This window comes from Phyllostomus discolor, chromosome 5 (assembly GCF_004126475.2).
Source record: "Phyllostomus discolor isolate MPI-MPIP mPhyDis1 chromosome 5, mPhyDis1.pri.v3, whole genome shotgun sequence".
Lineage (NCBI taxonomy): Eukaryota > Metazoa > Chordata > Mammalia > Chiroptera > Phyllostomidae > Phyllostomus > Phyllostomus discolor.
The window spans coordinates 80544111-81120826 of NC_040907.2; the positions used below are offsets into that span (position 1 = coordinate 80544111).

The 576716-nt window shown below is 41.0% G+C and overlaps 2 protein-coding genes and 1 pseudogene across 3 annotated transcripts; 2 read left to right on the forward strand and 1 right to left on the reverse strand.

The window, feature by feature from the left end:
* The first annotated feature begins 12021 nt into the window (after positions 1-12021).
* On the forward strand, positions 12022-196532 carry DTNBP1 (dystrobrevin binding protein 1). 2 transcript variants are annotated; one of them, XM_028511673.2, is made up of 10 exons: positions 12022-12255; positions 21590-21643; positions 31271-31321; positions 41297-41357; positions 59487-59619; positions 71838-71970; positions 97634-97656; positions 181739-181894; positions 192549-192692; positions 194087-196532. In XM_028511673.2, exons 1-10 carry the CDS (start codon positions 12200-12202, stop codon positions 194302-194304), a joined length of 1029 nt encoding a protein of 342 aa, XP_028367474.1. In that variant the 5' UTR covers positions 12022-12199; the 3' UTR covers positions 194305-196532. The 2 variants fall into 2 exon arrangements, with proteins under 2 accessions (XP_028367474.1, XP_035882376.1); XM_036026483.1 differs by lacking the exons at positions 12022-12255; positions 41297-41357 and having other exon boundaries at positions 194087-196223.
* JARID2 (jumonji and AT-rich interaction domain containing 2) lies at positions 195976-450172 on the reverse strand. Its single transcript, XM_028511671.2, is given in 19 exon segments — positions 195976-197232; positions 201402-201509; positions 204117-204300; positions 205363-205493; positions 205959-206141; positions 207047-207152; positions 210038-210152; positions 210981-211051; positions 211138-211256; positions 214106-214198; positions 217123-217625; positions 220929-221697; positions 221699-221971; positions 229949-230184; positions 246241-246417; positions 257436-257605; positions 292524-292665; positions 327749-327884; positions 449559-450172. Coding segments are annotated over 19 exon segments (3744 nt in total). The 5' UTR covers positions 449604-450172; the 3' UTR covers positions 195976-197049.
* Positions 450173-493551: 43379 nt separating this feature from the next.
* LOC114498266 lies at positions 493552-493651 on the forward strand (annotated as a pseudogene).
* The last annotated feature ends 83065 nt before the right edge of the window (positions 493652-576716 follow it).

Consider the following 576716-nt stretch of genomic DNA (forward strand, 5'->3'; position numbering starts at 1 on the left):
AGAAAGGCAGCAATTAGCCAACTGGGGATAGTTTGCCCAGCCATTGCCAATCAATCAATATCACCATGATTCAAATCCCATTGGAATATATCTAATGGGAGAAGGATAATTCCTCCAGATGAGTGCCTTTGCCCAAAGAAAGTTCAAGGGTGGTGGACCTCCCAAGGTAACATGTATCTACTATAAAAGTCAGTAATAGATATATGCAAAAGCAGTAATACCAGTAGCGAAATGAAGGGTCCTGCCTCTGCAGGTAGAATAGTCAGGCATGTGGATGGGGAGGGGGCTGCATTGCTAGACAAACCAGAAGTGACTTGTTTTGCTCCAAAAAGCAAAGAGAAGTTGAGAAAGAGGGATACTTACCATCTGAGACAACCCTTGGGAATAATAGGTCTATTATTATTTTGTATCCCATTTGATCCTCCAAACTCCTGTAGCCAGATGACATACCAAACACAGAAACATCGTTTTTCAAAGACCTAAGCACTTATAGAAAGGAAAGGGCTACTAGTAAATCAAACGTTAGTTTGAACTAATTCGTTCTGTTTGTTTTCCTGTTAATCCCAGTGAGGGATCGGGGTTGGAGGAAAGAGGTGGAAAAGGAAGATGGTGATTTGGGCGCTCTAGCAAAGTCAGGGCTGACCTAGGTGAAGTGCAAGAGCTTAGGGTATATGAAGGATCAGGCGCTTGGAGAAATGGAGGTCGGCAGTGGGGAAAGGCAATCAGGGTGGCCGTGGACCCTGAAAAGTGAGAGTAGAGCTTCTTCCTTTTACTCTCCGCTAAAAATTTAGTGGTTCCCCAGTCTTAGTGTAGAACTCAGGCCCCTATTGTCATTCGGGCACATTAGGGGTCAAACTGGCTTCCTTCTGTAGAAGATGCCTTGCTACCAAATCACCATTTATATCCCTGTGGTTTGAGAGGAAAGCATCTTGGGTTTCTAAACATTGACTTATAAACTTTTGGAGCATGGCTTTTACATAAATTGGGCACTGTCTATAATGTATCATTTATACTCTGTTATTTTGTTGGTAGGATTTATTCTGAGTGATCTGGCCTGGGGGAGTTTCGTCATCAAGCAAACATTCATCTCTTACACATGTAATTTGGTTAAAGCCCCAATGATGCACAATGGTTTTTATCATGTCTGCTTCTGTCTTTATTTAGTCTCACTGATTAACTGGCTCAAATCCTGTTGGGGTACAGATAAACAAGCGTTTAACAAATTCAAGGGTACCTCACATTCTCCCTAGGGACAATGAGAAACCCAGGAGCTCTCTAAGGTTCCTAGGAACCAGAGGGTAAGTGGGAAGGAGAGGAGTCAGGCTACCCAGGTCAGAACACTGTGGAGGGTACGGGGAGGGCAGGTGGCGGGAGGTTGGGGGAAACCTCAGGGCCCTCTGCAGAGGATTGTATCTGTGCCCAGTTAAGTAAGACATCTTTCCCCTTTCCCTTAGCCTGTCCTGCTCCCTGCCTACCCAGGACAACCTAAAACCAGAAGAGGAAAGAACAAAAGTGAAAGCACAGACCAGCCCTCTTTGGTCCTCTTCTTCCTAGAGGGCCCAACCAGCTAGCCCAGGCCTGCACCTTTGCAGGGAAGGAGTGAAGAATGGAACTTTAAGCTGGACTGGAGTGTGTGTGTGTGTGTGTGTTTTGAAAGTCTTGAGAAAGCCATGCCCATGGCCATTTTACAATGTAAAAAAATGAAACTACATGACTTTTTCAGTTAATTTATCTTGTTCTATTAAAAAATAAAAGTTAAGAATATATGGGGTTTTGATCTTAAATCATCAATATGGCTAATCAGGAAGTTTTTAAAAAACAGTAAAATCAGATGGCTCTTGGGAATTAAGCCACATATTACTATGGTTTTGCAGATCGAGAATTTTGAAACACCCAATTATGACCTTAAATGTCATAATTGTACCTCTGTTTTCTGTATTGGCAAACACAGAAGATTTTGAAGGTAAAGTCAAAATGAAGAGCTCTTTTTTAGCTGGCATCTGTGCAATATCCTCACCTGTGAAATGGGAGAATGGTATTCATCTCTACATGTAATTGTAGCTTTGAACTCCAAAAAACTTAATGCCGCTTAAAAGCATGAGATTTTCAAAATTCCAGTCTCTAGGCTAAGAGAGCAAATGCACCATGGGCTTATCATCTTGTGTTAGTGTGACTCAGATCATGAGAAACTATGCAGGTTGTATGTTGTTTAACGACTCAATGACTGCTAACAGTGGAGTTCTTTCTCTGGAGTCATTTACGTGTCAGATGAATACATAAGCCAAAATCACAACCAAGAACTGTGCACTGAACACAGACCATCTGGAAAGAAATAACCTAATTTTACTGCTGGGCAAATAAAAGGCATAGAACTAAAATATCAGTAGGTAGCAATAAACTAAGTAATCCAGACCCCTTTGCCCCATTAAGTCCGAATTACAAGACTTACTTAATTACAGGAAGTTCATTGCCACCTGCTTCTTGCTCAGTTTCTCTAAATAATGTGTCTGAATGCGTGTGTGTGTGTGTGTGTGTGTGTGTGTAGTTTAAGAGTGCTGGAACGTTCACTTTTGTGAAAAATGAACAAAAGACTTAGATGTGCTATTTTAATGGCTGGATCTTAAGATTTCACATCAATAGAATATATTCAGCATAGCATTGTAGTTTTGTATTTCTGCTAAAAATTGATAAGACACATTGTACTGGGTTTGTTGGCAGTAAGCCTATAATTAATAGTTTTATATTTTCCAAAAATAATTTCCACAAAAAATTTTGCATAAGGTCCAATTTCCGAAGAAAAATTGGCCAATTTTCCAAAACACTGGAAAGGGTGAATACTGCCCCATTGAGGTTTTGCTATCTAGTGTTCATTAATGTGGGTTACTTCTGGTTAAGAAGAGCAGTAATATGTCTGCATCCACGGGGCAGATGTGAAGGCAGAGCACAGGCAGGACAAGGGGGATTTACTGGCATCGAACACCAGGGGTTTCCGATGATTGACACCACAGCTGACACCCATCTTCACTTCCACTCCCATTTCAGCCCCTAACTATTTTCAGGGCAAAGAACTCTTTAGGCTTTACATCAGAGGTTAAATTTAGTGGTAGATGTGAAATGGGGAGTTAATGGAAACTCTCTTCCCACTCAAAACACATCATCAGGTTTGGGAGAAATGCACTTGCCTCAAATGCATAAAGAACGCAAAGAAATGACAGTGAGGAGAGAAAAGAGGACCACTTTACAGGCTGGATCTAATCTTTGGCTAAATTCCATTAGGACTGTGTGGTAAGCTCCCAGATCTAACTTGAGTTAGGGCTGCAACAGTGAAAATGCTTTAAGGTATTACAAACATTCAGTGGCAATGTTCTGTATTAAAAGATGAAGGCAGGATGGTTTATAGTTCTCTAAACATAGACAAGACACTTCAAAAATAAAAAATAGTCAGGGTATGCTGTGTTTCCTGGATGGCACCCTGCAGGTATACAAGCATGGGGAAATATGGACAGTAACATGTCCACCCTCTCAAGGCTAAATGCCAACATGTGAGAAAATCCTCCTTCACTAGTGTGAAGTGAAATCGTTATTCATATCAGTCTTCAACTCACCAATGATTAGAATGGCTTTTTCTCTTTGCAGGAGTCCTTGCATAATAAATGGAAGAACTCAGAGATTGTCCTAGTTCACAGACTTGCTTTCTCTTGCCTGGAGTCAAAACTTGGGTTCGCCCTATGAGGCTAGAGGAAAACTATGACTAGAAATGTGTTGTTCCATACTGAAATCGTTCTGGGTTCCCATGTTTGGTGACTCAGGTCTCTGTTTACATATACACACAACCATTTTCTACCCACACTCTTCCACAATTATCACTGTGCCCAAAGTAGCCCTTCCCTAATAGAATCAAGACCATGCAGTGGGCCCAGGTGACCAGTACCAACCTCTCTTCCCCTCTTCCTCCCTAACCCTTTGCACCGGATGAGTTTCCCTATGGGTCCCTCTAGTCTGATGTCTGCCTGTCACCTGTCCTCAGTGAGATCACTTTGGCCTCTTCAATATGTTTTGTAGTATTGGATGACTTCAGAAGGGAAATGGTTAGGGTTTCTATGTCTACTATTTTAAGAGGCTCCTTGGACTTTATGCAAATTTTCCTACCTCTTCACTACAACCTTTACGATCCACCTATCAAAATGTTATATTGTACTGTTCTTTGGAGCAATGGATGTCCATTTGCATTTATCTGCTGCACAGGTCTAAGAGACCATACAGATGACTCTTCCCAGAAGGCTATCCTTACCCTTTGGACCCTGCTATATTCTCCTCCTAGTAAGGCGAATACAGACCCTCAAGAAGGGTGACCAACTCCTTCCAAAAATCCTTCCTCAGAGACTGTGAACTGGATAAAAGTCAGATGGTGCTTTGGGACCATGTCTTGAGGCTGAGTGCTCCAGGATGTTTGCTGATGCAGACAAACATCGTCAGGCTCCATGACGCCCTGCTCAGAATCTGACACCATGTAGGTGACTCACCATGCTGGTTGTCCTTCTGCAGTCACATGGGTAGTGCCTTAGTCTTCTGAGTTTGAAGAATAGAGACTATAATGGTCTGAGGGCTAGCAATGAACCCTCTGTGACCTAAGGCAGAAGCAGGGCATTTCCATTTTAGCTACAAGGTGGACAGATTCTTCCTCAGCCTGGGCCTAGCTCCTCTCCATCTTCATCCCAGAGTCAGGGTTCAGTACCCACCCACCCAGATCTCTGATTCACATTCACATGGAAAGCATCTTGTTCCCATTAAGGGGAGTCTCCTTCCTATCTGAGTCCCTGGAAGGGACTCTCCCACTCCTTTGACTCCAGGCAGAGTACAAGAGTGCCTGGCATGGGAATGCTCCTTTCTCCTGCTCTGCTCCTAACTCTGGTGGCCTTCCTTTCTTCTCTATTTTCTCCTCCAGTGTCTTGCCGTGGGTAACCAGCCCAGCACTAGACAGGCTCAGCTCCCTTCCAGGGGAGCTTTAGCTTCCATGTAACCAGGTGCCATTTACCTGCAGCTAGCTCTGGGAGGATGTGCCAAATGCCCAACCTCACCGACCAATCACATGTACCTTCCAGGAGTTTATGCTGAAAAGCCTGAATTTAAATTTTCCAGGTAAGTCCCAACAATGAGCTCCCTTTTGGGACTGTTTCTTCCAAAGCAATGTCAAGATTAGTCACCCTTCATCTGGGCTGTCATGGCCTCATTTCAAACACTAGCTGCCTCACCTCTAGATTAGATGCTCTTCAAGGGCTGGTAGATGCTTTACTGTGCCTTATTTTTTCATCTGTATAATGGGGGAAATAATACATGTAGAGTCCTTAGAAGTCTGGTACAAGTGAGCTCGGTGAACAACAACCATCATCATCATGACAATAATAGCTTAAGATAATATTAATGCAATTGTTACGTCCCTGCCACCAATCATATGTAGGGCCTCAAAAATTGGTTGTTGAGTAGCGATGTTATGGAAAACCCTGAGGACACAAGGTTTGCTGGACTGGGGGAAGTATTTTAGGAAACAATGGGAAAGCAGCAGATGGAGTGTGCTCCTGGACCCCTCTTCCCAGTCCCCGTTTTACTCTGTGTGACAGCTCAGTGTTTCCCCATCACTGCAGCCTCCAGGAGGGGAAGACTGAGGTTCCTGTTTTGTGACATTTCCACTATTTTAAAAAAGTTGAGTTTTCAGGAAAAGTCCATCATTGACTGGCTCATTCTTTCACGGTGCTGTGTTCCCTCACTAGGTACCACCAGGTAATGAGTGGCAGCAAAGGAGGATTGCGTAGGTGCAGTAATTAGACTCATTTCAGGAACAGAGCTCTGATAATGGAAAAACAGACAATTCAATATCTGCCAAGCTTTTCATGAGCACATACATGGTTTATTAAGACAATTAATACATCTGTTCACTTCCATTTCTGGGTATAAACAGAAAATACACTAGTTAAAGAGGGACCCAGCATTTTTATACGTAAGAACTATACCCCCACCCCTTGTTGAAATTCTCAGCACGTCATAAAAGCAACATTTGAAAATTTACCATTTACTGTATATAAACCTCTGTCTTGAAGAGACAAGCAAAAACATTACCAGATATACACTGGGTACATTGGCTCTAATTTAGTTATTGCAGGTTTATTTTCCCCTTGCATAGCTCTAAGGAAAAGTACCTCATAATCCACTTTTGGGAGGAAACAAAAATGCCAGATGCAATTCTTGATCATGTTTTGTATTGGTTGACCCTGCAACCTAGGCATGCAAGACTGAGGTAGGGACTGGAACTCGGCCTATAGGCAGACACATATAGAATGAGGTGGTCTGGTACAAGAACCTTGCTATCTGAAGCATTCTCTGTTAAAAGAGGGCTGGGATAGCCTTCTTCTGGTCACTCAGGGAAGGGCACAGTTGGTAGCAATGGTGGAAACCAAGACACATAAAAAGAGAAGGTGTTGAGCTAAAGCCATGTTGTTATATGGTGGAGCAGAAATTGGACTATCAAGTAAAAGCAGAGGGAGTCAGAGACAGAGAGTTAAACAGGACTGGAAAGTCACCAGGAGAAGGAACAAGGGACTTTTTTCCCCTGAAATGACAGCTACTAGAGTTTATCAGGCCCATGCACAACATGTTACAAAGTAACATGAGGAGTAATGACGAGTAATGAGGAAGTAATGAGGAGAAAGGTGGGGATAAACTGTATGTAGTCCAGAATCCTGAAGTCAGAGAGGGTTTGCTGGATTCTGAGTTACTGTTCTAACAAGGGCCTCTGCTGCCTTTCCCTGCCAGCAGCTCAGTGGTTCATGGCACGGATTGTACACTAGAGTCACCCGGGAAGCTCTTCAAACGGCTCAAATGAAGAAGGGTATTCTCAGGCCAATTAAATCAGAGTCTCCAGAGATTGTGTCCAGGCATTGGCATTTTTTAAGTGCTCCTCAAGTGGTTCTAAATTGCAACCAAGGCTGAGAACCAACAACTTAACTTTATTTAAAGGATTGTTTCTAGTTTCCTACTAGACACTCCCAGTATCAATTTCCACTGATGTGGGCAATTCCTGTGGACAGAGAGGAACTCTTAGGGCACTGAGACCTAATAGATACAGGGTCTGGCACAAGTAACACCTGCTTGGGTGTGGTTAGTAGGGTGACAATATGAGTGTAAGAATTTATAGTTTTACTTTGAACATTTCACCAAAAATGTCATATGGTGTACTTGAGTTTGATATTGTTATTTTACAGAATTACATGTTTATGGTTTTGTAATAAAAGAGTTTGTAATAAAAAGGGGCATTATTTGTGCTGGACCCTGTATTTGCCATTCTCCTCAATCTTTTTCAATTACTAGAACTTTCTTCCTGACTATATTAACATGACAGCTACATACAGGTAATAGTTCTCCCTCTCTCTTCCTCTCTCTCTTTCCCTTGCTACTAATTTTTATTAGAAAGTTACAGTTTGTTATTAAGCTCTCCTACTTGAGGTTTCCATAGTGGTTCAGAAGATAAAATTTCTCAGATATACTTTCTCTAGGAAAAGCCATCTACTTGTAGGAATTACAGAATGTGGTCTCCTTTACTCATGTAGAGTCCCTCTACTTTGATAAATGGAGTCACTCCTTTCTTTCCTTATGAATATTTCATAGGTCATATAGATCAAAACATAGATCAGCAAAAAAGGGGTTCCCTCCTCTAATGCACTGAATATATCTTTCTTTTCTTCGTCTAGGCAAAAGACGAGGTGAGGTACCTGATTATATTTTATTGTGCAGGCACCCCTTGTTTATCTGCACTTCTCTTTATTGCACTTCACAGGTGTTGCATCTTTCATAAATTGAAGGCCAGACCCTCCACCAGCCAAAAGATTAAGACTGATTTTAAAGTAGAGACAGACTCATAGATAGAGAGCAGGCTGACAGCTATGGAGAGGGGAGGTTAGGGGGTGGACGGATCAATAAAAAGGAGAAAGGGCTCATGGATATGGACAACAGTGTGGTGATTGAGAGCGGGTGGGGAAGAAGGGTATAAGGTGGATAAATGATAATGGAAAAAATACAATAAAAGTATTTTTTTAAAAAGACTTGCTTTATTGTGATACTTGCGTCATTACCATGGTCTGGAACCAAACACGCAATATCCCCAAGGTATGCCTGTAGTGTAATAAAATCTCAAAACACAGATAGACACAGCTGAGCTGCCTCTTACTGTTCTTTCAGTCTGGTTCATGTTGAAATACTCTTTCCCAGCTTTGCTGTCCTGAGTGTCACTCTAGACACTGCTTGCCTTCTTGGTTTATTAGCTCCTGTCTTCAGACGTCGATGTCCTTCCACACCCCCTTCTTTTATGTTCTTCCTCTACTGGGCCCTAATCTTTGCTCCTGCATGTTAGAATTCCCCTTCTCACTTTTCTGGTTCCTGTTTCTGTTTTCCTTTTCTTAATGCCACGCTGACATCACCTTTCCAGCTTTATATAGCTTACGTTATTCTTACAGCTATTCATTTATAGCTTTTAAATGATTTCTTCTGGGAATTTTAAACTCCTAAATTAAAGATAACAGAAATATTTACATCTTGGCTTTTAAAATTTGTATAAAAAATAATATGCTGTAGATACCTTTGCAAAACTAAGTTAGATTCCTATAACTCAAAGGTCAATAGTGCCTTTCCAGTTACTCTAAAAAAACCTCTGCCAGTGAAATAGTGTGACACCTTCTGGGTTCTACAACTTCTTTCATAGGATCTTTCTCTTTGGTTCAGTTCCACTAAATCTTCATTTATCACATTGTGTACTGTAAGAATCTGTTGTGATAAGGAACCCCTTTTTCTCAGCGAGTGTCCTAGAACAGTGGATGTCTCACACATTATATGAATATGAATCTCCTGAGGATGTTTGGAAAATTAAGATTTTGATTCTACAGGTCTGAGTGGAGCCTAAGATTCTGAATTTACAACCAGCTCTCAGGTGCTGCTGATACTGTTGGTCCAGGGAAGCACATAGGGGGCTTCTTGGCAGTTTTGGTGTTTTCACCAAATGTTTTATCAAGAAAACTTTCTCTGCGCTTGCTAATATGTTTTCAAATTAACTCTCAACCAATTGCTAAATTAAGATTAGGCCAACAGCCTCCATTACTGATGTTGGTTCTCTAACCGTACTTAAAAATTTTGTTGTTTCATTTTGTCAATCAGTCTTTCTAGTTTCTGGCTGATAATTCAACTCTTGGTCCTTAACCATTCCTATAGAACAATTCATGTACAACAGTGGCCATGTTTATTTCATTTTTTAAATATTTTCTTTTCTTTGTAATACATTGTGTTCTTTTAGTGCCTTTAAACTTTCCCTGTTTTTGGATTTATCAGACATGATGGAAGTATGAGTGTTTATAAAACACCCCAAAACAAAGCTCTATATCAAAGACTTAAAAAACAAGTGGTCAAGATGAAAATGCACACAAGTGAAACTATTTTTTAGTGATAGGAAGGGTCCTTTTGCTCTGATTTTGTGATTTGTTGGAATGTATACAATTTAGTAAATTGAAAGCTTATCAGTGGAGGAGTTTATTTCATTGAATAAAATAAAGATTTCTTCTTTCCCAGTACCAGAGGCACCTGTGTCTGTAAATTTGGTCATTTAATCACTCACCAGGTTGTTTCTGGGAGGGAGAGGAAGGCTCAATAAACAGTACCCCTCTCTTTCACTTGTCTGCATCAACTGAGAGGTAAGACAATAGCATCACCATAAAATGGCTGAAATGTAACTTTCATTTCTGGTAAGGACGATGACACACATGGCTTGTATTCATGGGTGAGCAGAACTCCTACTCCTGAAACTTAGTTTAAGACTTGCCCACCTACTCACAGAAAGCACTGGCAGCCTCCTCCCCTGGCAGCCTAACTTTATAGTGAGTACTCTTTGTTGGAAGTTTGCATCCAAGGAAAAGAAGAGAGTATGGACCCTTATTCCCTAGCTCACTAATCAGCAGTCACCTGTCCTTCACCGGGAAAAGCCCAGAGTATTAGACTAGTGGAGGAGCCTCACCCACATGGAGAAAATATCCAGAGTGGGGAGAAGAGGTGTCCTTCTTAACCATAAACTGGGTAGTCTATCTTACTTAGTTCCAGACAAACCAATCAACAGTGGTATGTAAGTTTCTACTATACACCATTCACTGTTTTAGGTGCTGGGGACACAGAGTTCAATAAAACAGAGTTAAATCTTGACAGACAGCGCCGTTTACCCTAGTGTCTGTACTTGTGCAGCCTACATTCCTCACCTCATCTAGTTCTAGTTCTGTCAAATCCCATCTTTACTTAAAATTTTGATATTTTGTCCTTCACAGATTTTGCAACTGAGATGAATGCCTTAACCTGCCTTACCCTAGTCCTAACACTGGATTTAAAATAAATGTGTGAATAAACAAATAACTTTCAAAATTAAACAACTATTAAATAAGTTATCAGATAGTGGTGTATACCAAGTTGAGAAACAGGGTATGTGATAGGAAGTGATTGGGTGGGTAACTTGCATGGTCAGGGAAGACTATCTAGGGAGATGGTATTTAAACTCAGACCTGAATGCTGTAAACAAACCAGCCATGAGACAGTTTGGAAAAAGGCTTGTGAAAATGTCTCAAAATAAAAGTGAACCTGGAATTTGCAAGGAACACACAACCACACACACAAGGTTAGTGTGGCTTAAACATCAAGGACCCAATAGGTGAAGAGTACTTGCTTTGGATGGAATATCAGGAAAAGTTCCAATTTTAGGGCTTCGTAAGTCAAATAAGGAGTTTGAATTTTATGCTAAGCACACAGAAAGCAGCTGAAGGATTTTAAGGAGGATAGCAACATGACCTGATTACTCTTTTAAATCATTTTATTTCGCCGCTGTGTCAAAGGTGGATTACAGGTGTGTGGGTGGCAAAAGAGTAGAATCGAGGGAGCTGTCAATGTTCCTGGTGAAAGATGGTGGTGCCTTGGACTACCTTGATGATAGTGAAGATGGAGAAAGGGAAAAGGGTTCCAGCATTACTTCAGAATTAAGGTTGATTAGACTTGATGGATTAATACAGAGGATGAGGAAAGGAGAGGAAGTAGGGGTGACTTCAGGTGGCTAAAGTTGAGCATAGTGGTGGTATTTACCAAAATGGAAAAGACTGGGGGATGTGCAGTGTAGGAGGTGAGTATGCCATCAAATTTTCAATTCTGGGTATGTTGGGTTTGAGATGCTTATTGGATACATGAGTAAACAACTGGTATGAATTGAAGGAGGGGAGGGAGGACAAGGATGAAGATGGAGATTTGGGTGTCACCCATGCATTGATATAAATTACAGAATAATCCAGACAGAGAGCATAGGTGGAGATGAGCAGCTGCTGAAATAGGAGTAGAGATGAAGGAAGAGTGGAAGTATGGTGTTCTTGATGTCAAGAGAGGATGAGTCTTAAAAATAGGGCAAGGAACTGCGGTGAAAGCCACTTCACAGTCAACCAAAGAAATCGGGGCAGATAAGCAGCAAACGGTATAGGCACATGGTGGTCACTAGTGGCCAGACAAGGCAACCTCCTTTGGTGTGAAATGCACAAAAGCCTGATGGGGTAGGCTGCAGAGAGAATGGAAAGTAAGGATGTAGAAACAGTTGATTCTTACTGCCACTTTATGAATGAAGAAACTGAGGCTCTGATGCTTAACTATCTCATCCAAGATCAAAGCCTGTGGAGTAAGACCTTTGACCCAGAGCCCACGAAACAATTTCCTTCAAGGAGGCGTACCCTTTGCAAGGATTTATCTAGCTCTCTCCTCCAAACCATAAAAACCAGCGTTGCACTCAAAGGAGCCCTCGACTTAAAACAATCTATCTCGGTACCACTTCCATTCTAAAAGGAAAAACGAGCTAGCCCAGATGGGGCTATAGAACTGCAACGAGCCTCTAGCTTCTGCGGGGAGGGAAGAGAAAACCCTTATCCGCAGTCTTAGCGGGCGCCGCCGACTGCGGCTGCGCGGGCCGGGTTGGGGCGGGGCGAGAACGCGAGAGCCCGGACGAAACGCGGAAGGGGCTGCGGCGCGGGGACCTCGGCCGGGCCGGGGGCGGGGCGGTCGGCGGGAGCGTGGAGCTCTTGGGTGACAGGTGCGCGGAGCCGAGGCAGCGGCGGAGGTGTGTGACCCGACGGGAGGAGACACGGTGGCGGCGATGCTGGAGACCCTGCGGGAGCGGCTGCTGAGTGTGCAGCAGGATTTCACCTCCGGGTGGGTAGACGGTGGGGACCGAAAGGAGCCCGAGGGGAGGCGGGGCGGGCGCTTGGGCCGGGCGGAGGAGCTGGGCGACAGCTCAGGACGCCGCCTCCCTCCCCTCCCGCACCCAGATCCAGTCCTCTCCCGCGCTTCCCATACCCGCCTCGCGGAGGAAAGTAACGAACTTTCCGGCGTTGGCCTGGCAGCACAAAGTAACTGAGGTCCCAACCGGCTGGCTTTGACTCGCGCCCCAGGGGCTGGGGTGGTCTGCAGCGGCCCGGCGTGCGCTAGGCACAGGCTGTACCCCTTGCCGGCGGCATCCGCGGGCCGGAGGAGGGGCGTAACGTGAGAGGGAGCGTGCCTCCTCCCCTCCCCCCGAGACTGTGACCCCGCGCCCTCTCTGCTCTCTCGAACTCCTGCGGGACACCTGCCCTCGAGGGCCCCACCGGGAGTGGGACCGCCGCCCCTTCCCCTGGTCACCGGCCCCACAGCCTTTCCGGTCACGGCCGAGCAGTCTGCGTCCAGTCTCAGCTTGCGCCATTAACCCTGGGCAAATCTTGTTGCCTCTTCCCCTTTTGCTTTCTCTCTTTACCTTTGCCCCGATTTCAGCGCCGCAGCGAAGAAACTCGAGGGCAAGATAAACAACAGAACTACAGCAATACTATCAATGCCTAATGGTTAAGAGCAAAAATCAAGCGCTTCTCAAACTTTGCTTAGAATCACCTGGGCACCTTCAACAATCGTGATGCCTGGGTCGCAGCTCATACCAATTAAATTAGACGGGGAATGGAGTTTTAAAGACCACTCTACACCCCACACCCCGCCGGTGATTCCAGTGTGTGGCTAAGTCTGTGAACCACAGGTTTTCATCTACCACTTAAGCAAACTTGTGCAAGTTACTTGAATTGCCTCAGTTTCCACGACCATACAGTGGAGTTATTGTGGGGATTTATGAATTAACATGTAAGATCTATGTCACTATTGTTACTCTGTGTCCTTTATTAAAGATTGGTCATCTTTAGCTCACAGATCCTTTGGAGAATGCTGTAAATGTGAGGGCATCTTGAAAATGCTGTATTAAATTTCTCATCAGAAAGATGTTAGTTAAAATTTTATTGAACAAAAATGTTTATATTGTTTACCATTTGGGTGCTGAGTAGTGATAACCTGGCAAATTGCTGAGCACTTACCTATAAAGCTTCTTTGGTCGTTTTGGTATTCTTGATAACATTAATTATAGATCCTCTAGGAGTCATTTATCGATGGTGTGTTTGCATCCCCCCCCCCTTTTAAATAGTAACTTATTTTCATAGTGTAAATTGTTACATTGAAAAATTTTGGTGTGATGCTAGAATGGTCTACTTGTAACATGAGCATAGTACAGCCCTGTCAGCATTACTTCAAGGAATTCCTTGAGAGAATAACAGTCCATCTTCTGGTAGTTACTGTAACTTTCCGGGTGGTGCGGTTGGTTGCCTCAGAACCCATTCTCACACCTGACCTTTGCTTAGAAAGTTAAACTTAGCTAGGAATATGGACTCTGAACCAAAACCATCCTGGGAGGGCTGGATAACCTGACTTTAGGGAGAGGGTTGAGGGGTTCTGATTAGAACTGTATGGAAAGTGACTTCATGAAAGATGCCATAGAGTGGGGTTAGTTTGGGATTAGACATCCTGAGAGGGCTTTCATTCCATTTAGGTCCCTTGTTGGCTTTCTCGTTACACAGGTCACTCTCAGCTGACAAACCACTGGACTGCCAGTGTGTGCCTGTTACCTGGCAGAGAAATAAGTCATTTCCAAGTGACAGCTGTCTTCTGGTTGACTAGAAACTCTAAACTCTGTTCACGTTTGTCAGGTTCTCAAATTCCTATGCAATTCTTACTAAGAAAAAAACCCACTTAATTTATTTAATAAACACTTACATATATAGCTTGAGATTAACCTATTTTATGCAATTGAATATTTTGCCTTGCTGAGAAAAGATGAGCTTAAACACAGCACGTGCATATTGTGTGAAGACACTAAGGGATTCAAAGATAAAAGTGACATGGCTCTCACTTCCCTGAATTATCACACTGGACCTGGCATTCTTTCAGAACACTTGGTGGTGATGCCTGTAGAAGCCAGAGCAGCTCAAATAATTGGAAACTTCAACTGTTCAAGTTGGCCCCAGGAATCAGTCCGTTAGAAGTGGAAGGTCTTGTCCTTTCCTGAGCTGTTGCAGTGTGGCCAGCATTGCTTCACTGTCACAGAACATCCTCATGTTGATGCTCATTTTCAGTTTTTGAAAATTTATACAACTTGAGCTTAACTGTAGGAAAATTTTCTTTTTTTAAGTAAAATAAGATTATTCTTTATTGTTCTCACAGGAGAATGTCACATTAGTGATTAAACCTTATTCTATGAATACCATGAATTTCTGCCTTCCATTCAAACTAAGGATTCTTGTAAAGATCATTGGTTAAGGACAGTATAGAGATTGCTGGTGGCCTGTGGAGGACTGTAGGCTCTCCATGGACTTGTGGCCTTTTTTGTAACTTTTATTCATAATAACATTATGTCAAAATTGAGATAAACCTAGAAGTTATGTCCTTTTCTGACATAAGTGGGTACGTAACTGTCCCAAAGGCCACAGGATTGAGGGGATTGGTTGTGGGCCTCACTCTTCCCCTCACTTGAGTCCTGGTTAGATTTAACCCGCTCAGAACTCGGGGAGTCTTTTGGAGAGTGCATGTAGAACACCTGCTTTTACGGGACTGGCTGAAGCTCTGAGGGAAACTTTTAGATAGCTACACTGAAGCACATACTTCACATCTACCCTGGGCTTCAATTTTTACCTTTGGAGTAAAGACCAAAGGCCTTAGGATTGAAGTATTCAGGCATGACAAACCCTTCAGGAAACTGAAAATCAGATTTATTTACATTTACAGCTTCCTGGCACCGGCTGACATTTCCTGTTTATAATGCTATGGGTTCTTGTGGCTAGGGATAGAGAATGTGATATTACTAGTTGCAACCAAGACAGTGGGTGTTCACCTCTCAAAGCCCCCTCTACCGAGACCTCTACCCAGTATGCTCATTCTCTCTTCCTCTCCTGTAGTATCAGAACCTGCTCAAAGGAGAGGATCTATTAGTCTAATTTGCAGTGTGGTAAAGTGGTGAGGTTTTTCCTGAAATGTTGACTCTTCCAGAACTATTCACCTTTTTAATAAGCAGAAAGCTATCTCAGTTTTCAACTTGATCTAGTAGATGGTTACTGAGTTCCTACCAAGTGCCAGACACTAGAAGAGGCACCCAAACTGTCCTGTCTCATAGATGCTTTTTTCATTTTATTAAAAAAAGAAAGATTGAAGAGGTCACATGCTCAGTTTTACACAGCCTTTGCTAAGCAGTGTCTATAGATTGAACTACATCTTGGGGCTGCAAAATTGACTAAAAGGTTTCTGCCCGCTGTATGCCCTAGACTTGTGGTGTTACAAAGCAAAGGAGAGGGAACTGAATGTTAAAGGTACAAGAGATGTGGTATGTGAGCCCACAAGAAAGAGTCATTAAGTCAGGTGCATTTGCAGAAGGCTTCAAGGAGGAGGTGTCTTCTAAACTGAGCCTTGTTAAATAAAGAGGGATTGTGATACATTTAGTTAAGGGTCTTTCAGAGGTGGAAGGTAAAGCTGGAAAGAAAGTTTAGTGACTGATAATAGAAGATTTTTAATGCTTTGCTAAGTTAATACATTAGCAAATATTGATTGACCACTGTCTCTGTGACAGGTACTATTCTAGGAGCTAGGGATATAGCAGAGAACACACCAGACAGCAAATAACATCCCTGCTCTCATTCTAGTGGCAGGAGACAAGTATCTAGAAGGTCATATGTACTGTTACTAAAAATAAAACAGGTTAAGGGGGATTGAGAATGGGGTGATTGCTTTATATAGGATGGTCCTGGCTTATTTTTAGGTTGACTGAATCTTTTGAAGGCTTTTGTGAAGTGGAGCAACATGAGCCTGTCTAGATTTCTGGAAGGATAATTTGGGAGGCAGTATGATGGAGGGCTGGGTATGAGGAACAGAGAGGTCATTGAGGAAGATGTCACTGAAGGTCAGGTGAGAGGGGGTAGGACGCAGGACTCGTAGGAATGTAAAGAAGGAATGGACCTGACAAGCTCCTGTCAGATTTGTAAACAGTGAGAGGCAGGAAGTGAGAATGGTGGGGAAAGTGGGGATGGTAATTTTGGAGTTTCTTAAATGATGTCATTTACCAGCATGAAAGAATTTAAGAATAGTTTTAAGAGAGAAGGAGCAGTTGACAGTAAATTTGTTGTGCATTAATTTAACAGCTTGACCTCCAAAAGTTAGTTAAAAATTTAAGAAACACTCAGCAGAGAGGTCAGAATTCAAATGGTGTATTTGGGATTAATTAGGATGTAGTCTGAATTTCTCTCCCTTTCCTGAATCTGTGCAGCTTTTGTGTGAATCCCTCAGGGTTCAGAGATTAAGGGGTTATGTGTACTTTTAAGTGTGATTGATGCTTTTGTGTTTCCCTGATGTGTTTTTAGAAAAAAAATTGAACATTAATGGGAAAATACAGTAGATTGGATTTATACTCATAAAGAGAATTTAAAGTCAGAGTAGTGGAGACATGAACATGATGGGAGGGATTGAACCTAGATGACAAAATATGCTAACTAATATATTTTGTGGTGTTTCAAAGCAATCATCCTTATCTTTTATAATAGCCGATGAAGTCATATGAGTAGGAAATTGAGGTGCAAATAAATAGATTGCCGTCAGGGTCACTCCATGACTTTGAATCAGCAGAGAAAGCACATTTTCTGTTCTTCAGTCATTGTAGTGCTCTCCCTATCATTCTGTTTATCTCCTTTTTTAATTTTTTTTTGTTTAAGCAGTTTTGCTCATCACCTCCATTTCTTAGTAAGATGCCTCCATGTTAGTATTTTCCACAAAGCTTGAAGAAATAAATGTGCTGATGTCAAATTAAGGTTGAGTCTTTAGGACAGTCTAAAAATAAATTATTGAAGTGCTATGATACTCTGATGAATTTGAGGTTTAGTGCTTTGAACTCAAAAAGGTGCATTAGTTGATTTTGGTAGAAAATAACTGTCAGGTGGCTCACTTAAGTCTGTATATTAATATCCTCACACAGCGGCACTTACGTCTTCCTGGGGGTATATGGTAATAGGAAGTTTCGGAACGGTGAAGAAGCCTCGTATAGGAACTGGTGCATGGGGGGACCTCCTCTTTCTTTCATGCCGGCCCTGTAATGTTAATAGCTTCTTACCTTTCTTGATGGTGATACTTTTTATTTGAATTAGCTCTATAGTTTACAGAATGCTACAAAAAGCATATTTGGAATTTTATTTAATTCTTGTGGCAAATCATTATGGTCAGTATAACACTACCATTTTATGTTTGAGGAAGCTGGGGTGTTTACACCCAGATCAGTATTTCCTTCTCAGCGTGTCATAAGACTGTGGTAGATTAGATAGACTTTATTGGTGGGTTATTTCCAGCATAGGGCCACTGTAAGAAACTTAACTAGAGTTATGCCAAAACAAAAATATTAAGCTATTTTCAGTTGAATTCTTGCTGTAGAATGTATTTTAGAATCTTTTTGCTTTTTTGTCACTTGTTAAATATATCTGACCTCATATATTTTTCAACTTAAAATAAGAATCATTTCAACCTTTTTTTCTCTCCTGAGTTTTATTGACTGTTTCTCATTTCCTTCTAGATAACTTTGTTTTCTCTAACAGTTTCTATTCTGAATTTCGACACATTGCCAATTTATATGCAAAAGATGTAATGAGAAAAAAGAATATCTAAAAGACTGTTTTGGTTTAAAAAATTTTTTATGAAGTTTCAAGCATACACAAAAACAAAATAACACAGTGACCCCCCCCATCTCCATTATTCAGATTCAGCAATTGTCAACTATTGCCACAGTTGCTTTGGCTCTCCCCTTACTTGTAAAGTAAATCTCAGGCTTGTCTTTTATTATCTCTTACACATCAGTTTGCATCTCTAAAAAATATAGATATGACATAAATGTAACACCAGTTATCATACCTAATAAAATGAACACTAATTCTTTGACACTATCAGTTATCCAGTCCATAGTCAGAGTTCCTGGTTCTTAGAAAGTTTTTTTACAGTTTATTTATTCAAATCCAGATCAGATAAGTTCTACACATACATTTAGCTAAAGACCAATTTTTAAAGCAGATAGCTGTTAAGGAAGCACATGGGGAAGCTCTCATTGATTCCTTCAACAATTTTATTTTGAGCTCCGTGTAATATTCCCTCTTTCTCTGTTACTCCCAAACTAATTTGTTTTCTTTTGAGGGGTTGGTGGGGGGAAAGGAGGAGAATCCCAAAGTTGATATATTATAGATGAGAAATTAAAAAGTTTATTTTATTTTTAGGGTGATCTTTATTGAATCCTAACATTACATAATAATCCAAAGTTCTGCACTTTTAAAGATATCTAGAACATTAACATGACTGGGACTAATGGTTAACGTTGTGCAACAAATGGAATAATAATGCAATATAAGCAATTTATACAAGTGAAGAAAAGATGTGACATTCAATATGAATTACTTTGATTGATTAAATAATACCATGCTCAGTTTGTAGGAAATGATTTGAGTTTAATATGACCAAAAGTGAAAGAAATAGCAATGGCAGTGATGATTATTTCTCATTTCTTCATGCAGTATTCACACTTGGAGAAAACGTGGTTTGTTTTCTCCTCTCTTTTATTATAGGTATAGGTGTATAGATAGCTAGAGATATTTTATTTTGTACTGCCAAAGTAGCCAGTCTGCTTAACTTTTCCCACCACATTCTTATGTTTTACCTAACAGACTGGCACTACTTTATTATTTTTTTTATTAGAGTATAAATGTTATACAATAGTTTTAGTTTCAGGTATACAGCATAGTGATTTATCATCTATGAATCTTATGATGTGCTCACCACACTTAAGTTTAGTATTTATCTGTCTAGTAATCAACTGTGTAAAGTTATCACACTATTATTAACTATATTCCCTTTCACTTTCTTCACCCATCCCCTTCCCCTCTGGCAACCATCAGTTCTTTGTTCCTCTGTTTTTGTTTCAATTTGTTTCTTTGTTTTTACCTTTTTAATTCCACATGTAAGTGAAATCATGAGGTATTTGTCATTCTCTGACTTAGTGCTAAAAGTTTATTTTAGAAATAAATATTTGAAATACCAACCTAGGTATATGTGAGATCACATAAGAATGGCCAAAAGAGGATCTTAGCAGTTCCCTTTCAATATCCTTGTAACAGCTAACCATACACAACTTTCCTGAATCACTAAAAATAATACCAAAATAATTTTGAGTGTAATTCACTGTTGTGTAGACTGTCTAGGTTAATCCTATGTCAGATGTCAAAACTAAGTTCTTTTCTCAAACTTTGGAGTAGAAATGGTAGAACATAGCTATCAAAATACCTCTCTCTTGTTGCCTAATCTACCTTAAACCAGATTTACTTGTTTCTCCAGGACAGGCTAGACCTTTAATACAATTTCCTAGACTCATCTGGAGAAATATACAAATTAATTTGTATCAAATTAAGGGATTTGTAGTCTTTTCAACATTGTAGAGCTATCAGTCTTATCAATATTTTAATTTTTGAAAAAGTACATTGAGTGACATAAAAATCTTTGTATGAAATTGGCATTCTGATTGGCTGAAGTCATTTGATCAGACGTTCCCTCCTGGTGTTTAGCCAGGAATTACTGACAAAAAAGATGGAACCCTGTGTCAGGGTTTGCATGAATAATTGGGCAGATCATACACTGTACAACACAGGGTTGGTACATTCATATGAGAGTCGCCTTCTGGATGAGCACAGTTTCTGGATGATGGCAGTAAGGTGTCTTGAGGAAGAAGCACTTATTTCTGTTCTTACAAAGGCTGTTAGGGGCTGGCAGTAGTACCATGGCTTATGCTTCAGACTTTATTTACAAATGAACATTTGTTGAAGTGATCAAGAAGAGCACATACAGCCCTGGCTGGCGTAGCTCAGTGGATTGAGTGCGGGCTGGGAACCAAAGTGTCCCAGGTTCGATTCCCAGCCAGGGTACATTCCTGGGTTGCAGGCCATAACCCCCAGCAACTGCACATTGATGTTTCTCTCTATCTCTCCCTCCCTCCCTCCCTCTCTCTCTCTCTCTCTCTCTCTCTCTCTCCCCTCCCTAAAAATAAATAAATAAAATCTTTTTTTTAAAAAAAAAGAAGAGCACATACAGCAATATCTCATATGAGATTATATCATAATCTAGCACTTACTTTTTGGCAACGTCAATTATATAGTACAAAGTCCACAGCCAAAAGAAGGTAAGAGTGGACCACTGAAGTGAAATAAATTATACAAAGTTTATGAACTTAATTATTTTATACATAGAAAGGTATTTCATTATATGTATCCATTCTGGCCCATTTATGTTTTCTAGCATATATTTTCCATTTATATGTTTTCCCTTTCTACTTGCTTTAAAAAACCAAATAGAAGGGAAAGAAGAGGTATAGATGAGTAGCTCGAAGAAGCAGTAAATGATAGCTGATAAACAGATGGCCAGTGGTGGAAATGGAAAATTTAAATTAGAAAAAAATAGATGCAGGATTCCCAAACAAGCTAAAAAAACTGGTGTAGATTGGTATCAAGCTGGAAAATGAAGAGGCATTCCTAGCTTGGAAACATGTGAGGACAGTACTATTTTGCCACAAAAATGCAGTCAGTGGTAGTCATAAATTATGACCTGGAGATTATGAAAATGTTAGACTATGCCACATCCTCTTTAATGAGAGAGGTTTGTAATACATTTTAAAAAGCTCTTTATAAGTAGCTAAAATTTCACCAAATGTTGGTACTTACAGATTTGAGTATCTGGCATAGTATTTACTTAATAAAATATGCTGCTTAGTTAGCTTTGTTAAACCTGCCAAATTCACTAGTCTGACTGCATTTAGGAATTGTTTCTAAAAAAAAAGAATTTGGGACAAGAAAAATTATAGAAAGTTTTGCTACAAATTTTCCATTTGTAGTATTTCACATACAGTAAAGAGTAAGACTGCTTGTTTTTACTATGTACTACTTATAATGTTTGCTACAGATTTTTTATCTGGGATAGCTAACAAATAGTAAACACTATATGTTTTTACAAATAATTTTTCTGTAGAAATGCTTAATTCTTGCTAAAAAATTTAGCTCATCTGACCCAAATATGAACAGCTGTGAAATTTACTGTTGAATATTTTCTTGAGCTCTAAGAATATTTTATACTTGTTGAATTATAGGTTGAAGACTTTAAGTGACAAGTCAAGAGAAGCTAAAGTAAAGAGCAAACCAAGGTAAGTGTGGGATAAGATTTAATTTATTGTGACTTAAATTTCATCCAGCTTTTGGTTGTAGTCATAATAGTATAGTTACCTCAGTGGGTTTTAGTCTCTTGAGTGTATCTGATTACAAAACAATTTATTGATTCTTTCTAAATTTTGTAACACTGGAAAAATTTTTGATAAAATTGTAAAATGGTTGAAAAAATTATGTAAAAATGTGTAGTTGTTTCACTCTGACAATCAGTGGTTGTTGTTCAATCACAATCAATCACTTTTATTTGTACACTAAGAAAAAGCAAATTAAAAATCCTGCATTATTAAGAAGCAAATTAGTAATGGAACATATTTGACAAGCAAACTTCATTAGCCCTGCTACCTGTTTTGTATGAAAACTCTGCTGTCATTGTTTTAAAATAATGTTTCATTGTTTATGCTGTTACAGTTGTCCCAATTTTTACCCCCTTGGCCCCCTCCACTCAGCCCCCTCCCACTTCTATAGTGTATACCAAAACTGTTGTCCATTTCCATGGGTCCTTCATATATGTTCTTTGACTAATCCCTTCACCCTCTTTCAAAGAGTCCCCAGTTCCCTCCTCACCTCTTATGAGTCAGTCTGTTCCATGTTCTATACCTCTGGCTCTCTTGCTAATTGTTTTGTTTGGTTTATTAGATTCCTCTTATAAGTGAGATCATATATTTGTCTTTTACTGACTGGCTTATTTCACTTAGCATAATACTCTCCAGGTCCATCCATGCTGACACAAAAGGTAGGATCCTTCTTTTTTTCTGCTGTGTAGTATTCCATTATGTAAGGGTACTGAAGTTTTTTAATCCACTCATCTACTGATGGGCACTTAGGCTGTTTCCAACTTTTGACTATTGTGAATAGCAGCGCTATGAACATAGAGGTACATAAATTCTTTTGAATTGGTGTTTTGGGATTCTTAGGGTATAGTTCTAGCAGTGGAATCACTGGGTCAAAAGGCAGCTCCATTTTTAATTTTTTGAGGAAATTCCATACTGTTTTCCATAGTGGCTGCACCAGTCTGCATTCCCACCAGCAGTGCACTAGAATAGAGTTCCCTTTTCTCTACATCCTCACCAGCAATTGTTTGTGGATTTATTAATTATAGCCATTTTGGCAGGTGCGAAATCATATCTCATTGTAGTTTTAATTTCCAGCTCTCTGATGGCTAGTGATGTTAGCAATTTTTCACATGCCTATGGTCCATCTGCATGTCCTCCTTGGAGAAGTGTCTATTCAGGTCCTTTGCCCATTTTTTAATTGGATTGTTTGTCTTCCTGGTGTTGAGTTGTATCAGATTTTTATATATTTTGGAGATTAAACCTTTGTTCGATGTATCATTGGCAAATATATTCTCCCATGAAGTTAGTTCCCTTGTATTTTGATGATGGTTACTTTAGCCATGCAGAAGCTTTTTGATTTGATGTAGTTCCATTTGTTTATTTTTCCCTTAACTTCCCTTGCCCTAGGAGACGTATCAGCAAAAATATCACTATGTGGGATATCTGATATTTTACTTCCTATGTTTTCTGCTAGGATTTGTATGGTATCATAGCTTATATTTTATAAATCTTTTAGCCATTTTGTATTTATTGTGGTGTATGATGTAAGCTGGTGGTCTAGTTTCATTTTTTTGCATGGACCAGTCCAGTTCTCCCAACACCATTTATTGAAGAGGCTATTTTTACACCATTGTATGCTTGTGCCCCCTTTGTCAAATATTAATTGACCACAGAGACTTGGGTTTATTTCTGTGCTCTCTATTCTGTTCCATTGATCAATGTGTCTGTTCTTATGCCAGTACCAGACTGTTTTGATTACTGTGGCCTTGTAGTATAGTTTGATATCAGGTATTGTAACCCCTCCAACTTTGTTCTTTCTGAAGATTGCTCAGGCTGTTCAGGGTTTTTAATTTTTTTGGTTCCATGTAAATTTTTGGAATATTTGTTGTATGAAATATGCCATTGACATTTTAGTAGGAATTGTGTTGAATCTATAGATTACTTAGGGCAGTATGCACATTTTAATGATGTTAATTCTTCCATCCAAGAACAGGGCATAAGTTTCCATTTACTTATATCTTTCTCAGTTTCTCTCTTCAGTGTTCTATAGTTTTTTAAGTATAGGTCTTTTACCTCTGTTTAAATTTATTCCTAGGTATTTTATTTTTGTTGTTGTTGTTGTTGCTGTAATATGTGGGATTTTTCCCCTTGTTTTCTCTTTTTAATAGTTCATTATTGGTGTACAAAAATGCCATCAATTTCTGAATATTGACTTTGTGTTCCCATACTCTACTGAATTTACTAATTAAATCAAATCGTTTTTTGTGTAGCGTGTAGGGTGTTTTATGTCCACTATTGTGTCATCTGTGAATAAGGACTGTTTTACTTATTCCTTTTCAGTTTGGATGCCTTTTATTTCTTCTTGTCTGATTGCTGTGGCTAGAACTGGAATCTTTTTGTTTCTAGTACTATGTTGAATAAAAGCATGAAAGTGGACACCCTTGTCTTGTTCCTGATCTTAATGGAAACACTTCTAGTTTTTGCCCATTGAGTGTGATGTTGACAGTAGATTTTTCATATATGGCCCAATTATGTTCAGGTATGTTCCCTCTATTCCCACTTTGCAGAGTGTGTTTATCATAAATGGGTGCTGGATTTTATCAAATGCTTTTTCAACATCTATTGATAAGCTGATGTAATTTTTGTCTTTCATTTTGTTTCTGTAATATATTATGTTTATTGATTTGCGAATATTGTGCCATCCTTGCATCCGTGGAATAAATCTCACTTGGTTATGGTGTATGATCTTTTTAATATATTGCTGGATCTGGTTTGCTAATATTTTGTTGAGCATTTTAGCATCTATGTTTATGAGAAATATTGGCCTGTAATTTTCCTTGTTGAGTTTTTACCTGGTTTTGGAATTAGGATAATACTGGTCTCATAAAAAGAGTTCGGGAGTCTTCCCTCTTCTTAAATTTTTTGGAATAGTACGAGAAAGAGAGGTGGGAGTGTTTGGTAAAATTTGCCTGTGAAGCCATCTGGTCCAGGGCTTTTGTGTGTCAGGAGTTTTTTTTTATTATTGCTTCAGTTTCATTAGATGTTATTGGTCTATTCAGTTTTCTACTTCGACCTGATTCAGTTTTGGAATGTTGTATTTTTCCAGGAATACAAATTATCCATTTCACCTAGGTTGTTCAGTTTCTTGGCATATAGTTGTTTATAGTAATTTCTTACAATCCTTTGTATTTCTGTGGTATCAGTTGTTCTTTTCTTTCATTTCTGATTTTATTTATTTTGGTCCTTTTCTTGATGAGTCTGGTTAAGGGTTTGTCTATTTTCATTTATCTTTTCAAAGAACCAGCTCCTGGATTCATTGATATTTTGAATTGTTCTTTTAGTCTCCGTGTCATTTAATTCTTCTCCAATCTTGATTATTTCCTTTCTTCTACTCACTGGGGCTTTGTTTATTGTTGTTCCTCTAGTTCTTTTAGATGTAGGGTTAGGTTGTTCATTTGAGATTTTTCTATCTTCTTCAGGTAGGCCTGTGTTGCTATGAATTTCCCTCTCAGGACTGCCTTCACTGTGTCCCATAGGTTTTGGATTATTGTGAGTTCATTTTCATTTGTTTCCAGATCCTTTTTTATTTCTTCCTTGATCTCAGTGTTAACCCATTCATTGTTTAATAACTTGCTCACCCGCCATGTATTTGAATGTTTGAGTTTTTCATTGAGGTTGATTTCTAGTTTCAAGCCATTATGATCTGAGAAAATGCTTGATATGATTTCAATTTTCTTGAATTTGTTAAGGTTTGTTTTGTGTCCTACCATGTGGTCTCTCTTTGAAAATGATGTGGGTGGGTTTAAAAAGAGTGTTTATTTTTCTTCTTTGGGGTGAAATGTTCTGTAAATGTCAGTTAAGTCCGTTTGTGCTAGAGTGTCATTTAATGCCCCAATATCCTTGATTTTTTGTTTGGAAGAGTTATCCATTGTTGGCAGTATGATGTTAAAATCCCCTACAATGACTGTGTATTGCTGTCAACCTCTTTCTTAAAGTCCTCCAAGATTTTCTTTATAATGTAGGTGCTCCTATATTGGGTGCATATATGTTTACAGGGGTTATATCCTTTTGTTGGACTACTTTCTTAAGCATTGTGTAGTGACCTTTTTGTCTCTTGTTATGGCATTTTTTAAGTCTATTTTGTCTGATATAAGTATTGCTACCCCAGCCTTTTTTCATGTCCCTTTGCACGGAATATTTCTTTCCATCTCTTCACTTTCAGCCTTTGGAAATCTTTTGTTCTGAGGTGGATCTCTTGTAGACAGCATATATGTAAGTTGTGTTTTCTTATCCATTCAGCTACTCTCTGTCTTTTGATGGGAGCATTTAATCCATTTACATTTAAGGTGAATATTGATAGGTTGCCATTGATTCATTGCCATTGATTGGTTGCCATTTTATCCCTTCCTACCTGTGTTCCTCTGTCTCTCCATTTCTTCTTAAAGCAGTTTCTTTAGCATCTCTTCCAATGCTAGTGTAGTGGAGATGTACTCTTAGCCTTTTTCTTTAATGTGGCAAGTGCTTTATTTTGCCTTCCATTTTAAATGAGAGCCTTGCTGGATAAAGCAGTCTGGGTTTCAGGTCCTTGCTTTTCATTAGTTGGTATATTTTGTGCTAGTCTCTTCTGGCTAGTGTTTCTGCTGAGAAAACAGCTGATAGCCTTATTGAAGCTTCCTTGGATGTTACTACCTATTTCTCCCTGCTGCCTTTAAGATTCTCTCTTTGGCTTTAAATTTTGCTCTTTAAATTGTGATGTGTCTTGGAGTGGGCCCCTTTGGGTTCATCTTGCTTGGGACTCTCTGTGCTTCCTGAACTTTTTTCTTCACCAATGTAGGGGAGGTTTTTTCATTATTTTTCAATAGGTTTTCTGTCACTTGCTGTCTCTTTTTTCCTTCTGGTGTCCCCATGGTGAAAATATTGTCATATTTTATATTGTCTCAAAGCTCTCTTAAACTGTCCTAGTTCTTTTTGAATAATTTTTTTGTTTTGTCGCTCTGAGTGTTTTTTTCTACCTTCTTTCCTCTGCTTCTTCTAACCTGTATTCCTAGTGTATTCTTCATTTCGGATGTTGCATTCTTCATTTTTACCTGGTTCTTTGTCTTTTGGTATATTTTACTGATTATGCTATTGCTAGTGTCCCATTTGTTTCTTCACTTCATCCTCCTCCACCTGGTACTCCCCATTCTCTCCAGCATTCCCCTCTGTCATTAGTTCATATCCATGTGTTGTACATATAAGATTTTTGTCTTCTCTGTTTCCTGTACTATTCTTAACCTCCCTTGTCTATTTTGTACCTACCAGTTATGCTTCTTGTTCCTTGTACGTTTTCTCCCATTCTTCCCCATCTCCCTCTCTGCTGATAACTCTCCATGTGATCTCCATTTCTGTGATTTTTGTTCCTGTTCTAGTTGTTTGCTTAGTTTGTTTTTATTTTTGTTTGTTTTTTTAGGTTCAGTTTTTGATAGTTTGTTGTCACTTTACTGTTCATAGTTTTGATCTTCTTTTTCTTAGATAAGTCTCTTTAGCATTTCATATAATAAGGGCTTGGTGATGATGAACTGCTTTAACTTGACCTTCTCTGGGAAGCATTCTATCCGCTCTTACATTTTAAATGATAGCTTTGCTGGATAGAGTCATCTTGGATGTAGATCCTTGCTTTTCATGACTTTGAATACTTCTTTCCAGCCCCTTCTTACCTGTAAGGTTTCTTTTGAGAAATCAGCTGATAGTCTTATGGGGACTCCTTTGTAAGTAACTGTCTCCTTTTCTCTTGCAGCTTTTAAGATTCTGTCCTTATCTTTAATCTTGGGTAATTTAATTATGATGAGCCTTGGTGTGTGCTTCCTTGGGTCCAGCTTCTTTGGGACTCTCTGGGCTTCCTGGACTTGTATGTGTATTACCTTCACCAGATTGGGGAAGTTTTCTTTCAGTATTTTTTCAAATAAGTTTTTCATTTCTTGCTGTTTCTCGTCTCCTTCTGGCACCCCTATGCTTCAGATGTCGCAATGTTTAAAGTTGTCCCAGAGGTTCCTAAGCCTCTCCTCACTTTTTTTTTTGAATTCTTGTTTCTTCATTCTGTTCCAGTTAAATGTTTATTTCTTCCTTCTGTTCCATATTGTTGATTTGAGTCTTGGTTTCCTTCCCCTCACTGTTGCTTCCCTGTATATTTTTCTTTATTTTACTTTGCATAGCCTTCACTTCTTCCTCTCCTTTGCATCTGTACTCAACCTTTTCTGTGAGCATCCTGATTCCTAGTGTTTTGAAGTCTGCATGTGATAGGTTGGCTATGTCCTTGTCACTTAATTCTTTCTCTGGAGTTTTGATCTGTTCTTTCATTTGGGTCATATTTCTTTGATTGGATACATTTGTTACATTGTAAGGGGCAGAGTCTTAGGTATTTGCCAGGTCAGAGCAACTCACTTCACAGCATTGTGGTGCTATATGTGGCAGAGTGGTCAGAGAGGGAACAATGCTACTTGCTCAGCTCTCGCTTCACTTTCAGTCACTTGCCTGCTCTACCTACAAGTGAATTGTGCTTTTCTGGTGCTGATTCCCAGGTGGGTGGGTTTGTGTACATTCTAGGACACCATGGAGTTCTCCAGTGGACTCTCCTGTGAGACTGGCAGTTTTTCTCACCACCACAATCCCAACAGGTTTTTATAACAAGAGGTTCTGAGGCTTTCTTTTCCCACATCAAACCCTGGGTTGTGGGTTTGCCTTGCTCCCCAGTAACAGCTGGTTTATCTCCAGTTTCTTCTGGTCTATCCATAGACGAATATGGGACAACCCAGTCTGCCAGCCACTGCCTTGCCCACCCAGTATGCCAGCTGCAACCTTGCTGCGGGTTCTTTCTGCCCTGGCTGCCTGTTTGCCCCTCCTACCAGTCCGGATGAATGTTTCTTCTTTAACTCCTTGGTTGTCTGACTTCTATACAATTCTATTTTCTGGCAGTTCTGGTTGATTTTTGTTTTAAAATTGTTTATTATCCCTCCTTTGGTTGTGTGAGGAGGTGAAGGGTATCTACTGACACCTACATCTTTGTGGCAAGCTCCCTACCTGGTTCTTAATAATAGTTTCTATGTCCTTTTTCACACTGTTATAGTTCTCACTAAGATCTTTGTAACCCTAATAAGTTCCTTACAAGTTCTCACTAAGTTCCTTTAGCATCCTTACAACCACTTTTTTAAACCTCTGTGTCTTTAAATTGCTTGCTTCAATTTCACTTAGCTCCTTTTCTAGGGATACCTCCCTTCCTTTCAGTTGGGGGTTGTTTCTTTGTTTCTCTGTTTTGGGTGACTTTTTTTGTTTGTTTCTATGTATTAAATTGATCTGGTTTGACTCCCTGACTTCATGGGGTGGCCTTCTATGGTAGGAGTCCTGTGAAACTCTGTGGTTCATTCTCCTTGATCTCGTGAGCTGGATGCTCTAGGGATGCCCTTTATGCAGTTTACGTGAGCTCTTTTATTGTTTTCGGGTTTTGGTTGTTGTAGGCTCATGTGTTTGTGGGTCTTCCCCTTTGGCTGGCTGACAGAGTCTCAACTCCTGATGTCTTCTGTGCTGTCATAGAGGTGCATAAAGGTGGAAAGAGACTAAGAATGTTACAAGAAAGAAAAAATGAGTATGAGATGACTAAAGGAAAGAAAAGTGATTTTTAGAGGATAGAGGGAGGAGAAACAGTAAGAGTAATGAATAGAAACAAGAAGAAGGGGAAAAGATATTTACAACAAAAATAAGAAAGAGGAGAAAGAAGACAAAATGGTGTAAGAAAAGGAAAGAGTAAAATATGAGATTTGTAATAAAAAATAGTGAAAAAATAGGAAAAATATGAAGAAAAATGTTAAAAACATATGCAAAAGAAAAAAGGCATATAATGAAAAAGACTGAGGTAGTGTTTGTCTCAGCAGAGTTTGGTGCTTGTCTGCTGGTTTCTCCTTTTGGATACGCCTCTGGTTTTCTGAAGCTAGTGTAAGCTGATGTCAGATGTTTTCCCCATGTAGCTCTAGGCAGCCTGTTTGGAGCTAAAAGCGATTCACATTCTGTGGTTGTCTCCTCCATGCTTGGCTGCATCCAGGGTGGTCCTCACTGCACTGTGTTGCTGGCTGTTTATCTGCGCTATGCACAGGGTTGGATCCACTAACCGCAGAAAGCAGCATAGTTACCTCTTCCACTGGTTCCTGCCTGCTGTCCTTCCTTTAGTGTAGCTGCTGCCCTGTCTGTTTCTGAGAGGGCTTCTGGTCAAATTGGGAGAGCAGGACCCCTGGATCTCCTGTGGAAGGTGCCATTGAGACTTCAGGGAAGATGGTGGATGTGTTCACACATCTGAGTCTGTCCCAGATTATTTCTCTGAATTCTGCAGGGTGAAGCCCCTAATAGGGTAGCAGGTGGGGCCTCCAGAGCCAAGAATTTGGGTCTGATGGTGCTCCTAGGCTTTCCTGTGAGGGGGAAGTGTTGTTGTCTTCTTGGCAGGGGATAAGGTGCAGGTTGGGGGAAAGTAAGAAAGATACTGGCTGCAGCAAGCAGGATTTGAACGGGTGTGGCAAGGGGAATCCCAGATTGGGTTAAGTGGCTTACAGAGGCTGGGGCAAGTGGGTTTTCCCACAGGATGGGGTAATTGTTTTTACCCTGGGAGGGGCTTGTTCTTCTCAAGAAAAATGGCTGCTACAGTATGGTGTTTTATCCCAGCACCAGGAACCCAGCAGCAGGTCCCCTATGGCTCTCCCCCACCTGCCCACTCCTGATTCTCCTTGCCCCACTGTAGACAGTGCTGCCCTCCCTTTACCTGAGCCAAAGGTGAGTGGCCAGGAATGTGAGTCCTGTGTGTTAGCCCCTTATAACAAAAGAAAGGGAAAAAAGGAAAAAAAGGTGGCTTTCTCTCCAGTGGGATCCATCTTTCTCTGTTAGGCAAAAGAAATCCATGGCCTTTCATCACTAGGTGCTTCATGGGTGGGTGATCCCAACACTGGTGCTCATACTTGGGAGACAGGTCTGAGGTCCAAGCCTCACTCCTCTCTGGGGGAAGCTCCCTCAGATGTGCGGCTGCCTCAGCCACCACCTGTAATATTGGTGCCGGCCGCTGCCTGTAAAAGCAGTGCCAGCCCCTTTCGAGTCCCTACCTTGGTTAAGTACCTCAGTTGTTTATTTTGGGTGGATAGTCCCCTCTTTATTTTTATTTTCAGCTTGGTTCTGGGAGGCACTGTGAGATAAACTCTCCTACTCCACTGCCATCTTGCCACCAGCTGGTGTCATTTTTTAATAAAGTAAAGCATATGACCAAATTTCACTTTAAACATAGAAATCATGAACTTTTTTAAAAAAAATATTATTTTGTCCTACATTAAAGTATTTATTATATTATTAATTCTGAAAATAATCTAGAGGGCAAAGTGATGGTTGATAGAGATATTATGGTATATGAACTTTCAAATAAAGCAATACATTTTTCTAAAAGTTTAGGTAAGTTGTCATTTTAAATATTTCACATTACAATTGACGATGTCAAAATCCATGTATGTAACTTTTTTTCCTATGTAAAATAAGTGTTTCTTTTGGCAGGACTGTTTCCTCTTTGCCAAAATACTCTGCTGGACTAGAACTACTTAGCAGGTAAGTATTTTCATTTAAATAAGAAGATTATGCTTCTGACTATTTTATTGTCTAAAAATATTTTATAATCTGGCAGGTAGAAACCTTAAAACAACTAAATTTTATCTGAACATGATGATTGGGAATATTTATTTCTCTGAGGGGCTTTTACTTTTCATGGGTTAGTACAAAGGCCATTAAGACTTTGAGCAGATTGATCAGTATTGTACTTACTAGTCAATACTTGATTACAGGTACTTATTATGCTCATAGTTTCTTTTTCACAAGAAAGTCTTTTCTCTTTAGAACTAATATTGAGTTAAAGAAAAACCATTTTAAATAGCAGATCTCTAAATTGTATTTTTTAATAATAAAAATTGTGATAAAATACACATAACATTTACCATCTTAGCCATTTTTAAGTGTACAATTCAATAGTGTTAAGTACATTCACACTGTTGTGCACCCAATCTCCAAAACTCTTTTTATCTTGCAAAACTGAAAGTCTGCTTGTTAAACAACAACTCCCCATTGTCCTCTTCCTTTTCCTTCCCTTCCCACTCACTCATCTAGAGCAATTTCCAGTCCTGCAAGCTCTGTACACAGTAAGTGCCCTGTTTAGGTCTACCATTTTTATCTTTTATACCATATTTTTAGTGTACTTTTTCTATGTTTAGATGCACAAACACAATTGCTTTACAGTTGCCTATAGTAATTAGTATAATAACATTCTGTACAGGTTTGTGTAGCCTAGGAGGAATAGGCTATATCATATAGTCTAGGTGTGCAGTGGACTATAACATCGAGGTGTGTGTAAGTACACACCTGTTAGCATGATGACAGAATCGCCAGTGACACATTTCTCAGAATACATCTCCATTGTTATGTGACGCCTGACTGTATACCATATTGTTCCTGTGCGTTCATCCTTTACTGGCCACTTGGGTGGCTTCCACCTTTGGCTATTGTGAATAATGCTGCTGTGCATACGGGTGCACAAATACTCCTCCAGACCTGCTTTTAGTTTTTTTGGGTATTTACCAGAAGTGAAATTACTGCATCATATGTTAATTCTATTTTTAATTTTGTAAAGAACTACTACACTATTTAACATAACAGCTGTTACTATTTTACATTCCCATAGCAGTGCACAACAGTGCCCTTTTCTCCACATCCTTACCAAAACTTATTTCTTCAGTTTTTTTATTTATTTCTTTGTAGATATTATGATTGGTGTTAGGTAGTATCTCATTGTGGTTTTGATTTGTGTTTTCCTAATGATTGAGGATGATGATCATCATCTTTTCCTGTGCTTATTGGCCATTTGTGTATTTTTAGAAAAATGTATATTCAGGTCTTTTGCCCATTTTTAGATAGGGTGGTTGTTTCTATTGTTGAGTTTTAGGAGTTCTTTACATATTCTGGATATTGATCTTTTATCAGATACATGATTTGCAAATATCCTCCCCCTTCTGTGAATTGCCTTTTTATTCTGTTGATTGTGTACTTTGGTGCACAAGTTTTTAATTTTGATGGATGGTCTAATTTATTTAATTTTTTCTGTTGCTGTTGCCTCTGCCTTTGATATTATAACCACGAAATCACTGGCAAATACAATGACATTAATCTTTCCCTCATGTTTTCCTCCAAGAGGTTTATAGTTTTAGTTCTTATATTTGTACTTTTGATCCATTCTTAGTTGATTTTTGTATATAGTTTTAAGTGAGGGTCCAGCTTCATTCTTTTGCCATGGATATCCAGCATTTCAAGCACCATTTGTTAAAAAGACTGTCCTTTCCTTATTGAATAGTCTGTGTACCCTTGTCAAAAATTTTATGACTGTATATGTGAGGATTTATTTCTGGGCTCTCCATTTTATTGATCTGTATGTCTGTTTTTATACCAGTACCATACTGATTTGATTACTATAACTTTGTAGTAATTTCTGAAATCAGGAAGTGTGCGTTGTTCAACTTTGTTCTTTTTTTCAAGATTGTTTTTGTTGTTTAGGGTTTCTTGAGATTTCATACAAATTTTTGAATGGATTTCTTTCTACAACAAAGAATGTCATTGGAAGTTTGATAGGGATTGCACTGGAATTGTAGATCACTTTGGGTATTAATGACAGCATTTTAAGAATATCAAGTCTTTCTATCCATGAACATGGGATATTTTCCATTATTTTGTCTTCTTTCTTTCATCAGTGTTTTGTACTTTTTATCATTATAGTCTTTTACTTGTTTCATTAATTCCTAAATTCTTTTTTGATGCTCTTTTAAGTGGAATTGTTTTCTTTGTTTCTTTTTTTTGGATTGTTCATTGTTACTATATAAAAATGTGGCTTAGTTTGTGTGTTGATATTTCTAGTCTGCTTTGCTGAATTCATTTATTAGTTTTAACAGGATTTGTTTTTATGGAACCTTTAGGGTTTTCTACATATAAGATAATATTGTCTGCGAACATTTAAAAACAAAAAACAACCAGAACTTCCAGAAATATCAAACTTTACAGAAGTCTGTCAACCAAGGAATTGAAGAAGAAACATTCATCCAGACTGGTAGGAGGGACAGAGATGAGTAGCCAGGGAGGACAGGATATGTGGTAGGCAGCACCTGGAGGACTAGGTGGGCCAGACTTTGGCAAGTGGACAAGGGCAGGCAAGGCAGCACGAGGCAAACCAGGAGGTCCCACATTTGTGTACAGATAAACCGGGAGGAACAACTGGGGAGAGAGACAGACCGTGCAACCCAGGGTTCTAGCACAGGAAAATAAAACCTCAAAACCTATGGCTTTAAAAACTTGTGGGGTTTCAGTAGCAGGAGAAACTCCCAGACTCACAGGAGAGCTTACGGGAGAGACCCATGGGGTCCTAGAATGTACGCAAACCCACCCACCCAGGAATCAGCACCAGAAGGGCCCAATTTGTTTGTGGGTAACGGGAGAAATGACTGAAAGCCAGCCAAGAGCTGAGCAAGCAGCATTTATTCCCTCTCTGACCCGTCCCCCATAGACAGCGCCACAGTGCAGCAACATGGGTTGCCCCATCCTGGTGAGTACCTAAGGCTCTGCCCCTTACAATGTCACAGGTGTGCCAAGAACAAAAAATATATGGCCCAAATGAAAGAACAGATCAAAGTTCCAAAAACAGAACTAAGCAATGAAGGGATAGCCAACCTATCAGGTACAGGGTTCAAAACACTGGTGATCAGGATGCTCACAGAATTGGTTGAGTATGGTCACACACACACAAAGAAGAGAAAAATTGAAGGCTAGGCAAAGTGAAATAAAGAAAAATATACAGAGAACCATCAATGAAGGGAAGGAAACCAGGACTCACATGAATGATTTGTACCAGAAGAAAGAAATAAACATTCAACCAGAACAAAATGAAGAATCAAGAATTCAAGAAAATGAGGAGAGGCTTGGGAACCTCCAGGGCAACTTTAAACATTCCAACATCTGAATCATAGGGGTGCCAGAAGCAGAAGAAGAGCAAGAAATTGAAGACTTATCTGAAAAAATAAAGAAAGAGAACTTCCCCAGTCTGGCAAAGGAAACAGACTTCCAGGAAGTCCAGGAAGCTCAGAGAGTCCCAAAGAAGTTGGACCCAAGGAGCACACACCAAGGCACATCATAATTAAGTTACCCAAGATTAAGGATAAGGAGAGATTCTTAAAAGCAGCAAGAGAAAAAGAGTTACCTACAAAGGAGTCCCCATAAGACTATCAGCTGATTTCTCAAAAGAAACCTTACAGGTAAGAGGGGGCTGGAAAGAAGTATTCAAAGTCATGAAAAGCAAGGATCTACATCCAAGATGACTCTATCCAGCAAAGCTTTCATTTAGAATGGAAGGGCAGATAAAGGGCTTCCCAGGTGACGTCAACTTCAAGAAGTTTATCATCTCCAAGCCCTTATTATACGAAATGTTAAAGGGACTTATCTAAGATAAAGACACAGATCAAAATTATGAATAGTAAAATGACAACAAACTCACAACTATCAACAGCTGAACCTAAAACAAAAACAAAAATGAACTAAGCAAACAACTATAATAGGAACAGAATCCCAGAACTGGAGATCACATGGAGGGTTATCAATGGGGAGGGGAGAAGAGAGGAGAGAGAATGGGGGAGAATGTACAGAGCGTAAGAAGCATAAGTGGTTAGTACAAAATAGATAGGGAGATGTTAAGAATAGTATAGGAAATGGAGAAGCCAAAGAACTTATATATTTGGCCCAGGGACATGAACTAAGGGGTGGGAGGATGCTGGTGGGGGGGGGGCAGTGTGCAGGGCAGAGGAGAATAAAGGGAGAAAGAAATGGGACAACTGTAATAGCATAATCAATAAAATATACTTAAAAAGAAAAAAAGTATTGTCTGCGAACAGATACAATTTTACTTCTTCCCTTTCAGTTTGGAAGCCTTTTGTTTCTTTTTCTTGCCTAATTGCTTTGGCTAGATCTTTTAGCACTATGTTGAACAGAAGTAGCAAAACTGGGCATCTTTTTCTGATTTTGGAGAAGTGTTTGATCTTTCTCCATTGAGTATGATGCTAGCTGTGATTTTTTTTTCATATATTATTTTTATTATGTTGAGGTAGTTTCTGTTGCTACTTTTTTTTTTCAGTTTTTAACCATGAATGGTTATTAACTTTTGTTAAATGCTTTTTTAGCATCAAGTGAGATTATCATGTTTTTTCCCCTTCATTTGGCGGTTGGGTGGGAACCAGTTGTTCATGATGTATAATCCTTTTAATATGCTGCTGAATTCAATTTGCTAGAATTTTTGCATTAGTGTTTATAAGAGATATGTGTCTGTGGTTTTCTTGTGTCTCTGTCTGGCTTAGGTATTAGGGAAATGCTGCCCTTATAGATTAATTAAGAAGTGTTCAGTTTTTTGGAAGAGTTTGAGAAGGTTTAGTATTAGTTTTTTATACGTATGGTAATATCCATGAAGCCATCAGGTCCAGAGCTTATTTAGGGGAGATATTTAAAAGTTTTTTTTCAGTTTTATTGAGATATAATTGAGATACTTCATTGTATAAATTTAAGGTGCACAGCATAGTGGTATGACTTATATCTATTGTGAAATGATTACCACAATAATTAAGTTAGAATCCATTATCTTATACAATAAAAAGAAAAAGGAAAAAAAAATTTTTGTGATGAGAACTCTTAAATCCTAACAACTTGCATATAAATCATACTGTAATATTAACTATAGTTATCATGTTGTATATTACATCCCTAGCACTCATCTTATAACTGGAGGTTTGTACCTTTCTATTACCTTCCTCCAATTTCCCTTCCTCCTATCCCCTCACTGGTGGTAACCACAAGTCTGATTTTTTTCTCTGTAGGTTTTTTTTTTTCCTATTTCACATATAAGTGATATCATACAGTATTTGTATTTCTCTATCTTACTTCATTTTGCATAATGCCCCCCGGCCATCCATGTTATTATAAATGGCAGATTTCCTCATTTTTTATGGCTGAATAATATTCCATTGTATATCTGTACCACAGCTTATTTGCCCATTTATCTGTTAGTAGATACTTAGGTTTTTCCCATATCTTGGCTATTGTAAATAATGCTGCTTTGAACATAGGGGTTCAGATATCTTTTTTGAGTTACTGTTTTATTTTCTTTTGTAATATTCCTAGAAGTGGAATTGCTTGGTTATATGGTAGTTCTAGTTTTAATTTTTTGAGCATCTTCCATACTGTTTTTAATAGTGGCTGAAGCAGTTTATAATCCCACCAACAGTGCACAGGTTTCCCTTTTCTCCATGTCCTCACCAGCATTTTCTGTCTTATCTTTTTGTTGATGGCCATTCTAACAGGCAAGGTAATATCTTAATGTGATTTTGATTTTCATTTCCCTGATTTTCAGTGATGTTGAGCATCTTTCCATGTGCCTGTTCACCATTTGTACAATATTATCTTCTTTCGAAAAATGTCTGTTCAGGTCTTTCGCACATTTTAAAATTGCATTATTTGTTTTTTTTTGCTATTGAGTAGTGTGAGTTCCTTATATAATTTGGATATTAACATCTTATCAGATATATGGTTGGCATATATTTTTCCTGATTTTGTGGGCCTTTTACTTCATTGTTTCTTTTGCTGTGCAGAAATATTTTTAGTTTGATGTAATCCTAGTTGTTTATTTTCTGTTTTGTTGTTCATGCTTTAGGTGTCATATCCAAAAAATCATTGCCAAGATCCATATTAAGGAGCTTCTTTTTTATGTTTTCTTCAAGCTTCATGGTTTCATGTCTTATATTTAAGTCTTTAATACATTTTCAGTTAATGTTTGTGAGTAGTGTAAGATAGGGGTATAGTTTCATTCTTTTCCATATGGCTATCCAGTTTTCCCAACATCATTTATTGAAGAGACTATCTTTTGTCCACTGAGTATGTTTGGCTTCCTTGTCAAATATTAGTTGACCATATAATCTTAGGTTTATTTCTGGCCTATCAATTCTGTGCCATTGATCTGTTTGTCTGTTTTTATGTGAATACTGTATTGTTTTGATTATGATAGCTTTATGACACAGGTGGCAAACACAAGGCCCATGGGCCAAATCCAGCCCTCCACCTCATTTTATCTGGCCAGCACCTTGTTTCTACATGGTGGCAGTGTTGAGCTCCTTGCCCCTAGTTAAGGAGTAGTTACATTTATACAGTCCTCAAATTACATTTGGCCCTTTGAAGGCAACTGCAAGGCTGACATGGCCCCTGGTGAAGATGAGTTTGACACCCCTGCTTTATGATATAGCTTTGCATTAGCAAGTATGATGTCTCCTCCTTTTTCTTCTTTCTCAGGATTGCTTTGACTATTTAGGGTCTTTTGTGATTCCTTATAAATTTTAGGATTCTCTTTTCTACTTCTGTGAAAAATGCCATCGGAATCTTATGGGGATGACATTGATTCTATAGATGACTTTTGGTAGCATTGGCATTTTAACAATATTAATTCTTTCAGTACATGAACACAGGATATATTCTATTTTTTGTTTTCTTTGATTTCTTAAATCATTGACTTGTTGTTTTCAGAGTAGAGATCTTCCACCTCTTTGGTTAAGTTTATTCCTCAGTTTTTTATTGTTTTTAATGCTATTGTAAATGGGATTATTTTCTTTATTTTTTTCAGGTAATTTGTTGTTAGTGCATAGAAACACTGCTGATTTTTCTATGTTAATTTTTTATCCTGCAACTCTACTGAATTTATTGGTTAGGTCTAGTACTTTCTGGTGGAGTCTTCAGGATTTTCTATATATAAAACATCATATGCAAATGGAGACAATTTTATTTTTTCATTTATGTTTCTTATGCTTTTTATTTCTTGCCTGATGACTCTGGCAAGGAATTCTGGTATTAAGTTGGTTAGGAAAGGTGAGAATGTGTACCTTTGTCTTATTTGTGATCTGAAAGGAAAAACTTTCAACTTTCATCATTGAATATAATGTTAGCTGTGGCCTTTATTATTTTAACATACATTCCTTCTATACCTAATTTATTAAGAGTTTTGTAATAAACAGATGTTGGATTTTATCAGATGCTTATGTCTATTAAGATGATCATATGATTTTTTTTCTTCTGTGAATGTGATATATCACACTAATTGATATGTGGATGTTGAGCCACCCATGCATCTGTGGTATAAATCCCACTTGATAATGGAGAGTTTCTTTTGATGTGCAGCTGAATTTGTTTTGTTAATATTTTATTGAGAATTCTTGCATCTATCAATATATTCAGGGATATTGGTCTGTAATTTTCTTTTCTGATGGTGTCCTTTTTTTTGCCTTTGGTATGAGGGTAATGCTGGGATCATAAAACTAGTTTGAGACTGGTACTCCTTTTTGATATTTTTTGGAACAGTTTGAGAAGGTCTTACATTAACTCTTTTTTAAAATGCTTGATGAAATTCACTAGTGAAGCCATCAGATCCTAGACTTGTCTTCATTGGGACATTTTTGATTATTGATTCAACCTTCTAACTAGTAATTGGTCTGTTCAGACTTTCTGTTTCTTCCTGACTAAGTCTTGATAGTTGGTATGTTTCTAAGCATTTTTTTTTAGGTTGTCCAGTTTGTCGGCATATAGTTGTTCATACCAGCTTCCTTTGTATTTCTGGGGTGTTGGTTGAAATATATTCTTTTTCATTTATAATTTTGTTGATTTGAGTCCACTCATTTTTTAAAAGATTTTATTTTTTTATTTCTAGAGAGAGGGGAAGGAAGGGGAAAAAAGAGGGAGAGAAACATTGATGTGCAAGAGTAACATAGATTGGTTACCTCTTGTATGCCCCCAACTGGGGACCTTGCATGGAACCCAGGCATGTGCCTTGACTGGGAATCAAACTGGCAGCCCTCTGGTTTGCAGGCAGTGTTCAGTCTTCTGAGCCACACCAGCCAGGGTGTGTCCTCTCTTTTTCTTCCTTGGCAAGTTGAGCTAAAGGTGTCATTTTTCTTTATTTTTTCAAAGAAACAGCTTATAGTTTGGTTAATCTTCTCTGTTGTTTTTCTGTTCTCTGTTTCTTTTATTTATGCTTTGATTTTTATTATTATTTTTCCTTCTGCTAGCTTCAGTTTTGTTCTTTTACTAGTTCTTTAAAGCATAGCATTAGGTTGTTTTGGGGGGTCATTCCTTTTTAATGTGGGTGCTTATTGCTACAAATTTGCCTCTTAGAATTGCTTTAACTGCATACTTTTTGGTATGTTGTGTTCCCATATTTTTGTTTCACTGTAACTTTTTTTGTCTTTTAATTTCTTTTTGATGGTTCTATTCATATTTTCTGTTGGTTTGGCTTTCAGTCTTGGTAGGTTTTGTGTTTCTAGGAATTTGTTCATTTCATCTAGTTTGTCTAATTTGTTGGCATGCAGTTATCTACAGTACTCTCATAATTCTTCTTACTTCTGTAGAATTAATAGCAATGCCTCTCTTTTTCTTTCTAAAGTTACTTGTCTTATTTTCTTAGTCTAGCCAAAGGTTTCATTTTGTTAATCTTTTGAAGAATCAATTTTTGATTTTGTTGATTTTCTTTATTATTTTTTTAATTAGTTACTTAAGTCATGATCTCATGGATGTTTAATTTTTTTAATTTTAAAACTTTTTTTAAAAATTGTGTTTATTTTTGGAGAGGGGAAGGAAGGGAGAAAGAGAGGGAGAGAAACATCAATGTATGGTTGCTTCTTGCACCCCCTACTGGGGACCTGGCCCACAACCCAGGCATGAGCCCTAGACTGGGTATTGAACTGGCAACCCTTTGGTTCACAGGCTGACACTCAGTCCACTGAGCCACACCAGCCAGTGCTAATATTTTTAATTTTATTTATTTAGTTTTAGAGAGAGAGAGGGGAAGGGAGGGAGAAAGAGAGGGAAACATCAATATGAGAGAGAAACATTGATTGGTTGCCCTCCACATGCACCCCAACCAGGGACTGAACCTGCAGTCCAGGCATGTGCCCTGACTGGGATTTCAACAGGTGACCTTTTGGTTTGAGAGAAGATACCCAGTCGAGCCACACCAGCCAGGGCTGTTTGTTTAATTTTTGAGTTATAACCCATTACTATCATTTATTGTAGTGTTCAAGTTTTCCTCAACTTAGCCATTGGAAGCCCCTTCAAGTTGATTTCTGTGTCCTTGCAACATATCCCCATTATATTTTGAGCTCTTTGTTTTTGGACACCATAGGATGTTCCAGGTTCATCTTTAGATAGTTTTTTAAATATTTTAAAGCATGAAAGCCCTGACTGGCGTAGCTCAGTGGATTGAGCATGGGCTGCAAACCAAAGTGTCACAGGTTTGATTCCCAGTCAGGGTACATGCCTGGGTTGCAGGCCATGACCCCCAGCAACCACACATTGATGTTTCTCTCTCTCTCTCTTTCTCCCTCTCTTCCCACTCTAAAAATAAATAAATAAAATCTTTTTAAAAAGCATGAAATTTTACTTTTTTTTGCATTTTGAATTACTTTTTTCTATTCTTAGGTATGAAGATACATGGGCTGCACTTCACAGGAGAGCCAAGGAATGTGCAAGTGCTGGAGAGGTAAAGAATTATTAGCTAATCTTATACTTGTGGAATATGCTAGTTTTTAGGAAATTAAATTTGTAATTGTATTAAAATGTTTTTGCAGAATAACTGAAATTGAATTTAGCAATTGATTATGAAACTTTCTAAATAAGGTACATTTTTCTATCAAGTAGCTTAGTTAGGCTTAGGAAGTTATGACTTTTATTCTCAAGTCACAAGTGAATACTTGGGTTATCTAAGTATAATGTTTTGAATTTGAGTCTGATGCCTTTGCATATGTAAGTAAATTATAAGGTGTAATTCTTTTTACACACTATTTAATATTTTGGTACCCTGGCCTCACTTGGCTGTAACATTGTGTCATACACAAAAAGGTTTGCAGGTTTTATTCCCACTGAGGGCACAGTCTTAAGTTGCAGGTGCAATCCCTGATTGGGGAATGTATAGGAGGCAACCCATCAATGTTCCTCTTTCACATCGATGTCTGTCTGTCTGTCTGTCTGTCTCTTACTCTCTTCCTTTCTCTCTCTTTAAAATCAATAAACATATCCTTGAGTGAGGATTTTAAAAAAGAATTTCTTATTATTTGGCCAAAAGCTTAACTTTGCTCAATCTATCTAAAATCACTGATTTCCTGGATTGGGCCAAGATGGTGGAGGAGTGAGTGGAAGCTACACTAACCTCCTCCCAGGACCAAACATAATTACAACTAAATTATAGAAAAATCATCCTGAATAACCAGCTGAACACTAGCTGGAATTCTTTTTAGAAGCCTTATAATCACAGACAGAAGGAGCCACTTCACCACAGTGAGATAGGCAGGGAGTGTGGAGGAGGTGTGAGAGGGCTGGCTGAGCTCCCACAGGCAGCAGCTGAAGTTCTGGAGGGATATTTCAGCAGCTAGGGGGTTCTCCCTGAGAAGTGTAGGTCTAAATCCCAAGCTGGAATCCCCAGCCTATGGCACCAGAACCAGGAAAGGAACCCAAATAACATAAAGCTGTGAAAAGCAACAGGGTTTCTGTCCACCAGGGAGAGATAGCTGGAGATTCAGAGAGTCTCTTAAATGGCCAATGCACAAAATTCCATTTGCAGTCACTTACCCTGGACTCCAACAGAGGGAAGATAGAGTGGACTAGAGATGTTTGAGGAGAGTCTGGGGGTGTTGGCTCTGGGAAGAGAGCCCAAGGAATAGCCACCAGGATCTCTGTGCTAAGTCATTCCCCATACTGCAGGTGCTATCTTCCCCAGGTAGAGCACTCCTCTATGAATGGCGTCAGCCTGAGGCGAAGCAATAGTCCCACCCACAGGAATTACTCTGCTCCAACCTATGGAGCTTAAGCCCTGCTGCTGAAGAGTATAGCTGGAAAACATTCACTAATTAACCTTATAGAAATCCTATAGGCAGAGACAGATTCTTCGGATTCTGAGACTTTAGACCCTCCCTCTGGCCTGGTGCTTGTAAGAGCTACCCTTGCCACACAGCCTGGTTCTTTCTGCCCAGGCCCAACAGAGGGAGCCACATGCTGTGGATCACTGATAACTACAAACAGGTTGCCCAGGGCCAGTCACAGGCAGAGTTGCTATGTAATAGGTAGACCAAAGTCTTCCTAATCTACCTATTCCATAGAATAAAAACAAAGAGGCAGCCAAAATGGGAAAACCAAGAAAGAGGCCCCAAATGAAAGAACTAGAGAATTCTCCAAAAGAACTGGATGAAATAGAGGCAAGTGATTTATCAGATAAAGAGTTTAGAGTAATGACTATAAGGATACTCAGCAGCATGAAAAAAGACAGGAACCATAAAAAAGGACTAGTGAGAAATAAAGAATGCAACATCTGAAATAAATAATCACTGGAAGGAATAAACAGTAGGTTAAATGAAACAGAGGACTGAATCAATGGTTAGGAAGATAAGGTAAAAAAAACACAAACAAAGCAGTAAAAAGAAAAAAGAATTTTAAAAAATGAGGACAATGTAAGAAACCTTTGGGAAAACATGAGGCATAACAACATCTTCATCATGGGAATACCAGAAGGAGAAGAGAGTAAGCAAGGGACTGAGAACCTATTTGAAGAAATAATGACTGAAAACTTCCTAACCTAGTGAAGGAAAAAGACACACAAGTCCAGGAAGCTCAGAGAGTCCCAAAGAAGTTGAACCCAAAGAGACCTGTGCCAAGACATATGATAATTAAAATGGCAAGGCCTAAAGACAAGGAGAGAATCCTAAAAGCTGCAAGAGAAAGGCAAGTAGTTACATACAAGGGAGGACCAGTTAGACTGTTTTATGATTTCTCAGCAGAAACGTTTCAGGCCAGAAAGGAGTGCCATGAAATATTCAAGGTGTTGAAAGCAAGGTCCTACAACCAAGCTACTTCACTCAGCAAGACTACCATTTAAAATTGAAGGAGAAATAGAGATTCCCAGACAAGAAAAAATTAACCCCACACCAGTACTGCAACAAATGTTAAAGGGCTTGCTTTAAGAAGAAGGAAAAAAAAAAGAGAAAGAAAAAAGAGAAAAAATAGTTTAACAATAAAATGGCACTTAATACTATATTTTGCCGTGTATAATGCACACCCACGCTTTTGGCCCAAACTTTAGGGGGAAAAAACTTTGGTTTAATTTTTTAATTCAGCTATTTATTTATATTTAGATACTTGTTATTTTTAATTATAAAGGAATTTTAGCATTCATTTTTTGAAATATGGTACAAGAAATTTTATGTAACAGATAATTACAAAACACAAGAATAGCTACAAGGTGAAAGAAATTTTATGTGCAGGTAACTAATACCCATGTATAATGCACATCCTTATTTTTCTCTCAAAATTTGGGCAAAAAGGTGCACATTGTTATACGGCAAAATACAGTACATATCTATCAATAATCACCTTAAATGTAAAAGGCTTAAATGCCCCAACCAAAAGACATGTGGTAGCTGAATGGATAAGGAAACAAAACCCATTATATATGCTGCCTCCAACAGACCTCAGATTAAAAGATACACACAGACTAAAAGTAAAGGAATGGAAAAAGATATTTCATGCTAATGGAAAGGAAATAAAGCAGGGGTAGCAATATGTATATCCAAATAGATAAAATAGACTTTAAAACCAAGTTCATAGTAACAAAGAAGGATACTACGTAATGATAAAGGGAACAATCCAACAAGAGGACATAACTCTAGTAAACATTTATGCAGCAACATAGGAGCACTTAAATATGTAAAGCAAATTTTGATGGACACAAAGGGAGAGATTGACAGAAATACAGTCATAGTCATTGATTTTAACACCCTTTTGACTTCAATGGATAGATAAACCTTCCAGACAGAAAATCAACCAGGAGACAACGGCTTTAAACAACACACTAGTTCAGCCCCGGCTGGTATAGCTCAGTGGATTGGGCCTGTGAAGGGAAGGGTCGCAGGCTTGATTCCCAGTCAGGGCACATGCCTGAGTTGCAGGCAAGGTCCCCAGTAGGGGGTGTGCAAGGGGCAACCACACATTGATGTTTCTCATTTCTCACCCTCTCTTTCCCTTCCCCTCTCTCTAATAACAAAATAAATAAAATCTTTTTAAAAAACACACTAGGTCAAATGGATCAAAAACATCAATTTTTTTCAGAGCATTTCACCCTAAAGCAATTGAATATACATAATTTTCAAATGTACATGGAATATTTTCTACAATAGACCGCATGTTAGGACACAAAACAAATTTTAATAAATTGAGGAAGATTGAAATCATATCAGATATCTTCTCTGACCACAATGCTATGAAACTAGAAATCAATCACAAGAAGAACACTGAAAAATACACAAAGACATGGAAGCTAAGTAATATGTTATTAAACAATGAATGGGTCAACAAAGAGATCAAAAAAGAAATCAAAGATACCTTAAAACAAATGAAAATGGAAATATAGCAATCCAAAATCGGTGAAACACAGGGAAAGCAGTCCTAAGAGGGAAATTCGCAGCATTACAGGCCCATCTTAAAAAATAAGAAAAAGCTCAAATAAACAATCTCACTTTACACTTAAAGGAACTTAAAAACAACAACAACAACAACAATAAAACAAAGCCCAGGTGAGTAGAAGGAAGGCAGTAATGAAGATCAGAGCAAAAATAAATGAAATAGTCTTAAGAAAACACACAAAAGACAAATGAATTCAAGTGCTGGTTCTTTGAAAAGATAAGCAAGATTGACAAACCTTTAATGAGACTCATCAGGAGAAAAAGAGAGGAACCAAATAAATAAAGTCAGAAATTAAAAAGGAGAAATAACAACTGACACCAAACAAATGCACAGGATTGTAAGAAAATATTATGAACAACTATATGCCAAGAAACTGGACTACCTGGATGAAATGGATAAATTCCTAGAAACATACAATCTTCCAAAACTAAATCAGGAAGAATCCAAGAATCTGAATAGATAAATTACTCCTAGTGAAATTAAAGCAGTAATCAAAAAACTCCCAACAAACAAAAGCGCTACAGATGGTTTCACAGGTTTCAAAAAATTCCAGAGAAGGGGAGGCTCTCAAGCTCATTTTACAAGGCCAGCATTATCCTAATACTAAAACCAGATAAAGTTACAACAACAACAAAAAAGAAAATTGTAGGTCAACATCCCAATGAATATAGATGCTGAAATCCTCAACAAAATAATAGCAAACCGAATACAGCAATGTGTCAAAAAGAACATACACTATGATCAAGGGGGATTTATTGCAGGAATGCAGTCTTGGTACAACATTCACAAATCATTAAATATGATTCACCACGTAAATGAAATGAAGGATAAAAAACACATAATTATATCAATAGATGCAATCCAGCATCTATCTTTTTATAAAGCATTTTATCCAGCATTTTTCCCCCAGCATTTATCTTTTGATAAAATCTAGCACCCACTTCTGATAAAAACTCAGCAAAGTCGGAATAGAAGGAACATACCTAAACATAATAAAGGCCAAAAATACAAATCCACTGCTAGCATCATACTCAGTGGGCAAAAACTACAAGCATTCCCCTTAAGACAGGGAATAAGACAGTGATGTCCATTTTCACCTCTTATTTAGTGTAGTACCAGAAGTGCTAACCACAACACTCAGACAAGAAGAAATAAAAGGCATCCAAATTGGAAAGGAAGAAATACAACTGTCTTTATTTGCAGATGGCTTGATAATGTACATAGAGAATCCAAAAGATTCCACCAAGAAACTACTAGAACTGATAAATGAATTCAGCAAAGTAGCAGGATACTAAATTAACATCCAGAATTGCATTTTTATACGCCAGTACAAGCTAACAGGGAAATTGAGAAATAATCCCATTTACAATTGCTTCAAAAAGAATAAAATACCTAGGAATAAGCCTAACCATGGATGTAAAAGACCTGTACTCGGAAAATTATAAGACACTGAAGAAAGAAATTGAAGGAGATACAAATAAGTGGAAGGACATACCATGTTAATAGGTAGGAAGAATTAACATCATTAAAATGTCCATACTACCCAAATCAATGTGTAGATTCAATGCAATTCCTATCAAGATTCCAGTGACATATTTCACAGAACTAGAACAAATTTTCAAAAATTTATGTGAAAACACAAAGAGCTTTGCATAGCAACAGAGATCCTGACAAAGAACAATAAAGTTGGACGAATCACCTTACCTAGTTTCAAACTATAGTATGAGGCCATAGTCAAAACAGCATGGTAGTGGCATAAAAGCATAGCTCAGTGAAACAGAATAAAAGCACAGATATAAACCCATATCTTTATAATCAATTAATATTCGATGGGAAGCAAGCACATACAGTGGGCTAAAAACAGTTTATTCAATAAATGGTGTTGGGAAAACTGGACAGATACATGCAGAAAAATGAAACTAGACCACCTTTTTGCACTACTCGCAAGAATAAATTCAAAATGGATTAAAGACTGAAATGTTAGACTTGAAACCATAAAAGTCCTAGAAGGAAATATAGGCAGCAAAATCTTAGACTTACCTTGTAGCAACATTTTATCAGATATTTCCCCCAGGCAAGGGAAACAAATGAATACAAAGTAAATGAATGGGACTTCATCAAACAAAAGCTTTTGCAAAGGAAAGGAAATCAACAAAATAAAAATAAAACCCACAGAATGGTAGAACATATTTGCCAATACATCTGATAAGGGGTTAATATCGGTCTATGAAGAACTTATAAAACTTAACACCAAAAAAAACCCCAGTCAATATAATTAGTAAATGGGCAAAGGATCTGAATAGACACATGCAGCTGGCCAATAAACATGAAAAGATGTTCAAAGTCACTAATCATCACAGAAATGCAAGTTAAAATCACAATGAGATATTATCTCATACCTGCCAGAATGACTATCATCAATAAATCAGCAACCATCAAGTGCTGGCGAGGGTGTGGAGAGGGGAGAACCCTTTTGCACTGTTGCAAATTGGTGCAGCCACTGAGGACAGCAGTATGGAGATACCTCAAAAAATTAAAAATGGGTCTGCCTTTCAACCCAGCAGTCCCACTTCTGGGAACATAAGAAGGAACCCAAAACACTAATTCACCCCTATGTGCTTATTGCAGTGCTTATGTTATAAAAGAACATAAGCACCCCTATGTCTATTGCAGTGTTACTTACAATTGTCAAAATAACGGAAGCAGCCCAAGTGTCCATCAGTAGATGAGTGGATAAAACAACTATGGGGCATTTACACAATGGAATACTATTTGGTCATAAAAAAAAAGAAAAGAAAATTTTATCCTTTGCGACAGCATGGATAGACCTGGACAACCTTATGCTAAGTGAAATAAGCCAGTCAGAGAAAGACAAATACCATGATTTCACTCATGTGGAATCTGATGAACAAACTGAATGAACAAACAAAATAGAGACGGACTCATAGATCAAGAGCAGATGATAGCTGGGACAGGGGGTCAGGGATAGAGGATGGAGGGGTTGAGCAAAAGGGAAAAAGGACACATGGACATGGACAACAGTGTGATTGTGAGGTTGGGAGGGTGATATAAGGGGACTAAATGGTAATGAAAAAATACAATTAAAAACTTGAAAAGACATTAAAAAACTAGGTTTGGAAGGTTCTTATGGGATACTATTATTTAAAAAAATAAAACATTTTTTAAAATTACTAATTTCCTTAGTAAATAAGGAATTTAAATTCCTTAAATAAATAAGGAATAAATAAGTAAAAAATTTCAGAGGCTCATTCTTAATTCACTTAGAAGAAAAATTATTTTCTAGCCCTGTGTATAGAGTGTATAATGAATAAAAGGGATTTGTAATTAAATTACTAGCTTTGTTAGCCAAGATCAAGTACTCTGTGCTATTGATGTCAGTCAAACTTTACATCTTTCTAAAAACACTTGTGATTCTAACTTTAAATTAATTTAGACTGACTTTCTTTACCCTTTACCTAAATTAGTGAAGCTGTAATAATTGTAACAGAACAGAGTAAGACATGAAATTTTAGACATTAGTGTTTCTGTGAGAAATTATTGGAAAGTGGGAAACGTAGGTTTTTGGCCAAAAGGTAGACTAGGTACTTTGAAAAGCTCTATGGATATAAAACACTTAAATGATAGAGAGATTTTTAAAAATTTGTAATGTAGTAAGCTTACAAAAGTTAAGGGAGGTCCTAAAGTGCCAAAAAAATGAAAAGGGAACTCAAGTCAGAATGGCTAAAAAACAAACATGGAAACTGGGGTCAAGTACTAAATCAAAAGCTTTAGAGACTTTACGGGGATGTGAGACCTTGTCTTTGGGGAGCTGAATCTGACTCTTGCAGAGAGCTCTTAGGTCTTTGAAACGGCTGCTTCCCTCAGTGAAAGGTTATGCTAGGAAAAAAAAAAAAACCTGTTGGCCAAAGGAGGTGATAAGGAAACCTGTCTTTATGACTACTTGGAATAAATGTAGTCTCCTTTTTGGATTTGTTACCATAGTCTTGGCCTCACATAAGTGTGGGGCTCTAATTTACACTTCCTGCATGATTAGGGAACTAGTCACTACATTAAAAAATTAAAGGCCCACAGATGACTGTGTTCCTTGACACCCATCAGATACAAACAGAAATTCTACATGGATAAAACTTGGTAAACCTAGGCCTGTCAAGATTACTACAAGTTAATTTCTTACCACCACCTCCAAAAAAATTAGCAAACACAAATATATTACCAAAAGTTTGAGAATCGCTAGAATCAGAGTAAGATTTAGAGCTATGGAGGACTTTAGATATTGCACTGTTAGATATAGACTAATAAATGGATATATACAAAGTTTTTTATTTTTATTAATATATTTAATTCCTCACTGTTACTAACAGAATAAACCCAAATGTTTTAGTATGATAACTGTTTCTTTTTGTTGTTGTTGTTACAATTGTCCCGCCCTTTTCCTGTTGCTCTCCCCCGCCCTTCCCACTCCCACAGCCAATCCCCGCCTTCCTTTGTCTATGCGTGAGTCTTCTATTCATGTTCCTTGAGTTGCCCCTTCCCCTTCTTTCTCCCTTATGCTTCTCCCCTCTGGTCACTGTCAAATTGTTCTTTATTTCCATGTCTCTGGTTCTATTCTCATTTGTTTTGTTGATTGGGTTCCCCTTATAGGTGAGATCTTATGATATTTATCTTTCACTGCCTGGCTTATTTCATTAGCATAATACTCTCCAGTTCCGTCCATGCTGTCATGAAGGGTAAGAGCTCCTTCTTTCTTCCTTCTGCATAGAATTCCATTGTGTAAATGTACCACGATTTTTTGGTCCACTCATTTAGTGATGGGCTCTGAGGCTGTTTCTAGCACCTAACTGTTATAAATAACACTGCTATGAACATTGGGGTGCATAGATTCTTTTGAATTGATGATTCAGGATTCTTAGGGTACAGTCCCAGCAGTGGAATCTCTGGGTCAAAAGGCAGTTCCATCTTTAGTTTTTTTGAGGAAATTCTATACTGTTTTCCACAGTGGCTGCACCAGTCTGCATTCCCACCAACAGTGCACTAGGGTGCCCTTTTCTCCACAACCTCACCCACACTTGTTTGTTGATTTGTTAATCATGGCCATTCTGATTGGTGTGAGGTGGTATCTCATTGTGGTTTTAATTTGTAACTCTCTGATGGCTAATGATGTTGAGCATTTTTCATGGGTTGGAGAAGTGGCTGTTCAGGTTCTTTGCCCATTTTTCAATTGGATTGTTTGTTTTCCCGGTGTGTAGTCATGTGAGCTCTTCATATATTTTGGAGATCAAACCCTTATCTGAGGTATCATTGGCAAATCTGCTCTCCATACAGTCAGTACCCTTTTCATTTTGTTGATGTTTTCTTTAGCCATGCAGAAGCTTTTTAATTTGATGTAGTCCCTTTTGTGTTTTAAAGAGAGAAAAGAGGAATTAAACCTGAATAAAGAATAAGACTATGAAACATGACTTTAAAAAGTTATTAAAATTAAAAACCTGAAGGATGTGGTTAACAGCAGTTATTTATGGTTGAAGAAAGAATATAGTGAGGTAGAAGATAAAGTCAGTTAAAAAGCATCCTCAAGATAAGAAATTGGAATGTATGAAAGAGGAGTTAATAGAGAAGGTCTTTAGGTTGAATCAGGTGAGGTCATAAATATTGGACTAGTATTTATCTGTAAAATTACAGTTTCATATGGGCCATCTTTTTTTTTAAAGATTTTATTTATTTTTAGAGAGGGAAGGGAGGGAGATAGAGAGAGAGAAACATCAATGTGCGGTTGCTGGGGGTTATGGCCTGCAACCCAGGCATGTACCCTGGCTGGGAATCGAACCTGCGACACTTTGGTTCGCAGCCCGCTGCCACCGTCCCCAGCAACTGCACATTGATATTTCTCTCTCTCTCCCTCCCTTCCCTCTCTAAAAATAAATAAATAAAATCTATATAAAAAAGAGAAACTTCTAAAGAATGTATTTTAGGATAAATTAAAATGATTTTGGAAGCTAGCTCTGAGATATAGGAAGGAGTAGTGAACAAAGGAAATGGAAAACCAAAAATAAATATAACCAGATGACTGTATCAGTTATCTAATTGGTGGGATTAAAAATGATAGAACAAAAGTACTGGATAACAATAGCATGTAACCTGGTAGGCATGTTATCAGAGTTAAAGGATTCTAAGTCCTTGCATCATTTACAGAGAATGTATAGATATTGGCTAACCTCATATTTAAAGTTAAATATGCAGGGCAGAATTTCAAGGGTAATCTATGAAGAACAAAAATAGCATCATCTGTCATTTAACTTCAATAATCAATTTCTGAAACTCAGATGTTCTGTGCAAACACTAACCAGGAACCTATTTCTTATCTTTTAAATTTGATAAGTTACAGTATGTTACATGTCAACCCGAAACTGTCAAGCAACCTTCTTATGTATATTTAAAACTAGCAATATGTCTCCAGTCTATGAGTAGTGGGTAGCAATCTGTTAGGATGCAAGATGCTTAAAACTTTTCTGATTACCAAACTCTTGATCCAGTTATTAACAAACAGTTGCTTTGTGGACAGTAGTGTGGTCTCTCAACACTAGCAGCACGCAAGGTGTGTGTGTCCTTTATGGGTATACTTGTCATACTGTTGTGTGATTATGGTGTTCTAACAGTTGTATTTGAAACATAATTTGAGAATCTTCTCACACATTGCTTTGAAATGTGTATCAAGCTGCCCACAGATGCTCAGTTGGTTGCACCGTCTTTCTGTTCAAAGGTTGTGTGTGTCGTAGGTTGGATTCCTGGTCAGGGCATATACCTAGGTTGTGGGTTTGATCCCACCAATGGATGTTTCTCTGTCTGTGTTTCTCTCTAAAATCAGTAAACATGTTCTTGGGTGAGGAATAAAAAATGATAAAATAAAATGTGTATCAAGCTTAAATTTAAAGTTTTCCTATATGAATAATAGCTAAAACTTTGTATTGATTTGTATGTGTTCTGTGGATGCCAGTTGAAAAACCATAGGCATTCTGCCTCAGACACATTCTTCATTGTATGGCAGTATTGGCAAAAAAAATTCAGCAATGCCTTACAAAAAAAACCCCAAATATACCGGATTTATGTCAGGATTAAAAGGTTGGTTTGGCATTAGAAAATCTTTTAAATGCAATTGACCATGTTAACACATTAAAGAAGAAAAATATGTGATCAGCAGATGCAGAAAATACATTTAGTAAAATTAAATATCTATTCAGAGTAAAACATTTAGCAAGGTTTTAATAGAAGATAACATCTTTATCCTGATATCTACAAAAACCTGACATTTTTGACTTCCTAAATATTTAATGTGTTGCTAAATCTGCTTGTTCTTATAATTTGTGTTTGCAGGCAGTAATTCTTTTGTGTAGATAGTAGGTTTTGTTTCTTCCCTTCCAATGTATACAACTTTCATTTCTTCTTAACTTTTTACACTGAGTAGAACCGCCACTATAATGTTGAATAAAAGTAATTGAAAACCTTAGTTCAGGTTTTAGTTCCATCATACTTAAATGTAAGAGGGAAAACTATACCTATTTTAGAAAATAATAGAAGACCTCAGGGTAGAGAAATGTCTTAAGACATAAAAGCACCAACCAGGAATACAAATATGTATAATTTTTATCAAAGCTTCTATTTATCAGACAACACCATGAAAATATAAAGCAATTCACAGAAGAGAGGACAGGTGTTCAGAATATATGAACAACCCCTACAAAACCAGTAAAAACAAGACAGTAACCCAATAGAAAGGCAAGCAAAAGATAGGGCCTGGCATTTTACAGAAGAAAACATATTCAAACTTGATTAGTAATCAAGGAAATACAAATTAAAACCACAGATTTATGCTCCTTAGATTATCAGAAATTTAAGCCTTGAGTTTCTGTGCAGACAATTACTATTTCCAGAAGACAGTTTTGTTTCTTCCCTTGGAAGATATGTGATGAACAACTAGAACTAGGGAGTGTAAATCTATTGGCACAATCACATTAGAAAAAATGAGTTGGCAAGAAGTAGAAGTTGAAGTCTCACATATCTTTCAAACAATTCCCCTTCCTAGGGATTTTTCCAGAGTATTGTGTCCTAATTCTTCCCCTGATAATATTGGTATGGTGTACAATTTTGCTGGTAATGTTGGCATGATAGCATGTATTTACTATGTAATATATAGATGAGGCTACTTACAGTCAGATGATTAGGCTGGGGAAAATCTAGTTACCCCAAGTCCTGTAGAGCCACTCTGGGAAAGGAGAGTGATACCTTGGCCAGATCTCTAACTCTCATGTGAAACTTCACGTTTGTACCAGGATCTGTACAAAGATGTAGATTTGTACAAGATGTTGTAGCAGGTTCTATTGAAACTTAAGACAGTCCCAAAGTCCACCTACAGAATAATTCAGAATATTCTTTGTAAAATCAAATACCATACAGCCATGAAAATTAGTGAACTACCACACCTACATTTATCAACATGGATGAATCCCTCAAACAGTGTTCAATGAAGACTATATGCTGTAGAGGATCTCTAATAAAAACTATTCTTTTGGTTGAAAGAAGTATTTCATAATAAAATAAGTAAGGAGAAAGAATTTCCTGTAAGATCTGTTGTTGAATTTATGCTCTTTGGAGAAATTTTTTTCATAGTTGAGTACTTGGTTATTTTAAGATCCACATCTAATTAAAAAGTACCTCTGTGGATCTCCAGAAATTTAGTACTGGACTTTAAAAATGAAAAAGATTAAAGCCCTCTAATATACTGTTGAGACATATGTAAATATTTAAAATGTCTGTCTTTAAACTTCCAGCCAAGATGGAGGCATAGGAGACACACTGTGCTTCCTTGCACAACCAAAATAAGAACAACAAAAATTAGTAACAAAAAAAAACAACCAGAACTGACAGAAAATTGAATTGTATGGAAGTCCAACAACCAAGGAGTTAGACACATTCATCCAGTCTGGTAAGAAGGGCGGAGTTGGACCACCAGGTGGAGTCGGGTGCCAGGGGTTGTGGGGGGAGAGGGATCACAGCAAAAAAAAAAAAAGTGGTGGCTTGCGGACCCTGGCGCACAAGGCAGTGGCTGACAGACCCCATGTGTGGGTTGGCAGTGGGCAGACCCAGTGAAGTGCGCAGGGCGGCTAGCTGACCAAGCAGTCCCACATTTGCACACAGACAAACCAGGTGAAGCTGGGGAGCAAGACAGACCTCGAAACCCAGGGCTCCAGCACAGGGAAATAAAGCCTCAAAACACCAATTGAAAACACCTGTGGAGGCTGAGGTGCAGGGAGAGACTCCCTGCAGCCTCACAGGAGAGTTTATTGGAGAGATCCACAGGGTCCTAGAATATACACAAGCCCACCCACAAGGGAATCAGCACCAAATGGGCCCAGTTTACTTATGGGAACTGACGGAAGGGACTGAAATCTGAGAGAGAGTGAAGCAAGCAGCATTGTTCCCTCTCAGACCCCTTCCCCACATACTGCGTCACAACCCAGCAACTGGGTTGCCCCACCCCGGTGAACACCTAAGACTCTGCTCCTCACTACATAACAGGTGTGACAAGACAAAAAAAAATGGCCCTAATGGAAGAACAGATCAAAGTCCCAGAACAAATACTTTTAGGTGATGAAGAGGTAGCCAACCTATCAGATGCACAGTTCAAAGCACTGGTGATCAGGATGCTCACATAATTGGTTGATTTTGGTTGCAAATTAGATGAAAAAATGAAGTCTATGCTAAGTGAAATGAAGGAAAATGCACAGAGAACCAATAGTGATGGGAAGAAAACTTGGACTCAAATCAATGGAGTGGACCAGAAGGAAGAAAAACAATCAAACAGAAAAGAATGAAGAAATAAGAATTCAAAAAAAATGAGGAGAGGTTTAGGAACCTCCAGGACATCTTTAAACATTCTAACATCTGAATTATAGGGGTACCAGAAGGGGAAGAGGAAGAGCAACAAGTGAAAAAGTTATTTGAACAAATAATAAAGGAGAACTTTCCCGAATCTGGCAAAGGAAATAGACTTCCAGGAAATCCAGGAAGCTCAGAGAGTCCCAAAGAAGTTGGATCCAAGGAGGAACACACCAAGGCACATCATCATTACATCACCCAAGATTAAAATGAAGGAGAGAATTCTAGAAGCAGCAAGAGAATCAGAAGACAGTCCCATCAGACTGTCAGCTGATTTCTCCAAAGAGACCTTACAGGCAAGAAGGGGCTGTAAAGAAGTATTCCAAGTCATGAAAGGCAAGGACCTACATCCAAGATTGCTCTATCCAGCAGAGCTTTCATTTAGAATAGAAGGGCAGATAAAGTGCTTCTCAGATAAGGTCAAGTTCAAGGAGTACATCATCACCAAGCCCTTATTATATGAAATGTTAAAGGGACTTATCTAAGAGAAGATAAAAAACATGTATAGTAAAATGACAGCAAATTCATAATTATAAACACCACACCTAAAACAAAAACAAAAACAATCTAAGCAAACAACTAGAACAGAAACAGAACCACAGAAATGGAGATTACATGGAGGGTTAGCAATGGGAGTGGGAGGAGGAGAGAGGGGGAAAAAAGGTACAGAGAATAAGTAGCATTAGATGGTAGACAGAAAATAGACAGGGGAAGGGTAAAAATAGTATGGGAAATGTAGAAGCTAAAGAACTTATGACACATGGACATGAACTAAAGTGGGGGAATGTGGGTGGGAAGGGGTATGCAGGGTAGAGGGGAACGAAGGGGGGAAAATGGGACAGCTGTAACAGCATAATCAATAAATAAAAGAAACATTGAAAAAATAAAAAATAAAATAAAATATCTGTCTTTAATAAAATTGTATTAAACCTAACATGTGTTTATTTTGTCAGACCATGCTCATGTGTCTTTGGTAGCCTTTAGCCAGTTCAAGCCTACCAGGGCAAACACACTTACAGGCAGTTCAGTCTTGTTTGGCAAATTATTTTATACTTACCTAATTTAAAGCTAAGTCTTACTATATAGTCTTAAAATTCAGAACAGTATCTTAGAAAACAAACAGCTATGGTCAATGGTAACTTTGATGTCTAGGGGTTTTTTTTTTCTACAAGTGTTTTTTTTGGTTTTTACAAGTTCTGTTTTTTTCTCCTATAGCAATGTACAAATGAATAAATAGTTAATATTGACTTTGGGGTTAGACTCTGAAGGCAAGTTTTTAAAGTTAGATGTAACAGTGCACTATTTGCTTGTAATTTCTATTGTGAAATGCTTGCCTTCAAATTCAACTCTTACGGTAAAGATTACCTTTTTGTTTAACAATTGGATGTGCACACTGGTTAAGATACACATGCTTCACTCTGTGCTCCAGCATGGCCCTCTTCTGCCTGTCGTGAAAGGTGACTTGAACTAGGTGTTAGAAATTTAGTTTCTGTACTAATACATTTTGACTTTGGTCATGTAAATTAGTCTCTCTCTTTTAGTAACCACCTCTGTACAATGGTATACCACCACTTACCCTGCTAACCACACAAATCAGTGTGGAAATCAAATGAAGTAACGTTCTCCCCAAAGTCTGAACTGTCGAGTTTTATATACAGTAAGGTTCTGGCTATTTTGTAAATCATTAGCATTCCCTGCTTCATTTATTTATTTTATTTCTTCTAACTTCAATGTCCGCCAGAAGGAATTTTGGGATGAAGCACTACAGGTTTGTCTTCCTCCTTAAACTTAATTTCCTGGTATTAAATCTGGATTTATTCAGAAATGTTGACTTGGGCCACGTAGAAACCTTGGCTTTCTAGAGATAGCTTATTTCTTAATATTTAGTAAATTTTAAGTACAGTTTTGCAGAAACCTTTCTTTTGCTAGTTTCTCATTTTTCTTCTTCCTTGTACCCTTAGAGCAAAACCCCCAGAATATTGATTTAAGGGTATGGGCTTAAGTGTCAGAGTCCCTGGGATTGAATCTAGTTCCACTGTGGCCCTTGGGAAAGTGGTTTAGCTTCATTGTGCCTCAGTTCCTTCATTTGTAAAATGAAGATGGTAATAATACTTAGTTTACAAGGTTGTTATGTGGTTTAAATGGGATAATACATGTAAATTCCTTAGCACGGGGCCTGGAACATAGAAAATGCTCAAAATGTTTTAGTATTATTACATAATTATTAATAATGATTTCTGAAAAACCATTCAACCTCCCACTCTTTTAAGTGAAAGTAATATTTTAGTGTAGTCTGATATATTCTTTCTATTTACACTTCTTATACTCTATGTTTAGGATATAATTTTTAATTTTGTGGAAGACTTGAACTAGACTATAGTTTTAATATTTATATGTCATGTTTTAATTTTCAGTAAGAAATGGCTAATATCTAAAAATTGTTTATTTTAGGTTTTTCAACTCATTAACCTAATGAACCAGAGTAACTAAGATTTAACAGACTTTTTACAAGATATGCCATGTACCAGGACATATGTATTATTTATTCTCAAATCAGCCCTGTAATATAGGAATTATTTTAGAGTTTCATACTGAAGCTAGAGAATCTGTGAGACCTGATACCAGAAGATAAGCACCAAGAGGGCAGGATTTTTTTCCCCTGCTTGGTTCACCATTGTATCTCTATTGCCTAAAACGGTGCCTGTCAGAGAGCGGATGGTCTGTAGAAGTTCATTGACTATTTTAAATCAATTTTATTAATACAGATCCCTGTTTCAAGTCTTAGTTTCCTGATGATTGCATCACAGTCTGTCTGTGAAGACTGCTCAGTATTTTTAAAACTACTCTTAGGGATCATTTTAAAACCGGTAGGCAATAGGTTTTCTTAAGTATACAAAATTAATGAGAAACGCAACTTGAATAAAGCTTGGTGTCACCTCACCAGCTCAGTTGAGGGTTGTATGTGGAACCACGATGGTTTTCCCTCCATCGTGTACTGAAAAACTATGGGGAGGTGTGGGAAATGGGGACGAAGTGAGGAAGGCAGCTTCCTGACCTCTTAATTGTAGTTTAGCTTTTTTATTTCAGTCTTGTGAATTTCCTAGAATATTAAAATGTAGAAACAGTTTAGCACTATATAAAACTAATTTCACAGATTATTTTGATATTTTTATTCCTCTGAAGTTCTCTTTTTAGTGAGATTCAGTGAGAATCACTTGTGTTCATGTTTCAACTTGTAAAGACTCTTAATCTTTCTTAATCTTGGGATGTGTAAGTTATCTTTTTTATTATAACTAAACTGTAAAATCTGATTTAAATATACATTCAAATGCATTTTTCCTGTTATATAATGAATTTTTCCATCTTTGTATTTATTGTATAATGTGTGGTATCTTTCACAGTCTTCCTTATCATTGGTAATGTTTTCAAAAGATGATCTCTCCTTGCTCCTTCTGAATTTTATTCTAGGCTTTTCCCCCTCCCACCATGTTAAGACCAAAACAAAATTGTCTGGGAGAAACAGATGTCTGTCATTTTCTTTACAATCTTCAGGAAAAGAAGTTAGAATTATTTTAGGCTAATCTGGTATCTCACCATCCTGCTATTAGGAATCCTTTACATCTGAATTACTTCGTTGTCAACATAAATACTTTTACCTTTTTCTGGAATTGATCAGTTGCCTCAATAATTTCTTCATATACAAGTACCATTTACTTTATGAAATAAGTGTTCCTGTTAAATGTAAATTGAATCATAGTATAATCTAAATGCAGTAGGGGGGACTCTTTTGTTCAAAGAAATCCTTTTGTAAAGCAAATAATTACCCAGTAATTATGTTTTGGGTTGTTTTTGTTTGTTTTCTTTTCAATTGTTAGTGGTAGTTTTTTGTTTTTCTACATTTGGATTTTCAAATACAGGGTTTACTTAAAAACAGGGTATACTTAGAAGTGATTTCTAAGGTCATTTCTGAACTCTCTCTGCTCTGGGTTAAGATGCACTGAGACAAGCCGTAATTTGAGGTTTTCTGTACTGAATATTAAGTTAGTTGTTTGGTAAGAAAGAAAACATCCACAGTCTTCTTTTGAGTGTCCTGTTGCTTATAGTCAACAGAGGGGTTTTTTAAGATAACATTGACTAGCTCTCATTACGCTGACTGTGATTTCTTTGTGTGTCAAGTCTGGTTTTACTGTACCCTTCGTCTTCTGTGTTGCAGCTGGTGGACAGTGAGGTGGTTATGCTTTCAGCACACTGGGAAAAAAAGAAGACAAGCCTGGTAGAGTTACAGGAGCAGCTTCAGCAGCTTCCAGGATTGATAGCGGATTTAGAGTCCATGACAGCAAATCTGAGTAAGTTTTATGTTCGTGTCTGTGCATTACCTTTAGGAATGAAAATAATTTGGACTGGACTTGGTGTAATTTTAAAGCTTTCTAAGAATACGTTATTGATTAATAGGGTTTTTTTGGAAAGTAGTAAATTTGAGTTAATTTCATAATTCTGTTTCATGATTAGACAGAAAATGATTTAAAATCTAGGCATGATTTCTAAAATATCCCAATAACTTTTTCTGGCTCAGTTCAGCTCAGGAAACACAATTATTTTTTTTATTCTTAAAGTGACTTAGGGTAGTCTTTGTGACATTTAATCTCGATTTAAAAGTATACATATAGAAAATAAAAGGGATTAAGGTGATTTTGTCCTCACTCTAGTACAAGCTGGAAGTTTTTGCTTTTAAAACTAGTATGCTTTTTTTCTCTTCAAACTGAAAAGAGATGAAACAAATCCAGTTAAATGTAGGTACCTGTTTGGCTAAATTTAAACCTTGTAGAAGTTTATAAATTTTGGGTGTTTTTTTAATTGTGATGAATTATGCTGATATTCTTTATTTCTTGTGTTTGCATTTAGAAAATTAACTTCTGTGTTTGTCAGTGCCACATCTTAGAATAATATTATGGTTTATTATTTTCTAACGAAGTTTGAGGTCTTAGTGAAGTAAGGGTTAGGAGCTACCTGCATAGGAAATAAACTCAAACTAATAACCTGATCCAATCCTATGGGTAAGAAGGTAAGAATACCCTATCATCTCTTCCTGTGTTTCAGTATCACTTTTTTAAAAACGTGAAACAAAAATAATTTACAAAACAAGAAATTAGCAAATCCTAAAGCAGTTTTTTTCTGTGTGAATAAAGTTACCTGAATGGTATTTAGAATGCTGTTGTTGATAACAGTAGTTAATATTATAATACCTACTATGTGTCAGGGATCATTATGTGCTTTACAAACATTATTTTAATCTTCCTAAGAATCCTACAAAGTAGTTTTATTATTCCACTTCACAGGTAAGGAAAGTAAAGCTTGGAAGAGGTTGTGACTTGTTCTAGGTCACATTAAGGTACGGATCCAGGATCTTAACCCCAATGATGATGTCCCAGTGGGAATGACAGCTGTCAGTAGGTCTCAGAAACTACCCATTAAGCCCTGGCTGTTGCAATTTTTTCTTTTGTTAGTGATTTGTTGTTTCTGAAAGTGAGGCATGGAGAAGATATTGTGGGTCTTAAGAGAAATGTGAAATCCCTGTGGTTGTCATCTGTATCTTTTTCCCTCGTGTGGGTATAGGCATGATCCTTCTCAGTCAAGACTTTGAGAAGGCTTGATGGAAAAATTGCTTCCATGATCCTTTGAATTTTCTTTTCATCCACTTTTTTTAAGCTTATGTTTCTTGCTTTTGAGTTGCTTGCTTTTCATTGATTGTATATTTCTTTGAAGAGCTGTTCTTCTACGATAAACCCCCCCTTTTTTTTTTGCCAGGTTAGAATAAATTCTGTTTAGAGATGTTCTTTGTTTGATACCACTCTTTTGATTAAGTGAAGTGTGACATGATTCTAATTATTTTCATAGTTATTTCTGCTTAGGAAATGCAGTTTATATACTTCTTTCTTAAAATAGAACATAATCTATTTTCATTTTCAATTACGATTCTAATGTCCTGGCAAAGTTTGATATTTAGACACAAAGACAGTGATATGTGTCTTTCCTTTTTAGAAACTAAAATGAAGGGGTTGGGCTTCCCAAATGCTCACTTGAATTCTCTTTGTTAATCTGAGGACATCAACCACCAGTGGCAAATTAAAGCTAAAGGATTCTCTAAACCACCATTATGGACAGATAATCACTCCTAAGTAATTTAGGTCATTTTTTTCTAGTCTTGTTCATCAGTTAAATCTAGGTGGTTGGTTTTTATATTTATAGCCAATCTGAATATCATTAGCATTTGAAATACTTGATACCTTTGTGTTTTAATCTATTGCTGTTATTTGCCGGATACTTATTTAGTAATGACTGACTCACTGTAGAAGATAGCAAGTCAGAACTGGAATTCAAGAGTCCTAGTATTTGTTGACCTAGAATAAGCTCATAGGGAGGTGTTTTGAAAATGTGACTTTTAGATAAGCAACTTATGCATCTTAAAATTAGTGCTGATATTCTTTATAGGAGGAAAATATTTTGAAGCCAAATTTGGTGGGACAGGTTGTATATCCATATCATTAATGTATTTTATTAATTCATTTTAGTGAATTTATACATCATTCTTAGGTATTAGAAGCATTTAGTGTTTTAAATATTCACTCAAATACTAAATTAATTTCTTTTGTGTTTTTGTAGCCTCAGAAATATCTCTTATCATCACCTGAATACCTTGATATATCACAAGGCTTAAAGAGTCAAGCAATAATAATAATAAAAATAAAAATAATAATAATTAGGAGAAAATAGTAACTGACCTATATTTAGTCACAGGATTCCCTTAATTTTGAACTTTTTACCTTTTCACTGTTGTATCTAATATTATATCAAGTCAGTCCCTTTATTTGCTAGGCTACTTAACTCATTTATTCTTGTTCTGTTTTCTAGAGGGTCTGCACTTATTAAAGAGTAAAGGCTTTGTATGATGTGAGCAGTTGGAACCTTTGATGATGCTTAGCTGCATTATCCTGTGGCTTAGTATAACACCTGATTACTTAATTCCCTAGGAATTAAGGATGGATAATCCATTCATGTCGTTTTTTTATTAATGGGATGTGGTCCATCCAGCTTACAAAAGCCTGTGTAATAGATAATTGCTGGTAAATCTTATCATTTTTTTAAAAAAGATGAAGGTGTGCTGGGAAGTGGAAAATAAGGGCTATGAACTACTAACTCACAGATCTGGATTTGGACCCTAGCTCCACAACTTCCTTTCTGCGAGAGGCCCTGCAGGTTTTTTACCTGCACCAAGCTTTAGGTTGTTCATCTGCAGAATGAGGATGAGAGTACCTGCCTCGTAGGGTATTTGTGGGGTTAAATGACAGATGTAAAGCACTCAGCTCAGTGCCCAGTACATATCAGGTGTCTTTTGGGTGCCATGTGCTGTTTGTAGGCTCTGGGGATATAGCAGTGAGTAAAACCCAGACTGCCACCAGGATGCTGACTTTCTAGGGGGAGTTTATCTAAGTTTTACAAATTTACAAATCCATTGTTCTTTGGCAGACGACTTGTTTGAATGTTATGCAATTTAGCTTGCTCTGCAAAATAGTTTAGAATGCAAAACCACAGCGTGAAATGTGATGAGATGAATGATGTAGTCCTGTGCTCATTGAAAGGCAGTGCATAAGAGTAAATGGAATGTTGTCATCCAGATTCTGTATACTTTCTCAATCTTTGTAATTACCATGGTGTGTGTTTCACCATAAAACTACTAAAATGTTTGAAAAGTATTTATTGAATTCTCTTAAACTTCCACTAGAGGGTAGTCTAATCCTATTCCTTTATTGAAGTTAAAATATCAAGGGCTTGTCTGAATTTTCTCTATTGCTTAGTTTATTTTTTTGTGACCTACTTTAAACAGACTATTATCTTCATCTAGAACAGAAGATTCTGTTGGTTCTTAGATAACAAAGTGCTGCAAGAAAATGACAGCCAGCCTTGGCCAGTGTGACTTGGTTGGGTGTTGTTCTGCAGACTGAAAGGTCGAAAGTTCGATTCCCAGTCAGGGCACATGCCTGGGTTGTGGGTTTGGTTCCCAGTTGGAGCATGTGCAGGAGGCAGTTGATTGATGTTTCTCCCCCTCTCTTCCTCCCTCCCTCCCCAGCTCTGGAATCAATAAAAGAAAAAAAACCCCAAAATTTAAAAAAAAAGAAAATGACATATACTAAATTTGTAGCATTTAAAAAAATATGACCTAACCTGATATCTTGTTGTTTTGCTTTTGTCTATACAGACTTTGAGAGAGCATCCAGCAGGGAGGCTGTCACTCACAGCTCTCAGTGTTTCATGAATGAGATTATTTTATTATCCAGGTTCCTTTTTGAGACTAGACCTTTCAAGAAGCTCTTTAGATATCTTATGGTATACTAAATGATTTAATTTGTTTTGTAATGGCTTTGCAAGTTAATTCACTTATTATCATATCATCCTTACTGTATTACCTTATTAGGTAAAGAAGTGATGTCAGCATTTAAAGAATCCTGTGGTCTTTTTTTTTTAAGATTTTATTTATTTATTTCTTAGAGAGGGAAGGGAGAGAGAAAGAGAGAGAGAGAGACATCAATGTGTGGTTGCTGGGGGTCATGGCCTGCAACCCAGGCATGTACCCTGACTGGGAATCGAACCTTCGACACTTTGGTTCACAGCCTGCACTCAATCCACTGAGCTACACCAGCCAGGGCTAGAATCCTGTGGTGTTTTAGTACCTGGCTTCTGTGACCTATGGGTTTGTAGTCAAGGAAGATTCTTTGCTTTTTGAGGCTAATTATTTTTGTTAGAAAAACACTCATTATGTGTGAAATTATTAGTTTTAGGGTGCTCCTTCATTTTCATATGTCAGTGGTTTCACTACATATGATATGTATTTGAAACAAATGGCACAAAGTAAAATTCCAAACAGAATCACCCTTCCTCTGGGACAGTCTTCTCACAAAGATTTGTGAAGCTCTTTCCTGCACAGCTGTCAGGCATTCCCAAATGGCTTTTCATGATAAAACTCCACCGATCTTTTCCACTGATCACTAAATGAGACATATGCTGTTGTTACAGTGAGCAAAATGGTGAAATCTGAGCTTCTTGTAAAGGTGTATTTGTGTCCATGGAGGTCTGCTAGTGTTTTATGTACCTGCATTCTAAGTTAGGTTACCAAATTCACTCATACATGCATCTTGTTTTGTAATAGGTAATGAGCAGGTTATGACAGGGAAATTAGATTTATGATCATTAAATTAAAATTCAATATAAAATATTCAGGATATATTGCACATATGTGCTTATAATTATTATTTAAAGAACAATTTTAAAGTTTTTAGTGTGTAAAGGGAAGAAAATTTGCTTTTGTCAATACAGTTCTATATTTTATTACTGATTTCAAGCCTGTTAAGAGTTAAAATGGAAAATTCCCATTGCTTCTCTTGTTTTAACTAACTGATAATGGGGTCTGGTTTGATACACTAACAACAAAATGTTACAGAACACGCACACGTACAGGGCCAAGGGGGGTTACAGTGTACTATTACCGAAAGGACTCCTTACCAGATTCGATTGTCTGCCGCCTTAGGAAAGATGCCAGAGATTTGTGAAAAGGAAAGGAAATGTTTATTTAAAGCTATACAGACTTAAAGTAGGGACCTAATGTCTTCATGAAATATCAAAGTCCTTTTTGAATACCCACAGATGCCCACAGTGCTTCCTTCTCCCCCTGCCCTAATTTGGGGTACTATATCTCAGGAAAAGAAGCAAACATCCATGATTCAGGCTCCTGACACCATCAGCTGTGTTGCCGTCCAGGCAGGATCTCCAGTTAATCCAAAGTCATGTGGCACCTTCTCATGGCCTACTAGCAAGAGTTCTTTCACCCTTTTTCCAGGCAAAGTCTCTCCTGCTTCCCAGGCCACGTGGCCAAAGGGAGCATCTCAAAGCCACGTGGTCCTCTTCTACCAAAGCTGCAGGGGTCCCCACTCTGGCCAAAACCTCATGGTTCTCTCTCAGCAAAGCTGTGGGGAGGGTCGGATTGCTACTCTGCCAAAGCCGAGTGGTGGTTCTCTGCTAAAGCCGCATGGTGATTCCTCACTTTGGCAAAGCTGCATGGTTCCCTTTTCACCTAAGCTGCAGGGGTCTGCACTCTGGAGAAACTGCGTGGATCTCCCTTTACTGGCTGCCCCGTCTGGGTTTTTTCCTCAAGCCAATCTTCCTCTGCAGCCCCATTTCCGACTCCTCCCATAATCGGCTACACTTGCCAGCACTCTCATATCTTGCTAGCTTTACTGGGCTGCCGTAGCCGTAGTGAGTCTGGGCAGGTGTGGCCCCATGTCATGGAGCCAATCTTCAAGCTTTCACGCACGCGCTATAACCAGGGGGAGCTGCCCCCTAGTTACATCTTGGGTGGAAGTCACTTCCACACCCCTGGCTCAAGCATGGCCACAGCTATTTAATATATCTGTGCAACCAGTTAAAGGTTATAGATTTGTTAAATGACCATGCCAGAGGTTAGCTGCAAAGCTGTTGCTGTACAAAACAGCTCTGCATGTTCCTGCTCCTGTGCCCTGCTCCTGCTTCCCCCAATTCATACCTGTGGGGGGAAGGGGTGAGGACATCCTAATATTTCCTGGACACCTTGAGTTCTGGACCCATTCCAAATCCTTATTTGGGGCCCCCCTATAGGCTGCACCCTGTTACAAAACTATTATCATATTGTTTAATGTTTTTGAAGTTCTCTGTACATGCTTAATTTTTTCTTTTACAAAATTTAGCTTAACCTCCTAATATTTAAATTAGATGAACATGAATCATAGATTTGCTCTCTTGGTTATTATTTTACATTTTTAATCTTTTAAAATTTATTTCTTGTTGTATTTTTCCTATTACCATTTATCTCCCTTATACCCTCTTCTACCTCTACCAACCCCCCTCACCCCCAAATCACTAAACTGTTGTTTATGTACATGAGTCCTGCTCCTTTTTTGTTTGATCCCTCCCCTCCAACCCCACCACACCAGAACTGTCAGCTGGATCTCTATTTATGAATCTGTTTCTATTTTGCTTTTTAGTTCAGTTTGTTTATTAGATTCCACATATGAGTGAAATCATACAGTATTTGTCTTTCTCTGGCTGGCTTATTTTACTTAGCATAATGCTGTCACAGAGGATAAAATTTTCTTTTTTATGGCTAAGTAGTATTCCATTGTATCAATGTACCATAGTTGTTTTATCCACTCACCTACTGATAGGCTCTTGGGCTGCTTCCATATCTTAGCTCTTGTAAATAACACTGCAGTGAACATAGGGATACATATATTCTTTCAAATTAGCATTTTGGTTTTCTTCAGGTAAATTCCCAGAAGTGGAATTGCTGGATCATAAGGTAGTTCCATTTTTAATTTTTTGAGGTAACTCCACACTGCTTTCCACAGTGGCCGCACCAGTCTGCATTCCCACCAACAGTATGAAAGAGTTTCCCTTTCTCCACATCCTCGTTTGTTGATTTGTTAGTGATGACCATTCTGACAGGTGTGACATAATATCTCTTTGTGGTTTTAATGTGCATCTCTCTGATGATTGGTGATGTTGAGCATCTTTTCATATGTTTATTGGCCATCTGCATGTCCTCTTTGGAGAAGTGTCTATTCAGATTTTTTGCCCATTTTTTAATTGGATTGCTTATTTTTTTTAGTGTTGAGTTTTAGAAGTTCTTTATAAATTTTGGATATTAACCTATTATCAGATGTATCGGTGATTATCTTCACCCATTAAATGAGTTGTCTTTTCATTTTGTTGATTGTTTCCTTTGCTCTGCAAAGGAAAGATATGTATGTAGTCCCATTATAGTTTGATATAGTCCCATTTGTTTATTTTTTTCTTTTATTTCTCTTGCCTAAGGGGATATATCAGAAAAAATACTGCTATGAGCAATGCCCGAGATTTTATTGCCTGTTTTCTTCTAGGATGTGTATGGCTTTGGGTCTAACATTTAAGTCTTTATTTTAGTTTGAATTCATTCTTGTGTGTCACACTACCTAATATCAAACTACACTCTAAGGCCACAGTAATCAAAACAGCATGGTGTACTGGCATAAAAACAGACACATAGATCAGTGGAACAGAATAGAGAGCCCAGAAATAAATCCACACCTTAATAGTCAATTAATATTTGATAGAGGAAGCAAGCACATGAAATGGGCTAAAGATAGTTGATTCAATAAACAGTGTTCAGAAAATTGAACAGATGCCTGCAGAAAAATGAATCTAGATCATCTTCTTATTTTATATTTCAGAGTGATAGACTCATTCTGTCACCAGAAATCATTGTTCATTGAATTCAGCAGACTGGGCATTAGGGGATACAAAGATGCAAAAATGCAGTTGTTACCCTTAAGGCTCTTCCTGATTCCTGAGACAGATGATAGTATACAGATAGTTGTATAATGTCAGTTAGAATGTAAGCCTACATCAGGTTGAAAGCAGAGAAGAGAAAAAGAGCTTTGAGGACTGGAGGAAGGGATAGCACTGACCAGAGCCTGAAAAGGGAGCTTGGGTTCGGCAACGGAGGCAAGCTGGGGCATCTTACAGACAAGCGGAGGCAAGGAGACTGGAGCATGAGGACTCTTCTTGGAATGAGTCCTGAGGCCAAGTAATTGTAAGATTGGAAAAATAGGTTGTGGCCAGGGGGTGACAGGTCCCTGAATGCTTCATTAAGGAGTTAAACTAGATTCGTGTAGTACTTGTGAACCTTTGAAACTTTTTAAAGGGGAGAACACAAATATGAATTTGGTGGTAGCAGTGAAATGACCAGTGACTGTCCCTGGGATTTTAATCTAAATTCAACACAAGAAATGACGCTGTTGGCCTATTCAGAAGGACATGTAGTTTGTTTCTTTCTTGTTAGTAATTCCAGGTTGGTACTAAACCATTCATATGTTTTCACCTGATCCCTATTTCTATTTTATTAACAGAAGTGAACTAGGCTGGCAAGTTCAATTTGTATCTAGAACATGAGAAATTAATTGGCCTGCCAAGGGATCAACGTATTCAACTTCCTGGCCTCGTTAACTCTGTAGTCAACCAACAGAGGTAGACTCTAAATGGAAATTGCCATCTGTCCAAATAAAAAAATAAAATAGGTAAAAAGGATATATTAATTTTCAAATATAAGTTACTCCATTACATATTTTCTTTTTAGAAAAATCATTTGAAACATACCCCTTCTCACTTATAAGGATAAGGGATTTTAAGTCTCAGAACATAGCCTTGAGTATAATTTATAAGTATATATAAGTTTGCTAGAAAAAAATGAAAATATTATTGATATTTTGGTGTGTTAGATGCATAGGTATTTACAACATGACCATACTGGTCTCAAATTTATTACTTTTAAATGACTTTTACAAAATTTAGTTAATTTTTATAAAAAGTTTGCTTTGCATTTTTTATCATCAGCCATTGACTATTTACTTACTGCCAAGTGCTAAGTTAGTTACTTTACACAGTTTGCCTCATTGAACCCTTTGACCGCTTCACAAGATGTGTATTGTTGGCCCTCTTTGGACTGATGAGGTATTATCTCATCTCATCTGTAGGGGGCAGAGCTGATTTCTAAGCTTGTGTTTCAAACCCTACTTTTAACGCATCCTCTATATTCTAAGGACAATGTGCAAGGTGGCTAAGGATAGCATGGAGGCACTGTGTAGCTTAGAGTTGAATGGATTCCATATTAAATTTAATTGTTCTGGTTCTTATCACTATCAAAGTAAAGTAACTTTTTTGATAACCTGCTAGCTAGGATCTTTTAAGACCCTGTCAAACCTATGTTGACAGAATGAGCTGAATATTGCTTCCTTAGGGCCAGTGGGACTACCTTCCAGGCTCAATCTCAGTCCTTTTAACATAAAAAAAAACCCTTAGTAGCAACTAGTACAATCACATAATTTCGCTTGTCCCCCTGCCCCCATGGTAAACTTGTTACATACTTGTTACATGGTAAACTTGTTACATTCATGACATTGTTAAAAATCTTAGTTACATGTTTTAGTAGATTATAATGTAGGTTTTTTTTAAGATTTTCTTTATTTTTAGAGAGGGAAGGGGGGAGAGAGAGAGAGAGAGAGAGAGAGAGAGAGAGAGAGAGAGAGAAACAAACATCAATGTGTGGTTGCTGGGGGTTCTGGCCTGCAACCCAGGAATGTACCCTGGCTGGGAATCGAACCTGGGACACTCAATGTAGATTTTGCAAATTTTTTTAGGTTAGGCTTGCTATAATAAAATGTTTAGCTGTTTTATGTGACCCCTGAAGATATATTCAGAACTGTTATGAACTACATTATTATTAGCCTTTTGCAGACTTACCAGTGGTTTACAGTGATGCATCAGTATGATCAAAGTCAGTACCTAGTGTCTTTGAAGAAGAGTGTTAAACTATTTGTCATCACATTTTGCTTTTCAGGAAAATATTATGCTCCCCCCCCCCCCAAAAAAAAAATCTGTGTCTTTAGGCTCTACCAGAGATGCCCAACCTTTTGGCATCTCTGGGCCACACTGGAAAAAGAAGAGTTGTCTTGGGCCACACATTAAATACACAAAGACTAATGAAAACTGATGAGGAAAAAAAAAGGTTTTAAGTAGATTTATGATTTTGTATTGGGCCACATTCATAGCCATCCTGGGTTGTGGGTTGGGCACCCCTGCATCTAGACCCCACCATATATAAGAGGGAGTTTTATAAACATAGATATTTAGTAGAGTTAAAAATTTAAGATATTAGGATATGTGAATGTTTCTAGATTTAATCAACCTTTTGGGCAAACAAAGGTTAATTAAAAAGAGGCTTAGTTGGTTAGAGTTTTGTCTCATGCATCAAATGGTTGCAGTTTGATCCCTGATTAGGGCATATATGTGGGTTGTGGGTTCAAGCCCCAGTTGGGGCACTTACGGCAGACAACCAATTAATCTCTACCCCCTACCCCCCCCACCCCACCTCGTCCTCTCTAAAATCAGTAAACATATCCTCAGGTGAGGATTTTAAAAATTTTAAAGAAAGAAAAAGCAGGCCAGAATTTGTATCTTACTAAAATTTCAAGTTAAAATTTGAGGAGTTTTCTTGTAATCTAGATGCTACAAAAGCTAATTTAGAAAGTCATATGAAAATCCAATGGATAAATGAAAGAATTCGACACACTGTACTTGTATTGCAGCTGCTTAAGTGGAACTGAGACTAGAAAGCTGCACAGCCAACTTCTTGATGGCTGCCCCTTTCCCCCTCTGGATGTCTGTGCCTTCCAGACTTAGGAGTCGAATCTCATGTTGAGCCTCTTCCTCTTCCTCCCTCATCTGTGTGAGATGTAGCTCCTTGAGTTCCCACAGCACCTCATGCCTAGGTCTTTCTAACTGTGTTGTCACTGATATATGCATCCCCTCTACTTGAAGCTCTTCAGACCAAGGCTGTTTTTCTCATCTTTTTATCCCAGTTTCTGCACATGGTGAGTGTTGTTAGGTAAATAGCCGTGATGCTGTATGAATTCTAAAAGCTTTGACCTCTAAAATTTTTCTGTTGCCTAAGAAAACCAGTCCTCTCCCCTATAACTGTGAAGTCTTGGTTTACTTAGCACCCTGTCAACTGGAAATCAATGTAGTATAGTGTAAGAGGGACTCAGTTTTGATTTCTGACTGCCTTTTACTTGCTCAGTGACCTTGGAAAAGGCACTGAATTAATTTCTGCCAGCTTTGGTCTTGAATCTTTTAAGTGAAGGCTTTGACTAAATGATCTCCATGTTCCAGTACAGCTGCAAAGATCTGTGGCCTAAAGGCAAAGTAGAGTACCAAAAGACTAGTTGATTGGTGGGCAGAGCTGTTTTCCTACCAACCACTGACTATGCTTACTGAGTCGTACATCTCTACAGTTGCTTGAAGATTTGTGTATAACAGGGGTGTCAAACTCATTTTCACCAGAGGTCACATCAGCCTTGCAGTTGCCTTCAAAGGGCCAAATATAATTTTAGGACTGTATAAATGTAACTACTCCTTAACAGTTAGGGAGCTGAAATTACATTCAGGCCTTTGAAGGTAACCACAAGGCTGATGTGGCCCCTGGTGAAAATGAGTTTGACACCCCTGGTATATATGTGCTAGGACAAAACAAATGCTAAAGTAACTTAAAATTTCAAATATTAAATTATGTTCAATATAATTTGTGTTAATTATATTTTATTGTATTCTCATTTGAAATGGATTATTCATGTGTAGTATGTGGGGTCATTAAGTTACAGTGTTAGATTAATCAAGATACTGTTTCTCATCATGCTGGATAATGAAGTGTTATGGAAAGTTACATCTTGAAAATATTTAAAATATAGAAATATACTCCAAAAAGATAATTTGAAGTATGTTTTCATGTTGGTCAGTGTATTTTATTTTGCTTCCAGAAAGTTTAATAAAGAATATTAAATAAGTGCAAAACAATATCAACAGTTTAAACTTTAAACTTTTGGATTTTTCTTCTTGATCAAGGATTCTGATTTTTGATGTTTGTTCTTTTGATCTTATATACTTTCAGCGCATTTAGAAACTAGCTTTGAGGAGGTAGAAAATCACCTGCTAAATCTGGAGGATTTATGTGCACAGTGTGAATTAGAAAGACACAAACATACACAGTCCCAACAACTGGAAAATTACAAGAAAAATAAGAGGTAAGTTTGAAAAGTTGGCCACAATATTAATTTTTAATTTCTGAGTTTTTTGCAGTACTTTACATGCTGTTATTTGTAAGTTTGGATTTACAAATAAAAGACAAATGATTCAAATGTAGAGCTTATTAATAAATTTTCCAAAGCATAATATATATTTTTTTGTCCTATTCATTATCTGTTGCCATTTTATGAAGATGGGTTCTAAAAACTAAGGATAGAGTAAAAAGTGGAGGAGAGCAGAGTAGTAGGCAAAACTTTCCCAGAACATAGTTGCCTTGATTTTGTTTTCTCCAAGTTTCAAATGCCTGAGTTGCTTTTCCCCTTTTCTGTCTTTTTTCCTTTTTTATTACCAGAGCAGGAAGAAAAGGAACCTGAGCCTAGGCTGTGGAAAGGGGTTAGCTAGATGGATTTGAATCTCAATCGTGTCACACGCCGGCTGTGAGGCCATAGGCAAACTTATTTAATCTGTTTTAGCTTCAGTGTCTCCAGCTATACTGAAGGTAATAATGTACCCACCTCACAGAGTTGTTGTGGGGATTAAATGAGATCATTGTTATCCAATGCAAGTAAGAGTTCTATATGTGTTAAGTGATTACAGAGATTATCATCACTAGGCTGGCGTGAACTGGGAAAGGAAGAGAGGTCTGAGAGTAATGGCCCGCTAAACTGCCTGTGGCATGCCAACTTGTGCAGTGACATCTTGGGCAGGGCTGGAAGGTGCAGGGTGGTCCTCTGAAGTCTATGGGGAGGTCCACAGAAGCTGGTGAGAGCACCTGAGACTGTCAGCTGGGCAAGCAGGAAACAGAAGGCAGTTGCTAGATGAAAGAAAACAAGTCTTGCGATTAGGGTCTGGTGGAGGCTGGAGAGCTGATTTGGTGGGAGAGGAAGAGGGTATGTTTGGCAGAGTATGCTTTCGATTTCAAGGTGACTGATAAATTGAGTAGTTCTGGATCTAGAGTGTGACAACAGGAGGAGTGGATTGCTGACAGGAAGTTCTGGGCACTGATGCATAGGAGGTAAAAAAGTGAAATTAAAATGTAGGTATTGTACTTATCACAATGATAAAGTTTTCTAGAATAATGCCAGGGGGGAAGAGATGAAAACTGAGTATTCTGAAGTTCTCAGTCAAGTCCATGTGTCCCTAGGGATGGGTCTTAAATGTTAATGAGACATAAGAATCACCTGGGAAGAATGTTTCAAATGTGAAGTCCTGGTATTCATCATTGGAGAGTTAATACTTACTCATAGCATCTTTATAAAATAAATATTTATCAGTAAATGCCAAAGTATTTTGCATCCAGTTATCTAGTAAGATATGAGACTTGTGATTTAAATTGAAGTAATTTATATCCTGACATGCTTATTACTGATTTAATTCAAAATTAACAGAAATACATGTGTTTTGGTTATTGTTAGAAGTCTTTGCAGCTCTAAGCTTGAATTGCTTCTCAGCCATTTGCTACCTATGTGACCTTTTGCAAATGACCTATCTTTGGCTTTCTTATCTGGAAAACAGAGATAATGAGACTTTCTTGCAAGGTTATGGAAGATAAGAGACAGGCTTTATTTATTTGTTTTCTTTTTAAGGGCCAAATAAAAGCAGACCCATTTAGCTCACAGAGTCACTGGTAATTCTCAATTCTAGTTTGCCTTTCTAAATACAAATAGTAGAAATACTGAATATGAAAACATTGCTTAATACCATTTATAAGCTATAATTTTTTCTGAAACTCTTAACCTATTTTATTCAGCATGTAAAAGGATGAAGTATCTTTTTCAAAAATACTTTTGGAAGCAATTTATTTAGTCAAGCTACACATATGTGTGAATACATATATATGGCTGATTGATAATTGGTTGTAGTAGAAATAATCTGAGTTGACAGCACTGAGAAAGTAGAGCAGTTTTATTTAGTCAAGTGTAGATTGATCAAAAAGTATGTTTTAAATAATGTCATGTAAAACTTTGACTGAATTTACTATTCAAAGATGTCTTATTTACATTATGAGTTCTTTCTTGGTTATTTCTGCTCAATCTTGAAGTATCAAAACTGGGAATATGGTGAAGGTTAGTGTAATGGCACCAAATTTTTTTTAAGATTTTATTTATTTATTTTTAGAGAGGGAAGGGAAGGAGAAAGAGAGAGAGAGAGAGAGAAACATCAATGTGCGGTTGCTGGGGGTCATGGCCTACAACCCAGGCATGTACCCTGACTGGGAATCGAACCTGCAACACTTTGGTTCGCAGCCCACACTCAATCCACTGAGCAACGCCAGCCAGGGCGACACCAAATTTTGATTAATAGAAAACTTTCCTTTAACACGGTGGATTGAACACAGTCATTTATCTTCACTGAAGCCCTACTGAAGTTGTAATAAAGAACTTTTAAAAAGTTATAATTCACACCCTGACTAGTGTGGCTCAGTTGTTTGGAATGTCATCCCGCAAACCAAAAGGTCACAGGTTCAATTCCCAGACAGGGCATATGGGGTTGCAGGTTCAGTCCCCATTGGGGGGGGGGGCGGGGTGTGAGAGGCAACTGATCAATGTTTCTCTCTTGCATCAGGGAGTGTTTTTCTCCCTCTCTCTCCCCCTCCCTTCCCCTGTTTCTAAAATCAATAGCATGTCCTTTAGAGAAAGCAGAAGAGAAGTACCTAAACCCATCTAGATCAACAAAGCAATTACAATATTTAAAAAATAATTTATAATTTGCAAGAACAAAAAGACTAGAAGAGTAAATACCATCAACATTTTGTAACAGAGAAGGTGGGCGATGAGTGGTAGCTGACAGCAGAGCAGAGGAGGCTGCAGTCTAAGCTGAGACTCAGGTGCCTGTAGTGGGACCAGGACGTGCAGCATGCTGACGTATGCTAGAAAGGTTCAGGATTTGAAAGCACCATGAACTTGAAAAGGTAAAGGGTGTTAAAAGTATATGCATGGAGAGAACATACATGGAGAAATTAGACCTCCTGACCTATGTTCAGCCACATCATTACACCAAGCCCTAGCTCATTAAGTGACATTAGGTTGCACCCAAGAGGCACCAGACTTGAAGAGTCTGGACACATTTGAGAGAAGTTAGAGCTACCACTGTGTTGAAAACAAAGGAATTAGTGAAAGGCACATATCAAACAGCAAGGCTCTGTAGGCCTCTTTCTTCACTGGCTCCCAGAACTTTGGCAACCAAACTTACATCCCTGTGTAGAATTTTGGAGGGTTCTTCTGAGAAATTGACCAGCCCAAGAGAAAATACCAGCAAGTATGGATATTTGTAGAGTTCTCTGATGAAACAGCTGGGTCTGCATCTTAACACCTTCTGATGATGAGTGCCCCCCCGCCCCCCACATCTGCACATGACTTCTAATCAACTTTTTGGTGCCTCACTCTTAAATATGAATGGACAGCTAAGGAAGAATATCCAGTTAAGGGAATCTTCTAACATGAAAGAGACCAAAATAAATAGAAAATAATCTAATAATAATATATATATTTCAACCCACAGAGAAATGAAAAACTATGAGGAGAGCAAATGAAAACTTACATTTTTAAATTATTAATAGCCTCAGATACATGAGGCCATCTTGCATTTATGAGGCGTGGACAGAATTCTATAGAAAAAGAATAATTAGCAAGAAAGAGCTCTTAGAAATAAACTATGTGATAGCAGAAGTAGAGAAAACTTCAACTGGAACACTGGAAGATAGTGTTAAGTATTTATATAAGAGAACAAAAAGATTGAGAAAAGCTAAGTTAGAAAATTAGATAATTAATTCTTAAGTCCCTTATCTGACTACTAGGAGTTCAGAAAGAAAGAGAAAAAGAGACAAATTCATTAAAGAGATAATACAGGCAAATTGTTCAGAACAGAAGAATATGAAAAATTGTGAAAGGACCTACCAAGTACTTTGTCAATACATATTTTTGTAAATTTTACTACACTGGGAATAAAGATTTAAAAAAGCATTTAGAAAGGTCTTACATTAAAATTAGAAATCAAAAGAACTTCAACTTTTCAGCAACACTGGAAGTAGAAAATGGTATTCACTTTATTTTACTTTATGTATACTTAACAAAGTTTTCATCAAGTGTGAGGAAGTAGCTGTTTCCAGGCATACAGGGCTCAAGTTTAGCTTATATGCACACTTTCAGGAAACCACTGGAGGATATGCCTTACAAACAAGGAGGAGGAAAGACAAAAACACAGAAGAGAGATGAATTGGTCTAAGAGGGTCAGTCCATTTTAGAAAAGAAACAAAGGGAATTTCCAGAATGATGGTGGAGAGAAATTTCAGCAGTCCTGGAGAGCAGTCAGACTGAAAACAGGGAGACTTCTGGAAAATTCTGTGAGCAGTGTTTCTAAGGAGAAAAAAAATGAAGCTAATAAATTGTCTGATATGCTTGACCATATTGAGAGGAGTTTTATAAGCTCTGATGGACAGTTTTATGGTGAATTAGTGATAGGTATGTTTTTTAAAAAGTAAGAAAACCAGGCAACTGTTAACATGAAGGGAAAACTCAGGTTTATAAGAAAAGAAATATACTACATGGTTCAGTTGAAAACAATATTTATGTAATTATAATAATTAAATGCAGAATGTGGATTTAAGCCAGAACTGTAATATAACTTATTGGGAAGATAGGGGAAAGGAAGCCTGTTTGTACTGAGGGGTAGGCAGAGCCGCATCTCTCACAGCAAGAAGTCTGTGACTAATATTTAAAATTAAAAAGTGAATATTAGTGTTGGCATGTTATTTAGAAATAATGGAGGTAAATATCAGAAGAAATAATTGAAAGAATTGAATATGGCTGCTTGTGAAGGGACAGAAAAGGTGGAGAGATCTAGGGAAGAGACTAATTATAAATAAACCCGTGTGAGTACTATTTGCTTAAGGAATGTATATGCATTATTTTGATGAACATAAAATTGAATTTAAAAACTTTTTTAAAAATCTGCAATATTCCCTGAAGTGTTTTATGTGGACTGCTAGACTGAGAAGATAGCCACTGATAAAACATTTCCATGATCAATTAAGTTTCAGAAATACTTTCCCCCTATATTTGCCTCTTGGAGGCAGTGCATGTCAGTGTATTAAGGGTTCCAAGAATTTCTGTAAAGAAATTTGTTTGACTCAGCATTTCACAAATTACTTGCCTAAAGAATCAATTCTCATGTAATACATATTAAAATTCTGTGACTAGGTATTTTATATAATTGTACCCAAAATTAAACATTTTGTTATCTGATCCACAAGAGAAGAGTTGCTTAAAAATAAACCTCCTTCATTTTTAACAAGATGCCCTGCAAACTAAATGAATGATTTTCCTTTTCTTGCTCTGAGAAGATAACATGTGAACAAAATGTTGGCTATATATGGTGAGGGGTGGGGTGGGGGAATGCTGTTTGTAATGTCTGCATGCTCTGTAGCTTTCCAGAAAATCTGGGCAGACAATAGGATGGGGATGGAGAGAACAGGGGAACAAAGGATAATTTCTCACACACCTTCAGTGTAGTCTCTACTATAGGTTCCAGTGCATTTTCTCATTCAGCTCCCACTGGAGCCTGGGGAGTGGGCAGGGTAGCAATTATTGGAGTTGAGGAGGCAATTGAGTTACATGAAATAATCTGGTTGTTTAGAGGCCAGCATCAGAGCCAAATTTTTAGACCCTTACCCTCTGTGCCTACCTGCAAACTTGTCTTCTTTTGACTTTTGAGTGGAAACAAACTGAATCAGTCCTAGATTTTTTAAAAATATATTTTATCAATTATGCTATTACAATTGTCCCATTTTTTTTCCTCTTTGCACCCCTCCACCTGATATCCCTCTTCCCTCCAGCAATCCTCCCTTTAGTTCACATGCATGGGTCATGCAGATAAGTTATTTGGCTTCTCCATTTCCTTTACTATTTTTAACATCTCCCCTATCTATTATGTACCTCCAATTATGTTTCTTAATCCCTGCACCATTTCCCCCATCCTTCCTTCTCCTTCCCCTTCCCCTTCCCCTTCCCAGATGGTAACCCTCCAAATGATCTCCATATCTAGGATTCTATGGTTCTGTTCCTGTTCTGGTTGTTTGCTAGTTTGTTTTATTACATTTCAGTTGCTGATAGTTGTGAATTTGTTGCCATTTTAATGTTCCTAGTTTTCATCTTCTTTTTCTTAGATAAGTCCCTTTAACATTTCATGTAAAAATGACTTGGTGATGATGAACTCCTTTAACTTTACCTTGTCTGGGGAGCACTTTATCTGCCCTTCCATTCTAAATGATAGCTTTGCTGGATAGAGTAATCTTGGATGTAGGTCCTTGTTTTTCATGACTTGGAATACTTCTTGCCAGTCCCTTCTTGCCTGCAAAGTTTCTTTTGAGAAATCTGCTGGTAGTCTTATGGGAACTCCTTTGTAGGTAACTGCCTCCTTTTCTCTTAATGCTTTGAAGATTCTCTCTTTATCTTTAAACTTTGGCATTTTAATTGTGATGTGTCTTGCTGTTTTGTTCTTTGGGTCCAACTTGTTTGGGACTTTCTATGCTTCCTGAACTTGTATGTCTATTTTCTTTGCCAAATTAGGGAAGTTTCTTTCATTTTCTTTTCCAATAAGTTTTTAATTTCTTGCTCTTCCTCATCTCTTTCTGCCATTCCTATGATTCAGATATTGGTATATTTTGAGATGTTCTGTAGGCTTCTTGTACTATCCTTGTTTTTTTGAATTCTTGTTCCTTCTTGTCATTCTGGTTGAATGCCTATCTCTTCCTCGTGTTCCAAACTGTTGATTTGAATCCTGGCTTCCTCCCCTTCACTGTTGATTACCTGTAGATTTTTCTTTATTTCAATTAGTGTGGCCTTCATTTCTTCCTTTATGTTGTTGTTGTACTCAAGGAGTTCTTTGAGCATCTGATCACCAGTGTTTTGAACTATGCATGTGATAGGTTGACTGTTTCTGTTTAGCTTAGTTTTTTTTCTGGGGTTTTGTTCTGTTCTTTCATTTGGGCCATATTTCTTTGTCTCCTCATTTTGGCAGCCTCCCAGTGTTTGTTTCTATGTATTAGGTAGAGCTACTTTGACTCCCTGTCTTAGTAGTGTGGCCTATTATAGAAAGGGCACCTTTAAATTGTGTGGGGTGGAGCCTTAGGTAATGGCCAGGGAGGGGCAACCTGTTTCCCCACTTCGTGGCTCTGTGTGGGGGGAGGTTTCAGAGAGGGTACAGTGCCACTGTCTGGTTTCTGGAGGTTTGCCTGGCACTCACTTGTTTCCAGTCACTTCACTCACTCCCCGTATGCTATTCCTTCCAGCTATTGCCCTGGTGGTGAATCCCAGAGTGGGTGGGTTTGTGTATGTTCTAAGACTGTGAAGGCCCTGTAAGTGGAGTCTCTTGAAAATCCAGCAGTCTCTTTTGCTGCCCCAAACCCTACTAGTTTTTATAACCAGAAGTTATGGAAGTTTATCTTCCCAGTGCTAGAAGCTTGGGCTGTGTGATATGACCTAGGGCTTGGACTGCTTGCTCCCAAGGTATCCCTCCCAATTTTTATCCCCCACACATGAATGTGGGAATACCCATTCAGCTGCCACCACCACTGCCTCTTTTTGCCACACCATATCTCCTCGCCTCTCCACCCCTTCTACCTGTCTGGATGAATGTTGCTTCTTTAAATCCTTCCATACAGCTTGATTTTCTGACAATTCTGGCTATTTTATTTTGAGGTTTGGTTGTAATACTCTCTGTGGTTGTGTGAGGAGCCAACCCATGTCTACCTACACCTCTATCTTGACTGGAAGCCTAATGCCTATTTTCTTAAATGCACATTTTGGTATGGTTGCCTCAGAGACCTGCTCAGGGAAACAGCTCTTCTAAGTCACAAGTGAGGCAGGGCAGTAAATGACAGTGAGAAGAAGGTTTAAATGACAGAGGCTGGCCTCCTCAGAGCGGGCCCAGATATTGATATCAGTGCATCTTTAGTTGTTGAACAGAGATATGATATTTTATAATACATCCGTAGGGGGGATATGACCCATTCCCAACAGTAATGGTGACTTGTAATGATTCAAATCACTTGGCAGTGATTCTCATTTATATTCTTAGAGAAAAGTCTGATAGCACTACCTACCTTTGAAAAACATTTGAATAAATGGTTTAAACCATCTGCATTAAGGGCATCCTTCTTCAGCTGGTTATCTAATGAAAGTGACATATAAACTTCCAGCCAAGTTTTGACTGTGCCTCCTCACACAACCAAAAGAAAGACAACAATTTAAAAACAAAATCAGCCAGTACCGATGGAAAATTGAACTGTATGGAAGTCCGACAACCAAGGAGTTAAAGAAGACACATTCATTCAGACCAGTAGGAGGGGCAGAGTCAGGCAACCAGGACGGAAGTGACTCGCTCACAAAGCAGTGGCTGGCGGACCTAGCGAGGCAGAGAATTGTGGAGCCCAGTGTGGTGTGCATGGTGGCAGGCGATCCCACATTCGTGCACAGATAAACCACATGAAACTGGGGAGTGAGACAGACCTAGAAACCCAGGGTCCAAGCACGAGAAAATATAGCCTCAAAAAAGTGATTGAAAACACCTGTGGGGGTTGAGGTGCCAGGAGAAACTCCCAGCCTCACAGGAGAGTTTGTGGGAAACCCACTGGGTCATAGAACATACACAAACCCATCCACACAGGAATCAGCATCAGAAGGGCCCAATTTGCTTGTGAGAAGCAGGGGAAGTGACTGATATCCGGCAGAGAGCAGAGCAAGTGCCATTGTTCCCTCTCTGACCCCTGGCCCACATACAGTGTCACAACCCAGTGACTGGGTTGACCTGTCCTGGTAAACACCTAAGGCTCCACCCCTCACTACATAACAGGCGCACCAAGACAAAAAAAAATGGCCCAAACAAAAAGAAAAGATCAAAGCCTCAGAAAAAATACAACTAAGTGATGAAGAGATAGCCAACCTATCAGATGCACAGTTCAAAACACTGGTAATCAGGATGCTCACAGAATTGGTTGAGTTTGGTCGCAAACTAGATGAAAAAATGAAGGCCATGCTCAGTGAAGTAAAGGAAAATGTACAGGGAACCAATAGTGATGGGAAGGAAACTGGGACTCAAATCAATGGAGTGGACCAGAAGGGAGAAATAACCAACCAATCAGACAAGAATGAAGAAATAAGAATTCAAAAAAATGAGAGGCTTAGGAACCTCCAGGACATCTTTAAATGTTCCAACATCTGAATTATAGGGGTACCTGAAGGGGAAGAGGAAGAGCAACAAGTAGAAAAGTTATTTGAACAAATAATAAAGGAGAACTTCCCCATTCTAGCAAAGGAAACAGACTTCCAGGAAGCTCAGAGAGTCCCAAAGAAGTTGGACCCAAGGAGGAACACACCAAGGCACATCATAATTACATTAGCCAAGATTAAAAATAAGGAGAGAATCTTATAAGCAGCAAGAGAAAAGGAGGCAGTTACCTACAAAGGAGTTCCCATCAGACTGTCAGCTGATTTTTCAAAAGAGACCTTGCAGGCAAGAAGGGGTTGGAAAGAAGTTTCCAAGTCATGAAAAACAAGGACCTACATCCAAGATTGCTCTATCCAGCAAAGCTTTCATTTAGAATGGAAGGGCAGATAAAGTGCTTCTCAGATAAGGTCAAGTTAAAGGAGTTCATCATCACCAAGCCCTTATTATATGAAATGTTAAAGGGACTTATCTAAGAAAAATAAGACAAAAAACATGTACAGTAAAATGACAGCAAACTCACAATTATTAACAACCACACCTAAAGCAAAAACAAAACAAACTAAGCAAAGTACTAGAACAGGGACAGAACCACAGAAATGAAGATCACATGGAGGGTTAGCAACAGGGGAGTGGGAGGGAGAGACAGGGGGAAAAGATACAGAGAATAAGTAGCATAGATGGTAGGTAGAAAATAGAGGGAGGGTAAAAATAGTAAGAGAAATGGAGAAGCCAAAGAACTTATAAGTATGACACATAGACATGAACTAAAAGGGGGGAAATGTGGGTGGGAGGGGGTGTGAAGGGTGGAGGGAAGTGAAGGGGGGAAAATGGGACAACTGTAATAGCATAATAAATAAAATATATTTAAAAAACAAAAAATGTCATATTAAACTGTATGGTTGTAGGGGGAAAGTACCTATAAATAGCTTTTCTAAAAACTCTTGTACATATAAAGTGACATTGCTATTACCAATACCTTTTGTGGACAGGAATAGATACTGCCTTGATAAAAAGTAAAACAAAATAGTGGATAGAATATAGCTATAGGCAGAAAACAAGTACTGATGCCAGTGGCTAAGTTGTCAGATAGTTCAGAAGATGATTAACCATCCAAGGCTGACTCAAGGATCCCTTCAGTAGGCTTCTACAAGCAGCAGGAAGTACAGTTTTCATCAAGTAGGAAAGTTAATATTTAGAATATGAACCAAAATTAAGAACCTAAAACCATTTACATGGGTTTGCCTAGTTAGCAGTTAGAAATATGGACTTGAGATTTGGGTGTTAGCTCTCATTTTTAGTCACAGGGTGTGAGAGAAAATAGATGATGAAATATATAATTTACAAAGGATAAGTTGAGATAATTATATAGACTTTGAAGAAAATAAAGTGGGATAATGGTGTAGTGGTGTGGTGTGGGGAGGGCTGCTTTGACTAGGGTGAGCAGGAAAAGCCCTTCTGAGAAAATGCATGAGAACTAAGACCTGGACAAGAAGACAGCCATATAAGGATCTAGGATTATACACTTCCAAGCAGAAGGAACATTAGGTGCAAAGACCCTGAATCATAAAAAAAACAGATAAATTTAGGAGAATGAAGTAGAACTAAAAAGAAATATAGAGTCTCAGACTTCTAAATTTTCATCTTTCTGGTACCATCATAATATTACTTAGAATGCTTACTGAAATTCTCTCACAGTAATTATATTGTACTTAAAATCAGACATAAATATATAATTTAATGAAAATATTTCTTATTTTGAAACTTCTGGATCCTTTGTTTTTTCCTTTCATATGCAACTTGTTATCAGAATTTTTCTGAAAATAGTTGTATTTTGTACAATGTAATTTTAGTAGTTCTGCTTAATTATAACTTAGAAACTCTCTAGCAAGTGGGGTCACTGCATGTACTAATGAGATTTAGTGCTCATGCATAATTGGAGAAAAAATTTTTTTGCTTTATGTATTACAGCTAATGCTAAGGAACTGAGCTCTTTCTGTTTGTGTTTGCTTTTACTTATTTATTTATTTTGGTCACATGAGGATTATATACTAAGTTTAGACAGGACTTCACCCAAGATGGAGGTATAGGTAGATACACTTTGTCTCCTCGTACAACCAAAAGAGGACAACATTTTTAACAACAAAAAACAACGGGAACTGCCAGAAAATCAAACTGTATGGGAGTCCAACAACCAAGAAGTTAAAGAAGAAACATTCATTCAGACTGGTAGGAGGGACAAAGATAGGCAGCCAGGGTGGCAAGGACTTGCTACAAGGTGGTGGCTGGTAGAACAGGCAGTTGCACATTTGCATGCAGACAAACTGGGAGGAACAACTGGGGAGTGAGACAGACTGCACAACCTAGGGTTCCAGTGTGAGAAAAGAAAGCCTCAGAACCTCTAGCTGTAAAACTCTTTGGGGGTTGCGGATGCTGGGGAGACTCCCAGCCTCACAGGAGAGTTCATTGGAGAGACCCACAGGATCCTAGAACATACACAAACCTACCCGCCCACCTAGGAATCAGCACCAGAAGTGCCCAATATGCTTGTGGGTAGCAGGGGGGTGACTGAAAGCTGGCCAAGAGCTGAACAAACAGCATTGTTCCCTCTTGGACCCCTCCCTCACATGCAGCACCACAATGAAGTGACCTGGGTTGCCCTACCATAGCAAATACCTAAGGTTCCATCCCATACAACCTAACAGGCATGCCTAAACAAAGAAATATGACCCAAATGAAAGAACAGATCAAAGCTCCAAAAACAGAACTAAGTGGTGAGGAGATAGCTAACCTATCAGATGCACAGTTCAAAACACTGGTAGTCCAGATGCTCACAGAAATGGTTAAGTATGGTGGAAAAATAGAGGAAAAAGTAAAGACTATGCAAAGTGAAATAAAGAAAAGTACACAGGAAACCAATAGTGAAGAGGAAACCAGGACTCAAATTGATGATTTGGAGCAAAAGGAAGAAGTACACATTCAATCAGAACAGAATGAAGAAACAATTCAAAAAATGAGGAGAGGCTTAGGAATGTCTGGGACAGCTTTAAACATTCTAACATCTGAATCACAGGGGTGTCAGAAGGAGGAGAGGAAGTGCAAGAAATTTAAAACTTATTTAAAAAACAATGAAAGAGAACTTCTTCAATCTGCTTAAGGAAATAGACTTTTAGAAAGTCTAGGAAGCCCAGAGAGTCCCAAAGAAGTTGGACCCAAGGAAGCACACACCAAGGCACATTATAATTATATTACCTAAGACTAAAGATAAGGAGAGAATCTTAAAAGCAGCGAGAAAAAAGGAGACAGTTACCTACAAAGGAGTCCCCATAAGACTATTGGCTGATTTCTCAAAAGAAACCTTGTAGGCAAGAAGAGACTGGAAAGAAGTATTCCAAGTCATGAAAAACAAGGACCTACAGCTTAGATTACTCTATCCAGCAAAACTATCATTTAGAATGGAAAGACAGATAAAGTGCTTCTCAGATAAGGTCAAGTTAAAGGAGTCCATCATCACCAAGCCCTCGTTATATAAAATATTAAAGGAACTTATCTAAGAAAAAGAAGATGATCAAAAATATGAACAGTAAAGTGACAACAAAATCACAACTATCAACAAGTGAACCTAAAAGAAAAACAAAAAGAAACTAAGGAAACAACTAAAACAGGAAAAGAATCACAGAAGTGGAGATCACATGGGGGGTTATCAGCAGGGAGTGGGAGTGGGAAAAGGTACAGGGAATAAGATGCATAAATGGTAGGTAGAAAATAGACAGGGGCAGGTTAAGAATAGTATAGGAAATGGAGAAGCCGAAGAACTTGTATGTATGACCCATGGACATGAGGTAGAGGAATGCTGGTGGAAGGCCTGGTGCAAGGAGGAGGGGAATAAAGGGGGAAAAAATGGGACAACTGTAATAGCATAATCAATAAAATACATTTAAAATAACGTAAGTTTAGAAAACCTTTTAATGAAAAGTGTAACAGATTTGAGATCTTGTAGTATATTTTTAGTAGTATAAGTTTGTATTTTAGAGAATAGCTTGCTAAACTCCTGAACTTCAATAAATGACTATCTGAGCTAATCTAGACAAGTATTGTACTTCATTTCAGAAAATTGGGTATGGTGGTTCTAGGATGGCTTAGCTGGAGTGTGGCATATAGGCCTGACTTGAACAGAAGTAATCAATGGCTTTCTGCATAGTAGAAATGGCCTTGGATCCAAAAGATGGGTCCCCAAACTCCCCTAACAAGGGGAGTAATGGAAAAGCAGTAAGTAGGTTCTGCAGTGGAGGTTCATTTGGATGCTGAATGCAAAGTGGAACAGGAGAACTTTTCCTCTGGCGGTGCTTCCCCAGAAAGGGAGTGTGGACTTCTGTGTCTGCCCAGGATGGAGTAACAGGGACTAGGTTTATTCTCCCACCTGACACAACCAAAAACCAGACAAAAATAACTGAAATAACAATTTTTAAGACATTGGACATCAAGCAAAGTAGACAAGTGAGCCTTGATAGATAGGAAACAAATGAAGTGAGCACTGTGATTATCCCAATATTCTGCCTTGATAAACTTTCCTGGCAACATTGTAGGGAGGAAGGGAACCCAGGAAGACCCTGGTAGGCTCTCTGAGTTGAAGAGACAGAGTTGAGAGAGTCTGGTGAGGCCCAGACAGTTAGAGGCCACAAAACACAGTACCAGAGAGGAGAGAGTTGTACAGAGAGAATCCCATAAATCTGCAGAGGGTTTCCCTTGAGTGATAATATATGTGAAGCTATCTGAGGCAGGAGGAAGAACATCCAAAAGGATTAGTTAATGGTGTGCGGTGCCTCCCCAGTGCCTATTCCCAAAAACCAGACTGGAAAAACATAATGCACAGGACATTGGGAAGAACACTTAGGAAGGTCCCTCAGTAGTGGGTATAATGAGGCTTGATCCTGACCTGCTTAACAAATCATAAAAGCAAACCTCAAAAAAGTTATCCTTTGAATTATTTTCATATACTTTAATTATCCTAAAACAAAGCTCAAGAATATTTGTAGGAATACAAAAATATCTAGCACCCAACAAGATAAATACAATGTCTGGCATTAAGTCAAAGATTACTAGGCAAACATTGAGGAGATAATCAATCAAAGCCGATTCAGAACTGACACAGACATTTGAATTAGCAGACAAGGACATTAAAAACCAGTTATTGAAACTATTCTATAAGTTCAAAAAATTAAGTAGAAAAACATCAAAAGATTTTTCTTCAAAGCACAATTTTGTGTCTTTTCCATTTTCTTCTTTTATTGCTTCCTTGATTAGATGCTTGATTTTATATGGTTCCCAGGTGTTTCATTGATAGCAAATTATATTTATTACAATACAGTAATCACACTAGGTTGCCGACCTTTTGATAAGAGACTGCAAATTTGTCAGTTTCATGAATGTGTAATCACATCTCACATTGTCTTTCAAAGTGAAACCTAAGCTTATGAGTTGACAAGGAATTGGACTAACAAAGTTCTTATTCCAAAATATCTGTTGGAGAATATCTGAAATCTTGACAGTTTCAGACTTTATTTGTAGCTATGAGAATAAATGTAGCTAGAATATTTAACAGATTATTGGTTGACAGTAAATATAGTTAAGGACTGATATTTAAGGTCTTCCAGCTTTATTTTGAACAATGAGTATCTGTTTGCCATCAATATTAAAAACCATGTCCTGACTTAATTCTTTAAAAGTGATACATATTATCCTGACAGGTATTGCTCATTTGGTTGGGCATGATCCCACAAAGCAAAGGGTTGCCAATTGATTCCCAGTCAGGGCATATGTATGCCTGGGCTGCAGGCATGTATGGGTGGTTACTGATTGATGTTTCTCCCTCACACTGATGTTCCTCTGTCTTTTTCCCTCCTTTCCTCTCTGTCTAACAATAAATTAATAAAACCTTTTAAAAAAGAAATAATAAGTGTTTCTTTAATTGGCTTACCATACTCTTTTCCTGAATTTTTCCTCACAGTTGTGTAAATGCCATTCTATTTATTGGGATTCATAAAGGTTTTTGTTTTTAATAGACAATAAAAACTGAAGTGTATATTTGAAGTTGAAAGTTGTCAAGACTCAAGAAAGTTTTATTGAAATTCAAAACATAATTATGATTATCTTGGGTTTTAAAAAATGGTAATCTTAAGCCCTGGCTGGCGTAGCTCAGTGGCTTCAACACGGGCTGTGAACCAAAGCATCGCAGGTTCGATTCCCAGTCAGGGCACATGCCTGGGTTGCAGGCCACGGCCCCCAGCAACCGCACATTGATGTTTTGTGCTCGCTCTCTCTTTCTCCCTCCCTTCCCTCTCTAAAAATAAATAAATACAATCTTTTAAAAAATACTACTTTAAAAAAATAAATAAAGGTAATCTTTTTTTTCTGAAGATAGATTGGTGATAGCTTGTGCATTTTAATTTACAGACTATGTAATACTTTTTATGTCTTAGAATCAGTTTATTAAATTTAGAATAATATTCTGTGTCATATATGATCCAGTACCATTTTGGAGTTTGTGTTTCCTCACTGGCTACTGTTTTTTCAGAGATATTTTCGGAACTTGGAAATCAGTATTTTAGTCTTCAGGTGAGCATAGTTAAAACCATGGCATGACCTTTTGCTTTTCTCTCTTTCCTGGTATTGTTGAAGGAGTCTAGAAATGGGACGGACAGAGGCATGCTTAGCAGTCTGCCCTACCTGCTCTGACATTAGTGGCAGGAAAAATTAGATGCTGCTCCTCTCTGTGGCAGCCCCTTCCTCTTGCCCTTAGGGGCTGTGTTCTACCAAGGTTATATTCACCTAGTTTTACTGTGGCTAATAAATGGTGTCTAGAATGGTGTCCTTGCCTACCTTCTACCATTTCTAGTCTTTAGTTCTGGGTCAGAAAATGGTACTTAATTGTTTCAAAGGGCATGCACTCTTTGCTACTGGGGAGGTTTGGTACTGGATTTCGAAGAGGGATGTTGTTCCCCAGAAAAAGCAACTTTTTTTTTTCTCTCTGGAAGTTGCATGTCATGTTTTGCTTATGACTAATTCTTATCCATATACTAATTTCAAAGAAATGCATTATTGTCATATAAAATAACATTACTTCTTTGAGGAAGAGGAAATAGAAGTTGATATACAGCTATGTAGGATTAATTACATGGAGAATTTATCAGTAGATATCAATATTTTGTGCCTTTACATGGATTTTTAAAAGTATCATTTAAAATTATTTAAACAAATGGACTATGTTAAGGAAAGTTAGAACACTATTTATTATACTTCATAAATGAACTTTAAGAACAAATCCTTGCCCAAGTATATGTTTTTGATTTGAGAGAGAGAGACAGACATTGATGTGAGAGAAACATTGATTGGTTGCCTCTTGTATGTACCCCAACAGGGGACCACACCTATAACTTAGGTATGTTCCCTGGCCAGAGATCAAACTCACAACCTTTCAGTGCATGGGATGATGCTCCAGCCAGCTGAGGTACCTGGACAAGGCACTTCATAAATGAACTTTTAAAAAGATTTATTAATTCAAATGAACAGATGGCACACTAAAGTTAAAATAATGTTTTTTTTAAAAGATTTATTTATTTTTAGAGAGAAGGGAAGGGAGAAAGAAAGAGAGGGAAAGAAACATCAATAGGTTGCCTCTTGCATGCTCCCAACTGAGGACCTGGCCCACAACTGAGGCATGTGCCCTGACTGGTAATCAAACCAACATCCCTTTGTTTCACAGGCCAGTCAGTGCTCAGTCCACTGAGCTGCACCAGCCAGGGCTAAAGTTAAAGTATTATTAATAGAAAAGATTGTTACAAAGGTTGTGTAATATGAAGATGTTGATAAAGAGCAAATCTGTGATATACTTTAAATATTTAATCTATATTTTTTATTAGCTTTTAGATAGCAAAGTCCATTGACAAATCAATCTTTATTTACCTGACCTCTTGAAACTGTCCATTCTTGACTAGTCTCCTAAATTTTCTTCTCTACCTTAGGTTAATTTTTATTTTCCATTATAGATTATTTGCCATTGGTATTCTCTTGGATTCTATTGTTGGTTATCACACCCTCCCATCTACACACTGTCTCTGGGTGAGCTCTTCCATGACCTTGGCTCACCTACCACCCAGATGATGACTGTTACCAAATCACTGTCTTCATTTTGGGTCCCTCTCTCTCTTTCTCTACCTTCAGAACCAGTTGCCACCTGGATGTCTCTACTTGGGTATGCCAACAGACGTCTCAAGAGCAGCATGCCCCAAATTATCTTCCATGGCAAAATGTGACCTTTTTTTGTCTCAAGGCATCACCACACAGATTCACCCACAGACATGGGAGTCATTGTCATCTCTTTCTCCCTCTCTCCTATGTCTACTCAGTTCCTAGTCCAGTTCATTATTTGAGTCTGTTCTTTTTTTTTCTGTCTTCGCTGGTCATTTCCTAAGTTCAAGCCCACATCTTTGTAGCCTCAATTATAGTGGCAGCTTCCTAATTAGTCTTTTTGTCTATGATCTTGTTCTCAAACCATTTATATTACTGTGAGAGTGTTCATTTGTTCCTAATACACAGATATGATTAAGTCTTCTCATCATCTTCAAGATAAAAATAAGTTGTGATGATGATGTTGTAAACTAGATAACAGTAGCATTTACTGAGCACTGACCATGTAACAGGTACTGTGCTTAAAAATCTTAGTCTAAATTAACTTATAGAATTTTCATAATCACCACTTGAGTCACCATTTGAGTTTATGTACTTTTCTTTCTTTTTTCAATCCTCACCCAATGATATGTTTATTGATTTTAGAGAGAGGGGCAGGAGGGGCAGAAAGAGAGAGACATCAATCAGTTGCCTTTGGTACGCATCCCACCAGGAGATCAAACCCGCTCTCCAGGTACATGCACTGACCAGGGATCAAACCTGCAACCCCTTGGTGCACAGATGATGCTCCAAACAACTGAGCCACCTGGCCAGAGCATGTATACTTTGCTTTGTACCAAAAAGAAAAATGAGACAACAGGAGATTAATTTACCAGGAGTTGCAGAGCCGAGATATGGCAGAGTCACGATAGACCAATGATTTTCTGACTTAAAAGTCTGTTCATACCCTTTATATTGTCTCCACACAAAGCTATCCATATTCTGGGTTTGGATTCTGTGAAGTATGGAAAAGATCTTGCTTCTCTCAGAGCATTGACCACTTTAGCTTTTGTGACTCCTAATTGTAAAAAATGAGCAAGCAAGATTTTTAGTAATGGTACCAATGGATCAGGAATACATTTGGATGTGAAATGCATGACTTTTTTTAATCCACAATACACCCTATCCACAAAAAAACTCACCACATCTGTAAAGAGACACATTTTCATGTGGCACGGCATGACTGTAGAATGCTGAGGAACAAACCACTGCTTGGGTAATAATAAATGATAGGGTGCTTGGTTTTTTATTTTTGTTTTTAAAAGCTGGCTAGCCAATTAAAAATTTGAATTTAAAAAATTAGTAACACAAAGGCATTAGAATTATTTTAATAATTTTTAATAAAAAATGTAACTAATTAGTTGCCATGGGCCAGTCACTGAACACTTTTTAGTACATCAGTGAGAATAAAGGTGTTTAACAGACCTCTTTTTGAAAATCCCAAAATATCTTCTAGGGCATGTTGGGGTATCAGTGATGATGGCTTTCAGCTTTCAATAGTTTCCTAAAAAGAATGTAGTTTCACAGAGCTGGTTGGATGCAGATGTTGCCCAGAAATTTTGTGATAGCTCTGAGTTTTATATACATGACTCTGGTATTCAGGTCACTTGATGTTCTAGTTAGGTAACTTCCTGGTACAGCTAAAATGTCTCAAGTAGACCACACTTGCATTCAGATAGGCTGCATTTGGCCCATGAGCTGAATTCTTGCTAGTAAAGATTGTACACACGTGGCATCAAAGAGAAGTTTGACTTGTATTACCAGTCCTATGATTTATTACCTGTGTGGCCTTTCATTCTCAGACCTCAGTTTCCTCATGTATTAAATGAGGATGATGGTGCCTACAATAGAGTATTGTGAGTTATAGGGGATAATGTATGTAAGGTGCTTTGTACAGTGTGTGGGATACAGTAAGAATATTAGTAAACATTCCGTATCCCTGTCTCAGCCTTCTTTGCTTATGCAAGTAGTCACAGTGATAGATTCTGTCCATCACCCATAATGAAGAACTCTTTTGCAAGTATATTCTATATAAAAAGTATTGCTGATCATACTTTAAAAGAATTTTTTTCCTAAATGTTTTCAAGTGTTAAAGAAAGAATAAATGAATGGGACTATATCAAATTAAAAAGCTTCAGCATGGCTAAAGAAAAGATCAGAAAAATAAAAAGGGAACCAGCCATATGGGAAAACATATTGGCCAATGAATGATACCTTGGACAAGGGTCTGATCTCCAAAATATAGAAAGAACTCACACAACTCCACACAAGGGAAATAAACAATCCAATTAAAACATCGGCAAAGGACCTGAACAGACACTTCTCCGAGGCGGACATACAGAGGGCCTATAGACATATAAAAAGGATGCTTAACATTGCTAGCCATCAGAGGAATGCAAATTAGAACCACAGTGAGATACCACTTCACAGGGGTCAGAATAGCCATCATTAACAAATCAACAAACAAGTGCTGGTAATGATGTGGAGAAAAGAGAACCCTAGTGCACTGTTGGTGGGAATGCAGACTGGTGCAGCCACTGTGGAAAACAGTTTGGAATTTCCTCAAAAAGACTAAAGATGGAACTGCCTTTTGACCCAGCAATTCCACTGCTGGGATTATATAATAAGAACCCTGAATCACCAATTCAAAAGAACCTATGCACCCCAGTGTTCATAGCAGCACAATTTACAATAGTCAGGTGCTGGAAGCAACCTAAGTGCTCATCGGTAAATGAGTGGATCAAAAAACTGTGGTATGTTTACACAATGGAATACTATGCAGCAATGCAGCAGAAAGAAAGAAGAAACTCCTACCCTTCAAGACAGCATAGATGGAACTGGAGAGCATTATGCTAAGTGAAATAAGCCAGGCAGTGAAAGACAAATGCTATCTGACCTTACCTATAAGTAGAACCTAATCGACAAAACAAACAAAAGAGCAAAAAAGAACCAGAGACATGGAAATAAAGAACAAACTGACAGGGACCAGAGGGGAAGAGGGTGGGGATAATGGAGGAATGAAGGGGAACATGTACAAAGGGCCCCTGGGCAGGAACACTGGGAAGGGATTGTCTTTCGGAGTGGGGGGTGGACAGGGCAGGGGAGAGCAATGGGGGGAAATGGGGACAACTATAACTGAACAACAATGAAAAAAGCTAAAAAATGAGTTGATTTTGCAGTTGGCATTTTGAATGTGGTATTTTGCCCTATAGAATCATTATGTTAGCTTTTTCTCATGGATTTGTCCTAAGGAAAGTTTAGTATGTAGAGAAAGTGTGCTTCCATCCATGAGATGATTGTGTATATGGAGATATTTATCCAGTGGTTCCAATCTGTCAAGTTCACAGCTTTATATCTGATTTAGTTGATTTCTATACACATACAGATTTAATATACCTTTTGTAACATTCCATAGATTTATTTATTATTGTGATGCTTTTTTGTTTTTATTCTGCCCTCATAACTCAACCCCTGTAGCAAAAATGATTAAACAAGCAGTTTCACCCTTTATAAATATGATTAGACTTTATGTCTGATGCTATTTGTTAATGCATTAGTTTCAGGGTTTATTATTCTAAATTTTATAAAGGCGAAAAGAAAACATTCTTGCCCTGGCTGATGTAGCTCAGTGGATTGAGCACGTGCCTGTGAACCAAGGGCTGCCTGTTTGATTTCCCATCAGGGCACATGCCTGGGTTGCGGGCCAGGTCCCCCATGGGGGGCACATGAGAGGCAACCACACACTGATGTTTCTCTCCCTCTCTTTCTCTCTCCCTTCCCTCTCTCTATAAATAAATAAATAAATAAAATCTTTAAAAAAATAAATTTTGTAAAGGCATTTGCTGAATTGAGTAAAATCTAAAGGCATTTCAGTTCTTTCTACTTAATTGATCTCTGAAAATACTATTAAACTATGAAAAATAAAAGACTCCATTTTTTAAAAAATGCAAGTGACAAATAAGTTATCAAATGAGATTCTATGTAACCAATTTTTTTTTGTAAGAATAAAGTTCTCCATGGTTACAGCAAGGGCTTCTTGGAAAAGCAGATATTCTTATTCATTCAGCAATCAGAGTACTTGATAATCATGACTTGCTGAGTGTCGGGTCTGACTCTGGACACACATATGAACAGGGCAGATGAGTCATGATCTGCACACTTCAGGCGCTCTACAGTATAATTGTACAGTTGACACCTGTATGAAACAACTGTATTACATACATGAAGTATGCATGAAGCATACATGAAGTAGGCAGTGCATGAAGTGTTATAACACTGATAGAATTAAGTATAGTGTGAGTTTCAATAAGGGAAGATGGCCAGATCATCAGTCAAGGACGTCTTCATGGAAAAGATGAAGATCGTTTCACACTGATTATTGTCATTTCCATTTCCAATAGAATTTGGAGAGCAACCAACCAGAACTTAAAACTCCTGGTTTACCAATGCTTTTTCATTTGGTTAACTGAGAGTATGACATAATGGATAAGAGTAAAATATCTGCTGCAAAAACTCCTCGCTCCTCCAAGAAGCCTTACTCTTTCTCTTTATTCCTAAAGAATTGTCAGCTTGTCATTATCAGAGCATTAATTTGTGATATCAGTTTCAAATTGTTGCTTTACTTCTCTCTCTCACTGAAGTTCCTTGAGGCAATGGAACGTGTATATCCCAAACCTAGCATTATTCCTACTACTATTCTTTACATTATCCCCAGTGTCTAAGACTCAATAAATTTTTGTTGAACGAATGATTGAACTCAAAGATTACATTCAATATGAGCAAAATGGATGTTTATACAAGGTTGATAACAGTGATGATAGAGATAATTGGATAAACTCAGAATATGTTTTGAGATCCAATTTATAGGATTTATTGAGGGATTTGGATGTGGAGAATGAGGGAGATGGATAAACGAAAGCTTGAAAAATTTGGTAATGCCAGTAATTGAAATAGGAGACTGGAGGAAGAATAGCCTGTTTTGCAGATGTTGTTTGAGAAGCCTACTGCACTTTTGAGTAGAGTTATTAAATGGGCTGTTGCTTATGAATCTGGAGCTCAAAGAAGAGATCAAGACAAAAATATAAATCAGAAAGTCAGTTGCACATAGATGGTATTTAAGGCTACCTAGCAGGATGAAACTACCTTATGAGAAAGTGTAAGTTAAAGAGAGAAGAGGACCCAGAACAAAACTTGCAGTGCTCCAGCATTTAGTGGTCTGGAAGAGATGGAGAAGCTAAGAAGAAGGAAAAGAAAAAAGAAAAACTGAGGAAGCAGGAGAAAAACCAGAGGAAATTTTCTCAGGGAATTACCAGTTGGGTCATATGCTGCCTAAGGGATTAGGATGAAAAGTAAGAAGTGGTCATTGCATTTGGCAACCGGATAATTGTTGCTGACCTTGATTGTGCAGTCATGGGACCTGGAAACCAAACTGGAATAGGTTCAAGACTGAATAGGAAGTGAGGGAGTAGAAATCTCTAGAAGCTAAATCCTTCCTTGAGTAGACTGTAGGGATAGAAATTGTCAGATTATTTCATCAAGTCCCAAAATGAACTCATGATGCACTTGCCTTCCAAAGTCTGCTCTTCTTCCTGAGTTTTCTATTATTCATGAATTCACCTTCCTTCCAGTGATCCAGACCAGACTCCCCATGGTTCATGTAGTCATTTCCTTCCTCCACTTATCCCCTTGTAATTAGTTGCCAGGGACTGTTGCATCTTCACAGCATTTTTCGAATTGGACTCCTCCTTTTCATTGCCATTGTCACTGCTACCGAAGTTGCTCTTGCCAGGCCCTAATTAGCTCTTCTTCAAACTCCTCTAATAGTTTCCAAAGTACTCCCTGCTTTTATCCTCTCCCTTGTCAATACATCTGTCCATCACAGCTAGAATGTTCTTCTTAAAACACAATTTTGCTCATGTTATTCTGCGAAAACTAAAACCGGACCCTTTTAAGGCCTGGCAGTCAACCCTCTTCTTTTTTTAACCTTGTCTCCCACGACCTCCTCTTCATTCAGTCCGCTCCTCTGAAGTATTTGCTGTTTCTTTTTTTTAAATATATTTTATTGATTTTGCTATTATAGTGGTCCCAATTTTTCCCCTTTGCCCCCCCCCTTCCTGGTACCCCATATCCCTCCACCATTCCCCTCCCTTAGTTCATATCCATGGGTCATTCATATAAGTTCTTTGGCTTCCCCATTTCCTGTACTGTTTCTTAAATATAACCAACATTGTTGGGCCTCCACACCTTCAGTTTCACCTCTACTTGCATGCCATCCCCTCCCTTCTTTTACCTCTCCTGTATTTCCAAATGCTTACTACCTTTATCGAATGGGAAATCTTCCCTAAATATTAGGAAATTTCAAGGCTTTCAGTGCTACTGCTTTACTTTATCGGTTCTTTAAAGATTTCATAATACTGATTTTTACTTTAAACCATAGTTATCTGTACCACCACTACCTCAACCAATCTTCATTTTTAGGAAATGGGGAAGTTTCTTGTAAATTTCCAAAGAGTTGTGGGTAATAATTTCTGTAAATAGAGGATGTCTAGGAAGAGTCCTTTGCTACACTTCTCTTTTCTCAGTAGCTATTGATTTTGATGAGGCAGCCAGAAGGTGGAAAGGTGAGCACAATAACTTCAAATGGAACATAGCTTTCCGCAATTGGGCAATTACTCATTCATACTATACACTGGGTTCTTTGTTTTATGCTTGTTGGCGTTTTATGCTTGTTTGGGGCAAGAAAAGTGTCTGAAATTATTACTCTGAGTTTTAGCTTTTTAAAATGAGAGGTGCCTTTTAGAAATTTTGCTCACTGCTATCTATTCTAAGAAAAGGAAAGCAGAGGCTCTCTAAAGATTATAATCATAGAAGAAAGAATTATTCAACCTGAATAAAGAATATCAACTGAGTGATCTATCATCTTTTACATCTGTCAGTGACCTTAGAGAATTGCTACTAAGAAGCAAACTGAAGGTATCTTTTCAAGATGTTCTCTTGTGATGCATGTTGCCTTACTGTTAGGCATTTCAGCTTTCATCCCATTGTTGGAATATAAAATAGGTTTAGGCATGTTTATTTTATACCTAATCTTTTAAGAATTAAGTTGGACTATTAGCTAAAGGGAAACAATTGCACATGTTTTTGAAAAGATGGGATTGAAGATAGCATTCTGTTTCTTAGTTAATGAACTGTGATGCTGGAGCATTATTATGAAGAGTCAGTATTTTTAGAAAAAGAGGAGTGAGATGATCATCTGATTTAAGAACCTCCACTCGGCTGTTAACAAGAATATTTTGTTTGGCCTTTGAGTAGGCAGCTTGCCAGTCCTCTCTGCCAGCTGTTAATTGTAGTTAACTATTTTGGAACATGAAGGTAATTAGTAGTGTGGAATACTGATTCGGGAATTCAGAATATCTCTAGATTTTTAGTAAATTCTAGAGTGCAAATAAAAGATAAATGTTTCATATTTTCAGGGGGATAACAAGCCCTTATAAGTAAATTTACCTCCTCAAATTAACCTTTTATTAGTATAATAATAAGAAAAATAGAATTAAAAAGTTATGAAGGAAAACCTGAAAATAACTTCCTTCAACTACTTTGTCAAAAATGTTTTGTTTTATGTTTGTTCATCTGCTTTCTCTCCCTTTACATTTCCGCAGGAGACTTTGTATTTCAGCCTCCTTAACTGACACTGACAAAACTGCCAACCATGGCATTTCCTGGAGCCTTGGCCCTTTTCTGTCAGGATGAGCTATGGACCTCAGTCTTTTGATATGTGCTTCTCCTTTTATTTGAAAGGGAAAATAACTGCCCCTGTCCTGGCTAATTTTTAATTAAATATCTTAAACCTCTATTATTTAAAATTTATCACAGGAAGGAAAATTAAATGCTTTTATAAACTGATAATACTGGTTATTATATATATACAAGATGGTTCATAACTGGCATTAAAATGCTTTGTATTTTACTGTAGGTGTTTCAGTATCTTAATAGTTTAAATTTTGGTAGAATTTTTTTTGAGCCATTAATAGGGTAATAGAAAAACTAAAAATGTAAAGGCTAATTGTATTCGTAATGACAGTGAAGCATTGATATATGAGCATCCAAATATATTACTCTGGGCATTTAAAATACATAAATTTTTATTATAATCTAAGAGCATTTTCCATTGGAAAGAGATTATTTTAAATTTACATTTTCTTTTTCTTTCTACAGGAAGGAACTTGAAGCCTTCAAAGGTAATTTTGTGTTTAATTCTTCACTTTAAAGTAGATGAGAGTTAATTGATGTCAGATGTTCTTTCTTAATGATGAAAGAACTCATTCCTTTTTCTTTAAATCAGTTTACATCAAAAAAGTTTGCTTAATATTGTTTTGTTGGTTTTATTTAATCACAAGTGGTTTTGATATTCTCTTTTAGCTATAACATATGTACCAAGTGAGAGTTTCTACTGATGACCATTATGACTCATATGTTAGGATGGCACAGCGCTAACTTTGAGATTGTTGAGAATCATAATTTTAAAAGATTCTGCTTTCTGTTGTGTGAACTCTGGACCACAGGACAGGGTGTGGTGGTAAAGGCAGAGCTGTAACCCTGCAGTTGACCCCACAGTTACTTAAACCTGCTGAGAGGTGTTCAGTGCTGAGTCCTGCCCTGCCCCTATCTGGAAACATAGGAGATAAGTCTCTTACATTTTTCAGGCTCAGTTTTTCGAGCTGTAAAATTAGAAACTCTGATGAACTATATTCTGAGATACTAAAAGCATCCAGCATTGCTTTTTAATTTTAAGATACTCCTGAAGGGAGAGCACTGAAGAATTCTTGGTTGTGTTGACCCTTACTAGTTGTGGAGAAACATAGTGAAAAATAGGGAAAACCATACACTTTCTAAGCAGCTCAAAGCCCTTCCAAGTTGTTGTTTTTCAGTTACTCTTTAGCTAATCACTGTTCTCAGAGAGACTCATTTCAATTATATTTGAATATAAACTAGTATTGATCTTTAGATTTACTGAATCATTAAAGATTTTCCAGTATATCATATATAGTTGAATTTGTTTATTTAAAGTACATTTTATTGATTATGCTATTACAGTTGTCCCATTTCTTCCTTTCATCCCACCAGCATTCCCTTCCACTTAGTTGATGTCCATGGGTCATACATATAAGTTCTTTGGCTTCTCCATTTCCTACACTATTCTTAAACTCCCCCTGTCTATTTGGTACCTACCATTTATACTGCTTATTCCTTGTACCTTTTCCCCCATTCTCCTCTCCCCCACAGTGGTAACCTTCCATGTGATCTCCATTTCTGTGATTCCGTTCCTGTTCTAGTTGTTTGCTTAGTTTGTTTTAGTTTTTGTTTTTTAGGTTTGGTTGTTGATAGTTGTGAGTTCGTTGTCATTTTACTATTCATAGTTTTGATCTTCTTCTTTTTCTTAGGTAAATCCTTTTAACATTTCATATAATAAGGGCTTGGTGATGATAAACTCCTTTAACTCAACCTTATCTGGGAAGCACTCTATCTGCCCTTCCATTCTAAATGAAAGTTTTGCTGGATAGAGCAATCTTGGATGTAGGTCCTTGCCTTTCATGACTTGGAATACTTCTTTCCAGCCCCTTCTTGCATGCAAGGTTTCTTTTGAGAAATCAGCTGACAGTCTGATGGGAATTCCTTTGTAGGTAACTGCCTCCTTTTCTCTTGCTGCTTCTAAGATTCTCTCCTTGTTTTTAACCTTGGGTAATGTAATTATGATGTGCCTTGGTGTGTTCCTCCTTGGGTCCAACTTCTTTGGGACTCTCTGGACTTCTAGACTTCCTGGAAGTCTATTTCCTTCACCAGATTGGGGAGGTTCTCCATTATTTTTTCAAATAAGTTTTCATTTTCTTGCTCCTCCTCTTCTCCTTCTGGAACCCCTATGAATCAAATGTTAGAACATTTAAAGTTGCCCTGGAGGATCCTAAGCCTCTCCTTATGTTTTTGCATTCTTGTTTCTTAGTTCTGTTCTGGTTGAATATTTATTTCTTCCATCTCCTCCAAATCATTGATTTGAGTCTTGGTTTCCTTCCTCTCACTGTTGCTTCCCTGTATATTTTTCTTTATTTCACTTTGCATAGCCACCATTTTTCCTCTATTTTGACCATACTCCACTATTTCTGTGGGCATCCTGATACAAGTGTTTTGAACTCTGCTGAGCAAGTGGCATTGTTCCCTTTCTGACCCTGCCCCCCCACATACAGCTCCACAGTACAGCAAGGTGGGTTGCCCCACCCTGGTGAATACCTAAGGCTTTGTTCCTTACTATGTAACCGGCCCACCAAGCCAAAAAAAAAAAATGGCCCAAACAACTAAGTGACGAAGAGATAGCAAGCCTATCAGATGCAGAGTTCAAAACACTGGTAATATAGTTGAATTGTTTATGTATGTAATCTGTTTGGGTGTTTTAGAAAGAATAACTAACATTCAAGATAAAAGGTACAAAGGCTTATTTCTGCTCTAATATTGGACAGACTTGCTTTGGCTAGATTTGATTTAACTGACTGTAGTTATAGTACATGATTAAGTTCATGTCCAGTTTGTTGAGGAAGTGTTAAGTGATCATGTGATATAATATATTATCATGGCTGTCCTTATTCTTAATCAATTTATGAACCATGACTCATGTACATTATTTTTTATCAGTGATTTGAAATCCTCATAAAATGATCTTTTCCCACCCATTCTTTCCTTTACTCATCTAGCATCTTATATTACATTAGAAGAAGAAAAAAAATCAAGTTAATATTAAAAGATAGGTTGGGACACTGATTATGCAAAAATGTCAGCTTGCATCTCAGTACTCAGGTGTTTTTGGTTTTGTTTTTGTATGACAGTATTCAGAGAAAAAGAAGAGACCAGCAGTTTGCGAAAGGTTAGGTAGTGTTACCTATTACCCAGTAGAATAATTCAATTTATGCTGATATATCTTGTTTATACATACATTCTTTGTTATGTACATCATTTAACAATACATCCAACCCACTCATAGGCAATTAAAAGTTTCCAGTTTGAACAAACTGTAAATTGATTGTTGTATCATACCAAGGTTTTTTAATTATCAGTATTCATTAAAATTCTTTCCTCTTGAATGTTATACTAATGTTTTAAAAGCATGTAATAAAGAAGAACTGGAACTGCTTTTCTAAGACTTTATGTAGAAAAAAAGAAAAAAATTCATTCAAACAAATTGTAACAATTTCTTTCTGTATGTCATTGTCTTTACCATTATTTTTCTTTATAACATTGCAGGAAAACAAAAGGCACTACTTTCTCAAATTGTTTTATTTAATTTGTAGTTTTACTTGTAAGATCTTTTCTAAGTTGGTGAAAAATTAACTTTTGGAGACAAAAATACAAAATTAGTAACCTTCAAATTTAGTAATATAGGTCAGTATCATCCAACAAGTTCTGGATTCTTCCTTCTATCTGCCATTGAAGATAATTAGTTAAGTTTATCTTTCACTCGTGGCACATTGTAGCAGATCTCTATAATATTATTGAAACTAGTTATTACTTGTTTGGTTAATACTTGTAGCAGAAGGGTTTTCTATGTTTTCAAGACACTGCATTCTTTTAAACTTTCTACTGATAGTCACTTGAATAATAGACAATATAAAAAGGAGGGTAGGCTCTTTAAAGTCTTAATTTTTATTTTCAATAAGGAAGGAATTCCATTATTATAAGGATATGTAGAATAAATACAGGCTTACCTCATTTTATTGCTCTTCACTTTATGGCTCTTAGAAGATAATCCATTTTTTACAGATTGAAGGTTTGTGACAACCTTGTATTGAACACGTCTACTGGAACCATTTTTTCAACATTTGCTCATTTTGTATCTGTCACATTTTGTAATTCTCACAGTATTTCAAGCTTTTTCATTATTATTCTATTTGTTATGATGATCAATCAGCAGTGATCAATATTGAGGCAAGACATCAGCAAAATGATTACAACTTGCTGAAGGCTTAGATGATGGTTAACACTTTTTTCAGCAATAAAGTATTTTTAAAATAAGATAGGTACATTATTTTCTTAGACATATGTAATTGCACACTTAATAGACTACGCTATAATGAACATAGCTTTTATATGCACTGGGAAGCTAAAGAATTGTGACTTGCTTTATTGCAATATTCACTTTCTTGCAGTGGCCTGGAATTGAGCCCACAATACCCCTGAGGTATGCCTGTAAGTTTTTCACACTCCTTAAAGACATGGAAAATTGGCCATGAATAGACATGTCTGTTGTTTAGGGATTGTCCATCATTTTTCCACTTTTATTTTTAAAATAGATTGCCCACGTATAAATCTTAAAATCACTCTTAAGATTGTCATTGTAAGTGTAGAAATACTGTACAACTGAAAAGAGGTGGAGGTAAGGAGATCTAAGATTGGATATTTTTCTTACCTCTGTAAGATTTCTGACTTAAACATGATTTTAATATGAAGACTTGCTCTTTACTCTTCACTTAAATGCCTTACCAAATTTAACTGTCATTCTCCATTTCTCTATAAAACATACTGACAGCCCTAACATGCTGAATGCTTATGGCTCCTAGGCTACTCATGTGTACATCTAAATATTTTTTGTTTCCACCAGCTGCATTGAATGCTTAGTTGCTCCCGAACTCATTTACACTTGTTATTGTTGTATAGTTTAATTAAGTATTAGATATAATGATGAAACCTCAGTATTAAGGAGAACTATAAGAAAAACTAAGTTGACTTCTTTGGAAGATTTAATATAAGTAGCTTTAAAAATTGATGTAAATAGTATAATTAAAAATTAGAAAATATTTGGGGAAAATAAAAATCCTAAGTCTGTACATAGATCATTTCACATCTTAAATTCCTGCTCTGCTTTTAAAAAATAGACTGGAAATTTTATCCACTGCACTATGGGTTGCTTATGCAAGAATTTTCAAAATCAGTAGGCCTGTACTTAAAGAATTAATGAATAACATGGTTATACTTTAAAGTATTTTAATGGATTTCTATATTAACTTTTTAAAAAATTAGATGAGCAACATGAGATCCAGTGGGATCATATAAGGGAATGTCCACTGTAATCTCATTAATATAAAAACAGCCAGCCATGTCAGAAATGTAACTTGCTGGGGTGAAAACATGCTAGGATTTAAGAATTATCACTGTCATCGCAAGTTGATCATCATGGGAATGAGCAGGAAAAGGCAGCTATGCCCATTCTGGTAACAGTGTGATCACATTTAAGGCTGAGCTCTAAAAAGCAGTGCCAATGAGGGAGACAGGGCAAGATTGGTCAGAGACAAAGGAAAAAAAAAAAAAAGACAATTTAGTGACAAGGAAATCCAGAGAGGAGAAAGATTAAAGGACAGGTGGTTACCAATGATATAAGTAATGCCAAGAAGTTGAGCAGAGTGGGGACATCCCATTGGATTTGACAATGAATAGGTAATTGGTGATTTGAAAGAGCTGCTTGTAGGGAAAACTCAGATTGAAAATCAGAAGTACTTGAGAAGTTAGAAAACAAAGGTGAGACTTCTGGTCAAGATGGTGACATAGGTAAGCATGGCTTGCCTCCTTGCACAACTGCATCAAAATTACAATTAAAATATAGAACAACCATTACTCAGAACTGTCAGAAATCGAGTTGAATGGAAATTTGGCAACTATGGAATTGAAGAAAACATATCCATCCAAACCGGTAGGAGGGGTGAAGACATGGAATTTGCTGGTCTCACATCCACATGTGGTAGATAAAAATTCAGGAGGGATATTTCAGGAGCAAGGAGTCCCAGCCCCACACCAGGCCCCCAGTCCAAGGTTCCAGTGCCAGAAAGATAAGTCCACATAACTTCTGGCTGCAAAAACAATCAGGGATTGAGTAAGTAGAAGAAACTTCTGGAGTCCCAAGCAGTTTCCCTTAAAGAACGCACAAATGGAATTGCTCAGATTCACTCCCTCTGAGCTCCAGCACTAGGGTGGCAGCTTAGAGGGAAGCCTTGGAAGGTACCAGTGGCATACAGGGAGGAACTGAGGGGGACAGTTTTCTCTCAGCAAGGCAGGCAGAGGCCATTGTCCCTTTCTGAGCACCCCCGCCCCTGCAAAGAGCCACAGAGCTGGTGTGTTGGTGCCATATGTGAGACTCCACCAACCTGGCTAACACTGTTTTCCCTGCCCTAGAGATCCTCTGGAACTCTGTCTCACCCAAATTATGGGCCCACCCAAATTGTTAACCATGACTTTTCCATATGAATATCTGGTCTTGGCTCATGATTCACAACTTCCTGAACCCTACCAAATAAGCAACAGCTGGCCTCAGTGAGCCCCCAGACCCTTTACCTCTTGCAAAGTGGCCCCAGGCCCCGCACTAGCAGTGGCCATGCTAAATTCAGTTTGGCTTTTCCTGGGAATCTCCAAGCCCAGCACAAGTAGCAGACATCTCAGACTGCTTTTGTGTCAGATAGGGAGACCACAGGTTGGGGCTGACCTTGACCTGCACCACCTGGGGAATCCCAGAGCCTGCATACCCAGTGGACAGCTATAGAACATGTTAGAGCACCTTCACAGCACCTGCCCCTGCATAGCTGATCCTCCATGGAAGGCAGAGGTTAGTGGTGGTCAGTTGTCACAGGGAGTAACTGCAGCTCATTGGCTTGGGTAAATCCCTCCCATTGACCTGCCAATGGCAGTCAAAGCTCAACTACAAGAGGAGGGTGTAATCCGCCTACACAAAAGGCACACATTGATTACCCAGCTTGGGTGATAGGGGAAGCTGTGCCTCTGGACCCTACAGGACACCTACTCCATTAGGCCACACCACCAAGAACAGGGAGTCATAGCAGTTCTACCTAGTACATAGAAAGAAACAGGGTAGCTACCAAAGTGAGGAGATGAAGAAACATGGCCCAAATGAAAGAAAAGATCAAAACTCCAGAAAAAGAAGTAAACAAAATGGAGATAAGCAATCTCTCAGATGCAGAGTTCAAAACACTGGTTATAAGGATGCTCACAGAACTTAGTGAAGACCTCAACAGCATAAAACAGATCTATTCAGAAACAAAGGATACACTAATTGAAATAAAGAACAATTTACAAGGAAACAACAGTAGAATGGGTAAAACCAAGAATCAAATCAATGTTTTGGAACATAAGGAAGCCAAAAACAACCAATCAGAATAAGAAGAAGAAAAATTCCTAGAAATATGAGGATAGTGTAAGCAGCCTGTGGGACAACTTCAAGTGTTACAGCATTCACATCATTGGGGTGCCAGAAAGAGGAGAGAAAGAGCAATAAATTAGAAATCTATTTGAAAAAATAATGAAACTTCCTTAACTTGGTGAAGGAAATAGACATGCAAGTGCAGGAAACACAGAGAATTCCAAACAAAATGGATGCAGAGAGACCCACTCCAAGTCACATCATAATTAAAATGCTAAAGGTTAAAGATAAAGACGGAATCTTAAATGCAGCAAGAGAAAAGCAGTTAGTTACGTACAGGGGCATCCCCATAAGACTGTCAACTGATATCTCAAAAGAAACTTTGCAGGCTAGAAGAGATTGGCAAGGAATATTCAAAGTCATGAAAAGCAGGGACTTACAGCCAAGATTACTCTACCCAGCAAAGCTATCCTTTAGAATTGAAGGGCAGATAAAGTGCTTCCCAGACAAGAAAAAACTAAAGGAGTTCATCATCACTAAACCTTTATTATATGAAATGTTAAAGGGACTTATTTAAGAAAAAGAAGATAAAAATTATGAACAACAAAATGGCAAAAAATACATATCTATCAACAATAGAATCTAAAAAACAAACTAAGCAAACAAGAGCAGAGAATCATGGATTCAGAGAGCATTTTGATGGTTGCCAGGTCAGAGTGGGGTGTTGGGGAATGGGTGAAGAGGTGAGGGGATTAAGAAGTTCAGATATGTAGTTACAGAAGCTTTGGGGGGTGTAAAGTACAGAATAGGACATGGAGTAGCCAAAGAACTTAAGCAAATGAGCCATGGACATGGGAACAGTAGTGTGGGAGTTGTCTGAGGGAACAGGGTATTGGGTGGAGGGGGCTAAGGGGGAAAAATTGGAACAATTGTAATAGCATAATCAATAAAAAATAATTTAAAAAATAAAAAAGATAAAAAGATTAATGTGATCATCACACACACACAAACACACACAAAGAAAGGTAACATGAACTGTTTTTGATGAGTGAAAAAAAATGAAAAGGTAACTCGAGACAGAATCAGGGTCAGGATTGGGGAGAAGGTTAAAACAAGGATTTAAGGAGTTGAAATCCTAGAGAGAATGGAAAGAAATGATATTTATATAGGTTATCCTTAGATAGGACATCTCTTTCCCTGAGACCTAAGGAAAGGAAAGGATGATTGGTAATATGGGGAAAAATTGACATGGAGGGAGTAAATAATTTTTTGAGAACCCATGTAAGTAAAGGTAATCTGAATTTGCAGATCTTGGCTTAGAAGTAGAAATAACAACCAAAAAAAGAGTATGCTTTGGTCGACACAGAATTGGGGATGGGGATAGTGCATATGATAGATTAGCGGAGCATGGTCATCTTGGAGGCTGATGAGAGCAGGATTAAAATGATTGGCCATGGAATTGAGGCTGGAGAGGAGAGGCCTGACTAGACCAGTAAAATAAGCAAGATGTGAGGTACTGGGGTTGGTGTACACCACAAAGATGAACACTTAAATAGTTGTGGTAGATCTCGTCGTCAAAAAAGGAATTTTAGTTTGAGATCTTACAGGTGGAGCAGTTCCCAGTGATGATGACTAAATTTAAGTAACATAGAAGTTGTAAGACTGAAGAGGATGCCTAAATCGGAGCATTCTGAAACCATGAGGAATCTTACTTGTTAGAATGACTCTTGGGTATGGATTATGCATACTGCAGGCTTGGCAGCCCTTAGCATGTTACAAGTCTGTACATGATGGTATGTGGTAAATTTGGTAGAGTTTATTGGTTTAATTCAAGAGTTAGCTTAACATGTAAGGCAAAATTGTGCAGCCAGTATTTGGCAATATTTAAGTAATGGAGATTCAGGTTGCATAACATAAATGTCCTCTGTCCTCAAGGATCTAAGGCACTATGGCAAAGCTTATAGGACAGAAAGGCAAATGTATAATTTCAATACAATGTAAAAATATTGTAAGAGAAATAAGCACACAAAGGTGGGAAAATTGACTATTTAGAGAAAGGCAATGGCACTTGAGCTGGATCTGCTCACAGTCTGAAAAGGGTAATAAGGATGTTCCAGGAAGAGGCAAGAACAATTGCAAAGATGCAGAGATGTTTATTTCAAGAGTACACAGTAAATTTTAACTTCTTGTTCAATGAGAGAACTATAGGTAATTTGGTGAGGCTAAAACATACATTATATGGGGTGAAGTAGTGAGGGATGAAATTGAGATATAGGTGGGGAACAAAAGATACAGTCTTTTAAGTCGTGCAAAGGATTGTGGACTTTTTCCTTTGGGCCAGTAGTCTCCAAAGAGGGATGTGAGTATGCAAAATAATAGGAATAGAGAGGCAAACCGGAACTTCTATTAGTTTCTTTTCTATGTTATCCTTTTAAATTTCAATTTTTGTGTATATTATAAACTAATAAGAAATTCATGCATGTATATGATATATACACACACACATATATGTATATACATACATGAATATATACATGCATATGTGTGTGTGTACACACACACATACATATACACATTTGGGGTACACGTTAAAAGTTTTTGCTCATGGTGGGGGTGCATGGTCACAAGGGCTTAAAAATTACTATTGTTGCCCATAGAGACAGGGTAGAAGCGAGAGAACCCAAAAGGTTTTAATTAGTGTATCAGGATTATATTTGCAGTTAAGAACAAGTTTTCTGGGATCATTCAGAAGATAGATTGAAAAGAGCAGGTCTAGAGTAAGAGAGATTAGTTGGGAAACTATTAAAAAGATTTGAATTAAAGCAATGATAGAATGGAGAGAAAGACACAGATTCAAGAAACTAAGTAAGTAGAATAAAAAGAATTTCTGTTTCTGATAACTGTTGCGAGGAGTGTAGAATGACCCCTAGAATTCTGGCTATGGTAGTTTTTTCGTTGATCAGGGCATATCTGTTACAAGTAAAGAAGACAACTCAGGATAGAATGGTAGTGAATTCTGCTAGGTTTTTAGGAGGAGGTAAAAGCGTTGGTTTATTCATAACTGCAGGCAGGTTCCCAATAATTCCACAAAATTTCACAACTTTTTGTTATTAGCTAGATTGAGAAATGCTTTTTTAAAACAGTATTATTGAGGTGTAATTTATGTGCCACAAGACTCATTCCTATTAAGTGTACAATTCAATGATTTTTAGTAAATTTATAGTGTTACCATTACCACAATCCAGTTTTAGAACATTTTTATCACCCACAGAGATTCTTTTCTGTCCATTTGCATGCAGTGCCCACTTGCAATCAATAATCAGTTCTCTCTCATAAATTTGCTTTTTATGGACATTTCATAAAAAGCAGTCATATAATAAATATATAGCCTTTTTGTATCTGACTTCTTTTACTTAGTGTTAAAATTTGAGGTTATTCATGTTGTGGCATATATCAGTGGATTGTTCTTTTTTGTTGCTGAATTAATATTCCATTGTATGAGTGTACTACATTTTGTTCATCCATTCACCAGTTGATAACATTTTGGATTGCTTCCAGTTTTTGGCTATTGTGAATAATTTTGCTGTAAACTTTCATAAGCAAGCCTTTTTGTGGATATATGTTTCCATTTCTCTTGGACAGCTATGACTAGAATTTCTGGATTATATAATAAGTTTATGTTTAACTTTCTAAGAGACAGCTAAACTGATTTCCAAAGTGGCTGTGCCATTTTGCATTCCCACCAACAATGTATGAACGATACAGTTTCTCCTCATCCTTGCCAGCATTTGTTATTGTTAACTCTTACATCTAGATATATGATCCATTTTTTAATGATCCATTTTGAGTTCCTGTGATATAAATCTTGTCTTTTTTTTGCATAGTGAATATGTAATTGTCTTAGAACTAATTTTTTCTTTGAATTCTCCTACAAATACTGTGTTAATTGACTCAACCACTGATCTGCAGTGACCATGGAATGCTGCGGATGGCTCGTTGAAACACGAGAAAAACATACACAGAGACAACTGGGTCCTGTGGGGAAATAGGGATGGAATGGCCACTCTCTCTAGTGGGGAGTGCCTCGGCCACCCTCCCTAGGGGAGAGCACCCCATTCTCCCACCCAAGAAGGCTTTTATTGGGTTTGTTTACACAGGAACTCAGATAAAGCTCATTAATCATTGCCAGGAAGTAAGGATCAAACAATAGATAATAAAGAACTCTGAGGGCCTATTTTGAGTCAGGGTCAGATAGCTAAAGAGCTGTAAAACTTTGAGGAACCAACTTACTTCTTCTTTGGACCCTTATCAGTTAATTGAGAGCATTCTAAACAAAGCAGGTTTCACAGGATTTTACATATTCTTTCTTAGGCCTGATCACCCAGGAAACCCACCCTCTCCAGCACAGGGCTGCACCACCCTGTCATTGTTTCAGGCTTAGGCGGAGCAAGGGGAGTAAGCCAGCCAAGAGATTAGGAGATTTTCTTGCAGACAATGAGGACTCAGGCTTTGTCAAAGCTGAGGGGTGGGGATCCATCACCCTCTTTTGCTGTAGCCCCCAAAGTCCTTCCTTGGGGGCCTCCCACGTGACTGTGCCTGTCTTAGGTTGTTCCCCCCTTGGGCAGTCTTACCCATCATTGGCTAACCGACCAAGCATTGGGGGCCAGGCAGGATGAAATAAAAGGAGCAGAAGCAGCGCTCCTGCCAGGGAGATAAGCTTTTGTCTCCTTGCTGGCTTACGGTCCAAGGTCATTCCCTCAGCCTTAGCCTTGGCGAGGGTTACAGCTTCTGATACCAGGCAGGGCGGTTCCCAACAGTTAATTATATCCCACAGGTTTTATATGTTGTATATTTCTTTTTTCTTTTTTCTTAATTACAGTTTACATTGAATATTATTTCTTTTTAGTTTCAAATATACAGTATAGTGGCTAGACAATCATATCCTTTACAAAGTGGCCCCAATGTTTCCAATATCCAGCTGGCACCATACATAGTTATTATAATATTATTGACTATATTCCTTGTGCTGTACTTTACATCCTGTAACTATGTTGTAATTACCAATCTGTACTTCCCAATCACTTCACCCTTTTTAACCAGTCCCCTAGCCCCAGTTGCCCTTGGCAATCACGCCTGTTCTCTGTACCTACGAGTCTCTTTCTGTTTTGTTTGTTCATTTCTGTTGTTCAGAACTATTTTGAAAAGACTGTCTTTTCCCACACTGACTTGCTTTAGCATCTTTGCAGGAAACCAATGGCCATGAATGTAAGAGTTTTTTTCTGGACTCTTGATTTTGTTTCTTACGGCCAGTAGCTTAACTACTGTAGCTTTGTAATAAGTTTTAAAATTGGCAAGTGTTAAGTCCTCCAACTTTGTTCTTTTTCTAAATCATTTGTTTGCCTATTTTAGGTTCTTTGCATTTCTGTATAAATTTTAGAATTGTTTTCTTTTAATTTCTACAGAAAAAAGCATGCTGGGATTTTGATAGGCTTTGTGTTGAATCTGTAGATCAGTTTGGGAGAATTGCTATCTTAACAGTTTGTATCTTCCAATCCATAAACGTGGAATATGTCTCTATTTATTTAGATACTTGATAATTTTCAGCAATTCTTTGCTGGATTTATTTTTGTTTATTTTTAAATTTTTGTATTTGAGGTTTAATTGACACACAACATTATGTTAGTTTCAAGTGTACAACATAGTGATTTGATATTTGTATACATTTCAAAATAATCATCACAATATGTCTTGTCAACATCCATCACCACACAGTTACAAAAATTTTTTGTGTAATGAAAACTTAAGATTTACTCTCTTAGCAAGTTTCATATATGCAATATAATATTATTAACTATAGTCACCATCACCATGCTGTACATTATATTCCTATGGCTTACTTATTTTATAACGTGAAGTTTGTACCTTTTGACCCCCTTCACCTATTTTTCCCATCCCCTATCACCACCCCTGGCAAGCACCAGTCTGTTCTCTGTATCAAGTGAGCTTGTCCTCCCCCTTTTAAATTTAGATTCCACATATAAGTGAGATCATATAGTATTTATTTTTTTCTGTCTGACTTCTATTACTTAGCAAAATGCCCTCAGGGCCTATCCATGTTGTCACAAGTGGCACGATTTCATTATTTTTTAAGGCTGAGTAATATCCATTGTGTGTATATACCACATATTCTTTATCCATTCATCCATATGTTTCCATATCTTGGCTATAGAAAAGAATACTGCAGTGAACACTGGAGTGCAGATATCTTTTCAAGTTAGTGTTTCATTTTCCTTGTGTATATACCCAGGAACAGAATTGCTGGATCATATGGTAGTTCTATTTTTAATTTTAAAAGAACCTCCATACTGTTTTCCATATGGCTGCACCAGTTTACATTTCACCAACAGTGCCCAAGGGTTCTCTTTCCTCCAATCCTTGCAACACAAGTTAATTCTCATCAGGGTTTTTATTTTTAATCTTTACCTGGGGACATGCCCATTAACTTTATTTTTTTTAGAACAGCTAAAATATTTTTTATTTTATTATTTTTAAAATTTTTATTGTTTCTGCTCTTACAGTTGTCCTAAATTTTCCCCCTTTGCCTAACTCCTTCTAGCTGCCCCCCTTCCCATAGTCTATCCCCACACCATTGTTTATGTCCATGGTGATGCATATATGTTTTTTGTCTAGTCCCTTCGCCTTCTTTCAACCAGTCCCCACCACCCTCTTCCCTCTTACAGCTGTCATTTTGTTCCTTGTTTCTGTGCCTCTGATTCTATTTTGCTTATTATTTTATTTTGTTCCTTAGATTCTAGTTATAAGTGATATCATATAGTATTTGTCTTTTATTTCCTGGCTTATTTCACTAAGTATAACAGTCTCCAGTTCCATCCATGCTGTCACAAAAGGTAAGAATTCCTTCTTTTTTACTGCTGTGTAGTAGTCCATTGTGTAAATGTACCACAGCTCTTTTATCTACTCATCTACTGATGGGCACTTAGCCTGTTTCCAAATCTTGGCTATTGTAAATAATGCTGCTATGAACATAGGGATGCATATATTCTTTTGAATTGTTGTTTTGGGATTCTTTGGCTATATTCCAGAAGTGGAATTGCTGAGTCAAAAGGCAGATCTTTTTTTTTTTTTTTTTAAAGGAAATTCCATACTGTTTTCCACAGTGGCTGCACCAGTCTGAATTCCCAACAGCAATGCACTAGGGTTCCCTTTTCTCCACATCCTTGCCAGCACTTGTTTGTTGATCTGTTAATGGTGGCTATTCTGACCTGTATGAAATGGTATCTCATTGTGGTTTTAATTTGCATCTATCTGATGGCTAGTGATGTTGAGCATTCTTTCATATGTGTATGGGCCATCTGTATGTTCTCCTTGGAGAAGTATCTATTCAGGTCCTTTACATACTTAATTGGATTGCTTGTCTTCCTGGTGTTGAGTCATATGAGTTCTTTATATACTTTGGAGATTAAACTCTTGTCTTATGTATCATTGGAAATATGTTCTCCCATACAGTGGGTTTCCTTTTCATTGTGTTGATGGTTTCTTTAGCTGAACAAAGCTTTATAATTTGATGTCCCATTTGTTTATCTTTTCCTTAATTTCCCTTGCCCTAAGAGATATATTAACAAAAATATTTCTCTGTGAGATATCTGAAATTTTGCTGCCTATGTTTTACAGTAGGATTTTTATGGTATCATGACTTATATTAATTCATTATGAATTTATTGTGGTGTATGATGTAAAATGGTGGTCTAATATCATTTTTTCCCATGTACTGTTCCAATTCTCCCAACACCATTTATTAAAGAGACTATCTTTACTCCATGTATGCTCTTGCTTCATTTGTGAAATATTAATTGACTGTAAAGGTGTGGGTTTATTTCTGGGTTCTCGATTCTGTTCTGTTCATCTATGTTCCTACTCTTATGCCAGTACCAGACTGTTCTGATTACAGTGGCCTTATAGTATAGTTTGATACCAGGTATTGTGATCTCTCCAACTTTGTTCTTCTTTCTCAAAATTGCTGAGGCTATCCAGGGTCTTTTTTGGTTCTGTATAAGTTTTTGGAATATTTGTTCTAGATCTGTGTAATATGTCATTAGTATCTTAAAGGAATTGTGTTGAATCTATAGATTGTTTTGGGTGGTATAGACATTTTAATGATTTAATCCTCCCAATCCATGAACACGATATGTGCTTCCACTTACTCGTATCTTCCTCAGTTGTTTTCTCCAGTGTCTGTCCTAAAGTTCAGGTCTTTTACCTCCTTGGTTAAGTTTATTCCTAGGTACTTTATTTTTTTGTTGTTGTAGTAGTAAATGGAATTCTTTTCTTAGTTTCTGTTTCTGATAGTTCATTATTAGTATATAAAAATGCCATCAACTTCTGAATAGTGACTACATATTCAGCTATCTTCCCAAGTTTATATTAGATCAAGTAGTGTTTTGGTGAGCATATAGGATTTTCCATGTAAAATATTATGTCATCTGCAAATAGTGGTGGTTTTACTTCCTTCTTTCCAATTTGGATGCCTTTTATTTCTTCTTGTCTGACTGCTATGACTAGGATTTCCGCAACCATGCTGAATAAGAGAGGTGAAAGTGGACACCCCTGTCTTGTTCCTGATTTTAAGGGAAACACTTTTAGGTTTTGCCCATCGAGTATGATGTTGGCAGTAGGCTTTTTGTATATGGACTTTATTATGTTGAGGTATACTCCCTGTATTCCCACATTGCTGAGTGTTTTATCATACATGGGTGCTGGATTTTATTAAATGCTTTTTCTACACCTATTGACATGACCATGTGGTTTTTGTCTTTCATTTTGTTTGTGATGTATCAGATTTATTGATTTGCAAGTGTGCTGTCCTTGCATCCCTGGAATAAATTACACTTATCATGGTGTATAATCTTTTAAATGTGTTGCTGGATCCTGTTTGCTAATATTTTATTGGGGATTTTAGTATCTATGTACATCAGAAATATTAGCCTGCAATTTTCTTTCTTTGTTTTGTCTTTACCTGGTTTTGAAATTAGGATGATACTGGCCTGATAAAAAAAGTTAGGAAATTTTCCCTCTTCTTGAATTTTTTGGAATAGTTTGAGAAGAATAGGTGTTAGTTCTTTTTTGAATGATTGGTAAAATTTGCCTGTGAACCCATCTGCTCCAGGACGTTTTGTTTGCTGGGAGTTTTTAAATTATGCTTCAGTTTCACTAGTTGTTATCAATCTGTCCAGGTGTTCTGCTTCTTCCTGATTTAGTCTTGGGAGATTGTGTGATTTTAGAAACTTGTCCATTTTGCCCAGGTTGTCCAATTTCTTGGCACATATTTGTTCATAGTATTTTCTTACAATCCTTTGTATTTCTGTGGTATACATTGTTATTTCTCTTCTTTCATTTCTGATTTTACTTATTTGGGTCCTCTCTCTTTTTTCACGATGACCCTCAGTAAAGGTTCATCAGTTTTGTTTATCTTTTCAAAGAAACATCTGCTGGATCCATTGATCTTTTGAATTGTTTTATTTTTTAAATCTGTATCTCATTTATTTCTGTGCTGATCTTGATTATTTCCTTCCTTCTACTTACTTTGACCTTTGTTTGTTGTTGTTTTTCTAGTTCTTTTAAGCATAGGGTTAGATAATTTATTTGAGATTTTTCTATCTTTTTGAGGTATACCTCTAATGCTACAGACTTCCCTCTCTGGACTGCTTTCGCTGTATCCCATAGGTTTTGGGTTGTTTTGTATTCATTTTCATTTGTTTCCAGATACTTTTTTATTTCTTTCTTGATTTCATCAATGACCCATTCATTATTTAATAACATGCTATTTAAATGTATTTGCATGATTTTGAGGTGTTTTTTAAACTGAGGTTGATTTCTAGTTTTATGTCATTGTGATCCAAGAAAATCTTTGATATGATTTCAGTTTTCTTGAATTTGTTAAGACTTATTTTGTGTCCTACCATGTGGTGTCTCTCATTGGGAATGATCCATGTGCACTAGAGAAGAATGTGTAATCTGATGCTTTGGGCTAAAATATTCTGTAAATATGAATTAAATCCATTTGATGTAGTGTGTCATTTAAGGCTGCTGTTTTGTGTTGATTTTTTGTCAGGAAGATCTATCCAGTGGTGTCATTTGGTTGTTAAAAATCTCCAAGGACTGTGTTGCTGCTGATCTCCTTAAAGTCCACCAAGATTTTCTTTATATATTTAGGTACCCCAGTATTGTGTGTGTGTATGTTTATAAGGGTTCTGTCCTCTTGTTGGGCTGTTTCCTTTAGTATTATGTAATGAACTTGTTTGTCTCTTTTCATGGTCTTTGTTTTGAAGTCTATTTTTTCAGTTATAAGTTTTGCTACCCCAGCTTTTTCATTTTTTATCTCCTTTTGCATGGAATATTTTTCCCATCCCTTCACTTTCAGTCTGTGTAAATCTTTTGTTCTGAGGTGGGTCTCTTGTAGACATATGAATATGGGTCATGTTTTCTTTTTTTAATATATTTTATTGATTATGCTATTACATTTGTCCCATTTCCCTCCTTTCATTCCCCTCCACCCTGCACACCCTCTCCCACCGACATTCCCCCACTTTAGTTCATATCCATGTGTCATAAGTTCTTTAGCTTCTACATTTCCCATACTATTCTTACCCTCCCCCTGTCTATTTTCTACCTACTATCTGTGCTATTCATTCTCTGTACCTTTTCCCCCTCTCTCCCACTCCCCTGTTGCTAACCCTCCATGTGATCTCTATTTCTGTGTTCTGTTCCTGTTCTAGTTGTTTGCTTAGCTTGTTTTTGTTTTTTTATGTTCAATTGATAGTTGTGAGTTTGTTGTCATTTTACTGTTCATGTTTTTTCTCTTTTTCTTAGCTTAGTCCCTTTAACATTTCATATAGTAAGGGCTTGGTGATGATGAACTCCTTTAACTTGACCTTATCTGAGAAGCACTTTGTCTGCCCTTCCATTCTAAATGAAAGCTTTGCTGGTTAGAGCAATCTTGGATGTAGGTCCTTGCCTTTCATGACCTGGAATACTTCTTTCCAGCCCCTTCTTGCCTGTAAGGTCTTTTTTTTTTTTTTTTTTTTTTGAGAAATCAGCTGACAGTCTGATGGGAATTCCTTTGTAGGTGACTGTCCCCTTATCTCTTGCTGCTTCAAGAATTCTTTCCTTCATTTTAATCTTGGGTGATGTAATTATGATGTGCCTTGGTGTGTTCCTCCTGGGATCCAACTTCTTTGGGATTCTCTGAGCTTCCTGGACTTCCTGGAAGTCTATTTCCTTTACCAGATTAGGAAAAGTTCTCCTTTATTGTTTGTTCAAATAACTTTCCCACTTGTTGCTCTTCCTCTTCCCCTTCAGGTACCCCTATAATTCGGATGTTGGAATGTTTAAAGATGTCCTGGAGGATCCTAAGCCTCTCCTCATTTTTTTGAATTCTTGCTTCTTCATTCTTTTCTGTTTGGTTATTTCTTTCTTCCTTCTGGTCCACTCCATTGATTTGAGTCCCAGTTTTCTTCCTATCACTACTGGTTCCCTGTGCATTTTCCCTCATTTCATTTAGCATAGCCTTCATTGTTTTCATCTAATTTGTGACCAAATTCAACCAATTCTTTGAGCTTCCTGATCACCAGTGCTTTGAACTGTGCATCTGGTATGTTGGCTATCTCTTTGTCACTTAGTTGTATTTGCTCTGGAGCCTTGATTTGTTTTTCTGCTTGGGCCATTTTTTTTTGTCTTGTCTCGCCTGTTATGTATGAGGAGTGGAGCCTTAGGTGTTCACCAGGACAGGTCAACCCAGTCACTGAGTTGTGACACTGTATGTGGGGGTGGGGTCCGAGAGGGAACAAAGGCACTTTCTCAGCTCTCTTCTGGATTTCAGTCCCTTCTACCTTTTTCTCCAAGAAAACTGGGCCCTTATGGTACTGATTCCCAGATGGGTGGGCTGGTATATGTTCTAGGACCCCATGGGTCTCTCCACGAACTCTCCTGTGAGGCTGGGAGTTTCTCCACGCACCTCAACCCTCACAGGTGTTTTCAATTGGTGTTTTGAGGCTTTATTCCCCTGTGCTGGGACCCTGGGTTGTGCAGTCTGTCTCGTTTTCTGGTTTCACCTGGTTTATCTGTGCATGAATGTGGGACTGCCTGGTCAGCCAGCCACCTTGTGTGCCATGCTGGCTTCACAATCACCACCTCACTGGGTCTGCCCATTGCTACACCGCTCCCAGGGTCTGCCAGCCACTGCCTGTGTGCCCAGGGTCCACCAGCTGCCGTCTTGCGCTCCTGGGGTTTGTCAGCTGCTGCCTTGCTCGCCCGGTGCCACTGCTTTTTTTGCCGCAACCCCTCTCCAATCAGCCATCTGACTCCGCCCCTCCTACCAGTCTGGATGAATGTGTCTGTTTTAACTCCTTGGTTGTTGGACTTCCATACAGTTCAATTTTCTGTCAGTTCTGGTTGTTATTTTGTTTCTAAATTATTGTTGTCCTAATTTTGGCTGTGTGAGGAGGCACAGTGTGTCTACCTATGCTTCCATCTTGGCTGGAGGGGATCATGTTTTCTTATTCATTCAGCTACTCTATGTCTTTTGATTAGCACATTTGAAGTTATTGATAGGTACTCATTTTATAACTCTATACCTATGTTGTCTCTCTCTCTCTATTACTTCTTAGAGTAGTCCCTTTAACATCTTTTGCAATGCTGGCTTGGTGTTAATAAATTCCTTTAGCCTTTTTTTTTTGTCTGGGAAATTTTTTATTTCACTTCATAATGATTCAATTTTTGATGCAGACACTGGCCTGCAGTGTCTACGATGTCATGGATGAGACATGAGATAAATTCACACGGACTACCGAGTCCTGTGGAGGAAAAGGGATGGCACAGTTACTCTCTCAAAGGAGAGTGCCCTGATCCTTCCCTTCACAGGGTTTTTATTGGCTTTTAAATTGCACAGGAATACAGGTAAAGTTCATTAATCATTGTCAGGCAGTAAGGATCAAATGAATAGATAATGTTCAAAGAGCTAAAAGGGCTCACACTGACTCAGGGTCTATCACCTAAAAAATTATAAAACTTAAGGGACTAAACTCATTTCCTTCCCAGGCCTTTATAAGCTAATTAAGAGCATCCTCAGCAAAGTAGGTACAGGATTTTACAAATCCTTTCTCAGGCCTAATCACCCCAGGAAGCCCTCAGTCCCCAGAGCAGGGTTGCACTGCCTCTTGTCATTGTTTCAGGCTTGAGGCAGCCAGAGGAGACAAGGCAGCCGAGAGATTTGAGATTTATCACAGGCAGAATGAGGACTCAGGCTTTGTCAAAGCCAAGGGGCGAGGGTTGATCACCTCCTTTTTCCATAGCCCCCCAAGTCCTTTCCTGGGGTCTCCATGTGATCACACCTGTCTTAGTTGGTTCCCCCCTTGGGGAATCTTACCCGTCATTGGCTAACTGATCAAGTATTGGGGGCCAGGCAAGGAGCAGAAGCAGCATTCCTGCCAGGGAGATAAGCTTATCTCCTTAGTGGCTTCTGGTCTGGAGATCTCTCACTCAGTCTTAGCCATGGGGGGGGGGGGGGGGGGGGGGGGGGGCGCTTACAGCTCCTGAAATCAGGCAGGGCAGTTCCCAACAAATTTTAATTGATAGCCTTGTTGGATAGAGTAGTCTTGTTTGCAGATCCTTGCTTTTCATTACTTTGAGTATTCCATGCCAATCCCTTCTGGCCTGAAGGGTTTTTGTTGAGAAATAATCTGACAGTCTTATTGGAGCTCCCATGTAGGTAACTTAACTGTTGCTCTCTTGCTGCTTTTAAGATTCTGTCTGTGTCTTTAAACCGTACCATTTCTGTTGTGATGTGCCTTGGTGTGGGTCTCTTTGGGTTCCTCTTGATTGGGACTCGATACTTCCTGAACTTGTGTCATTTTTCCTTTACCAGGTTAGGAAAGTTTTCTGTCATTATTTGTTCAAACAGGTTTTCTAGCCCTTGCTCACTTCTTCTTCTGGTATCCCTATAATGCAGATATTGTTATGTTTCATGTTGTCCCAAAATTCCCTTAAACCATCCCTGTTCTTTTTAAATCTTTTTTCTTTTTGTTTCTGTATTGGGTGTTTTTTTCTACCTCGTCTTCCAAATTACTAATTCAGTCCTCTGCTTCATCTAGCCTGCTTTTAATTCCTTCTGGTGTATTCTTCATTTGAGATATTGCATTCTTCATTTCTAACTGGTTCTTATTCATGATTTCTAAAACGTTTTTCATGAAGATATAGTTCCCACTGAACTTAGTGAGCATGTTATAACCATTACTTTGAACTTTATGTCTGATAAATTGCTTTCTGGGAATTTAAATTAACTCTTTCTGGGAATTTCTCCTTTTCATTCATTTGGAGGTTGTTTCTTTGTCCCCCAATTTTAGCTTCTCTTTTTTGTTTGTTTCTACATATTAAATAGATCTGATTTGACTCCCTATCTTTGTGGGGGGCCTTATGTGATAGGAGTCCTATGGGAATTAGTAGTGCAGTCTTCTTGATCTCCTGAGCTGGATGCTCTAGGAATGCCCCTTGTGTGGTTTATGTGGGCTCTCCTGTTGTATTTGGGTCTTGATTGTTGTTGGCCCATTTGTTGGTGGATCCTCGCCTTCAGCTAGCTGACTGAGAAGCTTAACCCCAATGATGTCTTGTACGCTGTTGTACAGTGCTGACAGAACAAAGCAAAACAACACAGAAAAAGCAAACCACACAAGCAAAAAAGAAATCCACAAAATACCCAACAACAGCAAAATCAATGATGAAAGAGCAAAGAATAATAAAAGTGGAAGGAGAAATAAAATATTATAAGTAAAACAAAAATATCATAAGACCAAAGGAAAGAAAAATGATTATGAGAAAAGAAACCATAAGAGTAAGAAATAGAATCAGGGAATTGCCACAAAAGAACAAAGAAAAGAGGAAAAAAATTTTTTAAAAAATAGGAAAAAGGAGGAAGAAGGCAAAATGGAGTAAGTAAAGGGAAGAGAAAAACATGAGATTTGAAAGAAAAAATAAGAAAAATTAAAGAAAAGGGCAAAAAAATGGTAAGCTCTGCAAAGGCAAAAAATAACAAAAAGAATGAAAAAGAACGAAGTGGAATTTGTCCCAGAAAATTTCTGTGCTTGCCTGCCTAGTTCTCCCTCTGGATACAACTGTGATATTGTCCAAAGCTGGTGCAAGCCAATGTCAGATGCTGTCCACGTCCAGCTCTAGGTAGCCCATTCAGAGCTACAAATAGTCCAGTCTGTGGTTTATTCCTATGGGCTTGACTGCATTCAGGATGGGCCTTTCTTCTCTCTAAGGCTGGCTTGTTAATAGCACGTGGCTAGGGGTGGGTCAACTAATGACCAAAAGCACTGCAGTAACTTCTTCCACCTGCCTCTGCTTGCAATCCTGCCATCAGTCTTAGTCTAGCCACTGATCTGTCTTTTTCTCATAGGACATCTGGTGTAATTAGGTGGATGGGGCCGCTGGATCTTCTGTGGGAGGAGCTGTTCACACTTCAGGGGAGATGGTGGGTGTGTTCCCCCATCTCCACACCACCCATCTAAGTCTGTCCCAGATTATTTCCCTGACTTCGACAGGGAAAAGCCCCTAGTAGGATGGCAGGTGGGACCTCCAGAGCCCAGGGTGTGTCGGCTGGAAACTGAGGGCATTCCTAGGCTCTCCCGAGAGGGGAAAGCACCAGTCTGGTTCCTGAGAAAATGTATGGAGTGGCGGTTCCCTAAAGCCAGTCTCTAGCACCCTGAGTCTGCTTATGTTGCTGTCTCTTCAGCAAGAAATAAGATGCAGGTGGAAGGGAGGGAGGGAGGAGAAGGAAGGGAGGAAGGAAAACTTTTTAAATGCGTATGGGTGGGACATACAGGACTCCAGAGAATACAGGTAGGAGGCTTACCGAAGCTGGGGCGAGAGGTTTTGCACAGCGTGTGGTAATTGTTTTTCCCCTGAGAGAGCCTTGTTCTTCTTAAGAAAAATGGCTGCTGCCATGTGGTTTTACCTCCTAGCACCAGGAACCCAGCATCCATTCCCCACACTTCTCCCACAAACCTCCCTACACCAGACTCTTGCACAACTCTAGACCATACTGCCCTCCCTTCACCCAAGCTCCAGGCAAGTGGCTGAGAACACAAAACCTTTGTGTTAGCCCCTTAGAACAAAAGGAAGGAAAAAAGAAAAGAAAAAAGGTGGCTTTCTCTCCAGGGGGCTCTGTTTCTCTCCAGTGGAGAAAAACCCGTGGTCTTCCTCCACTGAATGCTGTGTGGGCAGGTGATCCCAGCTCTGGTGCTCTGTGCTTAGGAGCCCAGTCTGAAGTCAAGGCTTCACTCCTCTCCCAGGAAAGCTCGAACAGCCCTGTGGCAACCTCAGCCCACCAACCATGAAAGCAGTGTTCGTCCCTTTTGCATCCCTGCCCTTTCTACCAGTCTTGAGGTGACTTCTGCCTGTCATTTGCTTAAGTAGCTCCTCTTCAGGTAGTCTTCAGTTGTTTATTTCAGGTGGAGGTTCCCCTTTTAGTTTTATTTTCAGCTTAGTTCTGGAAGACAGTGAGAGATAAATTCTCCTGTTCCACTGCCATCTTGCCGTTCCTTCATGCCCATTGACTTTAGGGAGAGGAGAAGGAAGGGAGAGGGAGGGAGGGAGAAAAATATCAATCCGTAGCCTCCCACAGGAGCCTGAACAAGCAACCAAGACATGTGCCCTGACTGGGAATTGAACCTGCAAACTTTGGTTCAGGCTCAAAGTTTGCCTGATGATGCTCACATCCTGAGCCACAGAGGCCAGGGATATTTTTTTTCTTTTCTTTATAGTATATTGATTATGCTATTAAAGTTGTCTCATTTCTTTTCTCCCTTTATCCCTCCTGCTCTGTATCTCTCCTCCCACCAGCATTCCCCCAATTTAGTGCATATCCATGGGTTGTACATGTAACTTCCTTGGCTTCTCCATTTGCTATACTATTCTTAACCTCCTCCTGTCTGTTTTGTACCTACCATTTATGCTGCTCATTCCCTGTACCTTTTCCTCCATTCTTCCCTGTCCCCTTCCCTGATGATAACCCTCAATGAGATCTCCATTTCTGTGATTCTGTTCCTGTTCTAGTTGTTTGCTTAGTTTGTTTTTGGGGTTTTTTTTATGTTCAATTGTTGATAGTTGTGAGTTTGTTGTCATTTTACTGTTCATGTTTTTTCTCTTTTTCTTAGCTCAGTCCCTTTAACATTTCATATAGTAAGGGCTTGGTGATGATGTACTCCTTTAACTTGACCTTATCTGAGAAGCACTTTATCTGCCCTTCCATTCTAAATGAAAGCTTTGCTGGATAGAGCAATCTTGGATGTAGGTCCTTGCCTTTCATGACTTGGAATACTTCTTTCCAGCCCCTTCTTACCTGTAAGGTTTCTTTTGAGAAATCAGCTGATAGTCTTATGGGAACTTCTTTGTAGGTAACTGTCTCCTTTTTTCTTGCTGCTTTTAAGATTCTCTTTTTCTCTTTAATCTTGGGTAATGTAATTATGATGTGCCTTGGTGTATGCTTCCTTGGGTCCAACCTCTTTGGGACTCTCTGGGCTTCCTGGACTTCCTAGAAATCGATTTCTTTAAGCAGATTGAAGAAGTTCTCCTTCATTATTCATTCAAATAAGTTTTCATTTTCTTGCTCTTCCTGTTCTCCTTCTGGAACCCTATGATTCAAATGTTAGAACATTTAACGTTGTCCTGGAGGATGCTAAACCTCTCCTCATTTTTTTGCATTCTTGTTTCTTAGTTTTGTTCTGGTTGAATGTTTATTTCTTCCATCTTCTCCAAATCATTGATTTGAGTCCCGGTTTCCTTCCCTTCACTGTTGTTTCCCTGTATATTTTTCTTTAAAATTCACTTTGCCTGGCTTTTGCTTTTTCTCTGTTTTTGACCATACTCAACCATTTATTCTGTGAGCATCTTGATTACCAGTGTTTTGAATTGTGTATCTGATGGATTGGCTATCTCTTCATCAGTTAGTTCTGTTTTTGGAGCTTTGATCTGTTCTTTCATTTGGGCCATATTTCTTTGTCTCAGTACACCTGTTACATTTTAGGGAATGGAGCCTTAGGTATTCGCCAGAGCAGGGCAACCTGTGGTGCTGCGTTGTGGTGCTGTATGTGGGGGAGGGGTCCAAGAGGGAGCAATACTGCTTGTTCAGCTTTCAGTCACTTCCCTTGCTACCCACAAGCAAATTGGGCCCTTTTGGTGCAGATTCTCCAGGTTGATGGGTTTATGTACATTCTAGGACCCTATGGGTCTTTCCAATGTACTCTTCTGTGAAACTGGGAGTCTCTCCTGCTGCCACAACCCCTGCAGGTTTATTTCAGCCAGAGGTTTTGAGGCTGGAACCCTGGGTTGCACAGTCTGTTTCACTCCCTAGTTGTTCCTCCTGGTTTATCCACACAAAAATGTGAGGCCCACCAGGTCTGCCAGCCACTGCCTTGCTGCGTGTCTTCCCTGCCCCTACTACCAGTCTGAATGAATGTGTCTTCTTTCACTCCTTCGTTGCCAGAGTTTTATAATGTTCGATTTTCTGGTATTTCTGGTTGTTTCTTGTTTTTAAATTTGTTGTTGCCCTTCTTTTGGCTGTGCAGGGAGGCAAAGTGTATCTATCTATGCCTCCATCTTGGCCAGAAGTCTTTCTTGTTTTTCATAATAGCCATTCTAGCGGGTGTGAGTTCATATCTTATGTGGTTTTAATTTGCATTTCCTCAGTGAAGTTAAGCATCTCTTTATGGATCTGTTGGCCATCTATATGTCTTCTTTGGAAAAATATCTATTCAGGGCCTTTGCCCATTTTTTAATCAGATTGTTTGATTTTTTTTGTTGATTTGTATGAAGTCTTTTTATGTTTTTGCATGTTAACCCCTTATTATATATATGATCTGCAAATATTTCTTTTCATTTGGTGGGTTGCCTTTGCATTTTGTTGTTTCTTTTGCTGTGCAGAAGTTTTTTAGTTTGATGTAGTCCCACTTCTTTATTTTTGCTTTTGTTGCCTTTTCTTTTGGTATTAAATTCAAAATATCACTGCCAAGGCTGATGCGAAGAGATTACCACATATGTTTTCTTGTTTTAGGTGTTACTTTCAAGTCTTTAATCCACTTTGAGTAAATTTTTGTGTATGGTGTAAGATCTTAGTGTAGTTTTATTCTTTTGCATGTAGATGTTTCATTTTTCTAACACATTTGTTGAAGAGTATTCTTTTCTCATTATATATTCTTGTCTTCTTTGTCATAAATTAATTGACCATATATGCCTGGCTTGATTTCTGTGCTTTCTATTCTGTTAGTTTATGTGTCTGGTTTTATGCTGATAACATACCGTTTTGATTACTATAACTTTGTAATATGGTTTGAAATTAAGGCATGTGATACCTCTAGCTTTTTTTTTCCCCTCAAGATTGCCTTTTTTTGGCTATTTATTTATTTTAACTGAGTTAGAATTGACACATAACATTCTGTTAGTTTCAGCAGCTGTACAACATAGTGATTTGGTATTTGTATACACTGCATAATGATCATAACAATAAGTCTAATGACTATCCATCACTGCACATAGTTATAAAATCTAAGATTGCTTTGTCTTTGGGATTTTTTTGTGGTTCTATACAAATTTTAGGATTGTTCTATTTCTGTGAAAAAGACCATTGAAATTTTGATAGGCATTACATTGAATCTTTAGATTGCTTTGGATAATATGTACATTTTAACTATAGTTATTTTTTCTAGTACATGAGCATTCAGCATCTTTCTATTTGTTTCATTTTTCTTTTGTTAATGCACAGCTTTCATTGAATAGATCTTTTCACCTCCTTAGTTAAATTCATTCCTAGATATTTTTGATACCATTATAAATGGGACTGTTTTCTTAATTTCTCTTTCTGATAGTTTTTTATTAGTGTGTAAAAATGTAACAGATTTTATATATTAATTTTGTATCCTGCAACTTTACTGAATTCATTTGTGAGTTCTAATGACAGTTTTGGGGTGGAGTCTTTAGGATTTTTCCCCAATATTTTTTTCTTGCTAGAGTGAATTCTGTTATGAGCACATTTAATTGAAGGTGTCTGAGACATTATAGGTAGAAGTGTCCAATGGGCTGTTGGACCTCAGGAGAAAGATCTGAGCTAGACTTGGGAGAAGTCGGCACATAGGTGGGATGAAGGTGTTATGGAGAGCAAGCAGAGTAAAAAAGATGACGATGGATAGAAATCTAGGAATCACTAACACTCACTGGACAGGCATAAGGAGAGAACTCATTGCTTACAATGGAGGAGGCTGAGAACAGTCAGCGATAGAGTATAGAGGTAAGGGAGGAGTGTGGTGTCACTAAGCCTACATCATTTCAAGGAAATGTCAGAGAAGCATGTCATATTGTTGTGGAGAGGGCAAAATGAAATATAGTCTGAGAAAAGTCATTTCATTTGCCAGTTACAAACTAATTGGTAATGTTACTGGGAATAGTTTTAGCAGCTTGGGTGTGTATATGTGGAGGTGGGGTAGAAACCATGTGGAAAGAGGATTAGGGAACTACTGGAATATTCAGTTTTATTTGCCACTGTGACCCTGGGGACTTGGCACTTAGATACTTAGTAAATATTTGAATGAATGAAGAAGCAGAGACAGTGCTTCCAAAAGCCAAGGCTTTGGGGAAGGTAAGAAGTTAAAGGATACAGGTTACCTTGAAGAGGGCAATTCTTAATTTGTGAGAAACTTGCATACTTTCGTATGAAAAGGAAAAGAGATGGTAGAAAGGGAGAAGCTGAATATGAGTGAGGGTGGCTAATTGATTTAAGCTGTGGTTCGGAACAGACCAGAGGGACTGGAATTTAGAGCATATTATTGTGAAACAGGAAAAGACTCCTGACAGGTGCTCATAACTGTTGGAATTGTGATGATTTAAGATACTTATTAAAAATATATAGCACATTCCAAACCACTGGTTAGTGTTGCTAAATTTGAAGGAATCTTCTGACTAAAGCTACATTGAAAATGAAATGGGGGAAATTTAAAGATACCTATGTGTTTTGAAGTGAACTATATCCTTAATCTTTATTAGTTCCAGATAGCAAGGCTTCTTCTCTCTTTTGGTATGTTACTGATACATCTTTGTGCCTGGATGACAAGTTCAGATGGGTTTAGTCTATTTTCAGTCTTCCCCCTGCTTTGAGCAGCATTTGGTATGGCCCAGATCTGTGCATACATCTTTGCACACCAGAGCCCTCAGAGCTTGCATTTGGCTTTTATAGAGGCAGTAGATTCTGATATTTGTCTGTTCAAGCCATCGGCAGAAAACTAACAGGCTTAATACAATTTATCTGGAAAAACCTGCTTCTGGTCTCAGCCTCACTTCCTTTGTTCTACATCCCAGAAGATGCACATCAGGGGAGCTGCCTAATTACTGGAGGTTCCACTTGACCAGCACTGAGCTTCTGTTTACTTGTTCAGTTCTCATATCCATGTCATCTCCAGGACTCAGCGAAAATAGTCAGAGGAATGCCTGTAGGTGGAACTTTATGTTTTTTCTTCACTGCATTTCTTTAAAATTTTTATATCCATGCTTGGGTACATTGCAGTATTTGCATGGTATGCAGATGATACATTATTAAAAAGCAGAAATTAAATTGTAACTTGATTTGAACCTACACAGAGCACATTTTAATGACAGCATTATTAGTTTTGTTTATTACCAAGAAGTAATACTTACTAAATTAATACCCAAAACAATAAGAAAAAATGTTGCATGGAAATCTAGGACTTTTGCTTTTATAACAATATGTCTTATCACATTTTGGGTAAAATTCACCAGACATTCATTTTATGAGGCAGCATTTATATTAAAAGATAAATATGAAATACCAGGAAAGTAATGCCAGCTATTAGAATAATAAGTGCAGTTCTTATGCTCCATAATATTAATTCAGCATTCCTTTCTGCTAGTATATTTATTTTCTGAGAAACAGTTAATATACTTAAATATGTGGGTCATACTCAATAACAGTGTAAAGTTAAAATTTATTCAGTGCTACCATATGGGTTTATCTAAAATGGCTGATTTTCCAAGTGGATTTTGAAAATGTCACAATGCCTCTTAGAGATTAAAAATACATACTCTTCCTAATTATACAGAACTTCAGTGCACCCTATCAGCTGTTGGCTAGAGGTTGTAGTTGTAGTGATGTCAATATGTGGCATTTTTATATATAAGGATATTGAACTTATAAAACTTACTGCAGAGAATTATTCTTTAAAAGTTAATTGGTGGCTTTTTATTGTCAAGTAATTTATTATTCTACCCATGGGGTAGAGTTAATTTTAAATAATTAATGAATTTTTTAAAAACTCTAGGTTATATCTTTAAAGTGGAACATGTTATGACATAGTGTGTATCATGCTCTGTCAGCATAGAAACCCATTTGTGTTCCAAAAAAAAAAAAGAATACCTGTTGTCCCTAATCTCTTACTCTATCATGATATTTTATTTTTTAGATTACAAACTAGAATAAGGTACATCAAACTTGAATTAAAGAGAAAGTTTCTTTTTTCTCTCCCTCTCTCATATTCTCATCTTGTGTACAGTAGAGCAAAACCCTTCAAGTTCTTTAAGCTCAGGTAGACATATTAACTGAAGCAAAAGATAACTCAAGAATTCATTATAACATCCTGGCATTAATGGAATGAAATTCTAATGAGATATTACCACATTCTTATTCATTATTTTTGTGTTCATGAGTGAACTAATAATGGAGGAAGTGAGATCTTTAGTGTTTATTTTTAAAATATTTATAAGAAATATATAATAACACTTTTCTTTCTGTCATTCTGTCTTAATATAGTGCTTCTAATAGTAAAAATTTGAATATAGCTATAAACTGGTATTAAATTTTACAGTTTTAAATTATTCATTTAGGAAATTACTCCCTGAAAATTTTGATTTGTTTGTGACTACTGGCAAGGTTTTTTAAAACTATTTACTCTTTTTTTTTCACATCACTATGTGTATGTTCCTTTTTAAAAAACTGATTTACCAAGTATATGGTGACAGAACATGATTTGACTGGGTTATGGGCACACAATGCAGTATACAGATCATGTATAAAAGAATTGTACACCTGAAACCTATATGATCTTATTAACCAACGTCACCCAATAAGTTTAATTTTAAAAAATTCAAAGCTGATTTATATTATATAACTCAGTATTTAAATAGTCAGTATCTATGTCCTGTAATAGAAAAATATTTATATCCTGTTAATTTTTGCCCTAAGTTTATTTTTTAAGAGCTAGTTGATTCTTCACTCTAATATGCTATCATCAGATGTCATACTGTGTCATGACCTAGAATTCTCTGAGGTTATGTTTTATACTAAAGGGAAATTGGAATTGTAAAAGCTTGTTGAGCTATTAAACTACACCAAAGGAGAGCCTTGAGATTGGGGTCATGATGCCTAAATGTTACTTTTCTGTGATTTCTTCATAATACTCTATTATATAATCAAGAACTGTGGCAGTAAAGTGTTTTAGAAATGTATCAGGGCAACTCTTTGTTGTGTATCGTGTGTTTGCCATCATGAATAAATACAGGTGTTCTGTTTCATTACTTCTTTGCTTGACAGCAAAAATTATACCTTTCAGAAAACAAAATTCTTGTACCATGAAAAGGAGAGTTTTATGAAAATTTTACCTGTCAGGGTCAAAAAAAGATTTTACCTGTTAAGTTCATGTGGAGCTTTATGATTTTGTCTCAGTTTTTTGGAGGTTTGTTCTGGAAAATAACCTATGGGGTGTTGTGGCTCAGCTGATTCAACTGTGTAGGGCAGGTGATGGAGTTTACACCTTCTCTGAAGACTGGTAGTTCGTTGCCTAATGAATTTTACAGACTTTGAGGGCAAAGGATCAGAGAAGCGGCCAGCTGTGCCCTAAACTGTCTCTTCTACTTAAACTTGCATCTGGCTTTCCTTGTAGAGGCATGCCCATACCACAAAAAAAAGTATATATGAGAAATTTGGTTAATTTGTCTGTAGTTGAGGAATAAAACATTATTTACCCTAAAATAAGGGAAATAACTTAGGAAACATTGGAACAATGCCAAAGTGTTTAATTCACTTTTCTGTGTTTTTTTTCCCTGAAGGACTATTTAAAGTATTTGTATAAGGCAACAAAGATTAGTATAGGATACTAATATGCTGTTCACTTTCAAGTTTCTAATTACAGTTTTGAAAACTTATGAAAGTAGTATGGTAGGTGTAAATAAGATGGAATTGAATAGTCAGAAACCTACGAGAATAACTCATCAGTTCTAGTTATGTTTATTTTTAATTGAAAGTAAAAATATTTGTAACAAGAATTGTCATAGTAATTTCAATGATGCAATCAAAAATTAAATAATATTTGAATACACAAATTTGCCATCAGGGCTATTTTTTCCACTGAGTAAAATTAGCGTGGTATAGAATATTAGTTGTTCCATACCAGAATATGAACATAATCCTGCTGTTGCTATTAAAATTATAATAAATTAGAGAAAAGGAAACTACCACTTATTAAGCATCTACAATATTCCAGCTATGTTCTTTGCATATAATAGTTAGCACCACAGTGTTTCAATTAGTGTGCAACCACCTTGTGAGATGAAAAAAATGGACACCTAGGAAGAGAAACAATTCACCCAACCAGGGAGCATTTGAACAGGGATTTAAACCCAGAAATGTCTGCCCTCAAAACCTGTATGTTTCTCACTTCACCACAGTGATTCCTGGGAAGTGCTGAAAAGTAAACAAATGAAATTTAGACTCTTTCTGTTTCTGTAGTTTGTTTTCTCTATGTATTACATTCTCCCATTCTCTTTACTAGCCGAGTAGCTCATTGAGATTTCATCTTTACCACCATTTAAACTGCTCACTGGCCTTGGTTTATAGCTTTCTCTCAGTTATACCTCACTATTTTAAAGACAAATACAAACCAAGCACCAGTGTAAAAAACTGCAAGTTGATTGATGTTAGAGAACCCAGGAAAGATTCCTCTGAATTTGGGATATGAGTTGAGGCTCAAAACAGGACTGAAAGAGACTCTTGCAGCCTCTAGATGCCTTCTTCATACGGTGCCTGCATCTGACATGAAATATTTACTGTTCTTAAAATAGTCTTTTTTACTCAGATACTGGTTTCTGCAAAGCAGTTTTAAAAGGATTTTAGACAATGTCCCCTTTTTTTACTTCTAGAATCATGTCTTAGGAAAACCTTTTAATCATATAATGCAGTGTCCTAGCCTATAGAGAGTCCCTTTATGGACAATTCTGAAGGGTGTTTATCCTTATTCTTTGTTCATCTCCCTAAATTTCAGTCTTAGTTCCCTCAGCCATGTTTTTCATAATATCTGGTTGGAGGTGCTTTATTCTTCTGGGCACCCTTATCTGGACACATTCTAGTTTTCCAATACCCCATATAAAAATGGTGTTTGGAATTGCACTCCTCCAGAAATAGTGACCAGCACCACAGCTTCTCAGTCAGCTTTTCCCCTGGTTAGCTCATGTTTAACCACTGTGCTGAGGTCTTTTTAACACAGAAGCACCCCTAGTGTTATTCTTTGAAATGACTATACAAGCAGTCTGTCCCCATTGTAGGCAATTAGGAAGATACAAAAACTATCAAGAAAAAAAAATGGAATCACAAGTCAGAAATAATCTAATAAAATCTTGGTATATACACACATACACACACATTTATAGAGACACATCATCCAAAGTTGGAAGAGCATATAAATAATTTTGTTCCCTGTTTTTTTCACATTATGAGTATTGCCTCATGCCATTAATGAATTTTTGGAAAAATACTGTTTTCCTATTGTTGGAAATTTAGATAGTTGTCAGTTTTATGCTAATCATAAGTTATACTGTAATGCCCTGGCTGGTGTGGCTCAGAGGATTGAGTTCTGGACTGCCACCCAAAGGGTCACCAGTTTAATTCCCAGTCAGGGCACATGCCTGGGTTGTAGGCCAGGTCCCCAGTAGGGGACGCATGCGAGGCAACTGCACATTGGTGTTTCTTTCTCTGTCTCCCTCCCTTTCCCTCACTAAAAATGAATAAATAAAATCTTTAGAAAAATTATGCTATAATAAGCATCTCTATGCATACATATTTTAGTGTCATTTTTTTATGGTCTAAGGGTATTATATTTTTTCTTTATTTTTATTTTTATTTTTGGCACTATTACAGATGTCCCCATTTCACCCCCACCTTTTCCATCTCCACCCAGCCCCTGCCCCCCTCCCCTCTAGCCATCACCACACTGTTGTCTGTGTCCATGGTTATGCATGTATGGTTCTTGGTGTGTATTGACCATTAGCTCTCTAGAAAGGTTATTCTAGTTTAAACTTTCACCAGCAGTATATGTGACTGTATCTATTTCACATACCTTCACTTTAGAATTTCTTGTCTTTACTAATAATATAAAAATATTTATTATTGTTTGAGGTGTAGTCATGAGATGAAATTTGATTTATTAGCTTTTTGTTGTGAACTGTTTTGTTCATGCTTCTGGCCACTTTTAAGTGGAGTTTTTAGTATACTTACTGATTTAAATGAGGTAGTTACATATTAAAGGTATCAAAACATTGTCATATTTACTGCAGCTATTTTTCTCAACTGGTTACTTGCCTTTTAATTTTGTTTGCTTTTTTAATTACACAGAGATGTTTAATATTTTTATGCATTCAAATCAATATTCAAATGAGTATTTTTAATGATACCTTCTGTCACTTTTATGTCTAAAAAGTTATTTCCCAATCCTAGGAAATGCTAATTTGTAATTTCTTCCAGTTTTTATTCTTGCTGAATTTTAATTCACTGATTTTACTCTAATTCAAGTAAAACTTATTTTGATATAAATATGAAATGAGCACTCAATTTTTTGTTATGTAGGTAATTAATTTTTCTAATACCCTGCCTTTTCAGTTCTCTACCTCTGTCGTTGGCAAAATTTAATGGGTTAAATTAAATTCTCTGCCTGTGTGGTACCTGAACCTGAGCAGCTGGAAAAAACACAGACTTTTTCTGTAGACTCACCTTAAACTTTGTCTGCTAGAGAGCCTTAGCACAGACTGGTAATCCCGTTGCATTTTACTTCTCAAACTCCCAGCATCCCATCCTTATTTCTCATCCTTAATTGATTTCTCCTGATTTCACTGAGGATGTAGAAGCAATCAGAAGAGAACCTGAATGTGTTCCTTACACTAAGTCTCCCTGCTGTCAGTGTCTCCTTGCTGTCCGGCTTCCTCCCTGATACTATGGAACTGTCCCTGTTCTCAAGCTCCCCTCTGTTTAGTGCATTGCTTCCCATCTGTTCTCTCCTGCTTCAGGACTTCACTCTACCCATTTTGTCCTCTCTCTTCCTATATCATCAGTTAATACCTCTCTGCTGAATTGTTCCCAGCAGTTATTTTGATTTTTCCCATAGTTCTCCTTTCTTATTCTCAGTCTTCTTTGCCTCATCATCCTTTCTACTCCCCACCCTTCCTCCATTCGAGATGGTAAAATGCGTCTATGCTCCTTCCTTGGACCAGACCTCACTCTAAGGTCTCATCTGTTTCCAAGGCTTTAAATACATTCTGATGGTGAGGACTCCCAAGTTAAACAGCTCCTATCTTGACCTCTCTTCTAAACTACACTGGTATATCCAGCTCCCAACTCAAGATCTGTGCAGCTGTGCTTACAGGTACCTTAAACATCACATGTCAAATGCTGAAGTCTTTGGTTCCCATCCTCCTACCTTCCTGGCCTCTCAGTCTCCCCATTTAATTAACTTACACTACCATTCATCCCACAGCTTAGACCAAAACAAACAACAAAAAAATGAAATGCTGCACGATTCCTCTTTTGCTGTCATATCTCACATCCAATTGATCAGTAAATCCATTTCCCAAATCTCACCATTTCTTACTGTCTCTTCCTCTACCATCTAGACCTGGCAGCCCTAAGTTCTCATTTTGACAGCTGCAGTGGCCTCCCCATTGAGTCCCTGCTTCTACGCTCAACCCTCATTCTCTCACAACACTCTTGTGGATTCCAATTATGCTTAGAATACCATCTCAGTCCTTCTCATGGCTTGCAAGGTCCTTTGTAACCCAGCCCTGTGCTTCCTCTTTGACCTCATCTCCTATTCTCTTGCTGGCTCCTTATTCCTCCCTCTAGCAGGCCCAGAATGCTCTGCCATTGGAGTCTCTTCCCTCTGCCTGCATTTTCCTGAAGATAGTGGCCTGGTTCCTTATTCCTGGATCCTTATTCCTTCCTGCTGCCTTCTCAAAGTTACCCACATTTTAAATTGTACATCATTTTCTCTATCTTCCTTTACCTGGCTTTATTGTATTTATGACATATATTTGTTTTGCTCTAATATACAACTCTGACATACATTTCTCTGTGTTTTCTCTGATGTATCCAGTGTGTCCAGAGCAGTGATTGGCATAGTACTCAACTAATGTTCATTGGATTGGTGGAGTACTATAACAGTATCCTACCTCGTTGCTTTCTGGCTTGGTCTTTCTTCTGTCTTCCAAATGTTGTCAGAGCCATCTACCTAAAAATTCAGATCTGATATGTCACCAAACTTTGGAGTGGCTCCCTAATTCTTACAGCAATGTTTCCTATACATCAGTCACTTGAGCTTCACTTTCACAATTTTTGTCATAATTCATTTACAATCTATACTGTTTTTAACTGATTTTCCTTAAATCAACTTGTTTTAAGAATGTTTCCAAAAATACACTTATTATAAATGGAAAACTGGTGTTACTTGACGTGAATAGAAACTAATTACAAAACTAAATGCATACTTATTAAAAGTGTCTGACCCTGGCCAGTGTGGCTCAGTTAGTTGGAGTATGATTCCAATGCACCAAAAGGTTGAGGGCTCGATTCCTGGTCAGGGCATATGCCTAGGTTTTGGATTCAATCCTCACAGATGGGGTGTGTATGGGAGGCAACTGATTGATGTTTCTCTTTCACACTGATTTTCCTAAAAAAAGATTTAAATTGTACCACCCCAAATTATCTTGCCTACTCTACTTCAGAAAACTGATCTTCAGGATTAAATCCAAGCCTTTTAACATGATAGACAAAAATCTTCTTAAAAGCCCATGCTTGCCTCTCTAGCTTTATCATTTGCTCTGTGTCTTGTACTTCATGATTCACAAACACTTGCTCACTTTCTGGCTTCCACTGTCATTCATGCCGGCTCTTCTCCTTGGACTCCATCTCTTCACCCTCATGCCCTCATTTGGCGATTACCTACTTATCTCTGAGGACTGCTCCGTTGCCACCTCCTCTACAAGGCCCTGCTTGACTCTCAGAAGCAAGTTATGTGCCCTTCTTTTCTGCTTCCACAGCACCCTTAGGTGCCTCTCATATAATTCATCATATTAAATACAGTTCTCTACACAGTGTTTTTTCCTCCTTGAGTAGACTCTGAGGTACTTAGGGGCAAGGATCCTGTCATTTCCATCTGTGTAGGCCTTGCACTGAAGCCAGGGTTTGTCAAAGAATAAATCATAGGCAGACAGATAAACCCTGCCCTGATGCGTGAGGTGTGAATGCAACTATGGAGAATGGTAGGGCTTTTGGTTCACAGTTACTGAAGTAAAATTGGCCCCTGTCAGAAGATCCTTAAGATGTTTTACCCAGTGGGTGGGGGCAGGGAAGGAAGGCAGGGTTCAGGAGGCATTCTGAAGGGTTCTAGCAGGGTTCTGCAGGGTTCTAGCAACTTGTGATGTAGTTGCTAGAAAGAAGTGGTAGGGAAGGTGGGTGAGCTGTGTTTGTAGTGCCTTTGTCCATTGCCATTGCTAACTTTATTTCTACAGACATTGTGTCTTAAGGTGAGGGGCATGTGAAGCTTCAAGTCAGAGACTAGTAAACTCACAGAAATGGGGCATGTTAAATAGAGAAAAGGGTTGGGAAAGCATGTACAAAATCTTCCTGAATGTAAGGAGAGGAAAATGTAGGGGCAAACATCAGATTTGAGCATGGAATGTGTTGAGGAGATAGAAAAAGGGGAGATGGAGGAGGACAGAAGAATTCAAAGAGACAGAGTAGAGGTGGTATGGAACTGGCCACTTGTGTGTGTGTTACATGACCAAGTTGAAAATACCTTGTCTTTTGCATTGAAGTTTTTGGATCTATTTTGAAAGTTTCTGCTGCTTGCAGGACTCGAGGGTTAAAAAATAAAAAGCATGACATGAACCCATTTATAGGGCTTTCTGGATCTAAGAGAAGAGTACTGCTGGAAAAAAATTTTGTACTAAATACTTCAAGAAAATATCATTTGGCAGAATGGTATTATCAAAAGTTAACAAACAATACGTGTTGGTGAGAAGGCAGAGAAAAAGGAGCCCTTGTGCACTGTTGGTGGGAATGCACATTGGTGCAGCCACTGTGGACAGCAGTAAGGTGATGCCTCAAGAAACTAAAGAGAGATCTTCTGTACAACACAGCAATTCCACTTCTGGGTATTTATCCAAAGAAAATGAAAACACTAATTCAGCCCTGGCTGGTGTGACTCAGTGGATTGAGTGCTAGCCTACAAAGCACAGGGTTGCCAATTTGATTCCCAGCTGGGGCACATGCCTGGGTTGCAGGACAGGTCCCTGGTGGGGGGGTGGCACACAAAAGGCAACCACACATTGATGTTTCTCTTCCTCTCTTTCTCCCTCCCTTTCCCTTTGTCTAAAAATAAGATAAATAAAATATTTTTTAAAGAAAACAGTAATTCAAAAAGATATAAGCACTCCTGTGTTCATTGCAGCATTATTTACAAAAGCCAAGATATGGAAGCAACCATGGTGTCCATTGATAGATGAATAAAGATGTGGTATATATACACAATGGAATATTATGCAGCAATAAAAATAACAAAGTCTTGCCATTTGTGACAACATGCATGGACCTAGAGGGTATTATGGTAAATGAAATAAGTCAAAGAAAGACAAATGCCTTATTTCTCTTACATGTAGAATCTAAAAAAATGAAACAACAAAATCAGACTTATAGAAACAGAGACCAAAAGGATAGTTGCCAAAGGGTAGTGGGGAGGGAAGGAAGGGTAGATGAAAAAGGTGAAAGGGAATAGAAGCCATAATATTGTGGTAAGTTTTCACAGTGACAGATGATTGCTAGAGTTAGTGCTGTGATTACACTGTAAGATCTAAAAAAGTCAAATTACTGTATTGTGCACCTGAAAGTAATATAAATAATATTGTATATCAATTATACTTAAAAAGGAAAAATAGCTTAAGTATGATTGTAGGAATACAAAAATATTAATCACCTGACATAAATAGAAAAACAATCATGAAATTCATATAGAACCATGAAAGACCTCAAACAGCTAAAGCAGTCTTAAGAAAAAAAGAACAAAACTTGAGGCATCATAGTTCCTGATTTCAAAATACAGGACTGGGCAAAAGTAGGTTTACAGTTCATATGGCAAATACTACAATAATCAATAATAATACAGAAATAAACTGTGTTTCATGTACTCATAACTGCAGACCTACTTTTGCCCCTCTCTGTAATATTACAAAGCTACAGTGATTAAGAGTATGGTATTTGAAATCTATGAGCACAAATAGTTTAAAAGTAAAGGTATGGAAGACCATATATCATGCAAATGTTAATCAAAAGAATACCCAGTCACATTTCTAGAAACAGGAGAATGGTGGTGGCCAGGGGCTAGGAGGAGGGAGGAATGGGGGGAGTGTTGTTTAATGGGCACAGAGTTTCAGTTTTTTAAGATAAAAGAGCTATGGAAATGAGTGATTGTGGTTGTACAACATTATGAATGTATTTAATACCTTTAAAGTATACACTTAAAAGTAGGTAAGATGGTTAATTTTATGTTATGTGTATTTTACCACAGTTAGAAAGGGGCAGGGAATATATATCATTTGGGTTTATCTTGAACCAGTTTTTCTCACTGACCTATAATAAGTTCAAAAACACTTAAACACACACACACATCACACTGAAAGCTGTTTTGCCAACAGGTCCCACAGTCTTAATAGCTGCTTCTTTTCCTTCCTTTGCAGGGGCACTTTTTTAGCAGTGACATTTTCACTGCTATTGCCAGTTCCACTGTTTATGCCTTTCTGAAACTAAATACCAAAATGTCGATGACAACTGGAAATATTACCATGAAATTAGAAGTTGTTCTGTGGTCTCTTGCCCATACAGGTGACATTGGAGAGTAGCGGCAATGTTGTAGGGGTTGAGTGGGTTCTTTGGTTTGCTTTGTTACTGTTTCATTTCTCTTGTAGTCAGTCTCTTCTCAGATTGCCTTGTTCAGCATCAATGATTACTACCTTCTGATGACTTTGTATTGTATTATATTCTGACGAACAAATGTTTTGTTTTCTCAGAACTGCAGTAAGAGGGTTTATATTACATGGACGTTTTTTTTTTTAATTTAACTCTGGAGTGGCCCAAAGAAGTGTTTTTTTAAAAGTATCTATGAAAGTCAGTTGAAGATATGCCTTTAAATGGCTGATTTGGTTTGTGCAGAATAAAGAGTGAACACTTTACTGTTTCCTGGAATAAGACAGTTGTACTAGTTTGGCAAGATCATGTGCATCATATTCAAAGAACATATAAGAGAAAACTGTGATTATGTTAATGGAATAAATCTGTTTTCAGTTCTCTGTTTAGAAAAGTTAGTACTCATAGCCCCATGGTAGAAAGCATTCAGCTGGGGTCGGAACCCTCTCAGCCCTGTTTGAGGGTTGTATTGAATAGTATTAGAAAATTTGATGTCACTCCATTTTGATCAAGAGAAATATTAGGAGGGTTTTATCGCTAACTGATAAATAGATTTGTGTTTTTCATGCCCAAGTAATTCCAGAGGCACTCTCCCTTTTGATGGTTAGATCCTCCACTACCCTTCTCCTCCTCCCCACAAACAGTTTTTGAGCATTTGGGTGGAACAGCTTTCTGAGGGCAGCACTCTGTGTGCTGGAGGATGTTTATTTCCATATGCACTGGGGAGCGCTACAGTAGATTCACTTCTAATAATTTTTGGTGAAAACGGTATGCTCAAAGTGGACTGAAATTAATGTATACCAGATATCCAGCATTGTGGGGATGATATATCTGAGTCTTCCCTTTAGGCCTCAGAACCTCGACAGCTGCTGCATGTGTTAGCACATCCTTCTCTTTGGAGTGTTGGGCTCAGCTTCAGTTACTTAATTTTCTCTAAGGGAGCCTTATTTCCCTGAAATAACCCCCTCACGGCTGACATGCTGTTGATTCATTTAGTAAACACCTGTGTTCACTATTCTTGCAGCAGATCTACTCTGTCTGATGCTAGGAGGTAAAGATGACTAAGGAAGAGTTCACTCTAGTGTTTGCATCTCTAGCAGCTGTTGCACAGTATGGCATACAGTAGGCCCTTGCTCAGAGTTTGTGGAAGGGAGAGAGGCAATAAGTTATCCATTTATGCTATGTCTACATTTTCTTCTCGTAACATTTTTTAAATTGGTGAAGATGCAGAGCATGTACATGGGGTTCTGATTTTGTGTATGTGCTCAGATTCTGGAGATGTGGGCATCGTCAGAGGCAGGATACCTTTAAAGTACTTAATCATCTGGGTTTATTGCCTTTCTGTTAAAAATCTTTAGCACTAGAGACAGGGACTCTCCTTTATATTTTAAAATAGTACTGAGAATTTATATTAACTGCATACAGCAATAGAAAATGTTTATAGAGTAACCATTCTTTGTTTTTAATTTTTAAAAATTTTCCAAAGTAGATTCTTCTGTTGTGATTTGTATAAGCTCATTAGAGATGACTAGCCCCAGAAATTTTATTGATTGGATAAATCAAATTCTTGAGTTTATAAAATGACTTTTGCTTTAGTTTTTTTCTTAATATATACCATGTATCAAAAGTTTCCTCCATGATATAAAGGTGGAATATATCAATGTCTACTTTTATAAATTAATGTTGATCATTATAATTGTGCTAATCTTGACATTAAAGACTAGACTACAAATACAGCTGACGAAAACAATACAGCTGGCTCCAAACTAGGAGTGCCAAATCCTAGCTTGGGCCTGTTATATAACCTTGCTGGGCCTCAGTTTTCTCTCTGAAAAATGAAGCTGGTAATAGGACCTACATCCTCGAATTACTGTGAGAATTCATTTAATTAATATTCATAAAGGATTTACAGCAGTGCCTGGCATTTACATAAAAAATTCTGTACATAAGGGTGAACTAGCTCTGGCCAGGTAATTCATTTGGTTGCACTGTTGTCTCTACACCAAAAGGTTGCAGGTTTGATTCCTGGTCAGGGCACATATCTAGGTTGCAGGTTCAATGCCCCAGCAGGGGCATGTGGAGGAGACAGCTGATTGATGTGTGTGTGTGTGTATATGGGTGTCTGTCTCTCTTTCTTTCTCTCTCCCTCTCCCCCTTCATTTTGTCTCCCCCACTCTCCTCTTCTTGCTCTCTCTCCCTTCCTCTTTTTCTAATATCAATAAACATATCCATGGATGAGGATTAAGGAGAGAGAGAGTTAGCTACTATTACTACAGAGACAAGGTGAACAGGGACTTGTTTTCCACTTCCTGTTTTCTCCATCTTGCATCACATAAAGATACAGGAACAACAGAAAAATTAAGTCTAAACTTCCCTAGGTTACAGAGCTGAGATTCCAATGGGGGGGGGGTGGCATGGGGTGCTGTTGTCTGCTACAGCAGAGATTAGAATAATATCAGCAGTTTAGCACACAAGCTGGGTTTGAGTTGCTGCCTCCATTGCTTGCATCTATATATCCTTGGGCAAGTGCCTTAACCTCTAAGTCTATTTGCTTTTCTATAACGTGGGAGTAGTTGGTAGTACCTACTTCATACAAATCATATGGTGATCTCATTAGATGCATAAAAAGCATTTGAAAAATTTTAACATCCATTTATGATAAAAACTATCAATAAAGTGGGAATAGAGGGAGCATATCCTGACATAATAAAGGTCAATATATGGCAAGTACACAGTTACCATCACACTCAGTGGTTTCCTCTAAGATCAGAAATAAGACAAGGATGCCCACGCTCTCCTCTTTTGCTCTGCATAGTATTGGAAGCCTTAGCCAGAGCAATTGGGCAAGAAAAAAAATAAGAGGCATCCAAATCAGAGGAAACCATCAACAACATGAAAAGGCAACCTACTGAACAAAATAAAATGTTTGCAAATTATAGATTTGATAAGGGGTTGATAGGCAAAATATATGACAAACTCATGCAACTCAACAACAACAACAACAACAACAAAAGCAAACAACCAGACTGAAAAATGGGCAGAGGATCTGAATAGACATTTTTCATTTGGAGATATACAGATGGCCAACAGGTACTTGAAGAGGTACTCAGCGTCTCTATCAATCAGGGAAATGCAAATCAAAATCACGATGAGATAACCTCTTCACCTTGTTAGAATGGCTATTATCAAAAGACAACAAGTGTCAGTGATTATGTGGAGAAAAGGGAACCTTTGTGCACTCTTGGTGGGAATGTAAATTGGTAAAGACAGTATGGAAAATGGTATAGAGGGTCCTCAAGAAATTAAAAGTAGAACTATATGATCCAGAATTCCAGCAATTCCACTTCTAGGTATTTATGCAAAGAAAATGAAAACATTAATTCAAAAAGATAGTTGTCAGAGGTAGGGGTGGGTAAAATGGATGAAGGGTGTCAAAAGTTAAAAGAAAAAAGATCATCCCCTTAAATTGCCTATTTAGCCTTGTGTGTAAGTTAGATTTCCACCTATAATTCTATTGTAAAGAACTGGTGTTTTCTTAAGTTCCCCACATTCTTCAAGTATATTCAAATATAAAAATGCGAGTGGGTGTACCTCTTTATTAGGAGATGTTATCCATGTGATGTTTGAGAATGTGTGGAAATTCACATATGAAATCCCATTAGTATTTATTACTCTGAAGTAAGAAAATTTGAGTTCAAACAAATACAGTTACTGTTTTAAAAAGTGTAAAAAATAAATTAAGAGGTTCACAGTGCAGCTGGGAGACATTCAGTGGTTCTAGTACCAGTAGACTAAAGGTTACCAGGGCCTTGTTTAGGGTTCCAGTGCCTTGCCTGCTGGGTCTAGAAGGTTGCCTAGAGGAAGGTTGTCAGGCATTCTTACAGTCACATGTCACTAAACCTGTGGAATTCTGTGCACCTGTCTTGTGAGTATACAAGAATCTTGATAAAGATCCCATATGGCTATTGAAAGCACAGGAGTAGTGGTTACAGTGAAATGGAAAGAGACGGGGAAACAGGGAGGGAGAATTCTTTACTTATCAGTGATTTACAGACTTTTAAGTTATTAAGGTGAGGTTTAATGTGACAGGTAATATGCTTTTTCAGTCTTTTAATTTAGATTGGCAGTTCTTTAAATAAATATAAACTATGACTAGCTGAAATCTTTTCTTTGATCAAATAGACAGTTAAAATTATTATGGTTCTCTCTTTTTGCTACAGAAGTTTTCAAACTTGTAGAAAAATGGAATGTAATGAAACTCCATGTCCCCATCACCCAGCTTCAGCAATCAACAGATGGCCAGTCTCTTTTCATCTCTACTTCTGCCCTTCCCCCACCATTGTTTTAAAGCAAATTCCATATGTGATATCATTTATTCTGTATCTCAGTGTATATATATATAAAAAATATGATTTTTAACTTAACCACAATTCCATTATTACACCTAAGATAATATTATAATTATACTTCCTTAATATCATTAAGATAGAAGAGTATAATGGTAGGTTTCTTAGATTAATGAATAAAATAGGTGTTAAGCCATATATTATATTTCTGTAATACCTGGTTTATTAATTTCTAGTTTACTAAGAGTATGGTTTTAAATTACTTTTTCTTTTCATATTGTAAGGGTGGAAAAATATTTCTTCCCTTGTAGGGTCTTTAACTAATCTATTAATTAAGTTGACATAGGACATATTAACAAGAGAAAAACAAATTTAATTTTGTACATACCAGAACCCCATAAAAATTTGAGACCAAAAGGCAGTCACACAATTAAGGCTTATATATCATCCTGAGCTAAGGAATGTGATAAGGGCTTGGGGTTTTAAAGGGGAGGAGGATGAGCCACAGGAAGATAATAAGAAAAGCAAGTGTTTGATAACCACACATTTGCCTCTGCCATGTAAGTCTCTCACATAAAAAATGTTTTATTTCTGATAATAGTTCTCTTTTTGGGCCAAGTGCCCTATCTAAATTCTTTTAGGGAGTTAATGGTTAGGTAAAAATTTTCCTCAGTCTGCTTGGGTCTTGAGCTCAAAATAATCCCCATGCCAAAGTAGCACATTTTGGGGTGGCATATTTTGCTCCCCTTCAATATTGTCTAGTATTCAGTCAACAAACTGCCTTACTGCACACTCAGATGTTCTTATTTTATCAGAAACTTTCACCTTCTCTCTCTCTTTTTTTTTTAAAGATTTTATTTATTTATTTTTAGAGAGGGAAGGGAGGGAGATAGAGAGAGAGAAACATCAATGTGTGGTTGCTGGGGGCCGTGGCCTGCAACCCAGGCATGTGCCCTGACTGGGAACCGAACTTGTGACACTTTGGTTCGCAGCCCGCGCTCAATCCACTGAGCTACACCAGCCAGGGCTTCACCTTCTCTTTTTATTGTTGTTCAGTTACAGTTGTCCCGCCTTTTTCCCAATTGCTCTCCCCTATCCGGTCCTCCCCCACCACTTCCACAGTCAGTCCCTGCCGTTGTCCATGCCCCTGAGTCCTCTATTCATGTTCCTTTTTTGCCCCTCCCCCTACTTTCCATTACCTCTCTCCCTCCTCCCCTCTTGTCACGGTCAGTTCTTTACTTCCAAATCTCTGGTTCTATATTGTTCACTTGTTTTGTTGACTAGGTTCCACTTACAGATGAGATCATACGGTATTTGTCTTTCACAGCGTGGCTTATTTTGCTTAGCACAATGCTTTCCAGTTCCATCCATGCTATTGTGAAAGGTAGGAGCTCCTTCTTTCCTTCTGTGCGTAGTATTACATTGTGTAAATGTACCATAGTTTTTGATCCACTCATTCACTGATGGGCACTTAGGCTGTTTCCAGCACTTGGCTATTGTAACTTGTGCTGCTGTGAACATTGGGGTGCATAGGTTCTTTTGAATTGTTGATTCAGGATTCTCACTGTATAATCCCAGTAGTGGAATTGCTGGGTCAAAAGGCAGTTCCATCTTTAGTCTTTTTGAGGAAATTCCATACTGTTGTCCACAGTGGCTGCACCAGTCTGCATTCCCACCAACAGTGCACTAGGGTTCCCTTTTCTCCACAACCTCACCAGCACTTGTTTGTTGATTTGTTGTTTTGTTAACGATGGCCATTCTGACCAATGTGAAGTGGTATGCCTTTGCAGTTTTAATGTGCATCTCTCTGATGGCTAGTGATATTGAGCATCTTTTCATATGTCTCTGGGCCCTCCCTATATCCTCCTTGGAGAAGTGTCTATTCAGGTCCTTTGTCCATTTTTTAATTGAGTTGTTTATCTTCCTGGTGTGGAGTCATGTGAGTTCTTTATATGTTTTGGAGATCAAACCATTGTCCAAGGTACCATTGGCAAACATGTTTTTCCATACAGTTGTTTCCCTTTTCATTTTGCTGATGTTTTCTTTAGCCATGCAGAGCTTTTTAATTTGATGTAGTCCCATTTGTTTATTCTTCCCTTTATATCCCTTGCCCTAGGGGATATATCAGTGAAAATATTGCTGCATGGGATATCTGAAATTTTCCTGCCTATATTTTCCTCTAGGACTGTTAGGTTGTCACAACTTATATGTAAGTCTTTTATCCATCTTGAGTTTATTTTGGTGTATGGTATAAGCTGGTGGTCTAGTTTTATTTTTTTGCATGTACTTGTCCAGATTGCCCAAAACCGTTTATTGAAGCATCTGTTTTTACACCATTGTATGCTTGTGCCCCCTTTGTCAAATATTAATTGACCATATTGACATGGGTTTATTTCTAGGCTCTCTATTCTGCTCCATTGGTCTGTGCGTCTGTTCTTAGGCCAGTACCAGGCTGTTTGGATTATAGTGGCCTTGTAATATAGTTTGATATCAGGTATTGTGACCCCTTTTACTTTGTTCTTCTTTCTCAAAATTGCTGATGCTGTTTGGGGTAATTTATGGTTCCATATACATTTTTGAAATTCTTGTTCTGTATCTGTGAAATATGTCATTGGTGTTTTGATAGGGGTCGCATTGAATCTGTAGATCGCTTTGGGTAGTATGCACATTTTAATGATGTTAATTCTTCCAGTCCATGAATATAGTATATGCTTTCATTTATTTATGTCTTCCTTAATTTCTTTTTGCAGTGTTGTGTAGTTTTCTGAGTACAGGTCTTTTGCCTCCTTGGTTAAGTTTATTCCTAAGTATTTTATTTTTCTTGTTGTTATAGTAAAAGGTATTTTTTCCTAATTTCTGTTTCTGATATTTCATTGGTGGTATACAAGAATGCCTTCCATTTCTGAATGTTGACTTGTATCCTGCCATTTTGCCAAATTCATTTATTAAGCCAAGTAGTTTTTTGGTGCAGCCTAGGATTTTCTATGCACACTATCATGTCATCTGCAAACAGTGACAGCTTTATTTCCTCCTTTCCAATTTGGATGCCTTTATTTCTTTTTCTGGTCTGATCACTGTGGCTAGAACTTCTAATACTATGTTGAATAGAAGTGGTGAAAGTGGACATGCTTGTTTTGTGCTTTATCTTAGGGGGAAGCCTTTTAGTTTGCCTGCTGATTTTGACGTTGGCTGCAGGTTTCTTGTGTATGGTCTTTATTATGTTGAAGTATGCTCCCTCTATTCCCATTTTGCTGGGTTTTTTTTCATAAATCGGTACTATAATTTATCAAATGGTTTTTCAGCATCTATTGATATGATCATGTGGTTTTGTCTTTCATATTGTTTATGTGATGTATTATATTTATTGATTTGTGTATATTGCACTATCCTTGCATCCCTGGGATGAATCCCACTTGATTATGACATATGATTTTTTTAATGAATTGCTGTATCTGGTTTGCCAATATTGTGTTGAGGATTTTAGCACTATCACAATATTTAGTAAACTATCAGAATAGTTTTCTTTCTTTGTTATGTCTTTATCTAGTTTTGGAATTAGGATAATACTTTCCTCATAAAAAGAGCTTTGGAGTCTTCCTTCTTCTTGGATTTTTTGGAATAGTTTGAGAAGACTTGGGGTTAGCTCTTCTCTAAATGTTTGGTAAAATTCTCACATGAATCGATCTGGCCTAGGGCTTTTGTGTGCTGCGAGTTTTTTGATTACTGCTTCAATTTCACTAGGTGATGTCAGTCTATTCAGGCAGAAACTCTCACTTTCTTTAAGTGGACATTTATTTACCAAAAGCCAGGAGTGTGGTTGGCTTATTTAAAGCACTGCCAGGAAGGATAAAGTACTAACTTTAGGGAGTACTCTCTAGACAGAATCAGCAAGTCTTAGGGATCTGCTGGAAGGGGAAACAATTTAATTTATTTGCCAGTGAGTACCTTGGTTTAGAAGGTGGAGTTGCTGGTGCTTGCCCTGAAGGGAGGAAGTGGGCAGGTGCAAAAATGGGGAGGGCATCATGGTCCTTATACAAGCTGATAAGATAACAGCCAATTTTCGGGTTCCTCTCTTTATCCTTGTGTTCTGTTGAGCATCAAAGTTTGGCTAAGGAGTGTTACCAAAGTCAGGGCTTTGCTCTCCAGCACCAGAGAGAAGCCAAAGTCAGAGAACATAATTTTTCTGCAAAGGGGTTTATTTGTAGGGCAGCCAAACAAGGAGCCTGGAGACAGGGCTCAGATAAGTCTGAAGCAAATTAAAGAATAAGGGTAAGTTTCTGCTAAGATGATTTTATTCTAATTGCAATGCTATTATTGTGACTCTTTCTGCGAAGGGTGTAGGATGGAAACAAAATGGTTTAGAAAGTTGTATTTCTCAGACTAATATACCTAGGACATTTGCAAGAGGAAGAAAGTGACTTTTGAAATTTGCATTTACACTTAAACTGGAAGAATTAGGTTGCTCTTAAAAAGGAATTAGTTCAGAAAGTTTGTTAAACATCCTCATTTCAGCAGCATTGTGGAGTAAAATCTGAAACTGCCTTTTTTTCTTGTACATAAATGTTTCTTAGGGCTTAAAACTTTATGAAATCTTGTAATGTTAATACTGTGTAAATTGATTTAAGAGAAAGGGATATTTTGATTAATAATTCATTCAATATATGAAAGAAAAGACATGAAACAGCCCAAAGAAAGAATTCTGTACATCACAATATGTTTTTGGATAGAACCAGTTTTTTGCAGAAAAGTGATATAAATTTTAGATCTTTTGTTAAGTCTTTATATGAAAATACAAAATCCATTTTTATGGGAGTATCATTTGGCAGGGTGTGAGTGGGGGTGGGTTTTTTTTTTTTTACATCTTCTGTATCACATTCAATTTTAGTTTATTCCAAGAAATTATTTTAGTGAATCAGGAATTGTTTTAGTCATTTTCTGGACCAGAGTAGAGAATAATACTAAAACGTGTTTTGATAAAAATATGGAGCTAGTATAGCCATGAATGTTTTCTTTTCAGATTTTTTAATTAAAAAATTAGTTGGATATTAATGACATATATGTTGTAAGTGTTTTATGGAAAGCGAAAGTAAGCTCGTTGGAGATGATGTAGGGATTTGGCTTTCTGTTTCTCATTAAATGCTTATTTAAAGTATTAAAGTAAAAGCAGATCATTTGCATATTGGTATCTATAAAGGTTGTCCAAATAAAAATCAGGTTTTCAAAAAATTACTTTCTGCCATAGTCAGTGTTTGTTGATGCAACAAACATTTCTGCCTGTTTCTTTGTTAAGCATTGAGAATTCAAAGTTGAAAAGATTCTTACCTTCCAACGAGCTGATAATCCACTAAGAAGAGATAGAAACATAAGAGACAATTACTTTAATAAAAGTATATACAGTCGTATTTGGAACAGAAAGGAGTCTCTAGGTTGTCTTGGTACTGTTGGGAAAGGTGCTTGGGAGACTTTGGGTTAATGGTTTCATTCAGTAAACCTTAACAGAAGGTAAATAACCTAATCAACAGAATAACCAAACAAGCAAAATATAACCAGAGACATTGAAATTATGAACAATCTGACAGTAACCAGAGGGGAGATGGAAGGGGACAATGGGAGGAAGGGGGAAAGGGTTTTCAGGGACAACTATAAAGGACACATGGACAAAACCAAGGGGGGATGGATGCAGGGGAGGGAGGTGGGGATGGCTGGGGTTGGGGAGAGTAGAGGGGGATAAATGCAGACAAAAAGAAAGAAAGTAAAAGAATTCATTTGTTGATTGCTTACTATGTGCCAGGGAGTCTGCCAGTTAGTAGGCATACCTGTATGTAACAGGTACATATTTATACAGTAGGTTTACATGCACATGTATGCTGTATGTATACACATACACACATCTGCACATGTACAGACATATATATGGGGGGGCATAAGAGAACTCTCATGGAGTTTGGTCTAGTAGGAAAAGATAGGCAGTTTACAAGCAATAATTACCATGGACACAGTTTAGATTGGTGAAGGGGGTAGGAAAAATAGAGACTATGTGAGGTGTAGAGACTGTTACATCCTAGCCTGAAGGATGAGAAGGAGAAAACCAATATGAATAAAGGGGGAAGAAATTTCTAAGTGGCAGGAACAATGTGTTTATAGGCTCTAAGGAAAAAATGAACTTGTCAAGTTGAAGTAACTGAAAGGCACCTGTGTGGCCAGAATGTGGTGAAGCTGAGACACTGGCAGGAGCCAGATCCTAAAGGGCCATATAGGGAATCATAAAGAGTTTGGGTTTTGTTTTTATTGCAATGGAAGGCCAACAAGGGATTTTAAGTAGTATATGGGAAAGGGTAACATCTAATTTATAATTTGAAAAGATCACTTTTCTTGGGCCTGATGAAAATGGGCTGTCTTTGTCTTGTTAGTTATGTGGAAAATGGATAACAGTATGGGCTAGTAGAAGCAGAGAGACAAATTAGAAGTATTATAGGGAAGGGGGCTAGGATGGAGGCAGTAGTGATAGAGGGAGGTAAAAATGGAATCAAGAGACTTTGGAAGCAGAATTGACAAGCTTTGGAGCAATTAGATATTGGAAAGAGTGGTCCACTTCTCAGTAATGTGAAGGTTGAAGTACGTCCATTGGTTTTGGCAACATGTGAACCATTGGTGATGGTGAGCAGAGCAGCTTCAGGGGGACACAGGGGACATAGGCTGTATTGTATGTATCATCTTATCAACCCTCACAGCAACCATAGTAGTCTTGTCCCTGTTTTATTGAATTTGAGAGATTTTTAAGTAACTTTCTAAAATTACCCAGCTAGTAAGTGGTGAAGCAGGTGTTTGAATGTTATCTTTTTTATTTCAGAGCTAGGGCACTTTCCTCTACATGAGGCTGCTTTTTGTAAAAGAAGCCAAGTGCTTAATATAGAGGACTCTTTATTTCTACTGAGTGCCTGGTATGATGGACACTCCTGATTAAGTGCTGTAGAGGACCAGCATGTTCACATTTGTTTTCTTAGCTGCTATGTAGAGGTATAATTCATACACCATAAAATTTGCCCATTTTAAGTATATAATTTATTAGTAAATAAATTTAGTAAATTTATAGTTCCTGACTTTATGGATTTGTCTCTTAAATGAACATTTTGTAAGAAGGGAATCATAACAATATGTGTAGTCTTTTATATTTATCTTCTTTCATTTAACATATAATGTGTTGGAGGTTCATCTGTGTTGTAGCATGGATCAGTACTTGGTTCCTTTTTGTTACCGAACAGCTTTCTATTGTATGAATATACCACATTTTGTTTATCCACACCCCAGTTGGCTGACTTTTGGATTGTTTTTGTTTAGGGTTATTATGAATAATACTTGTATAAACATCTATGTGCAAGTCTTTTGTGGATATATGTTTTTATTGGGAAGATTCCTAGGAGTGAAATTGCTGAGTGATATGATGAATTTATATTTAAGTTTTTAAAGAAATCGCAAAACTGTTTTCATAGTGGCTTTGTATATTCCTACCAGCAGTGTATGAAAGTTCCAGTTTTTCTTCATTGATGACAGCACATGCTATTGTTTGTCTGCTTTAATATCACCATTGTAGTAGAAGTAAAGTGGTATCTTGTGTGGTTTTTATTTGGATTTGTCCTTTGACTATTGATGTTGAGTGTGTTTTCATGTGTTTATTAGTTACTTATATATCTTTTGTTAAAAAGCTATTGAAATATTTTGCCCATTTCTTAATTGGGTTGTCTTACTATTGAGTTGAAAGAGTTCTTTATATGTATTGGTACAACTTCTTTTCAGATATATGATTTGCCAATATTCTCTTTCAGTGTGTGGTTTTTCTTTTTTAATTTTAAAAAAATTTATAAATTATGGTTTATATTTAATACTATTTTGTATTTTGTATGAGTTTCAGTTGTACAGTATAGTGGTTAGCCAACCATATACTTCAAAAAATGTTCCCCCTGATATTTCCAGTACCCAGCAGGTACCATACATAGTTATTACAGTATTATTGACTATATTTTTGATGTTGTACTTTATATACCCGTGACTATTTCTGATTTCCAATTTTTACTTCTCAATCTTTTCAACCAGTCCCTCAACCTCCACTCTAGCAACCATCAGTCTGTTATCTGTATCTACTAGTCCATTTCTGATTTTGTTTGTTTTTTTATATTGTTCTTTTATATTGTTCTTTTTTATTGTTGTTCAATTACAGTTGTCTGTATTTTCTCCCCACCCCTCCCGTCCACCCCCTCCAAACCCACCTATATTGTTCTTTAGATTTTACATATAAATGAAATCATCTGGTATTTGTCTTTCTCTGACTGACATATTTCACTTAGAATAATAACCCAAGGTCTATCCGTGCTGTCACAAATGGTAAGATGCCATTCTTTTTAATGGCCAAGTAATATTCCATTGTAAATATATACCACAGCTTTTTATATACTTGTCATTGATGGACACTTGAGTTGCTTCCATAGCTTGGCTATTGTAAATAATGCAGGAATGAACATAGGGTGCAAATATTCTTTTGAATTAGTATTTTGGAGTCCTTCTGATATATACCTAGAAGCAAGAAAGCTGGGTCATAAGGCAGTTCCATTTTTAATTCCTTGAGGAACCTCCATAGTGTTTTCCACAGTGGCTGCACCAATTTGCACTCCCACTAACAATGCAAAAGGGTTCCCTTTTCTCTATATCTTCTCCTAAACTTGTTGTTGTTGATTTATTGATGATAATCATTCTGACAGGTGTGAGGTGATATCTCATTGTGGTTTCAACTTGCATTTCTCTGATGATTAGTGACTTTGAGCATCTTTTCATATGTTTATTGGCCAGCTGAATGTCCTCTTTGGAGAAGTGTCTATTCAGGTCTTCTGCATGTTTTTTAATTGGAGTGTTTGTTTCTTTGGTGTTGAATTGTATGCGTTCTTTTTTTTTTTTTTAAAGAACTTGTGTTTTTTTTTTAAGATTTTATTTATTTTTTTAGAGAGGGAAGGGGGGAAAGAGAGAGAGAAAGAGAGAGAGAGAGAGAGAGAAACACATCAATGTGCGGTTGCTGGGGGTTCTGGCCTGCAACCCAGGAATGTACCCTGGCTGGGAATCGAACCTGGGACACTTTGGTTCCCAGCCCGCGCTCAATCCCCTGAGCTACACCAGCCAGGGCTGTATGCGTTCTTTATAAATTTTTTATATTAACCCTTCATCAGATGTATCATTGGCAGATATGTTTTCCCATTAGTGGGTTGTCTTTTCATTTCGTTGATAGTTTCCTTTGCTGTGCAAAACCTTTTTAGTTTGATGTGGTCCCATTTATTTTTTTTCATTTGTTCCTCTTGCTATAGGAGATAAAAAAAAATAGTCCTACAAGAAATGTCTGAGATTTTACTGCCTGTGTTTTCTTTCATCCTTTTTATGGTATCAAGTCTTACATTTAACTCTTTAATCTATTTTGCATTTATTCTTGTATATGGTGTAAGAAAGTGGTCTAGTTTCATTTTTTACATGTATTTGTCCAATTTTTCCAACAGCAGTCTGTTTATAAACAGTCTTATTTATTGAACGGACTGTCTTTACCTCATTGCATGATCTTGCCTCCTTTGTCAAATATTAATTGACTATATAGGTGTGTGATTATTTCTGGGCTCTATATTCTTTTTCATTGATTTAAATGTCTGTTTCTATGCCAGTACCATGTGCTGTTCTGACTACTGTGGTTTGTAGTATAATTTGATGTCAGGTAGCGTGATTCCTCCAACTTTGTTGTTCTTTCTCAAGATTGCTGTGGTTATTCAGGGTCTTTAGTGGTTTCATATAAATTTTTGGATTATTTGTTATAGTTCAGTGTCATGGGACATTGGTATTTCGATAGGAATTGTGTTGAATCTACAGATTGTTTTGGGCAGTATGAACATTTTAACAATGTTCATTCTTCCTATCCATGAACAGTATATGCTTCCATTTATTTGTATCTTCTTCAGTTTCTTTCTTTAATGTCTTATAATTTTCTGAGTACAGGTATTTTACCTCCTTTGTTAAAATATATTCTTAGGTATTTTATTTTTTTTTCAAAGGTTTTATGTATTTATTTTTTAGAGAGGGAAGGGAGGGAGGGGAAGAGAGAGAGAGAAAGAGAGAGAGAGAGAGAGAGAAACATCAATGTGCGGTTGCTGGGGGTCATGGCCTGCAACCCAGGCATGTACCCTGACTGGGAATCAAACCTGTGACATTTTGGTTTGCAGCCCACACTCAATCCGCTGAGCTATGCCGGCCAGGCAGTATTTTATTTTTTGATGCAATTGTAAATGGGATTGTTATCTTACTTTTCTTTCTGATAATTCATTATGGTATATGCAAGTACAGCTGTTTTCTGGAGATTTATTTTGTATCCTGATACCTTAGTGAATTTTTTCATCAGCTCCAGTAGTTTTTTGGTGGAATCCTTGTGGTTCTCTATATACAGTATCATGTCATCTGCAACTAATGATAGTTTTACCTCTTCTTTTCCAGTTTGGTTGCCTTTTATTTTTTTATTCTTGTCCAATTGCTGAGGCTAGAACTTTCAGTACTGAAAGTAGTACTCAGGCCTCATAAAATGAGCTTGGGAGTCCTCTGTCCTCTCAAATTTTTTGGAATAGCTTGATAAGGATAGGTGTTAGTTCTTATTTTAATATTTGCTAATATTCCTCTGGGAAGCCATTAAGTCCAGGACTTTTGTTTGTTGGAAGTTTTTTTTATTACTTTCAATTTCATTAGTAGTAATCAGTCTGTTCAGATTTTCTGTTGCTTCTTGATTCCATTTGGGGAGATTGTATGTTTCTAGGAATTTATCCCTTTCTTCCAGGTTGTCCAATTTGTTAGTATATAGTTATTACTACTGTTACCTTATAATCCCTTGTATTTCTGTCATGCCAGACGTTACTTCTCCTTCACTTCTGATTTTATTTGGGTCCTCTCTCCTTTTTCTTGATGAGCCTGGTTAAAGGTTTGTCAATCTTGTTTCTTTTCTCAGACAACTACCTCTTGGATTCATTGATCTTTTATGTTTTTTTGGACTCTGTCTCTGCTCTGATCTTTATTATTTCTTTCCTTCTCACTTTGGGCTTTTTTTTTTCTTTTCTAGTTCTTTTAGTAAGGTTAGGTAATTTTTGAGATTTCTATTTTTTGTTGACACAGGCCTGTAATGCTATGAATTTCCCTCTTAGGGCTGCTTTCACTGTATTATATAGATTTTGGGCTGCTGTGTTCTCATTTGCATTTGTTTCAAGTTATCTTTTGATTTCTTCCTTGATCTCATTGTTAACCCAGTCATTACTTAGTAACATGTTATTTAGCCTTCATGTGTTTGTATGTTATTCAGTTTTTTTTTTCTTGTGATCAATTCCTAGTTTCATACGATTATGGTCAGAGAAGATGCTTGATAAAATTTCAGCCTTCCTAAATTTATTGAGATTTATTTTGTGTCCTAACATGTGGTCTATCCTAGATGTTCCATGTGCACTTGAAAAGAATGCGTATTTTACTTCTATGGGGTGAAATAATCTGAAAATATTAATTAAATCTATCTGATCTAGTATGTCAATTTAGGCCTCTGTTTACCTGCTGATTTTCTGTCTAAAGATCTATCCATTGATGTCAGTGGGGTGTTAAAGTTCCCTACTATGACTATATTACTGTCAATCAATCTCTTTACGTCCTTCAAAATTTTCTTTATATATTTAGGTGCTCTTATATTAGGTGCATAAATGTTTTCAAAGGTTATATCTTCTTTTTGGATTGCTCCCTTTTAACATTATGTAATGTCCTATTTTGTTTCTTACTATAGGCTTTGTTTTGAAGTTGATTTTGTCAGATATAACTGTTGCCTGTCCGGCTTTATTTTTCATTCCATTTCATTCCATATCTTTTTCTGTCCCTATACTTTAGTTTTTGTGTGTCTTTCTTTCTGAGGTAGGTGTCAAGAGCATATATATGGGTCTTGTTTTCTTATCAATTCAGCTACACTATGTCTTTTGATTGGAGCATTAACCCATTTACATTTATAGCAATTAATGATAGGTACATATTTATTGCCATTTTATTTTTTATAACTATATTCCTCCTTTTTTTCTTTTTTCTTCTTAAAGAAGTCCCTTTAACATTTCCTGTACTACTGGTTTGGTGATAATTAACTTCTTTAGCTTTTCCTCTTTTTTTTTTTTTCTGGTATAGAAAGCTCTTTATTTCTCCTTTAATTTTAAATGATAGTTTTGCTGGGTAAAGTAGTGTTGGTTGTATGTTCTTGCTTTTTATCACTTAAAAATTTCACGCCAGTATCTTCTGGCCTGAAATTTTCTTGTTGAGAAATCAGCTGACACTTTTGTGGGAGTTCCCTTGTAGGTAACTAACTGTGTTTCTCTTGCTGCTATTAAGATTTTATCTTTGTCTTTAACCTTTGGGATTTTAATTATGATGTGTCTTGGTGTGGACCTCTCTGGGTGTATCTTGTTTGGGACTCTGCACTTTCTGGACTTGTTTGTCATTTTTCTTTACCAGGTTAGGGAAGTTTTCAGTCATTATTTCTTCAAATAGGTTCTCAATCTCTTGTTCTATGTCTTCTTTTTCTGGTACCCCTATGATGTGAATTTTGTTGCAGTTCATGTTGTCCCAAGGTCCCTTAAATCATACTCATTTTTTAAAACTTTTATCTATTTGCAGCTCTGATTACATGTTTTCTACTACCTTGTCTTCCAAGTCACTGATTGGATCTTCTGCTTCATCTGACCTACTGTTTATTCCTTCTAGTATAGTCTTCATTTCAGATATTTTATTCTTTGTTTCCATCTGGTTCTTATTTATAGTTTCTATGTCCTTTTTCATACTGTTGAAGTTCTCACTAAATTTCTTAAGCATCCTTACAACCATTTTTTTGAACTCTATATCTGATGGATTGCCTCCATTTCACTTAGTTCTTTCTATGGAGATTTCTGTTGTTCTTTGGTTTGGGGCATGTTTCTTTGTCTCCCCATTTTGGCTGCCTCTCTATGTCTGTTTTTGTATATTCAGTAGATCTGCTATGTCTCTCAGTCTTGCTAGGGTGGCCTTATGTAGTAGATGTCCTGTGGGACCCACTTGCTAAGTCTCCTTGATCACCTGAGCTGTGTGCTCCAGGAATGTCCTTTGCATGGGTTATGTGAGCCCTCTTTATTGCCAATAGCTCTTTCATGTGTCAGGTGGACTTTCAAGCTGGTGGACTGTGAAATTGACCCTGACTACGGTGTGGGTTCTGCTGTGCAGGTGCTGACCACACAAAGCAGGATTTGCCTCAGCCAGGTCTGAGATCTCCCTTGTGTATCTAATTGGATCCTTCTCTGATGTTATTTGAAGCTCCCCACTGGGTATGTTAGTTCTGGGGCCTCTTGGAGGAACTCTGCTGCAGAGCAATATCAGGTACTGCCTGTGACTGACCTTGGCCAACCTGTTAGGTGCTAAAAAGAAATCCACAGTTTATGGCTGCCTCTGCTGGGTCTGGGAATGCATGGAAAGGACCAAACTGCACACCAAGTCCAGCTTCCACCAGCACTGAGCCCAGGTGAAAGCTACCTAAAGGCTCAAGGCACGCCAAGTTCTGCCTCCCCCTACTTTTGCCTGCCAGTTGCCAGTTAGGCTCAGTCACTGAAAGAGCCTCTGGTGGTACTTGAGTTGCAAGAAGTAGTTTCTCAGTGAATCACCAGGTACTGGCAAGTGGTATTCACCAGATTGATATAGGTTCAAACTTGATGACAGTGCTGGGTTTGAGGCCACTCAGCAAAAGTCCCAGGGCACCCCAAGGCTAGCTGCCACTTGCCAGGTATCTACAGACCTTTGTGGTGGGGCAGGGTGTCAGGGAGTCATGAAGTAAGGCCAGCAGAGTTTATCAGTCTCAAACAGACTGATACTTGACAGTGTGAAGGAAGGGCTTTGCACTGATGAAGTGTCTCTCCATCCTAGAGCCACACAACTCAGTCTGTGCCAGATAATGCCTGACCTTTTGGAGAGCTTGAGCTCAGCAGGACAGGGGCTCAGGGAATTTGGAGGGTGTGGCTAGTGGATCTCTTATGGGGGATGGGGGTCAGGCTCTTGGGAAGGTTGTGAGTATGGCCCCCATCCCAGAGCCACAAAACTTAATCTGTCCTGATTCTGCCTAGACCTCCTCAAGCGCCAAAGCTTGGTAGGGTGGGGCCACCAAAAGTTAGAAGGGTGGGGCTAATTAATCTTCTTGAGGGGGAGATGCCACTCACAGCAACAGGGTAGTGGGGGGAATGGCCCCCACCCCAGGGCCACACAGTTCAGTCACTGACACCTTCTGAGTCAGCCTGGACCTCTATACCCTGGGCGCAGGCAGCTGACTTATCTGCAGGGCATGAGCTACACAGGGTGGGGCTTTTGCATTCCCCCAGCCTAAAGTCATATGGAAGGAAATGTTCCACCCAAGGAAGATAATGTCTGCAGTGTGACAAGGACTGTGAAAGCTGTTCTGTTTAGCTTTATCCCAGGAGCCACACATCCCAGTCTCTCTTCACACAACTCTAGCCTCCTCCATCTTCCCTCCTCAGGAGAGGCCAGGGCAAGTGGCTACAAAGGAGATTTCATGCATTGACCCTTTAAGAAGGCTCTTGGGTCTCTCTTTGATGGTCAGAATCCTTGCTGATTCTCACAGCCAGATGTCATGTGGGCACCTCTTCTCAGCTTTGGTGCTCTGGGCTGGGAGCCTGTCATGAGGTTGAGATCCCATGCAGCTCAGGGGGGAACCTTTGCAGCTGAGATGTCACCTTCAGATTCTCAAATGCTGCACATGGGGACAGGGCCAGCCCTTTCCTCATCTCTCCACTTCCTTCCAGTCTCAGCGTGGTTTGTTCTGTAAATCCTTGGGTATAAGACTGCTGTTCAGCTAGTCTTCATTTGGTCATTCAAGCTGATTGTTTTATATTTTAGTTGTAATTCCAGTTTGGTCCTGGGAGGAGGCAAGTGTAATTTCTACCTACTACCATCTAGGATCTCCTCTCATTTTCTTAATTGTATATTTTGAAACACAAAAGTTTTTAATTTTGGTGAAGCCCCTTTTATCAAAATTGTTTTATGGAATTGTGCTTTTGCTGCCATATCCAATATCCCTTTACTTAACCCACAGCTATGAAGATTTTCTCCTAGAAGTTTCCTATGGGGTTTTATAATAGGTTGGGTTTCACTTAATCTTGGAGGTGATAGAATTCTGTGAGGAAGTGGTACTTAAGTTGTAATTGGGATTCTTGAGACCCAATTTCCAATGTGTGTATGTGGAGTCTTCTGTACACCAACGAACAGTTCGCTGGCAACAGCAGGGTATATCCAAGAATTTAACACAATTCTGACACTATCTATTAGGAAATAGAATCAAATTATACAGGTAAAGGGCTCAGTCCTACAAGACTTCTTCCCCCATGCCGTCACCCCCTTCAGATGCCAGTGACAAGCCCAAGTTGTCACCTGTGCTTCTGACCCACTGGCTACAGAATGGCAGTTCCAAGGACCTCCTTCAACTCAGGATGCCAGTCATGACTTCAGGTAGTTACCTGTACTTCTGACTGGATATACATAAATCAGAGGTTTTTATGACACCTCCTCGGTCTGATTAATTTGCTAGGCCTATTTACTCACTAGATTACTGATTTATTACAAAGGATATTAAAAGATAAAAATCAAGACTCAAATGAAGAGGTACATAAGGTGAGGATTTGAACGAAGATACTTCCATCCTTGTGGAGCTTGGGGCCTGGCACGGTAGCACGTGGAGGTGTTCTGGTTTTCTGATATGGAAGCTCTCCAAAAAAGAAGAAACAAGCTATCCTTTTGAGTTTTAATGGAGGTTTCCTTATATAATCATGATCGACTGAGTCATTGACCATTGTCAGTTGGTTCAGCCTCAAGCCCCTTCTCCCTTTCCCAGAAGCCAGGGAGTAGGACTGAAAGTTCCAATCCTTTCACCACTTTGCTAGCTCTTCTGGCAACCAACCCTCACCCTTGAGTAGGGGTCCAAAATTTACCGCATTAGCATAAGAGACCATTGTTCTCATCACTTAAGAAATTCTAAAGTGTTTGGGAGCTGTGAGTCAGGAACCCTGGACGAAGACTAATTTTTTCTGAGAAGTATTTTGGTCATCGGAATGAGCAAATATACATATTTCTTGTAAATCACAGTATCACAAGCTAATATCTGAAAGTTGAATAGGAGCTGAGAGGGGAAGGAAGAGATTTCAGTTAGAGGGGGCAGTGTGTGCCAAGCTCAAGGCTGATTATGTCAAATTTGTTGAGGTAGGAGGAGACCTTTAGAGCTGAGTGGATTGAGTGTAGGTCGAGGTACACAGTGAGACTGGAGAGGTGATAGGATCATGTAGGCCACAGGTGGCAAACAAGGCCCTTGGGCCAAATCCGGCCCTCCACCTTGTTTTGTCCGGTCCAGCACCTTGTTTCTACCCGGCGGCAGTGCCAAGCTCCTTGCATCTAGTTAAGGAGTAGTTACGTTTATACAGTCCTACAATTACATTCAGCCCTTTGAAGGCAACCTCAAGGCTGATGTGGCCCCCAGTGAAAATGACTTTGACATCCCTGTTTTGGGCCCTGTGAAGCAATCCTAGGAGCAATAGAGTCAGGAAGGGGTTTTATTAAGTGGGAGTGACATGATCAGATTTGTTTTTCAGAAAAAAATCAATCTGCCTGCTGTGTAGAAATGGATTGGAAGAGGGCCGTTATGGATTTGGGTTGACCAAGTAAGAGGCTATTGACCAGTTAGTGAGAGATAATGGCACCTTGGACTCAGGGGAAATGTGAAAATAGAGAATATTAAGGACACTGAGAGCCTGCCTGCCTTGAATTCTGAATGGCTAAGCTTTCCAACCAGGAAATTACAGTAAGGGTGAGTAAACTGGTATCTCCAGCTTCCACTCCATTACCTAGAACATACTTGTTTTTTGTTCTGCTCACTGAGCTGTTTTTAACCAGGAGGTAATGTCCAGATGGCTTGTATCCAGCAGTTTAGTTTAAACATCTTCAGTGACCCCCTCCTCCTTCATAAAACTTTGGGAAAAAATTGAAAGCAAGCTATCTGTTCATTCATATGTTTATTTCATTTTTTAACTAGCAAATATTAATATGCCGAGCACTGTGCTGCACATAGAAAACCAAGTCCCATTGATGTGGGAAGGAAACTCTTTAGATAAAAGTAGCTTATATTTTAGGGTTAAGTAGCCTGAGATTGTTTAACCTACCTGTTCTGTGGATTCTGGAGGTTACCAGGAGAAATGTAACTGTGGGGGAGGAAAAAAATTTATCTGTCCTTGTAGGTTCTTCCAGCTGGTCTAATACTTAAGTCAACATGAGACAGATTAACAAGGGAAAGTAGCTGCTTTTAACTACACATGTACTTATGTGAACCCTACATATATGAGAGGCTCAGAGGCAGAAAGGTAAAGTGAGATATATATGACATTCCGCGCTAAGGATGAGGTAAGGCACCTTGGGGCTTCAGAGGGGGAGAGGGTCGCTGCAGGATAGTAGGAGCAGAAGTTCAATAATTAGATACTTGCTCTGCTCTATAGATAGGTCATAAAACATTATTTCTAGTGATAACTCTTATTATGGGCAAGGCTCCAGTTGAGACTCTTCTAGGTAGTTAAGACAGGACAGAATTTCTCCTGAGCCCACAGAGCCTTGATTGCCTTCAGCTCAGAGTAATCCACATGCCAAAGTAGCACATCTTCGGGAGGCCTGTTCTGAACTCCTTCATAATTGAGCCTAGTGAATACAAGAGAACAATGAAAATGACACAGGCTGTGAGCTCTAATGCACAAGCTCATCAAAAGATGATTTTAAGACATTTTCAAGGACTGCAGTATCCACTTTCAGCTCCAAGCTTTTTAGTTCTGAAAGATGAAATGTGGAAGATCTTTTCTATGATATTCTCAGTGTCCTTTAATTGACTCAGTGAATTAATAGAAGCAAATTACTATTTCTCAAAGGGCTCACAATAAATCTAATTCATTTTATCTTTCAAAATACAACAGAAAGCACTGGGATTTCTAGACTAATGGTGAGAATTGTCTTTTCAGAAAACATGTATTATTTTTACTGAGTGCTTTCCATTCTGTCTGTGAAATTAAAATGATACCTGGCAACATATTTCCTTTTTACAATTTTCTGAAGTACACACAGAGAATCAGAGGTTTCTCTTGATGTAAGTTATAGAGAAAGAGAAGTAATGAAATGTTGCTATAAAGAAAGAAAAATAGAACATGATGTTGAAATCACTTTAGCTTTTTAATGTCCTAAGTGGCAAATCTAGGACCTTTTGACTATCAAAAGGTAGTCTAGTAAAGAGTAAAGGAGATTCTAGTAAATTGGAAATATTTCATCTCTTGGGTATGTGTCCATGATCATAAATGGAAGGAATTCAGTTTAGGAAAGAAAAGAGGCAAAAAATGAAAAGATGTAAAAATTAACTATCAGACACTTGGGCTTTTTTGTAAGAGATTCTTATGGGTTTTTATATGTGAATTTGAGAAATGGCAAAACTTTCTGAGCCAAAAAGACAAAGGTCACCTGTTGCCAAGATCATTTCCATCAGTTCCTTTGAGCATGAAGAATAAATGAAGTTGTTTTCTGCATATGAGGAAGGGTAGAGATAAAGAACATTCAAAAGCCTGAAACAATGTATGCCAAAATGCTAATCAAATCACCTCTCTGGAATACTGTGTGGTTCTAGCTTACTTTAATTAATAAAAGAATATGTATGTTGTATGGTGCCATCTTATATAATACGAAGTTTGTGCTTTTAAGTATTTAACAAGCTTGTATCTTTAACCAGGGCCTTCATTTACATACTAACATATTTAAAGAACAGGTGATTGTCCTGATACATTACAAACCATCTCATAGAGAAACTAGATGTTTCACTGGATTTTTAAGCAAACATTTTCATAAGATGGCAAGAGTTTGGGAGTTTGGGGTCTCTCTCTCTTTCTCTCTCTCTCTCTCTCTCTCTATATATATATATATATATACACACACACAAAGACAAAGTGATGAAATGAAAATAATTATGTTTTGGCTTAACCTGCACATTTTTCCTGAGTGCCTGTTTCCTGAATACTGTGCCTTCTCACTCCTATCTCATCAGTCAACAATATGCTCATTTCACAGTTACTTTTGAGTTCCTACTTTGTGCTTAGAACAGTGGAAGACTCCTTAATAAGAAAACTTACATTTACAAGCCTTTGTTTTAAGGAATAGTGACATCTGATGAGTTCATAAAAAGGACACTGATATATCACAGTTTTCAAAACACTGTGGATCTTATTTTAGCTCAGCTTGTAAGTTATACTCTTCTTAAAACTAAATAGGTTTCTTATATATGAATTACTATCATTTTAATTGAGTACATATAAGGGAACTCTCATAATCTCTTGCATGTATTGTAATTTTTACAGGATGGATAAGCATCCTTACAGGTTTATGCTATTCTGCATAAACCTTCCATACTCAGTTTCTCTGGCTGCTTTCAGTTGTCAACCCCAAGGAAAGTTTCACTGCATCATTTTGTAAATATGAATTTTGAGGCATGATTCAGAGGCTATATTTTGTTGATCATTTGGGAATGGTTAATTATTTTTGGAGCACTGTTATTTTAATGCTTTATAGCTTTCTTGGCCAACTTTTCCATAGTCCTTGGGTAATGGCATTTTGTACAAAAATGAATCCTATTAAGCTCAGGTGTTTTTGGACATAATGTGTACTGTGCTGGTTATACAGACCCATTTGACATCATTATCCACTGCCAGTCTCTGAAAGCCAGTTGCAGTCACTTCCTACTCCCACTTTCAGCCTTGATGGTTGTACATGTTTGTTCTCAGCCCATGTACTGGAATGCTAGGGTTTCCTGTGAGCCGCACTGCTGTTTCCTGAGCTGCCTGTGCTGCTTACCTTCTGCACCGCTGCATCTTGAACATCTGGCCGCCTGTGACTGCCATGTGCAGCTGGTGGTCCCCTGCTCCTGCATGTTTGTATTTACTGCGCAGCCTCCATTTTGTGGTTGTTAACCAGGTCTTCACTCATCAGACTTGTGCTGAACATGTTACAGGCATTAAGGCCAAGTTGAAAGGGTAGGGAAGGAAGGGCTTTCTCCTCTGCTTCTTAGATTTAGTGTGTAAGGCCCTGAAATTAAACTAACAAAAGACAGATTAACAGGAGATAAAGCATACACATTTGATTCAGTGTTAATATTTTACTTTTTACATGCACACAGAGGCCTTTACAGAAAAGAAGACCCAAAGCAGCAATTAGATGCAGGGATGTACATACCATTTTAACAAAGGATGCTAAGTTGTGGAGAAGTAACTAGACAAAGGGAGTGGGGTGGTGGGACTTCTAGGGGTGTTAAATATCTGGGGGAAATAATGGAAGAGAAGGGTAATTTAGAGATTTGTCACGCAGACTCGAGTTTGATGCATTCTGCATTGCTGAATCATCCCCAATGACTGTCATCATCCTCTCCCTGCAATAAGAGAGGGAGACACCTTTAACTGGTGGAAATTTGTATTTACTTTACAAAGGGAAATGCATACCCTGATTTTAGACAAAAAAAGGAAGGGCAAAGTGCTTTTCCTATACCTGCTGTTTGTGAGTTGCCTTCAGCTAAAATTATCCTAAAGTCAAAGAAGCATATTTTGGGGTGGCATATCCTAGTCCCTTTTAAAAGACATAGTGTCTGCCCTGAAATTTAGTGTCTGGTTGAATGACAGAGGGCAAGCGTGTGGCCACAGTGAAGATGTATGTGTTACAGTGGGAGCATGGAGGAAAGATGCAGTAAGTTTTATTACTGCATCTGTCAGAGGAGGGGGAGCAGTTGAGCTGAGACCTGGAGGATGCACAGAAGTTTGCTGAGTGCAGGTCTCTGAGCAAAGGGCAAGAGCATTCACAGTCAGGGCATGGAGAGGGAGCTTGGTTTGTTTAGGATACCATAGGATGCTGATTCTCCCTTGTAACTGGGAAAGCAGTTTCTTAGGGAACCTTTCTGAATAGTGGTTTAGTTTCTAAGCTGATCTTTCAAAAATCTTCACTGCTTGTAATGTAGTTGAAGAGCCAAGAGAAAATAGTAAGAGCAGAGAGTTAAAAAAAATCTATGGACATACCTTGGCTGTTGTGGCTCTGTGGATTGAGTGTGGACCTACAGGTTTGATTCCCATTAAGGTCACATGCCTGGGTTTTGGACCAGGTCCCCAGTGGTGGGGTGCATGAGAGTCAACCACACATTGATGTTTCTCTCTCTCTCTTTCTACTTCCCTTCTCTCTAAAATTAAACAAAATCTTTAAAAATGTATATGGACACAAGTTTGAATCAGGAAAACTCTGATATTTTCTCTTGTCCTTTATTACTTTCTGGTTCCCTTTTTCTGCCAGGCATGCTACCTTCACGGCCAGAATCCTTGCTGAGACCACACCACAGCTACCCTCTCCCTTCCCATTGCTGCTTTCTTCAAAAACATCTGTCTTCCTACCCACTGCTCCCTAGCAGTTAATCTGAGAGAATTATTAGGGAGAAAGCAAACATAATAAACTAATTCACATTATTTTGAATGTGAAAATTTTCTCAAAGCTCCTAAATACAACATTCTACTTGCTTAAAAAAGACATGTTAAAACTTATAAATCTCTAACTGGTGAAATTTCAGGAAGTAGTACAAAGTGAAGGGAGAACTTCCAGGCTACTCAGCATGCTGCCCTGCACTTTGACATTCCCCTGCTAGTCCTTTTTTAATGCAACCCCTTTGTCTGCTTCTGGACTGGCAGATCTACTCAGGGGTTGGCTTCTGACATCCCTTCCGGCTGAGCACCCACCTGCCTGGGAAAGAGGGTCCGTACTCATCCCCATCTCATTAGCTGGATGTGAGGAGGGATGTTCGGTGGAGGGAGGGAGGGGACCAATGCAGCCATTTATAATATTAATTTATTCATAAGCTACTCATTCATAATCTTTCAACAGGTTGTAACTGAAAGTGATAAATCCCCATTTCTGAAATGTTTTCTGGAAATAATGAGGTTTCCAACAGATATGACCCAATTTCAAGCATGATGAGATTTGACTGTCCCTGCGTATTTGAAACAGTGGCTCCAACTTTTGGCATGAGGACGTTCATAGAGAGGCGCTTGCATCCAAAAGCATGTTTAGCTTTGTGTCTTAATACGATAAAGAAATATTCTGTATTTCAAATACATGCAATAGTCTGTTTTAAAGATGTGTAAATGTTGTGGGAGATAAACTTCAGAGGCATTTAAAAAGTGCAACTGAATTCATTATAGATTTTTGTTGCCATATATACTTTTTTAGTAAATTGTCAGTAATAGTGCACCCACTCTTAAACTTGAACAGGTTTGAAACCATTGTTTTAGATTGCAGTTTTCAACTACTTAATTTGAAATAACAGCAGCAAAAGTAAAAAAACATTGCTAAAGGTGATTGTTTTGAATATTACTGAATGTTCTTAAGTGATGCTTAAATTCTAAAGAAATCTAACATCTGAAATTATTTTATCATCATTGAGAATCATACCCAGGCTGGGCGGGTGGAGTGTTGTCATGCACACCAAAAAAATGTATGGGACCAAATCTATGGGTTGTAGATTTGGGCCCTCGTGAGGGCATGTGCAGGAGGCTGCCAATTGATGTTTCTGTCTCTCACTTGCTCACCCTACCTTCCTCTGTCTCTGCAATCAGTAAACATATCTTCAGGTGAATATTTGAGAAAGTGTTTAAAAGTTGAGAATCATTATGGTAATGTATAATCTTAAATAAAACATGATTTTGATTTCCCGATGTTCCACTGAGGGATCATGGGGAACTGCCTGCCTAGGTAGTTAGATTCTTTCACCCTCAGACAGGAACAGTTCTGTCTTAGGTAGAAACAGAATTGACAAAATCCCATTTTGAGCCCCTACCCAAACTTGAAAGGCATTTGGATTCTGTAGTGTCCTAATAAAATGCAGTGTCTGCAAAACACAGAATCTTGGCTCTGAATAGCTGAAAGGATCTTATCCTGTAAAAACTTTTCATAATGCTTAGTAGATAGCTACCTGAGTAAAATGCTAGGGCCCGGGAAGGGGGGAGGGCAGGAAGAAATGCCACCTACTGAGGATAGGACAATTAGCTCCAAAATAAGAGTCCCAGGGTAGGCTTAGGGGCCAGAGGGGAGCAGGTGGGCTGAGAGGACAACTCCAGCCCCTCTCGTAGCCCACACTCAACGCATGTTTTTATATTTCAGCTCCCTTTTAAAAAGAAAAGAATCATTTTTATTCAGGTATAAACACTCAAATCATAGTCTCTTAGATACAGTCCTTCAACACACTGTTTGGGGTCAAACATAAAATTGTATGTGGGTTGTTGCTGACTGCATTTTATTTTTGATCTGGCTCATGAGAAAGCAGCCAGAGCTTATTCCCGGTTCTGACAGTGAGAGTCATCTGAGGGCATGGCTGTCAAAATCAGTTTGCATTTGTCAAATGCTTGCTTGTTCCTGAGTAAGATACAGAAATATAAATTTATAGTAACTAATGAAAATTTAAACAGTATCTGTGTTTTTCTCATGATTAAAAAAATTAACCCACACTATATATGTACAGCACCAGGCCCAATCACTACCAGTTTTCAGCTTTTTTAAATATATATACATTGCCTCATTTTTTTAGGTGTTACATCTTATTGACTTTTTTCTTCCCCCTTGCTCTCTCCCACTCCTTCAACTCTCTAGAAATGCAAATGAGTTTAGTTTTTGGAGACTTCTCAAGATTCTTTTATAAAATACAAGTCAGTCTAAGTCACTGTTGTCATAGATACAAAAATCATCTTACTGAGAAAATTCCATTGACACCACTTTTGTACTGAATTCCATGTGTTAGGCGCAAGGAGATGCTTTGATTTTTGTGTCCTTAAGTTTTCTGTTGACAAAAAAAGACATTCCTTCCAAATGTTAGAAATTGGAAGGACTTGTTTCTTAAGTTTAGAATTTAAAAGTAGAAAATATTGACATGAAATCTAGGGGTGATCTGTCTTCACCCATGAACAGATGATTTAATGGCCTTGAATCCAAAGCAGGAGAGCTATTCTAAAACTTTTAAATATATGATTATTCAGTTTGCATAACAAGCTTGCCAGGTTTTTAAGGTTGGGGAGTGTCTGGTTAAATCCAACCTTTTGTCTGTTGATACTTAGTCTGTCAAAGATTACCATTTCAAAGTAGTAGAATGTCTTATGAAAGTTTCTAATAATTCAGAAAGGTCCTTAAAAGCTTTTAATGCCTTAGATCATCTTTGTGATTAACTACTTATACTAATGAAGCTCAAAATTTTTAATTAATAGAAGTTTCTGGTTGTAAAAATTCCAATTAGCCCTAGATTTTACTGTAACATTGCCACATTATAGTATTTTAAATTGTGAACAGTTAAGCTATAAGGAGTTATAGGCACATAGTAAGCCTGCTTATTAAATGTATTGAATAAATTAAATGCATGAATGATATCACATAAGAATAAATGAATAAAGAAATATGTTCATACATTGAATATTTTTAAGTAAGGAATTATTTAAGTTTGTAACATCACCAGAAACAGTAAAGCATTGGATATGTCAAAATACATATTGTGCTTATTGGGGAATATTTTATGTATTTATAGAATCTTGTGCTTATTTGAATTTTTAATTCTAAAGCTATATGATAACATTATAAAAAGGTTATACTGTTGAGGGCAGGCCACCATCCACTATGTCACTGTATTAATGAAACTGTTTTCAGGAGTGCTTATTAGTTCTTCTTCATATGGGTTATACATATTTGTCTTTTTATTCTTTTTTCACTTAATGTCTTATAAATATCTTGGCCATATTTATTGATGGCTACATGATGGTCCATCAAGTAGATGTCATTTAAAGCAGAAATTAGCTTCTGTATGTAGATGACTCTTTTCTTCTCTTGGGTTATGTTATTAGCATATATCTTCAGAAGAGGTAGCATTAGGGGAAAGTATATGGATTTTTATGGGTTTTGATACATGATATCAAATTGCTGCCAACAATTTGTACTATCATTAATAATGAGAGTATCTTACCTATTCTTGTTAGTATTGCTTATATATTGGCCCATATATAACTGGCCAAAAATATTACTTCATCTTTTATAATGTATGGGACTGAGAATTGTTTCTCTTCTGTGAATTGTCTGCTTTTTTCTATGGTAAAGATTTTATTATGGTCTTAATTTTTTCTAAAAGTTTGTTTCATTTTTTTACTTTAGTAAAAATAATGGTCTTTTGCCATTTATGGAAATTATTTTTCTTCACTTGGTCTTTCCCATTTTATTGTATTTTTTTAGGCATGCAAGAATATTTAGTATTTGTATTACATAAGATCTGTTTATCTTTGATAACCTCTTTAATAGTGTAGGAGATCCCTCCATTAGTAATTTTAAAGATTTAATTTTTTTTTAATTTTTCATATTATATTTTGATGTTCAATTATTTAATTCATCTGGTATGCCTTTAAATTGATTTTTTAATTGGCTGACTAGTTTTTACAACACTATTTATTACAAATTATTTGACTTCCTCATTTTTCTGATGGTTCCTTTTGGTTTAATATGTGATTGAGTCTGTTCGGGAGATACTCCATTTTTGTGATCTCTCCATCTCTTTTTGTTTCCATGATGTTTTAATTATTTTATGAAGTGTTTTAACATCTGGTAAGCCTCACTCACCCTCTCCTCTACTTTCTAAAAAATATGTGACCAAAATTATGATATCAGAATTACTGGGAAAAAATCCACAAGACAGCTTTTCATCCTTTCCCATAGCCCAAGATCTTTGAAAAATTGAAAAAATTTTAGTTTCTCCATCAGATATTTATATTTAACAATTTCATTTCTTTGTTAATTTCTCTATTATTTATAATTTTGAATCAAATTATGCATTTCATTGACATTTCAAGTGTGTCAGTATCTATATGGGCGAAGTTTTCCTCAGTGCTTTTAGGGTCCCTGACTGAGTATGAAAATTAAACTGACAAAGACAAATTAACAGGAGAAAAGCATACATATTTATTTAATGTAAGTTAGGTGTGACATGGGGCCCTCGTAAGGAAATAAGACCTGAAGACACAGTGAGACTTGTGCATTGCTCCACGAGAGTGGATGGGCAGTGCACAGTAGCGGAGGATGTGGCAGGTGAAAGGAGTACGGGGCGAGTGTAGAAAACTGGGGGAGACTTCACAAGGCCTGTGTGCTCGCATCCTTCTCAGAGCCCCTCTGAGTTGGGGTAAGGTTACTCTTTTCCTCTTGGTGTATGGAGGGCAGGGCGCCTCTCACATGAGGGTCCCTGTTTCAAGGAAGAAAAGGAGTTAGGAAGGCCAGAGTGACCTTGTTTTTGCCATTTTCTTAAATTCCTTCAGTTTAAAATATTCAGTATGCCAAGGTGCCATATTTTGGGGTAGTGTGTGCTGAACTTAACCACATGTTTTTATATCTCTTCTACATCTGTGTTGTTACACCCTCTCTCATATCTCACTTTGGGTATGTTTACTTTTTTCCTCTTAGTTTTTATTTCTCAGAGTTTTGTTTACATGAATGTCTAAATGAAAATGATTGGAAAATCTCTTCAAGTTGATTCTGAAAAGGGAGAGGATGAGAACATGCCCTTGGGTAGGTCTGGAGTTTGGAACAAAGAATAGATCTGGTCACCTCCTTTCTGTCTCCTGTATGAAGCTACCAGCCACTGAGCAGGGACTGATGAGGTGTTCCACAGACTGGAAGGGGGTTGCTCTGGAGGGAACCCACCCTGAGGTGAGGGCACTTGTGTTTCATCGGTGACGATGACCAGAGGTCAGTGTTTGTTTGTGACGCATTTTGGTTGTTGCTGAAGATTTTCCTTTTTAGATGATTTTGTAGACATTCTTAACAAAGATAAGGAGAGGATGTTTCTGTCATTTTCATGAATTGTGCCAGCTTCTCTTTCTTATATTCCTTTTTTTTCATTTTGTAAATATTTGTGCAAAGTAAAAATTGGAATGAAGTGGGCACACAGATAATAGTTCACCTCGAGCAGTGGTTCTTAAAGTCTGGTCCTTGGACCCTGCAGTATCAGCATCACCTGGGAATTGGTTAGAGAATGCAGATTCTCAGGCTCTACCAATTACTGAACCAGAAACTCTGGGCATGGGGCCCTGCAGCCTGTGTTCATCAGCCCTTGAGGTGATTTTGAGACTAAAAGTTGAGAGCCACTGGCCTAATTTCTCTTTTTTTGCTCTTAAGATTTTATTTGTTTATTTTTCAAGAGAGGGGACGGGAAGGAGAGAAACATCGATCAGTTGCCTCCCATATATGCCCTATCATGGCATACCAGGGACAAATCTGAAATCCAGGCATGTGCCCTGACTGGGAATTGAACCAGCAACTTCTTGCTTTGTGGGACGATGTCCAGCCAACTGAGCCACTCTGGTGAGGGCCCTACTTTCTTTATAACCCCTTTGAATGAGTTCTTTAATAGCAAGTTTATACTTGTTTTCCAGAGTCTCCCATGCAGTAATAAAGAACTCTACAGGAGTTCAAAAGGACTCCTGTAGAGATCTAAACCTCTTCCCTTCACCCCTCCTAAATAATTGTTATTGAGTAGATCAAGTACCCTAAATAAAATTCAGGAAAGTTATGTGTAACTTAAAAGTTCTTTGAAATTGGCTGTTGTCTAAATATCCATAACAGAGCATGTAGCCTGGAAATTTTTAGTCTTGTAAGAAAAAAATGGAAACTACCCCAAAAATGGGATAACATGAAACATGCTTCATATTTTATACAGCATTTTTATGTATTGTTTCTGTAAAAAGTATCTTTTGTCACTCTTATCACAGAATAGCACTTTCAAGTGGAGTTGAACCATTCCTAGAAACTGTGACTCATTCTGTTTATCGGTTGACCCCCTGCATAGAGTACAGCGGTCTTGATGCTGCCTGAACTCGTTTCAGGCCACTGAGCTCTGCTGTCAACCTCCCACCTTTAGCCTTGAATAGGTCAGTAAATCATGAAGCCTCTGACCACAGATTGAATACATTTCTCACTTATCCATTAATCTTAAGTTTTTGGTTCTAACCATTCTTTAAGCAATAAAATGAGCTGGAAGATGAATACAAAATACCTTCAAGTTTTCATTAATAAATTACATTTAGTTTTTTTTTAAATATCACTAATTCAAAAGGTCCTAAATCCTTTTTAAGTGTATTTTATTGATTATGCTATTACAGTTATCCCATTTTTTTCTCCTCTTTACCCCCTTCTCCCCTGCATACCCCTCCCACCAGCATTCCCCCACCTTAGTTCATGTCCACAGGTTGTACATATAAATTTTTTGGCTTCTCCATTTCCCATACTGTTCTTAACCTCCCCCTGTCTATTTTGTACCTACCAATTTATGCTACTTATTCTCTGTACCATTTTCCCCCTTCTCCCCCTCCCTGCTGATAACCCTCTATGCGATCTCCACTTCTGTGATTCTCTTCCTGTTCTAGTTGTTTGCTTAGTTTCTTTTTGTTTTAGGTTCAATCGTTGATAGTTGTAAGCTTGTTGTCATTTTAATGTTCATATTTTTTATCATCTTTTTCTTAGATAAGTCCCTTTAACATTTCATATAATAAGGGCTTGGTGGTGATGAACTCCTTTAACTTGGCGTTGTCTGGGAAGCACTTTATCTTTCCTTCCATTCTAAATGATACCTTTGCTGGATAGAGTCATCTTGGATGTAGGTCCTTGCCTTTCATGACTTGGAATACTTCTTTCCAGGCCCTTCTTGCCTGCAAAATTTCTTTTGAAAAAATGGATAGTCTTATGGGAACTCCTTTGTAGGTAACTCTTTTTTTCCCTTGCTGCTTTTATGATTCTCTCCTTATCTTTAATCTTGGGTGATGTACTTATAATGTGTCTTGGTGTGTTCCTCTTTGGGTCCAATTTCTTTGGGACTCTCTGGGCTTCTTAGACTTCCTGGAAGTCTATTTCCTTCCCCATATTGGGGAAGTTTTCCTTCATTACTTTTTCAAATAAGTTTTTAATTTCTTGCTCTTCTTCTTCTCCTTCACGCACTCCTGTGATTCAGATGTCAGAGCATTTCAAGTTGTCCCAGAGGTTCCTAAGCCTCTCCTCATTTTTTTGCATTCTTTTTTCTTCATTCTGTTCTGATTGAGTGTTTATTTCTTCTTTCTGCTCCAAATTGTTGACTTGAGTTCCAGTTTCCTTCCGTCACTGTTGTTTTCCTGAATATTTTTCTTTATTTTACTTTGCATAGCCTTCACTTCTTCCTCTCTTTTGGGTCTGTACTCATTCATTTCTGTGAGTATCCTGATCACCAGTATTTTGAACTATGCATCTGATAGGTTGTCTTTTTCCTCATCACATAGTTTTTTTTCTGGAGTTTTGATCTGTACTTTCATTTGGGCCATATTTCTTTGTCTCTGTGCTCCTGTTAATATTGTAGGGGTAGAGCCTTAGATATTCGTCAGGGTGGGGCAGTCTAGATGAATGTTTCTTCTTTAACTCCTTGGTTGTTGAACTTCTATACAGTTCGATTTTCTAGCAGCTCTGGTTTTTTGGTTGTTGTTTTTTTTAAGTTTTATTTATTTATTTTTAGAGAGGGGAAGGGAGAGAGAAAGAGAGGGAGAGAAATATCAATGTGTGGTTGCTTCTCGTGTGCCCCCTACTGGGGACCTGGCCTGCAACCCAGGCATGTGCCCTGACTGGGAATCAAACAGTGACCATTTGGTTTGTAGTCCAGTACTCAATCCACTGAGCCACATCAACCAGGGCTGTTTTTTGTTTTTAAATTAGTTGTTGTCCTTCTTTTGATTGTGCAAGGAAGCAAAGCGCATCTAATTATACCTCCATCTTGGCCAGAAGTCAAGCTCCTAAATTTCTTACTGCTGATCTGATTTTGATATATTTTTTCCAAAAAATAGACAGGAATTGGGATTACCTATTCAATCCCCAATGAAAGTTAATAAAAATACAAACTTGGTATTTAAGCATTTGAAGTGACCAAGAACTGGAAGTGACCTTCTTATGCATATCCAGCCCCCAACACCCCACCTTCAAATTGATGCGAGGCCTGCAGGGTGAATGGTGTGGCTCAGAGACCTGGAGCTACACCAGGTCATCGAGGCTTCCTTGCCCTTCCCAGAAAAGATAAGGTCCAATTGAGCATTTCTGTCTTATATTTTTTCAGCAAACCTGGTACACATTGTGTTTCTGCAGTATCCATTTTGCTAATATTCTAGATAGTGGCCATTTCCTTCAGGGTAATTGATAGAAATTTTAGGTGCTCCACAAGTTGAGATGCTACAATAGTGTTTGTTTCCTGTGACGTGGGTTTAGGAAACAGCTGGTCAGTAGTGGCTCAGAAGGACTGAACTTTGTGAAGTCTCTTGAGGAGTTGCCATGAGTCCTTTGTTGTCTAAAAGTTATTTATTCTGACTGTTTCCAAAGCCTGCCGTTATTCTAAACCACCATATTTTAGGTAAGGACCATCCTTTCTTAGTTGCATGTAAAAGAAATTAAATAATACCATTTGGTTTATTGATAAATGAGTGTAAGTTGTGTGTATGTGTGTTGGAGGGAGAGTGAAGAAAAGTCTTGTGAAAAGTCATTTCACTTTTTAAAAATGTGCTAACTTTAGTATGCATGGGAGAATTAGTTTTTGAAATACCAATTCTGAGGAATAAGGGCTCTGTAATATAGAATACTCATAGATATAATAATATGGTATAAAATAATTTTAAGTCTTAAAAACTAATTATTCCTCAAAGCTAAACAGAAAACTTTTAAAAACTGTAGAAACAGGCAGGGCAGGGGAGTATAATGGGGACAAAGGGAACTGTAATTGAACAACAATAAAATTTTTTAAAAATAAACTGTAGAAACATAGGGCAGAGAAGTTGACATTTTAAAAATCTATGTATAAAATCCCCAATTCTAAAAAAATATTTTAAGGTGCCTGTTTGCATCTGATCTGAGATAGTTTGTATTTATTTTTCAAGGTGGAGGCAGGAGGTTAGAGAGACTTTAAAAATGGTCCAGTTTGTCTTCTTTTGAAAACTAAGGTAGAAATAAAATAGCTGTTAACTAGTAAAAGTACAGAACTGGTAGGTTTGAAAACTGGAAGGAAATCTTATATATTTTGTCACTGTCTGCAAGTCCTCAGTTCCTGAATAGATTTTTCTTTTAAATTACATGTGTTAACACAGCCTGATGTAAAGTAGGGGGAAAAAATATCTCGAGGAAGTCCAAGTACCTTTAGAAAGAAGTAATTAAAATATTTGAGAGGAAGTTGAAAGTTGTTTTTAAGAGACATATACTCTGAGGAAAAGGAGGAGGACAGGAAACAGATTCCCTGCATTACAGTTAGTAGGTCTCCCCAAAGGCTGGTGAGGATGTGGAGGAGGAATGGAGTCACCCAGACATGCTTTAGTGATGGGGATAGAAAAGGGATAGCCACTCCAAAACAGATTGTGGCAGTTCCTTTGCAAACTAAACGGTGCACTTACCATGTGACCCACAATTGCATCCTTACACATTTACCTCAGAAATGACTTACTTTCATGCAGGAACTGGCACACAAATGTTTGTAGCAGCTTTATTAATAATAGCCAATAGTGAACGAATGAATGAATTCAGTGGGTGAATGGTTAAACAAACTGTTGTACCATGAAATTCTACCCAGCAAGAAAAAAGAACAAATTATTAGTACTTGTAACAACTTGGATGAACCTTAAGGAAATTTTGCTAAGTGAAAAAAAAAAAAAAAAGCCAATCTCAAAAGGGCATAGACTTCATGGTTCCGTTTATGTAAAATTTGTGAAATAACATAATTACAGATTTGGAGAATAGGCTTTTGGTTGGGCAAGGGAGGGTGTGGTTACAAGAAGGTGACGTGGGGCAGCCTTGTGGTGATAGTACAAGTGAATGTCTTGATAGTGTTTGTTACACAAGACATAAGACTGCATAGAGCTCCCCTGCACCCCCCAGCACACGCTTACACAAGTGCACGTGTGACTGGTGAAGTCTGAATAAGCTCTGGAGGGCACCAGTGTCAGTTCCTTGGGTTTTGATATTGTACCAGTACTCAGATGCTAGCATGGGGGAAGTTCAGGGTGGATGCATAAGACCACACTGTGCATTTCTGGACAACATCCTGTAAACCTATAACTGTTTCCAAGGAAAAAGTTAAAAACAACAATTCTTCTAGTGGTACCCTCCTCCCAAAGAAAGACTGAATACAGTGAGTTCATATAGTTCAAGGAGAGAAGAAAACCTGATGCATTTATACCCAAATGTTAGTTGTGGTCATCTGTTTTTGGTGATTTCAGAAGGATTATTAAAAATGCTGTCACACTGACAGATTTTTAGTGTTGTCTTTTAGTGGTCCTGTAGTTTGACAGCTGATTGGCAGCTAAGTGTTTATCAAAAACAGTTTGGAAAGATATTTGTTTACTATTTGTATTTAGAAATTCGCTTAGAAATTTATAGAGATTTCATATTTCTCCCTTGATCATGGCACATGTATTTTAGTATCATAAAATTCATACTCTCCAACAATATAAAAACATCTGAATTATAAACATTTAAACCATAGGTTTTAAATTTATTCTTAGTCTTGGTTATTTATCTTGAATGAAAAATTATCATAAATTTTAATATTATGTAAAGATTAGGAGAATTGTTCTTAATTTATATTCAAATTATATTATTTCTCTTTTAACATGAGATTTTCATTAACTCTTGCATTAACTCTTTTACCGAAGAGGTCATCCTGGTTTTCCTCACACGATCCATTCCTTTCCTCCTGGCAGCTGTGGGGCCATACCCAGTCCCAGCCCCTCACTGCCTTTTAGTACTTAGCAGCTGTGTTAAAGGCTTAGTTGCAGAATTGGTTAAAATGGTTCCTAAAATGAGCTTGATGGACGTTTAGAAATATTTTATATATCCCGTGGAACCCATATGCCCCATTAAAACATATACTTGAGAATTGATTATGCCATCTTAACTGGTAATGGGATTTTTTGTTGTTTTGAGTAATTTATCCATTTGAAATTGGCAGTGGTGTCTAACGTGGCAGTTGTAGTTAGATAGAACTTGAGCGATGATCTGGAGTTGAAATAAAGGAAACACAGACCTGGGTTGATAATGGTGTAAAATTATTACTCCTGGCTCCTGGTAGGAAAAAACTTCTTTCGTGGATTCATCTTTTTAATCTTAAGGCTGTGTTCTGAAGTTCTATAATCTTTATATTTGTCTTGCTTTCCCCGTATACTAAATGACATCTTAACTGTGGAAAAAAGTGTCATTTTTTCTTGTAGAAAATGATCCATACTTTATTTTTTCCATAGTCATTCTAAAATTCACATGTTATTAAACCTCTAGACTTGAAATATTCCCTCAGATGTCCTTCTGTCACTTCACCATTCCCAAATATGGTTGTTTCCTGGCAAAAACTGAGCTGATGATTCCAGGACAAACAGCAGAATTAGGACATTGCACCCAGGCGTGTAGCCGAGAGTGAATCTTCTCAGCCACTGCACAGGACAGTTATTTTAATGGGTGCCCTATGCTTTTTCACCCTTGCCCTAAGTGCAGGGCTGGTGTAGTGGGACTGTGCTCACTTTCCGGAGATACTGGGGGCCAGCCCTGACCTGAGACAGGACAGGGGCTCGGAAACAGTGTGAGCCCGTGCAGGGCAGCTGGGAATATTTCAAACCAGTGTGTAACATGTTTTTAAAATTAAAGTTATTTTTTTCCTTTAAGTCATTTAAAATTCCTAATCCAAACCTCCCACTCTGTAAAAGTTGAGACAGGAACAGATTTCATTCCAATACAGAAAACCTAAGCTAAAAAACTATAGGACTTAAAGTGAGAAACCTGAGAGAATTGAACTCTTGAAGCAGAAGTCTTGAGAAGAGTGACAGTTTTCAAGTTACATGACTGTATCTCTCTATATAGGTGATCTTAATTCAGTTAAAACATCATCTTCTTTAATGGAAACCCCCTTGGTGATTTCTACCTAGATCTTTGTTTTTGAGCTGCTTATTCTGGAATTATTTTTTTTTCAAGATTAATTGAACTTTGTTGAAGTGTTTGAAGTGTACTTAATCTATTTTAGGGTTGACTTATCCCAATGCACTTGGCAACCATGGAGCCCTCGAACAGATAGGTTGATTGATGGCTGAAGTGAAACAAATGACAAGACATCCTCTTCAGTTCTCTTTTTTCTGCTCTTATGAGCACACTCTAAATTCTTTGCAGATTTATTAAAGGCACTGAAATGTGACTAATTCTGAAATGTCTGAGTGGGGCCAGGTTAGGACGATTCTCAACACTGTATTCATCCTGGTTTGTGGTAATATTTCGTATCATTTCCTTTGCAAGAATTTGCTGTTTTAACTAATGCTGGCGTTCATATTAGCCATTGGCTGTTGGTCACTGCTGTGTGTCTGATGATTGACATGTCACCTCCCATGATTCTGCCAACAGCCTTATGAAATATGTCTTTTTTTGTACAGAGGAGGAAGTTGAGACACAAAGAGATTAGGTTAGTTATAGCTAGTAATAGATACTCTGGCTTGGGTTTCTCTGAAGCAAAGACCAATATGAGGATTTTGCTGCAGGAAGTTTGCTTTGGAGGTGATCCCAGGAAGCAGGACTGGCAGAGCAGAGAGAGTGAGCAGAAGAGGAAGTCAATAAAGGGACGGATTGGTCCAGTGGCTGCCATAGCCAAGGGTCTACATCTCCACCAGGATCTCTGAAAAGTGTTCAGAATGCCTCCTAGAATCGCCCATCCAAAGGGTAGGAGGGAGACTGGGGCTCTGGTGCACTGACTTCTGTCACCCAGTGATGGAAGGCTGCCTCAATTCCCCAGAACTTTCCAGTCATGCTGGCTTACAGGTTCCAGGATTCAGTGAATACTCTGACCAGAAAAACAGAGATGCACAGGCATGGCCTTGAGGTGAGGCCTTGTGGGCATACAAAGGAGATCACAAAGAGCTGCCTGCCAGCACTACAGCTGAAATCAGAGGTGCGCCAAAGGGATGTGGCATGAAGCACCAAAAGCATCTGCTAAAAGGGGTAGGACCGCAGCCCGGATTGATTGATTCCAGAACCTGGGCTTTCAGGTCACATCTCCCAGTAAACAAAGATTAGGGTGATATGGAAATATAGGGAATGCACATAGGGATTATAACAGCATGAATAGAATACATGTCATCAATATTATACATAGAATTGTTGTACTCAGGAAGATTTACTTTCCTGTTTGTGTTTCTTTGATTAATATTTATTTGTATTTCTTACATACGAGCTCCAGAAAGTATCCAGCCATGTACTATGAAAACTAGAGACATTTATTGAAAAAGATACAATATACAAGAAACATTGTACACAGGACAATGACGCCTCAGTCCCCTTCAAAGTAGGCACCTTGGGACCTCACACCGTTCTCCCAGTAGCCATCAGCTGTCCTCTTGTATTTTCCTGAATCTCACTGATGCTCTGAAATCTTTTCCCTTTCAAAGATTTTAGTTTTGGGAAAAACAAGAAGTCATAGGGCACCAAATCTGGGCTGAGTCACCTGGGTGATTTGATGTTTTCCCGAAAAACTCTGCTCAAGATGTGATACATGAGCAGGCATGTTGTCAGGATGAATCTGCCAATCACCAGTTGCCCACAGCTGCGGCCTACTGAATCATCAGAATAGTTTCCAAGGAGGAATGTTCAACCTTAATGCAAAATTTAATGCAGATTTTGAATGTGACAGCCACACAGTACACATGCTCACTCAGTAATGTCTACCACCCCCACTGACTAGCATAGAGAAGTTGTCATTGTTCACACACACACATTCTAGTCCACTCTCCTTGGCTGCCCGGTTACATCAAGGTCGAGCAAGCCATTCTTGTTATATTAACAACAGCTGGACTTCCTCCAGTTAGGCCTTCATATATGTAGATTAGGATGGAAGAAGAATGTCCAGAATAGTCTAAGTACTGGAGACTGTAACCAGTTTGGAATAAAAATATACTCCCATTATTGAGTTTTTATGATACATCGCCTACAGGATTATGTAGAACTTGAGATTTGTGAAATGTGGGGTTGGGTTTTGTGGATGTAGAGGAATGGCTAAGCCATACCAGTCACATGGGGCTTGTAGACATCGTTCAGTGTTAGTACGGCTGTGGCAGCGGTGGTGGTTTTCCCGCTCCTCACCCTAGGGTATGTTCACTGATTTTAGGGAGGCGGGGAGGAAGGAAGATAAGCATCGATGTAAGGGAGAAAAGTCGGCCATCTCTGGTACGGATCCTGGCTGGGGATTAAACCTGCACCTGAGGTTTGCATCCTGACCAGAAATCCCACCTGCAGCCTTTTGGTGCGCCGGATGATACTCCAACCAACTGAGCCGCCCAGCCAGGCAACTGTGGTTGTTTGTCGTTGTTGTTGTTGTTAAAAATATCTCGGTAACATCCCAAAGAATTTTTAATTGAAATATAATTGGCATATAACGTTGTGTAAGTTTACGGCATACAACATGTTAATTTGATACATTTATGTATTACAATATGAATACCACTGTAGAGTTATCTAACACCTCCCACTTCAGATACTTATTTCTTCTTTGTGGTGAGAACAGTTAAGATCTAGTCTCTTAGAAATTTTGAAGTGAGTAATACAATATTGTTGACTATAATCACAGTGCCGTGCATTAGATCTCCAGAACTTCGTCATCTTCTAACTGCAAGTGTGTACCTTTGATCTAGATCTCCACAGTTCCCACCACCCAGCCCCTGGCAACCACCATTCTACCATCTGTCCTATGAGCTTGGTTTTTATAAGTGATGTCACACAATATTTGTCTTTCTGTCTGGCTGATCTCAGTATAATGCCCTCAAGGCCCATCCATGTTGTCTCAGAGGACAGGATTTTCCTCTTTCTCGTGGCTGGGTGATACTCCGTTGTGGTTACACACATCTTCGTCGTCCACTCATCCACTGACAGACACTCGGGCCATTTCCTTACCTTGGCTGTTGTGACTAGCGCTGCAGTGAATGTGGGCTGCAGGTATCTTTTTAATGTCCCGTCCTCATTTCCTTTGGCTAAATACCCAGGCTGGATCATGTGATAGTTCTACCTTTGATTTTTTGAGGAAATGTCACATTGTTTTCCACAGTGGCTGCACCAGTTCACAGCACCGCTGAAAATGCACACACATTTCCTTTTTCCCACCTCCTTGGCAACTTGTTTGTCTGTCTTGATAACAAAACCACTCTCACAGGTGTGCGATGATATTTCATGTTTTTGATCTGCATTTTCCTGATGATCAGTGATGTTGAGCATCTTTTCATGTACCTATTGGTCATTTGTATGTCTTCTTTGGGAAAATGTCTATTAAGATCCTCTGTGCATTTTTTAAATTAGATTTTTTTGGGGTTTCTTTGAGTTGTATGAGTTTTAATATCCCAAAGTTGTCAACACTCCCCAGAGGTGAACCAGAGAGAACAGTGCCTTGGTGACATTTTTCAGTGTTTTGGGCCCTATGTTTATGCCAGGACAGTAGGTAGCTGAAATTCGGTTCTCCTGCCAAACTCACCCAAGCATGGTACCTGCCACAGGGTAGGTGTTGCAACATACTTGTTTAAGGCAAAGAATTCAAGTGGTTATTTTTTCAATTCTTCAGCTAGTCAGATTTGGGCAGGAGCTGGAATTCATGTAGACAGCTTATTTGGAGTATTCTGTATTGCTGCACAATAGATCACTACAAACTGAATGGCACAGACAACACAAATTAGCTCATGGCCAGAAGTCCAGGCCTGGCCTGAAGATGGGGCTGACTGCTTGGGGTCCCAAGGCTGCAATCAGGGTGTCAGCCAGGCCAACGTCTCTGTGTTCTTACTTCCTCAGCTCGACCTTGAAGGATCACTGCTCATTTTAATTATAAAGCTCTTTCATGTCATTTCATTTAAGTTTAACATTTAATATTGGGTTAATATTTGTCCCAAATTTTTAGATGAGTAATGTAAGGCTCAGAAAGGTTAACTGACTTAGCCTGATTGTGCAGTTAATAAACAACAAAGCCCAGACAGTTTTCTACTAGATCACAATGGCTACATTCTTGCGTTTTAAGAAACATTTAGGACTTCTGGCCAAGATGGAGGCATAGGTGGACGCACCGTCCGTACCTCCACGCACAACCAAGATTGGAACAACAGCAATTTAGAGGCAGAATAACATCCAGAACTGACAGAAAATTGATCTGAATGGAAGTCGGGCAGTCAAGAGGTTGAATTAGACCCATGCATCCAGACCGGTAGAAGGGGCGGAGTCTAGCAGCCAGGCGTGGGTCGAGGTGCGGAGAACAGAGAGAGTTGGGCACATAAAGCATCTGGGGCATGCAAGATCACAAAAAGTGGACCCTGAGGCGCACAGAGAGACACCCAGCCTCACAGGAGAGGTCCTTGGAAGGTCCCACGGCATGCACAGGACCACCCACACAGGAATTGGCACCACAGGGGCCCAGTTTGCTTGGGGGAAGCAGCAGAAGGGACTGAGGTCTTACGGAGAACAGCAACCACCATCCTTCCCTCTCAACCCTGCCCCCACATACAATGTCACAATCCAGCGACTGGGGTGCCCAAAAGCTGGTGAACACCTAAGGCTTTGCTCCTCACCATAACAGGTGCGACCAGACTGAGAGAGAAAGAGAGAAAGAGAGAAAGAGAGATGGCTCAAAGAGAAGAACAAATCAAAGCCCCAGAACTCATCCTTTTAAGTGACCGAGAGATAGCCAACCTATCAGATGCAGAGTTCAAAACACTGGTGATCAGGAAGCTCACAGAATTGGTTGACTTTGTTTGCAAATTAGATGAACAAATGCAGGCTACAATAAGAGAAATGAAGGAAAATGCACAGGGAACCAATGGTGATGGGAAGGAAACTGGGACTCAAAACAATAGAGTGGACCTGAAGGAAGAAAGAGTCAACCAAACAGTAAAAAATGGAGAAATAAGAATTCAAAAAAAAAAAACGAGGAGAAGCTTAGGAACCTCCGGGACATCTTTAAACGTTCCAACATCCGAATTACAGGGGTACCAGAAGGAGAAGAGGAAGAGCAACAGATTGAAAACTTAGTTGAACAAATAATAAAGGAGAACTTCCCCATTCTGGCAAAGGAAATAGATTTCCAGGAAGTCCAGGAAGCTCAGAGAGTCCCGGACAGTAACCTACAAAGGAGTTCCCATCAGATTGTCAGCTGACTTCTCAAAAGAGACCTTGCAGGCAAGAAGGGTCTGGAAAGAAGTATTCCAAGTCATGAAAGGCAAGGGCCTACATACCAGATTGCTCTATCCAGCAAAGCTTTCATTTAGAATGGAAGGGCAGATAAAGTGCTTCTCAGATAAGGTCAAGTTAAAGGAGTTCATCATCACCAAGCCCTTATTTTATGAAATGTTAAAGGGACTTATCTAAGAAAAGATTAAAAAATGTATAGTAAAATGACAGCAAACTCACAATTATTAACAACCACATCTAAAACAAAACCAAAAGAAACTAAGCAAACAACTAGAACAGGAGCAGAACCACAGAAATGGAGATCACATGGAGGGATAGCAACAGGGGAGTGGGAGGAGGAAAGAGGGGGAAAAGGTACAGAGAATAAGTAGCATAGATAGTAGGTAGAACATAGACAGGGGGAGGGCAAGAATAGTATGAGAAATGTAGAAGCTAAAGAACTTATAAGTATGACACATGGACATGAACTAAAAGGGGGGAATGTGGGTGGGAGAGGGTGTACAGGGTGGAGGGGAGTGAAGGGGGGAAATGGGACAACTGTAATAGCATAATCAATAAAATATATTTAAAAAAAAGAAACAAAGAAAAAAAATATTTATTGAGTCTTTACTTTGTGCCAGGCTCTGAGCTGGGTGATATTAAAGTGATAACATATGGCCACAGTCCTCCAGGAAGTCCAAGCCTTTACCTGTTGTATGTAATGCATAAACCAGCTGTGAAAGTTTGAGCACACTGTTATACCTCAGGATGGAGTAGCAAATTCTACTAGAGTTGAGCGATTAACTGGGAAGTCGGTGTTGAAAGACAGGCATCTCTGCCGTGAAGAGTGGGAGAGGTGGGGGAAGGCTGTTCCAGCAGGGGAACTGCCTGAGCAAAGGTGGCAGGAACAAGTGCAGCCAGTTAGGGGAGAGGAGGTGGTTGTATTGCAGTGGAGGCACCCACCAGAGTTTAACACTGGCAGCTTGGAGGGAAGCTATGAGTAGGTGTTTATACCCATTTCATATTTCAGTTTCTTTTCAAACCTGACCCACATCATTCTGTTTCCTTAGCTGAACTAGATGCAGAGCACGCCCGGAAGGTCCTGGAGATGGAGCATACCCAGCAAATGAAGCTGAGAGAGCGGCAGAAGTTTTTTGAAGAAGCCTTCCAGCAGGACATGGAGCAGTACCTTTCCACAGGTTACCTGCAGATAGCGGAGAGGCGAGGCAAGTGACAGGTTGTGGGGATGGCTTCTTGGGTGTGTGGAGATGGTGTCAGCTGCCCCCCCCCAGGTGGAACATAGGATAAAGTCCCCCCCAAATCATAGCATCTGCCTCATATTTGTCTTGCCATTGTTTTTGTCTCTTTCTATAGATCTGGGCTTTAGTTGAAGATATTTAGAAAACATGAAATATGCTAAGGGGAAAAAAGACAAAAGAAACATTGCCAATAATTCTGCCACACAGAACAATCCTTAGTACTATGTTAGAGTGGTTCTTTCCAGTCTTGTGTGTGTGAGAGAGTCTGTTTATATAATTGGTGTCAAACTGTATATATATCTGGCTTTATATGTACCTTTTCTTAATACTCTGTGGGACCTTCCCCCTTATATTATTAAAAATTCTTTGAAAGGGTATGTTTAAAACCTGTATCTTCATTGTCAGAATGGATCCTAGTTGAACATTTAGATCCTTTACCTCTGTGAAGGGTGCTGTGATGGACATATAAATGTATAAATGTTAGGTGCCTCTCTGATAGTTCCAAAGGGCAAACTGAGTAGCAGAGAAAAAAGGTACCAGTTCCTTCATCAGCCTCTCCTTTCCAAGACCTGGGTGCCTCAGGGGGGTGGTGGGGGCGGCAGGGGCAGCCTGCATTGTTCTCTCAGGCAGCACTGAGAGGGAGGGCAGGAGCAGCCTCCTGTCACAGACAGTGTGGCGAGGTGCCCCGAGCTCTCCCATGCACTTGCCTTTCTGTCTGGGGCATCTCACCTCCTGGAAACCCCCTCTCCATCCCAAATGTCACTGTACTCAGAGTCCATACTCTTCTGAGGCTTGCCCAGTGCTGGACTTTGTCCTCTATACCCTGACCCTCACTGCAGTCCCCACCTTATCTGCTGCCTTCAGTCTGTTTCATAGAACGAGTCAGTCAGTTCTATGTCCACCCCAAAGAGAGGTTATAGAAATCAAAGAGTGAGGAAAGAAAGTAATGTAGGAAAAACAAATGAGTAGTGATATGTGAATGCCTCAGAATGCACTGAAGAATGCATTATGTGAATAATGCTTTTTAAACTCACATTGCACAGTAGAGAGTTGAAATTTAACCTCTTTATCTCCAGATTCAGCTCTCCCTATGTTCCACTGATCTAGAGTCTTCATCTAGGAAAGTCACCCTGCCTGTTTCCTCAGAGTATGTCCAGTGTTCAGTTTTTTCAGTGTTTGGTTCTGGTTCACAGGACAGCTATCCCTGTTTGCTCCAGGGATGTGTGTCCTGTCATGGGCAGGAGCTGAGAAGGATGTCATCTTGATCAACTTAGGCTACCATAACAAAATACCACAGACTGGATGTGGCGGGAGCAATGCAAGTTTATTTCTTGTGGTTCTGGGGACTGGAAGTCCTAGAACAAGGTGCTGGCTGATTTGGCTCCCTGTTGGGGCTATCTTCCCGGCTCACTGTGTCCTTACGTGATGGGGAGAGAGCATCTCTCTGGTGCCTCTTCTCAGGAGGGAACTGATCCCATTGCTAGGGCCCCACCCTCATGACCTCTTTTAAACCTAATGTCCCAAAGGCCCTATCTCCAAATATCATCACAAGGTGGGTTAGGGATTCAACATACGAATTGGGAGGGACACAAACATTCAGCCCATAACAGACATATATACCCTCACAAATTTTTTTTAATTTTATTTTTTATTTTAGAGAGAGGGGAAGGGAGGGAGAAAGAGAGAGAGAAATACCGATGTGAGAGAGAAATACCAATCAGTTGTCTTCTGTACACACCCCGACCGGGTACCAAAACTGCACCCCAGGCACATGCCCCACAACTCAGGCATGTGGCCCAACTGGGAATCGAACAGGGAGCCTTTCAGTTTGCAGGATGATGCCGGACCAACTGAGCCACACTAGCCAGGTCCATACCCTGGCAAATTTGACCCACAAATTTGAGCATAATTACACCATGAGGACATGGAGGAGGTAGGACAATGAAGAGAACAGTAACAGAAATTCTTATTGCCAAATGCTTTGATGATGCTCCCCTCATTAGGTTTAGTGTGGCCGACACTTCCTGAGCACATGCTGAGTGTTCACTGCACTCCTAGGCCCAGAGGAGGCAAAGAAAAAATGGAAGTGCCTCTTAAGCTGCCATTCTTGGGGAGACCCATGAACACCTGGAATGGGATGATAAAGTTATAGAAACACCTATTTCTGTTGGCAGTGAGCCCCTGACTCAGGAACTAGCTGTGACACAGAGTCCTCCAGGGCCAGCACAATGCAGTGCTGGGCAGAGAGCAGTGCTCAGCCAACACTTGTTGATCAGATATCAGTTAAACATTAAATAATAATTTTTTTGTTTTGAGCACTTAAAAAAGAATTTTCTTCAAGTTTCAAAAAAGCATTGGGCTCATTTTTTTTAGGTAAAAAAAGGGTCAGGCATGTGTTGCCAATGTGTGTTGTTTCAAAAGCATTAAAGAAGAAAATTGGAGGATGTGGGCTTTTTAGCTTTCTGCTCCAGCTAGAGCTGAGAAGACAGTCAACAAACTGGCATGTCTCCACAGCCTGGTCAGAGCCGTCTGTCCCTTAGATTTCCCAGCCTGGTGAGTCACACATCTCTTTCCTACCTTGTATTCATCTCCAAGGGTGAACGTGGGGGGTGTTTAATTTAGAAGAATCAATCAACATGAAAAATCTCTACAGCGAACATGGCATTTTGGACTCATTCCACTAAACCAGAAATAGCTGTCTGAATTTTTTCTCGTTTTCCAAAGCATCATTTTTTAGTTAAGACAAAATCATGGAAAGTTTTATTCAGAAATGATCAGAGTAAAGGGGGAAGGTGGTGAGGCTGGAGGACCCACAGAGTAGGGAATCTCTTCTGCTTGGAGAGGTAACCCTGAAAATGTTCTCCATCTGTGAAATCTGTTTATGTTCTGCTTGTTCAATGGGTTTTTTAGATGCAATTGGTGATAGAGATGTATTTATTGACATTTCGTCCATATTTTTTCTTCTTCTTAAAGAAAACCCTTTAACATTTCATATAATATGGGTTTGTTGGTGATAAACTCCTTTAGCTTTTATTTATTTATTTTTTTGCCTGGGAAGCTCTTTATCTGTCCTTCAATTCTAAATGGTAGGTTTGCTGGGTAAAGTAATCTTGGTTGCAGGTGCTTGCTTTTCATCACTTGGCATGTTTCTTGCCAATCTCTTCTGGCCTGCAAAATTTCTGTTGAGAAATCAGCTGACAGTCTTAGGGAAGCTGCCTTGTGAGTAACTAACTGCATTTCTCTTGCTATTTTAAGATTCCCTCTTTGTCTTTTACCTTTGGCATTTTCCTTATGATGTATCTTGGACTGGACCTCCTTCAATTTGTCTTGCTTGGGGCTCTCTGTGCTCCCTGGACTTGCATGTCTATTTCACCAAATCAGTGAAGATTTCTGTCATTATTTTTTCAGAAAGGTTTCCAATTTCTTGCTCTTTCTCCTCCCAGAACCCCATGATGTGAATGTCGGTGTGATTGAAGTAGTTGTCCCAGAGGCTCCAGCTCTTTCCTTACAGTCCTTTTTGTGGGTGTGAATTCTTTTTTCTCTTTGCTGTTCTGATTATGTGTTATCTGCTTCCTTATCTTCCCAATCTCTGATTGGATCCTGTGCTTCATCCACTCCACTGCTGATGCCTGTAACACACAGGTGGCAAACACAAGGCCCGCAGGCTGAATCCAGCCTTCCACTTTGTTTTATCTGGCCCAGCACCTTGTTTCTTGTTTCTACACTGCGGCAGTGCTGAGCTCTCACTTAACACTTAAGGAGTACTTACATTCATACAGTCCTAAAATTACATTCAGCCCTTTGAAGGCAACCTCAAGGCTAGTGTGGCCCCCAGTGAAAATGAGCTTGACACCCCTGCTGTAATGTATTCATTTCAATTAATATATTCTTCAAGTCTGACTGGTTCCTTTTTATGTTTTCTAGTTCCGCTTTTATGTTTAAGTTCCTTGAGCATCCTTATAACCAATGTTTTGAACTCTGCATCTAGCTGATTGCTTGTCTCCATCTTATTTAGTTCTTTTCTGGAGTTTCGTTCTGTTCTTTCACTTGGAACATGTTTCTGTCTTCATTTTGGTTGCTTCTGTTTGTATGTATTAGGTAGTGTTGCTACATCTTGCAGGCTTGCTAAAATGGCCTTATGTAATAGGTGTCCTGTAGAGTCCAGTGGCACAGACTCTCCAATCACCTAAACTGGGTATTTGTGGTACACCCTCCTGTTGTAGTTGAGCCTTGATTGCTAGTGGCATGTGAATGGAGGAATTTACCACTAGGCCGACTGGCTGCAGCCACTGACCACCAACATCCGACCACCATGGAGGATCAGCTGTGCAGGGGCTCTGGTGCCTGCTGAGCCCACTCCTTCAGTGTGTTGCTCATGGAATGGTTGAGAGCCCATGCTTCAACGTGGTCCAGGGCTGTACACTGGATGCTCAGGTTCTGGTGCCTCCAGGGAGGTACAGGCCAAGGTCAGCCACCACCTGTGTTCTCTCTGGAGCCACTCAGCATGAGCTACAAAGCTATCTGAAGATGGCTGCTACTTGTGCAGAGCTTGGAGGTGCCCAGGCAAGGCCAAGCTGTGAACTGAGGCTGGCTGCTGCTAGTGCCAGTGCCAGGTCTGCGGCCACTTATGGAAAGGTACAAGGCATGCTGAGGCCAGATGCTGCTTGTGTTGAGATTTTAGGAAAATCTGAAGCATGAGCCAACAGGCCATTTGTATGGAAAAGCCACTGGAAACAGCTTGTGTGGGCCTGAAAGTTGGGTGGGGTAAGGCCTCAGGGAATCACCAAGGCAGGGTGAACGGTGTAAGCCTTGTTGATGGAGTCTCAGATATGGCACCCACCGGCTGGCTCTGTGGGAGAATGGCTTATGAAGGAAATGGCCTCTGCTAGCACTTCTGTCTGGAAGAAAGCTGTCCCTCCAGCTCTCACTCTGATACTGACTTCCCATGTCTGTGGTGCCTTTCAAGCTGCTGCCCTAGGGCTGGAGCTCAGAGAGAGTCTGAGTAATTGTGTGTGTGGGCCCTGTAGGAAGCACCTTGGATTTCAGAAGCCCTCCATCTCACTCAGCCTCAATACCCACTGGTTTTTGCAGCGAGAGTCATGGGGACTTCTCTTCCTGTCACTGGTACCCACGGCTTGGGGGACTTGGTGTGCAGTTGAGACCCCTCGCTCCTCGGGGGGACCTCCGCAGGTGAGATATCCTCCCAGTTTTTAACAGCCACACATGGGTGTGGGACCAGCCCATTCTGTATCTCTGCCCTTCCCACCAGTCTTGATGTGGCTTCTGCCTTAATCCCTAGTTGTAGGACTTCCAGTCAGCTAGATTTCCAGTGGTTCTGAGTGGTGGCTGTTCTGTATAGTTTAGCTGTAATTTTGATGTGGTTGTGGCAGAATGTTGGTACTGCATTTACCTATGCTGCCATCTTGATTAGAAGCCTTTGAGATTAGACACACACACACACACACACACACACGCACGCACACACCTAGTCAAGACTTATATCATGGTCCATTACAGAGAATTTCCCTACATGTTTCATGTGTGCTGGAGAACGAGATTCTAAGTGATAGGCGTGGGTTCTGTATGTGTCCATTTAACCAAGCCCATTAGCTGGGCTGTTCAGATGTCCCCTATTACTAATTTTCACATTGCTTAATTATCAATTTTCAGAAACGTACATTTAACCTTCCTATGGTAATGAATGTTACCACTTTTTTCATTCTACCAGTTTTATACTCGTATAGTACTTGTGAATTATCTTCCTGGAGAAGTGAACCTTTAAAAAAATCATTGAGTACAACTCTTGAGTCCAGTATTGCTTTTGTTTCCTCTTATGTCTGTTGTTTGATATTAATGTAGCTCTGTCACCATTCTTCCCAAGGTCTTTACCTGCTTTCCACTTCTTAAAACAATGCCAGTGTTTGTGTCTTTGTTTTACTAGTGTCTCCTGTTAACTGAGTATTGCTGAATTTTATCACTTTAATTGGTTTTGTAATCTGTTAACTGGCAAATTTGGTTCATTTACGTTTATTGTGAATGCTGATATACCTAGCTTCAGTAACACCATATTTGTTGCTATTTTTCTGAAATTTTTTCCTTTTTAGTCTATTTTGTTTCCTCTCCTTTAAGTTACACTCCTGACCTTCTTAAGAAGACAGCACAAACAGAAAAGGGAGCCTCAGCCCAGCCCTTCCAAAACTGGAATCAAAGCAAGGCCAGAGAAGCCTGAATGCCATGCCGATGGCCTTCATAGCCACACAAGAAAATCTGCCTATCACTCATGTTCTGGCAGCCCAACACCCACAGAAGAGCGCCCCCAAGAACAATTCGAACCACTGTGCCGTCGGGCTCCTCTGACCAGTCAGCCTTAAAGAAGCTCCAGGGTAGCACTGCACTGGTGTGCCCCGTGCGTCTGTCGGGACGCGGTCAGTGCCCCGGTCGGGTCTGGAGCCCCGAAGGCAGACTTTGCCCGGCTCCCTGCTGTGTGGCTCTGCAAGTCGCCACCTCAGTGGGTCATCTGAACTGTAATAAACTTTCCCCAGCTAAAAACTAAATGACATATTCTTTACCATTTATTTTAGCCTGAAATTTAATGATTTTGTGGTGCCGAAAGAGGATCAAATGCTTACCGTCCTACCAAATAAGGATCTTACACTTCAACTCTCATCTCAGTCTTCCTCTCCCATCGCTACTGCTCAGTCCTTTAATTCTGCAAGTGAATTCCCCCACCTGGACACTACGAGTACTGTACTCAAGGTTTTCTATCAACTCACAAATTTACAAGTCTCTCCACTCTTAAAGATGTTTCTTGCATGTCAGACCTTCTGGTATGCATCACCATCTTCCTTTGGTGAGAGCAGGCTCCTGGTAAAGGGTTTTTTGTCTGACAGTACTTGTTATTTTGTATTGATCTTAAATGCTATTTAATGATACATAATTTTAGAGATGACATTTATCTCACCTCTTTGAATGTATTATTGTCTTCTGCCTTCTGTTGTTGAGAAGCTGTCAGTCTAATTAGTCTATCTTTCCTCATCTGCCCTCTTTTGTGGATCAGGATTTCTTTTACTGTCTTGCTTAGAATATACTTTGCTTCCTAAATCTGGGACCCTGGATATTTCAGCGAGTCTGGGAAACAACCAGCTTCTCTGATCAGATGTGGCTGCTCCCCCCACCCCAGTCTCTCCATTCTTTCATTTTAGAGTTCTGTAAACTTTTGCATTTTCCATCTACGTTCTGTCAGATTTCCCTTTTTTTTTTTTTTTTTTTTGCTGCATAATGGAGAATTTGTTCAGTCTGTCTCCTAGTTTACTAATTTTCTCCTTGGCTGTCATGATTAATCTTTACAATTTAACTTGTGCCAACTTACAGCCAAGATGGAGGTGTAGGTAAGGTAGATATTCTTTGTCTCCTCATACAACCAAAAGAAGGGAAAACAACAAATTTAAAAACAAAAAATAACCAGAACTGCCAGACAATAGAACTGTATGGAAGTCCAACAACCAAGTGAAGAAACATTCACCCAAACCAGTAGGAGGGGCAGAGATGGGTAGCCGGAGCGCAGAGGACCTGTAACAAGTCCTCCACCAAGGAGGTGGTTGGAGGACCAGGTGGTCCCACATCTGTGTGTGGATAAGCTGGCAGGAACAACTCGGGAGCAAGACAGACTGCCCAACCCAGGGTTGCAGTGCCTGAAATAAAGTCTCAAAACCTGACTGTAAAAACCTTTGAGGATTGCGGCAGCAGTGGGAAAAACTCCCAGCCTCACAGGACAATTCATTGGGGAGACCCACAGGGTCCCAGAACATACACAAACCTACCCACCCAGGAATCACCACCATAAGGACCACATTTGCTTGTGGGTAGCAGGGGAAGTGACTGAAAGCTGGCAGAGAGCCAACCAAGCAGCACTGTATTCTCTTGGACCCCTCCCCCACATACAGCACCACAACGCAGCGATGTGGGTTCCCCACCCTGGCAAAGAATACTTAAGGCTCCTCCCCTTGTTACTTAACAGTGCACCAAAACAAAAAAAATATGACTCAAATGAAAGAACAGGTCAAAGCTCCAGAAAATGAACTGAGCAACAAGGAGATAGCAAACCTATCAGATGCAGAGTTCAAAACACTGGTAATCAGGATGCTTACGGAAATGGTTGAGTATGGTCACAAAATAAAGGAAAAAGTGAAGGCTCTGCAAAGTGAAATAAAGGAAAATGTACAGGGAACCAACAGTGATGGGAAGGAAACTGGGCTCAAATCAACAATTTGGAGTAGAAGCAAGTAAACATTCAACCAGAACAAAATGAAGAAACAAGAATACAAAAAAATGAGAGGCTTAGGAATCTCCAGAACAACTTTAAATGTTCCAACATCTGAATGATAGGGGTGCCAGAAGGAGAAGAAGAAGGGCAAGAAATTTAAAACTTACTGGAAACATAATGAACTTCCCCATTCTGGCGAAGGAAATAGACTTCCAGGAAGTCCAGGAAGCTCAGAGTCCCAAAGAAGTTGGACCCAGGAAGCACATACCAAGGCACATCATAATTACATTAGCCAAGATTAAAGAGGAGAGAATCTTAAAAGCAGCAAGAGAAAAAGGAGACAGTTACCTACAAAGGAGTTCCCATAAGGCTATCAGCTGATTTCTCAAAAGAGATCTTACAGGCAAGAAGGGGCTGGAAAGTATTTGAAGTCATGAAAGGCAAGGACCTACATCCAAGATGACTCTATCCAGCAAAGCTTTCATTTAGAATGGAAGGGCAGATAAAGTGCTTCTCAGACAAGGTCAAGTTAAAGGAGTTCATCACTACCAAGCCTTTCTTATATGAAATGTTAAAGGGACTTTTCTAAGAAAAAGAGAATATGAACAGTAAGATGACAACAAACTCACAACTATCAACAACTGAACCTAAAAAATAAATAAAAATTTTAAAAAACCTAAGCAAACTAGAAGAGAAAGAGAATCACAGAAATGGAGATCACATGGGGGTGTTATCATTGGGGAGGAGGAGAGGGAGAATAGGGGAAAAGGTACAGGGAATAAGAAGCATAAATGGTAGGTACAAAATAAACAGGTTAGGGAGGTTAACAACAGTATAGGAAATGTAGAAGCCAAAGAACTTATATATATGACCCATGGACATGAACTAAAAGGGAGGGGAATGATGGTGGGAGAGGTGGACAGAGGGGAATATGCAGGAGGAAAAAAAATGGGACAACTGTAATAGCATAATCAATAAAATATTTTAAAAAGTTAAAAAAATTTTCTGTCCAGTTTTAAATTTCAGTGATTAAATTTTTCTAATCTGGAAGTTTTTTCAAATGCCTGCTCTAATTTTTATACTTTGTTAACTTTTTATTCCACCTTTTGATTAAAAAATATTTAGTCATTTAAGCCCTGGCTGGCTTAGCTCAGTGGATTGAGTGCGGGCTGCAAACCAAAATGTCGCAGGTTCGATTCCCAGCCAGGGTACATGCCTGGGTTGCAGGCCATAACCCCCAGCAACCGCACATTGATGTTTCTCTCTCTCCCTCCCTCCGCGTTCCCTCTCTAAAAAAAAATAAAATCTTAAAAAAAAAAATTAGTCATTTAAAATTCTTGGGAAAGGATACTGAGTCTGTTTCTGACTTATTTCCATGAGTGTGCTGTAAATTTGGGATTGGATTGGAATGGATTTTGTGTTTTATATACCTCTGAGACCCAGGGTTCAGGGTGTGTCCCTCCAGAAATAATTGGTATTTGCATCTGCCAGACACCATCATTGCTGGGGCTAAAGAGTGTTCTGGACCACAGAGGCAATTTAAATATGAACTCCAGACCCAGGAGGCATATCTTACTTGGTACCCAGGCTGAGATAGGATCCTTGTAGTCTTAGCTTGTTTTTGTTGGTGGGCTGATTTTTTTCCCTGAGTCTGTGCCTTCACTGCAGAGAGCTCTTGCCAATGCCCTAACATCCTCTGCTGTTAAGACTGAAGAGTAGCCCTGGCTGGTGTAGCTCAGTGGGTTGAGCACAGGCCTGTGAATCAAAGGGTCACCAGTTTGCTTCCCAGTCAGGGTACATGTCAGGGTTGTGGGCCAGCTCCCCAGTAGGGAGCACATGAGAGGCAACCACACATCGATGTTTCTCTCCCTTTTTCCTTCCCTTCCTTTTTCTAAACAAAATTAAAAAAAAAAAAAAAAGTGAAGTGTAGAGAAATGTTACAAAGGCAGTGAAAACTTGGGGCAACTGCAGGCAGAAGGCCAAGGTGTGTCTGACAGGGAGCTTGCAGACCTCAGGCTGCTGCAGGAGTGTCAGCCTCTTTCAGACAGTGCGGTGCTCCCAGCAGCCAGGAACTGCTTCATGCAGAAATGGGTTTCTCTGCAGCAAACAGAAAACCTGCCAGGGAAGGTTTAACAGGTAATAGTAACCGTGGTTAATCTAGGATGGATTTAAGTACCAAACTAGGATGTGTCACTTCATGTATTGCTCCCAATTGTAGTTTTCAAAGTTTGGAGTTGCAGGAGTTATTTTCTACCTAGAAAACATAGTGCAGTTAGCCCAGTGAATTGAAGTTCATTTTTCAAAGTACTGTTGAAGATGAAAAATGTTAATTTCCTCTTTGTGCCAATCTGTTCGCAGAGCCCATGGGCAGCATGTCGTCCATGGAGGTGAACATCGACATGCTGGAGCAGATGGATCTGATGGACATATCTGACCAGGAGGCCCTGGATGTCTTTTTAAGTTCAGGTGGAGAAGACAATGCCGTGCTGTCCCCTGTCTTAGGTAGGAGGTGACAGACTTGCATAAACTTCATCATACTTACATCATTTCCCGTCAGAGGGCAGAGTAATTGTACGAGTCCCTAAGCCACAGTCAACTTTGGGTCCTGCTCACCCGCTTCTGCATTGCGTGCCTGGTCTCACAATAGTGGGCAAACGAAACATCAGCTGTCCAGTCACAGATGTCTCAGATTTTAACTGCTCTACCCAGACACCTTCCAAGAACGGGGGGCCTCCTTAATTTGTGTTTTACCTTCTCTGTCTCAGAATCTTGAGTTTGGCTGGCTGTTTTTTTTTATTTTTTTTTTAATGGACTGGAATTTAGGGGAAGCTGGGAGCTGTCCTGTGTGGCTCACACACCTGGTGCTGGTCTGAGCATATATTCATTGTCTTTAAACTCTTGCCCCTTCATTAAGCAGATGTCTGTCTTTGTTCTGGGCAAGGCCAAGGTGTGTGTTCAGCATTTGGTTTATATTTTAAAAATTTGGTGCAACACTGTGGGAACCTTCATTTAATGCCTCCCTAAACTTTCACATCCCTTCAGCAAACATTCACTGAGACTCCACACCTATACCTGGGCTCACTTCATTTTAAATTCCAGACCAGACCTTCCAGGTCAGTCTTTGTATATGAATGTCTTTATAAAGGCGGCTTTGGGGTTTTTCCACATACGTACAAGGGAGAGGCAAAGCACAGGCCTCCAGCAGCACCGTGACCCCTCTGGCAGCGTAGCCATCACCACAGGTCCCACTTCCTCAGAGGCAAGCCCCTGAGAGGTCTTGCCAGTTTGTCTTGTTTCCAACTTGTCGGCTCCCTTCTCCCAGCAGGTCTGGGAGGGCGTGCTGTCCCAAGGTGGGTGGGACACTGCAGGTGGGAAGGGGAGCTGCCGGCCCCTTTCCCAGAGTTGGGAGATTTTGAAACAGTGACTCCACCATCTGCATATGATTTTGATTCCTTGAAGAACTTACTCCCCATGAAATTGTAGAAATGCTAAAAGATCAGGAGTTTTTCTCTCAGCATTACTTTCTTTCAATTCCTTCAAAGGGATATAAAGAAAATCAGTCTAGATTATGATTATTCCACGGACTGCTCCCCAAAGAAATGCAGTGTGTGTCCCAGGGCCTTCAGCGCAGGGTTCCACGGGATGCAGCGGGAAGGGAGCAGGCGCCTCCCGTCCATCACAGGCGGCAGGTCGTCAGCCCAGGGCCCCACCATGCCTGGGCACGCCCCAGCTTAGCCTGGTCTGGGGGCTGTTCTGCACTTACTGGGCAGCCTACAGCCCCCAGCTCACCACAGCAAAAACCTGACATCCTTTTTATCAGTGTGAGTTCACATCACCATCTCCAGTGGCAGCTTTAATTGTCATACTTTTATCACAGTTTTTCTGCTATTTTTCAGAGCTGGAATCAAGTACTGGTCAGAATGAAATCACTCTTCAGGTTGCAAATCCCTCTGAATTGCGAGCCCAGTCACCTTCCTCATACTCCGCCTGCACTGACCCAGCCACCCAGGACCCTGGTGAAGGTGGGGAGTCCCCTGTCGTTCAGTCTGACGAGGAGGGAGTTGAGGTGGACACGGCCCTTGCCACTTTACACACCGATGACAGTGACTCCTAAACCCGGCACCACATTCTCTGGGCACCTTTGAAGGAAGACTCAGCTGTGCACAGAACCCCTCGGTGAAGGCAGGTGGTTTGATGGAGACTCTTAGTTTTCACACAGTTGCCAGTGATTTGGGAGAAACTGACTGCCAGAAGAGCTAACAATAAAGTTCGAGGACTTTAAACTGAGAGAGTGCATGGCCCGTTTGTTCAGAAAGGCTTCTAAACACACATACCCTCCAGGCTTTAGCATGCAGGAGGGCAGCTCAGTCCACCAGGCCAAGAAATGTAAGGCTTTTCTTCATCTCATCTTCTCACTCCCCTCTCGACTCCCCATCCCGTGTGGGGCAGGGCTGGACCTCAAAGTGTAGCCGCCTCATCAGTTCAACACTGAAGAAAAAGCCCTTCGCAGACAGAAAATTCAGCTTCCTCTAAAACAGAACTGTAGACACACTCAGCTCTAATGAAAGTTGGGTTCTCATCTGATTTTTACAGAATTATTAACAGTTCAAGTAACCCCTACTTTAACTCTGGAACACACATCTGGGCCCAAAGGAAATGAAAATAAGCAAATCAATATGCCCTTCTCACCCCTGACAAGGAACGGCTCCCACAGAGATGGGATTTTCCCTTTCAGCACTCCTCACAGCCCAGCTCCTAGGGGGAGAGGAAAGCCCTACTCACCCAGCCAAGGGGCAGCTACAGGTGGGGAGGTCCCAGCCCAGCTGGCTCTCACAGTGTTACTTCCTGTGGAGAAGGGCCACTAGCTGGACCCCAGTGGGCCCCACAGAAAATAAGAGGGCAAACAGTAGGCATTTTGTTTTGCTTGAAGGGGATTCAAACCACCACATGGAAAGTGAGAAAGATCAAAATGTGTTGTCTGTGCAGCTCCCTGGCTGGGGTGGGGGCGGGGGGCGGTACGTGGAGACTCGCACCCTCTGTCCATACACTGGAAAAGAAATTGCTCATTTCACTCACTCATCTTCCACAGACAGATATCCAAAAAACTTTGTTTTTATTATTAAACCTTGTAGTACAAACCTGAAAAGTAAACAAAAACTGGCAATAAACAACATGAAGTCTTCCCTCCCAAGGGAGGAGTGCAGAGCAGCGCTAATAAATTAAATGTCAAACTGTAAGCCATAGGCAGAAGTTTACTGTCAAAAAGAGGGAAAGTACACAGCAAGGCCATAAAAACCGGACAACCACATTGGAAAACACTTGACTCTGTTTATGTCATTGTTAAATATTCCAAAACAGTTCAGTCTTCTGCAACAACAACCAACAAAGTGGATCACAGGACGCTCCTGACAGTCCCACTGGCAAGCTCAGTGCAATATGGGTAGCTACGGGATCGATGAATCCAATTATGAAACAAAGAACAGCTTGTGAAAACAGTTTCCCTTCTTTATTCCACACATACTGTACACACAACCGGAGAAGGGCAACAGCTACTCCATTATTATTTTTTTGTTGTTGTTCAGTGATGTAAGCAGCACTTATAAATGTTACAAGAAAAACCCTGTAAGCATCCAATCCAACCGATGAAGAAACTGAAATGTAAGGCTTTTCTTCATCTTGTCTCCTCACCCCCCTCCCCACCCCCACTGAGAAAAAGGCTCAAGTATTTAAAACAATTTACAGGCATATGTACAAAAGGATGGGCTTTTTTTTTTCTTTTTTTTTCCTTTTTGTTACAACATGAAGAGAAAAAATAGACAAGATGAGCGCAAATGCATTTTCACATTCAAAAAGAACTGCAGACCTCCTAGTGGCTCTAAATGTGATCATAAACGAAACAAATTTAAAAGAGATTAATGCTGACTTGTGAAGGTGTGAACGACAAGCAGTGAGGTGAAGATGGAATGTTAGAAAGATTGCACGTCTATGACAGAGAAGCACTTACGGCTTCAATCACTTTTATTCCTTTTTTTTCCCCTTAAGGATGCTATTGAAGGGTTTTTTGATAAAGTAGCCAACAGCACCAAAAAATAACAGAATGGATTTCCTAATGAAATCAGGCACAGGTTTCCGCACGTGACCCCTCCAAGGCAGGCAGGCTTTTTCTTCTCTCTCTTCTCCTTTGTCCTTAAACAGATGCATAGTGATGTGCTGGTACAGAGAACCTCGTCACTCAGACCTCCTCACTTTGCCTATGGTTAGGAAACAACGTCCGCCTTCAGCTGCCGCAACCGCCCGAAGAAACAAGATGGGGTTCTCCGGTTTTGAAAATCACAAACTCATCTTGCACATGACAGAAGAAAAGACAGCCAAAGTAAAGCCATTTCTTTTCAAGTTTCGTGTGTGTGTGTGTGTGTGTGTGTGTGTGTGTGTCTCCTATCCCTTTTCCTCTCTAGAAAAATCTGCTCCCATGACTGATGGTTTTAAAATTTGTTCTCCAAACTTCACCCTCTTCAAAAAATGGGTTAAAAAGCCTTTTTTCCCCAACAGTTACAAAGAAAAAATCAAACAAAAAGGCTTTTATCAGCCACAGGGGCGATACAAATTAATACAGCCCCTTAAGGGTTTTAAAACAGTGAATATACGGCAGTTTCAAAAATCTGACTGCAGTATCTAGGTATTCTAAGTACAAAAAAAAGTTCAACAGTTTAATGCTAAAACAAAATTAGTTCTCTAAAACCAGAAGAAAATCTTCTTTAGAGCTAGTGCAAAGACAGCTTGTATCCTACAGCAAGTACTCCAAACTAGAATATAATAATTACAAAAAAATAGATCTCAGTCGACTGTGGTGTTGGCAGCCTCACGACGAGCTCGCAGCACTTCTGGAGGAGCTGCAGGATGAGAGCCGGGAGGGCGGCACGTCCACCGTCGCTCTCTTGCGGGGTCCCCTTTTTGGTGTAGGTTTACTGAGACAGTTCTCAATGCTGCCATTCTTACCAGATACTTTCCCACAGATCTGATTGACCAAGCTGATAATTTGTTCCTGTTTTGGGTTGAAAGGAAGACAAAGAATTAACAAACAAGAAGAGCACAGACCCCAGAACTGCCCCGAGGACCTTGGAGAGCCGAGCTGGTCAGCACGCAGGGCTACCAGCCATCCTCACCAGATCCCAGCAAAACGGAGACTTCTGAGCAGTGCCCGGGGAATGTGTTTCTGGGGAGCTGGGACAGACTTTGGAAATCTCTCTGATTCGACATGAGATGCAGCAGACTTGGGAACAAGTTAGAATACTTCATGAGAACATGGCCCCTAACTGGGCACCTACAGTAAAATGCTGTCCTTCTTAGGGACAAACCACTGCCACCTCTCACCTGAAAGCCAGTGTAGCGCAGGGCGAGGTGCACAGAGAACCTCCCTCATCACAATCTCCTAACCTCCAGTTCCCCATCCAAATGGCCTGGAAGCCTAATAGCTCCTCCTGGTGGCTGCAAGGTTTAGACCAACTAATGAGTTAAGCCCTGAAATACACTGAGTCCTCTAACTACAATTAATTTTGTTTCCTACGAGCTGCATCCCAACCTGAGTCTATTCATTCACCTGAGGTACAAATTCCCTCACTGTGCAGCCAGACACCGACTGCTAGACACATCACTGGGCTGCCCACCAGGAACCTCTGTGAGCGCCCCCGTTGAAAGAGGTCAGCCAGCTGCCACCCTGGGTCCTCACCTACAAAGAGGAGGACTCAGCTCACCGCCTCCACAACGAGCATTTATGAGAAAAGACCCGTGGGCTCCAGGCCTTAGGTCCTCAACGCTCTCAACATGTTTGCAGGCTGACACTCAAGCCCAATTTCACCTGGTCTCACAAATGAGTGGGAACACTTGTCTAGAAATAGTTCCATGACTCCCTCCTCCTCTCTGAAGGGGCGATGGCAGACACAACTTGCATTCCTGCAGTTCACACGAGAGAACCATTTATCTGTTGGTATCAAAAATACATTTATAACTCGGATGTAAGAATTACCCAGTTTTAAAAGAAATCACGGGAAAATATCAAAATGGCACGTAGCTCTGACATAGATTTCATGGAGCCTGCTCTGGGCCCGGGGGGGGGGAGACACCTGAGGGCCAACCAAGCCCCAGGCCTGCTGGAAGCAGCAGCGGGAGGCGCTCATCGTCCAGCACGGGAAGGTGTGAAAGGCTAAGAGTGCAAGGTGTCTGAAAAGAAAGTTAAGGATGCCCCAGGAAGGGGCAGGGCTGTCCATCTGTAAAATACAATCTCTGTGGCTGCTTAAACACTTAACGATGAACATGCAGTAAGAGATAAATACATGAGCTTTTCTAAAACCCAGTTACATGCGACTAAAGCCACCTCAACAGTACGAAGACCTCACTCTGCAGTCAGAAGGGGACATTCTGCTTCACCCATGTGACCCAAGGGCCGGGACATGGGGGGTTTGTTTGCTGGGCACTCTGGGGCTCAGGACAAGCGTGTGCTGCACTCTTGAAGTCATTTCTGAAATCCAAACCAGAGCTAGAAATTCCCCAATTTAAAAGAAAGCACAGTTTAACTCCCGGAATGGACCTGCAGATTTTCATTTACTAAAATAAACCAGGCCACTGGCCAAGCAGGAGGCTTCCGAGCACTGACGGCTAAGCTTCAGACTGACAGACCTACCTACGTATGTGATTCTACTTCCAGGAGTCTGGTCACATCAGAACACCTTGCTACAAAATTGGCAGGAGGCGGAAACAGACCCACATCCTACAGAGCTTCGAAATCACCTTGGAGAGGCTCCAACTGCCGCTGGCTGCACTCTGCCAGTCACCAGGGAGCTGTTCTTACTCAGACACCAGGGGTTATTTTTAACTGTTCTGACATTTGCTGTTAAAGTGAAGGAGGGAGGGCAAAGTGGTTACTGCCTTTGCTGAACATGCTCTTGAAAAAAAAACCAAGGATGCAGAGATCTACTTTCAACTTTCCAATCTTACAACTTAGCCAAAGGCTTACACCAAATCTGACCCACAGCGGCAGCTCCCACATGTGCCCCATCTGCTGCAGAGTCCTGCCTGGGCACCTGGCTGTGTCCCAGCTGGATGTGGTCACCTTCCTCAGGGCTGACCTGGGATCTCACAGTGGAGCAGGAGGGAGGCTCAGGGTGGCACCTGCTGTGGCACAGGTTGTACCCTGCACACAGTTTGCAGCCACTGTAGACACTGGTGGCAAGGACCACGCTTCCGAAGACAGTGGGCAAGGGCCTGTGGAAGGGCCCCAGGCTGCTGTGTGTGCAGCAGTAGGCCAGCCAGGTCAGGTGACCTGGTCCCCGTGGCAGTCTGAGAGGGGATCCCCAAGATGGGTCTGGGTCTGTCAGGAAGTGAAAGGTGTCCTCTGTGGGGTAGGGCCCGTGTTCCAGGAAGCTTCCATTCACATCTAAAAAGGCAACTGCACAGCAGCTTGGAAGCAGAGGGCAAAGAGAGGGCAAACAGAGGGATACACAGTTTGCTGCTCTCAAAGGTAAGAGCCTGGCTGCAGGGGTGTTGCCTGCAGTGCCCTCTGCGCATCCTCGGCTCATCCATGGGGAGACAAGGTCTGTGGAGATCAACCAAGGGGCACAGGAAGGGCCTCAGAGGGGGATCTCAGTAAAGATGCCTGAAGCACCAGAACCAGGAACCAGAGAGGAATGAAGGGAGACACATCCCGAGACTCAGGGGAGGCTCCTTAAATGAGGGCAGAAGCACTGGCAGTGGTGAGAACAGCCTGGGCCTGGGATTTACTCGGAAGTTGGCACCAATGGGATTTAGAGAACTGGATGCTGAATGTGAGTGAGAGGCTCCCTGCTTTAGCTGAGGCCTTCGTGTGAGGGCAGAGAACCTAGTCCCTGCTGGATGCAATTCCCTGCCAGGCGTGAAGCTTGAGGGAGCTTCAAGACCTGCTCCAGCCTCATGTGCCATGACCTTGCTACATGGCCCCGCCTGGAACTTAGCGACTGGCCAGCAGGCCAGCTGATGCCTGCTGCGTGTTTTGAAATTATGTAATGATTCCTGAGAAGATAAAAAACACCAAGGTGCTGTTCGCAGCTTTTCCGTGAGGAGACAGAAGGTGCTGTTTCTGCCAACACACGACCACGCACCCACCCTTGCACCCCGCCTGGCAGAGTGCTGCAGGGTGTAATGGCCATTTTATGTGTGAGGACATGGGTGCCAGGTCAGGTATCACAGCAAGTGTGGACAGGGTGTGAAGGTAGATGGAAGACTCTTTCTCCTCACCAGGAACCTGACCTACAACAGAACTTCGGGGCAGAAACTTGCTTCCAAGTCTTATTAGCTAAATACTCCAGGGAGGTGCACAGATGCGGTCAGCTGTTAGGAGAGATTAGACTGACTCATTACCTCATGTCTGAGATCTGCAGGGCTACAGGCAGGAGGGCTCCTCTGGCCCTGGCCCTGCTGGACTCCCGACAGACCTGGTTTTAAGGCCCTTGAAGCAGCCACAGCTGTGTACTCAGCCCATCCCAAGTCCAGACGGCTCACAACCCAGGGGGAGGAAGGAGAGGCCCTCATTCTCCCTGAATCAGCGTAGGGACCAGTCACCACCAGTCTGGGTTGGTCCTGCAATGGACGTGCACAGGCAGCCCACTGTCACTCTGGACCTGGGCCCTGGCTGTAAAATAAATAACAACACAGTCCCCCATTTTCTCAGCGTGGCCAGACAGCGTGGCCCTGGGGATACCAGCACCAGGTCCTGACAACAAATCCCTCGTAAACTGATGTCCTGGTACCCAGAAATGCTGACTGAGAAGCTTTCAGGGCTCAGAGGCGTACAGAGCTGCAGCCCTACCCACAGAGGGGATGTGGGCAGGGCTCACTTACAGAGCCACGGGAAACAGAGGAGAAAACCAGAATGAAATAAGTTTGTGAAAGTGCATGGGTTTCCCCAGATCAGACTGAGCCTCGCCATTCCCCCACGTTGAGGCACACAGCTCCTTTCCCACAGGCCAGGCTCTGTCTGGCCAAAAAGCACCTGCAGCAGGCTGGATGCACTTGGCCTTTGGCAAGTTTGGACAAGGCCCACTTGTCCCTACAGAAAACGAAGGCAGGTAACACAGCGGGCATCCCGTGCAGAGGCCTGTGCTGCCTGGGCACTCAGAACTCCAGGCCCCAGAGGCTGCACGGAGCAGGGCCCCCTCCCCCGCCCGAGGGCCAGGGACTGACCTCATCATAGCGGTACATCAACTTCAGTCCTCGGCAGGACTTCTGCTTCTCCACGTGGCGCAGAGCGCACTCCAGGCAGAACACCACGTTTTCGTTCTCCTGAACGACCTGCAAGGCAGACACACTCCTGAGGTTCTAATGGTGATCAAAACACAGCTGCCCAGGGAACAGGTCACCGGGAGGGGCAACCAGAGGTCCCAGGACAATGAGGGAAGGCCTGTCCTTGACATCTGTTACCCAAGCTAAGGAGTGCCCATGACTCAAAACTACTGCAACCTAATGAAAACAAAAAAGATCACCTGGAACAAGATCTTCAACTAGAAAATGAATAACTGACTGTCTCCAAATTGCACCTGAGGGTGGCCTCCAGTCCCCTCCAGATTTTGGCAGCATTTCCTGTGGAAGTTTCTAAGTGCTGTTAGGCTGATGAATGTGCGATGAAGTACTGATGCTTGTTTATGAGCTCTCAGGTTCTGAGACTTGTTCAGAAGCTACCCTGGCACAGAAGGGGTTGGAATGGATCCAGAACAGGCAAACACCCAAGACACCTCAGCGGCTCAGTCAGTCCGGCTGGTACTGTGGAAGCTCTGCGTGCAGCCCACTGGGGACGCCTGCCTCTGTCCGAACTCTGCTGCCACCCAGACAGGACCTCCTGCCAGCTCCCCGGAGCCCCTGGCTGCTGTGTGAGCGCATGGGCCTGGCCCCAAGGCCACGCGGACCATGTGCGGGCAGCACAGACAGGCCTGACCCTCCACAGACACTCGGCATGGGCGGAGCCACACTGAGGGGCAGGGAGAAAGGACAGCTGCTTTTGGGGGTTCTCACCCCCCAGCCTGACTTCTGTTCTCATTCTGTGTTTAAAAATTAAAAAAAAGAAAACAAAAAAAAGGAAATGCTTCCTTAGGCCACAAGATGCAAGAGGTTTCCAGGCCTTTACATATTTAGTGGGAAGATCTAGGATTTCTGGCTTCAGTATTTCTAAGTAAGGACAAGAACACAAGCTGAAGAAATAAGGAAGTGACACATTGGCAGAAACACGTCACCTCTTAAAGATACTTGAGGCTAGAGACAGGGATGGACAGAAGTGTGGAACAATAAACATAAATGCTCAAGCTTATTAGGAACCCAAGCAGTGAAAATTGTAAGTATAAATAAAACCTCAACATTACCTGTGCATGTAGGATGTATGCTCTATAAAATAGTGTTCAGGCTGGTAAGAAATGCCCCGTGACAGCTCTCAAGGCACAGCTTTCTAAAAGCCCGCAAATAAGCCTAAGGGGTGTGATGCTCGGAGCCCAGGGGGAGGGACCAGTGCCACCCGCGGAGGTCATGACGGGGTCACTCACACTCACTGAAATAATGCACTCATCGTTATAATCCATGCTGGAGCAGAGGAATGAACACAACTATGCAGGCTTTAGGAGTGATGTTTACAAATCCGGAGAAATGCATATGACTCTTAAAAGACTGCATGGTTCTCAGTTATATCTTAAAAAGTATTTGGGCAAAGAAAGATTAAATAGAAGAGGAGTGGTCGTTATGGACTGAACTGTATCCCACCCTGATCCACAGGTGGACCAGGACTACCTGCCACACGTGCATGCCCACCACAGGTAGACGGGGCCTCGTGAGAGGTGCTTAAGGTAAAATGAGGGCATGCATGTGGTGTCTAGTCCAATGTGACTTGTCCCTGTAGGGAGAGAATAGTGCACACACACGCACAGGGGGAGGACCAGGTGAGAACACCAGGAGACGGCATCTACAAGCCAAGGAGCAGAGAGCCCTCAGAGGAACCAACCCTGCTGATGGCTCGATCCTGGACTTCCAGCCTCTGGCACTGGGATGACATTAAGTGTCACGGTTGGAGCTTGTCTGTGGTATTTGCTATGGCAGCCCCAACAAACAGAGCAGTTTCTCCCCTTCTTTGACTTCTCTGACCTCCCAGGTGTCACAAAAGCACCTCACTCAACCAGGAGTGGCTGAGTGCTCCATCTTCTCCGCAGGGCAGTTGCCCAGTAGGAAGTGAGAGGTGAGCTGAAGAGCAGAGGTGAGGGCCTCACCAGCCCTGCTGTCCAGAGCTGCCCCCTCACCCAGGTTTTCCCAGGGCCTCTGGCCTGGGATGGGGCAGCACACACATGGCCCACAGGTGAGGCTGAGGTGGCGAGCAGCCCGAGGGGCCTAGCTGTGTTAAGCCCCTCAGGGCACTGAGCAGCAAACCAGAAAGAAGGGCAGCCAGAGAGGCAACTCTAAGCAGAGACAGGGAGACAGGAGAGTGTCGCTGAGGAGAAACTTAAGTTTTAACTGAAGGCAGATTTCAGGGCCCTGAGGGACAATGAGATCCAAAGGGAAGCCAAAAGGGAAGAGCCAAGGTCAGAGAGAGCCCCACGTCAACTCAGGCAGTCGTGTGTGGGCAGCCTGCCCCCCCCCCCCCCACACACAGGGGACACCTGGTGACAGGGATGGGTGGGGAGGGAGGCCCACGCCCACCTCCTGTGAACGTGTAGCTGCAATGAGCAGAGACCCTGTGGGGGGAGGGCAGGCAGAGCACAGCCCACCCCACACTGGGTGTCCGCTCTCCGTCTCTGAGACCCAAGTGCTGCGGATGCAGCGCCTGACCTCTGGAGGTCAGAGACCTGGCCAAGGTCTGCAGCAGATCCTCCTGGAGTGGACATTGCCCTCTTCTGGGTGGGGGTGAGGGACAGGCGGCAGGCTCACCATGGACAGGTAGCACAAGTGCTGGCAGATCTGACACCTCCTCTCCGAGGTCTCTAACTGCAGCCACTTTCGAGGCTTTTTCTTCCCATCCGCCACGGCGCTGCTGCTGTCGTGGCTGCCGTAGCGGGCAGAGGAGTGGAGGCCGGCCTCGAACAGCTGCCTCCGCTGCCGCAGCTCCGTATCCCTGTCCAGACACAACACGGGAGCCGCCCTTAGCAGGCTGAGCACAACAGCCTGGCTGGGTCCCCTCACCCTCGCAGGAACATGCCGCGCCCCAGCCAACTACCCCCCAAGCCAAGTGCACTGGCCTATCAGGGGAGGGACAGTGAGACATAGGTGCTCACCTTCCCAAGACCCCCAACTGGGGACTCATGTTCCTTAGTGAAAAGGTCAGGCACCCCCCAACTTCCAAGGCTCCTCTGATGACTGGGCTCTGCCTATGGTTAACGCAAATGCTGAGCACAGCGCACCGGGGGCACGTGGCAAACCCCCTCTCTGCTACCTATGGGGGCCCTGCCCCTTCACTCTGAGCCAAGAATGGACGTAACAAACTATTTGCTGGTATCGTCATCAAAGGTTGGACCAGCACGAGTCGAAATCCGTGTGCTGTGCGTCAGCACTACCGAATCTCTCTCCCGAAGCGACATGGTGGGAAAAGAGAAGAGGGTTACACAGGAAGCCAAGCAAACAATCACACTTCTCCTCAGTTTCTGCCCTCATCTGCTTCAGCCGCAGGAGAGCTCCTTCGGTCACCGCAGGTGGAAGCCGGGTGAGGGCCCCGACCTGGGACCGGCAGCCACACTCAGGCCCTGTCTGCTGCAGCTGATGCGGGCTGCCTGGCGGCGTCTCACATACACAACACAAGCAGGTTGGCGAGAAAACCGCATGGGGGCTCTGTGGGCCTCTCTGTACCCGTCCCCAACCTCTAGAAACGAGGCTGCGGCCACCATCTCTTCCCGGGCAACACACTACTACGATCAGAGGTGCTAAGGTGTCAGAGCCTGCCTCCTGGTCACTCCACAGAGCGATAACCTTTGCATCAGCATGTCAGGAATTCTGATTCCAAACATCAAACTCGAAGACAGGAAGGGAAATTTAAATTAAAAAAAAAAAAAAGAAAGAAAAAGAAACACACAGAGTTTCACCCATCTGGCCAAGCACCAGGGAGGCCCTGCCATTCCAGTCCCCCGCCCCCCAGCAGCCTGCCTCAGCCTCAGCTGCCTCGGGAGTCCAGGGTCTGCATTACCTGAGCTCATCCAGAAGGGCCGAGATGGTGCTGAGAGTGGGGCCGTTTTCCTTTTTTGCTTCTGCTTGTGCAATCTGATAGAGTAACTTCTCCATGGAAAATGGCTTGGCTATATGGCGACGCTTCATCTCCTGAAAGAAGCCATCGTTCCTTCAGGGTAGATTTTCACCCCTAAGCAACTGCCAAAGCTTTTCTTTACTGGGCAGGGGACACTATCTGAGTTTGGTCTCAAAGCAGCTGAAAATCGTACCATGATCTTATCTGCCTGTGAGAAAGGCACCAGCCACCAGCCACAAGGCAGGGGCTGCAACCTGAAAGTGGTGAAGAATTCCACCCATTTGAAGTGTCTTCTGTAGGTGCCACCTGTGCAGTGCGTCCAGTGTCGCAGTGGGTCCACAATGGGACTCAAAATCTTTCTTGATACAAATAAACCCCTAAGAGGTCTTTTCCTAAGAAAACATCTCAGCCACCCCTAGAGGTTTCGAAGGCATTCTTTGAAATTAAACATATCTAAAAGGGGACAGGCACGTGTCTGTGTGTCTGCGTGTGTACATGCATGCCCTGTGGTGGGCAGTACCGAGGGCTTGCCTGCCTACCTTGGCTGTCTCGAAGCCCATGCTTGTCCACTGGGTGGTGGCAAAGTGCACGGTCTCAGAGACGCTATAGCCGCAGCACACTTTGGACACAAAGGATCCTGGGAAGCAGACGACGAACTGGCCGCTCTGCTGCACGGTCCTGTGCACCTTGATGCCCTCTCTGCACAGCACCTCCGGGGAGATCTGGGGAGGCAGGCCAGAGCTGAGACGCACTCCCCGAGGGACTGCGCTCAGCCAGTCTCCCACCCCCACTGCCCCAGCCCTGCTGCCGCAGCCCCTTCTGTGGAGGCCCGAGCGCCAGCCTCGCCCACAGCAGGCGTGTTGTCCTGCACACCTGCCCTCCAGGTGGGCGTCAGGAGTTAAGAAGGCCCTGCTCATGAGAAGACAGATTAGGTTTGTTAGTGAAGATTTTTTTTTGTTTCTCCTTTAAAAAAAGATGTCTAATTCCTAAAACAACAGGAAGGAAGAGCTAAACTGGTATTGGCCCAACAGAGCCCGCAAGATGCCTGGCCACTGTGAGGACACAGCCTTTCACACTACACGGGGGGCCTTCCTGCCCCAGCCCAGCACCACCAGGGGTGGGAGTGGGACAAATTCCCAAATCTGGGAGGGCCACTGGGCTATCTCCAGAGCCAGGCTGAACCACAGGGGTACAAGCCTGGGGCCCTTTGAACCTGCCCCCACCCCCGCCACTGCCCCGAGGGGCTGCTGCTCAGCTTCTCTGAGCCAGACCAGGGGCCCAGCAGACACAGGAGACTCAGGTAGGTGTCAACAATGGCCTGAGCTCAGGCATGAGGGACACAGTTCAAGGCTAGAAAGACTCCCAGGAACTCAAGTTCTGAGAATGGGCTGGGAAGCCTTTGTGCCCAACCCTTAAGGCTAAGGTCCAGTCATCCAGGTGCCCAGCAGGTGGGAATGGCAGCACCAACAGACCCCACCTCGCCAGACACCCCAGTGTCTGTGCACAAAGCGAGCCCTGAAACAGACGCATTTGGGGTTGTCCTCTTTGCCTCCAAAAGGCAGGTCACCCAAGACATGACTGTAAAACAGCTCTGACCCTCCCCATGCCGGGCGGGACCTGTACGTACCATGACGTTGCTCTCCAGCATCTGCAGCCCTGGGGTCCCGTTGGCTTGTAGCAGGGTATGGACCACGTCCTCGAGCTTGCTCTCCTCCTCAGCAGGAATGCAATACCTGAGGGTCAGGAGACAAGGCAGAGACTTGACCAGGACCCTGTGCCTGGGAGGCACGTGCTGGGCCCAGCCTGCACCCTCCCTGGGAGAAATGCCAAACCCAGGCCTGGGAAGCAGCCTCAGGTGCAGCAGAGGAGAGACAAACGTGGAGGAGAGACAAACGTGGAGGAGAGACAAACGTGGAGGAGGGACTCGGCCCTGGCATGGACGAGGCATCCCAGCTCAGCGACCCGTACTGAGGTGCCCAGGCCCAAGTCCACCCCACTCCTAGGGCAACATGGCTGCTTCCGCCCAGAGGAGCCAAACCTCACGCTCATCTTTTATGCAGATCTGACCTATACATGAGCCAAAAAGCCTTCCAACCAAAAACAGATGTTTGAAACCCCATATAAATCAGATCCAGATACATCTGCAGACTCAATTAGCCTCTCGTGAGTGCTCCAAGGCTGTGGTCTCATCACCGCGTACGCATTTGTCAGGGCTCTACAGCAGGAGGTGCCACAAGGCTTGGACTTGGTGCTGGAATGCACGGGGCCCTGGGTCTCTAGCCCAGACCACCGCATGAGGGCCTGGCCCAGCTTGGCCTCCCTGGTCCCAGGGCTGCGGTGACCCACAAAGGTGAAAGAACCCCTCAGTTCAAAGAATAGAGAAAGCTGGGACAGGGAGTCCAGGCAGCACTCAGGCTGACGCTGCTGCTGTGAAGCTAGGAAATGAGAGCGGGGTGCACCCAGGGCGTGCAGGCCTGCTCCACTGAGGCCGCCGCCTGTGCCAGAACCCAGCCAGCCCGTGTCAGCTGGCAAGGCACCCAGGACAGCCAGACCCATGCGGACCTGTGTCAAACAAACTGAATGGCTGATGGGAGCCGGACCGAGGAGGCAGCTGCGGGGTGAGGCTCGACTGTGAGGACCTCTAGCTGGACTAAGGAGCCAACAGGGAAGGCGATGGGGGGAAAGGGTGAAGATACAGACAGAACTTAACTGACAGAAAAATCTGGAGCCTTCCTTCAATCCTGGGGAGTGGGGGAATTATTGCTGATGTGCCAGACAGCTGACCAGGAGGACACATGCAAAGTGGACACTCTGGTGACACCGACCCGACAGGTTCCTGACAGGACTTTGGGATGCCACAGCACAGGAAGCCACTGACCACCGGTGATGACCAGATCGAGGACCGCAGCTCTGGTGGGGTCATGACACTGCACTTCTCTAGTCGCTCCTGACAGCGTGTCTGGCCGTCAGGCCCAGCTCCACGCCTGCACCTCCCCACAGGCCGCCTGCCCGCCTGCGGCCGCACTGAGGTGTCTGTGATGAAATCTTTCACTTGGAGGCCAAGTCCTAGTTTCAGCTGCCGCACTGAAGTGGTTTTTATAATGCTTACGTTATTTCAATGCCAACATATTCTGTTGCTGATTTGTGATTTAAACCTGGGGTTTCTGACCTAAATCACATGTTTTAAGGAAACCCACAACCATAAAGTTCTCTGATCATACCCCAGCCTCCTGTTTATTTGCCATCCACAAGGTGCAGGGATCGGTCCTCAGAAAGCCCGACTCTCTATTTCCCTACCTGTGATTCAACATTATTTCACCTCGGCGCCCTCCTGGCCACAGGCCCATCACACCAGTTTCAGAGGGAGAAACCAAGGCTTGCGGGTCTCACAGATGCTGGAGCAGGCCCCAGGCCTGGTGGGGCTCCATGAGCCCCCACACCACACCCAGCACTGCCACAGGCGCTTCTCCACGGAGAACAGCAAGGAGGGCACAGTGGCTGCAGGAAGGAGGGAGCCACACACTCTCCCCAAGTCCAAGCAGCCACTCTGCCCTGAACAAGAACCAACCACTGTCTTCTCTCGGCTGCACGGTCTGCATGTACTCTGTGCCCCTAGGCCACGGTCCCTCTCAGCCTCCACAGGCCAGCAGCCACTCACAGACCAACCTCGGGGTGCTGACAGCCACCTCCCTCCCCACACAGGCTTCCATCAGGGTCACACAGGTCCTGCCGCTTCAGCGCCAACCACTCCTCATGGGACGGGACGTGGCTGCTGCAGGTGGGGCGGCATAAGGAGGCTGCTGCAGATGCTGGCTCCTCAGAGCACAACTCCTAAGACTTTGTTTATTTTAACAAAGAACACCTAATCACCCCATCAGGACAATACACACAATGTAGGATGAGTGCAAAGCCAGCAGACTGTCAAGAGGACAAGACAGCTGATTATTTACAGTATTTTCCCACCTGCCCCCATCAACAAAGGACCCAAAGAACCAGCCATGGGCCAGGTCTGGCTGGATGGGACGGCTCACAGGTAGGTGCCGTAGCAGAGCGCACCCCACGAAACACACATACGTGTGCAGGGGAGACTAGTGCTGCTGGACACAGCAAGGACCCCATTTCCCACAAAACCTACTGCCCACAACCTTTGGGGGTTGGGAGACACCGCACCCGGCAACTCGTGAGGCCAGAGAGGGCGAGACGGCTGACGGCGTGGTCACCACCACCAGTCACGCCGCAACACCCCTCCTGCTTCTTAGCCCTGATACGGAACAAATGCTTGGAAATCAACAACAAAAAATAATACCCTAGAAGAAAAATTAAATATAAGCAGGCAACTGACCCCCCAAAATAAACAAACAAATAAACAAACAAATAAATAAAAAGCATAAACAGCATATAAGCACATGAAAAGATACTCATCACCAGAGCAAATTATATCTTCTCCGCCACCTCCAAGCCCTCCAGTGAAAGCAGGAAATCCCATGCGGAGGGGCTCCGACAGGGAACCCCGGGACACACTCAGAAAAGCAAGTTGTCAAAGCTGCCAGCCTGTGTGAGACGCTGTGAAGCCCCGGCCACGCCGCACCCCCAGGCACCCCAGGGCGGGCCTACTCACCAAATGCAGTCAGCACCAGTGTGTAAGTAGTCAATGTAGGGAAGGTGGTTTTGGTCTCGAGACCAGCATGAGGTAGAAAAGACCATGCCAATATTTAGCCAGGGAATTGTCACTCCTGAAACAGAGAGAAAGAATATGGCATTCTGAAGCATAGCACCATGTCTCTGAATAACAGCCATCAAAAATTGCTTTCTTCTCCCCAAATAAGAAGAGAAAGAAAGAAATGGGATGCAAAACCAGAGAGACAAAACCCAGTGAAAAGAAGCTACTTGCTCTTTCCTGCTTACTTACTACACACAAGCGAAGCCAGGGCAATGGACATTGTTACAAACAGTAACAGAAAGCATCTTACTTCTTAAGCTGGCAGCAAGGTGCCCCAGGGAACGTGACCATGATGACTGCTGTCAGTACAGCAGCCCTGGGCTGTCCCCCAAGGCTGAGAACAGAGGTGCCAAACCTCCGCTGCTTTGTTGGAGGCAGAAGCACACAGCCTGCGTCTGACCAGGCCAAGAATAACCAACCGCCTCCACCTGGGTGTGCAGGGTCCCAGCCTTCAGTGACCCGGGCCCAAGGATGCCCAGCTTTCCCAAATATCTGCACACAATGTATCATTCAGGAGCTTACAGCAGTCTGAAGGAGTCAGGGCTTCTGATTTGAAAATTTACCAATTTAAAGGTGAGAGGCTGGCCACTAAGCACCTGCCTAGCTTCTAGGTGCTGTGATTTGTTCACCTTTCCACATATTTAGGGAATTCAATTACAATTCTATTTCTCTTTCCTACTAATCAATGCCTTTACTATATCTGCTCTACACCTAATTCCCTATCCCTTTCCAGCCAGTTAAAAGGAACTGCCTGGTTGCAGTCCTGGTGAGGGGACGCTCATTCTTCAACCTGCCTGGGGGGAACCTCTCAGCCCTAAGACAGCAGCCGCGTCAGACTTACCAGGGACAGCACCGAGGTGACGCAGGATGGACCCTGTGTTATTGGGGAGGACGGTGAGGTTCCATCCATGCCTGCCAAGGAAAGAAGAGGGGCGTCACACACTGGCAGGGAGGGATGCCATGCAGCCCCCAGTGTGCACAGCAGAATCCGACTTTACCTTGAAAAGGGTTCTGATTTTCCCACCGGGAACCCGCTGCCATGAGTGTTCGTGTCCACCTTGCCACAGTGCACCGCCACGTGGCAGTCCTTCTCTTCCACTAACCGCCAGTACTCTTGCTGTGGGGAGAGGTGAGGACAGTCAGGCCACTCACTGAACCTGAGCACAAGGCCCAGCTCAACCGAACGGCGTGGGGACGCTAAGGCACTGCACGAGGACACAGCCCTCGCAGAACCTCCTCCAAGAGGGCGTGAGCGGGGCAGAGGCGGCCAAGGCCCTCTGCAGGCGGAGCCAGCCAGCGCTGAGCGCGGGACTCGGGCACCTCGTCCGCACGCCCACAGTCACGGCACCACCATTTACAGCAGCTGAAATTGAACACAGTCGTGTCCATCGAGAGATCAATGGATGAGCCAAAGGTGGAACTGTCCATGCCTCGGCTACCATTCACACTACAACAGGGACGAGCCCTGAAGATGTAGGGCCCTGTGAGATGCGCCAGGCACACGAGGACAAATACTGTACCAGTCCCACTTACGTGAGCAGGAGCAGTACGAGTCACAGACACTGAAGGCAGGGTGGCAGGGGCGGGGGGCACCGGTCGGGGTGCACTGCCGAGGGTGCGGTCTCAGTGGGCAGGGTGAGCGGCATTTTGGAGAGGGAGGGGAGATGCTTGCACCCATCTCACACCACTGAACCGCACAGTTAAAAATGGTTAAGATGGCCAATTTCAAGGTGATCACAATTGAAAAACCATTTACATGAAAAGGGAGTAGAGAATGCAATGGTAAGGAGGAGGCTGAAGATGTGTCACTATGGTCCTTAGAATGGGCTGGATACACCCTCAGCTCCAGCCCCATGACAGACATGTGCCTCGCACACCTCCCCGGACACCCATCCTGACCTCATCGCCAGGCTGGCGGCCCTGGCTGCACGTGAGGACCTTCTGGGGAATAAAATCCACATACAGCCTGCAGCCCACACCACTGAATCAGACGCCCGTTTAAAAACCTTTCCAGGTGGCCTGGTGACTGCATCCTAAACACATACGGGGCAGAGAGTGGGTCAGGAACGCGGCTCCCTAACAGGGAGGTGTGCCCAGCTTACCTTGAGGCAACTCCCCACACACAGAGGCACTGTTTCATTTTGTTCTCGATTATCATTCCAGAAACACAGCTTCACCTTCCCAATCTCAGCAAAGCCCACTGAGCTGGACCCACCTTTCAAGGAAGAAGCCTAACCAAGAACTACTTGGTGTCACCAAGTCCAAGTCTGCCCAGAGAAGTGCCACCGGTGACGGCACACCGGTGCCCACGCTCCCTGTGCCTTCCACAGAGAGGGACCAGCCTGGAGGGCCCAGAGGCCCCGGGCCAAGAATAAACTCAGCATCACTGAAGGCCTGAATGCCTTAAGCAGATTTCCTCGAACGTAAGGAAGCAGCAGTCTGGTAGAGGGGATGTGACAGTCCCAGCCCTGCCACCCGTGCACCAGGCCAACAGCGACCGCTGGCGGACGACAAAGGTGCAAGGAGGAAAGGACACCGGCTGAGGGAGGGCCACCCCGGTGGCTGAGCACTGGCCTCAGGCGAGAGGAAGGCCCTGCCTTCTTTGAAGCACCCAGAAGTTAAGACAGCCTTAGACAAAAAGCTTGGATTTTAGCAAATCTTCCCTTTGTGTTTAAATGTTATGTAACCGCTAAAGCAAAAGCTGGACTCTCAGAGAGAATGAATGCTCGAAGAAGAAACTGAAAACAAGCTAAGCTTTCCTCGTGCTGTGGATGGTGCGAACCCTGCACCCTCAGGGACGCCCGCCAGGATGGGTATTGTGCGACAGAGGCCTCCAAAAAGCCTCGTTCCTTTCTCTGACGCCTCTAACACAGATGCCACGGGCACTCCGGAAGCAGCTGGGACGGTCACACGTGTCCCGGGATCAGGGCTGCCTGACTCCGTGGTTGGTGGAATGTGCCCTCCGCGGGAGACAGGGCAGAGTCAGACCAGCCGCAGTGTGCTGCTCAAAGGCCGCCCCAGAGCACGGAGCCCGGGCAGCAAGCGCGCAGCAGTGGAGACCAGGCCCACAAGGAATGCCAGCAGTGGCGAAGGAGAACGCTGAATTCACCAGTCTGGGAAACTAGGCCCGGAACACCCAGGTGGAACCTGCCGTGCTTCTGACAGTGACAGACTGGCAGTCTCACTTCTGGGGAAACCTGGTCAAATCAGGATGGCTGGGCCCCCTAGTGGTCAACCTGGCCTTTACCCAGAAGAGGTGGCCCCAGCCCCCAGAGGAACACAAGGTGTGGCCTCAGTTAGACACCGGACAGACAGGATGCAGCTGACAGAGCCTGCTCCCCGCCCACAGCTGCCCTCAACCAGCCACAGGAGTTTGCCTTCTCTCCCTGACAGGACCCGGTGCTGCCGAGGGCCTGCCAGTGCCCGCGTCTGCAAGTTTACACACTCGGCTGGGCCCTGGCCAAGCGGAGGTAAATGAAAAGACCTGGTCTCTGTCCTGGAGCGCCTCACACAAAACTCCCCCTAATTGGTCTGGGCACAGAGGCGCTCACTATCTTTCCAACCTCGCACTAACTCCAAGAACAGAGTTGGCAGAAGCATAATAATGGCCATCTGCCAATCCCGCTAATAAAACAGAGCAGGAGAACAGCACCACTACGGTTTCAGGGAATTCCAAACATTCCCCTGCATAACAGACACACAGAGGGCAGCAGAGGCAGCCAGCTGGGGGGACGCCCGGCCCACCCCTGGCCGGTGTCTCTTCGCCTCTGGTCGGGGTAAGTCAGGGACAAACTGGGAGTCTCACTCCCTTCATTCCACTTTTTTTTTTTTTTGACTCTGAAGAAGTTTAGATTAACTGGAGTTAAAACTGCTGGCTGCCCCAGTACACAGAAGAAAGCCAACCCCTCAGGTTTTCTCAGGCGAAGGGGGTGGGGGCACCACTCGGTCAGGACGAGCCCAGCTCACCTCGATTTCAGCCGGTGCGGGCTCCTTGCTGAAGCACATGTTCATGATGTTTCTGGCTGTTCGATAAAACGTTGTTAGAGAAACAGACCTTCCCTGGAAAGAAAACAAAAACAACAGAGTCCAGCACAAGCAACACAGCTGAGCCCTAAGCCCACACCAAGCCAGCCCCAGCCACGGGCTCTGCCGGTGCCCCCCACAGCCGGGCCAGTCTGTGCCCCGAGTTAATACAAGCAGAGAAGGCAGGAGGCTCCTCAGTGCTGACAAAGGGGGTGAGGACACACGGCTGTTGTAGCTACAGGTGCACACAGACTGGCATGTGGAAGACAGGCTGTGTGCTAGGAGGCCATGGCAGAAGCACATTGGAAACAAGAAGTGCACTTACTTCCAGGGTCCTTTTTACAGAGCAGCTTTCCCTTTCTGCAGAAATGGGGACAATGTGGGAAGAGAGGCAGAATCCCTCAGCTCACCCACGGGAGGGGAGGACACAGGGCGTGGGCCAATGAAGCACTAACAACACTAAGATGGACCCAGGAGAGAAGCCTGGAGATCCTTGGAGACAGAAACTTAGGGCGACTTCCACACCCCGGGGGTCCTCACCATGTGAAAACCTCGTGGGTCTGCGGTGACAAAATAACCTGGCGACTCCCTGGCTGTCCCACTCACACCTCCTCAGGGAGGGCCTTTAGATGCCGAGCATCCCACCCCCCCCCCCCTTCCCCAGTGACATTCAAAATGACACGCTCACTCGGCTCACTGCTCTCCTCTGAGATCCCAGGTCAGACCCTGTCTCCCACCTGCTCCACAGAACGCTGTGCTGCGCAGAGACAAGCCTGTAAGATTCAAGCCTTTCACTCTTTTCTGACCTTGATTACGGAAATATGTACTGAGCCACCCGTTGTGTCTCAGGCCTAGTTCAAGGGGCCTTGGAGAGAAAAGCGATGCCCTCTGGCCCTGTGGAGCTTCCACTCTGCCCGAGGAATGCAGTTCTCGACACACAAGGGCACTGGGGAGGCCCCGAGTGCACCACCCCAGGGCAGAGTGACAGGAGTGGCGGGCAGGGCGGCCGGGAAGGTTGCTGATGAGGTGACACTGGAGCAGCCCCATAAAAAGCACCAGCTCTAGAGCACGTGACAGAGTCTTCTCGTCCTTGGAAGGACAGCCGGAGCAGCCAGTGTGAAGGTTCTGGCGTTTGCTTTTCAGCTTTGTTCAGCAACTCTATGGGGTGCCAGCTCAGGGAAAACACCCCTGCTCAATTCCAAACTTCGCCTGCCATCCTGTTTGTTACAAAATGAATACCTAACTACTGGGAGGGATCTAATTCTGCACCAAGGTGCAGTCCACGGCCCCAGGGTGACGCAGGCCCTCGAGTGCCCAGCGGCTCTGACCACGGCACCACAGCCCTACGCTTAGATTTTTGTGATGAAATCTAAAAATACCTTTTACCAAGCGTACTTTCAGAAAAATTCTTGCTTGGATCCAACTCACTCTCATAAAACTCACCTCCTTAAGTAAAAAATATCTTATTTCATGTGCTGGCTATTTAGTGATAGGGTTTGATGAGCAGTTCCAGTCAAGCAGGGCTTCTCGGGCAAACACTCAGCAAACACAACCCAAAGTGCTCCTGAGTTTACAGCCCACGGTCCACCTTCTCCCTTCCCATAAAACTTCTAAAATGTGGAATCGAAGGAGCCACGTCAGCACACTGCAGGCAGCCAGTCCCTACCCCCACCGTCCCTACAAGGTAACACGGGAAGTAGAAACCCTCTGCGGGTCCAATAATAGAAAAAGTTCTAGACAACCTCTTTCTGGACAGGAGGACAGGGGCTACAGCCCGGCAGAAAAGAAGCATGGCAGCGGGAGGTCGGAAGGGGGCTCCCCGGCATGGACTCAGAAAGAGCAGGGGCACAGCTGAGCCGAGTCCCAGGCTCCCTGCGTGTCTGTGGCGGACCTGCCATCACAAGTCCTCATCGGGCTAGTCGGGTGGGCACGGGCCAGGGCCCGACTCCAGGTGGCGATGGGAATTCGGGGAGTATGGCTGGAGGCAGTGATAACCCCAGTACTCGGACTCCTGGGTATGGCCCATGTACCCATCAAAGCCCAGGCAACCTGGCAGAGGTCTCTCTTAGCTCTGCCCTGGGTACCCACTCACCCTGACAGGGTCAGGGGCTGGCAGCCCCAAGCCTGGCTTTAGAACCAGCTGAACAGGAGGCCATGGTCACTGCGGCTGAGCTGAGGCAGGCGGGCTGCCCAGTGTAAAGCCCCCGCGACCGTGCTTTGCTGGACAGAAGATCTGGCAGCACTGGGAAAACGTGGTGCGCTTCTCCGTTTGCCGGCTCTCCCTGCCTCCTGCCTCTGCAGAGCTTTAATGGTGCGATGCACTGAGAGGTGACAGCTCTATCAGGGCTCCACAGAAGGAACTGGCCACACTAAGCTGGGGGGCAGGGGGAGGGGCAGGGGGCTCTGCAGAAAATAAACATGGAGGCAAAGAAAGCCAGCACTCCAGCCCACACAGGGTCTGGTCCACTGCTGTCAGAGAACCCCCCCCCACCCCAGCCTGAATGTGCAGTTCTCATCCTCCAGGCTGAGGTGGGGTGCTCAAAGGGGCAGGCTCAAAATTGTGAGCAGAGGAGAAACTGCATTTCCATCCTAGCCACTGGGTCCCGGGGCACCTGGGCACGCACTCAGCTCATCCAACAGAGAGAAAGTCCAGGCCTGAAGCGGACGAGCCACCCAGCCCACACTCGCGGCTCCCGAAGGGCGAGCAGGGCCCGCCGCACCTGGCCTGGTGCCCCGAGGCCTGGGTCCTGGCCACACGGCCTCCCCACAGGTGGTGGACATTTCTCTTCAACACGTTTCCCAGAGAAAGCGCTCTGGTGGCCTCCGGACACCCGGAGGCCATCCCTGTGGGCGGCCCCCGGACACCCGGAGGCCATCCCTGTGGGCGGCCCCTGCCAGGCCACACCAGGCGTCTGAGGGCCCCACACGGCCTTTCCCTCACAGCCACACAGGGGCCCCACCTTATATATACACTTGTGGAAGTCGCTGAGGACACCCTTGTCCTCCTCCTCTTCTTTCACCACTTCCTTTTCCTGAGCAAAGAGTCGCCGCCGGCCCGTCTTGAGCTGGGCCTGGCCCACCTCCTTGAGCTTGCTGCGAAAGCCATTCCTGTGGGCCACGCCGTTGATGAGCCCGTTCTTGGGCTCGAAGCGGGGCAGGGGGTGGAACTTGTTGTAGTCGTGCTCCGTGTGGCCCTCCAGGGGTCCCTTCCGCTTCTCCAGGATCTCCTTCTCCATCAGCACCTCCTTCTCCAGCCGCCGGTGCTCCTCGGGGGACAGGGAGTCGTAGGACAGCAAGTACTGGCAGTAGGCCTCCTGGAGCTTAGCCAACCGGTCCTGGGCAGTTTTGGGGATACGCAGCATGTCTGCTAGTTTGTTCCATTTTTTGAGGTCAGTCACTTGCTGCATGCCACCCATCTCATTAATCAGCCGGAAAAAGCAGGCCAGGTCGAGCTCACAGCCTCCTGGGATAGTAAGAGGGGGGGAAACACAGGGTCACTCGGCAGAAAGGACCATGATCAAGACCCCCTCCATTCCTCGGACAGTCTGCTGGTGCCCACGTGTACCAGGAAGCTGCTAGGCTCTTGGGTCAGAACAGCAAACAATCCTTTCTGGCTGTCAGAGAGCTCAGTCTCTGTAAGATGGAACTGAGGACAATTCTGGGCCCTACGGGGGCAAATACAGATGACTAAGGGGCTGCGGAGTAACAGGGGCTACCGTCACAGGTGAGGTGGTCAGGAAAGGCACACCAGGAGGTGACATTTAAGAAGAGGCCTATGGAAGCAGAGAGTTGGCCACGCAAATCCATGGGGAGGGAACATTCCAGTGTCTCCTCGTGCACTGGGGTATGCCCTTTGAACACAGCCAGGGGCAGGTGTAATGAGACAAGGAGCAGCCGCCCATCCCTGGTGAGGGAAGGGCAGGACCCAGGTTGTGCCATTTGGCCCTGCTGATGTCCCAGTGTCACCTGGAACAGCTGTGATGTTGGAAATCACACACTCACACAGCATGTTGTTAGTCCCAATTCTCCTCCTACTACCTCCATGCCACACACACACACACACACACACACCATATATACCTAACACGCACGCATACAACATATACATACCTCACACACAACACCCCCCCAACATATACACCTAACACACACCACACACACAACACATACCTAACACGCACAACATATATACACCTAACACACACCCATACATGCCTAACACACACACAACATACACATACCACACACACAGCCAACATATGCACACTAACACACACACTCCCAATGTACATGTACACTTGAGGTTGCTTGTTTTCAATCCCACAGGGTTCCAGGGTGACAGACAATATTCACAAGGGCTCCTGGCAGTCTGCGCTCTAATGCTTCCCACCATGCACTCAGAGGGACCGCTGATCTTGGAAGGATGTGGAGGCTAGTTTTCACTCCCTCCCCTGGTCGAATCACGGGGCTGTGAGGTGCACACCCACTCAGATGTGCTGGAATGTCTGCACAGCGAGGGCACTGACCAGACCAGACCTGGAAAAGCAGCCTCCCTCCGGCCAGTAATGGGGGAAGTCTTCCAGAATAATCATACCCTGGCTTTTAAGAGGTAAACGCACAACAAAACACTAGATGAGCAAATTAAAGAGAAGAAGCTTTAGGTCTTTGGACGGCAGGAGTACATTTACATCTAGTAACCAAAGGAAAAGCAGCAGGGTCCCTGCCCGAGAACACCACCGAGGCCAGAGGTGGGCTGGGTGTCACCGGACCACCAGATGCGTGTGTGGACCACCTCGGGCGACAGGCAGGTGGCCATCTACTCTGCTTGGCGAGACGCTGGGCTTGGTTGTTTATGAAAAGTGTCACAGCCGTGGGGGGGATCTGCCCGACACCAGCAGACTCTGGGCCTCACTCCGGGGCTGGCGGCACAAAGCCCTGGCCTGCAGAGGCCGTGAGTGAAGCGCGCCGCCCCCGTGTGCCACAGCGGCTCGGACCACAGTTCGCACTAGACGGCAGCCCAGCCCATTTGCTTTTTTCTCTAAAATCATTATAATCCAAGAGCAGTTAAAAATTCACAGTTCTTGCAAATCCATTAACGATTCCTCACCCACCATGACCAGCTGGCACAGGGCCGGCAGGCCCCTGACTGGAAAAGCCCCTCCCTCACCTGCGTCCGTGCTGACCCCACTCCCAGCTGCACAGCAGCTTCCCAAGTGCCTGGGGCGCTCACTTGTTTCGGTGAATTCTGGGAGAATGCTTCAAAACTACTAAGTGCCTTGCACTTGGAGGCGCCTGCGCTCAGACCCACACGAAGGCCCCTGTGGCGACGGGCCGGGTAGGCAGCCCCCCAATGGAGAGTGACAGTGCTTCACACACTGAGGCAGAGACAGTGCACACCCACACCAGCACCGCGCCCCCCTGCTTCTGCTGCTGTGGGAAAGAGTCATGGTTAAAGAAACCTACTCTGAACAAAAGGTCACTGCCTGTCATCACGACAGCATCACCTGAGGACTCCACCTGTCCCTAAGGGACCAGGGCTCGGGGTGGGTAGTGGGACTAGGACACTCACAGCTGGGAGGCCCTGGTGCTGCTCCGCGTCGCTGGACACTGTGCTTGCAGGGCACAGCCTGCACCGTTCCGGCCTGCTCCCGCACCCCCGCCCCCGTCTATCACATGCCGTCCCTGACAATAAACCCGGGACCATAAACCCAGAATTCTTTCAAATTAAGTGATTCTCACTCAGGCATTGGCCCTGGCAGGCACCTGCTGAGAGGAATAATGAAGCCTACATCTCACAAGGAATGCCATCTTCCCACCAGCTCCTGACACTTAAATGCCTGCTAGACATCTCCATTCCTCCCAGCCTCCGAACAGTCCGGGACTCCAGAATGGGGGTGGGAGTGTGCTGTTTCTTGGACCTAGAGCTGAAAGGGAAGCGAGTGAACTTACCCAGCCGCCCCAGAAGGAAACCCCACTCCACAGAGCCCACCTGCCCCTGGCAGAGCGCGTGAATCCCAGGAGTGCGGGGTCCACGAGAGGCGGGGACTGGGGAGCTCCAGACGACCTGCACGAGTGGGGCCTAGGGACCCTGGATGCCGGGGTGTGCGCTCACTAGGAGTCACCGAGCTGACCTCTGCAACCATCCCAGCCACGGCTATGCCTGGTCTCGGGAGAAATGTACCCGTTCCCTGACCCATGGGCTCCACAAGGGCCAAGTTGGTCACCACCAAAGACACAGAAGCTCAAGTAAAAATGAGGAGGATGAAAAGACAAAGACGAGACCGTAGAAGAAATGCGCTGAGGTCTCTTAAGAGCTTGCGGGGAGTGGGTCCTACCCCACGTGACTAGAGTCTTTACAACAAAAGGAAGAGACACCAGGGGCACACACACAGAAGAATGGCCGCATAAGGAAACAGGGAGAAGCCATCTACAGGCCAAGGAGAGAGGCCTCTGAGGCGCCATCCCTCCTGGCACCCTGATTTTGAACTTTTAGCTTCCAGAACTGTGAGCCAATAGCTTCCTGCTGTTTCAGCTCCTAACTCTGTGGTACGGAGCTAGGGCAGCCCAGCAGATGAACCCATGGCAGCAGCATCCCATCACCCTAGACACTGCTCTGGCCACTGCGGGCAGTAGGGGACCCACAGACCCGGATACCCACAAACGCCCAGGACCTGGAAGAAAGATGCGTCAGCTTCCTTCTGAGCAGCAAATGAGCCCAGAGAAGCACATGCTACTGTGAAAGGACAGCGGGCAGGGAGGACCTTACCTATGAGTGGGAGCTCATCCATGGTGATGCCCTGAGATCTGAGGTGCTTCTTGATGCAGGCCAGCCGCTGCACATTGGGGCCCCAGCGCCGGCCCAGCTTGTGGATGTGCTGAATCTGCGTGACGAACCGCATCTCATCGTTGAGCTTGCACTCAGGCCGCCAGTCCGGAGGCGGGATGACCCTGCACATGCCGTACTTCTCCACCTGAGCACGCACCGACTCGATGTAGACGAGCGGGTCGTGGAACTCCTTGGCCGACGGCCTGAGCACGGGGATCTCGTCCATGGCCGCCCACCCGGCCCGGCCGGACCCCTTCTCGGGCTTGGCCGCCGCCTCATGCGGCTTGTGCAAGGGCTCCGGTTGCGAGGTAGAACGATTTTCACAGGAGGCGCCATCCGCCCTGCCGTGTGCTTGTCTGCCCAGCGTGCTCCTCCCGGCCGCCGCCCGCTTTGGCCGGTTCCTCTCCAAGCTCCGCTCGGGCACTTCCTTCTTCACATGTCCGTTCAGCGGAGCTCTCTCCACTGGGGCCGGGGATGCCACCGCCACCTTCCTGCCAGAGGCCTCAGCAGAGCCGGCTGCCCCTTTCATCTTCTTGGGGGGCGACTGCGGCTTCTCTGTCTGGTGTGCCTCTTCCAGTCTCCTCTTGGAATTCCGCAGCCCCTCCCGCAGCTGCCGACCCCCCACCTCCTTAGTGCATGACTTTTGGTTCAACCTGCCACTGACCTTGAGGCCATTGACGGCAGGCCCGGTGGACTTGGACGCCCCCCCCGAGGGATAGCACCTGTTTGCGGGTTTTTGCATTGCTACTTTCAGTTTTCCCTGAGATTGTGTGGTTGACAGCTGAACTGGGCTTGTGGTGATTGGGTTTGGTTTCCTTGACCAGTTCTCTCTTGGCTTTGGTGTATGTGACAGTCCCCTTAGTCACCGTTGCAGTGTACTTCACAGTTTTGGACGGTGAAGGTCTGACTTCGCGCATCTTTTTGGCACTGGTTGCACTTGTACCCAGAGATGACATTCGAGTGACTCCGTTTACCTTCGAAACCTGGGAGGCAGCAGGAGAGGCAGAGGTTGAAAAAAGCAGAATTAGTACCTGCCAAGAAGGCAACCTCCACACACTGGTCACTGAACAGAGACATGGGCTGCCTGCAAAGGCAGAGAAAATGCACAGCCCCGAACTCAACTCCGAGGTGCTCTGTGTCAGACACTCGGCATGACTCCACACCCACCCTTCTTTTTCCTGGTGTGCCGAACACGCAGGTTTGTCCCTGGGGCTCTCTCAGGAAACTGGGTGTTTCACAATGAGGCCCTTTCCATGTGCCCGCCAATCACCTGCCACAGGTTAGGTGGCAGGTTAAATGCTGCCATAACATTTATAGCAGCAAGATCCTGCCCATTTGGGGGAGCAAGAGCATGTATATCGCTGGCCCTTGAATAACGCAGGGGACGAGGGGCACCAAACCCTACTCTCTGTGGTTGAAAATGTGTGTACAATTTTTTGACTCCCCAAACACCCTGTCATCTCTCACCATCTGCAGGGAATTAGTTCAAGGACCCCCATGAATACCAAAATCTTCGATTCCCAACCCCTTATATAGAATGGCTTAGAACAAAGCATACAGTCAGCACTCTGCATCCAGAGACTCCCAACAGCAGTTTTAAAATACCATTTCCACTCTGTGGTTGGTTGAATCCGAGGACGTGACAACCAGGGATACAGAGGACCAACCGTGTATTCATTGAAAAGAAGCCACACCCAAGTGGGCTCTCCCAGCTCAAGCCCATGCTGCTAAAGAGTCAACTGTGTGCACGCATGCACCCGTTTTAAAAAGGTACGCTTGCTATTCTGCATGCTCCCTTTAAAGCATGATCTGCCTGCAGAATTTAAAAATCTATATGAAAAAAAAAAAAAAAAAAAAAAGAACAAGAGCAAATCGTGAGGCTCAGCTTTGATGAGGAAGTATGGCTGTCTACCATCAGCCCCTGTCCATCTTGTCTTCTTTGAGACCAAGCCATGCAGCGCCTTGCTGAATAACACTGGGATGCACTTGACCTCTTCAGTGAAGCACAACATGCGCAACCCTCTTCTGCATAGGCAGTTCCTATTTTCCCAGCCTTAGTAAACTTCCAGCTCCACGGGGAATGGGTAAACAAGCAGCCTCTGCAAGGGCCGTCGTACAGCTAGCATACCACAGTGATCCCATGACACAAAGAAGTCACCTCTTTATACAGAGAAACCAGACGATATATATGGGAGGACACCAGAAGTGCATTAATTTCCAAAGAACAAGGAAGGGCCCACCAGAGTGGCTGCTGCTGGGCCGGCTGGTTTAGGATGGACGTGGAGTCACAACTCTGCCTCTCAGTGACCTCTGTCATGTCATTTAACATCTCGGTATCAAACTCATCTGCAACATGAGTTAAAAAAGTACAGAAACTCCAGGGTTGGTTCCATCAGCACCACGACCTCCAAAAGATGTAGACTAAAAAATTACACAATTACTGAGAAACAGTCAGTAGAAACAACAGCCCTCTTTTCCCACCAAGCACCCTTGAGAAGGAGGTGACAGGGTGGAGGGAGCCTGCACTTCCAAGTCAGCAAGGCTGACCAGCTGCAATCATGCAAAAATGTCTCCCTCCTTCCTCATAACTGCTGAGACCAAAAGCAGTTTCTGTCTTTCAACACCACCCTGGGGCTGTGCAGCCGCCTCATCATTAGGAGTCCAGTTTCCAGAATACTGAGCCTGAGGTTTAAGTCACCTCTGCCCTATGCCTAAGCCTAGCCCAGGAATATGCAATTTGCTTAAGAGGGGAAACAAACAGAAACAAAAGTCAAACTTTCCCACTGGTGTCCAAACCAGTGGTTTACCCTGGGCCCCCATCTCCCTAAGTTCCTTACCCAGTAGGTCTGGGATGGGCCCAAGAATCACCTGGGACTGACCCGAGGACATACTTTGAGAATTACTGAAGCAAACTATTAGCAGAAAGTTCCAAAAACAGAAAAAGGCAAGAAGCCACTGAGACCTGTATTTCTTTATATGCCACCAATTTTATACGGTCCTATGAAAGCCTTAAATTTTCAGTATGCAGCTGTGTTCCATGAGCCACTCCCTGATGTGTAGTGAACCAGGTTTCTGGTGAGAGCAGGCCTGGACTTCTGGACTCTGCGGTGCCAGGCCCCGCTGGAAGAGACAGCCCAGGATTCTCCATGCTTGGGACCCTAGAGAGCAGCAGGACTGACAGACTCAGGTGGGAAAGAGAGGGGGTCTAAAACAAAGCGGGGAAAAAAAAAAACCCAACAACAACAAAACCAAACCTAGTATCCTGGCCACATAAATTAAAAATAAAATTTATAAAACAGGGTGGGGGTAGCAAAGACAAATTTCCCATGCTAAGTACTACTAATTTAGAATAGGAAGTATGGTGAGGAATGCAAATATCTCTAATTTTTCTCTTCTTTCAAATCCTTCCATTGACTAAAAACAAAACAAACCACTTATAAACAAAAGCAAACAGTAACATGCAGCTGTGGCTCAGAGATTTTTCCACAGTCAAGACCCTAGAAGGGCTTCAGGGACCCGTGACTTCAGTGCAGAGCTAGCTGCACTTCCCAAGAGCGGAAGACACGCTCTTCAGGCCTCCGTCTTCCAGTAACTCTTCAGAGTCCAACCTGTTCCCACTCTTCCCCCAGTCCGCACTCAGGCTGACTGCACAGTACACCTGAGTCTCTCCTGCAAGCTGAGGAATCACCTGTGAAAATGGCCAACCTGTCCAGTGCTGGGCACCATCGCCCACCAACACACAGTGCAGCTGCCAGTCGTCACATCTTGCAGAGTCAACTTTAGGTTCAGTGGTTCTCAAACCTGGGACCCCAGAGAATCCCTGCAGGAGCCTAAAAACAATCCTGATTCCACAATCTAACCCTCCCTTTCCCCTATTCTGATCTAATCAGCGAGGAGACAGAAAGGGGGCCAGTGTCTGCAAGCTCCAGGATGGCTCAGTGTTCCTGAAAATATTTGGCCCTGCCCTTCCCCCACACCACTGTCCTCCTGTGGGAAGCAGGAAGCCAGAGTTGCACGGTTTTCAGAGTCTGCCTCAAAAGTGAGTTTAGGGCCTGTGGATCCACCCAGTCCAGTTCCTCAGGGACACCTGACCGCTGGCTGGCTAGGTGACAAGGCAGTGCATTTCTGCCGGGTGGAATTCTATGTAAGTATTTCACTATCTTCAACAGCAAAAAGATCACTTTTTGTTTACATATTTCTTTAAACTTAAAAACTGCCTTACTGCCAAGAGGTACAGCCAACTACTCTGCTCTACCAAAAAAATGAGTTACTCCATTCATTTCCATCCTCACCGTTCTAACAGTGCTCATGCAAGTCTTATACACGTAACAAGCTTGAAAACTAAATGTAGCCCTCTCACAACCCACTAGAACAATGAACTTTAATTCAGAAGAAATAAATCATGAAGATAAGAGAGGGCATGTTTCGTTGACTGGAGCCACAGCTCCTACCCACAGCCCAAACTGGATGCCTGCATGCGTGATTGCCCCTGGTGGCATGAAGCTGCTGACAAGCTAACCCAAGCCCCGATCTGCCCCACCAGCTGCGCCATGTGAACTAAAGGAACAAAACAGAACCAATAACCCAAGACTCCCCTGGTCACATACACATGCCTATTCCTTGGCCTTGTACTTATCTCTCAGGGTCCAATGTTTAATCAGTACCAAGGAAAACAGCAGAATGTTAGAAGGCATTGTTCTACTTGCTACTGAGTTCTCCCCACAACACCGCCTTGTCAAATAGAACCAAACACTGGCACCTGGCCAGCTCACCACAGGGGTCTGGTATCACTGCTTGCATCCCAAGGAAGTGCTTACACTGAGCGTATGACAGAGAGGTCATTTTCATTCACTGGAGAATTGACACAAAGGTGGCATACGGCAGAACCCTCCAACATGCAACTTTACTTTTTTTAAAGTGGTTCCTTGTCTCAGCTCTGATATGAATTTCTAACTTTGCATCCTTCTCACCCCAACTCTCACCCAGCTCTGCTGGAATTGGGGTGTCTGTAGCTTGTTCTCCTGGGCCCACCACCACCCATTTGTCACCTGTGGCTCAGGCTACCCCAAGCACACAGCAACCAGTCCTAGTCAAGCCACCCTCACTCAGTTCAACCAGAAATTCAACTGCCAAGCTCTCATTCCCACTAGAGGGAACCATTGAGTCTTGGGTGCCTCTGCCCACTCTTTCAGAAGTGAGAACAGCAGCAAGGGAGCTCAAGAAAAACATGTTAGTTGGGAATAATCCACATGAACTTTAAAACTTGAATTAAAAATGAAGGAGCCTAAAATAAGCAGGAGTCAGGCAGTGAGTTATGGATGAGCAGGAAGGCCTGCTGGAGTGGCAGGCTGCTCAGCTAGAGAAAGGGTCTAAAGACCTAAGTGCGTGAGCAGCAGGACAAGGCAGTCCGTCAGTCCTGCTCTCAGAGAGGAAAATCTGGGTCTGGGGCCGTCCCTTGTCTTCTTGTAACACCTGCTCTCACTATAGGCAACTTAACTGCGTCACAAATACCACTTAACAAAATTGTGCAATTAAAACTATAGTTATAACCTGATGAGGAGCATGGTGAGATCTTAAACATTCTTATAGCAAAGGCATTGTTTCTGACATTGTTCTCTCTGGAAGCTCATGTTTCATTTTTCAGAACTATTTACGAACATTCCCAATTCTTCAGTTTGAACAGAACTGAAACTGCCTTGAATCTTACAAGGCTAAAACGTTGCCGCAACCCATCTATTTTCATGTGAAAACCACTCCTCCACAGGTAGCACAGTTCCCAGGTCCCCCATCCCGGCACATCTACTGGTGGCCCACAGGCCAGCACGGTCTCGGAGCCACAAACAGGGAGGCAGCCATGCTCAGCATAGGGCAGCATCTGCGTCCTGGCCTGCAGACCACACACAGTTCTGCACAAGTAAAAACCTCCGCATGACTCTCTTTGGAAACTAGCATTTGAAAACCCTTCCTAGGTGTGAGCTCATCAGTTTTGCTATCCTAAATGTCTTTTACTGAATTCAAACTGCAGTGCTATTTTAAGGAAACAAAAAATAGTTTTCCCTCCTTTGTTACTACCACACATCCAGATTATAATCCAGGGGAGCCACTGCTGCTGACCAGCACCGGGCTGTTACATCCAATCGCACATCACAGGGCAAGGGGGCGTGTTTGGTGTTACGGAAGGTGAAGGGCTGGCAAGGCCCCTCCCACCAAGATAAAGGCACAGGGGAAGTGCCAGTTCACAGGTCCTAGTCTCAGGGCTGAGGGCCTGTACAAAGCTTAAGAACTAGATGTGGAGCTGTGCCAGGTAGTGGGGGGAAGGGCAAGCATGTAAAAAAAGTGTGAGTTATCAGATAATGCCAGAGCAAACAGGGCAGATTCACTTCTCTGCAGACCCCCCCTAAAAACACTGGCCCCTTCACTCACCCACCCATACTTCCTACAGTCATGTGCATCCCTCTTCTTTGGGCTGACATAAAAAAATAAATCACATTTGAAAACAAAGATCAGAGTATCCTTTGGGCCCCTATCGTTTATTCAGTTGAAAGATGAAGGGTCAGATTCTAATTATTTGCATCAGGTTATTACAAAGGAATCTACAACTTGCTTTTATTGGCCTTATTTTCAGAGTATTTAACTAATGGGATGAGAGTTTCAAAATTATCCTTTTATTTCTCACCACGTTCCTGTGAGAGGAGTGGGCATAATTGGCTCCAAAAGAACAACAGGGCCCAGAAAAGTTGAATATCACATCCCAACTCTCAGAGAAGGCCCTGGACAAACAAAGCCACACTGGAACTGGGAGCCCTGGGCCACCCCTTCTGAGATGAGGGGAGGAGGCGACAGGAGGAAACCCCTCGAATGCCTTGCACGGTCGCTAACCGAGAACAAGAAAAGCAGCAGTCCAGGCCCAGCTCCTGTGCTTGCTCTGACGATGGGAGTGTGCTTTCTAAGGGGTACCTCCTCCAGTTCTGAGGGAGCACCTGAAACAGGCCACTTGCGCACTCCACGGAGCAAGGGGTACCTCCTGCTCCCCTCAAATTTTACCTCCATCGGTGGGAATTCCTCTTGTTCGGTAACAAAGGGAAATCCTGCACTCTAAGGCCGGCGCTAGGAACATTTTACTCAAGCCAGATTCATACATAAAAATGAAAGGTGTGTGTGTGGTTTGATTCCACGAGAACATAAAGTCACGTGTTCACCTTTACAAGCACTTCATTCCTGCCCCACAGATGGGTCCTCACCTTTTCTGGGCCCTGTTTTAATTGTTCTCTTTCATAAGCAAAACATTTGTAGGGCAGTTCTGCACAAGTTGCCTATCAGTCCATAAACTTTGGAAATAGAATGAAGATGATTCATTAACGACACAGAAACCAAGGGCATGGTGCACCCTATTCTTTGTGCTTCTCAATCCTGAAATTGGGGCACCCAGAGCTGGGGAAGGGGGGCAATTCCACTATCACGCTCAGTCATTCTAAGAAAACACGAGGAGCTTTGTACAGGGACAGTACCATAGCTAAGCGGGTGACCCAAGTTTCGATTATTGCTGATTTTTTTAAAAAAAGAACAAGAATGTTTAAAATGTGTGAAAACCACTTGCTTTATCTCAAGATAACACAGTCAAGGATGAAGTGTGGGAACACAAGTGAGGATTCTTGCTTTGTCCACCCCACCCCAAATGAAGAGCTGAGTATTTGAAAGCTATACGTTAATACTAACATCATGTATGTACACACACATTCCTGTGTATGCATATGAATAGTCATGTAAGAGAGAAATTAATCTAACATTATCAAGGATGAGAAAAGACCACAGGTACAGAATAACTCAACAAAAGGAAGAATTCCACTATCTTAACACCACATGACCGTATTTTAGCTGTTCTGGAATACCAACAGCCAAGAAATTTCTTTAGCCCACCCAAACCTTGCCAGGAACCAATCTTGAAAGATGTAGTTTCCCTTTGATTCCAGGGGAAAATTTAACTCGGTGTGGTAAAATTCTCAGTGCAAGCTCATCTATGACCCCATGGGCTCACTGACTTGAAAATGCAGTGAGAGAAGGAGCAGAGGGGTCAATGAAACGCCCCCTGACTGGGTGAGACAGCCCTTCACTGTGTCGCCTCCAGGCACCTGCCTTTATCCCCGCCATCTCCCTCCCAGGCCCTCAGAGATCATTGTCTAAGGACACGAACACTGTGACAGCAACAATGGCTGAGCCCTGAGGCCATTCTTAAGAGTTTCCCCAACAGGATCTCTGTGTGTTTCTTTAGTCTGACTCTGAAATAGGGGGCTGTGAGCCAGGGGGCAGGAGAGCAGTGCTCACTAGCCCTCTACTGATCCCAGGGGCAGGACTGACATGTGCTCAGCTGAGTCAGTTCCCTCGATGCTCGCCGTGTACCCATCATACACAGCAGCTCAGCGATGGAGCACGGGACCACATACCTCTTCTGTTCAGGAGTCCTGGTGGACAGATGCTAACTTGTCACATTAAGATGGGCAGATAAACAACAGACCAGGGTCATCCACTGACAGCAAAGCAGTCTGCAGGCCTGTTTCAAGGCATACTAATGCACTTCTGGCCTTACCAATAACGGCTCCCGGTACTCTGTGACTCATCTGGCACCGAGGGAGTTCCCTTTCCAATCTACTGCGGTACACCAGACGCAGGAACTCACGGCACTTGGCAGGTCCACCACTGGCCCTGCGAGACCAAACTCCACAGGAGAAGAACATGCGCTCACACCCCCATGCAGAGGTGAAGTTTCTCTCTCCCCACCTCACCACTGAACATTATGTTCCTGTTTTTTGAGGCCTTGAAACATAGACTTCCTGAGGCTACTACTCACATTTTTTCCTTCAGTTAACTTGGTGATATGCTGTGATGGCACCTGGAAGGCAGGCAGACAGGCAGGTACCTTTGGGCCAGACTACCATCACGTGTGTGGAAGGGCAGGGCTTTACCTGTTTCCGTAAGTCCTGAGCTGACCGATGCAGAGAGGGGTGGTGGTGGTTAGCAGCGGGCCCCTTGGCGGAGGAGCCCGTGGAGGGGGCCGAGGGGGGGTGGTTCGCTGGAGCCTGCTCCCTCCGGCTGTCAGCCCGGTGATCACTGTGCTTCTCCTTGCCGGGAGTGGCCTCTTTGCTTTTGTGTTTTTGAACAGGTTCTTTCTCCCGCGACGACCTGCTGGAACCATTGAACACTAGAAGGAAAGGAGAACGGAGGAATCAATCACTACACTGAGCATGCTGCCTGCTATGGAACCTGAACTTCCTGAAGTCGAAAAGCATGAGAAAAGGCAAACATTCTGCACGTTAAGTCTCATCACACTAACAAGGGCAGCCCCAAGTCAAAGCACATCAGCACCAGGCTGCAGAGTGAAATTGAAAAATTATAAGCATACCTTAAGAATTATTTGCTTTGGCTGAAATGATTGAAAAATCCACTTTTAAAAATTCCTACCAAGAAACTCCAGCAGCCCTCAGAATGTCAACATAATGCCTTAAAAGACAAAGAGAAATTAAAACATATAAACCAACACCAACAGTCATTCCAAGAACAGGAGCACTTCATGTATAAAGATACAGAGGATCTGGAATAAGATAACACATCCTCAAATTTAAACTTGTCCATTTTGAGGCTGAAGATCTGCCAATGGACATGGGTCAGGAGAGTAGCTGCTTGACCTGACCCATCCGTGACCACAGAGGAGGGTGAGGGGCATGGGGGCCCTGAGCCAGACCCTCTTCTACTGCAGAAGTCGTAACGGCAGTCACAGCTGACATGCGTGCGTGCTTTCCATGAGCCAGGGGAATGATGCCACTGTCATAAAGGGCAGTAAGCCTTTGAATTCAAAGGAATGGGATGTTGTTGCCATGCCCACATCACGGATAAAGCCAACAGGCATGGAAAGGTTGAGCACTTGGCCCAGGCCATGCTGCCTGTCACTAGCACCTCCCCACCCACCCTGCTCGGGCCCCCACGTGGCTCTCAGTGTCAATTCCCAATGCACATACTGGATACCACCCCCTTAGGGGGCCAGAAGAGAATAGTGATACTCAGGGTTTTTACAATACACTTCAATGACATTGCTGTCAAGAGTTTCCTCTACTTTATAGCTAGGACTTGCAAACACAGACAGACTCCTGGGTCTGGCTCCTCTCCAGGAATCATCAACAAGACTTTCCCACTTGTTCCTTTCTCACCCATGGGGCTCCCCTCCCCACAAGCCATCCCAGCAGGCCGGGGAGGAAGGCCTCCCTGTGCCTGGTCTGCTCTGCCTCATGAGCTTCAGGCAGAGCAATGTGGGGAAGCAACAGTGAACCCCTTCAGCTGTCATTTTTAGGAGGCTTCTAGTCCATTTCCTAACAGAAGAAGCCTTAAAAGGTCACCGAGTCTACCCAACCATCGGGTACTTGCAATATTCCAGGTAGAACTCACTACCTGACCAGGCAGCTGTAGAGAGAAAATTCTTCTTCCTTTCAGTTGAAATCTCTTCCTGCCACTTGAAAATGCAGGCGTCAAACTCCCCTCTGCTCCATCACCCACTATGCTTACCAGCCCTTCGAAGAACCCAAACGGCTTCTCTGAGGATGCCCTCCTCCAGACCTATATCCACAGTTCCTTCAGCACTCGCTCTTCCACCCTATCTGTAAGTGTCCTAAATTGCATTTATGCCACATAGGTTGCAATTATCTTATTTGTCATTTGCTTTTCTGTCTCTTGTGCAAAATCTGCTAGCCCATTTTCTTTCTCTGCTTTTATGCCTTCCCACATTTTCAAATGGTAAAGTATTCCTCTAAGTCTCCTCCTAGTTGTTTTTGGATTCAGTTGCTTAGATTTACTTCTTTGGTCCAGTTGTTATTACTTTGTATATCTGGACTCTATATGAACCTTGATCTCTGAAGTTCCTCCTGCTCCCAGTAATGACCCATTCTGAGAATTTCAGTATGAAAGTAAAGGCCATGCCACATCAAAATGTGGTCTGTGACCCTGGGCTGCACAAGGTTCTACCGGACACTCTCAGTTACAGAAAAAATGGAGAACACCAAACGGTTGGCATTTGTTCTAAGTGTAGTTGCACAATACCAAAAATCATCAATCACACCCAAGCTGGCAGTATCTGGTGCTCCCTTTCAAGACAAACTAAAAACATCTGTAAGAAGTCATACTTCAATGTGATTAAAAATCAAGCCCAAGAACAAGAATCTAGGCAATTCTTGACCATTCAACGATTTTCTGAACAATGAACACCGCTCCTTTAGTGGAGCACCACACAAGAAGTTTTGTGTTATTAATCTCAAATATTCTATATTCCTCTGTTCTTTTTTACTACGATATGTATCAAGGTATAGCCTGCTATTAAACAAGTACCAGTTTTATAGAGGGTATCTTGTTCAGTTAAAAAAACATTCTGCCATAGCTGGTGTAGTTCAGTGGGTGGAGCGCCGGCCTGTGAGCCAAAAGGTCACTGGTTCAATTCCCAGTCAGGGCACATGCCTGGGTTGTGGGCCAGGTCCCCAGTAGGGGGCGTGGGAGAGGCAACCACATATTGGTGTTTCTCTCCCTCTCTTTCTCCCTCCCTTCCCTTCTCTCTAAAAAAATAAAGTCTTTTTTAAAATAGGACATTTAATATATATATATATATATATATATATATATATATATATTTTTTTTTTTTTTCCCCCCTCCTATGGGCCTATTCCCTTTTTATGACACTATATGAGCAGTTAAAATTCCCAGCCCTGCTGTTTAACAGCTGGGCAAGTTATTTAAGCCCTCAGTTTTCTCATCTGTAGGCTGGGATACAGATGCTCCTGTGTGGGGAGTTTCAAGCCTAACATCTAGGGCTGAGCAAGCATTTAACCTCTGGGGACAATTGTTACTGTATATTTAAAAGGACCATCTCAGGTTACTACATAATTATACCGTGACAGGGTCTCTTTTTGCCCATGCTCCCTTATAGAGACAGTATAAAGAAGGGCTTCGATACAGACAGATGGCTGGCCTGGGCAGGCCCACCACCACCACCACCACCACCACCTACTTGAACCTGGCTGCCACCCATTGCCTCCCAATGTCCATTTCATGTGGAAAAAGAGGCACTGCTGCCTGCCCAGGCAAGCAGGAGTGCAGTGCTGAAACACACCCCACACTCTGCCAGCTTAATGAGTGACTTGAGTCTTGGGGTCCCAGAGTCCTTTTTCAGGGGTTCCTCTAAATCAAAACTGCTTTCATAATTACCCTAAGACATTATTTGCCTTTTTCACTGGGTTGATATTTCCATGATGGTGATGGCTAAAGGTGGATTAGCTGTCAGGGAAAGGCAAATCAGAAGTACATGAGATACTACTCCACAGCCACTAGGATGGTGACCCACAAAAGACCGAGAATGGAGTGTCGGTGAGGACATGGAGAAACTGTAACCCTCACAGCACTGCAGGTGGGGATGTGAAACAATGTGGCCACACTGGAAAACAGGCTGGGAAGTTCTTCAGAAAGTGAAAGAGTTACCATGTGACCCAGCAATTGCACCCCCAGGTATGTATACAAAAGAAACAAAAAATATGTCCACAGAAAAATATTTGTATATATATGTTCCAGGCAGAATTATTAAAAATAGCTAAAGACTGGGGGGTGCCAAAGGTTGGATGAACCTGGTACTCAGAGACACAAATGGGGTACTACCCATCCACAAATAGTGCCCGAGCACAGGCACATGCCACGGCGCGGACTGGTCTCAGAAACATGACGGTGAGCGAGAGAAGCTCATGACAAAGGTCACATGCTGTATGATTCCATTCATATGAAATGACCAGAGCAGACCAGTACGTACAGATGGAAAGGAGACGTTTGGGGAAAATGAGAGTGACTGCTAAAGGATACAAGGTTTTTCAGGGAGAAGGTCATGAAAATGTAAAGCTGACCATGGTGAAGGTTTCACAACTTTGTGAATATACTAAAAACTACTGAATCATAACATTTTAAATGGGTAAATTTTATGGGAATGTATATTAGATCTCAACGAAACTACATATATTTTTTTTTTTAAAAACAAAAGGTAGGCCAAATGGTTGGTGCCTGAACACAGATCGGTGCAATGGCACCAAATGACACTAACCACAGCAGGTTAGAACAGAGGCAACGAGGCACTACAAAGTGGTACCAGTATTAAATCCTGACCCCTGAGTACACATACTTCCTGTGACAAAATGAGAAGTACAAATAAAGCACTTCTACAGACCAAAATATGATGGCTACTTCCAGGGAAAAGCACTTTGTGAGACTGTTTAAATTGCAAGCTAGCTGCTTTTTTCAGAGAATGCTCCTTTTATTTGAAAGAACCACCAATATGGTTATCAGTTGGCCATTTTCTCAAAAAAATGAATAAAGTAAGCCTGTCAAAGAAAATAACTAATAGTTATGCTACCAATGACAGAATGAAGAGTTTCAAGCAAAAAATTGTAATTTTGAAAAACCTATACCTGCCACCATGAGTCTGACAGCCTCTCAATACTTAGGGGCATTCCTGATGAGGTCAGTGGAGACAGGGGTTCTTCAACACCATAGAATAAAAGGTACCGGCAACTGGAAGACGTGCCTAATTCACTGAACCATTGTTTCCGAACAATCCATACAAGGTGTTACAAACTCGTGCATGGGTTAAGAGCTATTCCAAGTGGAGCACAAGCCAATGGACTTTAATGTAACAGTATAAAAAGTTCTACTTGAACAATGATTAAAATAAACAAACAAACAAATAAATAAGACATCTCAGCAAAAAAAAAAAAAAAAAAAAAGTTCACTGATACAGGTTCAGGTTCCTATAACAAGTGACCTTTAAGAAACTACTACTGGTTGAGTATTGGCAGGATGTCAAAGAATGAAGTAATCTACAAAGCCCCTCCCCTTTCCAACTACATATTTGTCTGAGAATGACTCTCTTCACATACGCCAACCAAAACTGAGCATTGTGAGACTGAATGCAGGAGCAGACAAGAATCTACTTAAGTGTCTTCTACTGAGACAGACATGTAAAGAGATTTGCAAAAATGTAACACAATGCAACCCTCCTCACCTATAATTTCTTGGTTTTGGAATCCAGTTATTCATCATAAAAATGTTGTTTGTGCTAACAGGTAATGGGTTTCTGTTATTTTTAAGTGAGTAGACATTTATAAATTTCCTCAGTTGTAATTTTATCATAAACATCAATAAATACAATCCACATTAATAAAAACCTGAAACTGCTGGCTGGATTACCTTTCCCAAGGTAACTACACTGTGGTTTCTAGAGGCTTCGATGGGCCCTGTACTCATAGCTACACTTGCCAGCCCCACAAAAGTTCAGGCTCCAAGAGAAAGCTTTCTAAATTTGAATCCACAGAAATCATTTGCTATTTGACCTTGAGCTGGTTATCTATCTGAGCCTTAAGTTTCTTCACTTATTATCTATCTCATAGGGTTGTTCTGAGGATTCCATGACAGGATATTCATCTAGAAAGGGCAGGGCACTGAGCAAGCACTGGGTGGGTGTTAGCTTGTTAGCATTACCACGCTGCTTCCAAGGGTGTCAGTGGTGAGGCGTGCAGCGGGCCATTAATAGGAACAGTGCCCCCCAGTCTCACATTCCTCCTTTCCAAATGAAGCAGGGCAAGGCCAGCTGCAAATTAGGACAGCAAGGAAATTCATTAAGAGTGGCACCATGGTTAGCCAGCAATATCTTTCTGAGATCCAGGAAAAAACAAAACAACCAGACCCTTCCTCAGCATTATCTGCATCTAAAACAAAACATACAACTCTGGTTCTGTTCTAATGCCTCGGAAGAGTTCTGCCTACCACAGCACCTGATCGACACTGCAGGAAAACACCCCGGACAGCAGGGTCCAGGCCGTGAGGCACCTCGACAACAGAGAGAAGGGGAGCCAGAAGGGCCAAGAAGACTGTGCTGCCAACATCAGAAACCAAGGTGGCTGCTCCATGAACCACAGCACCATCTTCTACTAAAGACTATTTTCAGCAGATACTGAGAAAAAATACCAAAATTAAAAGCTAAGTAAAATTAACTTTGATTTGAATCTAAACAGTGAGATAGGTTCAAACAAATCTACTTTTTGTAACCATGTTATCTTGCTAGTTTATAAGAGTGATATACCCAAATGGTAAATATAGCCAAAAAGTCAAATCATGTGTTAAATGGGATGGAAGGGGGTGGGGAGGTCTGGGCAAAGATGAGGGAACCAGAGAAAAGGTGTATTTTGTCTGCAACAGCTCATTAATTTTAAGTGTCGTGGGAACCTGCCAGTCTTACCCCTCTAAAGTAATTATCTTTTGTCTTCATTTGTAAGAATCTCAAGAAGGGGAGAGAAGGGAAACAAAAAAATGTTCACCCTCACAGGGAAAGACTAACCCTGTGAACATAAGAAAGAAGGAGACAGAGAAAGTTAGATGTATAGAAGACCTACGCACACTGTCCCTAATTAAAAGGAATAATTGAACACATTTCTTTATGGGAGAGGGAAAAAAGCATTTATCACAGTAAATCATATTAGGGAATTGTACTGTACCCAAATACAAATAGCTCTTGCTATTAATGAACAGAGACAAATATATTGATTTGTATACACATACACTGAAAGTTAAATGGCCTATAGACAAGTGTTTTCAAACCACAGCAAGCAAAATCCTTTAAATTCCGAGGATGATATTTTGATTTAGAATCACTTCACGCCTGAGAAGATAACACTGGCTCCCAATAAGGGATGAAAATGAAATGAGCAAGAGAAGTTACTTCAGAAACACATCACTTCAATCCAACGATCACTTGAATGGCAGCAGCTACATTTTCCAAGGAGGAGCCCGCATTTTACAGCTCCAGGGAGTTTGTACTAAATGATGTCCCCCGCACGAGCTCAGGTCACAGTTAGATGGCATGGGGCTTCCTGGGGGAGACCCACAAGGCAGTCTATGAAAAGCTGGCCACACGGTCTTTAAATCTCTCACTACAGACACAGCCTCTTGGAGGGTCTATTTCTAATTCCCAAATTGCCAAACACCTCAATTCCCTGAATTACAAACCAGGGAACCTCCCTTGATCTGCCATCCCAGAACGTTGAAGTATGTAAAATAAAGTGCTTTGGTTCTTCAGAGAAAGGAGTTATAAATATATAGGAGTTTCTTATTTTTAAAAGTTCTTGCTGCAATGACAGTGAAAAGACCCACTTTTGAAAACAGTAATTCCCTTTAAACAGAACCAACAAGACCAGCACCAACATTTCTGCTGTCTTCCATGACTGCCAACATCCAGGCACACCCCTCCCCCATCTTGCTAATTATTGGTGCTAATGAAGGCACCTCGTCTGAATACCAGAAGATAATCCTGATTTTTTTCTTGAGTAGGGAACAGGAGTCTTGCTTGGCACCTAACAAAAGTTATCTGGTGCCCTGAGATGACTCTGACCTGAGCTAGTGGGGTTCTGAAGCGTTCACCTCCTTGAAGGAGAAATATGGACAAGAGTCACTGCTAAAAGCAGGGCAGACATGTCTGCTAGCAGAGACACAAAGAACAGGAAGAAAAGAATGAACATGAGGCTGGAGGACAGGACTAACCCCAAAATTACAAAAAAATAGGACCTGCTTCCAGACCCACCCCCAAAACAAGCTGAAGGGACAAAAAGAAAATCATTGTAAAAAAGAATGTGTTATAGAAAGGAAAAAGAGAAGCCCGCCAAGTTTCTGATCTCAAGCCAGATATTTAAATGTAAGCTTCATGTCATTACAAGGCATCCTGACTTGGGGAAGACAGACTCCATCAATTGGCTGGCATTAAATCCTTGTTACTGTACAAAAGCTGCACTTGCTCCCTGGAGCCAGTTCAACTTTGAGTCACTATTGTCTGAACACAATGGAATGTCTGCCAACCTGTGCCAGCAGTTCCAAAGGATTTTAATTGTAGCATGTGTGAGTGCTGTAACCCACTCTGCGCTGAGCGGAAACAGCTCTGCTCACGCAGCTACAGCATTCACATGTGAAACCAGGGAAAGCAGTGAGGACAAGGTCAGGGCAGCAGAAGCCCCTTTATGACCTCACAACACAGCTCACCCACTCTGGGCAACAACTTCAAGCCAAAATGCAAGAGACACCATCCACAGCAACTGTGTGCACCTCCAACTCCAGCGTCACATGCCTGTCTTACTGGTTTACGTGGCATTTGTGAAAACCCTCTGAAGTTTCTAAGAAGGGAAATCCTAGCTCTTTGGTTATACATAGAACAGGCAAAAAATCCATTAAAAATATTTTTAAAGCAAAGTGAAATTTTTTATGTACAAACTTAAATTAAGGCTTACATTTTTTAAAATTATGTATTTATTTTCGTCTATTGAATCTATAGAAAGGTGAAGGGAGGGAGAAAGAGAGGGAAAGAAACGTCAATGAGAGAGAAACAACAATCAGTTGCCTCTTGCACACTCCCTGACTAGGTAGCAAACCACAATCCAGGCATATGCCCTGGCTGAGCACTGAACTGGTGAACTTTGAGTTTGTAGGATGGCGTCCAACCAACTAAGCCACACCGCCCTGGCATTGTTGCTGTTGTTGTTGTTGCTGTTGTTGTTGTTCTTTTAATCAAAATTTGGGTGCCACTAACTCCAGGTCAAAAATTGTGAATATGTTATGTGCAATGATATAAAATAACTTTCAGAGTAGGATAGATCTGCCATTTCAGCATGTTTCTTACATATGTTCCTAATAACTTCTGATACTAAAGTTTAAAAGGGCATACGACCTTTATGAGAATATAAAGGTCAGGGCAACAGAAAGATCATAAATCAGGATGAATGGTTTTTATCACTGAAAAATGGTTTCTTGGCCCAGCTGGCCCCCAAAGGAGCTGAGGAGAGGAGGAGACGGATGGCTGGTGTCTAGCCCCACAGCCGGTGCTCACGTCAGTTGGCTCTAAGGCATCTGCAGTCTTCAAAGTGCCAGGAGGAGAAACATCTGGGGAAACAGCCTTTGGGGACGGCAGGCTATGGGCAAAGGGATCTCATGGTTTGTCACTCAAGAAAACAGACGAAGAGCACAGAGCTATGGGTTATATATTGAGAAAGGTACGTGCATTCACTCCTGAAAGACAAGTGAACAAAACGTTCTGCAGTTTGGGGTTTCATCAAGTCTCGTATTCAAGGGCATGAACTCTAAAAGGCCAACCACATCTGAAGAAAATGACTGTAGCCCACCTCTGGATTTGAACAAGGACTGTGTAATGATTCACAGCACACTGGGAGAGAGCGACACCTTGAAAACGTGTTAAATTGGAAGGCACCCCATATATACACGGTCAATTAGACAAGAAGAATTAGTAATTTTCAAAATAAAAGTACTTTACAGAAAAACTAAATACAGAAATATTGCTCTGTGATAAGCACTGTTTTCAAGGTTCTCCAAATATCATCGGTCTACTATTCTATCACATATGCCTCTTCCCACCCTCCAGCCAGGAAACCAATGACTTTCAAAAATTCTATGTGCACATTTTACAGTCTCTGGAAATTACAGACCTTCCCAAGTGACTAAGGATTCCCCTTAAAACAGGCCAGATGAAGTTAGATGAAAATATTAACTACTAAGCAGTTTGGTGAACAGCTCTGCAATTCAACTTACAATGTGCACAATATAAACATATCCCAGCCAACTTTGGACAACAAAATTGATTAAAGGTTCTAGGAATCTAACACTATGATATTAATTTCTTCACAACCACAGGGTATTAACAGATCTTTAGAAGAAAGACTCACAGGCATGAAACCAGCAACCCTCAGGAATTAACCAAGTGCCAGGCAGTGTGCATCTGTCACTCATTTAGTCCTGACAGATTCCTGTTTATCTTTAATAAGCTATAATGCACATATCGTGCAATTCACCCATTTGAAGTGTACTGCCTGATGGACTTCTGCATATACACACAGCTGTCCAACCATTACCATACTATAAACTTAAAACATTTTCATCGCCTCAAAATGTAATGCCGGGGCCATTAGTGGTCACTTCCCATTATCCCCAATCCCCAACTCTAATCCTAACAGAAAAGGCTGGTGTTCTCAGCAGTTTACAAACAGGGAAACTGAAGCATAAAGAGTTAAATAACTGGCCCAATGACACCTGCTTAGAAGTGTATGAGCCAGGAGCCTCTCTTCCACCACCAGGGGCACATCGCTGGGTTCATCACTGGACCAGCATCTCAGCCCAGAAGAAGAGGCTCCCACATTCCTGGGAACAGACGTCCACGCACTGAATCCTGAGGGGCACTGCCGCCCACTGTCGTGTGTGTGTGTGTGTGTGTGTGTGCGCGCGCTAAAGAGCCAGTGTGAACCAGTGGAACAAATGCTTAAGGGAAATGAGAAGAAAAGCGGACAGCATGATTATATGGACGGACAGGTATTCCTAGGGGCCTTCTACCACACTTGACACAGCTCATTCTGCTGAGGTCAATAATGTCACACACTCACAGTGGGACCCATCATCTCGCAGCCCTCACTGTGTGCCAGGCATCTGAACACACTAACCTTCCAGAATTCTTTTATCAATTGTAAGGCTGTTCTAAGCGTCCAGACCTGTTCAGTCACGTGGTGTTAATGATAATAGCCAACGTGGCACTTTCAACGAGCCGTGAACAGTTCAAACATATATTAACTCATTTAGCTCTTACAAAAACCTATAGAAAAGGCTTGTATTATCTCTTCTTAAAAGTAAGAAAATGAAGACAAAGAAAGCTTGCCCAAGGTTGCAGCCACAATGGGAAGACAAGGGCCAGCATCGTGCTCTGAATCACTGTGCCAAGCGGCCCCCTGGGGGAAGTGGTGGACAGTTAGGAACAAATACTTTATAACCTGACTCTTACAAAAACAAACTCCTAGCCTATTATTCCAGCTTTTAAAAATATTCATTCACCTCAAAATGGGGAAAACATGGAACTGCCAGGCATTAAAGAAAGGTCAAGAGGATATTCCATGAAAATGTCAATAGAAGAAAAGCAAGTACTTGTCAGCTGGAGACCGGGAGCATCTCCTCATTGCACACAGCTATGGCAGACCCCAGTCCGACCTGCACACCCAACCCTCCACCGCGTAGACAGAGAGGGGCCTGGATGCACCCCGAAGGCCAACACAGAGCAGAGATGTGGTAAACTCAGTGCAAATGATTGCTTTTTGGCCCTTACACAACATGCCCCTGGTGTGAATCCAAAAGCAATTAAATCATTCCAGCTGGGAGTCCAATGACATGTTGTTTAAAAAGTCTTCTGAGAAATGTCCCTGTTCAGAACGAGATGAGCACACAAAGGAACAATGGTCTCTGCTATTCCTTCCATTTTTCAAATGCAGAAAAGCATTTGAAGAATATACAATATATGGCTAACATGAGCAATGAATTTTCACCAAGTTCTCCCTTGCAACAGATGAAGAACACCTCACCACAAGGACAACGCCAAGGAAAAAGCAAAGCCAAATTCATTCCAAATGAATGTATTAATTCCTCTGGTCTACCTCACTTATCCTACTGGAAAAAAAATAACCAGTTGTAAGAACTTCTCAAAAACTAAGCCATTTCAAATATCAACTTTTAACATAAATAGCCACAGAGCAGTGTTTTGGTTGTGCTGTTTTGTTTCCAAATAGTGATTACCTCCCCTAAGGGCTCCATCATTAGGATCATGTGAGGTTCTGTATATGTAAGAGTATTTCAGAAACTCTGAAGAGCTATTGAAATAGAAGTTGCTGGGGGCATTATTATTATAACCCTTAAGTGTTAACCCAAGGTTAAAAAGCCCATGTGATGCTGTCCATGTCACCTCAGATTATGTATTTTAATAAACAAATCCATTTCTATTAGGGTGCTCAGTGGATTATAAATGAGAACATTAGAGTTCTGTGTAATGTAAAATTCGGCATCTGCCTGGGGACTCCACAATCTCGCAGGAGACCACTGGGGTCAGGGCTCTCACCCCGTGGAAGACGAGTACTGCCACTGGCAGCTCCAATCAGACACCACTGAGCCTGGGTCAGAAGGTGAGCTGGAGGGGCGCTCCCTCTTGGCTCCTGCTCTGAGGGAATCCCTGCTGCTTCACTTAGCTTCTAGTTTTAAAGAGAAACAAGATAAAGTGAAACACCACTGGCAGTTTGGTTTCCAGTTTCTTCAAATTTACACAGACTAAATAAAACTGTTCTCCTGGACATGCAGCCCAATCAGGGTTTCTGCCCAAAGCTGCCCCAGTAATGGTTTTCCATATTTTGTCTTTTGTGCATTTCTTTCCCCACATTTCAGTGAGGGTGATCCACCTGGGGGAGGATCCAGGTGTTGCTAAATTTCCTGGCACAACTCAATATCCCTGCATACAAAATAGAGAAAAGCACTGAGGGAAACACCGCCACAGAGAAGTATGAAAAAATAGCTTGCTCTCCACTGTCTTGTGTGAAAAAAGTCAGCAATTCTGAGGACCTGCTTGACCACACAACTACTATGCCCTTATTCAGGTTATTCTTGTTAATAAAGCTATGTTAACACTCACACATTCTTCACCCAAGTCACAAATCAAAAGGAAATGGAGACAATCTGTCTCTAGGTTTTTACTTTTTGAAAAGAGGCATGGCAGGGAAAGAAGAGCCCTCATCTCATTCATAAACTGTCTGATCTTGTATTTCTGGGCAGGCAGAAAAAGTATTTTAATTTCAAGAATGGTGCCCTCTAAAGTCAGAGAATGGCAGCTGACACACACAGGGCCCTGCATTTGCAACAGTGGCAAGTCCAAATGCTCACCTGCAGGGCTCGGGTGCCCTCTGACACCAGCCCATTGTCTACTGAGAGGCAATTAGGCATCAGCACCTTTGCAAATCTAATCAAGCTTGGAGATCAGCAGGTGCTCTCAGAAACTGAGAAAAGATTCAATTTTCTGAACATGAATAAGGCCTGCTCTGAACCCCAAGAAAGAGTGAAGCTGGTTAGGGTAGGTCCTGGGTAAGCGTGGGTCTAACATGCTCTCATATACATGATCACTTACTATCTATCCACTTTCTTTAAAGATAAAACCACTGTCCCTGGCCAGGTGACTCGGTTGGAGCACCATCCTGTGCACCAAAAGGTTGTGAGTTCAATTCCTGGTCAGAGCACATACCTGGGTTGTCAGTTCCATGCCCGGTCAGAGCACATATGCAAGGCAATCAGTTGATGTTTATCTCTTTCATCTATGTGTCTGTCTCTCTCTCGCCCTCCCTCTCTAAAAATCAATAAACACATCCTAAGGTGAGAATTGAAAAAAAAAAAAAAAAAGAAAAAACCACTGGTCCAACACTAGGTCAGCAGACCAGGGAAACATCTTCTGTACTCCCACCGAAAATCTTCTATCACAAGTGAACCTTCTATAGGAGTACCTGTTTCATTCTGTTGTCATGTATCACATTTAAACAAACACCCCTTTTTACAGCTGATTGGTACCCACTACAAGGAATTTCAAATTCATAAAGAAATGGGTCTTGGCAAAAGCAAAGCAGAAAAGAAAACTTCCAGCTGCCAAGGGAACTGCAATATCCACACACACAGAAGATTGTAATTTCTGACACTGAGAGTTGAATCTATAAGAAAATTATCTACATAACCAATAAGCTCAAACGAGCTGTAAAAGGAAGGAAGCTTAGTACCTAACCACAACTGCCTGAGCACACATGATACTAACTTGCCTGACTAACATGACTGGTGGATTTCCCTATCAACCACAGTACGGAAAGGAAAAGTAACACCACGCACACCCATTCCGATGCAGTACTGACGAACTGTATGACTAACAGATGCGACTCCATCTTCATGTTTTGTTCATATTTACTCTTGATTCATATTGTACCAAAAGTAAAACTGCAAGATTAAATACCTTCTCAAGACATTTTTTTTAATCCCTACTAGCCTCCCTTCTTGTTTCATTCTATCTCAAGGGAGCGCATCCATTCTGACTGCTTCCACCAGCAGCTCCATGACAATAAATTCCCAGCCTATTCTCTGCAGCTCTCCTGTCTTTCACCATCACCACAGGTTCAACAAATAAAGTTCTGAACGACCCCCAGATCACCTCCCTTCCTATTACCTTCAACCATGCCTCTCCAGGCAGTTGTGAAAAGCTGATCATTTTTGCTTCAAAATGCCTCTTGCATTCATCTGAACTGCTGTATGTTCTCAAGTCCAGCCTCTCATCCGCTCTTTCCTGGCTGGAATCTTTGGACTCCCCTCTCATTTCAGATTACACCCTGCCGCTGAAGGAACTATTCTAAATGTGATCTATTTCATCTTACTGCCACATCTAAAATCAGACAGCTCCTTCATCTCTGCATTTGAATTCTTCCTCCTGTCTAGCAGGGCATATGATCTCAGTGCTCCCTGCAATTCCCAGTTTCCCTTAAGTACTACACCCCCTATACTGGTATGTTGATGTGCCAGCATTCCACAGCCACACAATATTCCACATGTCACTGTTTGTGTGGAATTCCATGGCTCATCTCTATACCTGTACCTGTATTCCAGCTCATATGTACAGCTCTTTCAACTATCAAGATTTCCTGATGACTATAGCTGCAGGTAAACTTTTTCCTACAAGGCTAAAAATAAGTGATCATTTCACATTATGTTCTGGAATTATTCATTTCCCCGACTAAACTATAAGATCTTTATCTTTATCATATTTATAGGCTACCTAAAAACTGCCCATCTTTATCATGTCTATAGGCCACCTAAAAACTGCCATAAGCAAGAGGTAGGAAAGATGAGCAATCATTAAACTGACAAAGCAGAAAAGTCCAACCAAAATGGGAGGCAGACACAGATTCCCATCATGTCTAAGCTATGCTTGTCCCGAACCTCTATTTTCCACTGAGTCCAGAAAGACACATAGTAGCTCAGTGTGTGGCTGTGGCATGGGGAGGGAGAGAGAGGGAGGGAAGGAAGGAGGGACGGAGAGACAGATAAAGGAAAGTGGAATTGCCTCAATCACTACTGACAGAACTGACTTTATGCTGATTGTGTGCAGAGGCTCCCTACCTCACAGGGTCTCTTGAGTCCTACACAAACTACAACCTCTAGCAGAGTTCCTGATAGGAGTTCATGAGGAAACAGCCATAATAGCTCCCTACTCCAATGTCACTGGGTCACTCTGCTTTTCTTTCTTTCTTTCCCCCAGCTGATACTAATTCAATTCATTATCAAGTCTTCTTAACACCACCCCTGCCATATTTCTCTGTACCATCTCATTTCTGTGCTGATATCCCTGTTATTTATATTGCCATGACCAACTTTGACCAGGTAATTGCCTACAATTACAGCCTTCCAATGTGTTTCCTTTTCTTCATTTCCCTCTATTTAATCCTCATAATCCATCCCAGCTTAATCTTTTCAGAAGTATCTCCAATTAAGTCACTTCCCTGTTGAAAAACCACTGAGTACTTTCCACTTAAACCAACTTAAATAGTTTCCTCTCTCTGATATCCGATCTCTTATCCTCCTCCTCCTCCTCCTATACCATATATAGCACCCCAGGAAAAAGCCTAGTTCATAATATACATGCATTTACCTGATTTCGTATCCTGAATAAGGGTTTTCTTTCTACACTAGCTCTACCTACTGAAATCATAATAACTTGATCACAAAACTTTCTTCATTAAACCTTTTTAACCAGTCCTGATTTGACAGCATGTCTTTGGATTCCTAGTACCTAGAGCTCTTAGGAAATTTATCATCTCCACAACATAACAATATAATCACCTTGACAATCTATTCATCTAGAATAGATTTGCCTGTGCTGTTATACTAACCTCTTTGCCCTCACAGTGTCCTGCACTTAGGGAAGTACATAGAACTAGCTCTATTACTAACAAGCTATCAGCCATGTCCACCTTCACCACCAACATCACCTTCATCTTCTCCACAGATGATCTGTTCCAGCTCTCTCACCCAAAGCTTTGGATTTTATCTTTTTTTCTTTTAAAGTTAAAAATCAACAATGAGCCCTGGCTGGTGTGGCTCAGTGGACTGAGTACTGGCCTATGAACCAAACTGTCATTGGTTCAATTCCCAGTCAGGGCACATGCCTGGGTTGCAGGCCAGGTCCCCAGTAGGGGGTGCGTGAGAGGCAACTACACACTGATGTTTCTCTCCTTTTCCTCCCTCTCTTCCCCTCTCTCTAAAAATAAGTAAATAAAATCTTTTTTTTTTAATTTAACAATGAACCTACCATGCCCATTGTGAACATGCTTGTGGGTTTTTCCTTTCCTGGGAGTTGACTGGCATGAAGATGAAGTGTTGTTGGTGGCTGTTTTGACATCTTCTGTCTCATCATCTTCCTCCTCAACGTCCTCCTCATCCTGAGAGCTTCCGAAATAGACCATGCTGTTGGGCAGCGCAGGAGAACCTGGGAGGTTTGAGAAAGAGGGCTCATAAGCACAGGTCTGGATGCTTGCCCCTTACAGAAGGAGCCCTACAGACAGAGACATCTCCTAAGTTACAAACCTAAATCCTGACGACTGAGCAGACAGAACAAACTATGACTCTCTGTTGCCATTTCTAATTTATTTTCCAAATACCCACAGAAAATATCCTCCACCTGCATCCCCAGCATGGGCAAGACGTCATTCACCAAATATAACAGCAAGTTTTAAATTTCATCTAAACAGTTCTAGAGGTGAGGGAATAACCACTAAAGACTGAACTGAGCAAGAAAACAAAACAAAAAATACATAAAATAAAAACATCTATCCACAGTGTTAAAGACAAGAGACCATTCTGTGTTACTGCCAGCAACAACTTCAATCTTCCTTCCCATAAAATATTTTGGGGAGAGCTACTGCCATGTAGCAGAAGTAATAAATATGTGAAATTCATTTCTAACCTTGTCCACTTTACTGTGAATGAGCTCCAGTCACATCAATAAAGATATAAGTAACCAATTTGTTCTCTTTCCCAAATGGAAATCTCACACTGCAAAAGTAATGGTCAAAACCATTCCTGTCCAAATTCAGAACGACTTGCTCCAACCAGAAGATGGGAATGAATGAGCAGCAGCAGGAAGCTGAAGTGGCAAACCAAGCACCCGTCTTGTAGAAATGCAACAAAACAGGTACCTCCAGTGCCCTTCCCTTTTGCTGTAGTCATGACCTACCAATATTCGAAACCCCCAAAAGTTATTTGGGTCTCACCACTGGGAGAAGCGAACTTCCAAAGGGATGTATGTGGCAAAAATGAATGAATGAATGAATGAATGAATGAATGAATGAATTGATCCTTGGTGGGTAACAGAATGTGATACAGTCTGACAGAAGCCATTTCCAGTGTTGGGGATTTTTTCTCTCCCCTCTGATCATTTCAATTAGAAGCAGGTTTTCAACAGAAAAAGGTTATTAAAACTGACAGACTTTGGAGGAAGTCACTTAATCAAATAAGAGAGAGGAAGTAAAAAAAAGAAAAGGAAAGGAAGTATCTAGCCATATTTCCACTGGAACGTGTTCATTATTCTTTTCTACGTGGTCTTACAATCAGCAGGAGACTGTGACTAGGAAAGAGGAGCCGCAGCCCACCCCCGCTTCCACGCACGGGGAACACACCAGTGCTGCCAGACCTTCTTCCCTGACTCTAACTGTACAAGGACTTCAGAAAAATCAGGGACCTTTTTTATTCACTCAGAACTCCTTCTGAGTGAGAACAAGAAATTTAACCATAGGCTGCACTCATCCTAGCATGTAACATGACATGAGGATCACATGTTACATGCTGTCAGACAGACACGGTGGGAGCTTCAGCACTTGGAAGTTACAAACTCAGTGGTTAAATTTCCCTATTTGGTAAAATGAGAGGGGATAAGTCACATAATCTCTTCCAATTCCTTCCAGATCAAAATGTCCATGTCTAGTGGGTGAAATCAGAAAACTGGGTCAGTGTCAAAAAGAGCAGGTTTTTGTGCAGACCCTGAAATAACTTGCGGGGCTGACTCTGCCATCTGTTGGAGGGAAGCAGGGTTAAGGCATGCCTTTCAGGAAGTGAGACCTGCACCGCCTCTCCAGCCTCCACTGCAGTCTCCTCAGCAGAAAATGCAATCAACTCTGCAACTGATGCCATTTGGCAGTAATGTGAAAACAGGGGAAAGTGAGACTCATAAAAATAATCTGTTTCAAGAGAATCAGGATCAGGTGAAATTGAAATGGGATGCATGAGAAAGAAACAGGGAAGTAACTACCACCTAAAGAATCTGTTGAGGATATTTTAAAATCTCAAACATTGAGTAAGCAGCATGAAGCAACAATCACATTCCTTACACTTAAGATTTGGAGAGAATGAGAACATTACGTTTATGTTTCCAAGAACTAAAATGGAGAAAATGTCTAGAAGCTCAATTCAGTATCCAAATTTTGTTAATATCCTAAAGAAAGTGCACATGATGATTTCTTCAAAAAAGTAGAAAACAATCAATCTTATAAATGGGTGTGTTTTAACAGCTTCTCAGTAAATATAAATAAACTGAAGTGAGCAGGCAGGTATTCTAAAAGGACAGAGGCTAATATAAGAGAAATATAAAGCAGGAGACAAGCCATGACCAGGTAGGTCAGCTGGTTAGAGAATTGTCCTGATACACGAAGGTTTCAAGGTTCAATCCCCGGTCAAAGCACATACAAGTAACAACCAATGAATGCATAAATAAGCAGAACAACAAATGTCTCTTTTTCCCCCACCCACCTTCCTTTCTTAAAAGCATTAAAGTTTTTTAAAAATCAACAAAATAAAATGAGACAAATAACCAGTAAAAAACAGGAGTTCTGAGGAATTTGCTCTTCAACCTAAATTCTTTGAAGAATATGAAGTCTTTTTGATGGAACTGGTCCCCTAGTCAGAAAGAACACAATTTCTTCTAAGTATGGAGGCACAAGGGACAAAAGCAGATTGCCTGCCACTAAAAGGTAATTTGGGTTCTATTTAGGTGATTGACATGTTGGTCTGGACCTAAAGGTAAAGCACCAACAAAGAAACAGAATGAAGGATTCTTAAAACCAGATGAGGAGTGGAGAGGCTAGTACAATAAAGGGAAGGAAAACTCAGGGTAAGTGGAGGAGAAAGATCACTGCTCAGTAATAAAGAACTTTAGGAGGGGAGCTGAGTTACCTATTAACAGCCCTTAGTTCAAATACTAGGCCAGCACCCATTCTTCCCTTTGGCAGGTGCTACTCACAGAGGAACAACACTCTGCCTAGATAGGTTTTACTCTCCTTCCAGGTTCCATTCAAGAATCCACTGCCCATCTATAATCTGTCTACTAGGAGTAGCCTCATGGACTATTAGCTTCTCTACAGAAGAATAGGCCAGAACTTGAATGAGCTGCTCATACCTGTAGTCAAACTGAAGCAAATAGATCCTACAAATTCTAAAGCTCTGTCACACGTAGCCATTGTAAACCCCTCTGAGCCCACGGAGCATGTGTGTCTGTAGAGTAGTGGAAAGGCTGAGCTAGCAGCCCAGGCCAGGAAGAACCACAGCACTGAAAAAGCGGCTTCTTTCTTTCGCACTGAGACAAAACCGGTAAGATTATCTCTTATTTCACAATCAAGGCAACAGAAAAACGTTGACTGTTATATGCTAGTACCTATAAAATAACTATAAAACAACGTCAAATATATAAAAGAAAACAAAAGACACCTGAGAAGCCAAACCTAGTTACGACATTCATATGGGATGTATTTATTTCTTCCTAGCTTAGATAAAAGCTCAGTCATCTAATTTTTAAGTAAGTTTAAAGGAGGGAGAATCTGCTAGATACACATACGCACAAAGGAAAGGATATTTTGAGACCCTAACAGCATATAGAAGTCTGGACTATTTATCACTGGTGAAAATTACCCCACAGTCCTCATAGAATGGGTGAATGGTAATATTACATAATCGTATTGATGCTAAGTCAACAGAAATTTAAATTAATATTTAGTACCTGAAAATACGAGTGTGTGTTTTTCATTAAAAATAGTTTGCAACTTACAGACGCTGGCACAGAAGAGGTAAACTTCATCTCTAAAAACTTTATTAGGGAAATTTCTTTCTTCCAAATTATCAGATGAGGCAAACATTTGAAAAGCTCATTGTGGGTCCAGCATTCAGGAAAAGGGGAACATAGTCACAGGGATTCAAGTCACTAGCCTTAGGGAGCAGGAAGAGAGGTGATTCACAAACTGAAAATGCTTCCTTAAAGAAACGACCTTCCCTTTCCACCGCAGGGCTCACCTACCACCTGCTGCAAAACACCATCTAAAATGTGAAAATAAGGGGGGTCTCAGAAAGGGTTCAGCAGGTCTCAATCTGAGTCTCACCCTGCTGTTCTCAAGGTAGACTCTCCCTGTTGAGGATGAAACAAGGTACAAGCCTGACTCATGACAGCGAGCAAGGCTGACATCAAGAGTCCCGTGACATGTCTCCTTTACAAATTCTGCAGTTTCAGAGAATTCATTAATGAAAGGTATCTTAAGATGTTTAAAAATGTGTGGGTTAGGAGGAGGGGTAAACCCAATAAATTATAAAAGTGTATCTAGTATACAGCTTTCTATTAAAATTACAGGCAGATTTTCTCTCCTGATTATTCAAGTGCATTAGCAAATGTGGGGGAAAAATCTGAACTTGGATCAGATAAGTGGAATCGGGAGTAGAGAGCACATCTGCGCTTTGCCAAAGCCGTACTTCATTACTTTTCAGAATTAGCTGGCAATGTCTCCACAATATTTACTGAAGTGAAAACCAAATGTTTTCATCTGGACAAAAATCAAACTGTGGTATGTTACAACCACAACAGGAATCATCTTAATCCAAAAGCTTGCTTTCTCTAATTTGGGCTGTGGTTTCTATAAAATTGGATTCTCCTCCATGAATCATGTACAACATACAACCCTCCTTCCCATTATCTTCCCTCCCCCAACCAGTTCTTCACCTCAACAAGCTAAACATAGCTCAGCGCTATTTGGGAAAGGCCCTGAAGGGATTCCCCTCACACTGTCCTTTAGCTGGGGAGTCAAATCCTGTAGCCCGACCTAATAAACTCTGGGCTGGCTCCGGGGTTGGCACTTTCATGGCTGATGTTTAGGACACACAAACAAAATGAAAAGCATTCAGCCCCTACTACCACATTAAACTGAAAAACAGGACTTCCACGTGAACTGGGAGGGACTGTGTCGGAGAAGAAAGGCATAGTTATTTTACTGAGTTCCTAAGTTAGAGGACAGGAAAGCTCCATCCACTGAAACTAGAGTCACAGAAAAAATCAGATGCAACAACGGCCTGAGTTCACTAAACCAACTCTGAGTGTACCGGGCACCCCCTGGGCACCAGTGACCCAAACAGATCAGACATCTCCACTTACCCTGTGCACTCATGCAAACAGAGTGACAGACGTCACACATGGATGGCAATCTCCCAATAGCTCCCAGGCTGGCCTTTACAACTTACAAGAGAAGGATTTACCACAGGTTTCCCCAATTTCATCCACTTCCATACACCCCAAGGTTATCTGCCTTATCCAGATAGTCATGGGCCTTGAGTTTTCTTTAAAGCAATCCCCACTCATGACTTAAGTGACTTCATTCTCTGTTCTAACAGAAAAGTAGTATCACTTGCCTTAAAGAAAAGGTAATAATGAAAATCACAACAAAGAATTTAAAACGTCCAGCTAACGTAATTTCTGGCACCACCAGGAGTACATGCAGCAGGGCTTTGGGGAACAGCCCTCCAGGCCAAAGGCCAAACACAAAGGAAACCCCTATTCTTTGTGGGAAAAGGAGCAGCCCGTGCAGTGAAATGCAACCATCCCGGGTTTGCAACTTCTTTTTCGGCATGTGTGTCAAAAAGTAACACCAATGATTGAAAAGGACTCCACATGGAACCCAAAAATCTAGCAAAAAGTGTCAGCTAGGCAGTCAGGATTCCTTGTCTTTTGGGACTCCATTAACTATGCGTTGAGCAGGCTGTGATGACCCTAAAAGCTGGGAGGCAACATATATGAAAGTACCATGAGCAACTCACACTTAAGTGATATTATTAGGTCATATATGCCTTCAGTGACAAAAACTCAACTCATATTTCTAAATTCAGACTGTCACTTCACACAGCTAAGAAGGGAGGCAAATTGCTTCCTATCTGCCTTCCTAAATGGGAAGGTAAGCAGGCTGATGGCAAGAACCTAGGAGGTATGGAAATACAAAATGAATTCAACAGTTAGAATTTCTGAAACTTGGGAATAAGTGCAGGAGCAATGAGACGGAAGAGTTAGAAACCTTCAGCTGAGTAATCCTTTTTTAAGGAAGAACAAGGAATGAAGTGACAACCACCTCTTCCTCAGTGGCCAGTCTCTTCCTCAGCACTCCTCCTCTCTTCAGTCACAGCCTGCAGCGCAGACCTATGCCCAGGTGCTCCCAGCTGTGTCTACCTGATCCCACATTTAGGAACTTCCCCACATCAGGGCATGGGGTCTACCTCCAAGAGCCCTAACATTACAGACACAGCGATGAGAACAAAGCACCTTCCCTCCCAACCATGTCACCTCCCATGCTGAGCTGGTTAACAGCAATGAGACCAAATATCTTTTAATTAGCAGCTGAATTATCCCTCTTACAATCTTTTCCACATCATTGTCTATACATGTGGCTCACAACATACCCAAACAAGTACACAGCCAATCCAATACAATGGGGTCTGTGGATCTCTTTATCTCAAATGAATACACAAATCATACCACAGAGCATCCTTGAGGGGTTCAACCTATGTGACTTCCACCCTTCAAGTTTAGAAGTGGAATAAGAGGGAAAGTAACTTCATCCAGACCACAGAGTCATTCTCTGAATACCAAACAAAGGCTGTGCTCTCTTCAGCATGGAGAGTGTCCACGAGTCATTGCAGGAACCTAAACACTATGGGAAAGGCCACCTGGCCTTTAGGACAGGGATACCAGTAACTTTAGTGCTGTTACTAAATAAAGTTTATTTAGTGCAGAATAACAATGCCTCAGCAGCCAGCAAGACACTCAGCAAACAGAACAGGACTATCCCTACTTCAAGTTTTGTTACCTCATCTACACTACCTTTTCTACATGGATTTCAGAAAGGACTGAAAAAGCTACTTAGGGAATCTCTATAAAGTAGGGAGAAAGCAAGAGATGACTGGGAGCCTGTGTCAGCGGCCACTGGCAGGAAGGGGGGCTGCTTTATCTCAGGGGAGGGCACAGCCTGGTCAGAGGCCAGCTGGCTGGGACTAGGGCCAGTCATCTGAGCACAATATCTTGGAGCCTTAACAACTCATGAAGGTCACAGAACAATTAAAAGGGATCCATCCTTCCCCTCCTCTGCACTTAAGAATTCCATGGTTTTGAATTTCTTCGCTAGCCTGATAAACTGCCCTGGCAAATAAATCGCTTGCTCAGCCAAACTCAGCCAAGTAACTAACACAAACTCTATTGAAAAACCAAGCACATGAGGAACATAAGGCTGGTTTGATCTGGAGAAAAGGGGGTGGCCACTGAACCCCTCAAGGCGGTGAGAACACCACTGAGTGGTGAGAACACCACTTTGGAGCAAACTTTCACGGTTACCATTCTCAAAAATTAAGATGCAACACCACTCAGAACGATCCATCAAAAAAAGCTGTGTACCACTCTGACCCTGTGCCTTCCTCCCCAAAGAGTTCATATAATAGAATGGATTCCCATTTTGCTCAAGGAAGTTCATTATTAGCACCATAGTGTTCCCTGCAATTGGAGGATTACTTAATTGCTTTCTAGCACGTTAATCCCCTTTCATTTTGTGACCTCTAAATCACCCCAGGCTTTTGCATTTGCCCTACTTAGAATTTATCATCCTCAATACCCGAAGCCAGTACTCTATCAAAATATGTGCTCCTTGCCAACAAAGCCACTCTTTAGAGAAAGCGTCACTCTTCTAGTACATGCAGTCTTTTCAGCTGGCGTTTTAGATCGTTCCTCCTAAACATCAAATCAAACCCTCCTCCTCTCTGCTGTGTGTCTGCCAAAGCACACTGGGCAATAGTAAGTGCACTGGGACGGCCACTGCAGGTGCCATCTGGGCCTGTTTCACACCCATTAGCTTTAGTTTGACTCCACAGCAACTGTGTGGCCAAAGACACTGTCTGCCCATCTTACAAATGGCAAAACTCTTGTCTGCATTCCTACAATAACCCCAGTGAGATGGCCTTCCTGTAGCCTCAACCCATCTTCCACTGAGCTGCCTGATCATCTTACTAAATAAAGGTTATACTGTGTCACCTCTCAGCTGAAGAACCTCTGTCGGGCCCTCACATTTAGCCCAGGGCCCACAGAATCCAACCCACCTAACTTCCTGGTTTTAACTTGGGGCACTCCAAGCCACACACCCCAAGATGAATCCAGGCCTTGTTGGGGTTTCTGTAGAGCTGCTTCCAAGCCCCATTCCCTTTCTACAAAGCCTGCTCAGTGTCACTCCTCTCTGCAGCCACCCCAGGCCTCCCTGAGCTCTGAACCACTTGCTTCCTGCTGCTAAGGTGCACACCTCCACCCTGGCATTTTCCGTTGATTGTTACGGTTTCTTCCACCTACTACACTGATACTGCTCTCCAGTTTCCAATCTGTTTTCTAGGTGTCTAGCATATAAAAAGGATTCAATATGAGCCTGCTGAATTAATTAGCAACTGAATGACAGCTGATCACTGAAGAGTCTCTAAGACTTGCGAACAAAAGGCAGGCAGTCCCCAAACAGAAAAAGCACTGCTTCACAAAGGCTGAAGAACTCAACCCCCTCCTCAAAAAAAACTTTCTCCACCCAGCAATGTGGAACTATAACACCCAAGGTCAGAAGAACGAATTGTGTATGGGTGTGTGCATGTTCCAGAAATCCCCTTTGGGAATCCACCTTGTTTGCAGGGCCCCATAAAAAGAAAAATGTAAATAAAAGAATCATTTAACCTGCCACTGCTCTACTGAATTAAGCTTTTTAATCTGTTAATAAACATAGTCAGAACAAAGAGAAGATGACAGAACTCATTAAGAATAACAAGACTGGTAACAGAAAATAGAGCGATGGTATGAATTTACATGGCACATACCCCCTTCTGCCATTTCTCTCCATGTATCAGTGAAAGATACTAATTATGCCTCTGGCAAGAGACATGTGGACCCCCTTCAAAGCAGCTATTTGAAGATAAATACACTTGCATGCGAACACTTCAGGCCCTGCTGCCCTATTCTTTCCCTTCTCCTTCCCTTTAGAAATTGTAGGTCACGTAAGGAAAGGAGAGAGCCTTGCCAGACTTAGGGAAAAGGTCTCTGATTGCCTTAAAACAGATTTTTTAAATCTCTAAAGCTTTCTAATCCTTGAATGACTGACTGGCTCATGTGTTTACATATCTACACTAATCCCAGTTTTATAAATGGTGCAGGGGGTTTCCCCCCACCCAAGGTTTCGTTGACGATGCTGAATGGAGTTGTGGGAAAAGACATGGTCTTGGGCTAGTCTGATGTCCTCCCCAAAGTCTTTCCCCCTCCTTTCAAGATTTACTCTCTTCCTCATTCCAAATCAGCACCAACATGACTCCGGGTGATAACTGGGGACTGGAGAAAAGAATGATCTGTAATCCTTGGCAACAAATATCACTTCCAGGTCTCTGATTTGATTCCAGACACTTTTTCCTATAAATAGTGAGCTTATTAAAAACTGCCTTCTTTACTCCTAACTGTGCCCACTGTCACCCAAAGGGTGATGAAGTGACTGGACTCCTTCAAGCTAAACATAAAGTTTGGAGCCCTGACAAGCTGTATTTGGTTTGCAATCCACACCAAGAAGGAAAAAGAATAATTAGAATGCAGGTATTATAGTGGTAATCAGATTCCCAACTGCCAACTTCTGTAAAGACTTTGGAGGAGGCAAAGATGTAAATGAAGAGAGATATCATTAGCAGTTGACATCAAAAACTGAGAAATACATCGAAACATAAATACAAAATTAGATAAATGATAAGACATTTGCAAAATGGAACAAGTATTCATGTGATACTGGAAAACCAGAGTACAAAAATTAAAATACAACACAATTCCATTTCAGAGGAGTGACTCGTGAGAAAGACCCCCCAAAACAGAATTTATTTATAAAAAATTGTGTATTTAGTCTCATGTTTAAACTTCAGTCACCTTCACAGTACTCTTCATTTGATGCAATGCACCAAGATGTTTTTTTCTACTGTTCAAAACAGTTTTTTAACAATCAATGTTGATCACTCTTAGTGTTTCTGTCATTTTTAGTTTTACCTCTTCCACAACAGCAAAACATTTCCCTTTGGGGACTTTTTTCATCCATGTAAACAACGACAACAAAAAAAGTGGATCAGTTGAATAGGGAAGGTGGGGCGTGGGGGTCATGCTGTTTTGAGTCAAAAACTGAACACTCAGCACAGCGTGGGCAGGTACACTCGTAAACCACCACCATGAAACAGGCAGACGTGTTCAAAAAGTCTTTAAAAATTTTTTTCAATGAAGCCAAACGCAGCCTCTCACAACAAAGCCAGCGAGTAAGCTGATACAGGTAAGTTCCTAGAACACTTAACTGGTGGGGAAGCCTGGGCTACTAGGGTCCCACCCTCCAAAAGATAATTCTGGGGTTTTTAGGAACACCCCCTCATATATCATTGTGAATGTCCTAATTTTGCTGGTTATAGATTGTCCTTATTCTTAAAATATATATATACTAATGTGTTGAGGAGCAAAGGGAGGTATCTAATGAAAATTTTCTCTCAGTAGTTTAGGAAAAAGTTCTCTGCACTGTACCTAAGTCTTGCTATAACTTACTTCAGATTGTTTAAAAAAAAAAAAGTACATAAACCTGAACCTCAAGCCAATGACTCACCACAAAGAGCATCTCCCTCCTGTTCACCTTCTCTCAACTAAGGAGCCAAAGGAGTTCTCCTCACCAAAGGAACTCTCCAAGCTCATGGCTATCTACAGTTCCTCCCTTTCATTAAGAGGCTCCTCATCTCTCTGCCAATCCTTTTGTGTTCTTCCCTCACAACTGTTAGAAAACTTAGTTCCTGTGGTAAACACTTTCCCAAACACAGACATGTAAATCCAAACCCATCTTTTATTACAAAATTTCATACTCACCTTACACTCTGTTAATTGCTCCTGTTTACATATATCAAATGGTTATTTCCACTATTAACTATATTTAGAAATTAAGAGTGAAATGAAAACATAAGGAGAAATATAAAGACTCAAGCACCCTCTTAGTGGTATTTCTCACTTTAAACTCTACCTCAGGGAACTGAAAGAAGCATGCAGCAGAGATCAGGCTAACATCTATTCCTGTGTGTGGTATGTTCCTTTTTCTTTCAACTAGGCTGTTCCTTCCAAACTGACTGGTAGTACAGTCTTACCTCGAAGGCAGAGAAAGGTAAGAAAATCTTCTGTCTTAGGCTTCCTTTTAGAGAGGTCAGAAATTTGAGTAGCTGGAGGGGGTAGCAATGGCTCCACTATCTTTACTGGAGTTGTGCTGGGACTATTCGGCTGAGATTGAGCAAACTTCCTTTGTGCTTGCAGCCTGGGCCTGTAAAAGCAGAAGAAAATTAAAAACAAATTAAGCAGAGATCAAAGCGTATAGAGCTACATCCAGCAATAAAATTATATAACAAAAGGGGGGAAACACCCTATTTCAAGCAAATTCTCTCTAATTAAGGTTCTATATCTCTATGACAGGCCTGCTTTGAAGGGCAACAAATTGGGTTAAAGGGCCGTGTTTTACACACTGATATAAAATATGCGCCATGAGCACATATGCGCTGGCACATGCCTGTGAACAGACCACTTGTGTGCCTGTGCATTTCAAACACTGTGTGTGGTATTTGATGACATGGGATCACTAGTTTAGGAATAAATTTAGCCCACAGTGATGAGGAAATGCCAATCAACCTGCCACTGTCATACAGCACTCTATTCGCTAACGTGACACTGTCACAAACACACAGTGCCCTCTGTACTGAGTCCTCACACCCAGGACACCGCTGTGTCCACCCATCACTGACCCTGTCTTGTACCCCACTTCTGATCGTTTCTGACTCCAGTCAGCCACATATGTTCACTACAGTAAAGCTTGCAATGCAGAAAAAAGTATGTATCGCCCTAGTCTACCCAAAACTCTTCCATTCCCACCATACTATGGATTGCCCTCTGCCTACACAGGGTAAAACTCAATCCCCTCAGTCAGAAATTCAAAAACCTGGCCTTAACCTGCCTTTCTTTAGGCCTCTTCCTCATTACAAGCCCACCCAGATAATGACTTCCACTGATCCATTCAGTGTCCACAAACCACGGTTTAGAGTTCCTTAACTGACATCTTTCATTTACAAAATTTTTTTTTAAAGATTTTATGTACTTATTTTTAGAGAAAGGGGAAGGGAGGGAAGGAGAGAAACACTGATCAGTTGCCTCTTGCATGCCCCCAACTAGGGAGCTGGTCAGCAACCCAGGGGCCTGCCCTGTCCAGGAATTCAACCAGTGGCCTTTTGGTTTGCAGAACGTCACCCAACCACTGAACCACACCAGTCAGGGCTCACTTACAATATCTTAACATAAAACACATACCTTTCTATCAAGTTGAATACTAATGCGTCTTGGAATGGTTTCTTTCCATTTTTCCTAACACCAAGCTGACATCAGAGCTGATAGCTAATTTCCCTTTCCCTATACATATCCTAACATATTTTTCCTTTATGTATAACTAACCTGACATTTATCATAAATTGTCTCATAATAGCTCTTTCTTTCACCGTAAGGCTCTCAATCCATCAACGGAAGCAGGTACCTCTGAGACCACTTTAAACTGTCTATCAGGCCCTGCTCAAGAAGGGGAGCGGGGGGCACAAAAAGAACCAAGCAGCAGCCCTGCAAGCACAGGGCTTTATCTAGATCTGGTCAGAATCCCCAATCAGACTCAATCGCCATGTGGGACTGCTAACGCCAGCTCAGTTCAAGGTTGCTTTGAATTACTACATAAGAAATAAAAGGAAATCCGATATATTTATAAAGCATAAGCAAGTAAGTTTTCTCTGAACTATTGTTGGGATTAAATATTGTTGTACATTAAACTGCTGACATTCAAAATACTTAAAATTTTAAATTAACTTTCTAGTATTCAATAAAACACTAAACCAAGATATTCTCCTTTGTAAAAAGTAACGCCTTTGAATTTAACCTCCCTTAAATCCTGACCAGTCTCTACTACTCTTGCCATCTCCTACCACCCACCCAAAGCACTCTGGTACAGATCATATTCCCTATGCAAACTGACACTCGATCAAAGGGAGACAGCATGACCACTATGCACTGACTGAGCAACCTTCAGTCCTTAAAATATGCAAACCTCACAGTGTATCAAAAGCACTTCAGAATCCAGGACAACCAAAGTGAAATAGCCACGTTAACAAGGTACAGACAGAAAGCTCAACAAGTTTAACAATTCCTCAAATGTTATAAATGAGAATAAAGAACGAAGAGCTTTTTTTGCAACTGACTGTGTAGGATGGGACAGACCTTCAGGGTGTGCTGAGGAAGCCACTAAGCCCAAAGGTGCTGGGAACCGCCCTGCCTGGTATCAGAAGCTGTAACCCCCACCAAGGCTAAGGCTGAGGGAACGACCTTGGACCATAAGCCAGCAAGGAGACAAAAGCTTATCTCCCTGGCAAGAGCACTGCTTCTGTTCCTTTTACTTCACCCTGCCTGGCCCCCAGTGCTTAGTTGGTTAGCCAATGACGGGTAAGATTCCCCAAGGGGAGAATGACCTAAGACAGGCACGATCACATGGGAGTCCTTCCTCCCCCCAAGGAAGGACTTTGGGGACTACAGCAAAAGGGGGTGATGGACCCTAGCCCCTCCGCTTCGACATAGCCTGAGTCCTCATTGTCTGCGAGAAAATCTCCTAATCTCTTGGCTGCCTTACTTCCCTTGCTCCACCTAAACCTGAAACAATGACAGGTGGTGCCGCCCTGTGCTGGAAAGGGTGGGTTCCCTGGGTGATCAGGCCTAAGAAAGAATATGTAAAATCTTGTGAAACCTGCTTTGTTTAGAATGCTCTCAATTGAATGATAAGGGTCCAAGGAAGAAGTAAGTTCGTTCCTTAAAGTTTTTATACAGCTCTGACCCTGACTCAAAATAGGCCCTCCGAGTTCCTTGTTACCTATTGTTTGATCCTTACTTCCTGGCAATGAGTAATGAGCTTTACCTGAATTCCTGTGTAAACGAACCCAATAAAAGCCTGCTTGGGCAGGAGAACGGTACGCTCCCCACTAGAGAGAATGGCCGTTTCGTCCCTATTTCTCCATAGGACTTGTTCGTCCGTGTGTATGTTTTTCTCATGTTTCGACAAACCACCTGCAGTGTTCCGTGGTCACTGCTGGTCGGTGGTCGAGTCACAAAGGAGTGATCTTCAGAGGCGAGTGATGAAAGTTCAGACTTGGGGGGGAGGCAGGTAGGACTGTGACTTTGGAGTGGTGCTTCTCAAACCACCTGACTTGAGGACCAGTTTTGTGTCAATCTTTCCTTTTTAAATTTCTACCTTTTGCAAATGGATAGTTTTATAATCATTTTTTCAATTCGAGAGAGACTGACGGGCAAGGGGGATGACATTTTCAAAAGATAAATGCAAGCCAAAATTTATTATTACATTCAACAGATCTAAAATCACTGCCAAACGCTTTAAGTCTCTAAAAAGGTCACTCTCAATTTCTGTAGCCCATACCTGGAATGTGATACCCCTTCAGACGAAGCACAAAACTAGAAAACTCAGCTTTGTTTCAACAGCCTCAGCCCTGCAACATGGTACCACTCGCAGGTGGACTGACCCCAACAGAATTGCCTTCCTCCTCCAGCAACGCTCCTCCTCTCCATCAGCCATCCTTCCCAGTTAAAAGAAAACCTGGGTAATTTCATTCTACTAAAAACTTTTTTAATTGGTAATTTTATATCTGTATATCTTCATTTAAATGGACACAGCACACATTCTGAGTGGTGAAGGATTTCACAGAAATCCTGCCTGCATGGGAGCAGGATGTTCTGTGTTTATTACTCTTTCAAAAGTCACCAGCAACAAATGCCACACAGGACGAGAAGACGGCACAGCCATAATAAAAAACAAACACAGTCAAGGCACAGATGACTGAGCAGGACACGGTGAGATATTTTACAGTTTCAGGGCCTCAAAGATAAAGTGCTCTTACCAGTGTTCAAATAAAAGGCATTTTTTACCTGATGACTTTCTCAGTGAGACTACGAAAAACAAGGCAATAACAGATTAAAAAGTGGCAGTAAAATAAATTACCCCTCAGAGTATTAAACCAAGCTCCCAAGTGATTAAGTATTTGTGTGACCCAGATGAAAGCAGGAACAAAAGAACAAGACAAACCAGTATCTTTTCTTAGAGGCCAGAAGAATCCGTACTTCACAAAAAGGGCAGGTCTGCGGTTTGGCTTTTCAACCTGCAGTCCCAGGAGGATTACAGAGGTGCTGACTTTGCTTTGTTGGTCCCGCACAACAAAAGAGTCTGAATGACACAATTTACAGGCCAATTCCATGAAGTAGGCACTTGCAGCCACACAGATATGTTTGAGGGACAGGTGATTCATTCTAAAATGTCTAATACAAGGAAGTGAACGTATGTTATCTTAAATCAGTTTTTTAAAAAAGTGATGGGGTGGAGTGTAGATGTACTGAAGAACCAGAACAGCAGCCTCTGGAGATGCTGGGGGCTGAACTGAGGGGCAGGCAGGCCAGATCAGACATTTACCACAGGCTGAAGAGGGAGGTAGGGCTCTGGGAACCCCTGCAATCAACCTGATCACCTCCAGAAGCAAGTACGCAAGCAAGGTGGTATAGCCACCCACTGCAGGAATTACTGCACTCACCCTCCTTCCATCAGCTGACTGGCATTTTAACCAAAAACACCACCTTCCATTCTGTTACTAGAGTGAAAACATTCTAAAATGAAAATATTGTTTGAACTAAGGAGGTTCAGAGTCATCAGGGGGAAGTACAAGTTCCTGGGGTCAAGCGGAAAACAGCATGTGGGGCCTCCAAAGCCTTTCAGCCTTGAGTTAAGCCAGGGTGGCCACTGGTAGTCACATGCAGAGATGGCGGAACACAGTACAGAGAGTGTTTGTCTCTCGTGCAAATGACAGAAGAATCAACTACAGCACAATTCACTTCCATGTTTGAAGTTTACTGATCAATGAAGAAGTTTCCCCTACAAAAACCCCCTCCATTCTAGGAACTCTCATGTATCCTAGGGTTAATGAAAACAATTAAACTCTCAGCAAGCCAAGTTACAGAGATCAAGTAAACATAAACCAGATGAAGAAATACATGTATTTATGTATAACTATATTGGGGGTAATGCTGTATTTATAGCATTAAAATCTAGGGTTGGGGGCAGTGGAGGTGAGAGACAGAAATGATTTCAGATCAAATCACTAGTGTCACTTACCTTCAATTGTGTAAATGCCTGCATGTGAATTACAGGACTAAAAAATGCAAAGAGCCAGCTCAGAGAATATAGAAACAGTCTGCTATTTCTGTTTGGTGTTTGAGACAAATGTTTAAAAGCAAATGGCCTTCAATTTTGAAGGGATCTTAACATTACCCTTGCTGCACAGATGGAATCAACTCAGAGAAGAGCCATACAGCATGGATGGCAGAACAGGTAAGACCAGCCAAACCTTGGGTCCTCCAGTCAGAGTATTCTCTGCCACACCATGCTGCATCCAAATGGGAGGTGAAGCACACAGCCTTGTCATGGGCAAAACTATCTTGGGTGCCCCTCCTCTAGAAACTCTTGGGTCCAGGAGCCCCATGGCAGTTTAGGCATGACAAAAAAAGAATCAAAGTAAAAAAAATAAAATAAAATAAAAATAAAATAAAATAAAAATAAAATCAGCTATACTGGTGTGAATGCCACTTAAACTACAATGTCCCAGAAGGAAGTAAAAATGTGTTGAAATGAAATCAATTTACTGATCTGATCCCACAGAGTGTCCCTCTAGGTAGAAATAAATGCCCGAAGGTGGAGGCAACAGTCAGAGGGGAACTTGCTTATTCAATACTCCTCTTTGCACCTGGAATGCTCCCCTCCTTTACCTTGCCATGGCTGACTACTTATCATCAGCCAAAAGAGGAATATTTCAGGCTTATTACTTCTTAGAGGTCACTTCTTCTACTTCCCTGTTAAAAAATTCCTATTCTCAGAGACACCAAACCATCCTAAACTAATACGTCCCCCATGACCTACCATTTAACCCCAATTCCATTCCTTACATTCTGTGGTCCCAAAAAGGTAGGCTCTACTACAGTCTCCTCTTTATGACCTATTTCTGCATAGACTTGTTACTGTGTACCAAGGACAAGCCCTCCATAAGCACTGAGAAGGAAGAGCAGGGCACTACACTGCTGTACCATTTATAAACAATACAATTCATCATTCATTCTTTAGGAATTACACAAACACATGAATGTCTCTGAGCAGAGGGATAGACTGAATGACAATCTAGAGGTGCTAGAGAGACCTGGATAAATCTGAAACAGACCCAACAGCAACAGAAGAGGAAAAGGTGTGGTGTTCTGCCCCAGGGAAAGTTACCAGCCATCCCACTGTAAGTCTACCCAAAGGTCAGCTGGCATTCAGTTTCATTAAAAATCAGATTCCCCTGGCCCAGTACGCAGGTACAGGAAAGTCAAGTAAAGAAAAACGTATACAAGTTTGGTAAAAGGGTGGCAGCAGGGACCAGAATCAGGCCCAGCAACTCCAATTTTTTATGTCCTGGTGGTCCAGTAGCTGGAACACCTGGTCCAAAAGCAACCAGGATCCCTATTGAGCCCAAAATTATAGGGACTACCACCCATAGAAAAGGAAGCTCCACTGTGTATAGGCTGGTGGCCCTGCTGAAGAAAGAGGCAGCAGTCATCAACCAGAAGATCAAGGAAAGCTCCCTGAAGGAGGTGATGGCTAAGCTGTACCCTGATTGATGTATTAAGAGTTGGCTGACAAAGGGAGAATTGTACAGCCACCTTGGCTAATGGGATGAGCCTCCAGCTGCCTGTTGAAGAAGTAAGCCCCCTTTGCCCTTCCCTGTGTCTGCCCCAGTTCTGCCTTCCCCAACCCTCCCAAGCTGTGGGCTGAGCTAGATATAGGGGAAGAGAGACTGGAGAGATAATCTCCTGAGGCCAAGCAGAAAGCAGCAAGATGCCCAATACTGAGGACAGGACGTCCAAAGATTACTACTTTTGATTCCTGCACTCTCACTTTGGTATCCGTGAGGAGATGCTAAAAGATGAAGTGTGTGCCCTTGCCTACTGCCACTCCATGTTTCAGCACCGGCACCTCTTAAGGACCTCTTCCACTACCTAAGATACACATAAGAAGGCATTCTTTTTCTCCTGAGCCGTCTCTCATTTAGGGTTAGTTAGCATGGCCAACAGCCAGAAATTATTTTCCTTGATCACTCAAAATCTTTATCCCCAAAAAACCTTCAAATGTTTCATATTGCCCTGGCCAGGTAACTCAGTTGTTTAGAGCATCATCTCAATATACCAAGGTTGTGGATTCAATCTCCGGTCAGAGCACATACAAGCAGCAACCAATGAATACATAACTAAGTGGAACCTCTCCCTCTTCCTCTAAAAATCAATGAAGAAAAATTTCATATTTATTTAGGTTTTTATAAACGTGCAACACCTCTACAGGAACAAAGAAACACACCAAAATAAATACTGGTATTTTGAAAGTTTGCAAGTAAACCGAAAGGCAGTGCTTATAAAGAAACTTCACCGATGAGCTGACAAAGTCCTGTGCCAAATACTTTTGTTTTATAATAATACCCTCTGTGTGCCCCCTCCCCACGCTCCCCAAATCATGCATTTAGAAGCTTCCCTCGCAGACTACCATCAGAAACCTCACCAGAGGGTGGCACTATTCCTCTGGGGTTATCCACAGGATAGAGTTAACCAGCTTATTGCTATCTCTGCACTCAATCTCTAGGGCAGCCCTCAATATGGCACAAAAGCAATTTCTAGGTTAATTAAATTCCATTTCTATCCAGGATTTCTGATAGTTTACAATCTGAATAAGACACAGTGTATGTGTACAATTTGGACGGGGAAAGCAAATTCAAGAGGGACTAGGCGACTTAAAGAAATGCCCAGCTGGTCCCTTGTTAGGACGTGTAAGCCAAAACACCGTTTTATTAACTCAGTTTTCCAATATTAAAACTGTAAGCTGATAAATCCAATTATTTAGATTACATCTAAATTCTAAACAAGGAACAAAAAGAATGGGTGGGAGGACAAGGTCTGTTCATTCAAAAAATAACACATATTGTGTCTGGTAAATGCAAAATGACTGGCAAGGCTGCTCTCTTTGTGCCGGTGTGGGACCAGGCCCTGAAGCTTTGCCAATTTGCTGAAAAGCCTATTCAAAAAAAAAAAAAAAAAAGTCCTGTGTTTCCATCCCCCAAATAATTACCCACTCTATTCCACCCCCAGACACATACACTAAAAACCTGGCAGCTACTAAAAGAAGTAAGAGTATGCCCATGTGCGTGTGTGTGCACGCACGAGCACCCTGGAGATTGTGGGGGGTCGGGCAGGGGATATCCCCTACCCAGGGCAAGCTGCCCACCAAATTCAAATGCAAGTGCAATTGCAGAAAAACCACACAAGATGGTTGTAAACATCCTGTATTGTAAGGACAAAATAAACACATCCTCAAGTGAACTCAGAGGCTAAGCAGAGACCAACTCATACTGAACTCTCCGGCCAGCGGCACTGGCAATGAACTATACCCTGCTCTGTTCAGGCCCCACCCTCCTCCATAGCTATAATAATCTGTTTATCAAGTTTTAAGGATATCACACAATGAATATCACAGAACAGTGAGGTCAGCTGGCTTCATGGGAAGAGTTTTGTGCCACAGAATGCCTGTTACCTGATCTTTCTGGAGATCTCATATCAGTTCAGAGGCCTCATTTCTTGCTTTCTATGTAAACAGATGAAATAGAGTTTATGCTAAAAACTGCAGGATATTAAATATTTGCAGCACTTGTCTGAATTAGATTACATGGACATTTATTTTCAGCAGAAGTTTGTTATTAACAGGATTTACCTAAAAGAACTTTTTTTGGTTCAGTCTCCTCAAGATGAATCCTTATGAAGCTTTGCTTGGTCACAGGGGTAACAAGGAAAAGAACAGTGCATCACAAAACCTGGGCTTTAGTCCAACTAACCTGTACTCTAGGACAAGCCAGGCATCTATTTACTAATTTTTTTCAAAAGAAGTATAGGGGACCATGAAAAGGAGAAAACTACCTCTCCCTCTAGGTCCAATCTTCTCTGACTTCATCTATAAAACCTACACATAGTAATTCTTGTAATAATTCCTTTGGATATACAATTTCATGATTCAAGATGAGACATACTAATCTTTTGCCTGTGCACAGTGGGAAATCAGAACCTTAAATCACCAAAATGTCTGTGTTGCTAAGCTACAGGTTCCCAGAACCAACTTCCTAACTATACCTTGTCAGGCAAAATAACAAATCTGTAACTTTTAGATTCTGTGATGAGTATACTTACTGTCTGGCACTTTAAAAGATGGGGGTGGGAAATTCTTGTAAATCTTCATAAATATTTTTTTAGAAATGGCACAATTCCAAAAGTTGTCCCTTAATTCCCTTAAACTATTAAATAGTAACAATACTCTCTATACCTGGCTTCCTTAAGACTTAATAGTTCTAATTAAGAATAATTCACGTGTCTAGAGAAACATTAACATCCTTCAGAACCCCAAGACATCCTTAGGAACTTTAACCTAACTACTTATAAATATATTCATCAGCTTTATGCATGAAAAACCAGCCCAAAGAGAAGGCTAGCATCTCCTTGGGAAGATGTTCCAATGCTCACAAACACTGCACTACCTTAGAACTCAGGCACTGGAAATTAGGCATCAAAGAGAATAGTGAGCCTTTATTTTTCTTCTATTCAGGGGGGAAAAAATTAAGGGGAGAGAAAGGAGGGAAGAGTATCAAAGTCAATGAGAGCACTTAACAGCTACACTACGTGCAGCTCTAACCAAGCAAAACATTACTGGGGCACATAAATCTCGGGTGGATGGGGAATAAGACACAGGAAGTATAACAAGTAATATGCGGCACAGCTTTTGATTCAATTAATTAAAAATTATGCAATTATGGTTGTTTTTTTCTTTTAGTTTTCTGCAGCATCTTGCAATGTCAAAGAACCAAGGCTGCCTGGAAATCATGACTCTGTCATGATCGAGGAAGTATCTGACATTGACTTCTTTTGTGTTCTAGAAAGCAACCATGTCAAATTTGAGGGGGATCATCATTAATCAACAATTAGAGCTGCAACAAAGCTCTTTTGTTCTGTCAGTCACAAATGTCACACGTGTTTGAGTTTACCACCTATGGAAAGCTGCCTACTCTGCCTCCCCCAGGCAGCATAACCCTCTTCTTATTAGGACTCCAACTGCAAACCCAGGAATGAAGAGCCACAAAAATGTTTTCTCCACACACACTGTCAGTTCCAGGTCGATATTAAGCAAAAACTGTATCTTACAACAAGAAAAGAGCAAAAAAAAAAGGGTAACAAGAGTCAGAAGAACAGCATATGGAAGTTAAGGACCTGGCCAAAGAAATTCCCAATACTCTGTTATAGTTACAAGGTGTGAATAAATTATCTAAAGCACATCAGTTTTAAAGCCTAGAAGAGCCAGTTAAAACGTTAATCTGCCTTTCCACTCTCTCAAGGTAGGATTGCCAATTTTTAAAAAAATATTATTCCAATAAAAACCCAGCAGTTTCTCAACTAGGTTATTCAATATCAATTGTGAACTGCCAGAAATCTCAAATCCTGGCAAAGATGGTGGTTGGATAAGGAGAGTAAATGATTCTGTGAGGCAAGAATCATGTTTTACTTCTTTCTTTCAAAAAAGAAGAAAGAAGAAAAGAAAAAAGAAAAGAAAAGAAAAGAAAAGAAAAGAAAAGAAGAGGGGAGGGGAGGGGAGGGGAGGGGAGGGGAGGGGAGGGGAGGGGAGGGGGAAATTACATCCTACAGTCAATGCTATACCTCTCCCTCATCAGAAAGCAAAACCCAGCACAATCCTAAGGGTGTAACTGAAAGGCCGACCCCGTCCACTTCCCATAAGAAACAGTCTCAATGGAACTGCAAGGTGGGTCAGAGTCTAAGCTCCATCAGTACATGCAAGAGCTAGTCCTGCAATGATATGGAGTAGGCTTTGGCTTCTCGTATCCTCTGCCTCTTAGACAGTAAGTCTGCTAACAGAGATATGCTTGATTTAAAGGGTGACCAACAGAAAAGACATCCTGAACAATTTCCCTGCCCACTAGAAATCCCATGCAGTAGTCAACAAGCATCAGTAGATGGCAATAAAGGGACTTCAGACTCCAGCTCTGGGACTGCCACCGAGGACTTTTGACACTCAAGATTTATGACAAGCCCCAGCATTAACCAATTTTGAGGACCTGTACTGAAATTTGATGCCAGCTAAGAAACCAGTCACTGTTTGTTTATGGAAAGTAGAAAGTAATACATAAACACTATTAGTAACATCTTTTCTTCCCATCAATTCAATTACAACTCAAGTTCCTTGCTTGTATGGAAAATACATAGAAATTCACAATCCAGCATTTGAAACGCTAAAAAATATACCTGGGGCAAAACTCCACAATGTGGTTTTCTGAAATACACCTCCTCCCAAGTGATTTTTACCACCAAGAAAATATAAGAGAAGACAAAATTAAAGTAATACACCACGGTACACATATGTTTTCTTCACTAAGAAGCACAACATACTCATTTTGGGGCTCGGACAGAAATTTATTTAGTGGACTGAAAGACAATCATTTTCAATCTTCAAGTATGGGATGTTACTTATATATCACCAACCAAAATGCTGAGTGAAGCTTATTCTGTAATAAAAGGATTCATTCACTACAATTCACATATTGTCTCTTTCTGAACATTTGTAAAAGAAGTCTAGGTTTTTATGACAATTGCCTAAAAGATGAGGAAACATGATGGTAATTAAAGAATCTGCTAATAGCTAATGAACATAAGAAGAGCAATTATCCTTCTTTTTACTGTTTGTGCTTTGTAATCCTGGAGTAATGGCACAGTCTCCCACTGGAAAAGAGAGCTCATGCAGCACCATCTCAGGCTCCCTGGCCCTGGCGGATCTAGGGAGGCACACCAGTCAGCAGCAAGGAAATTTAAATAAAAATTAAGGAAAATGTATCAATTCAAAGTAGGGAAAAGGCAATCAAGACATGGAAATAACCTTCCTTTCTAAGGATGCTGAGAATATTCTCCAAGCAACGCTGAATTTCTTCTGACCTTCCAAGTTGCACAGGATAACTGTGTGTCAGGCCAGGAAGCAGAAACATCTTTCCAAAGGGCAGTCACTGAATCAAACCAAACCAGGCAACCTCTTGCACTAGACCAACTAGGTGATGGAGGAAGAGGTAAGGGCCAACTCATACCTTCCAACCCGCTCAGGACATTCTACATCATTTACATTTCTTATGTTCTTAATAACCATCCCCCAACCTAAGATGCCTCTACACAGCACAGTAAAAGTCCTCCCAATTCTCCTTCATCAGCCACCAGGCAGGACCAGTCTGACTCTGCGGCACATGGGCCTACAGGCCCTCTACCCAGTGATAGCAGTAGCTGACTCAGTGAACATCTGCAGGACATTCATGTCCACCAAACTCTACATGTCTTAAATGAATCCTCAACAAGGTCTAGGGCCAGAATGTTTTCTGAGTTGACCTCACTCACAGCACAAAATGAAAATTTCTCCAAAAGGGGGAAGTCATGCTCTGTTTGATTCACAAGGGACCTTGTCATCAAATACTTCATCTGTCTTACAGTCATTTAACTAAAACCCTATTAACAAAACCAGTGACTTATTGCTCCTTTCCAGAGTTAAATATCTGTATTTTGCTGGGATGCTACACAAATAGCTCAATGGACTTAAGGATTTGAGCAAAGCTTATAATCAAACTCCCAGAGGTGAGATGGGGGTAGGGAGAAATCCAAACAAGCCTGCACTACACCCAGTGCTATTGCTGAACTATTACCTCTTTCCCTCTGAGCATTGAAGCTCCCTAACAATTTCTGATCCCTATTTAGTTCTGGAAAACAAGGCAGAAGTCCAACCACTATGCAGGCCTCAAGATAAACACCCAAGCTATATGCATCCTTTCAGCAATTGACGAGATGAAAAACTTACTATTCAATTAAGCCCTTTATTAATCCCTACTGTGGAGCCCATTCTCCCTGTCCATACACAGGAAATTATAAGCCACAAAGTCAGCTTCCTTCAGCACAGCTTATACCCTCCAAAAAAGGTCCCGGATCTGTCCTAGGTGCTGTCATAAAGCTCCAATATTGCCTAGCTCCACACATTCCCAAAAGAGGGAAGGAGGACAAAAAGTAGAGAAAACAATGGAACAAACAGGATAGAATCCAAAAGTTCTACATGATCCTAATGAAAGCTGAAAACAACAGGGGTGTTACGGGGGGAGGGGATAGAGATCCATCCAAAAGACATGAACCTTCAAATGTCAACCACAATTATAAGCTAGAAGTTTAGAAAGTGACTAACCACCAAAATATTTTTTAACGAGCCTCAAACCTAGTTTCAGTGTCTCCTTGTAATTAATTTTTGCGATACTTCCTATAGATATGTTTTCCCATGGCCCTATTTTCTCCTGTTACACTGGCTAGCCATAATCATAATAAGCTATTTCAACTGAGTATCTGAAGCAGCCTGTCAAGGGAATTAACTTTTTGGTTCTTTTCAAGCTATGCTGCACCACCACCACCACCACAAGGCAAGCCACCTTTGAAGAAGAAGGAAAATCCAAGGGGCATTTTAAGGGAGGGTGCAATTAGGGACCGCAACAGAGAGGGTGGAACAGTAAGGAAAAACTGTCACATCTTCCCAAATGATCAGAAACAATCATATGCTACAGAATCATGGAAATAAACGACATCTTTCTCCCCTCTGAAAATCACGGATTAACTCAAAGAAACAGAAGCTAAGTAGGTGCAAGCTTCCTCACAGCCAGCTTCAGCAAAACACTATGCCAGCAAACTGAGAAAATCCAAATCATGTTCATAAAGATGTGGGTGGCAGGCACTGGGGGCCAGGGGGTGCGTAACTACTCTCTGTATAATGAGTCTCTCCAATTCCGCCAGCCTAAACATGCCCTAATGGTCTCTGCCTTTGATCAAAGAGGCATCCATCTTTAACTGTGTCAATATGCTGCCAAACACCACACTCCCAGCCACACATCCGTCCTGGAAGTGTTGCTAAGGCTCCACCTCCAGCAATTTGTAAATGAGCCTGGAAGGAGAGAATTTCCAGCTGGACATTTAAAGTTACCTCTCCCCATCTCCATCCCCATCCAAAACACCCTCAGAGAGCAGCTATAATCTCCTCACACACAGAAAAGCCTCCACCACATTTACCCTGGAGGAACCATTGGTTTAAAAAATTATAGTAATTCACTCTCCCAGCACATTCCTTCAACTGCTCTCATCCTCAAGTGTATCTTTGTTTCATCTCATTATTTCACATAATTGCGGGTATCACAGGACACTTCATCTGAGAAGCATACAGTGTACAGTAGTCTAACTTCGCAGGTTTCTCCCCCCAAATCACTGCTTGTTTTCTTTTTTGTTACACAATTTTAAAAGCAGAAAAATACTATAAAATGAGTACTGTAGGTAGAACAGGAGGAATCGTTGGGGCTCTTGGTGCCACCAGGTAAGTGAAATCTTCCTACTCTCAATTTCCATGATGTCTCAGTTCTAGGATTATAAAGACACCAACAAACTTGAGCTGGGAATCAAAGAACAAGACATTACGCAGTGACTGGTCAATAAGCACTGAAAACTGTAAATGCACCTCACAGACGAGCACGGCAATGACTGAACAGGAACTAACTCAGAAAAGTCAGAATATCCATCCTTTCCTCATTCAGTTTCTGCTTCCACAAAGGAGAGGATATGGACAAGCCCAGTAACTATTTCTCTACACCAAGAGAGATCCTGCAAGGCAAGCGAGCACAAGTAAGGGTGCATTTGAAAAAGGAACTGAGGCAGATTCCACAGTATGACAGGGCTAGACAGAAAAGAGACTTTTTCAGAAAACAGGCAAATGAAGCACAGACACATGTGACTTAAAGAGATGCACCTGACTCATTAAGATACCTCACACTGTCTTCCAGGTCCAAAGATGAAACCTTCGGTTTCATGAAGAGCAGTCTAAACCAGTCACAGCAAGACAATGAAATATGACTGAGGCTACACAAGGCAGTGGGTAGGAACTTCAGTTTTTGTCACTCCCTGCCAGCGCCTGAAACAACTTCCCTCTGGGACAGAAATAGGCTTAGGAAGGCAATCATTTACCACCAGAGAACTTTCCAGGAAGAAAGGTATAATTAATTTCTTCCTGACCTCCCCTACTCAAACAGCTACAAGCAAAGATAACCTTACACCCCTTGGGTTTCAATGCTAATCAGCTCAACAATAAAACAATAAAACCACCCAACTGTGGAGAGCAGGGGATGGCAAGTGGCTAGGCTCCCAGTGGGCCTAGAGAGCCTGTGTGGATCCACCAGGAGTTCAAACCCAAAAGCCAGACCTGGAGGCACCACGTACTGGGTAAGAAATCACACGCCAGCTCAAGGGAGGACTAGTTCCCCTTCTCCATGAACTGAGCTCATTTTAAGTGACTGTCAAAACAATGTAAATATCATATAATAAGAAAAACTACATGACAAAAAGCTAAGAAGTGCTGGCAAGAATGTGGAGAGTAGAGAACCCTTATGCACTGTGTGTGGGGATATAAATTGGTACAGCAACTGGGGAACAGTTGGTACAGCACGGAGGTTCCTCAAAAAATTAAAAATAGAATTACCTTATGATCCAGCAATCCTACTTCTGGGTACACAACCAAAGGAAGGGACATCGCCTATCTCAAAGACATACCTGCAACCATGTTCACTGCAGCATTAGTTACAATAATAGCAAAGACATGAAAACAATCTAAGTCTGTCAGGAGATAGATGGCATAAAAAATATGTAAAACAAGATGAAATACCACCATTTACGAAATGGATGTATTTTGAGAATATCATGCTAAGTGAAATAAGAAAGATAAAGTCCAAGAACCATATGATTTTACTCATATGTGAGGTAAAGCAACAAATGGTACAGAGACAAACAAAATCTCACAGACCCAGACAACAGGATGATGGTTATGAGAGGGAAGTGGCGGAAGGGAGTAAAGGGGGTCAAACATACGGTGATGGAAGATGATAGGACTTTGGAACTTTGGGTGGTGGGCACACAACACAATATACAGATTGTGTATCATAGAGCTGTGCACTTGAAACCTATGTAATCTTATTAACCAATGTCATCCCAATAAATTTATAAATACAATGAAATATCATTCAGCCATAAAAAAGAAAATCCTGCCATTTATGACAGACAACATGAATGGACCCTGATGGCATTATGTTTAGTGAAGTCAGTCAGAGAGAGAAAGAAAAATACTCTGTGGTCTCACTTATTTGTAAAATCTTTAAAAACTAAAATAAGCTGAATGCATAGAAACATAAAATAGATTGGTGCCTGCCTCTGTGTGTATATGTGAAGGTGATCAAGGTTCAAAAACTCCCAGTTATAAGACGATTAAGTTCTGGCCTTGACCAATGCAGCTCAGTTGATGTAGCTTTTTGGGTATCACAAAGCAAAAGATTGCAGGTTCAATTCCCAGTCAGGGCACATGCCTGGGTTGCAGGTTCAGTCCCCAACTAAGGCACGGCAACCAATGATGTTTCTCAAATCAATCTTTCTGTCCCTCTCTTTCTCCATCCCTTCCCCCCCTCTCTAAAAATAAATAAAATCTTTTTTTTAATAGAGAAGATAAGTTCTGGGGATATAATGTACAGCCCAGTGACAACATTTAACAATACTAGATTGTACACTTGAAAGGTGCTAAAGAGAATAAATCTTGAAGTCATTCACACCCCCAACACACACACCCCAAGGTAACAACTATATGAGGTGATGGATGTTGTCTTATGGTTGCCATCATTTCACAACATATGTCCACCAGATCATCAGGCTGTACATGTGGACAAAAAGGGGGTTCTATGGAAAGTAACCTCACAGGGCAATCTGATCATAAATCCCTAACTGGGTGGGTCATGGGGGATAGTCAAGCCCCAGGTATGTATAACTTCTTCGGTAAAAGATTTATTTTTTTGCCTTAAGCAAGCCCCATCCACTGCTTCTGTGCATCTAGGTTAACACACCTTTAAAATGCCTCTTTTTCAAAGTAACCACCCTGCAGAGAGCATGATAGTTAATCTTTTTAACTATCCTTCATGCAACCCCACCTTGCCTTCTCTCATTTTCAGGTCACCTTTCTTTCGCTCCTGAATTCCAAATGCATAAAAAAAGGCTGCAAACTGCCATTTTCTGGAGAAATTTGAGATCCTGCTTTCCCAGCCATTGTCATCGGTTTTGGCTCAAATAAACTCATAAAAACTCTCTATAGGTTTAGACATTTCTTTTTTTTTTAAAGATTTTATTTATTTTTAGAGAGGGAAGGGGGGGGGAGAGAGAGAGAGAGAGAGAGAGAGAGAGAGGGAGAGAGAGAGAGAGAGAGAGAAACATCAGTGTGCGGTTGCTGGGGGTTCTGGCCTGCAACCCAGGAATGTACCCTGGCTGAGAATCGAACCTGGGACACATCCCAGCCCAAGCTCAATCCACTAAGCTACACCAGCCAGGGCTAGGTTTCGACATTTCTTACATACATCTTCAACTTTACACAGTGTTATATGTTAATTATATCTCAATAAACCTGGGAAAGGGAGGACTAACATTCAAATGTAACCTAAGACCCAGGAAGTCTAAACCAGCCAGAATTAAAAGATTTTACTTGGTTGTAACTTAAAACATGTTTCTATTACAACAAACGCAAATGTACTTATGAAATAGAAAGCAAAAATGTCATGAATTAAGATACACCACAAGACTTCAAGGAAATGTCCCAACATGGGAAAGCTCTTTCAGAAAGTCAGGGATACTGTTCTATGGAGTCATCCTTTGGTATCTGGGGGAACTGGTTCCAGGACCTTCACAGACACCAAAATCCAAGGACAAACTGTTAGTATTTGTACACAACCTACACACAACCTCCCGTGTGTGTGTGTGTGTGTGTGTGACTACATAGAGATTTATATATAATATATATTCATATAAATTATATTTTATATATAAATATATATATTTTTAAGTTACAGAGAGAAAGGAAGGGAGAGAGAAACATCGATTTGTTGTTCTACTTTAAGTCATATCTAGATTATTCACAATGCAATATAAATGCTAAGTGAGTAGCTATCATGCTATATTGTTTAGGGAATAATAACAAGAGAAAAGTCTTGTTATCACTCCCTAAAAAGACAGAAAAGTCAGTACAGAGTACACATAAGCAACAATGTAACATTTTATCCAAATATTTTCCATGTGCTGTTGGTTGCATTTATGGATGGAGAACCAAAGATATGCAGGGTGACTCGAGTTAAGCATCTTCTCTTAGCCCCTAGAAATGAGGAAACAGCATCTCAAGAAGGATATTTGATGACATGAGCAGAATAACCTACTACTAAATACTATTAAAGAATGTACAATAACATTCTAACAAAATACTTCCTAAAAGTCCATAGAATTCACATAAAGGATTTTTGAAACCCTTGGATGAATGAATGGGTTCATCGTAGGGGCTGGGGGAGCCTTGTTGTCATGACAATGGTATACCAACAAACACAAGTAAGAGCTGACCGTTTTCCCTTACAACAATTTTGTGAAACTCTCCGCATCAGCTCCTAGAAGGAACTGGCTCCATACTGATCTCTGTAGAACACCCTCTGGGAGATACTACCACCCCTAAAAATCCCCATAAGGCCAAAAATACAACAAATTCCACTTAAAAACATAAGCCACAGAGAAAATGTTGATTAGTATATGGAATTGCCCTTCACAACAAACGAGACTATAAGCGTGCACTCCATGCACCAAGCAAGGGACAGCTACAGTGTTATTTAGTGCCATCTCCCCTCCTATGGTCTCAGACAACTTGTTGTATAAATCACAGCAACTGTTACGTACATCGTGAAAGGTGGAGAAAAGACTTACAGAGGTACATGTGTTTTATGAGTAGATTCCCCCACTGGGTATATATTAAATGAAATCTTGTGTAAGTTGGAACCTGTGAAATGGGGGAAAGAAGGAGAGGTGCACTGGCACATACATACATAAATATTCTCAATCCCATTCCATCTCTCTCTCTCTCTCTCTCTCTCTCTCTCTCTCTCTCTCACATACACACACACACACACACACACACACACTCACACTCAGACATACACCCTGGAAAGGGCTGTGGAGAAAACACTTAAGGCCTGGAAGAATCATTAGAAGAGAGATGTGATGGATATTGCATTGTCCAACTGTGAGCCAGAATGCCACCCGTGAATGCTAGGTGTAAGACAAAAGAGGAAATAGCTTCAAATAACTTGCAGGGACATACTATTGTTGTGTACAGGAAAAATGGGGGGGGGGGGTTTAGGGTGCAGAGTTTAGGTGCATCTTCCTGGCCAAAATGGATCACCACCTACTGCTGTTTCCTAGGAGGAGCTGGGAATAATCTTACAGATAGGAAATTAAAGCCAGCCTATGACAGTCCCTTGCAAAGGTAATCCGAGATTAAATCAGGCTGTCTGCTTTGGTTAGTTGTTTGCGGCAGGAAAATACTTCCACTCACATGGTAAGCCCTTGGTAGGGCACACTGCACAGAAGCAACTATCTAAAGTGAAATTACAGCAGAAGAAAAAGGCAAGGAGTGGGGAGGAGGGGGCGTACAGACTATGACTGGTCTATAAATAATTTCAAATAAACCACAAGGGAAGGAAATACATTATTACATTTCTGCTTCTGCACAAGGCAGATGAACAAGCTGAGGAAGGAAACAGAGGAGGCCTATAAAGAAAAAGGTCTCAAAAGGCATGGTCTCAAATACTCGTGAGAATATCTGCTAAGGACTAAACTCAAACATCTATGATGGAAAGAGGAGGTCAGTAATAAAGGAATTTGTACCACACTGAGTGTGAGTAAAGGACTGTACAAAGGAAAACCCAAACCAGAAGACAATAAAATGATCACAGAGCACACCAAAGTAAAGAAAATCAATTGAGCTCATTTAAATCTTTACATGCAGGAGTCACACAAACTATCAAACAGAAATGAGAATATTTCTGTGAGATCAAGCATTTGGGGAGCAAAACTCTATCTGCTAAAGGCTAAATGACCTCAAGAATTCTTAACTACAGGAATAGTCATTGACACAGTGACTACATACAAAATGGGTGTTTATTATTTATTGAAGGATAGTATGATAGGCGCTTCAAATTGTACATACCAGTGGATATCAAGGTGTGATCCTCCAACCAGGAGCATCAGAATCACTTGGAAACTTACTAGAAATGCAAATTCTCAGCCTCACCTCCAATCTACTAAATCACAAACTCTGGAGATGTAGCCACACAAGCTGTTTTAACAAGTACTCCAAGTGATTCTCATGTATGTTCCAGCTGGCGACCAGTGGGTTAGACCCAAATTTATAAAGTATGTATTACACTAACCATTTATCAGACAAAAAAATGGAGGCTCAGAGACTATAAGTAGCTTTTAAGAGCAGAAATGCATAAATGCATGCATGCATACATACATAAAATGGTCAAGCAAAGCAAGGCAAAGCAACTACCTGCCTTATTCCAAACCCTGTGCTCTTTCTATTATACCACACTACAGGGACGTGAAGACTAGTTTAATTGGTCAGGCAGTGTCAAAGATCTTCTTTATATTTAAGTAAAAAGAACAGATGCGGTAATTAAATTAACAACTCTAGATTCATCCTCTCACTTTTTGATGAACTCTACTTCCAAAGCTAGCACCACACCATAAAGGGTGCTCCACTGGTACCTTATGAATTGTAGGCCCCAGTTTGCTTAACCAAAATTTATGGGCACTGCCTAGCAGGGTTAGCCTGCTTACCTAGCCAAGCATGCCTGGGCTTCATCTGGTAAGAGAAGTGTGTCCATTCCCACTGGCATACCGTTAGTGGCCAATGATGTAAGGGGGTTTTAATAGAAGCAGTTTTCAGCTCATCGTTCTGATTCAATGTTCTCAGACTAAGGGTTAACACTGGAGATATAACGTCTTAGGAAAATCCATGTTGTCACAATCAATCTGACATCTGTAAATTTCACTTCTTAAAATGCTCCCTAAAAAATAAAACTACATTGATGGTCTTAAATACTTTCCTTGTATACTAATTTCATTTTTAAAACTATGAACTTAAGAAAAACATTGACCTGCCCATCTGAGGCTTGAATGGAGAAATCTAAATAATGTGGAAAAGCACTTATTTACACCAAAGGCAGTGGCAGTAGAGGTCTGGTGATAATGAAAAGGGGGACACAAAAAGTGACAAGAGCAAGCCTTCGATGCATATGCTGTCATTACTCTTTGTGATCATCAAAATAAATGGGTCTCCAGCAGAAAGGAAAAGCTGTACGTGCCAGGCTATCTTCCCCTTCAAACAGCCCAGACTCCCATGGCTGGAAGGCACCTTTTAGGACACATCCAGGTTTCAGCTGCATGTAAAGGATCAATGTACATTTTGACTCCTAAATCATTTCAAATATGACTAGACATTCTCATCATAAGGACTCACAGTGTCATAGTCTTCTCTAAGCCTTAAGTTTCTCATCTATGAAAAAGGATGATCTCACATTCAGGTGATATATAAGGGCTCTATTTATCCCAGCCTAGTTCAATGAGACTGAACTGTAGGAGGCATGAGTAATGAGAATCAGAAAAGAAATTATGGCCAAGGCAGCTCAAATCCCTAACAAAGGGAACTAAGTACAAGCCCCAGAAAGGCCAAGTGCCAGTCCACATCACACAATGGCATCTGCCAGAACAACAAGCAGATTATAGCCCTGTAACATACCAATAGTCTGCAGGCTGTCACAATGAATGCAAACATATTTCTTGGGGGCAAAATAACAGGCTGCACAAATCTGTAACTATGTTCTAGAGAAAGAATGATTCTGAAAACAACATATATTTTCAAACTGCTAAAATTGCATCCAGCACTGTTACAAGTTGATAGAATTTCTTCCTAAAATGTTGGTGCATATACCACAAAGTACCCCCCCAAGATTGGCCTAAATCATGTTCATGGTTACTTAAGCATCATCGACAAGCCATGCAATCCCCAAGAGTTTGTAGGAGCTAAAGTGGGCTTTACCCTGGAAAGAATGCCCAGTAGTCCACCCTCCCAGAGAAGCAGACACAACATTCTCAATAACCACAGCATAGATTTATATCATTCACATCAAAGCCAATGCTTGCTTATAGTATTTTTTTAAACTATCAGAGAACTTACTTGTTTCAGTAAAGCACCTGATATACCATTCATATACTCAAAAAAAGAGTTCTTCCAATGAAAGAAGCAACATCTTAAAAGGCCTGCAAGTATTTCAAAACTGCCTGAAACCAAGTATGAGTAAGAGGACAAAGGCTCATTTTTAAGAACTGGCTTTCATTTTCCTTTCAAATGTTTTCAGTCTTTCTATACTTTACATACGGCAGGCAACAGGACTTCATGTTAATTCTATATAACTGCAGCTTTCTATAAAGTGGTCCTATATGCCAGTTAAACCTCATAGAAATTTTCTTCCAAAACTAAACTCCAAGAACACAATAAGCAAAAGCTAGGTCTTCTTTTATCTCTGGAAAAAAATATGCGAGAATGAGATAAAGGGGAAAATGCTGGACATGTTCATCACCATCATTATGAAAGAATAAGAGTTATTATCATGTAATTCAATGCTCAGGTTAAATGCTTAAAACTTCTATTAAAGAGGCCAGAAAACCACAGCCAACCTTAAGCTGGCACCTCAGGAAGAACCAGAGAGCCTTCAGGCAAGAAGGCATTTTCCTCCTTCTCATCACTAATTAATGATGGCTGATGGAAATCCAGTGATTTTATACTCCGGTTTGAGGAATTAAGAGTCTGCTGTGGAATTAAAAAAAAAAAAAAAACAGGCACTTCCTTCTACCTTAATCATGTCATGAGAGGAGTAAGTTTACAAGTTATATCTTGGTTCTATATAGAGGGATGTGGATTTCTAGGCCCAGGGAGTATTTATGGAATACCAGATAGAAGAAGAGAGAGGAGGAGGGAAATGGAAAACACGGTTGGGGTGGTGTGGGAATGAGGGGTACATAGTACCACCAAAAACATTTGCTCGCTTCTTTCCAAACCCTTTTAAACAAAACAGTAAGTATGGGTAATACTTCAAAACCACATACAGGGGACAAGCACACATGTATGCATATCCCTACCTTCCAATATGATAAAAAGTATGAAAGATCTGTGAAGTAGGAATATGTGCTTCTCAAACATAATAACTCTTCTAGGAAGACTCCTTTTCCTTACACTTTATTTGGCTACTCTTAGAACTTGTTTACATTCACAAAAACACGCAAACATTTATTGCATGCCAGATACTCCTCCAGCCACTGGGGATACAAGATAAACAAGAACCTCTCATCTCTGAGGGAGCTGAGAGCCAAGTTTTTTGAAAGGTTGAATGACAAGGCATATACCAGGAGTGTCCAACCTGCAGCCCACAGGCCGCACGCAGCCCAGGATAACTATGAATGTGGCCCAACACACAAATGTAAATTTACTTAAAATACTGTGAGATTTCTTTTTGTGATTACATGTCACAATGTATTTAATGTGTGGCCCAAGACAACTCTTCTTCTTCCAGTGTGGCCCAGAGATGTCAAAAGGTTGGGCACCCCAGATGAGTGATGACTGGTCAATTCCCACCCCACTCAAGAAAATCATACACTGATGATGACAACTCTATGCCCACGACTCTGTGCCCTTTCTGTAGATGGACTTTAAGCTAGTGTGACAAAAGTGCCACAGCATTTTATGAACATCACGCTCCTTGAAAGATGTCTTTGCAAATCAAAGCAATTGAGCCTAAAGCAAAAAAGAAAATACTCTTGCCTGATATTTACCTTATTCCAAGAAAAGAAAACCACTTATTATTACAAACTCCTCTTTAAATTTCTAATAGCAGAAGTGAACCAAAATCTCTCCCCTAGCAAGCCATTTAAAAAGCTCACTGCCTTCCCTCCTTAGCCTATCCTTTAGATCCTCTCTAGTGGACCACCCCCCATTCCTACCATAAACATGAAAGGGAGGGAAGGAGAGAGGGAGGAAACAGAAGTGTGGGCTGTGGCAGTAAGAACACTCTACTCCCACTTTTGCTGCTACAGTGTGCACTGCTTTTAATTGAGCTGCTAAGCAGCCAAGTGAGGTAATGACATTAAGGAACATTCTGCATAAGAAGCCCTATCTAACAACCCTGCGCAAGCACTCATGTGAACCACAAGTGACACAAATGGCTGTCACCACCTTCACAAGCAAACGAGGTGACTCCGAACCCTCACAAACCCAGCTTGTCTGGAGAACCAGCATTGTGTGTTTCCATGAGGGTCAGCTACTATTGAAAAGATGAAGGACTTGTCTGCATTGGTCCTTTGTGGGTGTAAAAGGCATGAAGGGCAAAAGGATGTGACAAAGATGTTCATATTTAAAAGACTAGGAAGAACTGTGATGTAGGAAGAACAGAAGAAATTGGTGCCCGGTTTCTGTGGCAACCACAAAGCACGCTAGACCATAATTTGCATGGGGTGGGGGTGGGGGGTACAAGTAATATCCCTGCTATCATCTCCAAGCTAACAAAAAAAGGAAATAGCCTCAGCAGTAATAAAACTGCCTCCAATGAAGTTCTAGTCATTTTCCTGAAACAAATAAATGTGTCAGAAGCCTGTGAGCTTACCAGGAACCTTACAGCAAATTATAGAGCCAATGCTCATTCCCACATGTCTAAAAATTTGTCCTTGGCAACAACTAATGGCCGGTTACATCAAAGGTATTTTGCCAACCTTTCAGCCTGCATAGAGTGCACATGCTACGGGCAGGCTCCACGTTTCCTGTTCTTTCCTTCACACTCAAAACCATGGGCACTGACCTCTTATTACTGTGGTACGTGTTTATGAAGAAGAGGTGAGCATCTGTGAAGACTTCCTAGACAGAATCCCACATCTAGCAGAAAAGCCAGTTTCACTAATGAAAAGCTTGATACACAATTCCAAAGGGTAACATTAATAGTAAACCTTAAAATAAACTGCACACCGCCAAAAAGTGGCCAGGAAAGATACATCTCTCCCTGCTTTACATTCCTATGTAGTGTTACTCCTTATATATCAAATATGCTACCCCGGCCCAAATTATCCAGGCCAGATACATGATGCTGTAACATACACTTAACTTCCATGATAATTTAAAACTTAAGTCAGGAAGAAGCCAGTGTCAATTTATACTAAAAGCCTCTGATCAAAACCAGAAAATAACAGTGATAGCTTTCAGATAGTACAGTCCCCTCGAATCCCTTTTAATTAGCCAAGAATCTCTTATGTTTCAAGTCAACTCCTCCCTTGATATTAAAAAATAGGAAAGAAAGAAACAAAGATTGGGGGTTGTTTTTTAAAACTTAAAAGACAGGGAGGCTCGCCTGTTCCTCCTTATAATGGGAAGTAGCTAATGCTGTCCTTCACTATGCATGCAGTCGACAAACATTCAGTGCCTCTAAGCACACCTTGGCTTAGACTGATTGGGGACCGATGCTAAAGCATACCAGGCTCTAACCTAGTGCTGAGAGGTTATTTCTTTTAATTCTAAAAATCACCTGTGTTGTTGGTAATTGCAAGCCTGTGAACTGGGCTGGTCCAAATTGACGTCTGCCCAGCTCCCAGCCCACCACACAGTCCCTGCAGGCCCTGTCAGTCAATGTGTCCTTTCTGTCACTAGGAAGGGGATGTGAGAGGATATGCAGTATGCCCTGCTCTCACTCCAGGTATCTTCTCAGATCAACTACAAGAATGCTGTGTCAACTCTCAGGCTTCTACAAGACAGATACCTGTACTCAGAACTAATAAACGTGTACCCTTTCTAAATATCGACTAACCCTCTTGTCTCAAGCTCACTATATTGATAAAGAAAAGTTATTAAGTAACTGGTAAGGTCAGGCAGACAAAGTGCTGAAACATACCAGGCCCTCCAGAAGCAGCCTGCACAAAGAGCCACTTCATGTGTCAAGGCTCAGCCTTACCTAAGGATAACCCTGAGGCTTAACATTCCTGCTCTGCAGGTCTCCAGCAGCTGTTGTCTCCTCCTACAGGCAAGGAGCCCGGGCCCCAAGACGCTCATCATCTTATTAATGCAGTTTCATAGCACCCAGCTACCAAGCTGATTGAGCCCCAGGCAAAGCCAGGGTGAAGGGGGACGGGGTGGGGGGGGGGGGGGGGGGGGGCGCACGCGCACCTGTGCCTCTACATTATTTTGGCTGCGAAGCCCAAAGCCCCACAGCTGGCTCCCATCACGCTGTGTCAGGAAGTTACAAGAGGAGCTCTGCCATGGAGTCTAGAGCACAGCAAGAGTCGGAAGAGTCTCCTCCTCCTCCTTTCTATCTACTACTTGGTTTACAATGAAGAAAGTAATTTTGTTTATTTCATCAAAGAAGGAATACAAACACTGGAAGAAAGAGATTTACTAGGTTATATGATCTAAGAAGCCACAAGGCATGTGCACTGCACCAAGGTACTCAGCTGAGGGGGTGAGTGGGGTATGATCCTGCCACATTCAGCTCACTAAGTCAGGTACTGCAGTTTGTCTGTCCAGGAGGTACATGACAAAGGAAGGCCTACATCTGATACCCCTGGTGGAAGGTGACACGGTGTAATGGAAAAGTCTGGCATTGTACATATGAAGACCTGGATTCAAATCCTGCCTTTGCTACTTTTAAGAAATAAAGTCATTTCTTTATTTTGTCATTTTGTCATTTATACATTTTGTCATTTGTAAGGTATTTTGAATATTTGCTGACCCAACTATAAAACAAGCACAATAAAACCTTCCAGATGTTTCATGAAAATTGAGGTAAGATTTAGTAGCCCAATATATTACTGAGAGACAGTTCTTCTTTTAGAGACAGAGGTTTTAGAGGTTCAACCTCAGAGTCTGAAGGATCTCCAAGAGTCACATGCTTTCTTGTAGAGTGAAATTTTCCTTTTTTAGGTAGGGTTTGCTTAAGGCGAGTCACAGTCTTCTCTTTTACTAACAAAATTAAATGAGAGGTTATAACTATGACTACGATGTACTGTGGACACGGAACAGCAGGTCGTCCTTATCTGCAGGGCATACATTCAGTGGCTGCCTGGAACCACAGATAGTACTGAACCCATATATACTATGTTTTTCCTATACATACATACAAACCATTTCACTTAAGGAAACAAACACTTTACAGCTTCTCTTTGGATCCAAATTGCCAGGATCACTACTCTTGCACTTTGGGACCATTATTAAGTAAATAAGGTGTCCTTGAACATAAGCACCCCAATTCCACCACAGTCAATGTGATAGCTGGGATGGCTAAAAAGTGACTTAGCAGGTGGGCATTAATATAGTGTGAACATGCTGGACAAAGGGATGAAGCAAATCCTGGGCAGCATGAAGAAGCACGAATTTCCATCACACTGCTCAGAATAGCACAATTTAAAAATTATAAATTTTGTTTCTGGAATTTTCCATTTAATGTCTGTCCACAGTTCACCATGAGAAACTGAAACCACTTATAAAAGGGGAAGGGGAGATTTCCTGGTGGTGTGTTTTGCTCTCCTTCATTTAGCGTTCAAATAATAGGTAGGAACTTTTGCTTTTAGCTAAGACAGGGTCATAGAAACAAGATTTACTTCCAGTCTGAAAGAACTAAAACTCTATACAAGACAACTGATGTCCCTGTAATCCCAAGAGATGGGAAACAAATGACTGCTCACCTGACTGCCTTGAGAATTTCTGGGCCACTACACAAGGAGGGAAAATTCAAGTAGAGGCTAGAGGAATCCAAGCTGAGGAGAAGGAGGTGAGAGTGAGAGTTTGGAGAGGCCAATGACTGAATGGAATCTGTCAGGCAGAGTACCAGAGAGGAGAGAGTCATGTGGAAAACTCTGGAATCTGCCAACGGTCCTCCTTGAGTACTTGCTGACTACTAGTGAGCACGTGTGTGTGAGGAGACTACCTAAGGGAGAGTAGGACAAGGAAAGGAACAGTCCTCGAATCCCACACAGGGTTAGGAACAGCGTCTGTACCAACTGGCCACAATGGTGAACATCAGGACTCACGGGACATTGAGGAAATGAGAGGAAATGAGCGTTTGAGTTCCACCTCAGTAGTGGGAAAAACTTAACCCTTCCCGAACACTGTTCTGGCCCTACTTAACAAAGCTGAAAACCAAGACCCAGAAGGATCAAACTGCTTCCCAGTAACACAATTGTACCCTAGAGCAGTGCTCAACAACAGGTAGAGAAATACAAATATACCCAGCACCCTATAAAGAAAATTTAGAATGCCAGACATCCAATAAGAAATTATCAGACCACCAAAATAGAAAAAGAAAAAAATACCATATTGAGGAGGTACATTAATCCAAATAAGATTGAACCATTAATGACACAAATTGACAGAATCAGTAGACAAACATAGTAAAGCCTCTATTATAACCGCACTCCCTGTGTTCAAAAAGTAGAGCAAGCCAAAACATATCAACTTATTAGGAAAGACACTGAAGATAATACAGAGATCAAAATCTATCATAAGATAGAAACAACAATCTTTTACATTAAAAAGTGTATGTCCATAGAACTGTGGTGGAAACTACTTAAAATGAAACAGAAAAAACAAAAAGACTGGAACAAAATAAACAGAGCATCGACGAGCTGTGTCAACAAGTTCGACGGCTGTCAGCAAGCCAAACATACGTGCACCTGAAATCCCTAAAGGGGGAAAAAGGAGCACACACAAAAAATATCTGCAGAAATATTGGCTCCAAATATCAAAAAGTGATGAAATCTACAGAACTAAGAAACACAATGAACTCCAACCACAAGAAACATTAAAAAAAACAAAACAAAACCCTATACCAAGGAACACTGAATGAGAGAATAAAAAAAAATCTTAAAGAGATTGGGAAGAATGACACTTCTTGGAAAGAATGACAATAGACTTCCTGTCAAAAACAATGCAAACCAGGAGACAGTAAAGTGAAGTCTTTCTGAAATTACAGCTACATGTGATCCTACAATTCTCATAAAATAAAAAATACTTTAAATAAGGGTGAGACATTCAAAGACCTTTTCTAACATACAAGAGCTAAAAGATTCATCCAATCTCAGTAAACCTATTAGAAATGTTAAACGTCCTTCAGGTAAAAGCAAAAGGAACACGATCCCAGAAAGGCATTTCAATCTATAAAAAGAGAAGTATAGCACCAGAAATGGCAACTATTTAGATAAATAGAAAGCGCAAGTAGGCTGAACACATCTACTTTTATATTTAATTCTACAATTATTGTGGGTGATTACTAAAGTTGCCACATAATATTCTATTCCTCAATTTTCCCCCTTCTTATTTCTTTAAACAGAATATGTTTCAGTCAAGACAGCTCTAGAATTTAAAATTATAACAGCACTAATCCCTACTTTGTAAAATACTCTTCAAGGTGATAACAACAAAATAATTTGCAATAGCATGGTGAGTGAAGGTGTCTTATCCTAAATCCAAAGTTACAAGAGATACATCTAAGCTGTGTATTGCTTGTCTTGCTTTGAATTTTAGCTATAATAGTGTATGCATTTAATATGAAACTACACCACTGATGCATTTTGTTAAAGAGAAATGTAAAAATTATTTACATTCTTAAGGATGTTCACACTGAATAACTCCAATTTCTAACAATGCATGCTGCCAAGCAAGAATCCTAAGTGGAACTATCTTTCTTTTCAAACTTGAGGGTATGAAAGTATTTTATATCAACAAACTAACTCAGAACACAAATAATAAGGAAAACATCTACACTGGCCCTTCACCTGGGTGCGAGGGAGGGGTGGGAGCTGGGAACCGGGAACCCTGTTAAAAGCCTAGGAGAATTCTCATCATCTTCAACATGTATTCATATCCAGAAACTAAACCGCACTAAGTCAATGGCACCTGAACCCTTGCAACAATTCACATCCTAAATCCAGTCTACTGGAACAGGACTGTCTTTGATCTCGGTCAGTCTTATACTGTCAAAGGCCTAAATAAAGTACAGCAGCTCTTTGTTTAACAGAAGGAAACAGTTAGGTCCTTGCAGAGGCACAGTCTATACTTGTTACTTTCTTGGAGTTTGTTTTTGAAAGTGTGTCAGAGACCTTAGCACTAAGTAATGGCAAAATAGGGGATTCCCCAAGGTAAAGCAATGACTAACCTTGTGTATAGACAAGATGGAATCTGCTCACCAACACCTTGTCTTCTCAAACTTCAACCTCACGTCCCTTCTGCCTGCTCCACGCAAGCAAATACCTGCTCTCACCAAGTTTTACAAAGGAAATTTCACATTATACGACCACAAAGATCCTTCCTGTGACTCAGTAACTTCAAAAGAGGGACACGCGCCCACACTTTTCCATCTGCCCACAGATGGTTGTTGACAGTGGTGCCATGGAGGAAAGATAGAAATCACAATTTGTATAAATCAAAATCCCTGTACACCACGTTTGAAAAGCCTCCAATGAACATGCATATTCACATGTAGTAATTCATGTGCCACATACACTGATGACAGCTAATAATATCTAGCACACAATATTTATCATACACTTGAGTGCTTGTCATGCATTGAACTTGTTCAGCAAACAAAACCACCATTAGTGGTTACCATTGTCACAGACCTTGTACAAGTAAGAAAACTGAGGCCCGGGGATGTGACAGAGCCTGCCCAGGAGCATTCAACAAGCAAATGACTGAGCCACATGTCTAGCTCCAGGCCACACTCTTAATCACTGTGCCCCATGCAAAGTCCCCATGACATGTCCTGAAGAACTATCACCGTCTTTACATTTTTCCTATCTATTCCCTCCATGTACCCCAAAACAAAATGCAGTTAATTTGGCTATGTATTTGAGTGCTCGTTCAAATGACCCCTCTGTGGACCTTGCATTTTGGATCTTCCACTGACTTAGACCTAAAAATAGACCATCACCAACTGCTTGGTACCACACCTTCACTTCCATCAGCCAAGCAGATAACCTCTGTCCCCGTAACAACCATTCCAGTGTTTCCCACAGTCAGTACACACCTGACAGACAAAACCTGGTCACTCTGATTTCTAAAAATACTCAAATACTTCTTGCAGAAAATACAAATTTTTACAATAACCAAGTGCAATGGGGTGGGCAATATAAGGCGGGGAGGGAGGTCAGGAAGTAGGCATGGCTACCATCAAATTCAAAAGAAGCCTATTAAAGGCTAAAGGTCTACAGTTTCCATTCTAACCAGTAAAAACTACAATAACATAAAATTTGAAAAATTATTTTAAACTCATCTACCACAATGAGCAAAAGAAAAAGAAAACTAACACTTAGGAGCTCCCTCCAGCACCAAGTCCTTCAGAGCTCCTCAGCTCAGCCCATCAAATAGGGAAAGAGCTTCTAGAGAAAGGGTGTCTTTTCCTTTTATAAGGGATGATTTTAGATTACAACCTTCCGATAGCTAAGTAAAATGATCCCTTTTATTTTTACCTCAGCAGAGAAAAAGAAATCCTATAAATTCTGGATTCTACTGTTTTCTGTGCCAAAAAGCTCCCCAACTTCATTTAAAACCAATGGCATCAAGTATTTTGGGCAAAACACAGATTAGGGGCTTCCTATAGAAAAATAACACTTGGTAAACACATGGGATGTTCTAACTACAGACTTAAAAAACATTTTACAAGCATCAGAAAATAGAATTGCTTCTATTTACAGGTTGAAAGCTTAGAGCAAGGTTGAACTAGTAAGACTGGCATAATCTACACCTCAGGCTTTAATTTTTCTTAAGGAAGTCGAACACATAAAATCCTTTCTTCCCCCTCCCCACCAAGTCAAAAGTCATACTAACTGCTGTGTACAAACATGTACACAGAAAGAAAGAATTAACTGTACAAAGAAAGAAGCCAGCCGTTCATATCATTCCAAAAACAGAGACTGCTTTTTCCAAAGCAAATATATAAATCATGACAATGGATTTTTGTTTTTTACCTAAGTCCTCCTATTTTTTTAAATCCTTACCAAAAGATATGTGTATTGATTTGAGGCAGGGAGTGGGGTGCACGGGAGATGGAGACATCAATGTGAGAAGCGTGGATCAGCTGCCTACCCTACGCACCCCAACAAGGATTGAATCCGTGACCCAGGTATGTGCCATGACCAGGAATTGAACCCACAACCTTTTGGTGTATGGGACAATGCTACAACTAACTAAGCCCCCTGGCCAGGGCATGACCCTGGATTTTTACAATTCAGTGTACAACCTTCTAAATGGCAACAGAGAATGCAAACGGTCAATCATAAAACATGGTCTTCCCATGTACAGATGAGGCTTTTGGAATTTTAGACACAAGGTTAAAAGTAGCATCTAGTCAACAATCTACCCAACACGAAGTAACATTTTGAAATAACCACTTTAAACAGTTACTCTGGACTGGACTTGTCATCAGCAGAGACAGCACACTCTTCACCGTATTTGAAAAAATACAATGTATGTAAAATGAAGAAAAGTGGAACACTGCAGTCTGAACAATACACTGGCGATCTTCAACCTGTGTACTGGTGTGCCATAAGAACTTTTAAAACATGCCATAACTGATTATTAGGTTGGAAACACTGACCCGGGTTAAAAATCCCTAACAAAGTACCCTAACAAAGCCCCAAGAACTCAGGTTCCTGTTCACACATTCTGCCTCAGAAGACAGGGTTCATATCAAAGTATTTATGCTAAATATTCACAATAATTACCAATAAGGGATAAAACAAATGAGCAGGATAGTATTAAAAGTTATTATTTTGTACTTGTTATGTACCCTGCAACATTGCGATATGTATTTCCTAACTACACTACATGTCTATAAATTATACAGCCCTCTACCTATAACACAGGTTACCATAGACCAAGCCCTACATCAGGCCTGACTGGACAACTCTTAATCTACAGTATGTCCCTGATGGGTGTCACTGGTAGAGTGTGATCATAACCGAATGAAATACTGCTATGAGTCTTTTATTAGGAAAACAAGATAGGTAGCACAGTAATAATTAGAGCAGAGTAGCAATGCTGAAATTTGCCTTAAATTCACCCTGAACAAAGTTTGTCTTTTCCAGTGGCCTGGGGAACTAAACCTAAATGACTGGGTTTTTTTGTTTGTTTGTTTGTTTGTTTTAAAGATTTTATTTATTTTATTTTTAGGGAGGGAGATAGAGAGAAACATCAATGTGCGGTTGCTGGGGGTTATGGCCTGCAACCCAGGAATGTACCCTGGCTGGGAATCGAACCTGGGACACTTTGGTTCCCAGCCCGCGCTCAATCCGCTAAATGACTGTTTTGCACGCAGCTGTCACACAGTACCAATGTGTCATACAAAGAGGAAGCCAATCTGAGAAAGGAACTAGGAGCCAAGGACAAAGGGCCATTTCCAAAAGAATGATGCATACTGATCTTCGTCATCACACTCCTACGCTGCCTGGATCTTCCCAGAGGCAGTGACAAACAGCTATACAACACAACTAAGGGACTGGATGCTGTCAAATCCAATCACTCATAGAATTTTGCTCCACAAATGGAAATGAAAGATGATACCAGATAGACGACCACCCACCCATGTTTGGAAGCATGGTTAATATTATACATTCCTATATATTTACTGATGTGGTTCAACACATCCTGAGCCCCCTCTCTTTTGCTGATGCAGTTCTTGAATTGGGGCAGAGTGAATATCTGTTAGAGTATCTGAAAAATAATAGGCTTGTCACTGTGACACTCACCCAAGTGTTCTTAAAAGAGCAGCATACAAAGCCCAGTACACTGGCAGAAATACTTCTTACATATACCTGCTAACTGTGCTAACAACAAATCTACTGATATCCAAGACACAGTGCTGAGGATTAAGAGAAGTAAGTATGGAAGTTAATACAGACTCTGTTATCACAGGGCTTTTTAAACAAAGCCACTGCATGATGGAGAAAAATAAACTAAGACTTATAATGATGCAGCTCAAATTTCAGATCCAAAGTACAGTTCTGTTAAGGATTTCAAATATCTATCAACACATGGCTCATCTTGTCCTTCTTAATTTTCCACCATACTCAGTTCTTCATTAGATATAAACATTCTAGATAGTTTCCAAAAAGTAACTATAACTATGTAGAAAGAGTAAACAAAAAGACCAGACCAGGGGAATTTTTTTTTCCTTTCCCCAACCTCTTAAACTAACAGATTCTAAGAAAACGTCATTAACCTAGTCATCCAGGAAAACATCAAGTATGAGAACGGAAAAGGAACAAAAGGAAATACAAATGTAAGTGGGGAGGGCAGCATGGCACAACACATCAGATATGAAATAAGGCAGATAACTAGCAAAGGGTTTTTAAAACACCCAATTAAAAGTATTATTATATAATGTCACTGCCACTGTTTGACCATGAAACCACAACCTCTTAACTACCATAGCCAACTTCCTTATCAAACTATCTAAAGTTTATTGAAGAAAGTAATCTTGGGGGGGGGGGGGAGACCTGCTAGTAAATTCAAAGCTTGAAGAACTAATTCCATACCTACTAACTTGGTTAAACACTAAGTGGATTTTTGCTTTCCTGATGAGGGGGAAAATTTTCTTCAAAAACACCACATTTAATTCTTCCAATTCATAGAAACATTTCTCCCCAGGAATGGCAAAATACCATCTAATATACTCGAGAAATACTACTGATGAAAATCAATTGAAATAAACAGGACAAGAACTATAACTTGGTGTCTCTTTGGCCAGTTTTCATGGCAGAAGCATGTTTTGTTGGGCCCATACCATTTTTTGTATGGTTACTTTTTACTTTTAGTTATAATTAGTGGACAATATTTAGAAACCAGAACATCTGACAAAAATTCAGAGTTCTGACTCCTCTATGAAAAATCAGGAGACCAGGTGAATGGGCCCAAGTTTGCTCCTTTGTGGCAAAAACTGGCACCTACTTTGTAGTCCCTGGTTTAAGGCACCGATACTTTCAGCCTTGTGTGTACTAACCTTTTCCTCGACGGCCCTTCTTCAAAATCTGAAGAACTAACATCGTTGCTAGTAGAGGACACTTGGGATGCATCATCCTTCTCATTCTCTGACTGTTCTGATGCTGGTCCTAATCCCTTAGACTGGCCATTACCAAGGAGCCCTACAGGTGAGAAAAGGGGACAAACACTTAAATACATGACATCAGGAAGCAGCACTTTACCACAGTTAACCCTACAGAATGGCTAGTGATGGACAGAAAAGAATTTAAAGGCATATATCCCTCTTGAAATGGGGACAAAAGTCATACCTCCCTACGTTGAACCTTTTATAGGAGTGAATGCCTAACAAAGAAACAATTGTAACAGCAAGAAATTCAAACAGAAATTTTTAATCATAATATACTGTACAGTTCTTTTTTAAAGTACATAAACATCTTTGTAGGGCTGGGAATGGAAAGGAAGAAAGGCATCTCAAGTGTTACCAATTCAAACTAGTTATCTTTCAAGGGCTAAATATTTACTCTAGAAATACTGAAGTCCTTTTGGAATTGCCTTCAGCAACCAGTACCTGCCACACACAAAAAAGCATCATTACTTTATAGCCGTATCATAGTTATTAACTAGAAATCCTACTACCCAACTTTCTCTTCAGAGTGATCCATTATATTAGCCAGTCACTGCACCTGTCTTTGACTTTCACAAAGGATCAAGACTGTCTATGACTACATATATGGTACCATTCGAAAGAGGGAGTCTTGGAGGGCCAGGACATGTAACCACATTGGAGAAAGGTCCTAGGGAAGGATTATACCATTTGATATGGAAGTATTTTAATAAGCAATAAGGTCACACAAATGGGTGACGGTTCAATAAAAAGCCTAGCAGATCTTCTAGTACTCAGATGTTCTTGTATCCAGAGTCCTGGATACAACTTAAGTTCTTCCCATGGGAAAGCTGTACCTACACAAGTGTCCAAAGCAGCTGGCACCCAATTTCACTGTCTAGCCACCAGCCTTGGGGGCATAAGCAGGAATGCTAGCACAGTATCTGTAATTTCACAGCCATGTGCTGGCTGTTAAATAAAGCCAAATGTGCCAGGTGATCCCATGATTTCTGTCCTTCCAACCCTTCCACCAATTCTGTAAGCACTTAATTCCCTGTATTAAATCCCTTTGTGGTTGAAAGAGTGGTCCCCATTAGTTGCACCAAACACTACATAAAACACAGTGGTAAAATTTTCTGAAAGAGCACAGTAGACTGTAACCAAACCTTGGGACTTGACCTGTTTATGCATGCATTTCCCCAGTTATCTATTTTTACATCATTTCAGAGTATGTATAATAACATAAGGCTGGAAATCTAATACAGTGCAGTAAATACAATCCCATGGCTGCCACTGAGACGTGGCTTTGAGAGTTATGACTACGATATGGAAATGAAAATACATACAACTTCCCAAAGAGAGAGAAAATGTGGGGAGTCTGCACTGTGAGGCAAAAAGAAGACATAACTGTGTGGCAATCCATGGGTCTAAGGGTAGAGATGTGGCCGACGGTTCAAAGATTAGAGCTGTGCTACTCATTACAGTGACCACTACTGAGCACTGGAAACATGGCTAGCATGGATGAGGAAATAAATCTTTATTTCATTTTAATTAATTTAAAACTGTGTAACAGTTCAATAATAATTTTATATTGATTAATTCTTCAAATATTCTGTATATATTAAGTAAAATATATGAAAATTCGTTTTAGCTGCTTTTTAAAGACTTTTTCAATTATGCTCTAGAAAACTAAAACTACATATGTGGGTTGAAATTATGTCCCTATTTATTAGCACTAAATTAGGGCACTTCACTAATGTCACATTGCTTGGGGACGGGGGAATGTCAGCCCACCAAACAGTATGAACATACAGATAATACCTAGCACAGTTAGGACAGTGGCCCAGGGACATAATAATTCATATTTGAGAAAGAGAGAGAGAAAGAGAGAGAGAGGCAGAGAGAGAGGGAGAGGGAGAGAGAGAGGGAGAGAGAGAGGGAGATGGATGAATTGCCCTACTTGAAAAGAATTGAAAATTCAAAGTAAAACTTCTGTTACAGAACCATATGTAAAATTAATAATTAAAAAAGCAGATATGCATCTTAAAGAAAAGATGTATACTCTTGGTTGAGTCCCAATTTTTAAATAGTACATAAGTACAAAAAGGAGAATAAAGCAGGAAAAGAGGGAGGAAATATAAATTTATCCATTCATTTTCTTAACACCTCCCGTATGCCAGGGATACAGGCATATGAAACAAAATCTGAACACCAGTGAAAGGAGATAGATCAACGAATATACATGGATGTACCAGTTAGTAGTATGTGGTACTTATAGGGCAAGAAAAAGTGATAGAGGAGGGCAATGAACATGAACCAATGGAGCCAGCAAGCAAGCCTGCAATATCAGCACAAGAAGAACAAAGTTAGAATTTGCAATATGCCTAAAAACAAACACAAAACCCAGTGGTGATGGTGGTGATGAAGGAGGAAGAGGAAGAAGAGGTGCTGATTTTGAAAGTGCTTATTTGGAGCAAGGATGAAATAAGGACTACATGATGCTTGGTGAAAAGAGGAAGAAACACTGCTGTACCCTTCCATACCCTTTGGTCCATAGCAAGATCTTAAATATTTCCCAAGTGAGTAAGCAGCAAGTGAATGAGTGATTTAGCAGAGAAAAGCTAAGCTATTCAATGACAGGTATACACTTGTTCTTCTAACAGGTATAACCTCGGTGGATGGTTGCAAATGGTAGTGGTGATTCTCGGGCTTGAGTATGAATCAGAGTCACCTGGAGGGTTTATTCAAACACAGTCCCCTAGGCCTCAACCCCAGTCAATCCTACTCTTAACAAATTCTCAGATGGTGCTGATGCTGATTTTGGTGGGTCCAGGAACCACCTTTTGAGAACCACTATTGTAGGGGAAAGGAAGACTCAAGTCAGTAACAGACCTAGTTGCCCTACAACACTACAAAGCTCTGGGCAAGTGAGAATCAAATACCAGGAAACCAATTATGACTGCACAAACTATGATCATACACTCAGTCCCAAACTTCTGTATGGGCACTCTTCCTCCTTTTACCAATAATTTGTGAAGTGAAAATAAGGCTGCTAACAAAACTTATGGCAAAGCTGTAAAAGCCAGCTAATGACAATGATAGACTTTTAAAAAGTAACATGCTGGGGAAAGTGTTCATGTCTAAGAGGCATCAATGTAGAAAAGAATATAACATTTCTTCCCTCCAAAACACAAACTGTCCAAGCACAAATGCAGGCAAACTGGATTATGAAACTCTAGATGAAAAATGGGGGATTTTAATGGACCGTATGTGAGCTCAATGTGAGGCAAAACAGATGAGGATGCTCTGAAACACTAAGGCAAGACTGTGCCAAATTAAAATGAATAAAAATAGTGGGTCCAGTGACTGGAAGCCTTCACTAATCTCTCCAAAGAGCTCCAAAATTTTCCCCGTTCCATGGATTAACAATTATTGATTGCCTCACCTACAGAGACATGGTTTGCTGACTTTCCAGATTAGAAAAATGGGGCTCATTCATAGGAAATTGATTGCCTGCTATGCAAATGGAAGGCCCCCAGCTTTTCCTAGCCTTTGTAAGGGGTGAGACTGACTTGTTCTGCATATGACTGACTTTTTCAATTTGTGTACTCCCATCCTGTATATGTCAGCACAAAGAAAATTTACATTTATTTTTAGCTAGTCTACATGGTTGGATAAATCTGTGCTTTTTCTTTTTTACATACTCCCCCCATCCCCCCTCCACAACACACACTCCCTTTTCACATCTCCGGTACACTGCCTACCCTCTTTCATTTTGAATGTTTTTATCCAAATCGTACTGCCTGCCCATCCAGAAGAGCCAGGTCAGCAGGATGGAATATGATGCCACAGGGCACAATAGCCATTATTGTAATATTCGACAAGCTAATGGGTGCTGCCTTTTCCTTCCCCTAACAAAGCCCTGCCAAGAATTTTTTCTATTATTTTTTTCAGTCAATGAGAAATGATGAAAAGGCATCCCCTCCTTCAAATACAAATTGGCTTTATTTTTCCAAACCCTTCCCCCAACCTACACAAACCTTTGTTGGGAAGAGGAGGTTAGACCGAGGAATTTCAATGGCCCAAAGAGTTAGTCTCCCCACATTAGCATTCGTTCTCCTTTATTAATATTCAGTAGGTTGAACTTAAATTAAAGCATGTCTATTGTCTTTCACAAAAGCAATAAATATGAGCTGAAAATTCCAAATCACTGCAGTAAAGGCTGCCTGGGGACCTCCTGCAACCATGGCTAGTCACCATCAGCTGACAGGAGCAGCATGTCACAGGGAGACCACACATCCTCCACAGTAGCAGTGCCGGTTCTCACAAGCTAAGAATCCCAAAGAAATCAGATAAAGCAGAACCCTGTCATCAAATTCAGCAGCTTTTCATCCTATCTTCCAAATCAGCAAGAAATGAAAAAGGTCGAAGGCCATACACTAAAACCGTCTTCTTTCTAAGACTGCAATAGCTCAGCAAAGAGAAGTAAGAATTCCTATTCTTGGAGGCTGGAGATACAGGATCTCCCTCTTGCCTTAATGTAAAGGGCGTTGGGAAAACTGAAGCATAAATGAGGCCAAAGATTCCTTTAGCTAAAGGAACTCCAACTAAGCAAATTGATGAGAGCTGCAGATTTCACAACACAAATGCTTACAGATAAGTTAATTCTTTACTAAGTAGCTAAAAAAGAGGCCTAGAATATATGTACAGTCTTTATGATTTTATGGTTTAGACACAAAGAAGTTTCACTAGTGCTCCTATTAGCTATACATACATGACAATACAAAACGGAAGAAAAACCTAATGCCTCTATTTCACAAAAGCAATGCTTAAAGAAGGGTTAAAGAGAAAAGAAAAACAAGGGGACTTTGAAGCTGTCCCCAAGCTTCCAAAACATCTGGAGCACACAAGACGCATATTACCGTATTAGGGAGAGTCAATGTATTTGGCTTTGTCGTAGAAGGGATGCACAAAAGGTAATTCAGTATTATAGAGCCAATGCCCGTCTGTCACCCTGTCACTGTGAGACAAGGTATCACATTACATATTAAACAGTCAAGCATCCAAAGAGAGCTTTCATTTTCAGCAGCTGTGTGTGTGTGTGTGTGCACGCGTGCGCACGCAAAAGCGGGTGTTGGGGGATGGGAGTGACTACAGCACTGAGTTGAGAGAATTATAAAAGCAGCCCCCTTGGTTGAGGTAGAACCCTCTCTGAGGTATTCAAAATGCATAGCTTACTGCCATTACTAGTGAAAAAGAAAGCTTATTCTGAGAGAAAAATTGGATTGTTTGCTTTTTGCGTTTGGATGCCAGAGAAAATCTGGCTCAGGCCAGCTTCTCAGGTTCTATAGGAATATGGAGTTTAAACCCAACTGTACACATTCGGGTCAGCAGCTAAGGGTTTCAATCTATCCTAGAGTCCAGAGAAAAGGGTGAGAAGTGCAGAGATGTAAGCGAAGCCAAGCCCAGGCTGGCCCACTGACATCCTCTCCATATCAAACTGCAGAGAGGGTTGAAAACAAATGACAGTCATGAGGCATGATGTCACTGCACACTCATGGTCAGCGAAGCGCGAACGAAAGAGGTTTAATACCTCAGCTTATGGAAAATAATTATCCCTTTCCCTGAGGAGAACAGCCCCTGAGCAGACCCGGACTCCCTTTTGTCTACTCTCAAATCATCTATGGAAAGATTCCCCATTCCAACCAAGAAAATGCAGTCCAAAAAGAGCCACGGGTCAAGAGTCCCAAGATACAGGGGCAACAAGGGTTTCTGTTACTTTAACACCCAGAAAGTGGATAGGAGGGAAGGAAGGCAGGCAGAGACAGACAGACAGACAGACAGACAATACCATAGAAGCCCTTCACAACCACCAGAATTTCATTTGCCACAAAACCTTCTTGGGGATTCTAAACCTCCTTCACATACTCTTTTTTTTTTTTTTTTTTGAGAAAAAGTGTTAGATAAAAACCTGACACAGTGATAGTTAACATGGAAAAGTTGAGCCACTGGATATGCAAGAAAAGCATCTGACCCTCTCCCCCTTTTTTCCCTATTTCAGAGTCAAGGAAATGGCTAAATTTGGGAGTCAAGCCGCAAGAGACAGACAGAACCCTTGAGACCAAGGGCATTTCTTCACTTTCAGGGACAAAGAAACAAGCCCAACAGACGTGTCACATTTACACACAGGAAGGGCAACCAGATCACTGCTCTAAGAAAACGGCCCTATTCTAGCTGACTAAACCTCAAATGAATGAAGAACATCAAAGACAAAAGATCTTTCCTTCACAAGTCGTTACCAGGAATCACAAGAGGAGAGAAAACACCTGACAAGGAGAGGAGGCTCCAAAACAACAACCCAAAAACCACAGCTGACCTTCATCGTTCCATTAAAAAAGCACCCATGATCTCTAGGACACATTTCTAGACCAGCCAAAAAGCTACTGAAACTCTGATCATCACAATAGTGAGCAAAACGTACTCTGCATTTGGGCACAAGCTCCCTTACTTCTTTGAGGGGAAGGGCTGGCTCTTCCTCCCTCCACATTCTCTCTTCCTTTGCACTCCACTCCTTCAGCCTTAACATGACTTTTACAACAATCAGGAAAGGTAGAGTATCTTGAACAACAATGATTATTAAAACATAAACATCCACAGTGCTCTATAATGAGAAGTTGTACTTTTGCATTCACTCATCATAACTCCTCTACTGCAGGCCAGAACTCCTCTTAGGTCCACACTCATCCCCACACCTTATTAATTTTATGCTGGCAAACCAGTCAAGTGCATGCCTACCAGGCAACCCACTTGTAACTGTCCATCAAAAGCAGGAATCCTTGGAGTCCTCTAGGAAATGCAACTTTGGCTTCCACTCACTAAGTAAAAGGGTTCCACTGTACAGATGGGTCAGTACTGAACACCCTAGAGGTCGAAGACTGCCTTCCACATTTAGAAGAAAAGTGATTAAATGCAATTTGGGCTGGTGCGAAATGAGCTGCAGAACAATGGCATCACTGCAGAGCATGGTAGAGGTAAGCAGGAGGCCTTTTTCAAGAAATTCTGTTAGATAATAAAACCAACATGTTAAATATTTTATGTTTAGATAAGCTAACGTGCCAAAATCCAATTTTACAAATCATAGAATTCGCACTTCTCAAAAGAATATTTCCATATATACAGCATGTTCTCAGCTAGTGACATTCTCAGAGAGCTAGTGCTAATGTACCTTTAAGTAATTACCATGTGTTTGTGTGTGCATATAATTTTTAAGCTTCACATCATCCTTACATTTACCCACACAAAGGTAAGTTACCCAAAGAAATGGGTTCTCAAATACTATTAGCAAGTCTCTACAAAGTTAAGCAAAGCTGGCTTTAACACAAATCAACAAACCCCACCAGGTTACTACTTTGTATACTGGCCTGGGATGACAAATGGGCACAACTCAAAATGCTTTGTGTCCTGATTGACATAATGCGTGGGTAAGGAAACAATCATACCCTCACCTCCAAACCTCTCTGGCTGCCTTTATGCCATAAGACAAAAACAATGGACCCCATAGAAGTTCTAAGTTGTTTTGTCTTAGCATGACTGGCAAGAGCAGAAGTTTCCCTGTACCCTCATCACCTCATTCACATGCAGGCCAATGTATATCATTTTTAGAGGACTATAAGGAAGGATTAAGTGGGCTCTTCAAAGTAAAAAAAATAACAAACAAAACCTCCTACTGACAGCAAACAAGTTCAAAGAGGCCTGCCGCCTCCCAGAGCACCCTTCTTTCCCATTCTGAAATCGAATGGAAGCAGAACAGAAGGCAGGGCTCCAAGCATGTGGCCACAGAATCTGCAAAGATTTGAGGCACCTAAAATAAATGGCTCCTAATATTCATTTGTGTTTTTGTCTATTAATACAAACATGGATTAATGCACGAAATATGGGAGAAAAATCGAGAGCACTGGAAATTGAAAGCCTTAATGTCTAACCTAGAATTATTTAGTATCTATTTACATGCCTCAGTTTCCTCCATCTTTCAAGGAAAGATGTAGAGAAAGTCTGAGGGGAAATAAAAAACCATCACACTGTTTATAAAGGAAACTAAAGCTATGGTGGGGATGAACTAATTAACTTTAAGCAAACATCTATTTTTAAAAGCTGGGAAATGATCATATACATTGGCAATAAAATAAGGGGATCAGCCATAGCTACATGGCATTCAGACCCCAGACAGAAATGTCTCAATTCATACAAGCCTGGCTAAAACTGCAGATTTGGCCAAAATGGTCAACAGAGCAGAATGCTTTAAGAGCGACATTAATTCTCTCTTGTAAATTTCCACAGTGCCTTTGCAGGAGCCACCATTGCCCCTAGGGAGGATACCAAAGCTAAAAGAATGTTAATATTAAGCAAATCACAACACTTTTTACATACTCATATACATAGCACCTTGCCATCCATAATGGATTTAATCAGGACCCCAGCAGGGAAACCCACAAAAGGCCTATTTCTCCAACAAAAGCCATACCAGCCTGAAACAAATCTAGAGCTATTTGGTTTTTATTTTATTTATAGGAACAGACCTTCTATTCCAGGTTCCTCAAGATAAGCCACCAAAAACTGCACCTGACAGACCCGTGGAGCAGCCATCCTCAGAGCCGGATCATTGCAGAGAGACAGAGAGGAAGGAGGACAGAGGGAGGGAGGGAGGAAGGAAGAGCTCGGAGAGGCAGGCTCCAGAGCACTTGTCAACAATCCTCCCTGTACGTAATAAGCAGGCGGCAGTGCAGATTCCGGCAGTGCAGATTCCGCTCAGCAATAGGATGGCCGAGCAGCACGGGGAGGGGGGGGAGACGAGGAGAGAAGGTTATTTATGTGCAAAGGAGGGAATCTAACACCCAAGAGGAGGGGTCTGGGGTTTTTTCCCCCTTTTTGATAAACTGCCATGCAAAAAAAAAAGGAAAGAAAGAAAGAAAAGAGCGACTAGCTTTTCATCCTGTAATTTCCCCAACCTGCAATGCAGACAAATCCTTATTTTAGAATTTTTGACATGGGGTGGGCGGGGGGCGGGGGTGGTGGTGGCCAGGGAGTTGACACCTTTGATGGGGGCAGTCCACACTTCTGTATGCCCAGTCTATCAGACTCTCACCCCCACTCCATGCACACACTCCACCCCCACGGACAGTGGGGGTCCATGGCACATTTTCAATGGCATCTCTTTTTAATATCATAATCTGTGTCATTCAGCACTTGCCTTTTATTTATTTTTATTTGTTTTTTGGCTGGGAAACCTGGGCAGCTCTCCAGACAGACTGCAGAAGTCTCTTTCCACATGCTCCTCCTCGAGCCCCCTCCCCCTCCCTCCAACTCCAGCTAGGAGGGTGCTTCATTACTTATGTGAGGACCGCATGGGCCACAGCTGCCCTCCCCACCCCAACACATGGACAGCCCTCCCCCAGGCACATAATTTCATCTAATCTAATAAAATAGAAGCTGTTTTCCCTCATTTTTTTCTTGAGAATCTTTCACAAAACAGGCTCTGTGGCCTGGCAGCTGCGAGAAGGGTGAAAAAGGCAAGAATCCAACAAAGCTGGCCAGTTCCCTGGCCTCAGATAACTGAAGCTTGCATCTCCTTTCATATGTCATAAAGCTTTTTGGTTTTTAACATCAATTCTTTTGAAGCTTTTGAACTTCAGCTGGCAATTATAATGTCCAAAACACATGTTCTGAACACCATCCCACAGTTTCCTCTTTATGCTTTTCCAGAGGGAAAAAAAGATGGTGCATCACCCTCAAAGAACCCACATGGCATTAAAAGTTTTCCTCCTAGATTCATCCAAGGGAACTGGGAATAGAATGTCCCTTACTGTTATCTTTAGTCTCTTGTTGTTGTTGTTTAACCAACGAATAAGCCCCCTCTGGACTTTATGTGGGTAACTTAGACCTCACCAAAAAAACCCTTAATATGCTCAGGGTTTGCTCAGGGTATCTAGCCAACAAATCACCAGGGTGTATCTACATGCCTCGCTTCTAAACAACAAAATATCCGAACGTAGGTGATGGCCTTCCCTAATCTCTACTTAATATCCACTACTTTAAAATCAGAATTGTAGTCCTGGCCTGGTAGCTCAGCTGGTTAGAGAGTTGACCCGATACACCAAGCTTGCAGGTTCAGTCCCCAGTCGGGGCACATACAAGAATCAACCAGTGAACGCATAAATAAGAAGAACAACTCAAGCAATCAATCTTTCTCTCATCAGTAAGTAATTTTTTAAAAATCAGAATTACAGACAATCTAATACAATCCCCCACTTTATATGGGAGTAAGCTAAGCCATATGCAGGAATGGTTCTTAAACAAGATCACAGAGCCAGTTCCCTTCCTTAGACAGTCTTAACAAACTGAAGACCACTGTGAATCCTGTGGTGTTTGGGGGTAGGGACAAGTCACACACTGGAACAACCTTATGATACAACTCCCTGTGGAATATACAGTTGGAAATTCCCTCTCCTGTCTTTCCACACCTAGTGCAGGCTCCACAAAGCAAACCTTCATCTACTCTCCAGTGCCGATATATTCCTCTCATGTTGAACGACTGTTTGGCAGATGTCCCACGGCAGCATAAGTTATACACAGTCAATTAAAGGGCATTTAAGAGATGACTATTTGGCTGTTTTCCTCTTCTTTCTGCTGGGACCTGTCTGTTGGTCCTTTGCTAATCAAAAGCACCCAAAAGAAAGAACTGGAAAGGAGATAAGAGGCAGACCTTTGGATATACGGTAATTCTGAGGAAAGGTTGTTAAGAAAGGAGAAACCACAAGACATTAACAACTGGCCAGAAATGAAGCTTGAGAATCATCTATGGAAACTTATCCCCAATCATCTGACAAGAGTGTGCACTGGCAACAGAGTTTGTAGCCATCAGCCCTACTCTCCCTGACTTCACTGCTGCTTCCTCTTCCCATCGACTATAAAAGGAACAAGGTATTTAAACTGAAAAAGGTAAGACCTAACAGGATGATGGCCCCGGGCTGCTTTTACTTCCAAAACCATTACCAACATCTGATGGCTCTCAGTATTTCCTAAAATAGATGCGTAGGTAGCTAGCTAAATGTGCCCAACTCTGGCCTGTGATCAGCTGTTGAGTCAGGAAGGAGAGCTGGAAAACTATTTGCCTATGAAAGTCAGAAGGTTTTGGACTGTTTAGATAAAATGCTGGTCTACCAAAGAGGAAATGTATCAACAGTTTCAGGGAGACTAACACCACCCTCTGGGAGACACATGATAAAACTGACAGCTAGGTTCAGTTTAAAGAATAGCAACACAACCCTCACTATTTAAATTCTGAAAAAAGGGGAAGGGTTATGGGTGAGACTGGCAAAGACTATTTCTTTGTTCGAAGTTATTATGAGTACCACCAGCTAAACCTGAATGGTCAAGGATCGGAGCAAGTCCCAATTCTTAAAGACTTCTCAAATATTACCAACTTCAGTCTCCCCAGTTTCGTTTAATTTTTACTAATAAAGAATATCTGCAGCGCTGTCTGCTATGGCTTGGTGAGATGGGCATGGTTCTACAAACCAGAAAGTCTCTGGTTCAATTCCTAATCACAGCGCACACCTGGGTTGCAGGCCAGGTCCCTGGTCAGTGGCATGCAAGAGGCAAACCAATCGATGTTACTCTTCACAGTAATGTTTCATTCTCTTTCTCCCTACCTTCTCCTCTAAAAAGATATAAATTCTTTAAAAAAAGAAAAGGAGACCCACAGCCAAACCCAATTATTAAAACATCACGTATGTGCTTCCCCTTCCTACTTATTTTTTTAGTTACAGCACAAATATGTATACCTAACTAGTATATTATTTCACTGTGCTGGACTATGAACTTCACAAAAAAGGTATCACACCATGTTTAGTCATAGAGGACTTGTTTTTCCCAACTCCTCATTAGTTATACTAAGATCTACCCATGATTTTGCTTAATCTTTGCCCATTCATTTTCACTATTATTTATCATACTCTATAGTATGACTATTGCACAATCTATTTTGATTCTCTTGTTTTGAAGTGTTGCCAGTCTGCTGCTATCACAAACCATGCTGTAAACATTCTTCTGTTTGTGCCCTGGAAAGCAGGCACTAGGCTTATCTGGGATACACACCTAGGAGTAAAATTATTGGAAATTCTTCAGTATACAAATACTCAATTTTACAAGTTAATGGTAAATTGGTTTCCAAAGCAGGTATCAATTTTCACCTGTGCACCAGCAATGTATCATTGTAATCTCTAAATGTTTAAATATAAAGCTCTCCCATTACTCAAGACTCCAGAGAACAAGGCACTCCAATTGCTACTTCGGAAGAGAACAGAATTTCAGGAAGGGTATCTTATCCTAAGAAATGCTGTGTGCCAGCCAAGTACATGGCTGCCATCCCACCTAATTATCACCCGAACAATAGGATATCTGAGGGCATATTTTGCTGGTGAGAGTTTTGGAATCATGAACCTACCTATATGTGCGTAACTCCAGCAGCCCACTGGCTGCACTTCATCTTTTAAAAATATACTACTGGAGCAAACCCCCATCTAAGACTTAAATAAAATGTGAGAGACCAATTCATTTGCACATCTTATTCAAATCTGGATATCTAATAGTACCCTGTGTTGATTAATTAAAGAACCTGCTGCCTCATAAGCATTAAGACTTTGTTTAATACATGTATCAAATCAAGGAATTCAGTGCATATTTAGAGCTAGAACCCATCTCATAAAGGAAAGATAGGCCTTACCGAGTTGGAACAAATCTGCAGCATTCCTGTATCATTCACATCTGCCTCCAAAAGCTCCAATTTCCTACCACCTATACAAGTCACTGCACACAAAGGTGGCACCTTAGCATTTGGGTTGTATGCAACTCAACATTTCCCCTAAAAATGCTTACTATAAAGGAGGGGTAGGGGTGCCGTGGATTTCCCCGTGTGAGAGAAGGGCATAAGATTTTGGAGTCTGAGAATTTCATATAGGAAATAAAGGAATTTTAATGATCATACTGCATTAGTCATGTTTTCATAAAGATATTTGTTATTTGGGCTGCATTATATAGTACTGATCACATCACCTAGGTTGTGATAAGAAGCCAATGCAGAGAAGTAATCCACTCTGCTAATATTTGATTTTCAAAATATTATTGAAGTGTGGGCACTTTACAGCAGCCGTCATAATAATAATAAACATTACTTGTTAGATATTTAAATGAAAGTTAATACACTGGCAATATACCAAGCAGAATTAGGTGCACATGGAGTCTGGGTTGGACTCCTTCCAAGAGGGCTTGGTAATTCCTGAAGCACCAACAGCGCTCAACTAACTGTATAATTCATGTGGTTGGCTCTATAGCCAACTTGACTTCAAGGTCACACTGTACAATTATAAAATAATACCAATAATTACAAATACACAGTAGGGAGATCTAGGCTGGGTGACTGTATATTAACTGGTGAAACAAACTTAGTTTTTAGTCACTAATACCAATGAAATGGCACTATAATTAAACCAGAAAATTCAAATTAGGAAGCTAACAGAAAAAACAATGTTCCATCAGATTTTTTTAATTAAGGAAAAAAAAAAAAACTGGTTCACTCGGTCAGCATCTAGCACTATAAAACACAATGGTTCACAGCACACACCACACAATACAGACAAGGCTGCCTGGTTCTAATTGGAGTTTTACTCAACCATCTGAATTTTAAAGAGAATCACCCAAAGCACTCCATGCCTCAGTTTCCACACCATTCAATGGACATAAGAACAACCATGGTTGGTTTAATTAATGCTGATTATATATATAAAAGGGTCAGTAGTACATAGTAAGTGCTACCTATAGAGAATGCCTTCACAAATTTCGGTGCTAATGAATTGCCCAGAACTTTTGTTCAATGTATTCTTTTAATCATTTGATTATAAAAAGAAACCTAAGATAAATCATATTTTAGCCTTCAACATATTTTTAAATGATTCAGGTAATACATTTGAAAAGGTAAACACAGAAATAATACCGAGTTAAAAAAGATTATCAACACTGAAATTACTCTGAAAACATGAGACATAACAACACAGAGTAAAATTCAATCGGAATCTCACCATTCTCATTTTAGTGACTGAAGAAAAATAAACAGTGGAAAACTATGAGGGGGTATCCCCAAAACTTGGAATTTATTTACAAAAAATTGTGTATTAATTTTTACATGTTTAAACTTCAGTTACCTTCAAAGTTCTCTCCATTTGAGGCAATACTCCCATCGAGACAGTTTTTCCACTGTGTAAAACAGTTTTGAACATGTTGATTTTGATGCCCTTTAGTGCTTCAGCCATTTTTTTTGTTTTACCTCTTCCATGTTGGCAAAACGTTTCCCTGTGAGGACTTTTTTCATCAGAAAATTAAAAAAAAAAGTCGCTCAGGGCCAGATGGGGTAAATAGGAAGGGTGGGACATGGGGTTCGTGCCATTTTTGGCTAAAAACTGCTGAATACTCAACACAGTGTGAGCAGGTGCACTTGTAAATCACCCATCGTGAAAAGGGCAAACACACTGAAGGCCTCTTCAAACACATTCACTGAAGCTGAACACAGCCTCTCACACCACCACCAGCTAGTACACTGCTACAGCTGGGTTCCTAGAACACTCACCTACCAGGGAAAGCCTGTACTACAAGAAGCCCACCCTCCAGAAGATAATTCTGCATTTTTGGGGGGTCCCTCACCCCTTATGTTCAAAAAGTACTAAAATGAAGTGACTCAGGTCACTACTGAAGAGTAGTTGATCACCTTTTCAAACCTCTGCTTCTGATAAAACCTACACTCCCATAAACTGCTAATGTGAAATCCAGTGTTTCACTTCTAGAAAGTAATACTAAGAAATTAATCAGAGAAACAAAGATTTATAAGCAAGGATTTCAACACAATTTAATTATTTGTTGCTTCTTTTACTGGTTTAAATCCTGTGTCTTTAAAAAAAAAAGTCTACGTTAGCTTCCTGAGTCATGCAATAGACTGGCCACTAGTGCTTTGGTTTTCAAACCTGGCTATACCTCATGACACACAGTCCATAAAGGTACTGGGGTAGCTGGCTTGGGTTCTTCATGTATAGCAAATGACACATTCATTCTGTCAAACCTCAGTGCCTCTGCACATGCTGTTCCCTCTTTTAGAATATTTTCTCCTCCCTCTGCCTAGAAATCTCCTGTTCCTCTTTTGGTCAGCCCTCAGTGACACCCACCACCTGCTATGCAGGTGCTACTTCAATACAATACCCACAGTGACAAGCAAACACTGACATGTCATGGTCCACAGCCAAGAGGATTTAGTCTTGCTTATCATAATAACCCTCAAAACCTAGCCCATACCTAAAGAAAATGGCTGAGGCCTAATAAAACTGTTGAAAGAGTAAGTTGCTGCTTAAGGCCATTTCAGGCCTTTGTAAGCCTGAAGCACTCTACCTCAAAGACCCCATTCTACAACTTACCAAGCATTCAAAGGTTCCCCTTTTCTTCCTGGAGAGAAAAATGTTTCCATGAATTATCTCTGTGTTTACAAGTATTTGGCTAGAACAACCCAGGTAATTTATAATAAATTGATCTCTCAGGATTTACTGAACAAAGTTAGAAATTCTTGGGAAATAGCCTCCAAATTTTCAGGTGAAATAAATTAGAATGCTCCTAAACCTAACACTCAAAAATTTCACATTATGTTTTCTAAACATTTAACCCCTTATTAATTTCAATTTTAAAGTTTTCTTTGTTTTGAAGCCAACAATTTCTTTGTCTGTAAAGCTGTTCTGTACCTTCCTCAAAGTACTTAACCTTTTATATCCTGCTTAGATATAAACTCATTTAGTTACTAACATGTTTAAATGACAAAAGACAAAATTAACTATAATTCTCCTACCTTATTTATGAAGTAAGGTCACATCACTCATGTAACTTTGTGTGCATTCTTCCTCATTTACCATACTGAGACTACTACTAAACATGAAACGATTTGTTAAAATTATTACACGGGATGTTTTATAAATATCATTTTCAAAAACTTACAAACATGAGGAAAAGCCAAATGTTTTAAACAGCCGAGATTCTACCGTACAAAACAACTGAATTGGGTTTAAACACTTGTAAGAGTGCAGAAATCAGACCAGAGGAAACAAAACATACTAGCAATTAAAAAACAAAGCAAAACTATATTCTCTCCAGTGGCCATCTTGATAATTTTCTGAAATTACTAAATTATTCTTTATTAAATAAGTTACTTTAAATACACAGTAAAAAAATTGCTTTTGTGGAACTAACAAAATACCTGGGCATAAGTGAGAACAGTAGACAACAAAGACAATTCTGAAGTCAGCAATACATTGCTACACTGAAGTCAAGGATAATATGAATGCCATGACATTGATGCCATAGGCAAAAGTATTCTGAAATTGTCCAAAACACTGAAAGGCATTTGAATAGAAAATTACTGCTCTTTTCACTTTGTTAGCATTGTCTATATAAAATACCATGAGGGTAGTCGGAATGTTTCTGAAATTAAGTACAATGGCTATCTAGAGAGACCTGACAAAAACAACCAAAAAAGAGCGTAAGTACAAAAGAGAACCATGTCACCGCTATGCTCACCCTGACTCTTGAACAAACTATCTAAAATTCTGTAGCCTCTAGTCACTAAAACTAATCAGATCAGCTAGGTATCTAGTCACAAGGTACTGGTGGCCAGTGGCTTCTATAAAAGACAACGCAGCCCTGACTGGTGTGTCTCAGTGGGTCAGACATCATCCCACAAAGTGAAAGGTCACCAGTTTGATTCCCAGTGAAGACACTTGCCTGGGTTGAGGGTGGTCCCCTGTTGGGGTGCACGCGAGAGGAAACCAACCGATGTTTCTTTCTCACAACATTTCTCTCTCCCTTCTACTCTCTAAAAATAAATAAATAAATAAAATATCCTTTAAAAATAAAAGACAACACAGATATAGAACATTTCAATCACTGCAGAAAGGTCCACCTGATAAAGCCAATCTACAGATTTGTATGTATTTAATCTCAAGACTTTGCCGCCAACAGTCTCTCTTGCCTCTCTCATGTCCTCTTAGGAGCTTCAACCCAACAGGGCAAGTCAGACAGCCAGTGATTTCTTTTAAGGAAGCATGGTAAAAAGGAGAGGAGGGGCAAATGGAGCAGAAGCTGCCAAATCCCCTTCAATTCAGAGCAGATGGTTCTCGGGGTAATCAGCCTAGCTTTTAGAAGAGCAGAGAAGGGAAAACAGAGATTGTTGGAACATTTAAAAGCTGGGAGCTTATTAAGAAAACTAAAAACTGTAGAAAAACTTGCTCTTTGTTTGTAAAGCAATTACCCCAAAAGGTGATTTAGATCATAAATGGTTTTAGGTGACCCTGATGTAGCTGGAGAGTGAAAAAGGTCAGCAACCACCAACTAAGTCTCATGAATGAAGTGCCACATGAAATTATTCTACTTACACTCACATTTTGTTACACTCAAGGTTATAGGCAGAAAGAGGTGTATACCCACACTCAGCCTGAGTTCCTGCACACACAGGAAAAATCCAGAGAGAAAGCGTCACCCTGTAGTTCTGTGTGCAGGCAGGACTGGGGGATGTGGATGGGAAAAGTTTACACACACCATAGGAGAGAAACATTTCCTCACTAAACAAAACCCAACTGGGACAGGGATGTGCCAAGTGCCTTCTTTTACATACAGAGGAAATCAGTGAAGAAAGAGAGAACTGCTCACCATGATACCCAGTTATCGATGCAACTAGAATTATAATCCAATGTATCTTTATTCCCCCTGATGCATCGAGTATTGCTTTAAATGGCTGGAATCTACGAATTTTGGTTTAATGATTCAACACTTTGCTATGTGAATGGTTATATAACATAGCCTCTACCACTTCTGAAAAGCTGCTAAAAATATGTAGGCCCTAAGAATTTTCTTTGCTTGACCCAAACCCAAAGTTTCATTGCCATACTTTTAGTCTACGGCCACTTTGTCCTTCAACCTGCCTCAGGTCTCCCTCTCCAACCAGCCAGCACACATCCATCTCCTTTTCCCTCCCATGTGCCAGCTCAGAAAGCCTTCTAGCCTTCTCCCAGGCTCCTCAGAGACTACAGAACCTAGTAGCACCCCACCTACGCAAACATCACTCCTGCCCTTCCCATAGGGCAGGTTTTGCCAACATCATTGAGGACAGACCTACTGGGGGAAACTAAACAGGAATCACTTCCTTCAAGCTCAGTCAGAGCTTCTGCTCCTTAAGTCCCAGGGCACAGGGCAAACCCATTTTAATGCAGTCCAGTAGGGATGCTGTTTTATGACACAGCTATAGCATTTATAGGACGGAGTTAGGTAATATATATCTAGAACTTCAAGTAACAATTGCCCTTGAATGCTAATTTTCAGCCAGGTACTAAGGACTTTAAATAAACCACCTCATTAATCCTAAAAGTATCACCTCGGAGAAAGAAATGATCACTCCATTTTCAGAGCTGAGAAACAAAAGGAGCCAAACAGAATGGCCAAATAGGGTTTGTTAGTTGTTTTCCCCTTGGTGGGATGGTGGGGCCACCCTGTCAGGGTAACAGCATGTTCCTCCCTGCCAATTTCCATCAGCAGAGTCAGAGGGCTCTGGTCTCCTGGCCCAGACCTGGCAGGGGAATGAATGCCCACCATTTCTCTCCAGTAAGCCTCTAGGTCACCTACATTCACAGCTCCAGGGCTGTGAGCTCGGACCACTGCAACTTGGCCTGCTTTTAGTTTCAGCCCGTCCTGGAACATGCAGTCTGGGTGCACATGGGTGCTTTCCTTGAGGATTTACAATGTAGAGATATACTAAACTCCCTGCCTGCCTCCCCCACCCCCCAAAAAACACAGTTAATTCCTCAGACAAAAAGCACTCAAGCTTAATAATTTTTCACAAAGGGGCTAAGTAACTGGAGGAGAATGTGTGTGGAGTGGGCCAGCAGTGGTGGCCAGTATCCTCCTATCCACTACCAAGAGCAGCCACTTGATGGCAATCTTAACCTATTCCCTTGAAATTCTTCCACAGAGAAAGACCCCAGGAGGGCAGGAGCACCAAGAGTGGCCTGGACTGCACAACTGGGACAGTGCTAGTAAAGGCAACTTTGCTTCCCCTGTGTGTGCAGAGGCAGGGGTGTAAAAATATGGATGAAGAAAGGCTCCGTCAACATTCTCCCTTGGGCTACACACTTCCATGTCCACAGACCTCACTGGGGCCAAGATGGAAGTGACCGTACAGGTTTTTCAGTCAGACAGTGCAAGGAAGATGGAAATCTCTCAGGCCCAATGGCACATTCACATTGGGCTTTCCCTCCAAGTGTAAGGCAGACAGATGGTAACAAACAGGATAATAAATCAATGGCAAGCTCATGCGTCTTGTCTCAGCACCTTGTCCCCTGAAACCACAGGAAAAAAAAAGAAACCAAAAATGAAAAAAGGCAACTTTCCTTAGTAGAAGGTACAATACCTGTTGAATAAAACAGCCCAGTACTTTCCATCTTCTCTAAGTTGTAAAAGAGGACAAAGAAATGAAAACTGATGTGCATCTTCCGGAGTAAAGGCTCTCCAGGAAACACAATACACTCTGTAAACTGCATTTATGACGCACTTCTATTTTCAGCAGCAGGGAGATTAGCATAAAAAATTGGAGAGGAATTGGGTGGGGGGAGCAAACAGTATTAACATCAGAAAATGGTAGGTGATCTTAGCCTCAGTCATTACATGTTCTCCCACCCAGTTCAACCCGGCCCCGTGCGATGGCTTCGTAACTCTTGGCTCCTCAATTTATAAGAGTTCAGGCAGAGAGTGGAGAGTTTGCCAATATTTTCCTCTGAGGGATTCAGAAAGTGCCAGCTGAGAGCCTTCCAGCTCACCCTTTAACACTTTCCAACTGAGTAAACTGGAAAGGCCCTTTTCAAACAACTCAAGTAGTCGGAAGTTGGGAAATCTGCTGGGTGAGGACAGGGTAAAGCCACCAGGGTACAGGCTCATCTATTTACAATGTAGATCCCTCTAGAAAGTACCAGGCCTGCTGCAAATGCAAAAAGTAAATATGGAACACTCTCCCATGGGTATGATCGTATCTGAATAGGGTTTGTAGACCTTCTGGAGTGAGGTGCAATTTTTAAACACATGGATTCCAAACTCCAGGGCCAAAGGAAGGAGAGTGTCAGAAAAGAGCTGTCTCCAAAGTAGATACCTTCCTGTGTGAGAAGGCAACATGACCCCTTCAAACTGTAAGGAAACGGACATTTCTGACAGCACCTGAAACTGGCCTGGGGGTCTCTGGCCCCGATGTCTCTGCCTCTCATCAAGGCCAGGGTGCCACCTACTTGCCAAGGGAAATGTGGACCTGGTTAAGGAATAACCCAGAAGACAGTGGTGGGGCAGGTCACACAGGAAGTGGCCTTGTGTGCAGAAAGAGCTGAATCATTAGATCCCAAGTGAAATGAGCCAAGTACACTAATGAAAAGCTAGGGAACAGGGCAGAGAGAGGAGAAACAGGGTCTCAACACAGAGGCATGAGGAGCTTTAAAGTGCAGGGAGGAAAGAGCCTGAAAGTTCTCCTTGGCACAACACAGGGATCGCCTGGCTGACCGGCTAGGCTGACACTACTCTCCTTGATTGGCAGGGCTAAGGTTATAAAACAAGTCACGTTCCTCCATCTCTGTCCCCAAACATGTACTGTTTTATGATCTTTTGGAAAGAACTTATGAAAAAGCTGAATGTGGGACTCTGCAAAAACACCCTGAAGAGTTTAGACAAAGCTAGAAAGCTATGAGATTTGGCAGCAGGGGAGGTTGAGTAACAAGTTGAAACTAGAAACTACAGGATTTATGGACTGTAGGGTAAAGTCCCCAAGCATTTCTGGTTATCACTCTTCTGGCTTTAAAGATACACCATATGGGACTCTAAACATTTCATCTGGTTCACGTGTTAACAGATTATATCCAAAAGCTAAGCAAAATACCCTCTAAATTTGGGGGAAATGGGATCCAAGACATTCACAAGCAAAGGAAAACTGCACTAGTCCATGGTGGCATATCTGATAGTAATTAAAGATCCATAAATACACACACCACAGAATTCAATTCATAAAATGGGTCAGATTGAGAAAACATGAGGCTCTTCTCCAAGTACAAGGAGGTAGGTGACAAGTGTAAACTCCAGGCATGAGGAAGTCGCCTCTGGCAGAGAGTGCGGGCCTATCTAATTACCCTACCACAGGTCTTCCCTTTCCATACATTTTGAGAAATGAAAATGGTTGGAAGGCACTGCTCTAAATTATATTTACAGCATAATATTCAGGCAAGTAAGATGAATTCCCCCAACATCACGTAATCCCATGATTTTTCCCAGAAAAAATCAACAACAGAAACATCCTTCCAGGGCCATCTCAATTGTCACTCCCCTCCCAAATCCTTAAGGACTTTTTTTTAAAAGATTTTATTACCGTATTTATAGGACTATAAGACTCACCAGACCATAAGAGGCACCTAAGTTTTAAAGGAGGAAAATTGTGGGTAGGGGGAATTTTTGAAGCAAAAAATGTGGTAAAATATTTAATAACCTGTGACCCCACCCCACCACTGCCACCCCCCCCCACAGTGAGCCAGGTAAGCCAGGTAAGCTTTGGACTATAAGATGCACCCCCACCCTCCCACAAATTTGGCGGGGGGCGGGGGGGGGGGGGGGAAGAGAGCATCTTATAGTACAAAAAATACGGTAATTTACCTTCAGAGAGAGGGGAAGAAAAGGAGAAAGAGGAAGAGAAACCTCAGTGTCTGGTTGCCCACTCCTCACTCCCAACTGGGGACATGGCCTGCAACCCAGGCATTTGCCCTGACTGGGAATCAAACGAGCAACCCCCTAGTCCACAGGCCAGCACTCAATCCACCAACCACACTAGCCAAAGGCTCCTTACAACCTTTGATTCACACTGTTTGCCCTTTTCTTAGGGGCTCTAGGCCTTCTGTAGCAACAACTTTTGCAAATGAATCATGTTTCGATCCCTACTGACGTATGGCATTGGGGTTAACCCAAGTAGTCTCACAAAAACAGGTATTCAATAAGTAAGTCCACGTTTAATTTCACCCAACTGCAAGGAGCAATAACTTAAAGGTCAAACAGCTCTTGGGGTTTCCTGATGTGATATACCAGTAAATTGTTCTAATATCACTTAAGCACAAAAAGAACCATGTTGTAGATTAACAAGGAAATTAATTTTACCTAAAATCAAAACAAAATAAAATCATCAGCACCTCAAAGTAGTACCAAATTCTAGACCATTATGGACTGAATGTGTCCCCCACCCCCAATTCTGAAGTCTAACACCCAGACTGTGTTACATGAGGTCATTAGGGCAGGGCCCTAATCACTAAGGCTGGTGTCCTCACAAGAAGAGACACCAGTGCACTGCCTCTCATAGCCGTCCAAGGACACAGCCAGGAAACCATCCTTCACCACACACTGAATTGGCTGGCACCCTGGACTATAAACTTCCAGCCTCTGGAATGATTAGCAATAAATGTCTGCTGTTGTCTATGGTATGGCAGCACAAGCTTACTAATATATTGACTTTCACCAGAGCCACACAAAAATGAGCAGAAATTAAGATCTGACCGTACTGCCACGTGCCTCAAGGCCATCAGACAGATGACAGGCTCCTCACTGAAAACACTGTTCATGGAGAAGGGACATGACTTTTGATGCCTCTTCAGCTTTGCCTTTGGGGGAAAGCCAAGTCTCAGACCACAGTTTCAGAATTTCTTGAATTACACATCAAGGCTAGAATTTCTTAATGCTCACAGTCTAAGTAGTGCTGCAAGAGGAAAAAAAAAAGTGCCACAAGAGAAAGGTGACACTGAAGAAGATGCAAACTAAATTTGTTCAAAAGGTCGTCTGTGGTCTGAACTCACATGACAGATCAGAACCAAAACTGTGATGCCAATTTGTCTCCACAAATGACACTATGAGATGATGACTGTCATTCATGCGACTGTCCAACTCTGGGGTTCTTATTTAAACACTGGCTGAGGTCTTCCTACGCTGGGGCCTCTAAGAACTGCTTATTGGACCCACTTGAGCCTATGGCTTTGAGGCACTTGGCAGTCTCTGCAGACACTCCCAGGCACCTGATATTTTCTGGGAAAACACCATAAGCCCATGTGTAATCATAATGGCTTCTAAAAACTGAGAGAAACCCCCAAATGGACACATACTTTAAAGAACTCAAATACACTGGAAGGGATGGGAGGGAACTTTTCTGGAGTGATGGAAAAGTCCTCCATCCATGCTGGAGTGTTTGTCAGAGGGTATAGGTGCATTTATTTGTACACTCATCAAACTGTACACTTACAATATGTAATTTCACAGTGCAAAGTTGTCTTCAATTAAAAAAAAAAAAGATCTGGAGTCAGGACTCCTGGGTTCACAACCAGATTTGCTTAATACCCAAGACTCACTAAACCCACAAAATTATGTTAGTGATAGTATAATTTTTATAATCTAAGAGTTAAAAGCAGTAACATTTTTTTCTTAAAAGCCCAATTTCAACTTAAAATACCAAGCAATGTATCTTGTACCTAAAAAGGCTTTCAACAAATGTAGTTCAGAGAGAAAGGGTAAAAAAATGACCCAAGTCCAAGAATCTCTGTGATAAGACTTATATGACAATTATGAACAAACATGCACTTCAGTGACAGGGAAACAGCATGGGCTATGATAGGAGAGGCCTAGAGTTCAAGATGTAGGTATTTCCCAAGTGAAATCTGCAGTCAGAAGTGGTATGCCCCCACTCCTGAACAGACAGGACCACACCCACACAGCATAGCCGGCGTGCACACTGGTTCACACTGCATAGAGCACCCAGGGATTGTGCACACAGCAGCAGTCAACAAGGACGGAGCTATTCTCTCACGGAACTTAAAATATACCGTGCAAAGAGGGCTTATGATAAACAACATTACAATGTTAAGCCATGAGAATTCTGTGCACAAAAATATTTAAAGGTTGGGAACCAAAGTGTCCCAGGTTCGATTCCCAGCCAGGGTACATTCCTGGGTTGCGGGCCATAACCTCCAGCAACTGCACATTGATGTCTCCCTCTCCCCCTCCCCTCTCCCCCTCCCCTCCCCCCCTCTCTCCCTCCCTCTCCCTCCCTAAAAATAAATAAATAAAATCTTTAAAAAAAATTTAAAGGTAAGAAGCTAAGGGTAACAGATAAAGGCACACTTTTTAATAAGATGCTCAAGGAAAGACTCTTTGATAAGGGCACATTTGAACAGAAACCTGAAATACAGAAAGGGATGAAGTCACAGAGGTAACTAAAAGGAGAGTTCTGGATAGAAAATCAGCAAGTACAAAAATTCTGGGCCAAGAGTATGCTCACTGCATTTGGAACGGCAAGAAGACTAGACTAAGTGGGATGGAGGCAAGAGGGAGGGAGGTAGATGAGACCAAAGGGATACTGGGGCCCACAGCAAGTGGCCATCTTTCGTGGTGAGAGATGGAAGAACCCTGCATTTATAAAGGACTGTGCTGGCTACTGCCTGGAGTGCATAAAAAGGCAGAAGTTAAGACAGCATTATGAGTCCTGGCCCAAACTAGAGGTTGTGGACTAGTGGCAGTGGACAAATTCAGATACGGAAGACATTGGGAATTTAGAATAAACACATTGGCTAACATACAGAAGACAAACCAAGGAAGATACAGAGGTGACAACCCCAATATGTTTGCCAAAACATCTGGTAGAATGAAACTGGCATTTATTGACAATGGGAAGCTGAATAGGGCAGATGCAGATTAAAAAGAATGGAGATAGATAATTATCTTTGGCACACCTCAAGTTCACGAGGTCTATCAAGACATCAAGAAATTGGGCCCTGGCTGGTGTGGCTCAGTGGATGGAGCATCAGCTTATGAATCAAAGGGCTGCAGGTTCGATTCCTAGTCTAGGGCACATGCCTGGACTGTGGGCCAGGTCCCCAGTAGGGGGCAAGCAGAAGGCAACCACACATTAATGTTTCTCTTTCTCCCTCCATTTCCCTCTCTAAAAATAAATAAAATCATTAAAAAAATAAAGACATCAAGAAATCAAAGTACAGAAGGCAGGTGAAGTTCAAGAAAGGTTCAAACATGTCCAATGCTGCCAAATGGACAACTAAAGCCACACTGACTGAAAACCGGATTTAGCAACAAAGGTCATTATTAGTCTTGGTTATTGTCCTGACTCTTGGGGTTCCAAGAGAATGAGTAAGGAGAAGGTATTAACATAAATATAAATAGTAGAGGGAGACACACTGTTTAGACATTTTCTTTCAGAGAAATTAATAGCAGGAGGGAGGTAAGAGATCAATGGAGGGTTGATTTTATTATGGGAGAAATTACATGTTTTGTTTACTGATGGGAATGATCTACTAAAGAAGTAAATGATGATGAAGAAAGGAAGTATGATTTCCAGAGTGATGTTTTCTTGTAGATGTGAGAGAGAGGCTACTTGGTGCACAAACGGAGAATGTGACTAGAGGTGGAACAGCTTTAAGAAACACCCCACACCACAGTGCATTTCCATCCTCTTGTGCACAACCCCCAATGCCAGGTTTCTGTAAGAACTCTGACAAGCAGGAAAGCCCTGCCAGACAATCAAGCTCAGATGTCAGACACACCGCCCCCACCTGCCCCAGCCATCCAACTCCCTCTTCTGGGTGACACTACCTGTGTTGTATGCCCCTCCTGTTAAAGGGGTCCATGATTTGATGAGGAGGAGGATGTAAGCACAGAGCTTACAGAATTGACAGAGACAGGCTCAGAAAACTGGGGGCATGGTACATTGCAAACACAAAGAGAGGGGAAAGAGGAGCATTAGAACACAATGACCTCCACAGTTACCTCCATTCTTAACTGTCCATAAAATCCTCCCATGCAGCCATTCCTACTAAGTCTGGCACCTCACTGTCATTTAAATTGCATTTCTGGTTCTAATCAGTCTTCAGCATGATCCACCCATTCCTTCCAGTTAAGCTGATGATCCAGGCTCAAAATTCCTTATCTGAAAAATGATGAGTCTGACACATACAACTCCAAAGGTCCTTCCTGCTCTAACTACCCAAATTCTGTGGCCAAAGGGTTGCAGTCAGGCTCGCCACTCTCTGGGTGCCAGAGCAGTACAAGTAGACCAGCCACAGAAAACTGTCCAATGTCTATTTGTGGGTTCCCACCTCTGCCCCCATCCCACCGCATCCCAACGTTTTGCCCTTGCACAGAGTCCCATGGCTTTCAAGGCCCGTGGAATGCCACTTTTTTCACAAAGCTTTGCCTGAACGCTCCACATCATCGGCCTCCTGCTAGCCTCCTCACACTAGACCAAACCTAGTCACACACTTCTGATTTTTAAAGCGTTTCTCCTACAGTATTTTGTTCTGCTTCCCTGATTCCAGGCCACATATAGTTTTCTCATGTTGAAACATGCACATCTAAAATTAGAAAGAATCTTATAAATTATGATGGCTTACACTTATAATTGGAAGCATTTTTTCCCTTTCTTACTAAAACATAAAATCATGGTGTATCACTCAATGAAGTTTTAGATGGAATGAAATAAAGTAATCTGACTCCTCCAAAATAAGCACTGGACTTCAGTTTTTCTTACAATACCTCCTATATCCAAAACCTCTCTCAGGTACTGACCAAATGGAAGCTCTACCAAAAAAATGTCCCACGTGTATTACTTAGGCCATAAACTGACTACTACAAGAAAGCACAGTGAAAAAGTTAAACTTTCTCATTTCTACCATTTTCCAGGACAGTGCAGCTTCACTTTTATTCAAAAATAACCTAAGCTGGACACTTCTGGCCAAGATGGAGGCGTAGGTAGACACACTGGGCCTCCTCGCACAGCTAAAATAAGGACAACAAAAATATAGAAACAAAAAAAAACAACCAGAACTGATAGAAAACTAAACTGTAAGGAAGTCCCACAACCAAGGAGTTAAAGTAAACACATTCATTCAGACCAGTAGGAGAGGCGGAGTTGGGCAGCTGGGTGGAGAGGGGTTGGGGCAAAAAAAAAAAAAAGTGGTGGCTTGCAGACCCTGGGTGCGCAGGCAGCAGCTGACCACTCCAGGCGCGGGGTGGTAGCAGACAGACCCAGCAAGGCAGCAGATTGTGGATGGGCACAAGAGAGCAAGGCGGCTGGCTGACCAGAAGGTCCCACATTCACATGCAGATAAACCAGGCGAAACTGGGGAATGAGACAGATCACACAACCCAGGGCCCCAGTTCAGGGAAATGAGGCCTTAAAACACCAATTCAAAACACCTGTGAGGGCTGAGGTGCCGGGAGAGACTCCCAGCCTCACAGGAGAGTTGACTGGAGAGACCCACGGGGTCCTAGAATGTACACAAGCCCACCCACACGGGAGTCAGCACCAGAATGGCCCAGTTTGCTTCGGGGAAGTGGTGGAAGGGACTGAAATCCAACAGAGAGCTGAGAAAGCGCAATTGTTCCCTCTCAGACCCCTCCCCCACACACAGCATCACAACCCAGTCACAGCCCAGCAACCGAATTGACCTGCCCTGGTGAACATCTAAGGCTCCGCCCCTCTTACGTAAAAGGTGCATCAAGACAAAAAAAAAAAGAAAAAGGGGGGGGAGGGGGGGTGCCCAAATGGAAGAACAGATCAAAGCCCCAGAACAAATACAACTAAGCGATGGAGAGATAGCCAACCTATCAGGATGCACAGTTCAAAGCACTGGTGATCATCATGCTCACAGAATTGGTTGAATTTGGTCACAAATTAGATGAAAAAATGAAGGCTCTGCTAAGTGTAATATAGGAAAACGTACAAGGAACCAATAGTGAGGGGAAGAAAACTGGGACTCAAATCAATGGAGTGGACCAGAAGGAAGAAAGAAATAACCAAACAGAAAAGAAGGAAGAAACAAGAATTCAAAAAAATGGGAAGAGGCTTCGGAACCTCCAGGACATCTTTAAACAAACGTTCCAACATCCGAATTATAGGGGTACCAGAAAGGGAAAAGGAAGAGCAACAAGTGGAAAAGTTATCTGAACAAATAATAAAGGAGAACTTCCCCATTTTGGCAAAGGAAATAGACTTCCAGGAAGTCTAAGAAGCTCAGAAAGTCCCAAAGAAGTTGGGCCCAAGGAGGAACACACCAAGGCACATCATAATTACATTAGCCAAGGTAAAAATGAAGAAGAGAATCCTAGAAGCAGCAAAAGATAAGGAGACAGTTACCTACAAAGGAGTTCCCATCAGACTGTCAGCTGATTTCTCAAAAGAGACCTTACAGGCAAGAAGGGGCTGGAAAGAAGTATTCCAAGTCATGAAAGGCAAGGACCTACATCCAAGATTGCTCTATCCAGCAAAGCTTTCATTTAGAATGGAAGGACAAAGAAAGTGCTTCTCAGATAAGGTCAAGTTAAATGGACTTATCTAAGAAAAAGAAGATAAAAAACATGTATAGTAAAATGACAGCAAACTCACAATTATTTTTTTAAAGATTTTATTTATTTATTTTTAGAGAGGGAAGGGAGGGAGATACAGAGAGAGAAACATCAATGTGCGGTTGCTGGGGGTTATGGCCTGCAACCCAGGCATGTACCCTGGCTGGGAATCGAACCTGGGGCACTTTGGTTCCCAGCCCGCGCTCAATCCACTGAGCTATGCCAGCCAGGTCAAACTCACAATTATTAACAACTACACCTAAAACAAAATCTAAGCAAACAACTAGAACAGGAACAGAACCACAGAAATGGAGGTCACATGGAGGGTTACCAACAGGGGAGTGGGAGGAGGAGAGAAGGGGAAAAGGTATGGAGAATAAGTAGCACAGATGGTGGGTAGAAAAGAGGGGAGGGCAAGAATAGTATGGGAAATGTAGAAGCTAAAGAACTTATGATACATGGACATGAACTAAAGGGGGGAAAGGTGGGTGGGAGAGGGTGTACAGTGTGAAAGGGAATGAAGGGGGGAATGGGACAACTGTAATAGCATAATCAATAAAATATATTATAAAAATAAAAATAAATCTAAGCTGTTTCTAACGACAGGTATTTTACCCTCACTTCACCCAGCTGTTTTGCACATGGCATGTTGACTCACAGGTCAGGGACACAGGTAAGAAAAGTCTCAGACTGGCATAGTAAGAGAAACTTAAAAGTCAACCTGCAGCATCTTCTCTGAACTCTATGTTCCTTACAGCTTACAGAAGACACCGGCACTTACACACCAGTGGTTCAAGGTGAACAAAGTACAAGGTAAGCCAATTTCAAGGTTGGTGTTAGGGAGGAGTCCTCCCTGTAGAATCTGAAAGCTTCAGGCTAAGGGAAATCAACCCCCAAGATATTCATTTCAAATATGACTCCATATATAAACTTCTGTTCATCAGGTGAGGTGCCTAATTTTTATAATTTTGACTTACAAGCCATTTTTATTTTATGCTGTGAACAATGAATTTGTAGGACTTGGGTCCATGTTACAATCCACAAACATCAGGAATCTTCAGGAAGATTTTGAAGTCCTAAATTCTACTCCTTAAAAACAATGAGAGGGTGGGGAGGCCCAGGGGTAATCTCCCTACATCTACACTTCCAACTTCGGGCCTTGACTACAAATTGGCAGTTGTGGTCGGAAAGGCTGCTGCCCTTTCTCACCACTGCAACTCGATGGCTGACAGTCATCTGATTGCCAGCCTGCTGGTTCGATAATCCCTTATCTCTAGGTGAAGAAACAGAAAGAAATGAATGCATGTTTGTGCCTGTGGCTGAAGTAGGAAGGGTAACCATCAAAAGGAGTATAATTTTTTATTCTCTCTATTTAAGCACAAGGTCTAAGAAAGCCCAGAAACATGCTCCCTCATTCAAAAGAAAAAGTCCTCCTACAAATTCCTATTTTTAGGATCTTACCTTTAAGGGGGATTCCAGAGTCTTTTGTTTATTTGGGCAGTGGCTAAAAGCAAGGGAACTCTAGTACAAAAGTCAGGGGTTAAATCCTGGCTCTGCCCCATTCTGGTTGTGTTGGAAACTTGCTAATCCACTCTAGTGTATTGTTTGCTTATCAATGAAATGGTTTGTTCTGAAGATTAAGTAAAATATGGGTAAAGTGCTAGGACAGTAACGGGCAAATAGCACGCACTCAACAGAGGTTGGTTTTTATAACCGGTGCCCACAGGAAGATTCCAAGAAAAGGATCCAGCTTCTCTTATATCTTGTCAAGTTTCTTCAGCTGGACAGAGGACTTGCTGGATCTCAAATGACATTTACAGGAAGCAAATTAAATTCAAATACAGCTAATAGCTCCCCTCTCTTACTGTGTAATTATGTGTACTCATTATTTTGTGTAGCATGTTATTTAAATGTCCCTAATTTCAGTCCCAGTGGGCTAAGGGTCCTCAAAGAGCGACCGTGGCCTTAGCCTTTGCCAGCTTTTTCTTAAGCTTTTGTCAATTTATTACAGGCAGGAAAAGTGGCATTACCTATAGCAGGAAGTAGACAAAGTAGACAGAAGGTTCACAATCAGCAAAAATCTCAGCACTGCCTCCTAAGCCTGGCTATATAACCAATGAGCTGTAATGATGGTTCAGTTCCTACACAGACAATCCACGAGACCATTCACGGCTCTCATGCTCTACCTCTAGAAGGACAAAAAAATCCATTCCCTGTCGCTTTAAAACCACAAAAGCAAGATTGATGGCAAACATGGATTTTACTATCTTATATGTGCTTGTGTTATTACTGCTACAGTAGACCTGCAGAAATGGGCAGCTGAGCTCAGCCACTCAGATACAAACTGCCACTGTTTGCACACTGTTAACAGATACCAGACCCCCAACCCATCTCACACAAGAGGGAAGTGCAAGAGGCTGCTTGTTCAGCATCCTAGCATGAGAATGACTTAGTGGAGGTGATGTCAGTTCAAATCAGACACAAAATATGTCAACCCCTTTCTACTGTCTATGCCAAATACTATTTTAAAATTGAATTTCCCCAGGAAACTCTGGTAGGATCAATCACCCAGAATCGTCTTTGTTTAAAAGTTGATGAGAGAAAAAAAATAAAACACCTTGTTTTCAATACCACTGTTACAAAGATATGTTGCCATTCTCATCCAGTATATCTTCTAAATTAAATACTGGATTCAAAGTTACACAACCTGAACTGTAATTCCAATTCTGCTACTTATATTAAATAACCAAGTGAGAGTTAGGAAAGCCACTACACACATAACACAAAGCCCAGAAGCACGGTTATTAAGCTTACAGGTGAAAACCGCAAGGTGAACACAGTCAGAGGTGATGTCACTACCCAAGGTCCCCAAGTGAGAAATCATGGGTGTGGGCGGCTGCAGAAGTACCCCCTCCCCCACCTGGGAAGAGGCACATGCTCTGATCCACGTGCTGTCCAGTTTCATGCCCCACCTTCCAGCAAAAGCTTTGTACTGGACAGTTTCAAAACTTTACCACCAGACAAATCTCTGCCTTAATCAAAACTGGACCAATAAGGCCCTGATCAGTGTGGCTCAGTTGGGTGGAACATCATCCTGTAACTGAAAGACTGCAGGTTCAATTCCTGGTCAGGGCACATACCTGGGTTGCAGGTTCAATCTCCTGTCTGGGTGCATACAGGAAGCAACCAATCAATGCTTCTCTCTCCAAAAAGCAATGAAAAGAATGTCCTCAGGTAAGGATTAAAAAAAAAACTAGACCAATAGAATTATTTCAACTTTTAAAAAGGAACCTTGAGAGGCTGGGGGACTAACAATAACAAAAAATAAATAAATAAAAGAAAACAAGTACCTTGCATGACTTAAAACCACTCCCCCTCCACTATCTTGCTGTCTTTACTTGCCCCACAACGAAGAGCCCCAAGATTGTATGCTGTGATGTACAGCTTAAGACAGGGTCACTCCCCATTGTAAACTATATAAATGATGCTTTATTATCAAGCATCCATTCAAGCTCAAGTGATACACACATAAGCACACACATACACACGTTCAGAAAAGCACACTACCAGCAATTATCCCTACTCTCAACCTCATTCAGCCAAAAGACTCTTACAATGATCCCTGCTATGTCAGCTCTCTCTGGATACCACCCTCCTAGGGAGCACACCTAAGATTCTGGGACCTACAGAGGAGTTATTCCCATGGTAATGATTCTGCTTTCCTGTGCTTTCCAGTGGTCTCAAACAGGAAAGCACATTTTAACATATTAGCCAGCTTTAAGAAAATTCTTAAAACAAATGTAAGTTCTGAAACAAGGAGATTCTTGTTTACTTAGAACTGTTATTGAAATGCAATATACAGGATAACGAAATGGGGGCCTTGGGATGCTGCCTGCACAAACACCAACAGAAACCAGAAAAGGGCATATTCACTGCAATTTCACAACCAAAATGAAAATTGTGGAAGGAAGGAAGGAAGGGAGGGAGGGAGGGAGGAAGGGAAGGAGGGAAAAAGACAAGTCAGTCTTTATCAGGGTGAAAGGCAAACTAACACAACAAAAAGAACCTTTTCTTTATGAAGTTGTTACAAGAATTATTTAAAGCCTTCAGTGATCCCAACAGAGATGTCTTTGACAACTTTTCTTAGAATTCTTTCCTAAGCCCTTGACAATGCAAACAAAAAAATAAAAAATAAAAACAAACAAAAAACCCACGAGGGCTACATTTAACCAAACTAGCTGGCAGTGCTCGTTGCTTCTTGAATGACTTACTTTAATTGTTCTTTGACCCAAATTCCACTTTTATTCAATCCTGGACACCTGGCTAAGCTTTTATCCTAAAAGCTGGTTTTTCCCATTTAATTTGTTTTTTTAATTGAGATTCCAAGAGCAGTAAAGCATTATCACTCATGAATAGCAAAATGAGAGACAGCATTCTTATCACAACACTGAGACCTAAACCCATACACAGCCACTGCTGTACTCTAACCCCAGGATTCAATGATATTCTCCTTATTGCCCTCTTCAAAAACTTAAATCAAGCCAAACGCTGCTCCTCAACTTATTTCATTGAGGTTACATCCAAATAAGATATTTTTAGTTTTCCCTGACTGGTATGGCTTACTGGGTTGAGCACTGTCCTGCAAAGGAAAAGGTCACTGGCTCAATTCCTGGTCAGAGCAGGTGCCTGGGTTGCAGGTTCATTCCCCAGTAGGGATGCATACAGGAGGCAATGGATCAATGTTTCTCTCTCATCAGTGTTTCTCTCCCTCTTCTTTCCTACTTTTCCTCCTCTATAAAAATAAATAAATAAAATCCTTGTTTTAAAAAGATATTTTCAGTTTACAATGGGTTTAAGTAGAAAATGCACTCAATACACCTAACGTAACATCGCTTAGCCCAGCCTATCTTAGATGTGCTCAGAACTCTTTTAAGCCTTGCAGGGGTGTTCAATGCATGGCCCACAGGCCACATGTGGCCTAGGGTGGCTATGAATGTGACCCAATACAAAACTGTAAATTTACTTAAAACCATTTTTTTGCTCATCAATTTTCACTAGTATTTGTATATTTAGTGTGTGGACCAAGACAACTCTTCTCTTCCAGTGTGGCCCAGAGACGCCAAAAGATGGGAACCCCTGTGAATTTGGCAAAATGTTCTAACAAAGTCTGGTTTTTAATAGCATGTTGAATATCTCATATAGAGTATTATGTGCATCACTGTGACACCATCGTTATGTTGAAAAATTAATTCGAACCATCTTAAGTCAGGGGACCACTTGCATTTAATGTGAAGCAATGACAAGAACTATCACATCAAATGTTCTCTAAACAGACAGACACAGGGCACACAGTTTACTGTATTACAGGCACCCAAAGAGCAGATGGCGTCTCTGTCAGTGATTCATGAGAGTCCAAATTGAGTACTTATGGCAAAAGATTCCACTACCTACCATACTTTTGCAAACGTGGAAGAAATCTTAAAAGGGTCTTTCCCATTACACGTTGGCTCAGAATTTAGGTGTTTTTGTGTCAAACCACACAATACAAGAAGAGAGGGAAAGAACTTGGGTGGATGGCAGGGAGGTCACCTCACAAAATCCAGCCACAGCCCTGTGGCAGCAAAGCAAGAAGGTCCTGTCTGTAAGCACTATGTCCAACGAGAGGCTTTGGGACAGCTCAACTTACAACCAAGCAGGCTGGAAAGAAACCGGAAGCCCCAAGTGAACCTGTCACTCTGTACCCTGGAAGGCTGGCAAGTAAGTACCCACATGTGATGACTGTTTCCCCATGACCAAGAGCAAAGATTCGAAGAAAAAACAATCTCCTCTTCTTCATCTCCCTGCTCCAAGCAAGTATAAAGCAGAACATGGTCAATTCACAATATCTATATAATCCTAAGAGATTAGTAAGTAAAAGACTGTGGAATGCCACCACAGCCACATAAACTGAAAAACCAAATGTTCTGAAATGGTTTTTGCCTGATGATTTCAGCTGAATCATACTAAACCCCATTAAAAAGAGACATCAGAATACATTCACATAGCAAGTTTCCCTGCAGACTTCAAGGGTCCTTTAGATAACCACACAGGAAGAGGTACACTTCTGGATGCACAGACATTCCATGCTACTGCACACTTGCTGCGAGTAGCAGCCTGCCCATTGGGATCAACCTACAAGGAAGTGGGCACTCGGGAGGATGCTGTGCCAGAGAGTAGGGAGGGCAGTAGGCACACTGTAGATTTAGGCTGCTTCCTTTACAAATGGGATAAAAACCAAAGGCTGCACACTACAGGAAGATCGTCAAAGACTTCTGCTGTTGTACAGAAAAATACACCAGATATCCACAGAAAAAAAACTATGAAACAGGCTCCACAGTCAACCCAGGACCTAATAAGAAATAAGATTTGTATAGGGAATGGACTAACTAAGACACCTTGCCAATTTATTGTGCAGCACATAAAGACACATGAAAATGAACCTATAAATCCATCGGGATGTCCAGAATTACTGACAGTTAAGGACCTAGCTTAAAAAGCACACGCTACAAAAAATACATCCCACACAGAAACAGTACAGAGATTCCAACAGATCGTTAACTCACCATTCACTGTTTTCAGGCTCCCAGAAATGCCTTCACCGTGCTGCCTCTTCTGGGCATTCTTGAACTCCTTCAGAGACAAATAAAGGACTTTACGTACCACCCTTTCTTCTGACCATGGAATCCCATCACTGTCATCCTGGAGAAACAGAAAGAAAGAAAAAGGGAGTTACTTAAAAGAAAGCAAGTAAGATATTAAGAATCTAAATAAATTTTTTAAAAACTTTTCAAACAAGTACTATGTGATTAAGACACGGTTCTGAAGCTCAGTATTACATCCTATGGCAAAGGAACAGCACTGGCCCTTCCAACAACTGGAAAGGCCCCAAGCAGAACGCTAACCGACACACTGTACGAGGGACTGAAATAAAGACAAAACCACCTCACTTCCTTGAGGTACGCACACCCAAAGACCTTCATTAATGGGTAATACTGAAGTTTTCTATTCCTGGCAAAATTCACAAAAAGCAGTTACTACACTCACAACCAGGTAATTAACCGTTATGTTAGAGTTTCATAAAGTAAGTAATGCCAGAATGTAGACTGCCTTACAAATACGTGCTCCACTCTTTTGGAAATTTTTGTGGTTGTCGTTGGGGGTTGGTGCTACCTTCAAGAAAATTTATAATTCAGTTAGAAGAAATGAAATTGGATCAGCAATAGCCTCTTAAGGAAATGAGTCACAAATGAACGAGAAAAAGAGAGGAAGAGAAAAACTGATCACTGTGGAAAAGGGCAATGGATTGAGGTGGGAGAGTTAGACTAAAAAAATACACAGGTTAGTAACAGGTCTTGGAAGATCTATTTTTAAAAGTGTGGTTCCCTTATGCCTATTGGATCCAATGCAATGCAAGTTCTTCAGAGAAGACTGAAAAAAATGCAGCTGGGTTGGAAGGCTGGGGTGGGGGAATCAAAGAACTAGCAGCCAGCCCAGAAACCATTCCAGTAATAAAAATATAAAGGAAGATTAGAATTGAAGAAGCACTAAGGGGAGAGGGGAGCAAGTGTGGGGATACACACCAGCAGGAAACTGAGACAGAATAAGAGCCAGACCTGGAAGATGCAGATAGCAAATATCAGTGACTGAACTGAGATAACTGTTGTAGGGAACCAACAATCAGGATTTTGCAGTTTAAAGGGTAGACTCAAATGGCTGGGGACATTTATAGGTTCTTCTGTGAATATCTGTGCAAGGTTTGCTTAAGAAGCCCTCACATTCACATACCCACATCAAGACCGCATTTATACCAGTTCAATTTACACATGGAAGTATTTGATCTTCTCAGATATTTTGGGACTTAAGAAAATAGGGAAAACATAATACCTTAGGTAAAAACAGGATTTAGGATACTCACGTTCCTTTTGTTCAAACAGGGACCCATATACCTCAGAGTAAGACTAGTGCTATTATACTGGATGGATGGCCAAAGGAATCTGAGGTCTTTTCCAGAGTTAAAATTCCTAAACTCTGCATAAACACAAACTACATCTTAGAAATCCAACCACATAGAAACTCTAGGCCCTAAATAAATTAAGCTGCACTCTTGTTAAGCTTCCAGGATTTCCTAGGACGAGAGTAATTCTCAGTCTTCTATAATAAGGGGAAGCGACACTCTGGGAAAGAAGGAAGCTGGGATTTCCAGCTTCCTGTCCATACCCTTCCCTCCTGTAGACAGGCAAGCTGAGAGTTCTGCTACCTGTGGAGGAAGAAGGCACTTCCTGGTCACTCTCCTGAGAGCCAAGACGTCTACTAAACAGGGTGGTGGCTAAGATTCAAACATGAAGGCTAAAAGCAGCCAGCAAATGTTGCCTCAGCCTGTCAGGCAGAACCCGTCACTTGGTATAAGTCACTGGAGATCTTCCAATCACGTGGCTAAAAACCAGAAAAATGAAGCACTCTGATCAGACTCATCTGAGCAGCCTGAATAACTAACCTGTGTCTAAGGCAGATTGATTTAGCTACACAACACATACAGAAAAGCATATCACAGTTGAATTCACACTTATAGCAACTTTCTTGAGTTTTCATGAAAGCTTCACCAGCACAGTCACTGCAACCAAATGACAGTCGTAAATCTAGGAGGAATTAATGTTTATTAGGCTGAAACCCACCTTTTCAGCTTCCAAACTCTATGCCATAAAGGCCATGCAGCTAAGTTTTCTTCATCACAGCCAAGTTCCTACTCTCATCATTTGCATCTCCACAACAGTGATGTGATTATTAACTATTATTTCCTGCAGTGTAAAAATTACAATGCCTCAAAAATAGCTTTCAATGTAAAATTCCTGGGGTGATTTTTCTGCATCCTGTTCAGGCTGGTACCTTCATTCTGACTTCGTAAGAGAGACTTACACCCCTACTAATAATGTCTAATTAAAACATAAACCATGTGAGATGAAAACTCCTGCAAAGGAAGATGCATTTAAGGTTCACTTACTGGCACAAGAACAGCTTCATTACACCTATAAAAAGTACTTTAAATACAGGAGAAGCAAATCCATGACACAGAGTATGGGTTTTCAAATCCTAAACATTAAAAATCAAACTTTTTTTTAAAGAAACACAAGTGCTCTTTTATAATCTGGAGTGCTGGTCAAGACTTGTCACCTCCCTCAAAAGGGTGACATAAGTAGGAAATAATCTGACTCTGTTCTGTTTCCAAAAGCTCAATGGGTATGCAATAATTCAGAAATTAAAAATTAAACTGCCTTTCACAGCTGCAGAGTCATAATGAACCACCCTACACTCAGCTTACAGACCAGGGTGGTGGAACCCCTCCCTCATGGAATGCCAGGTGCAGAATCAAAGGTGTGCACACGTCCATGAGGCAACACAGAGCCCTCCAAGGTGGGTATCATGGAAGGACAGAAAGAAGATGCCTCTAACACTCTGCTGTTGAGAACAGCCAAGCACTGAGTGCTCTAAAAAACAGTCTCGACATAACTATCATTAAAGGTCAGGCAACTCAGAACACAACACCTCTCTCTTGAAGAGTTTATATGACCTCTAATTATAGGGGCTTCCTTTTTATTTTCCCTTTTACAACAGCTGTCTTATTTAATCAGCCATTTAAACAATGTCTGCATGGGGTCAGGAAATTGTTTCTCCTATTCACCATGTTATCTCAGCACCTAAAACATACCTGATAGCGTATGAACTCAATAAATATTTCTGGGAACAATATTAACTCTAGCTCAATCTCACTGCTCTCACCTACATTCACCCATGCTCGGCCTGCCAGTGCATAACCTTACTATTATGCAGGATGTTTTAAGTGAAGTACCTGAAATCACTACAATTTTTTTTTGGACAAATCACTGCTACCCCCTTAAAACACTCCATATAGTGGCAAACCCCAAAGGGCCGGGCTACGCCTCTCATCTCCAGTAGTAAGTTTGTCAACTTACTACAATATTGGCAGCACCACCCCTTCCTCAACCACCTAATTCCCTACCAAAAAAAAACACCCACAGCACCCACCTAAAAGCCCACATGGTCTTATAGGGCCCAAATCTAATGGCTCTCTCACGGTCTCTTAGCTTCAGCTAAATACGGACCAACTCCTTCACAAAATGCCTCCCTGTTCCTCTCCCTACTCACCACATCTGTGCAGGCTCCTTTTTCCTCTGCATCTCCCAGTATTCTCTCTTTATACCCTCCCCTACTCTCTTATATTCAATTATTCATTCCCAAATCACTACTTTCAAATCAATCGTGCCCCACGAGTGCCTCAATATTCAAAACTCCTAATTATCCCCTTTGACCTTGCTAGACCTGGCTCTCCCTTTCTCAGGTGGGCATCATCAGGATTTGACAGTACAGCACTGAACAGAGAAAGATCTGTTTTGGCTTCCTCCAGATTGCTCCCACAAAACCAAGCACCTTGTCCATTCTGGTTTACTGGTCAGCCTAATAAAGGACAACACAGGAAAAGTTGTAGTCATTGATACCAGAGTCCAGCAACTTCATTACGATGTAAATTCGCTTGTCCAGAGTGAATGCCAATTCTTATTAATTTCATTCAAGATTAAAAACAGCTATTGTACCTTTGAGGTTTCAGTTAAGACCTTCAGGTTAACAGAGCATCAAAAACCAGGGGTGCACAATTCAAGCTCCCAGACAATGCACCACCTTTCTGCATTCCTACCCCCAACCTCTTATCCATAGTTCCCTACCTCGAAGCAAATGCTTCGCAAACACCAGTATAAATAAAAAATATCTGGTTCTGTTGACAGGAGTGCGGGGAAAGTCACACAGATCTAGGTTTACTTTGCTATTGACTGCTAAAAATCACTTCCTTTGGCTAATGGAAGACTGAGTAAGAAAGCCTTTAAAAGTGACAGGGTTTTCTTTTCATCTGCAAAAGATTTACTGCTCTTTGTAATAACTGGAGAATTTCTTATCAAAAGTGGCAACTGGTCAGAATTTAAACTTGAATGCTTATGGTACTAATCTTTTTTATTAAAAGAAAAAAACAGCACAACAAAACTCTAGCTATTCAAACTTACAAGACGCGTAAGAAAAAGAAGCACCAGAAGCAGGCACATGAAGACACTGCGCTCCTTGGGACAGGCAGCCCCACGTAACCATTCTTCAAAATTCAAACTCCAGATTAGAGATTAAACAGCCTTCAACAACCTCCTTTCATATCTTTGTGACTCCAAGAGAGGTCCACAGACCGCCAGAACCTTAATCACTTGGCATCTTGTTAGAAATGCAGACTTCTGGACCCCACCCAGACCTACTTAATCAGAATCTGCCTTTTAAGATGATCGCCAGGTGACTCCCATGCATATTCAAGTTTCAGAAGCTCTGCAGCACACACTTGTTCTCTACTCCATGCCTATTTCATATCACCTTCTAATTCCAATCAAAACAGGCAAAAGTAAAGATGAGTGAAACCTCAATACGCATACTTCTAATATCCATCTACTACTGCTGCCTCCTCTCCTGCCAGATATAAGAAGTCTATATTGGTAAACCCTGAAAAATCTTTACTTTGACGTCTCGTCACAGAGCTAAAACAACTGATCAAACGGCACAGGTGAAAACAACAAAAAAGGCAAGACACTGAGAAATGTCAAGTTTGTGTGCTGTGTCATGTAGTTACTAGACTTACTGGGGTAATCACTTGGTAACGTATATAAATGTCTAATCACTCTGTTCCACACATGAAATATAATACTGTATGTCAACTGTAATTGTGAAATAAATTAGGTAAAAAAATTTTAATTAAAAAAGAAAAAAGAAATGCTAGTTTTTAGAATCATTTTTTTATGCAACATGGTCTCCCCAACACTTATCCTCTGATTACCAACATTGGGCCAACTTCCCTCTAAAACGTGACACCCAGAATTAAATATATATTCAACATGTGAATAATATCCCAGAATAGGACCAACATATACAATTAGGTCACTTCAGTTTCTATCCGCAAACCCAAAATTAAAATAAGTTTTAGCAGCCACATTACACGGTAGGATCTCACTGAGCTGGCAGTTAACTACACCCTCCACAGTGATTTTATTTGTTTCTTGGGGGACAGGCAAAAATTTTTTTCGTCATTATGCAACAAAACCCAAAAGACGGCCCTACCCAAGGACATGCATGGCTCCCAACTGTAGAATTCTTTTCCTGTGGTGCTCTCCTTGCTGCTAAGGAAAACAAACAAAATAAAAACACAGGCCATTAACCTGCATGCATGACAATATAAATCAAATTATACTCCTTAACCAGGTTAATTTTACAAGACAAAAAAGAAGGTGCAGGATCAAATGGGTGCAAGTCACCATGTCTTCTACCCACACATGCTCACAGGGAGGGATGGGGTTAAAGGGCATAGGCATGACAACTTACACTGAGCCTGTATTCACTGTACTTGAGTTCTCACCTACCCCCACCCTCCAGTGTCGGTTGTAAATTCAAATGAATGTTAGTTTAAACAAAGCTTGAAATTAGGCATTCTAATGTGAACAAATTTGCTGACCATTCAAAATTTAAAACACCGAATTATTGATTTGATACACTATAACTGTACCAAGACTTCTTCTAATTTACCGTCTCAAGACTGATCTGATCACTGATACAGTAAAATCATACTCTCCACTTAGCCACAGGCCCTGCCAGAGTCTTCACGGGCTGCTGCTCTCCAATGACAGCCAGCTCTTCAGCAAAATAGGCCTTTAAAATCTCTTCAGAACACTCAAATGCAAGAAAAAACAGGAACACTCAGGTCAGTCAGGCTTGCAAAACAGGTGCAGGGCAGAGGCCAATGCCCTGAGAGTCCTATGAGAAGCACATAAAAAGTGGTAACGAATCTAACCATGGCAAACGTCTGCTGGGTGCTCACTGCATGCTTAGGCAGCAGTGGGATCAACACTAACATGCAAAGAATGCTCATGGTTCTCTGTTCAGATCTGAGTACCACTGCTTTCTCCCTTCAGTTTAAAATGGGTGGGAAAGCCCTGGCCAGTGTGGCTCACTTGGTTGGAGCATCATCCCACACACCAAAAGGTAGAAGGTTCCAATACCGGTCAGGGCACATACCTAGGTGACAGATTTGATCCCCAGTCAGATTGTGTATGGGAGGCAACCAATCAGTTTCTCTCTCACAAAGATGTTTCTCTGTCTCCACCTTCCTCTCTTTATAAAATCAATAAACATATTTTTAAAAATAAATAAGTAAACTGAGTGGGAAATAAAGTAATCATAAAACTTGGAAGTTATCTTTCAGAGGTTAAGTTTCAGTGCCTTGGCCAGATGTCTCTCAGTTGGAGATGTAAGCAGGAGCTGGTGTGAGCCATCAGGTAGTCAGTCAATTGGTTCTCAGGTACCGTATCAGGAAGCAAATTTCAAAACTCAGAAATTTGTTATTAAAGAAGAAATGTCAAATGTGTAACTCACACTCATTCCTAAATGAAAGCAAAACTATATTACTAATTTCAAGAGGTGAATGTAAATGTTATACAAAAAACTAAACAAGTCAAGAGCAACAGCTCTAGCTAGAGACTAGCTAGCAAAAGGGAGGAGAAGGGGGGCAGGGGAGGGAAGGGGGAGGGGGAGGGATCTTACTTCACTGGCCTCTCCCACTACCTTGTGTGATAATCTATTCTAATGATATCATTCAAGCATCCTTATACAATTTGTCCATGTATGGGTTTTTATTACGGTTTCAAATTCAGTTCATCTTGATTTAGGAGGGGGCAAATGATGAAAAGGCATGGGTCAAACAGAGGGAAGCACATTTCTGATTGATTCTTCCTTCCTTTCCTTTTCATTCATTCATTCATTTATAGAGAGGAAGGGAAAGAGAAAGAGAGGGAGAGAAATATCAGTGTGTGGTTGCCTCTTACCTGCCCCCTACTGGGGACCTGGCCACCAACCCAGGCATGTGCCCTGGCTGGGAATCAAACTGGTGACCCTTTCGTTCACAGGCCAGCACTCAATCCACTGAGCCATACCAGCCAGGGCCTCTGATCGATTCTTTAAAAAATTTTCCAACAATTACAACTATTATTTAAAAATTAAATAGGGACCAATGGAAGATAATTTCCAATCATTTGCGCAAACTGCCTAAGAGACTGTCACTGTTAATAATGATGCAGGATGACTGGTGGAAACTTGGACTCAAGTTAACCAGTGGTACTACTTCCCTTCCGGCATATCTGAATTCAATTTTTAAAAAGTCTACAAACCCACAGAGATCATTTTTAATCAAATTACCAAATAAAAATAAAGGCAAATCCAAGACATATGTACTGGGATTGAAGCGTAACATACACTTGTCTTTTAAACTGAAATCCAGAACCTCACCCCAGTGTTTTAAATGCCAACCTGCTTATTATAAAGAGGGACCAGAGTGAGGGGGGCACAGGGACAGGCATAATTGCACATGGCATAACATTCCACAGAAAATACCCCTGCCCGGACATGGAGGGGCCAAAGCGTCCAATGTTCTTCACTGTCTCTTCTAAGTACAAGCAAATGGGAGTGTGGCGGTTGGAAAAAGAGTGTGTTCGGGTTCATAGTAGGAAGACCTTCTCATAACAGGCAACCTCTTCATTAAAATTCATACAAGTGCCAAGGCAAATAACAATTATGTGCTTGAATTACAGGAGCCACTAGATGAGTTACCAACGCATGTATCACGTTCCTGCCCACTTTGCCATGGCTCTGGGAGTGGAAGGACGTGACTTTTCACCCCTTTTAAAAAGAAAATGAGATGTGATGCCCAATTCCTATATTCACCCCCTACCCTAAGTGGGACTAACATGAAACACCACATGGTAGAGAGAAAGGCTGAATGCCTAACTGACAGCTGCACAAGGCCGGCTGGTAAGAAAACAAAATTTGAAAAACTGGGTCCATGAGCAAGACAGAGAGAAAAAACTGACAGCTCTTTACTCCTTCCAGGGAAAATGACTAGAAAACTATGTGTGAATGTCTTTTATTTTCAAAATAAGTTCACATATGCCTATTGTTAAATCATCCTACTTAATAAAATTTGCTGCTGTCTGAAATGCTGGTTTCTTCCATCAACAGTTTGAGGAGAGAATAATAAAAGCATCAAAAAAGTGTTAGGGATGTGGATTCTTGGCATGGATTCAATATAAACAAGGATTTCCAGAGCCAAATAAATAAATAAGGGGAAGAGAGAAAGAATATTGAAGAAAAATGTGAGAAAGGTATAACTTAAAACTTAGGCTAAAACCACTGTTTCTTCCCTTTTAACAAATAGTATTTTCTCCAGTAGAAACCTCAAATTGACTCAATGCTAATTCATTTTCCTAAATTCCATAAAATGGTTCAATTGTCAATATTCAAACATCAAAAAGAAATTGGGGAAATGTTCACACCTACAAATAAGTGGCCAGAAAACCACTGACTTATGAACTTGTGAACGATATGCCTTTGCCTTGATTCTAAATTAAAAGCACTTCAAGCAGCAAATTTCCTCAGACAGATGACATGCTTCCTGGGATAAAGTAAACGGTCTGAAAATGCTTATGCAAGGAGAGTTTTGCTTCTCCCAAACTCCCACGAAATAATGTGTACTTATCTTTGATTACGGCCTATTTTAAAAATAGGCTACAGCTGAAATTGGATTAAGAACTTCTGCTGAAAACGATTTATTGCATAACACAACTCTGACAGCCTGAATCCACGGCCACCAGCTGAGCCTTTATAAAAATCTGCTGGGCAGCTGCCAAGTCAGCTCTTTTGCGTCTGAGCACGTCAGACATCACCGTTGTCAAGGCAGCAGCAGCAGGGGCTGCGACATCCACCCAGTCATGGTTAACCGGCGCAGCCAGGGAACAGGAGCAAGGGCAGCGCAGCGTGTTCAAGCCTCCTGCAGCTCTTCCTCTGACACAGTGCGTTGTTTCAACATAATCAGAAAAGACTCAAGATCTACTTAAGGATTATCTCCAAGAATCTAGCAGAAATCTGGATTGACAAATCTACCTCCAGTGGACAGGACAGAGGAAAAAAACTTAAAAAAAAAAAAAACAAAAAACAATCAGAATCAGGAACCATTCGGTATCAGCAATGCCAACATGTGACTACCCAACAACTTCATTTGGGAGTAAATGATTAACAAGTAGGTTCCCAAAGGAATTGTAACTAATTTGGATCTTTTAGTCCTTCTTTATGTTAATCAGAATACCTTCCAAATGACATGTTCTAAGATATACTAACCAACAGTAACCACTAGCCACATGTGCTTATCTATGTACAAATAAAGTTAAAAAATTAAATGCCTTAAGTTGTACTAGACATATTTGAAGTACCCAATACTACATGTTTTCAAAAGTGGACAACACAGCTACAGAAAGTTTCCATCATCCCATAAAGCTCTATTAGACATCACTGTCCTAGAACATATATTACATTTAATTGGATAGTTTAAATAGACTGCGGGTTACTTGCTAATGCATTTAATTATGTCCCTGAGAGATTCTTCAAAATAAGTACTATATTTATGCTCCACTCAACTTAGCAAGAAAATTCTGGAATAGCTGCATACTTATGCCCTGCACAAGAAAATCAGAGTCTAAAGCAGGCATGAACTACTTGAATTGCAGATATTCGCCCATACAACTCTGAGGAACATGAATCCAGTCCTTGGCTACATCTGGCCTTTCAGTTTTTGCAGGCAAAGTGTATGAAATTCTGAGGAGGAAGCACAGGATTCTTCACTCTACAAGTAAACCCTTAAGACACACACTGCTTTAGTATGCCTTCAAATCATCTTTTAAGGAATCCCCTACAAAATAAGTCCTCCAGGATTACAAGGAGACAAAAGCCATTCCTCCGTCAACCACCCTAGCAGGGCAACCCGAGACACTAGACTGACTGCTGCCCCACCAGAGCCACTTGAGGTCATGGGCCTGTGAGCCATGGCAAAGGATTTAGGCAATTTCAGCATTTCTGTTTCTCCCTCCAGGCCCCCAGACACTGCTGGAGTCATTTTACAAGCTCAATCAACAGCTAGCTATCTGTCTTGCTGGCATTTGTGATTCAGCACGAACCCCCCACTAGGAAATACGCCTAAGTGCACATATACTCCCAGGGGATCAGCTACATAGTCGTGCTACATCATAAACAATTAGGTTTATTTTTGGCCACTTTATAAAAATCTCCAAATTAAAGTATACAAATAAACCTCGTCCTTGGATTTAACATAAACTGATACTGTGCCTGACCCCCTTTTTTCTTGTACCCTCCAGCCTTCCCCTGAGTCAAGGACCACCCTGAGATTGGTTTGCACCCTGTCATTACAGGTTTGGTCTCTAGAAACAATTTTAATGTGTGTTTCCCCCTCAAAATAGCACTTCCACTAATGATAAATGTCAATCATTGCACAGGAGACCACACACTACTTGTTTCTGGTACAAATTCTCTATATTTTACAACTATGAAGTAAGATCACACAAATGTTTCCAGATAATGAACCTGCCACATGTCTTATTCCCCTCCCCCCAATACATAAAGATGAATGGAGCACACGATAGGCTTTCAAAACATTTCCTATGAGTGAACACATACAAACAGGTGGGAAGTGTAAAAAAACAGTGCCTTCGAGGTAACAGAGACCTGGATTCTAGTTCTAGAATTCTGTTTCTTCAAAGGCAAAACAAATAACCTAGAGGAATGATTGACAGCTTGTACACTCCTGAGAAACAACTAAGGGCTTGACGACCCTTGCGATGAGAGCCTTGCTTCCAGCTTCTCCCAGGTGATTCAGGTCCTGAGCCCATGCTCTGAGAACCACAGGTACACTTGTACACCAGCCTTGCAATGGATGTGACTCCCACCTTGCCTTTCCATGAAAACTATTCTCACTGCCTTGAAAAACATTATATAACTGCCAAATCTAACAAAGTTTTTTATCAGCAACCTGACTCTTGCCTGGTTTTCCTGTTTCCTTGCCCCTGCCACCATCTTCCCTCCAAATCCCGGATTATGTTCTAAATGCCCATGACTACTAAGTCATTTTCTTGACAATCTCCTTCCCCTCCCACACCTTCTTGTGTGCTTTTCTCAACCCTACTGCCACCCTCCCAGCACCCATGGTTTGACCTCCTGACCAGGACAGGCACCTCCTTTCTCATTGTTCACATTCTCTCTTTAAATCAGGTAATACTATCTGTCTCTCCAGTCCTTGGAGACAGAAATAAAACAGGCTCTCATCTCCTGTCTTACAGAAGAAACCTTCCAAACTGACTGCCACCAACCAATTCCTATTGGAAACATCTTTCCCACATTGTTTCTCTAAAGGAAATAATGTATTTCCTTTAGAAATCAGTCATATTGCAATGAGTTACTTTCTAAAAGTATCAATCCATGTCACTCCTTGCTTTCCTCAAAAGCCTTCCACAGTTCCCAATGGCTGCTGAGCGGCCTACAAAAACTCTTTCATAAGCAACCCAGTTTAGTCTATAGGCTTTAACTCTCTCTACATCACAGAACACCCCTAACTGACAGGGTATAAGCATCTCAAGTAGAGGCAAGAGCTCTCATCTTTGTAGACCCATCTCAAAACAAATACCAGGAAATAGGATTACTGGTGTTTATTTCCTAAATATTGATCATGACTTCAACGATAATCCACAAGTAAGTACAGTTTCTCAACAGAAACAAATGAAAGTCCATTCTCAATTCTCTTTTTCGTATCAATACTCTGGTACCTAGAAATACATAAACAGTCAATCAGACTCCATTTACCTGTGTTTACCCACAGCTCTTGGTTTTATATTGCACAGACTGCATGATTCTGCAATGAGAACTGTTAGCAAGTGGTATCAGCTGTATTCAAACTGGTACTTTTTAAAAGTTAATCTATTCCTAGTCCAATGACAAGATTTAACCGTATCACTGTTTCACAATGGTTTGCAAGGATCACAAACTGCAACCTAAACAAAACTGGAAACTTTCACTGGTTCCTGCATCCAAGCCAGTTCTAATATTTCTTCCTTCATGCAGAGTTAGACTTCCTACAATGTTTTAGTTCTGTAGAGTCTGATGGACCAGTGTCTGGGTTCAGTGAAAAGATTCATGCTTACCTATAGACTGACAAAGATCTCACTAAAGTCATGAGGACAGACCCCCTCCAAAAGGTGACATGGAATATGTACAATCTCATTTTAAGCAAAGCTGTTAGGGAAAGCAAATAGGGCTTTCTAGAAGGAAAGTTAGGATTCTTCCTATGTTGACATTTCACAGTGGTAACAGAAACAGAATGTGTCTTACAAACATAGTGGATGTAAGCTGAAGTTTACCATTTACACCTCAGAAAACATGTGTGAAAGAATAAAGCAGAAGTGGGGAGCGGACAACTGTAGTCCTCTGGAGAGTTCTGAGCAAGAAATAATGGAATTTGATTTACATTTTTTAAAGATCCCACAGGTTGCTGTGTAGAGAATAAGCCATGTGGAGTACGTGTGTGGAGGTAGTAAGTACAGAAGCAGAGAACCCTGTGGCAAGTGCTTACACCAAAGGTGAGGACCAGATTGGTAACAAGAGGTGACAACTTTCTAGAAACTTTAGAAGGCCAAGCCAAGTGAATACTGACATGAAATGTGTGAGGAAGAGAAGTCAAAGATTGACTCCAAAGAATTTCGAACTCCCAACCAAGACAGAGGCATTGGTAGATAGACTTTCTACCCATGCACAACCAAAAGAAGGAAAACAACAAATTTAAAAACAAAAAATTACCAGAAATTCCATAAAATCAAACTGTATACAAGTCCAACAACCAAGAAATTAAAGAAACATGTGTTTAGACAGGTAGGATGGACAAAGACAGGCAGTGGTGTCAGTTGCTGTGGTTGAGAGGACTGGAGCAAGGCGGTGGGGGCTGGAGGACCATGTGGCCCCACATTTGCCTGTGAATAACCGGGAAGAACAACTGGGGAGCAAGACAGACCATGCAACCCAGGGTTGCCATGCTTGAGGGCTGGGGGGTGGCGGGGTGAGGAATAAAGCCTCAAAACCTCTGGCAGTAAAAACCTGTAGGGGTTTGTAGCAGCAGGACAAACTCCCAGACTCACAGGAGAGTTCCTTGGAGAGACCCACCCATCAGAGAGATCCATTCCTGGAGAGACCCAGGAACAAGCACCAGAAGGGCCCAACTGCTTGTGGGTAGCCAGCTGGGAGCCAAGAAAGCAATATTGTTCCCTCTCTGACCCCTCCCTCACACACAGCGCCACAACACTGCAATGTGGGTTGTCCTGCGCTGGCCAATACCTAAAGGCTCCGCCCCTCACAACATAACAGCTGCCTCAAGACAAAAAAAAAACTTTGCCCTAATAAAAGAACAGATCAAAGCTCCAAAAACAGAACTAAGCAATCAAGAGATAGCCAACCTATCAGATGCAGAATTCAAAACACTGGTAATCAGGATGCTCGCAGAAATGGTTACGCGTATGGTCACAAATTGGAGGAAAAAGTGAAAGCTATGAAAAAAATATAGTGAAACAGAAGAAAATATACAGGGAACCAACAGTGAAGGGAGGCAAACCAGTACTCAAATCAATGGAGCAGAAAGAAGAAATAAACGTTCAACCAGAACAGAATGAAGAAACAAGCATTCAAAAAAATGAGGAAAGGCTTAAAAACCTCCAGGACAACTTGAAAATTAGAACATCCAAATCATAAGGGTGCCAGAAGGAAAAGAGAAAGAGTAAGAAATTGCAAACTTACTTGAAAAAATAATGAAGGAGAACTTTCCCAATCTGGCAAAGAAAATAGACTTCCAGGAAGTCCAGGAAGTTCAGAGAATCCCAAAGAAGTTGGACCCAAGGAAGCACACACCAAGGCACATCATAATTACATTACCCAAGATTAAAGAAAAGGAGAGAATCTTAAAAGCAGCAAGAGAAAAGAAGACAGTTACCTACAAAGGAATTCCTATCAGACTACCAGCTGATTTCTCAAAAGAAACCTTGCAGGCAAGAAGGGGCTAGAAAGAAGTATTCAAAGTCATGAAAGGCAAGGACCTACATCCAAGATGACTCTATCAGCAAATCTATCATTTAGAATGGAAAGGCAGATAAAGCACTTCCCTGGTAAGGTAAAGTTAAAGGAGTTCATCATCACCAAGCCATTATTACATGAAATGTTAAAGGGACTTATCTAACAAAAAGATGACGATCAAAACTATAAACAGAAAAATGACTACAAACTCACAACAATCAACAACTGAACCTAAAAAACACCTAAGCAAACAACTAGAACTGGAACAGAATCCCAAAAATGGAGATCATTTTTGGCGGGTTATGGGGGGGGGGGGGGGGGAGTGTGGGAAAAGGTACAGGGAATAAGGAGCATAATTGGTAGGTACAAAATACACAGGGGGAGGTTAAAAATAGTACAGGAAATGGAGAAGCCAAAGAACTTATATGTACGACCCACAGACATGAACAGGGGATGGGAGTGGGGGGGAGGTGGGGGCGGTGGCGTTTAGATGCAGGTTGGAGGGGAGGTGCAGGGCAGAGGGGAATAAAAGGGGAAAATGGGACAACCTGCAATGGCATAATCAATAAAATATATGTTAACAAGAAAGAAAAATTTCATCTCAGTAAATGGAGCTGCCTCTGGAGATAAGGAGGGTGCTTCTGAAAAGAGCACTTTGGAGCAGAGAGAAGGATGGAACCAACCGTTCAGTTTATGGTTGTACTGAGTCAGAGTTGCCTACTACAGACCCCGAAGAGACATAAAAGTTTCAGCCATGTATCAGAGCTACAGACATAACTGCAGCTGGCAGTTTAAAAATCAAACTTAGAATCAGCCTTGGCTGGTGTGGCTCAGTCAACTGAGCAGCAGCATGCAGACCAAAAGGTCACTGATTCGATTCCCAGTCAGGGCACATGCCTGAGTTTTGGGCCAGGTTCCCAGTAGGGGGTGTGTGAGAGGCAATCAATCAATGTATCTCACACATTGATATCTCCCTCCCTCCCTCTCTCCCTCTCTCCCCCTCTCTCTCTCTCCCCCTTCCTTCCTTCCTCCCTTTCCCTCTCTAAAAGTACATAAATAAAATCCTTCAAAAAGTAATAATAAAACAATTTAAAAAAATCAAACCTAGAATCAAACTTTAGGTACCCTAACTTACTGAAGGGCAGAAAAACAGAGCTTTCCTATTCACTTACACATCAGAAGCAAGGTCAGGGAAGAGCTAATTGACCTGAAAAAGTCAGTTTATGGCAAGGTTTTCGTAGCCTTAAGAAAAATGATGCTCTCCTTATGGAACTTCCGGCAAAATGGAGGAATAGGTGGACGCACCGTACCTCCTCGCACAACCAAGATTAGAACAACAATAATTTACAGACAGAATAACACTCAGAACTGACAGAGGATTTATCTGAATGGAAGTCGGACAGCCAAGAAGTTGAAGTAGACCCGTACATCCAGACTGGTAGGGGACGACAAGCCGAGCAGGCGCGGGGCTGGCCCAGGTTGGCGGCGCACGGAGGTCGGGGAAAATTTGGCGCAAAATTGGCGCGACAGCCATCTGGGGCGCAAGAACACAGCGGTGATCCCTGAGTACGCAAGCTGTGGCTGGCGGACCCAGTGAGGCAGCGATTGTGGACCAGAGCAGAGCTCGTGGCCCAGGATCCCAGAGAAGGGTCTGAGCCCAGGAGAACGGAACTACCGCCATTGTTCCCTCCCGTCCCCGCTCCCGCCCCCACGTATAACGTCACAATCTAGCGACTGGGGTGCCCAGCCCCAGTGAACACCTAAGGCTCCACCCCCCACCGTAACAAGAGCGACCGGGGGGGGACAGAGAAAGACATAAGACATGTTTCCAACAGAACAGATCAGTCCCCCAGGACTCATCCTTTTGAGCGACTAAGAAATAGCCAATCTATCAGACGCACAGTTCAAAACACTGGTGATCAGAAAGCTCACGGAATTGGTTGACTTTGGGCGCAAATTAGATGAAAGGATGCAGGTTACCATAAAAAGAGATGCAGGAGGAGAGCCAATAGTGAAAGGAAGGAATCTGAGTCTCAAAACAATACAGTGGACCAGAAGGAAGATAGAATCAACCAAGTAGAAAAGCATGATGAAATAAGAATTCAAAAAAATGAGGAAAAGCTTAAGAGCATCCAGGACACCTTTAAACGTTCCAACATCCGAATTATAGGGGTACCAGAATGGGAAGAGGAAAAGCAACAAATTGAGCACGTATTTGAACAAATAATAAAGGAGAACTTCCCCAATCTGGCAAAGGGAACAGTCTTCCAAGAAATCCAAGAGGCTCAGAGAGCCCCAAAGAAGTTGGACCCAAGAAGAAACACACCAAGGCACATCATAATTACATTAGCCAAGGTAAAAATGAAGGAGAGAATCCTAGAAGCAGCAAGAGATAAGGGGACACTCACCTACAAAGGAGTTCCCATCAGACTGTCAGCTGATTTCTCCAAAGAGACCTTACAGTCAAGAAGGGGCTGGAAAGAAATATTCCAAGTCATGAAAGACAAGGACCTGCATCCCAGATTGCTCTATCCAGCAAAGCTCTCATTTAGAATGGAAGGGAAGATAAAGTGCTTTTCAGATAAGGTCAAGTTAAAGGAGTTCATCATCACCAAGCCCTTATTTTATGAAATGCTAAAGGGACTTATCTAAGAAAAGAAGATAAAGAAAAGACATGTATAGTAAAAGGACAGCAAACTCACAATTATTAACAACCACACCTAAAGCAAAACCAAAAGAAACTAAGTAAACAACTAGAACAGGAACAGAACCACAGAAATGGAGGGTACATGGAGGGCTAGCAGCTGGGGGGTGGGAGGAGGAGAGAGGGGGAAAAGGTATAGAGAATAAGTAGCATAGAATGTAGGTTGAAAATAGATAGGGAGAGGGCAAGAATAGTACGGGAAATGTAGAAGCTAAAGAACTCATAAGTATGACACATGGACATGAACTAAAGGGGGGGAACATGGGTGGGAGAGGGGGTACAGGGTGGAGGGGAGAGAAGGGGGGAAATGGGACAACTGTAATAGCATAATCAATAAAATATATTAAAAAAGAAAAATGATGCTTTAAAATGGAGTGAATGAAGGCAGAGGACTGAGTATGAAAGGAACAAAAGGAATTTGTCACTTACTAGAAAGTCGGCCTATAAAAATCTGCATTTCACATTACAACCCTAGCTGACAAGTGATGGAGTGTCACTAATGTGACAATGGAAGCTTTAGAAATCCAATGCTCAATACAGCAATACTGCAGATCAGTTGCTGCTGGTAAGAAGTCCTATTTGGCCATGTGAGGTCATATATCAATCACTCAATTTCTGTCTCTTAACCGCACACGCACACCCCACAGACACCCCCTTCCACCCATTCTTATATGTAGACTTCACATGTCAATTAGAAAAATGACACTGACCTTAGGCCCACTCTCACAAATAGTCAAAATATGCTAACAAAACAGCCTATCATGACACTGTGGCTATGCAGACAAGTTTTCAGGTCATTACAAATCTCAAAGATGTGTGTGGAGGTGAGACCAACTATACAGCCTATTTTCTCTCCAGTCACTCCAGAAAGGCTCTAGAGCAGCCACTCTCTGGCTGCCAGCTGCTGGCCTGGCCCAGCCCACAGACAGAAAAGCCGTCAGGACCAAAAGGGTGGAGCAGTTCAAAGTCCAAAGAAGTAAACACTAAGACTTGAAGGAAAAATACAGAAAGTAATTCCCAGTAAGTAATCAACATTTTCATTTTACCCACCTATGTATGAGTCATACCCAGTTGCCACACCTATGCTTTCTCTTCCAACTTCTCCAGCAAACCCCAAGCTCTTGAAGCTTAAAAGATTCTCTCTCCTTACAACACTCTTCACTGGGAAGACTGGGCACCCATATTCCTATCTCATCTCCATTGCAGGGTACTGGAATTGATGTTGGAGCACCACTAGAAACACTAGTATTCTCTACAATACTAGTAGTCAAGCTTGGCTGCCCTGGACATCCCCCTGGGGAGCTTTATCAAGTACACAGCCCTTACCACCATTCTGCCTGAACTGGCTATGGTGCGGCCTGTGCCCTGAGATTTTGATAAACTCAGAATCATGGGTCCAGAACTGAGTCCTGACCTCCCATCTATTGCTACTCCCCGGCCCCCCGACAGAACCACAGTCTCAGTGCATTACAGTTATATTTGACGAGTCCCTAACATCAAGCCTGGTACACACTAAGAGCCTGATAAGTAATTGTTGAGAAAATGAATCTTTAAGAAAGAAAAATGAAGCCCATGTAACTAAGGAAACCATGTAATTATTTAAATAGAGCACATAGACTGTCTTAATATACTTTTTATTTTCTTGACAGTAATTCTCTAAAATGGGTAATTTGATATTCTCTAAAATCAGCAAAAATAGTTTTAGCTGATACTAAAGCTTTCTTTACCTGAAACAAAGCGAGCACCTGCCGACTTCAAGGAATTGAATCAAACTGCTATAACCACGTAAAGCTTCCACACCTCGAAGTGAGTGAGGAAACCCCTCATATCAGAGATGTGTTCTGCTTTACCAATAATAAACACAAAAATATGCCTTGTATGCCTTGGGCTCTGACCAGTGTGGCTCAGCCGGGGGGGGGGGGGGGGGGGGACACACATCATCCCACAGACCAAAGGTCTCTGGTTCAATTTCTGGTCAGGCACATGCATGTGTTGCAGGTTCAGTCCCCAGTTGGGGTGTGTATGAGAGTCAACCAATCTATGTTTCTCTCTCTCTTCCCCCATCTCTAAAAATAAATAAATAAAATCTTTAATGATGATAATGATGATGATGTCATCTTGGTACAAGTATAAGAAACTAGGATATGATTGCTTGCTGGTTTAGTTATATCAAGAGGGAAAGGCAGATCATGTTTAACCTGATGTCCCATCATTGTGAACGAAAAGAAAAAAGACTCTTTATATGTTCCTTGAGTTCTTCTCATTGAACCAAATGCAAGCTACTGCAGAATAACCCAGCCTCCCAGTTACCTAAAGGACACATATGAAGCTTTCCTTCCTCTTCAAGTGCTATCAGAGAAAGGACTGTCCAGCTCTGCTGTGTGAAATCTCCCACCCACTTTAACATATCAATCCATTTTTGTTCCCAGGTAAGTGCATCTCTAGACTGAGCTACCTACTTGCTTCTTTTTTGTTCCCAACATACACCAGTTATAAAGGCAGCAGCTCAGAAAGACCTCCACCCCACACACCAGAGGAAACAGACAGAGCATGACAGATTGTATCATTCAAGTTGATGAAGAAACGCTTAAAAGGAAAAATGAGGGGAGGGTTTATTCTATACAAAACAAAAACATTTTAGTAGTCAACTGGGGTGTAACAAACTTTTCAGAGCATTTTACTAAAGCTCTGACCTCAAAGAAAACACTTTTCAACTAACATACATGCCCCACACAAAGAAACACACAGCGGGCACTCCCTAAGGGCCAAAATAAAATGCTCTCTAGTAATTACCATAAATAGAAAAGGAGATGGGCTTCCTGATTCAGAGTACAGAGTAGGAGAAAAACCACCAGCAACAAAAACATCATAAACAAAATTGCATGGCCAACAATAAACTGGGAGGAGAGGGGAATTGCTTCTCAGTAAGAAGCAAGGAAACATATCTGGAAGATGCTTACACAGGAGAAGGAGGCATCGGCATCCATGAGCCTGAGAGGATATAATGTGCCAGTAAATTCCCCAAATACAGACACAGAAGGTGATGACAATGCATGCTCTGTAGTACAAACAGAAAAGTTTCTGAAAAATCCAACAAACTATAGCTTAATATTTGAGACAGAATTTTTTCCTCATTATACTGAGCATTTATTATTTCCCCTAAATATGGCCCAAAATTTCCCAATCAATTCCAATTTCTTGGAATTTTTTTAAATCAATAAATACAATTACTTAGAGATTCTTCCTTAAAAACCAATTGAGAGCCTCCAAGTACCTCTCAAATAAACATATAAGCAATTGTTCATCAACTTCAACCACACTGTCCCATTGCAATTATGATGTTATTAGTTTCAAATTATGATTCGAGTTTGCTGACATGGACTGTTCAAATCACACCCATTATGAATCTATAACTAAATACAAGAAACACAGAAAACATCAAATAATGAATAAACAGCATAAAAATAAGTCTGCATATTTGCCTCATAACCCTCACTAGTCTGTAAACTGTACTCACCTGACCAAGAATTATTCTATTATAAAAAACAATAGAGTCATTAATGCAAAATCCAGTATTATCTATACAGCTGACCCTCTATATCCTTGAGTTCCACATCCTCAAATTCAACCAACCTCTGACAGAAAGAAAATAGAGAAACGAATGTTACTGCAAAGTTAAGCCAAAGATGGCAACATCTGTGCTCAACCTGTAAAGACTTTTTTCTTGTCATTATTCCCTAAACAATACAGTATAAAAACCATTCACATAGCATTTACATTGCATTAGATATTACAAGTAATCTGGAGATGACTTACTGTATATGGGAGGATGTGTGCATGTTACGTGCAAATACCACACCGCATACTGATACATATAGGGGACTTGAGCATCCGCCCATTGTGGTATGTGGGCGGAGAGGGTCATCTTGGAACAAATACTCCACAGACACTGAGGGGCAAATGTACTTAAGGTTGCACTTACTGGGCCTACCATACCATGAGAAGGAGGCTTCTAAGAGGTTTAACACAAAATAATGCACTGAGAGGGAACAGAGGGCTTCCCATGGCGTGAGGGGAGCAAGAAGAGGAGGCAGAGCTGGTGGTCTGGCTCTGGCACTCACTGCATCTTAAGATATTCTGAGGCCTCTCTACTCAATGATGACCTCTCACTTCACACTAAGCTAAAAAAAGACTTGGAACAAACAGCAGTCCGAAGCCTTCCCTATAATCTTGAACTTTAGAAAGAAAATTCTGAAAAGCATACACTTTAAAATAATCTGGTGAATTCTCTATTACGTGAATTTTACCTCAACAACCACAAAATAACTTACAATGGTCCATTCGGTAAACTCAAAACATTCTATTTAAAGTTGCTCTGAGATATTGAGCAAAAAATAAAGAAATTATTAGTAGTTTATTCCCATGTGAAAGTTCAAGAAATATACTACTGACAAACAGGACTTTAAAAGATTTTAAGAAAATAAAAAGGCTTGTAAATCATACAGTGGTATGTAAAATGAAACTATAATCACTTGTTACTGAATAAAAATTTAACAACTTCTGAATACAGAAAATATCATTAACATTGAAGCCTGAGTGAACCAAAAAATTGACTTACTCATTTTGATTTTATGTTTGTTAGAGATTTCTAACAATGTGTTATCATTTAAATTAAAAGCAACAAAATGTAGAAGGAGGCAATCCCTTTACAATTTGTACCAACTACTTTTTGTCCTGTTACCATAAATGTCCTGTTCACAAAGGGCAGGACGGGATTGTGTGGTTTGTTGCCCCTCTATACCTAAAGCCATTGCCTGACAAACAGTAATGACCAAATACACAGAAGAGAACAGAGTGAGGATTCCTGTCATTCGCTGACATAATGGTCTCAATAAAGATTCTTCATTTTCAGTACTTCTTTCTTTGCATCCTTGATAGGGGCTGCAACACTTTCAACCCATATCCTAAATTACTCTTTTGCGCTTGTTTCCTCCCTGTAATTCTCTTCCTCTGGAACTTCTCTTATCACAACTGATTTCTCAATCAAAAGTCACCTTGTCAATGAAACCTTCTCTGACCATACCTCCACTCAATCTAAATAGCTGCTTAAACTTTTTTCACAACATTTATCACCCATAAAACTCACATCGGCTTGAGTATGTATTACATGGTTTCCATACTAGATTAGACACCCCCACAAGTTTTTTTTAAAAGCCCAAAGTTAGAATAAATAAAATTTATAGAGAATAGAGACTAAAAAGAAATAAAAGAAGAAAAATATAACAAGTCATTCTTTGAAAAAAATAAAATGTACAAACCTTTGGCTAGACTCATCAAGAGAAAAAGAGGACTCAAATATAATCAGATGTTACAACTGATACCACAGAAATACAAAAACATATGAAGACTACTATAAACAAACTAGGCAACTTAAAATGGGTAAACTCCTAGAAACATACAAGCTACCCAGAATAAATGATGGAAAATCTGAACTGACCAATTACTTGTAATAAGATTCAATCAGTAACGAAAAGCCTCCCAATAAACAAAATTCCAGTACAACCAGTCAACTTTGCTGGTGAATTCTTCCAAAAACTCACATTGCTCAAAAAAAAAAAAAAAAAAAAAGAAAAGAAAAAGGAACTCTTCCAAACTCATTTTACAACAGTAGCCAAAAGTCAAAATCAGACACAGATAGCATAAAAAAAATTATAAACCAATATACCTGATGAACATAAATGTGCAAACCAAATTCAATAACAGGTTAAAAGGATCATACAACTGTAATTGAACAACAATTAAGAAAAATAATTTTTTCAAGGGTCATATACCACAACCAAATGCCATTTATTCCAACGATGAAAAAAATGGTTCACCATCCACAAATCAGTCAATGTGATGCACCACATTAACAAAAGGATAAAAATTATGACAATCTCAACAGAGGTAGAAAAAGCATTTGACAAAATTCAATACAATAAAGGCCACAGTTTACACCATAGTTAATGGTAAAAAGCTGGAAGCCTTTCTTCTAAAGTAAAGAATAAGCTTACCCATCCCACCACTTTTATTAAACACAGTATTGGAAGTACTAGCCAAAGCAATCAGGCAAGAGAAAGAAATAAAAGGGATCTAAATCAGAAAGAAGTAAAACTGTGAGTACATGCTGATGACAAGATAAAAAGCATACAAAACCTTGAAGATTCTATTTAAACAACTATTGAAATAAATTCAATAAAGTTAGTTGCAGGATACAAAATAAATATGCAAAAATCTGTTACATTTCTACACATTACTAATGAACTATCAGAAAGAGAAAAACAAAATACCATTTACAATTACATCTAAAAAAACAAAATATCTAGAAGCCTATACACTGAAAACTGAAAGACATTAAAGAAACTGAGCCCTGGCTGGTGTGGCTCAGTGGACTGAGCACCAACCCATGAACCAAAAGGTCACCAGTTTGATTCCCAGTCAGGGCACATGCCTGGGTTGCCAGCCAGGTCCCCAGTTGGAGGTGTGCAAGAGGCAGCTAATCAATTTTTTTCTCACATATCAATGTTTCTCTTTCTCCCCGTCTCCCTAAAAGTAAACAAATAGCCCTGGTTTGTGTGGTTCAGTGGACTGAGTGCCAGCCTGAGAAGTGAATAGTTGCTGGTTCCATTCCCAGTCAGGGCACATGCCAGGGCTGCAGGCCAGGGCCCCAGGGTCAAGGATGTGTGAGAGGCAACCAGGAGATACATCTCTCACACACTGATGTTTCTCTCCCTCTCTTTCTGTCTTCCTTCACCTCTCTCTAAAAAAAAAGTAAATAAAATCTTTACCAAAGAAAGTAAATAAAATCTTTAGAGAAAAGGAAAGAAATTGAAAAAGACCCTACCAAATGGAAAGAAATTCTATGCTCGTGAACTAGAAGAATATTGTGTAAAAGTCCATACTACCCAACGCAATCTACAAATTTAATGCAATCCCTATCAGAATTCCAAACATTTTTCACACAAATAGAACTAGCCTGAAATTTGTGTGCAACCACAAGAAACCCTAAGCAGTCAAAACTATCTGGAGAAAGAACAAAGCTGAAGGCATCACACTCCCTGATTTCAAATTATATTACAAAGCTATAGTAATTAAAACAGTATGGTACTTACATAAAAACAAGCACATAAAGGAACAAAACAGAGAGCCCAGAAATAAACTCACATCTAGATGACCAAGTAATTTACAACAAAGGAGTCAAAAACATACAATGAAAGTGCCTCTGTAGCAGGGTGCAGAGCTTGGGTCCCTTCAAAGTAGGGGAACAGCACCCCCCCGAAATCCTGCCTATGGGCAGGACTGCAGGGAGTGGGGGGTGGAAGAGCAGATGGTAAAGCATTTAAAATACATTGCATAACAAATGGCAAGTTAACAGCCCTGCTGTCCTGAAGAGAAGAAGGCTGCCACCCAGAGTGAATTGTGTGTATGTGACTGTAAGAATACTCAGGGATACATGGGGGAAGAGGGAGTGGGAAGCAGCCCCAGATGCCCCTGTGTCACCAGGAACTCTTGCCCTAACTAAAAATGGCAGTCAAAAAAGGGTAAAAAACAGTGGGGAATTGACAAAAGTGGAGGACACTGATGCACCACAGAAAGGGTGAAGTATGAGATCACAGAGGAAGTTCCGGGCCAAGCATCTAAAGTGAGAGATGAGGTCCACCAGGAGGTCTGAAAGTCAGTGAGTCTGCCACAAAGCCGGGGACTCTGCCTGGAGAAGACGATGGCAAAGCTGGTGGTGCTGTGGAGGACCTACCTAGTCACCCAGATTCGTGAAAAATGCTTGAAGCTAAACCGTGACCATAAATGCTGAGCTGCATACTTCTGCTTGTCTGAAAGATGGTACCTGAGTGGATTGATTATACAGTGAGGAACGCTGAAGAGGTGGAATGTAGGGAAAATGAAGTCAGTCAGGCTCCCTCACCTAGATGTCCAGAAGACTGTGGTGTAACAGTGTGCATGTGGCCTTGAGTAAGGGTCCTCATGCATAGAATGAAGCTCTATCATAGAAGACCTTCATATAACTGAAGGTCAGTATTGGCACTTTGCCAGCTTTGTGTGCACTTAATATATAAGGGGGTCAGGACCTCCCAGGTTCCAGCCACAGCTGGTAATGTGTGGGGATCGTCCCACCCCAGAATAAAGGCATGTAACACATCCCGACAGCTCCGCAAATTTTTTCCATCTGCCCGAATCCCATGTGAACCTGCCCAGCCTTGAATGGCTGCAGGAAAGGGGAGAGATGGGTAAACAGTTTTTGTTTTTAATTTATATTAATTGAATAACTTATAATAAAAATGAATAAATACCTACATTAATTTTCTTTACAGTATTTATCACCCACAAAATTCTCTTTTATTGGAGTTTGTATCATATGGTTTCCCTTACTAAATTACTGGCTGAATTCCACAAATAATGCGGCAAAAACTGTATATGGAACAGTCAATGTATTCAACACTTGGTTTCCTAGGGTGATGCACTTCATTGTTTTCCATCCTAAAAAATAATAAGTATCAAAGAAAGAACTTAACTCACATAGCTAACCAATTTCAAGCTGAACCCCTACACCTCAATAAAAATCTATTGATTAAAATAATGGAGTCTGGAGCTACTTACTACCTGTGTGATCTTAAGGAATTTACTTTACCTGTACATGCCTGTTTCCTTAACTGTAAAAGGAATGCCCATGGCATATATAACACCGTATCTGGCACATAAAGTTTTAATGACTGTCAAGAGCAGCAGCAACATCAAGTCTATCCCCGCTCTGTTAATGAGGGACAAAGAACAAAGAAAACATTTAGCCTAGTTTCCTACTGTGGCTGTTAACAATTACCACAAACTAGTGTCTTAAAATACAAATTTATTTTCTTACAGTTCTGGAGGTCAGAAGTTCAAAATCAGGCTGGGCTGAAGTGAAGGGTCTTGGCAAGGCCAGTTTCTTCTGGAAACTCTGAGGGGAGAATCCAATGCCTTGCCTTTTTCAGCTTCTGGGGACGGGACTGCCCATACAGGGAGGCATACCTCATTTTATTGTTTCGCTTTATTGTGCTTCACAAGTATTACAAATTGAAGGCCAAGACCCTCCACCATCAAAAAGAGTATGACTCACTTCATTGTGATTCTGGGTTTCATGCAGTGGCCTGGAACTGAACCTGCAATATTTGTGAGGTTGCCTGTATTCTCTGGCTTGTGCCCCTTCATCCATCTTCAAAGAGTCATCATTCCAACCTCTCTGTTCTGTTTTCTCATCTTCTTTTCTCTCCCTCTGATCAGCCTATTTCTGTTTGATGAGGACCCTTGTGATCACATTGGGTCCACCTGCGTAATCCAGGATCACCTCCCCATGGGAATGTCCTTAGCTTAATCATATCAGCAAAGTCCTTTTTATCATATAAACTAACAAGTTCCAGGGACTTGCACTTGAACATATTTGGGGGTCATTATACAGTCCACCAGAAAGTACATGTTGCTATCTTCCCCACTTTAAATTAAGAGATCAATTGCTGCAGTTGAAATACTTCACTGCTGACTACTGTAATACATACTGGAATTTGTTGGGACAGAGGGAATGCCATCTTAAGCTGTATATAAAGATGTTGTAGGAATTGAGTGACAGAATTTTTTCCCACTTGTTTTTCTCTTAGTGGAGGTATATTATACAGTTTCCCGAGTCTCCCACTAATGAAGCAAGAACACCTGAGGAGGTCAACAAGCGTGGGTGGAAATCTCAGGCTGATGCAAAACTACCATCTCTCAAAGCTTATTATATATTCCCCTAGAAAGAGAAAAGTAATTGAATGTTTTGATTGAAAAGATGTTTTTCTGTATTGAAATCATGTTGGGGGATGGTAAAATGTTTGAAGGATTTTACCCTTGCTCTAATTTCTCAATGAAGAGGAACAACATGGAATGCCCATCAGGAACTAGATCATCTGATGTGCTGGGTTCTTCCCTTCTGAGCCTGCAATGGATTGCTAGAAGTTTTATTGTTAATTTATCTATATAAACTAGCATTATGTGAGGGTAGAATTTTGTATTTTATTATTCAAAAACAGCCCTTCCGTGATAATGATTTCTACCTTTTCCTAAATAAAAAGAGATTTTCTTCAATCTTCAAACCATTCTTTTTGAAAGTAGCACAAAAGTAGAAATTTAAATAAGAGATGAACCTTCCTCATTTTTATTAGAAGTGTTGAAACTTTCTCAGAGGTAACAGGATGACATAAAATAATCTCTATATTTCTACTCTAAGATATACAAATAAATAATAAACACATGAAAATATGCTTAATAGCATTAGTCATTAGGGAAATAGAAATCAAAACCAAATGGGATACTACTGCATAACCACTAGGATGGCTATAACCAGAAAGACAGACAATAAGTGTTGACAGAAATGTGGAGAGATTGGATTCTCTCATACATTGTGGTGATAATGAAAAAATGGTACAGCGCTTTGAAAATACAGCCTGGCTATAATCCTCAACAAGTTCAATAGTTACCATGTGACCCGGCAATTCCACACTTAGGTATATATATTCAGGACAAGTGAAAACGTGTTCACATAAAAATCTGTACATGAATTTTCACAGCAGCATTATTCATGATGGCCAAACCATGGAAACAACTCAAATGTCCATCAACAGATGAATGTGACACAACCATAAACGGAACTGTTCAACAATAAAAAGGAGACACTGCCACATCTCAACAAAGTTGCCTTTTGCAAACGACCTCTGCTGTGCAACACTGCATTTATTTGCAAAATGTACTCTACTTTGCACATTCAGTGAGTATTTACAGTGAATTGTGACTTATACTCATGTCTGAAAGGGGAAAAGTTGGAGTTACACGCTACCTTTCAACTGCTGTGCCAGCTGGAAACATGCCACCCATTGTCTGTTCCCTACATGATATGTCTGCCAAGTAAACTAACAGACATTCAGAGAAGTTCATGTTTACAGCAGGTTGTGAGAAAGAACAGAACTAAGGAGTGGGAGGTAGAGGGAGGAAACCCAAAGGTGCCTCAGTTTCCTCTGGATACCAGACACAGACCTCTCACATCACTCACTAATTCATGAATATGCGGAGACCAGGTGTGTGTCTCCTCAGGGCTGCTTCTGTAGAAGTCTATAGCTGAGCCAGAAAAATAATTTTTTACCTACAATGACAGTGCATGTGTTATTAGGAAAAGACTCAGAAGCAGAGGACAATGTGACATTAATGCTGGGTAAGTGAGTTGAGGGAAAGGGAATCTAAAGAGAGTTTCCTGTTAGCAATCCGGACAGCTTGTTTAACATATATACAGCCTCACAGGAATCTCAGCTAAGCATGAGTAATCAAGATTTACAGCACCCTTTAATGTTTTCTGTTACAAAGAATTACATGTTGATAAATTAATTTGAGGGTAAGAAACAAGTAGTATTTCAGGGAGGAGGGGAGCTGGGAAAATAAGCTGGCAGTGAAGACAAAGGTTGACGGGAAGCAGGAGCACTGCCTGCCCTGTCCCACGAGGAGCTAGTAGGCAGAGCCGAGTTCCTCTGCTGCCTCTGAGAGAAATGAGGCAAACTATTAAAAAAATAAAATTAAAAGGAAACCCAACATAGACTTTAAAAATCTCATGGCCTCAGATTCAGCTCAGTAATTTTCCTTTTTAAAAAAGATACATGCAGGAGTATCAGCTCCTTTTTAACAACTCTCCAGCCAAGCCCAAACTAGTTTGTAGAATCTCCTGGGATGTGATCAGCAGAGGGAAGTGAGGACTGGGGAAAGCTTGGAAGGGTCACAAGGAAAGTGACTCAGGCTGTCTCTCTCCCTGCCAAATGAAGTATCTACTGATGCCAAAACATCCCATTTATAATGCTGCACAAAAGTGTGTGCACAGAGGGACCACACAGCAACTTTTCAGAAGCCTAGAATAACTTCCAACTCTGACCCATGAAGTGTCACTTGACAAAAAATCAGCGATGTAAAAGTAATGGTGAATAGGCTGGCCCCCAGAAAATAGCTGCTTCTCCAACCAGTCTGGTGTGACACAAAAGTACCTCCTTCTGCTGCCAACACCACATACTTGAACCAAAATTTACATATGAGGACACTGAGACCCAATAATGGTCAAAAAGAATTGTTTGGGACTCTAATAAGAAGGACAGAGATGTGATCCAGACCTCCTGCTTCGTCACTCCAATATTTTTCCATGACATTACAATACCCCACGTTAGAAGAAAGGTTTTCTATTTGATTAGTTATCAGAACAATATACACCTGGTGGCTATCCATGGGCACAAAACTGGAGTTTTCCCCAAACTCTTGTTGGCTTTTACCCTAATTAACTCACACTCACCATTCAAGTATCAACTGAAAATGTCTCTCTTTGCGTCAGAAGAGTTTTCCCAAACTGTGTTAGAGTATTGCTCACCAAACAGAACAATATACCTACTCAAGAACTGTAATCAATAATTGGCGCCGCAACTAGACTAGAAGCTTCCTGAGATGACTTCAAATTTTCTCCTCACTGGGGAGCCCAGCAAATACTCATAAGCATTAATGTTTACCAACAACCTCTTCCTTCATGAAAAAGGTACCTCCACATAAAGGTGTTGAAAACAGGTATGCAATTCACCATTATACTACATACCTCTAGGACTGAACATTTGTCAGTTAACTAGGACACAATCCCATCATCGTGCTATAAGATGCCAGCACTTTGCTTTGAATTTCCTTTAAGTCCATTGTCTCAGCCTCCAGGTGCCCTGAAGGAGACAACCCTAGTGGACCTCAAGCAATTTCATCTATTTGTTTTTTTAGGTCCTGTACAACACCTGGTACTTGAGAACTGCATGAAAACATTAAGTGTTAACAACAAATATATGTTTCACTAATATCAAATTTATATACTGTTGCTTCATTTCTGTGTCTTTGGCTTGTTTAAAATAACTTTACAACATGATTTGGCATTAAAATAAAAGTCTTTTAAATTCTTATTTAAATAGGTAACTGCAATATATAAAGACCCAACAATGCCTGTAACTTGGTTGAAGTAATGGTAATATGAACAACCATGACCAAATTCACTTACGTGCAAGCTATGGAAAATATATCACAGATGCCACCTGGTTACTTTTTTTATCATCATCACCCAAGGACATGTTTACTGACTTCAGAGAAAGGAGAAAAGGGAGAGAGAGGGAGAGAAATATCGATTAGCCCCCTCTCGCACCTGCCTTAACCGGAGATGGAACCTGAAACCCAGACATGTGCCCTGACCGGGAATTGAACCAGTGCCCTCTCAGTTTACGGGACGATGCTCCAACCAACTAAGCCACACCAGCCAGGGCCCACCTAGGGGCTTCTTATTTTGGGCATTTTAAAACTTGAAAACCTACAAGTACCACGGGTCAGTTAACACTAAAGTTCCACCACTAGCTATATGGTCTCCATGTTATTACTTAAGGAATATTTATCAGGCAGACACATGTTTTGATGAAAGTTGTCCAGACAGAAAAATCAAGAAACTGAGTGAACTATACCATAAAACCTGTGGTCTGCCTTCGCCATGGATACAGCAAAACATAACAGGGTCACTTCAGATGCCTAGTCAATACACAGCACAAAAGAGCAAAACAATCACATATAATGGCCTCCCAGACCATTCTGTGATTTTATGGATGTGTGCCTCTGTTCATGCCTAGTTAGCTCCATCTCCCCAAATTAAAGCCCTGAATTGGAACAGATGTATGTATCCACAGACTTGAACAAATAATCCAGCCAATTTACCTAATACTTAGCTCTCAGATACAGTGAGCCCTATTACCACCTCTAAACCAATCTCTAACTTTTATCTTCTAACAGCTGGTATAAAACTAACAATGACCAGATTGGACATCCATGACAAAAAATCAGGTATCAAGGAGTGAGGATAAACTTCCATGATGTAAACATGTTTAAATGGTACTTGCCATGACTCCAAAACACAACAGGTGAAGGCTTTAGCTAGAAAAGATGATGCATACATTAAGATGAGGACCAAAAGAAGGAGTCCTCTGAGGGAAAAACTCCACCAACTTTCCCCCAGGACGGGAAGACAACTGTGTCCCAGCCTTTCCAGCTCAGACGGCCTCACAGTGCAGGGGGTGGGGCGGTGGGGACCCGCCACTGTCACCACTTTCCCTTGCCAGAATTACCTATGCCCACAAACCTGAGGCCACCAGGGTTAGGGTTGGGAAGGTGGGGGTGAGAGTTACATACTGAGAATTTCGAGAATGAAGATGATGTAATCACTGAGCTATTAGGATTCTGGACTCCACCTATTATATTCCTAAATGCTGGATTCTCCTGCTGCAGGCTTTCTTGGACAGTAACTTATTTTGATTCTATTGAATCAGGTATATTTCTTCCTACTCCTCTTTCACCTGCCAGGTTCAATGGAGACATGAGGAGTTCCGGTCAAGATGGAGGCATAGGTAGACAAGCTTTGCCTCCTCACACAACCACAAAGAGAATTACAACTATTTCCCAAAACAAATAATAACTACAACCATCAGAAAATCAAATGGTATAGAAGTCTGAAAATCAAGGATTTAAAGAAGCCACATTCATCCAGAAGGGTGCCTTTTATAGGGAGTAAAAGCAGCTCTACCTAAAACACAGAAACAAACACTGGGAGACGAAGAAATATGGCCCAAATGAAAGAACAGAATAAAACCTCAGAAAAAGAACTGAACAAAACAGAAAAAGCCAACCTATTAGATGTGGGGCTCAAAACAGGTAATCAGGATGCTCAGAGAACTCCCTGAGTACAACAACAACGCAAGGGAAGAAATGAAGGTTACACTAAGTGAAATAAAGAAAAATCTACAGGGAATCAACAATGAAGAAGATGAAGCCAAGAATCAAATCAATGCAAGGAAGGAAAAAGCATTCAATCAGAACACCAGGAATTAAAAAAGAATTCTCAGGCTGGTATGGCTCAGTGGACTGAGTGCTGGCCTGCGAACCAAAGGGTCACTGGTTCGATTCCCACTCAGGGCACATGCCTGTGTTGCTCGCTAGGTCCTCAGTAGAGGGCATGTGAGACGTAGCCACACATTAATGTTTCTCTCCCTTTTTCTCCTTCCCATCCCCTTTCTAGAAATAAATCCATAAAAAAATCTTTAAAAGAAAAAAAGAATTAAAAAAAATGAGGACAGGCTTAGGAATCTCTGGGACAACTTTAAACATACCAACATCCAAATCATAGGGGTTCCAGAAGAAGAAGAGGAAGAAGAAGAAATTGAAAACTGCCCTGGCTGGCATAGCTCAGTGGATTGATCGCAGGCTGCGAACCAGGCATCGCAGGTTCGATTCCCAGTCAGGGCACATGCCTAGGTTCCAGGCCATGACCCCCAGCAACCGCACATTGATGTTTCTCTCTCTCTTTCTCCCTCCCTTCCCTCTCTAAAAAATAAATAAATGAAATCTTAAAAAAAAATGATTTAAAAAAAGAAATTGAAAACTTATTTGAAAAAAATAATGAAAATAAAAAAACCTCCCCAACTTTGGCAAAGGAAAGACATACAAATCCAGGAAGCATAGAGAATCCCAAACAAGTTAGATCCAAAGAGGACCACACCACAACACATCATAATTAAAATGCCAAAGGTTAAATAAAGATAAAGAGAATCTTAAAAGCATAAGGGAAAAGCAGAGAATTACCTACAGAGGAGTTCTCTTAAAACTGTCACCTGATTTCTCAAAAGAAACTTTACAGGCAAGAAGGGGCTGGCTTCTTAAGAAGCATTCCAAGTCATGAAAAGCTAGGTTGTAACCTAGATTTACTCTATCCAGCAAAGCTATCACTTAGAATGGAAGGGCAGAGAAAGTGTTTCCCAGACAAGGTAATACTAAAAGAATTCATCATCACCAGGCCATGTATTTAACATGTATTGTTAAAGGGACTTATTTAAGAAAAAACAAAGATAAAAACTATGAATAAAAGGGCAACAAATTCACAACTATAAACAACTAAATGTAAAAAAACTAAGCGAACAACCAGAAGAGAAGCAGAATCATAGATAAGGAGATTATTTGGAGGGTTATCAGTTGGGAGGAGGAAGAGGGAGGCTGGAGGAAAAGGTGCAAGGATTAAGAGGCATAAATGGTAGGTACAAAGTATAGACAGGGGAATGTCAAAAATAGTGTAGGAAATGGAAAAGCCAAAGAACTTATATGTACAACCCATGGACATGAACTAAAGGGATAGAATTCTAGAGGGAAGGGGTATACTGGGCAGAGGGAAGAAAAGGGGGAAATAATTGGGACAACTGTAATAGCATAATCAATAAAATATATTTTCTAAAAATATATAGACCCTGGCTGGTCTGGCTCTGTGGACTGAGCACCAGCCTGTGAACCAAAAGGTCGCAACTTTGAATCCCAGTCAGGGCACCGTGATTCTATTAACTAATGTCACTCCAAAAAATTAAATTTATTTATAAATAAATGAATGAATGAATGAATAAATAGGTGGGTAGATGGTGGGATTTGATCCCCCCCACCCCCGAAAAAGAAAGCCAGAACTATTGGGTTTGATCCAGTATATCCTTCAGCCCTCCAGCATTCCCTCACTCCCGCTGATATAAAGACAACTGCAGCCTAGAAAGGGGACTGAAGGCCTTAGCATGCATTCCCTCTCTAGCTTAAATGTCCATTTATGGCGAGCCTTCCTTTTTTCTCCAGCTGCCTCAGGAGCTCCTCATGTCTGGTGAGCCAAAACCCATCGTAATCTTTTGCCAAAACTGCAATTATCAAGCTGCCAAGGCCAAAACCCAATCCCACTTCTAAAACAGTGCTCTTTAATTTTTACTCCACCTCCAGACTGAACAACCCTGTAAATAGAAATGGGAATTTTCCAACCTAGAAATAGTTCTGGCTGAAAACTTCTCTCTATTCGTTCTCTTTGGACAACCCAGTTAGGTCCACTTCAGTCACACGCACCTAATTAGCACACATAATGTGGCTGTGGCAGTGGACAGACACACTAAAAATTTATCAGCCCACAAAATTCCATTCTCAGATGGAACATTTTTACATTTTTGTTCAGTTTCTTCCACCATCAAAAGGAAGCCACCATCTTAGATTACAGAATAAAATACCAATTTAGGTCCTTCAGAACTAACCAGTACTAATCTACCACATCACCCATAAATGCTGTGATCTCATGGTTAGGATCTATCTTTTTTGGGAAGGGGAGGGGGGGGGGAGGAGAATATAAATTGCAAGGTCAAAGGGGAATCACTTTACAATGTAGTCTAAAGAATGTCACTGAAATGTTTCCATCCCTAATGCACACACTACTAAGTTGAAAAAACTTTTCAACTGTGTGCCTGGAGTTCCCTTCAGTGGCCTTAATTAAGGAGAGCGTTAAACTTCAACTTCCATGCCATGTGCCTCAGGTGGTATTCTATGCCGTGTCTCTTCCACTGATACATTAAATAATTTTTATGCAATTAACTGGCTTAACACCCCCTCCCCAACCACCTACCCAAGGAGGCAGTAAACAGTAAATGTTAACCCTCAGCAGCCAATTGTGTTCTGGTGAGCTCTACCCACTGTCATCCTCCTGGTACAGCTGCTTCTCATCTAGCTGTTCACCCTTCTCATCTGCAAAATCTTGATTGGGGGCTTTTTACCCTCTAATGGTTTCAATGAAGAATAAAGGATAACTTTGACTTTGATATTTTTATACTTGAGAAGAAAGAGCAATTCTCTCTGTCCTTTCAAGCACAACTAAAAAGAAAAAGGAAATCCACTTAGCATATGGACCAAAATATTGAATCAAATTAAAACTGTAAATCATTTCTGTGAGCTTATGAAAAATTTGAACCAGTCAATGGAAGTTTCCAAAATACATTTTATAAATGCTGACTAGCCCCTCCCACCCAGTAAGCTGCTACAATGGGAAAACTTCAGAGAAAACAGCATACTTAACAGAAATCATCAAATTTCCCTGTCCTGTAAAATGGATTTCAAGCCACCACCAACTACACAAAGGGTAAAATTTGGAACTATATTATATTGAACAGAATTATATTTTTAACAAGTCACTGGTGTAACTGAAAAAAAAAAATCTCCTTCTTTGTCTCATTTTCATTCACACCCTCAAAAAAAAAGGAAAAAAAATACACAATATACCCAGGAATCCTAAAAACATATAATGGAAAGGAAAAAATTCCCACAAATGTTCAACAGCCACATGAGTAACTCAGGAGAGGATTCTGAAGGCTTAAAGGGTTCAAATACTTAGAAGAATGCTTGCTTCCTTAAAATAACCATTTCTCCTCATAAGCTAGCATTCTTGCCCTTCTCCCTTTCTCTCCACACCCCCAAACACATTTGCATTAAATCTTGCATACTATCAACATATTCCATCTCTTCCTACCCTAAAATAAGTTAGGATAGCATATTTCCCTTAGGCTCTTCTTTTCCCCATATCCTCATTCTCCACATAATTTATAGCCAAATTCTGAATCCCAAATCCTTAAATAGAGTAGCTGCTGGGTGTTTAAGTGCATAACGTGTTCTCAGATTACTTAATCACCTAATATCTCGGGTTAGGAGAATCAAATACTGCTTTAGGGAATCACTCTACCTAGCTTTTTTCTGATATAAAAATAGCTCAATTACATAACTCTAACCACTACATTCGAAATCTACTTGGAATTACAAGCATCCAAATGCTTACGTCCAGTGGGGCATGTTCAGGATAAATGAAATAAAGCAATGCTTGTGGAGATAGGCAGGAAGGTTTCTTTAAATGATGGTTCCACTCTCCTCTCTCCCAGAGAAAGGAAGGGAAATTCTTTTCTTGAGTTATGTACACAGGTGCAACACCCAAGCACAGAAAAAGCAGGAAGAAGGAAAAAAACACACTAAAGCTGGCTAATCTGCCCTACAAACCAGAAAACCATCATCACGTTAATTGAATCCAGAATCTGGGAAAGCCAAGAAAACTTAAAAGAGGTGCAAACATTTATAACAAGAGGAGGAGACTCATGGATTTAATTACTTCCATGATACATGACAATTAAGAATAAATGGTGGAAAACCACAAGACAGCAGTGAAGAAAAAAGCTAAATGTTGATTGCCATTAGTGTTAACAACAGGAGTTTCTAACACCTGCTATAAGCTACTGTGTAATAAAAAATGAATTACTCTTCCAGTGAATAAATGAATACATTAATGTAAGCTAGGTTCTTTAGAAAGCACACTTAAACTCCTTTAAACCACCAACGTAACATTCACCAAATAGATGCTTCAATGCACATTTAACAGGATGGAAAGAATCTGAATCTCTTCAAAGCTTCCAGGCTAAGTCTGACAACAAAATATAAAATCTAGTATTACCAGACAGGAAATTCACCTAATTAAAAAATGTATCATTTCAAGTACAGACAGCTGAATAACAACAAAAAAACAGTAAGCATTTATTAAATCTATTTTGCATGTATCACCACAACTAATTCTCCAACAACCCAAGAAGGAAAGGCTAACCTGACCCAGGCAGAGGAAAGGTTTGCCCAACCCCAGGTAGTTCCCTTCCAGAGCATCCTCCCAAAGTGAGCTGGAGCTTGGCCCTCTAATCTACCTGCCAGGCTCAATGAGATCCAAACAGCACATAACAAGTTGAGGGCTATATTAAACCAGAACCTTACCCATGCTACTCTAAGAAAACACAGGAAAATTTAAATCCTCTTCAGAAAATTTATATCTAAAAGGAATAATGTCAAAATTTATATTTTTAAGGGAAAGTAAACTTATAAAAGCTATAAAATTTAAAAAATGCAGATGGTCGTATTTCATTCCCCCACACACAATATTAATAAAATACCAGTTATATGTAATTGTAAGTTTAATTGCAGTTGAATGGTATCCCCCACCCCCACATGGGCCTGAACTACTTCCTTATATGCTGTCTAATTTATATCAAAAGCTCTTTCTCAATTACACAGGCAAAAACAAGAATACAATGACTAGGCAGAGATAAACTGGTCTGACTTTCAGCCCAAGACATACTAATTTACATTGGTCTCAAATTGTGGTGCGGCTCCAATAATGATAGCAGAGCTCTCTCTCCTCGTTATTCCGAACCAGAGTAGCCAGGGGCAGCACTCACGGCTGTGAGCTGTTGTAGTTCCACTGGGGTTCAGATACACATCCCTGCTTAAGAATATAAGACCCTGCTGCATTCCTGAATCTACTCTAGCCCCTCTCTAAAAGGCTTTTGAAAGAAACCTGTCTAAACATATAGATGACAAGCAGTGTGTAAGTCTGTTCTCTAAAGCTTAGAAAGACAAGAATCTACTCTAAAAACTTCAGACAAGTATAGCAAGGAGCAGTAAGAACAACCACTTTCATCCATGAGCCCGAAAACAACTGCAGCAGCAGCAACAGGCATGGCTACACAGAGAGAAATCTCATTTAACCAGCATTTTATGATTTTTGCAACAAGAGCAAATTCACTTTAACTAAATTAGGCTTTGGCAGGAGGGAGGGTGGGAGAACAATGTATCCTCAGCTATCCATGCTAAAAAGGGAAGATGATAATCCAAAACAGCAATTAATCCACTTCAGAAATGTATTGTGATAGTGGTAGCATTTTTACAGTTTAAGTTATCAATAAAATCACGTACATATAGATGTCCAAGCATTACAACAGTTAGGGAGTTGAAACAATCATAGCTAATGAAGAGTCAGCTATGAAAATGTAACAAGACAAGGCAGAGAACATGGGAATAACATAAAAAGCTATAAAATAGATAGGCTAGAACCCACCAAAATACTCCAATCAACACTGAATAATCTATATGCATGGAAAGAAACAGACTGAGGGCTGGGAATGTTCTAGAATTAGATTATGGTAATGAGTGCACAACCTTAAGAACTTACTAAAAATCACTGAATGGTACACTTTAAATGGATGGACTGTACAATAAGTAACATATATCTAAATAAAGCTGTTTAAGAAAACAGCAGAGAGCTCATTAGACTTTCGTATGAACCTATTTCAAAGAATGTCTATTTTTTATATAACAAGTCAGCCAAGTCGGCCAGAACTACATGTGCTCCACACTCACATGTAACCCCGTATATCTAGGGAACTCTCTATATGCCACAGTGTTTAATCTTTGATACAGGAAACATGACAGAATGGAAGACAGGGAAATTACATATTCGAGTACCACCCACTGAATAAAAACAACAGGGAATCAATAAATATCTCCCTCTTTCATTTACTTTCCAAAACTGCTTTAGGGTTGACCACCACTTTACAGTCATCTATGAAAGTAAGTTTCATAGCCACCATGGATGGAAACTCTAAAATCACCTATAAAAATCACTTATTCCTGAGTGTGATAGAATATCATGTACTTTTGCCCTGGCTGGCGTAGCTCAGTGGATTGAACACGGGCTGTGAACCAGAGGGTCGCAGGTTCGATTCCCAGTCAGGGCACGTGGCTGGGTTGCGAGCCAGGTCCCTAGTGGAGTTCATATCAGAGGAAACATTGATGTTTCTCTCTCTCTCTTTCTCCCTCCCTTCCCCTCTCTAAAAATAAATAAATGAAATCTTAAAAAAAAAAGAATCAACCACTGAATGCATAAATGAATAAATAAATGGAACAACAAATCGATTAAAAAAAAGAATATCATGTACTTTTCTCTAAACCTTCAGCAAACGTTGCATTCAACAATACAATACATATGCATTCAGTAAACATCAAGTTAAACTGAAGCTACCGGACAAGTACCACACAGTGAGGTGTCACATAGCTGTAAAAACAACCAAATGGCTTGCTGTCTCTGTGACCTTGCTGGAGATATGAAAGGATGTCTACCACTAACTCTGATGCCCAGATCAGCAAGGTCAGCAGCAAGCAGCTTAACACTCAGAAGCTTTTTAAAAGGCCATCCCAGGTAAATCTATAAGCAGCATGTCTCAAAACAAACAGCTATAAAATGAGTCAGGACACCAAAGCTATTCTCCAATTATTAATTGCTTTGTTTTTTAATCTAACAATCCACCACTGGCTTTTCCTTGTCTCGCTGGCTTACACTCTTCTGATTACTATGCTAAGATCAATGTGCATTAGTTTAAACAATCTGATCTTAACCAGACCCTGCTTCTGTCAAAGATAACTGAAGGGCAACATTAACTCACAGAACATCTGCTAACTGTTGGAGGGCACAGTGACAGGATATCAAGCTGCCCTTCCTCCCTCTCCAAAGACACTAAGGCAACCATACTCTGCACAGGCCTCTTTGATGTACGGTAGCTAATTTTACACCAAGACATAACCAAACCCTCCACATATATCCAACTCTTTAATGTAACCTCAACCCAACTTTGGAGGAGTTTTTTCAAATATGATATTCACAATCTTCTAATTCCACCAGCAATAATAATGCCACCAAAATTATGGGGCTAATTTGGTGGCATTTGAGGATAACTTAATGACACCCTTCTTTTTGAAGTGGAAAAATCCCAGAAATCACAAAACCAAAACTGAAAAGCATTCATAGAAGCACTTTTTAAATCTTATACCAGGGCTGCATAAATAAAGCAGCTACTGCCAAACAATCCTCATTAGCTTACCTGCCTAGGACTCAGTTTAGGAATCTTAGAAAGTGGATATAAATAAAGTCTGAAATCCAAGCACCTAAACAATGACTGACGAATTTGGTAATAGTACATACAACACAACTAAATAATGGGCAAATAAGGATATAAATTAAGTATTGGACTGGAGAAAGGTTACAATATATAGTAATGTTCATTCTAAAATAGGAGAGGACATTTAAATAACCCTATGAAAACACTGTCAATAAAACCATCCCTTTTTTAAAAATAATTTAACAAACTAGTATACATCACAAGACATCTCAATGAATTTTAAGAATTATGTAAAAAGTATGGCTTATAAGACTTTTTAAATGTGTGTGTTTGGACCAAATAATTTACTCCTTTGTATCCTTAAGAAGATAATTATGAATATTCACTCAACTTTGAGAATGTTCACTTCGTTATCCCCACACCAGGTATTAATAAACTCTGATGGTGGCTAAGGAGGGCTGGCTGAAGATATGGGAGCCACACAACCCTGAGGTGTGTCTGCTCTGCTCCATGTTCCCATGTTCCCGTTTAGTTTCTGGGATTGGGTTCCTTCTAGATACTAAATTAATTAGGCATAACAACAGGGTGTGGGGGAAGCACACTGCACAATGCCTGGGGGAGGGGCCTTGTAGTGATTCTGAATTCAGTGGCACTGTGGAACACTATACAGCTAGTTACAAAGAAAGATGCAGAAAATTATTTTAATATAAGACTTTGAGAAGCTGCATGTGCAATATGTTTTGGGGATTGTTTTCTGTTTGGTTTCTTCAGGTTTCAGCCTACTAGATGAAAGTAAAAGAAAATTTGATAAACACAAAGTAATCATCAGAGTCATACAAATGTTGCTATTTTTTTCTTTTATTTGCATCCAGAGTTGCTAAATGTTCTAAGATGACAATAAATTACACATGTAGTATGAAAGGCTGCTTTACATAAGTCAAAACACAATACAGGGCATCAAACTCTATCAAATTATACTCTTCCTCTTTCTGCACTTCCTCAGACATTCTCAGTAGCATACCTTCCTGACAATAATTAATTACATAATTTCATGTGTTGAGACATTTATTGAGTATCTATCAATGAAGGTACTAAGAGGAGACCATGATTCTGCCAGTGCCTGGGCACTATTCCAAACCCAGCCTTTCATCAATGTGATTTCTCATCTCCATTTACTAAAGAATAATGACTAATCCAGCAATCACTGGCAAAATTAATTGGCATCCCTTCAATAATTCCTAGAATACAGTATGACCCAAAGAAATTTTATATGTAAAATAAACTTCTCTGATGACCAAATAGAAGTTTCAGTCAATGAAGTCTTGTTTATTGAGCACCTATACTGTGACAGGCACACTACATGAACAGCATTTCTGGCAAATGTGAGATCTGAAGCTGGGACCTGTCCCAGACTGTGACCACTTCCCTACCTTTTGTAGAGAAAATGAAAGTCTCTACAAAAGCTTAAGGGAGCCATTTATAGATCTTATATGTATTTCCCAAACATTGTAATTATACTTAAGGACCATTTTTAAATTTGCCACTCAAAATGTGGATAAGTGGCAAAGACATAAAGAAGGGAAGTAATAAATACATGTAACAAAAGAAATGGGCCAAGGAGAAGGTGCTGGTTCTGTATAAATATTTCCTGTATTTCCACTGACAAAGAAACAACTCAAAACTGCACAGAGAAACAACTAAAAAAACACAGCCCTGGCCGGTGTGGCTCAGCGGAGTGATGCCACCAACCTGCAAAACAAGGGGTCACTGGTTCAATTCCCAGTCAAGGCATGTGCCTGGGTTGCAGGCCAGGCACATGAGAGGCAACCACACATTGATGTTTCTTTCCCTCTCTTTCTCCTTCCCCTCCCCCCTCTCTAAAAATAAGTAAATAAAGTCTTTTTAAAAAAATTACACACAAGAAACCATCACAAACTTCTACATAATAGTGAAAATAACACTTTTTCTAATATCTCCCAGGCAGGAAGAACAGCGTGGGTATACAAGAAAAAACTTCTTTTTGCAAGTCTCTTTTCTTTCACTTTTTTTTAAGAGATAAAGGCCACTGGGTTTACAAAAAGTACATTAGCACTGCAGGCCTGCCTCCCGCCTCAAGGTGGCCAGGACTTTGACTGAATTAAGATTATCATGGAGAAACAGGCATTCCCCAACACATGGTTTGGAGGCAAAGTTCAGTTAACATCCTCATGTGACTTCAAAATTAGATAGGTCAGAATCTCATCTTAGACTTGGGAATGTCATCAAAAACATCATCACATTTCACACTCACGTTTTCCCACTAAAGAGGAAACAAGATACATTTCTGACCTGGAAGGAACAAAGAAGGACTAGAATAAAGATCACGATATTGACACCATAAATACACTTCCCCCATCATGGCTAAAATTGTCAGAAACATACAGACCACTGCCCAGTCCTAGGAATGGAGGTTTCTCTGAGGTAAATCAGAAGTTTCCTGCATCTCAATTCAATAGCTCTTCTAATACTCATCCTATCAAAAGGCCATTCAAAGTAAGATGGGGAACAGACTTCACAGCCTGGTGGTGGCACATCCACACAAGGAATCAAAACTAGTGCCAGACAGAGTGCTCAGAACTACTCTCACGTAGTAGGTAAATTACATGCCCAACTAATGAAAAGCAAAGAACGTGTCAAAAGTACCATTCATGTCACTAAGTCACAGAATCAAAATCAGGCTCAGAAACCAGCCTGTGTGGCCTCACTAGGCATCAGCTTCCTTCTTTTATGAAGGAAGAACTGACGGAGGAGGCAGATAAAAGGAACGGTCATGCCAGGCACTTCATAGGCCCAGCAGACGAGTCCCCTTACTCCTTGACAACTTTATAGCTATGGCACCCAAGCACAGAACCTGCATTAGGGAAATAACCCTGGAATCTGGAATATATGTAACAGGGGTGATTAGAAGTAACACAGTGATTTTTACATGCAACCTACTGATCCACTCCCAATACTGAAAATGAGTTAACCCTTGCCTTGAAAGAAAAATCTGGTCAAAGTCCAGCACCAGTTCCCAATTCTGACTGCATATTAAAATGCACTAATCCTGGTTCTATATTAAAATCCATAAAAGTACACCTTAAAATTTTACTTCTGTATATTTATTAAAAACCACAATCCTGTATTTTACTAGTGAGTCAATGCTTAAATGGAACACTGGAGGGACTGTGTCTGATAAGCTCCAGAGAGCACTTTTCAACATTGGGAAATTAGCCAATAATCTCTTCCCAGGCAAAAATGGTTTCCTTACAAAAGCCTTGGTATCTAGCACTGTATGTAAGAATTTACAAATGTTGTTTAAATTTATGCTTGAAGTACACAGTACAAGTCTACCTAAATGTTAGCTATTATTCAATTCTGAGGTTGTCAAAAGGTCATTCCAAAATTTGAAAAGCCAAAATGTGTAATGCTTGGGTTCCTATTTTTAACAACAATATACCAAAAATGTATAAACAGTGTCATAAAACACATATCTAAAGTTAGACTTGACGTACTTTTCCTTCCCTCCCGGAGACAATACACCCACTGCCCTCACTCACACCTAGTTTTCATAGTCTCAGGGTCAGAAGCCAGTCACCTCTATGTCGCTCACTGAACGGTCTCTACTCCCCCAGGACAATGAGGGGCTGTTGGGCAGCCACACCTACCGAACGGAGGAAGGAGGGCTTACAGAGCCTGTTCTAACTGCTGCTCAACAGGAACAGTGGGCATGCCTGAGGCTTGGAGGAAAAGCTGTGGATGGAGAATAGGGGGTTCTTCAGCACATTCATGTAAGGACAGTGGACACCGCAAGTAAAGAAATGCTCAGAGCTCTGGCTGGCATAGCTCAGTGGATTGAGCACGGGCTGCGAACCAAAGTGTCACAGGTTCAATTCCCAGTCAGGGTACATGCCTGGGTTGCAGGCCACGGCCCCCAGCAACCGCATATCGATGTTTCTCTCTCTCTCTCTTTCTCCCTCCCTTCTCTCTCTAAAAATAAATAAATAAAATCTTAAAAAAAAAAAAAAGAAAAGAAATGCTCAGGGACACATCAACACCACAGGGTGAGCAGAGAAAGAGGAACTGCAACCAGAGAACGGTTAGAGACAGGAAGAGAACAAAGCAAGAAAATAATGGTGTCCCACATGCAAAGAAGAGACAGAGAACTTCTAGTAGGTATACTCAAACATATCAAAGGCTGCACTACAGAACAGAAAGAGCCCTGCCTGCCCCAAGACATCAGGGTTCAAAGCAGACCTCTGCCCTAAGCAAGGCAACCCTGATGTCTCTTAACACTATTAGGTACAAAACCAGGAGTGTGAAGAGAGTAATCCCTGGGACCCCTCCAGTTCTACAGAGCTAAGATGTGCTGACTTTCATCTTAGCATTTACCAGACCAAGAGCTGGTGTGTTCAATAGTCTGTATCAAGAAGAAATTAAATATACCCCACTGGTTAAATACGATTAATTTTTGAAAATTACACCAATGAAAATAAATTAATAGCAACATTTGTAAGTCTAGGTGGAGCCGTATGCTATTGTATTCCACTTCTTTAATTGGCATTGGAGCAAATTTTGAACAGGAACTAGAATTTCCCAGTCCCATATTAGTCTGTATTTTATTGTTACTTCACATCAAATTTCCAAAAGATCTGTTTGTACAGTTACATACTATCCTAAATATTACAGTATTAGGAATCTATAAAAGAAAATGGTGACTGTAATTGAACAATTTTTTTAAAAAGACTTTAGAAAAGGGGACATACAGGAAATGACATAATGTCTTCCAGATGCTCACTGATAACAACACCTAATACCTGTCTAACCCATCTGGTAGTCAGTGGGCTCCAAATGCTGACAGAAGGAGAAGCGAAGGAACGAGAGCTTTGTCAAACAAATGTGCAAAAACTACTGGGGAAATTAGGTGTCAAGGCCAAATGAGTTTGAAAATTAAGAGGGGGTCAAAAACTTAGTGGCTGAGAAAACAAACAGGGAATGAATGAAAAACTCTCTCCTCTTCAATGTATATGAAATATCCTCTTTTAAAATATATATCCAAATAAAAAACACCTGCATATAAACACAATTATCAGAATTCATTCTCCAAGATGTGAGTTACTCCAAAGTAATTCAAGTGGAGCTCACATTCCCCTCAGTGACAAGAGCCATCACCTTAAAAGAACCCCCTCGATTACAAGGTCAAATATTGTTCCATTATGCAGCACACTGACAATGCTTCTTCAGAGACATGATCTGTTAATGTATGATTTATTGTAATTAAGCAACACTGTTTAATGTCATCAAGAGGCTTTAATTAGAGAAGGCTGCCATGTCTTCACGCTGTCAGATCAATTCCTGTTTGCACATCTGTACAGACTTACACGTGCTCTGAGAACACCTCTGCTTGTACCAAGCAAGCCTTCCTTTGGGGCTGGGACTTCCACATTGTAAAACACTGTATAAAGCTTTGCCCACAGAATGTGCTTTGTGGGTTTACTGCTACCTACAACCACAGGCTTAAAAACCAACAACCAAAAACAATAAAAGTAAAAAATCCTGCTCCTCTCTGCTCCAAATTGTCCTGAATGATAACTGATTCCTTTGGTACGTGTTTGAACTCTTTATTACCACCACCCCAATGGTATGTTTCCCTTGACCCAAGACTCCCCACTCCCCATTCACTTGTATGTTATGGCACCAAGTCTGAATCTCGTTTCTGTTAACACATAACTCAGGATCTATATCTTTTTTCTTTCACCTCACACTCCTGAACAAATATGGAGGCTAAACTAGCTACAATCCTTTCTGCTAATACCAAAACTCATTCAGGTGGACTAGAAAAAAAAAAGAGCATCCAACATACCCCTATTTCCTTGACATTAGGGCAAGGAATTATTTGTAAACAATACCTCATATAAGGGACCTGTATCCAGAAAATGTAAAGAATTCTTGCAACTTGACAATGAAAAGACAAACAATCCAAACTAAGAATGGACCAAGGATTTGAATAGACATTTCTCCAATAAAGATGTTCCAGAAACATATATAAGTTACCATATAGATAACCAATCAATTCCACTACTAGGTATATCCAAGAAAGTGAACCTCAAAAACATTATGAAAGGTGAAAGAAGCCAGACACAAAATGCCACATTTGTGTGATTCCATTTATAGGATATGTCCAGAATAGGCAAATCCACCATTACAGAAAGCACATTAGTTACTGCCAGGGCCTAGGGTGAGGCAGGGAATAAGGAGTGATTGCTAATGGGTATGGGTTCCTTTTAGAGGTGATGAAAATGTTCTGAAATAAAAGTGTTGATGGTTACATAACTCTTGTGAATATGCTAAGAACCACTGAATTACATACTTTAAGAGGGTAAATTTTATAATACAGTATATAGATTATATCACAACACATATTTTAAAAAGTAGTGAGAAGAAGCTTTAGAAGTGTATGTGTGCATAAAAAAAACAAAAATGCATGTATTGAAAATTATTTCCCCAATTTAGATTTGTTTTTCAGGGTAAATCCACACAAAGAATTGTTTCATTTCTGGACTCTGTGGGGTCTCAGCAGCGAAACCCTCAAGCCCTGCAACAACAGTTAAAGGCCTTACTCAGGCATAAGACCAAGGAGACCCACAGCACTCACCTAACAAGTATCCACCGAGGCAGCATGCCAAATCCTTCTAAACACCCTGGTCCCTTCTGGATTAGCACAGGCTTTGTCACTATAACAAATATTCCTTCAGAAGTACAGAGACATTACGGGTAGCTGGGAAGGCGGGTTTTAAATTTTACTTCTTCCACATAACAAAACTTTTTCTGCACAGTGTGCTTTAAAAGACCTGCCAGTTTAACGCAATGAAAATAACTACTTAGGTTAAACTTTGAGTATTTTTATGCTGGCATTATCACACAATGCATTTTAATTCATTAATGAAAAAACTGTGTGACAAGTTTGAACTCCAATTACTATCTGGACATCTTAAAAATTGAACTCATGAGGGCATATTGCTAATTTGTTTTTCTGAAATAGCCATCAGACCCCTTCTACAAAATATCCATAAATTATCAATGAAGTAGTTTCTCATGAGTATTTTCATAACTCTTTGTAAGCATTTTTTCCTTGTCCATTTTAACCCTCCCCTTCTATACCCTGATGTATGTTTAATAGCTACAGGTTTTTGGTTTAAAGCACTTCTTTTTACCAGCCTTTCCAAATTTTTCAGTCATTACCCGACTCCAGTTCCTACACCAGCACACACATTTATAATGAGTTACCTTAGTAGATATGCGCCCAACTCTTGGGTATTTTGTCAACTCTTGCTCAAATGGACAGCTTTAAGTATTTTGGGGGAAATTTTTTCTGCTTTGCTTTCCCAGTATAAGCCTAAACATTTATTTCACTTTTTAAATGGGGAGCACGGAAAGGACAATGTTTTAGAACTACCACTGATTTCATAAGACAATGAATGTAAGTTTCATTACCTATTGTAATGAATATGTAAATCCTCATCAGACTATCTTAAAGGACAATTACTTAATTACAACACTTAACAATGGTTCACAGAACTTGAATAAAGTCACTTCCAAAAACCCTGTGTGCTTTGGTCCTTACAAGCAGAGTAGAGAACTGAAGGAGGATCTTTTGTTTAAAAGAAAAAAAGTTATGAAATCTTTGGATGATTACCACTTTCCAAGTACTAAATAAAACTTCTTTGCAATGCTTACATCTTATGGCTGATTCATCAAGTTTCTGACTATGCAATTGCTGTTATTCATGCTGTGAACTATTCAAAACGTGTTTTGCATACTTTCTGATTTTACCAATTTTTTAAAATACACATTGTCCCTTTAACGACACCATGCTCTGATCTAAGACTGTCAAGCTAAACCATTTATAATCATATTTCTGTTGGAGGAAAAAACCCACTAATTAACATTACTGGAGATTAAAACAAAACAAAAAAAAAAAAAAGAAAAGAAAAGAAAAAGGAAAACCCACACACTGACACCACATTTCCTCCGGTAATTTTTCGTGACCACTGTGTTGTATCAAGCGTTGGCCACACAAGTGGATCAACTTAACCATTCCTGTGCTGGCGCAGGATGTGGACGGTGCTGGCGCAGGATGTGGACGCGGTGGTATTAATGAGAGCGTGAGCTTATAGTGTAACTCACCAGACCAAATAACCTCCTGGCCACACAAGTAGAAAATAATTAAAACAAGGACGATTCCAATTTAGCTATGTAACCAGATGGTGAATAAAAAGCAGACAAAGACTCATTTTGTGAATAACCTGGGGAACGGTTCCTACAGTTTCTTTTAAAGTTACAGCCTGACTTGTGAAATAAAGGGGGAGGGAAGGGATACAAAGGTTCTCACCAGAATTCACTCCTAGAGCACACACACTGTCGTTTTCCCTGGGTCATGACCAAAGAATCACAATTTGTTCCTTAAATGAATGCCAAGTTTAATCACAGCAAAACTCAAAACTCAGGAAAATTTAAGTGAAAGCAACATGCAGCTGAACACCTATTTCACTGATCATCACTGAGCTGCACATAAACAATTACACAAGGTAAATTTTTCAAATCACCAGGACTAAGAAACAAGAGAAGCCTCTACCACCAATCAACAAAAAAAATTCCAAAAAATAAGTAAATAAATAAACACTTGCAATCTACCTACCACAAGACTTATGTTCTTTATTTTCCTCCCCCAAGAAAGATAATAAGTATTTCATCGGTGGACAAAAGAAAAAAGACATCATAAAATAAAACCCAATAACTCTGCAAACACTGTAAAACTCTGACCTCAATCTAGAAATGGGAAGACGAAATCCAAATGGCTGCCTGGCCTTCACCAGCTAAACAGAGTGCAAGTGGTTTAACCTCGTGTTAAAGATGAATGCTCTTACTCTTGAAAGGGAGACTCATCTGTGCAGCCTCAAATGTGAATGGAAACAGCAAAAGAGGCCATCGGTCTGTCCAGTACATTCCACTTTCCAGTGCACGTGCACATGCAAGTACACACACACACACCAGTTTGCCACAAGCCTGCTAAGACTGAAGGCAGAATCGTACGGGAGTTCATTTCAGCACATCACCGCAATCACGCTCAAACCTCCCTCAGATCCCAGCAGGCTGTCAACTCTCCCCATGCACCCTACCAGCAGTGCACTAGCAGCAGCTAACTTCCTCAGGCCATTCCTCCCACCCACTTTCCTCCTTCCCCACCCTGCCCTGCCCCTCTAATGGCTCGATTCATCAAACCACAGAGCAGAAGAAGCCAGAGTCCCAAAGGATGGGAAGATAGTGAAGGAGGTTACTGCATGGTTAAGGGGACACCAAAACAATGCAAACAAACATACTTAAAGAGCATTCGTTTCTGCCTAGATTAATTCAAGCATCAATATACAAACTATTTCTCTAGGTTCCTAAATTGTTTCTGACCTAGTTTGCTTCCCTGAGCCAATAGATTTATAATGAGTGTACATATACTCATTTGTATGAATGAGTAAGGATGAGAAATCTAACATAAAGTCCATTTTGTGAATATTCCATTTTAAGGCCTAGTCACTTCTCTGGCTTTCACTGCCTGGCTACTGTGCAACAGCTGTTTGAACAGGGGCGGGCTGAGGGTCCCAGGGCTAGAGTTTCCAAAGCTATAGGTGTAGTGCACAGTCCTTTACAACTCTGCACATCTGACAAGCCACCTTTCAGTAGCAATAGATGACATCCCATAAAACAGGGGTCCCCCAACCTGTACACAGACCTGTACTGGTCCCAGCCTGTTAGGAACTAGGCCACACAGAAGGAGCTGAGCTCCAATGTAATGTACTTGAATCATCCCAAAAGCATTCCCTACCCTCTGGTCTGTGGAAAAATTGTCTTCCACAAAACCATTCCCTGGGGCCAAAAAGGTTGGGGACCACTGCCATAAAACACATACTGCTGTGTTGAAATAAAGTCATTATGGACCTTAAATGGGGGGAAAGCATTTCTTGACACTTGGATTGTTTTTGCTTTGAGTTCACAGGATACATACAATCTCATTATGACACTATGTGTTCTGAAGTTAGAGTAAGACAGATGCCAGTCCCGGCTTTAGCATTAGCTAGTTAGTTACAGTGAACAATTCTCCTGAACATTTTTATGCTTCAAATCCCTCTTCTATAAAACAGGAGTAAACAATCAATAAATTTTTGCTATGTACTAATCACTGTACCTATTTAATAATTTCATCCCTCCAATGATACCAAATGATGTTTTACTACTGAACTCAATTCAGGGCATTTCTTCCAGTAAGTTGCCCAGTTCCTAAAGATGGAAGGTAGTGGAGCAAAAGAAACAGCAACCTGAAAACAGAGTTGAACTGAAAATAATACATGTGAAAAACATCTCACAGAGTGTCTGATACATAGTAGGTGCTCAGTAAATATAGCTAGTAAGGAATGATCAAAGATGGTTTTTGGAAAGTTTGGAGACTCATACTGGTACAAGTTCTATGAGCCACCTGAATTGCACAGGTCCCTCTGTGGATATGTTTTTCTGGTAAATATTCACCAGCAATCTGCTAACAGGATGGATCAAAGAAATCCAGGGCAGCACAAAGGGACAGACGCCTCTGAAAACAAAAAAGATCCTGTGTGATGTGTTCATGACAGAAATATGAATGAGATAACATGAGAGTGACACAAACACAGAGGATACATCTAATCATCGGAGGTGGGGGGATGGAAGCTTCACCAAGGCAATGACACTGAACCATGAAGAGTGAGAATGTAAAAATAAAAGGGTAGAAAATCTCGCTTAGGCCCTGTTCATCTCCAAGCACATTCAAGTGATTTTAGTGAAACCTCCCTAGAATCAAAATTTACAAACCTACCAGGCTTGTCTGTACAAGATCCTGTCATGGGCTTCATGAGGCCTTGATCCTGTCCTTCACTCCTGCTCCTCTTTTCTCCTCCCAGGCTGGCCCCACAAGCACCGCAGGTCAAGGAAGGGGTGCAGCTGAATTCAGCCTTACTCCTATTTATACCTAACCAGGATCCCAGGTCCAAACTCACTCTCAGGCTTCATTAAATGCACATTTCTGAGGCAAATGTGACTTCACATTCCTGTACTCTCAATCACACTGTGTACTCATGTATGAAAGCACTCGCTGACTCAAGCAAGGAGTTAAGGATCTTGCAGAAGTTTCCAGATACCAACTGAACACTACACATACCTTAGACTTGCACCCCTGAAAAAGTGCAGGTGAGCGACTGAAAGACTAAGATGAGAACACGATAGTGTGGAGGCTGTCAGGAGGGAAGAATGAAATGTGAAAAAAATAAGGATGCTCTATCTTCAAAGCAAAACCCTGTCAAACAGTCTTTCAGATCTGCTTCCAATGCTGCTGTGAACCAGCCCACGGGCCTGTACACTCAAAGTGGTGCACCTCAGGACAAATGGCCCCCATTTCATCAACAAACTTCAAACTGCAGGGCCAGGAGGAATAGAGGATGGGGGTCTTAGATTACTAATAAACTCATGTTTTTAATCAACCAATCTCAATGTATGAACCATTACTTTAAATCAACTTTTAACAAAATGAGAGACAGATGTAAGGAAAATGTGAACACTAACTAGTTTTGATATTCAAAATTATATTTTATGCTATCCCTATCATGGGTATGTTTTCTTTAAATAGAATCCTCATCTTTTAAAGATTAATAATAAAACTATTATTAAATAACACATTAAATAATATAATTATATTATATTAAATAATAATAATTCCATTACATGTGATGTTTGAGATTTGCTTCACTACAATCAAAGGAGTGGACACAGAAAAGTATACATAAAATAAATTGACCATGAGCTGGACATCCCTGCAGCTAAGAGATAGGTGTGTCATAGTACATCACATTATTTTTACTGCTTCTGCAGATGTTTGCAAGTCCACACACATAGGTGGAGCAGCAACTATCATGCTGTTTCTGCTAAAGAGTTCTTTGAACTCCAAGGACTCAAAGGGGGTGGTGTTTACGTGGGATATAACAATATTCACAAACAAAAGGAAGAAAAACCTGAAACTGAGAAAATTTTAAAATATGTTAACTCATTTTAAAAAATAGCAAAACCATTACATTTTAACATAGATAACATTCTAATGAAAATCATATTTTCTAAAACAATAAAAACTGTAGTGAAAAATGTGACCATGCTTTTCACTTGTAGAAATCTAATGTCTGACCTAATAGAATTCCACAGGATTCTCATAACTGAATTCAGCCTATTGCAGTATCACAGGGCATGCAGTGTCTGGAAAGCCCCGCTGCACACTGTGCAGAGAAGGAGAGTGAAAAGGGAAAATGACATTTTGGTATTACTGTGATTGATCCTTTTTACCTTGTCAACTCCCAGAAGGGAACCCTGATAACCCCAGGGATCCCTTGGTGACACTTTAAGGACCACTTAGATGGAGGGAAAAGTGTGGGGAAAAGCAGAACTTCTCTGACACAAGGCTTGGCAAGGATCCCTTTCTAGTCCCCTTTATTATAAAGTGAAGTGAGGCACAAAATTTAAGAGCCCAGAATTAGTGACAAGACTAACGTGTCTCCCTAAACACCCTCCCACTCATGGCACCATTATAAGGAAGGACCTCTGTGTGGTAGTGACTGGTACAAAGTCCTTTACACATCCACGTATATAAATCCAAGATGAGCTGTGAATATCCAAGATACACTTTTCTAGATTGTTGATCCCTAACAAGAATCAATATCCTGGGCTTCTTGACAAACATTTTTCTTATAAATGACAATAGGAAAAAAAATTGGGCAGATCAGAGTATGGCATGAACAGTAATACTAAGGCTAACTTTTAATGAAATTGGTTTCAGTTGTGTGTGTGCGCACATACATCACGCATGTGCAAACACTGGTTGTCAATTAAAAATGTCTTAATGCAGACAGAAATCAAAGCTTAAAGAAACGACTGTGCTTGGGTACAAGGTATCAATTCTAATAGTCTTTGTAAAGAAAGAAGGTAAGAAGAAAAACTGTGTGAAAAAGAAGCAAGTGAAGGCGGTGGGCCTGCTGACTAAATAAGAAAGAACCTCACTTCTCAGAGGACAAGACAAGGTACAGGGGGGAGAACAGAATCTCAGAGGCAAGAACGCAGAAGAGTAAGTGAACTCTGCAATGCGCCCTCAAAGCACCTAGCGTAAACGGAAGAATCTACTTACTCAAGAGAGACACAGATAGGCATGCACAGGCAAGTATGTGAGGATGTGCAACATCAGAACAAGAAGCCTGACAGTCAATAGTGAATTGATTTTTGTTTTCTTTTAAAAATACAATATCTATGAATCACACACTACAATGCAACCAAGGAAAAAAGATTTAAATTGAGCTATACATAGATACAAGGGATATCCATGATATACAGGCACTTCTTTACAAACTTCCAAGTTATCAATTTTTAGAGTAAAAATGTGGTTTTTTACTCTAAAAAACCTCCACCAGCACCAGATAGCTGCAGTATGGACTCATCAGAAATGGGCCTCAAGTAGGGATACCTGCACTAGGCTCTTAGGTGCTTTGCCACACAACCTCTGGAATGTAACCAAACAGACCAGGGGGGCAGCCACCTATAGATTAAGTGAAAAGAAAGCAAGTTTCAAAATTGTGGTACAGTCCTCACTTCAATAGGGAAAAAATGAAATTATACACACAAATACAAAGAAAAACTCTGAAAAGATTTCCTTTACAGAAAGAGATTGAACAAAGTAGAGAATTTATTATTTTATTTCCTTCCGCAATGTTGAAATTCTTTGTCAAAGGGTATGGATTACTTTTAGAGTTTAAAATCCAAAATAAAAGGGCACTCATTATAAACAAAACAAAACAAAAAACCTCCTTGACCCATACTTTGCACCACACACAAATTTAACTCCAAGAGTAGTCACTGCCTAAATGTGAAAAATTACTGAACTCGTGGAGCAAACACAGGAGATAATCCTTGTGATCTTAGGCTATACACAGATTTCTTAGGACACAAAAAGGATACATAATAAAGATAAAATGGGCTTCATCCAACAAAAATGGTTCTGTCTACAGTAGACAATGTTAGGAAGTGTTATAGCCTAAACTGTGACCACTCCCCTCCAAAATTCAATTGTCTTACCCTCCAGCACTTCTGAATGTGACTATATTTGGAGATAAGGCATTGAAAGAGGTGCTGAGTGTAAAATGGGGTCATTGGGGTTGCTCTACAACAATCCAACCGCTGTCCATAAAAGAGAAGGAAATCTGGATACAGAGGGAAGAGGGTGTTAGGACACAGGGAGAAACCACAAACCAAGGAAGCACGCCTCAGAAGAAACAAACCTGATCTCAGGTTTAGAGCCTCCAGAACTATGAGAAAATGAATTTCTATTATTTAAGTCATCTAGTCTGTGGTCCTTTGTCACAGCAGCCCTAAGCAAACTAAAATAAAAAATAAAGAACATGTGCAGAAAACATTTTCCACAATACATATTTTTTTAAACCACAACAACAAGAGAACAATCCAAACTGACAGCGACTAGAGGGGCAGAGGAGGGCTATAACGGTGGAAAGAAGGGGAAAGGACTAGTCAAAGAACATGTATGAATGACCCATGGACATGGACTACAGAGGGGACTGACTGTGGAAGCGGGGGTGGTCTGGGCAAAGGAGGACAAAGGAGGAAAAGCTGGGACAATTCTAATATAAAACCAATTAAAAATGTTTTAAAAAGAAAACAATTCAACTTAAAAATGGACAAATAAACACATTATCAGTCACTAGGGAAATATATACAAAATAAAACCAGTGAGATTTTCAACATAGTTATTAAAATGGCTAGAAATAAAAAGCTCACAATAACAAATACAAATGAACTCTCAAGAGAAAACTGAACCCTCATATGTTACTTGTGGAATACAAGAATAAAGTCACTTGTGAAAAGACTGACATGTCCTTATAAAGTTAAACATACACTAGCAATGAATGCCTATCAATGAATACCATGACTTCACAAAAAACCTATAGAGCTCTAATAGTAACTGCCAAAAAAATGGAAACAAGCAAATGTCCACAAACTGATAAACTGATAGACAAATTGTGGTAAACAGAAAAGGAACACCACTCAGCAATAATAAAAACGAGTGAACTTCTAATATAAACATGGATGAATCTCAAACACATTAAGATTAATGTGTTTAACACATTAAACTATACTGAAAACCCTCAATTCTTTATGATTCCACTGAAAACATTCTAGAAAAATCACAGAAAATCTAGAAAAGACATCAGTGGTTACAGAGAGGATTAACTACTACAAAGGGGCACTGGACAGTGATGAGTTACTTGACTGTATGCATTCACCAAACTTCATAGAACTGTATCCCTAAAACAGGTGCCTTTTACCACATGCTCACTGTACCTCAATACAAGTCCACTTTACTCAGGACATAGTAATGCTACAGGCATGCCCCAAGGTCCTTGCACACAACAAACCTGTGTTGTCCAATAGCAATCTAACATGAGCAACTTGCTGATTTTAATCAAATAGCCACATTAAAATTAATAAAACAGGTGAGATGAATTTTGATGACATTTTATTTGACTCAAATATAGCCAAAATTATATCATCTAAACATACAACTGGAGAGAAAAAGGAGGTGGGCTGCCACCTCCTTTCTCCATTCTCTCTCCCTACCTTCCCCCACTCTGGAATAAATAAAATATTATTTTTTTTAAAAAAAAAGGGAAACTTATCCCTGTTTTTTTTCTTTTGGGGGGGTAGGAGTCACCAACAGATCTATGAAAGCTGTTGAGTCAGGTCAGGAAGACAGGATTTCTCTACAGCCGCACACACCCAAATTAGGCTAAGGTAAGTTGCATGCACTCACTTACACGCACACATGCACACACACGTTCGCCCCAGCTCATTCCTCCAATGCTCTGATGGTAAGAAACAAAAAGCAAAGAATGAGTGATAGCTGCTCCTACACAATTCAGATATGCTTAGTGGACAGAGCAAAGAACCCAGGAGAAATGCAGTTGAAAAACCAGGCTGTGCCCAACTGCCTAGTAGGTAAAAGCCCACCCACCTAAACAGATCTAAGAGGTTCCTCACCACAGCCCCAGGGAAAACAGAAAAAAAGAATGATTCTGGAAAATCTACAACCACTATGCTGTGGGGGAAAGCAACCTCGAGTCCTGGTGCTTGCTCACTCAGTACTGAAGTGAACTGCATTACTAGAATGAGCCTGCCACTACGACCAAATGGCATACAGTCCAATCTCAAATGAACCAGATAATTCAAAACAGTTTGAAATTTTTCTCTCTAGTTAAAGAGTATGCTGTTCTGTTTATATTATGGTTATATCTGATATTCTGGAATTCAGGGAAAAGAATGCTTTGTTTGAAGGTAATCTGGAAGTAGCTACGAACTCCTTTATCCTTCTTCTCCTCCCCTGCTAGTATCCCCAGTGTTACAGATACCTCATAGAGTAACCCCAAGAGAAACCGTCTGTTTTGATAAATGAAAGTTTGGTTCAGCCAGTAGCTTAATGCAGATGCTGACTACAAATACTGCCCAGGACTTGGGTTTAGTTAGACAAATGCCAGAAACATTTCTTCAACACTTATAACATATGCTAGACAGTAAGCATTTCTCATGTGATTCAAACTCACTTAATCCTTAAAAGGTAGGAGCTGTTACTCACTATCTCACATTCAGCAGAAAGGGAAAGGATTCATAAAGTAAAGGCTTGTTACTCAAAAAGCACACACCAAGACATCTGTCTAGACCTTCTTGGACACAGGGAAATACCTGGATGATTCAACATTTTTGTTTACTACAATCAGCACTAAATTAGTCTAGAGAATAGCTCTTATACTTGAGCACCCTATTCTTTAACCAGGTATAGGATCGGCACAAGTGCCCACACAACCTTCCCTTTGATTTTCTATTGCCCCTTGAAATCTAAGGTCCAAAAAGTGGTTATCATATTATTCTAGGTGATTCTTAGTAACATTTAAATTACATTTATGTGTTTTTCATTGTGCCAGTCAGGACCTACGATTTCCCACCTTGCCATCAACGTGTACACACCAATTTTAATAGTTAAGAAACCTCCCTTTTATGAAATTGGGATGCTATTCTAACTCATGTTTTACTATTATTGACTAATAGTAACAGTGTCAATTCACATCTAACACATCTCACATCTAACATTTAACATCTCACATTTTCAAAGAAAGTATTTTTGTTGTTACTTTGCTTTGTCATTGACCCCAAAGAAGAGGGCAGCAATTAGTCTGTAAATATAAGTAGTCATGAGATGCTAAACAAAATGTGTTTTCTGCTGACAAGTTATGAAAAACCTAAGTCCCCCGACACAGTATTTGGTTCTGAACAGACAGCTTTGCTGCACTGCCACCAATAACTGAACACAGAAACAGAGCAGAAGTAACAAAAAACCACAAACCAAATGTCTCATGACCCATACAAAAAGATTTTCACACTTGTTAAATATGTCCTGGTCAGACATCCTTGAATTACATTGCTCTAACACTGAATCCTTAGAAAAGTATGTACTTTCACATAGTAAAATGTGTTCTACTACTAATATTCTGAACACTCACATAGCCACAGGAAGCCTCAGTTAATAAAAAGAGTAAATGACTCACAAATAACTATCAAGAATTAATTGTACGAGAAACGCCCTGTATGCTTATAATAAGGTGGCTGATTATACTGGTGATATTAAAACTCACTGTAATATAAACTGGCATAGGCCCAGGTCTTTTACAATAGATAACATTCAGAAATCAAACTAAAATTTTTAAAGACATCTAGTTATTTTCTTCCCAAAATTGTTTTTTTAAGTTTCTGGCACTACTGTTTATTTTTCCTTTTTAAGAAAAAGAGAGCGAGAAACACCAATGTGTTGTTCCACTTATATATGCATTCATTGGTTGACTGTTGTATGTGCCCTGACCAGAGATCAAACCCACAACCTTGGCATACGGGATGATGCTCTAACCAACTGAGCTACCAGACCAGGGCCTCTGGCATTTTTAATCTACTCACAGCCTGCAACTGGTCTCAAAATACTGCCTTAAACTATCGATGTATTTCTTGAGTTAATGTTACTCATTATGATACACTACCTCCCCTCTCCAATAAAACGCTACAATTTCATAAAACTCTGCAAACAAGATGGGTAAGTGAAATAACCCAATACAACAGGGTTATTTCAAACTGCAGGTCATATTTCATATGCAGATTAAATAAAGACAGAGTATCATATTCTTATGTACCCTTGGCTAAAAAGTACTATAGATGGCTCTTTATGGGTTTTATTTTCAGATGCAATATAATTAAATTAGAGGCCATATGGTTAATTTCACAAATCAAATATAGTAATTATTTCCTATATTATCTACTCTGAAGAACATCTAACCTAGCTGTTTAAGAAAGATTCCTGATTAAAGAGGCAACATTTTGTTATTAGCTATACAGTTTCATCTTGTTTAGGAACTGCTTTGTAATGAATACTAGGTGATCTTAAAGTACAGTAGTTTCAAAACAACCTCCAAATCACATTTATGTAGCATTTCGATAATGAACAGTCAACATTTCACCTCCTACTTCAACCCACTTAAGGACAGCCCCTCCCGATACCAGTCTACTCTTAATTAGTACATAGAGTACAATCACTGAGTTTCATATTTTTTTCCCCATTTTCAAAACACAGCCCTGGCTGGCGTAACTCAGTGGAATGAGCGCGGGCTGTGAACCAAAGCACTGCAGGTTCAATTCCCAGTCAGGGCACATGCCTGGGTTGCAGGCCACAGCCCCCAGCAACCACACATTGATGTTTCTCTCTCTCTTTCTCCCTCCCTTCCCTCTCTAAAAAAAAAAATAAAATAAAATAAATAAAATCTAAAAAACAAAACAAAACACAGTCTATGAGCTGCCTAGTTAAATTGTAGGCTTTCCTCCTTCCTTCAAAATCAGTATGGTAGAAACAAAACATTGTTAACATGGCTTGGATCACTAGCATTACCAAGACTTTACCTGCATCTTTAATATTGTGCTGGAATTGTAGGGAAAATTAAAACACCAACGCAATTTCCATTCTCTTAACAAGCATCACCAGACACAGTGAAGTTTCTTCCAGTCAGCTTACACACAAAATCAAAAGCTGCCAGTGAACCATGCAAAACAGGGTGACAACAAAGGTTTAATTTTTGAAACATACAGAAAAACAAACTGTGACAATGAAAGAAGCTGGTGAGCTTAAATTAACCAAGTTCTAATACTATAGTTGTATCTATTTGAAATTACAGTACCACTAGTATTTACATAGATACACTCCCTAACTAGAGTGTGACTGAAATATCTCAGACCTTAGTTCCAGTTCAAATAAGGAAGAATCACGGGGTTGAACTTCTCTGAAATCAAAAGGTAAATAATGTACTGGAGCAAGAAGCTTGACTACTGCATCAAATTTACATAATTTGCCACCATCGATTAGGTAGTTTTTCCTCATAGAAAGTTAAAGGGCCATACATACTCAATTTAAACTTTTCCTGCTACCCTTTCAAGTTCAAACCCCATTTCCCAATTTTGTTCCAGAAACCAAAGGCAGATAAATCCGTCCCATTCACATACATAATGGCCAGTGCAGAGCCATGTAGAGGAAAAGGTTACACATGGTAAGTGCCTGTCTGAGCCATGCTTTCAAATATTATGTTTAAGGCAGCAGCCTTCATTCGCCCCAGATTTCCAAACAGAATGAAACATCTGTGTTTGCCATCTCATGAATCTCTTTGATGATTTATAAGATTCCATATATATCCCTCCCCCAAGAAAGTGAATAAGCCATAAAGCCAGTCATCCTGTCTCTGAAAGCACCAAAGCCTGATCCATCCCCCACCCCCACCCTTAAGCTCAGAATACTGATTGGAAGTGAATGTCTAGGCTGCTTCCTTATGCCCTTTTAATAAAGCCAACCACAGCAAAGAAAATAGAAATTAGTGGCAAGTACAGAGCTTTTGGCCACCGAGATTCACAGCAGCCTTTGGACAAGTCATTAGGGTTGTCTGGCTCCAGCTCTCTTCTCAATAACCACCACCCGCCTCTATGGCCTACTCCACACCACCCTCCAAGATCAAAGGCAGCTCTTACTGTTTATAACATCCTGAACAATCCAGGAATCTGAAGAGGTTTTTGCTACCTTTCCCATCCATTGTTGTCTCTGCTCCAAAAAATATTTTCTAATGAGGCAGGCCAGCTCTGGCATGGTCATACCAGTGAATCAATCAGGCCTGCCCCAAATGACACTCCTCTGAGATGCCTTGGGGAATGGCAAGGGGTAAGGGACTGCCTCTGGTGAACGTACAACAAGCTCTTCAAGAGCACGTGGGTCCTTTGCCCATTCCTCCCAGCTACTGCGCAGCTAGAGAGCTGCAAAGCCAACTTTTTTCCTTGTACGTTGATGGCAACAGCCACAAAAATCAAGACACCCACAAAGTTCTTGTCCGGTATGTAAAACATCCCAGGTACCCTACCACAAAAGCCTGCAGTAATCAACTTGCCTCTCCCAGAGGGATGTGCAACTGCAGGGTGCACACCACCAAGAGCAGCAGGCCAGGGCACAACTAACTGCAGTTAACTTGTTCCTTTCTCCCTTGGCTTCTCCACTCACCTTTCAAACCCAAAATGCATATCCACTCCTTGTCCAGCAAGGCCCTGCACTTCAGCTTTTTCTTTGCAAACACAAAGGCAGAGCAAGATCTGCCTGTGTGACCCTTCTTATTCTCACAACCATCATGTTCCTTTTTGAAGGCATGCTTGATGCCCAGGAGCGTGTCAGCAAATCTCAGCACCACAGAAAACAATGGATTCTCACCTAAGTTGCCCAGCCAGCAGCAAACGTGGCAGGAGAAAGGAGGCCTAAATATACACATTTGTGGGAACAGGACTGGTGTTAAAAAACAATCCCATGATAGGGACCATCTTACCTCCCTATTCTGGCCTCAGCCACCCCTGCACACCCCAGCTTTGTGTGATCCCTTGAAGGAATAGCCACCCCCTCCAAGGGTACACCCGCACTGGGGACAACAGGGGAGGTTGGTAGTTGCCTGGAGCAAATACCCAGGCAGCCTTAGCATTTCCTCAAATTTGAAACTCTCAACAGGAGCAGCTAATTCAAACCATACCCCCAAAATATATTCCAAGCCAACACCTCAGGGACTCAGAGGACAAGGACATGTTCTGGTTGTGAGTCTGGCCCCACTGGTTACACAGTAAGTAATCCGATGTTTGGAAAAACACCTTTACTGATGTCATAAGCAGGGCAAAATTTAAGTTTAAGAGACAAGGCTACAGGTTTACTGAATTAAATGTAAAAATTTCCTAGGGGGTTTTGGGGGGAATTACTGATAGTGCAATGTTTGCTGAGTATCTCAGATTTCAAACAAAAGTCTATATTTACTCACAAATCCATTCATCACCTTTAATTCCAAAAGTGACACCAAACCATAACCACCTCAGAAACTATTACTTGAAAACTATTTTCATCAAGTGAAAGAGACAAAAATTTATATTTTCAAGTAAGACTTACATTTTGAAGTGAAAGAGACAAAAACTGGCCTGCTAATATTGTCTTGATGTTTCACAGACAGATTGTTTATGAGCTGTGTTCTAAGAACTGTTTCTTCCCAGTTCTCTAGGGAGTTGGTAAATTTTACCATCACAGGAGGATGACAAAAATTTTTTTACTAAAAAATTATATTGCTGAACTGATAGAATCAAGTTAAGTGCTATAACAATGTACCATTTCTGATTATAAATAACTGGTAGAAAAAGAAAGTATAAAATCATAACTAGCCCTGGCTGGTGTGGCTCATTGGACTGAGTACCAGCCTGCAAACTGAGAGATTACCTGTTCAACTTCCCAGTCAGGGCACATGCCTGGGCTACAGGCAAGGTCCCTGCCAAGTTGGGAGCGTGTCAGAAGCAACTGATCGATGTGTGACACCGATGTTTCTCTCCCTCTCCTTCTTCCCCTACCCTCTAAAAATAAATTAAAACCTTTAAAAACAAATCACAAGCACTAATACTTAAAAGTGTCTATAGGGTCTCATTCTAGACCTGACACACACTTACTTAAACTCCACAGCAACCCTAAGTCAAAGGTACCACTATTATTATCCCCTTTTTACAAATGAGAAAACTGAGGCACAGATAGATTTTTTCAGACAGGCTAAATGACTCTCCCAAGGCCATTCCAGTACAGGCAAAGTTGAGATTCAAACCTAGAGTATCTGACTTCAAGCTATCTATCCTCTTTACCAAACTATCCCTCTTCAAAGGTATCTTAAAACTGAATAGCTGAGCTCTTCAAAGAGAGTGTTGATGTTCCAAAAGTGATGATGGATGGATGGATGGGAGGAAGGGAGGGACGGACGGACATTAGAGTGAGGGAATTCTTCATTCTCTGTATTCTCTAACTAGGAGACTCACTGATGTCAAGTAACAACAATAACCCTACTGTGGCCTATGGGTTCATCCCAAATTCACTGGTCTGAGAGAAAGCCCCCCACTCACAATTCACTCTCACCTGTGTTCTTCTCACCCTCTTTCTCTGTCAACTTGCCCACATGCACAGCAAACTGAAATACCTGGTGCTTCCCTGTGAGCACTAGCAGCTCTCTCCCATTACTGAACAAAGGGAAATAAAGTGGCTTTCCTTTTTTCTGATACCACTACTATCTATGACTGGCAAGCATAGTCCAAAATGTCTTCACTTTTGAGGAGTGCAAAGCAGAATTTCTACTATACTTGGCAACGAACCTCAAAATTATCAAAGAAGCAATCTTTATAATAAAATATTCCTAACTGGTTACCTCTGTGAACAACAACGGAATCTGTATTTTATAAATGTTATCAAGTAAGCAGTTCCCTTGTCAGAATCAAAACATGTATAGGCCCCTACCTTAGTTATATTTGCAGTATTAGTTGTACTTGCACTATTAGTTGAGAAAATGCTGAACAAAATAACATTCTAGAAAGGAACAAAAGGAAAAAGGACCCCTGAAATGAATTATGGTCTAAAGACAAGAAGATTAATTTTAAAAGTAACACTTTATTTCACAGATGTGAGAAACATAAAAAAAATTGTATTTCAAAAGTCAGAAATAGCAGTACTGAATATATCTAAAGCACACCAGGCCCAGCTGGCACACACCACAGGACTCGCCTCATTAAGGCACTTTCCCAATTCTGGCTACAGTATTAGACTGGAAATTCTAACGGAATTAGACATGAAGAAAACTGGGTACAAATGGCTCATTTCTTCCAGTAACTCAGGACCACCACAATCAATGGGGCCCAGAAGTGACCTGAAGCAGCTGAAGACACTTCCCTTATCTGTCCATACCCCAACCTAATTATTAAGGTTTTCCAGTTGCAGCACTCTAGACACATAGCAACTCCTAAATACACCGATGCTGTGGGTCAAAACCCCCAATGCCATGCTTCACACTAGGGTTTATTAACTCTAGAATGTTTCCCATGCTAATGATCAATCCTATGTTTGAAACTGTAGTTCAAGATGAGGCAGCAAGTCATCCTTATGATCATGTGGTAAGACAGCTATTACCACTGGGGAAAAAGGGAGGCATCAGCTTTGCTAAGTCAACCATAAGGCGTCAAACACCATTCCGAGAGACCGACACTCTGGTGCTGACCCTCTGTAATCCTACAGACCGTCCACTAGTCTGTGTCTTTAAAAAGTCATGTATCTACTAAAAACCTAGCTAAACTCTTCTTTCTGACAGAATTGACATACTTGATAATTTTTGACAAGAATGCCACTCTTTCTTCCATTCAATCACCCAGGTATTTCCTTGTGCCCTTTCTGGACAGAAGAAGGTCCGGACAGATGTCTAGGTGTGTGCTTTCTGACTGACAGTCTTCATTTCTTGAATCCTTTCCCTTTCTGCTGAATGGGAAGATACTGAATAACAGCTCCTACCTTTTAAGGATTAAGTGAGTTTGAATTGCATGAGAAATGCTTAGAATAGTGCCTGGTATATATTGTAAACGTTTAAAAAATATGTTTCTTAACAGGATTTTCCAAAATCCTGGGTGGCAAGGACCAACAAACCAGGTCAGGTACGTACATTTTCTGCCTTACCAAAGAGGTATAGAAACCAAGGAGGACAGAACTCAATAATAATAATAATTATTATTATTCACAAATTATTACTGTCAAGTCACCTCCCAGTCCTCAAAGTTTTATTCCAAGATTTACTTACATCAGTTGCATGCTATCAATTCCCTTTGCCATTTTTCAAATTCAAGTTTCCTCTTTTCTGCCACTGCAAGGCCTCAACTATATTTCTTGGGGACTGTCAGCCACAACACACATGCAGCAAACCATGAGTTAAACCCAATGTGTGGTTTTTACTTAGCATTCAATATCCCTTATTGAATTAAGGCCCTGCCTATGACAAGTCTAACACCAGAAGTCAGAATCTGAATTACAGCAAATGTTAAAGTACTATTTACTCATTCATCCCTTCAACAATTACGAACTACCAATTGCCAGGCACTGTTTCAGGTACTTGAGGAAAGTATATGAGCAAGGGGGAGAAAAATCTTGTTTTCATGGAGCATATACACCATTGGAGAAAACCCAAAACAAGTAAATAATAAATAAGATGTATGAGGTAGTGGTGAATGCTGGAAATAAAGAGTAATGAGACAGAATAACTGACAGGAGCAGGAACTGAAGGGGACACACATGGCATGAGCCATGCAGAGAGCCACAGCCACACTATGGGGAGATCAAGACTGAAAATTCCAGGCTAGTCTTGCCATTCACCACCTGAGTCATGTAAGAATGCTCCTTGACCTCCAGAAGCCTCACTGGTATCTTCACCTGTGAATAATATCACTTGAGTAACTGCTATCCTAAGTTAAAATGACTTGTCTTGGCTAGACCTCGGGGCCCAAATACAGTGTTTCCTATCCAAACAAAATAATAAAGAGAAAAACAAAAAAAGGGCCCCCATGAGGGCTTCAGGGGAAGCCACAGGAGAGCAGACTGTTTAAAGCTCTTAGGGGAGGGGACAAACAAGAGTAACTACAAACCCCACCCTAATCGGCCCAGGGCCAGGCACAGTTGCCATTAGGAGAAAAGCTTACATGACAAATATATTGTTGGGTTGGCCAAAAAGTTCGCTTGGTTTTTTGCAAAAGATGGCTCTAGTAGCTCTTAGTTGTCTTTAACTCCATTTGGAACATTTTTGTTAGACTGTATTATGCCAGCTGTCGTATCAACATGCATTTAAAAACAAAACTTAACAAAATTGATGAATTTTTGTGCAGCCACTTTAATATTGAAGATGGAAGAAGATACACAACATTTTCGACATATTATGCTTTGTTATTTCAAGAAAGGTAAAAACACAACTGAAACACAAAGAAACTGAAACTTCTCCAGTGTATGGAGACAGTGCTGTGGCTGATCAAATGTGTCAAAAGTGGTTCGCAAAGTTTCATACTGGAGTTTTCTCACTGGACGATGCTCCCTGGTTGGGTAAACCAGTTGAAGCTGATAGCAATCAACTCAAGACATTAACTGAGAACAATCAACGTTATACCACATGGGAGGATAGCCAACATACTCAAATATCCAAATCAATAAAGGTATTGGTGAAAATGAAAAATGCGTCTTAATTTTACAGGGAAAAAACAAACAGACTTTTTGACCAAACCATTAGTTGAGGAACTTGTCTGAAAACAAGTGGGAAGAAACTAACTTTCTAATATTCAGTTCTTAAAATGCAGTTAAGTCAACAAGTTCCAATACATCAGCAAGGCAATGTGTCCACCAAGTCAAGTTTGAGACTTATTACTCATATTTGCAAGTCAAAAACCAGTGCTGCAGAAAAAAAAACACTGTTTTTGAGGGTTCATGCATCACCCCACAACTTAAACAGATGTGGTTCCCGACACTGCGTGAGCACACACACCATTCTGCTCCAGCACCCATCACATCCACTTTGATTTGACCAGCAACATGTGCTGTTTCAGTTTTGACAGATTTCCCAGAAAAGCTGGCTCTCTTCAGAATATGAAGCTACCAAAGAGGAGGAACAAAATGCAAGATCTGTGAGAACTGTGTCCCAGTTCCTAGTGTTTGAGCAGAGCCTCTAGAGCAAGAAGAGCTGGCACACTGAGTGATTCCGAACCCAGGCCACCCCAACTGCTCCATACAAGACACTTTTCTCAACACAGCACTTTCTTTCGATGAGGAAAAAAATGAGAAGTCACAGTGTGCACCAACCAGGCACACAGAGCCAACAGAATGAGACTGTCTCATCAATTAAAACTGCATTGGCAGACATTACCCATCTTCCTGTTTACTTAAGGCCGTGGTTTCTCACTGTTTGGAACAAGCATGCTTCTTCCTTGCTTTTGAAAGAAGGTATGTAAAAAGGTGACAGATGCCCAGTGCAAAACTAGGTGATATTCTGTATTGAATTCTTTTCCAAAGTAATTAAGTTTCAGGAACACAATTTACAAAACAGCTCACATACTTTGTGGAAATGGAGACTGCAAACTGGGTTAAGGGAAAGACACTGAACTGATTCAGAACTCCAGCATTTAGTCCCAACTCTGATAATACAGAACAAAACTTCAGTCTCAATATTTTTGCTTGTTTTTTCTCTTATCTGGAGGGATGATGTTAGAACCTAGCTGGATTATGTCTCCACTACTTGGCTTTTTGAGTCTCTGTGAAAGATAAAGTTTGCTTTAATGCCCAGCTGAGAAACAGACTCTACAGGGAATACTGGCAGGACCAGACCATTTGAGAGTAGAAAAGATGAGGCAAAAAGCTATAAAAAGGCAGAAGAAAAAAGATAAAAAGACTATTTGGCCATGAAAGGAAGGAGCAAACTTATTGGCAGTATGGATGAATCTCAAAAACATTATAATGAAGAAACCTAGACACAAAAGTGCTTCCATCAGTATGAAGTCCTGCAACAGCACTAAACATCAGGTCACCTTGGCCCAGGACTGTGGCAGGTGGGGATGGCTGCAAAGGGGCATAATGAAACTTTCTAAGGTGACAGAAGCATTTGTTGCATATGTCAATAGAGTGGTAGTGCCCAGGCATATGCAGTTGTCAGAACGTATCAAACTGTATAAAGTGGTACACCTCAGTACTCGTGGTTAGTTCCTTCCCCAACTCATGACCAGCGCTAAAACCAATGAGTCCTGAATGAATTAAACAAGTGACATGCCTTTTCTCTTGTGGGGCAGTGTGGTGACTCAGACAAGTTCTATCAAGAGCAATGAATCGCAAGTGCCAACTGCTGAAACATTTTGTTCTTGTCAAAATGCAACAAGGGCAGCGTTTGACGAGGCCTGGAGCCAACGATTATCAAAGTATGGCTCTGCTTGAAATGGCTGCATTTGTAACTTTTACTTCAACAAATCTGAATTTTTTAAAAGCTTACAATTAAAAAAAAAAAAAAAAGAGGAGTAGGGATGCAAAGGTATCCAGTAGAATGAGTTGTGAAAACTTATTAGCTTGAAGTGATTTTTTTTTTTCTGGAAAGTAGCTGCCCAAATTAAATACAAGTCAGCACCAAAAGCCATACCTAAAGTGATACAGTTCAGGAAACTGATCTAAATGTGGAAAATTCCCCCAAGTTTCATGTTATTCAAAGTGACTTATTAAAGACATTTACAATTATGAACTCCCTTTTCAAGCTGGTGATATAGTTCAGGAAACTGGTCCAAACGTGGAAAATTCCCCTAAGTTTCATGTTATTCAAAGTGACTTATTAAAGACATTTACAATACAAACTCCTTTTCAAGGTTTGGGATAGTTAAAGGAAAAGACTTTATCTTTTAAAAAAAAAAAGAAAAGGATGAAAACTAAGAATTCATTTTTTATAAGCTAAATCAGCATACCATTTATGGTTTGTGTTAAGGGATTTGCTTCTGTGTTGTGCAGAAAGGCAGATCAAACATTGACCTGTGGTAGGGGGTGGGGGGGACCTGCTCACAAGTTTCATAGTTTTATAAACCTAAAAATTTATATTCCCATGTCTGGCTCACCACACTCAGGGCTAAGGTGATGGGAAGCAAGGGATCAGCATTCCAGTGGGGGAGAGGGGGCGGGACTTGGGATGGGGGTATGAATCCTCTACCCGCCCCCCATCTATACTCCACATGTAAGAGTCTCTCAGCCCAACAGCTTGTTGTTAAAAAACATGACAGGAACTATCCAGTCGCAGTACAAAAAAGTGCTAGGGCAAAGAACTGTAGTGCTGGAGCTCAAATGTCAGCATCCCAAAGGAGCCCAGTGCTTGCCTTCTGATGTCAAGAGCACCATGAGAGCACTGCAGGCAGGCACCGTAAATCAGAACACATTCCCAGAACTGGAACTAGCAGCCCAGAAACCAAAGTTAGCTCAGTTCATGGCACAAAAAGATTTACAAGTCATCCTGACAGGGGTACATCCAAGGGTCTATTCTAAAATAAGGATCTTGGTCTAAATCCCTACTTTCAGAACTGGACTCCCTCCAAAGGTGAAAGGGTTCTGAGTATTTTCTAGGTTGAAATGCCATCTCTAAGAAGGCATCAGTCACAATGTAGGTCCCTTCCCTTTTAGAACTTGCAGAAGTTTCTGGACATAGATGGGGGCATCCCCATCTCTCTAGACCTCCCTGGTAAGAAATGAATGGGCCAGGAACTGGGGAGGGCAATCACAGCATGGCTTGAGCCTTCTTGAGAATCTCTGCACTAGAATTCAGGACCATCTTTGTCCCACTTACCTTGGGTTCTGCTATGTAAATCACTGTTTCACTTTGGGTTGGGGTAATATGGGAGGGTGTGATTTGTGCTCTCTGCAAATGGTTAAGTTCAACAGACAGCATTTTCCACTGTGAATAGTCATTTATAAAGAACACTGATTTTCTTAATTTTATTCTGTGAAGTGCTACGGCAGGAATCATCTCTTTTACACTATTCTGCAGGGTTCTGATAAAAACTAATATTCATGTATTTTTACATAAATCACATGCTTGTTTGGCTCTAACTAGTAGTAGAAGGCAAAGGCATTTAAGCAGCACTTCTAGAAATTAAATTAGCTAACTGATGTTCATCTGTTTCCCCAGAGACACACAGCCCAGCCCAGCCAGTCTGGAAAGACCTCCCTTGACTCAACCTACAGCTGGATTAGCTGCTTCTCTAAAACATGAGGCACACACCGTTTTTCCCAATGCTTCCCTAGCTCGCTCTTATTTCCAAGAGGAAGAGTCTATATACCATTTTTAGACAGTACATTATATTACATATTTCTTGGAGAAAATACAAATAAGTGAGGCTTATCTCTCGAGCATCCCTCCCTCCCCCCAAACTTTTGCATGCTATTTCTCACCCGAGACCTTATACTTTCCCCTGAAACATACTGTTCCCCATCCTCACCTGCCCTCCAAGTCTCTACACTATGAAGTCCAGACAGTCTTCTTTTATCACCCATACATACTACTTGTTCCAAAATGCACTCAGAGCAGCCTGGACACTTCATCTATCAAAGAACTTGTCCCTCCCTCTATAATAATGTAATAGCCAGTTTCCCATAAAGTGCCTGGCATTCAGTACATGCCAGGCATACAGTAAAAGATCAACAATTATTTCCCAGGAGTACAAACAAAAATAAAAGTAAATTTATTTTGACCATATACAGATAAAAAAAAACACTGTTGATTTTGGTATACATCCTTTCATAGTACTTTTCCTGAACAAATACACTATTTATCTAAATTATTTTACCTCGGCCCTCAGAAAAGACTACACTGCACATACTATTTCTCACTTGCTTTTTTCAGTTAGTACATTTTCATTAGATAATCTTGCTACCATATCATTTTAATGGTCACAAGAAACAGATGTTCCCTAATGTAAGCAATCCCCTACTGGTTATAATTTTTCACTGTGATACCCAGTGAAATACACACAATATCCACCCTTGTGCCAAAAACAAATTCCTAGAATCAGAGTGGCTGAGTCAAATGGTATGTAAACTATTGTATACCAGTTATAGTATACACGAGAAGTTTAAAATGTGGCTCATCATTTGTTAAAGATACTGCCAGGATCACCATGACCAGAATGCAGCACCTGAAATCGTCATTTAAAAACTATCCAGGGGAGCAGAGGATTGTTCAGCCCAGAAAATGTGAACAATGAGCCTGCTGGATAGGAAACAATACTTAGTTACTTCTGAGTACAAAACCGGAAACTGCTGAAAGAGATAGAAAGAGGTACTACTCTCTTAAATTCAAAAGAAAGGAATTTTTCCTAAGAACTATGAAAACGGGCATTGCAGCTACTTTTAAGTATTCAGGCAGGCAGGAATCCTGATGGAGTGGGTGAGGGGGTTGAGGGGGAATATGGTGCCAGAGACACAGGAAGTCAGTCAACCAAAAAGGTCTATAGTGTTCAATTATACAATTTCAACCCTCCAGAGGGCTCCCCACTGCACTCTTTAATGAAACTATCAAAAAACCATGATTAAACGTCCCCATGCTAGCCCTAAGTACTATAGGTAGCTCATGGCATGTTCACTGCACCCAAACTGCTGGTGAGAACCAATTTCACCAAGAAGCAGTTCAGTCACTAGCTGCAGCACGGTAACATTACACAGCACAGTTGTACTTTGTAAGCCTTAAGTCTTTTCAAAAAATAAAGGATCTGACTTAACCTCACAGCCTATGATCCTCAATGTAATATATGTAGTAAGAAGAAATTACTGCAATGATACTATTTCTTGTAATTGCCTAATCTCCCTGGTTTTAAAGGTTATTAAACAATCACTATCTCCTCCTCAATTTTTACCAACATTCATATGTAAACGAAGTAAGTTTCTAAAACACAACTTGTTTTTTTAAAGAAAAGTAAAAGAAAGAGGAACATAACTGCATGTCCACATCTATGCAAGTCCAGTTTCTTTAGAAAGGAGGGGGCCACTCATGAAAGGACCAAGGGAGTGCCAACATCAAGTCCTTAGTGGCTACGAATGAGGCTCTGCAGTCAGAATGCCTGTGAGTTTGACTCCTCCAACTTCTGTTTCTACATCTCTGACATGAGGTTAACAGTACCATGCAGACATGGATGGTATAAGGATTAAGTGGGTTAATATATGTAAAATACTTAGACTGGTGCATGGCACACAGATGGTGGCATAACACTTCCAGACTCCTATTTTCACCAGCAATGTCAAGCCTACATGTACTTCAAGAGGGATGAAATCCAAGACACAGGACCTTAAGTAAGCAATAAGTGCCGGTGAAGAGGCTATTTAAAAAATATAAGCAGAATCAATTTCAAATAGCCCACCTTTTAAAAAGTTCATTTATTCTTATTTTTTAATTTTTAATTTACTGATTTTTAGAGAGAGATAGAGAGAGGACAGGAGAAAGAAAAACATCAATTGTTGGTCTACCTATCTATACATTCATTGGCTGATTCCTGCATGTGCCCAGACAAGGGATCAAACCTGCACCCTGGTATATCAGAGCAACACCCCTAACAACTGAGCTACCTGGCAAGGGATTATTTATTCTTTGAACACAGAGATTTATGAGAGAGAAAGAGTGTTACCAAAAACATTGTGATCTTTGAATTTCAAAGACATACTCACTTGCAACAACAGAAAAGAAAATTTATTGAAATAAGAAATATTTTGTGCCCTGGCTAGTGTGCCTCAGTGGACTGAACACTGGCCTGTGAACCAAAAAGTCACTGCTCTGATTCCCAGTCAGGACGCATGTCTGGGTTACGGGCCAGGTCCCAGGTTGGGGGGGTGTGGGGGGAAACTGACAGATGTTTCTCTCACACATCAGTGCTTCTCTCCCCCTCTTTCTCCCTCCAGCCCCATCTAAAAATAAATAAAATCTTTTTTTAAAAAACTTGTATAACTTACCTAAGTTTCTTAAAGTTTCTGAAGTTAAAATGGATATATAAGGTATTGAAGCCCAGAAAGTACAAAGAAGTCACTATCCTATTTCATATTATTTCTTTAAACTCCAGTAAGGCATTTCAAGTATTCCGTAGCCACACGTGGCTTGTGACTACCACAATGTGCCACAATGATCTCATACTATCTACAACACCACATGGAATTCCCACTCTCTTGTATCTTATGAGGACAGAGAAATAGAGTTTATTTAATCTAAAGTTAGGTAGACTAATGGAAAAAATGGATTTAACACTGAGTGTCCAGGCCCAGGTTAGTCAGATTAGCAGCATAATCTTGGGATTTCTGAATCTTACTTTTTCTAGTTTGTAAAATCAGGTAATGCCACCTGCCTCTGGTTGGTTTGGTGAAGATTAAGTATGATGTTTGAAGTGTCCACCACCACTCCTGACATAGAGAAGATCCCCTATTAATGCTGGTGGAAAAAACAAAAACTTGCCAAGGAGAGAACTGAACTTTCCAAGATTTTATGTTCATGATTACGTTAAATGACTGCAGAGGTTTATCTACTTGATAAAATATGCTATGTGATATGTTTACCTGGCCTTAAAGATGCTGAAGCTGTTCAGAAATCCTTCCTTGAAGAAATACAGCTTGGTGAAAAGTGCCCAGCCCAAAGTGACCATGAGAAAGGTGCAGACCATCTGACCAAGGCAACTGCGGAGTGTGGACAGCCATGGCAGTCGCTGCAGCCAGTGCCGCCAGTGTTCCTGATGCTTCTGACTAAGCTTCCAACACTTAGAGAACTGTAAGTGCTCATAGCTAGGCTGAAGATGATGTGGAAAACTTGTCAACATAATAATCAATTAAAATATTTTTTAAATCTTAAACAAAAAAATAAAAGTTCACTTATTAACCAGTCCTTTAAAACTCAGAATGCCTTTCATCATAGGAAGAAATTATTTCAAATGGTGACTGAGTTCCTAACCAACACAAAGGACTTAAACAAAATTCACTGGAACAGTCAATTTTTTTTAAGGAAAAAGATTAAGGAAGATAGCTAGAATCTGCTATGAGATATCATGGTGGAAAAAAACAGATTTTGCTATGCCACTCCAGAAGACTGGACAAATTCAAGGAGAAAGTTCTGCCACCACAATACCATAGCACAAACATTAGAATGGAAACTCAAGTTGGAACGAAAAACCCAAGTCACGGCCTACAGTTTAGCAAGTGCTTGTTTTAGCTGTCACTTGACTGGCTCCAGAGAAAATAATTAAGTTTTAAGCTACAATAGCTGGGAGTCTGGATTTCTTGGACCTGATAAATTATGCACTATAAGGAACTCTGCAAATTAACTGAAACCAGGCTCTACTATACCAGCAAATTTGAGCTATGATGTATTTCTCACTGGCTACTAAAATAGGTCTGAAATTAAAGTAATCATAATGTTTATGTTTACTAAAGTAAACATAATTAAAGGGGAAAAAACAGCTAGGTACAGAAATATACAAAATTTCTCCCCATTATAAAACCTGTTCTTGACTTATGGAAATGCATCAACAGAAAAGGAAAAATATCCAGGGCAACTTGAAAAATCTCGAATACTATATAATGAAATTCAGAAATGGACTGGTCGATTTTCTTGGGTAAGATATATGTCTTTTTTAGAAACCACAATCCCATCCCCAAGCAGACCTCTGAGGACATTTGAAAGTTTGAATGTAAATATCAACTACAATCTACTAAAAACAGAACAAAAAAACAGACATTTGAACTTCAAGGTAGAAGGACGAGGTCAGGAGAAAAGATAGCTGTTAATCTTCCCTACCTTCCACTTACTCCCCTTTCCACTTGCCCCTTGTGCTTTCTTCCTGCATTTCTCGAATACTGTTCTGCCCTCCTCTTGTGAAATAATTCAACACTAAGGCATGGTGGTCAAGATAGCTTCTAAAGAGGAGCTGATAAGATTCTGTGTCTAGATCTAGGCACTAGGTTAAACAGGTGTGCTCAGTTCCTGAGAGCGCCCACTATACATTACAATTTGTACACTTCCACATGTGTTATACTTCAGTAGATTTTAAAGATTTTTTAAAGCACCTGAAAATAAGTTTAAAGAAGGCTGTACTGTTCTCATTCCCCCATAATTTGGGCATGATGGAACAATCCCTAAGATAAAATATTGCCATCCCAACAACCACTGCTTCATTGGTAATAACAAAGGAGGCAGGTGGGTGGGCATGCAGGTGGGAAATCATGACCAAGATTTTGGTGCCGCTGCTGGGGTTGATGCACTCAACTCCAGAGGACATTCAGGACATGCCACACAACTGTCCCACCTGACTATAGAAGCACTTAAAGCATCTGCCATTTGTGACCTCAAAGTATGAAAATTGAAGGTACTTCCAACTGAAACCCAGGAACTGTTGGTACAGCTTCATAAAACCTGACATTTAAAAAAAGACAGATTTGGTTCCATACATGAGCCTCTAGAATGTAAACTTGAGTTCTTCTTTACATTGTAAAAATTGTAACCAAAACCACAACAGTGAACACTTCCTTTAAAAAGTTCAAAGTAATGTATATGTGTGTGTATATATATATATATATATATATACACACACACATATAACATAATGGTGAGATCACCTGTAAACACTCACACACTGCCCTAGTAATTCCTAAAATTTCATCTGAACTGGTAAACACATCTCTCACCTACAGAATACTAGGTATTAAAGAAGTACTCCAAAGAGACAGAGTGGGGGAAAGGGGGAGGGACAAGATAACGAGAGCAAGAATCCTTAAGACCTCTTGAACTCCATTTATTCTCAGTCAACAAGAACATCTGCTTCTGCCTATTACTCAACTACAAGGTTGCAGTGCACAGGGAAATAAGCGGCTTTACTCATACATCAGAACCCCATTCTGAGCTTGAAACTAAACTCTCCACAGATGGAAACAAGAGGCAAACACCACCAGAGAACAAAACCAATTTTAACTCTAAGTTGAACAACATCATAGGAAAAGATGATGGCGAAGAATGAAATTTAGGGTGGTGAAAACTGTAAATCAGCAACCAAAGGCATCTACTTGTTTGGGAACAACTACAAATAGTGGGAGCCCCGCCCCACTCCAAAGTGGGGTGATAGAATCAGCCGGCATCAGCACTCTCCTGCACCCATTCTGCCAGCTCAGGCCCTATGACTTCGTCCTGCAGGAGTGGGCCCAGATGTGAACTGTGCTCAGAAGAGGAAATCCCCTCACCTTACATTACACAAGAGTGGGACAAAGGTGGGTTTACAGTTGTGAGTAGGTGAAACCAGACTTTATTCTTGTATGTATTATTATTTATATTATTGTAGTATTTTCCATACGAACAACTATAAAGCTGCTTTTGCCCCACCCTAGAAACATAAGCGGGCAGGGTTCAAGATGACCAGCCAACAGAAGCCTGCAGTGGGCACTGTTAAATCCTTCCTCACAACTGCTGTAACAATGCTAGCAATCTGGTTAACATTCCTAAGACTGAAGGCCTTACTAAGCCCACAGCAACTTCCTCAGAACCGGTTCAGTTTCCAGCTAAGAATTACAGGCAGGAAACTGCCCAGCCAAACCCCAGGCTTGTGCTTCCTCCCAGTGGGTATCCCAGAACCAATGCCAAAGGGAAACTCAACTGTGGTGACCCCAACCAAAACGGGTTTCAGAGGTTCCAGCCCAGTCCATAAAAAACCTTAAAAGGGTTGAAACACCTGGTGACACGGCTGCTCAGCCACTCTGTCCACCAAAACAAGGGAGAGGATGCCCTTCCACAGACCTGGCACTGGACGGCCCCCCTGCCAGCACGTGCTCTGCACATAAACGTTGACTCCAAGAGCAAACCTGAGAATGCTCAGCCTGTGGCCACAACCTAAAAAAACAAACACCCAATAAACTGGCCAGGGCTGCTCCCTGGGTGAGAGTAGGATTCAGAGCAGAGCAGCCTGTGGGCCTATGAAGAAACGTTCAATAAATATTTGTTGATTGATTTTTTTTAAAGAGATGATTAAAGGGTTAGAGGGGGAAAGGCCATGATACAAAGGTCCAAAGTAACGCATCAGTCATCTAGAAATGGGAGTCTGTGAAGGACCATTTGGTAATGGTCTGGCCACTTCTGAGAGGGCTATACCCACAAGAACTGGCTTCTTTGTAGTGTCAGCAACTGGATGGACTGGGAAAGGCTGCCAGGAGCCTGGGAATCTTCTTGTGTTAGAGTCCTATGAATAAATGAATCAATTACCACCTCTCTGGGAGGTTACCAAAACATGCAGGTTAATGGTCCCAAATTATAGTGGGGAATCAGTAGATCATGTCCATTCTGTACCACCAACTCCAGAAGAAAAAAAAAAGGCAATGGGGTAGAAATGGGCCAGGACAGCTCAAGCTGGGTGTAGGAAGGCAGAGAAGCAGGGCAGACGACCCCAGTTACTAGTTAGGGCTGATTTTTGGGGGGAGTAACCACTACCACCTGCACTTATTCTAGGACTGCTTACAAGCAATTGATATTTATTACCTCCCTTAATTACCTCACAACAATCCAATGAGGAAGATACTATGCTGTCCCAGTTGAAAAAAACAGAGAGCATTAGCAATTCACCCAAAGTCACACAGCTGAAACAAATGGCAGAGTTGGGATTTGAATCCAGTGCTCTTGACCACAAATTATGCACTGGGCTTAGCACTGGATTCAAGGTTACCTATTACTAAACCTATGGCCAGGGCGCACCCCAGGTGAAGTAAAAAGATGCCTACTACTAACAATAATAAAGTAGCCCCTACACCTGAAATGTCATTGTCCAAAAAAATTTAAAGCTTCAATTACTGCCCTGTTCAACTAGCTTACTTTGTTTAATAGCAATGGGTTTGGGGTTTTTCTAGGGGGCAGAGTATTGAGGACAGTATGAAAAACAAATGATTTACCAAATGATTTTAATCACAATAATTTAAAATAATAACAAAGAGGGGCAACTCTTCTCACATTAGGTCTTATTTGACTGGGCAAAGAGAGCAACAAGCACTTTGAATAGTGTTTCTAATAAATTAATAAAAAACAAGCAGACAAAACTGCTAAACTTTAGGAAACCAAGCCCTAACGATCAAAGGCATCCTCAAGAGGAAAGGCCAGCAGCCGCTGATGGAAGTGGACAAGTGAAGCTATGGCCACTGACCCACTCCCATTCCCCCCACCCACTGCTCAGGACCACCTGGGAGCATGCATGAAATACATAATCTCAGGCCCTACCCAGGCACACTGAACCAAGGCAGGCGTTTCATCGAGATCCTCAGGTGATTCCTACATTAATTTTGACAAGTGCTGCCCTATCACATGTATGCCTTAAGATATGGTCCTGCCTTCTACCAGAGACCAAGTAGAGCTAGCAAGGTAAAAGAACTGACTGCTATAAGGCTGTCAAACTAAACCCCAAATTTCCATAACTCATCTTTAAAAGTTACAAATTAGAATTACCATTTTATTCTAATTCCTGCCATCAAGCGTGAACAAGAGGAAACTTCTTGAAAATTCCTTGTGGTTCATAACTGTCACCTACTTTGAAAATTAACCACCAGAAATCCTGTGATCATAATAAATTATTGAATGAGATTATCTGTTTGTTATTCTTTGTTGAAAGAATAACAGAAAGAACAAGGCAGGATGTCCTGTGTCAGATACCTAAGAAACTCCCAGTTACTAAAAATGGATCATTATGAAATCAATGGAGCTAGCAAATAAGAACATATGGGAGAGTAAAGAAACTTCAGTACAATCACCACACTAAATCAATATACAGCATATACATAAACCACCCTGAATATTGTCAAGGCCAAAAAAGAACGTACACCACCAGGTTATTAGCTACTAAAGCTTCAGTGAACAGCTTTCTTCATCATTCTTAAAGTAACACATTTTTAGTAACTGTAAAATGAATGACTTGGATGTCATGAATCACCTTTTATGCAAAAGATCAAACGGTATTACCTTTTCCTCCTATGTGGGAGTTATAAACCATTTTTCCCTTCAAGGATGGCATATATTCTTAAATTATCAGTGAAGAAAAAGCACACCAACATACAATTCGCCAACATTGGTAATACACATTAATCACATTTTTAACTACTCTAGAAAAATAAGAAACTCTCCTCTTTACACCCTGAACCACGAAACCAGTCACTGCCTTCACAGGCTAATAAGAGAATGCACCCAACACACCAAGGCGGCAGCTTCATTTCTTGATACGAATTTAATACTTAAGTATACATGCAATTTTTCTTATGTTTCAGACACTTACAGGACAACTAGAGTTCTGCACTTATTCTTCTTGTCAAACCACAAGAGGAAAGAGAATGGAATCATCTGGCATAAACCAATCCTTTTCCTCCCAAAATTACAAAAGGAAATTTATTTCATAAGCATATGGGAACATTTACTTTTGAACAAGGTTATAAATAGGTGCCTTGAAAAAAAATGACAGTTTTCATTCAAATTTTTGAAGCAAAAATAACCTAAGCTGTACACTACTGCCTTAGGAAAGGGAAGAGGAACAATGAAGTGGTAAAGGAAGAAACACAGTCAATTCAATATCAATGCTTCTTAGCTTTGAGTTTACAAATATTCTTTAAAAAAGAAAAAGAAGAAAAAATACACTTAATGTTCAAATTTATATAACTATAATTCAAATATAGTTCCTATACTTAAAATGGCTTTAGACTACTGGCTGATCTGCCTCTGAGGTCCAAACTACCTGGTCACAGTTTTCAAATGGCAAGTCCGTGTTCCTACGTCTCTGTTCAGGGACCAAGGGAGCTTAGGTTCAGCTCATTGTCTTTTGGAATGTGTAGTTATTGCCACCACACCATAATCAAGCTGACCAACTTCTTTTGCTCATTTACATTAATTCTAGTCTTCAAAAGAAATATTTTTGCCAAAAACATGTGCAGTATTTCTAACAAAGAAATACTTTGCTTTTTCCTCAATGTAAAGGTAACACTGATGAAGACATCTGCACTGGAATCACAAACTATTCCTCAAGAAATATGTCAAACTACTAGAAAATGCCATTCAGGCATTGGATTTGAATAGGGAACTTGGGGAGGGAAGGAACCAATCTTGTAAAACTGTCAGATTATAAACTTAATTCTATAAAAAAAATAAAATTTGGCCAAAATTCCCCACTTAATGTTACACTCTCACAATGGGAGATGGATTGCAATTATCCATTAGTGTAATCTAGCCTCCATAGTCAATAAATAAATGTCATTTCCAGTCACTCCAATAAAACCTGGGTGGGAGGCCCAGAAAGAGATAGATAGAAATGAGAGTCTGTAAACATCTCAGAAACACAGTGATGACTGATTTCAAGCCAAAATGTCTAGAATTCATGACAGAAAGTGAAATGGCCATGATTAATACGGTCTAACTTCTAAGTGTATTAAAGTTATACTAACATTCTCACCAGTCACTGAAAAAAAAAAAAAAAAAAAACAATTTTAAAGTGAAAAAAGGGCTTAAGTTCCAACAGCTAACTCAAATCACATCCTATCATTGGGTAGCTTCCTTTCTTGGCCCTGCTGTTCCTTTGGAATTTTTAAAGACCTGGGATTTGAGTAATTATAGCCAGTTCAGAAATAGTTACTGAAAATCTAACTACCTATTACACTGCTTTAAATGTTTGCCTTTCAGTCTTCAGTTTGTAGAGAGACTGTGTAGGGAATCTTGTTCTTTTATAACCAGAATCTTCTCACCAATATATTCTGCTTCTTGGTTACCAAAACTCACTCACTGAAGAGCTAGCTACTAACAAATGAGAACTCATTCCCTGACAGAGTCTGGGTAACCTGAACCCTTCTGTAAAAATTCTTTCAAATTAAGAATGCAAGCTTTGGAAAACACCAGGGGATTGCCTGCTCCCTTTCTCCACCCCTCTTACACACACACACACACACACACACACACACACGCACACAGTCACGGGCGAACACAAACAGCAGCAGGAGTAAAAACATGGGTGCTTGGTCTTTGCAAATAGGCTCCACCATCCAGTAATTGGCTCATAAATTTCATTCATAACTTGAAAGAGAAAGGGTCCAAAACGAGCTATCTGTAATTTTAAATGTTGTCATTATTCTCCTGGCTGCAAGCGGTTAAAGAAGGCCTTGCAAGCTCATGAATTACGGGTGTAGTTTATTACTCTGAATGAGCTCAGAACAAGCAGAGTATCTCAGGAAGCTGGAGATGAGAGGGGAAGGAGGTCATTTGCAAACCCAGATGCTTCCACGGAATTAACCTTAAATGTCATTTATCCAATCAATAGTGGAAGGATCCTTTCTGCTCCCAGGCCCTCCCCCCCTTCCCTAACTGCCTACAGCACATGCTTAAGGTGGAGAAACTTTATACATTATGCATCTTTTCTTAAAATATATTTCAGATCAGGCTTTGCTAATTCTATTAGTCTTTAAGCACAGGATTTTAAATGCTTATGAGAGGAAAGGAATAGCAAAGAATTAGGAAAGACATAGTCCAACCTTTACTGTTAAGAAATTTTCCAAAAGCTTTCAGTCCTCATATAACAGTTCCACACCATTCCAACCCCAAATTGAGGGATAAATAAACACTGTGGAATAAATGGTTTATCCTTACAAATACTGGACTAATCAGAAATCACATTGCAGGCTTATCTTTAATTCTGCAAATGGAGACATCAAAAACATTAGGTTGTGGGGAAAGGTGGGTACATTAAGCAGTTCAACAGTTACTCGGCAGCCATTCACACAGTGCCCGAGGTCCTGGCAGTGGCCAGGCAGAACTCCAGTTCTCTGAAAGGGCAGAATGCAAAGTGATCATCAAGAAGGCACACCAAGTGCTCATCCTCAAGGCAACCAAGTCAGAGCAACAGAAAAAATGATTCAATACTGAACATGTCACATTCACCCACGCTCATACCCACCCCTTTGAAGTGAGGAAACTGGCAGAGGTTGCCTGTATAACTTCCGATAAAACGAGGATTGCTCTGGAAACTGCAGTGGGGCCATCTGTGTGGTCCCCAAGTTACGGTGCAGTGGGAAAAAGGGAACCTGAAGACAAAGACCATGGGTTTTGGCAGATCTGGGAGGACTTGCTCTTATTTCCCCTTATAGGTCCAACTGAACGCAGGCCCATATGGTTTTAAGTTTCAGCTCCACCCTCTTACTCTAGAACAGGTGATAATACCAACTTCTGAGAGTCGAAGAGCTTCTGAGAGCAGAAGAGCTTAATCAGATAAAGCATAAGAGAACATGGCAAAAAACCTAGGGCTCAACAAATGTTTTGGTTCCCTTCCCGCTAAAACTGCCTGGCCCTACTATCCTTCCTGGAATTACTTCATCAGTATGCAGACCTTCTTCCTAATGACACACCCTATGTCAAACACACCTGCACCTCTGCTGTAGAGAAACCTGAAATTTTAATTACCCTACTGTCACCTTCATTTTTACAAATTAGTTGTTGGCAGCAGAGACATAATTAGACTACAGTCAATGCTCTTTAACAGCACTTTGGTCTTTCCCAAAGGGGAGTTCTGGAGAACCCTAGGTCTACAATAGTACTCAAAATTGTGGTTCACTGATCTACTACATTTGAGAAATGTCAGGAGAAACTTCCTAAAGGAAGTTTCTTTCCTTTAGGTTTGTTCATGTTCTCTGTGATTCTCTAAGAAAGAATCCTAGTACCACAAAATCATTTGACTGCCAATGCTTCCTTCCCCTTACCTATCAAAACCAGAATATCTTTTCTCAGAATATACTAGGAATATACCACACGACCCTGTCTCATTCAATTGGTGGTTTGATTTGGATCTTTACTTGTGAAGAGGGTGCTTTACTCAGTAAGGTGAGTAAATGGTGACCGTCAAAAGTAAGCTATACTGAGTGCATAGGGTAAAAATACACGTTTGTTTCACATCATTTTCTGTTGCTATATATTAGGAAAGAGTTGGATGATGTCCCCAAAAATGTCTTAGTTACTAAGTTTCTGCTAAAGAGTTCCTGGGAGCAGTCCTTTAAGAAGAAAGTATTACACTGTAAATGTGATTTAACTGCCTTACATCTGTTTGTGAACAAATTCGGATTACTATAAGACAGCATTAAGAATATTGCATTATCCCGGTCTTTTCCTACTCTCTGAATTTTCTATACTACATATATACTCCTTTCAAAAGGAAAAACATTAACATGTAACATTTATAGAGAAAATATGGGGTTCACTAAATGATACTAGATTTTTTCCAACTGTCCTGCCAATTCTTAAGGATCAGCAGGGTGCTGTGTGGAAAGGACTCTCCAAAAGGACTCACAGCAGGCAAGGACCTGCCACAGCCATGGTCCACAGGAACAGGAAAAGAATGAAGCGAACTTGCCAACCCTGGGGAATGGGTGGCAAATTTCCCTAACCTAACAATACTTGTGTGCTGTTTGGAGAGGACAGTCTGGGAAAGGATGTGACTTATCAAAGCATAAGCAAATAAAAGTAGTAGGTGGCTGACAGCTGAAAAGAAATACATAAGAACATCAAGTGGGAACAAAACCTACTAAGATGCCTTAGTTTAACTAGGTTGAGGAATTCATGGTCACAGGAGCCAAGACAAGGACAAAAGCCACCCCAGGAGTGCTATGAACACTACAGTGTAAACAAAATGTAAAATAAAATTTAATTTTAAAAAGAAAACCTTTAACACCACCTCAGAAAAAAAAACATAAAATGGTCAAGATACGTAAGGGGCTGAGAAAAGACAAGATGAGCCTGACACACCTTGAGGTGTCAGAAAGGAAGGAAGCACTCAAGGAATGATGAGGACCTGTTTCTGGGACACCAGAGACAGCTTAAAGGGCTTCCAGTATTAATTTCTCACTGACAACTGTCCTGTGGGTTTTTTTTTAAGAAAACAGTCCTATAAATGGCTCAGAATTTAAGTATGTGGTGGAAGAGGGACAAAGAAAGTGAGGAGAGAATACAGCACAAACATTACAAAATGTTAAAAGTCATAGAAATTACTTGTACTATTTTTGCAATGTTCCATTTAAAACTAAGTTTTAAAACATACTACAAAGTAAGAAAAAAAGCATGAAAGAGAGAGGAAGAAAAGTCATAGGGAGTTCTGAGAGATAGGAGACAATAAGAGTATCACTGCTTTATAAAGATTCGCTGCTGCTGCCTTCTCTGGCAAAATCTGCAAGCTCAAATACTCCAAAAATGATACCATTAATGTCCACAAATGCCCAAAGGCAGTAACTTATGCCAAGAATAATAAAAAGTAGCATTTACTTCAAACTAATAAAAACGTTACTGACAAAGCCACTTACAAAACTGCTACTGACAAAGACATTTCTATTTTTAAATTACTCCAAGGACAGAAGAAAAGTCTTTTTGGACTGAAAGAAGCAAGATCAGAAAACAAAGAACACTGGAGAAAAAACCCCTTTCTACATGAAGTTCTAGCCTCACAACAGGGGTGAAAACCACAGACCTGGCAGAATAGTGGTCCCTCTTTTGTTTTGGGTTATTGCATTTTGTTCACTTTTTTAGAGCCCAGGGTGAAGAGATTCATTCATGCATTCATCCTTGTATCTCCTTTGTTTGTGCTAATTGTTGAGAAGTTTATCCGCATGCCAGGTCTCTGAATCTTGTTTTTAATTTAACTTAAAACACACACACACACACACACACACATACATAAAAAGCCCTGGCTGGTGTGGCTCAGTGGATTTTCAGCACTGGCCTGCAAACCGAAAGGTCGCTGGTTTAATTCCTGGTCAGCCTACAAGCCTGGGTTACAGGCCAGATCCCCAGTTGGGGGGTGTGCGAGAGGCAACCAATCAACATTTCTCTCACACATTGATGTTTATCTCCCTCTTCTTTCTTCCTCCCTTCCCCTCCCTCTAAAAATAAATAAATAAATTGAAATTTTTTGGATGCACAAAAAATAAACCATTCAACCATTTCTCCCACGCACACCACCCAACCTCTTGCAACCATCAATCTGTTCTCTGTATCCACTACTTTGATTCATGTTTTTTTGTATATACAAGAGTCCACTTATGAAATTATACAGTATTTACCTTTCTCTGTATGACAACTCACTCAGCATATTGCCCTCAAGTACCATCCCTATTGTCACAAACAGCAAGATTTCATTTTTATGGCTGAATACTATTCCATTGTGGGTACACAACTCCTTTATCTATTCATCCATCAGTGGACATTTAGATTGCTTTCATTTCTTGGCTTTTGTAAATAATGATGCAATAAACATGAGGGTGCAGATATCTTTTAAAATCAGTGTTTTCATTTTCTCTAAATACCCAGAAGTGGAATAACTGGATCATATGGTAGTACAATTTTTAATTTTTTAAGAAACCCCCATACTGTTTTCCATAGTGGTTACACCAATTCACATTCCCACCAACAGTGATCCATAGGCCTGGCAGAAGTGGTCCCTCTTTTGTATGTTTATGTGAGACATTTAATGTTTTTTAAATGTGAAGCCCTAATCAGCACAAAAGTGGTTCAGTGGTGAAACTATTAAACTATTTGTTATCATAGGGCAATCTCCTCATAAGCAAGACTTCCAGCAACACCAGTATTATTTCCATCACACCACAAAGCAAGTATGCAAACTAATTAGTATTCAACTACACGAGCTGAGAAGACCATCAAATCGCATTCATGTCTCTGAATCCTACAATCAGTTAGTTAGTTTAGTTAGATCATACAATCTTCACTTAAGGGCCAGAGTATAACTAACTAGCTAAAAAGGACTCTTTTTGTTTTCCCATTAAAATGTCCCTAAAGTGTTAATTCTTCACATTTCTGAAAATCTTACCATTTATAAAAAATTAACTTTATTAACATTGGAAATGACACATCTGGTCATATCAATAGTCTGCATAATACAAAGAGATGGTTATATACCTGGAAAATCCACAAAAGACCATGGTGGGTAAGTTCTAGTTAACTGTTATGGTACTTTCCATTAATCTAAGTCCTTTAAGCAATTTTAGGTTTCTTCTTCCAGAAATCATATAGGTGTAAAGAACAGGTTCTCTGACCCTGACCAGTGTTGCTCAGCTGGTTAAGCATCAACATTGCTAAGCAAAAACTGCAGATTGATTCCCAGTCAGGGCACATGCCTGGGTTGTGGGCCTGGACCCCAGTTGGGGATGTGTGTGAGAGGCAACTGACCAACATTCATCTCCCTTTCTTCCTCCTTCCTTTCCCCTCTGTCTAAAAATAAATAAATAAAAGTCTGGAAAAATGTATTTTTAAAAAAGAAAGAAAAAAAGAAAAGGTTCTCTGAGTTCATTACCTTCTCTCCTAAAACAGCTTCTGCTCCAGGACCTTCCCTCTGTTCCCAAACCCCCAAGATGCCCCCCAGATGACCTTCCTTCCCCCGAGTCAATTCTCTATTAGGAAAAATCAGGTAGAGGCCCTAACAGTTCACCCCCCAGTCTACCACACCTCAGCTTAAAAATCTTTAGGTTTATGACCACTGACTCTTTACTACTGACAGGAATAAATTCTATCTCTCTGACCTGGCCACCTCCCCTGCCCTACATTGACCTCTCTGCTCCAGGAAGAGTACACACTGACACACAGACACAGGCATGCACACTGCTCCAACCCTGTGCTTTCACTCCTCCTCTCCCCTGGGCCTGCAATGTTCTTTTTCACCCGGCTTCTCTTAACGAGTCACGCCCCAACCTTTTGCCTAACTAACTTCTACACATCCTTTATAAGAAACTGCCTTGCTTTAGGAAGCTCTCCCTGACCCACCTACCTCACTCCTGAATGTGTTGGGCACCTCCTTCCTGGTAGCTTCCACCATGGCCTATGCATGTGCTTCATCAGTTCACTGACATATTATAATTGTAAGTTTGTGTACCTGTCTCCTCTACTAGACAGTGAGCACCCTAAGATAAGGGGATAATTCTGCTGGAGGTTCTAGGAAGCAATGTTTACTAAATAAACAAAAGATTATTGAACAAGGCCTTATCACAAACATTCACAATGTCCATTTGTAAGTAATGCCCACTAATTCCTTAATTTACAAAATACAAGGACTATCCAGAAGGTATCCAGCCATGTACAACGAAAAATAGACACAGTTTTTGAAGAAAATACAAGATACAAGAAACGGTACATAGGACAATGACACCTCAGCCCCCTTTAAAGTAGGAACCTTGGGACTTCACATAGTTCTCCCAATCACCATCAGCTACCCCATCATATTTTTTTAAATCTCACCGATGGTCTGAAATCTCTTCCCTTACAAAGGTGGTTTTAGTTTTGGGGAAATCCAGAAGTCTCAGGGCACCAAATCTGGGCTGTAGGGGGGCTGAGTCACCTGGGCGATTTGACGTTTGGCCAAAAAACTCTGCTCAAAATGTGATGCATGAGCTGGCGCACTGTCGTGATGAAACTGTCAGTCACCAGTTGTCCATAGCTGCAGCCTTCTGAATGTTCGAGCTTAACACAAAATCTAATGGAGATCTGTTGCTCTACTCGCTCAGTCATTTTGAATGCGATGGCCACACAGTACACATGCTCACTCAACACATTTGTCTACCATCCCCAATGGCTAGTAAGTGAAGTCATCATTGTTCACGCCTGTGCATTCCAGTCCTCTCCTTGGCTTCCAGGTTACATCAATGTCACAGAAACCATTCTCATTGTATTAACAATGTCTGGGCTTTTCCCAAATAGACCTAGTATTTGTCCCTTCAAAGAACCTAAGTTCTTTATAAATGAATTCTAAAATAATTTATTAGTAGAAGTGTAACCCATTACCCATTTGCCCCAAAAACACTTGCCAGCAGTGCTTGTGGCCGCAGCATTTACCCTGAAATAATTTGCGGATCACAGTCCTAACCTTACCCATGAGATAGCTAGCTTTTATTATTATTTTCACATCACTCTAATATACTAATAGTTTTTGGAAACAGATGATATCATTCTATTTACAGCATTGTTTTTAGTAGTGGCAGCAAGCTGTATTTTTTTTGTCTGAACGGGAAATGGGTTAACAAGTATCAACACATATCACAACTTAGCTAAGAGAAAGGAAAAGTGGTTGGTTTTCCTCAAAACACAGCCAGATTGCCTTAATAGTATGAACTTATAATGCCTAACAAGGTTTGTCATTTCTACAAATCAGCTCAAGATCTGCAGGAAGAGATCTTTAAAGAAGAGATCTACACTAATCACCAATATCGAAAGTTAATAAACCCTTTAAGACACCCTACTCCAGGGACCCCCTAGTGAACTAACTAGGGACAGGTTCAAAGGCATCAAAAGGCATCAGCCCTGGAAGGGAAAGGCACCTTCTTCCCATGAGGCCTTCAACTTAAAATCCTGTGCATTTATGGATGGAAATAAGAAATTAACCAGGTTAGAGCTAACCACAGATTATTTTTAGGACACACGACTTCCAAAATGCAAACTATTTTCAAAGCTTGAGGGCAAATTACAGTCCTGAATAGATTCGAGAACTTTTTATACTTGCCACTACACATGAAAATCTTTCTAAAATTATGTCTTACCTTGAAGTAAGAAAATACTAGGGTGGGTGGAGATAGAACATGGTAGAAGGAAAAGAAATGCAAATGAAAAAAAATTACAATAAAAAATAAACTATATAAAAATATATTATAACTTAAATTTCCAGGTGACTCTGAATTTCTTAACTTTAATATTTAAATATTCCAGGGGGCTCTGGGGTGCTGTAGTGAAACAATCACCCGCCTCTTTTCTGGTAGCAGCAGTTACACTTCCGGTGAATCATTTGGCAAAACACAACAAAAAGCTTTAAAATGTCCATTTCCATTGACCCAGGGACTCAGTAATGAGCAATCTATCCTAAAGGAAATAATAAAAACTTTAATGCATAATACATAAAGGTGATCATTCTTTTTTACCATTATCAAAATTAAAAACAATGTAAAACTGTAGTGGAATGGAAAAAATAGCAGTGGTACATTCATACATGTCCACTGAAATTGTTATTGTTGAAAAAAGAAAGAAGTAATTATTTTAATGCCTCACTTGACAGAACTTTCATACCAGGGAAGACCTAGATTCACTCAGAATGAAAACCTAAAATGAAGGAGTTGTTTCAGAAAAGGAAGAGATGGCAATGAAGAGGGGTAAAAAAAATTGTTTTTATGGAAAGTATGTAATAACATATGGAAATGTTTATGATAACAACTAGTTGAAAAAACAAAGGAACAAAACTGTATATACAGTAGGATTACAAAACAATACTTACATGGAGGGAAAGAACAGCTGTAAAAAAAAAAAACACAGCAAAAAACGCTTACAACAGTTGGGTGGGGTAATGGAACTAGGGATGCCTGGCTCCAGATCACTATGATTTGGGGTGTCACCAGCTTTCTGCTCCATCCCTCATTAAAAGGTCAATGCTCCCTCCTTCTTTGTCTGAGAAATTCCCCTTCTTGAGATAAGTGCTACTTCAAGTCTGATAATGGCTGGGAAGTCACACCATTTAAGTCCCTTAGAAGTGACTGCAGGTGAAAGTGGCAGAGTGTGCCTGTAACGATTCCTTCACTCAATGCAAAAGTATACCAGGTGTGAGAAGTGAAGGGTTTTTTTGGACAGCAGAGTCAAAACTACTAAACTACTAAACCATTTAAAGGAAGCAGTGCCATTGGGAGCATGAACTCTCATGGTTGCAAGATGGTACAAACACTTGAGAGAACTATGTGGCCATTTCTTGTCAGGTTAAATATACACTTACTTTACAACCAATTACACACCTAAGGATATACCCCTAAGCAATGAAAACTTAATGATTCCACATTGCCTTGAACTCAAATGCTCATAGCAACTAACAACCAAAAACTGGAAGTATCAGAGTCCATCACCCAGCAAGTGGATAAACCGCAGCATATCCATACAATGGAATATTATTGAGCAATAAAAAGGAAATGGGCTGATAAATGCAACAACACAAATGACTCTGAAAAGATCATGCTGCGAAACACAGGTAATACTTACCTTTAGTTACAGAACCAAAACAGTGGCTGGGAGGAGACACAGAAGAAACTGAAAAGGGCACAGGGGAACACTTTCAGAGTGATCAGCATATATTTCACTGGAGTGTTAAGTTACAGGGGTACATGCCTGTCAAAACTCAAAGAACTGTACACTTGAAATGGCTGTGTCTGACTGCATGTAATTATACATCAATAGACTCTTGCTAATTTGGCTATCAGCAAAACTAATAATTTTTATTTTAATTTTTATAATTAAAATAAATGTCGGATCTTCAGGACAGTTTTTATAATTAAAATAAAAATTGAGGTTAATATACTAAGACTCTTCTCCCTCCCTCTTTCCATTAAGATACATGGTCCACTGTCTTATCTATTTATCTGTTTTTCCTCACCTAATGCTCCATTATTAAAAAGGTTAATAACCCCATGATGAGATCATCAGCTTGGGTGCCAGGGCAATTAGTATGCCAAAGGCTGAGGGGCTTCTCCTCCCCTCCACACTAACTGCTTTAGGGTCCATTCTTACCTTCTTCCCCCTACAGAAGGCAAAAGTCCAAATCTGATTCCCCTTTGTAACCCCAGAGGGTTTCCTTAAGGCCTAACTACAGAGGAGAGAAAAACCATAAGTAGAAGCTAGAAGGGGAAGGAAACCCCCTCATTTTTGTTAATGAGCAGGCTATGGCCCAAATGTTACACATTCATACATTTAATAGGCACTGAGCACCCACTATGTGCCAGGACTGCAAGGCTGTGGGACTAACACCCCATGCTCATGTAATATACATGAATACATACATAAAGTGTGTTCATGTGAAATTTACATATATAGATATGCAGGTCTTACATGCCACTGGAAGGGATTCAGACAAACAAGTGACACATCTGTACTCTTCCCTGGTCATGCTGTCCTTCATATCTCTCAACGTATCCACCAATGTGCCTTATGTGTGGGCCCTGGGTGCCACTTCCCGGGGTTTTTGCACACAACATGAGCTGCTAACCTAGAAAGGCCACCTGGAGGACATGAGGCCAAGTAAGACTGTGCCTGAGAACAGTGAAGTCAAGAGGGCCCCAGGCAAGGGAAACAACTGCAGGAGGAAGGAAGAGGTCCAGGGGGTTCAAGGAGAAGATTCACGGAGGTTCTTTCTTGAGTCTGTGAACTTGGACAAAAGAAACTGCATGTTCATTTTCATTAATCTCTTACAGAAATTTAGCATTTCCTTACACTATAAATGTAGGCAATAAACCAGAAATATAAGTGCCTGTGAGTTTCATTATCAGAAAAATTGTAAACACTCATATCACATTACACTGGTTTCAGAAAGCATGAAATACTGTTTGCTACCATCACTTTGAAATTACAATAATGAGACACCATTGTGGCTTGTTATTTAATTGAGGATTCAGAAGCACAAATATTACATATCACTAATTTTCTTTATAATATTCTGATGGCTATATTCAATGTAATGGGCTCCCTTTAAAATCCTGGGTGTTTTACTTTAAGCATTTGGAAACATTTTAAAAATGGGTGCACAGAATTCAACCGACTACAAAATGTTCAAGTGCCTATGGGATAAGGAAACAGATACGTAGTGGGAGCAGAGACAAGAACAAAAACCAGAAAAGCTCAAGCCTTTTTTTTTGGACTTGGGGTGAGTGGGTGGGGAAGAGCAGGGTGCAGAGTTAACAGAACCTGGCCAGAATGCCAAACTCACACTATGAACAATGAGAAGCCCCTGGAGGGTGCTAAGGTGGTAACATTACTTTCACTGCTATCTGGAGAAGGGGTGAGGGGCAAAGGAGCAAGCATCGAACATAAGGCAAGGTACAGGGAAATAAACTGGCAGGCTAATGCTTCCCAGTGTCAGCTAAGGTTCTGGTGGGCTATGCTAGAGAAGCACAGAGGTAGCACTTTTAGAAAACAGTCATTTGAATAGAAATGCTGTAGTGAAAGGAAAAACTCCAAACTTAGTATAACCAATACATAAAGAATCATCCTAGTCATATTTCTGAAGTTGCAGGTTGCTGACTCAACCAGCATAAATCTGCTATGTCTTCACTTAGTGGGTTTTAATACACAAGTCTAATACATAATATATGTTATGCCAGCAAAAATTGCTGTATGAGAGAGTCCAAAGACTGCAAACTGTCTTACTGCAAAATGAATTATATGGAGGCAAAAGGTTAGAAACACAGGACACTGACTTCTTTTCTAGAATTCAGTTATCCTATAACCTCACATACTAGGGAATATGTTAGAGAAGTAAAAAAATAAAAGAGTGCTCCCTAAGAAAAAGCAATTTCAAAGTTTATGGACAAAAGCAACAATACTACTTACCATGGAGGCCCAGTCCCATAATCAGAGACTTTTTAGCTTCCCTTTACACAGTGTAGCATAGTTAACATTTACACAGTGTAGCATAGTTAACAGGTTTCCCATATTATAATTAATTACATGATAAAAATAAAAACACATTCACAGTAAGTGGCAAGTGTCAACAAAACTAAGGAAGAACATAGGAGGGAAAAATGTCTAAAGTAAAAATGTTTTTAAAGCAGTCACGGTCTTTAAAAGAAATATGATGGATGGTAAGTATGTACAACAGATAAAAGGCAAGCTACCCTGAAAGCAACCTAGGCAAAAGGCTCCAAGCCAGTCCTCCACACAGACTCTAACCATTGCAAATCTGACCACAATCAAAGCTATTTTATCTAGAGGCAACTCCTAGTTTTATCTGTTAGTTTTACCCATTTTCTACCTTTGATGTGTATAACAATAGTGCAACAGAAGCTGTCCCCTTTATCTCCGATTTTAGTAGGTAGGTAGAGATAAACCCTAAGGTATCCATAAAACTTGTTTGTCAGAATTCATTACTGGAAGTTTCCAGAGAGCTGAGGTTCATACCATTTTTGTGGCTAATGTGAAGAATGCAGAGAGGATTAAGAAATTGGAGAGCAGAATTTAACTAGATGGGAAATAATAAAGAGAATTTCTTAGAGAATATTTTCATATTCTTAAGGTCAGAAAGGCATTCCTGAGCAAGACACAAAACCCACAAAGCAAAACCAAACTGAACTACAGAAAAATTTTAAATGCCTGTCTAAGAAACAACACAATAAACACAAAGGATAAAAAACAAAGAGAAACACTGATGAATTAATATCCAAAACATAAAGAGCTCTAACAAAAAGCAGTAAGAAAAAGACAAGCAAATCAATATAAAAATGGGCAAAAGGCCCTGACCAACGTGGCTCAGTTGGTTGAGCATCGTCCTGCAAAGGAAAAGGTCCTGGGTTTGATTCCCAGCTGGGCCACATGCCTAGGTTGCCAGCCCCCATCCCTGGCTGGGGCCGAGTCCCAGGATGGGGCACATGCATGAGAGAGGCAAGGAATCAATGTTTCTTTCCTTCTCTTCCTTCCTCCCTCGCCCTCTAAAAATAAATAACTAAATTTTTAAAAATAAATATAGGCAAAAGTTATGAACAAAATTAACATGGACAGCCAACAGACCAATGAAAAAATGTTCAATACAGAAAAATGCAACTTCAACAATGATTATTCACATTTCATTCACTAGCACAAACTAAAGAAGTGTTGGCAAGAACGAAGGGAAATAAAGACTTCCATACACTGTTGGGGTTGTAAACTTATTAAACCTTTTTGGAAGGAAGAAAAACCCTTTCTTGCTATAAAAACTGAGCACATACCCTTGGACTCATCACCTCCAATTCAATCCTAAGCCAATATGCCCACATGTGTGAAAGATGTACAAAAAGAAATTTGCTTTCCGGTAAAAACTGCAGAAACAACCTAAATATCTACTGACTGCCTCCAAGATGCCAGGAACTCTCCTAGGAAGCAAATCATATGGCAGAAGTTAAATACATCACAGCACATGGGTGCTGTCAGATACTACGCAACATGAAAGAATAGCATGGGAGGATTTTCAGGACATAGTTAAGAGAGAAAAGGCTAAATCACATGGTACCCCACCATTCTGTTTATACAAACAAGCCAAAAAAGAAAGAAAAGGAAAATCTGTATCTCTATCTCCACAAAGCATGAATGGAAATACACAGGAGGCTGAGTGGGACTTCATATTTTGCTCTGAAAACATCAGAATCTGATCTTGAACTTTGTTTCAAATTGAAAATTAACTTGAATTTCATACCCCAGAATGTATTCACATTGTTTTTGTTTGACACTAAGTTACTTCTTACTGGTATCATGTGAATCAAAATGCAGTGAAAAGTGACAGACAATCTGGGGCAAACAGCTCTGCAGGTCACCTGGCCAAGCCACTCACTAGCCACAAGGGCTCTGTAAGCCTGCATGCCCTCCCAACTCCTTTGTGCCATCTCCCAAACCCATGATACATTCAGCTCTCCCACACCAATAAAAATCAAACACTGACATACTTAAAACTCTCCACTATGTTCCCAAATCAGTTTTCCAAATACCAAGTAGCGCATAATAATAACACTGAGTCATTGTTTACACAATGGCATGACTTGGTATCGGCTGGATTTCCAGGCAATACACAGGCAGTGCAGCAGCAAAACTCACATGTTAAAACCAAAGGGTTATAGCCCTGTGCTTATTAGCATGTGATGGTTCGGAAAAAACTGTGTTGCATCAACTACCCTTAATGTAGGTTCAGACACTCTACTTGAAGATTATCATCACCAACAACAATCTCCTATAAATGTTTTACAATAATCGAATTGTTGTCCCTTATACTGACAGCCAATTCATGATCTTTTTAATTCAGGAGAAGAAGAGAATAAGGAAGAGAATTATAGTAACATGAGTACCTAAGATCTAAATTTTCTCCTAAAATGGAAGGAAAAAAAACAAGAAACTAATTTTTCAATTTGGCCCCGCTTTAGTTTAATTCGAACAAACTACTACAGCTGAAAGAGAGCCAACATTTACTTTGGCAGAAAAAAAACAAACCCATTGAAATTAAGTTTTTTTTATTACTACTGAAGTACCACAACACGAGCAAGAGCATGTTTATTTTTCTCCTTTTTCAATGGATAACCTATAGCACCATTACACATTTTCCAAAGTCACTGACTTGAGAGGAGGAAAGTAGACATTGGGTAATGCGCAGACACAACGTTATGTTAATCTTTGCGTCTAGGTGATTAGTAGCCAGATGTTCATCATACTGTTCCTTCACCATTTCTATGTGAACTTCTACATAATGTAAAAAATTGGGGATAAGGATTTAATCAGTTCATCTGGATGAACCCAGGCTAATATGAGTTTATGTGGAAATTAGGATAACAACAAACATTTACTGCCTGTCAATTGCCAATAGACCCAAAGATAAGCCATACAGGTTTTTTGCTGTGAACACAACACTATGCCTTTGCTCATGCTGTTGTCCCAGAACAAAGGCCAAGTGCCCAACACACAGTAGATGCTCACTGGTAATATCGACAATGCACAGTGGGTTCAGTGAACACTCTGAACCTTTGTGGAAGAGGCCCAGCAGTTGACCACTAGTGAAATGGAAAAAGGGAAGGGGCGATATAGCCATAACCTTAAAGGACCATGACCTTGACAGGAAAGAGACAGAGAAAATGAACAGGAATATATGATGCAGAAGGTGGCCCTAGGATAAGAGTGATCTAATAAAGAGTTCCAGGTAATACTTAAGAGTTTAGCTTTTATCCCACAAGCAATAAAGGGCTATGGAAGATTGAGCAGAAAAATAACTTTAAAAGAAAAAGGTAACTATGACAACAGTAGGGAGGTTAGAGAGCAATACCCCATCATCACTGACCAATCAACACAAGTGCAAACTGATAATGATATAATTTAAGTACCACCGTGCTGGGAGAGCCAAGGGGAGTGACAGCAGAATTTTAATAAAGTAGTGTTTGTAAAGGTTTTATGCATTAGCACGAAGGGAGATAAAGAGTAATACGCTTGATTTTCGACAACATGGACAGATCTAGATTCTACATTGTATTGTGCCAAGTGAAATAAATCAGAGACAGATAAATACCATATGATTTCACTTGTATGCAAAATCTAAGAAAACAAAACAAAACAAAACAAAACAGAAACAGAAAACAAACTGATAATGGCAAACTTCTACCTCCACACAGATGATCAATCCTAGAACTCTTTCCTCCTCTGGCTGGCCCAGTGCTCAGTATATGACAGGGTCAAATCATTGGGGACACACTGACAGTGATTTAAATAACTCCCTAAATGCAATGGTAGGCATATGCCCTGTCTCTCCAGAGACACTTTAAACTCCTTTTGGACAAAGATCATGTCTTCTACACCTTGTTAAATTTCCCAGACCACGTAGCATGCTTAAGCATTTTAACAGGCATGCAAAATCTGATTGGTCTGCACTGCCCTGGTTTTTCTGTGAGTCAACCCAAACTGGACACGCAAGGGGACAGGGACTAACACAAAATTAAATTAGGTAGGACATTTATCAAGTCTAACTTCTGTTAAGTTAGGTACCTTAAAGGTGAAAGGAAAGAAGGAAATATCCGTTCATCTCCTTCCCTCCAGCATAGCCTCTTTTCCTCATTAGCATCATAGAGAAATGCAAGGCAATTTTCCCTCTAACTTTTCTTCGGAAAATTAAGGCAGTTTTTTCCCTACAAGCTGCTTTTTGAACATTCTGTATCTATATGGTAGCACTAAACAGCCTCACCACAATACTTGTTAATATTTTTTTTTCCAGAGAAAATATCCCCACTGCCCCAAAGCCCCACTATTCACAGCTTAATTTGCAAACCCCATTAGACAAAAGTACCAGAAAATTGTGCGTCCCGTTTCATGCAGCACCTTCCCTGCAGCAGTGACACAAGCAATTAAGCTAATATGCCTGTGTCCCAAGAGGAGGAAAGGGGACAAAAGTCTCAACTTTTCTAAATGGAATGAAATTTTCCTCCACTACAGAAGCAAGGTTCAGAGGGTGAGAAAAGGGAATTGCAAGGCAGTTAAATTCACTATTTAATAATACAAGACCATAATCAACTGCAAGTCCTTGAACTTACATTATGCCTTTCTACTGGGATGCTCATGTAATTTCAAATGTATTACTGTAAAATCCTGGTCACTGGAGATGCAAGAGACTGGGGGGAATAAAATGGACTTTAATTAAAATATGAATAATCCAAGTCCAGCTAATTCAAAGCATCTGACCTGAACACCTAGTCATCTGGCAAACAGCAGCTGCTTCCAATTACGAGCAATTTTGAATTAACCGGTATCAGTTTCTAATGAAGAAGCTGGGTATGTACGAAATTTTCCAATTCAGCTGTATACAGCACATGGCCTTTAAAAAAGAAAAAAAAACACCAAAGATCCAAAGGCCTGTCTATATAACCTTATTCTAGGTCAGGGCAGTTTTTCAGCTTGTACTTGTCTTTGCCTCCAACCCCCAAAGACCAGTCTTCCTGTTGCTCCTTGTACTCTGCTCTCCAGTCTCAGATCCAAACATAGACAATTCACAAGGCAGATGTGACTGCTGTTCCCACTGCCTGCACACCTCCTCTCTTCTGGCACCCAAGGGTGTGACCTCAAGGTAACCCAGCAAAACCTATTTGTAAACATAAGACACAAAATGGGAAGCCTGAAAGCCTCTTGAAGTCCAGTGACCTCTCCAGAAACACCAAAGCCAAAGACCTAACCAAAACCTCCTTCAGCCCAGAGACTCACACCAGCCTCCTGTAGACAGAACATTCCAGAAAACTGTCTGGCTTCTGACTGCAGGTGGAGCCTTACACCATCAGATTCTCAATAGCTTTCTAAGGGTCCCACTGATGTGGCTGGTGGAAGAGTGGAAAATAATAGGAAGGGGGAAGTAGACACATCCAAAATCTCCTTCACAAATGCAGCAATGACCTAAAGGTGTCAAGCAGCAACAGTGAAAGAAAAATCGAGAATCATAAGTCAGCCAACTGAATTGCTGGCTCTGGTCTTCTGAATCACCCCTTCGTACATAAAAACTCAACTTCTAAAATCTCCCTCTCACCTCCTGGGCCACTATTTAATAAAGCACTCTGGGAACATCAGTTACTAGTCTGTGTTAAATTATCTGAATGAAGGCAAATTAATTGGATCTGAGAATCTGACAATGCCTGCTGAACTGCCCTTTCCCCACACAGGCCTGTTTTACAAATAGAACATGTTTCTTCAGAACAAATTACTAGATAATATATAGAGACCTTTACCTTTTCTGTGAAAATAAGAATCACTTAATTCTCCAGTTAACAGGCAAAATCCACCAGTTTCTTCTCACACCTCTACAGAATCACACAAAAACATTAAGGACATCCCCAAAATTCTCATAAAATGCACAGAAAAAATACATCTTAATGTCCCAAAACCTGATTTTTAAAAGACAGGAGAGAAAAAAGATACAGAAAAACTTTAAGAGGTACAGAAGGGGAAACAAATTAAACCATCTTGTCCTTCGGTGAGTCCCCTCACAGAATGAGGCTGATCTTTAGGGATGCAAAACCAGGACCCTATTAATTTACATCATTTCCAAATATCATGCTTCAAAAAAAACTGCCCGTAAAAACAATGTTTTAAAGAACACAAACATCACTTGAAGATCACTTCTTTACTTTTATAAGTAAAAGCTTATACTGTCCCAGAGGAGATACCAGTGGGGGCATTTGCAGAAGTAAAGGAGATTATAAACACACATCCCATTTATAAATCTTTAAACATTTGGCTATTCAATTCAGTATGTTTACAGAGAACCCACCATGTGTATTCATTATTGTTAGCAAACGAAAAAGTATTTTTTAAAATAGTCTCAAGACAGCAGTGAACATTAGTGTGGGGAAGATGAGGACATTCAGTTAACTCTTAATATAAAGAAGCTGCAGTGTTTCCAGGCAAGGTCCCCCCAACACCCAGAAACTAGTAAGTAAAAAATAAAGACCCATAAAAGCCAGTAAGCACCAAGTCTGAATAGTTCAACGTCCTTCTTTATAAATAGCCACTTAATAGGTTTTATTTGGTATGCTGGTAACAACACATAAATGTAATCTCAACCTAATATCACACCTTCCAACCCAAAAGAAAAAAAATCATTAAGATTCTGCTTTTAACACTTGGGAAAATAATTTTTTAAAGAAATTAGCCCTGGCTGGCGTAGCTCAGTGGATTGAGCACAGGCTGCGAACCAGGCATTGCAGGTTCGATTCCCAGTCAGGGCACATGCCTAGGTTGCAGGCCATGGCCCCTAGCAACCGCACATTGATGTTTCTCTCTCTCTCTCTTTCTCCTTCTCTCTCTTTCTCCCTCCCTTCCCTCTCTAAAAATAAATAAATAAAATCTTAAAAAAAAAAAAAAGAAATTACTGCAGGAAGGGACTTGGGGAAAGCTCAGTTTATAAATGCAGTGACAGCATGACAATAATAAGAAAATTGCAATAAAAATAAAATGCACAGGAAGTGCCAGGCATTCAAAATTAATCGACAAAGATACTATACTTAGCCACCACCCCCCCCTGCCATTTCACAGATAAGAAAACTGAGACAGAGAGAGATTATGTAAATTAGGAGATCAAGTGAATAACAAGAATCGGAACTGATACCCAGGCATCTGCCTGCATAACCTGGAGGCAGTGCTCCCTGCCAGGAAGATGAAGATGGCACAAGCCTTCAAAGTGACATAGGATAAAGGTTCAAACCTCACTTGGAGGAGAGGGAGACAAATCCAACCCTGGCCCCTTTTCCCACCCTTGTTTCCTCAACTGCTATTTGGGGGAAATGTCTACCTCACAGGCTTGTGGTAAAACACTGTATGTAAAACATTTACGAAGATAGGTATTTGAATCTATGGTACCTGTTCTCCAACAGAGAACTTTCCTTTTCTTAAAAGACCCATAAGCATAAATCCATCATTTCAAGATGAGTTCTGGATAGAAACCAGCAAAACAGCAAGAGCTCCACAGAGAAGTTCCTGAGACTGCTCTGTATTTACCAAATGAGAGTTCTGAGAAATATGTAACACTATACAGACAGTGCGTTGTAACTAGTTGTCTGTAAGGAAACAACACCAGGCTTCCTTCCAGAGTGAAAATGAAGGGTCCTCAGAGAGGAGAGTATATATAGGACAAGGGGCCAAAAGAGGGTTTTCAAGCAATGCTTAGGCTTTACAACCTCATCACTGTTTTTAAACATCATTCAATTTAGGGAGAATGACCATCACTGTCTTCAGTCTCTGCTGGTTCAGAAAGCTGGTTTCCCCCTAAAAGGACAGTTTTCAAATATTTTTTGGCAGCAGAGATCTTTGGTAGCAAAGCTGCTCTGGTTGGAAGAGACAAGAGAAGAATCAACCACTGTACAAACCACCCACAAGAATAAAATTAGTCCTAAACCCTTGCTGTGATACAGGAAGATGCCCTGAGAGCCTAAAAGAAATGTAGAAACTCGGGCCCCACCTGAGACTGTTGAATGAGAAATTTCCCTTTTAACAAGATCCCTCTGTGATTTGTACCCACTGGCCTAAAACCTTCTTGAACCATATTTGGCCTCAATCCTGGATTCCCTCCCCATGTCCTTTCCCACCACTCCAGTAAAAAATGTGTGTGTGTATATAATCGGACATATAAGCAAAATACATAATAAGTACGTGCAGAATTAAAACTGCATCAAGCAAAAGGGGAAGTCGGGCTACAAATAAAGGGAAGTCCAGGGAGACAAAAATCATAGTATTCTGAAGGGGAACTCTTAAGTTCTAATCACATACTATGTTCACAATAAAGGAAAACTCAACTGTAGGAAAGTAAATTAACTTACATGCAGTCTCACAGCTTTTGCAAAGCACAGCAGAAACCCAAACCAGAGCCCAACAGCTCTGTAAGACAGTCACTGTGGAGTCCAAAGGCACTTTTCAAGTTCTAGCTCACAACATATTAGCCTGACAGGGCTCGAAACCATTAAGCTTCTTTAAGTATCAATTCCAAAACTATGAAATGAGAGAAGGAGATTGTCAGACTGCCTAACAAATGACTAGGATCAAATACACAATTCCCCAAGACCCTGAGTAAATCATTTCCTCACTTTGAAGAAAAGAAGTACTAGGATCTACAGAAATGCTGTTCCCTTTGTACATATCCCTTGTGTTAGAAAGCAACAAAACCACACACATACGATTTCTATATAACTTCTCAGGAAAGAAGAGATTGGATGAAGCTTCAGCAATCTCCTGGCAAATTCAATTTAAGGTCATGTCATCAAATATTAAATTTACCTATCTTCAATCCATGAGTTATATCATATAAGCACCCTTTCTGCTGACAATCCAAGTATGAAGTGACCACAATTCAGTTCTGGGCCCTGACTGGGCTCCAGTCTATTCCTCAGTGAGAGCACTTCAGATACCCATAAGCACCACCTTGCACAACAGAGAATGTTTTCCAACAGAGCAAAAGCAGGTTTTTGTGGGCATCCAGTACCAAGTAACCAGTTATCATCCAAATGTTCAGGGGTATCTCCAAAGTATACAAAAATATTAAAATGCCAATGATAGAAGTCAGTTATCAAGTCAGAAATTGCACTTTTTAGATAAGTTTTGCAGTCCAGTAACTTGATCAGGTATGGGGAATGGGGAGGGGCGGCAGGGAGGAATATGGGGAATGAAGCATTCAAGTTGGGTTAGGAGGAAACACAGAGCTACCGGTAATTAAGGATTTCCCTCCTTCAACAAGGAGGCAACCACCTAACGAAATAGCAACCATTTTGAGGCCACCGAGAGATGTTGGCTCAGCATATGTTTTGATAAACTCTAAAATATTCCCCAAGCACAAACCAGACAAGGAGCCTTAAATTTCCTCGCTGGGAACAGCTGCTGGCATTTTCCACCTTGCCTGCCACTGGCACATGCTTTGACTTTAAGAGATTTGACAAAAGAGTTATAGTCCCCAACTTCCTTGACTTTAATTAAACTTGGCTTCCACTTCTAAAAAATCCTCAAGTTTTAATTTTGTTTTGTAGTCCCACTAATGCTTTTAAATGAGAGATGCTGTGAAAAGGAGAAGCAAATTCTTTGCAGCTGTGTTTGAGCATCCTGCCAACTGAAGCACAGGAAGAAGCTCTCCCATGTTAAAAATTTCCAACTGGGAGATTTACAAAACAGCAGGGGAGAATGGATGGTGGAGAGGAAGACCTGTGCAAGGGAAAGATCTGCAAAAAGCTCCCTTTTTTGTTTTTAAGTCCCAAGAGCCTTTGGAGCTGTCATGCTTCAGCGATTGCTACCCCCTCCCACTCTACCCTCTTTCTAAAGCCACCGTCCTTTCCAGGATAGAAGTACACATTCTGCAGAACCACTTCTTAGCTGTTCCTTTATTTTACTCCCATCTCCCCAGGCCTCCCCAACAGTCATTCAGTCACAACTGGATAATGGAAAGAAGCTTAACAGGGAGGTAGCAACCATTTTCCTCTGACTAAATGAAGTCCTGGAGTTAAGCTGCACTCCCAAGAAGGAAATGACAATCGTTTTGGCAAATGAACTTTCTAGTTTCTATTAGCAGCAGCAAGATAACTACTGTCAACAATTGTAGAAGCTCAAAAATGAGCTTTTCATTTGTGTTGTTAGAGTTCTAACATAGGAAAATCTAGCTATGCCATTATGAAAAGCTAAATCAGGTCAAAAACGCCATCTGAGAAGGTTCGGAGGTTTTGTTTTAAATTTCTGCATCAGTAATGGTGTTTACAGAGAAGGAAAAAAGTGGTGGTCACCACCCTGTATCACAGTTTCCAGTAAGCAGATAAGCAGTTATGAGCAAAGGTTTCATTATTATCCACCATGCATCCCCCCCAGAGTCCAGAGTGTGTAAATGACTGAGTCCCTCTGTAACTCTGGCATTAAGTTCTGACCCACAAGCCTTCTGGGAGGCTGTGTCAGTGTGCGCTCCAAGGAACCAACTTTCCTGCCACTGAACCCTCAGATGAACAGAGCTTATTCCCAGGGTCCCAAGTAACATAACAACATCCTCCGGGCTGCAGGTAAAATACACAGCCCTACAGGGATGAGCATGCACACAGCCCAATGACATCCTGTATCTAGATGAACGTCCAGTAACAAAGAGCTGTCAGACTAACAGCCAGGAGGCCCTCTAAGGTCCTCAGTAATGAGACCAGAGTGAAAACTCCTTCCAGCAGACTCTGGAAGACAGGAAAACCAATGAAATGTCCTCCAATAAAGAGTTTCTGCACAGGCTAAAACAGTAATCAGAAGACTCACCAGAAAGAACTGGCTTACTCAATTCCCAGAGTATTCCAAGTCTGTCTCCATTTTACCATCATGTGAAACCTGATTCTTGGAAGAGTGTTCTTCCTGGACTATTTCACAATTGACACCCTTACAGCTGGGTTAGGATTCAGGCATTCCCTTCCTAGATGCTGGCACCCCCAGGCCTTTTGCTTCCCCAAGCAGGTCTCTGAGCCCAGCCATTTCTATGTGCAAAAAGGCACCTATTTCTACATTGCATGCTAGTGAGCTACTCACCCATCTCTTCAGGGCTTTTTAGGTTTTTAAATTTTTTTAAAGATATTATTTATTTACTTTAAAGAAAAAGGAAGGGAGATAGAAAAAGAGGGAGAAAAACATCAATGTGTAGTTGCCTCTTGCGCAGCCTCCAGCCCAGGCATGTGCCCTTGACTGGGAATTGAACCAGTGACCCTTTGGTTCACAGGCCAGTATTCAATCCACGGAGCCACACCATCCAGGGCTTTTTTTGTTTTTGTTTTTAAATGGGTGGAGGACCCTGAGGTCAGGCAAATGACCCTCCAGGAAGCTCAGGCTCTCTGTGGACACGTTTTATGTTCAGAGTGTTGAGCTCACCATCTCTCCTCACAGCCAAAGAAGAATAACTTAACTTAGAGTCTGCCATCCAACAAGCTGTAATGTGTCTACATTATTCCAAACCTCCCCTCAAAGCAGCTTAAGAAAGTGACAATGATGGGGGAGGGGAAAGGGGGGAGGGTACATGGAATAAAAAGCATGATTGGTAGGCATAAAATAGATGAAGAGAGGTTAAGAATGGTATAGGAAACTGAGAAGTCAAAGAACTTATATGTACAACCCGTGGACATGAACTAAACAGGGAGGATGTTGGAGGGTTGTGGGGTGCAGGATGGAGGGGGAATAAAGGGGAGAAAAAATTAGGAAATCTGTAATAGCATAATCAGTAAGATATACTTAAAAATAAAAATAAAAGTAAGTTACAATGACATGCAGGTGCAAGGTAGTGCCTACCATGTACAGGGCACACATATTCAAATACCTACTCTGTGCTCAGTGGGGCAGCTGCATCCCATGTTACAGTGGAGAGCACTGAGGCTGCCTTTAGATGAGGCCCAGTGATCTTTCTGGGTGCTTGGCTAGGAAGTGGCAGCTGCCATCCTTGTATAGAGCAGTAAGTCCTTATTTTGAAGGATAAGTCTCTGGGAGTTAAGAGGTGACATGCACGTAAAACTCACACATCCATACAGACCACATGCACACCCACACACACTTGACTGAGTACGTATTCACAGAATTGCTTTAAAACAGAGAATGCAGTGCTTTCAAACACACTAAAATAAGAATACATTTTTGCCTCAAGATAAATCAATAAAAAGCAGAAGGAGCTTTGATAAGAGATTCCTAAAGCTGGAACTATACAACACCCTAACCAGGAGAAATCAGTTGGGCAATGGCGTTTCCTGAAGTGCAACAAAGCCCTGCTAGGTGGAGAACAATGACCATGAAACTGCTATTTCCTTAGGCCCAGCACACTAGTCTCCCCCCGCCCCACCCCCGGAGAGAGGATGTGAGAGGACGTGAAGTTCACTTTTTTCTATTTCCACTTTCATTCCTACTATCCCAGGTTGTGTGTGATGGTAGTGAGATTGTGTGAAGAAGGTAAAAAGCCTAAGCTCACATTTTTTAGAGAGAGGAGAAGGGAAGGAGAAAGAGAGGGAGAGAAACAGCAATGTGTGGTTGCCTCTCACGCACCCCCACACACACACTGGGGACCCGGCCCAACCCAGGCATGTGCCCTGACTGGGAATCAAACCAGCGACCCTTTGGTTCACACGCAGGCTGGTACTCAATCCACTGAGACACACCAGCCAGGCCTAAGCTTCTATTTTTATTTGTTCTCTGTTGGAAGTTCTCTAAATATGAATCAAAATATACTTTTCAGAGGCCATTCTCTCCCCTCAAAAGAGCTCTTTAAAAGAGATACACGAGACTCCCCAAACTCTGCTTAATCGGCATAAATACCACATGGGATCCTTGGACCCATTTGTCCTGACCTCCAGACACTTTGTAGGGTAAAATGTAGAGACATAAAAGAATTAAGAAAAGCATATATGGCAGTTATCGGAGATAAAACTGATCAATATTGACCTATAATTTGGAGACCCTGAGCCTCATGCCATCTTTTTCTATGAATACTGGAGAGCACTTTGGGATCTTTCCAGCAGGGAGGAAGGAAGCCTGATTACTCACCCCTGTTGGCTGTGAGACCTGACAAGCTCCACTTTTAAAACCTGTACAGACTGGCCACCCCCAGTGCCCTCTAGCTTCAATGAAGCATGACTTTCAGAAAGACCCCTGAAGCTGAGAAGGGGACTGGAAATAAATCAGGTTAAAATAAAAGTGAGGCTGGGACCATTCCACACTATCCTGTGAAAGGCCATGGATGCAGGCCCCAAACACATGGGTGCCCAGCCCAACAGAAACTGAACATGCTGCCATGGCTACAGCAGGTCAACATTCACTAATGGCCCCTGCTGGGATAACCCTAAATGACTGTAAAGTGACCTGTCCAGTAGGTCTTTCTACAGCCAAGAAGTAGCCTTAACTTCTGTATCCGTAGGTAGAAATGAAGGCAATTCCCAAAGTAGTATCACTTCACAAAATAAATCCCATATAGCTGAATCCAGAATGTTACTGTACAGCCATTTGAAGTCCCAGCTGACAATCCTATACCTATTTGGAGCTGGGAGGATGATTAAGGCTTTAAAATTCAATTACAATTATGGAATTCTAAATAACTTCCAAAAAATGAACACAAACCAACATCTGAGATGCAGAACTAAAGAGACAAGAATTCAGTGCCCGCATCTTGTCCAAAAGAGGGTCAGTTCCACAGCACAGACTGGATCACTGGCAGTTAAAGACCAGGGCAGGGCTGGATCCGGCCAACATTACAAGGACAACCAACTGGTCCTGTTCCCTACTCTTGTGCTTTTAAAGGACAGTCAGTGTGCCAACTATTTTAAAGCTCCAACATACTAATTCTATAAACAATAATGGCTACAGCCTGCACACTGCGCACTGGAATGGATTCCTCAACTTGGCCTCATCACTTATGCAGCTGATGAAACAAACACTGACAGCTTTTTTGCATTTGTAAAGGCCCCACAGCAGCTGTGGTGATCCCACCATAGAGCAATGAATTAAGCCTGAAACCCAGCTGGGTCTGAACAGAAGCCTTTTTTGCACAATACAGCAAGACTATCATTGTTAACCTAGGCATTTTTTGGAAATATTCTGCATTACATTATTGGGTAGTTCTAACTTGGTTCTTAAAATTAGCTCTAATAAGCAATTTTAGTAGGAGGGATGTGGCATTTGCTTTTGAAACAGTGCAAGTATGTGTACAGGTTATAGGCACACCACACAAAGGCAGCTTGGCAGAACAGAACACAGATTTCCAGTTAAACAATGCAAAGTTTAAAACAGTAACTCCTCATATTCATACACACGTGCACACACAACATACACAGTCACTCACACCTACCTTCTAAATTGAGGAAAGTACATAACCTTGAAAATTCCTGGTTATGTGACCACTACAGAAAAAATATGGACTAGAGCTCCCCATTAGATAAGCCAAATCAATGACCTGAGCACAAGAGTCAATTTGGAACAGAATGCTATACCACAAAAACTGAAGTGTGACAAAGCATGATTAATATCATTAGGAAGGAAATTTTTGACCCTGAACTTTCGAGCACTATGTAATAAATAAAATTCCAAATGCTGACAGGCACACTGGTCTTTGGCTGCCGATCATCACCAGGAACCACAAGGAAAAGCCAGGGCATCCACACCAAGATGTTCTCTCCCGGACTTGTAGAGCACACTCTCCCCACTTCTCTAAATGCTTTAGAATGCCCTTGGGCCACGTGACTTTTTCAGTGCCCAGGCTCTCCTCTATTGCCTCAATACCTTCTCTGAACACTACTTAAAAATGAACGAAAAGTGCCCGACTCAAATAAGGAGACAGTCTCATCGCAACCATTTCAAACCAACTTGGAAAAAATAAACCTCGTAAAAATCAGAAAGTCAAAAGTAAACATGACACCATCCCTCTTCCTTAAAAGAACTCCATTTCTTAAAGAAATTCATTATGAAGCGTCCTTTTTTAAAAGTATTTTTTCATGTAGGTAAAGAAGGCTTGGAGGAAGCACGAATATCAGGGAGACTTTCTAGGTAGATAGTGGTTGTATTCTCCATAAAGCTTTGCCAAAGAATGTTAACATAGGTAACCACAAGAAACTCAAAACTAAAGGTAAGGCAGGAAAATAGTTCCTCCTCCTTCTCGACATTCCCAGAGGAGCCACTGTTCTTAATTCTACCTCTCCCCAAAAAACTATGTGGTAAATGCTATGTGAGGATGCAACTGAAGACCCACAACTATCTCCAAAAACACCTAACTACCAACATAAAGTAACTCATCCCGTGACAAAATTCAAAGTCCCACCATTTTTTCACACTTAAGCAAATGGAGCATCTGGTTCTAACATAAACCTGTGAAAACAGAGTTTACAGTGTGCAAAAGGACAGAAGAAATAAGACCACTCTTGGGCACAGTGAAGAGGGGCAGTCAGGCAGTCAGGAAAATGAGAGCCCCGCCCCCTCAAGGCAAGGCAGCTGCCCCAGGAGGGGAGGGCTCCATGCAGCAATGCTCAACGGAACACAGGAGGCTCGAAGACAAAAACTTAGAGTAACAGCTTTAGCAGGTTAGTACAACAGCAATAAATAAATTAAGTAATAATGCATATGTGCGGTTTTCTAATTCAAGGTATTCCAAGAATAGGGCACACATCACACACACAAACTTGTACACAAATACTCATAAGCAGTGTATTTCACAGAGGCAAAAAAGTGGAAACAAACCTGTAAGTCCATCAGCAAATGAATTGATATGCAAAATGTGGCACATTCCTACCATAGAATATTATTCAACCATAAAAAGGAATAAAGTCCTTGCTACAACATAAACAAACCCTGAAAACATTATGCTAAGTGACAGAAGCCAGTCACAAAAAGCCACATATTGTATGATTCCATTTATATGAAGTGTCCAAAATAGGCAAATTCATAGAGCCAGAATGTAAATTAGTGGTTGCCAAAGACTGGGGGAGCTGGGGTGAAATGAGGAGTGACTGCCAACGGGTATGGAGTTTCTTTTTCAGGTGATGAAAATGTTCTGAAATTAACGGCAGTGATGGTTGCACAACTCTGAATATACTAAAAACCACTGAATTGTTAATGAGAAAAAAATTGCATCTGCATCCAAAATCACTCAGGGAAAGAATGAGATGCCTAAGATGCCTTCATCTTAAAGTACCACAGAAATGCCAAAAGAAAAACAGCTGAACTGCCAAAAGAATTGGAGTAAGTTGGGGACATAAAAGGTTTTTTTTGAAAAAGGCTAAGAAGGACTGACACTTTGGTAAAGATACAGCAGAAAGGACATATGCCAAGAATATGAGTATATACTGTAGCTGAACTCTCAAGTGCCATGAGGGGAAACTTTAATCTCCAAAAAAATAAAAACTGCAACTTTAGCCTTCTTAAAACTATATTGTAGGCTTTAAGAACATGAGAATCTACCATTTAGATATATTTATTCCATGTCACTGCCAACTCAGACAAGTCCCTTAATTAGTTTGAAATCCATCTTTGAATTCATAAACTGGACACAAAGCAATTAGAAGGAAACTCCAAAAGCAAATTAGGTATTACTTATCAACTTTAAAAATCTTCTGGCACTCAGCAGAGAAGATTATTTGCTGTTGACAGAAGGAGGAAAAATGCAACCGTGAACCACCATCCAAGGCCTTCCCTGGACAGTATATATATATATATATATATATATATATATATATATACACACACACACACAAAGCCTGTCCAGAGAAACAAGCAGTTTGCCTGGACGAGGTGTTCTGTTCTTTATTGAGATGACCTCTGTATGCAAAAAACGATTCCTCTTACAAAAGGTACCATCCATTAAGGTCCTCATTTGTACTAAACAACTGTAAGCAAACAATGTTTGACTATAAAAGCTTTTGCAAATCAAAGATAATGGCCTGACTAGGTAAACTGACTGTTCTTTATAATCATCACTGTTTATACTCCCCCAAGAGGCTTTGCCTACTGTTCCAATAAATTCTGGAAAGAAAGAACATGACAACTTCAGCAAGTCCCATAGAAGGAGGAAAGGAAAAAAAGCCAGTTGAGTAGCAAATCTGTTTCATTTTAGGCCATGTCAGTGTTTGGGTAGTGATCATATCACTCAGAGCAACGAGTAGAATTAGAAGGAAGAAAACAAAATGTCACTTTTCAGCTTCAGATATTTCTAAGTCAGACCCATCCTCCCCAACTCCCCATGCTTTCCAGCTTACCAGGGACAAAGAAACCCACTTTATCAGCATCATTAGAGTTCTGATTTATCTCAAGTACAACAAAGTGTGCTTCTCATCTAGACCAGAATGTAGTAGTATATCATGAAGCTTTGAAGTCCATATTTGTAGCAGAAATTTCTGCAGGACTAATTGATGGTGTTTATATTGAGCTGTAGGGTGGGGTACGTGGGGAAGTCCAGTAGAACTGAAACAAGCATTCTTCAACCCCTTCAACCAGGAGCCTTCACTCACGGCCCCAGATATGCCCACAGCCCAGACTCTAGGACAATCAAGCAAGCCAAATGTGCGTGTGTGTTTTTAAAGGTTTCCATTCAGTGTGTCAGCCACCTTTCAGATTCCAGCTAAACTTAAACCACAACAGTCTAGAATATTAACAGCAGTTTTAAGGATTACGATACAGAATGAGTATCTGAAAACATTTTAAAGACACAGGACACTGAATTATGCTGTAATAGTGAATCAATCGCCCCCACCAAAGAACTTCCTTATTAAACCCAGACACTACCTGGCCCCCTAAACTACGGGGAAAATGTGATAAACTGCATTGGCATTTAAGTAGAAATTGGATCTCTGCCACTTGAGGATGTAATCACCACTGGGGATGACTTTCATGAATCTTTAAAATTCTTTCAGATTAAAAATTTTGTTGGGGTGTCAATACCAATACTACTTAACAAAACTTGCCTCTAAATTTTAGGTCAAGTTTTCATAACAAAAACAAAAAGCTACTTAGCCCAAATACTGCTGGATTGAGAAAGACAACTGCTCACTGCCCATATTTTAATCTGGCTGTCACTTTTAAGATTTAAAAAGTGAACTTAAGACAAACTAAAGCAAAAAGTTTTTGCTCCAACAATGACTGCTCATTATGGCAGTAATTCCTTTTTGGAATGAGGTGTGGTTGTACAGCGTCTGGCACAAATAACGCCCTTTTTATTACAAAATCTTTTATTATAAAATCATAACCATGTAATTCAGCAACATAACAATATCACACTCAAGCACACCATAAGATATTTTAAGTGAAAAGTTCAAGTTAAAACTATAAATTATTACACCCATATTATTACCCTACCAACCACACGCAAGCAGGCCTTACTTCTGCCAGACCCTGTATAACATATAAAATAAACTGCCCTCAAAATATTGCTATAGAGCAGGTAGAAGTGAATGTTAAAGCCACACTAAAATAATTAGTCTCATTAATAGAGGACTGGGTTTTTCCATCCCCGACCAAACCCCTGCAGCCCTCTTCCTAAATGCACAGGATTAACTCTGTACACACGTGGACCCTGTATTCTGTAGAATAACTCGGAGCCCCACCAAACACTTCACGATGTTCTATTAAGAAACCAAGTCCACCTTTGGTATGGCATCTCCCAAAGATGGTGGCCTTTGCCACTCAGAATCATCAGTTTAAAAAGTCCTGTGGCATATATAGAAGACCAAGTTTTGTAGTGTGATTGCAGACAGCTCCAGCAAGACAACACAGCCAAAGTCCTGTTTCAAGCAGGTGAAAACCATGTGCTACCAATTTAACCGGGACTCCAGACCATGGCTCTTATGAAATGCCTTCCATTCATGTTGGCTCTTTCATCCTCCAGCATCAAGACATTATTACAAGCTCAAAATAGAACACAGAGCTGTAGTGCTCTGGGCAGCATAAGGATAGAAATGAGCAATTTGGGTAAAACCAATAAACATTAAGTTTTACCTCATCTCTATAGGGCTTCTTGACCAAAGAATTAAAAATGAAAGCAAACAAGTTCATCCGAAAGTACTCTCTTAAACACTAAGAAGTAATGCCTCTTCTTAGAAGCACTGTGACAACCATCTTGTGCCCACATACCAAGGGGTTAAAAAAGATAAAAATCCATCATCTGAGCAATCAAAACATGTCTGGCTATTAAGATCACACTCCATTTTCCCCTAAGTTAGGAAGAAAAAGCAAACCTTAGAAGAAAAGTGCTGAGCAGATATAGTTTTTAATTTCCATCTTCTTCCTCAGAAAACTCGGACACGCTGTAATCAGCAAAGATGACCTAGAAAAACCATATGCCCTCTTCAACCTTGAGGTTAGAGAATTACAGTCACCAAGACCTGTGGGACTTTTAATAAGAATAATACCATCTAGATAGTTACAATTTAGAAAGCACTTCACATGTTAACATTTGTCTCTGCCAGATGACCTTGAGATATCAGTAAAGAAGGTATACTTCTTCCCATTTCATAGATGTACAAACTGAGGCAAAGTGACTTATCCAAAGTCACCCACTCTCTTCCCAGTGTTTTGCATTACTGCTGTCAGCTAAATTATAAACTCCCTGAGGACAAGATCCTATTTTCTAACATCTAACAGTGTCAGAGCATGGTAAGCAAACAGAATATATCACTATATCTATTTAATTTTTTAAGATTTTGTTCATTTATGTAAGTTTTAGAGAGAGGGGAAAAGAGAGAGAAAGAGCAAGAGAAAAAGATCTATGTGCAAGAAAAACATCTATCAGTTGCCTCTCACATGCCCCTAATCGGGGAAATGGCCTACAACCCAGGCATGTACCCTGACCAGAAATTGAACCAGTGACATGTCGTTGGCAGCATGATGCCCAACCCACTGAGCAACACCAGTCAGAGCTGTCTGCCGTATTTAACTAAATAGTCTTCCAAGCCAGTGCCCAACAAGACCTCTGAAACTATACAAACCCCATACCTCACAAACAAGGCTAAAATCACATATGAAAACAATGAGTCGACTTAAAAGTATGTTATATTCTCACAAAAAAGGCATTCCATAAGTGTAAAATATGTAACTATACAATTATAAAGACTCTCTTCTTCCCTTTGCCACTACAGTCATTCTCACTAACAACACATGGTGTGCTTAAGGCAATTTTGCTTTTACAAAGTGTTTTCACATATCTTATTTAGTTCTAATGCTCTCAGAGAGGACAAGGAAAGAAAATAGAAACTTAAATAAAATTTAACTGACAGCTTTACTACTCGTTGCACGTGCTTGTTTTTGGTTTTTAAAAGCCAACAAACAAATCCTATGGCCTGATATGTACTACCTGTGGGACAGTAAATTAGTACAGCCTTTCTCCAAGACAGCAATGTGGTAAGAGGGTTCTAAATGTAGACACAAGAACTTCTGAGTCAGTAATTCCGCTTTGTGTAATTCGGGATTACGTGCAAAAAGATACAGGCAAAGCATACTGCACCGTCATTTTATACAACTGTCCCCAAACTGTGAAAAGGCCATCAACAACAAACAGGGCAAGGAAAACTGTCTGGTAGAAAGAGTGCCTTCCAGGCATTAAAATAATACAGAATCATATTCTGATAATTGAGATATAAATGCAAAAAAGCACGTTAACAGAACAACACCTGAGTATGAACCCACATATAGAAAATTATTTTTCTACAAGTACAAGAATGTCCATGTACAACTGGAATGGTTTTTATCTTTGTGTAGTTGCCTGATTTGAATGATTTCTTATAAAAAAAAAAAGCCATTTTCAAAAGGGAAAAAAAGGAGATTGGCCTAATTATGAGGATTACATGTACTTTTTACTTTTCCATGAAAATGAATCAATTACTGCAGTTACCATGGATAACCAAGAATCTACCTGACAGGAAGAAACATCTCCAAAGGCCTTCTACTGTATCAAGACTGGATTTCACGTCCTGGTGTGTCGCTGATAAAATTCGAAACCTCAGACAGGTTGCTTAACTGCACTACATGCCTCAGGTTTTCTCAGGTATAAAACTGATTAGTTTAAAGTTCATCTTTTCCCACTAGATCCATAGCAATTCTCTCACACTACTAGCTTTTTTTTAATACTCTAAAAGCTTTGACTCAGCAACTATTCCTCAACTGTGTAATGACAAAATTCAGCCCCTACTCGTGAGGGTTAATAGGGTAAGTAAGACACATGTAAACAGTAATTCCAGCACTTAGAAGTAGATGTGAAGAGTCAGGTCAACAGAGGAAAGGGGCTTGGCTCTGCCTGACTAGGGAAGAGGGTGGCAGGCGGTCCAATCAGACCTCAGTCGGGCTAGGTGGGCTCCTCAGGCTATCTGCTCACTGAGCAAGTTGAGGCACCAGGGTGTGCAAAGACTGGGCTCAGCTGAACTGAAATGGGTAGCAGGACAGGCCCAGGATAGAGCTAGAAGGGCATTTTATGCTGTGCTGACAATAAAAGTTGGTTTAGACTTGATTCTTAAAGAATTACTGCTCCAGGATCCAGTTTAAACATCTCTGTGCACAGACTCAGTGCCACTCTAATTTTAATTCCCACTTTCTAATTCACCCCCAGACAAGAATGTGAGTCAGGTGTTGCATAATACAAAAGAAATTCAATAACCAACAGATTTAGGAAGGGTGGAAAACGATTACATTACCTTCTAATCTTTAAAAGCCTTGTCCTATACACCAAAATGCATTTTAGAGTATCTGTCGCTATTCATTTGGTTTATTAAAAGGTAAAGTACAGAATTCATTTGATTCATTTATTTCTGGGTCGGCGAGGAAGGCTGTCAGCAGGCACGATGTCTCCAGGTTGGTGATTTCCAACTGTGTAATAATACCCTGAACATTTGTGCAGTAGTTTGCAGTTTATGATGTGTTTTCACGCCAAAAATCTCACTGGCTCTCCCAGCAATAAGCCTGTTGCTCAACATGGACAAGTTGTCCAGATGAGAAAGCAGCTTAACAAGGTTATGTGCCTTGCCCAGGGTCACAAAGGCAGTGCACTGTAAGGCCAAACCTTGAACTCAAATCATACTCCCAATCTTGTCTATTACCACAGAGGTACTCTATATATAAGATGAGACAAAAGTAGTTTTACAGTTGTGAGAACACAATACAGAGTTTACTCTTATATTACTGTTTATTAATTATCGTGTTATTTTCCATATGAACTATAAACCTACTTTTGCTCCATCCTGTATCCAAAACAAGCCTGCTCAAATCTGAGGCATTACATTTCTGAAGCCTATGCAGTAGTAATAAGGCACCTACATAAAGCAAAAACTCTCAAAGTTTTATGTCTATATCCAACTGCTGCTTAACAGAATAAGCATTCACTCAGTCCCCTTTCTGCACACTATAGAAGGAATAAATGCAAGAAACACATGCTCAGCCCTAATCCCTTCTCATTTCCTCCTGGCACCTGTTTCTGCCCCCACAGGCACCAAATACTTTAACAGCTGGTAGAATGAGAACCAAGAGATAACATACTCAACCAGAGTAGATGAAGCCCTAACCAAAATGTGGCTAGGAAATAATAGAGAAAGAACCACCCAGATGTAAAAAGAGAGCAATAAAACAAGGTGCCAAAAGGTCTCCCACATTCTGGATGATTCAGCCATTAGATACCTGGGCTGCTATCCCAGCAAACCAGAGGGTCTCCCAATGGAAAACAGGCACACACAACCCACTTTTCTCGCTCCTCCTCCCACCCCCCAAAAAATACTGCAGGAAAAGAATTCCAGGTTGCACTGGAGAAAATATGTGCATGAGGGAAGAGCTGTATTGGAAGCAGGAAGGGCAAAATTGTGGCTATGTAGTTTATTAACCTTCTAGGATTCATGGTAACTAAACATTGCTGTTGACAATATTTTAATGCTCACTAGTCTTCCTCTTCATGGGTGGTGGAGCCTGACCGACTTACCAAATTAGAACTTAAAATCTAATTTAGGCTTTTTAGGCTGCACCAGCTCTCAAGAACTTCTGCCAGTAGGGTTCCCCTTTCTAACACATATTCATACATCCTATGAATATGTGAGTAATTATGTATAATGTTTCCATTACTCATGCTGCCTCATTAACATATCTGGGCAGCCTTTGTTTACGGGATGGCCCAGACCCTGGTGAGGATTTGAGGGCAAATGATTTCCCACAGCGTCCCATGGTCCCCTAAGCAGCAAAGTCAGGGGCAACAATGCACGTGCCAGAAAAAGTATCGGAGCCGATTTGTTACAGCCCTGAGAAATCAAACGGGTTCTCAGAAGCCTGGAGAGCTAATGCAGCCCACGATGGCCCTCAGGTACAAGGGAGAGGGTGGGCTGGTGGCCACTCATAAAAATACAGAGCACACACCAGCCAGTCCCAAGGGGTACTGGGATCTCAAGTTCTTTTTCCAATAAGGACTCAAGGAGACAGCCAGCTGGGGATAAGGGGGTAGCTCCACCAACTGGTGTTTAAAAAAACAACAAACACAAACATGCTCTCGAGAGGGATATGCTCCTTCTGTTCCTGGAAGCTGACAAACTGTCTTAACTTCCCCAATTTTCTCTTTTTAATTTTTTAAAGATTTTATATACTTATTTTTAGAGAAAGGGGAAGGGAGGTAGAAAGAGAAAGGGAGAGAAAACATGGATGTGCAAGAGAAACATCGACTGGTTGCTTCTTGCACGCCCCCCAACCTGGGACCTGGCCCACAACCCAGGCACATGTCCTGGCAGGAATTGAGAGCTTTGGGTTTGCAGGATGACGCTCACCCCACTGAGCCACACCAGCCAGAGCTTCCCCAACTTTCTCAAGCAAAAAACCTCTGCAGGGGCTGCCAGAGCCCCTATTATGACCTTTTCCCCCCTTTTGGGTAGCTACACTGATCATTTTTCCTCTATTTCATCTGGACTAAAAAGTGAGGAAGAGATACAGCCTTTAACTATCAGGTCGATGTCTATTTGCTTCTGTAAAATGGACCTAAGACTCTTTTCCTCAAAGTGTGAACTCACTGTGGAAACAATAAATGTGGATGGCTATTTCAGAACTGACTGGGATGCCCTCAGGAGGGGTGAGTGTTGTGTGGCCATCCAGACTTCTACAATCCAAGCTCTTTTCACATTTCTTCAAATGGCAAAGAGAGCCCAAAGCAAGAAGGCAGCATCCTCACCAGAACAATATAACCTGTGCCAAGATCCACAGTGGCAGAAACCCAGACTCAGGTGACCAACCTAGACTTCACCCTCTGGGACAGAATCTACCTATGTAAAACACGGGACATTTCCCATTCCAGATATCCTAAGTGAACAAGAAAGATAAAAGCCACCTGCAAGGGATGATAGGAACAGGAAGTCCTGGAAGCAGGCAGGACTACTAGACCAGGAGCAACCGGGTGTCTGGCCAGTGCTGCCACTTCCTGCAAGGTTCAGCTCTACTTTTAATGATTTTATTCTGAATGAGAAATAAAGAAAAACTCATTTTAAAAAGCGTGAGGCTGTCATAAGGCCAATAGAGTTGACTGAAGTCCCAAGAAAAATTAAGACCTAAAAGGATAAGAAAAATCACATTCAATTTACCTACCAAAAGTAGACAAATAGCAATACTATATCACAGCTTTAGAAAACCGAAGTCATCAGAGTTTCCACCTGCTTGAAGAAAGAAGCCCACAATGATCAGGCAAATATGGAAAAAGCTTTACAGACAAAAGGAACCAGAGGCACAAAGACTGGGGCCTGGACAAGCCCAGTCTGAAGCTTGTGGGGGGAGTCTCAGAAGAATGAAGAGAAGAGTGACCTGGGAGATGGAAAGAAACAAGATAACTGATTCCAACTAAAAGAACAGACTCAATTTGTCTCATTTCCATTAACAGATAGGCTGACGAATCTGAAATAGAACAGACCTTCAGCAACATCTCTTAACTGAGAAAATAAAATTGCTGGATTACAAGACACAAGCTTCTGAATTCCATATAAATTAGGCATAAAATCACTAATCTTTCTGCCCCTCTACGACCCAGTGAATGACACAATTTTTTAAACTCTAAAAGCAACACAAATTAACTCAGGAGGACCACTCTGAGGTAAGTTACATGGCATAAACTAATAAGGTGTCTAGATTAATTGTGGGGGACTAAGGCTAAATATAATGGAAGCACTCTTATCAGAGGTGCTAGGGACCAAAAGTTGGTTTGCTAATGTAAAGTCTATCCAGCAGAAAACCTTTTAAAAAAGTGAGTATAGGTGTATACATACATATGTCTACACACATCTAAACATTTTAACTAAAAAACATAAATGTACTTTTTAGTTTGTTGGGAAGGGAATGACGTTTGATTCTGAATAGTGAATCACTTGCAAAGCAATGTGCATGCAGAATCCTTACAGATTTTTCCCCAAGTTTTTTCAATGTCAGGCCCACATCTAACTTAACAGCCTTATTTTTTTACCAAGTCACTTTTATCAATGTTCCCAAAACATTCGTCTTAAAGTTTTCATAGAAATCAACTGTCTTTGCACACTCAAAGGATTACATAATATTTAACTGTAATTGCAATAATAAGACTAACTGGAATAACCAGATTTGGAAACAACTGACACTTGGAAAGCCTGCTACGGGTGGGAGCCAAAGGGGACACAGGCACACCCCCCCTAGGGCTGCCCACTGGCCAGGAGCTTCACAGCCAGGATGTTCTGCAGCCAACAGTGCAAGGGAAGACTGGGGAGGTAGAGCGTGGTGAGCAGAGCTGTTACTGTAATCCTGGGGGACACTTACACATGGACCAGTAACACTAGGAGGAAGAGTGCAAACAGAATCCCAAAAACGAAATTTCCTAGACTGCAAAACTTTTTAACCATTCACATAAAAACGTCAGAAATCTCAGTCCTCAGACCATCATGATCAAGAGCAAACCATTCCATTAAAAATACTCCAGCTTAGCCTTTACCAAGTGTTTTAATGTACTGTAAGTTTAACATATGACTTTTCCATGTCATCTTTGAAAGAAGGAAATGGTTCTATTTTGAATGCAACAGACACCAGTTATATACTCCAAAGGGTTTTTCTCTTTCTCAAGAGGGAAAATTTAAATAACCTTTAGAGCAGGGTATATATTAAGGTTATACTGGAATTATTTCCAAGGCACTTGGAAGTGAGTCAGTAGCCCTCAGCCCAACAACAGGAACTAGTTTATCCTAACTATGAGAGAAGAAACAGCCATTATACCATCAAAGTACCAAATAATAGCATACTTCTATAGTTGGCTATTTGTGCCAATGGCTATGGAGGACATACAAGTCAGACACTAGTCTACAGTAAAGTAACAATAACCCAGATAACAATAACTAAAACTGTATTGTTTTCAGACATAATTTATTTTTTCTTTCAAATTTTAATGACACACTTTGGACTCTTACCTTAACAGTATTCCTTCTCTTCCATAATCATAGCTGCTAAGTTGCCTTTCCCAGGGCTTATGTGACAAAGAGAAAGGTTTTCCACTACTAGAAACAGGTAGAAAGAAAACCATGTGAACAGCCCATGAAAGGAAAAACACAGCAATTAAACAATGTGCACAAGTTTTTTGCCCCCAGAACTGTAAAGTAACTTGACTGGGTGTAAAATAAGGCCGGGGAAAGGACGGTTCATAAATCCTACCATTATATTTTGGTGTATTTCTTTCTTTTTGTCTTTTTAATTTAATGTAATTATAATTATACTAAATCTTGCTATTGATTCTTATAACACAAACTTTTCCAAGTTTTTAAAATCATACTGCACTTTTAAATCAGAAAATTAGATATTTACAACTTATAGCCTAATGGTACAAATTCTGCTTGAGCTGTTCTGAAAATTTGGTAATTTGTTTTCGTGCTAACTGCATGATTCATATCTCCATACAGAAGAAATTTTAATTTCAAACTCATACCTGCAATAAAGCATCACTGATCAAATGGTTTTGAAGCCTGGATATCACATTTGTTATTCTTTCTTGGAATAACCAAATACTAGATTGATGGGCAAAGAATACCCATAAAGCAAAACTTGCAACTGTTTTTTATTGTCCAAGTGGATTGGGGCTTTGAAAGGCAAATGTTTTCAGTTACTTAAGGTATTATATAGTGGGAGTCATGCCCAGCACAATTAAGAGAGGATTACATTGCAATTTATGAGTTTCTCAAGGATGTCATTTAATATAAAATACAGCAATCATTTTTCCCAAAGCCTGCCATCTACATCCCACCCCCAAACTCTGTTTTACTAAGACAATAAACTAAATGGCAACTCAGCAGGCATCTAAGGCTTTTGAGACCAATTGTAGAAAATGTGCTGCCTTCCACCAGCTCGAGTAATAACACCACCTTACATAGAAAGATCATACTGTTTTATAGCTTGCACGAACATCATCTCACATACATAATCTCAGAGAAAGTTAAGTAGAAAAGGCAGGTATTACTTTTTCCATTTTACAGAAAACAAAATATACTGCAAGCCTCTTCGTGTCTGGCTCAGAACTAAACCTGGAACATCCTGAGACTTAGAGAGTCCAGTGGCTCTTCAAGCACACTGTATCTATCAATGGCAAGTCTTCCCTTATTTCGCCCCCTAAAAAGTACTCAATAGCATAGAGCTGGCTCAGCAAGAGCCCCCCACCCTGCCCCGCACCCATGGTACTGCAAAGCTCCCAGAAAGAGCCAACAGTTGCTGCTGTGCAGCATCACCCAGAAAGGCATCCTGCCACATCCTGCAAATACATGCCAAATATGACTTAAAGTGACAAAGTAGCCGAATTCACATGTTCCTCCTACAAAGCAAAGCTTTCCCTGAATTAAGTTTCCTTGCTTTTCTAAAACATTGGTGAGGAGACCCAACTACCACAGTAATAGTGCCACACCATTAGCAGGCCTGCAAACAGAGGAAGCAAAAACATTTTACAGAAATAAGGCGTCTCCTCCCTGCTCCCCATCTCCTCAATGGATCAAAATCACAGCTAGGCGGGGGCACCCGCTTGAGAACTATAGGCTCATTGCTCACCTAGAGGGGAGCTCAGTGTCCCATGGAGGAAGCCAAAGGGTCAGCACACCCTCCTCCTCCTCGACCTCCTTCCGGGTGGCAGCCCAGCTCCACAGCAGCCCCAGGCCTCCACCCCCGCACTGCACTGGAACCTCCAGCCCGACTTTTGACGTCACGGAGGAGGAGGTTCCACCCCGGCCCGTCCCTTTGTGACGTCACAACGACAACAGACCGCGGTAGGGAGCGTCCTGGAACTAGCGCAGCAGGGGGCGGAGGGAGGCAGGGGAGACCGGTGCGACGCGGTGGAAGAACCGGGGGTGGGGAGGGGGCGCGCTGACGTCTCACCGGCTTAACCTGTTGCTCTCAAGACTGCGCCGCAATCTACGAGCAGGGCCGCGGGGGAGGGCCCTACTCCGCAGTGGGCGCGGAGGGGGGCCGTTTGCTGCAGCTGTGCACCCCCCACCCCCGCCCTCTCAGACACGCCCCCACCGGTACATCCCAGGCTCCCACCTTTCCCCAGCCACAGCAGGCCTCACCACCCACACGCCCCGCCCGCCAGCCCTGGGCCCCGGCCGACCAGAGCCCCGAGCCCGAGCCCCAGCCCTGAGCCCGGAGCCCGCCCCCTACAGGCAGCACACAGCCGCCCAGCCCCGGCCCAGCCCCGGCCCATCCCCAGCCCATCCTCAGCCCGGCCCGCCACGACCTCCACACGCCCTCCCCTTCGCAGCCAGCTCGAGCTCATCAAGAGCCCGAGCTTCGCTCCCAGAACCTTAACTCACGCTCTGCCTCCTGCAGCCGCCGCCAGCCACGAGCTTGCTGCTGGACCCCTGGGCTCTCCACGATCCGCTGACCACCAGGAACAAAAAATCCCACCCCACACTACTCTCCAACTTAGCGAGGTCTGGGATGGGGGCGGAAGGGCGGTCCTTGTCCAAGTTCTACCCCATTTGCTTTGTCGCTGTACCCAAATTGGACGTGCCCTGGGGAAGCGTCCACACTCCAAGGCAAGAGTGTCTCCACGCAGTTTCCACAGCCCGAGTTTAAACTATTCCTTTGCATTCTACCCAGCCCTCTGCAATGCGGATGTCTTTTAATTCTTAAATTTTTAAGAGAATTCCTTTTTAAATAGATCTTGATTATTAAACCTTCCATTTCTTTCTTAGTTGAAGTTTACATGTGTACATTAGGATCAGCCCTCTAGAAAAAGGCATTTTGCTTTTCCATTAAATATACTTTTTACATAAACCAGTGCCCCTAAGGTCGTCTCCCATTCCACACATCACACTGCTCAAAAAGAGAAAATATTGACACCAATTTGTCGACTCGAGTTAAATAAAACTTTCTTATAACGCTGCATTATTACTAGTGTATGTTCCTTTGGCCTTTTTTTAAAAAATGAGTTCTTTGATTTAAAGCATGCAGCTAATGACCGATCACTCGAGTGCATATTTGGTTAATCCCTCGGTTCCCCTCCCTCCTCCTTCCCCCCAAACTTAAAAAAAAAAAAAAAAAGCCACCACACACAAAACAAAAACAGTCCCCATGCCAATCAAAACGTAGCTGTACTATGCACAAAACAAATTTAACTATTCCAAACCATTTAAATCTCTAAATAATCACCCAATTTGAGAAACCCGGTTAACAGTGAGAAATCATTCGTAGTCACATATGCACTCACATGCCTACGTAAAAACATTAGCTATATTACAAGTCTTTTCCCCCTAAAACTGGAAACCATGAATTTTTAAACAAAACCAGTCCCATTATTAAAGTCAATCCCAACAAATGCATTCGCTGTAACATGATTCCCAACTGTTTTATGTTGCGAAACAGATAAGCCAAAACGACCACATACATTAAATTTGATGTGCCAGTGCAAGGAACAATATCGCCATAATCGGACCTTTGATTGGAACTTAGAGGGCTTCCAACACACACGCGTTACACGATTTTCGAAAAACATTAATAATAACATAGGCTCATTAGCATGCAAAGTGCAATATGGGGCCAAACCCGCCCGAGAATGCAGTTTAGTTACAGAACCGCAGCCCCCACCCCACTCCCAAGCTCCACCAAAATCCCTTGCCTTTCATCTAAAACTAGATTATGGTTGTGTCATTCGAGGTCAATTTATTCACTTGAGGTATCTCTACACCAATCTGTTTTTTTTCATCCAAACTAGGCAGACACGACTTTGCTTGAAAAGCCCTCTTTCAGAAAAGAAAAGAAACAGCCTTATCGGACGCTGTGTTTAAAACCCTTCAGCTGCAGAATTATCTATAAACTTGACATTCACAGCCATTGCTTAAAACTGCAAGTCAAAGGATGTGTTGTTAGGAGCACTTACGTATTTCTTCTGAATGATATTCCTCTTGGGTCTTTCCTTGCTCATTCTGAGATCCAAATTCTGATTGCAAAAGGGGACAATTGCTTCATGAATTTAAAGCCGTCAGAAATTTGCAAAAAAATATCCTGGTGGTTTTTATTGTTGTTGGTGGTGGTTGATCTTGTAATCCGACTTTTCTTCCTCTTCGCCCAAAGCCCGATTCGCCTTGAAATAAATCCGAAATTGGGAGGGAAAAAAAAAGAGCCAAAGACGAACGAAGCAAACAAAAAAATTCACTTTAGTAAAACACCCATAATGGAAAATTTCCCCCGAAACACACACACACACAAAAAAAAAACCGACGCCCTTCACTCCCCCCTCTTTTTCCTCCAAAAACTACATTAGCGAAACGTGAAGGTCCTTAGTGTCTGATCTGTAGTTACATCTTGGAAAAGAAAAGGGAAAGATAAATAAAAAATGTTGGAAGTCACGTTTGTGCTGCAGCAGCAGTGCGAGCAGAAGAGTCAACTCCAGCGGCGGCGGCGGCAGCACCACCACAGCGAGGGCTCGCCGAGTCTCTTTTTTCCAAGCCCCCTAACCAATGAGAGAGAGGCTATCCAGCCGAACTTTAAATGGACTCTGCTTTTATACAAGTTAGGGCTCCTCGAATAATTCCCCGCCGGACGCTAGCCGAAAACTCCCACAGCTGAGCCACCAGGCGCCCGCTTACCCCGACGCCGACCGCCCCCCCGCCCACTCAGGAGGACCCCCGCAGCCTTGTCGACTAAACACTCGAGAAACCTAGACGAACCGTTCTCGGACAACCCCTCAGGCATCTCTTCCGCGCCGAGCCTAGGAGTGGAATTGAGAGAGGCTCCCTAGCTCAATGCATGGCACGCTCGGTCGCTCCACCTCACCCCCTTTCCCCAGCTTGCCGTTCACCCCATAGCTGCCAAACGACGGCCCTCGCCACTGCCCTCACGTCTACCTGCAGCCAGGCTCCAGATTACGAGTACCCCAGGATGCCCGGCCCCGGGGAGAGCCGCCTATTCCCGGGGCACCTTAGAATGGTCCCCTTGATCTTCTGGAAGTTGTAGTCCCCCGACTACAAAATGGCTATGGCCACGGGAGCTAGGAACTACAATTCCCAGCCTGCCCCGCGAGCCTGTCACTCAACTCCCTTCCCTCCTCCTCCTCCTCGCCCCCTCCCCCTCACCGGCCCTGCCAACAAACGCTAGGACGTGTCCCGCGTGCGACACTGCTAGAGGCTGGCTCGGGAATGGCCAGCAGAGCGTGTGGTCCGCGAGCGAGGAACTCCCCACGCCGACCCGCCCCCGGCCCCCTGGCCTGGCCCCTCTCCCGCGGCGGCGCCCGGCCCCCTCCCCGCGCGCCCCGCCCCCACCCGTGGCGCTAACCGCCTGTGGAATCGAGGAATCGCGCGCTCTCCGGGCCGAGAGGCGCCGAGCTATAGGGGAGGGACGCGAGGCTTCCCCGGGGAAGGCCTCGGAGCGTGGCGGCGCGGGGGGCGGTGTCAGCAAGGGGTTGGAGCCCGTTCTAAGGAAAACTGGGCCACGCACCAAGAGGAATCCTCGGTGCGAACTAGTTGATCAGCGGCGCCTGCTGCCTCCGCCGCGCCGCCGGTGTCACCTCAGGACACCGCCTCGCGTAGTCGCACAGCGTGCTGCGGTCGGCCCAGGGTAGTCTAAGGTCACCTCTGCCCGCTCCCAGTAGCTGCACGCGCCCTCACTCGCGGGGCTGCGGGGATGGCGGTGGGAAGAGGCCACCTCCTGACGCGGCACGCGGTCCCCGGGCGATCATGTCTTCGAGGGTGGCCAGAAAAGGGACTATGGGAGGCTGCCTCCTACAAAAGATAACTGGCTTTAAAGAGATCGAACTCGATCTTTGCCCTCACAGACGTGCTTTGCGTCTGAGGGGCCCACGAGCGCGACAAACATTGAAGTAAAAATGAGTGGAATATGGAGACCGCACCACACAGCCTTGTAGACTATAAGGAAGCATCTGGAACACCGAGTGCCAGGAATATCAACTGCCATGGCCACGGGAGAGGCTGCTTTTTACCTGTCTCTGCCTCCCTGTCGCGGTTATTTAATCGCTGATGCAAATGAAGTATCAGGCCCTGCTGTATCTCTAGGGCCTTCGCCTTATTAACAACTTTGTCCAGATTCTTAGCCATCTTGCGTTGTTAATTTTCTTCCTTTAACTGAGGGTTTAGAGAAGCACCGTTTTAAATTATCTCCTCTCATACAATCCCCTAAATAAATGAAAATCGGGGTCAGTGCTCCCTCACACTCATTCCTATACATTTTATTCTTCCCACTGCTTAGATTCTGTGTACCTTAAAAGTGTGAATACTCAGGTAACACTATTAGATTGTATTTGCAACAGCATTTGATACCTGAATTCAAATCGCATGTTGGCCACTTCCTAAAAAGTAACCCATGGCCTCTCTGAACTTGCCAGTTTCTTCATCTGTGAATTAGTAATGGCCAAACCTTGTGGGGAGGATTATAGAACAACATTAATCTAGCTGAGAACCAGACTTGTTATTGGAAACTTTAAGCAAATGAAGTAAAATGCTTTTTCTTACTACTTTTTAATTATTTCTCGACTTTAAAAACTCTTAAATGCTTTCTAAACTGAAATAACTTTGTCTATGTTCATTTCACAATCAGAAAAATAAATGACCTGTTGTGCCTTAATATTGCAAAACATGTTGGCTGGTGCCATTTGTGAGGAAGTACCCAACAGAACAGAGCACTTTTCAGTACTGGCCACCCAAGTGACTTTATGGTTGGGTTACAACCAGGTGTTTCCAAAAGACTTTCTGATCATTATGACCTGTGTACTGGAGGTCTCCACTTGTCCCTACTGTTAGGGTTTTAACCAGCTTTCTGCAGATTTAATGTCAAATCTGTCATTCCCCAGGCAAAATATTAAAGAACAAAGGCAGGTTTCTGAGTTCCCTTCACCAGCCCCTGAGGCTGGGCTTCTCTTGTCCAAGACCTGTGAACTCCCTGCTGGGCCACCAACTCCAGGTCACCACATATTAAAAACCATTCTGCTAGCTGAGACATGAGGGCAAGGGGAAGAAAGGAATCTGCTCAAATCCAAAAGATTTGAGTAAGCTTTGTTTTTCCCTGAACAGGAAAATAGATCGGCCTTTTTAGCGTTGATAGCCTTTCCTGTTGCAGAAGTAACTGCCTCCTGCTAAACTTCCTTTTCCTGCCATCTTGGCAAGGCCACGTGTTACCCTTCCTTTCTTCTTCCTCCTCTTTTTTTATTTTCCAGAAGCCTAATTCACTCTTTCTCTGGTGATTTTAACTCCTCACCACACTTCTCTTGACTTCGTTTCTGAAAGTTGGGGAAGGGAGTTTGGAGGGAAGACCTCACTAGGTATATTACCTCTAAACGACCAATGTGCCAGCTCTGTCCTCATCCCTGAGGAGACAGGGAGAGAGAGAGAGAGTGTGTGTGTGAGCACAAAAGCCCTTCGTTAAGAAACACACAGCTCAGTGTCACAGGTTCGATTCCCAGTCAGGGAACATGCCTAGGTTGCAGGCCACGGCTCCCAGCAACCGCACGTTGATGTTTCTCTCCCTCCCTCCCTACCCTCTCTAGAAAAAAAATAAATAAAATCTTCTTTAAAAAAGAAAGAAAGAAACACACAAATCAGTAGAAAAAGCAGACTTTACAATCCATTATGTTACCTCTAAAAAGTGTATATTAACTATAAGGGGAAGGTGCTACAGAGAACACATAGCTGAGGTCATCAGAAAGTAGGGAGTTTTGCAGGATGAGTAAGTAAGCTGAACAACTTTCCAGCATGAAAAAAAAATTATGAAGCCTAAAAAACTTATACCTATACATGGGATTCAATTTTTGTTTGAGAGTGGCTAAAGATGAGATCAAGGTAAGTAGGAGTCAGGACCAGAAAGGTTCTGTATGCCAGACGAAGCAGTTTAGACTTTGCCTGTAGGCTAAAAAGAAACTTTGAAGTGTTTTCACTGGAATATAAAGCAGATTTGTGTTTTTGAAAAGCAATCTTAATTGTGTGAGAGGTGAAATTGAAGATTGGAGGAGAGAGAGACAGGGAGAGCTAGAAAACAGTCGCAATTTTATTGCATAAATGAGGTGAGAGCTGATTATGATCTGGATGCAATGGCAGAGGAAATATATCAAGCAGAGAACAGGTTGAGAAATACTTAGAATGTCAAAAGCTTATATGATCTGGGAACAGGTTAGCTGGAGGGAATGGTGACTGATTTCCTTAAACTGACCTTGTTAATTCTCCTTTAACTCAATTATCCACCCTAGGAAGAATGGGAACATGATGGAGGTGAAAGAGGAAGAGTTGCAAATTATCAATCACAAATAAAAGCAGGCACTCACAATTCAGGTTCAAATCTGAATGGGCAATCATATTTAATTAAGCATTTTAGTTCACAACCTGATTTATTATAAAAAATGACAGAGAAATAATTAAAAAGTTAATAGAGACCAATAAAAATAAAGAGGAATAATCCACAGTCTTATGTTATATGTATATTGAAATTTCCCTGTTAGAGCAGGGGAAACACAGGTTATCACATGTTTCCAAACACCAATGATATCCATGGTTCTTCTCATAACTCAAGATTCATCTCCAGAAGTCCTTCCCTAAAAGCACATATTTCACCCTTTGCATTGTATACGTATTTGCTTACATTGTCCAGTTTTGTCTTATGTTCCCATCTTCTCTCTCCAAGTTAAAAAAAAAAGCTTTCTAAAGTCAGAGAACATATTGTCTACTTCTCACATCCTCCCCAAAGCTCCAGAAACTTCATAGAATTTGAAAGTGTCCAGTAAATGCTTACTGTTGAATATTTCACCAAAACCATAATGCCCAATTATTTAGACTATTGCCAATCATTTAGTCTGTTACTATTTTGGAACACAACTATTTTTCCCCTTGTAGTATCCAAATCCAATACAGTGCTGTAAATTCTTCAAGGCCCCAGATAGCTTCAACCCTATCTCATTGCCCCTGTTACCTCACCACATTTTAAAAAAATAAAAATTGCACGTATTTAAGGTGTACAACATGGTATTTTCATATGCATATTCATTCTGTAATGACTACTACAGTCAGGCTAATTAACATATTCATCGCCTTGCCTAGTTACCATCAGCCACATTTTTTGAGCTTTAAAATTTTGTTCTGTTGTCTTGTTTTCTGATTATCTCATTTGTATACCTCGTCTCTCTTAATTAGATCCAAACATTTCACGGGGCCATGATTTGTCTCAAATTGAGGTAGCCCTTGGCAAGGAGACCAATCACTGCATGGGAATCAGTTGTTTCTAATGTTAACTTTGTGAGGGACCTCAAGGCATTCATTTGACCTTCTGGGCCTCACCATCATTCAAAAGGGAGAGGGCTAAATTCAATGAGCACCAAAGACATTTCTGGATCCAACAAGGTCTATTCCTACTTTGACTTTTCCTACTGTGCTTTTTTTCCTGTTGCCCAATCAGTGCAGGACCTTAATGAGACCTAAATACACAGTTTTTTTATTAAGGATTGCTAGGGCGAGTTTTTGTTTGTTTTTTTTTTCTACATTATTAGTTTCCTAACATAACCTTATACAGTTGTCCCTTGAAAGAGGTGGATTCGAACTGCGCAGGTCCACTTAAATGGGGGATTTTATTCAGTTGACCTGAGCAGATCCGCGTTGTTTGACGGTCACTTGGCAGTTGGGGATTTGGCCCGGGGTTGGGGTGGGTGGGTGGGGTGCTGAGCGGGGGAGGCAGTTGGGAATTTGGCCGGGGCGGGGGAGGGGTTGGGTGCGGACGTACTGAAGGTGTACTTGAATCTTCACCTCCGCCGCCGCTCGCTGCTGACCTCGCAGTCTTTCTCTGTGATGTCTGATGATACCTTTCATTTGTATAACTTTTTATAGTGTTTAAAGAAAGCCATAATATCATTTTAATCCACAAAATAAACCAGATTAAGATTGGTCTTGTCCTCGCTCTTCAAATGTGAAAATAAAATATTGAGAGGTTGTAATTTGCTCAAGGTTATACAATTAGGATGGCAGAGCCGGGAGTCCAATCCAGAGCTCCTCACTCCACATGCCTCCGGCAGACCTTCTCCCTGACTTTTAAAATGTGACCCAAGACATTATTCCGTGAAATGTTACTGGATATGGCTGGAAAGAAAAGGATGCTTTGATGAAAGAGATTTGGTAATTGCTAACTTAACACAAAGATAACCTGATCACTTTACTGTAGGATTTTTAAGATTCCAAAGAGGCATATTGTTTTCTAAACTTATTTGGCCACAGAAGCCTTTTATTAAGAAGGGGCAGGTATCCACAGAACAATCTTACAGACATGTTTCACCCAATATGATGAATTTATGCTTCATACATGATTGCTGACTGACAATAATTCCTACCTGTTTTGAATTTTATATAGGTCTGTCTCTATATGTGGGGGGAAGGGAGTAAGCAAGAGGGATATAAAAATAATCTTTGACATCAAATTTATAAATATGAGCCTGTGTACTCAGAAGTTGGGGTGGAGGGGTTCTACAGAAAGAAGGTAGAATGGCTGTTTCAAGCTGACTGAGATTTGCAGGAGTATTCTAAAACACACCAGGAGGTAAACTGCGAAGTAAACATCCTTCTCAAGAGTGAGTGATGTCAAGGAGACATTAGTTCTTTTTGTTATTCACTGCTTCCTGTCCCTGAATTTATAGTCTTATTTGTGAAGCCTCACTAAAATGCCTCAGCACAGACCAGACACAATAAAATGTTCTAAATCTGCCGATTAGTACTGTGGGCCTCCTTTATGCAAGACACTGAAAGTCTCTGGTTTTTGGATTATTTAAAATTTGGAGGTTAACATTACTATTCTGCTTAGATTGTGTCTTGTGTTATTGAAAGAGAGCTGGCACTGATTCAGAAACTCTGGCAAGGCACTCAAGACGGGAAACCTGCAGTTCCTAAGAATAGAGGTTACTGTTTGCAATAACACTGTGCTCTGTTTTGGGGGAGCGGAGGGGTCTTATGAGTGATGAACTAATCTACAAGGGATCATTATGAGGAAACAGAGGCAAAGAGATGACAAGGCTCTCCAGAGTAGACAGTGAGAGAACACCTTTTGTTGTAAGTGAAAGGAAACCAAATGAAAATAGCTAATGGAATAATCCAGGGAGGAGAGAGGAGGGAGGGGTTTGGTTCACCTAACTGGGAAATCCAGAGTCCTAGTTTCATTGCTATAAATGATACCATCATCCTTCCCTCCCTCCTTTCTTTTATTTCTCTTGACGTTCATCTTAGATTTCTTTCTTCTGTTAGTCTCTCCACACAACCAGCAAAGATAGCTCAAAAGAAAAGTCTTTCCCACCATTAATGTGGTGGAACAGAATTTGTTTTCAGAAGGGGTGGGAGAAAAACATTCTGGGCAGCAAAAAAGCAATAGTAATCACAGTCCACCACAGAACCCACTGAGTTACCCAAACAGAGCTGGGCACTCTGTTCATTTTTATTTATTTTTTATTCATTCTTTATTCTTTTAGGCACTCTGTTTAGATGAATGTATTTGAAGATGAGACTAGGGTCTCAATTAATAGGAGAATCCATATCTCACAGGCAACCTAAGACCCAAAATGGATCCCAAAGGATTCTCTCAAACCAGAGGCCAAGAGAAGCCAGGAGGAAGGAGGCTAGATTTCCCAGTTATAATAGAGCAGCTCCTCAGAGATTTCTCAGGCTTGTCAATGTGCTTACAGCTGTCCCTAACTTTCCCAGGTCTCAGATGTAGATGGTTGGAATCACATACCATATACTCTCTATCTACCCACTTACAAAGTACCTAGCACTTACCTAGCAAAGTATCTATTACACAGTAGATAAATGCTTCTTAAATAAATGAATGGAATGTGGCACTGTGCCAATTATCATTTTGTTCACAAATAATTCTCTGCATCTGGAGTGCTCTTTCAAATAGGTCAGCTCCCACCAAGGAGTTGCAATTATTGAGGAAGTGAAACCGTTTGACAAGTGGCACTTAAAAGATCTCCGTTTTGCTTTCCAGCCAGCACTTCTCTTATGAAATGTCCAAAGAGAGAGGACAAAATGAAAAATTTCCTGTTACGTCAGTGATGTTAACAGGCCCCGGCATTTTCACATACTGAGTCTAATACTCTAGACCAGCATAGATATATTCATCTGACAAATGATATTTGCCTGCTGATGTTATGAGCTGAATTGTCCCCCACACCCCCAAATTAAAATGTTGAAGGCCTAACCTTCAGTACCTCAGAATGTATTCGTATTTGGAGGCAGCGTCTTTACAAAGCCGATTAAGTTAAAATGAAGTCATTAGGGTGAGCCCTAATCTATTATGATTGGTGTTCCTATAAAAAGAGGAAATTTGGACACAGGCACCAAAAGAAGACACAGAGAGAAGATGGTCATCTACAAGCCAAAGAAAGAGGCTTTGGACGAAGCCAACTCTGAAGACCCCTTGGTTTTTGACTTCTAGCCTCCAGAAATATGAGGGAATAAATTTCTTGTTGTTTAAGCCATCTAGTTGTTGGTACTTCATTATGGCAGCCCCAACAAACTAATGCAGTTGCCTTGCAAATTTAACCTCTGATATATGAAAATGAAACTGACCAGTGGCCCAAAACACCTGATGTTGAGTTGTTTTCCTAGTAATGGGGATAGGATGTATGGATCTAGTCTCACATTCACTTCCCCTGTGACATAAATTTGCAAAATGAGGTCAGTGAGATTAGGATCCTCTATAGATGACACTCCCAGCCCTTGGTCTCTTAACTATGGTCTGCTGGATCCAAAGATTTACAACTTCCTGGGGGACTAGAGCATCAAGAGTGTGAGAGGGAGGATGGGGGATGAAGCTTCTCGGTTTTCATTGTGGCTCAAGGATGGGTCCAATATCCACAGCTAGGACAAGAACTTCCCTTTTAAGACAACTATCTTGTTCTTCTCCAGTTTGTATCCCAGGTTGTTGCTTTCCCTGAAAAACTAGCACCATCATTTGGCTATTGGAACTTTTTTTTCTTTTACAGAATAGGTAAACAGAGTTTCAAAAAGATAGAATGTCTTCCTCTGCCTAAACTATTATCTCCCCCATATCCCATTTTAAAATAAAGAAGCAGCCAAAGTATTTGATTTTGCTGGTTTAGTAGCTGGGTTTATACTGTATACAGTATTATTTAAGCACAATTTAAGTTTTTATGATAGTTGACAATAATCTTAAAAACTCAATGAGAATGGTCTTTACATCCCCCAAAGTAAATGGCTTGTTATTTATGCACAGCCCAAATTATTATCTAGGTGAAGAAATGAAACCCGAAAAGCCAGTGTTCGTGCTGCCTGTCACTACCAGAACCAATAAGCAGAGACAGGGATTGGATCTTCAGGAATGCTTTATTCAGATGGCTAGTGATCTGAGAAGATGGCAGGTTATATACCCTAACAGACCATCTTACATTCCATTTCAAACTGACCCTGTTTTAAAAGGAGAAGAAAAGTGTAGGTAAGGGGTTTGGAATTCAGGGAAAAGGTTAATCAGATAAAAATCTGCAGCATTCTTTCATCTGTTGACTGGTGATTCTGTATCTGTGTCCTGGGCCTTGATCTCACCCTGAAGCACAATGGCTCAGATACCATCTTGATGGCTTACAGTCCTCCTGGGACACAAGGTGGAACTGCTTACGGTCTCCTGGAGTCAGGGTGGGTCATACCTTCAGTTCCTGGAACTATAGGCTTTTACATGCATTTGATTACTAAGCTTATCGACTATTACCTAAAACTAAAATGTTTCAACTCTTGAATCCTCTTTCCATCATTCCCCCCAGCAGAAAGGTACTTTATAAAATATCTCCTTTCTTAACTCTATGGTTACAAGTGACCACAAATTATTTGCTGCCCTTGTAGGTAGTTAACTGGTCTCCTAGTTAGAGTTCAAACATTAGAAAATCATCCCCTCCCCAAAAATCCCTCAGTCCTGAGCAAATAGGTCAGTTGGTTAGAGAGTGTCCTCCAGATATGCCCAGGTTGCGGGTTCGATCTCCAGTCAGGGCACATACAAGAAGGAAGCAATGAATGCATAAATAAGTGGAACAACAAATTAATGTTTCCTCTCTCTCTCTCCCCCTTCTCTCTCTAAAAAAAAAAATCAATCAATAAATTTTTTAAAATGTTTTTAAAAGTCCCTTAGGGATAAAGCACTATAAATTTTAGGTACCTACTTTTAAATGAAAGTTATATGACAGAGAATTATTAAATCATTATCAGTCATTAATATGTTAGCATGATTTAAGTATTAGAGATTAGCAAGCAAGGCTAAGGAAACAAAATGAGGAAGTACTGATACTGTGTGTAAGGCTATTAGAGTAAGCAAGAATCTTTTAGGGTACTTGTTTGAAATGCAGATTTTTGGCCATCAGCCTAGAATTCTGCTTTAGTAAGTCTTGGGTGGGGTCAGGAATTTACCTTTGAACAAGTAATCCAGGTGTTTCTTATGCTGGTAATCTTGTCATCTACATTTTTGAGAACCACTGGCCTACATGACACCCCTCTGGTTCTGTCATGTGTTTCTCCCAGGCCTTTCACAGTTGTATCTCCTAAAAGCCTCATTTGATCATCTAGAAAGATCCTTGGCTTTTAATTATTCCCGCTGGACCACACATGCTAAAGTGAATTGTGTTGCTTACTGACATCCTCCACCATCCAGTTTTGTATGAACTGGCATCTAAATGATAGAACCTCTGCACTCTGACTAGACCCTTAGTCATGAGGGTACTCTGAGTCAGATGCAGAGTCTGGGTCAGGTTCTGCCTGGGGAAGGCTGGCCCAAGGTTGGCTATTTGGGACACAAGCATTTGGAGGAGTACAATTTGGGAAGACCAGAAAAGGAAGGTAAATGAATGCCTGAGATAATTTCTGTTACCTGAGTCCTGCTTTATAGACTGACACTGCTTTTTCCATTTATTCTTTCTGGAAGGCAAAATATATTAAAAGTGTTATTTATATCTTAGCTTTCTTGTCAATAAAAAGGAGAAGTTGTCACATGTTCTAATATAGATTTTGGTAAGGGAAGAATGTTGGAAATATAAAAATCAACTGAAGAAAAAGCAGTAGAGGAGCACAGGTATCATTATAGATATCCTTTAATATGTGACACAGATATCTTCCTGAAATTTTGATTATGAAGCAGATTTTGCATAGAGAATTTAATTTTCTAACGTCTCATAGAATACTGAAAATGTGCTCTTCTACAAAATGATTTCCGCATAAACTTTTGCAACAGTCCCCTCATATTTAATTTCTAAGCACCCAGTCTTCCATTCTACAAGTCATGGTCTCCTGTCCTAAAATACTCATAACCACTCCCTTCCTCAAAACCTGATATTGTGCCCCAATCATTTAAAATGTGTATGATGACCCACCAGACTATTGCTAGGTTAGGTATCATGTAACCAGAACTGGTGTTTTACCACCTTTTCATCAATGCCTTCGGGTTGAAGACCAGTCCAATAGACTCTTCCATTGCCTTCCATGAAGTCTGAGTTCTTCAACCAGAAATTCATCAGCTTAAAACTACTGTAGTCTTCAAAATTTCTCCTTACTTCTTCCTACTTTGAAAGTGATTTTTTTAAATAAACCAAACCACTTTTTACCCCCTTACCTCTTTTCCACAAAAACTGTTATTTAATAGAGTTGCTAACCAAAAGAATACACCTTCCTCTCTTTCTTACATTCAGTTTTCTTGATTTCTGTCTAGCTTTTCTCTCAAGATATCATATTTCCAGGCTCAAAGCCATATATGCTACATTAGTGACTATCATTTTTGACAACACAGCTCTATAGACTGAAGAGGAATAATTTATTACTTATGTACTCGCGAGACCAAGTTCATGAATGGCGATCATGACCAGGAAATGGGGGGTCCAAGTAAGAGTCTACCTTTGGGTGTATCTGACCTTTTTCCAGTAATAGCACTGAGAACCCCACATCCCATAAAACCCCTCAGTCCCTGGACAAACTATCAAGGTTAGTCACCCCAGCTTAGAAAGATATTTGAGATTGCAAGCTACACGAGGGCAGAGACTTTTTTCCATTCTGATTGTACATCCAAGTGAAGGGCAGAACAGGCCCTCAATAACTATTTTTGGAATGATGGAATCAATGAATGTCCACTGACCAAAGACTGCTTTCATTGTACCCATTCCTCTGAATACTTGAGAGAAAAGGCATGCCGAAATCCCAGATACCAGTAGCCAACACCATTCATTTAGTTTCTCTGGTACACAAGGAGTCATTCTCCAAATGAGTTATCTTTTCAGGACTCGCATGAAATTCCCCCTAGTCTTGTCAGTCTTATCCAAAACCAAACATCTCAGTACAGACCCAAAGGCAAATTTTTCAAAGCTGTGATTTTAAAGCCAGTTGCAGTGGGAAATCATGGAAGTGACACAACTTCCAACATCCAAGGTTAACAGGCTATGAATTGCCACTTTCTTCACTCATTGACTGTGCTTCAGCAGTTCCTTTAACTTACTGTCATTCAGTTTGAGGAGGAGGAGAAAGTGGGACTAGCACCAGCTGTGAGGGGGCAGTAGACAACAATACTGTTGCCTCCCCTTGTCCTGACCCCTCCCACCCCAGTTGCTCCCCAAAAGTATCAGTCATTCAGTCATACAGTAGATGTTTATACGGGTACCCAGTGCAAATTCCAATTTATTTTCCAAGTCATTAGAGCCAATTACTCACCTTCGGGCCTGTAATATCATTTGTTCCTTGCCAAACTGATCATTTTCCCTGTTGAAAATATGATAAATGCTTCATAGTTTTTGCTCAATCATATTTAAACTGATTCAGATTGTTGCAGGGTTGGTTGGGATGGATGACTGACTGCACTGAGTCATGAAGTGTAGAGCTTCTGGATGATTCTTTTAATTTGAGAATAATTTAGTCCTATGAGGGAGAAGCGGTTTACTTGGAAGGAGCAAGTATGAATACCAGTACTATTTATCTTTTTTAATTTGGCCAAAACCTGAAAGGATGAAAACATTTTATTTTGCCTTTATTTTTTGCCATTAAGGATCCAATTTTTTTTCTTCTCCAGCTTTCACAGATGTATTAAACTGCATTCTGTATAATACTGTGTTAGATTTTGGGGATTTAGGGAAGTTAGAAAAACAATGATAAAATAGTTCCTGTCCTGTGGGAGACTGCAGTCTTCAGAAAGAAAAGATAAACACACAGGGCAAAAAAGTAGCAGTAGAGTTCTCAGTAATGTCCGCTGTCAGATCCGAAACAGTTCAGTTCAGTGGTCCTTCACAGGTGCTGCCCCAGACCAGCAGCATTAAAACCACCTGGGACTTGTCAGAAATGCAGGTTCTTGGGCTCTACCATACCCACTAAGTGAGAAACTTAGGGACAGGCTTCAGAGATCTGTGTTTTAACAAGCTCTGGAGATCCTGATGCTCCTCTCTTGATTTCAGTTTCCCAAATTGCCTAGTATATCTCTATATAAATATCTCTCTTTACAACTATGGTTCTTTTAAAATCACCTGTGCTAATAGGCATTTCCTTGTGATTGTCTCAGCTTCCTCTCTTCCTTGAGAGGCAAACCCCATGAAGGACCCACAATTCTTCCTTCCCAGCTCTTCATAGTTTGCTGAAGATGAAAGTTTAATGTTCCTTGCTGGATTTTATATTTCCATGATTTTAGATTTTTTTTTGTGATTTCTTAAATGCAAATGAAGGGCCTATATTTCTGCCTGATGTTGACATTAAAGAGAGTTAAAAGTCATGTAAAAAAGGATCCTTGCTTTTAGAATCTAGTTGGAAGAAAATTGTATATCCTCAAGAAAAACTAAATAACAGTGCAAGGTGATATATGGTTTAACACAAATAAATGATTTAGATTAGATTAATAAATGCTGCCATAAGATTCAGAAAAGAGTGGGAAAGAGATTCAGTCACTTGAGAAAGCTTCCTGAAAGGGGTGGGGCTTGTGCAAAAATTTCACAAAAAAACTGAGAGGCCTTCGCTGGCCCAGAACAATGGGATAAAGCTGAGCAAGCTAGGAAGCAGTCAAGGAGCCTCAGGGTAACAGCCTGCTGCAGAGGTGCCTGTGCCATGGGGAGGGGTTTGGATGGAGAATGGAGACTTTGTAGCCTCTGGAGAGCCATGAATGCCAGATTCACTTAGAACTGTTCCCTCAACTGTGTGCTTTGTTTGTTTTATTTTGTTTTGAGGGCAGGGCAGATAATGAAAAGAAGGGTAGACTGAGAGTCTGGGGCAGAAGGAATTGGAGGTGGGGAGGAAGAGAAGAAACGAATATTAAGAAAGTGTTCTTATAGTAGGCTCAGTTATTCAGTCCCATTCAGGGGCTTCTTACTAAGATGCCCTGAGATAGAAGAGAGCAGCCTTTCTCTGAAGGGGCTCATACTCTAGTGATGGGAGACAGAATATTCTAAGGCAGTGCCATGAAAACTACCATAAAAGAGTTGGGAATTCTTAACCTGGTCTATCAGGGAGGGCTTCTCAGGAAGAGACACCAGTAGACTAAGCTGAAGGACTGAGTGGAGTTAGTCAGGTGCAGCTGTGAGGGAAGGGCAATTCAGACAACCAGCATGTGCAGAGACACCCAAGCGAGAGAGAATGGGGCGTTGCAGGAACTGTAAGCAGACTGGATGGCTTTGGGCAAAGGTGGATGTGAGCAAGTGACCAGAAGTGAGTCATGGAGAGGTGGATGGGACTAAGATCATGAAGGGCTTCTAGGAGAGAAGCTTGGGACTGATTTGGACGGTGTTAGGGAATGTGGCAGGGCTAAAACAGCAGTTTGAAGAGAGCATTCCAGGGGGTTGAGAGAAAGGGAGATTCTCGCAGGGCACATGGAGAGAAGGGTGAAAGGCCAGACCCTGAGGGAGAGGAGGACTATGGGAAAGTCACGAAGCTTTGAAGTGAAAGAACCAGAGAGACTTGGTGACAATGGTTACATGGGATGAGGAACAAGGAAAAGCATTTTAAAAATTCATTTGTTTAGAGCTTGGGCAGCTCAGAGAATGCTGTTACTGTTGAAAGAAATAGGGAAGTTTGGAGGGGAAACCGGTTTTTGGAGGGGAAACTGGGGGTGGGGGAAAGATGATTATTTCAGTTTTGGTTGGACACATTGTTTTCTCTTGAATTGCTTTGTTTGGTTTCTATAGTTGTTCCTTCTTCCCTTAAAACTTAGTTTCACTGTTTGAAAGGAAAAAAAAAAAGAGCCCAGTTTTCTGTCTTGCACAAGATCTAGATGCATCTATTTATTCAACCTAAAAATCACCCAAGAGCCTAAGGGATCAATAAACAACTGAGTTGTTCCAGATTTTAAGTGCCAAGTGGCCAGGTGACGAGGTGCACCAAGGGAGGCTATTCCACCAGTGTTTCATTCTTGTCACCCCTGGCTGCAGGTGAAGGGAGATATGGGAAGCTCACTTCGTTGGCTAGACTTTTGTTTTTCTGAGGAGTCTTTACTCCAAGAATCAGGGCTTCCCGATGAACCCGTCTGACTAGAATCACAGGTCTCTCACCCCAGACCATCTTGGCTCAGCTCCCCAAAGACAAAGCATTCTAAACAGATTCTAGCTCTCTGGGGACAGGAACTAAGGCTTCTGTAGCCTCAGAGACATTCTTTACCTCAGGTGTTTTAGAGTCCTGCTCCAGCTGGTGGAAATAGGTCAGCCTGACTCTCCTGACTGCTGGACTGGAGAAAGTCCCATGATGTTGGGTCAAGACAGGACAGAACAGCCTGATCTTGGCTTCACTCCATGGGGGCTACAGGAGAATTGGGTTGGGATGGGGTCAGCTGGTCTCTCTGCCTCCCTTTCAAGCTACCAGCCACACTGTTCCCTTGATTCACACACAGATGCTGTGTCACTGACTGCCTTGTTTAGGTACAATATGTTTAATTTGGATTTCTTGCAGGCAAACCAAACCTTTTCGAGTGGCTTCCTTAGCAGGATTAAAACACTGCTGAAAGACAGAAATGCATTGAGGAATAAGAATGATTATCTTAAGTTGGGATTTGACAGAACCAGAAGCAGATGCTCTGAAATCAAGGAGGAACTCTGGTGTTATTTTTGACTCTTCTCTCTCCATCCTTTTGGCCCCAACTGCCAGGCACCTGCCCCTTCCCATCTTCACCACCAGCCTAGACCTTTGACTATTGTCTGTTCCACTGTAACACTTCCCAAACTGGCCTTTCTGCCGGCACTGCTGCCCAACTACAGCCCATTCTCTGCAGTGAAGAGACACTGGTTTCCCCACAATGCAAACCTGGTTCTGTCCTGTGGTGATTGCCTGCAAAGATGGCTGCCGACAATTACTCCCATCCCCATATGCCCACCCTTCCCTGAAGAGGTGGAATCTATTTTCCCTCTTGCATCTGGGTCTATGACTTGCCTTTGCCAACGGAAGTGGTAAGTGGTGGAAGTGATGTTCTGAGACTTCTAAACCAGAGGTTCAGAGCCCAGCTTCTTTTTGCTTCTCTTGGGAGTCAGCTGCTATGGAAAGTAGTTTGAGTCATGTTACTAGGTAAGAGACCAGATAAAGAGACAAAAGACCAGCCAGCCCCCACTCATTGCGACATCAGATAAGTGAGTGAGGCCATATGAATATTCTAGCCATAGGGATCTTGAATTTTCCAGTCCCAGTCAAGCCACCCCAGCCAGTAACACATAGACCATAGAAGGGCTACCCTGGTCAAGCCCTACCCGGATTGCAGAATCACAAACAGATAAATGGTTGATGTTATTTTAAGCCACTAAGTTTTGGTGTGGTTTGTTACATAGTGATAGCTGAAAGGTGTCTCACTCTTAACAGTCAATTTTCCTTGCAGTGGTGCTGACCCAGCCCTTACAACCTTAGCCTCATTTCTCATGAGAAGCAGGTTGGAACGGGGCCAGCTGACCTTCCTGCTTCCTTGTTTTCCACTCTAGGCCTTTGAACACTTACACCACATCTCATATCCTCCTTTGTCCCACCTACTCATCCATTTGTCAGGGAAACATCAGTTCTTTCAGGAAATCTTTCATTTCATGAGACTGGGTTGTGGGTCTTGTGAGGCTTTCTGTTGAACCTGTACTTATTTCAGCAGGTCACATTTCAATAGCCTGGGTACTCAGTAGTCTCCACCATTATACTTTTAGCTCCATTAAGGTGGAGCTATCTGCCTTTTTAGTGAGTGTACCCCTAGGACACTCTCTGGCACAGTATGTGCTATTCAATGTTTAATGAATGAATGGATAGCCAATCAAATAAGGGGTTAGAACTTTGGAATATTCTTTTTAGACTCCATCATGTCGTCCTTCCCTTATACCATCGCTGATCATCCCCAGAAGATATTATCGTCTGAAAGCTCTGTTTCAGATTCTCTGAACCTTAAAAGTCTCCTCTCCATCTCTGCTATTCCCAAAGAAACAGTAACTGGTGTTCATGATGAGTCCTGGGATACATTAAAACCTTGAAGTGATGAATTGTCAGAGACTAAAGTATAGTTTTAACTTTTGAAAATTTAGTAAGCCAATTTATAATAATCTATCTCTGTAACTCTTCATCAACCCTAATGTTGAAAATTCCCAAACGACTCACAGTCTTGTCCACAATGGTTAAAAAAAAATTCCTTGCTTTTGTAAATGTTTTTACTTTCTCAAAGGGGATGCCATATACGTTATCTATTTGATTTTAACCACAGTGCCGTGATGAGTGGAAAAGGTAGTGGTGGCATATTTTACAGGTTTGGGAGCAGAGGTTGTATGGGTATCCAGGCCATGTAGCTGGTTGGTAATACAAGTAAGAAAGATCTGTTCTGCTGATGACTGACTAACCTGCTGCTTTTGTCCCATATGGTCTCTGGGACAATAGTAGAAAAGTTTAATTTATTGAATAAGTGAAGGTTGTATTTGATATCTGTACTTTTTTTATAGTAGCTATTAAGATTTAGTTGTCATTTCTTTTTTAAATTTAGCTTTTTATTAAGGAAAAGTTAAAACATATAGATAATAATATAAGTATATATGATAGTATGATGAACCCTCATATACCATATATACCATCCTGCAATTTTAACAATTATCAATATTTTCCTATTCACGTTTCATCTCTCCCTCTCTTTCTCTCTCTCTCACTTAAAAGTAAGTGCCAGACAGCCCTGGCCAAGTAGTTCAGTTGGTTAGAGCATTGTCCTGATACTCTAAGGTTGCTGTCAGGGCACATACAAGAAGCAATCAATGAATGTAAAAAGTAAGTGAAAGAACGAATCAATATTTCTCTCTCTCCTTCTCTCTCTCCCCTACCACTTTCCTCTCTCTAAAATCAATTAAAACTTTTTTTAAGTCCCAGACATCATTCCATTTTATACATAAATAGTTCATTACATGTTATCTAATAGATAAGGAGCCTTTTTCCTCTGTCTAAAACATATCCATAATGCCACTTCATACCTAGCAAAATAAGCAGAAAGGCTTTAATATCACCTAACATACATTTATATTCAATTTTTTCCCAAGTTATCTTTTTGCAGTTGGTTCATTCAAATAAGAACCTACACAAGCTCCATACACTGTTTTTGGTTGGTATGTCTCTCTCTCTCTCTCTTTTTTTTTAAGTTTTCATTTATTTATTTGTAAAGAGAGGGGAAAGAAGGAAGAAAGAGAGGGAGATAAAAATCAGTGTGTGCTTGCCTCTCAAATGCCCCCTAACAGGGACCTTGGCTGGCAACCCAGGCATATGCCCTGACTGGAAATCGAACTGGTGACTCCTTGGTTCATAGGTCAGCACTCAATCCACTGAGCCACACCAGCCAGGGCTGATATGTCTCCTTTCACCCCCGCCCCCGCCTTTTTTTTTTCACTCTGTACAAATATTAAACACTTCCAGATTCAGCATCTACTCTGTACCAGTTTCTCTTTCAAATCTCTCAGTTAATGGGTTATATCTTCCACACAAGAAGCCTTGGTCAGGTCTTTGCCTTCTTATCTCCTTATCTCCTGTATTTCCACATCATAGATCTGGCCATAAATCCTGTTCAACAGACTGAAACTTATCACTTATTCTTACTAAGTTTCTGCCATCAGTACTTTAAGATCTCAACTTAGTCTGAATTCCCACGGTGGATTCCAGCTAGAGTGTAGCCTTTGTGAAGCTTTATGGGACCTTGTCTATTTGTTTACCAGATGGTTAGATAAAGATATCCCTAGTACTTAAAGCATGCTTGTACATACAGAGAATAAATATTTGTTAAGTATGAGTGAATAAATGAATTTCTTACCTCCAGTCATTTCTTATCCAATGAGTACATCTTCCTAAAATGTCATCAGTCCTCTGTTTTTACTAAGTACATTTTAGGTTCATTGGTGAGCTAATGGAACCAGCTCAGACTGCTTCATAAGAGCCAATTGTTAAAAAATTTTTAAAGTTTTATTTTATTTTTTAGAGAGAGAAACATCAATGTATGGTTGCCTCTCATGTGGCTCTCACTGGGGACCTGTCCCACAACCCAGGCATGTGCCCTGGCTGGGAATGGAACTGGTGACAATTTGGTTTGCAGCCCATGCTCAGTTCACTGAGCTACACCAGCCAGGGCCTAATTGTTAAATTTTAAGGAGTTTTGTGAGCTGCCTGACATCGTTTTGAAATTAGCCATAATAGGAGTACTGACACCAAAGAAATTGGCAAGTACTATAAATCAGGGTTGTTTTTCTGTAGTTCAGAGAGCATAATGTTAAACACAGTCTCAACCTGTGTTTGGTAGTGTACCACACAAAGCCTATATTAGCTCCTGCCATCATTTATAAACACAGAAAGTGCTCAGCTTGCTCTTGGAGGCCCTGTTATTTGGACTCATTTAATGTATCAGAAATTTTTTTCCCATACCCTCTGCACATGAACCTTCCAGATTAATTCGACTGTCTCCCCTGCCTCATATCTCAACAACTTGGCTGCTTCTACTGAACTCTGAGCTTCTTTAGAGTAGGTATTCACCTTTTAAACCAGTTTCTAGCACAATGCTTGGCATACAGCAACAACTAACATTAACTGAGCGCATACTGTGTGCTGTTGTTTATTTTAATTAATCCTCATCATAGGCTTAGGAAGTAGGTACTATTACCCCATTTTACAAATAAGGAAACCAAAGAACAGAGCTGTTTCACCTGCAAAACTTTTTCATCCTCCAACCTCCATCTCATTAAATGTCACTACATTCCATCCAGTTGCTCAAGATATGAACCTGTGAGTCATCTTTGGTTCCTCTTTTCTCTCAGTCTCTCAACAGCCAATCCATAGCCAGGTCCTGTTGTCTTTATCACCCAAATGCACACTGAATCAGGATCTGTCTGCTTCTGTCCGGCCTGTTGTTATTGTCTTAGTTTAAACTACCAGCATTATCTCTTAACTAGATTACTGCTTTCCTTGCTGGTACTCCGCCCTCTAATCTATTCTTCCACTGCTGGTCAAAGTGGTCTTCTTAACACGTAAATCAGATGATGTTATTCCTCTGGGTAAAATTTACTTCGACTTCCCGGAGTCTTCGTTAAAGTAATCAGATTGGGCCAACAATGGAGTTAGCCATGCTAAGCTCCACATCAGCAAACCAAAACTTAACTAAATTTCTATGCGTGGCTCTCCCAGAAAAGGAAGGCCTAAGTCAACAAATCAGCACTTGCCTGCTCAGCACAAGTTACCTGACCAGGCTCCAAGACTTCCTTTGCTCCTTATAAGGAAAGTAAACTTGCTTTAACCAATCACCAAATGCCCAGTATAATTTCCTTATCCTGCTCACTTTGGTCTACAAAAACCTCTCAAATTGTACAACTCCTTGGAGTTCCTTTCTATCTGCTACATTGAACGCTACCTAATCATGAATTGCTGAATAAAGCCAATAAAGTCTTTAAAATGTACTCAGTTAAATTTTTGTTCTTTAACATATTTAAACTAAAACTTCATCTACTACTACCTGTTGATGTAAGAAACTTCCAAGCCTGTAGAGTATTTTTATTAATTTATTTGGGCCCAACTGACAACAGATGCTAGGGAGCAAGAATTCAAATGCTCTGGAGAATATCAGTTTTGCAATTCTTTTTATTGCATTTGAAATTAGGAAGGTTACATGGAGGTGGGAGAAAGCAAGGTGGAGACTGCATTACAAGATAGTTAAGATTATTAGCTATCTAATATAAAGGGTGGTTACAGCCTCTTAGAGGGATTTAAAAAAGTAGTGCATGCATTAGAAGGAGGGGTCTGAAAAGAGTTATTTCAAAGGTGTGTTAACCTAGATACATAAGAACAATGGACAGGGCTTGCTTAAGGCAAAGATAAACCTTTTACTAAGGAAGTTACATGCCTGGGGCGTGACTACTCACCCAAACCCGCCCAGTTAGGAATTTGTGATCAGATCACCCTGTGGTTACCTTCCATAGAACCTCTTTTCTCGTCCACACAACCCTCCCTTGCTGATAAGCTTGTCACTGGAGTCTCCTTCCTGCCTGCAGTGGGCCAAGTTGCTGTATTTGCACTGGCCATTCCTGGGAATGGATCTTCTGATATTCCCACATCTGAGACCTTCCCCTCAGATCTTAGCTCAAATGTTACTTTCTCAGCAAGACCTTCTCTGACCTCTATCCCAGGTCTCATAGTTATTCTGTTGATTTTCTCCATTGCAGGCATATATTATTTCTTTGATTATTGTTGGTTTCCTTCACCAGAATATAATTGCTACAAGTGTAGAGTCCTTGCCTGTGGATTGCTGTAAACCCGAGGCCTAGAATAAGTGCCTGTACATTGTAGGTGCCTAGGCTGATTTTTTAAAAATTAAGTGAGACAAACAAATGATCCAAGATTCCAATCCAAGTTTCAGAGCTGAGCATTTTGGTTAAATGGATAGCTTTAGTTCAAAAACGAGTTTCTCTGGCCCCTGTTTGGAGGCAGATGGACAGGGAAGTGAGGGGTACTACCTCTACTTTGATCTATGAATACTCAAAGTACTTCTGGTTTGTGTAAATGTTCTCAAGTTGGATGCCCCTCCCTTTCACCTGAAGAGTGGAGGAAAGGGAAGACCTACAGATGTGATATTTCAGAGAAAGTTCAGTTCAGCTTTGGAAAGAATTTTAGGGAGCATTAAAAATACAGCAAGACTAAGATAAAGTGCTTAGGACAGCTTGCGGGGGGAGGTTAGGGGATGGAGGGATTGAGCGAAAAGGAAAAAGGACTCATGGACATGGACAACAGTGTGGTGATTGCTGAGGGAGGGGAGTATACGGGGACTAAATGGTAATGCCAAAAATACAATAAAGATTAAATTAAAAAATAAAATAAAACAAAAGTGCTTGAAGGTCGGGTAATAGAAGGGAGGTGGTTTGTCTTTGGGAGGGTTTAGGATGAAAGGAATAGTTTAGAATTTAGATGATAACCTTTGTTTTCTAAAGTCCCCAGGCTCTGCTTGTGGCCAAAAGGCAAGTACTTCCCGAAAGAGACAAAGGGGGGAGGAGGAAAAAGAGATTCAACCTTTTGGATAATGTGCTGCCGACCATGGAACAAGATATTTCAAGAGGTTTTTTAAATTTTAATTTAATTTTATCATTAACCTTGTTGATCTTAGAGACTTCCCCTTCTTTTGGGTTTCTATTGTCAGGATATTTAGGGAACAATTTTAAGAATTTCCCCTTCCCAATAAAATAAAAGCCAAAAAACTAAAACAAGACCCCCCCAAAAAGGAATTTCACTTTCCTAGCCCCAATTGTTTGAATTTTCCAATAAATTCAAATAAAATCATTTACCATTTTTATATACTGTAATTAAAGAGAAGAAGGGACAGTTTCTTAACCCTAAAACACACTTTGTTTTTGTGTGTGTGGTTGGGGGGGAGGAATAGTCAGAGTCATTTAAAGGTAAAGAGAAGACCCACTGAGAGGGAGCAGGGGAATGGAGGGTGATGGTGAGATGCTAAATTTGACAATACAAAAAAACTGAAGCTGGATCAAATTATAAAACTTTAAACCCCACAGGATTTGACATTAGATGACTCTTTATAGTAAAATGTTAAGTAGTTAATATTTTATTTTCATTGCAGGTCATTTTGCATTGTACCCCAAAGCTATTTGTTCTTAGAACAAATGCGCATATGCTTATTAGATTTAACGATCTCCTGCTCACAGTCAGTAAAGGGGTCAGGCTAACCTGACTCTCTTGAATGAATAATCTTCATTTGCACTTGTGGTGACAAAAGCATTAGTTCTCAAACCTAGAGGATGAGCTGGGGCTGGAGGGGTAATAGGTGAATGATGCTGAATCAATCCTTTTTTTTCTTTTATGTATTTTATTTTCCTGTGCCTCTGTGGGTGGAATATTTCCCCCGAAATGTGTTTAAATTTAAGACTGGTTTATTACCTAAGAAACAGTCAAGACAGTTCTAGAACTCAAGCCAAGTTGAGAGCTGGTAGCCGCTCAGACTCAGTTCTGCATCTTCCTCTGTCTATAAGTGGCTTTTATTATTTGATTAAGTAAATACCTAGAAAAAAGGGAAATAACTTGGTCAAAGATTAGTATCAGTTAATCCATTCTGCTGATTTTTATCTGTTCAGAGGACATTTAATTCATTTTTCCAGACCCGTAGTAACTTTCAGATTCTCTCTCTCTCTCAAAAAAAAAAAAAAAAAAAAAAAAACACATAATAAAACAAAAAAAAAAACCCACAATGGTTTTTGGGGGCCAAGAGCTGAATCATAAGTTTAGTGGAGGTGGACCCACCAACACAGTTGACTAATTGGCCCGGCCTGCGCTTCCTCAGCAATTACAACCACCATGTGACAGCCCTTGTGTGGGATGCGGGGGAAATGCTGGGGCTGAGGCTCCTTTCCAGTTAAAGAAATGCTTCGTCATTGCTGTCATCATCTGCTGGGGTGAAGACGCATCTTCAGTAATAAGGCACGACTGTAATTCCTCACCCTCTGGCTATTATTAATCATGATTCATTTCATGAAAGAGGGAATAAAAACCTCCTAGGCCCAAAGCACATCTAAACTGGAAAGATTTCAGGTTTAGGCATGTGAGGCCTTTTCGTTCATAAAGAGGGAAATGAGTGTGTCCTCCTGAGAGAAGGAGGTCTGGCTCCAGCCAGCGGAGAGCCAGATCTGTCCACCTCTTGCATGGGCAAGGTCTTATTCATAATCAGGAGGAAATAAACTCAGCCTTTCTGACTCTTCATTAACAATCTGTATTGATTTAATATTCTGTAGTTATGTTATTTGCCTTTTTTTTCCTCCTTAGTAAATAAGACATGTCCAAGTGCCTTGGGCTTTCTACCCAGTTCTAACTTAGCCTGGAATTATTTGGGGATTATTCATTCTTGCTAATGAATAACTCCCAGAACTACAGAGCTGGAAGAATTCTTAGAGATCATTTTTATAGTTCATCCCCTCTGTTCAAAGATAAGGAGAAAAGCCAGATTGATAAGATTTACAGGGACCTGCTCAAGGACACTATTACTTCACCTCAGAATAGAGGCTAGCTCACAGTGCTTGTGGCTTTTAAGGCCTGTGTTCTTTCTACCGCAGTAGAGCTTCAGCAGAGGGGTAGGCTCTAGAGAGTTCGTGTGTCACACTGGAGCTCAGTGACAGGTGTGCCTAAGTATTAATAGAGGACAACCTGGCACATGGGTAAGGTATTAAAAGACTGAGGGCAGGCTTTTGGGAATCAGAGGACCCAGGTTCAAATGAAGACTATGCCATTGTCCGCATAGTCTTGGGCAAACTATTTACCTTTAGTGAAATGAAAACAGTACAAAACTTCCATTTCTTCATCTATAAAATAGGCCTAATAGCATTGTCAACAAATCAGTGGTGGTTGTAAAAATTGGCGTAATGTATGTGAAGTGCTGAGCATCACGCATAGCCTATAGTCAGCACTTGGTAAACAGTGGCCTGCATTGCTGTGTTAGTAATAAAGATGTTTCCTTACCAAGAGCTAAAATAAGACTAGAGGGTAAAGAGCACGCAGGTTTTCTCCCAACCATGTCTTGGCAGGACTCTTTTCCCTTCCTTCCCAGTGGGCCAGCTTTCTTGGCCAAGGAGACCTTCTGTCTTTTTTGTCCCCTGCCTACAATGATGAGAATGCACATGGTGGGTGGCAGTTCACCCACTCGGGAGAGAACAGGTTTATCTTAGGGTTCATCTCTGCCCTTAGCCTAGCTCAGGCCCACCTTCAAAAGGCTGGAAATCAGAGAAGGCTGGTTACTGCTACTCATCTCTCCTACCGCTCCCATTTCTCCTTTCTTTTCACCCCTTCTCATCCGCTCCCCTCCTCCTGCTATGTTTTCTTTTCCTCCTCTCCACCTTCCTTTCTTTCTTCTCATCAGCTAGCTACCTGACTGCAGGGCTGAGAACTCCAATTGTCTCTGCTAGGATCCATCTCAGCTTCAGGTTGGCTTCTCTGGACAGTGCCCCTACTTCCCACCCCCACCCCCTGACCCTGACTGAGCATATGGTGCTGGGAGGGCTGGGCTCTTTCTGCCCCATGAAAGATTCCTTTGATAGGCCTTTTTTTTTTTTTAAGAAAGACCATGCCTTTTTCTTATATTTTAATTTATTGATTTGAGAAAGAGAAAAAGAAAGAGCTAGAGAGAGAAACATTAATTTGTTGTTCTGTTTATGTATGCATTCATTGGTTGATTCTTGTATGTGCCCTGAGGGGATCAAACCCACAACCTTGGCATATGGGTAAAACACTCCAACCAACTGAACTCCCTGGCCAGGGCTGATGGGCATTCTTTGTTCCAGGGCTCTCTTGGGCTGGCAGAGACTTGGTCACACCTTCATCCTGGTCTGAAGGCTCCCCCTGTCCCATCCTATTTCCACCTGTTTTCTTTCACAGGTATTTCCTGTGAAACCCCATTCTAGCTCCTGCATCCCAGAGAACCCAAGAAAATATGCTAATTAGCATCGCAGCCCTAGGGCTGCATGTACATAGCCCTAAGTGTAGGGCACAAACATGAAAGGGAACGGGTGACATACACGGGAAAGGGCTCAGAACAGAAGAAATGTCTGAGCACCAACTGCATGCTGGGCATTGAACCAGGCCTTTTGTATTCATGACTTAATTGAGTCTTTATAATGAAACTGTGATATAGGTTTTATTATCTCCATTTACTGTTAAAGACACGAGGGCTCAGAAAGTTTAAGAAACTTGCCTGGTGTCACCCAGTTACTAAGGGTGGGGCCAGAATTTGACCCTAGACAGTTTGACTCCATAGTGCTTGTGCTTTTTCTGCTGCTGTGCCCACTGTGTGGCAGAGGGTAAGGCAGCTCACCTCCCTAACGCCCCAGAAGCCAATGGCTTTCATTAATACTCAGTAACTGCGTCAGAACCAGGAGAATCATTCAGGGTGCTGTACAGGAGAGAAATTAGAATCCTTCACCTCACTCTACAAACACCTTCCGAATCTCCTATTCTGATGGACCCTTTTCCCCGCATCCAGTTTCAGACAAAGAGCTAAAAATAAACTAAGCCTAACAAAAGTAAGAATCATAACAATTATTATAAACTAATGATAGTATAAAGTTAGCTCACACTTAATATGAGGGCTCTCATGATACACACCTTTTCAGCCAGACACATCCACACATTTTCTTGCTTAATATTTGTTCTTCCATCTGCCTTGCAAAAGACTATCTCCTCTTGTGAGAGTTCTTGCGGGTCTGTCCTCCTGCTGACCCTGAATTTCAAGGAGGAGGCAGATGCTCAGCTGCTGCTCAGCCCTCTGGCTATACTTTGAGCCTCAGAGAGACAAGCAGGTACATGATTTTCTGCCACGTTACAAATAGGGAAACATGAAGGAGTAACTTGGGTTGTATGTATTATGTAGAATGGCTATATGGGACTTGATATCTTCCTGTGCTTTGGCTCAAAGGAAATTACAAACATTATTAAGCATTTGTTATACTCTGTCTCATGGAAATTTCATTTAGCTTCTTGATATATAAATGTTAGATCTGACCTGCAAGAAGAATGTTAGTACCACTCGCTGGTCATTTACTATGTGTCAAGCACCATGATAGGCACTTTACATGCATTTGTTCTTTCTTAGCTTTCGTGGTAGACATGACTGTCCCATTTTACTTACAAGCACATGGATTTAGAGAGGTTAAGCAACTGGCTTAAGATCACATGACTAGTTAGAGGCAGACTTAGATTCAAGCCTAACTCCTTCTGACTCCAAAGGCTCTTCTATGTATCATGTGAATAGCTTTGGGAAGAGATAGGCTTATGATGCCCTGAACCTTAATATTTTAAAATAGATATTAAAGCTTTCTTATATTCATTGTATCCTTAAAACAACTTGGTGAGATAGATGACAGTATGTTTCATCTTAAGACACCTTTCCCCATTTTACTACTTTCTCCACCCCTAATTGCCCATTTCAAGGTCCAACTTCTAAAATAAAATGAGTGCCCGCATCCCATTCTCACCACAGTGTACTTTCATTGGGCTTTCATGCTGCCCTGGTTACAGGACCAGCTCTTGTTGTTGTCCCTGGTGACCTAAGCCACTGGACTTCCTTCTCCATGACCCCCATCTTTCCCACATTTTTAAGGAATAATTGACCCAGTTGATCTCTCCCTCTTTCTTGAAAGAATGTCCTCCTTTGGTTTTGGGGACACCACACACTCTCCTTATTTTACAGTTCTTGCTACTCTTCAGTCTCCTTCATGGGTTCTTTTTCTATGCTGGGGCACATATTACCAGCTGTTTATGCAATAGCCATTCTTTCCTGCTTCCTATGAATAAAACACCACTGTTATTCAGGACAGCAAGGCGCCCAGCTAAAAATACTTCCTTTTCTCGACTCAAAGTTAAGGGTGGATGTGTGTCATAGATCTGGACAATGAAGAAGTTGGTTCAGTAAAAGCTTCTAGGACCATTTTTGTTTCTTGAGAGAAAGGGGCTGACTCACCCTGTACCCCTCCTCCTTCCTACCTGAATTGTGGTTGTGTGTCTCAAAGTGCAACTCTCATCTGTGACTATGAAGCAACAGATCAAGGAGAGGCCTATATGTAAAGATGGCAGAAGGGGAAGATAAAAAACTTAGGTCCCCCGAAGTATCATTGGTCAGCTGCACCATCCTTGGGCTGCCCAGTTTCTGACTTCACTTTATGTGAGAATGTACCAAGTCTGTTTTAGACAGTATACCAGTGTGTTCTGGTATTTGCCATCAACTACATTCTGAATTGGTATACTATCTGGTCTCTGAATGTTAGAAACACCCAAGATTTAGTCAAGGGAACCTCTTATCTTTTATCTTTTTAATGATATAGATACTGGGAGAATAAAGCCCTCACTAGGTGACTTTGTACATTCCCTTAGCTTTACATAATAATTGGAGCTCATTATTCCTTTGCCTGAAACACTCTGTGTCAACTGCCTCTTACTTTCTCCTCTCAGCTTCATTCTAGTATTCTGCCGTGGCTGGGGTGGGCAGGCCCAGTTGGGCTTCAAGTCAATTCATAACATCGTGGATACCTGCTGTGCACACCTGAATGGGGGGTGGACTTTGCTTCCTCTTTGGGAATTCCTTTAAATTTGCAAGTCAGTAGGAAGCCTAAAGCAAAGAATAAATAGCTCCACCTGTAGCTAATCAGGACACCAATTCTGGAAGGCTTGCTTTAAGCTTTTTAGGATGTGGGTAAATGAAGTCCCACTCTTTCTGCTATAAGTGGCAACTTACACATTGCTTTTCATCATTCCCTACTTTTATCTCGATTTCTCCCCTTTCCTGGAATCATTCCAAGTAAGCTACCTGCAGGTGGGTTTTTATCTTAGGCTTTGTTTCTCCTCTAACCTAAGCTAAGGGACCCTATACTGGCCTTCTCTTCTTTCACTTTGAAGAATCTGCGAAAAAACTGCTGCTCACCTCCCCTATCTCATTTCACTCTACTGTCCCCTCTTGTACCATGTAGTATGGCATTGAGCCTCCAAGTTTTTCTGAATACATACAAAAATAAAAATGTTCATGAGGGTAGCAGAGTATGCCACACCAAAATATGGCTCTTTGCCATAAGGATTATTTTGAGCTGATTATTTTTGAAATAAAGCAGACACAGGAAAAGCTCTAAAAACAGTAGACTTTACCTTTTGTAAGGGAATTTTACATTTATAAGGGAAACCTCCATTTGTGGGGCATCTCCCTGTCTGTACCAGGAAGAGAAGGACGACTGCAAACCAGGAGAAGCTCATCAACAGACAAGGCATCAGACATAAATCTGCATAAACCTTACTGTATTTCCCTGATAAACTCCCATAGCTGGCCTCCCCACCGGTCAGTGTCTTTCTTTTTTCTTTAGTTAAAGATGGTATTTGAAGTCCTGGCTTGAGTCATTTCTGGGAGTTGCTCAGTTTTCCTGGGTATTTCCAATGTATATATGTTATTAAACCTCTGTTTTTCTCTTATTAAACTGTCTTTTATTACCTCTCAGCCATAGAACTTAGGTGGGTAGATAACATTATTTCTCCTTCCCTACACCAGATTGTGAATTTCACCTGGAATGTATTCTGGCCAGAGAACCAGGATTGTCTATCTCCAGAATAAGTAGGTGCATCCAGCAGACCAAGGTTCTGTTCTACAGAGTGCTTGGAGAGCAGAGAATGAGAGCAAAGGGGAGAAAGAGCACCAGACCCCTAGAGGGGCACAGAGCCTTATCCCCGCTTCCTTCCAGGGATCTTTCTGTGTAACATGAAGTCCACTGGAACTGGGACTCTCCCCTGAGCAGGCTGACTTAGTCAACAAAAGTGTTGTGCTGTCACTCCTTTCTGTTCAGAGCTCCCTTTCCTCTCTACCAGGTGGTGCCTCGTTTCCGCTTCCACTCTGTCAGGTCACTTTGCCTCAGATATATCACAATCACATTATAACTTGGAAATGGCATGAGTATTCTCACATGTTCTGCGTGGGTTGAGACAAATCCTACTCTCCCTGATGAAAACTTTGTAGATTTCCTGGTTTTGTCAATAACATATTTCTAATTAGTTTTTATAATTGTTATCCTTTGTCAAATTAATACAGTTCTTGTGGAATGTTTGAAAAATACAGTAAGTGCAAAGAAGCAAACAGACAAACCATAACTCCACTGGAAAGTAAAGTTTTTTTTTCCCCCTATGTGTACTTTCTCTGTACATAAAACCACCAGCATGCTTTAAAACTCACCTGGAGTGTGTGTGACTTGCATGGGTGACTGCTTGCATCCTATCACCCCTCAGGCCTGCCAGTCACTCTGGCAATGGGAGTGGGCACATGACCTGAGCAGGTCCAATTAGAGTCCTTCCCAGGAATTGATATATAGATGCTGGGAGCAGGGAGCTTCCTTTTTCTACAAGAACTGCTAGGCTGGGATGCAAAATGACTGGCAGTATTGGTGGACATTTTTCTTATGACAAAAGAAGACTTTTGTAGTGAGAGGATGAAAGAAATACACAGGATTAAGAATAGCCAAAAAATGAAGAGAGAAAAAGAGAAAAAGAGAAAGAACTGTGGGTCACATATCAGCACCTGCATCTTTTTAAGCCAGTCATATGCATGGACTTCCCCATTTATAGAAGCCGGTAAAGTCCTTTTATTTTTTTATTTTATTATTTTTTTAAAGATTTTATTTATTTATTTTTAGAGAGAGGGGGAGGGAGGGAGAAAGACAGGAAGAGAAACATCAATGTGTGGTTGCCACTCAAGTGCCCCCCACTGGAGACCTGGCCCACAACCCAGGCATGTGCCCTGACTGGGAATCGAAATCATTACCCTTTGGTTCACACTGTGGCACTCAATCCACTGAGACACATCAGCCAGGGCTCCTTTCATAAAAAATTAATTTTAATTGGGCTTTTAATATTTGAACTATGATAGTCATGATTAGTACAGTGCTTGTAGATGTCTCATTCAACCCTTCAACACTTCTGTGAAGTGCATATTAGCCATGTTTCACAGATAAGGAGACTGAAATTTAGGAAGGTTAAATCTTTTCCTTAAAATCTCTTAGGCGGAGAGTTTATCTAAATCTAAACCTGAATTCTTATTCTTGTTATATTAGTTACACTTTTATTTTTAAATAATTATTTTAAAAGTTTCAGTTTTGTTAATTAACTGTATTTGCTGTCGGTTAATTGAAATGTTAATCATTCTCTAGCATAATGATACCCCTTTTTCAAAGGGTGCCAGGGGTGGAACAAGACAGGCAACCTCTCTGGGTAAGATACATTTGGCCACAGAGCTGAGGATTCTCCATTCACCCCTCCAGCCCGACCACAGTTTACTGCCTGGTATGTGTCTCTCCATCATGAACAATGTTCTCAAGGTGAGTTGAGCACACGGACATGACATAGTCTACTCATAATCAGTGACTTGTGACAGCCATGGTGTGGAGGGGGTGGGGATGAGCTTCAAGTATGATCCAGAAAATCACCTCGAAAGGGGCAGGGTCTCCCCCAACCTCTCCTGGAACTCTCTGACATCACTCTGTATACTCTCCTCTCAGAAAGATAGTGAGAGTAGAGTGGCTGTATGAGTGTCCTAGGGATGCTGTAACAAAGTACCACAAGCTGAGTGGCTTAAAAACAATAGAAATTTCTTCTCTCCCAGTTCTGGAGGTTAGAAGTCCAAAATCACAGGGACAGCAGGGTTATTCTTCCTCTGAAGGATCTAGGGAAAAAAATCAGTTCTTCCTTGTTTTTTCTAGCTGCTGGTAGCCTGGGGTGTTCCTTGGCTTATGGTAGCATAACATCAATCTTTGCCTATGTTTTTTACATGATCTTTTCCTATATCTCTGTCACTTTTATTATTAAGATATCTATTCCCCACAATCCCTCCCTACCCCCACCCCATTATGAGCCCTGGCTTAAATGTAGGGACCGTAGGATAGGAAATAAAACTTTTTCTTTTACCTTCTTAGGTCTAGTACTTGGGGCCTGCAAATTAAACTGACAAAAACCATTAACAAGAGAATAAAACACAGATTGTTTATACATGCTATGCACATACATGTAGAACTCAGTGATGAATAACTGGAGGGGTGTTTAGAATATGGGGTCTATATACCATCTTAACAAAGTGTGATAAATTTAAGTGACAAGACAAAGGCAAGGGTTTGGGCTTCTAAGGGTGGTAAATTGTGGGAAGGAAGACATGCTAGGGAAACTAACAGAAGATAAGGGTTTTTTTTAGCAAGATTTGTTTACAAAACCTATCTTGATACTAAGTTTCTATCTGTAGTGATAATGGTTGTTTCCCTCCTCCTGTATGGGTGAGGGGTAGGGGGACACTTTTACAAAAAGGGAAATTTATGACCGGCTTTTAAGCAGATGGGGGAAAAGTGGAAAAAAAAAGCTTCTCCTTCTGCTGTTGCTACTGCTTAATTGCCTTTGGCTCAAAACAACTCTTATGCCAAAGTGTCTTACTTTGGGGTAGAATATCCTGATCCCCTTCCAAATGAATTAATTGATGTAGCTCATAAATTATGAATATGTTTCTATTAATATAATAATGGACTTCTTTGTATGAAAGGACTTGAAAAACTATTTCTACATATTTATTTTAGAGGTGATGCAGCTGGGGCCCAGAGAGGGGCAAACATAGGTTTATAGTTGTGAGCATGTGAAGCACAGAGTTTATTCTTTATTGTTTATTTATTTATGTTTAAATATACACTACCCGTATATTGTATTATATGTTCCTCACCTCAAGTTATTATTTGTTGATTATTATATTATTTTCCATATGAACAATGGTAAACCTGGTTTTGTTCCACCCTCTAGAATTTTATTTTTAAAAATATTTTATTTATTTATTTTTAAAGAGAGGGGAAGAGAGGGAGAGAAACATCAATGTGCGGTTGCCTCTTGTGTACCCCTTACTGGGGACCTGGTCAACAACCCAGGTATGTGTCCTGACCCAGAATCAAACCAGTGACCCTTTGGTTGCCAGGCCAAAGCTCTATCCACTGAGCCACACCAGGCAGGGCTGTAGAATGCATTTTAAACATGGTGCACAGGTTCTTCAGGTCTGCCTGCCGTTCCAGACTCATTTCCCACCATTCACTTCTCTCTTGTTGTTCTTGGAAAAGCAAACTTCTTGTAATCCTTCTGTGAACATCATATTGTTTTATGCCTTGGTGGTTTTGCCCACACAAGTTTTCCCCTGACTAACTTGTACTCAGGTATCAGCTTCTCCCAGAGGCCTTTTCCAAACCTCCAGGTTGCTCTAAATCCCCACTACTCCACCTTCATGCAACTTTGTGCATCCATCTAATATAGCAATTGCTCTGAATGACAAAACTAATGGAATTTCCCAACCTATTCCTTTTAGCTCAGGGATCATGCCAGATTTATTTTTATGAACCTAAACCTAGCACAGTGTCTGGTACATAATAGATACTCACCTAATGTTTATTAAATTAAACTGAATTGATTTTATTCACAAGTTAATGGAATTATCAGGATAATTATTATGCTTTATCTACTCCCTCATACTGCAGTGTTAAAAATAATTTCTATTATAAAATTCAATTAATATAATAAAATCTGTGAGTAGATATTTTCCCCTGTTTTTTCAATTACCAGGTTGTCTTTATTTAAGAACATGCAATTTCCTTCATAAGTCTACAGACCACCTCATCATGCTTCTCTTTCATACATGTATGCATCTGTGAAAGAAATCGTGCTATGGTTCTGCCCATTTCTAACTGTTTTACAACACAATTCAGTCCTACTGAGCACATACCCGGGTGGGGACCATCAGAAATTAATAAGAGGGCTCCACTATTTTTGATCATTTTAAAAGGAAACTGTTTTTGTCTACTATTTCTTTTAAAGCCAGGGTTTAGAAGCAGAATGATCTTTTTACAAAATTTCCCCTCTTTTCCCTCTTCTTTATCAATAACCAGCAGCTAAAACATGAGATGAACTTACCCTAACTACTGATGGAAAAAAGCATCTAAAATCTCTCTTTGTGTAAACCACAACTTGCTATCAAGTCTAGAAAGTATTTACTATTCTGCAACTTTAAAAGCTATGGTAGTAAGAACACATTAAATAAAGACACAATATAAATGCTAAAAAGTTATTGAAATCTTAGTTTAATTTTATCTGTCATTTTAAGTTATATTTTATTGATTATGCTATCATAGTTATCAAAAAATTTTCTCCTTTGTCCTCCTTCATCAGCACCCTTCACTCCCCCAGGTAATTCCCACACCATTGTTTATGTCCAAAGGCCAAGTTCTTTGACACTCTATTTCCTATGCTGTACTTTACATCCCTGTGGCTATTCTGTAATACCAATTGGTGCTTCCTAATCCCCTCACTTCTTCATTCATTCCTTCTCATACCCCACCCATCCAGCAAATGTCCAAATAGGCTCTGTACCCATGACTCTGTCTGTTCTCCTTGTTTGCTTAGTTTTTTAGATTCAGTTGTTGATAGATATGTATTTATTGCCATTTTATGGTTCATAGTTTTGATCTTCTCCTTTTTCTTTATAAAAGTCCTTTTAACATTTCATGTAATAATGGTTTGGTGATGATGAACTCCTTTAGTTTTTTCTTATCTGGGAAGCTCTATATCTTCTCTTTGATTCTTTTTTTTTTTAGGTGTAAAAAAGTTCAATTTCACATTTCAGATAATTTGAAATGTATATATTTGGGATATATACAGGGTAGGGCAAAAGTAGGTTTACAGTTGTGAGTGTGTGAAATAGTTTATTCTTTTTTATTATTTACTTATTTTTTTTGTTTCATACATTACTTTATTGTTGTTCAATTACAGTTGTCTGCATTTTCTCTCCACCTCTCCCCGCCACCATGCAAACCCATCTCCCTCCCTTGTTTCCACCCTCCCCCTTGGTTTTGTCCATGTGTCCCTTATAGTAGTTCCTGAAAACCCTTCTCACCACTGTCCTTTCCCCTCCCCTCTGGCTATTGTTAGATTGTTCTTAATGTCATTGTCTCTGATTATATTTTGTTTGCTTTTTTTCTTTTGTTGATTATGTTCCAGTTAGAGGTGAGATCATATGGTATTTGTCCCTCACCGCCTGGTTTATTTTGCATAGCATAATGCTCTCCAGTTCCATCTATGCTGTGGCAAATGGTATAAGCTGCTTCTTTCTCTCTGCTGTGTAGAATTCCATTGTATAAATGCACCATAGTTTCTTGATCCACTCATTTGCTGATGGGTACTTAGGTTGCTTCTAGCACTTGGCTATTGTAAATTGTGCTGCTATGAACATTAGGGTGCATAGGTTCTTTTGGATTGGTGTTTCAGGGCTCTGAGGGTGCTCTTTGATTCTAAATGATAGCTTTGCTGGGTAGAGCAATCTTGGCTGTAGGTCCCTTCTTTACATGACTTTGAATATTCTTTGTGAATCCCTTCATGACTGCAAAGTTTCTTTTGAGAAATCAGCTGACAGTCTTATGGGAACTCCCCTGTAGATAACTAATTGCTCTTCTCTTGCTGCTTTTAAGAATCTCTCTTTATCTTTAACCTTTGGCATTGCAATTATGGTGTGTCTTGGAATGGACATCTTCTATTCATCTTATTTGGGACTTTCTGTGCTTCCTGGAGTTGCATGTCTCTTTCCCTCACCAAATTAGGGAAGTTTTCCTTCATTATTTTTTTTCAAATAGATTTCCAATTTCCTGCTGTCTTCTCCTTCTGGCACCCCTATGATGTGAATGTTGGAACATTTGAAGTTGTCCCAGGGCTGCTTAAACCATCTTCGTTTTTTGGGATTTTTTTCCTTCTTGTTCTAACTGGTTGCCAGAAGGAGAAGAGAGCAAGAAATTGGAAATCTATCTGAAAAAAGACTGAAAGAAAACTTGTCTAATTTGGTGAAGGAAATAAAAATGCAAGTCCAGGAAGCACAGAGAATACCAATTATGATGGCAGCAAAGAAGCCCACTCCAAGACACGTCATAATTAAAAGGCCAAAGGTTAAAGACAAAGAGAGACTCTTAAAAGCAGCAAGAGAAAAGAAGTTAGTTACCAGATGATTGTCAGGAGGGGGGGAGGGAGAGAATGGGTGATGAGGTGAGGGAATTAAGAAGTATATACTCACAGGATAGCCATAGGGAAGTAAAGTACAGTACAGGAAATGGAGTAGCCAAAGAACTTATACACATGACCCATGGACATAAATAATGGTGGGGACATTGCTTGAGGGAGTAGGGGTCGAGGGGTGGAGGGAAGCAAAGGGGGGAATATCAGGGCAACTGTAATAGCGTAATCAATAAAACATAATTTAAAAAATAAAATAAAATTTAAAAATACACACATTTTTGACCTCCAAATCCCATTTTTTATATATTATTGTATCCTAAGTGCAAAGATACATACATGGTGTTTGCTCTATTATTTTAATTTTTCTTCTGTTTTTATTTTTGTTAAAATTATACGTGCACATAATTTTAAGAATGAAGTAGCTCTATAAGGCTTGTTGCTAAAAACAGCAAACTCTGATCATCCCTACCCATTTCCTGTTCCACAAACACTTCAAGTATTTGAGCTGATTATTTCAGTATTCGTCTTCATAATGTGAAATGTGTTTTCAGATTTAGGAATCATCAGTGGTTCCCCAGTAGGAAACTGAGCCCATAGCTCTCTCACAGCACACCCCAGGACACACACACACTCCTTGCCTTTCTCAATTTGCAGTGGTTTTAAACCATCATTTAAATGGATCCATACTCAGTGTGTACATTATTAGTAGTATGTAAATGCTAATCAGAACTTAGTCACACCATATAATGTGATTAGTTTTCATTCCTTGCACAAAATTTGCTTTTCCTTAATAATTGTTAATAATTGTCTTTTCATTCCTCTTCATTTTCATATCGAACTTGCTTAAAAATTTTTTTATTGATTGATTTTAGAGAGAGATAAAGAGGGTAAGGGAGAGAGAGAGAGAGAGAGATCGACCTATTGTTTCACTGATCTGTGCAGTCATTGGCTGACCCTTGCATGTGCCCTGACTGAGGGTCAATCTCACAACTCTAGTGTAGTGACACAACATTCCAACTAACTGAGGTACTAGGCCAGGGCTCAAACATGCTTTCATTTGATTGTATTAGCAGCTTGAAGAAACCTCACTGTGAACACATTGGGGGAAGTAGCAGTGTCCCAAATATGCTGCTGCAGACTGTGATCACATAGTAAGGCTCTCTTAGAGGGCACAGCAGTGGTTCAGAGTACGGGCTTGAGTCCTAGTTCTTCTACTTTCCAGCTAGTAAGTTATATCACCTCTGTGAGTCACAGTGTCTTCATCTGAAAGAGGGTGATAATATCAGCACCTATGTTGCAGTTCTATTGTGAGGAATAATGATTAAATGAGTAGCAGTGTTGGACATGAAGTAAATATTTATTCAGAGCTGTCATTTTAATTATTCTATGAGAGTAATAGTAGTAGGAACTTAAGAGGCTAATTTTTATTCAGAAATTTATTACTATTTCCTTTAATCTTTTTCCTGATTAAGCAATACACATTAATCAATAGAAGGCTTGAAGAGCACACTAAAATATAAAAAAGCACAAGAGAAACTATCTCATTATCCCACAATACAGAGGCAACTGCAGTTAACCTTTAGGCATATTTTTTGTACCAGTTTTTTTTGTTAGAGAAACTTTTTGTAATTTACATGATTACAATGATACTGCTTATACCATTTTGAATTCTGCTCTTTTTGTTGTGTAACACGATATTAAAAATTTTTCCATATGATTAAAAAATCTTTATTTGCATACTTTTAAAATGAAAATAGCCTAGTGTTTCACTGTATTGCTATAGGGTGACGACAACCATCCCATTTGCCCAGATCTGAGAGGTTCTTGGAAGCAAAGCTTTTATTGGAAAGTCCAGGACAAACCAGGATTGAGGTGTTCGTCCTACTTTTACACACCCTTTTAATTGGATAATTAGGTTTTTCCCCATTTTTTAACTTTATAAACAGCACTGATGAGAATTTTTAAAGCAGTTAATGGTCTTTCAAATTGTTTTTATAATAACTGTCCTTCTCCAACTTCTTGAGGGCAAAAAATCATATCTTTTGGCCTAGATTTTTCTGTTTAACCCACAGGGCCTGGAGCAGTTATGTAGATACTCAATTAATTTGGTACCAACCAAGTGAATGGCTGACTGTTGTAGGTTGAATTGTGTCTCCTCAAAAGATATGTTGAAGTCCTAACCCCTGGTTCCTGTGAATGTGACCTTTGAGATGTAACTAAGATGTAAGTTAAAATGAGGTCATACTGGATTGGGGGTGGGCCCTAAATCCAATATTTCTGGTGTCTACCTAAGAAGAGAAATGACAGCCCTGACTGGTATGGCTTAGTGGGTTTGGTGTCATCCTACAAACTGAAAATGTCACTGGTTCAATTCCCGGTCAGCGCACATGCCTGGGTTGCAGGCCAGGTCCCCTGATTGGGGGCATGTGAGAGGCTACCAGTTGATGTTTCTCTTGTTCATTGATGTTTCTCTCTCTCTCTTTCTCCTTCCCTTCCCCTCTCTCTAAAAATAAATAAATAAAACCTTTAAAAAAAGAAGGGAAGTGACAGAGATAGATCACACAGAGAGGGGATTGGTATGTGAAGACACAGACACACAGAGGGAGGATGGCCATGTGATAACACAGGCAGAGGTGGGAGTGATGTAGCTGCAGGCCAAATGTCTGTTCAGGCTGCTGGAGCAAAGTACCACAGGCCGGGTAATTTACAGACAACAGAAGTTTATTTCTCACAGTTCTGGAGGCTGGAAGTCCATAATCAGGGTGCCAACATAGTTGGGTGAGGGCCCTTTGCTGAGTCACAGACTTCTCATTGTGTCCCCACATGGTGGAGCCTCTTTTTTAAGGCACGAATTCCACACATGAAGGTTCTACCCTTATTCTTTAATTACCCCCAAAGGCCCCTCCTATTCATATTATCATGTTTGGGGGGAGGATTTCAACATATATAGATTTTGGAAGTTACATTCAGACCATAGGAGCAAAGAACACCAAGTATTGCTAGCAGCTACCAAAAGCTAGGAGATAAAACATGGCCTTGCTAACACCTCAGTTTCAAATTTTTGGCCTTCAGAACTGTGAGAGAATAAATTCCTATTGTTTCAAGCCACTCAGTTTGTGGGATTTTGTTATGGCAGACCTAGGAAACTAACAGTATGGGTATCGTGTGTGAAAATGGAAGACACTAATGCCATAAGCCTAGAAACGTGCATGTGACTGTGTAAGCAGAATGACTCTAAATTAATTGGTGTTCTAGTCTATTTATAACAAGATGCTATGAACTGAGTGGTTTATAAACAATAGAAATTTATTTCTCACAGTTTTGTGGGCTTGGAAGTCCAAGATCAAGCGCTGGTAGATTTGGTGTCTTGTTAGGACCTGTGTCCTAGTTCACAGATGGACAGCTATCTTGCTGTGTCCTCATATGGCAGAAGGGAGAGGGAAGATTATGGGGGTCTCTTTTACAAGGGTACTGATCTCATTCACGACAGCTCCACCCTCATGATCTAATCACTCCCAAAGGCCCCACCTCCTAGTACCATCATCCTGGAAGGGAATGTTTTAACATATGAATGGGGGGGAAATGTAAATGTTCAATCTACAGCAGTTGGTATTTTCTTTCTTTCTTTTTTTAAAATATATTTTATTGATTATGCTATTACAGTTGTCCCATTTACCCCCTTCACTCCCCTTCACCCTGTACACCCTCTCCCATCCACATTCTCCCCCTTTAGTTCATGTCCATGTGTCATAAGTTCTTTAGCTTCTACATTTCCCATACTATTCTTGCCCTCCTCCTGTCGATTTTCTACCTATCACCTATGCTACTTATTCTCTGTACCTTTTCCCGTCTCTCCTCCTCCCACTCCCCTGTTGCTAATCCTCCATGTGATCTCCACTTCTGTGGTTCTGTTCCTGTTCTAGTTGTTTGCTTAGTTTGTTTTTCTTTTAGGTGTGGTTGTTAATAATTGTGAGTTTGCTGTAATTTTATTGTATATGTTTTTTATCTTCTTTTTCTTAGATAAGTCCCTTTAGCATTTCATATAATAAGGGCTTGGTGACGATGAACTGCTTTAACTTGACCTTGTCTGGGAAGCACTTTATCTGCCCTTCCATTCTAAATGAAAGCTCTGCTGGATAGAGCAATCTTGGATGTAGGTCCTTGCCTTTCATGACCTGGAATACTTCTTTCCAGACCCTTCTTGCCTGTAAGGTCTCTTTTGAGAAATCAGCTGACAGTCTGATGGGAACTCCTTTGTAGGTGACTGTCCCCTTATCTCTTGCTGCTTCTAGGACTCTCTCCTTCATTTTTACCTTGGCTAATGTAATTATGATGTGCCTTGGTGTTTTCCTTCTTGGGTCCCACTTCTTTGGGACTCTCTGAGCTTCCTGGACTTCCTGGAAATCTATTTCCTTTGCCAAAATGGGGAATTTCTCCTTTATTATTTGTTCAAATAAGTTTTTAATCTGTTGCTCTTCCTCTTCTCCTGCTGGTACCCCTATAATTCGGATGTTGGAACGTTTAAAGATGTCCTGGAGGTTCCTAAGCTTCTCCTTGTTTTTTTGAACTCTTATTTCTCCATTCTTTCCTGTTTGGTTCTTTCTAGAAAGAACCTTCTGGTCCACTCTATTGTTTTGAGCCCCAGTTTCTTTCCCATCGTTATTGGTTCCCTGTGCATTTTCCTTCATTTCTCTTATTGTAGCCTGCATTTGTTCATCTAATTTGCAACTAAAGTCAACCAATTCTGTGAGCTTCCTGATCACCAGTGTTTTGAACTGTGCATCTGATAGGTTGGCTATCTCTCAGTCGCTTAAAAGGATGAGTTCTGGGGCTTTGATTTGTTCTTCTGTTTGAGCCATCTCTCTCTCTCTCTCTCTCTCTCTGTCTCTCTCTTTGGTCTGGTCACACCTGTTATGGTGAGAAGTGAAGCCTTAGGTGTTCACCAGGGCTGGGCACCCCATTCTCTGGATTGTGACATTGTATGTGGGTGTGGGGTCGAGAAGGAAGAATGGCAGTTTCTCTGTTCTCTGTGCCTTGGTCCCTTGGTCCCTTGGACCTCGGTCCCTTCTGCTGCTTCCCCCAAGCAAACTGGGCCCCTCTGGTGCCAATTCCCATGTGGGTGGTCCTGTGCATGCCATGGGACTTTCCAAGGACCTCTCCTGTGAGGCTGGGTGTCTCTCCATGTGCCTCAGGGTTCACCTTCTGCAATCTTGTGCACCCCAAATGCCTTACACGCCCAACTCTCTCTGCTCTCCGCACCTTGACCCGCACCTGGCTGCTAGTCTCCGCCCCTCCTACTGGTCTGGATGCACAGGTCTAATTCAACTTCTTGGTGGTCTGACTTCCATTCAGATCAATTTTCTGTCATTTCTGGATGTTATTCTGTTTCTAAATTGTTGTTGTCCCTATTTTCGTTGTGCGTGGAGGTACAGTGCATCTACCTATGCCTCCATCTTGGCCAGAAGTCCAGCAGTTGGTATTTTCCATCTCCTCCTTTGCTCCTCATCTTTGTTTTAGGAGTTGCTTCATGTCTACTCCTGTTCCTGAAGTGGATCTCCCTAAAATGAGGTCAGAAACCAATTAACTTCCCTTATTAGACCTTTGATATTCTAAAATACTCATGACTTTTTTCCTCTGGATGTTCTCTTATGTTAATTATGAAGGCTCCCTAGATAATACTAGTCATACAGTTTCTGTATTTCACGAGTGACCATAATTGGTAGGTCATAGGGGTATTTGTTGTATTCCGGGAGCTTTTCTCAAGGTAGCAGTGACAGACATTTCTATTCCAATAAATTCTATCAGCATCCTCTTGCTTTCCCTCAGTGCATTTGAAGTTCCTCTTGCTTACATCTTACATAGGAAGCTTAGCAAATAAAAGGTAACATGTTGGGCCCATCTTTAAGACTGATGAAAACACATTAGCAAAGTAGACAAAAAGAGACTATTTTTTTCTCAGTCTTGTTCCCCAGTTAACATTAGAAACTTTGTCCTTCCTTCACCCTATCTCAGGCTTGTAGACCACCTATAATCACTTCACTTTAATATTGGAATCTGATATTTATATAGACAGAATTACCACAAAAACACATTTCGATCTCAGCTGTGTGGTCTGCTAGATGATATTTAAAGAGGTGTGGTCAAGACCCCTGCCCAGAACATTTGAGAACATAAATCATGAGAGGCATGTGGTGGGCCATCCTATCTATTTTTAGTGCTCTTTAGGGATGGAGGTTATGGAACTTTCTTTAGCTGCCTACTCTTACCATCTTTGTGGAATTTAAAGCTGTTTTTAAGCCCCAACTGGTATAGCTCAGTGGGTTGGGTGTTGTCCTGCAAAACAAAAGGTCACTGGTTCATTTCCCAGTCAGGGCACATGCCTGGGTTTTAGGCCAGGTCCCTGGCTGGGACATGTGCTAGAAGCAAGTGATTGATGTTTCTCTTGCACATCAATATTTCTCTCACTCTCTTCTCCCTCCCTTACTCTTTCTCTAAAAATAAATAAATAAAATCTTTTAAAACAAAAAGGTAATTTTTTTACATTTTTGCTTTATTAATGTTTTATTTTAAAAAATTATAGTTTTGTAACCTTGGTGGAGTGGAGTTGGTGATTGAAGTCTGGTGAGAAGACAGGGAAATCAAAACACCTGGGAGACATATTAGTTACATTATTCTTTGGGTTATAATATTGTGATTTGCATTTCCATTTCTAGCAAACAATCATAGATTAGAACTTCCATTGTTTAAGAATTCTTGCCATTCTTTGAAACAGCATGGGTTAAACATAGAGACAAAGAAAATATTGTATGAGGACTAGATGCCAAGAGTATACAGCCTTCTCTGATGAGGTCAATTATGTTTTAAATGCAACAGAACATTTTGTAACATTTGTTCTTCTAATGTGCTCCTTGACAGAACCAATATAGGATGTACAAGGAGAATTTTTAAAAAGCAGCTGTATTACTATACTTTGTCAGCAAATGGATAATATAAAGTCTTTCATCCAATCAGGATTGTAGGGAAAATGCCATAGTCTCTGCTGGTCAAAATAATAACATTAATCAATAGTAATTTATGTGATGATCAAGATGCCACCTCTCTAGCCCTGGCTTAGTACTCAGTTGGTTGGAGCATAGTCCCCATACACCAAGGTTGAGGGTTTAATCTCTGGTCGGGGCACATACATGAAGCAACCAATGAATGCATAAATACGTGGAACACAAATCTCTCTCTCTTCCCCTTTCTCTCTCTCTCTCTCAAAAAATAATTGAAAAAAGACTCTTTATAGGAATAAGCAGATTGTGGGTTACATTGTCATTCACATCTGTGTGGGCCCCAAGTGTACCTGTCACCATTTTCCCACAACTGGACAGATTCACCCTGTGTTACAGAGGGGCAAGCAGAAGAGTTGAATGTAGAATCTTCTCTTAAAACTATTTATTTATTTATTTATTTATTTATTTTGGAAAGAGGGGACAGTAGAAAGAAAAAGAGGGAGGGGAATATCGATGTGCAAAAGAAACATTGATTGGTTGCGTCTTGTATGCCTGCAGCCCCTAATTGGGGACCTAGCCTGCAACCTAGTTATGTGCCCTGACCAGAAACCAAATGGGTGATGCTTCAGTTCTCACACTCAATCCACTGAGCCACACCAGCCAAAGCTGAATGCAGAATCTCATAATTGGATTTGTGTTCTGGCTTAGTTGATTCTGAAAAGAGGTCAAATAAAAGCAATGCGCTAGAGAATATTATTTTGAGCAAAAGATTTTCTAAAGTAGCATATATCCATGGACCATAAATAATCAATTGAATACTCCATTACTATTTACTGAGAGTAAGTCAGTAAACTTACTGTAGAGTAAGGGGGACTACTGTGGGGGAAACGTAAGACTGGAGTCACTACAGTGCGTACTCTGGCAGCATGTGTACTGAAACTGGAACGGTACAGAGGTTATCATGGCCCCTGTGCATGGATGATGTGCAAGTTTGTGAATCATTCCATATTGCTTTTAAAGAGGAAAGAAAAAGGCTGGGATCACCACGATGTGCATATCTTCTAGTGTCATCTCCATTAAGGCCTCAAGTCTTTACTATAAAAACATTGTTTTTGAAGAATCACTTAAAAGCACATTGAAGTGGATCCTTTAAGAATATCAGTGAAGACAGGGACTTGACCTGAGTCCTGCTTTGAGCTTCCACTGTCCACTCCCCATAGTATGTGAGGGCCTTAAAGAATCGTGCCTCTGCTTCTTTGTAGTTTTCCATCTCACCACTTGCTGCCTCTGTCTGTTCTTCAGCCATATGGAGCTATAGTCTTCTGTGCCTTTGCACACATTGCTCACTCTTCTTGGAATGCTTGTCTTCTTTTTGCCTAATTCCTTCTTATGCTTCAAGACTTAACGTGATATATATCCACAATAATTGAGAGCAGGGTGTTGAAGAGATACACACATGTATAGCAGCATTAACTATAGCCAAAAGATGGAAGCAAACCAACTGCCCATCAACAAATGAAAGGATAAATGTGATATATCCATAAAATGGAATATTATTTAGTTGTAAAAAGGAAGGGAATTCTCCATAAAATAAAAAGACAGGCTACTGAATGGGAGAAGTTATATGCCAATGATATACTCGATAAGGGGTTGATATTCAATCTGTATAAGGAACTCATACAACTTAACATGCAAAAGCCAAACAATCTGATTAAAAAATGAACAGAGGATCTGAATATGTGGGGACCTGGCCCACAACCCAGGCATGTGCCCTGACTGGGAGTCAAACTGGCAACCCTTTGGTTTGCAGGCCTGTGCTCAATTCACTGAGCCACACCAGCCAGGGCATGAATGTGTACAGCACGGGGAATACAGTCAATGATATTGTAATAATTATGTGTGGTATCAGATATGCACTAGATTTATCAGGATAATCAATTTGTAACTTATGTATGTAAATATCTAATCATTATGTTGTATACCTGAAACTAGTAATAGAGTATTAAATGCCAACTGTGATTAAAAAATAAAATAATAAAATAACATAAAATTGGTAGAAGAAAAAAAGTAAGGAAATTCTGACACATACTACAATGCAGATGAATCTTCTTTACTTTTTAAAGATTTTATTTCTTTATTTTTAGAGAGAGGGAAAGGGAAGAAAGAGAGGGAGAGAAACATCAGTGTGTGGTTGCCTCTCATGCACCCCTCACTGGGGACCTGGCCCGAAACCCAGGCATGTGCCCTGACTGGGAATGGAACCAGCAACCCTTTGGTTTGCAGGCCAGTGCTCAATCCACTGAGCTACCCTAGCCAGGGCCAACATGGATGAATGTCGAAGATATTATATTAAGTTAAATAAGTTTGTCACAAAAGGATAAATATTGTACCATTCTACTCCTATGAGGTATTTAGGGTATCCAAAAACATAGAGACAGAAAATAGAATGGTGGTTGCCATGGACTGAGGGGTGGGACAACAGGGAATTATTGTTAAATGTATACTGAGTTTCAGTTTGAGGAGATGAAAAAGTTCTGGTGATGGATGGTGATGATGGCCACACAACAGTGTGAATGTCCTTAATGCCCCTTACTTAAAATGGTTAAAATGATAAATTTTATGTTATGTATATTTTACCGCAAATAAAATAAATCAATAAAAAAAGTCAACATAGACATTGTCTCCTTTATAAAACCTTCTCTGACCCCCTAATCTGGGGCGGATGTCTCTAACACATTGTGCTGTTTCTGTCATTACACCGTTGCAGTTTTCTTGTAGGGATGTACAATATCAATAATGTAAAACATTTAGCATGCTATTTACTTAGTTATGGTTCAATACATGGCAGTTATTAAAACATTTATCAGTTGTATTGTAATCTTTCTTACTAGTCTGTCTTTCTTTTTTTAGGTGATACAAACTGTAACACAGCCTCCATTCAGAGAACGCCAGTCTGTCTTTCTCGATCATAATCTGCTTGAAGACAGAAGCTGTCTCCTCTCTCTTTATGTCTTCAGAGCCTAGCAAAATGTCTGACACAAGGGCTCATTGAAAAACTAAATGAATGTTAAAGGGATAACTCTTGGAAACCCAGAGTAGAAAAGATACTTTGGAGTAAAGAACATTGCTTCCACCATCATGATAACAGATCATTTATGCAAAGCATGTTATGAAGTTCCTGCACATAGTAAAGCTAGAGTAATTGGCTCAGAGTTAAATAGCTTGGTCTAGTGAATCCTTTACCCCCTCTATAATGTTCGAAACATGGGATGTAGGAATGACTCTTAACCTTGACAGTAATAGGTTTACAAATAACTTTTTATTATTCAAATGTACATGTATCACCCCTATGTATTCATTACTCAGCTCAAAAAATTATTGACTCCTTGTCAATCTTTTTTCATCTGATCTATCTGTATCTCCCTCACCCCAGAATATTTTGAGGTTAATCTTCAACACCTTAACAAATTCTCACTGTATTTGTTTTATGAAACTCTTTTTCATGTGTTTAATCTCTAGAAAGGGTGGAAATCAGATCCTCAAAGCATCCATGATATTTACAGACCTTTAGAATCTTGCCAGAGTGCGTATACCAAAGCATAAGCAACAACTGATTTGCTTTAATCTCTAGAGATCAGGAGATTTCCTCTAGTTTTTATATCTCTGCTGGGTTTTCATGTTCCTGTATTGTCGTTTCCAACCTGTCCCAGTCACCCTTTGTACCCAGCCCCCAATGGCAGCCTTTGTGCTTTTCTTTGTGTAGTCTCACTTTTGCCTTCCTTCTTCCAAAATCTATCAGTCCGTCAAGACCCATTATAGGAATTTTGTTCTACGTAAGACCATTTTAGATTCTCTCACCCTTGTAATGTGATGGAGTTTACAATCATAGCACAGTTTTATACTTATTTAATTGTTTCACATGTATCAGTTTTGCCTCAACAAGATTGCAGGTACCTTGATGGCTAGAATTCTGTCAGAACACTTCTAATTTTAAAAAATTAATTATTTTTTACAGAGAGGAGATGGGAGGGAGAAGGAGTGGGAGAGAAACGTCGATGTGTGAGAGATACATCAATCAGTTGCCTCTTGTGTGCCCTCTACTAAGGACCGGGCCCACACCCAGGCATGTGCCTTGACTGGGAATTGAACTGGCCACCGTTGGTCTGAAGGCTGGTGCTCGATCCACTGAACCACACCAGCCAGGGCTTTAACTTTTTTTGGTATTCTCTCATTTCTCCGGCCCCCTTCCCAAGGTTACTGTCAATGGAGAGCTCATACTAAATTGCTCATCAGTTCATTGATTAATCTTCACGCACTAACATTTGGGTCAACTGTACACTCTTACAGGGATGTAGTAGAACCTATGCAGTGGCCTTACCCAAAATGTGAAATTTAAATCTGATCTGTTTTCCTGCTTCAACTTCCAATTTTTCAGAAGATGGAGAACAGGGAACTCTATAATGATGCAAAGAGCAAAATCTGGACTGTGGAAAACTATAGGAAAAGTTTCTTCAGTAAATAAACTGCAATAGTGGAGAAAACAGGTAAAGAGGGAACACAGGGACTTAAAAAGACCTAACAACCAATCACAATCTGTCAACCTTATGCAAATTCTGATTCAAGCAAACAAACTGAACAAAATTTATGACATTTATGTAATAATTAAACACTTCATGAACAGTTTATGATGTGAAGAGTTTTATTTTTAATTTACCATTTAAAAATTCTGATAAAATACATACACCTAACATAAAATTTATCACCTTAACCTTTTTTAAATGTACAGTTCATTGGTTTCAGTACATTTACATTGTTGTGCTAACATCACCACCATCTGAACACAGAACTCTATTCATCCCGCAAAACTGAAACTCCCCATTAAATAACAATTCCCATTACCTACCACCCCTACCCCCAACAACCACCATTCCACTTTTTGTCTCTGCATTTAGTACTCTAGGAACCTCAGATAAGTGGAATTACGTATTTGTCCTTTTGTGAATGGCTTATTTCACTTAGCATACTGTTCTCAAGGTTTATCCATGTTGTCACATGTGTCAAAAGAGTATTTGTTTAGAGGAGTAATTGTTTGTATTTGGTAAAAATAAAAAGAACCCTATTTTTTAGAGATACACACTGAAATATTTGTGGATGAAATGATAGAAACTCTGGGATTTGCTTCAAGATAGCATAATGGCAGGGAGCAGATGTGGTACAGTCAAACTAAGACTGGCTACAAGTTATTAATTGTTGCAGCTGGGTAATAGGTACATAGAGGGTCATTCTATTACATCCATTTTGATCTATGTTTGACATCATTTCATAATGCATTGTTAACAAATAAGAAAGTAGCCCTGACCAGTGTAGCTCAGTTGTTTGGGCATTGTCCCACAGAGCAAAAGGCCATCGGTTCGATTCCTGGTCAGGACCCATGCCTGGGTTGCAGCCTGGTCCACAGTGGCAGCATTTCGAGAGGCAACCAATTGATATTTCTCTTCCTCTCTTTCTCCCTCCCTTCCCTGCTATCTAAGAATAAATAAATAAAATCCTTTAAAAAAGTAACAATTCTCTGTCCTCTCCTTGCAGTCTTCTGTTTGGAAATGAGGACGCTTGTCGTCCAGGAGGACGACAATCTCTGTTCCCAGGACCAGAGCCTGTGCAGAGTTGTTGACACTGGCACTCTGTGCCTAGTGATGAACTGCTAAGGTTGCATATAAATCAGGGATTCCTTAGACACTCTAGTTGATAGATTGATCTGGCTGTGCTGTTAGAATCCAGGGAGGTGTTTAGATTCAGACACACAGCTTCAAGGGATTTGTCCTTGTGCTTGTTCCTTGCGTGCATGGATTTACTCAGCATTACCTACCTAGTAGCCTCAGCCTACAGGGGCCCTGCATGGAAGCAGGCGAGGCAACCCTCCCAGTGCACCCTATCTTGGGCTTGTCAACTGTCAGGGGGCTTTCAGCTTGGGGAGTGGAAGGGAGGGCTGGTATAAAACAGCTTCATTGTATTAAGCTCTGTAAGAGGCTGGCTCATCCTCCTGGGGAATAGAAAGTAAATTGCTTCCCTTTAGGGGTTGAATTAACTCTTTCAGGCCAATAGAATTAGTTTAGTAATGACTATCCTGTTGCTTTTGGATTTCCCCAAATGGTATTTTTAATGAGCTGTGTCTACCCATTGCTGCCAATGCCACGATTTAACGGAATTGACTAGTAAACTCGGGCAACAACAGGTTTGACTAATTTTTTTCTCAGAATACACCAGGTGTTCTTGTGAAGGGATCAATTGACTGCTTTTTTCAGAACTGAGAAGGCACAGCCTCATTAGAGGCCTCCAGTAGATGCGCCCTTTAATCCTTATTCATTTCCAGGCAAGGATTGTAGTTTCTTATACCCAGCCCATCAGAGGGTCTTTTGTGTTGCTATCAAGTCTGAGTTCCTTGTTTCCAACATGCTACAAAATTTCCCTTCAGACTTATCCTTCAGACAAAAAAAGTAACAGTAAGCAAGTTTTAACTGACAGGTTTTGAAACCTGAAAGTTAAACATCTAGACAGGTTAGCAGTTGCACGGAAAAATCTTTAAAGACGATTGCAGTTGATTTCCAACTTTGCAGGTGGCAGTGTTTATAACTGAACAGCTCTGAAATTTGAAGAAAAGGTCTACTTTTATTTGCAAATATCTCATCTCTCCCAGCAACACAGAAGGTTGGGGAAATAGGAAAAATAAGAAAGAGTATTTTTTCATTAAAAGCAATCTAGGAACATTTTAAGGACTTCTCCCAACTTTCTTTTAAGCAGAAAAGTAATGATCTTGTCTGCAACTGGCCTTTTAAAGAAAAACCACCCAAAATGGGAGAATTGACGCCTGAAGTAGGCTAGCCAATGGCTCCCATTTGAGAGACAAATTTACTCTGTGAGACCATTGGGGTGCTGTATAGTAAACTGGAAAGATAAACCAAATATTTAACCTTTGAAAGAGTTAACTCATCTCTTAAGGCCACACAGTTTATTTCTAGAGAGTGAGCTGTTATTTGCCTTAGCCACATCCTCCCACCCCAGGATGCAGTCCTGGGTCCCCAAGTCCTCCTCTGAGCAGGGGTTGTGCAGCTGCAGTCAAACAGGTGAGACTTCCCAAAGAATTAAGTGTCTTCAGAATCACAGTTCCCCTAAGGAGGTTACAGTCTGTTGGGTGGTAGCACACAGATCTGTCATTTGCACAGCCGTCCTGTGCTGGTTAATTCAATAAAACCACCTGTCCATAAACCTGAGAGGGCATTGAGAGGTTTCTTGGAGCTTTGGCTTTAGAATCAGGTACATCTGGGTTTGGACCCTGACCTTACTAGCGGGGTGATGTTACTTTGCAACTCTAATTTCTCTGTAAAATGGGGTTGATAGGACTACATACTTCTGGGAACTAGGGCTTTCCATGGAGGAAGACTCAGTGATGCTGTCGCTTAGGGACTGGCATGGAGTGAGCTCTCAATGGCTGTCAGCTATTGTCATTATTGCTGTTACTATTTTTTAAAGGATTTTATTTATTTATTATCAGAGAGAGAAGAAGGGAGGGAGAAAGAGAGGAAGAGAAACATCAATTACGAGAGAAACATCAATTGATTGCCTCTCTCACGTTCCCAACCAAGGACCTACCCCACAACCCAGGCATGTACCCCCACCCAGAATTGAACCCATGAACTTTTTGGTTTGTGCGACCATGCCCAACCCACAGAGTCACACATGTCAGGGTTATTATTGTTACTATTACAAAGTCCCTGCCTCTCTGGGCCTTGCCTCCTTCTCTCCTGGATGAAATCCTTCATATTTCTCTGTGAATTCTCTAGTTTCCTTCTTTCTATTTCCTATCATAGTTTGTCAGTGCCATTGTTAAAGCTCTTACCAGATTATATTAAAACTGCTTGTTACCCTACACAGTTGTTGCAGGAATTAAAGTAATGTATGTGCCTTGCACAGAGGAGGCAATCAATGAAGTGTAACTTCATTTTATTTTGTGAAGTATCTGTCTCAGTAGGAACAATTTTATCTAACAAATGTTCAATGACTCTCTACTATAAGCAATTATCTCAGGTAACCCTTACAACAATTCCAGGAAGTAGATATTGTTACCTCTTTGATTTCCAGTGGAGGAGGTTTGCTGTGCCCAAGTTAAGTTGCCCAAAGCAAACTAGAGGTAAGGATGTAGAGGTAGGATTCAAACTCAAGTGTGTCTGCGAGAGCTGGGATGATATGTCATTGATCCTCAAATTCTTAGCACTTAGAATGTTTCCTAACACCTGGTAAATGCTCCATAAATTTTGCATGAATGCCCTGGAGTCAGCTATCATTCTTCACCCTACCGAGCTAGAAAGGACCCCAGGGAGTTTAGTTCAGCCCTCCATGCTGGTCATTTGATTCTTTGTTCTCAGATCCAGTCCTCACAGTTCTCTGTTCTGCTCAGGATCATGCACAAGGTACTGATCTGCAAATGGCATTTCCCAGACCCCCTTGCCAACTGGCTTCCAGCTAGGTTCAGCCGGGTGGGAGGCTGCCCTGTAGGAGCTGCAACCATGGAGTTGGTGTAGCCACGGCCAAGCATGCTGCCTACAACAGAGATGAAGGAGGAGACATACTCTGACTTCTTTCCTCCTGCTCCCCAATCTCTGTCCAGTACCTCCCACTGACTAACTAGCTGGATGCCAGTTGGCAAGGGGCATGAGAAATGGACTTTGCTACAGGCCAGTTTCAGTGATGCATAACAGAGGGGCACTGAATAAGCTTGAGAGCAATCAGGCAAAGTCCTCCACTTTGTCTCTAGGTCAAAGTTTCTTCCAATCAGGAGCTTTGCTCAGATAGAGAAGGTTCTAAACTGAGAGAGGCTATCTGGAAAGGCAGATGGTTGCAGTGGGGGTGGGGAGCAGGAAAACCTGTCTCTTTGTGTTCTGTTAATGGCATACTTAACTTTTATTGGCTGATTAGGGTTTGTGGAGCAAGTCAAAGTATATCTTTTTTTAAAGTATATTTTGTTGATTATGTTATTACAGTTGTCCTAATTTTTCCCCCTTTGCCATACCTCTACCTGGTACCCCTTCTTTCCAGCAATTCTCCCCCACCCCCATTCACATCCATGGGTCATGCTTGTAAGTTCTTTAGTTTTTCCATTTCCTATAATATTCTTAACATCCCCCTGTCTATTTTGTTCCTACCAATTATGCTTCTTAATCCCTGCACATTTTCCCCCATTGTCCTCCTCCCCCCGCCCCTTCCCAGCTGATAACCTTCCAAATAATCTCCACACCTATGATTCTGTTCCTGTTCTGGTTGTTTGCTTAGTTAGTTAGTTTGCTTTTTAGATTTATTTGTTAATAGTTGTGAATTTGTTGCCTTCTTAATGTTCATGGTTTTGATCTTTTTCTTTTTCTTAAGTAAGTCCCTTTAACATTTCCTATAATAATGGCTTGGTAATGATGAACTCCTTTAGCTTTATCTTGTTTGGGAAGCACTTTATCTGCCCTTCCATTCTAAATGATAGTTTTGCTGGATAGAGAAATCTTGGATGTAGGTCCTTGCCTTTCATGACTTCGAATACTTCTTGTCAGTCCCTTCTTGTCTGCAAGGTTTCTTTTGAGAAATCAGTTGATAGTCTAAAGGAAACTCATTTGTAGGTAGCTCTCTGCTTTTCTCTTGCTGCTTTTAAGATTCTTTCTTTATCTTTAACCTTTGGCATTTTAATTATGATGTGTCTGGTGTGTTCCTCTTTGGGTCCAAATTGTTTGGGACTCTCTGTGCTTCCTGGACATACAATGTGTATTTCCTTTGCCAGATTGGGGAAGTTTTCTTTCATTATTTTTTCATATATGTTTTCAATTTCTTGCTCTTTGTTTTTTCCTTCTGGCACCCTCATGATTAGGTTGTTGGCACATTTGGAGATGTCCCAGATGTTCCTAAGTCTATATTTGTGTTTTGAATGCTTGTTTCTTCTTTCTGTTCTGGTTGAATGTTTATCTCTTCCTTATGTTTCAAATCATTGATTTGAATCCTAGTTTCTTTCTCTTCTCTGTTGGTTCCCTGTGGATTTTTCTTTATTTCACTTAGTGTAAACTTCACTTCTTCCTTTATTTTTTTGCTGTACTCAAGGAGTTCTCTGAGCATCCTGATCACAAGTGTTTTGAACTCTGCCTCCGATAGGTTGGTTAACTCCGTTTCGCTTAGTTGTTTTTCTGGGGTTTTGCTCTGTTCTTTCATTTGGGCCATATTTCTTTGTCTCCTAAATTTGGCAGCCTCCCAGTGTTTGTTCCTGTGTATTAGGTAGAGCAACTCTTACTTTCTGTCTTAGTAGCATGGCCTATGTAGAAAAAGCACCTGTAAATTGTGTGGGGCAGAGCCTTAGGTAATTGCCAGGGTAGGACAACCCACTTCACTGCTTTGCAGCTGTGTGGGGAGGGCTCGCAGAGGGGGCAATGCTGTTACCCAGTTTCTGGAGGCTCACCTGGCACTCTCCCTGTTTCCAGTCCCTTCACCCCTTTCCTGTGTGTGACTCATGCCCTTTCTGCCCTGATGGTGAATCCTAGAATGGGTGGGTTTGAGTATGTTCTAAGACTGTCTGGGCCCCTTAAAGTGGTGAAAATCCAGCAGTTTCTTCTGCCCCAATCCCCACTGCTTTTTACAGCCAGAGGTAATGGGAATCTATCTTTCCAGTGCTGGAACAGTGGGCTGGGCGGTCTGGCCTGGGGCTGGGATTGCTTGCTCCAAAGGTATCCCTCCCAATTTTCACCCACTGTATGTGAATGTGGGACCCTCCATTCTGCTACCACCTCTGCCACTCTGCCCCTCTCCATGACTGTGCCCCTCCTACCTGTCTGGGCGAATGTGACTTCTTTAAATCCTTGGTTGTCAGACTTCCATACAGCTCAATTTTCTGACAGTTCTGGCTGTTATGAGTTTTGAGATCTGGTTGTAATGCTTTCTATGGTTGCATGAGGAAGCAAAGTGTGCCTACCTACCCTTCCAGCTTGACTGGAAGTTTATATCTTAACATGTATTTCTAACTTTCACATTTAAAAAAATGCCCTGTAAAAAATGACCGCTTATCCTGAAGATGTTGTATTCACTTAAGACACCCACTAGAGCAGCTATAGGAATGTTGTTCGTGAATTTGTGGCAGAATGAGACTTGTCAATAGCTTGCTTAATAAATATAGATTAAAAGGATATCCAATATCTGCCTTAAATCCACAAAGGAATATAAATTTGCAGCAAGAGATCAAGACTCTAATGAAGGCAGCAGGAGACGTCTTTAAAGAGAATTCCCTGATGCAACTTGATGATGAGAATCAGTCTTAACTGTGCATTTAATTTCTTTTGTGAGTTCAAAGCACATCCCTAAAGTTTTATTCCAGGAAGGTTAATCATGATAGTCTTTGGAGCCTATAAAGCTTCTAATATTGGGTAGAGTTGGTAAAAGATATTAGTGTGGATAAAATGTTTTGCTTGTTTAAGGTGAGGTGTTATATAAAAAAAGAACCTGAAAAATTACCATCTTTGTAGAAACCACTGAAGAAACTAATGTGGGAAAATATAAGGGATTCATAAGTACCTAGCATTTATTTGTTAAAAAAAACCTTTCTCATTCCCCACAAACTCATAGTTCCTTAGCAAAATTCTGTGCATTGAATAGGAAAGAAAAAGGAAAACAGGATGGAAGGAAGGAAGGAAAGAAGGATGGAAGGAATAAAGGAAAGAAGGAAAAGGAAGGAAGGAAGGAAGGAAGGAAGGAAGGAAGGAAGGAAGGAAGGAAGAAAAAGAAAGAAAGAAAGAGAGAGAGAGAGAGAAAGAAAGAAAGAAAGAAAGAAAGAAAGAAAGAAAGAAAGAAAGAAAGAAAGAAAGAAAACAAAACTTCCTTGATGAGGTGGCAGAGGCCTATTTAATGCAGCACAACATTTTAGAGGCACATGGCAGGTCCATAAAACTTGTACACTCTTTGTTTCCTTTTTTCTCATTGATTTTCCCTTTTGACCTTCTCTGTACCTTCCAAGAGTGGCTTAACTTGTCAAATAAGCCATATTTTATGAGTGTTTACCTTTGATTCCACACCCAACCCCAATCTTACAAGTCTATTTTTGCTTTCCCTTTATTTCTCTCTAGCTCTAAGCCAGAAGTTCTCACACTTCACTGTGCAGAAGGATCGGATGAGACTTTTGGTTAAAAATTCAGACTCCCAAGCCCCAGGGAACCCAGGATTCTGATTCAGTGATTCAGTGATGAGGCCCAGGAATCTGAGTTTTACCAAACACCTTAAGTATTTCTGTTGAAGGTACTGAGGTATGTTGTTAGATTAATGAATAATATGTGACTTTTCACTGGGGTATTTCCATTTTATTGAGAGAGGGATGAATCTTTTAAATTGTGTAGCTCTAAGTATCAGCTCTCCTTGTGTCTACAGAGTTTCTATGAGGAGCATAGCTTCCTGATAAATCCTGTTGTCAGGCCTGCAGTTTTTGTTTCTCCTGCTACTTCCCCTCCCCCTATAGCTGTGGGGTGCATTGGTCCCCCAGAGGTGTAAGGGGATCTTCCATCTCTGGTTTGAAATTCAAGGACTTGGAGAAACTGTAACCCTGATTCATTGGTAGGCTGCTTTCCAGCTTTGTTGGAGTTTTAAAATTTAAGGCAAAATGAACACTAATCAAAACCTGTACTCAGAACTTGCCTCACATATAAGAAGTTACTTCACATATATGAATTGAGGGAATCCACTCCAATTTCAAAAATGGCTCTCCCACCATCTGTCAATGTAGCTGAAATCCTATCATTACAAATGACAATGGCCTTTGGAGCCTGTAAAACTGTTAGGCCCCCAAAGTCTCGCTATTACAATGCACATACTTCTAGGTCAATATGACCTTAAATTGGAGTCAGAGAACATTTGAGTGATAGTCTCAGATGATTGAAACTAGGGACCCAAAAAATGGGGAGAAGGTTAGGAGAAAGAAGAGTTTTGCTTGAGGTTGTCTATGTTCCCAGGTGAGAAGAAAGTCATCCCTTTTCCCTTATTCTGTTCACATGCACTGTAAGCAAATTAAAAAAATTAAATTGAAAGGAAAAATAAAAAACCCAGCAAGTAGGAGTGGCTCTTTGGATGAATTCCAGACAAACAACTAATCCTTACAGAATTGCAAATCAACCTTCCAAAACCTGAATATATTGAATAGAAATGTGAAAATGTATTTTTATTTTGTATGTTTCTTGACATCAATATACAATAAAGTAACAGTAGATATATTTTTATATGACATAGTAGAGATTGAAATCAATTTAAAATGTCACTTTAAAATACTGAAGGCCACTATTGTTTGAAACATTAGGTAAAAGTATTCAATATAATTTTTAAGAAGATTTTATTTATTTATTTTTAGAGAGGGAAAGGGAGGGAGAAAGAGAGGGAGAGAAACATCACTGTGTGGTTGTCTCTCACACACCCCCAACTGGGAACCTGGCTCCCAACCCAGGCATGTGCCCTGACTGGGAAATTGAACCAGCAACCCTTTGGTTTGCAGGCCTGTGCTCAATCTGCTGAATTACACCAGCCAGTGCTTCAACATAATTTTAAATTCTGAAAAGATAAAAGGAAATTTTTAGGATAGAAGTATGTATTTGAGTCATGCAATCGCATTAAATCATACTAAAACTTTCTAAGGCTCTGAGAAATGGTCTCCTTTTAAACAATTATAAAAATAACCTCTTTTTGCCCTGGCCAAGTTGCACAGTTTTTGAGAGCATTGTCCCAATATGCTAAGAATGTGGGTTTCATCCCTGGTTAGAGCACAAATACAAGAATCAACCAATGAATGCATAAATAAGTGGAATAGCAAATTGATCTCTCTCAAATCAATAAATTTTTAAAAAGAAATAACTTTGAGTCACAGATCAGCCTTCATTTTTGTCCTTAATTTGTTTCTCACTTATTTCTCCCCTTACTTCAGTCAGTAGGCTCTTTACAAAGGTTTCTCCTGGTGTGTATGCACACAGATAGGGTCTCTGAGCTGAGGACATGTGATGGACTCTAGAATGAAGTTGTTCTCTAGGGACCTGAGGCTGCTGGCGGATCTGAGGAACCTTAGGACCTTGGAAAGCTACATTTGGATGTCTTCTCTTCCCCACTGATAAAGAGGAGATAACAGTGCCCATCATTCAAAAAGAACTGATAAGATACAATCTATGAACTTCTCTGAAGTCTGGGCTAAGAGAATTTTATAAGTGCCATTGTTTTTGTTCTCATTAGCATTATTGTAGTTGTACATTGGGAACTTTAATCTGGTTTAAGCCCTCTGGTAAGTAGCTACTTTGTAAGAAATGGTGGGTTCTATCTAACATTTACTCTGAGACAAAACGAAGGGGAAGGAAACTGTCCCTCTCAAAAAAAAAATCAGAATAACTATTTTATAACAAATTGAAACTTTCTGTTAATGTAGTTATCTTCAACTTTAGTGAAAGTCATTTTGAGTAGAATCTCTTCTTTTGAGAGCTTAAAATTTTATGTATCATTTTTGACTTCACTCTAGACTATTTAGGGAGCTTGCTTTCTCATTGTTTAGGCTCCAAGCTACGCCAATAATAAGTGCAAGCACGTGCTAACCTTGGCTATGTTTTTTGATACTTTACCCAAATCTCGGAGTGTGTGCATTTTGCTTGGAGAATTGCACACTTTGCAACAGGCACTTGCACATTTATGCCCGTGCATGGCCTTAATGGGAAACATTTGAGTCTGGCTGCAAAGATTTGCTCAGTGTGAAATCTGTTCCTAACACAATGGTCAGATTGAAAGGAGTTTCATTACATGGCTGGGCATTTCTTCTTTCTTTGGGGAATATAAAAGGTGAATGCAATACTTTCCAGTTTAAAGTTACCACAAAACTTCATAATCTTAACCTCAAAATCTACTCCTAAATTTATACAGAGAACCAGAGGCCTGGAGCTGGCTGCAACTGCCTGTTTGATCTTGGTTAAGTTCCAAAAAGCCAGGGAGAGTTCAAAGCAGGGCCAGGGGCAACTCCACACTTTAATCCACGCTCCCCTTTTCCTTCCCTTTTTACTTGCTCTCTATCCTCTGGTATGAACTACAGTATATATACATTTCAATAACCCTAGACACCGTAGATTCTAGAACAATGAGGAGAGCATCTTTCTTTATTGATACTGACAGGCCCTTTGGTCAGAAAATGTCCCTCAACAGATGTTAGAGAATGTGGTCATAAACCAGAAAGATATCTGTTACAACTTTTAAGGCTGTTTTATTTCTAGCTCTCTACATTCCATTGGATAAGGTTTAATTTTTCTCCTTTTTTTCTGCAGATACCCCTCTTGAGGTTTTAGGATACAGGAAAAGTAGTTATGGCTTTAGATAAGTTACTGGCTTTGCTTTTGCATTAGTTACCCCTTTCCCATCTCCCCAAAAAGAGAGAACACAAAGAACAATTCTGAAATTTCCCTGACTGGTGGCTCAGTTGGTTGGAGCATTGTCCCATACACCAAAAAATTGAGGGTTCAATATCCAGTCAAGGCACATACGTAGGTCGGGGGTTTGATTTCCAGTTGTAGCATTTTCAGGGGGCAGTGGATTAATATTGCTCTCTCACTTTAAGGTTTCTCCCCCCCCGCCCCCCCCCACACTTCCTCTTTCTCTAAAATCAATAATCATATCCTTGGGTGAGAATATAAAAAGAAAAAAAATGAACAATTATGAAGCAATACCAATAATAAAACAAGAATGAGTTTTTAAATTTGTTATTCAAGGTACTATATTTGGAAGTTGAAAATGCCATTTTGTTTTTTAATATTTATTTATTGATTTTATATTTTAAACAATTAAAAAACTTTATTGATTGATTTTTTTTGAGAGAGAGAGGAAGGGAGAGAGACAGAGGGAGAAAGGGAGAGAGAGAGAGAGGGAGAGAGACATCGATTTGTTGTTCCACTTATCTGTGCATTCATTGGATGACTCTTGTATGTGCCCTGACCAGGGATCAAATCAGGATAACACTCTAACCAACTAAGTTGGTTGCCAAGGGCTGCCATTTTGTTTTCAGTCTAAGAACTCTGTATGTTATTTTAGTCCAATCATATTGTTGGAAGAAGATTTTATATTATTTTAACTCTCTAACGAACACAGCCATTGATATTAAAAATAACTGAATTGCACCCTGACAATGAAGGCCCAGAAGCATATTACTGACTTAGTACTGACCTAGGCTGAAATGTACTTTCTATCAAATGGGGGAATTAGCTTAACATTTCTCATGAGGCCACAAGTATTGTCCATAAATAAACGAAACTAGAGTTTTAACACTGTATGGTAATGTCTTCTTTTTTTCCCAAGAAGAGTTATTCCCCATGACATAAACTAAGCAAGCATGACACATAAACAGTGATAAGGAGGAGTCAACAGGGACAGAAATGGTTTGCTGACACAGGTGACATGACTGACAGTGGTGACAGCTGTATGAGGCTTTGCTCTCAGGTCACCCAGAGCCCAAGTGAGTCCTCTGATGAGATACACATTTCCAGTGTCCCACTTCTGTATTTCCCAAGCAACCCCAGCCCCTCCAGTTCTGAATTTGGCAAGAATGGGAAGGAGTGCTGTTCTGTTCATATTTTCGTTGCAGAGCTCCAAATACTGCACAAGAAATGTGAAGATTAGGGTGGGGGATGGCTGATAATGTGAATGCAGGGGAAGGTTTGTGTTATGGCAGATTGTATTTTCCAGGAGGTATATACATATGCATCCCTTGGAATATATAATGTAATATTAAATATGTAATCATCCCACATGTTCTTTTTGCAATGAGATGTTGACATTCCTCCATTGAGAAGGTACGTTCCCTACCTTTGAACTTGGGATAATCTGTGTAACTATCTCAACAATGCAGTTGACACAATAGAGTTTGACCTGTGATGCTAGGTCATAAAAGGCACTGTGGCTTCTATATGGCTTCCTCTCTCTCAGGATGCACACCTTTTGAACTTGACACCATGAAGTTAGGAAGCCCTGGCCACTTGGAGAAGCCACTTGCAGGTGTACTAATTCACAGTCTTAGCTAAGAGGTGTTCCTAGGCAGGGAAGGATGGAAAAAAGAAGGGAGAGGGGGAACAAAGAAGAGAAGTTACTATGGCACTGCTCAGTAACTGACTCTACGAATATTACTGAGATCCTTATATATACGAGGCACTGTCCTGGAAGTTAGGATATAACTATGAATAAAACAGATAAAAATAGCCATGTTTTTATCTCTTTCTGCCGTCAATGTAAATTTAATTTACTAGACTTCTACAGCTGGGAGAACCAAGCTCAGATTTTACATAATCCTGACCAAACTTTGTAGTTACAGTTAATATATTTCCTGGAAATTAGTTTATTCTTTGGAATAGAACAAATTCCTTTGTTACAAATGAATAAACAAAACCTAGGGAAGATGATGGTGATTCACCTTCATATGACTATTGGAAATGACACCTAAGCCATTTTTGTCTCTTTTATTTTACTTTTTCCGTAGTCACCAGGGGTGTGTTCCATCATAGACAGCAGTGTGTGCCTAGTTGGTTATGGGGCAGCTGTATCTGTCCAGAAAGCAATTCGGTGGGAAGATAAGAGTCCTGGCCCCTTCCTATCCTGGCTGGGTGAGGTGCCCCTCCTCTGTCCTTAGCCCCTTGGAATGCATGTCTTCCTACCCTTGCTGAATGAATGGTCTTTGAAAACAGGGACAGTGTGAGCCTTGGTTCTGGTTCCACAGGGCCTAGTAGAGTTCTAGGTCCTGTATAAGCACTCAGTGAATGTTTGGGAGTGACGAATGAAGAGTTGCTTGGGTGGCACCATCCCTTCCCTGACTCCATTCCCCTTCAGTACACTGCACTCCATTCTTGTGGCCGCTGCTGCTCGAGAAACACAGAAATGCACTAGCTAGCTCCTCCTTTAAGGAAAGACTTGCTGCCCAGCTGCAGGGAGTGTGGTCAGAAGAAAGCTCCTTCAGAACCTGCTTTAGCTGCAGAGAGCCACCTTGCCCACAGTCCTGTTGTATTGGGGCAGTCTAAATCCCATGACTGATGCAGGGAGGATATAAAGGTCTGGTCATTTTGGCCCAATGTGGGGCAACTCAGATGGGTAATATTTACTCTAAAGCTCCCTGCCTGGTTAGCTAAAACTTTATTGAGCCTGCATCATGCTTCAACTTTGAAAGCCAGTCACAATATTATAGGGCTGCTTTCTTAGGAAGGTTGGTAGTGCCTTTCTCATTGCTGCTAGTAATATATATTTAGCCAAAAGTACACTTATTTTCGTGAAATCACTGCATCCACTGATAATGCACAGATTGTTGATTTCTTTTTTCCTGACCACAGTTCTGCTGCTTTGGATAATCAAATGCCCTGAAAGGAAGAATTGCTTCAGCTGACCAATAGCTGATTCTTTTTCCTCTGGAATTTCAACCCCTCTGGTGCTAGGAGCCTAGGATCCTCTGTGATACCCTCAAGCAGACTCTTCTCCCCCATCTCTGTTTCCTCCTGGTCGTTCCTAGGGGGAGTGCTGGTCTGTGCAAATTAGTGTGCCTCAGCCGTGGCAGAATCATCCAGGAGCACCTTCCCTCCAACTCATTAATCTTAACCAACAGACTGATTTGATAAAGTAGATGGTATCTTTCAGTAAAGAAGAGAAAAATTAAAAGATTTAAATGTTATTAGAGAAAAAAATAAGATTGAGTAGGTTCTGGAGATGCACGTGTTGCTTTTTTGGTCAGAACTGTATTCCTTAATTCATCCTTAATTAGAAAAGCATGACTTTCACGTACTCATAAACACATTCAATTTTAATTCTTCCTGTTATTAGTTTTTGTTTGATTTTGTTAGTTTTAATTCAATCATTTTAATTACACTTAACTGAAAGGAAATTTATCATATGTTAAATTTTTAAGAATTTAAGAACTTATTTTTTTATCCTAAAAATCTCCTTTAAGTCTCCAGTTAAGTCTCAATTATTTTACAGTAAAATTTAGGGGGAATTTTTTATCCATAATTCAAATCAATGAATAATTTTTTAAAATTTTATCTTTGGCTTTGAATGCAGGTCATATTTTGTTTGTTAACAGTTTATCTTCCTGATTATATTTTACTTAAACAAATATATTGAATTTTAACTCTATCTTTCTTTTTTATTATTATTTTTAATGTTTTTAAAATATATTTTATTGATTATGCTATTACAGTTGTCCCATTTCCCCCCTTCTCTCCCCTCCACCCTGTACCCCCTCTCCCACCCACGTTCCCCCCCTTTAGTTCATGTCCATGTGTCATACTTATGAGTTCTTTAGCTTCTACATTTCCTGTACTATTCTTGCCCTCCCCCTATCTATTTTCAACCTACATTCTATGCTACTTATTCTCTATACCTTTTCACTCTCTCTCCTCCTCCCACCCCCCTGCTGCTAGCCCTCCCTGTGCCCTCCATTTCTGTGGTTCTGTTCCTGTTCTAGTTGTTTACTTAGTTTCTTTTGGTTTTGCTTTAGGTGTGGTTGTTAATAATTGTGAGTTTGCTGTCCTTTTACTATACATGTCTTTTCTTTATCTTCTTTTCTTAGATAAGTCCCTTTAGCATTTCATAAAATAAGGGCTTGGTGATGATGAACTCCCTTAACTTGACCTTATCTGAAAAGCACTTTATCTTCCCTTCCATTCTAAATGAGAGCTTTGCTGGATAGAGCAATCTGGGATGCAGGTCCTTGTCTTTCATGACTTGGAATATTTCTTTCCAGCCCCTTCTTGCCTGTAAGGTCTCTTTGGAGAAATCAGCTGACAGTCTGATGGGAACTCCTTTGTAGGTGACTGTCCCCTTATCTCTTGCTGCTTCTAGGATTCTCTCCTTCGTTTTTACCTTGGCTAATGTAATTATGATGTGCCTTGGTGTGTTTCTTCTTGGGTCCAACTTCTTTGGGGCTCTCTGAGCTTCTTGGATTTCTTGGAAGACTGTTCCCTTTGCCAGATTGGGGAAGTTCTCCTTTATTATTTGTTCAAATACATGCTCAATTTGTTGCTTTTCCCCTTCCCATTCTGGTACCCCTATAATTCGGATGTTGGAACGTTTAAAGGTGTCCTGGATGCTCTTAAGCTTTTCCTCAGTTTTTTGAATTCTTATTTCATCATGCTTTTCTACTTGGTTGATTCTATCTTCCTTCTGGTCCACTGTATTGTTTTGAGACTCAGATTCCTTCCTTTCACTATTGGCTCTCCTCCGTATATCTTCCTGCATCTCTTTTATGGTAACCTGCATCCTTTCATCCAATTTGTGCCCAAAATCGATCAATTCCGTGAGCTTTCTGATCACCAGTGTTTTGAACTGTGCATCTGATAGATTGGCTATTTTTTGGTCGCTCAAAAGGATGAGTCCTGGGGGACTCATCTGTTCTGTTGGAAACATGTCTTATGTCTTTCTCTGTCTCTCCTTTTTTTTTTTTTTTCCTGCTCTGGTCGCTCTTGTTAGGGTGGGGGACAGAGCCTTAGGTGTTCACCGGGGCTGGGCACCCCAGTTGCTAGATTGTGACATTATATGGGGGGGGGCAGGAGCAGGGACGGGAGGGAACAATGGCAGTAGTTCCATTCTCCTGGGCTCAGACCCTTCTCTGGGATCCTGGGCTGCGAGCTCTGCCCTGGTCCACAATCACCGCCTCACTGGGTCCGCCAGCCGCAGCCTGCATGCCCAGGGATCACCGCTGCGTTCTTGCACGACAGATGGCTGTCGTGCCGATTTCACGCCAAACTTTCCCCGACCTCCGCGTGCCGCCAACCTGCACCAGCCCCGCGCCCACCCGGCTGGTCATCTCCTACCAGTCTGGATGTACAGGTCTACCCCAACTTCTTGGCTGTCCGACTTCCATTCAGATAAATCCTCTGTCAGTTCTGAGTGTTATTCTATCTGTAAATTATTGTTGTTCTAATCTTGGTTGTGCGGGGATATACGGTGCGTCCACCTATTCCTTCATCTTGCCGGAAGTCCCTCTTAACTCTATCTTTCTTGACCAAACAACTTTTCCATTTTATTGTGTGTGTGAGCATTTATATGTGCATTTAAGATTGTATTTGTCCTTCACAGTTTGTGGCATTCCATGGCTTCAGAAGACACCCCACAACAATTACTTATGGTAATTGGAGTCCTTTGTAAATATTGATGTTTTCAGCTGTGCATACACTTAAAAAATTTCCTCCTCTCTGTCTATATGGGATAACAACAATACTTTGAGGCTCCACTGTGTTTGTTTCATATTCAAGGAATTTAAAAGACTCATCAGTCACAGTGCCAAAGTCCTGATGGCTGGTTGGTACCAAGATGAATACTCCAATGAAAACACACACACATGCACACATACTCAAAGAGAAGCCTCTTTGGGCAGATTAGGGTAGAATTCAGGTCTATTGCCACGCCTGGTAGAATGACCTTCCCCCAGGCGCCTGCTGGGCTTCAGTGCCTTTGAGAAGGAATTGGAACAAGGAAGGGTGATTAAATTAGGCCTTTTTCTTTAAGGAGGGTCTCACTGCTACTGTGATAGAACAGCTTACCTGGTTAGCCTCGGCAGCCTTGCTCAACTGGATCCAACTCTTTGTAAGACCTTTATTTTTTTAGATGTGCAGACAGTATGATTTTCTGACATAATTTTTGTCCAGTTTTCTCATTCATTCACTCATGCACTCATTCACTGATTTATTTCTCTTTGTAGGTGCTACCCAATCACCTATTCCCCATAGCATACAGCATACAGCACCTTCCCTTTTAATCCCCTCCTTCTGCTCCCTTCTTCCTTGACCAGTCTAACATCCACTCACCAGCATCACATCAAATCCTTGGGCAAAAGGCTAATCAAGACTCAGCAAAGGAAAACAAATGTCACTCTGGAACCTATGTACTTTAATCTGACTGTTCTTGGTTCTCCAGCCTCTGTTCCAATTTGTTGTTCAGTCCACAGTCTGAAAACAGAAAAGTTCCCCTAGCTTTTCTGTTGAAAAACCCATGATCTATTATCTAATTTTTCTTTGAAATGTACATGAGTTTTATTTCAAATCTCTCATGTGCTCAGGCTCGCCATTCCATATAGAAATGAATAAAGAGAATAAAATGAAGAGAGTTGGAGGAGAAAACATTTTTGTTTTTCATTTCTTATTGCTATAAGCAATAAAGATGTTTAGAAAACCACCAAGTGACTCTATATTTCAGAGACAGGAGGGTAGGGAGAAGTTATTGGACCATATCATATCCTCCAGCAGGCCAGAGAGGAGTGAGACTGTGGTCATAAGGAACAGATGGTAGTGATAGGATAGGAGGTCTAGGGCTAATCCTGAGACCATCAGAAGAAAATAAAAGGCTTGCAGAGTACCATCTGGACAACTCACACACGCAAGATCTAATTCAGTGTTTCCAAATGTCTTCCTTGGAACACTGGTCCCAGGAGATGTTCTATAAGAAAAGGTGTCTGAGGTGAAATATATTTGGAGAAAGCTACATATCACATTTCTGTCTTGAAGAAGTCCTGCAATAAGAAATTAATTTAATCTGTCCCCTCCATTGCATGAGCAGGACTGCTGTATCAGAGGATGTGTGCATTTAAAACGTTGGTAGAGATTGCAAATTAGCATATGTTTGTATGTCCATCAATGATCTGGCATTGTAACCCAACATTTCTCATTTCTGTAGCACCTATTAATATTTTATGAAGGTGGTGTTCCTAAAAGCACAAGTTTTCTATACTGGTCAATTTTTAATCTTCTTCCAACTTGTGTACTGTGTACATCACTGTCTTTTTTCTATGGATGAGGAATGAAGTCTCACACACTTGACCCTTTCTTGTGAGGTTGACTCTGTACCTGGGGAAGCATCTACTTTTCTGCTGGGAATTAAACTCTGGATATTTTCCTCTAGAAGTGTTATTCAGTATATGATTGTTGGGTTTTATGGTTTTGTAAGCACAGTTCTTTATTTCTGGTAGATTGTAGGTTATTAGCTACTGTGGGTTTCCCCTGTGACTCTAACTGCCACATCTAGCAGGTTTTTTAACAACAGTAATAAGAGTCACCACTTATGAACATCTGTATTCCAGGCACTTGAGAGACGTTATTGTTTGTCACAACAATCCTGCAATAGAGATGTGTTCCTCAGGAGGTATTCTTGGGTGCATGTGAGGCTAGGAGAGGTTGCTACTTGCCCAAGGTTACATGGAACCAGGATTCACTTAGTTTTGGCTGACTTCTCTGAATCATAATGCCTTTATTTGAAGAGGCATTTTCAGTCCCAAATAACAACTAATGTTTGGAACACGCCTTGTTGCATGATTTGACAATGATTGGCTGCCTCTGTCTCCAGATATGACTCTTTTATCACCCAGGTGCTATTTGCCTATTTGATTAAGATCTGCTTTGGTTTAAAGAAAGTTCTACTATGGGATTACCCACTGTGAGATTATCGATGTATTCTTATCCTCAGCTCCTCATTATCTCTTTACTCTTTCCCTCTTTCCTCTTGTCTCTCTGTTCTCTTTCTTCTTTGATTTTTCAGTAGACTGGGGAGGTTTTGTCTTCTCTCAGAATACAACACCTTTGCTGCCTGCCCTGTTGGACATGAAACAAAAGATCCTGTGAAATAAATCAAGAGAGGAGGGAAAAGTCAGTGATTCTCAATGTTTTTATCCTGCAACCCTCCTGCCCCCACCTTTTTCCTCATTAATTCCATAAGCCATCTCTTCCCACACCTTCCTCTATTTTTTTTTACTTCTCCGTTCCCCTGAAATAGGGTGGTATTATTTTGTAGGGGTAAGGGATAAGGAAGGATGATAAAGGCAAAGAAAAGACCAGGTATGGGAGGGGTGCAAGGGACAGGACATTTAGGCAAGCATAAGAATGGAAGTGAGAGGAGAGGTCTTTACATTACGGAGAGGGATGTGCCCCTGCCCCTGCCCCCCAAGCTCCATCAGTGACCATGCAGAAGCAGAGACAGAGCAAGCAAAGGCGAGGAGACAGAGATCAGAAGGCGGTGAGAGGAGCCTGCAGGAGAGGTAAAGCCAAGGAGCAAACAGGGCCAGGTGGAGGCAGGTGACAACGCAGACATTTTGGAGAACAGAAGGGCATTCAGGGAGGAGAGCCAAGGCCACGTAGGGTTGACTTTTTTTTTTTTAAGGATTAAGGATGAATCACTGTTTTCATAAGCATCAGTGCACACGCCATATGTTAGGTGTTGCTAGAGTGGAAAACACGTTCTGCTGACTTAGAACAGGCCTGACAGCCTTGCACTCCGCCCCATCGGAGGCTTGGGAGAGAGCCCCTGTGGGTTTAGATTCCCCCAGGGATGAGGTAATACTTCTCAGGCATCTCTTGGTACATGACCCTCACCCCTCCCTCCTATAAAGTGAAACCCAAACCAACATAAACCCTGTAACCCTTCCTTGACTGCTCACAGGTTAGAAGAGAACTGGAGGTTAGCTGCACCACTAATGACTGATTCCACTGTAAAGGCTCAATAAACACTTGGTAATTAATTACAGAGAAAAGAGAAACAGGATACTAATTTAGGTCATAGACTTCTTTGAAAATTTGATGAAAGAAAGCTATGGACCCTCAGAAAAAAGCGCATGTGCATGTAAACACCCAGTTTTAGTTATAACATCAGGATGCTCACTAAAATCCTGAGGCCAAGGCCTCTGGGGTCCATGGACCCCCTGGGAAGAAGCCCTGGCTTCAAGTATATAAAAAATTTTTGCATCTGTGAACTGTTTTATTCAACCAAAACCCAGGAGGTAGGACAGTGGTGCCCACGTTGGACAGACAAGGAGACTGAGGCACAGAGATGAGGCCAATTGCCCCACTTCTGCTAAGAGGCAGTGTAGGCGCTGAATCTTAGAGTTCTTACCTTCAAAGTCGGATTTGTTCCACTGCCCACAGAAAATGTGGAACCTGCTATTATGAAGACAGAATTTCTTTTCTTTCCTTCCTTCCCTCCTTCCTTTCTTCCTTCCCTCCCTCCCTCCCTCCCTCCCTCCCTCCCTCCCTCCCTCCCTCCCTCCCTCCTTCCTTCCTTCCTTCCTTCCTTCCTTCCTTCCTTCCTTCCTTCCTTCCTTCCTTCCTTCCTTTCTTTCTTTCTTTCTTTCACTTTTTGGTAGTTATTGGGGCTTTTAGAAAAGGGGGGAATTGGATTGTACTTCTTTATTCTTTGACTGAGTCAACAGCACATTTCCCAACTCCTTCTTCCTTCTGCTGCCCTCAGAATAGAAAACAGAATATCTAGTGAATTTGAGACCCAGTGAGAAACTACCCATGATGAAAAATAACATGAATAGCAACTATACATACTACAGTTGCTGCATCTTCCCCTTGTCAGAAAAACCTGCTTATCACAGCGTCCATTTATGATTGGATGACAAATATTACAGGGAGCAGCATTAATAGAAGTCCCATAGTGCAATCTGATGCACTGACTGTGTCGTAGTGTTCTTACCAATGCCCAGACCAGGCAACATTCCAGTCACTTGCCAGTTTGAAAACTCCTTTTGCTCAATAGGCCATTTGTCTCCTTCAGGGTTCAATAATGGAACAATGTACACTGATAACTGGTGAGTCAGGGAAAGTGAGTATGATACTACATGGAAGTTTTATTTCATTAGATGATGTGCTAGTGGGAGTTTATATATTGTTTTATTGGAATTTAATAGATTTTTTGCTTTAGAATATTTGCTTTTAGGAATATTCAGAATATCCCGAATATACAAACTTCCAAAATTTATGACAAAGGTAGTAGTTCTCAGTACATGATGTGCAAAAAAAAAAATACTCAGGATGCTTTTTAAAGAAAGATTTTAAAATTTACTTTTAGAGAGGAGGGAAGGGAGGAACAAAGAGAGGTAGAGAAACATCAATTGGCTGCCTCTCACACACATTCCAATTAGGGGCTGGCCCACAACTCAGGCATGTGCCCTGACTGGGAATGGAACAGGTGACCTTTTGGTTTATGGGACGATGCCCCACACACTGAGCTATGTTGGTCAGAGACAAGATCCTTTAAAAAAAACTCCCAGGCCAAGAAAAAAGTGTTGGTGAGAATGGAGAAAAGGGAACACTTGTATACCAGTAGTGGTGGCTATACCAATCAATATAAATTGGTATAGCCACTATGGAAAACAGTATGGAGGGTCCTCAAAAAATTAAGACTAGAACTCCCAGATGATCCAGTTGTTCCACTTCTGGGTATTTATTCAAAGAAACCCAAAAGACTAATTCAAAAAGTATATGCACCCCTATGTTCATTGAAGCATTATTTACAACAGCCACTATATGGAAACAATCTAAATGTCCATCGATGGATGAATGGATAAAGAAGCTGTGGTATATATTTATAATGGAATATTACTTGGCCATAAAAAGAGCAAAATCTTGCTACTTGTGACAACATGGAAAGGCCTTGAAAGTATTAGAGTAAGGGAAAGAAGTTTGACAGAAAGAAACAAACACTGTATGATTTCACTTAAATGTAAAATCTAAAGTCAAAACGAAACAAACAAAACAAAGCAAAAACAAATTCATAGATACAGAGAACAGATTGGTGGTTATTAGAGGAAAAGAAGGTTGGGGGAGGGCATACTGGTGAAGGGGCCAATTGTACGGTCACCAATTGTATGGTGACAGTAGGTGACTAGACTTTTGGTGGATCACTATTTAGTGCATTCAGATATCAAATTACAATGTTGTACACTTGAAACTTGTATAATGTTATATGCTAATTTTACCTCAATTTAAAAAAAAAAAACCCTCCCAGGCCCCAAGCACTAGGCTAAATGCTTGATTCTATAGGTCAGGTATAGGGTTGTGGGTCTGGGGTTTGAGAAGATTCAAGAGTGAGTTTGTTGCAGGGAGTCTGAGAATGTGCTTTGAGAAACACTGATGTAGAGGATTAGATAGGCAACTAGTCTGCACCTCTGGTATTACAGATCTAGCAGTGCAATTTCTGCTTAGCTTTTCAACCTCATGCCCCACTCATAAAGGATAAGACCTTGAGGGCAGAGACAAGTATGATACCCATATTTATATTGCCGGATCTTGGCATAACTACTGATTGTAGACTCAGTAAGAGGATAGGAATAGTAGTTGAAATGTCAGATGATGAATATTGATATGTTGAGGTATTTTGGCTTAACACTACAGCAGCAGTCCCCAACTTTTTTTGGCACCAGGGACCGGTTTTGTAGAAGATAATTTTTCCATGAATGGGGGGCTGAGGGGAATGGTTTCAGGATGATTTAAACACATTACATTCAAGCTCACCTTCTGCCGTGTGGCCTGGTTCCTAACAGGCCTGACCATTAGTGGTCCGCTACCCAGATGTTGGGGAACCCTACATGACAGTCATGAAGAATAAATCTTTACTTAACCAATAGAAATCCTGTACGCCATAACATCCTAAAATGAGGGAGTCTCCATTGTGCAGATTTTAGTGCTCAGGGTGATGTACTGTTTCCTACCCCTTCACCCTAATTTCTGGATGTACATCTAATTGAAGGAAGATATTTTCTGCCGTTTTGGAAAACAATAAGAATATATAAGCCTGCACTTTGTATGTAGGTGCTGTGGCAGATAAAAGAACTGAAAACTTTGTTCCTGCCCTCCAAGAGATTACAATCAGGTAGGGAAACACAATACACACAAGCTAGCCTGTTATCCACATGACAATATCCCTATGGGCAAGATGAGTGCCAGGAAGGGGTGGGCGGCTGGGACCCTGCCCCGGCATTAGAATTGCCTGGGGGTGCAAGAAGTCCTTCCCGGTCTGAACCAAACAAAAATGTGAGTTTGTAAACACTTGTTGGTTTGTTGTCTGTCCAGCATTGTTTTTTCTTTTTCTGGCAACAGAAAACCTCCCTTTACCTCAGAGGACTCCCCATCTCTTCTGCATGTGGCCTAAGTGTTGTTGGCCTTTCTCTGGACAAGGAGTAGCATCCATTTACACTAAGCAGACTCTGTTCTCTAAAATTTGGAACTTGAACCCAGAGTTTCTGAGATAGGAAACTACTGGACCTGATTAATTTTAATGATGAGATTCTAAAAATGCTGCACTGGTTCTCCTGTGGCCTGGATCCAGGTGTCTACCCTTCATAGGGCCAGATTCTTTACTCTTTCCTTCTGTTTTTCTCAGCAGATTTCTTGTTTATTCAGGTAACAGGAGTTGGGATCTGTTGCTTGAAGCCAAAGAATTCTAACTAATGGATACAGAAAGCGAGAAAGCAGATTTATTCAGAGTACATGCACAGCCTGTGTTTGGCTGGACTGCAATGTTTTCGTACAGGAAAAGATAAGGCCATATAAATAAGACAAGACTTAAGGAACGTAAGTGCCTTGGGAGGTAATGGGTTCCTTCTTACTAGAGGTGTTCTGGTGTTTGGTAGAAGACCACTTGGTAGGGATGTTACCTAGGACATTCAAGCATTAGATAAAATGACCTTGAAGTTCATTTTCAACCTAAAATTCTAAAACTCTTGCTAGTCATCTGTTGGCAGTGACTAAGCCTGATAACCTGTATCCTGGCAACCAAGCACAATGATAACACATAGTGATGAAGAATGCACAGGTAGGAGTTATCCCAGGACTGCCTGTGGTCCCTGCAACAGGCACCTCAACTGTCATAGAATCTCAGCTCTAAACATGTAAACCACACTATAGGATTTGGCCAAGTGCACATCTACTTGAAGAAATATAATTTTGCTTTCCCTACATGAGGCAATAATTTGTAAGTCATATGCATTGCAATTGGCTTTTAAAACAGCAGTTGCTGTAATAAAAAATTCAACTTATGGGAAATTTCAACCATATTTCTGCACAGTTCTTTCATTTCCAGTGGGGTTCGGCTGGGGCCTTGAGAAAGAAGGAAAATTTCATAGTAGTAGTCATTTGAAACCAAATTGTTAGAGTGTAGTCATGAATGAGGTTGGGGTGAGAAGCAGGAAATATCGTGATGATTGATTTCAGTGCCTTCAATTCCCAAGGAGCGTTAAACTTTTTTTTTTCTGGATATCAACTTACTTATCCACAAAGGTTGTTGTTGTGTTCTCCTGGACTGAGAAAGAAAAACATTGTAAGGGCCTATTTTGGACCATTTAGGATCCTAGTGATAGATTACATTTACATTCATTCTACAGTTTATAATCACCTGCCCAAGATGATCAGAAACAAACAATTTTTTGTTTTAGCACATTAGTGAGGACATACACAAAAATATAATTTCTTAAGTTTGTGTCAAGATGGCTGGCCACTCAGCAAGCACACAGGCCTGGGCATCTGCTGTATGCTAAATGTGGCACAAGTTAAAATTTGGTGGGATGTCTTATAAATCATGTGGCTTCTGGAACCTATTGAACATGTAAAAATGACAAAGAGCATGAAGCTAGTGTCAACATTTATTCAGTGAGCATTTATTGAGCACATATCACATGCTAGATTGATAAATAAACATGGTCCCTACTGTTAAACAACTTAATCCTGCTGGAAAGACCAACACATATAGACAACTAATTATAGTTAAAGGTGGTTAGAAATGCATGCATAGAGTCTGAGAAACAATTATTATTAATCATTCTTTTTGCTTAGTGCAAAGATGGGTGCCTGATGGTGTCTAATAGGAACTGAAATTGTGTACAATTCAAAGAGAGAAGGTGGGAAAGAGTTCTGTAAACAGAAGGAATAAAATGAGCAAAGGCTTGGACGTATAACCACATGTGACTTCTTTAGAGTATGATGGGTAATCCAAAGTCTTTCACTGAAAGCATAGTCACCAGACAAGCAGCATTATCATCACCTAGGGACTTTGTTAAAAGGCAGATCCTTATTTAATACATCTGGGGAGTGGCCCATGATTCTGCATTTCTTACAAGTTCCTGGATGATGCTGATGCTGATGGTCCATATACATACGGACATACAGTCTGTATGTATATGGACCAGTATGTCTACATACTGTAGCAAGGAACTGGAGCATCTGAGGATAAGGCGTATGATGTACAGTGACAGGACCCAGGCTGTGACTGTTGTCCATGCCCTTCTGAGGAATGTGGAACTGATCCTGTAGGCAATGTGCTTGGTGTCAGGACACCTGAGTTCTATTTTTACCTCTGTAATTCTCTCTTTTTCACAGGTATCATTTCATAAGACTGTTAATTATTTGCACTCACCTTGAACTACTTTAAATTCCCTGGCTAAGAGGTATTATTGAATGCCTATGAGTATGCTGGTGCTTGGGAGGTTGGAGGCACCTCAGAGAAATGACGAAAACAAACACCATAAAGTGTCAAGATACAAAGTAGATGGCCTGTGTCCTAGCACACCTGACACAGTGTCCAAACCTGCTGGAACAATTGTTCACTCAATTATTCAACCCTGTGCCTAGCTCTGTGTGTAAGTACCGGGGACCTGGGAAGGCAGGCAGTTTGTGGTGAGATGGTGAGGACCATTTTGACCTTTATTTGAACCCAGTCTTAGAGAGTAGCTTCCTTTAACCAGATGCCTCTGAGACAGAGCAAAAGAAAAAGCAGGATCTGGGTTATATGTAGGATTTGAATAATTGTAGGATGAGTTCAATATAGGGGACTGATGAAGTGTCACCGAAATGTGACATTTCACAAATGAAGCACACAGTTATGGGCAAACCACAGCCTAAATGTACACTTTCTGAGCACAAACACTACCAGAGGTCCTCTAGATATGGCCCAACATATAATCTTAATGGAACCTAGATGGGTAAGATTTCTTCTTCTCCCTCTCCTCCTCCTCCTTCTCATTATTATTATTATTAGCGTTTAGCCTAAGATTGAAAGGACCTGAAAGTTTGCCAGAAAATAGGTTGCTAGCTAATGGGAAGAGAAATATAAAAGTGATTGGGATTCCCCCTACCCATCGCTTCAGTCAGACAAAATAGAAAAGTGTGAAAGGAATAAAGATTAAACTCCTTTACCTGGCGAGAGGTCTCCCATTTACTCATTAGGCCAGGTATTTTTCATAGGATATCACACTTAATGCTCAAACAGCCTAATAATCAGCTGCCATTACTAATATTTTATGGTTAAGTGAGTTGAGACTCAGAAAAGTAAAAGTAGCTTGCCTAAGACTTCCCTGCTTGTTAGTTTCAGAGTCCAATTTGAACTTAGATCTCTGTGGTTACCTATGCTACCTGCCTTCTGGTACAGTGGCAACCAGTGCCAGGGACTTCAATTTGTACTGAAAGCTGCATGATCCAAAATCAATGATTTTAGGAGTAAGTCAAGGTCCTTGTAGTAGTGGACCTAATGAAGTCAGCTCTGTCAGGGATGGGAGAAATTCTCAGTGAATTCCTGAAAAAAAATTTAAATTATTAATTAATTAATTAATTAATTGACTGAGAGAGAGAGAGAGGAATATTGATTTCTTGTTTCACCCATCCATGTACTCACTGGTTGACTCATGTACATGTCCTGACCAGGAATGGAACCCACAATCATGCTGTATTAGTACAATACTCCAACCAACTGAGCCCTCTAGCCAGGGCCTGAAAAATATTCTTTGTTTTTTATCTTTACCTGAGGACATGCCTGCTGATTGTAGACAGAGGGGGAGGGAGGGAGAAAGAGGAAGAGAAACATCGATTGGTTGCCCCCTGTATGTGCCCCAACTGGGGACCCAACCCACAACCTAGGCATGTGCCCTGACCAGGAATCGAACCCATGACACTTTGGTTTACAGGTTGACAGTAGAACCAACTGAGCCACATGAGCCAAGGCCTGAAAAAAATTTTTTTTAAGATTTTATTTATTTATTTGTAGAGAAAGGGGAAGGACAGAAGAAAGACAGAGAGAAACCTCAGTGTGTGGTTGCCTCTCACACACCTCCTACTGGGACCTGGCCTACAACCCAGGCTTATACCCTGACTGGGAATTGAACTGGCAACCCTTTAGTTCATAGGCCTGTGCTCAATCCACTGGGCTACAACAGCCAGGGCAAAGTATTCATAATGACAAGGATAAGTGCCATCTTGAACCCCCATAGGAATTTTTATACCTTTATGAAAAGGTAAGACTTGGTAGTGTCCAGTGTCTTAAGTGCTAAGGAAGATATGATCAGCCCTCTAGGAACAGAGAATTCTTTGTTAGAGAAGCTTTTATAAAAGGATTAGAGATGGTTTGTAAAACTCATTAGAAATCTGGAAAATTAAGCTGAATCAGAGATCTGGAGCCTTAGACTACAGCCTTCTTTTCTGGGAAGGCTCTAAATAGATGTTTAGAGAAGGGTAAATTAAGCCCCTGGCACAGCGTATTCTCCTATTTTATTTGGAAAAGGTATGATGGTCCGTTGGGAAGTAGGAGTATGATCCTAAAGGCTATCTGTGAAGCCCTGAGAAGGCTCACATATGGTGTAGTCTGGTAAAGAAAAACAAAGAAACAGACAGAAATAGCTACAGAGCAAACAGACCTGATTTTTTAATTTTCAGTTCAACCGCTTAGTACCGAATGAGCATGAACAAGTTATTTAAACTCTCTGAGAATCCATTTCCCCAGCTATAAAATGAGACTAATAACACCTACATTTCATGGGGGAATAGATGAGATGATGTCTATGCAAAGAGCCTAGCATGATGTCTAGTACCTCAGAGAGGCTCAGAATATGGTGCTAGAGTGAAAGATTATTCATCCTGGAGGTTAAACTTTGAAGTAGAGAAATGATGAAATTATGAAGTAGTTCTAAAAGGATTTTTTAAAAGATCACCCATTAAAAAATTAAAAGCACCATAAACTGAATGAAGAACTCTTTGTTACGAACTCTTTTGGTTGAGATGATGGTGTGGTGTGGAGGATTGATCTATGAGATATGCACAGCAGATGATACCACCAATGCATGGAGACCCTGGGTAACCTTACCCCAAGAGCTGGCCCTTGCTGACTAGTATATTTTAATGGGTAACACCCGTTTTAAAGCTTTAAATTACTAGTTGGTCAAGCATGTATAAGAAATAATTTGCATTTGCTCCACAACACACAGATGCAAGAAATCTCACTTATTTAATTTTTCTAAATTAAATTATATTTGGCTTCTTGGCAGTCACCTCCCAGGGCTGGTAATTTGACCAATATTAGTTGTCCAGGGTGGGCTTCTCCTCATCCCTTGGTTTGTATAAGACCTCTCTACCTACTATGGACTGAATGTCTGTGTTCCCCCAAAACTCACATGTTGAAATCCTACTCCTCAGGTGATGGTATTAGGAGGTGGAGTCTTTGGTGATTAGATCATGAGGGTACGGCTTCCATGAATGGGACTAATATACCTGTAAAAGAGACTCCAGAATGCTCTCTCACCCCTTCCGCCATGTGAAGACACAGCAAGAGGAACCAGGAAGTGGGCCCTCACCACACACTGAATGTGCAGCACCTTGATCTTGGACATCCCAGCCCCCAGAACTGTGAGAAATGAACTTCTGTTGTTTATACCCAGTCTATGGTGTTCTGTTATAGAAGCCTAAACAGACTAAGACACTACTCAAAGTGTGGTCCTCAGAAGCTTGTTAGTAATACGGAATCTTGGGTCCTACCCCAGATTAGAAGCAGAATTTTCATTTTAACAAGAGTTTGGGAAATATTGATGTGAGAGACTTGGAGGCCCATGCAGTCCCCAAAACTTAAGAAGGGCCCATTGGTCTTCAGATCTTCACAATGATTGCTGAAATAATTGGTGTCCAGTCTTATGAGGTTGATTAGAAGGTAGGCGTTTCCACTTCCTCTGGGCTTGAATTGCTCCATTCCTGGAACCTGCATGGGCACCTCTCTGCCACTCTCAAAGCACCAGCATCCATCTCCCACCCTCTGAGAACCATCACACCCTAGACACTCAGGGCCAGCAACCTTCTCCCACATCACTATTCCTGTTCCCAAGGAAGGAGGGAGGGAGGGAGGGAGTGCCCAGGCGGGGCGACACAGGCTGGTTTCTCAGCAACCTGCCAGACACACTTTCTTTTCTGCTGTAAAATGGGGCTCAGGTGCGTTTGGCCAGTGACTTCCCTTAGGAGGAAGGACACCAGTTCTAGCACTGAACCAGTGGCTCCTCTACAACGTGGAGAAACACTAGAGGAAGTCGGTCCCGATGAAGGTTGAAGCTGGGCCAGCGAGACTGGGGCCTTCGCTGTGTTTTTGTCCTATGAAATAATCCAGGTGTGGGTGGGCCACTAACACCTTTCTCAAGGCCTGAGTATTTCCTGAATCGACATCAAGATAGGCTCTCTAACACAGGGTTTCAGTTCATTTGGAATCTTTCCCCCTCCCAGCACAAACAAACAACTAAGAATTTCCAGGACATTTTAATTACTTATTGTGAAATGGCAACAGAAAATTTGGAATTATGGTGATTCAGGAAATTCAAAATCTAAGCCTTTTTTGGGTGGTAGGTAATTGATGTTTTGGGAAAAATAATTTGATTAGAACCCCTAATCCACTTTTACTGTAACTGAAAATAACAAAACAGATGCTGTCACCGTAGTGTTTAACTGACTAAGCTTTTGGGAATTCATTTGTTGTTACCAGGTAGCACATCTTAAAGGAAAAGAAAAAAACATCACCACAAGAACTTAGCATGAAATAAGTTTCAAGATAAATATTCGTTAGGTTCCAGGTTTTATTATATTTTTGCAAATAATAATGAGGTCAGCTTGAGTGAAATCTCAGGTGAATTGTGCCCAAATTTGCCCTGGTCAGCATCTCCTGACCTTTTGTTCTTATAATTAGAATCATTGCTTACCTCACTACTAGCTAAAGAGAACTAATATTTAGATAGAATTATTTTGAAATTACTATTAAATTGGGTGCAATCAGGGTCTCATGTGAGCTCACAAGCCTTCAGCTCCAGGGGGAAGGCTGTTTCTCATTTAAACATCGTCAAACTAAGAAGGATGATTCGATTGCTCCCGAGTTTTGCATGTGTCAGCATAGTGGAAGCTTAGTCATGCAAATCCCTATTACTTAGCATGTCCCTAACCCAGAAATACAGAGCTGTGTTTCCATATTTTATCTGTGTTTGTAGTTGAAAGCATTCCCTCTATTATGCTTTTAAAGAACAGATGTCAGGACAGTGTTTAAAGCACATAACCCGAGCACTGAAAATTGTTTTTTCTGCTTTTGAAAAAAAGAATCCACAATAATGAATTCACTCTGCTAGTTTGTTGAGGGACTTTCCAGGTTCTGCCCTTTAAATATTGCCCTCGTACTGCCAAAGAAAGCCAAAGCCATCTTCAACTAACAGTTTCTTTTGTAGACTCACTGAGACAGCAATATATGTCAGTTTTTCAAGGATTGAAACTCTCTCAGAACTTCAGAGCTCTGCGTTACATTCTCATTTATTGAGCAAACAGCACATGAGGGAAACAGTAACGAACACACTTACTTTGAAGACCTAGATGAGGATGAACCAGAGGCAAGTTAGTGCTCAGGAAAAATCAGTTGCAGGGGCGGCGAGGGTTTGAGGAGAGACGAATGACTAGGACGTACCGTTTCTCTGGGGGAAATGGTAGGTGAATTGGCAGGAACCGAATGGGCAGTGGGGGGAACAGATGGTCCAGGGTCAGGAATCGTGTTCGATTTTGTGTAGGGTGGTGATGAAGGGTACTCACACAGGGAGACCAAGCGGCAGCAGAGCACACACAGCAGGAGGATGTATAAAGGTCACAGTCTATTTGCCCATACCTGGCAACCATGTGCAGCCATTTGTCTGAATATAATGCATGGTAAGTTTGGAAACGTTCCCAGTAAGAAAAGGTGAGGTTCCTCACCTTATTTCACAAGATAGAGTTTCGGGAAGGAGGGGGAGATAACAGGTAGGTAAACTACAGTCAAAAGCATGGAGCTGGAAAAGACTTTTGAGACTGACTAGAACAGGTCCCTCTTTCGAAGGGGAGGAACTAAAGCTTAGTTTAACAGGTAGGTTATTAAACATCCCAGGGCCTCAGTTTGTGATATATAAATCAAAGGTTTCCATTAGAAGGCAATCATATTGCTAATGCAGCCACAGACCCAGAGGCAACCCAGGTCACTCCACTCCACTGTATCCACACTTTATATCTCTTAGGACTGTTTTATAAATTGGTATCCACCCATAACAGGGACCAGGAAGACAGACAAGATGTGGTCTGTAAGGTATGAGGTCATAAAGAAGCAAATGTTAATAATTTTAGAAAGAGGCTCTAGAATCTCTTTTCTGATTTATCTGGGTAGTGAGTGAGTGCCAGGTTTGGGAGGAAAGCTATGAGAAGGAGCAAACACAAGTTTGGCACTGGAACCGAGGGCCTGTGCCCTTTATTCTTCCACAAGCAGAATCTATGGGATGCACATGAGAATATGATTATGGAATTCCTCTGTCTAGAAAAACAAAGTAGCAAGATCTTTGGACACTTCTCAGAGTTCTTTATGAGCAAGTCCCTAAATGAATCCCTGACTTGGTAGAGACTTGTTTCAGGAGCAAGCTTCGCAGAGTCAGGAGGTGTGCAGGGCAGGGAATGAACGGGCAGGGAGAAGTGCACCTGGTTGGCAGCACAGCCGTTTGTTCTTCTGTGGCGTCTTTTCTAGACCATTCACTCATTCAGCAAGAAAGTATAACATTCGCAGCGTCTTGAGCACTTCACAGGGAGGGGGCATTCAAGGTACATCCCTGCCCTTAAGAGACTTATGCTCTATAGAGAATCCAAACCATGTATTTGGAGTGCTTGGGAAATAATTACAAGGTAACTCAACTCACAGTTTTTCCTCCTCTGAGGTAGAAGATCAAAAGGGCTGTGTTACAATGGGTCATCATGTTGGTGCCTGCATGAATTGCCCAAGGTGCTCTGGAAACCTTTGGACCGGAGGTGAAGTGGGGCCGGGTCTAGGTTTCAGTAGCTCTTGGCTTTCCCAGTCCCTCCCCTGCATCTGTTTCCTCACCAGGAGCCTGGGAATTACAGTGCTGGCTCTCTGACTCATCAGGATGTTGTAAAGATGGGGAGACATAGTCTGTCCTGCACTTCCTGCCCTTTGACAGAAAGGCTCTTCTGGAGATGAATAGAGGGTGTTAGTGCTGAAGATAGCAGTTTCGATTTGCATTTCCATATGCTAGACAACCTAATCCACCCTGTCTAAACATGGAAATCCCATAACTCTGCCCAACTCATCACTCCATTAATCCACTTAACCCCTGGCCAATACAGAATCTAAATATTTAATCTTGTCTATTTGTTATCTGTGTTTATTCCATGTTAATTCATGGTCTGAATCTCCTCTCTGTTTATCTACATTGGTGGAATCTAACTTCAGCTAGGAGTGCTGCAAGGAGGGGGGGAAGGGTGTCTCATCTATTTCTTTTCTGGCAGCCAGTACTGAACTTAGCACATAGTAGGTTCTTACCATTTGTTTAGTGTTGAAAGGCAAGAGGCTGTCAGGGTAATCGGTCTTTTTTTGTTTGTTTGTTATAGCAGAGGGATCTTTTATTATTGCCATGGAAGAATCTTACTATTTTAAATGCCTGCCACAGTGCCTGGCATTTAGTGAGTATTCAGTGGGCAGTTGGATAATTGGTCTTCGGTCCTTCTATGGGAGCAGCAGAATACTAAAAAAGAGGACTGCTCTAGCAGGCAGGAGACTTGGAATCTGTTTTTGGTTTGAAATAAGCTGGTATATGAGGTTGATCACATCCTGTAAAGCCTCTAGGCCTCAGTTTCCTATCTGTCACATGAACAGAGGGGAATAGGTGAACTCAGAACGGCTTTGACACTAAGGCTTTGTCTAGGAGCATGTCTGGGAGTCATGATATAAGGAGAAGCACGAGGAGGGGCCACCAAGTGTTGTAATGAGCCCTTCTTCCCACTACTGGCACTCAGGGATCGGGGGACTGGGCAGGAAAGAGGGGTGCCTGTTCTCTTCTAAGCCTCCCACTCACTGTCTGTCCCTCACAGTCTGGGCCCAGGACTCCAGACATCTGCTCATTCCATCTGCATCAGCTAATGTTTACCCAGCGCCCCTGGATGCCTGGGCCTGGAGTCACCTGGGGGAGGGCAAGTGTGGAGGGGGCTGGAGTGGGTCTTGATTACACCAAAGCCTCCATATGGACAGTGGGAGGTAGAAGGAGAATAAAGGAGATCCTAATTTATTGCTCAGTCATGTTTATTTTCACTCTGGGCTGGTTTGGGGCATTTTTCTTAATGTATTAGGGTCACAATTTTATCGACTACAAGGATGCTTGAATACCCTGTGTGTGTATATGAATGTGTGTGTGTGTGTCTGAGAGAGAGAGAGAGAGAGGAAGAGGAGAGAGGGGTAGTCTTTTTTATTTTCTTATAAAAATTTTTCCAGTACAATTTTGATTTTTTAACCTAAATAATCAGCCCTCCTAGCTAGATTGATTTCCTTCTCACAGATCACTACACCAATCAGCCTATCGTGATTAGTTTAATTTGCCTAGATAAAAAATTAGGACCTGATTTAGCTATTTTTAAAAGGCTTCCTCATTGTCTACTTTCCTCCAGGAATCTACACTGCTGGGTTCCTCTGTAGTCTTTAAGAATAACAGTACGAACCCTGGTGGGGACAGCTCAGCTGGTTAGAGCATCGTCCCAATACACCAAGGTTGCTGGGCACATACAAGAATCAACCAGTGAGTGCATAAATAAGTGGAAAACAAATTGGTGTTTCTTTCTATCCTCTCTCTCTCTCCCTCTCACACACACACACCAATTAAAAGAAAAAAAAAGAATGAGAGTAGTAGGTGCTATTTATTAAGCAATGCACCAAGGTCTCATGTTAAGTAGTTTACATAATTTGATGTGGGAAATATCTCCATTTTACAGATGAGGAAATTAAGGTTCAGAGAAGGTAACTGGGATTAAAATACAAGTTTGATGGACTTGTTCATCTCCTGAAAATTGAGCCCTAAGAAAATGGGATTTAAAGCATGTTTTGAAGAGCCAAGGCAGAGTGAAATGTGCCTAAGTTGAGAGTGGCAAAATTGGCAGGCAAAATTAGGCCTCCGTGTTCTTAGGAATAAAGGCAGTAAAAGAAGAGGAAAAGTTTGCCTGCAAAGAAAGGATTTTAATGTTCTACTCTTTCCCTGGGCTATGCCTAGTGATTGGTAGCATTAACAAATATTTTGGTAAACATTTATTACTGTTGCTGCCTTATGCATCTTTCAACATTGGAAAACTTATTGCTTCCTGGCCTTTTTGCTAAGATCAAGTGTGGAAAACTTACCCTCCAGAGGGTGCAACTCTTGATTGTGTTTTAGTTAATTTATCCATAGCGTAAGGCCCTGTGCTAGGAACAGTGATTGCAAAGATGAATAAGGTACATTTCTTGCCATCCAGCAGTTCACACTTTAGCTTCTCAAGGTTCCTTAGCAACTAGCTGGATTCAGAACACAGAGCCCAGTCATGGGTGTGCAGTCCCCGTCATTAGTGAATCTCAGGCTACATGAGAGACATAACCCAGTTTTCTTTCTAAGCAGAGAGTTCTGGCCCTAGCCAGCTAGTTCAGTTGGTTACAGCATTGTCCCAATACAGCAAGGTTGTGGTTCAACCCCTGGTCAGGGCAAATACAACAATCAACCAGTGAATGTATAATAAGTAGGACAACAAATCAGTATTTCTTTTTCTCTCCCTTCTTTCCTCTCTTTCTCCTTCTCTTTAAAAAAATTCAATAAATAAAGATGTCAAAGTTTTCTAAGTCTTGGACTGTTTTCCTGATTTTTTTTTTTTTTTTGCCACTGATCTTTTCCTTCTGACTTCTTGGAAACAGCAGAAGAGGGAAAAGAATGTTAGGATAGCAATTTTAGGATGAAAGAGATGTGGCTATATATATAGCCAGGGGTTATATTGGATACTTAAATTAGAAGTTATTCTGAAGCATTGGACAAAATATTTCTTGTTATTTGTAGTAGAGTATTTTATTTTTCACACTTGAATTTTAAGAAGAAAGGTGAGGATGATTTAACTTTTGTTTAAAGATCATTTATATGAGGGGTAATGTTTCATTATCCCTATATAAAACATGTACAGAATGGTTCACTATGAGTGGTCTTAAAAACTAGTCCTAAGACATTGGTTGGAAGATTATTTAGATTGTAGCTAGGTGTTTGTTTTGATTTTGTGTATATGGAGATAGTATGGGGAGACACTTGGCCAAAAAAAGCTGGCCCATATTTCTTCTTGTATAGAACCTGCTAAGAGACCATCCAGAGACTCCTTAGCAACACCAGGGTGCATGGCTTAATGACAGCAGGAACTTGGGGTTCATTTAAGAAATATTGATGAAGGAATTGCTATGCGTCAGGCATGGTAGGTTCTTGAGAAATCATTAAACAACTGTTTGGTTGAATGATACCTTTTCCTCCTCTGTTCATTGATGAAAGGTAAAGTGGAAAGTGGGATTAGGTCAGTGATTAGTTTCTATGAATAACAGTCACATTGTACTTTTGAGAGCTCTGGGCCTGTTTTTTTAATGTTCTTTCTTTGAAGTGCAGAAAGAATTTTTTTCAATTACATTTTACATTCAATATTATTTTGTATTAATTTCAGGTACATAGCATAGTGGTTAGATGGTCATATACTTATCTCTGGGACTATTTAAAGATAGCTGGGGGCATGTGGGAGGCAACGGATTGCTGTTTCTCTCCCTCTCTTTCTCCCTCTTTTCCCCTCTTTCTAAAAATAAATAAATAAAATCTTTTTAAAAGATTGCAAACATCCTCAATGTAGTGAGTTTTTAATCCCTTTTGCAACTTGAGAATCAGAGATTGGATAAATAGGTGAGATTCTAATGGCAGGCAACGGAAATAGAAAACATGACCTTGAGTCCCTAATTCTGTGTGAGCAATTATCTCTTTGGCAGTTTTGCAATAGATTTTCTGTGATGGGAGAATCAGTTTAAATACAGATTTATCAAGTGGCAAATTAGGGGTTACATTTGGAGTTCTTGAGAAAATTTGACATTATTAACATAACAGTCTTTAGGGAAGGGACACATATTATTTTATACTCTCAAAATTACCTTTGAGGGTTAGGTGTTCCATTTGCCTCACTTATTGCCATCGTTGTGACTAATGACAATGTTAGGGAGAAACTGAGGCCCTGTGCTCAGATGGCGTGTCTGGGGCTACATAGATAAAGAAATCTCGTGGCGCATCCTCTGCGTGAGGGTGTGTAGGACCGAGATGGGAGGCAACTTAAGCACTAGCGTCTTAAGAGTCAAAGACAGATTAGAATAATGGCCCTCAAGTTTTATGAGGGTGAGGACCCCTTGTTAATATCAAAGAATTTAATGAGCCTTGTATGATAGTTGCTACACTTTTAATTATCTCGTTGCTAGAAGCTACTTGGTATAAGTATGGATTTGCCATCTTCTTATTACTCCCTGGGAACATGACCTACAGGGCAGGAAGGAGCCACTGGAGAGGATCGAGGATCCCTGGATTTGGGGGGCTCCTCCTGGTCACTAACACTCCAAAATTCTTGCTTTCAACTGCCTCTCTTTGCTTGTCCTATATGCTTTGCTCTGAGAGTCTGGAATTAGGACTATGAGGGTGAGTTTTCTGAAGAAGCCTCCTATTTTGAGCACCTCAAGCTAGCCTCCAAGCAAACTCTAGTGGGATCAATCACACCACATATTCTTGCTCTTGCTTAAGTTCCTAGTGAGACACTTTTGATGACAAATTTGATCTCTTTTGTATTAGTGAACTTTGAAATCATTGTTGGCAAGCTGTATCTTGCCATGAAATAAATTATGTAGAAATATAAATTAGTTTCCAGACCCGGTGACAAATATTTCTCCCTCTTATCCATGTTTTCTCAAGTTCCCAAACCATGTACAGTATATTTGTATAATAAAAGAAATTTTATTTTTAAAGCAATTTTGTTTATTTATTTTTTAATTTGCTGATTTTAGGGGGGGGGAGGAGGAGGGGGAGAGAGAGAGAGGGAGAGAGCGACTGACTTTTTGTTCCAGGTTCTACTTATGAATTCTTTGGTTGACTCTTGTATGTGCTGTGATTGGGGATTGAACCCACAACCTTGGCATATGGGGACAATGCTCTAACAAACTGAGCTACCTGGCCAGGCATAAAAATGAATTTTAAAGTATACCAACTTTCCTGGCTGGCGTAGTTCAGTGGATTGAGGGTGGGCTTCGAACCAAAGTGCCTCAGGTTCGATTCCCAGTCAGGGTACACACCTGGGTTGCAGGCCATGACCCCCAGCGACTGCACATTGATGTTTCTCTCTCTTTCTCTCTCTCTCTCTCTCTCTCTCTCCCTCCCTCCCTTCCCTCTCTAAAAAAATAAATAAATAAAATCTTTTAAAACAAGTATACCAACTTTAATTTCTCTATTTGGAAATCCATTTATTTTTTTTCTTCCTGCCATTCTTTTCTTCTTTGCTGACTAATAGAAGCAAGCATGTTATTAATTATGTTGCTGTGTAAGGCCACAGTGGCCTGGAGAAGGGTCGTGTGCCCTTAGGGTGAGTTTGCATCTAATGGGATAGGACTGGAGAACATGTTTGTGGGTTGGTGGAAGTTTTGGAAACTGTCTACCAAACTGATCTGGATTGTGTATAAGAACAACAATTTTCCAGGCAGAGCTTTTTGTTGTTATTGTTATTGTCTGTCAAGCTCAGTAGTGGCTCAGCATGAGCTCTGCCATGATAAGAGTGGCTGGCAATTGGGATAGAACAGGGGATGCTTCGTCTCTGCTCTGCTGGCTCTGTGGGAGGCTGGGGGGGAGGTGGCACTAATATGGTCATCAGAAGTGAAATTTCACCCATGTGACATAGATACTCCACCCGAGTTAGGCTGGTTTTTCTCTCTTTGAAGGATAAATTGAGCTGTTTATTCTTCTGCTGTTTATTAGCTCTGCCTGACCTGATTTCCATCACCCAGAACATGGAAACTTGGTGTCTTTAGTTCTCTGGCTGAGGAATCCCCACGTCCTGAAATAAACATTATTTCACATGAGTCTCATTTTGTTTGATTTACAGCACTTCAGAGCAGAGCACAAAGGGAGAAAGAAATGCCAGTGAATTTACTCGATAGGCCAAGCTCTGTCTACTGTGGCCTTTTCCAGACAGGTCATAGCTTTGATTGTCCAGCTGTCCAGTTTCCTTAGGAAAAATACCATATTTTCAGACTATAAGAGACACCCCCCCCCCCAATTTGGGAGAAATAATGATTGTTAATGCTGCTGTTGAATTCTGTTTACATTTACATTGGTGAAATATTATGTTACTTATGTTATTAAATATTTTACTAAATTTTTTGTTTCAAATGTTTTTTCCTAATTTTCCAAAACCTAGGTGCATCTTATGGTCCAAAAAATTCAGTACTTGCAATCTAAAAAGGGGTTAAAACCAGAGGAGACTCCCAAGTACCTGACACTAGTATCTGACCTAAGTCATAACTAGTTATTCACTGACATAACTAACCTGAGTGTCTGTAGGTCTCATTGGTTTGTGGATATAGAGGACACCCTACCTGTTCAGTTGCCCTTACCTGCCTCACAGCAAAAGTTGCCACTTCACCTGCAGGGTACCAAGGAGGCAGCAGTTTGAGGATATATTGGGCCATTGCCATTCCCCATACTCCTCAGTCTCTGGATTTGTCTGGAGAATATGGCACACTTATGGAAAGGCAGGATGACTTGGTGATTTAAAGAACAGCCCTGTTTTAGTCCCAGCCCTGCTACTTACTAGCTCTGTGAACTTGGGCAGTTCACTCTCTTTGTGTTTATTTCCTCATCTGTTATTGAACACTTTCAGTGACACGTGTTATTGAACACTTTCTGCTACAGCTCCAGGTTCCCGGTGATCCTGTCTGTCCCATCAGTAGAGACATGACTTTTGCTTTCCCGTGGTTTTCTTTAGAGGGCTCCCACAGCAGAGTGGTCAGGGTCCAGATGATTCAGCTGTCTTAGCTTTTCCCCCTCTAGGTCAGCACTGTCCAGTATGGCAGCCACCAGCCACATGTGGCTACTGAGCACTTGAAATGAGGCTAGTCTGATCTGAGATGCACTATAAGTGTAAAATGAATGTTGGAATGTCAAAACAAAGTATGAGAGAAATAATGTAAAACACCTTATCAATGATCATGTTGAAATGATATATTTTAAATATGTTGGGTTAAAGAAAATATATGATTAAAATTAATTTCCCCAACAGTGTGGTGGTTGGGGGGAGGAGGGTATAAATGTGACAAATGGTAATAGAAAAAAATACAAAAAATTAATTTTCCTTATTTCTGAATTTTTTTAATTTATTGATTTTGAGAGAGAGAGAGAGAGAGAGAGAAAGAGAGAGAGACATCAATTTGTTGTTCTACTTATTCAGGCATTTGTTGGTTGCTTCTTGTATGTGCCCTGACTGGGGATTGAACCTGAAACCTTGGTGTATCAGGACTATACTCGAATCAACTGAGCTACCAGCCAGGGCTATTTCCCCTATTTCTTTCTTTCTATTTTTATTCATTTATAAATTTATTCTTTAATTAGCAACCTTGGGAAAAAGTCACATCAAGACAGAGGCAAATGCAGAGACCCATAAAGCTCTTTTTCTCTTAGCAAGCTGTAGCACCATCTAAACCGTGCCGGATCCACTCCAGCTCTGGCCGTGGTCTACTATCCACATCCTGGTCCCAGGTGCATTGGTTGCAAACTGGCCTCATTTCATGGAAGGGTCTAGCTTGAAGGCATTCATGGCTTCCTCAAGTCTGAGCATCCCTCTTTCCTGCCTCAGGCAGTGCCTCTCAGCCATGGATCGGAACATCCACTTGGTTTGGAGCTTGTGCATGCCATAAACCACGACCTTGATTAGGTTTGAGAATTCCAGAAACTTCAGCTTACGCATGCCTTTGCTCACTTGCTCAATGTATGGGATTCAAGATCTGCCTGGGCCAAACATGGCTCTCAGCAGCTGTGTCTGGACCTGGAACACCTTGGGATCTTTCAAATCCTCAGGAACTTTACCAATGGTGGGGTATCTTTCTGTTTGGACATCGTCCTCATCTCACGTGCCTCCAAATGGAAATCACGCTCTGAGTTAGGGTTGTCTAGAGCTGCAGGGTGCAAGAAAATCGAACTCCCTATTTCTTTAAAACAATTTTTTAACATGGCTACTAAAAATTTTTTTTGTTGTGGTGAAATATATGTAAGATAAAACTTACCATTTTAATCATTTTTAAGCATATAGTTCAGTGGCATTAAGTCCATTCACACTGTTGTGCAACCATCATCTTTAGCTCCAGAACTTTTTTATCTTTCCAAACTGGAAATCTGTACTAATTAAAAGCTGACACCCCATGTCCCCCTCCCCCAGTTCCTGGTAACCACTATTTAATTTTCCACCTTTATGAATTTGACTATTCTAGGTACCCATATAAGAGGGATCGTATAATACATTTGTCTTTTTGTGTCTGACTTATACTTAGGATAATGTCTTCAAGGTTTCTCTATTTTGTAACGTGTGTCAGAATTTTCTTCCTTTTTAAGGCTGAATAACATTTCTGTGTGTGTGTGTGTGTGTGTGTGTATACCACAGTTTGTTTTTCCACAGATATTGGGTTGTTTCTACCTTTTGGCTATTGTAAATAATGCAGAAAAATTTAAATGTCATATATGGCATGTCTTGCACTTCTATTGGGTAGTGCTGTGCAAGGGTATTTATAAATTGCCAAAAGGTGGCATTGGGGCAGCTTCCAATAAGCTCTTGGAAACTTGGCGGCAATTTGCTTCTCAGGCCAACTGCAGATCCGGTTGTCAGCCAACCGGATCTTGTCCGGTTATCTTCTTCCGTGCTCTCCCCGGGTCCTGCCCTTCTCTTGAGGTGTTGCTTCTCTTAGGCCCCTTTCTTTGTTTGCCTTTGTCTGTGCCAGACTTTGGTTTCTGTGGGAATTCTTAAGAAACACTGATCTCAATCTAAGTAACTGTGAGTCCCTGGATTGGGGTGGGAAGCAAGTGAGGAGGAGTTTATCTTCTCTGCAGAAGGAGTTTATCTTCCCTGGCCTGACTCTGACCTGGCTGGCTATTTGGGCTGTGAGGTAGGAAGGGCAGAATTTAACTGCATTCTATGTACAAGGAGACATGCATTGGAGGCCGGGGACTTTCCTGTGGGTACGAAGCTGGGACACAAAGCTGAGTATTTGGAATCTTAGAACGGGAGTACGGTCTTTTTAGATGGCAAATCAACCACAGGAAGTTATTATTATTATTTTATGTAAATCAGTGTTATTTTGGGCTAAGGTTCTTTGGCTTCTGAAAATGCTTCACAGCCTACTTTAGTCACGATCAAATGTGGTCAGAACAATGTGGGAAGCCCGATGTTGTTTCTTTTTTTTTTTTTTAAGATTTTTATTTATTTATTTTTAGAGAGAGGGGAAAGAATGGAGGAAGAGAGGGAGAGAAATATCAGTGTGTGGTTGCCTCTCACATGTCCCCTACTGGGGATCTAGACTGCAACCCAGGCATGTGCCCTGACTGGGAATCAAACCAGTGACCCTTTGGTTCACAGGTCAGCAATCAATCCACTGAGCCACACCAGCCTGGGGCCCAACGTCATTCCTGATTCTTGTGAGGAAGAGGGCTGACATACTGGTTTAGCTTGACAAGTCCTTTTAGATTTCAGGGACTTTTAGCAAATAAACCTGCATTGCCCTTCTCTCCCTGAATACATTACTAATATGAATGAAGAACTGGAGTCTGACCTAAATGTACCTCTCTTTTACTATGTAAGTATTTCTCATTTTTTTTTGAATGCTTCAAATATTTTCGTTTGCCCAGCATCAGTACATAGTTTGGGCATGCACTCTCAATATCTATGTGTTCTACTCTCAAAATGAATAACATTAGTAAAATGAATTCCATTCATTAATTAAAATTTCATTAATTTTACAAAGTAAAATAGAATAAAATAAATAGAGTAGAAGTCTTACTATTTCTTTTCCAGGCCTCCGTGGATCATCTCGCATCCATTCTGGGCCGTAGGTACTTTCCCCTGTAGTCAGCAACATGCTTTCTAAAGTGGAAGAACGCAAAATCCCAAGAGTGTAAGTAATTTGCTCTGTTCTTACCAGTGGTAGGGCGGAATTATTACTACAGCTGAGACTATCAATCTACTTAAAACCAAAACCTACAGCAGAGTATCAGAAATATTGTAAATATTGAGTAAGAATTATCCAAAGCTGGGGCTCTTTTCCAGATGAGTCACTGGCAAAGTGTCAAGATGTTGACAACATCCATTGCTTTCACTATATTTCTCAATGTATACATTCATTCACTATCATTAATAATCATCACTGTATAAAGAGTTTCAGGTTGGCAACGTGACAAACAATAAGACACCAAAGATTCTCCTTCAGACTGTGTTTGATGGCAAACACACAAATTGTGGGCCCACATGGTGGGGTCCAGGCACATGGGGTACTTGCAAGACATTGGATACATAATCCCCACGAGGAAGAAAAAGATTCAAACTTCTGTATGTGTGTCTATCTGACATGAATTATTCGTGCTTAAAAAACAACAACAAGATATGACTCACCTAGGAGCTTTTCCAGATTTTAGAAGTTTCTAGGTGTAGCCCTCAGCAGGGAGACCTCCCCAGAGCTGGACAGGCTAGGTGTAGGTGGTGAGTTACCCAACTGGAAGTGGCCTTTCCCTGCCACCCTTTCACAACACCATTGTGTTGGGAGAATTAGTGTAATTAGAGCCTGTGCTTGTACAGCACTTTGACATTCTCAGATGAAAAGTGCTAGATGAGCGTAAAATTTTATAACTGTAATGGAATCCAAGCAAATAGCATTGTAATAAATGGGTCTTGCTGCTGATACTGCATTTAAGAGCTGCCTCTTTATTATCTCCTGTTTACTCTTTGTGATGAACTGAGGTGATTAATAACAATGATAATAATTACCCCTATAGCATTTTATGCTTTCAAAGGGCCTTACAACTTGTTCATTATGTAATCTTTAATCTTCACAGTTGCTACTGTGCTAAGTCAGTATTGTTTGTTTGTTTAAAATTTTTTCCATAGAAAGGAAGACATCAGGACATCAGAGAGTGAGGCTGAAGTTTTCTAGTTCACACATCGCAGGAATGTGGAGCTGCTGTATTCCAATTTGGGAGGTTGGGATGTGTAATGAGCTAGAAAAGGAGATGAAGGGGGAGGGGGAGAAAAAAGGCTGAGGGAACAGTGGTTAGTTACCAGAGGGACTGGGTGGCAGATCACTGTGGTCTGGCCATGAGGAGCTGAAGCAGCAAAGGCAACTTGATTCCGAATTTGGAGGTTGAGGTTCCCACTTCAAAGTCCCCTCTGTGAAGGCCTGGGTGCTCCAGAGGAACTACATGTAGCCTGTGTTCATTCAGCTGCTACTTAATACTTGGGCAAGGTTGATCAAGGGGAATAGGGCTTTATGTGGCAGCTAATTGGGTGCTATAAGGAACAGACCCTCAAACTGTAGTGTCAGCAACTGTGCATTGCATAATCAGCTTCTTCGAATGCCCGCTTGGGGATTAGACCGAATAAGCCAGTGCTGGAGGTATCTGCGAGACAAGCAGTGTGTCAATTACACTGTGGATGGCCAGATTTATGTGTTTTTTGGCAGTGCCGCTGAGCTATTAATCATGTCTCATGAACAGGGCCCATGTAAACCAAAGGCAAATGGCACATCTCCTGGACCGTCCCAGCAAAAAAAAAAAAATCACCTTTGCCCCTATATCTTCTGCTGACGTGTAAGGTACTCAGAATGAGAATGGATACACAGAGGCATCAAGCAATCGTCAAGTACTACCTACTGATTTTTTTTCTCTTTTCTCTTTCCTCTTTCCCCCTCCCCTCCCGTCCCCTTCCCTTCCCTTTTTCCTTCCCTTTCCTCCCTTTCCCTTCTTTTCTCTTTCATTTTCTCTTTCTTTAAGAATAAAGACCAAACTACATTTTCTGAGCTGAGGACACCAGATTCCTAGTTAGCATCTGGAAATGGCTTATTTCACATAAATATGCACACATTACATTTTATTTTAATGACGAAGTGAGGGTTTCATGGTTTTGCTCTACTTTCATTACATTTTCATGTAGATGGGCCATACATGTAGATTTCTTATCACTTGCTAAGCTACATGTCTTGATGTGCAGTGTATCTAATGTCATAATTAAATGTCATCAGGCTAATATGTATGAGTGTTTTGAGCTTTATCACTAATTGCTGTGCTAGCATGAATTAGACAGTGAAGTAATTAGAAGCCCAAATGCATGTGTGTCACGTGGTGCAGTTGCTGGAGTGGGCTGTGTGTTTGGGTATGTGTGACCAAGAGTGTGCTTGCACGAACTGGTCCTCCCCTCTTCCCCACTGTTCCTGATTGCCAGCCTCTCCTGTCTGTGCAGAAGTCTCTGAGACGATGTCCACAGTGGAAGCCTTTGTCTGTGAGAGGGAGCCCACATTTCTTTAAATAAGCAATTTTCTGTAATCAGTCACCAGAGAAAGCTTCACTGTGAAAACCAGAATTAATGGAAGACAGGTTTTAGGTTTTAAAGAAAGCGTGTTTATCTTCAGGACAGATTAGTTGGGACTAGGGTGTGCTTGTGTGTGTGAGAGGGGCTGGCGGTTGTATGATGGAGAAAATAGGATGAAATTTGTTTTTAGCTTGAGATCTTTTCTAATCTTACCACATTCGTCAAATCCTTAAGGAAACATCCTGCTGATCATGTGACAGTTAAACTTTTCCTTTACCTCTTCACCTCTGTTCTCAGTTTTGTACTAAACAGGAGTTACAGGAGAGGCCTATGAAAATCTGTTCTGGTTTCTGGCTCCCTCCGGGGGGAGCTAAAAGGCACAAGGCGAGGCCTTCAGCACTAAGGCTCTGGGTCTGGAAGAGGCGGCCCCCTGCCCTGGCCTCCTCCTGCTCAGGGCTCCTCCACAGCATTTCTTCAGTCAGTGGACATCTTTTTTGTGAGGGCGTGACTGTATCCCTGTGCAGCTGATTTTAATCCACCTCACAGCTGAGGTAGACAATGTAACAGCCTCAGGGAAAAGCCTATCCTCTGATAACTTTTATCTGCCAGAGAGGCCATTACCACTTGCTTGATTTCTCAGGCAATTTTAATTCATTGCTGCCCAGCGATAGGAAATCTGAGAAACAGAGAGTCCTCCACTCTGAGTTACCATGGCCCCAAGATACAATGTGTGCCTGGCCTGTACCTGGTTTATTCATCCAGATATTTTTTTTATATGACGGATTTATGTGCTGACCCCGCTAACGTCTGAGCAGCTTTACACCGTGGCTTTAGCTCTTGTCCTCAGGGACTGGCGTAGCCCAAGGAGCTGTTCCCCTCCTATGGTAGGAAGAGAATGAAAAAGCCTCTGCTACTGCCTGACAGTTTTGACAAGCCTTGTCAAATTCCCATTCCCCGAGGTGCCTCTTGCCCATTAGGAGGATGATTGCTTGTGGGGGAACCTTCTGAATTCCAGCAGAGACAAGATCAAGGCCTAATGCTGCGCGTGAACATGGGGCCTCCCTCTCCTTGACCAACAAATTCCGACAGAACGGCTTGTCAACAAATAGGCCTGGGCTAGGAGGATAAAGAGTTGTCATTTAGAAATAAACGCTGTTATTTCTCTTCACAATTTGTAACCATCTCTTCAACTCTTTCCCTCCCCCTCCCGCTCCTCCTCCTTCAGTCCCGCATTTCGAGCACCGCCAGCGCCAGCGCCAGCATGCTCACCCAGCCACGTTGACCAGCCTCCTGCTTGGCACTTGTGCACTGGTGCTTGCTCCTGCTCAGGGCTTCTGCACCTGACCTTCCTGAAGAGCTCCCTCCCTCCTTGCAAAAAATTCTAAGGCAGTGTGAAAGCATGTCAGAGGCAAATCACAAAACCCAGCGTATGCATCCCCAGAACAGGCAGGAGGTATTGTTAATCCCTTCCTCTTGCTCCCATGCTCAACATTCCTTGTATATTGAGCAAGTTCTAATTTAAATCATTTATATTTAATGTAATTCCATGAACTCTTCTTCACTTGGCTTTTTGTCTTTCTGGTGGCACGTGTTGCCTCCATTATCCTGCAGCCTCCCTGCCCCTTCCCCCAACCATGCCACCCCGGCAGAGTGCTCACGACCTCGGGCTGCTCTTGGCTGTTTTCTGGTCTATATGCCCCATAAAATTACAGGCTTCATGAGGGCAGGGCTTATGCTTAACTTATGCCAATTTCTAGTACTGGACTTAGGGTACAAATGATGCTCCATAAATACTAGTTGAATGAATGCATGAATGAATGAATGTGTGCTTTGCTATTCATAAGATACTGTGTGAAATTGCTGCAGAACTGACTGTGATCCTATTTATTTATTATTGTGTTAGGGTAGATGAAACCCAAGTTCACAAATCCTGATAATAAATTGCTGTGTAAGAGAATTGCTGTAGGAGAGAATAAGACAAACTTCTAATGGTGGCAGCAGTAGAAAGGCAAGAAGAATCCAGCAATTAATTCTTCTCTTTCTCTCTTAAGTATTTGCACAAAGAAATAAAATTATAAATCTATAAGAATATTCATTGAAGCTTTATTCCTAATAGCAACACATTAGAAATGACCCAAATGTTTATCAACAGCTGAATGAGTAAACTAAATGTGTCATGTCCATACACTAGAATACTACTCAGCAAATAAAAAAGAATACAAAAATTTGGATAAATCTGAAAAACATTATTTTGCCCAAAGAAAGCCAAGTATAAAAAATTACACTGTTGTCCCCATTTACATGAAGTTCAAGAACAGACAAAACTAATGTAAGGGCATAGAACTTAGAGTGATGGTCGCCTCTGGGTGGAGCGGTGGATTGATAAGAAAGGCCCACTAGAGGACTTGTTGGGGGTATCGGTGCACATGTGTTTGTCAGAATTCATTGGCTCTTCACCGAAGACCTGTGCACTCCACTGCAGGTCAGCACTACCTGAATTTTTAAAAGCTAGAAAATTTACAAAAAGTTAAAAGAAGAAAAGAATTTTAATGGTTTTACCACCTAAAGATCTCTATTTTCATATTAGCTTACTTCTGTCTAATACTTTTAGGTATGCTTATTTAAAAAATAGAGTTGTAACCAAATTTACACTTAATCTTTTGTCGCTTTTTTCAGTTAATGTTATAGGCATTTCCCACATGAGAATATGAATTTTTAAAAACACAATTTTTACATGTCCCTGTGAGAGTGCTCACCTGGTCACTATTGCTTGCCCATAGCCATTTCCTAAGCGAGTAATGCCCAGGTTTCAGGCTTGAGTCACTGGATTGTTGCCTGATGGCAAATTCACAGAAATAGAATACGTAAGAAAGAATGAACACTTTAATGTTTTCTAATACATGTGTAGTTTAAACCTTAGTTTTAGTACCCTATGAAGATGCAAGTACAGAAGTATAGAGCTAAAACAGCTAATGGCAGCCGATTTTGCAGTTTTTAAAGATTTTTTAAAATTTATTTTTAGAGAGAGGGGAAGGGAAGGAGAGAAACATCAATGAGCAAGAGATACATTGATCATTTGCCTCTCACGCACCCCAGCTGGGGATCTGACCTACAACCCAGACATGTGTCCTGACTGGGAATTGAACCAGCGACCTTTTGGTTCATAGTCCACTGAGCCATACCAACCAGTGCCATTCTGCAGTTTTTGAATCGGTTTCCTCTACTAGGCACAAACCTAAATTCACTTCTGAATCTCTAGTTTGCTTTGTTGTCTATACTGGAGTCAAAGGGCAAACATCCATTATGAAATGAATTATTCCTTGGCATGTGTGAGGATAGTTCAAATGCTCTCACAAATGCTGTCAATCTCATTTTAATTTGTGGTACTAAAAATATACATATGTCAAAGCTGTTAAATTAGCATTCACATGTCCCTGGTGCCTAAGAGCTGTAGGCTTATAGCTGAGTGTTTGGCTTGATTCCTCCATTACTGAAATGTCTTACTTCTTCTATTCACTACCCCATCCTGTGGAAAGCTCGTGACCTTGAACCAAACCCTTTCTTGTCTAGGATTCTTTGCCTGCATATCTTCTCAGCATCCCTTTCCCACCTCTTGGGATTCCTCACTTCATATCCTCTGTGGCAAAAAACATGGTCAAAGCCAGAAAGGGAAGGAGCTAACAGACCCATTATCCTGTGTCATGTGTTTTACATACATTTTCTTATTTAATTACCTTGACTGGACTTTAAGGTGAATGTTGTGATTCCTGTTTTACTGTAGAAGAAACTGAGACTCAGAGAGTTAAGGTAAGCTGCTCATTATAGAAGTGGTTGTTCAAATAATAGATGTTTATGGCCTGAAGATAAACTAGCAAGTCAGATCTTGCACTTATTCCCCACTGCAGTCGCCCCTCCCTGGAAAGGCCCCTTGGCTGTTGCAGCAGGAGATAAGATGCCACAGCTATTGGCAGACCTGCCTTAGCAAGAGCTTTGTCAAATAGCAGTGGGTAGATGTCTGAGAGCAAGCTCTGTGCAGCAGGCTGAGTCTTAGGCCACATCCTTTCCTCCCTAGTCATTTAATGTCATACCCCTCCTCCAAACTGTGATTCTATCAAGATGGCTGCATTTCCATGAAGCTACTTTAAAATGAAGAGAAAACAGCCGATTCTCCATGCTGCCATAGTTTCTTCATTGGAGCTGCTGTTCACAGTGGTGTTTTTTCAACAGAAAGCTAGTATGGCGGAAGACTTTAGAAAGGGTCAGGCCCAACTCAGAGAGGAAAAGAGACCTACAGCAGGTTTAGTGACAGTTCTGTGTCTCAATTTCAAACTTTCCCACATTTTTCCTAGAAGAGGATTAAATATCAGTAACCTCTTTGAACACCTTGGGCCTTTTGGGGTGTTTTCAAGTAATACTTCTATCAGATGATATTTCTGCTGAGCATTTGCCTCCCCACTTGAGGCAAGCAGAGCTCTCTAACCTTTCTCATGTGGAGGAGAACATTGGAAATGATGACATTGGCAAGGGCTGTTCTTGGTTGGTGGTCATATTACCTGGAATGGGACCAGCCTGGAGCAGATCTGCCTCAGGCTGGCCAGTCGCATGTGGGTTCTTGACTTTGTGCAGAGAAGGTTTCACAACATGAGTCCAGGTGATTTTGAGAGTACATTCACAAAAGCTAGGCACCGGGAAACAAGGAAGGGCTTAGGATGGAAAGAAGCAACAGGAGAGCCTAGACGGTACTCTGCTTTGGCTCCCTACAAATGTCATAGGAAAGAAGTGAGCTATGGTGGGGCTGCTGTCAGCTCACTGGAAAGTCAGAGAAAAGGGGTCTTGGAGACTGGCTCAGGGGTTTAGCTCAGGATAAACTGCTGCTGTTCATCACCCTCCTGGTTGCAAGTCCTGTGGGGACCTGTAGAGTTTAAGAGCTGCTTGCCTGTGGGGGAAGAAGAGTGGGAAGGGAAAAGCATGGGCTGCTCCTGGGAGGGAGAGCTGGTTCTGGAACCTTCTTTTTTTTTTTTTTTTTTTTTGAGGGTTTTAAAAAGCTGGGAGTTTAAGGGAGGTCTTAGGGGAAAATCTCAATAGAATATTCATCAGCTTTGTGCTGATGACCGAAAATTAGAGTTAGTCCCTTAAATTCATCTGTCCTTGGGTGTGGTTGGCAAATGACGCTAATTGAATTTCTGGTATTTATCTCCCTGAATAGAGTGATCTAAACTATTTACCCTTTGGCTGGGGAGAAGTGTAAGCCATCTATTGGTAACCTTCCCTTGGTTAGGGAAGATAGGATTTTGTCTTTTACTAGATGGCTGTGAACTGCTTTGCCATTTTCTAATGCCTCGGTTTCTCTATTTCATTTGTCCTGGCCTGTCTCAGTGACAGATCCCAGGACTCTGGCCACCTTGGTTCTACCTGGCTGCCCTGACGTCTGAGGGAGTCACAGTGACTTGTGCTTTCCACTGGTTGGAAACTGTCTAAAGTACCAGCAGAAACATTCCAAGTACTACCTTAACCTTAGGGTAGATGGTTTTCTGTACAAAATCCAATGGCAAGCTTCTGAGGTTAAGGGATATCTTTGCAATCTCCCTCTCCCTTCCTTCCCTCATCAAACATTAAATAGAAAAATAATTTTGAAATGACATCTTGGATTTACAACCTTATCTTAATATTGAAGGGAATACTATCAAATAGGTGATGGGAGAGGTATAGAAAGAGACAGACCAGAAAAAGGAAGGTAGACGGAGAAATTGCATTTTACCAGTAATACTCAGAATCACTTATCCATGAATCATAAGCTGCTAAAAAATTTCCTTAGAATAACGTACTGGGCACTATTAATACAAATCCAATATCTAAGTTGATTAGGAAAATAAGAAATGTAGTATGAAGAAACGACTTTGGGATCAGTGAGATCTGGACATGAACTCCAGTGTCTATGTAAGACATGTTCAAACCTGTAGGGAATTTTTATGAGTTTACCTGAGCCAAAACTGACAACAATTGCTGGGAAGCAAGATTTCAAATGCTCTGGAGAAGAAGTTTTGCGGCTTCTTTTATGCATTTGAGATAAGGAGAGAACATAAGGAAGATTCCGTGAAGGTTCGAGAAAGCAAGGCAGGGATTGGATTACAAGAGAGTTAATAAGATTATGTCCTCTCTTGAGGGTGGTTACACTTTAGAGGGGTATTACGTCTGGCATTTCAAAGGCGTGCTAACCTAGATGCACAAGAACAATGGACAGGGCTGACTTAAAAACCTCCTGGAAGTTATAGGCCTGGTGTGTGACTATCCACCACGACCTGCTGAGTTAGGAATTTATGATTTGTTATACATCCCTTTCTCATCCACACCAGCTATGCTACCTGTTAGTTTTGTGACCGTGGAAGTTGTTGAAACTTTTGGTAAGATGGGGATAATAACACCAACCTTCCGAGGCTATTCTATTAACTGTGGGAGTAAGGCATGTGAAAGCACCAAGTGCATACATTTAATAGGGATCTCAACCCACATGAGTTCTCTGTGTGGTAGCTTTATTCTAATGTGGTGTCATGCTGTGATACCACTGTTAGAGCGAAGTTTCTCTTGGCACTTTGATAATGATTTTTTGAATGGTGTCCAGAACAGATTCACCTCACCATATGTTTTATAGTTTAACAATCAGTGTTTCAAAAGGGTATAACTTGACAATGTGAGAGAGTAGAAGGCGAAGCTGTCTTAACTGTAACTGTAGGCAAAATGCATGGCTCCCATAAATACATCTGGTCAGTTAGTATATTCAGTCCATAAACGAAAAGGGCTCCCCATGAATTACTGAATCTCATGACAGTCCCATGAAGTAGGTATCATTAATTTCATGTTACAGATAGAGAAACTGAGGCTGGGAGACTAAAGTGTCCCAGGTGGCTCTGCTAGTAAGTGGCAGAGCTAGGATTCCAGTCAGTTCTTCCTGAAGCCTCCTAATTTTTCAGGTTTATGAAAGGACACACAGTTTGAGTACAACAAAATGATGTGGACAATCCTAACATTTTACTGCAAAACATGACATTACTTGGGAGTCAGGTGATGATGCCTTCCCTTCTTCATGCTATTGGGGTATAATTTTTGGTCTGACAGTTGAGTACACAATACACTTTCTGATCTAGGTTAAAATGGAAACTTAGTGCAAGAAGAAAGAAGAATAGAGTTAATAACATCAATATCACCCACTGTCACTGTTAACATTTTGGCTCACACACACTTTTATTAAGAAATTTTTTTGTTTGTTTTAGAGGTGATTTTACCATTTGCTACCAAGTGGAAAATGGGACAATATGGATGCCAGAATTTTACAAATTTCTTACTTCTTTATCCATGACTGTTTTTCCAACTCCATTTCCTCAACCCTCAACCCTCTGACCCCGCTTCTGGCTTGTTGTCCCTGGAGTGCACCCCCACCCCCCATCAGCAGGAAGTGGCCCTCTTGGCTTACAGGACACACCCTTTACTTGCCATCTCTGAGGACCTAAAGGCTGGGATTCCTGACTGCCCGAGAATCTTTCCTCTGGACATTTCATAGGAATTTTCTCTTTTGTAAGCCATGGAAGAATATTATATATTTTAGAGAAAGTCCATTCAAACAAATTAAAACTTTTAAAAGATGTGCCTTTAAAGGCATAGGTTTTAGATATCTGAAAGGTTTACTTATGTAGAACATCTCATCCCCAAGTAAAGGCACTTCACTCATGATAATGGGAAACAGTCTGAGCTTTGTGTTCGGAGACCTGAGCCTGGAAGCCCATGCTAAGCCTACGAATGTCAGGCATGTCCTTTAACTGATCTGTCTGTTCCTCCATCTTCAAAATGGGGTGATAACACGGATCTGAGGGAGATTCCTTTGTAATCAGAGCAAGTAATTCAGAGGATGAGGCTGGCCATTCTCTCTTGCTAGGTGATACATGTTAGTCTATGTGTCTGAAATGTTAATCATTCATTATTTAGCTCTTCCTGGAGCACTGTCCAGCTGTGTGAGTCTTAAATTGTTCTGCAGAAAGAACACGAAAGAGTTAAACAGGAATACAGTTTTACGCTGTTTTGGAGTTTTTCCTCTTTGTTTAACATCAAAGTGGTCTGCAGTCCATTTTGCCAGTTTATACATATTGTAGTACTCAGGGAAAGACTTGGAGGAGCTGAGCTGGCTGCCTGATTAGCTGTGACTCCCTTGCTGGTTGGCTTAAGAGACCAAATGGATTCGACCCCTTTAAGGTTTTAATGATAAGGGGATAGGTGAGGGGGAGACGCTCCCTCCCTCTTTGAGTGAGACGTTGTGGAGGCCCCACTAATAAATCACTTGTTCCCTGTAAATGCACTCTCACACTTACACAGGCACAGACTCAGATGGTTCCCACTTGAAATTTCTCATCAACTGCAAATAGCTCCCAGCCCAAATGGTTGAACTGCTTTCCAGCCTCCTCTTTGTGAGGAGGTTTTAGCTGTGACCAGCCCTGGGGACTCGTGGGTGTACAAAGCCTGTGCCGCCCTTGAAACAGTCAGAGACTCACTTCGTCACCACCCCCTGCCACGTCATCATCTTCTCCCTCCCCCTCAACTCTGAATGCCATAGAAAAAACACCAGCAACATAAAAAGTTTGGAAATCAGACCTGCCTGCCCACTCGTTAACCAGAGCAGGTTTGCCCAGCTCTGAAGGAAGCTGCACAGGCTCCACAACAGAAGGAGAAGCAGAAAGGAACTTGGCTGGAGACCTGGGCATTGCCCTCACCTGCCTGAATCTTGTCCTGCTCCTCCTCCTCCCATCTGGCTTGGGGAGAGCTCGGGGTGCCACTTGGCCACTGTGGGGTTGGTCTCCCCCACCTCTGCCTCCCTGTCCCTTCCATCCAGGCCAGAAAGCTTCTTGCTCTCTCCGTCAGTGGGAGTCATTTGGAGCGTGCCAGGTTCTCCTTTCCCTACAGGTGTGCAGCTGGGATAACCGATGATTAATGCGTGTGTCTGGTCGGGCCTTCAGGGTAATTTGATTTGCTTGATATCTAGAGTGATCACCTCTCTTTCCTGTCTCCTCCCTTTCTTTTTCTGAGTTTGTGGCAGTGTTTACCTTAGTTGGTGTTTTAAGTTGATGAATGACACTTGTTTCTGGTGTTTATTTCCGCCCAAGTTTTAATTAAATGTTGCATGAGGCTTCTGCAATTATGGAGCTGGATGTCTCTGCCTCATCTGACCTCTCAAAAGTTACTCAGTGTTCAGAACTTTCCCTGGTTTCCCTCTGTTCCTTCCTCACCATCAAACCCCCGTGCTGATGGGCCAGCAGGAGGCCCCCATCACTGCAGCCATTCCTCTGGGTTTTATGGTCTGTGATGGCAAATCCACATCCTGCGCCTGACGGAATCCATTAGGCTGGAGGAAGGCACAGACTCCCAGAAAGATGAACTTGTCTGCTGGCAGAGAGCTGTGGTGTGCCCTGGGTAAAGGGCATGTCTGAATATTACCCCTCTCAGTAGATGCTGCAGGAGGGTTCTGTCTCTATAAGGGGTGAGGTGGACACTGAGTTTTCTTTTTCATTTTTTCCTCCTTAAGAGCTATGTGTGTGGAGGAGGAAGCAGTCTGTGTATGTTCCAACTGAAAGAATGCTCACACAGCCGGGGCAGCCAGAGCAATGGATTAATGGTCTAGGAAATAAATGAACTAAACCAACCCAGGCTCACTATCTGCCTGCAAAGTTGAGATAAAATAAGAGCAAGTACATCTGGTTCAATTTATAGTAGGTCCACAGTTAGGGCCAAGAAGTAAACTGGACATGCTTCTGAGGTTGTAAAAACTGGCCAAATTTCTTCAATTATATTATCCACCTGCTTTTGTTTTGTTTTGCCTAATTCAGTCTTAGAAAACCCATACGGAAGATATTCTGAGTTGGAAGAGGAGAAAAATATCATATTCCTAAGAAAATGTCAAGAGAAATTTTAGGCCCAAGTGGGTAAGGGCATGATTTAGGAACACTTCTGTAATTTCAACATGGACTTATTAAGACTGTGCTGGGTGTTGTGAAGACACAAATGACAGGGGGCATGGTCCTTGCTCTGATGTGGTCTTCAAAACCCTGCTGGGGACAATAGGTTAAACACATTGAAAGTAGTGAAATAGAGGCAAGCCAGTGCTACAGACAAGAGAATGTAGTAAATATCAGGATATGGGTTCTATTCTTTCCTCTGTCACTAATGAGTGCCGGGCCTTCGGGCAAGTAATCATTCAGTCATGGTGTCCCTTGCTACATATGAAGGGAATTGAGTAAAATAATCTCCTAAAGTTTTAGAGCCTTAATTTTCAGAATCTAATTGCTCTTACCAGCAGGTCTATTCCAAAACCAAGCAATAAAGGGAATGATGCAGATGAAGGATGCTGTGAGATAGTGTTCAGAAAGGGCTTGTGTCTCCATGAACAGGAACAGTTGAGGAGGGACTACTGATGGACTGGGTGCTCAGGTTGGACTTTGAAAGGTGGGCAGGAGATCCAGTGCAGAGTAACCTCAAGGTGTGTTTGAGAATGGGAAGAGGCCAGGTGATTGGAGCAGATTGCAGAGGTGCGTAATGAGAGAGAAGGCGGAAAATTGGACTGTGGCCACGTGGGGAGGGTGTTGAACTCTGGCCTAAGGAATTAGAACTTGAGCTTGTGAGTGAAAGGCAGCTATGGAAGGTGTGATGTAACAGAGGGGAGGCTGGACAAGGTGTGTATCTGGGACAGTGTGGAAACAGATCAGCCTTCACTTTTGGCATCAGTATTGGCTAGTCGTTGGTTGTAGAAGCTTTCCCTTACCATTCTCCACTTTCTTCCAGACAGGTCTCTTCCTCTACTTGGCTGTGCTCAACCAACAATACAGGCTTGGCCAGAAGATAGGGAAAAATACAAGTTATAGCCTGTGGGAGAGTGAGATCACATTAAATTTTTTTTGTTGTGGTAAAATAGACATAACATAAAGTTTACCATTTTAGCCACTACTCGGCATACCATTTGGTGGTATTAAGCACATTTACATCATTGTACATCTATCACAACTATCCATTCCAGAAGTTGTTCATCCTCCCAATCAGAACTCTGTATCCATTGAATCACGACTCCCCTTCCTCCCTCCCCCAGCCCCTGGTAACCACTATTCTGCTTTCTGTTTCTAGAAATTTGCCTATTTTAGGTACCTCATGTAAGTGCAATAATATGCTATTTGTCCTTTTGTGTCTGGCTTATTTCACATAGCATAATGCCCTTGATATTCATCCATGTTGTGACATGTATCAGAACTTCATTCCTGTTCAAGGCTGAAAAATATTCCATTGTATATGCCACATTTGTTTACCCATGCGTCTTCTGATGGACACTCAGTTGTTTTCACCTCACCTTTTTGGCACTTGTGAATGATATTGCATTTAACGTTTGAAATTTGGCTGCGGACAGTTTTATTTTCTACAAGGTGTGCTATGCATTGTTTTTCCCACAGAGACTTGGAGCAGCTGAGGTGTTCACAGACGACTCGGGTTAGTTTGATGATCTGGTGAATGAGATCTGAGGACTGGAGGGGGTTTGGAACTAGAATGGCTTTTCTGACAGCTACTCAAAGCTCTGCATGAGATTGTTGGAGAAGGTCTTGGCAGAAGAAAGGGGGCCTTCCTGGAAGCCTCCTCGGGAAGGAGGCAGAGAATTAATCTTTTTCCCTCAGTACCTGCCCCTGGGTTTCTTCTCTGCTTCCTCTCCTGTCCCCAGTCAAATCTGCTTGCAAAGAAGAATTAAGGAAGAAGCACCGACTGAACTTAAACCAACGTGTTGTTTTTTTCTGGGAGTATTTGCCTTTTAAGTTTAATGTCTTGTGAGGGAATAAAATGAAATGTGTTCCAGCATTTGACACTCAGATGGAAGAGTTGTGTCCTGACCTCCCCCCATCCCCCCACCTTGCTATATATCTCAATCAGGTGCCCTTCCACTCAGATGCATTTGGGCCTGAGGAAGAAGGTATTGGCTCTTTTGGGAAGCCTTTGCTTTCACAGGAGAAATGGGAGAAGGAATTAGAAATCCCAAGGTGGAGCGGTCCCTAGCTTTTGCTCCTTCTTGTTGTCACCTTTGCTGGAGAGAATCTTGGCATTGCTTCAGGGGTCTCTGCAGAACCTTGTAGTTGCTATACTTTTCTGGGTTGGGGTAGTTGATGGCATGACTCCTTCCTTTGGGGACTGTCTGGGAATATTTAGTTAGTTTCGCAAATGTGACCTGCCTGAATCAGGGACACCCAGCTGTTTGCCTGCACAGCTGCAGGTGATTCAGAGAGATGCTTCTCTGGGCACTCTGCATGCCAACTCAGCCTTCTGGTGATGAGAATCACCCCAGGGGTTCCCACTCTGCCTCCACATGCCCCACCCTTGAGACACAGAGAAGGCATGTGATCCCAGGTAACCTCCCAAAGTAGAGGTGACAACAGCTGGGGTTTGTTGTGTTTCAGCATGGTGGAGTAGAAAGAGGGGAGCTGACTGAGTGAGCAGTCACTGTGGCAGGGTGTGTTCAAGGAATTTACAAAGGGTCCTTTCTCTTTGGATACCCAATAAGGAGGACAAAGGTTGTAGTATGGTTATCATATATTTAGTCAGGCCGTCAACAAACATTTATTGAGTATTTCCAAAGTACTTTTAGTAGGGCTAAAAAGATAAAAGGACTATTTTCTGTGTGCACACAGTTAAGGAGGAAGGCAAGTTCATAATCAATTCTAATAGAGTGTAGAAGATTGCATTTCCCCAAAATGGCTACAGTTTTTGTTCTAAAATAACATGTAGTAATAAAAAACTTGAGATATGGTAAGGCCAACAGATCAGGAGACAACTACCACTGAAAAGGTAGTTTGTAAGACTCACAGATTCCAGAGGATGGGGCATGCCATGCTAACCGGGCCACCTGGGGAAGCACCAGGTGGGTCAGGAGGCAGAGAGGAGGCAGAAACTGTGGGCAAGCACCTTTGTAGTGGTTTCTGTGGGAGGGAGCTGTGAAGTGGGATAGGCAGTTTAGAGTTGGCTAGTTTGAACAATTTTAGTGGGCTCCGAGGCACGGGCGCTAGTTGTCTGGGACCTGGCCTTGTGGTGGTTAGGGCAGCAGAATAGTAGCTCAGAGAATGGAAACCCAATAAAGAGGTTGGTTGGGGTGCGGCTCTGTATTGCTTGGTTGGTATTTAAGAAATGTGTTTGTGGATAGATTGTTTACTATCTCTAGGAATTGGTTAACCCTGGGAGGAACAGTCGCCCCAGAGTCAGCCAGGTCCCAGAGGACAAAACCTCAGAATACAGAAAATAAAGGACGTGACTAATACAATAATATTTCTAGCTTTGCATTGTTTCCTAGAACCTTGCCACTGCTCCATCAAGAAAAGGACTCTTTCCTCTTACCTTGAGCTTGGGGGACCTTTGTACCTGCCTCCATGAATAGACTGTGGGGGAAGTAACACTGTGGCTTCCAAGGCTGGGTCATTAAAGATGATATGGCTTCCACTTGGCTCTTTTTCTGTTGGGACACTTGCCCTTGGAACTCAGCCACCACGTTTGTAATGTGAGGAAGCCCAGGGCATGTGGAGAGGCCACATGTCTGCAATCTGATCAAGAGCCCAGCTGAGGTCCTAGCTGTAAGCCTGCACCAAATGGCAATGTGAGCGAACATGGCCTAGGCCCCAGCCCCTAGCCTTTGAGCCATGCTCCCGATGCCAAATGGAGCAGAAGAAAGCTGTCCCTCCTGAACCCACCACCACAAAGTGCAGATTGTGAGCAAAATAAATGTTATAATTATTTCCAGGCACTAGTCTGAGGGTAGTATGGTACACAGCAGTAGATAACCAGGAACAGGATGATAGGCTAATGCTGGGTAGAGGAGCACAGGTCGTGTTGAGCACTCATGGGGAATGTGGGGACAGGGATAGGGATGAAGACATGTCAGAAAAGGCATCCCGTAAATAATGAGAGCCAAATTTGAGAGTTTACTACATGCTCAGGTACTATTTTAAGTACTTTATGGCCTCTGAAAACTTTCTTTCCCAACACTTCTGATGGCAAGCATGTGGGATTTTTCCTTATACCAACCAGTTCTCCAGATACCAGACGAGTAGCCTACAATTCAATTCAATTCTACCTGGAGTCAGTGCAGATCCACAGGTCCCACAAAACTGCCCCCGCTTCAGATGCCAATTTCAAGTTCCAGGTTGTGACTCATACTTTTGAGCAACCAGCTGGAATGACTCACATAACTCAGGAAAAGTGTTTTACTTATAAAGGCTACAATTCAGGAAAGCCAAATGGAAGAGATGCACAGCGCAAGGGATGGTGGTGAAGGAGGTGTGTGGAACTTCCATGCCCTTTCTGGGTGGCAGTCCTTCTAATGCTTTTTGATGTGTTCACCAACCTGGAAACTCTCAGAATCCATCCTTGGAGTTTCCATTATGCAGGCATCATTGATTAAATCATTGACCACTGGTGACTGAACTCAAGCTCTAGCTCCTTCACTTCCCAGGAGGCTGGGCATGAGGCTGAAAGGCTCTAACCCTCTAATCACCTGGTTAGTTTATCTGGCAATCAGCCCCCACCTGGAGGGGCCACCAGTGTCAATGTATTAGAATAAACTCAGGTAGGGTTTAAAGGGGCTTGTTATGAATAACAAAAAATGCTCTTATCGCTCAGGAAATTCCAAGGGTTTTAGAAGCTCTGTGTCAGGAACTGGGGAGAAGAACAAATATATATGTCTGTCACAGTGCATTAACTCATTTAATCCTCACAACAGCCCTATGATGTTAGTACTGTTCCTACTGGGGTGAGGAAATTAAACTCAGAAGGTCACACAGCTAGAGGAATGTATAGAACTGGGATTTCAGTCAGGTAGCCTACTTTTTACTGCCAAATTATGCTGGCTTATTAATTCAACAGCCTCTTCCTTTAACACAGAAATAACAGAGAACATTTGTTTACTCATTTAACAATTTATTGAGTGCCTACTTTGTGCTATACAGTGACACATAAGCTGATTTTGAAGGATGAAGAAAAGTTATATGGTATATGTAAAAAATGATAAAGTTCTAACACAAAAGATAAAACCATAAAAGAACTTGATGCATTTTTATTTTAACCTTTTTATTTTGAAATAAAGATCAATTTATATGAAGTCCTAAAAAAAAAGTACAGGGAGGCCCAGGACATGCATCAGCTCTTGTCTCCCAAAACTGGTCTCTTGTGTAACTGTAGTACAACATCAGCACCATGAAACTGAAATTGGCACCACCCACAAAACCTCTTGAGTATTCACATGTTGTATGTGCACTCGTGCATGTCTGCCACTATGTGTGAATGTGTCAACACTATCTCACGTGTAGTTTTGGGTAATTACCACCAGAATCAAGATGTATAATTGTTTTTTCACCACATTCTGGGCACAGTCAGTGTGATCGGGACAGAGCACTGGTGGAGCAGAAGAATGGAATGGTAAGAGAAGTTAGCGGAGGCCACATCCTGGAGGTCTTCCCTGATTGGGGCATTTAATTTTGAATGGAAGCTTTTACATAGTGATAAGGATTGAAATGGAAGTACCTTTACAGAGAGGCAATGGAATGCCTTATACCCTTCTCGAGGTGTAAATAAATAATTTTTGTAAGGACCTTTCCTAAGAGTGGGCTTTCTGAGCTGAGAGGGAAGAGAGAGGCCGTGGACAGTGGGTAACAATATGTGGATGTGGGTGGTGGGGTGCAGGCGATGGTCACCCTGACCTATGACTGACCTATGACCAGCCCTCTCCTGTCTCTCTCTGCCCCTTGTGGCCACTGCCTCCTGAGCTGCCCTCTCACCATCGATTTACTAGCTTTGCTACTTAATCCCTGTTTCTACCCTCTAGCCCATTTGACTCTGGAAACAACTACAAAGGATAGTGTGTTTTGGGTTTTATGTAATATGGAATGAAATATAGAGCACACAGTTTGCCTCATTTTCTTCCTGTCACCAAAGCAAAATATAAAGAGGACAGTTGTGGCAGCTGCTACTGAATTTAGATTGGAAAAATGATTTGCTTGAGCAAAGTGGCCATCAGATAAATCCCATACATTTGTTTCTTTAAAAAGTGTGTTTGCTAGAGAAAGAGAGGGCTGCCACCTTAGTTTTTGAAGGGGTGGTCCCAGAAATGCTGGCTTCATTTGGAAGTTTTGTGAGTTAGTATCCCCCAACTTAAGAGAAACATTAGAATAATAAAAATTATGAAGGCCTTTCAGCCTATCAGCATGTGATAAAACCCTGTCCTTTATCATGATCTCATTTAATCCTCATTATGAGTTGGGTAAAGTAGCACAAGAGTATATTACCTCCAGTTTACAAATAAAGAGGATGAGGGGAAAAAACTATAAATGAACAGCTAATAAGGAAAGAGTACATCTTTCGGCATTTAACCCGTATTTTTAGGACCATAAGACGCACCCAGGTTTTAGAGGAGGAAAATAGAAAAAAATTTTTGAAGCAAAAAAATGTGGTAAAATACTTAACAACATAAATAACATAGGCTGCCTCACCCCCCCCCCCCGCCGCCCCCCCCTTCCCCCGCCCACAGCAAGCCAGAGATGCTACGTTCAGACTATAAGACGCACCCCCCATTTCCTCCCAAATTTGGGGCTGGGAGTGCATCTTATAGTCTGAAAAATACGGTAATTCTTCATGAGTGTGATGGATGAAAAAGGATCTACAGAAAGTAACCTCACAGGGTGATCTGATCATAAATTGCTAACTGGGCATGTTATGGTGGGTAGTCACACCCCAGGCATGTGACTTTTTATTTTTTATTTTATTTGGCATGTAACTTTTTCAGTAAAATGTTTATCTCTTCCTTAAACAAGCCCAGTTCATTGTTTTTGTGCATCTAGGTTAACATGCCTTTGAAATAAGTGTAACCACCCTCAAGAGAACACATAATCTTGTTAACTATCCTGTATAATACAATCCCCACCTTGCTTATTTCACCTTCATGTAATCTTCCTTATGTTCCCTCCTTAATTTCAAATGCATAAAAGAAACTGCAAAACTGTCATTCTATAGAGCATTTAAGATCTTGCTTCCTGGAAATTGTCATCAGTTTGCATCAGATAAATCCTTATAAAAATTCTCTGCAGGTTTGGCTGTTTCTTACCTTGACAGAGCCCATGCCATTTGGGCGATCCATTTAAATGTATGTGGTCCAATTGATCTTCAGGTGAGATTCACACCTTGAAGACAAGTAGAGAAAGACACTTCCCATTTATTTTGTGCTCATTTTGTGCCAGAAACAGGGCAAGGTGGCTTATGTTTGTTATCTCACTCAATCTAAATTGTTAGAACAACCAGAACCCAAAGCAAACAAAAGTATTCTCCAGGGCTGTCTTTTTAAAAAACTGTAAGTGAGCTCAGTTTTTTTTTGTGATCTGGGCTTCCCTTGGAGGAGGTTTTCCATGCTGTGCCCTGCCTGCTGCCCAGTGGTAGTAGCTCCATTTCTCAGGCTGTTTGTTAAATCAGGGCTGAGGCATATGAACTGTGGCCAAGTCTCTGCAGGCTTCCGCAGCCCGTGGTAGACATGGGGTCCTTGTTATTGCAGCCACTCACATCATGGCCCTTGTCCTCATAGGTGCACTGGGACCTCCAGACCCTGCAGAATCTCTAGTAGGTATTTCTGAGAATGATCAGGGGTGTCCCATAGGCATTCCCAACCATCTGTCCCCATTGTGCCTGTTCTGCCTCTTCCCCACGGGGTGCCAAGCTCCTGGCTGTCTATGCTCCACTGTTACCTGTGGAGGGGGTGGAGGCACACATCTGCTCCCCTCTGTGTTGCACCCTGTTGCAGGGCTGGCCAGCCTGGGCAGCTAGTACTCCAGTGTTTCGCAGAATTCCAGCATCGAAACTCTCTCGGCTTCTCACAGAACTCCTGGTTTCCTTAGGACACAGTAACAAGTGCTGATTCCTTGTGAGGATTAACTCCAATCCCTGGTGTGCTTGGCACAGGTACTCCTGAGTGACCGCAGGGGACTTAGGGTCAACCTGCTTCTCTACAGATGACCATGGCTAGTTATTGGGTCAAGTTTAAGGGCCTGGCTCCTTCTTTGCTCTGGGTGAATTCTCTCAATATAACCACTGATAAGGGGAGTGTCAGCTATTTATACTCCCCTCACCCCATTCAATACTAAAATGTGAGTCACTGATAAAAAGCAGTCAGCAATTGCTGATTACTCACTCAGAGCCAGTCACTAAATGAGGAGCTTTTTGTACCTTATCTCGTTTTAATCCCAGAACAACCCTGAGACAGCACAGCTACCTCGATGGGATCAGAGGTCAACGGGAACCTGAGAGCACAAATGTGAGCTGTTGCCCAGTGTAAGGGACTATACTTTTCTGTACCTTAGTCCCTTATCTGTGAAATGAGAAAGTTAGACCATATGTTCTTTAAATTCCTTTCTGACTAAAACTCACTTCTGTTGCCTTTCTAAGCAATATTGGCAACTTAATAAAAGTCAAAATTTTAAGCCCCCAAAGGACACGGGCCTGATTATAGACATAGATCTACATTTAAATATCAATACATCAGTGGGTTATTAATCTGAGGGAGGAGTTGTTTAAAATGATCAGTTAAGGTCATTATATTTTTGATTGCAAGTAACAGAAAGCTCACCTCAGGCTGGGTTAGTGAATTAGGGAACTTAACTGGCTTGTTTCTGAAAGGTCTAGAACCGACTGAGGGCTTCTGCTCTTTCTGTCTACAATTTGTGGATTTTGTCTTTGCCTGGGGTTCACCTTTGTCCTCAGGCAGGGTTCTTCCACCTGGAGGATGGTCATTTGCAGTGCTAGGGGCTTACTCCTATCCAGGGGAGAAAGCACTGCTTTCTGTAATCATTGTACAGTTTTCACTTTCACTCTGATTGGCTCATTTCTGAACTGCTCTACACAAATACTAGGAGTTAGTTGGCTTAGGTTATGAACCATACTTAAACCAGTCACTGTGGCAGAACATAACTTTATGCTGATCGATCCCATCAATCAGGTTTTACCTCTTAGAGCTGGGGGTAGATTCAGCCCTACCCAAGACTGCATGAGGTTGGACAGATTCTCCAAAGGAAATTCTGTGTAGTGCATCAGTCAGGTTAGAATAGGTTATGCCACAGTAGCAAACACACCCAACATCTTAGTGGTTTAGAACAATAAAGACATTTCTTGCTCATGTTTGATGCAGGTCAGCAGGAGGGCTCTGCTCATGGCAGTCCCTCTTGGAACCAGGCTGATGGAGGCTCAACTGTCAGCACGTGCTTTCACTATAACTGTGGCGGGCGGGAGTAGGGGTAGGGGGCGGCAGAGGGGGGAGGAGGCTGGAGAGGCCAGCCCAGCAGTTAAATGTTTCCAGCTGGAATTGACATGCACCGCTTCTACTCACATTTCATTGGTGAAAGCAAGCCAAATAGTGACGTCCAACTTCCAGGGGGCAGGAAAGTGCAGTCCCCTGAGTGCTGTGAAGGAGAGGGAAGCTGTGTCAGTGGCCAGCAGTGGTGTCTGACACAGCAAGAACAGATGCAGAGAGGTATCAACAAAACTCAAGGCGAAACTTCTGAAATCCTAACAAAAGGAGATGGGGAGGTGGCTGTGAAGAACTGGGACGAGCACCAACTTTGCGTCAGAACATCCAGGTTGGAATATGAAATTTACCAGCTATTCCTCTAGGCAAGGAATCTGATCGTCTGTTTTCTCAACTGCAAAAATAGGGATAACAATGTTATGATGTTATCGTGGAGGGTTTTATTGCAATTTGATGAAATAATTCACGTGAAAGTGTGTTGTATTTTTATAACCACTGTATGCTACATAAGAGTTATCTTAACTCTTTTTCTGACTCAGATTCATATAGAACCTTAATGTCAATCCTTGTCAGTTCTGGAATGAGCTTTTGGAAAGCAATCACTGACTCTGCCTTTGATCCCTGTCCATCACTCTGCCCCTGCGATGCTATCCCAAAATGTAGAAATGTGATAGAAATGGTTCTGATTTTTCAAATAGAAGCATTTTCCTCCAAGCAGACTGTCATTTGTGCTTTCATTTCACAATCATGTCAGTGGTCTATTTCCTCATAGATGATAGTATATAGTTTCAGTGCCATAAAGGCTTTGGTATGTGAGCTTTCTGAACCACATAAGAGGAGCAGGTGGACTGGGACATGGTACAATGGCAAACATTCCTTCCGGGAAGTTGGAAGATCTGGGTTCTATTCAGGACTCTGCTACTCATAAGCTGTATGACCCTGGGCAAGTCACCCAACAAATTCAGCCTCATTTTGCTAATTTGAAAAGTACAGATAAAAATTCCAGCCCCATCTTCCACAGAGGATTTTTGAGAAGATAAAGGAATTAGTATTTCCATTATATATCCACAAATATGCATAGAACACTTACCAGGTGGGAACAAGATGCTGAGCCAGGTGCTCAGGGGAAGTCAGTTAATTGGATGTGCAAACTCCACATGTGTGGCTCTGTGTGAGGAGGCTGGGGGGCTTGGCCTGGTAGGCAGAACCCTCTGGTTATTACAGGTACCTTCAGTACATGTAGTACATGTAGTACACAGAGGCAACATGTGAGGTGGGGAGATGGGGAGAGCCCAGGGGAAGATGGACACCTCCAAGGGGATCACACTGGCTGCTCCCCTCCAGGGACCCCTCTCCACTTTTGGTGGTCCCATCAAGAGAAGCTCTAAGTAGAAGCTGCAAGTAGGTGGTAGAAGGGGTGGGCGGACACCCAGTGATGGAAAGGCAGAGCTTGAGTATTCATCTTGAGTGTCCTAACTGGCATATAGCAGTATACCTGGGGTTGGTGACTTACCTGTTCAAGGGTTGAGGGAATGCACCTTCTGGGGTTTTGCAAGTCCCAGCTTTCAGCCCAGCTTTCCAATCCCGGGGGACAAGAAGAGAATTTTCAATAGCCTTTTCACTGGAAGTGGTCACCCTGCCTCCTTTGGAAGTACCCTGCCTCATGCCCTCACAGAGAACCCCAGACTGTCTCTGTCCCTTCGCAGCTCCCAATCAGCTGTTCCCTTGATGGCTGTGCCGGAGCAGGGCTTTGGGTGGGGGCTAATTAAATAATGACTGTGAAGCACTTGGAGTTCCTTGGAGACAGGCTCACTCTCGATGTATTATTAATAGTGGTGAGCCTAGTGCTCCAAACAAAGCTGGTGCCTACTTAAATACCCAGGGTGGGGGCAGGGAGGGCACGGGGAGGGCTGGAATGCAGGACCAGCAAAAAGGGGCCATCCTTTGGGAAGGCTTTCAGGCCTGTCTTGGGACATGCAGGGTTGGGAGGAGGGCAGGGAATATCATTAAGAGATGGAAACTTCAGGGCCTTCTGCTCCACAGACAGCACTTGTGTGAACAACGTGAGCAGGACAACTGGCCTGTGATGGTGACATGGGAGTCTCACCAGGCTATGCCCCACTGAGGGTGCTGTGCCAGCTTCCAGGAGCACTGTTGGAGCTGGCCAGCATCCTCCACCACCCCCACTCTACCTAGAGAGAACATTTTGCTTCAGCTGGCTCTGTTTTCTAAGGGAGAAGGCGAAATTACCTCCCTCGATTAACCCCTGCCCCTCCCAAAGGTCAGGGAGTACTCCATGCAGGTTTTAGTATTAAATGGCTGTCTGTACTAATCTGGGGTGCCAATGCCTGTGTCGGGTTTGTGAGTCTCCTCCTACAGGAGGATTTAGCTGGGGACCTGCACCCTCGTCCCTGCTGATCCCTCTAGCTGCACAGATGAGTGGATACCCAGAGCAGCTGTCTTCTAAAAGATTTGTTGAAGTCTGTTAGGGACCATACATTTGTATCCCCTCAAATCCATATGTTGAAGCCCTAACCCGGCCCCCCCCCCCCACTGTGCTGGTGTTTGAAGGTGAGGCATTTGGGAGGGGCTTTGGGGTGAGTGAGGTATGAGAGTGGGGCCCTGGTGATGGGATCAGTGCGTGTATATGACACATAGAGAGCTCTCTCTTTTTCTTTCCCCACTTTGTGCAGGCACAGCAAGAAGGGAGCCATCTGCAAGCCAGGAAGGGATTTCTTACCAGAAATTCAACCTGCCAGCATGTTGATATTGGGCTTTCAGCCTGCAGTACTGTGAGAAAATAAATGTCTGTGGTTTTTAAGCCATCCAGGCCGTGGTACTTCATTATGACAGCCAGAGCAGACTAAGTCAAAAGTGCTAACCTCTAGACCCTCAGAATGCGACCTTACTCGGAAATGGGGTTAGTGCAGATGTAATTAGTGAAGATGAAGTCTTACTGGGGCAGGGCGGGTCCTAATCCAACCTGACTGGTGCCCTTTCAAGAACAGAAGAGACACAGACAGACATGCACAGAGGGAAGACATGTGAAGACACACAGAGAGAACATGTGAAGATGGAGGCAGAGATTAGAATGATGAGTCTATAAGCCGAGGGACGCCAAGGATCCCTGGCAATGCCAAACTACGAGAAAGACACGGAACAGATTCTCCCCTGGAGCCTTCAGAGAGAGAGCAGGGCCCTACTAATACCTTGATTTTGGACTTCCAATTGGCAGAATATTGAGAGAATAAATTTCTGTGTTTTAAAGCACCCGCTTTTGGCGCTCTCTCTCTGAAGCCACCCACACCTTCTCCCTTTAGGCGTGCCTCCCTGTGTTCTCTCTCTGGAGTGCCCAGGGCCCTTCTTTTGCATCTGTTTCTTAAGTCTGCCCAGCCAAGCTGGCTCACTTCTAACATGGCTCACTTCTTCTACCTCTGTAACTTTCTAAATAAACTTTTGCTTGTTAAAAAATAATAATAAAATAAAGCACCCAGTTTTGGGACTTTGTTATAGCAGCCCCAGGAAACTAATCCTCTTGGGCAGCAAACTGCTCTGCAGCAGGCACACGGGTGTGTTGCGAGAATTTCTGAAACATGCCATACCTGACTGTTTAATCAGGGGCACTGACCTCTTTTCTCTTAGACTGTCAAATAAAAATGACAACAGCCAACACAATGATAGCTGTCCACTGTGAATGAATCAAAATAATACCTATTTTTTTTGTCAGATTGGCCAAAAGTATATTTTTTTGGTGTGCCACAGAATTTTAGTAATTAGTTTATATGTGCCATGAGATGCAAAATGTTGAAAATCGCTGCTCTAGCATCTGAAGATGTTCAGTCTCTCTTTCACACTGACCACAAACACCTCTATTGCCTTAGAAAGCCAGCCAAGCTGAGCAGGCTTCTGCTTTCTTTGTTTCTCTGTTTCGGGAAGTCTGTGCACTTGGACTCCCAGGTTCTCTCATTGAGGCCAGGCCTCCTGCTGCCAAGTTCTCACACAAAATGTTCCATGATACAAAAGAGCTTAGAAACCCAGAGGCTTGGGGCAGTAGAAAAGCAAAGTTGTCTTCCTATTTAGCAAAAGGACAAGGGTCTCTGAATATCCAAAATTACAAATTGTTATTTCTCCTTATGAATGAATCGTCATGTGACATTTTATTAGTGGACACCCAATCTCATTGTCGGTTACTCCCATAAATTACCACAGGGAAACGGGCAGGTTTAGTATAGGTTAGCAAAATCTCAACGTGTTAAGCGACCTGGCAAGTTCTAATATTGAAACATCTTTGCAGCACCTGTCAGCCACCCACTGGCTTTAAGGGCTGGGCATTACCAGTGTGCCTTCTCTCCCCTACCTCCACCCGTGAATAATTCCAGATGAAAGGGCCAAAAATAGGTAACTTTTAGGCACACAAAACCCCACCTCTATTTGGCATGTGTATGAACAAACCCAATAAAATATATCAGGTTACCAAAGCCAGTTGTACATGTTATTTAAACTAGTAATTAAGAGTCTTAAAGCTGGCTTTTCTACAGAGGCTTAACCACCAGCACCCAAGCTCTGGGCAGAGGGGAAGACACAGGGCGGGGAGTTAGGTCACAGACAGCAGCACAATCTTGGGTTAGATGGCTTTTCAGAATAAGCATAAGTGCTCAGGGACCTCAAGACCAGGATCAACCTCTAGAACTTGTTCAAAATAGGACCCTGAGGCTGTGCCTTCGGGTGCACCCTCCCCCACTGGCATCCTTGCATCACTGGGAGGGGCTGATACCATTAACCCAGGAAATAAAGCCTTCTTTATTTGTGTCAGTTAAGCTTCCCAGCTGACTCACACCAACCAGGCTTTCTGCCTCCAAATGTTAACAGCCAGTATAATTTAGGTTGAGAAGAGATACAGAAACTGTGTGGGAGTAACTGATCTTTAAACGTGGGCTGCCAAAGGCACAATGGCTCCAGAGTCATGACTTCTTGTTATTAAAAATGTTCTCAGGCTCCTTGGATGCTAATATAAGCCAGTCCCAATGTTAAAAACACAACTATTAATTAATGTGGGTAGATAAGTGTTTTCTTTAGAGCAGGCAGCCTGCATAGGCTTTTGATTGGGTGGGCATTTAAAGTGGAGGCATAAGTGGGGCTGATCCTTGGAAAACTCAGGGCTAGGTTAATTGGTTGGGCAAACTAGGCGGCTGCTGTGCGTGAGGCCTTGCGCCAGGCACTGAGGGAGGTGAATGAGGAATCGTTCTTACTAAGGGCAAGGGGAAAAGAATGACTTCTGTGGTGTATCCCTTAGGCACAGACAGTACTCTGCTTGTGTTATCTTATGGAGTCATTGTTGTTCCCACTCAGACCACGCAGTAACTTGTTGAATTCATCCAGCTAGAAAGGGCCCGGCTGCAATTTGAATCCAAATCGGTTTAACTCCAAAGGCCTGGACACATGCTAACCCTAATGTTAAGGTAGACTATTATAACAGGTATAAAGCTATCCAAAGAAAGTACAGGGGAAGGGGAAATTCATTCCAAATGGTAAAAGTCAGGTAAGACACTGTGATGAAGATAACATTTGAGTTGGTCTATTAAAGATAGGGAGATTATATCGATAATAGGCAAAGATGATTGAGGGTTATTCTCAGCTGAGAGGAAGCAGCTCCTGCCAGAGTGCCAAAGGAGGCAAGTGTGAGGGTAGCATAAAGCATGGGAATAACCTGCTATGACAGGTCTGAAGGTTGTACGGTAGAGTCAATTTGACAAAGGTCATACTGTAAAGGGCCTTGAACACCGCCCTGAGGGATTTGATTTTATCCTGTTGAGCAAGGAGTAGTGAGTAGAGAATATCTAAAGAGAAGGATGTAATTAGAGCTGTTCTCTTGGAAGATAACGTTGATAGTAGGGTGGTTGATGGGTTGGCTGGGATAAAACCAGTTCAGAGGCAAATGCAATAGGGAGGTATGAACTGTTGAGAGCTAGAACCAGGGCTCTGAGAGTGAAAGACAGGGACAGAGTCCAGCAGAAGTTCAAATCAACAGGACTGGGCCAGATGCAAAGCTAGCTGCATGGCATGCGACCTGGTACGGGCCTGCATTTGGTCTGATTCTCTGGTGTTGTGTCTTGAAATTCTTGGGCATTTTTGAACAAAGGACCCCCACATTTTAATTTTGTATAAGGTCCCCCAAATTTTGTAACTGTTCCTGGACTTGGGTTTTATAGCTAAACAAACTGGGTTTAAGCCCCTAATCTATCTCTTACAGGCTGTGAAGATGTTAGCAAGTCATTTAGCTCCTGGCCTCTTCAGTGTCCTTGCCTGTAAAATGAGGATAATAATAATTATTCAATATATTCTCACAAGGATTGGAGAAAATTATGTTAATAACTACAATTTTTTGAGCACTTGTGTGCCAGGTATTGGGGTAAGCACCTTTATATCAATGACAAATTTAATCATTATGGCACCTTATGAGTTGGGTATATTTTCATTCTGATTTTACAGGAAACAGACTCAGATGAGGTCATGCCACTTTTAAGAGGTGGATCTGGGATCCATTCCTGGTCTGCCCAACTCCCAAGCCTGTGCTGGCATGGTGCTTGACACTATGCTCAATTATGTCATTATCTCTATTATTATCATCAATATTAATGGGTGTAGGTGAGGAAAAAGGGAGAGCAAGGGGGCAGAAGTGAGCGGGGTGACAGAATGAATGGAGCTGCCATTCTCTGCTGAGTGATAGTAATAATGGAATAATGAACTTAGCTTTGGGCAGCCTGCCTTGGGACATTCTGGCTTCTCTTTGCATGCATTTTCTGATAACCCTCACTATAACTCTGTCACTTAGGTTTTATTTGTTATGGCTCATAAGGTATGAATTGAGTCCGCTTAATGTATAATACTTCCAGGGACACTTTCTGTCACTAGGGTGACTGGGAAGATCAAAATGCCTCCAAGAGTGGGAAATCAGCCTTATGGGTAGAAATTGATACCTTCTTATGTCAGGAGACTTGCATGATTCCTGTCATAATCTTGTACAGTGGCTGGTAATTGGGCCTAGTTGAATTTTATCCCCCAAAGACATATAAGAAACAACAAATGACACTGTACAGGTGTCTTAAAGTACACAGAGCAAAGGCACACAATTCATCTTCTCCATCTTCTTCCTGATTCATCATTTACAACTCAATGGGATTGAACTCATTAGTTCTTCCAGAGAGCAGAGGGTGACAAACTGAGAAGCTGGATGAAAGGAGGAAGTACCAAGGATTAAGGTGTGTTGAGGTCAGTGAGGAGGTAGAAGCAACATCCCACCAGGAGAGGGAGAAAACATGACCTGCTTTCCGACATTACAGTGAATAAGACCGACCAATGTGACTAGAATGTCAGTGAGCAGAGGGCATCTAAGGGGCCTAGCCAACAGAGGAGGAAGTATGCCCGGAGACTGAATGGCCCGTTCCTTCCTGGGGCTTCTGTAGGTGCAGTGAGATCACCCTTCCCTGCCAAGTGTGTTTCTGGATAGCTCAAAACACCACCTGTTTGAACTGATTTTTTGTGTGCTCACCCTATGTTGGGTGAATTAGGATGTATGGAGGGAGCATGGGAAGGCCTGTTACTCTCAAAGGGGCCATGTCTAGAAATGGTCCAGAAAATAGTGTGCGAAAGAAGAGTAGCTCTTCATTAATCAATCACTTGCCCTGATCTGAAGGGGCAGTGACAGGGACTTCTGAATGCTTATTAAACAAATGGACCAGTTTCCTTGATACACAAAAAGAAACTTTTCCATGCTCTGCAAATAGTTCAATCATTGTAGGAATACACAGTATAGATAGTAATGTCCTAGTTCTTCTCCCGTCTACCCCAAGATAACCACTAACTTTCTTTGAAGTGGGAAGTGGCCACTCTGCCTCTTATACTCTATAATATTAAGTAATTTATACTCAATATTAGCCAAAAGGCTGAGAAGCAATGTAATTTAGAAATTAAGAAATTTAAGAAGATTCTTTTAAATGTTAACAAAGTAAGTGCCCATGGAATAAAATTGAATTTTGTGTAGTAGAAAAGGCATTGTACTAAGAATAAGGCCTTGGTGCCTAATTAGGTTCTGCCACTACTATGCTCTCTCACTGGGGCTTTAAGTTAGATCTCAGCTAGACCCATTAGGACAGGTTGGGATTGCCATTTGGAAGCCTAGTGACCAAGAGATCCACTCTGGCCCAAATTTCACTGCACCTTACAAGGTATCTGACTCCAGCACTGTTTAACCATCCTTCTGTGTGCATTTTGACTTTTTTTTTTGCCTCTATGATTTTAGTACTTGTGTCATTAGCTTTTCTGACTTAACTTTGTGAGTACTGGGTTGGCCTTCTTTATGATCTGATGCATTTGGACTAATCTCACAGAACTTCAATAGGCAGTCTGTATTAATTTGGACAAATGATCTATAAAAAGAGAGATTAGATAATAATAATGACTATATGGCCCAGGCATTATGCTAAGCACTTCACAGGAACTATCACATTTACTCCTTCAAACATTCCTATGAGTTTAACAGTGAGGGTGTTTTGGCTGCGAGTGATGGAAAACCCTATTCAAAGTGCTTTAAACAATAAGGACATTTATTGGCTCACATAACTCACAGGAAGTTCAAAGGCAGAATGGGCTTTAGAGTTAGTTGATCATTCGTCTATAAGAATGACTTCAAGGACCCAAGGTCTTTGCATCTCTCTGCCCTGCCATTGACATTGTTTGGACATCAGCCTAAGGCTGGGTCTCCTCATGGTTGAAGTTGGGTTGTCAGCAATGGTCAGGGCTCCTTGCTTTAATCTTCTTCATGTTAAATCTCAGGAAAGAAATTGCTTAAAAGAAATTCTCTTAAAGGAACTGTCCTAGAGACTCTGAGCAAATTTCTTTGTGCCTTACTGGCCTGATCTGTATCATGTATCATGAACTGCACAGGAACGTAAAACCATTTTGATTGGTTTAGATAAACCAGGACCCACTTCCTGAGCTAGAGAAAAAGGCAGCTTCCCCTGAGTCACATTGGTCAAGTGGAAAAGAGCAAATTAGGGCTCTACCAAAAAAGAGGAAGGAAGGACACGAACGTTGGGTAGGGCACCAACAGTATCTACTAAATGAAAGTTACCAACTTTCCCATGATTGACTTTGGGCAAGTTAGCCTTATTCTTAACTGCGGTGCCATATTGCCTAATGTCCCTTCCATCTCAAGCATTCCACGTGTCTAAATCAATTAAAAATATTTCAGCCAGTATAGGGGAAGAGTGTAAATAAATGGTGTTTTAATATCTAGATACATTTAACTTCTCTAGATAGTCATTCCCCCCCCGCCCCGCAATTTTATAAGTACCAATTAATACAGAGGAATATTTTGGCATAAGATATGACTGTTAGTTTATAGTTTATGAGTGGGGTATTTCAGATTCAAAGTTGAATCTCTTTGAATTCAACTCTTTCTGATTCCAAAATATGCAAGTGTAGAGTTTTCATCCCAAACACATCATAAAATTGAATAGTTGATCCAAAATAAAAACTGGGAAAACAAAACCATGTTTATCTTCCTCTGAGTTCACATTTAAAAACAAACTTTCCCAATTCACCTTAAACTGGGAAAAGAATCAGGACCAATGTATCAGGCAGTTATCAATTTCAACAATAGCTCAAATTGACTTACATAATAAATAGCTATATTGACTTACATCTATTGAAAAACCCAGAGCTCAGCAAGATTCTTTTAGTTCAATAATGTCACCAAAGACCCTGTTTATTTTATTCTCTCCTGCCTTTTGTGGTTCTCCTTTATTTCAAGACTAGCCGACCTCAGGTTCACAAAACAGCTGCCCATTACTCCTAGACTACATACTCTCCTATCCACATCTGTTGACAAAGGACGTCACTCAAAGAACAAAGGAACTTTATTCCCCAAAATCTCCAGCAATAAACACCTCCTTAAAGTTCATTGGCTTGAACCAGTCTGTGTGACTGGGGGATCAAATGGGTTGATTCAGTTTCCCGACATCATACATTGTACCTCACCCTGAGAGTTGATCCTCAATGGCCACCCAGACCTACATCCTACAGGAGAGGAAAGGGAAAATGATGCTGGGAATATAAATCATAAAAGTCAATTGGAGTAGCTACAAGAATTAGTGTTTGCCTTCAGTTGATCAAGTATTCCTCATAGACTACCCCTGGCAGGAATGTGCCACCACTTTACATGGTGGCAGTAAAAGGAAAAAGGAGAGAAAGAGAACAGTAATCAAATTATAGGTACAAGTTGTTGAGATGTAGCAAAAATTCTCTAGCCAACAGTGTTTGAGGATGGAAAGTTGAAAATCATGTTCTGGCAAGGCTTCCTGAGTCATTCCTACCCCCAAACCCTCCCCCCTGCTCCCTATTTGTAGGGCATTCTTTTCTAAGCCTCTCAGAGAGCCTCAAACTCAATTTACTTTTCTCATGTTTATCTGAAGCTCTAGCCACGGGCAAGGACCGCCCCACATAGTGAGGGGTGGCCTCCCTGGAAAAACCTTCTTTAGAAGACCCCCATTGAGAACACTTGGTCCTTAACAGTGAGGGAACTGGCCCAGAATCATCTCAAGCAGTTTCTCTCAAATTCACACCAGCCTACAGAGGAACACTAATACCAGAGGGCCCATGGCTGTTTTATTCTTTAGTTATTATTCAACTTCATTCACTCATTCATTCATTCATTCATTTACTCATTCACTCATTCAGTCACTTAACAAGTATTTATTGAGTGCCTTTCATGTACCAGACATTATTCTATGCGCTGGGTTTATATAATTAAATAAAAATTTCAAAGTCTCCATCACATAAAGCTTCATGGTAGTGGACAGAAATAGAAATTTAAAAATGTATTTATACTATAAGTTTAGGAAATAGTAAATGCCATAAAAGATACAGCAGGATAAAGGCAAAGAATTCATGTATGGGGTTGTTATTTTTGATAAGGTGTTAAGGGAAGCTCTCCATGAGGAAGAACCAGCACACAGTGCCTAACAGTGTTCAAAACGTGGAGGAATCTCTGAATAATTAAATAATAGCTAACTGTTTTTGGTAGACCCACAATTGGGGCTCTTTCAACTCTTTCCCCAGAAGCAGACCTGTTTTGTTCAATCCAGATTAGGTACAAACACTTTGGTCTCCAAAAAGAGGGATTAAACAAGTTATTCTACCTTAAAACTAAAAGGATAGTAAGGATAGAAATACTAACTTGTCTTTGAATTCTTTGCACATTTACAGATAGATAGCTTTAGGAGTGGAGAGGTGGTTCTTCGGGTTCATCTGCCTGTTTGCAAATGAACACCTCTCATTCGAGGGCTAGTGAAGCTCGTGTGGATACAGGGAATGAAAGCACCGATTTGACCCGAGCATTCTTTGACCCACATGTTTATGTGGGGATTAAGAGTGGAATGAGTTGTCACTGAAAACATGTGCTTTGTGTATTTAGAAGATAAGTATTTTTTTATTGCTAATTAGTGTTGGTCTCACATACATTTGTCATGTTGGTATGTCAGATTCATTTGTCCTTTTAAGCCCAAGTGCTGTAATTAATCTTTTTCCATCCACTCTCTGTTACAGTCTGGCAGTAACTCAGCCTGCTAGGCTGTCTGGTAATAGGTTTTCTATTTAGGAAATCTTGAATTTTAAAGTGAAATTGAGTTTGAATCCTGTGAAAGAACATACCATTTGGTAAATTTAAGAACTAGCCTCAGCAGAGTGAACCCACGAAATGGGGAAACAGGGGAATATTGTGCTACTCAGTGTTTTCTAAGTCTTGGCCTGAGAGTCACTTTTTCATGAAGCACCACCCTCTCTCCTTAAGAAGTGGTTAACATGCCCTCCTTTATGTCTAGGTAAGACCTTTACACACAGGTATCAGAGTGTCTCTGATTTTATTTTTATTTTTACTTTATTGCAACTACTTTTAACCCATCTACCCTCACACCAACTCTCTCCCAGCACTCAGCTTCCAGAACACAGTAATGGTACCCTATTCACACATGGGTCCTCAGTACTCGGTATCTTGCCTGGCAAGATGTTCTTTGTGAAATGGCACAAAAGAGTAATTCTTTAAGCACAAAATGAAATACTTAATGATTTTAAATTGGATTTCATTTGATTCATACAACTGTTAAGCAAAATTGGACCCCAATGTTTAAGAAAAACCTAATTGATGGTAATTTAGTATTGAGAAAAATTCTGTCATTGAGTTTTTTTTTCCTGAAGAATGAGAAAGAGTGTCATTGCTCAGTTTTAATAGCAGAACATCTTATGGAACATTACTTCCTCCTGATAATACACTTGAGAAGTGTTGCCTTAATGGATAAGTTTTCCAGTTTAAGTAATATTCTGACCTAAAAAAAATAAAAACAATGATGACATTTGTACATCATTTTACTGTTTACAGGGGTCATCATATTCATTCTTTTATTTGACCCTGAAAAGAAAAGAACCATCAGAAGCAATCATTATATTTATGACCATTTAAATGAAGAGGCAAGTGAGAATGAATTCGATTATTTCAATGTACATGTCTAGCAAGTAGAAGAATTGGAACATAGGCAAATGTGCTATTCTTTGGGTGTATGTGGAAAGGAGGCACCAATGGATGGAGAAGGAGACTGCTGATGTCTGGCTGACCCTCAGAGAGTTCTAACAAAGCTCTGAGAGTATCTGTAGCCCTAAGATGTCTGGGGGTCTGGTATGAGGCAGAGTCACGAGGTGGAGATTTCAAGTCCTTCCACATCTTGCCTTCATTATAATTCAACCTGCATTGGTCAAGACCATGTCCTTGCTGATATATGGCCTCTAGTGGACCATGGTGGTAAAGCTGAGACCCAGGGGAAGGGAGGAATTAGGTCACATGTTACTCTGTCATCTTCATCTGACTAGGCTTGTTTAAATTGCCTGAAGCTGGTTATTTTACCTACCCCTGACAAAGATTTTTCAGTTACTATAACCAGGCCGCTCCTGCAAATGAGCTCAAGCTGTGGTTAATAAATGTAGTCCGAGGGAATGTGGTCATTAAAACCCCCTGCCACTGGATCATAGCAATCACAGGCCCAGAGTCCCACATACAAAGTTTTGAGGGCCAGATGGGTTTCAGGACATAGAATATTACCTAACACCCCTCGTGGAGACTCTTGCAGCATTGTGCAATCAAGCATCTTATTAAATCTGCAGCCAAAGGGAAGGATTGCACACTGGATGAGATAAAGACTATAAATAGGCTCACATTAGTTCAGGTCAGCCCTTGACACCTAGTGAGTTAGGAATTAATTTGTGTTTTGGAGAGCTTCTTAAATTTCAGAATTGTGGATCAGGAAAAATAGACCCTTGTCCTCTTTATGTCGTTACTACCCCATTTTCTCCTTATTATTCATTTTAAAGATAAAACATAGTCTTTGGCTTGCTGGAGGTGACAATGGCCAATATTAAGCTTCTTAGAAAGATGCTACATCATCACCCTCTGGGTCATCTTGATGGACAGGTAAAGGCCCAATTTGGCAAATGGGAAGTTTCTCCAAGAATGTTTGGAATTCAGTAGACAGAGGGGACTTGTGGGAATCCCTTATGTAGCATTGCTGCAGGGTCCTGGGAGCCTCTTGGCAGGAGTGTACACTCTGTATAAGGGACAGATGGGGACAGGAGGGCTGCAGCACAGGCCTTGTGTTGGGAAGAAGCAGTTTGAGGTGAGTTACCAAAGGCTGAGACTCTACAACAAAATATGTGGGTCGTGTGTCTTAAGTAATGCAATCACTAAAAACTTTTGAGCAGGGACTGATGGGATGAAAATGGGGTCTAAATAACAAACTGCTTATTGTATGTTGAACTTGCCAACCCCTTCCCCTGTCTGCAGCTGAGCCCCTGCTCTGTCCTTTGCCTGAAATGCCCTTCCTGGGCTTCTTCCTGTTTGGGCACACTCCTACTCATCTTTCAGGACCCAGCTCAAATGTCACCTGCTCTGTGGAAGCCTTTCCCTGACCCCAGGGAGTGTTAACTGCCACTTTCTCTGTGATCCCATAAGCCTTTGCATGCACTGACAGTGCTTCTCTTCTCCTTGCACTGCAGTTTGTTCTTGTCTCCCCAAGTTGAACCACAAAGGTCCTTTAGAGAAGGCATTATGTCTTTTTTTTTTTTTTGACTGGTACCTGACACAGTGCCCTACACATTAGGATTCTAAGCAATATTAATTGAATAAATGCTTATATCTTCTATTATTTCTTCTTTTTAAAAATTTTATTTATTTATTTTAGAGAGGGGGGAAGGGAGAGAGAAAGAAAGCGAGAAACATCAGTGTGCAAGAGATACAATGATTGGTTGCCTCTCACATGCCCCCAACAGGGGACCCGGCTGGCAAACCAGGTGTGAGCCCTGACTGGGAATCAAACCAGTGACCTTTCAGTTCTTAGGCCAGTGCTCGATCCACTGAGCCACACCAGCCAGAGCCTTCTATTTTTTCTTATAGTCTCTCTGTTGCCTATTTTTTTTTCCTTTTTAAATTGGCCATATCTATGTAATTGCAGTGATAAATCTTATATGGACTAAATTCTAGGACAAAGGAATCACCACCATCCTCCAGTAAAGAACCATGGGATTGTGGGGAAATGAGACTTGTGAAAAGGTTGAGGTGAAGTTTATTAAAGGCTGTTATGAGTTGAATTGTATCCTCTCAGAAGATATTCCAGGTCTTTCCAGTCCAGTACCTCTGCATGTGACCTAATTTGGGAAAAATGTCTTTGCTGATGTCACTGAGATAAGAAGCCCATGATGAGATCATCCTGGATTGGGTAGACTGTAAATCCCATAACAGAGGTCTTCATATGAGGCAGAAAAGGAGACCCAGTCACACAGGGGAGCAGATGATGTGAAGATGGAGACAGATTGGAGCGATGCGGCTAAGTCAAGAAAGGCCAAGGATTGTTGGACACCATCTGAAGTTAGGGGAATGGTGTGGAGAGCAATTTTCCATCAGAGCCTCCTGAAGAAACCAAGTTTGCAGACAGCTGATTTTGAACATCTAACCTCCTGAACTATGAGAGAATAAATTTCAAATTTGTGGTTATTTGTTATAGCAACCCTAGGAAACTAGTACAGATGTCACCAAGAATTTCAGTGTCATCTAATGGCTGGCAGAGATGTTGAAAAGGAGGGTAGCATCAATTTTAGGAGCTCAGGATTGGATTCAGATGGTCTGGGGGTAATCCCAGCTCTAATCTC

What these genes read in the sequence shown, in the direction of transcription:
- DTNBP1 (XM_028511673.2), top strand. Translation starts at nt 12,200, where the DNA reads ATGCTGGAGACCCTGCGGGAGCGGCTGCTGAGTGTGCAGCAGGATTTC. An exon ending in CAGCAGGATTTCACCTCCGG is followed by an intron (nt 12,256 to 21,589) that starts GTGGGTAGACGG and finishes GTTGAATTATAG; the next exon opens with GTTGAAGACTTTAAGTGACA. An exon ending in GCAGATAGCGGAGAGGCGAG is followed by an intron (nt 181,895 to 192,548) that starts GCAAGTGACAGG and finishes ATCTGTTCGCAG; the next exon opens with AGCCCATGGGCAGCATGTCG.